The following is a 576716-nucleotide window of genomic DNA, read 5'->3' as shown; positions in this document are numbered from 1 at the left end:
CATTTTCTCAGGGAGGCTGTTTCTATTGAGAAGCCTTAGGCTGTAAGCAACAGACCAACTCACTGACATGTCTTAAAGATCCAGGTTTTCTCCAGGGTTTTGCTCTGCCATCCTCAGGTTTCCCCTCACAGCTGCGAGAAGCCTCCGGCAGCTTCAAGCATCACTTCTCAAACTACATTGAAAGCAGAGACTTTCTTTTCCTTATGTCCTTGTGTAAAATGGAGGGAAATGGGTCCAACAGTCTCCAGCCAACTTTCCCCTGAATCTCAAAGGCCAAGATCGCTACACTCGTCCCATTTGGAAACCAATGACTGACCAGAGGGTTCCCATCACCACAACTGGCTCAAACTAATCAATATATACGTCCTGGGGTAGAGATGGGCCTGGCTTTCACTGAAGCACACAGCCACTTGACTTGGAAGCAAACCAGGCCAAGAAAGAAGACGGTGGCCTGGCCCCTGTGAGGGCAATTAACGGTGCTGCGTACATTTTCCATGGCCAACCCGAATTTTAGCCCACCTCCTCAATGTCTTCCTCATGATCCTGCTCTTTTTTGGTTTTTCTTTATGTCTTATATCTTTTAAAATGTATATTATTTGTTCATTTGTTTATTCCACCCCCCACCATTGTAATAATGTGAGATCTATGTAGGAAGAAAGTTCGAAGATGCTCAATAAACCTTTACTGAATGATGAATGAATCCACGGTGTTGTCACAAGACGGTCTCTGTAGAAACGAATTCCAGGAAGAGAAGGGTGGTGGCAGGAAGGAGAGGATGGAAGTAGGCAGAGTGTGAGACACAGCAAGACAGAATCATGCCTACTTTTCAGTTTATTGTCTTACCTTCAGACAATTCCACATCTAAATGGAGCTTCACAGCTTAACAGAGGCTGCAGCTATAACCAAACCATCCTGGGCATTTCATAAAGATTTTACCATCAGCTTTGTGCAAGGTAATCGGATAGAAACCTAACTTTTTTTTTTTTTTACAACTACCCAGAACAGGGGTGCCTGGGTGGCTCAGTCGGTTGAGCATCCGACTTGGGTCAGGTCATGATCTCACAGCTTGTGAGTCTGAGCCCTGCATCGGGCTCTGTGCTGACAACTCGGAGCCTGGAGCCTGCTTCGGATTCTGTGTCTCCCTTTCTCTCTGCCCCTAACCCACTCGCATTCTGTCTCTGTCTCTCTCAAAAATAAATAAACATTTAAAAAAATTAAAAAAAACAAAAACTACCCAGAAGAAAGCTTATATTTTCTTGCTAGTGAACCCTAAAATTACTTTGGTCCTTCTGCCTATATCTCTGGACAAAAATGGATGCTTATAATACATCGTATTTTTATTACCTGCATTTGCTACTACTGTAAAAAGAGTCTGTTTTGTCTCTCTTACTGGGAATTTCTGCAAACAACATACCAACGAATGTCAACCACAGATCGTGGGTACATAAACAGTAAGGAGAATGGAGAGGATTCCTCAATCATGCAGTTCACTTTACAATGAAGAGAGAGAGGTGTGATGGCTCATGCCCACCAAATGTAATGACTACAGTGCCTAGAAAATAAAAAGGAGAGAAAAAGGCAAACAGAAGGCCATTTTATGCCACTTTCTAAAGGGGGTTAAAAGGTATTCTCTATTTTCCACTTAAATTGCCGGACGCAACGATATAACATTGCTCACCTTTTATTCCCTCCTCAGGTCTCAAATGAAGATAAACTTGCACTAACTTGCACTAGTCGAGACCATCATTTATTTATTTCCAATTTATTTGTTATCTATCCTTTCCTGCAGTAGCCCCGGCACCTAGATCAGCACCTGGCATGGGGCCGATGCTCAATTATTATTTATGAAATGAAGTGTTCAACAGATGTCATTTTTCACATTTACGCTAACAACCCGATCACCCTCACCTTGTCTTTCCGCTGCCTTTCCTAAAACTATTACCATAAATGTCCTGTGGGATGACAATACTTCAAAGAGGTAAACACAGAGTTACCATATGACCCAGCGATTCCACTCCTAGGTGTATATCCGGGATAAATGAAAACGTGCGTCCACACAAAGAGTTGTACACGAATGTGCATAGCAGCATTGTTCACAACAGCCAAAAAGTGGAAGCAACCCAACCTCCATTAATTGGTGAATGAATAAATGAAATGTGGTCTACCCTTATAATGAAATATTATTCGGCAATAAAAAGAAATGAAATACCGATCCATGCTACAACACGGATGAACATGATTCCATTTTCATGAAACGTTCAGAATAGGCAAACGGAGTGAGGCAGAAAGTAAATGAGTTACTGTCTAGGGCTGGGGATAGGAGAAATACAGAGTGACTGTAAACGGACACAGGTGTTTCTTTCCAGGGTGACGAACATGTTCAAAAATTGCTCACAGCGATGGTTACTCAACTCTGTGAAAACCAAATCCACAGAATGGTACCCTTTGAGTGGATAAATCGTACCATATATGAGTTATATTTCCATAAAACTGTTATATTATTTGAAATCTCGAGGAAGGAAAGAAGAAAAGGTAAAATCTAGAGTAGTCACTTCATTTTTTTTATTATGTTTTTTCATCTTCTTCTTTTTTTTTAATATGAAATTTATTGTCAAATTGGTTTCCATACAACACCCAGTGCAGTCACTTTAAAAGTGTCCGTGAGGGAGACAAATTTAAACAAATGAAATAAGGCACAGAGACACTCTTCCCTTTAATACCTTTACCAAGTACTTATTGAGCACCTATGGTATGCTAAGCACCGTCAGAACTTCTGGGAATAAAGCCCTGTTTAAGTCATCAGGGGACCACTGTGTTACAAACAACTACCACAAAACGTTGCTTTTGCAGTTTTATTCTAACACCCATGCTTTTTAGTTGTTTTCCTTTATGTTGCTGGCCTGGAAAGTGCCTTTGCCAGGTGTGTTTTCTAGCTCACAGTAGATTAGATGTCAAAAGTGAGGCCAGAGAGAAAGTGATGATACTAATTATAGCCCCTACGGCTAATGTACTCTTCCTTAAAGATTTCTATTGAGGGGAAGGGGAAAAAAAAAGTTACAGAGAGGGAGGGAGGCAAACCATAGGAGACTCTTAAATACAGAGAACAAACTGAGGGTTGATGGGGGGGGGCGGGGAGAGGGGAGGGTGGGTGATGGGCATTGAGGAGGGCACTTATTGGGATGAGCACTGGGTGTTGTATGGAAACCAATTTGACAATAAATTATATTTAATAAAAAATATTTCTATTAAATATTGAGTAGATGCAAAATAATTTTATGAAGTGTGTGCACGGAATAAAGAATTACAAAAAGATGAGCACGTGGGAACACTTCATACTTTAAAAGTCCCTGTTCACCCCTTCTCATGCTCATTCTTCCTGCCCCTCAGAGATAACCACTGTCTATTGTAATCCTGTTACATTACCCACATTCTGTGATTGTCCTTCCTCAGGCTGCTGGCCTGGAAAGCAGCTTTTCCTGGTATTGTGTTTTTCTAGCCCACAGTAGATTAAATGTAAAAAGTGGGACCACGCAGATAGCTATGTGCGGTGTTGACTCATTGTCTGATATTCCGCAAGAAGATAGGAAACTGAAGGACAAAGCATTCCCAAAGCGGCGTGACCTGGGGCCACCATTATCCATCTTAATACTCCTAGCAGTTATCTGTTTTACCATATAGTACAAGTTTTATCATACAGCACAAAGACAGATGTTATCGCTAAAACTGGTCCCTCATGGAAGCTTAAGCTGTGATTGTTATAGTTTATATTATAAGAAGATAAGAAAAGGGGTGCCGGGGTGACTCAGTCAGTTAAGCGTCTGACTCTTGGTTTTGGCTCAGGTCATACTCTCATAGTCCATCACATCGAGCCCTTTGTTGGGCTCCTAGCTGACAGTGCAGAGCCTGCTTGGGATTCTCTCTCTCTCTCTCTCTCTCTCTCTCTCTCTCTCTCTCTCTCTCTTTATTTCTCTGCCTCTCCCCTGCTCAGGCTTTCTCTCTCTCAAGATAAATAAATTTAAAAAAAAAGAAGATAAGAAAATATATACCGTATTTTGTTGATTCCAAGATGCACACATTTCCTCTCATTTCATGTCTCTGAACCTAGATGCAGCTGCCAGTTTGTGGCATAGTTTTTTATGTCTAGGCATGCTCAGACTTGGTCATGACGGTTGATAGTAATATTGTTTTGACAGAGTCACATAAGTGCATTGTTGGTATCTATTTGTTGAGTATTGTTGAGTAGAGTTGCCATTTTTAAAAATGACTTCAGAAGTTTGCACCATGATTTGGGATCGAAATGAAAAGTTATCGGGTGCATAGAAAGGCATGGTGTAGGGACATGGCTTTGTCATCAGAGAAGCAATGCTCATGACCACTGGAGGAATATAACCACTGATTCCACACTTCACACAGAGCAACAGCCAACTGCTTTGTAGGACCAAAAAGGAAAACGCTAACAAGTAGGTGAAACCGTACTGCATTTTGTTGCCAAAGACATGAAACCTATTGCCTATCAACACCAAGCCCTGCAACAGAGACTGAAGAAATTGCCCAATTTCTTGGAAGATGAGAGAGGTTTCAAAGGAAGAAGAGGCCACCGTGACCAATTTATGCAGCACTATCATTAAGGAGCCAAATATCAACATGTAAGAAATTTCCTGCTGACTCGGAACAGAAGTCGATGCTAAACTTTTTCAGCCATCTAAAGTTTAACAGAGGAAAAATAAGAGAATTAGTCAAGTAAGCAGTGCTAACAAAACCCAGTGTTCTTCCGTGTGCCACAAAATTATATTGTCAATACTAAAGATCAAACACTGTCCCTTCTGTAAGCAAAACTTTAATTCCAAGAGAAAATGTTGTAGCAATTAATTGACAGTAGCTTTTTGAAAAAATTCTTGGTGGTACATAATAGTGCGCTTTGACCTCTTTGATCAAAATACAGTATTTCTAGAAAATGTTCCATAAAATCTTCTGTATTATAAAAATATTTTAGTAAAGTCTTGATAGACAAACAATAGTCTTGGAAAAAATATTTCTAACACAGAGAAAAGACAGTGGATTAGTATAAAGCACAAAGAACTCTTAAAAATTGTCAAAAAGAGGAAAACAACCTAAAAAAATAGATGAAGAATCTGAGGAGATATTTTATAGGACGGTAAATCTACTTGGCCAACGAAGAAAAATACTAGTCAGGAAAATAATTTTTAAAGTAATAAGATATTATGTTACACTTAGCAGACTGGCAAAAATTTTGCAGGATCCTAACATCTCTTGCTGGCGAGGATGTGGGAAAAAGAGTATTTTCAAATCTTGCTGGTGGAAATGTGAATTATGACATTTCTTTTGGAAAGCAATCGGTTAGCATCTATCAAAATTAATATAAATGTATGCTTTCACCCAGCAAAACCTTTATTAAAGGATTATCCCACAGTAATTAGACTACTAAAAATAAAGATGATATGTACATCATGGATTATAGCAGATAGTTAGCAGGGTCCAGCCCCTACACGCTCAACCTGACTTCATCAATGCCCTCCAATCTGTCTTTCAATAGACAGTACATACAGTTCTTTGCTTGAGATCGTTGCTGAAGCCTGCTTGGTCATGCTTACAAAGGACTGGGGAGTCAATGCTCACTAGGAGTAGCCCCCAACCAACCACTGGTGTGATTTGGTATAAATACCCCTGCTCCTTCACCCGTGGGTAGAAAAATCTTGAAGCACATTTTCTATACTGGCTCTGAGAGTCCCCCGATGAGATTAAGTTCCAACTGTCGACAGGGATAGCAGTCTGGATAGTGTACCCTTCATGGGCTGTCTTCCCTTCCCTGTCTCACTTTTCCACTCCCCTACCGTGTTGCTTCCACTTTCAAAAGAAACTATTACACTTAAATCCTCATCTCAGGGTTTCCTTCAGGGATTCCCAAACTAAGACAAGGATGGAGGGGGCAAAAAACAACCCAGAACCAGAGAACACAATGAAACCTAACAGTGAGTGAATGGTTAAACAGATTAGATTACGTCCACATAATGAAATATTAAGCAACCATCATGCAGAGTTAATTCATGCTATGTCAATTGATACTGAGTGATTTTAATAAGGTATTATTGAAACAAAATGCAGAAAATTGGGTTTAATATGATCTCAATTGTATCAACAATAAGTAAAGCTTACATACATGTATGTATCTTGAGGTTTCTTAATATCAGCACTATTGCCATTTGGGGCCAGATAATTCTTTGTGGTGGGGGCAGAGTTCATCTTAAGAATCACAAATCTGTGTATGCCTAGGGATGCATGTGTATATTTGCTATGGTTACATGAGCGTAAAGAAAAAATACAGAAGTTGAGAGGAGAAAGAAAGGAGCAATGGTAGTAAAAAAAAAGCATAAAAATAAGAGACTGGCAAATACATTTATTTATTTATGTAAAAAAACTGATAAAAAATAAAAACAAAAAGTTTCTTTTTTTTTGGCTTGGAAAGGAAGGCTTTACTGGAAGCTTTACTCATGGGCTAGCATGGCATATCATTATTCTTAAATGCCTGGCACGTCTCTTTCTATTGAGACAGGCCAGTCTCCCAGACTATATGATTCTGATGGGTCTGACAAGCCTAGATCTCCTGGACCACAAGGGGGACTATTTGACCCAAGCTTGGCTAATCAAGGTACCCTCAAGGCCAAATAGATATTTACATAAGACTGAATCACAAGCTATGAGGTTGGAAGGTTTGGGCTGCCTCTGGCTATTATTCCTATCCATTTGTAACAACAGGGAATGAAGTTAGCGTGCAAAGAATAGCACAGAAAGACAGTCAATGCATGGAGAGAAAGAGGGAAAGAGAGATAAAGGGGAAAGGAGGTGAGAGATCTGATGACATCATTTGAGAACCTGGGTATAGCTGAGCCCGAAATTATTTCACCCTATGATTTCTCAACTATTATGCAAACTACTAAAGCTCCCCTTTTGTTTTCTTTGCCTCCCCTCATTTGAATGATGTTTCTCCCACTGGTATCCAGAAAGATCCTGAATAATACAAAGTGATAGTGAATTCATCAACAGTGGACATAATGAGATGGCACTTTATAGAGATTATATAGTTTAAGTTTATTTATTTTGACGGGGGGGGCAAGGGGCAGAAAGAGAGGGAGAGAGAGAATCCTAGGCAGGCTCTACACTGACAGCAAGGAGACTGAGGCAGGACTCAGTCCCACGAACCACGAGGTCATGACCCGAGCCGAAACCAAGAGTCGGATGCTTAACAGACTGAGCCACCCAGACTCCCCATACTTTATACAGATGATATAGAACATTGTTTGGCATGGGAACAAATTGGGAGTGGTTTCTTTTTTTTTTTTTTTTTTTGAGAGAGAGAGAGAGAGAGAGAGAATCTTAAGCAGGCTCCACACTCAGCGCAGAGCCCGACATGGGGCTCGATCCCACGACCCTGAAATCATGAGCTGAGCTGAAATCAAGAGTCGGTCGCTCACCTGACTGAGCCACCTAGGCACCCCTGGATAGTTTTATATTACAGGTGAATTTCTGATAACTTTGGAAAATTTCCAAGGCAAATTTCTGATAGAGTCCTTATGAGCTAACAAAAACACTTTTGCAAAGGGGAGACAGATCTAGGTTTAGGAAGCAGCTTGCTTTTCATAACAAATGAAGAGTCCCAAGGAAGCATATTTTGGTCACATGTTCTATACTGTGGTGTCCAGCAGTTTTACACGGATGAAATCTGACAGTGGCTTGCCACATGTCATGTCTCTTACTTCTTGCTTCCTACCATAAGATTCCTACCATAAGATTTCTGGATACCACATCATAAGCCATTCAGAGGAACCTACCTGGCCCTGGCATCAGTGCAACCAGAAAGTGTGTGGGAATGTACACACATAGATCCACCCTCGGCCAGTGAGTTCGGAAAATGAAGAATAAAGGCTCCTTCCTTTGTGCCATGAGCAGACAGTTTTGAGATGCAACTCATAAATCTCCTGGGAGAGCCTTGGGTTATCAAGTGCGAGGAGTCTATACTAGGAGCCAACTCAATAACACATCTTTGCGTTGGCTTTTCCTTTCCTGATGTACCAATTTCCCTGTCAACCCCCTGTCTTTACAATACCCTTGTATCAGGTCTCAAATGAACTCTCTGCACACAAGCCTTTTTCTCAGGCTCTTTTGGAAAATCTCAGGCTAAGCTCTACAGATACCTGTAAGTTCCCGAATACTATTCCCTGATACCTCCATATCACTTTTCACACCTCCCACAAAGTAGTTTGACAGCGTTTCTTTACCATTGCGAAGAAAAATAATCCATAGTAACATTTTTTTTTTTTACTTTAAGTTTGAAGAGGAGAGGGACTAATTAGGAAGGGCAGAAGAGGTGCCCGTTGCAAAACTAGAGGAAGGGCCTTTACCTATGGCACCAAGGTTAACAGAGTGGGGCAACACTCTGCTTGCATGACCGGACCTCCAGTGAAATGGTGCATTCAAAAGGAAAATGCAAGCCCTGAGAGGAGGCCGGGGGAGAGGCCCACAGGAAGCTTGAAAGCTTGCTCATGAGGAAATAAGGTGTGCACACAGTAAGCTACTGATTTTCACTAAATCCAAGGAGACTTCAGACAGTTAGATTTACTTTGATTGATGCATTTGATGATGAGATGCTATGTTCCCTGGCATGCATTCTCATCCCCTATCTGGAAATCATACTGGAGCTTTGGGCCAGCTTTATGAAACCTTCTTTCTCACCTGGCCAGCATGATTTCAGTGAAGCACCAAGTGCCAAGGACAGGGCTGCGACTCGGCATGGAAGAAGTGTTACAGAAAGGGAGAGGGAAACTGTCAATCCCACTTGCCTTCTTTGGGGTTTCTGTTGTGTCTGTTCGTTCTCTGTACAAAAGGAACTGGTTGTGGAGCAAGGAGGGCAGGAGACTGGTAGGCAACAATGCCATTTTCCTTCCTTCCCTTAAAAAAAATTTTTTTAATGCTTATTTATTTTAAGAGAGAGAGAAAGAACGTGCATGAGCAGGGGAGCGGCAGAGAGAGAGAGAGGGAGGGAGAGAGAGAATCCCAAGCAGGCTCCATGCTGTCAGCTCAGAGCCCATCAAGGGGCTTAATCTCATGACCATGAGATCATGACCTGAACTGAAATCAATAGGCAGACGCTTAACCGACTGAGCCACCCAGCCTCCCCTCCTTCCTTCCCTTTGTTTTGGAGTTCCACCTATAGATACGCGTGTTGGGGATCAGGACACAAGGAAACGGGTTGGCCAACTCTGAATTTCCCAGATCCCATAGACACTGACAGATGATCTCAGGCCTCCTCCATCCTGCTGGGAGGACCCCAGTGAGGTCATATCATTATAACCCAGTCTCAAGATGGTACAAGTCCTACAAGTATCTTTCATGTCAATATATTTCCTTTTTCCTGGATATTATAGAGTAGTTTGGGGTGTATACACAATACACCAGTAAATTTCAACAATAGTTTTCATTGCAAAGAAATCAAAATAGTGATTTTGGTTTTCATTTTTAATCCCAAATCATCAGTTCATGCATGGTAGAGTAGATTTCACAAAAGCCAGAATCTGTTTTCCTACCTTATCATTTTAGATCAGGTAAAAATGTAAAATATTGAATGGATATAATGTAGAAGTTGGTGAGAATTAGAAGAATTCATACAGGGATATAAGAAATGCAGGGGCGCCTGGATGGCTCAGTCAGTTAAAAGTCCAACTTCAGCTCGGGTCACGATCTTGTGGTTCATGAGTTTGAGCTCGCTGTCCACGCTGGTACCTGCTTGGGATTCTCTATCTCTCTCCCTCTCTCTATGCCCCTCCCCCACTTGTGCGCTCGCTCTCTCTCTCCCCCTCCCTCCCTCCCTCTCTCTCAAAGTAATAAACAAATAGCTAAAGAAATAAAAGAAATTTAAATCTCAAAAATTCATTTTAAAGTGGCACTCCTAGAAAAGAGATTGATATAGCAATGATAATAGCAAATACATTTCTCTCTTTTTGATTAAGCATATACTTGTTCAGAAAAAACCTAATGGAAAATAGCAAATCTGTAGTATTCGATTCCTTTAAGTAAAGTTATTTTCTCTGGAAGGGAGATGGGATAACTTAGAGTAGATATTTTTGAAAATTTTTATTAAAACAGCACGGTGAATATGTCTTCCCATATAAAATCATCAGAAGAAAGCATTCAATTTAAATGAAATAAGATAATATTTCTACAATCTTTCCTAGAAATATATAAATGCAATTGACCAAGTTAAAACTAATACTTTTCTATGTTTTGCAGACTATCTGTGGTAGGAAACCAAATGTTCCTGTTCAGGGCTGAATGAAACCATAATTAACATGAGCGAAATGTGCAAGTATATTGTATGTTTGCCCAGTTAATTTGGCTCTGCAAAAATTTAATTGATAAGTTGAATACATATCCCAAAGTGGAATATTTGCACATAAATGTAAAACCCCAAAGAGATCGTTTGCGAAAGAAATGCTACACAATGTTACATGTGCAAAAGAAATCAGAATAATGAAAAACATTACCACAGAGTGACCCTTTTAATTCAGAATAGAGAACAGTTCTTTCCCAAGTAATTTCAAAACTGCTGAGGCCTCCGGGAATTCTGAGGGCTTCACCATAAAAGGCTTCTGGAAGAATCTAAATATTTCTGACAGAGGTATTGGGGAGACAGAGAGAAAGAATTAGTTACTGGTGTATTTTTCATAGATTTCTGTAGCTATAGAGAGAATGCACCTAATACTGGTGATTCAGTAAGACTTTGGAAGTCCTACTCATCTTTATTCCCTGCCCATATGCTATTTTTCTAATGATCCCAGGTCACGACGGTCAGCCACTCTCTTCCTTGCCCACAACCTCCAGGTGTCAACTTTCAAGACCACTTAATGAGTCTTGTAGGTTTACACAAACCACACCAGGTAGGTTTTATGGTGGAGGCAGAAGCTGGGGCCTGACCAGGTACAGGAGTGGTCAACTGGGCTGTCAGAAGAGGTTTGTCTACCAGGCGTGGATGGCATTCAGGAACATAATGACCTCTGCCTCCGTTCAGGAAAATGCTCACACCCACAAAACAAGTGCTCTTCCCGGAGGACAGAGTCCTTCATGAGTCACCCTGGCTCTCCATCTTTGGGAGACTCCTCACGCAAGTCTCTGAGAGCCTGTCCGTAAACAGTTGTGCTTTATCCAATGACAGGACACTTAGTGTAGTAAGTATTGTCAGGGAGGATAAGACCAGGCTTTTCTTAAGAAGAGCTGAGAACCAGACCGACTTCTGGAAGAGGGATTACAAATGGAGATCAAAGCAACACAGCACTACTCTGTGACCTGGGGAACACGGAGGCCAGGCAGAAAGAAGAATTCAGGGTGGGACTCAGTTGCCAGCAATTAGACGTCAATGGGAAGGAGAAGTGACCTGCCATAGAATGAGTGAGTCCTGTGGTTGCACTCATCCAATAACAGCAGGACAATAACGGAACCTACAGGGACCACATGCTAGATCAGCCTCGTGAGTTAGGTGCTTAAGTATTTCCTTTCTAGGCCTGAATTGTTCTGGGAAGTGGGACAGAGATGATTAACCCACGCAGCAGTGCATAAACCTGCCAGGGAGGTGGAAAAGACAGAGACAGGTCATCAATACACTTTACTGCTACTTCCTTTTAAAGCTTTTCACATGTCTCATACACGATGATTACTTCATAAAGACGAGGAGCACCCCGTCTAACTTATGTGGGCATCTCCCCATGGCACTTACTATGGTACATGCTCTGTGTAGGTGCTCAGAAGACAGTTACGGTCGCAGATTTAATTCTGAGTGGGATTACATAGACTCCTTGTCTATATCAGCTCACCAGTTGGGTAGATAGGCATTAAGATTGAGGGGCAGATAAAAAGGAGAGGAAGAGGTACACTCAGCTGCTTAGGAGGAGTGCTTCTTTCCATCCAGTGGGGTACTTGTGACACTGTCCACCCTACCACCCATCTGGGGCATCACTCAGGGCTCAAGAGTAAAATTCTTACGTCAACAACGTCCACGGTACAGGGCAACTAACACATATTCCTTCCGTCAACCCTTGTTGACATGGCTAAGCTCTGGGGCTATCACAGTGAACAAGACAAGGCCCTGTTCTCAGAGAGCTTGATTTAATGAAAGGAAGTAAGGGCAGCAAAAAATAATCACAAAAATAATTTATGGCATTTGTGAAAAAGAGTACAAAGGAAAAATGCAAGGTCATATGGAATCTACAACAGGCCCTTGGCTGAAGCTGTGAGAGGTTTCTCAGCCCAAATAGAAGAGTGCTAGAAAATTCAGTCTCCCAGAGGCAACCTTCCAAAGGAATACACCAGCCTCAACTTCTACCTTCCACCATCCGTGGAAAAGACTATTCCGAGCCTTATTCTACATGATCCATCAGAGGACCCACGGTGGGGTTGAGCCTCGGGTGCTTAACAGTGGTCTTTAATGATTCATTAACATGCCCTTTAGTAGATTTTCTTCTATGCCTTACTGCTCATATCCTCTACAATGCCTCCTGGGATAGGTTGCCAGATAACATATAGAACACTCAGAGTTTTTTCATTAAAAATACTAAAAAAGTATTTATTGTTTACATGAAATACAAATTTAACAGAGCATTTTATATTTTGATTTGCTAAATCTGGCAACCTTAACCTGGGAACACTTCCCAAATAAATGCCCTCTTTCTCAAGTTCTTGTTTCAAGCTCTACTTTGAGAGGAACACAAACTAAGACAAACACCAACATCCAAAGAAAAGTCAGTGGAAGAAATGGAGCGGCCAAGCATCCAGGAGAAAACACAGAAGACTGATGTTCTAGAAGCCAAATGGAGATTGTTTTAGGAAGCTATGCTTAACGTTTTCCAGGATCTGTCAATGATGGCAGGCAGTGTCAAAACGCTAAGCACTTTTCACGGATTATCTCATTTTCTCCTATACAAACCTATGGGGTAGGTGATATTCTTACCCCCTCTTCAGATGAGAAAGCCAAAGCATACAGAGGTTAATTAACATGGCCCAAGTCACATAGTTATGCAGGGGGGAGAAGCCACACCGGTCCCCCTGATCTAAGCCAGTACCCCTCCATTGTGCTCCTGGGTGTCCCCAAAGTCTTTATTAAGATCTCATCCCTTCAGTCTTCAGCACTTTAGTCATGGTACTAGGTACTTCACTCAGGGGAATATGGAAGCAACATGACTTTTAATTAAGAATATAATTAAGGGGGCACCTGGGTGGCTCAGTCGGTCAAGCATCTGACTCTTGATCTTGACTCAGTTCATGATCCCAGGGTTGTGGGACAGAGCCCCGTGTTGGGCTCTGTGCTGAGCATGGAGCCTGCTTAAGATTCTCTCCCTTCCCTCCTTCCCCTCTCTCTCTCTCTCTGTCTCTCTCTCTCTCTCTCTCTTGAAAAATACAATTAAGAATAGTCAGAAATAGGAAGATGGCAGAGTAAGACGATCCTAATCTTTCCTTGTCCCATGGATACACCTAGATAATACCCACATCAGTGTAACTAAACCAGAAAATGACCCAAATGTTGGCAGAACACACTCTCCACAGCTACCTGTAGAGAGGAGACCACATCAAAAATGGTAGGAAGAGCAGAGACACAGGCAGGAAACAAACTAACTTGTGAGATTAACCACAAAAGGGAGGGACACCACAGACAAGGGGGAGAAGCCACACTATGCACCCCAAACACAGAGGACCCAGACTGGGAAGACAAATCCCCATAACATTGGCTTTGAAAACCAGCAGGGCTTAACTTCACGAGTTTTTACAATCAGTGGGGCTTAGCATTGGGAAACTTTAAAAATCAGCAGAATCAGCTCAGGGAGAGCTGGTGGGCAATAGGAACTGAGCCCCTATCCTTAAAGAAATCATCACAGACAATCCCACTGAGCATAGAAGTAGCAGTTTGATAAATGACTGGGATATATGGGAAGGAGATTTATTGACCAGTTTCAGAACATACACCAAAGGGGTAGGAATCTCTAGGAGATTTCTGCAAGAACAAAAGAGCTGGCTGGTGCAGGAACCAATGCCAACACTCTCCACCTAGCTTGTGAAGAGCACACCTCCCTACCGCCTGTGGATCTGCCCTACCCAACCTGTCCCCCTCAGCAGGATTTCCTGCAAGGTGGCTGCAGGTCGCTCCCCACAAGCAGACCAGTGCATACCTTGCTAACACCATGTGCCCCATCATGGGCTCTCCTCCAGATCCGCCCCATCCAATCCAGCCCATCTAACCTGCCCCACTTGGTAAGAGTCCATCTAAAGCAATGCCAAGAGCATGGCACTGTGCAAGCACCCCCAGGAGTGGCCAGCACCCCTCCAAAGAGACTCTTGCCCTTAGGAAGAGGGGAAGATAACCGCACACACTAGTTCAACTGTAGCCCCAGCAATGGGCTGTGGGAAGACATCTGATCTGACTGCTGGCCCTGCCCATCAACAAAAACTTCACAAGGGGCAGCACAAAGAGAGACACCAGTACTTGCAGGTCATGAAAACCTTAACAGACTGGGGGCAGACATCTGGTCTAACTGCAAGATTTACCCACCAATGAAAGCCTCTCAGGGTACAATTCAGGGATAGCGCCCTGTAGTTCTGAGTAACCACGGTTCTTGTAAACATCTGGTCTGACCCAACTCAAGCCCTAGGTGGCTCCAGACTGGCCCTTTAATAGCAGGATGACCATACCTTGCACAACAGACAAAGAGAGCCATTGTAGATGACTGGGCTAAACTCAAAAGTGGCTCAACCACAACAGTAGAATGCACAGGACACACATAGGAGATACTCCTGAAGCACCAGGCTCTGGTGAATAGGTAACATTGCACTGCAGGATGCTATAGGACCTCTTCTTCATAAGACTATTACTTTCAATATTGGGAGACATAGCTGACTTTCCTAACACATCAAAACAGATACAGAGAATGGGACAAAATCAGGAGACAGAGGAATATGTCCCAAAAGAAAGAATGAGGCAAAATCACAGTAAGAGAGCTAAACAAAATGGAGATAAGCAATATGCCTGATAGAGAATTTAAAGTAATGGTCACAGGAACATCTGGGTGGCTCAGTCGGTTAAGCATCCGACTTCAGCTCAGGTCATGATCTTGTGGTTTGTGAGTTTGAGCCCTGCTAATGGCTCGGAGGCTGGAGCCTGGAGCCTGGAGCCTGGAGCAGCCTGGAGCCTGCTTCAGATTCTGTCTCCCTCTCTCTTTGCCCCTCCCATGCTCATGCTCTGTCTCTCCCTGTCTCTCAATAATAAATAAATATTAAAAAAATTTTAAAGTAATGGTCACAAAGATACTCACTGGACTTGAAAAAAGAGTAAAGGATCTCAGGGATATCTCCAAGAAAGAGATAAAAATTTTTTAAAAGATCCAATCAGAGATAAAGAAGTCAATAACTGAAATTAAAAATGCACTAGAGGGAATAAATAGAGGCTACAGGAAGCAGAAGAATAGATCAATGACCTGGAGGACAGAGTAATGGAAATCAATCAGGCTAAACAGGAAAAAGAAAAAAGAATAATAAAAAATGATAACAGTTTAAAGGAACTCAGTGACACCACCAAGCACAATTACATTTACATTATATGGATCCCTGATGGAGAAGAGAGAGAAAAGGGGGCTAATAGCTGAAAACTTCCCTAATCTTGGGGAGGAAACTAAAAACCAGATCCAAGAGGCACAGAGAGTCCCCAAAAAATTAATCCAAGGAGGTCCACACCAAGACACATAACAATTAAAATGGAAAAAAGTAGTGACAAAGAGAATTTTAAAAGTAGCAAGAGAAAAGAAGATAGATGCATACAAGAGAAACCCCAGTGGGCTATCAGCTGATTTTTCAGCAGATGCTTTGTAGATCAGAAAGAAGTGGCACGATATAGTCAAAGCGCTGAAAGAAAAAACCCTGCAACCCAGAATACTCTAACCAGCAAGGCTATCATTGAGAACAGAAGGAGAGATAAAGAGTTTCCCAGAAAAACAAAAGTTAAAAGAATTCATCGCCATTAAACCAGCGTTACAAGAAATGCTTAAGGGATCCTTCGAGTGGAAAGATGATAAGCAGGAGTAAGAAAAATAGGAAAGAAAAAAATTCTCAGGTACATATAGACATAATAAAAGTAGATTAATCACTTATAAAACCAGTATGAAGGTTAAAGCACAAAAGCAGTAAAATCAAGTGTATCTATAAAAGTCAGTCAAGGGATTCAGAAAATAAAAGGATGTAAAGTATGACACACCATATATCTCAAATGTGGAAGGAGGGAGTAAAAATTTACTGCTTTTAGAATGGCTTCAAAATTAAGCAACCATTGACTTAATATAGACTTCTCTCTGCATAAGATATTATATATAAACCTAATGGTAACCACAAATCAAAAACCTATCATAGAAATGCAAAAATTAAAGAGAAAAGAATCCAAGTATATCATTAAAGAAAGCCATCAAACCGCAAGAAAAGAAAGCCAGAGAAGGAACAGACAAGAATTTTTAAAAACCCATAAAACAAGTAACAAAATGGCAATAAGTACATACCTATCAATAATTACTTAGAATGTAAATGGACTAAATACTCCAATCAGAAGACATAGGGTGACTGAATGAATAAAAAAGTAGGACCTGGGGCATCTGGGTGAGTCAGTTGAGTGTCGACTCTTGATTTCAGCTAAGGTCATGATCCCAGGATCATGGGATCGAGCCCCAAATTGGACTCCATGCTGAGCATGGTGCCTGCTTAAGTTTCTCTCTCTCTCTCTCTCTCTCTCTCTCCCCCCCCCCAATTCCCTTCTCCCCTGCTTGCATAATCTCTCTCAAAAAATAAAATAAATCTTTAAAAAGAAAAAAGCAAGACCCATCTATATGCTGCCTATAAGAGACTTGTTTCAGGCCTAATGACACATGCAGAGAGTGAAAGTGAAGGGATGGAAACACATTTATCATGCAAATGTAAATGAAATAAAGCTAGGGTAGAAATACTTATATCAAACAAAATAGCCTTTAAGGACATTATATAATCATAAAGGGAACAATCCAACAAGAAGATATAACAATTGTAAATATTTATGTACCCAGCATGGAAGCATCTAATTACATAAAGCAGCTGTAAACAAACATAAAGGAAGAAATCGATAGTAATACAATAATAGTAGGGGACTTTAACACCCCATTTACATCAATGGATAGATCACCCAAACAGAAAATCAATGAGGAAATAGCAGCTTTGAATAATACACTGGACCAGATCTATCCAACAGATGTATTCAGAACATGCTATCCCCAAACAACAGAATACACATTCTTTTCAAGTGCACATGGAACATCCTGTAGAACAGATCATATGTTAGGGCACAAAACAAGTCTCAACAAATTCAAAAATATTAAACTCATATCATATATCTTTTCTGACCACAACACTATGAAACTAGAAATCAGCCACAAGTAAAAATCCAGAAAGAGCACAAATACATGGAAGTTAAATAACATGCTTCTAAGAAATGAGTGAGTCAACAAAGAGGAAATTAAAAAAAAATACATGGAGACAAATAAAAATGAAAACACAAAGGTCCAAAGTCTTTGGCATGCAGCAAAAGATGTTCTAAGAGGGAAGTTTACACCAGTACAGGTCTACATCAAGAAGCAAGAAAAATCTCAAATCAACAATCTAACCTTACACCTAATGGAGCTAGAGAAAGAAGAACAAGGCCCAAAGCCAGTAGAAAAAAAATAATAAATATTAGATCAGAAATAAATGAATTAGAGACTGAAAAACAGTAGAACAGATTGATGAAACCAGGAATTGGTTCTTTGAAAAGATTAACAAAATGATAAACCTCTAGCCAGACTCATAAAAAAAGAAAAGAAAAGAAAAGAAAAGAAAAGAAAAGAAAAGAAAAAGGGAGAAGACACAAATGAACAAAATCAGAAATGAGAGAGAAGAAATAACAACCGACACCACAGAAACACAAACAACTGTAAGAGAGTATTATGAAAAATTACAGGCCAACAAAGTGAACAACCTAGAAGAAATGGACAAATTCCTAGAAACATAAAACTTCCCAAAACTGAGTCAGGAAGAAACTGGCAATTTGCACAGACCCATTATCAGAAATAAAATTGAATAAATATCAAAAAACTCCCAATACACAAAAGTTTAGGACCAGAAAGCTTTACAGGTAAATTCTACCAAACATTTAAAGAAGAGTTAATACCTATTTTTCTCAAACTATTCCAAAAAATAGAAGAGGAAGAAAAGCTTCCAAATTCATTCTATGGGGCCAGCATTACCCTAATACCAAACCCAGATAAAGACATTACAATTAAAAAAACTACAGATCAATATCTCTGATGAACATAGACACAAAAATCCTCAATAAAATATTAGCAAAACAAATCCAATAATACATTAATAAATCATTCACTATAATCAAGTGGGATTTTCCTGCCAAGTTTTCATTTAAATTTCAGCCAGTTAACATACCGGGCAATACTAGTTTCAAGTGTAGAATTTAGTGATTCATAACTTACGTACAATACCCATTGCTCATCATGGCAAGTACCCTCCCTAATACGCATCACCTCTTTAACCATCCCCCCACCTCCCTTCCAGTAGCCATCAGTCTGTTCTCTATAGTTAAAAGTCTGTTTCTTGGTTTGCCTTTTTTCCTCCTATGTTCATTTGTCTTGTTTCTTAAATTCCACATATGAGTGAAAAGATATTTGTCTTTCTCTGACTTATTTGTCTTAGCATAACACTCTCTAGCTCCATCCACATCATTGCAAATTGCAAGATATCATTCTTTTTATGGCTGAGTAATATTCCATTGTATGTATGCGTACACACACACACACACACACACACACACATACATACATACCAACACTTCTTTATCCATTCATCAGTTGATGGACATTTGGGCTCTTTCCATAATTAGGCTCTTGTTAATAATGCTGCTATAAACATTGAGGTGCATGTATGCCTTCAAATCAGTACTTTTGTATCCTTTGGGTAAATACCTAGTAGTGCAATTGCTGGGTCATAGGGTAGTTCTATTTTTAACCTTTTGAGGAACTTCCATAGTGTTTTCCAGAGTGGCTACTCCAGTTTGCATTCCCACCAACAATGTAAGAGAGTTCCCTTTCTCTGCATCCTTGCCAATACCCATTGTTTCCTGTGTTAATTTTACCCATTCTGACTGGTGTGAGGTGATATCTCATTGTAGTTATGATTTGTATTTCCCTGATGATAAGTAATGCTGGGCATCTTTTCGTGTGTCTGTTAGCCATCTGGATGTCTTCTTTGGAAAATGTCTATTCATGTCTTCTGCCCATTTTTTAAACTGGATTATTTGGGGTTTTTTTTGATGTCGAGTTTTATAAATTCTTTATATATTTTGGATACTAACCCTTTATCAGATACATCATTTGCAAATATTTTACCCCATTCTGTAGGTTGCCTTTTAGTTTCATTGACTGCTTCCTTCACTGTGCAGAAGCTTTTTATTTTGATGAAGTCCCAATAGGTTATTTTTGTTCTTGTTTCCCTTGCCTCAGGAGACATACCTAGTAAGAAGTTGCTAAGGCTGATGGCAAAGAGCTTACTAATTGTGCTCTCCTCCAGGATTTTTGATGGCTTCCTGTTTCACATTTATGTCTTTAATCCATTTTAAGTTTATTTTCATGTATGGTATAAGAAACTGGTCCAGTTTCATTCTTTTGCATGTTGTTGTCCAGATTCCCCAACATCATTTGTTGAAGAGACTGTCTTTTTTTCCAATGGATATTCTTTCCTGCTTTGTCAAAGATTAATTACCCATATAGTTGTGGATCCCTTTCTGGGTTTTCTATTCTATTCTATTGATCTGTCTGTTTTTGTGCCAGTACCATACTGTCTTGATCACTACAGCTTTGTAATAGAACTTAAAGTCCAGACTTGTGATGCCAGCTTTGCTTTTCTTTTCCAAGATTGCTTTGGTTATGTGGGGTCTTTTGTGGTTCCCCACAAAATTTATGATCATTTGCTCTAGCTCTGTGAAAAATGCTGGTGGTATTTTCATAGGGATTGCATTAATGTGTAGATTGCTTTGGGTAATATAGACATTTTAACAACATTTATTCTTCCAATCCGTGAGCATGGAATGTTTTTCCATTTCTGTGTGTCGTCTTTAACTTCTTTCATCAGTGTTTCATAGTTTCCAGAGTACAGATCTTTTACCTCTTTGGTCAGGTTTATTCCTGGGTATCTTATGGTTTTTTGGTGCAAATGTAAATGGCATTGATTCTTTGATTTCTCGTCCTGCTGCTTCACTATTAGTGTATAGAAATGCAGCAGATTTCTGTATGTTGCTTTTGTATCCTGTGACTATTGACTTCGTGTATCTGTTCTAGCAGTTTGTGGTGGAGTCTTTTAGGTCTTCTATATGTAGTATCATGCCATCTGCAAATAGTGAAGTTTTGACTTTTTCCTTGCCAATTTGGATGCCTTTTATTTCTTTTTGTTGTCTAACTGCTGAGGATTTATTCCTGGGATGCAAGGGTGGTTCCATATTCACAAATCAATCAACGTGATACATCACATTAATAAAAGAAAGGATAAGAACCATATGGTCATTTCAATAGATGCAGAAAAAGCATTTGACAAATACAACATCCATTCATGATAAAAACTCTCAACAAAATAAGTTTAGTAGGAATATACCTCAGCATAATACAGGCTGTATGTGAAAAACTGAAAGCTAACATCATACTCAGTGGTGAAAAACTGAGAGATTTCTTCTATGATCAGGAAGAAGACTGGGATGTCCAGTCTCACCACTTTTACTCAATATTGTACTGGAAGTCCTAATCACAGCAATCAGACAAGAAAAAGAGAAAAAAGGCACCCAAGTTGGTAAGAAAGAAGTAAAACTTTCACTATCTATGCAGATAAAATGATATTCTACATAGAAAACACTGAAGACCTCACCAAAAAAAAAACTCCTAGAACTGATAAACGAATTCTGTAAGGTCACAGGATACAAAATTAATATACAGAAATCCATTGGATTTCTATATGCTAATAATGAAATAGTAGAAAGAGAAATAATGAAAACAATCCCATTGACAATTGTGCCAAAAATAATAAAAGACCTAGGAATAAACTTAAGCAAGGACATGGACGACCTGTACTGTGAAAAGTATACAACACTGATGAAAGAAATTGAAGACGACATGAACAAATGGAAAGATATTCCATTCTTACGGATTGGGAGAACAAATATTCTTAAAATGCTCATACTGCGCACAGCAATCTACAAATCTAATGCATCAAAATACCAATAGCATTTTTCACGGAACTAAAAAAAAAAATAATCCTAAAATATGTATGGAACCACAAAGGGTCCCCAAAGATCCAAAGCAATTTTGAAAAAGAAAAGCAAAGCAGGAGGTATCATAATTCCAGATTTCAAGACATACTACAAAGCTGTGGTAATCAAAACAGTATGGTGATGGCACAAAACTAGACACACAGATCCATGGAACAGAATAGAAAACCCAGGAAAAAAACCCCACTATTGTATGGTCAATTAATCTATGACAAAGGAGGCAAGAATATCCAATGGGAAAAAGACAGTCTCTTCAACAGTGTTGGGAAAACTGGATGGCTACATACAAAAAGATGGAACTGGGCCACTTCTTTATACCATACACAAAATAAACTCAAAATGTATTAAAGACCTAAATGTGAGACCTAAAACTGTAAGAATCACAGAAGGGAGCACACGCAGTAACTTCTCTGACATCAGCCATAGCAATATTTTTCTAAATATGTCTCCTAAGGCAAGGGAAACCCAAGCAAAAATAAACTGTTGGAACTACATCAAAATTAAAAGCTTTTACACCTCAAAGGAAACTACCAACAATACAAAAAGACAACCCACTGGATGGGAGAAAGTATTGGAAAATAAGGGGTTAGTAGCCAAAATATATAAAGGACTTATACAACTCAACACCAAAAAACCCGAAATAATCCAATTAAAAGTGGGCAGAAGACATGAACAGACATTTCTCCAAAGAAGACATATAGATAGCCAACAGACACATGAAAAGATGCTCCACATCACTCATCATCAGGGAAATGCAAATCAAAATCACAATGAGATATCGCCTCACACCTGTCAGAATGGCTAAAACCAAAAACACATGTTACAACAAGTACTGGCAAGGATATGGAAAAAAGGAACCCTCTTGCACTGTTAGTGGGAATGCAAACTGGTGCAGCCACTGTGGAAAGCTGTATGGAGGTTCTTCAAAAAATTAAAAATAGTATTACCAGAAGATTTAGTAATTCTGCTAAATTACCCAAAGAAAATGAAAACACTAATTCAAAAAGACATGTGCACTCCTATGTTTATTGCAGCATTGTTTACAATAGACAAACTATGGAAGCAACTGAAGCGTCCATCCATAGATGGACACATAGATGAATGGATAAAAAAGTGGTATATATTTATACAAAGGAATATTACTGAGCCATAAAAAAGAATGAAATCTGGCCATTTGTAGCAACATGGATGGAACTGGAGGGTATTATGCTAAGTGAAATAAGTCAATCAGAGAAAGACAAATATCATATGATTTCCCTCATAGGTAGAATTAAAAAAAAACAAATGAACAAAGAAAAAGTGAGACCAAAAAAACCCATACTCTTAAATACAGAGAACAAACTGATGGTTGCCAGAGGGGAGGTGGTTGGGGAAATGGGTGAAACAGGTGAAGGAAACTGAGAGTACATTCAACATGATGAGCACTGAGTAATGTGCATAGAATTGTCAAATCACTATATTGTACACCTGAAACTAATATAAAACTGTATGTTAATTATAGTGGAATTAAAAAAAGAATAGTCAAGCAGGAGGCATCACAATCCCGGACTTCAAGCTGTACTACAAGGCTGTAATCATCAAGACAGTATGGTACTGGCACAAGAACAGACACTCAGATCAATGGAACAGAATAGAGAACCCAGAAATGGACCCAAAAATGTTCGGCCAACTAATCTTTGACAAAGCAGGAAAGAATATCCAATGGAATAAAGACAGTCTCTTCAGCAAGTGGTGCTGGGAAAATTGGACAGCGACATGCAGAAGAATGAACTTGGACCACTTTCTTACCCCATACACAAAAATAAACTCAAAGTGGATGAAAGACCTAAAGGTAAGACAGGAAGCCATCAAAATCCTCGAGGAGAAAGAAAGCAGGCAAAAACCTCTTTGATCTTGGCTGTAGCAACTTCTTACTCAACACGTCTCCAGAGGCAAGGGAAACAAAAGCAAAAATGAACTACTGGGACCACATCAGAATAAAAAGCTTCTGCAGAGCGAAGGAAACAATCAGCAAAACTAAAAGGCAACTGACAGAATGGGAGAAGATATATGCAAGTGACATATCAGATAAAGGGTTAGTATTCAAAATCTACAAAGAACTTATCAAACTCAACACCCAAAAAACAAATAATGCAGTGAAGAAATGGGCAAAAGACATGAATAGACACTTCTCCAAAGAAGACATCCATATGGCCAACCAACATACGAAAAAATGCTCCACATCACTCATCATCAGGGAAATACAAATGAAAACCACAATGAGATACCACCTTACACCTGTCAGAATGGCTAACATTAACAACTAACAGATGTTGGCGAGGATGTAGAGAAAGAGGATCTCTTTTGCATTGTTGGTGGGAATGCAAGCTGGTGCAGCCACTCTGGAAAACAGTATGGAGGTTCCTCAAAAAACTAAAAATAGAACGACCCTACGACCCAGCAATGGCACTACTAGGCATTTATCCACGGGATACAGGTGTGCTGTTTCGAAGGGACACATGCACCCCCATGTGTCTAGCAGCACTATCAGAAATAGCCAAAGTATGGAAAGAGCCCAAATGTCCATCTATGGATGAATGGATAAAGAAGATGTGGTATATATATACAATGGAGTATGACTCGGCAATCAAAAAGAATGAAATCTTGCCATTTGCAACTATGTGGATGGAACTGGAGGGTATTATGCTAAGTGAAATGAGTCAGTCAGAGAAAGACAAAACTCATATGACTTCACTCATATGAGGACCTTAAGAGACAAAACAGATGAACCTAAGGGAAGGGAAACAAAAATGATATAAAAACAGGGAGGGGAACTAAACAGAAGAGACTCATAAATACGGAGAACAAACTGAGGGTTGCTGGAGGGGTGCTGAGAGGGGGGATGGGCTAAATGGGGAAGGGGCACTATGGAATCTACTCCTGAAATCATTGTTTCACTTTATGCTAACTAATTTGGATGTAAGTTTTAAAAAATAAAAAAAGAAAATTTAAAAAAAAGAATAGATGGCCTCAGAATAGTTAACAACATACCATTGGAAAAGAAGACTATTTATTAACTTACTTATTTAAAATTTTTTCATTGGCAAATTTCAAACATCTGCAAAACTAGAGAAAATAACATAAACCCCATGTCACTCACTCAGCTTCAAAAATTATCACCATTCTGCCATTCTTTCATCTCTCCCTTTGCTCAAATATTTTAAAGCAAATCTGTCAACATACTATTTTATATATAAATGCTTCATTATAAATTTGTAAGAGATAAGGAGCTTTGAAGATAACATAGCCATTATACTAGTATCGAACTTACTGGTATTTCTTAATAGATAATTTCTTAATATCCTCTGCTGTAGTCTGAATAATGCCCCCCCCCCCCAAATATCAGGTACTTAGCCTTATAGCTTGTTGAAGTTACCTTATATGGAAAAACAGGTTTGTGCCAATGTGATGAAGTCAAGGATTTTGAGACACGGTAATTATCCTGGATATGCTGGATGGGCCCTAAATGCCATCACAGGTGTTCTTATATAAAGGAAGCAGAGAGGGGCACTTGGGTGGCTCTGTCGATTGAGCATCTGACTCAAGGTCAGTTCAGGTCATGAGCCCAGGGTTGTGGGACTGAGCCCCACATAGGGCTGAGCGTAGAGCCTGCTTCACATTCTTTCTCTCCCTCTCTCTCTCCCCCTCTTTCCCTCTGCCCCTTTCCCCCCACTGGCACGTGCTTTCTCTCTCTCTAAAACAAAACAACAACAAAAAAGAAGAAGAAAAGGAGGCAGATGTGACACAGAAGGCAGAAGGCTAGGTGACAACGAAAGCAGAAATTAGAACATACTATGCTGCTGGCTTTGAAGATGGAGGAAGGAGGCCATGAGCTATGGTATATAGCTCTAGAATCAGGAAAACACAAGAAAACAGATTTTCTGCTAGAGCTTTCAGAGGAAGCATGGCCCTGCTGACATTTTGGTTTAAGCCCAGTGAAGCTGATTTGCGACTAGTTTTAGAAAAAAAGAAACTGCGTATCGATTATTTTAGGTTAAGTTTTTTTTATCGAGTCTACAAAGCAAGGCCTAGTTATAGAAGCCTAGCTTATATTTATGCCCGTTTCATCCTCTTCCCCTCTCTCTCTATGGGTAACATTCTTTTAACAAGTTTTCATTTGGCTTTTATTTTTCTTATTATAAACAAACGTGTAGTTACTATCTTACGTTAAGTTAGTAGAATGTTGTATCTGCTTTTTATACTTTGCCTTTTTTTTTTTCACTTGGTAACATATCTTGGCAACCATCCCAAAGTCATATTTAGAGATATACCACATTCCTTTCCACAACTGTACTGTCCTCTGTTGTGTGATGTATCCTAGTTTATTCAACCAGTCTCCTAATGATGGGCATTTGGATGTTTCTAGTCTTTTGCTATTATAAATAGAGCTTCAGTGAATAGCCTGGCGTAAATATCTTTTCATACATTTGCTAGTGCATACATGAGAGCGATTCTCAGAAGTGGGGTTGCTGAGGAAAACCAACCTCATGAAACAACACAAAACTAATAATCTCATCACAGCTAGTTTATTATAGTGTTTGAATACTAGTTTCAAATCATAGCAACATGTGGGATTACATTGTTATGTATTAAAACAGAGTCAGGGTCATTAGTGATAGTGCTGGCCATTCCAAAAATGGCCTATCGCTTAAGCGATGGGTATTGAATATTCCAAAGACATTGTGTCTTTGACTTGTTCTTTCTGGAAAAGAGAGAAGGTCCTGGGACGAGGAGTTAATCTTAGGTTCTCATAGCATTTCTATCATATCTGTAAATAGCACTTAAACAAAATAAGAGCTTTCTTCATCTCTGATCTATTTTTGTGAATGCTCAGCTTGTTAGCATGCCTCCTCACGCTATTTTTTTAAGTAGAGAACATCTCATTCCCTCAAAACTCTCAGATGTACAACTGTGCAGATAACAAAAGCACCCAAATCATGTATTATTCAGATGACATTCAAAGGGACACTACACCAAGATAATTCTACCAGCCCACGAATTAGTGGCGAAAATGAACCTTGGAGCAACATGCATATTTACTCGCTTCTCTGAGAACACTTTGTTTTTATTTCTCACCTTTATGAACAAGAGCTATAAGCTCTTTCACATCACATTGTTTATTCTCCTAATCTCCCTGTAGAAGTTTGGCAGGTGAAAATGACACTATTGAAGTTGCCCACATGGAGACAGACAAATGCCCACTATGGCTACCTCACAGGACAGATTAGATTTTAACTTCTCTGTAATAATTGAGACTCTGCCAACAGCTCAAGAAAAAAGATAAACAGTCCCTTTACCTTCATGCTCTGCTCACCTCTCCCCACAAAGCTGATATTTCAATGCCCAATAGCTTTCTGTGTTGTGCCCGGCAAAGTAGTTAGTGATCAGCCATCTTCTTTGATCAACCATCTATAGGTTGAGAGGATATAAGAAGCCATTTTTACTAGCATAATTCTTTAGTTTTCTTAAACCTATTTTATGCCAACACCTTAGCCTGAATTATTTCATTCGCAGCACGCTAACTAGAAGGCATGGAATCCTGTAGTTAAGAGAAAGGGCTTGGGGTCGGTCCAACAAATACTAGAATTTAACTCTATCAATGACTGGGATTCCCTGCCAAATTACCCAAATTCTCTGAGTATCATTTCCTCATGCAGAAATCAGGGCTAACAGTATCTACCTCATAAAATGGAACGATACAATCCAATATTGAGTAATATATGTATAAGTCTTAACTCTAAGTATCACACTTGGTAAGCAGTAACACGTGAGAGCATTTCATATGGCTACTCATATTTGCAATTTGCAGACCTGAGTTAAAGTACTTTAAAGAATTTGGTTATTCCCTGCTGTGTCGAATTAACCTTACCCTAAAAGAGGTCTGGCCTTTGCCTTTGGGCTACTGGGAGGCGATTGCTAGGCCTTTGAAATGCCATCTCTGATTGGGACATTTTTGTTTGGAACCTTGGCCAACAGACAGTCTAATAATGTAATTTATAATGGGAGCTATGGACCATGAGGTATGAGTTCTACCTTTGGAGGGGCTCAAGATATAAGGTCAGCCACATGGGCAGTATTGTGACCAAACCTCAATAAAAACTCTGGACACCAAAGCTCAAGTGAGCTGCCCTGGTTGGTGATACTCCATATATATCGTCACACACCAGTGCTGGGAAAGTAACCCTGTCCATGACTCCATAGGAAGAGGGCAATGGAAGTTTTGCATTTGTCACTTTTCCTGATCTCTGCCCTATATGATTCAAAACCACGTTGAAGTATCACCTCACACCTCCTAGGATGGCTGTTTTCAAAACAACAAGAGACAACAAGTGTTGGCAAGAATGTAGAGAAATTGGAACACTTACATACTGTTAATAGGAATGTGAAATGGTGCAACCACTACGGAAAACGGTATGGAGGTTCCTCAAAAATTTAAAAATAGAACTAGCATATGATCCAGAAATCCTACCTCTGGGTATTTATCCAAAAGAATTGAAATCAAGGTCTCAAAGAGATATTAACACTCTCAGGTTCACTGCAGCGCGATTCACAACAGCCAAGAGACAGAAACAAACGAAGATATTCATTGGTTCATGCATAGGTAAATAAATGTGGTATATACATACAATGGAATAGCATTCAACCTTTAAAAAAAATTCTGCAATACGTGACATGGATGAACCTTGAGGACATTATGCTGAGTGAAGCAAGCCAGTCACAGAAGGAGAAAAACTGCATGATTCCACTGATATGAAGTCTATAAAATAATCAAACTCATAGAAAATGGAACGGTGCTTGCCTGGGGCTGAGGAGAAACGAGAAGTTGCTAACCAACAGATAATAAAGTTTCAGTTATGTAAGATGAATAAGTTCTAGAGATCTGCTATACAACGTTATGCCTATAGTTAACAACACTGACCTGTACTCTTACAAATTTGCTATGAGAGCAGATCTCTTAAGTGTTCTTACCATAATAAAATACAATTTTTCTTTAATTGTAGGAAAATGTTGTCTTTCAGTGAGCAACTATGCATTGTCGTACCCCTTCCAGTTGTCAGATTCTACCTTGCCATTGTCTTTGAGCTATTTTACAATACTGTAAAAGGTAGGCAATGCCAATGTAAAATAATTTTTATAGATATGCAAATTCCGTCCTGATAGAGATCTGACTTTTTTGTCCCTCGTGGAAAAACAAGCTTTGTGTCCACTGGCACATTCAATTAAAAATTTCTTTGTTGCATATAAGTTTGTGTTTTGACTTTTACTTTGAGCGGTTTTGTTTTTGTTTTTAAGTAGGCTTCACACCCAGTAAAGAGCCCAACGTGGGGCCAGAACTCACGGCCCTGAGATCAAGATCTGAGCTGAGATCAAGAGCCGGATGCTTAACCAACTGTGCCACCCAGGCGCCTCTGGACTGGTTTTAATATCTGCAGTTTTTTCATGAATTAATTAAGTAAAATCCTTAACACATGTTCATTTTTATATACGTATAAGAGTCATGATTTTACCTTTTCTGAAAGTTATCCTTTAACACAGAGTATTTGGTGTGTGTGTGTGGGGGTACCCCTAAAGGTGAGCGACTAGCATTCTTACTGATGGTAACATATAGCAGCCTTAAGGTGTGTTGATTGGGGGGGTGGAAATGAGAACTATTACTTAAGAATATATTGTGACTTGCTAAAGTAGGAATTTACTGATTACAGCTGGCAGGCATCCAATTTTTAATTTTGGCAACAATTCCCAACATTTTCCGTGGTGAGTACCCTTCCGCTATGCCAAGTCCCTTGCAGTTTACATGAAGGGGCCTCCACCCCACTCCATGAAGGTGAACAGAGTATAGTGGTTTATATTCGGGGCTGAGCGAAACTACTCAAGTGTGACTTTCCATTCTACCACTTATCAGCTCAGGGACATAGTCTTTCTATGTCTCATTTTCTTCCTGAGTAAAATTGACAGAAGAGTAATGCCTATCACATGGGAAAAGTGCTTGGCACCATGTTAACTTTCATAATTCTTCCACGAACCTGCCCATACTGTTAACTTCCAGAGATGAGCCCACGACCAAGTTAAGCTAGTGGGAATGAAGGTTAAGGCTTCTGTTAAAGCTTTTTGAGATCCTTCTTGCGGATCTCAAATCAGGAGGATGTAGGTCCGAAGCCTATGTCTTGATACCCGATGGGAGCCTGAACATGAGCCAACACAAGGAAGAAGAGACTGGAGAGAGTTCCCGGGTTTGTCAGTTGGCTGAAAAACTGACCCTTGCACTTTTCACGTGCCTGAGTCAGTTTAGTCCCCTTTCGGTTCCAAGCGAGCGTGAGTTGGGTTTTCTGTCACACGCGACCAGAAAATCCTACCTGATTCAGGAGTCAAAGATAAAATGTCATTGGGGCCCAATAGTAAAATATTTTCTAGTATCCCTCAAACTGCATTACCAAGGGGATTGCCTGCATGTAGAGCCTAGTCCATTCGTCACTTGGGGGAGTGCTGGGGAGTGCAGAAGGGAAAGAGACCATATTAATGACCCCACGGGAAATCCAACTCTCAATGTAGGATAATTTGAGCAAATCTCTTTATAAAGAGATTATTTACGAAGCTGTGGAGTGTGTGTCAAAAGGACCAAAGGAACAAGCAGAGCACAGGTCTGGGTGTGGGTCAGCCACTGACACTCTTAGGTCTACAAGGATGAAGTGACATTAAGAATACAAGATGCTGAGTCATATAGAAACAGCCACCTATGAAAGAACATTGACTTTCAGTGGAGGTCTAGGAGGAAGCCAGGGAGAAAAAACACTGATTTCACACTCCTCCAGCCTCCAGCCTCTTGCAGGGTTCCTCGTCGACTAAACTGGAAGAAAGATGGCAGAAAGCAGAAGAGAAAAGGTGGAATGTGTATCTGGAAAGGCAATGGGAGGATTCCAGCCCAAGGATCCTGGTGAAGCTGTGCTGATTCAGACTCTCTCAGCAACTCAAAAAACATACAAAAAACAAAAAAACAAAAACAAAAAAACCCCAAAAACCAACTTCAAGTTCTACCATATTTGCTTCTATGATACGATTTCCTGATGAGTGCTTTGAAACTGCCAATTTTGGGGGACTCCAGGGATCCTGTTTTGGACTAACCATAGCCTAGAATACAATGATGACCTTGAAGCTTCCCCAAGAAAAACAGGGATCATAAAAATAACTTCAGCAAATGAAAATTTTATCACTGAAAACGCTTTATATGGTATATATGCAAATTGAATCCCATGCGCCCATGTGAAAGATTGGGATGGATTTATGTACTGATGAGACTATCTCTAATGTTATTGTGTATAAAAGCTAGATACATAACAATGTATACAGTATCACTCTTTTTGGGTAAAAAAAAGCAATAAAAAGAATTCTATATATTTTCACTAGAATGTCTTTGTTCTACTGAAATTTTTACTACAAAGTATTACTACTTCCACGAACTAAAAAAAAAAGATGAAAGAACTTTTTAAGTTTATTTATTTACTCTGAGAGAGAGAAGAGAGAGAGCATGAGCAGGGGAGAGACACAGAGGGAGAGAGAGAGAATCCCAAGCAGGCTCTGCACTGATGTGGGGCTCAATCTCACAAGCCATGAGATCATGACCTGAGCCGACATCAAGAGTCGGACACTGAACCAACTGAGCCACCCGGGCACCCCAAAGGTGCAAATTTTTTTTAAAAAAACTAAAGGTAGGGGCGCCTGGGTGGCTTGGTCGGTTAAGCGTCCGACTTCGGCTCAGGTCATGATCTCACGGTCCGTGAGTTCGAGCCCCGCGTCGGGCTCTGTGCTGACAGCTCAGAGCCTGAAGCCTGTTTCAGATTCTGTGTCTCCCTCTCTCTCTGCTCCTCCCCTGTTCATGCTCTGTCTCTCTCTGTCTCAAAAATAAATAAATGTTAAAAAAATTAAAAAAAACAAAACAAAAAAACTAAAGGTTGACAAGAACTCCATCATTAAAAGATCATGTGTAGATCGGTGCTTTCCAAAAATAAATGTTCACATAAGTGGCCGGGGTATCTTGCTGAAATGTAGGCCCTAATTCAGTAGGGGTGAGACGGGACCTGAGATGTTACATTTCTGCCAAGCTTCCAGGTGACACTGATGCCTCTGATCCATGAATCACACTTTAAGGAGCAAGGTTCTAGACCAAGTATCAGCAAACTTACTCTGTAAAGGGCCAGAGGGCAAATATCTAGGCTTTGCAGACTATATAGTCTTTGTCACGACTGTGCTCAGCCACAAATAATATGTAAACAAAGAGGTAGAAGCCTGATGTGGCCCACAGTCCATAGTTTGTTAAACCCTGTGCTAGACTATTAATAGTAGCAATAAAAAGTTTATTATGTGGCAATTTCTCTGCAAAATGCCTCTTATGGGTTAAATTATGTCTTCCCTAAAATATATGTTGAATTCCAAATCTGCACAACCTGAACCCACAGAATTCAGCATAAAGAGAAAAAATTCATTTTTATTTTCAATTTTTATTGAAAATATTTTTCTTTAATTTTTTTCTACTATAGTTTTTACTTTTGTGTACATTTTTTTCAAATTCTATTTTACTTCCGTCATTTCATTTTAGTCTACTTCAGTGTATTCATTTTTTCAAATTTTCAAATGATTCCCTTTTTTTTATTTTTCTTTTTTCCCCCTTTTTTCTCTACTCTATCAAGCCACTTTCAACACCCAGACCAAAACACACCTAGGATCTAGCATCATTTATTCAATTGTGTGTGTGTGTGTTTGTTTAATTTTTTAATTTTAATATTTTTTTAATTTTAATTTTTTTAACTTCAATTTTTCTACTTTATTAATTCCTTTTATCCCTTGAAAATGACAAAACAAAGGAATTCACCCCAAAAGAAAGAACACGAAGAAACGACAGCCAGGGATTTAACCAACACAGATACAAGCAAGATGTCTGAACCAGAATTTAGAATCATGATAATAAGAATACTAGTTGGAGTCGAAAATAGATTAGAATCCCTTTATGCAGAGATAAAAGAAGTAAAAAATAGCCAGAATGAAATTAAAAATGCTATAACTGAGCTGCAATCATGGATGGATGCAGCGGCAGCAAGGATGGATGAGGCAGAACAGAGAATCAGCGATATAGAGGACAAACTTATAGAGAATAACGAAGTAGAAAAAAAGAGGGAGATTAAGGTGAAGGAGCACGATTTAAGAATTAGAGAAATCAGTGACTCATTAAAAAGGAACAACATCAGAATCACAGGGGTCCCAGAAGAGGAAGAGAGAGAAATAGGGGTAGAATAGGGGTATGTGAGCAGATCATAATGGAAAACTTTCCTAACCTGGGGAATGACACAGACATCAAAATCCAGGAAGCACAGAGGACTCCCATTAGATTCAACAAAAACTGACCATCAACAAGACATATCATAGTCAAATTCACAAAATACTCAGGCAAGGAGAGAATCATGAAAGCAGCAAGGGAAAAAAAGTCCCTAACCTACAAGGGAAGACAGATCAGGTTTGCAGCAGACCTATCCACAGAAACTTGGCAGGCCAGAAAGGAGTGGCAGGATATATTCAATGTGCTGAACCAGAAAAATTTGCAGCCAAGAATTCTTTATCCAGCAAGGCTGTCATTCAAAATAGAAGGAGAGATAAAAAGTTTCCCAGACAAACAAAAATTAAAGGAGTTTGTGACCACTAAACCAGCCCTGCAAGAAATTTTAAGGGGGACTCTGAGGGGAGAAAAGATGAAAAATATATACATACATACGTACCAAAAGCAACAAAGATTACAAAGGACAAGAGAACACCACCAGAAACTCCAACTCTACAGCAACATAATAGCAATAAATTCCTATCTTTCAGTACTCACTCTAAATGTCAGTGGACTCTATGCTCCAATCAAAACACACAGGGTAACAGAATGGATAAGAAAACAAGATCCATCGATATGCTGTTTACAAGAGACCCACTTTAGACCTAAAGACAGCTTCAGATTGAAAACAAGGGGATGCAGAACCATCTATCATGTCAACAAAAGAAAGCCAGAGTACCCATACTTATATCAGACAATCTAGACTTTAAAATAAAGACTGTATCAAGAGATGCAGAAGGGCATTATATCATAATCAAGAGGTCTCTCCAGCAAGACCTAACAATTGTAAACATTTATGTACCAAATGTGGAAGCAACCAAATATGTAAATCAGTTAATCACAAACATAAAGAAACTCATCGATAGTAATACCATAATAGTAGGAGACTTCAACACCCCACTCACAGCAATGGACAGATCATCTAATCAAAAAATCAACAAGGAAACAATGGCCTTGAATGACACACTGGACCAGATGGACTTAAGAGATATATTCAGAACATTTCATCCTAAAGCAGCAGAATATACATTCTTCTCCAGTGCACATGGAACGTCCTCCAGAATAGACCACATATTAGGACATAAATCAGCCCTCAGCAAGTACAAAAAGATCGAGATCATACCGTGCATATTTTCAGACTACAACGCGATGAAACTCGAAATCAACCACAAGAAAAAAATTGGAAAGGTAACAAATACTTGGAGAGTAAAGAACATCCTACTAAAGAATGAATGGGCCAACCAAGAACTTAAAGAAGAAATTAAAAAGTATATGGAAGCCAATGAAAATGATAACACCACAACCCAAAACCTCTGGGACACAGCAAAGGCGTTCATAACAGGAAAGTATATAGCAATCCAGGCCTTCCTAAAGAAGGAAGAAAGATCTCAGATACACAACCTAACCTTATGCCTTAAGGAGCTGGAAAAAGAATAGCAAATAAAACCCAAAACCAGCAGAAGACAGGAAATAATAAAGATTAGAGCAGAAATTAATGCTATTGAAACCAAAAAAAAAAAAAACAGTAGAACAGATCAATGAAACCATAAGCTGGTTCTTTGAAAGAATTAACAAAGTTGATAAACCACTAGCCAGTTTGATCAAAAAGAAAAAGGAAAGGACTCAAATAAATAAAATCAAGAATGAAAGAGGGGAGATCACAACCAACACAGCAGAAATAAAAACAATAAGAGAATATTATGAGCAATTATATGCCAGTAAAATGGGCAATCTGGAAGAAATGGACAAATTCCTAGAAACATATACACTACCAAAACTGAAACAGGAAGAAATAGGAAAATTTGAACAGATGCATAACCAGTAAAGAAATCGAATTAGTAATCAAATATCTCCCAAAAAACAAGAGTCCAGGGCCAGATGGCTTTCCGGGGGAATTCTACCAAACATTTAAGGAAGAGTTAATATCTATTCTCTTGAAGTTCTTCCAAAAAATAGAAATGGACGGAAAGATTCCAAACTCTTTCTATGAGGCCAGCATTATCTTGATTCCAAAACCAGACAGAGACCCCACTAAAAAGGAGAACTATAGACCAATTTCCCTGATGAACATGGATGCAAAAATCCTCAACAAGATATTAGCCAACTGGATCCAACAATACATTAAAAAAATTATTCACCACGACCAAGCAGGATTTATACCTGGGATGCAGGGCTGGTTCAATATCCACAAAACAATTAACGTGATTCATCACATCAATAAAAGAAAGGACAAGAACCACATGATCCTCTCAATAGATGCAGAGAAAGCATTTGACAAAATACTGCATCCTTTCTTGATAAAAGCCCTCAAGAAAGTAGGGACAGAAGGAGCATACCTCGAGATCATAAAAGCCATATATGAGCAACCCAACGCTAATATCATCCTCAATGGGGAAAAACTGAAAGCTTTCCCCCTAAGGTCAGGAACAACACAGGGACGTCCAGTCTTGCCACTGTTATTCAGCATAGTATTGGAAGTCTTAGCCTCTGCAATCAGACAACACAAAGAAATAAAAGGCATCCAAATCGGCCAGGAGGAGGTCAAACTTTCACTCTTTGCAGATGACATGATACTCTATATGGAAAGCCCTAAAGATTCTACCAAAAAACTGCTAGAACTGATTCATAAATTCAGGAAAGTTGCAGGATATAAATCAATGCACAGAAATCGGTTGCATTCCTATTCACCAACAATGAAGCAACATAAAGAGAAATCGAGGAATCAATCCCATTTACAGTTGCACCAAAAATCATAAAATACCTAGGAATAAATATAACCAAAGAGGTGAAAAATCTATACATTGAAAACTATAGAAAGCTTATGAAAGAAATTGAAGAAGGCACAAAAAAATGGAAAAAGATTCCATGCTCCTAGATAGGAAGAACAAATATTGTGAAAATGTTGATACTACCCAAAGCAATCTACATATTCAATGTGATCCCTATCAAAGTAACACCAACATTGTTCACAGAGCTAGAAGAAATAATCCTAAAATTCGTATGGAACCAGAAAAGACCCCAAATAGCCAAAGCGATCTTGAAAAAGAAAGCCAAAGCAGGAGGCATCACAATCCCAGACTTCAAGCTATACTACAAAGCTGTAATCAAGACAGTATGGTACTGGCACAAGAACAGACACTCAGATCATTAGAACAGAATAGAGAACCCATAAATGGACCCAAAAATGTATGGCTAACTAATCTTTGACAAAGCATGAAAGAATATCCAATGGAATAAAGACAGTCTCTTCAGCAAGTGGTGCTGGAAAAACTGGACAGCGACATAGAGAAGAATGAAGCTGGACCACTTTCTTACCCCATACACAAAAATAAATTCAAAATGGATGAAAGACCTAAAGGTAAGACAGGAAGCCATCAAAATCCTCGAGGAGAAAGCAGGCAAGAACCTCTTTGATCTTGCCCATAGCAACTTCTTACTCAACACATCTCCAGAGGCAAGGGAAACAAAAGCAAAAATGAACTACTGGGACCTCCTCAAAATAAAAAGCTTCTGGGGGCACCTGGGTGGCTTGGTCGGTTAAGTGTCTGACTTCGGCTCAGGTCATGATCTCACGGTCTGTGAGTTCAAGCCCCGCGTCGGGCTCTGTGCTGACTGCTCGGAGCCTGGAGCCTGTTTCGGATTCTGTGTCTCCCTCTCTCTCTGCCCCTTCCCTGTTCATGCTCTGTCTCTCTCTGTCTCAAAAATAAATAAACGTTTAAAAAAAATAAAAATAAAAATAAAAAAATAAAAAGCTTCTGCACAGTGAGGGAAACCATCAGCAAAACTAAAAGGCAACCAACAGAATCTTGCCATTTGCAACTATGTGGATAGAACTGGAGGGTATTATGCTAAGCGAAATTAGAGAAAGACAAATATCAGATGACTTCACTCATATGAGAACTTTAAGAGACAAAACAGATGAACATAAGGGAAGGGAAGCAAAAATAATATAAAAACAGGGAGGGGGACAAAACCTAAGAGACTCTTAAATATGGAGAACAAACAGATGGTTACTGGAGGGGGTGTGGGAGGGGGGATGGGCTAAATGGGCAAGGGGCACTACAGAATCTACTCCTGAAATCATTGTTGCACTATATGCTAATCTGGATGTAAATTAAATAAAATTTACAAAAAAGAAAAGAAATAATTATGAATGTAAAAAAATAAAACATTATGATAGAAAAAATAAATAAATAAAATATATGGTGAGTTCCTACTCCTGGTACCTGTGAATGTGACCTTATTTAGAAAAAGGGCACTTGTTGGGATGAGCACTGGGTGTTGTATGTAAGCGATGAATCACAGGAATCTACCCCCAAAACCAAGAGCACACCGTATACACTCTATGTCAGCCAACTTGACAATAAATTATATTAAAAAAATAAAATAAAATAAAGTTGAAAAAAATAAAAATTAAAAATAAATTGAAAAAAAATAAAAATAATAAAACAATAGAAAATAAATGGAGATACAATTTCCATAACATAAAAAAAAGAAAAAAGGGTCTAAAAGGCCTAATCCAATATGACTGATTTCCTTGTAAGAGGAGGAAACTATGGACACAGGCAGAGACAGACAGAAGATGGTCATGTGGAGACAGACACAGAGATTGGAGTTACGTTGCCACAAGCCAAAGAATGCCTGAGGCGACCAGAAACTAGAAGGCAAAGGAGCCTCCTTTTCTAGCAGCTTCAGAGGGAGCATGTCTCTGCCAACACTTTAATTTCAGACTTCTGACCTCCAGAACTGTGAAAGAATGCATTTCTGTTGCGTTAAGCCACTCAGTTTGTACCCCGTTTCAGTGGCCCTAGGAAACTGATACAGTGCATGGCTTCTCGGCCTTTTGGCTAAGATCAAGTGTAGGAAACTGATACAGTGCTTACCACAAATTACTTAACTGCCTAGTAAGTCAGGTACAGTTATTATCCCTATGGTGCTGACCCCTGTTTTCTTCCTTAAACGTTCTTAAGGGATGCCCTAGTTTTATTAGACATAAATTTATTTATGTTTCGTGTGTCGTGTGTTGACATGTTTATGATTTATTATACATAAGTGAAAACGAGGATCAATTAATTTCCCTGTCCCACTGCGGAAGAATGACTGGTACATAAATCAAAACTAGGATTAAAAAAACCCAACTACGATCAACTGCTTCTCTTTAATGATTTTGCTCAGTTTAACCAACTTTCCAGATGACCTTTTTACCGTGTCGGATATAATATCCTACTTAAGCATTCTTCAGCACAGCACTGTCTAACAGAAATAAATGAGAACACAGGTAAGGTTTAGATGTGTACCAATTCATGTTAAGAAGGAATAAAAGGAAATGGGTAAGATTAATTTCTTTTTTTTTTTAATTTTTTTTAACGTTTATTTATTTTTGAGACAGAGAAAGAGCATGAATGGGGGAGGGTCAGAGAGAGGGAGACACAGAATCCGAAACAGGCTCCAGGCTCTGAGCTGTCAGCACAGAGCCCAACGCGGGGCTTGAACTCATGGACCGCGAGATCATGACCTGAGCTGAAGTCGGCCGCTTAACCGACTGAGCCACCCAGGCGCCCCGGGTAAGATTAATTTCAACGATCATATCCAAAATATCATTTCATATTCCATATAATCAATTATTAATGAGCTATTTTCCACTTTTTTTTTCTTACTGTCTTCAAAATCTGGCACATCTCATTTAGAATTAGCCACATATCCCGTGCTTGATGCCCACATGTAACTGGGCATCAAGAAAAGAAAGAAAAGAAAATCTAAGAAAATGTGTAAGAAAATCTCATAGTTGGTCTTTCTCATTGAACTTTTAGCCCAGTGTACTCTAATCTTACCATAATGAATTCTAGTCCTTAAAATCCAGAAGGATCTTTAGAAGAATGGAAATTACTGCAAGACCCTTCCCTGTTTTTCAACCAGCCTAGGGCTGAGAACTCTCACATATAATCTAAAACATAACATCCTCACCGTGGATTACAAATCCCTCCTTACCTGGCCCCTGACTACCCCTCTGACGTCATTTCCTACCAGCCTCTCCTTCACGGGCTCTGTTTCTCCACAAAGCCAAGGTTATACTTCAGGGTTCTTACACCTGCTCGTATTAAAGGACAATTTTCAAGAAAGGTAAAATCATGACTCTCGTATAGATGTAAAATGAACATGTGTTAAAAATTTTACTTAACTCGTTGTCAGTGAGGAAACCGGTAAGACGGTACAGCCAATTCAAATGAGGATCCATAAGACAGACACATCAATAGATCAAGGATATTGAAATGAATGTGCGCAGGGAGCAAAATTAGCTTCTTCCTCAGTACAGGAGGAGAGTCACTTGAACCTCCAAGAGAAATAATTTATTACATGTCTAGAGACTGGTGCCATTTTGCATCCCTATCAGTTACCTGTAACTTACTGAATTGTACAACAACTGAAAGGCAATAAAAGGCACAGGGTCCCTAGAGGATCAGAATCAAATGACCGGGAAGGCTGTGCTTTAAACTAGGATTTCTCATCGTCAGCACTAGTGACATTATGGGCTAGATAATTCTTGGTTGGGGTGGGCGGGACTGTCTTGCACGCCGTGAGATGTTGAACAGCATCTCTGGCCTCTACTCACAAGATGCTAATGGCACCCTCCCCCTAAAGTTGCGACAACCAAAAATGTCTCCAGGTGTTACCAGATGTCAAGGGGGGTGCAAATCACCCGTAGCTGAAAATCATTACTTTAAACGATGTACAGTTTTCCAATGAAACACACATTTTCCCCTACTCTTGTTTTTCTAAGTGGAATGTTTCTCTCTCATATCCTTTCTTGGCGCTCTGTCACTTTATTCAAATCTTTGCTGAAATGTCACCTCTTCCTGGAGGTCTCTCTTGCCACCCTGTCTGAAATAGAGCCTGTCTTCCTTTTGTCCTCTGCTTTATTCTTCTACTTCGGCCAGATCTTTCTCTTAAAGCGTTCTTGTTTTTTGCATGGCTTCCTCACTCTAGAACATAAGTTCTGTGAAGACACAAACTTTGTCCAGTTTGTTCGCTGATGTTTTCTAAGTTTTCAGTACAGCGCCTGGCACGGGGTAGACTCTCTGGAAATGTTTGTTGGATTAATGAATCGATCAATGCATGATAGAACCAAGACAAATTTACATACCCCCCAAATCTCCTACAAACAATACATTACAAATACAAAACATAAATAGAGATATGGAGTTTTATTTTGCTGAAATAAAATAGCCATCTGAAACTTGACTAGAGAGTGAACTCCCGGGGTGCCAACTTTTTTGAGTTGGGCCCCCCTCTCCTTCCACGTGACTTTGTGAAGACTGTTAAAGCCAACTTCCTTAAACAAATTAATAGTATGTCAAAGTTTATTACTCATTAACAGGGGAACTAGCAGATGGAGAATGCCAGTTTGGAAAAAAGTTCGAGGTGCATAGACATAGGTTCTACGTGGGGGACTGATTTCACACACAACTCGGTCGCTAAGTGATGACACTGGTTTCTTTCATAGAGTGCTCATTTTATCACGACCCCAAAGTGGTCATTTTTTTACCAAGTGGCATAGGTTAATAGTTAGGGCTTAGGGCCATCTTTCCATAATTGCTAGACATGAGTGATTAGTCAGACATAACAGGTTGTATGTTCAAGACATAAGCAATAAGCCACCTCTCTGTGGCTAGATGTCCCAAGTTAACGAGGTTTGTCCCCTGATGAAGGGGCACATTAACACAACGGCACCAAAAGGTACCAGGTAAAAGTCAACCAATGTGGACGAAGGTCCTGCTTTTTTCTTCCACACAGCTATTAGCAGATTTCTTCAGCAACCAAAGACATTGACCACTCAGTTCGCTTAATTCTCAATTTGAGGATAAACCTTTTTTTGTTAGGATTCACTACATTTTCTACCATGCATCACTGCACCCTGGGATGTAATCAGCCTTGATTCAAGTGTAATTGATTTATGTTAAGTCTCTGTTTTGGCTCATTAGTCTAGGACAATTGAAATCGGCATTAAAACATTGTCAAGATGAGGTTACTAACTGTGCCTCCTTTCACTAATTCAAAGCAGATTAGTTCACCTCTCTGTGCAAAGCTTACTTATTTTTGAAATGGAGATAACAATAAACTTGCCTCATTGGATTTCCACAGCTACCGAAAGAAAACGGTGACTCTAAACAGTTAAGAACTCAACACATTCCTTAAAGGTGATCATCCTGATAATCCACGTTGTGCCGAAATTAATGCTAAGATTATCACCAAAAACAAGGCCAAAGTTTAATACGCTATTACCAAGAACTTAACTCCCCTGAGAGACCTGTATCAGTCAGAACCCCAGACACCTAAAAACCCCAACTTGAGAAATCCTGTTCTTTACCAAAATGCAAGGCCGTGGACGTAGTGCCGACAGGTAAACGCTCAACGAAAAAGGCTGCAATGACAGTAAGTTTAATGCAAAGGTGGAACTAGAAATGTAATAGCACATTCTCCAGACTCCTTTAACGAGGGTAATCGCTGCCCCCGAACCACACTCCTCACACGTTTCTGTGTACGTTTCTCGCGTGCTGCAGTGGAGAAAGCCACGCGATGCAGTATGCGGGGTTCGTAACACCACTGCCTAGCAGCAACCTTTCTCTCAGGACAGCCCACGAATCTCTGCAGGCGTGTTCCCAAAAGACCTTTCTTGGAGAACGCACAAGACTCGTTCCCCTGGCAATGGGAGCCCGAGGGCCTGAGGCTGCCAGGAGCGACAGTTGCCTCAGCCTTGCGTCTGGGCCCCACCCGTCTCAGCCTCACCCTCCTTTAGGGCCCCTCTCATCCCTGCTCCCATAGCGCCTCACCACCTGCCTCCGAGCGGCCCTCCACCATCAGCTGGCCCTGAACAAAATTGCAGAGAGATGACGCTTGCCCTTTGTCCTGTCTCTGCTGCCTCCCAGCCTCTAGCCTCCATCACCGGTGACGCCAGCTCAGTCCCAGAAACGTTGGCGGCCAACAGGTCAAAGGCTTAGTCTAACTCTGGGCACGTGCATTTGCACTGGTCACGTTTCAAGGCAGAGCAGGGTGTGACAGGCCCGAGGCTCAGGAGCCAGGAGACCTCTCTTTAGAAATGATCCTTCCCGGGGCGCCTGGGTGGCTCAGTCAGTTAAGCATCTGACTTCGGCTCAGGTCATGATCTCGCGGTCTGTGAGTTCGAGCCCCACGTCAGGCTCTGTGCTGACAGCTCAGAGCCTGGAGCCGGTTTCAGATTCTGTGTCTCCCTCTCTTTCTGACCCTCCCCCATTCATGCTGTCTCTCCCTGTCTCAAAAATAAATAAATGTTAAAAAAAAATTTAAAAAAAAAAATAGAAATGATCCTTCCCGACCCTCCGTTCTGGTCATCCGTGAAAAAGAACGCTGACCTTTGGGGTGTCTGGGTGGCTCAGTCGGTTGAGTGTCTGACTTCGGCTCAGGTCATGATCTCGCGGTTTGTGGGTTCGAGGCCCGCGTCGGGCTCTGTGCTGACAGCTCAGAGCCTTGAGCCTGCTTCTGATTCTGTGGCTCCCTCTCCCTCCTTCTCTCTCCCTCTCCCCCACTCACACTCAGTCTCTCTCTCTCTCTGTCTCAAAAATAAATAAACATTTAAGATTTTTTTTAGGGGTGCCTGCATGGCTCTGTCAGTTAAGCGTTCGGCTCGGGTCATGATCTCACAGTTTGTGAGTTCGAGCCCTGCATCGGACTCTGTGCTGACAGCTCAGAGCCTAGAGCCTGCTTCGGATTCTGTGTCTCCCTCTCTCTCTGCCCCTCCCCTGCTTGTGCTCTGTCTCTCAAAAATAGATAAAAATGTAAAAAAAATTTTTTTGTAATAAAAAAGAAAAAAGAAAAAACTAATTTAAAGAATGCCAATCCCCCTCTATCACAGGCTCATTGAGAAAAGTAATGGGTTTAACAGTGATAAAATAAATAGAACAATAAGAATACACACTGACCATGGGACACTAGCTGAGGAGTGCGATGAATGCCAACAGTAGCACCTGAGAACCAGGGAGACTAGAAAAAAATTAAAGAACATGGAACTAGAAATCTCTAAACCAGCAGTTACCAAACTTGCACCTCAGCATCTGTTGGAGGAGGCCTCGTTAAAACACAGATTGTCAGGCCTCGCCCTGGAGTTTCTGAGCCAGCAGGTCTGGGGTGAGACCTGAGAATGGGCACTTGTCACTCATTCCAGGGGATGCTGAGGCCGCTGCTCCGGGAACCACTCTCTGAAAAGCCTAGCCGTAAACTAGTGATTCTCCACCATGGCCGTACATATCACTGGAATCATTTGCGAGAGGGAAAATCACTTTGGGTCAAGTTTCCTCCTCACAGTTTTTGATTTAAGTGGCGTGGGGTGCAGCCTGGGCATCGGGACTATGACAGGCCCGGGCAATCTGTGTCCAGGATGGAGAACCATTGCTCTCCACCGAGAAGCAGCATCAACAAATCCGTGGATCTTATTGTTATGCCCTGCCCCTGCTCGGCTCGCCTCTCTTGTGCACTTGCTACAACAGCTCCCTAAAATCTTAGGGGGGTAGAACTAATGATGGACCCACCTAGCTGAAGAGAACAGGCATATGGATCCAGGTTCAACACCCGCCTAGGTACAGTCAGAGCTTCAAATGGCACCGAGTAAATTTTAAGTCTTGGCTATCTAGGTTTTCAAGCCCAGTTATGTACTGAAACCGCCTGGGAGACTTTTAAGCAAGCCTGATGGATAGCCACATCCAAACCAAGATTCCTAACCTTTGACCACCCACGGGAATCACCCAGGAACTTTAAAAAATACTGGGGTACCAACTCCAGAGCTTCTGGTCTGGACGGAGTCTGGATATAAAACCCTCCCGGGAGATTCTAACCTACATCCAAGGTTGAGAAAGTCTGGTTCAAACCAAGCATCTTCCTGAAGCATCTACAATCCTCACCCACCAGATGGTGGCAGAACTTATCGTGGTGAGCATAGTGTGATGTATAGAATCGTTGAATCACTATGTTGTACGCTATGTTGAAACTAACATCACCTTCTATGTCAACTATATATTTCAATTAAGAACATAAAAGTTAAAAATAAAATTTTTAAAAGATTGAAAAAAAAAAACAAACCCAACAACTCCCCCAGGGATTCTCATGTACAGGGAGAGCTGAAACCCACTGCTTTAAGTGGGAAAACAGAAAACAGGTAACTCACTAACTGGCAGTTACAATATTACTGTCTTTTTAAAAGTATGCATTTGCACGGGCGGGAGGAGACTGAGGTGACATGCTCCAAAATGTTAACAGAATTCTTTCTGAGAGATGGGATTACGTGTCATTTTCCACTTATGCTTTTCACGATTTTCTACAAATTTCCACAATGATTATTCTAGAAATCAGTGAGGAAAACATCCCACCAACATTGCTTGGTATTCAACACTAGAATAACAAAGTGGAAAACCATGGTACCTCACTTTTGCACCTCATTTTGCCCAAAGTAATGAATCTCCAAGTGTACATCATCACCAGTGTATCAAATTAAACCCTATAAACTCTTCTTGTTTCATACATGAGGCTGGCTTCAGTTGCAATCTTTGACTTCTTTAGTAGACTATACGTACAACATTATGTTGATTGTGTCCTTCTGTAAGAGATTCTTTAGAGAATATCACTTGCAGGCGTCCTCAGTCACTTACTGTTAGGGGACTTTATGATGATGACATAAATGTGCATTTCCCTGCAAAGACAGACATTTACCTCTAAAATCCAAGCATGAATCACTTCCCAGAAGTGCCCAGCTAATGCAGGGATTTCACAAATGACATTTTCTTTATGTCAGTACAACCTCTGGCTTCCTTTTCTGAAAGATAATCTAAGCTCCGAGCTGAAAATGGGCAGTGCTCTGAGACAGACTTCGATAATGGTTTTTACAGTTTAATGCTAAAGGACTTTGACGGGATAGATTGAAATCATAGCATTTCTTCCCTCAAAGTTACAAAAACTACTCAATAGGGCTCAAAAAAAAATATGGCTACAGACCATACAACGTTTTGGGTACTTGGTTCTAGATAAGGGAGAAATTTACTTAATTAACACTGTAAGGTTTTGTTTCCTTTTTATTGAAATAGAAAGTATCTTCTTTTATTAAAAGGAATTGGTCATGGACAGTTGGATACCTTCCATTTTGTACTTAAACTGCATTTCAAAGGAATTAAAATTTGCTTTGTTCTTATTCCAGAGCTCAGAAACACTCCTAAATATTGGGATGCTTTCAGCCAGGTGATTTCGTTACTGTCTTAGTTCTTAATGCATAACACGGGGAACATCTACATCACACTAAGCTCTTTCAAAGGTATTTGTTACCATGTAATTCTATTACCTAACAGGTGCCAGGGGCCATGCCGGTCTGAGATAACACAAGGATCACTGGGATGCATCCCTGCTTTCAAGGCATTTGCAGATTGCAGGGGGGGCGATGCTGACATTTCCACATGGCTGAATGCAAATCATTAAATGAGAAACCCAAACAGGCCATAGTATACAAACAAAACGTTATGCAAACACAGAACACAATGGATAATAAAATAATGTGAGCTACCCAGCAATGCTGAGTTGTGTGGATAAGGCCAGGCAGCTCAAGGGCCATATGTGAAGGAAAGTGGATTTCAGCAATCAAAAAAGGGGGGGGGGAGATAAAGGGCAAGAAAACGCCCCACTTAGAACAGGGGGAGCAATGGTTTATGGGTCGAAAAGTTCACACGTGCAGAATCAAGAAGGCATCACCTGGAGCTGGTATCCTAAGGCATGGTCACCTTGTGGATGGTCTTCAGTAGTGAGGCAGGGAGGCTAAAAGTTCATTTGTGCCAAGTGGGGAGCTGCTGAGGGCTTCCGAGCAGGAAGAGGGTATGATCGGAATTCCGCTGCAAGAGTCCTGCTCCGGCAATGGTGTGAAGGCTGGGCTGGGATGAGGAGAGGCGGGAGGCAGGGAGACAGGTAGGAAGCTGAGGCAGGGGGTGGGTGTGAGGCGATGGGGCCTGGGGTCCGGGCAGAGCAGTGATGTCGTAGCTGCAACTGCAGCACGCCCGCCGCCCCACCCCCCCCCCCCCCCCCCGCCAGGTGACCCCTGACTCTCTTGGCCTTTTCTCATTTCCTGCTTCACTTACTTTTCCCTTCACTCTTGCTGCCCTGGACTTGGGCCTCAGACAGACTGCATACAGTTTACGGCCTACAGTTCATAGACTGTTTTCTGGAGAAGGTGAATGAAAATGAATAGCTTGGAATTGCTATTTCTGCATGCCATCTCTATCACCGACCCCGACTCTCTGCTCTTGATTGCAAAAAAAAAAAAAAAAAAAAAAAAAAAAGCCAAGCTGAAAAACTTGACCCAAAGATACACAGAAATGTGTCTTTCAGGATAAAGGGCAAATAACACAGGTTTGTGTGTGTGTGTGTGTGTGTGTGTGTGTTTTACATTGTTGAGATTTCGTGACTTTCATGACTTCCATCCCATAGAATATGAGCTCTCCCAGGCCCCAGCTCCCAGAGCGCAGCCCCTCAACTGACGTCCAAAGTGGTAGGAGGAGTCAGAGCCATTCCCAGTCCAGTCCCACTGGGCACTGAAGCGGTTCAACGCGTCCTCACCTCCCAGCGAGGCCGAGTCAGTGCTGGGAGATGAGGCCATTACGATGGCAGCGGGCCTCTCCATCACGTGTTTGGCCAAGGATCAGCAAGGCAGGAGGGATCAAGAGAAGGTGGGGAGGTGCGTACATCGGGCGAGACCGATCACCTTTCGCCGGAGAGTACATCTTAGTCCAGAACCTCACCCTGCCACACTTCGGGCTGCCTTCCAATAATGCAAAAATTCATCACCCAAATTCTGCTCGGGCGGAGAAAAAGGAATAGTAAGAGATTCCAAAGCTTGAACGACCCTGTGAGAAGTGAATACATCATGTACCACTCCGGACTTCCCGTCAATTTTTTTTTGCTTTGACTCACACCTAAATGTGCTTACATTTTAACATTAGCATATCCTAATTAATCGTCAAATACCAACAACTGTAACTCAAGGAAGGACAAACAATGCCGAGAAATCTACTTATTCGTGTGGAAAGGTCAGCCCAATTAGAGCAGACAAAGGCTTGTACTGTCTAATGTGTTGACTGTCTACCAGGTACCGGGCGTGCAAGAAACACTAAGAAAATTAATCTGAGCCTTTGACCTTGAGGAATTCATAGAGAGACATGTAAATACACAGTCCTAATGCAGAGAGATAAGGAGAAGGCATATGCTAATTTGGTGGCTTATTTTCCCAAATGGGATGGCAAAGCAGGGTTTAGTGTATTATACGGTACATGAAATCTATTCTGCAGGAACGTAGTAGGAATGCTTAGCGATTTTAGAAATGTTCTTTTCATCCAGCGCTTGAGGTGCCCGTGCTGCATGGGTAAAAGCCAGGACGGAGCTGCTAATGTACACTCGAGCCCATCATGTTCCCTAGATTCTGGCCCGCGTACACGCAGAACCACTGACTTCGTGGAACACGTACTTTGCAGGTTCGGAATCGATTCCTCACAGGCCGCCATGTGGTGAGTGCTGTTCTCATTCCTGCTTTACAGATGAGGACATGGAGGATTAAGGTGGTTACAAACATAGGCAACAGCAACATCCCATCGTAAGTGGCACAAGGGACATTTGAATGCCGCCCGTGTTCCTCCAAAGTCTGTGTGCACTGTCTGCAGACCGGCTGCCCATTAGTAGACTGTTATCGACCTCTGATGCCATAAGGAGCTTGTGCCAGAATATAAATCAACTGCACCAGTAAGGGACACTTTTTAATTCTTTTTTTTTTTTTTTTTTTTTTTTTGCATCAAAATTTTCTCGCTAGAGTAAGCAGGGCGTTGATTTACGTTCTGGTGCCACCTCTTATCTTGTCATGAATCAGCACTTCGTGTCATACTGCACTAAAACGACAGTGACTCCTAGAGAGACACTATCTTAGATCACTGGAGAGCTTTTATCTTTCACATCTATGGAGAAAGACTATTAAAGGGGACTTAGCTTGTTTTGAGACAGAAGTAACTGAGAGGCACGTGGCTACTACTCTAGGGAATCCGTTCCCAAATTTCCAAACCTCCTGGTCACTTTGTTCTTCGTTCTGCTTCCCAAAGAAACATACATTTTGGAGAGAAATGGCAATCTTAAAATTGGCCGGGGGAATTTTTTTTTTTTTTTACCTTTTATTTATTTTTGATAGACAGAGGGAGACAGAGCACAAGTGGGGGGAGGTGCAGAGAGAGACGGAGACACAGAATCCGAAGCAGGCTCCAGGCTCTGAGGTGTCAGCACAGAGCCCGTCGTGGGGGGGCTCGAACTCAGAAACCACGAGATCATGACCTGAGCCGAAGTCGGCCGCTTAACGGATTGAGACACCAAGGCGCCCCAGGGGGAATTTTTTGTAATGATATTATTGGCGAAGCTTTTTGGCACTTCATGAATACTCTGTCCCCGTGACACGTTTAGGTGTCCCAGTGTCCAGGACAACAGAGGTGATCGGAACCAGCTCTCCCTCTCTGCTGGCACCTGTCAGCACACACTCCTGTACTCAGGGCCTTAACCAATTATTTCCTTTACTCATGTGATTCCCTACCATCATTTCCGAAGACGTGTTTCTAAATATGTACCTACTCTATGATCCAGCAATTCCAAGAGAAACGAGTCTGTCCAGGAAAAGGTATGTATGAGAATGTTCATAGCAACCTTATTCGCGATAGCCCCCACCTGGAGAGTGGATATATAAATGGTATATAAATTCACCTCCTGGACATATACAGCAGCTATAAAGAATAAAGTACTTTTATATACACAGCATGGATGAATCTCACAAACATAACAACGAGTACAAGTAGCCATACGCAGAATAGTACACTATGAATCTATTTATGTGAAGTTTAAGAACAGGCAAACTAATCCATAGTGATCGAAGTCAGTATAAAAGTTACGTCTGGGATGTGCGGGGAGCAGGTAAAGATTGGTAGGAGGTGAAAAGGAGCCTTTGGAGGGCTGGAAATGTTCAATTTAGTATCTTGTTCTGGAGGGGCGCCTGGGTGGCTCGTCGGTTAAGCATCTGACTTCAGCTCAGGTCATGATCTCGCGGTCCGTGAGTTCAAGCCCCGCGTCAGGCTCTGTGCTGACAGCTTAGAGCCTGGAGCCTGCTTCAGATTCTGTGTCTCCCTCCCTCTCTGCCCCTGCCCCGTTCATGCTCTGCTCTCTTTCTCAAAAATAAATAAAACATTAAAAAAAATTAAATATCTTGTGCTGGAAACTTCACTTTTAAGAAACCTTTAAAAAAATACTCCAAAGAGAAGCAATATTTAAAGGATTTGGGGGTTCAGTTAAACTCAAAATGTACACATCTCTTGACCCTCAATTCCACTTCTAGAAATTTCTCTTAAAGAAATAACCACGATTATACAGAAACATTTAGCACCAACATACTTTCAGGGTCCCGTTTATAACTGGAAAAAATTGGAAACTACGTACAGTTTTCACAATAGGAACCTGGTTAAAGAAATAATGATTAAAAAAAAAAGAAATGATGATATAGTCACATAATGAACTATTAGAAGGAAATAAAAGATGAGCTTGTAGAGAATATTCAATGTCATGAAAAGTGTTAATATTAATACTGTATTAAGTGAAAAGTGGTAGGTTACAAAGCAGCATGTAAAATATAAATATATTTGTGTTTTTAAAATTTGTACATATTCATACATTGTACACATGTAAACTAAATATATGTGTCTTACGAAACATATATGATATTGTACATAAAACTCTGAAGGTAGATTCACCCATATGTTAAACCTAGGGCTTTTATTATGGGTAACAGTTTACTTTGATCTTCGGGCTTTTAAAATTTTTTCACATACTTTCAACAATGAACATTTATCACTCATGTCATCAGAAAAATATTCACAGTAAAGCCTTACGCTTTGTGCCTATTACATAAAATCTGTAGGTTTCCAGCACTGTGAAATGCAAATGAGGTAATTAGACAAAATTGCATCATTCTTTGTGAAAAAAATGTAAATCTGTCAGCCAAATATCAAATGGGTACATTAAAGCACTCTGAGACCAGCGATTACAACCCTGAGTGACCTCACCGTACAGGACCTTCACCGGTTTTGAATAATAATAAACATGCAGCCTGGTGTCGGTAATTCTCGGTTAAAGGAACCTTGAGCTGAACTCACTTATTGGAAAAACCTCCACCATCCTCTAGCTGCCATCATGTCCTGAACGTTTTGGTGGAGATGGAAAACGATCCGGGCTCAATTTGAAAACAATCGTGTTTCCCTCTGTCACTCTTACCTCGAAGAAGGTGTCAATTAAACCAAAGGGAAATTTCACTGCTCTGAAGTGTCAGCAAATAGGTGCGTTGGTATCAGGAGTTGGAATTCTGTGCTGTCATTTCCTTCCTTCGAGACTGAATGCTCACGGACCTGAAGACAGGTATTTGTGTTCTTTTGAGACAATGATGTGTTTGGGACACCACTGTAGCAGCCTCACTGCCTGCACATTTTAACAACCCTGAGCTAATTTTCACCGGTGCTTCGGCATTCGGAAGTTACCAGATAAAACCATGTCTATGTGCTTTGTTACAAAACCCCTACAAGGGGTGGCTGTAGGCAGTCGAATTTTTTCCAGTGGGAGAAAGGTAACTATGGTAACTATTTTAATCTACTAACATTATAATTTCATGTTGGCAAAAGCTGCCTATAGCTCTATTTGTAATAGTCAGCTATTAAGGGACTCTTTGAGAACACTCTTCTGGAAGCACTAGTCTTTCTCTTCTCCCTTTACCTGCTAGGTAGTCATTAAAAGAAAATTATACAGGCAAAAGAACCCAGTTAGCATTTTCAAGAGTTTCTGAACCATTGATTTAGCTATTGGTGGCTGATGTGTTTTAATGTAGCTTACCTTTTTTTTTTTTTTTTCCAAAACAGACTTTTCCTAGACTGTAAATACGCCCAAAAATCGCATACTATTGTGCTGTTTATACTATACCGTGTACTCTATTTTAAAACAATACATTGGGGGTCCCCTAGCTAGCTGCTGGGTGGTTTCCCACCTCAAAGCCCCTCGAAGGTTGGGTGCTGGGGTGGTGAGCAGGGGAATCAGAGTCGATAATATACTCTGTTTAGGCTGTTTGTGTTTTGTGTATCGGTGAGAGTAGGATAAAGGTCAGCCAGAAAGGGCTTTAAGATCAACTGGCAAATTGTGATTAATTTACTAGAAACTCTGGTCTGCCAAAAAATATCCAAACCAGGGGTCAGCAAACATTTTCTATAATGGGCCACGTATTAGTTTCCTAGGGCTGCCTTAACAAATTATCCCTAACTTGCTGGCTTGAGACAACCAGAAACTTACTCTCTTACAGTTCTGGAGATCACAAGTTCAGAATCAAGCCGTTGGCAGGGCCACATTCCCTCACAAGGCTCTAGAGGAGAACCTTCCCTTTTCCAGCTCCTGCTAGCTCCTGGAGTTGCTTGGCTTGTGGCCACACCATTCCCATCTCTATCCCCAACCTTCACATGGCCTTCACCTCTGTGTTTGTGCCGCCTTCTCTTCCGTCTCTTGTAAAGACTTGTGGGGAATAAGCCTAGGAATTCCCTGAGCTTGAGCCGATGGGTTAACAAGGCATAAAGAAATAGCCACAGGATGAAAAGCATCCAAGATTAGGTAAACAGTATTTATTACGTAAACAGCATTAGGTTCACAAGGCAAAGCGCCCCCAGTATAGAAATAGGAAACCTCAGGATGAAAGCATCCAAAATTAGGTACTCAGGGCAGAAATGCCCCCCCAACTTAGTACAATAGCAGAAAGCTGCTTTCACGGGAAATGAGGACCAAAATAGGCAAACAGGGATATAGACCACAGCAGGGCGAGGTTGCCCCGAGTGGAGCTAATTAACAAAAGAAAGGTGCCTTGTTGACCCTGAGGTAGCATGCTCTGTCTGTCTTAACAGATGTGGCACTTCATGCCTGCCATAAACAACCATCTGCCAGGTGCCAGGATTTTGTTTTGTGTTGACCCAAAGCCCTAACACCGCACCCCTTCAAAACCCCCTTTCCCTCACACCCATGAGTTAATGTTCACGGTTTCACTGTCTCTCTGTGCATGCCCATCACGCTCCTAAGCCTTCTGATCCTAATAAAAACGAAGTGAGGACCCTTACTCGGGGCTCTTGTCTCCTCCCAGACATTAGCCTCTCTCGCATTTCAACCCTGTGTCCACTCTCTTGCTGGACAAGAGAGAACTCCAGACCCAGAGTCGATGACAAAGACTCTTGCCATCAGATTTAGGGTCCACCTAGATACTCCAGCATGATCTCCTCTGGAGATGCTTAATTACATCGGCAAAGACTCTATTTCCAAATAAGTCATGTTAATAAGTTCTGGGTGTTAGGATGTAGACTACCCTTTTGGGGGCCAGCGTCCAACCCACTATAGGCTAGATAATAAATATTTGAGACTTTTTTAGGCTATATGGTCTCTGTTACAACTATTCAACACTCCCACGTCAGAGCAAAAGCAGCCATGTACACAAGTACACACACAAATGGATATGATTGTGTTCCAATAACACATTTCCAGAAACAGATAGTGGGCCAGATTTGGCCCATGGGTCATAGTTTACAGATTCCTTGTCTAAAACGCTTTCCTGGAACTCAAGGACCTTAACAGTCTGGTAACCACCAGAAATCTCTGACATTAGCTCATCCATTCCCGGGCATGGAACCTTAGTCAAACATGCCCAATGTCCTTTGAACAGGCTTTTCTGGTTTCCCATTTTCTTGCTTACTAAATGTTTAGTTTCTTGCAAGAGTCGCCTGGTACAGAGAGTGCTCAAAGTGAGTAGTTGTTATCAAGTACTTCAAAAGTTAGGCATGCAGACAACTAATAATCGTTTTTAGGGGATGGGACGGAGATGCGTTTCGCTTTCCTTTATATACTGAGCAAGGTTGTCAGATAAATATAGGATGCCCAGTAAAATTGAATCTTGTATAAACAATGAATAATGTTTCATTAAAAGTAGGTCCCCGGGGCGCCTGGGTGGCTCAGTCGGTTGGGCGGCCGACTTCGGCTCAGGTCATGATCTCGCGGTCCGTGAGTTCGAGCCCCGCATCGAGCTCTGCCTGTGCTGACAGCTCAGAGCCTGGAGCCTGTTTCAGATTCTGTGTCTCCCTCTCTCTGACCCTCCCCCGTTCATGCTCTGTCTCTCTGTCTCAAAAATAAATAAACGTTAAAAAAAAAAAGTAGGTCCCCAATATCTTATGGGGTGTATTTATACTAAAAAATATGTACTTGTCTGAAATTCAAATTTATTTGAGCATTTGGTATTTTTATTTGCTAAATCTGGCAACCTTAACCCTGAGCATTTGTTACTTTCATAAGCAGAGACAAAATGATCACTAGAAAAAAATAATATAAAGTGTTGCCATTATTACTCTCTTTTTCCTTTTTCCTTGTTTTAGTTGCACATGTGATGCATAGCTGGACTTCCCCCAACAAGGGGTGAGAGTGTCTGCTTTTCTACACTTTCATCACCCCTGGATATCATCATTTTATTTTATTTTTGTTTATTTTTCAGAGAGAGAGAGAGAGAGAGAGAGAGAGACAGAGTGTGAGTGGGGGAGGGGTTGTGAGAGAGGGAGGCACGGAATCCAAAGCAGGGTCCAAGCTCCGAGCTATCAGCACAGAGCCTGACGTGGGGCTCAAACCCATGAACCGGGAGATCATGACCTGAGCTGAAGTCGGACGCTTAACCGACTGAGCCACCCAGGCGCCCCTGGATATCATCATTTTAAAAAGTTTTGCTAATCAATGGCATAATAGTAGTATCTTTATTTTTTGCCCATTTGTTTTTAAACTAAAATGTTCTTTATTATGAAAGTAATATGTACCGGTAAAAGAAAGCCTGAGTGTTCTAGAATGATGTAAAAGTTATTAAAAGTCTCCCCCAACCTATCTTTTCCTCCCCAGTTTACTCAACTAAGAAGAAACTGTTTTTAAGATTTTCTTGTATATTTTATCTGGATTTTTGTATGCCTATACAAGCATATGTTTTATATCTATATTTTCTATACAGAGGACATCATACATTATTCTTTGCCCTGCCTTATTTTATTAGTAATATATCTTAGACACTTTCTATACATGTGAACACATAGCTTTACCTTAGTATTTAAAAAACTAACCTCTAATGGAATGGTAATAAAAGGCACAACGCAGGGAATACAGTCATTGACCTTGTAATAGCGATGTATGGCTCAGCCACACCAGTGGTGAGCACAGCATAATGTATAAATTGGTCAATCACTAGGTTGTGCACCTAAAACTAGTGTAACATTGTGTGCCAACTATACTCAAATTAAAAAAATCAAAAGAAAAGTTACTAGCAATGCCCCTCGTATTGACTTGAATCACATCTGGTTTTAAGTTTGAACATAATTAACATTATCATAGAAGTCAATGTTTATGCATATGGGATTTATATAATTATAAGACCAAAATAGACTTATTAAGACCAATATATAGAGGCACCTGGGCGGCTCAGTCAATTGGGCATCTGACTTCGGCTCAGATCATGATCTCACGGTTCGTGAGTTCCAGCCCCGCGTCGGACTCTGTGCTGACAGCTCAGAGCCTGGAACCTGCTTGGGATTCTGTGTCTCCCTCTCTCTCAACCCCTCCCCCGCTCATGCTTCGTCTCTCAAAAAATAAATAAAAATATTAAAAAAAGACCAATATGTATAATATTGGTCATATATATATGTGTGTGTGTGTGTGCGTGTGTATATATATATATATAATATTGGTCATATATATATATGATATTGGTCATATATATATATATATGTATATATATAATATTAAGACCTTATATAAGACCAAAATAGACAAATTAAATTGAAGCTGCTAGAAAAATTTAATTGAACAACATTAATAGTGATGTAATTTTGCTGACACCTACATTTTATGGCAGAGAGATGTATTCATATGTTTCATGGTATACTGGCGGTCAACATGATTTTATGTTATTTTATTTTGAAGATGGTGGGTCATGGCTTTAGTCCTTGTCATTGTCCTTAATGCTAATTTTCCTTTTTCACAAGCGTATTTATAATTATGAATTCTGTATCCTTTTAGGGAAATTAATTAAATAGTACAAGCCAAAATACAATTATTTTTAAAGGCTTATTAACAAATATTTGTTTATTGTATAGTCAATGTATACTTATAGTTACTGGAAATAAACCTGTTGGTCAGTAGAAAAAATGCAATATTCACATCCCATCTGGTCATAAGACAACAAAGGTGCTTATCATTAGGATAAGGTTGCTTTTCAGTATGTTCTGCCTGAGCTAGAGAGAGAGAGAGAGAGAGAGAGAGCCCTGCAATGACTCAGGTGTTCCCCAGGATTCTTTAATAGCCCTACTGCAAGATATTTTCACGGACACCCATTGTGACATTATTGGGCAAAAACATATCATTTTTGTCTTAAGTCTTCTTTTGTATATTTCTCTTTATCCTGTGACAATTAAAGTAGTATAATACTGATCTCTACTGTGTTGATTCGATTATATCAAACCACTTTCAATTTACTAAATAAGTTATACAACGAGTCATGTTCTACAGAAGTGTTATAAATGTAAATAACTGCGAGAGAGAAGCTTTGCACCTGTCACTATTGACAGAACTTAACAAGGGCACAATGGTGGTCAGAAGATGGTTGTTCCTATTTTGACCAAAGAACATTCCAAACTGGCAGTAATTAGTTCTGCTTATCAGACAGCATATTAAGAGTTAAATACAGTCACATCAGGCATGGATGTGATTAGACACATAAATGCAAATGTGGACTGGGTTCATGTATAATGTAATCAAAGAGGTGATGGGTCAACAAACAATTTCCGTGAGGGGGTCACACAAGACATATTTCCCCTCTGTGGGCCATTGAGTCTTTGTTGCAGATACAGAACTCTATCATTTTACAAAAATAGCTATACATGGTGCTCATATGAATGTGCGGCTGTGTTCTAATAAAACTTCATTTACAAAATGAATAGTATCTTGGATTCGGCCCCTGGATATAGATGATCAAGAATGTAATTATATTTTTACGGATCATCATAGAATTTAAAATACAAAATTAAAAGATTCTTAAGGAGCCCAGAGAATATATTTCTCCTAAAGAATATTGTTCATTCTGCTTACTTCATCCTGAATATTATTTCTTTTTTAATACTGCTGTGAATGAACTCCTTAAATTCTTTTCATGATTGTATTTTCTAACTGGTTGTAGCTGGCTTGAAGTGGAAAGCTACTGATTTGTATATGTTGATCTTACATCTGGCTTACTTATTAAACTCATATATTCTGCTAGGGTTTGATTGATTAAATAGGCTTTTCTAGGTGGTTAATGATAAAAACTCTAGATCATGACCGTTTCTAACATTCGTATATCTTATTTATTTTTCTTGTCTAAATGCACTGGCTAAGAATCCCAGAATAAGGTTGACTGAGCAAGTGGAAGCAGCCAAACTTCTCTTGTTCCTTTTTCAGCATTTATTTATTTTTTTCCATTTAGGTGACTTTGTTAAAGTCTTGAAAACTTCTTCTAGATCTTTGATATGAAGCAGATAACAGGGGGCCAAATCTGTCACAGTAGCTGCAGCTTATCAAAAATACTGGCACTTGCCCAGCTTGATTAATTTGCTGACGGGCATATAAAACTCTTAGGTTACATATAAGATATGAGAAACCCATTTCTATATCAATCATTAGCAAGGGGTATGGGTTTGGGCTCAGACCAATCATTAGGGACCGTCGGATGATATGGAATCAAGGAGCGTGGCCATGAGAGCGGTCTGCAGGAACCACTTAAATTTCGTAAGCACTTCATACTGCGGATGGGGTCACTTCGGCAAACTTAAGTGCCAGTGACTAAACTACTGTCACTCAGCTCCTAGCCTTCCCTTCTAAGTTCTGTGATGCGGGAGCTGGGCCTTTACAAAACACATCTTTAGGTTGCCAGCCGATCCCAGTTAGGCCCTCGCTAGGAGCGCCAGCAACAGACTGTAAGGCCAGAGAAGGGAGAGGGCCTTGATGTTTCCTGTTTCCTGCTGCGTTCTATGGGCTTCTGGTTGGATTCTTATTTCCCTCATCACCCCAGTGTCGCTTATTTACCCTGGTGGTGGCAGGGCCTTCCTGTAGCAGCAGCTGAATTCAGTTTTCACTTTCTTTCCACACACGCAAAGCCAGATTCATTGTACCCTGCCACCACCTTGAGACACCAGGGCCTGCCAAGCAATGTGCCTTTTTCAGAGTTTTAACCCCGTGGGCCCCTCCTCCTCCAATCTTTAAAATTTTTACAATCCCATGGGGCGCCTGGGTGGCTCAGTCAGTTCAGCATCGACTTTGGCTCAGGTCATCATCTCACGGTTTGTGAGTTCGAGCCCCGTGTCGGGCTCTGTGCTGTCAGCTCGGAGCCTGGAGCCTGCTTCGGATTCTGTGTCTCCCTCTCTCTGCCCCTTCCCCGCTCATGCTCTGTTCTGTCTCTCTCTGTCTCTCAAAAATGAATAAACGTTAAAAAAATTTTTTTAAATAAAAAAAGTTAAAAAAATTAAAACTTTTTACAATCCCAACCTCTTCCCTGCTTCCTGCAGCTGCTACCTCTACACCCTTTTTCATTACTTAGTTAACACTTTATACCTAGCTAAGCGTTCCTTATATTAAATTACTTCCATTAAAACTACTTCTGTGATTTCTGTCTCTTGACTGGGCCCTGAGTGACACCTACAGAAAATGACTTCCTTACGGGCTGTGGGGATTCATGTTAGCTCTCCTAACACCGGGTTTCCCCTGATATTGCCCCTTTCAGGATAACCTTACTTTTGGGGAGAAGATTCCAGCTGAGGATCATAAGTTACACATGATTAAGATAAATAAATAACCTTATTTTTAAATTGGTTTCACTTATACTAAGTCCTTCCCATCACTTTTAGGACTTTCCTGTCCTCTAAGGAGCAGAAATTCAAATGATATTTTGTGAAATGCCCCTTTTATCAGCAATTAAAAGGCAAAACCAGGTTAAGGGCAAATAACTATCAAAGCTTTCAGAGTATAAAAACTCGAAGACTGCTCTCACCAAAGTAATTAAGTTCTGTCCACCAGAGAATGTAATTTGAGGAGAAAGAAAAATGAAGCTTCAGGACAAAACACATTATGTTAGCAGTGAAGAAGGCAAAATGTGGGAAGCCAAATAATTTTTTTTACCCTGTGGAAGGAAAAGATCTTATAGTTACGTATATCATTGTCAACCTATCTAATAAATTAATATGTCGAGCAAAATCACTTTTGTGTGAAAAGGAAATTATTTTGCTCCCATGGGGTCAGGAGTGTGGAGAAGTCGCTGAAAAATAGCTCGAGTTGGAGGAGAGTGAAACATCAGCATCTTGGTGGGTGTTCCCCACTTGCCTCCGGCGTCAAGACAAAGGATGCAATTTGAAAGTAATAAACTTAACAGTTAGAAATACATGGAACTGAGATGAGTCAATACTTATAAAAAGTTTAGGTTCCTGTAGGGAAAGCCGGCACACATTTCACCTGACAGGGGAGGGGGAGTTTCTTTCCCCCGGTACACAGATATAATAATGTCTGAGCCTGTAGACCTCCTAATCCTCAATCTCATAAAGCATCTAAATTGGATGAGAGGACCTAGACAATTGAGCAATTTCTATCTTATCTCCATGCACTGAAGTAAATAACAATTTAGTTTGTGCTTGTTAGCTAGTGGTTCAATTCAATTCAGCAAGCTTTCCAGATAGATTAGATATAGATGTGTGTGTGTGTGTTTGTACAAAGCTTCTGTGGTCTCTATCTTTCCTTCCATCCATCCATCCATCCATCCATCATCTATCCCAGTTCACCCATACCACTGAGGTGGCGTTAAAGAGCCAAAGAAATTATGTCTTCCCTAATCCCCTTGTCATCTTCCTTATATTTTGCTTGTCGTGCCAGGAATAAGGGGGAACATCAATGTTTCACAAGAAGTGTTTTCAAGCATTCTATTTCCCACTTTACGAGCCACAGTTTAAAACTTGGGTGAAAAAAAAAAGGGACTTAGTTTTCAAACTCCGTGAAGTTCCCCTCATCAGAACCTTTGACTCATGCTTTTAATTGTGCCTAGGACAAACTTCTTTGCCTGGCTAATGATTACTTATGCCTCCAGATTCCATTCATGCTGTTTCCTCTTTTGCTCCAATAGGTCTCTTTTATAGCACATTTCACATTATCTTAGAAGAATTCATTTCAGTGATGCCTCCACCGATAGATGAGGGCAAGGACTTTGTCTGACTTGATTTACATCTCTTGTACTTATCTCAATGTCTGGCACATAATGGGTATATGATAAATATTTGCTGTTCGGACCAAGTTCACTGACGATCGGAATATCAAGACATATAAACATGAGAATGTCATCAGAGTTTTCTGCTTGTTCTTCTGTTTTCCATACCTGTGTCCTCTTTCCTCAACCAGATTTAAAAGTACTTGATGGCAGGGAGTCCATATCTAGTCACTTCTTCATTCAACTTTTTTCTTCCCTATTTCTTGCCAGGGCTAGCACAGTGTCTTTCTAGAAACTGAACAAATGTGTGGGTTGCAATTTTTCATTTAGACAATGTGGTTGTAAACTTTTTTTTCAGTCATCATACAAGATGAATACTTTGATTTCCCTAAAGCAAATATGTTGTATTATATAATGAAATATACTGTTCAAGGCTTTTTCTTACCCAATGGTCCAAGTCTCTATTCATACTCATTTTTGAATTTCAACAGGTTCCCAGAAACAACTGCCAACCTTCCCTTCTGGGATGTAACAAATTCTTCAAGGCAGTTTGAAACTGCCAGACTGTACGTGGAGCAGGCTCTTTAGTGTAGAGAAAGTTAGAAATAGAAATTCAATGAGCTGAGTTCAATCAACATTTCTAACTTTTATGTACTCAGAGGAGTTCTTAAGAACCCATACATTGGTTGCAGGTGGTTTTCCTTCCACATCTCCTTCTCTCAAAGTTAGCATCGCTAAGCCAGTATTTTAATAGGAGAGGAAAGGGTTGGAAACCCAGCAACCAGAATATAGAACAGTAAGGAGTGTCTCAGGGGGGAAAGTGGAAAGACGATAATTCTATGGCCTCCTTTGAAGCTTGTTAACAGGCTATACAGGAAGCGGTTGGCATAGTCTCACAGGAAACATTTATTGTCAGATGCTCATTCTCAAATTCAAAGCTAATCATTTCCATCCCTACTTACATCCCAGAGGGCAGGAAGCAGGTTTAAAATATCCTTGAATATCAATGTATGTAATATAAATTTTAAGCATGGTAAAACTGTCTAGAAATGGATTTGGCTATCCTATGTCTCTCCTACAGGTGTAAAGAAAATAATAGGAATGTAATCCCAAGGAACAATACTTTGGTGACTTATAAGAACATACTGGTATTATCTTGTCTAGAAGTATAAAACATTTTCAAACGTACACTGAAAGTATAATCATATAATGCACCTTTGTTCACACGCCACGATTAAATAGATTTACATTTTTCCCTTTTTTTTTTAATGAAGTGTTACCAACACAGTTATTGTCACTCCATCCCTTCCCCTCTGCTTGAACTTGATGTGTATTGTCCTGCATATTTAAATTTTTAATAGCATAAATATATGTCCATAAGCAAATTAAATTGCTTTCTTTTGTTTTGAATTTTTGCCTAATAATATAATGATGCATATTGTGTGCCTTGATCCTTTCACTCAACATTTTGCTGAAGTTTATCCATACTAATATACGCAGACCTACTCCATGCATGTTCGCTATCGTGTGAGATACATTTTCTGAATATTACATGTATCCATTTTTCTTTTTTTTTAAGTTTATTTTGAGAGAGAGAGAGCACAGGGGAGGGGCGGTGGTCAGGGAGTGGGGAGAGAATCCCAAGCAGGCCTCACACTTTCAGTGCAGAGCCCGACATGGGGCTCAAACCCATGAACCATGAGATCGTGACCTGAGCCAAAATCAAGAGCTGGACCCTCAACTGATGGAGTCACCCACGCACCACCCCCACCTTGTCTATTGGGGGATAGAGTTAGACTATCTCCAATGTTCCACTAAATTATCTTGTCCTTGTCTTCTTGTGCACAGGGGTAAAAGTTTCTAGAAATGGAATTGTCCAGTTAATGTGTATGCTTATTAAACATTGCAAAAATGCTTCCCAAACCAAGTAACTAATTTGTTGTCTCCTACCAATGCCTTTGATTTTCTGTTTCTCTGTGTTCAACTCTTACCAACATTTGTTGTTTTCAGACTTGAATAATATTTTGGTGGAATGATATTTCATTATTATTTGAATTTTCATTCCCCTGATTATAAATGAGGCTGAGGAGCTTTCCATATGGCTTATTAACTATTGAAAATTTCTCTTCTCTGAATTCACTGTTCATCCTTATCCATGTCTCTTTTGGGTTGTTTTCCTTGTAAAATTTGCCTGTAAAGCCATCTGGGCCTAGTGCTCATTTTATAAATTGATTTTAGATTATTGATTTAGTTTCTTTAGTGGATATTTTTTCTATTTAAGTCAATTTTATAACCTAAATGTTTTAGTAAGAAATGAATAATTTTCCAAGTCTTCATTTTGTCCTGAATTTTGAATGCTATTTTAGCTAGGTGTAAAATCGTAGATGAAAGTTAATTTCTCTCATTATTTTGAAAATACTATTCCAATGTAACTTGGTCTATATTACCGCTGTTGCGAAGTCCACTGTATGTCTTACTGTTAGTATTGTGATAATCTGGCCTTTTTTCTCTTTTTTTTTACTACTTTTTAAATGTTTTCTTTGTTTCTTTGCCTGCAGTTTCACTACATGTGTCTGGATGTGGGTTTATTTTTGCTTATCCTACTCAGGACACGTTGAATTTTTTAAATTTAGTAATCATTTCTTTAATTCATTATGAAAAGTTCTGTTATCCTGCAAATATTGTCTCTCTGCCAATCCCTCAATGTCTCTTAACCCCTCTTTCGTACTTTCCATCCCTTTATCTCTTCATGCTTCATTCTGATGAATATACTCAGATTTAGTTTCTTTGTCAGTGAGCCTCCCTTTGGCTATATATAACTTACTGCTTAATTTGTCCAATGGGTTTTTAATTTCAACAACCATTTGTTTCTTTCTAGAAATTCTATTTGGCTATTTTTCAAATGTCTGTTCTTCTTTCAAAGTATCTTGTTCTGTATCTGATTTTGATCACTTCCTTTGCCTTTAATTATGTCAAACGTATTTTTATAGTTCTCCATTAATTGTTCTATTATTTGAAGTCCTTTCAGTTTTAATAATCCTATTTGTTAGGTCTGTGGACTCTTGGCTCAAGGTGGATTTCATCCTCCATTGTTATCATTAGTTTTCAAAACTATTAATGATACATCAGTCAAATTCCTGGCAGGAAACATAGGACATATCAAATAGAGTAACTGTGGAGTTTCATAAAAGGACTATTTCCAAATGTGTGAGTTGGGCTAAGAGCAGCCAAACAATAGTGAAACATGAAGTTATTGCCATCCCACCATGTATGGCACAAGGAGGAAGTGATTACCAGACCTGTAGTTAGAGGACAGGGCTGCCTGACAGGAGTCATGGCCCTTGGTAGGGGCAGGCTGATGCCACCAACCAGTGACCTAGAATAGGTGTAGCTGGAGAAACAAATAACATGACCTTGCTAATCTACTGTCCTTCAACCTCTTGCCATTACCTCCCATTGGCTGAACGCAATGAAAAGCCAGAAAGCCCAGGCGATGCAATACATGGAGGTCAATCTGCTGGGGAACAAAGCAGGGTGGAGAAGGATGGAACGTAGATCTAGAGGGGTGACAGGAGGACATTCGGCACAGTTATAAACTCATGTTCAGTGTTGTCTTATCCATTAGAAGTCCCTGTTGCTTGGTGGAGGGTGGGCATATCCATCCAGAGAAGCTTTCTATTTGCTTCCTGCATAGGCCTTAAGGTATCACTGGTTGAGACTCGAGTTCTGTGTTAGTTTTCAGCTCCAGAATTCCTGATCCAAAAGACTAGTTTAAATTCTAACCCTAAATATAGGAGACACATCATTATACAGTCTAAAGGGAGACAATTTTTATTTTTACCCAAAGCACATTCATGAGCACAACTGTTTCTTTGTTGCCTTATTATGATAATGGATGGAATGTTTCAACCTTTTCCACCTTTTCCCTATATACGCAGCCCTTTAAGAATCTTGGCTTTATGCAGGGATTCTGATTCCTACTATCTGCCTTGCAAAAATTGAAGACTTTGTCTTCAGTCCCTGCATGGGTGGTAAAAGTCAAACCCCTAACTCACTCAGACTCAAAACCCCCTTACCCACCAACCAGTTAGATGCTTACCACTCTGGCTATAATTTTCATCATAACGATACAGGAGGAAACATAACAATTTATGTTCTTTTTCATCTATAGAAGAAATTAAACATCGCTAACATTCTGTATAAATATTGACCCTGGAATATTCATTCAGTTATATGTCAGATGGTTACAGTCCGTCCATAATATGTCCTGAAGGAAGACGGGCATATAAAAATGCTGAGGGACTGACGCTCCTATTCAGCATTTATACTTTGTGACATTTCAGTTTATGTACTACAGGATGTCTTCAAGTTTTCTTTTATAAAATCAAGACCTTTAAACAGTAGAATCTTTTGAAGCTTTGTAAACAAGATGATTCACATTCCATTGTGTTTGTTACAGAATTTTCTGGTTATCTCATGGCAAAGTACTTGAAATAGTTATCAATTCAAAGATGAGTTATTTATTTTTCTCTCATAAGAAGCCTCTTGCCCTCATTTTCTGGAAAAGACCAGAAGCTTTGCATGATGACAAGCGGCTGTCATTAGTTGGCTATTTAGCAGACTTAAAACTAATGCACTAATGTGTCTCCTCAAGGTACATATTCACATTTTAGCAAAGTGTGCAAAAATAGCTGATTTTCTCAGGGATAGTTTATGGAGAGAGCATTTTCAAAATAAATGCTTGGAAACATTTCCAGCTTTATGTAATTTTGTCACCAAAAATGATATATCACTTCTTAAAATGTTATCATAAATAAATACAGAAAAGCCTTGACATGGACTATTCTAAACTGAAAAATATCTTTAAAATGCAAAGGCATACTGGCTTTTAAGCCCATTAAGATATATTTAAAAGCAAAATTTTCATAAACCAGCAAGAACTGACTCGTATCATGGAAAATGGAAATTAATAACCAAATTACAACAAAAAGTTGGCCATAAATGGTGAATGGAATTTTAAAAGACAAGCACCATGGATCAGAAGTGTTTACTGAGTATGGAAGGGTACAGTATACATCCCATAAACAGTGCAGCCTGAGGGCATTAATCATGAGCCCACTGTGGGGATAAATGGAAGGCTGAATAGAAAGAAAATCCAACTTCACACATGCTTCCCTCAATTTTTCAAATGCTTTGCTCTTCCTTGTACCTCATCAAGTACCTGGTCTATGACCAAATATTATCTGGAAAATGAAAGGCCCATATGTTAAGGCCCAGGTTAAGTTTGTTTTGATAAACGCTCTTTTATACTACATTGGGCTATTTTCCAAATCCTTGACCGAACACGTTGCTGGAAATGATGAGGTCACGTCTCTGAGGTGTTTCTCCTGGGAAAATGTTCTGTTTGGTGTCACGTCCACAGTTGAGTTTTTATTAAATTTTATCCTACAGGCTACGGTCTAATTGGCTCCCACACAAATTTCCTAGGTCTAGCTTCATTTTGTTGGTTAGTGATTCTAACTTTTGATTTAGTTACCAAATTTGTTGATATGAGCCTGAAAAACACACACAGTAGAAAGTCTAAAAATCCTTGGCATCAACCAAATGCTAAGAATAGAGATTTCCAACCTTTATGAAATAAGATAGTCCCTCATACTCTAAGGATATTGGATTTCCTAATACGCAACCTCTACCCCACCCTCTTCACCATTTAAAAAAAGCACTTGTAACATCTCTTTACTTTGAAAAGGAAATTTAAAGTTGTACTTTTAACATGGATTAGTCCTTAAAATAATCAAAGATACGTGAAAGCATATAAAAAACAAAGGCCTAGATTAAATGACAGGTACACTTTCTTGTGTTAAGCATAGTAAAGTACTAGGCTGATCCGATACTATACCATTAACCTACTAGTATAAGTCTATACTACTATACCAGACTGTATGTATTAGTTAATGTAATACCAGCTACTGAAACAAATATTTAAAGTGTTAAAGGCACAGAAGTTAGACACTCAGTTGTTATTCGTGTACAGCCCAGTCAATGGCCGAAAGGAAACCTAAGATAATGGTATTATGATTAAGAAAGTGGTTTTTATAGGCAGACATTAGGGTTCAAAACGTCAACTCTACCACTTAATAACGGTGAAAGCTTTGGCACTTTGACTTAGCCATTCTGTATCACAGATAGACAGAGACGAAGGAGACACAACTAAATTCAATGCGAGATCCAGGTCCAGAGAAAAGATATTAGTGGGGAAACTGGGGAAAGTCACAAAAGAGCTGTACGTTAAGTTATAGTGCTATGTCAACATCAATTTCCAGGTTTTAATCATTGTACAATCACTATGCAAAATGTAATCATTAGGGGAAGCTGCGTAACAGCTGGGAACTCGCTGTACTATTCCAGAATCTCTTCTGTATGTCAAAAGTTCTTTAAAAGGAAAAAGTTTCATGATATTATACATGGAAAACCAGATAGACTCCACCAAAAGTCTGCTAGAACTGATATATGAATTCAGCAAAGTCGCAGGATACAAAATCAATGTACAGAAATCAGTTGCATTCTTATACACTAACAATGAAGCAACAGAAAGACAAATAAAGAAACTGATCCCATTCATAACTACACCAAGTACCATAAAATACCTAGGAATAAACCTAACCAAAGATGTAAAAGATCTGTATGCTGAAAACTATAGCAAGCTTATGAAGGAAATTGAAGAAGATACAAAGAAATGGAAAAACATTCCATGCTCATGGGTTGGAAGAATAAATATTGTTAAAATGTCAATACCACCCAAAGCTATCTACACACTCAATGCAATCCCGATCAAAATTGCACCAGCATTCTTCTCGAAGCTAGAACAAGCAATCCTAAAATTTGTATGGAACCACAAAAGACCCCAGAATAGCCAAAGTAATATTGAAGAAGAATACCAAAGCGGGAGGCATCACAATCCCAGACTTTAGCCTATATTACAAAGCTGTAATCATCAAGACAGCATGGTATTGGCACAAAAACAGACACATAGACCAGTGAAATAGAATAGAGACTCCAGAATTGGACCCACAAAAGTATGGCCAACTAATCTTTGACAAAGCAGGAAAGAATATCCAATGGAAAAAAGACAGTCTCTTTAACAAATGGTGCTGGGAGAACTGGACAGCAACATGCAGAAGGTTGAAACTAGACCACTTTCTTAAGCCATTCACAAAAATAAACTCAAAATGGATAAAGGACCTGAATGTGAGACAGGAAACCATCAAAACCCTAGAGGAGAAAGCAGGAAAAAACCTCTCTGACCTCAGCCACAGCAATTTCTTACTTGACACATCTCCAAAGGCAAGGGAATTAAAAGCAAAAATGAACTATTGGGACCTCATCAAGATAAAAAGCTTCTGCACTGCAAAGGAAATAATCAACAAAACTAAAAGGCAACTGACAGAATGGGAAAAGATATTTGCAAATGACATATCGGACAAAGGGCTAGTATCCAAAATCTATAAAGAGCTCACCAAACTCCACATCCAAAAAACCCGAAAAAAAAAAAAACCCGAAAACAAATAATCCGGTGAAGAAATGGGCAGAAAACATGAATAGACACTTCTCTAAAGAAGACATCCAGATGGCCAACAGGCACATGAAAAGATGCTCAACGTCGCTCCTCATCAGGGAAATACAAATCAAAACCACACTCAGATATCACCTCACTCCAGTCAGAGTGGCCAAAATGAACAAATCAGGAGACTACAGATGCTGGCGAGGATGTGGAGAAACGGGAACCCTCTTGCACTGTTGGTGGGAATGCAAATTGGTGCAGCCGCTCTGGAAAAGAGTGTGGAGGTTCCTCAAAAAATTAAAAACAGATCTACCCTATGACCCAGCAATACTACTGCTAGGAATTGACCCAAGGGATACAGGAGTGCTGATGCATAGGGGCACTTGTACCCCAATGTTTATAGCAGCACTCTCAACAATAGCCAAATTATGGAAAGAGCCGAAATGTGCATCAACTGATGAATGGATAAAGAAATTGTGGTTTATATACACAATGGAATATTACGTGGCAATGAGAAAGAATGAAATCTGGCCTTTTGTGGCAACGTGGATGGAAATGGAGAGTGTTATGCTAAGTGAGATAAGTCATACAGAGAAAGACAGATACCATATGTTTTCACTCTTATGTGGATCCTGAGAAACTTAACAGAAGACCCTGGGGGAGGGGAAGGAAAAAAAAAAAAGGTTAGAGAGGGAGGGAGGCAAACCATAAGAGACTCTTAAAAACTGAGAATAAACTGAGGGTTGATGGAGGGCAGGAGGGAGGGGAGGATGGGTGATGGGCATTGAGGAGGGTACCTTTTGGGATGAGCACTAGGTGTTGTATGGAAACCAATTTGACAATAAATTTCATATTAAAAAAAAAAAGGGACGCCTGGGTGCCTCAGTCAGTTGGGCATCCAACTTCAGCTCAGGTCATGATCTCACGGTTTGTGGTTCGAGCCCCACATCGGGCTGTGTGCTGACAGCTCAGAGCCTGGAGCCTGCTTTGGATTCTGTCTCCCTCTCTCTCTGCCCCTCCCCTGCTCACGCTCTGTCTCACCCTCTCTCTCAAAAATAAATAAACATTAAAAAAAATTAAAAAAAAAAGAAATTGTGAAGAACTGACATTCTAAAAATAAATGAATAAATAAATACATGTAAAAAGTTTCACAAAACAAACACTTAAAAGACCCTTTTGTGTAGGGACATGTTGTCTGACACCATAATTGGGTGGCCATGTTATGAGCATGGTACCTAACCTATAAACTGTCACTTCAGTTTAGTTATTGGTTAGTTCACAACAAGTGGCCTCAGTTAATCTGGCCTTTCTGAGCTCTGCAACTCTTGTCCTCGAGCAGGGAAAGGTCTTCCGAATATATGAAGAAAAGAAGGGGACGGCGGAAAATTTGCGAAGAAAGAAATCATGGGTAACTCCTATCCCCTCAAAGTCCCCTCACGGAAAGAGGATCCAGACGATATCTAGCTGCTTTCACAGCAGGGCTCAGATTTGAGTTTGATGTCATCGTTAGAAAAACAAGGAGAAGCCCATATCTGGCATGAAGACGTTTTGAAAACGTACCTCCATGTTCCAAGTTGAAGCGCCTTGACGCGGTTGGTCGCTTTGTATAGCTCTTTTCCCTTCTCCTTTTGTGCCATCTGCCTTACGTGTCCGGGATACCTGGACTCCGAAATGCTGCATGAGCTGCTCTGGTGTCACTATTGTGCGACTTTCAGCAAAGCAATGGGAAGTGAGAGGCACAAGGCAGTAATTGGCTTATCTCACGTTTTGACAGAGAGACAAATCTATTCACTGCTGTTGTTCACGGGAGGCGTCTCCAAAATGTGTGGCTTTGATGTGAGATTCGTCTGGCGACTAGTAAAGACTCCAGGGAGGTTGGAATTTATCAGCCCAAAATGAACTGACATGAAAGGGTGAGTAGAGAGAAGAGGAATATGCAGTTAGAATACAAAGCCAGGCTGGGACTTCACTGCTTCTGTAGACCTCGGGGGCTTCTCTTCCTCTTCTGACACTGGGAAACGAAGGAAGCGTTTCCTGCCTGGGCCATTTCCGCTTGGAGTGGAGTGATGCTTTCCAACGCTAGGAGTTGCTTTGAGATCAGTTATTCGGGTCACTATCTGTGCCTCAGTTTCTTGGTTCAGAAAATGGGGGTGGCAGGTGGACAGAGACCTGTCGCGGGGGTAAATGAGTTCATGCCTATAAAGAACTTAAAACAGCGCCAGGCACCTTGGAAGCTCGGTCACTGTTAGCTGTGGTTGTTCATGATGATCATACTATTATTGCCACCAGAGCACGATACAGGGAGGGGGCTTTTGAAGTAAACAGAGCACAAGGCTTTGCAGTCAGAACACGTGGGGCAGGGTACCAATTCCACCACTCGCCAGTTGAGCGATTTGAAGGAAACTCTCAGTGGCCTCAACAGTAAAGGGATTGGAGGTATGGATGAGGCTTACAAGAGAAAAACGACAGATTGTTCCATGTAAAGTAACCATTATTTTTGTCAGCATTAAATTAGTGACTGGCAGAACTTAGTGATGTTCTAAGCTCTGTCACGTCACAGGCTGCACTGGTGGCCGTTGGTCCTTTTCTGTAACGTAGGAGTGGATGGCCTTAGACATACCCTGAAAATCCAGGGGCGGAAGAATCTTGAGAATCACCTGGCTTCCTTGTTTGGGACATTTTAAGCATACTGCCGTTGGGCAGTAAACTACACCCAAACCTCCGTTGGGTCAGGTTTCTAGCCCAACCTTCTCCCAATTTCTGAGATCAGGCCGAATCCAAGTAAACAAAGCCTGGCAAGGTGGTTGAAGGCATTTGGGTTACAACGAATAGAATTTTCCCAGCTGTGTTTGTTTCGTTTGGTCAATCTACCCATTCTTATTTAGAGACTTATGTGACAGCTTTGAGGCACACACACACACACGAAGAGGGGAATTAGTACGCAGGAACTGTGAGGCCCAGGACTATAGCCTTGCTTGTACAATTTTATGCCAGGACTCCGCAAACGACAGCCCCGCACTCTAAATTCAGACCATCTTCTATATTTGTGAATAGAGATCTGTTGGAACACATGCAGACTCACTTGTTCACGTACTGCCCATGGCTGCTTTCCTGCTATAACAGAGTTGGGTAGTTACAACCAACACTGTTTGGCGCCATAAGGCCTAAAATATTTACTCTCTGGCCCCTTAGAGAAAAGGTTTGTTGACCCTTGACCTTTGCAGTCTCACTCCACAAACCAATGCAGTAAACAAGAGCATCAAACACCATTTACTTAAATGGGTATCTTTTTAAAAATGCGGGCACCAGGCTTAGAAAATTTAGCATAAAATCCCTAATTCTCAATACTTCTTAAGGAAGGAATGCCACTTGGTAAATTTGTTCTCTAAGACCAGTGCAATAAAAAGAAAATACGAAACTCGAATATGCTTGTGCGTTTGGAACATCACAGAAATGCAATAAAAATAAACAGCTATGAGGTATTTCACACTCCTTATGAAAGAGATACTATAAAAAAGCACAGAGAAATAGGTAAACGGGCCATGTGTCATATGCTTCAAAGCGTCTAATGCCCGTCAAGTTATTCTCTCATAATGCTCTTTAAAACTGGACATCAAAAGACTGTGGAAGCTTATAAGCATAATGGGACAGCGTAGACACTTGGAAACTAACATAATGGGGTGGCATAGACACAGAGAAACAGGGTAGATATTACTTTGATTATTAGCATCCCTCCCCTCAAATTCACAAAGAACTTTTAACAAACAAATGATTACAATCATCAGTTCATCTGCTGAAAAGAAAGTTAAATAAAACAATATAACCTCAGAAAGCTTTCTAAAACTCTACCCAAACCATCAGTCTTTCTCAGATAGACTCTCAGGTGCTTCACTTTGAATTTGAGAGAGCAGAAACATATTTTTAGCCCTGGGAAGATCATTGTCATTTTCTATCTTTGATCAGGTCAAATCCTTCTGATTTGTGTGACCCATCGAAAAACTTCTGGTTGCTATTTAGATTTAAAAGTTTTTATTTATTTATTTGGGAGAAGGAAAGAGAGTGAGAGAGGATGAGTGGTAGGGGACAGAGAGAGACGGGGACAGAAGATCTGCTGACAGCAGAGAGCCCAATGTGGGGCTTGAACCCACGAACTGCGAGATCATGACTTTTCTTTTTAATTTTTTAACGTTTATTTTTGAGAGAGAGAGACAGAGCACAAGTGGGGGAGGGACAGAAAGAGGAGAGGGAGACACAGAATCCAAAACAGGCTCCAGGCTCCGAGCTGTCAGCACAGAGCCCAACGCGGGGCTCAAACTCACCGACCGTGAGATCATGACCTGAGTCCAAGTCGGATGCTCAACCGACTGAGTCACCCCAGCGCCCCACCACTTAGATTTTAAAATACTGCATTTTCTCCTGAAAAACTTCTCATTCACATATGAATTGCATTTCCCAGTAAGCTGAGAGGCTTGTACAGAATGAGGAATTTGGACTGACCATCTGCTGTCATGACTGAGAACTTAGGCTCTGGAGTCAGAAAGCCCTGGTGCCACATATAAGATTTTATGCCAGGTACGTAGAAAAGTACCTGGACGGAGGAAGTGCTCAATACTTTTAACTGTGTGCTTAAACATTCTCTTTAGCATCATTTTAATAAAGTTAAAATGAAGAGCACTGCCATATTTGTAGTAGGAAAATCTAAGATGAAATGTTGAGGGGTGTGTATGTGCTTACGCGCGCACACGTGAGTAAGAGAAATCCTCTCTCCAAACGATTCTTCTAATCTTGTTAAATTTTACCAGATTTTTTACTACACATTGCAATCACCTGGGTACACTTAAATATCCTGAGGCCAAGGCCACATTGCAGACCAATTCGATCAAAGTCTCTGAGTGTAGGGTCTGCAGCATCTTTTAAAATTCCCAAGTGATTCCAATGTGCAGCCAAGATTCAAAACAGATCTAAAGTGACCTTTCTCCTGAGAAGTTAGGAAGATGTTGACATCACAGTATGGCTCCTAGCTGAGATACAAACGAGAACCCAACGTCGCTATCTTTCCACAAATCCCCTAAAAAATAGGTTTTATTTTACTTCTGGATTTCCTATCAGTGAATGACACCATCAGTGTAATTCTACATTTCTTCTTCTTCCTCACTCTCTATTTCTCACATACACCGAGGCTCCAAGTTCCATCAGCTGGCATCCATCTTGGTATCTTGTAACCACCACCTCTTCTCTATTACCTCAGCCTCATCTGAAGTTCAGATCATTATCTTCTCCGTCTCAGGTGGACACAAGTATCTCACAGATGGTCTCTATATCCCTGATATGTTCCTATTCAACTTCTCTTAGCTTAGGCTCTCCAGAAGCAGATCCAAAGACAAGGATTCAAGGACAGTAGTGCGTCTAGGAGGTGAACCCAGAAAACATCTGGGGGAGTAGTTTTAACCCATAGGGGGTAATAATTTATGCCCCCGGGGACATTTGGCAATACCTGGAGATATTTTTTGTTGTTACAATTGGGGGAGGGTGCTATTGGACTGTAGTGGGTAGAGATCAGGAATGTTGCTAAACTTCCTACAATGCACAGGACAGTTCCCCCTACAACCACCAAAAAAAGTATTAGCCAACTTCAAATGTCAAGAGTGCCCATGTTGAGACACCCTACAGTTGGGAAGTAAGGAAGCAAAATAAGGAAGAGAAAGAAACCAAATAAAGGTATATTATCCAACTAGTTAGTACTGTGGGCAACCATAGCTCAGTCCTGCTACTCTAGGAGAGAGTATAGACCACATGCCTCAAAGTTATCCCGCACCAGGGATGAGAGAGCAAGGGTATTTTTACACTAATCCCTGTAACTTATCAGTGAGTACTGCAGCAGTGGATGTAGGAGTCATAGAATTCTCTCATATTTCTAGTCTGCTGAGCACAGGAGCAGAGGAAAGATAGGGTTTCATCAGTCAGAGAAGCCCATCACACAGTTGGTCAGAAGTCTACAGCGGTAAATTCCAAGGTATATGAGTGGGACAGCACCTGCTGAACATCCTTCACACGAACGCCAGAAGAATCATTCTAGAGCCTACTCATAGCATTCTTCCACTGATTTTACATTGTCCTTAAGACAAAAGCCAAGTTCTATAAGGTGATATACCAGGTACTCCATGATTGAGCGCTACCCATTTCATTGGTCTCGAATCCTCTGTATGAAACAGAATTGGACATTAAAACTCTCAGACTCACATACACATTACCTCTAGAAGAGTGATTATCAACCTGGATGCACATGGGAATTACCTAGGGTGCTTTAAAGAACTACTCTTCCCGGAGACTTCCGGGGAAGATGGTAGAGTAGGAAGATCCTAAGTTCACCTTGTACCATGGATACAATATTTAGGATAAATGGATGCTTGGGATAAGTAACCCCCAGATGGCCCAAAGACTGGCAGAACAGACTCTCCAAGCTGAAGGTAGGGAAGAGGCTACATCGAAGAGGGTAGGAAGGATGGAGACACGATTGGGACTGGCTTACTGTCCAAGGGAGGAACACCGTGGGCACACAAAGGGGAGAGAAAACAGACCTTCGCACAAAGCACCACAAGGCGCAGGGAATCCCCCCGGGGACAATGAATCCCCATAACGTTTGGCTTTGAACACCAGAGTGGCTGAATTTCACAAATTCTTACAGCCAGTGGTGCTCAACACCTGGAGCTTTGAAAATCAGTGACTTTGACTATGGGAGAGCCAGGAGGGTGAGAGGAAACTGAGTCCCCGCCCTTTGAAAGTAGTTTGAAAAACACCTGGGGCATATGGGCAGGAGATTTATTTACTGATTTCAGAGCAGGTGCTGGAGGGGCAGAGATCTTTAAGGGACTTCTCCAGGAAAAAAGGAACTGGCAGGTGACACTGCCCTCTCCACTAGCCTAGATACTTGGACATCTGTCGGAACCAACACAGCACCACACTCTCCACCCAGCTTGCTCACAGTGTGGCCTTCCCCTGCGTGTTCTGTGGACACGTCTCCTCCAGCCAGGGCTGGGCCCCCGGTCTCCTACTACAGCAGACCATTGAAAACCCTGCTAATGCCACATGCCCCAACACCATGGTCCTTCCGCAAATCTACCTCCTGCAATGCCAGCCTCTTCCCAAGTTGCTGCAGATCCCCTCCTGCAGCAAACTCGTGCAGGCCTTTCTAGCGCCAGGCACTCTGCCCCCACGCTCTCCGGTGGGTTCACCCCCTCCAGCCTGGTGGCAGGAGTCTTCTAAAGCAGCTTCAGACAGCAGACCTGTGCAAACCTTGTTAACACCGTGTGTCCTGCCCCTACATTCCCCTGCAGTCCTGCCCCCTCCAATACGACCTTGGCCAGAGTCCACTGAAAGCAGTGCCACAAGCTTGGCAGGGTGCAAGTAGCCCTGATGTGGCAGCACCCCTCCAAAGTGACTTCTGCCCTGGAGAGAGGGGAAGACAACCACAGACACCGGTCTGACTATGCCTCCGGCAGTAGACTGGGAACAGACATCTGGTCTGATTGTAGGTCCCACCCAACAACTACAGCTTCTTAGGGGACAATACAAGGAAAGCACACTGCAGTTCTATTCTACTGCATCTCTAGCCAACACCTGGTTTGACTCAACTCAAGCCCAAGGGGGCCCCAGATTGGCCCACTAACAACACAGGGACCAAACCCTGTCCACACAGGCAAAGAGAACCATTGCAGATGACTGGACTGAAGGCAAAAGTGGCTCAGTCACAAAAGTGCAATCCCTATGTAAATACCAATAACATTTTTCACACAACTAGAACAAAGAATATTAGATTTGTATGGAACCACAAAAGAGCCCGAAGAGCTAGAGTAATCTTGAAAAAGAAGGACAAAAGCGGAAGTATCACAATCCCAGATTGCAAGATACACTACAAAGGTGTAGTTATCAAAACAATATGGTACTGGCACAAGAAGAGACACATAGATCAATAGAACAGAATAGAGAGCCCAGAAATAAAGCCACGATTATATGGTCAATTAACCTACGATGAAGCACAAAAAAATATCCACTGGGAAAAAAGACAGTCTCTTCAACAAATGGTACTGGGAAAACTGGACAGCTACAAGCAAAAAAAAATGAAACTGGACCACTTTCTTACACCATACATAAAAATAAACTCAAAATGGAGGAAGTACCTAAATGTGAAGTCTGAAACCATAAAAACCCTAGAAGAGAGCACAGGCAGTAATTTCTCTGACATTGCCCATAGCAACATTTTTCTAGACATGTCTCCTGAGACAAGGGAAAGAAAAGCAAAAGTAAACTATTGAGACTACATCAAAATAAAACTTTTGCACAGCAAAGGAAGCAATCAACAAAACTAGAAGACAACCTACTGATAAAAGAAGATATTTGCAAATGACATAGCCAATAAAGAGTTAATACCTGGGGCACCTGGGTGGCTCAGTCAGTTAAGATTCCAACTTTGATTCAGGTCATGATCAGTGAGTCAGGTCAGTCAGTGAGTTCGAGCCCCACATCGGGCTCTGTGCTGACAGCTCAGAGCCTGGAACCTGCTTTGGATTCTGTGTCTCCCTCCCTCTGCCCCTCCCCCACCCACACTCTGTCTCTCTCAAAAAGGAATAAACGTTAAAAAAAATTTTAAAAAAGAGTTAATACCTAAAATAGAGAACTTATACAACTCAACACCAAAAAACACAAATAATCCAATTAAAACTGGGCAGAAGACATGAACAGACATTTCTCCCAAGAAGACATCCAGATGGCCAACAGACACATGAAAAGATGCTCACCATCACTCATCATCAGAGAAATATAAATCAAAACCACAATGAAATATCTCCTCCAACCTGTCAGAATGTCTAAGATCAACAGTGCAAGAAACAACAAATGTTGGAGAGGATGTGGAGAAAAAGGAAGCCTTATGAACTGTTGGTGGGAATGCAAACTGGAATATCCACTGTGGAAAACAGGATGGAGGTTCTTCAAAAAACTAAAAATAGAATTACCATATAATCCATAATGCTGCTATTGGGTATTTAGCCAAAGAAAATGAAAACACTAATTTGAAAAGATATATGTACCTTTATGCTTACGGCAGCATCTTTTACAACACCCAAATTATGGAAACAACCCATATGTCCATCTATAGATGGATAAAGAAGATATAATATAGATAGGTATGTAGGTGGGTAGATAGATAGATATAAAATGTAATATTAATCAGCTATAAAAGAGAATGAATTCTTGCCATTTGCAACAACATGGATGGATCTAGAGTGCATTATGCTAAGTGAAATAAGTCAATCAGAGAAAGACAAATACCATATGATTTTATTCATATGTGGAATGTAAGAAACAAAACGAATGAATAAAATAAAGACTAACCAAAACCAGAGCCTTCAGTATAGAGAACAAACTGAGGGTTACCAGAGGGGAGGGGGTGGGAATGGGTAAAATAGGGGAAGGGGATTAAGAGGACACTTATCATGATGAGCACTGAGTAATGTATAGAATTGTTGAATCACTGTTATTGTACACCTGAAACTAATATAACACTCTGTTATCTACATTGGAATCAAAATTAAAAAATAAAATAAAGTGGGCAAGGAGGCTCACAACCTATATGACTAGCCTGTTAACAAAATAAAAGAAATACTTTTTCTGGGGTGACACCCCAGAGCTTTTGATTTAAGAGACATGGTCTGGACACTGGCATTCCTTATAGCTTCTCTGGTGATTCTAAGGTATAGCCAAGGTTGAGAAGTAACATGCTAGAATTTTGTTTCTTGGGGACAGGAAGGTCTTATTCATCTGGGTATTCTCCCTATGACATTCCCCAGAGTGATCCCATAATAGATACTCAACTGATGTCTGTTGAATCAATACAATAAAACGAGTGAGAGAAGCAAAGCTTGAATGAAGGCGGGTAAAGCTTAGAATCCCATCAGTTGAGCATTCTTAGTACTGGGATTCTTAGCACTTTACATGCTTTAGTATCTGGGGTCATTGCAACAGCCTTACGTAGGTAGATGTTTTTCTGCTTTGTTTTTTCCTGAGGCAGATGTTAATATTCAGAAAAGCTAGACTGACTCATTCAAGATCAAGGAGCAGAGCCAGGACTCAAACTTTAACTGCCCTGACTCCAAAGACCGGGTCCTGTCTCAAACAGATAATGGCAAGTAGGGATTCCAGAAGAGCGTGATTCCTTTCCTCTTACAAGGACCTGAAAGGAGTGCCATAGGGCACTCCTAATGATACTCTATATACTCAGTGGTGGAGATTACACACCGAACATTAGCGCCATGGCAGGCAATGGAAAATCAGAAACCATCATCTCCAACAGGAGCTAATTCAGCACTGCTGAGATGTGACCATAGGACCTTCTTCAATGAAATCCAAGTCTTTGTGTGCAAGCTTTTTTTTTATGATTTGAGCCCAGTAAGCAAGAGGGAGGACAAATAACTCTATGGCTTTAACCCTATGAATCAGAGATAATACAAATATAAGCATCACTAACCAGAAATAAGTTTGCAATGATTGACAGGTAGGCTGTAGAGAGCGAGGTTTCCTTGTCTGAACATCAACTGTTTATAAAACACAAAACATGACAGAGACTGTGAGGCCTCTAGTTCTTCTCATTCTAGAAAAGATGGTGAGGGAAAAGGGCTACTGGTCCATACACATGCGATTACACCACAGAAGGTTTCCATCTGTCTTGGCATTAACTTCTCCCCCACCCCATCCACAAAAGAATTTATCTTAACGGGTATGGCTTGAGTAGAATGGTGCACGTCATGGGGTTAGAAATTTCCAGCTGCGGTTCCACACACTTCGCGAGGGGGCAACCAACAGTAACAGCAAGCCGCCTTTGGTTTCATAGCCTTAAATCTTGTGATGTACAAACGGAGACACTTTGTACAACATGAACACAACCTGACTATTAACAGTAATACGAGGAAACACTGCTATTTTTTTTAAAATATAGAGATTTCTCCCCAACCTGCTGCGACGCTTTCTTCCTACAAAGCCTGGGAAAACAAAAAGTCGACAAGTCTGACAGGGACTCAGAAATGCTCTACTCCATCGCTCAATTTCTGTGTCTTCTGACTTGCTGACAACCTTTTGATGATGCGTGAAGTATCAAATCTGAAATGCATGGTAGATGTCACAAATGCAGTGATGCTCTCAATCTGGCCCCTTTTCAGTGGAATATATCTATGCCCGAGAGCTGCAGGAGCAAGTCGATTTGTATGTGTAATTCAATAATGTGGTGCTTCAGAATGAAGACAAATTTAAAGCTCTGTGTTACGACACTGTCATCATCTCAATGAAATGAGAAACGGCATGTTGAAAGAAAGTTAACACAGGGCCAAGAAAATGGTAACTTTTGGGTCAAAGCATAGCCATGTCTCCCGGTTCACCATTAACTTGTCCATCAGAAAATCCTCACATCTAAGGTGAATTGCCCTGTGCTTGCTGGCCTCTATGTATTCTCAAACCCGAAGCCTTTCAGGCACAGTAATCAATAAATGTTGGCCTCCCTAATCAGGTTTTCAGTGAAGACCAAACTCTACCCATGTCTCCAGTTAAGTCTATTTATGGTGCCAAAATCAGGAGACAAAAATGCTGTAAACAAGCTGTTGAGTCCCTCCCAGCACAAATGGAACACAGAGGACATTCATCAGAGCAGAGACGAGTAAATCACTCTCCCAACTGTCTCAGATAGGCAAGCCAAAAATTGTTTTACTTTCAAGCGCTAAAATATCTGTTGGTAAATTTTTTTTTTTATTTTCCCACTCTGTATTTTTAATCTATCCTTTCACGGAAAGAAAAGATATATTTGAGGTAACAATAGCAATCAGACACGAAGTTTAAAGGAATACTTATGCCAGAGAAGCCTCGGTGTTAGAAGCCTTAGTAGGATCTTGAGCCAAAGTTTTGAAAATTAAATTTCATAAGGAGAAAGTGAGTATGAATATTAAAGTCACTTTGCTCATTCGTGATACTATTTAAATAGGTAAACTTCTATTTCTGGCCCAATGGATTCTAGAGACAGGAAAACGGAAGACTCAAGATTGATCATTTGAGAACACTCGTGTCCTATAAGAAAGGGAAAATTTGGAATCAGCAAAGTGTTCAGAAAAAGAGGTTGGGAAGCAAGGCAAGATGCCCTTCGGACCCTACTACCCTACGTAGCAGTTCTGTGGAGAAAACAGGACCCCCTGCCTTCCCAAGGACCCACATCTTCTCATCCCCTCACTTTCTCTCCATCTTTTGTACTCTCCCTTATCTGTCAAGTCTTTATCTACTCTGCTTGGCAGGAAGCGTAGCCCTGTCTTATCACAACTTATTCTCTGTCTGTGCTCCAAGTCCCCTTAGGACCTAAGCTTACAACACGAAGTCCTGCTCCTGTCCTCCCGCTGCCCCCTTGTTGCAACATCCCTTTCCACCGGCTGGAGCTGCCCAAATGATCAAGAGGGCCAGAGAGGGTAAGGGATATACATCAACAACAAGGGGGGAGGATGAGCGCTCCGGGCACAGCTGCCTCTGCTTACTCCTAACCATGGACATTTGGCCACAGCCTCATCCAGGTCACATGCTAAATCTGGGAGAGTCACAAGATACCAATGGTCTCTCTCCGGATATGTGCTTGGTAGGACGAGAAAGGGCTTCCCTTGTAAGGTTTCACTCCTGGATTTATTTGTTTCGTGCTTTTTACTGAGATCTAACACACACACACACACACACACACACACACACACACACAGTAAGCCGTGTAAAGTACGCAAAAATGCACTTTTCCAAGGAGTTTTACCAACGTTTACACCAAGTGACCACCACCTAGATCAAAGACACTTCCAACGCCCCAAGAGGCTCCTTCAGGCCCTTCCCCTGTCAATAGCCCCCTCCCTCCCCATACTCTACAGCAGTAAACACCATCGTGACTTCCGTCACCACTGCTTACTTTGGCCTCTTCCTGAACATCACGTATAGCACACACCCTCCGTGTCTGGCTTCATCCACTAGAGCGTGTGCAAGGGTTCTCCATATGGCTGCACACATCAGCGGTTCTTTCTTTTTCATTGCTATGGAGTATTCCATTGTACAAATACACCACAACTTATGTTTCATTCTCCTCTTGATGGACACATACGTTGTTCCCCGGTTGGTGCTAATATGAACGAAGCTGCTATGAACTTCCTTGGCCCTATTTTTTTTTTTTTTTTAATGGGCAGAAGCACTCATTCCTCTCGGGTATATATCTGGGAGTATAAAATTGCTGGGTCATAAGGTAGACATTTGTTTAGGGTTAGTGGACACTAAAGGGCTCCCCGTTGAGAAGTTCAGATACCCTCTGCAGCAGCAAGTTGAATCTCTTTATAAACCTCTGAGTCATGTGACTTCACAATGCTACCGCCAACAGTAAAGACTTAGTGATGGAGAAAGCCATTGAACAGAAGCCAGGCAAGATGCTTGAACGTGCACGATTCTTCCAGAAAGCAAACCCCGTTTAGTTTCCACCAGTGGTATGCATCTATAGGTTTATCCCCCGGGAGAGAAATTAGAATCTTAAGCATTGGAGATTTTATCTTCCCCAAACTGCAATCTCATTACGCAGTATACCCAGTTTGTAAACGAGTTTCAGCTACTTGCCATTTTCGCCAAGACATTTAATTAGTTGTCTCTGTTCTCAGTGCCCTGTTCCCTCTGGAGATACATAGGTAATAAAATAAATGAATTAAACATTCTTTAATATTCACTCGGCAACATGTGTCATTTAGCCTGCAATTAAGAGAATACTTATACATGAGACTGGTTAGTTTATACATATTTAAAAATTTCCCCAAATCAATTGTGTTGTCGCACTATGGAGTATAGATTTCTCAGGAAACTTACACTGGTCTCATGTTTACTTTTTTAGGTCTCTGTAATTAATTCTATGTGGGATTGTGGAAAGAAGGGAGGGAGGGAGGGAGAAAAGATCGATTTTTCATGTAGCAATTTCATTTATTTATTTTTCACGTAGCAATCTCATACTCACGTTCCGTTTCAGGTCGCCCTTCACCCCACTGTCACTACATCAGTGTAATGACCTACTAAGGACCCGGCACCAAGTTTGTCCTTACAAATTCTGTCCTCAGAAATCTCAGCGGCTTTTGACAAATTGTGAGCCGAATTGCCTCCCCATGAGTTCTAAAAATATCTCTAGATGGATATTGGGTACCTCAAAATATAGAAGCAATAGATCAGTAGATGAGACAAACACCCAACTGACTTCAATTCTCTATGTTCACTCAGGGAGAAGTAAAGCACTTCTGGGGATGGAGGTATAGATTTTTGCCGGCCCACACTATTCAAGAGGTACAGAAATTTAGGAAGTTGACAGAGATCAGAGTCGCAAATCATAGAAAAGAGATGTCCTAGAAGCTGTGTCAATTTCACAAACCAAACAACAAGAGATATTATAAGCCAGGTTATTGGAGCTGGATTTCCATAAGGTAGGATACAGGAAAAAATCCCGTCAAATCACAGAGTTGAGAGAAACTTTAGACATCACCAAAAATGAGGAAGTTCTTGGTCAAAAGGTGAAGTAATTTGCCTAAGAGAACAAAGAGAAGAAGATTAATATAATTATTATAAAATTAACAAGAATAAGTTCCTGGCCATTATATCTTATGCATAATGTGTGTTAAATATTTCTGCAGGTAAGTGTCGTGTGTATGTATGTGCATATCTTACCATATAGGTATATGATTATTCCTAATTTACAAACTAGGAAGAAGTTAACAATAGTTGCTCCTGAGGATAGGGATAGGAGTGGGAAGTATGACATTATTTTAATTTTTTACTTTATAAATCTATTTAGTTTTTGAATTGACTATTTTAATTGGTTGCTTGAGGACAACAAATAATGTATTATTTCTAATTTAAAACTTACTGAGTCTGAAAGAAAGACACAAAATCCAGACTCCACAAAGGTCATTACATTTGACTACTAAAAAAAATTCTGCACGGGGAAAATTCCCAACAAAAGAATTTTAAAATATATGTGCATCATTTACATTATGGCATTAATTTCAAAGGGTTCATTCTAATGCAGAAGAAAAAGCAGGACAATAGAAAAATAGAAAAAGAATATAAACAGGCAGTTTCCAGGAAACAAATTACAAATAGCCAATAAACATGTGAAAACATGATGAAACTCCTCTGTAATTTTGAAAATGTAAGTCAAGAGATATTTTTTCATGCACTAAGTCAGCACAAATCTCATGGGTTTCTTGATGCCCAGTATTTTTATGCTACACGTGTTATAAACATTACTATCTCTTTTAAATTTTTTTTTTAAGTTTATTTTTGACAGAGACAGAGTGCGAGCTTGAGCTGGGGAGGGGCAGAGAGAGAGGGAGACACAGAATCGGAAGCAGGCTCCAGGCTTTGAGCTGTCAGCACAGAGCCCAACATGGGGGTCGAACCCACGAACCCTGAGATCATGACCTGGGCTGAAGTCGGACGCTTAACTGACTGAGCCACCCAGGCGCCCTGGACATTACTATCTCTTTTAAAAGTCATAGCAATCCTACACGTGAAGTAATTATGAAAGGAAACGTACATGTACAAATCTATACATTATCTTTTTTTCAGTTAGAGGGTGTTTTCCTAGGTTAAGACCAACAGTGATCTGCTAATTCAAAAAAAAATTAATTATAGGGGCGCCTGGGTGTCTCGATTGGGCGTCCAACTCTCGTTTTCCGCTCAGGTCGTGGTCTCACAGTTCGTGGATTCGGGCCCTGCATCGGGCTCTGTGCTGATTGTGCAGAGCCTGCTTGGGATTCTCTCTCTCCCTCTCCCTCTTCCGTGGCTATCTCTCTCTCCCTTCCTCTCTCTCTCAAAATAAATAAATACACTTAAAAAAAATAAAATATAGTATGCTCTCCAGGAAATTAAAATACACGCACATTGCACTAAACAAAAGATACCCAGCATTTCCGAGAGTGTAGGGGAAACATGCATTCTCACACATTGTTAGTGGGAGTATAAAGAGCTCTGGGGGAGGAACTAGGTAGTATCTATCTAATACAGAATTATGCAGGCTCTTTATCAATTTTTCTCTCAAAATTTGTCCTATGCGTCTACTTCACCATGCATAGGTAGAAGGATGTTTATGACACCATTTCTCTGAGTGACAAAGAACTTGAAGCACTTCAAAGTCCATCAGCAGGGAGCTGATTAAGGAAAGTATAAAACATCAATCCTGTGGAACTTTATGGAGCTTTAAAAGAATGAGGTAGATTTGTGTGCTTATGTGAAAGGTAGAGAAAATATATCATGCAGTAAAAAAGTAAGGTACAGAACAGCTTGTGTCATGAATTCCTCTGGTGTCACGGAAGAAAAGTGTGTGTCTATATCTCTCAATATCACTATAAAGATAGATGCACAGACATATAAACTATATATTCCAAATACAGATAGATGATAGGAAGATAGAAAAAACTTTTTTTGTGCAGGGCTGGGATCAGGGTGAGGGAAGTGAGGCACTTCAAAAGGACACCAAAAAACGTAGTCATCAAAATATGTAATATTTTCAAAATCAAAATGCAAAAACTTCATGATGAAAAAATATCAAAAGTTTAAATAAAGATAGACTGCTATTTGTTTGTTTTATGACCTATGGTATCAGGCAAGGCTGTTTTCACAGCCCTGGAAGACAGAGTTAGTGTCTGTCTCCAGGACAGGAGGCAGGTTTGTTTGCTGTGCGATATAATTAAGATAATGTTCCTATCTGGGACAAAATTTAGGCAGGTTTGCTTGCAGCCTATTATAGAATATTTTAGTTTCCTAAGATGGGGGCTCCTCAGCTATGACATGAACCCACTCTGTATGCAGCATTCTCTGGGCCACTCCATGTTGCCTTTGTGGGACCCGGTAGGCAAGGGAAACTGGCACAAACATGAAGTTCATGCTTCTTGTTGTACCACAAGTAATAAAGATGTTTGTCTCTGACTCAGGGGTTTCGTGTCTCCTCACTACATCTATGAAATCCATGCTAACTTGTATAATTGCTAGTAGGGCAAAAATCACAGAACCTTCACAATTCTTGACAAGAAGATTTCTTTTCTCCAATTTTGGGAAAAAGGAATAGTTTATATAAAGATTTGGGGTTCCAAGAGAAGTAAAGCTTGGATAAACTTAAAAGGTAGCGTGAACAAAGGGAAATAGCTGGAGATCAAGACAGAGAATGGGATTGAGGCTGGACCTTGAAGAGTCCTTTGGGCCACGCAAATAACCTGAACTTTGGTTCATAGGCTTCACGCAGCCAATCAACATTTTAAGCCAAAATAGAAGTTTCACATTTGTTTATTAGAAAGATCACTCAGTGGCAAAGTGGAATGTTGATAGGAATCAGGAAGAACCATTAGGAAGCTGGTGAAATAATAAGATAATATAATAAAAATAATAATCTGGGGCACTTGGGTGGCTCAGTCGGTTGGGCGTCCAACTTCGGCTCGGGTCATGATCTCACAGTTTGTGGGTTCGAGCCCCGCGTCGGGCTCTGTGCTGACAGCTCAGAGCCCTGGGCCTGCTTCGGATTCTGTGTCTCTTCCTCTCTCTGCCCCTCCCCTGCTCATGCTCTGTCTCTCTCTGTCTCTTAATAATAAATGTTAAAAAAAATTTAGATAATAATCAAAATTGCTAACATGTATTGGTTCCCAGGTGCCAGACACTGTGCTAGACTCCTCAGCTAGGATTATATTCTTTATTCCTGTGAGAAAAGAAATGATTATTTGTATTTTATACATGAGGGAAATGAAGTATAAAGTAAATGAACTCATTCAAGTCAATGGCAGAAATGAGATCGAGACTCAAGCTGACAGCAGATTCCAAGGTCTTAATCACTGAGTGGAATTTTGATTAAATGTATTCAATTTTGGGGGCACCTGGGTGGCTCAGTCGGTTAGGCATCCGACTTCGGCTCAGGTCATCTTCTTGCGGTTCGTGGGTTCGAGCCCCGCATCAGGCTCTCTGCTAACAGCTCAGAGCCTGGAGCCTGCTTTGGATTCTGTGTCTCCTCCTCTCTGTGCTCACCCCCCCCATGCTCATGCTCTGTCTCTCTCAGTCTCTCAATAATAAATAAACGTTAAAAATTTTTTTTAATGTATTCAATTTCTGCCATTTAAATTCCTATATTGTCATCTTGTCTCCAACATGGAGTACAGGCTCTTTATATTACACTGAATGTTTACTTGTGCTTATATTTAATCTGTAATTCTAGCTATTTTTGGCTATACTACCTTCCAAATATATTACTATCACAGTTGTTTTATTTCCTCCAAATACATTACTTTGTCATCGAACAGGTTAAATCCTCATAGCTTGATTCTTATCCACATCAACTCAAACTCTCTAGATCTATTTTTATAACTTTATCGGCCTCCCCAGTGTGAGAAAGCTTTCTAATTGGGTATCAGTGGAAAATTTAATGAGCCTCCTATTTATTCTCTCTTCCAGACCAGTAATGAAGACTTAAAATAAAATTTCCTTTCTTTTCGTGTCATCATGCGTTACAAATTAATGCAATCCTCAGAATGTTAGGAGATTCTGTATGTACTAAGAAATGTAAGTAGAAAACGCTAATTAGGCACGCCTGTAAAAGACTACCAAACCTAATACATATTGACCGTTAATATGGATTATTCTATTAATGAATGACAGCAAGCACCATTAGATAATCTGTAATTCCTCACATAATATAGATGGAAATTGCGAAACAATTCCCAAATCAGCCCAGTTTTTGTCAGTTTGTTGTGATTCATTACGATTTATTATAATTTATCACTCAAGGGGAAGTTGTCACGATACAAAACGACACACTTTAGTAAGAAAGAAAATGGGAGGGGGGAGGAAAATTAGATGGAGATACTCAAACCTTTCTGAAGGAAAACACCAAATCAACTATCTTATAAATACATAGCTCCATTTTCTACTTCACAGTTGGGATCATAAACTATTAGTTTGAGGAAACAGGACGATTTCATGTTGCTAGATATTTACCCTTCTTCTGTAACAGATTTATTTGGATACCACTCACATACCATAAAATTAAAATATATAATTCAATGAGTTTTAGGACATCCACAGAGTTGTGCGATCAGTGCCCAATTTGCAAACATTTTCATCACTCCCAAGAGAAACTCCATGCCTTTCAATTATCACCTCCCAATTCTCACATCCCCTGCAGCTCTTGGTAACCACCAGCTATATTCTGCCTCTATAGATTTGTCCATGCTCGGAATTTTATATCCTTGGGATCATATAATATGTGATCTTTGGTGACCGGCTTCTTTTGCTTAGCATGACGTTTTCAAGGTTCGTCCATCTTGGAGCCTGTATCACTGTTTCACTTCTTTTTGTGGTCAAATATCATTCCATTGTATGGACGTACCATATTTTGTTCATCCATTCATTAGCCGATAGACACCTGGATAGATTCCACTTCTTGGCTATTATGAATACACCGCCATCAACAGTTGCATACAAATTTTTGTGTGGACACATTTTTCTTTCCCTGGGGTGTATATGCAGGAGTGAGGAACTACCCCATTCTTTTCCATAGTGGCTGCACCACTTTACATTCCCACCAGCAGTGTGTAAAGGTTCCAACTTCCCCCACGCTTGCCAACCCTTATTGCCTTAATTTTTTTTTATTATTATACCCATGCTAGTGGGTGTAAAGTGATATCTAATTGTGGATTTGATTTCCATTTCTCTCATGACTACTGATGTTGAGCTTCTTTTCATGTGTTTATGGGCCATTTGTGTATCTTTCTTTTTTTTTAGAGAGAGAGAGAGCACGCGCACATATAAGCAGGGGAGGGGTGGGGGGGGAAGGCTTAATCAACTGAACCACTCAGGTGCCCCTTGTGTATCTTCTTTGGAGAAATGTCTATTCAGACCCATAGCCCATTTTTTAATGGGGTTATGTCTTTTTATCACTGAGTTGCAAGAGTTCTTTATATATTCTAGATGGAAGTCCTTTATCAGACACGTGATTTGAAAAATCTTTTCTCCCATTCTGTGGGTTGTCTTTTGACTTTCTTGATAATCTTCTTGGAAGTGCAGAAATTTTTTTAACTTTAATGAAGCTGAATTTATCTAGTTTTTCTTTTGTTGCTTGTGCTTTTGGTGTCATATCTAAGAATCTACTACCAAATTCAAGGCCACAAAGATTTAGTCCCATGTATTTCTCTAAGAGCATTAAAATTTTTGCTCTTACATTTAGGTCTTTGGTCCATTTCATGTTAATTTTTGTATATGCTATGAGGTAAGGGGTCTAACTTCATTCTTTTATATGTCGCATCCTTGTCAAAAATCAATTTACCAATATATTTACTTTTAAAAGTAATCTACCTAGGGGCGCCTGGGTGGCTCAGTCGGTTGAGTGGCCGACTTCGGCTCAGGTCACGATCTCGCAGTCTGTGAGTTCGAGCCCCGCGTCGGGCTCTGTGCTGACAGCTCGGAGCCTGGAGCCTGTTTTGGATTCTGTGTCTCCCTCTCTCTGACCGTCCCCCGTTCATGCTCTGTCTCTCTCTGTCTCAAAAATAAATAAACGTTAAAAAAAAATTAAAAAAAAAAGTAATCTACCTATACTTACTTCTCTTTTTTATACATAAAATTTTCTTTTATCTTATTTCTGGTAACATCACTCCCATCTTCTCTTTTCCTTCTTTGCTTATGACTCTTTAAGGGAGAAATTCACACTCATGATACATAACTCATCCCTGGCCAGTCAGGACATTTCAGTCCCTCAACCACAACTACTATTGGTTAAGGGATATACTTGTGACTCAAGTGAAGCCAATAGTTCCAGTAAGAGTCAAACCCTGGTCTTGGTGAGAACTACAGAAAAAACAATCTTTCCCTTTGGATTTGAATCTGGGATGATGAAGAGTCAAGGGATAGAGCTTCTTGGGCTAAATCCACTTTGAGTTGGGTTTCCATCTCTCGCAGCAAAGAGAGTCCTAACTGATACATAAGCCAAGTGACTGTTTAAACAAAGAGAGGAAAAGAGTTTCTTTCCAACCCTTCCTCTCTAAAAACATACCAGGAGGAAAGTTCAAGGGGGTTCATATTTCCCTTAATGGAGAGAATGCAGGCAGGGACCACATATATTCAGGATAACCATGACCCAAGCTTCTTATATGAAATCAGAGCACCGGCGCTTTGAATTCAAGAGCGGGATTTGGGTTTTCAATGTCATGTTGTATTTGTGCACCTAGCAGAATATCCAACACATGATAGGCTTTTAATAAAGATAATGGATGAGTGATTAGTTGAAAAATTATCCCATCTGCCTGTAACCTTTTGATACAAAGGTATTTATCCCATCCAATTCTTTCCAGGACCATGACTCCGTGTATGGCCCTGAAGCGTTTAGTTTTAAGGTCTACTTCTGGTTGTATTAGTCAGTTATTGCTACATAATAAATAACTATATTCATGTGTCTGTGAGTTGGCTGAGTCTGGATGTTCTAGGTTGGCCTCTAACAGGCTGTTCTGCTTCAAGCTGTGGGACCAGCCAGGACTTGGCTCTGTTCTGTTCAAATATATTTCATTCTTTAGCCCAGGCTGAAGATGTACCAACTCCCCAGAGGAAGTTCTTCTCACAGTGACAGCAGAGACACATGTGTGCACACCCAACCCCCAAGTAGGCTTAAAAACTTTGCATCATGCCTGCTAACACCTCACTGGCCCTAGTAAGTCACATAACTAAGCCCAACATCAATGGAGCTGCAAAATGTATTCCTTTATTGGAGGTGGAAAGAAGGAAGAGTACGTTATGAATGATAATTCTATCACAGTGTTGTAGAACTCTTTTCACATCAAGGGTTAAATCTTTTTTCTTGAAAAAAAAACCCATCTTTGGTTGCTCTAAGTCAAATGATTCCATTCACTTATTCACTCATTCACTTATTAAAAAGCAATTCATTGAACATCTACTAATGCCTTGTGTGTGTGTGTGTGTGTGTGTGTGTGTGTGTGTGTGTAGGAGGGAAACGGGAGGGTTGAAAGTACTTCTCAGAATAAATCTACAACTATTCATAGGTTGACCTTTTTTCCTCAAGGAAAGCGCTAATACATCCTGTACCATCGTCTCCGGGACAATGATTCAACAGCCTGATAACCCTCAAGGAAGAATACAAGGAAAGCAGGGGAAACCATGGATGGCATAACAACACGCTTTGTCTTCCTGTCATCAGGCATTTGAATTATCCTCGTGTTGACAAAGCAGTACCCAGATTCCCAAACTAAGCCCTCTTTGTGTCCAGTCGTGCTGCCAACATAATCCAGCATGGCTCCTTTGTGGTTCGCAATAAAGAGAGGCTTCCACGAATCCGCCCGCTTTCAAGGGGAAATTGCAAGAGCAGATGTGCAGTCTGGGATGCCTTCCAGAAGCTGACAGTGCTGAGTTGACAGCAGCTCCTGCGTCCACCAGGAGAGGTCCACCTGTAAAGACGCAGTCACCTGCACCCACATTTTAACCAATGTTCACGGCCACTGGAGCACAGAGGTTTGGCTCTTTCTACCTAGCAACTCCTCCCACAGACCTCTTGTTCAACACAGACTACAGCCTCCAAACGACATGCCATTCAGTAGAGCCAAGCTGAATTTGTCTTACACCTGCTTGTGAAGGCCAACTGTTAAGATGCCAGGACTGGAGACTCACCTGGTAAACACAGCCTATGTTAAAAATTAAAGGACACAAACTTACAATTAAATTCTTTTTTTCAAGTTTTGTTAACGTTTATGTATTTTTCAGAGACTGAGAGAGACAGGGCGTGAGCAGGGGAGGGGCAGAGAGAGAGGGAGACGCAGAACCCGAAGCAGGCTCCGGGCTCCGAGCTGTCAGCACAGAGCCCGGCCCGGGGCTCGAACCCAGGAGCTGTGAGATCATGACCTGAGCCAAAGTCAGACGCTTAACCGACTGAGCCCCCCAGGCGTCCCATAAACTTGCAATCAAGTTATTTTAAAAGCAAGGTTAATACTCAAACCTCATCACTTTCTAATTATTTTACTACCTTATAGGATCATGCTCTTGAGACCGAGTATATCTATTATTTCTGTATGTTGGAAATACCACATAACGGTGTTACTGTACTTCTCTCTTCCCAAGTTTTCAATGATGCTATGTCAGTAGCTTTGTACCTGCCACTGTGGGAGTATTTATACCGTGGAAATCAACAAACGCTACAAATCAGACATCTGAAGTAATTTTTTTTTGAGAACTGGCTGCTCAATGTTTACAAGCACATTACTAATGCCCTCCGGTATCTACTTTGTATAATAAAGGCATATTTACATTTTATAAATATTAACCGCTTTTAACCTTCATAACAACCCTATGGGTAGGCACTCTTGTTGGCCTCACTCTACTGTGGCATGGCGGAGTTAAGGGACTTTCCCAAGCTCACATAGCTAGTAAGTGGGGAGTCTGATTCCAGGCTCCATGTTTTTATTCACTGTCTACTCAGCCTCTCCTTTCCTGAAATCACAGCATATTCTAGGGAACATTCTACCTTCACTCCTAATTAGAGCCTGAGTTGTTCTCATCATCTCCAACCTCCTTACTATGCTCACCCTGGTGCTAGGTCCACTCTGGTAACTGGTCTCAATCTACAGAGTTCAAAGCCCAAATCCAGGGCTGGCCACCTGGGTCCCTACGTGCAGAATTCCCTCACCACCTTCCTCTTCCCCTTCTCACTCCATCATGCCTGTCTGGTTTGCCCACATTGCTATTTTCAGCAATGGATGGGTAACATATGCCAAGACTTTGCTCTGCGTCAAGCAAGTTTGAGTTGAATTCGAATGGGCTGCCACTCACCTCCACACATTGTCCCCTCTTTAGCTTAGTTTGCAGGGATCCATCCTGCTGGCTTCACCCTGTCTAGAATGCCTTCTCAAGTCATCAAGAAAGCGATGGGGGATCCTGCTTCTAGACAGGATTTCTTAGAGAGTAATAGTTTCTGCAAAGATGCAGGATTGCTGGATGGGTCTGCGGGGTCAATAGCCAGCCTTGTCCTCAACAGAAACGCAATCCATTTTGGCTGCCTCAGTGGGACTCCTGGGGCTTCGACCCTATGCAAATGCAATCCCTGATTTTCACTTAGCTCTGTGAGTTCGCTCCTGGCCCTCGCCATTATCCCCATCTCTCCAAGACTCTTCTGCAATTCAGCCTCTTTGTGACAAAAACTGCCTGTGGGTCTCCTCTCCAGGCTGCCTCTGACCCAGTGCTCCTTCTCCGTTGGCCAAATACACTACTCCCTTGTGCTCTGCTCAAACTTGTTAGAAAAAAAATTCTTCCAACAGCTGGGACCAGTGATTCAGAGCAAACTCTGTCAAACAGAGCAGGACTCAAGCCCCTCGTTCTGTTACAGCCCGAGTCGGCAAACTTTATAAAAGCAGACAGTAAATATTTTAGGCTTTGCTGGCCATACAGTCTCTGCTTCACCTACTCCATTCCACTGCTGCAACGGGAAAGCAGCCACAGAAAATAAGGAAGCAAATGGGTATGGCTGGGAGACAGGGAAACTGTATTAGCGGACCCTAAGATTTCAATGGCATATAATTTCACACCCCACAAATACTATAATTTTTTGATTTCGGGGGGGGGGCATTTAAAAACATCAACTATTTTTAGCTTACGGGCTATACAAAAATGGGCCGTGTGCCAGATTTGCTCCATTGGGTCATAGTTTGCCGGCCGATGCTCTACAGGAAATCTGCTGTGGAAAAACAGTCTAGGGGTTTCATGTTATCTTCCCAGGGTACCAGGCATCCAGACCTAACACCTGTGCCTGAGCCAAGCCGTCCATGTGTGCTTATTCACTGGATGCCGTCAGTTTGGGGCAAATACCTCTTAATGGCCCTTTGAAATGTTTGAAAGGCAGAGAAGGTATTTTTTTTCTAATTTTTACAAAAAAAATTTTTTTTAATGTTTATTTATTTTTGACAGAGAGAGAGAGAGACAGAGCATGAGCGGGGGGAGGGGCAGAGAGAGAGGGAGACACAGAATCCGAAGCAGGCTCCAGGCTCCGAGCTGTCAGCCCAGAGCCCGGCGCGGGGCTCGAACTCACCAGCCGTGAGATCACCACCTGAGCCGAAGTCGGATGCTTAACCCACTGAGCCACCCAGGAGCCCCAAGGTATTTTTTTTTTAACCAGATTTCTCTGAATCAGTGAATTATTCTTAAAAGAAATTTTAAGTAACTGTTTGGTCACCGCCCAGCCCCTGTCTTCGAATCAGTTCCCTAGAAGCCAGGCCTGGGACCGTTTTGAAAGGATGTGGTTTATTGAAAGGAGAGCCCTCTAGAGAAAGGGAGGGCCGGAAGTGGATAGGGTGGGGGCGGGGGAGGGGGCTTGGCTGGAGATCAACTTCGGTCTGACCCCATGGGAAGCTCCGGGGCATAAACAGCACCGCGGAGCTCTGCGTTCTTTCAGGCCCTCATGCCAATAGGTCATCGGCTGTGGACTCTGGGGGTGGCAACAGAGGCCTTCATTTCCAGGTGAGCCAGCTGCCATCCAACCGAGGACACGTCTTCAGAGAAAAGGGTGGCTCTGAGCTATCGGGGGCCAACATTCACAGCACGTGGGGGACGGGGGCCTTAGCCCAATAAAGGGGATCCGGCTGGGCCACCTACAGAGTTAGAGCCAGCCGACCGCAACAAGAACACATGGGCTGCCGTCCGTTCTGGCTCCTTCCTCGCCACAGACTCCCCTCCCCAAGACTTCCTCCTGAGCCTTCCAGGAATGAGAAAGGATGGAAGCACCCTACTTCCCGAAGGCCTGAGAGGTGCTGGCCGCCTCAGGTGTGGGAAAGCTTCTCTTATTCTGAAGCAGGTGGCTCATAAACCAAGGGGAGGGAAATTCTTTCTTTTCCATTCCGGCTGCCACTCTCCCACAGCCAACCCGTAGAAGATGCCACCTTCCCTAACCTCCTGTTCCAGTTGCTGTCCCTTCCAGCATTTCCATGGCAGATGCTTAAACTTTCATTCTAAGTAGAAAACCTAGTCGAGATGCCGCAGAGGGTTCCAAAACCTTGAGGACGTAGTAACCGATTCAGCATCACCGCCGAATCTAATGTTTCTACCTTTGGCTAAATGAAAAGCCACAACCCTAATAGGTTTATCTTAAGAAGAAAATCTTGTCACGCACGTAAAAAGCAAATGAAAAGTACAGAACACAATCCCTAATCCACCCCTGGGGGAAGGCCCAACGTGTGTCCTTTCCTCAAGGCTGAGGGCACAGTTTGGATATCCCCAGGACGTGAAGGCTGCAAATCCGTACCCTCGATTCTAGAGCAATGGTTACCAAAAACATGTTGACGGGATAGCTACAAATCTAGGTTTGCTGTAGAATTTCTTGAACCGCGCACGGAGGGATGTGTATAGCACTTAGAAGAAATGAGAATAAAAGCATTTTGACTGGTTTGCCCTTCTTCCCTCTCATCCCCCCACCTCTGCACTGGAGCCACAAAGAACCTCTCAACGTAGGAAACTGATCTTGTCACCTGTCTAGTTAGCATCATCGGGTGGCTTCTGATGCCTCTTCCAATGAAGCCCCGAATCTGTGCCATGAACCCTAAGGCTCTATTTAGCGCAGCCCAGCCCTCCTTTTGGCTTTTACCTCACAATTCTCTTCTCACTCTCCACACTCCAGCCACAATGACTGCAAATGAGCCACAGGTCTCTGCACACGCTTCGTACCTGCTTAGGACAGAGTTGCCATCATGCTTCTCCTAATGCTCACTAATCTTTCAGACATCAGCTCAAATGACACATCTGTTGGGAAACTTTCCGACACCAACTTCACTCCCTCAGACAAACTTAAATTTCTATTTTATATGCACTTAAGAGTCTTGTGTCTCTTTCTTTCAGAGAGTACTCATCACAGCATGTATTTATATTTTGCTTCTGTGATCATTTGATTCTCTGCCTCCCTCATTGGATGGTTGGGATTTTGTCTACTTTGATCACCATGATTCCCAGCACCTAGAATGAGGAAATAATTTGGGGAAACTCAGAGTTAAAGAGGAGGATGTGGGTCACATGGAACAGAAGCAAAGCATCTTAGCCAAGACCGCCCCAGATGAGCAAAGCCCCAGCCACTCAGCTAAATATTTTTTATGCCATTGAGATTCTGTGGATGTTTGTAACCCAGTATGATCATGGTCATGTATGACTAATATGCAGAAATTTTCAGAACTTTTATCGTTATACTCATAAGCAGAGTAAATCTCCAGGAGGGAATTTAAAATATACAGCATCCCAGGGGCACCTGCGTGGCTCAGTCGGTTAAGTGTCCAACTTCCGCTCAGGTCATGATCTCACGGTTCGTGGGTTTGAACCCCACATTGGGCTCTGTACTGACAACTCGGAGCCTGGAGCCCGCTTCCGATTCTGTGCCTCCCTCTCTCTCTGCCCCTCCCCAGCTCGCGCTCTGTCTCTCTCTTTCTCAAAACTAAACATTTTTAAAGAATAACAAAAAATTAAATATACAGCATCCTTCACTTATATGACCATAAACTCACTTTTTTTCCCTCATGGACTATGTTATGGGAGTACTTTTCTGATGACGTGGGAAATGCTGTTTTAAGGACGTTACCAGCTCTAACGTTAATTCTGTGATTCCAAACAGCACATAGCTTAGTTCTTAGGCTTAACCTGAAGTCCTTTTTTATTTAGATAATTATAGGTATCCCTATGAAATTAGAAGAAATAACATAGAGAGTTCCCATGTACACTTTACCCATTTCCCCCATGGCAATATTTTACAAGAGTATAATGTAATATGACAACCAGAATATCAATGGTGATATAATCTACTGATCTTATTCAGAGTTCCTCAGTTTTACTTATACTTGTGTGGGTAATAAGTCTACACAATTTATCACAAGTGTAGATTTCTTACAAAACTACCCCCGCAGTCAAGAGGCAAAATACTTCCAATACCACAAGTTCAAGGACGCTCATGTTTTATAACTACATCCAAAATTAACTGAAAGTGAGTCACAGACCTGTATATAAACCACAACACTACAAAACTCTTAGAAGATAACATGGGAGAAAACCTTTGGTTTGGCGTTGGGGCAGCTCATTGAGAGGACACGATTACCAGTTGAGCGGTGAGCTGGACCCCAGTAATCAGAGGCTCCTTACCTCTCCCCTTATCCTTGGAATGTGGGTTCCACCTGGGCCTTCCCTGCTCCCAGAGGCTGTTCCAAGAACACAGCTTTGATTTAGCGATGTGGTGTTAAGACCATCCAGACAGTCATACATGACTGAACCCAGTTAATTCCTCTATGTAAACTTTCTAGAGTTGATGGGCAGCTGTGGAGATCTACTTGTCTTGTTGTTGCTCAAGACAAACCTCACAGGTAAGTTCCCTCGCTTATTAAACCTATCCATTACCAACCTGGAGCAGCCAGCCTCTTTCTCTGGTCTCTCCTTGCCCTGTAAGTATGGGAGCCAGTTTCAGATTATACCTGGGATGCTCCTACAGAACTTGAGCACCCACAGTTGTCAATGACTTTTAAAAATTTTTTTAATGTTTATTTATTTTTGAGGGAGAGAGACAGAGAGCCAGTGGGGGAGGAACAGAGATAGAGGAAGACACAGAATCCGAAGCAGGCTCCAGGCTCTGAGCTGTCAGCCCAGAGCCCGATGCGGGGCTCGACCTCACAAACCATGAATTCACGACCTGAGCCGAAGTCCGACACTTAACCAACTGAGCCACCCAGGTGCCCCGGCAATGACTTTTTAAATAGAACACCAAAGACATGATCCCTAAAAGAAATAACTGACAAGCTGGACTGCACTAAAATTAAATTTTTCTGCTGTGCAAAATGACATTGTCAAGAGAATAAGAGAGGTGAAGGAATGCGAGGAAGTAGTTGCAAAGGACACATCTGATAAAGGACTATTATCCAAAATATACGTAGAACACTTAAAACTCTATAATAAGGAAACAAAACAACCCAATTAAAAAAATGGGCCAAAGCCCTCAACAGACACCTCACCAAAGAAGCTATACAAATGTCCGATATAGAGAATATGGAATCAGAATGCCCCAAATCTGGAGCACTGACAATACCAAATTCTGGCAAGGATGTGGTTCCAACAGGAACTCTCACTGCCAGGGGGACAGCAAAATGGTTTAGCCACTTTGGAAGACAGTTTGGCAGTTGCTTACAAAACTAAGCATACTCTTGTCATACAATCTATCACTCACACTTTTTGGTATTCACCCAAAGGAGTTGGAAACTTATGTCCCCACAAAAACCTGCACATGGATGTCTACAGCAGCTTTATTTATAATTGCCAAAACTCGGAACCCACCAAGATGTCTGTCAATAGGTGAATGGATAAATAAACTGTGGTACATCCAGACAACAGAGTATTATTCAGTACTAAAACGAAATGAGCTATCAAACCATGAACGGACACGGCGGAAGCTTGAATGCATATTAACTTGTGAAAGAAACCAATCTAAAAAGGCCATATACTGTTCGATTCCAACTATATGACATTCTGGAAAATGCAAAGCTACGAAGGCTATAAAAAGATCAATGGTTGCTAGAGATTGGGCAGAGGCAAGGATGAATAAGTAAAGCACAAGAGATTTTTAGGGCAGTGAAACTCTTCCCCATGATACTATAATGATGGACACATATCATTATATGTTTGGCCAAATCCATAGAAAGGCAATCTCTCCCTCTTTCCTACCATATTATATCACATGGTTTCTCAGCACTGCTCTTCTCTGCTCATGTATTTTATTCTTTTCTTTATTTCTTCAGTTATCTTGGTTTCTCTGTGCTCAGGGCCATCCCTCCACAGACCCTAAATTACCATGTCCTTAGTTCAAACCAGACACAGAGGATTCCTATCCTTCTCTGAATCCTGATTCTTTTTTTTTAATATGAAATTTATTGTCAAATTGGTTTCCATACAACACCCAGTGCTCCTTCCAACAGGTGCCCTCCTCAATGCCCATCACCCATCCTACCCTCCCTCCCACTCCCCATCAACCCTCAGTTTATTCTCAGTTTTTAAGAGTCTCTTATGGTTTGCCTCCCTCCCTCTCTAACCTTTTTTTTTCCTTCCCCTCCCCCATGGTCTTCTGTTAAGTTTCTCAGGATCCACATAAGAGTGAAAACATACGGTATCTGTCTTTCTCTGTATGACTTATTTCACTTAGCATAACACTCTCCATTTCCATCCACGTTGCTACATATGGCCAGATTTCATCCTTTCTCATTGCCACATAGTATTCCATTGTGTATATAAACCACAATTTCTTTATCCATTCATCAGTTGATGGACATTTCGGCTCTTTCCATAATTTGGCTATTGTTGAAAGTGCTACTATAAACATTGGGGTACAAGGGCCCCTATGCATCAGCACTCCTGTATCCCTTGAGGAAATCCCTAGCAGTGCTATTGCTGGGTCATAGGGTAGATCTATTTTTAATTTTTTGAGGAACCTCCACACTGTTTTCCAGAGTGGCTGCACCAGTTTGCATTCCCACCAACAGTGCAAGAGGGTTCCCATTTCTCCACATCCTCGCCAACATCTATAGTCTCCTGACGTGAGGTGGTATCTGAGTGTGGTTTTGATTTGTATTTCCCTGATGAGGAGTGATGTTGAGCATCTTTTCATGTGCCTATTGGCCATCCGGATGTCTTCTTTAGAGAAGTGTCTATTCATGTTTCTGCCCATTTCTTCACTGAATCCTGATTCTTAATCCTCAGGACAGAGAATCTAGTTGCCCTAGCTTGGAACACATATTGTTCTCTAATAGTTAGCAGTGGATAGTTGCTGGGAATGACAGTAAGGCACCTGTCACAGAGAATTGATATATGACTGTCACCCTTGTGGGGTGGATCTTCATGGGCAGGTCAAATCTATCATGAGCAGTCTACTCAAAGCCCTACTCTAATTTGGTGGTGATATGGCATTTTGTTAAAACATGATACTCTTTCCTCTAGTGGAATTGGGTGTTGCATTTCAAGTTGAAATAAAGACATGTTTGTGTTACATCTTAAAATTATGAAATCCATCTAGATAAAATCTACTTACATTACCCTTAAAATCTACCTGTACCCAATTTGGGCCTTTGGGAAGGTGGCAACAACAAAGCAAAAGAAGGTTAAGATAGTCCTATATTCTAGCCTCCCGCCCGCCCCCATACTGGATACCTTTGGCCCATACCTTATAGGACATCTGTGGATGAGTATAAGGTACTTTAGGGTTTTTTTTTATTGTTTATTTATTTTTTGAAAAAGCGCAAACAGGGGAGGGGCAGAGAAAGGGGAACAGAGAATCTGAAGTGGGCTCTTCCCTGACAGCAGTGAGCCTGGCGTGGGGCTTGAACTCGTGAACCACAAGATCATGACCCGAGCCGAAGTCTGACGCTCAACTGACTGAGCCACCCAGGTGCCCTGGTACTTTAGATCACCCATTTCTTACTATTGGTAAGGACAAGAAATAGAGCTGGAGAAGGGCATCTAGAAATGGTTGCTTCCTACTGACCAAGCTTTTATCCACGTATGAATTCCCCAAATGGATAGAACGCTAATAATTAATAACACATGGCTATAGCACTGTCCTGAAGACTAAATGAGAAGACACATGTAAAACACTTAGAATAATGTGTGGCACTGAGTAAGAGCTTGATAAATGTGAATTATCATGTAGCATCTTAGCACCGTCAACCATCAGTCACCAACCAAGTGGAATGGTTGAAATTCTCAAGGAACACACTAGACTCAACTCTTAAGTGGTCAGTAATGAGCCACACTGATGGGTATTGCTATGCAGGGTGGTTTGGTCATAGGCAGAAATGGCCTCATTGAAGAAGTGGTGGGTTTCCATTCATACGGGTGTGTTAAGCAGATATACTTAAGGACTGGTCATCGGCATCCTTCGTATCCTTCAAAATTAGACACAGACATTCAGAATTGACCATGAATTCAAATTCCAAAACAAAACCAGCATCAGTAAAAATTCCTTTTGTTTCTTGGCCCTTTTCATTCTCCTTCATAATATATGGATGAAAACCCTTTTCGAGAGAGCTGGCAATTTTCAGAACTTGGTCTACTGCCATGTGGGCAAGAGTGCTCTTTATCATTCGCTCTAATTTTCAGGATGTATTTTTGGCCCTAATTTATATGTTCTGACAAGGGAAATTTGTGTGTGCATTGGAGGAGTTGAGTGATTTTAATTTGGTGGGACCCGGGGAATAAGACACTGCTCATGTAGATGGTATTTTTTCAGGGTGTAGTTATCAGTGTTTATTAGGGAATAAATGAGAAAATCAATCTTTTCTCCACAAGTACATGGAAATACATTTTAGCTGTATTAATGAGGGTCAGGCAAAAGGTTTTCGTGTACAGATGTGTTATTAGTTAAAACTGAGTCTCTTTTCAGTGTTTGCTATTGGGGGAGCTCAGTAACAGTCCAGTTATATTTTAAAGGTAGAGTCACAGTAAATTCTATTCCAATTGGATAGTCTAAGTTCATTGCTGGCTTTTAAAAATAAAGGCTATTACTTCCTTAAATTCTTACTTGGTGCTGACATTGCACCCTATAGCTCCTATCCAAAAATACACAACAGGATGACACATAAATCCATCTACCATATGATCAAAAAATAAATAAAGGCTCTGGATTGCTTTCTTGTCTGTTTCAGTTCTTCAAAAGAATTATCTAATTTCCTCATCGTTGTGGTTATACTACAGTTCCTGGGATAATAAACACCAAAACAAACAAAATAGAAAAACAAAATCCAAAAGTGGTGAGAAAAGTCTATTAAAGTCATAAGCTCACAGGAGTTCTAAAGGAGGACTTCTCCAAGAAAAAGGAATTAATCCCTTCCCTTTTTCAAGGCATCTGGGAATCTGGAAAACTGTTGAGAGTCTAAAGTTAGGGTCATGCAGCTCTGGAATAACGTCCCAGAACAATGAATAAAGTATGGCAGGTGATGTCAATTGGTACACAATAGCCATCCCAACCCTCTTCTCCCTTGCTACTTTCTATTAAAGAGGTTAAAAAAAAAAAGCTTACATTCCTGGTCTCTCCTATAGATACAGATGTCCTTGTGACACCGATCTGGTCAGTTAGATAGAGAAGAAGCCTGCTGGGAACTTCTGGAAAAGATCTTTTTCCCTTATAAAAGAATAAATGTGCCAACAGTACTCTCTGGTACAGCTCCTTCACCCTTCTTCCTGCCCTGAATGTGGACACGGGATGCTCTGATGCATAGAACTGCAGTAGCCACCTTGACTTAGGTAACTACCTTAAAGAAAACTGCACCCTATGTCTTTATTCTTATATAATTTTTATTTACTACATAGTATTCAGTCGGTGCATATGGCAGTCACTTCATCCACCCTATTGGCTATCTAGGGTTACTGTGGTTCTAGATATAATTTTTAAAACCCTACATAGAAAACCTTGAGCATTGTATAGCTAAATTTTTGTGCATAGTGATTATCTTCTTAGGCTTTTCCTCTAAGATCAGGAACAAGACAAGGATGTCTATTCTCACCACTGGAAGTCATAACCACATAAATCAGACAAGAAAAAGAAATAAAAGGCATCCAAATTGGTAAGGAAGAAGTAAAACTTTCATTATTTGCAGATGACATAATACTATACATAGAAAGTCCTAGGAATGCCTGGGTGGCTAGGTCAGTTGAGCATCAGACTTCAGCTCAGGTCATGATCTCATGGTTTGTGAGTTCGAGCCCCGTGTCAGGGTCTGTGCTGACAGCTCAGAGCCTGGAGCCGGCTTTGAATTCTGTGTCTCCTTCTCTCTCTGCTCCTCCCCCTGCTTGTACTCTGTCTCTCTCTCTCTCTCAAAAATAAATATACATTAAAAAAAATTTAAAGAAAATCCTAAAGACTCCACAAAAAAAAAACTACTAGAACTGATAAATGAATTCTGTAAGGTCACAGGATGTAAAATCAATATACAGAAATCTGTTACATTTCTAAACACTAATAGTGAAGTAGCAGAAAGAGAAATTAAGAAAACAATCCTATTTACAATTGCATTAAAAAGAACAAAATACCTAGGAACAAACTTATCCAAAGAAATGCAAGACCTGTACTCTGAAAACCATAAAACACTGATGAAAGAAATTGAAGATGACACAAACACATGGAAAGATATTCCATGTTCATGGATTGAGAGCACAAATATTGTTAAAATGTCCATACTACCCAAAGCAATATGCAAATTTAATGCAATATCTATGTAAATACCAATAGAATTTTTCACATAAATAAGACAAAGAATCCTAAAATTTATATGAAACCACAAAAAAAAAAAAACCAAATAGCCAAAGCAATCTTGAAAAAGAAGAACAAAGCTCACAATCTCAGATTTCAAGATATACTACAAAGCTATAGTAATCAAAACAATATGGTACTGGCATAAAAATAGACACATAAACTAATGGAACAGAATAGAGAGCCCAGAAATAAATGCATAATTATATGGTCAATTAATCTCTGACAAAGGAGGCAAGAATATGTAATAGGAAAAAAGTCTCTTCAACAACTGGTGCTGGCAAAACTAGACAGCTGCATGCAAAGGAATGAAACTGGACCACTTTGTTACACCATACACAAAAATAAGCTCAGAATGGATTAAAGACCTAAATATGAGACTTGAAACCATAAAATTCCTACAAGAAAACATAGACAGTAATCTCTTTGAGAACAGACAGACATTTTTCTAGATAGGTCTGTGGCGACAAAGGAACAAAAGTAAAAATAAACGTTAGGACTACACCAAAATAAAAAGCTTTTGCACAGCAAAGGAAACTATCAACAAAACAAAAAGACAATCCACCAAATGGGAGAAGATATTTGCAAATGATATATCTGATAAGGAGTTAATATCCCAAATATATAAAGAACTTATACAACTCAACACCAAAAAACCCCCAAATAATCCAATTAAAAATGGGCAGAAGACATGAACAGGTATTTCTCCAAAGAAGACACATGGATGGCCAAGAGTCACATGAAAAGACACTCCACATCACTAATGATCAGGGAAATGCAAATCAAAACCACAATGAGGTATTACCTCACACCTGTTGGAATGGCTAAAATAAAAAGCAGAAGAAACAACTAGTTGTGGGGAGGATGTGGAAAAAAAGGAACTCTCACGCACTGTTGGGAATGCAAATTGGTCCAGCCACTGTGGAAAACAGTATGGAGATTCCTCAGGAAATTAAAAATAGAATTACCATAGGATCCAGTAATTCCACCACTGAGTTTTTACCCAAAGAAAATTAAAAGACTAATTCGAAAAGATATATGCACCCCTATGTTAATAGCAGCATTATTTATAATAGCTAAATTATGGGAGCAGCCCAAGTGTCCATCCATAAATGAATGGATAAAGAAGAAGTGGTATGTGTACACACACACACACACACACACACACACACACACACACACACAGGAATATTACTCAGCCATAAGAAAGCATGAAATCTTGCCATTTGCAACAGCCTGGATGGATCTAGAAGATGTAAGGCTAAGTGAAATAGTTCAGTCGAGAAAGACAAATACCATAAATTCACTCATATGTGGAATTTCAGAAACAAAGAATAAAAGGGACAAACAAAAAAAACCCCAGACTCTTAAATATAGAGAACACATCGGTGGTTGCCAAAGGGGAGGTGGGGAGGAAAGGATGGGCGAAATAGGTCAAGGGAATTAAGCGTATACTTATCGTTATGAGCACTGAGTAATGTATATGATTGTTGAATCACTATATTGCACACCTGAAACCAGCATAACACTGTATGTTAATTACAATGGATTTTTTTAATTTAATAAAATACAATAGTAAGAAATAACAATTTCCTTAGGAAAAAAGTCTTAGAAATTGAATTGCGAGGCCAACAGATATGAATGTGTTTAACAAATCCCCCATACACAAAAGTTCTGTCAATTTTCACTCCCACCAGCAGTTGTAGGTGTGTGTCTGTTTTTCCACACTGTCCTTATGGAAAATTACTTACGCTTTCAATCTTTTACAATCTCGTGGGTGAAAAATAGTATCTTCCTGTAGATGCAATTTGCATTTTTAAAAATTTGGCAAGGGTGAACTTTAGAAATATGTTTATAGGTACATCTCTTTGGTGAATTTCTTATTTGTATTTCTTGTTCTCACGTTCACTGAAATTGTTTTGTGAGTATTCTTTATATATTAATACTCTTAATTTCTCTATTATGTATCTTACAAATATGTTCCCTAATCAGATGCTTTAAAAATTATGCTTTTTGGCGTTTCTTGACAGAAGTTTTTTTGTTTTACTTTATAAAGTCATACTAATCCATTTCTAAAAAATTTATAGCATCTGTCTTTGCTGTCATAGATAGAAATGGAACAGAACCTGTAATTTTTTATGCCTTATGTAGACTAGCAGAACTTTTCATCTAATCAATGTAAACAAATTAAAAAGGGGGAAATAGGATGCATTATGTGTATCTTAATTATTGTGCACAACTCTAGAAACTTTTTTCTTTTTTAACATATTTAGCCCTTACACTGTAGAGGGTGCTATGATTGGGCCTACTTTTACAGATGAGAAAACTGAGGCTCAGGAAAAATATTATATTCATTTATAGGATTTGGAAATGAATTTGCTATTTTATATTATCCTGGAAATTTACATTTGTTTCTTAACTTTGATGGCTATGACTTTTCCAGTCATAGTTATTTGATACTGTGGATCTGATCACGGATCTGACCCAACCCAGTTCTCTCTCAGAACAAAACCGGACTCCTGGACTTCTAAGAGCTAAAGAACACAAATCACAGAACTTTCCCAGCCCTAGAGAGGTTACCTCGGTGCCCAACTCAAATGCATATTCTTAGGGATGGGTAGCAAAACTCCAGGTGTCAATTTCTACCACCGGGATGGAGACAACTGGGTTTAAATGCATCTCTTTTATGAAATCAGGACAAGACAACATTCTAAGGAAAGCCCAGAAGAAAACATCCGAAACTTCCAAGTTTTAAAGATTTCTCTTCTGTTGATTTCATCCATTAAGAACAACCTGGAAGCAAACTGCCTACATAAACAAATAAGCTGATGTTTATGACATGCGACAGAGCCCCTGTGCCCTCAGTATTCCTCGGATGCCAGGGTCTTAGTTAACAGCAAAACAATCAGCAGGTGTCTTCGAGACTGCTCAGTGCGAAAGGTTGTGCTAATGAGGAAAGCTGCGAAAGGTCAAAGCGGCGAGTGCACAGAAGGCGTGTGTTCTCAGAGAAGCAAATGCCTTTGGAATTCCCTGGAGGGAGCTCGCGTTTTTGTGCAGGGTAACTGTGCCCAAGACTCAGAATTCTAATTTCATAGAATCTTAGGGTTGACAGATCCCTTAAAAGTAATTCAAGCAGATTAATGGTCATTTGGCACTTGGGCTGGGTAACTAGGATTGACTGCGAATGGGCATGGCGGGGCTATCTTGAGGGTGATGAAAATGTTCTCCAACCGAATTGTGGTGATAGTTGATCATCTCTATAAATTGACTAAAAATCATTGAATTGTACGTGTTAAATGGTGGAATTTTATGGTATTTCAAGTACGCCTCAATAAAGCAATTTTTTAAAAGTAATTTGGTCCACCCCTTTCCCCAGTGCTTACAGCCTCTTTTATCCATTGCCTCACCATCTCTCCTCTGGCTTTCTCTGATCTACCCCCAAGAGAGAAAGTCAGATAATTCACTCTATGTATAGTCTCTGATAATGAGGGATGGGGGTTTGTGTACAACGGTGTTTCCAAATTCTTCAACATGTGAAACAATACATTGAAATACTTGGGAATTCTCGGGGGTTCCCCCAAATTATAAATTATTCTTTATTTTTTTTTTTTATTTTAAAAATTTTTTTTAACGTTTATTTATTTTTGAGACAGAGACAGAGCATGAACAGGGGAGGGTCAGAGAGAGAGGGAGACACAGAATCTGAAACGGGCTCCAGGTTCCGAGCTGTCAGCACAGAGCTCGACGCGGGGCTCGAACTCATGGACAGTGAGATCGTGACCTGAGCCGAAGTCGGATGCTTAACCAACTGAGCCGCCCAGGCGCCCCTATAAATTATTTAAATACATCCATGTTCTTCATACTCTGTACTATTACAGGTATCTAAAAAACTTTAATGAATGATACATGTTAAGTGGTATTTCCAACGAACAGTAGCCTACGGTGAATATTTGAAAACCAGAAATATGAAAATTATTGCATATTTCTTGAACATTATTTGAATATTCTGATTGTTCAACCAAGTTAAGAGCACTCCCCAGGATCATATATTTTACTCAAAATTTAAGTACTTATTTTGCTTCTAAAACATGTTGTTTAATGTACAAATCCACACGCTCCTGTTTTTGTTCCCGGAAATGTTGACCTTAAACTTTCACTCCACGAGTAAGCTTTGGCTCATGCTTTTGCTCTTGCTTTTGACTTAACATCAGTAGATTCCTTTGATATCATAAAGTCTCTGGATTGAAAGTTAACTTTTAATTCTTACAGGAGAATTATAATATCCCCATTTTCCCAATGGGTTTATCTTAGAATGTGGAATTCAGAAAAACACATAGGTGTCCTAGGGAAATTCTGGGGAAGAAACTCCACAGGGAAACAGTAATAACAATGGTTCTCAAAGTGTGGTCCCTGGACCAGCATCATCAGTATCACCTGGAAATTTGTTAGAAACGCAAATGATCAAGTTCTACCTCAGATGCACTGAACCAGAAAGCAAGGAGTAGGACCCGGCAGTCTGTTTTCGCAAGCCCTCTGGTGATTCTGATCTAAAGTCTGAGGAGTAGTGTTGTATAAATATCCTGGCTCTCTCACCTCTAAGGAGAAATGACCAGAGGAACGTGTTCTACACTTACTCCCAGAGCTTCCCTCACCAACTGAGACCTGGTTGCCTCTAGTGCTAACTGGCTTGATAACATACCCTTTATTGACTGCCTTCTCTTTCCTTTTACTTCTCTACAGATACTTCCTTGGGTCACCTCCCAAATAAACTACTTGTACCGGAGTCCTTGTCTCAGGGGAAACCCAAACAAAGATACTTTCCACAAGCCCCAACAGGCAGGCGAAGAAACAAGACCAAAAAGTTTTGGTGTTGGACAACCCTGGCTCAGATTTCAACGTGCCACCTAAGTGCAGACTTTCTCTGAGCCTGAGTTTCCTCATGTTACCTGAGGATCTTGGAGAGTTGTTAGGAAGACAGATGATAAGAAAGGCCTGGAGATGCTCGGCAAGTGGTAACGATTACAAACAGACATAGTCAAAAGCGAGCTAGGCATAGTTTGAATACTTCCAGCTCAAAGTTAGGAAATTTCTCTATGGCCTCTCTTGTTGCCTACAATTATAATCATAGTAGGTTAAGCTATATTCAACAGTAACAAAATGCCCCTAAAATCTCAGGGGTGTGTTGCAACAAAGGTTTATCTTTTGCTGCCATCACAGTCTAACAATGGTTGAGAGGGACCATTGGCTCTTGTCAGAGGAAATGAGACTGAGCGGAAGATTACACATCAAGTTTTGTAACCAAGTCGGTAAGTAATATGAACTCTTAAGCCTACATCCGATTGGCCAGATCCCAGTCAGATGGTCTCAGAGAGCTGTACCTAGAAAGTGAGACAGTATTTGGTCAAGAGAAGATTTTCTCTGTCACAGTTCATACACCTACTACGAGAAACTGATGGGTTTTATGTTTTGGCTCACCAAGGTTATTTTTCCTCCCTTGTTTGTATGTTCTGCCCAAATGTCACATCCACAGGTATGTCTCAATGTCCTTCAATATTGAGAATGTTCTTTGAATCGCTATGTGTCTGTCCCTGTAAGCTTAGTGTGTGGTCTCCATTCTTTCCATACTGGAAGGGATAATCTACTCCATTCGGTTCAGTTTTTGTTGACCGATTCTTCAGGTATTGGTGCAGGATGTACAACCAACCACATTTTCTGCCTAGCTGCAGATGTGCTGTTGAATGTCCCAGTTTCTCTCACCCTGGGTCATTTTACCGCTGTTCATCTTGATTGGTCATACTCAAAACTCAAATCTGATTCCACATCTATGTATATTTCCAACAGAAATGTGTATACAAAGTCACTAAAGAATATCTTTTAGCATGTTCATAGAAAAATATTTGTAATTAGCAAAACCCGAGAACTATGCAATTGCCCATCCGTAGAATGGATAAATTGTGGAACATATACATAATGGAATATCATATGGCAACGAGAATAAATGATCTACAAATATGTGCATCAATACGGATGAATCTTACCAACACAGTGTTGGACAAAAGAAGCCAGACAAAAAAGAGAGCCTATTGTGTGATTTCATTCCTACAAAGTTCAAAACATACAAAACTCTTATGGTACGAGAAATCAGATGAAGGATTGCGTTTGGGTTATCACTTGATCGAGGAACAAGGTGGGACCGTCAGATGCTGGAAATGTTATGTTGTCTTCATCTGGGTGCCACTTACATGGAAGTTTATTCAAATTTGTTTTCACCTGTGGGGCACCTGGGTGGCTCAGTCAGTTGAGGGTCTGACTCTTGATTTTGCCTCAGGTCATGATCTCGTGGTTCGTGAGTCTGAGCCCCGCATGGGGCTCCACAATGTCAGTGTAGAGCCTACTTGGGATTCTGTGTTTCTCTGCCCCTCCCCTGCTTGTGCTCACTCTCTCTCTCTCTCTCTCTCAAAATAAATAAATAAGCTTAAAATTTTTTTTCAGCTGTATGCTTAGGATTTGTGCAGTTTTATGCACGTATGCTATGTTTCTGTAAGTAATTAAAAGCTACCCTGCTTAACCTTTTTCTTCAATAAATCCTCACCATATGTTCCTTAAGTATAAAGATTTAGTTTTACTCATTTTCCTCTCCCAAGCACATAGTAGATGCCTAATTAATTTCCATAAAACTGAACATAAAATTATTCTATTCTGCTTGGGTCAGCCTGTTACAGCTTACTACTGAAAAAAAAATCAATTAGATTCCATTTCATTTAATTCAATATCTGATTGTTGAACAGTTAGATAACCTACAACCTAGCGAGAAATTAGATAATAAAAATAATGTCATCATAATATCACAATAATAACTTAGTCGAGTGCTGGCTTAATGCCAGGCACTGAATTTAATACTTACAAAAACTGTGTTATAAGTTGTATATTTATTCTCATTTTATAGATGAGGAAACTAAGACACACAAATTCTCAGCCCAAGGCCCTTGACTAAAACAAAGTGGGTCAAATCCCAGAACTCCTTCTTTTAATTATTAACTATATTAGTTTTTTATTGTTATGTAATAAATCACTACAAACTCAGTGGCTTAAAACAACATACACTTATTGTAGTTTCCACGGGTCAGGAGTCCAGGCACAGCCTAGCTAGGTCCTCTGTCCGGAGTCTTGAAACGATACAATCAAGGTGTTAACTGGGCTACATTCCTATCCGGAGGCTTGACTGGGGAAGCATCCACTTCCAAGCTCTTACACATTTTTATTTTATTTTTTATTTTTTCACAAGTCATTTTATTTTTTTGTTTGTTTGTTTGAGAGAGAGAGAGAGAAGGGGAGGGGGAGAGAGAGAATCTTAAGCAGGCTCCACGCTAGGCGTGGAGTCTGACGTGGAGGTCGATTTCATGCCTGTGAAATCATGACCTGGGATGAAATTAAGAGCCGGACATTTAACCAACTGAGACACCCAGGTGCCCCTAAAGTATTTGTATTTTTTAAATTTTTTTAAGTAGGTTTCACGCCCAGTGTGGAGCCCAATGTGGGGCTTGAACTCACGACCCCGAGATCAAGACTTGAGCTGAGATCAAGAGTCAAATGCTCAACCAACTGAGCTACCCAGGCACACCTAAATTCATTTTCTTGCCATTAAATGACTGAGACCCCCATTTTCTTGCTAGCTGTCGGGTGGGGCCCAGTCTCAGCCCTCGAGGCTGCCCTAACATCCTTGCCACATGGCCACCTCCAGAGGCCCTCTCACAACATGGCAGTTTACGTCTTCAAGGCAAGCAGCAGAACCTCTCTAATCTCGAGACCCTCTTTTAGAAGCCTCACCGATTAGGTTCAGGCCCATCCAAGATCATCCGAATTTTCATTTCAATTAATTCAAAGTTAACTGATTAGGGATCTTTATTTACCTCTGCAAAATCTCTTTACCTTTGCCATATAATGTAAGCTAATCGTGGGAGTGATAGTCCATCATATTCATAGGTCCTGCCCACACTCAAAAGGTGGGGGATTATATAGGATGTGACACCAGGAGGTGGGAATCTCAGGGACCATTTTAGAATTCTATGTACCATATCTTCCTATTTAAACACAAGCATGTTGGATGTTAGGAAAGATGCTGTGGGAATATCCAATACTAATTGATCCTGAAATCACCTTCCATGGGGAGACTTTGGGTGATGGGGCCAGACGGGGCCATTGCCCCCCTGGCCGTGCCATGTCCATTGTGAGGCAGGGGAGACATGGGTGAAAATGCAAAAGAAGTGGGGCATGGCACCTGCCTGTAAGTTCTCCCCATCTTCTTTAACATCTCCCCCATCTCAGGAATCGCACGCCATTCCAGAATCCTGGAAGTATCTTCAGAACCATCTGGGACAGACGCAGGCAGTGTCCTGCTCTATAGCCCTCAGTGCCGCCACTGAAGGAGACGGTTTCTGCTGGCTGCCAACTTCCTTCCTCGAGTACTCGCCTCGTGTCTGTCTGAGCACTTTCACAGGAGAGGAGCTCGCTCGGCCACTAGCGCCTAACACAGATGCGCAGGGGACTCAGAGCCTCAGGGAAAACCCTCCCGAAGGGGTGCAAGTGAGTAAATGCCCCTTCCTTCTCATCACCTAACTTTGAGGTATGTTCCACACACGTCCTCAGAAGGTACCAGTGGCACTGAGTCTCCCTTTCATCACTTATACTTTCTGGAGCCACCCCCCCCCCATAACTGGTAGCACCCAAGCCTTTGTTTGCTTTAGGGGATGGGGAGATCAACAGAAACTCCCTTTCCCTCCCTTATGCCTCATCTTTAATTAATACCCCAGTTCCCAAGTATTTCTTGCATCCCCAATAGCGTTTCCATAATTTATGTCTGCGCCATTTATTGCTGGGATGAACGCACTGATCTTCTGATCTCCTTCTCCCTCAGCCGCTTGCAACCAAGCTTCCCTTGGCTGTCAGCATGCTCTTTCTAAAATGCAAAACTTATCTTGTCAGCCTCCTTGCTCACAACCTTGAAAGGGCTCTTCTCTAATAATTAGAATCTAAAATTCCTTAGAGCAATATACAAAATGATTCAGTCATTTATTCAATGAGTAGTGATCAAGCGTCTCTTTTGTGCAGGCACTCCGCTAAATGCCAGAGATGAGAGAGGCACACACGATCCTCCCTTCATGGGGTTTAGAGTTGAAGGAGACACACATTTAAGCAACCACCCATGTAGGTGAACACGCAAATACCACAGCAAAGTGGTTTGAAGGAAAAGCACAAGACTGTAGGGTTCCATTGTCCAATATAGTAGCCACTAGCCACATGTGACTATTTAAATTTAAGTCAATTGACATCAGGGGGCACCTGGGTGGCTCAGTGGGTTAAGCATTCGACTTTGGCTCAGGTCAGGATCTCACGGTTCATGGGCTCAAGCCCCGCGTCGGGCTCTGTGCTGACAGCTCAGAGCCTGGAGCCTGCTTGGGATTCTGTGTCTCCCTCTCTCTCTGCCCCACCCCGACTCATGCACGCACTCTCTCTCTCTCTCTCTCTCTCTCTCTCAACAGCAAATAAACATTCAAAAAATGTAAATCAATTGACATCAAACATGGAATGCTTCAGTCTCACTGGCTACATTTCAAGTGCTCATTAGTCACATGTGATGTATTGGATGGTGCATAGATAGAATTTTCCACTGTCACAGGAAGTTTCATTGGATAGCGCTGCTAAAGGCCTGTCTAAAAGGCAGACTGCATCAAGACTTGGAGATGGGAAGATCTGCAGGTCGGAGGGGGCCTCTGCAAGGAAAAGCCATTAGAGGTCAGACTAAAAGGATTGTAGGAATTGGCCAGATTTTGGGGGGGGGGGGCTGGGCAGGGAAGGAGACAGTGAGAAGCCTGGAGAGTCCACAGAACAGATGGAACCTGATGGTTGAGAGAGGAGGTAGAAAGAGATACAAAAACTGGGAAACAAGGTAAAGCCAAGTAGGGAGGGGTCTGTGCAGCTCATGCCAAGGATTCTGAAATTTTTCCTTAGAGCAACATGAGGACATTTCCCCAATCTTAAAGCACAGCCATGTTCCTGGTTTTAAAGGGCCACTTATTCTCTGTGCATTTATGCAGGAATGAGAAAAGACTAGAAAGGTTCTCTTTTAACATATTTTCTTTATGTAATACTATGTTTTTCAAGTATATTTCAAAGAAATATTAAATGTATTCATTTTAACTACATTAAAGGACTTCATTGTGTAAATAAAACACAGTGTACATTTTAAAGCATTCAAAGCAATGCATTATGTTAAGGTTCTACACATGGAAGTAAAAGCATACAATCGTTTATAGGAGTCAAATACCCCATCTTCAGGGAAAAGGAGGAGGTTAAAAGGATAGGAGAGAGGGAAGGAGATTTAATTCTTTTTTTAAGCGTATTTAGAGAGAGAGTGAGAGAGCACAACCAGGGGCGGGGCAGGGAGAGAGGGAGAGAATTCCAAGCAGGCCAGCACAGAACCCGATGCGGGACTCAAACCCATGAACCATGAGATTGCGATTAATGATCTGAGTCGAAACCAAGAGTCAGATGCCCAACTGACTGAGCCGCCCAGGTGCCCCTAAAGAGATTTAATTCTATTTTTACTGTTTTCTTTCTTTTAAAAGAGATCCAAATCAACAAAAGGAAAAATACTTATCTCTGTAAAAAAAAATAACATTTTTCGCTGTAAAGGAGTGATCATATTTTTCTGATTTATCTACATAAATGTACATTTTCTCTATAGTGAATATTAAAATACCTTTTGTTGAGAGTTCTCATTATTAGTTTCTAAGTCCTAGAAGCAACCTGTAGAAAAAGGTTCTCAAATATTTAAATCAGCCATTTAAAACAGGTAAAGGACTTTGCGGGGGGGGGGGGGGGGGAGGGGGATTTGAATATTGGCTCTGCCAGGTTTGCTGCATGATTTATGATGAATTACTTCACTATTGTGATCATCAGTGTCTTTGTCTATAAAATGAACAGGACAAGAGTACCCTTCTCATATCGTTTTCATTATGAGAACTGCATCAGTAAAAAAATATCTACTGTTCCTATATACAAGAGATATTTCTAGATGGGCTGTCAACTTCAATAATAGAAGCATTACTTTCTTAAGCTTAAAAATGATCAGGTTTTGGCCATTTAATATTTAAATGTCAAAAGAAGTTGTGGTTTGTATATACAATGGAATACCACATGGCAATGAGAAAGAATGAAACATGGCCCTTTGTAGCAATGTGGATGGAACTGGAGAGTGTTAGGCTAAGTGAAATAAGTCCTACAGAGAAAGACGCTTATGTCTTTCACTGTTATGTGGATCCTGAGAAACTTAACAAAAGGGAGGTTAGAGAGGGAGGGAGCCAAACCATAAGAGACTCTTAAAAACTGAGGGTTGATGGGGGATGGGAGGGAGGGGAAAGTGGGTGATGGGCATTGAGGAGGGCACCTGTTGGGATGAGCTGGGTGTTGTATGGAAACCAATTTGACAATCAATCAATCAATCAATGTCAAACTATTGACATTTCCTAGCTAAAGTATTCTAACCCCCAAGGAAGCAATGAGCCTCATTCTGAAACGTTTGGAAAATAGGAAAAATCCCTCAAAACAACAGCAATTCTACGGCTAAGAGCAAAGCTGCCGACTGATTTTGCTGATAAGAAGTAGTTGAAAAAATGGTGGTTAAGGTTGCTTTTTCCGAGTGATGCTGGAAGGTTCCTCAGCCCGTGCTCTGTAGCATTAGCAGTCCTGTGTCATGGGTGTTAAAGGACTCACACAATAGGAATTGTACTTTTGAATGTAGTGCTTGGATTGCCTGAGATAAGAGCTGGCAATGGCTGTGAACCCTAAGCTATTATTAACAGGCCAACTTAGATATGAACCTCTCCATTTCGTTCCCTCACACAGTGATTTTCCCAAAAGCCAGAACATTACGGCTATTTTTCCCTATTTATTTCACTTAGCTTGGAATGATCTTTGGTTCTCCAATTGGCCTATGAAGAAAACAATACCTAGGCGTGGTGTTTTGATTTTTAAAGGCTCACAGAAAATCTTACGGGATACGTTACTATCATAAGATGAATGAGCACATTTTAAAATAAGTTATTTCCTTTTCAAGCACTCCAATTAATCTTCTATTATCATTCTATGGCTTCCTACTTGTTAACATTTTTACAGATACAAACTTGCTCCGTCTTCTCCTAAAAAACACTGGGAAGATTTTTTTTTTTTAATGAAACCCCTTCATCCCTACCAGAGAGGGCCCCAACTCTACCACGCTGTTCTCAGAGCTGTCATAGCAAGCTTCTTCCCAGCCACGCTTTCCTCCCCACCCCAGTGACTCTCCAGGCACGCGTGTGGGTGTCTTAGGCTGTGGACCCCAGTAAGCTGGCCCTGAGACACGCGCTACATTAGGGAAGCAATCCCTGGACAGATGAGACAGGAAAGGGGACGAAGCCGACGTGGTCACTGGGTACATGACTGCTATGGGCACAGCGGTGTCACTCCAGCTTGAGACTGCTGGAGAAGATCTAGAACATGTCTGAGAACTGTCCCGCCTGAGGGGCAAGGAAGCTAGTGTGTTCATTTTATGAGTCAACGGCTGAGGGTGTTCTTAGAGGCTCCACTGCTTGGCACACATGGCTGGCCCAGCGCACGAACAAATCTGCTTCCAGAGCCCGAAAAAGTCCTCAGCCTTCTAGAGAATTTAGTATCTGAGGAGAATGCCTTTGGGGGGTATATTAGTCTCCTCTTATCACAAACTTAGTAGCTTAAAATAACACAGATTTAGCATCTTATAATTTTGAAGATCAGAAGGCTAAAATCTGTTGGCAGGGCTTCAGTCTTCCGGGAAACTCCAGGGAAGAATCCATTTCTTTGCCTTTTCCCGCTTCTAGAAGCCACCTGGGTTCCTTGGCTTGTGGCCTCTTCTTCCGCCTTCAAAACCAACAGCATAACGTCTTCAGCCTCTGTTTCCGTCACCGTATCTCCTGCCCTGCTTCCCACCCTCCCTACTCTCTCCAGTTCTCTCCAGTTCTCTCTCCCAGGTTCCGGGAATCAGGACATGGACACTTGAGGACCCGTTGTTCTATACCTACCGCAGGTGACACAAGAATATTGAATGCCCAGGGGATATGTGGGGCACCGACAGTGTTTCTTCTCAGACAGAGTTAAGACTCCGCAAGATAAATGTCCTTCATCAGTCTTTGAATACTTCATGGAAGGAAAAAGTAGGTGCTGCACAAGAGCTGTTACTTTCATTTGACTGACATCCTTTGTGGCAGAACCCTAATATACATCATATCAAGGGGGACATCTAGTTGTTATTTTGGCATTAGAGTTAACATGTTTGGAGGCCCGGGATCACAGAGGAAAGCAGAACGCCTGAATTTCAATTTCTCGTCACATTCATGAGGGAACAGAAAGCCTCAAGACGATCGCATCTTAGTTTAGGGGCCCATCTAATTTTAAGAAGTTTCATCAAACGCTAAAAATGCATTTTCCTGGGGAACGCTGCTGCTCTGTTTATGAAAACAAAAACAGCAGGTGTCCACACAGGTGTTGGGAAATATAGGCAGATGAAAATCAAAGGAAGGACTCTGCCTGCCTTGATGAGCTTTTGCCAGAGGAACCAGGAGCTCCGAAACCAAGAAAGCTTAACAGTTGCCAAAAAGAATGAGGATGAACAGAGGAGAAAGGGGGAAAGCCCTGGGAGAGTCACCAACAAAAAGGGACAGGTGTTTCTTGCTATTCCTTCTTCTTCTCTAAGTGGAGCTTTGAGAGCACTCTTCGCATCCTTATTTATTTTTTTTGTTCCAAAAGAATTCATCGAGCCATTTATTTCCGGAAGAATTTCCTCAGTACTTCCGAGAAATGCAAGTCTTATACCAGAGACAGAAGTTAAGAGGCGAGCAAGAAGTGGGCTCTGTCTTCAAGTTCACCAGTCCACGTTAAATAGTTAGAGGCAGCCAAACAATGTCAGCACGCGGCGAAACTTCCCGTCTGTAGAACATTGAATTCTTTGTCCCCGGGTCTTCACTCAGCTAAGGGGACATTAGATACCCACTTCCTCACCAGATCTTCTTGACGGACAGTGACTTCTCTGCCCCCACCCCCCGGCCGAGTTTGGGTTTCACTGTGCAACTTGCTTTGCACAATAGGATGTGAGCGGACATGCTACAACCAGAGGCTTGACGTACATTTGCTCTATCAAGCTGTCTTTTTCAGTCTGGTGCCCTGTCATGAGAAGTACATGCCCCACATAGATACTGCTTCTTCATCTTGGGTCCCTGGATGAGACGGGTTGGGTTCGTCACATGCCCTGGGTAACCGCTAGTCCACAGAAGATGAGAGGCATGCCAGACAGAACTGGATTCAACCTGGAGCCTCGAACCTGAAGTCTGGAACCTAGATCTCAGAACTGGGAGCCCAGACACCAGCGAAGCCCAGTCCAGATGCACCCAAACCACAGACCTGTGAGCACTAGAATGATTACTACTTAAAGCCACTGAGTTTGGGGGTGGTTTGTTATTAAGCATTATCATGGCAATATCTGACTGATACACTGTAACAGAAGTTGGAGATAAAGGATCCCAGAAGGTGGAGGAAGGAAAACTAATGCTCAATAATGACAGAGTCAAAGAAGGAGCTGAGAAACAAAACAGAAGGCCTCCACAGAAAAACAGAACAGGAAAGAAGTAACCATCCCATGGTAATGCCCTCCCTTCTGTAATTAATAGAGGGCCAAATGAGGAAGTCTTCCAAGTGCCAGGTCATTCTGGGCTCGGCTAACGTGAAAGGCAAGACATGGTCATGACTTCTGCCCCTTGGGGCCTCTCAGTGTGACCTCCTCCCTCCCACCTGTGCTCCGGCCTTTTATAGAAATGAATTGGAAAGAATCACAGTCTACAAAGCTACACTTAAAGGAAGCCAAAAGACATAGCTTTTTGTTTAATCCTCTAGCATCTTATGTGGTAATCTCCTGAAATTTGAAAAAAAAAATCACCCTAAATGAGAAAAACAGTTTGCTCTAGCAATGTGAGTCCCACAGTTAGTCACAGATAGGGGATCATATATTTTTGCCGCAACGAAAGACTCTCAGTCTCTCTGGACCCACGAGCTTCATTTCAAAATGTGGAAACTAAGACGGCAACCACTAACATAAAGTGTTATAGTCCTAGGACCGGATATAATTTTAAAAAAAAAATTGGAAATCTTTTCCAACGGCTCCTCAAAACAGTACATGGGGACCTATCAGCCTTTTATAGGTTTTCTGTTGATCAGACTTGTAAGTTTCAGTGAGACAAATATATAAACATTCCTCTCAGGTAATACTTCTGAAATACTCGCCTTCATCAAACCCACATCGCAGATACATTAAAAACTAAGTCAAGATGTCCACGCTAAGGTCTGCCTACGGACTTGCAGATGGGAGATACACGCATATTAACGTACATCCACGTGCTAGGGTCCCTGAGACATTTTCCTGCCCTAAGAGCGGCGTCCTTTTAAGCTGAAATTATAGTTTGTGGGTCTGACTCCTCTGGATTGCCAGCTTTCATCACGTGGTAAGGTAGAGATTAAGAAAGTCGCCCCTATGCACGCCAAGCGCACACACACACACACCGCACACACTCGTGGAGCTGTCAGCCCTCAGGATTTGTTGTTGTCGCGATTTCCCCTGTCCTCCGTGCCTTCCAAGCCCTGCACCAGGGGTCTGCATGCTTCCCCAGGTAATCACTCTCCAAAAGAGCTGTCAAGGCTTGCCCTTTCTCAGCAAGCCTTCTGGCTCAGGTTCGGAAAGCCGCACAGCACAAGGGAGTGGGGAAAAGGTCACTTTGGAAAGGGTTTTCACCAACTATGCCACACCGTTCACCTAAGAGTCCCGTTGTCTCATGGGGGTGGATTACACAACCCCGTCTCAGTTCTTTCTATTCCTTCTTCCCACAACCTCTCTGTAGCCGTGAGATCTGCACGATGGTCTTGCATCTGACCACAAACTGTATCAACGGGCAGCCAAAACAGAAGCAGAACTGACTCCACCCGACGTTGGCTACCTTTTGACTGAAACTCTGGGAGGAAGGGTTTTGGTTGTGGTTTCTGCCTTTCAAGAAAAATACAACTTGGAAACGGAAAGCTGTTCTCAGCGGTGAAGGCAGCCCCAGGAAAGTTCAGGAGACTACCCAAACCTGTTTTTGGCAATTCAGCGTAAAGGGTGGCCCTCTTCTGCCCTTTCTCACTTGGGTTCTTTGCTTCTGAATAAAAGTGTTTTCTATTATGAGAGGTAAGACCAGAGCCCCTGGGCTCTGAAAATAGTTTGTGTGACTGCAGGCAGTTGTCTTTGCAAATATGACACCGTATTCTTGCCCCGGAGTCCACAGAGACCCTTGTCCATGTTGGGAAATAGGACCCAGTGGTGTAGGGAGCACGTTGGCACAGAGTCTCGGATGCTGTAGGACCAGTCCGAGATCAGCCGGTGAAGGGGGGAGGGGCTGGGCCTCCGGTAACAGTCTCCCCTCTGAGCACCATCTCCCTTCCCTCCAAGAGCCATTCCCGCTCTGGAAAGCCAGAACCCCACAGCAACCTTCCCCCGCCACCCCCCTCCTCTGCTCCCAGGGATTTCTCTTCCGTTGTTGAGTGCGTGTGTGTGTGTGTGTGTGTGTGTGTGTGTGTGTGTTTTACCCAGTTCTATAATAGTTGCCCTTAATTGAAATGCGCCAGGGTCTCCCTCTCTCCCTCCCCTCTTATTCCGCATTTTCTGCTCATCCCGTAGCACTGCAGTCCTCACTCCAAACAACCCTGGGAGTGGCAAGGCGTGTGGATCCGCAGATCCTGGGCCTCCGTCTGCATCCCATTGCGCCACCTAGTGGCCCCGTGGTCACTGGCAACCCACCCTGGGAACTGCACTTTTTCAGTTGAAATCTTGGGGATCGCCAAGCTGGCCTGAGAGGACTCTTTGAGGAGAAAGTGAATACGTGTGGTGTTGTTCTGTAAACTGTTGATTATTAACGTCAAGCTACGATAACTAGTAAATCTCCTTTCTCTGCCAGCTTGGGCTGGAATTTTCTCTTGCTTGAAAACGTAAGCACCTCAAACCCAGCTTCTAAGTGACGTGCTCTCCCTCAACTTCAACCATTTTCCCCCCGCCCTTCTCCTCTCCTGCCATCCAGGGCGAAGCTCAGACCAAGATGAGGGATCAGAGCAAAGTCTGTAAGGGGCAAAGACAAGCCAGCAAACTGACTAACACTGGGAACTGGGAAGAACCTCCTGGTGGCAGTGAATTTACCAGTAAATCCAAAGAAAAGGCAAATTTGAAAGATTTGAGACTTGAGGATCCAGAAGACGAGACTGCTGACCGAAACAATGGACATGGGAAAGATGGTCTCCAAAAGAGGCCTGGGGTAGGCCTCACATCAGCCTCAGAGACCTCGTTTTCTTAAGGACACCAGACTGGAAACTTATTCAGACTCAGCTATCGATGTTCTGTGAAAGCAAGGAAATAAATGAATTTTTATTGAGGAAGAAGCACAATTCTGTAATTTTGTTCTGAATATGTTTTCTACCCTGAGACTCCTTACCCATCAGGGAAATAGATTCTTGTACTTTGAACAGCTGGCTGAGAGTGTGATGGAAAATTTATATAAAGCTGGAGCTCTGAGGAGACCTTGGGGATAAAGCTACATCCCCAAGGCTGTAGTTTTATCAATTTTTATCTCTTGTCTGGTGGTTATGGATGCAACTAGCCATGAATACAAAAAGGCTTCTGTTTGGAGGCGCTTCCGGCAGTTTCTCACGGAACAACATTCTTTTTTAAAAAATGGCCGTTGCGCTGACCACTCACAAAGTTAGCACCTCTCCAGTCACGGCCCTGGCCACTCGACCTCAAGTTCAAAGGAGCATATGCTCCTGAAAATGTCTCCACACTTTGCGGGCGGTGGTGCTTGCTGGTTCGACACACGATCGTTTTGACCAAGCGAACAGGATTGTTCTTAAAGACACCAGCACCACTGTCCATTTCCATAGCCGTGGGCAGTGTGGTCGCCGTCTTGGTCCTTCCAGGGAAAAGCAGCTGTAAGTATTTTTAAATAACCTATGAACTTCCCCGGAGGTGGGGCTGGCCGTCAATAAACAATAGTTTGCTTTCTGGGAACATGTTAATTAAGAGGGGTGTTTGGATCAGGGGATCATATCAAGTCACTTGCAAGTGAACGGAATAGTCTTTCTTGAAGAGAAGCAGACGTGATTTTGGGTAAAATTACTAGTATTGTCTATCAGGACAGAAAGCCCATTTTCCTCTTCTCTAACCAAGATACCTTGTTTAGAGTTCTAGCCCCGTGTCGGGCTCTGTGCGGACAGCTCGGAGCCTGGAGCCTGCTTCGGATTCTGTCTCCCTCTCTCTCTGCCCCTCCCCTGCTTGCACTCTGTCTCTCTCTCTCTCTCTCTCAAAAATAAATAAACATTAAAAACAAAGAAACATGTCAGCTGATGGACTCTAAATGTCTCAGAAACATTGATTTATTGACCCTTAAACCTCCATATCGTATGCTCACCTTAATTGGGGGCAATTTTAAATTATTTATCTTCAATTTATACATACATAAATGGAGAGAAAGGATAGTTAATACAGAGATCAGCTGGAAGAGAACAAAACCACCGTGTATTTTGCAGATAATTTCTCTTAAGGATGATATGTTTGGGCTAAGTTATAGCAAAATCAAGTAGATATGAGAAGTGTCACTATCCCATTAACCTGCTCATCTCCTTTACATAGTAAAGTGTGCCCTTGGGCCAACCAAGCATTTATCCAATAGATGATATGTTCCTGGCACTGGAGAGGGAAAAAAAAAATACTTGATATCCTCAAGAAATGAACAGCCAAGCAGATAGCCTTAACTGTGCCTCATCCATAAAGTGGGGGTACTACAACCTGCTTTAAAGGTGCCACATGAAGATAAAATTAAAATTAAAATTAAAAATTAAGTTAAAATCAAAATTACATTAATATGACATACAAACTTCCAATATAGAATGAGTAAGTCACAGAGATGAAAAGCTTGTTAAGTATATAATTGTCTAATCACTATGCTGTATACCTGAAGCTAATGTATATATCAACTCTGCTTCAATGAGAAATTAAAAAGAAACATGAAATGTAACTAAACGAAATAGCATGAATAAATAAAATCACATGAAATATAAAACTAACGTGAAATCTTGTCAATTCTTGAGCTTAACAAGCTTAACACTTAACAGGGTCGGGTATCCTCATTCCTGCCTGTGGGCGAGGTTTGAAGAAACTTGGCTGGTGTTCCGGAATGGAGTACAGATGGCAAGGTTAGGAGTTTACTCTCTGCAAAGAGAATCTCCACTTGGCTTGTTCCTGTGAAGTCGTGATGACTGTATTAGGAGAGTCGGTGGGTTAACATTCACACTGAAAAAAGTTCCAGCTAGGTGTGAAGGATTAAATGGAAAATGAACTGACAAACAGACCCCGGAGGAACTGGAAGGGGAGTAGAAGGAAACACAGGTGTATATTTTCATATTCTTTGGGAGGGGAAAACGTTTCTACATATGACCAATTCCCAGAGGAAATATTTGAAGAAGAATAAACTGGCATTTATAAAAATGCTATACGTTCACATATCCAAAAATTATTAATGCTAAAGTGCAGATGAAAAATTAGGAAAAAATATCTGTGATACATAGAAGGGACAAAGCTTTTCAAGCCAAAAAGATTTTGTAGCCAACTCAAGAGAAAAAGCATTAAGGAGGTGCACAGACAATTCACAAATGAAGAAAACTCAAAGCCCAAACACATTTGAAAAGATGGCTAAGTCACTAACAATAAACTTGAAATAACAATAAAGAAGCAGAAAGCTATGTGTCAAAAGGTCTGGCAGAACTTTAAAAGGTGGATAATGCCCACCGGAGGAGGAGGGGTAAGGGGGCCCACACAGCCTCACATACTCTTGGAAGAAACGTAAATTCATACAACCTTTACTAGTTTAAGCCAGCGGCATAATCTAGGACTAAGAAATTACCCGTCTAGGTATTTGTCCAGAAGTACTACTTGGAATAATGCACAAAGGTAGAAACTATTGACTATTCGCTGCTACTGTAGTCGATACAATTGGGAACGCTCCCAACGGCCACCAGTAGAGAACGTGTTAAATGAATTGTGGTACATCTATTTCAGGACTTCTCAACCTCAGCGCTGTTGACATCTGAACCAGATTGTTCTTGGTTGTAGGAGCAGTTCTGTGCTCAGGATGCTGAGCAGCGCCCCGGCCTTCACCCCTTTGATGCCCCCAGCACCTTGTGCCCAATTGTGACAAGCAAAACTTTCTCCACTCACTGCCAGCTGTCACCTGGGGAGCAAAATCAACCCCCCATTGCAGGAATCATCGATGTAAGTGAATATGACGTAGTCTTTAAAAGCAATGGATCAGAGCCACGCACACTGACATGGGAGGACGAGCATGGTATGTTGTTAAATTAGATAAGCAATTACTGAATATGACGTGCTATGTAATCTGATTTTCGTAAATAAAGATAATGTTGCATAATTATCTCTGCATACCACTAATATGTTCCTAGGGAAAAAAGGTGGATGAGTCCTGGTAAACTGATGGTCGACAATGATGATCCTGCACCTCTAAACCTAGACATGGAAGAATGTCCGTGTTTAGTAATATGAACCAGTCACTTGACCTCTCTGAGTCTCAGGATCTCTCCTCTATACAGTGTCATTCAGAAGATAAAGGATTCACGAGGAAGACATTCAGAAACTGCCAGGGAGCACTTGTGGCAAGCACAGAGTTGTCACATCACTACGTCGCACAACTGAAACCAGGAACATTTGTCTGTCAACTGTACTTCGATTTCTTTAAATGACAGTCATCTTAGCGAAAATATTCTGTCACTGAAAGGGATCTAACTTTGGCTTGGAGGCCATTGTTTTTAAGCTTTTGCAAAACAGATTCATAATGATTTCTAGAAGAGTCTGTTTGAGGGTGAAATTCCTATTTCAGAACCGATCAGCAGACACTCAGCTCACCCCTCTCCGCTGCCTTTTCCATCAATCCCTGCCCTTCCCTGCTGCTGTATTTACTTGGTATTTCTCTTTGCTGCAATTCATTTTTGTGCTGACCTTTTTTTGTTAAACAAAGAAAACATGACCTTGGAACTTTGGACAGACAAGCCATTTAAAACATGAAGGTCTTTAGGTTTTGTTTTTGTTTTTGCGTGTTTTATCTGCATTGATATCTATCTTACGGACCGTAAAGAAAAATAATTTTCTTGGCTTTTGTCGTTTAAAAATAGGCAATGATGATTATACATCTCGGAATTCAACATGTTGAAAGCTCAGAGAATGAGGGAAGTTGGGCAGCAAATACAAACTGTCCTCGCTGATCTATCTCTAAATGAAAACGGAGAGGGTGACCAGGTTAGCCGTCTAATTCTCTGCACCTTCAGTGGCAAATAAAGGAATCTATTTGATTGAGAGGTTTCCTTAACAGGAGTCCCCATCTGTGATAGAAAGAACAAAATTAACTGTTATGCTTCATTTGTTTTCATTATCCACAAAACAGCATGTCTCAGAGCAAACAGATTTTGCTCTTTTCCTCTTAATGCAGCTATGGCAAGTGTCAGAGAGGAGAGAAAAATCTACTTTCTCTCGCAGGCCAGAGAGCCTATAGGAAATAAGGCAGGGAGTGCATCAGATTGAGGATTTTAACACAAATTAGATCATATGATAGTATTTAAAGGAGAAATTGTTCAGCAGACATCACCCAATGTCGCACATGGACAAAGCCTTCCTGGAAATGATGAGAGATGAGGTTATTGGATGAAGGGAGATTAGACAAAAACTCCACATTATGTTCAAACCAGGAGAGCTATATTCTGCTGAATTACATGCTCTTTGTATAAGTAATTGGGGATTAATTTCAGAGTGCCTTCCTTCAGTAAGTTCTGCTATTGAATCCCCGAAGCAATTCTGAATCATTCAAAAGTGAGTTATAAAACAACTAGCACAGAGAAGATTTTTACTAAGAGTGGCTGCCTTGAAAAAAAAACCAGCACAGAGGGTCTCATCTGGTACCATGGCTGAAAGGCTACCTGGATCGTGACAGACTCCAACCCTTTACTTCCTTTCCGGGTCCGCCCCCAGTCACGTGTTCTCTGCTCCCGCTCCCCGGGGCCTCTGCAGCGTGGAACTTTCCTGTGAAGTCTCCTCATCTGCCTGGTGGACTTCAGGGTTTACACCTCCACGCTATCAGTCCAACTGTATTTTTAAATTTTTCAGATATTCCTCAAGATGTCTGATCTGATGATGCCACCCGAGTCTCTTCCCGGAACTGCCATGAGTTTATCGTAATTCTAAAAATTCTTCGGGCACATCAACGGAATTTCTGAGTGCAGAACGCAATGGAGTTTGCTCTCCTGGTACAGAAGCAACACGTTAGTATTTGGCGTAGTGCTGTCTTACGTAGAACAGACCAAGTCCATTGTTCTTTCTGACTCCTACAGAATTACGGGAAACATGCCCCATATACATTTAAATATTTAGCATCTCCTCCTTGTTCATTTATTTCTTCTCCATTTTTGTTTTCTCCTATATGAAAATTTCAAAATCTGCGATCATACTTTAATTCTGAAGTTCTTTTTGCTAGGAAGAGATGTCACCTCTTTAGATGAACAAATAATGCACACACCTCTAATGGTATTTTTCTGTTAATATTTAGCAAAGCATTAAATGGAGTCTCTGTGTGATAAACTTATGGAATTGATGAGCTCTGACGCTGGGGCCACATAACAGGCTTAGCCTCTATAAGACATGACCCTGTGCGGAGGGTTTCATATTAATTTCTGAAGTGCTTGGATTAATTACATTTCATTAAGGAGCCTTAACAAACACAAAGTGTTCACTTTTATGGAGGGATTTAATGGGAACTTAATGGATTTATTCTATTATTTTGTTCACTTAAAAATATTCTTTAATTAGATATTACTATTAATGGACCTATTATGCACATTTCAAGGAGTCTCTCCAATTATTCAGAATTTAATCATTAAAATTTATCAAATCAGATGGAGAAAGCATAGATGAAAACAGTTACATATTTAGATAAGTACCCCTCGATTTGAGACATGTAACAAATGAACAGCTGAGATCTAATAAGGAGGGGAGTTCTTCAATATATTTGAAAAACTGATCATTCGTCCAAATTTTTCTTTTTTTACATACAAGAGTTTAATTATTCAGTCATTTATTAAACATATTATTTGTCTACTGCTAATAATGCATGAGCTACAGTGATTCAAAAAACAGAAGAATTTCAGAATCAAATGAAAGCAGAAATAGACAAACCCGTAACTACATTAGAACATGGCGTGTTGTAAAATAAAGGCAAAAACGGTGTGCCAAGGAGCAAAGAAGGGAAACTCACTTGACTTTAATGCAAAGGGAGAAGAAGACACTAGAGACAAGGTGACATTTGAGTCGAGTCTTAAAAGTTGACTGAACACTAACCAGCACACGAGAGGGGAGGGACACTGTAGGCAAAGAAAATACTGAAATGCGGAACAGTGTGGGTTTCAGGAGGTCACGGTGCACAAGGGGATACTGTGAAAGCTTGAGCTGATGCGGTAGCCATGAGGATAAAGAGAAGAGGATGAATTAGAGAACTATTTCAGAGCTCGACATGCCTTGGGTAACTGATATATGCAGAATGGGTTGACAGAGAGGCCTAAGGCATTCACCAGATTTCGGAGTCAGGTGGCCGTAGGTATGGCAGTGCCTTCCACACATGCAGGGGACACAGGAGTAAGAGTGCATTTGTGGAGGGGACGGTGTCAGGAACTGTGATGAGTGCCATCTTGGAAAGGCTTTGTAGAGAAGCCTATAAGAAATCCAGATGGGCCAAGCAGCCAGATATTTGACACGTATCTTCCGGAGTGAAGACACACAGTGGCGATTGTTATTATTTTCCCTCAGGAGATCTTCTGATTATAGCCTGAAACCAAGTTGTCGGGAGAGGTCCGAATTTATTTTTGTCAGAGAAAAAAAAACAATGGCTGTTTTTAAAATTAGTGTCTGCTATCATCACCTGCCACAAAACAATTAGGGATTCCGGCATTCTGAAAACTAGGCACTCCTGGGACGTGGGGTAAGGAACGCGAAAGAGGTCAACAGGGGACCAGAAAACTGGGGGGTTAAAAAGTAAATGATATACACAAATGTTCACAGAAGCAATATTCATAATAGCCAAAAAGTGGAAACAATCCAAATATCCATCAACTGCTGAATGCAGTATATTCATTCAACGTAATAGGAGTCAGCAATAAAAAGGAATAAAGTCCCGATACGTGCTACAGTATGGATGAACCTTGAAGACACGCTAAGTGAAGGAAGCCAGTTAAAAAAGAACACATATTATATGATTCCATGCATAGGACGTGTGTAGAACAGGCAAGTCTCTAGAGACAGAAAGTAGATTAGTGGTTGCCTAGGGCTGGTGGGGGTAGAGGGTGGTGGAGAGAAATGGAGGGCAGTTGCTAAAGGTATGATGTTGCTTTGGGGAGTGATAAAATGTTCTAAAATTGACTGTGGTGATGGTTGTACAACTCTGTGAATGTATGAGTGTATTAAAAGCCACTGAATTCTAAACACATTAAATGGGTGAATTGTATAGTATGTGAGTTATATTTCATTAAAGTTGCTACAACAAAAGAATTTCATGGTCTTATTTAACAAATGAATATTTTAGTAACTAGGTGTTGAGAGCCTACAAAAAAGCAAATACTGTCCACATGATGAATTATTAAGTGAGCAAAACAAGTTGCAGGGTAATACATATCTTAGGGACCCATTTTATAAAAATAAGCACCAAGGAAAGCCCTGTTATGTGCATTTAGGTCTGTGTAGCATGTATAAGTTACAGAAGGACAAACCTATTGCTTTCAACAAAAGAATAGGAAAGGCAGGGAGAAGGTGGATAATTAGCTTTTTAAAATACATGACTGGACACAAGAAACAACAGGTGTTGGTGAGGATGCGGAGAAAGGGGAACTTTCTTGCACCGTTGGTGGGAATGCAAACTGGTGCAGCCACTCTGGAGAACAGCATGGAGGTTCCTCAAAAAGTGAAAAATAGATCTACCCTAAAATCCAGCAAGTGCACTATTAGCCTTTTACCCAAAGGATACAAAGATACAGATCCGAAGGGGTACACGCACCCCAATGTTTACAGCAGCACTATCAACAATAGCCAAACTATGGAGAGAGTCCCAATGTCCATTGACTGATGAGTGGATAAAGAAGATGTGGTGTGTGTGTGTGTGTGTGTGTGTGTGTGTGTGTGTGTGTATGTGTGTGTGTGTGTGTGTGTGTGTGTGTGTGTGTGTGTGTCGGAATATTACTCACCCATCAAAAAGAATGAAATCTTGCCATTTGCAATGATGTGGATAGAGCTAGAATGTATTATTCTAAGCGAAACACGTCAATCAGAAAAGACAACTACAAGATGATTTCACTCACGTGTGGAATTTAAGAAACAAAACAGATGAACATATGGGAAGGGGGGGGAGAGAAAAGAGGGACACAAACCACAAGAGACTCTTGATGATAGAGAACAAACTATGGGTTGATGGAGGGAGGTGGGTAGGAGATGCGTGACGGGCATTAAGGAGGATGCTTGGGATGAGCACCGGGTGTTGTATGTAAGAGATGAATCACTGAATTCTACTCCTGAAACCGATATTGCACCGGATGTTAACTAAAATTTAAATTTTTTTTTTAATTTTTTTTTTAATGTTTATTTTTGAGACAGAGAGAGACAGAGCATGAACGGGGGAGGGGCAGAGAGAGAGGGAGACACAGAATCGGAAGCAGGCTCCAGGCTCCGAGCCATCAGCCCAGAGCCCGACGCGGGGCTCGGACTCACGGACCGCGAGATCGTGTCCTGAGCTGAATTCTGACGCTTAACCGACTGAGCCACCCAGGCGCCCCTAAAATTTAAATTTTTAAAATGAGGGGAAAAAAAAAAAGAAAACACATGACTGTATATTTTTCTATTCTTAAGATGAACAGGTTATACTTTTTTATTTCCAAAAATTAATACAAAAATTATAAACAACACAAGTAAATGTGGCACCAGGCCTCGAGCCTCCTTACAAGGGTAATAACTCTCTCCTGCTTGTGTGTTTCCCTGAGTGCCCGCTCTGACCCTCAGCCCAAGAGAAGTGAACTCAGCCTCACACAACGCACCCCCTACCTTGTATCCACGTGTCAAGACCCATTTGGGCCTAAAGATGGGGAGTGAGAAAGAACATGCGTAGGCAATCAATCAAAGCAATAATGGGGTATTTGGAGATATTTTTGTTAAGCACCTATTCTGCATCTGGAACGTTATATCCATCCTCTAGTTTATAACCCCGTAACAAATCTAGGAAGAAGGTGTTCTTATCTCCACTAAACATACAGACATAGTGAGACTCAGGAAGGTCAAGTGATTGACCCAAGGTCACATTTCTATGGAATCAGAGGGCCTATCTGCCTGGATCTCTCCAAAATCTCTACTAGCTGTGTGTGACAAGAAGCTTTGAGTCCATGATGATATTCAGAGTCAAGGGGGCAAAACTAAGTCTCAAGAAAAGAAACTGGATCAATTTATGTGGGGTAGTAGTGTCCTTTAACAGTAAAATGGGGTCCTGGCTAGAATCAAGGAAAAAGAACCTTGGTAGAAACTCAGTCCTTCAGGCGGGGCCAACACGAGGGAATACTGAGTGGAAAGATCAAAGACCCAGAGGAACAAGCCCCCCCCCCCCCACTGTGAAATAGCCTGGAGCCATGGGGATCTTGGGAAACAGGATCTTAAAGGGCTATAACTTTAGGGATCTCTTTGAGTACTTCAGACTTTTTCCTGAGGATACTGAGGTCTAGTCCCGGTTTGCTGCCGAAGCAACTTCCGTGAAAGAGATGCACAAGAGTTTCATGGTCACGGCTGTTATCAGTAAAGTGGTTTAATCCCATGCCTTACCAGATGGAGGTGAATATCAGTGTGGAGGAGGTATTGAGGCTGTAGCTAATCCAGGCTCAGATACATATCATGGCTATGTCTTCTGGGCCACCGGCCCTCCAAACAACAGTACGTTAGAGCCAGCTTACGTTGGCTTGCCGAGAGCTGATTGCGCACATATCCTCCCAACTCCAGGTTCGCTGATGTCACGTTGGTCATTCGTGATCATCCATGGTGGGAGCATTTATCCCATGGAAACTGGCAAATGCTCCAAATCAGGGCATTTTCCCCTAAAGAGCCAGTTAAACATTTAGAGCTGCCTTTAGGTATTAAGACAGATGGGAAACGGTGAGGGAACCTATGAGGAAGTTTTGAGCATCGGAAGTGGACAGGAGAGAGATCAAAAGGCAGTGAGGATGCTGTTCTATCCATTCCACACACTGACCTGAACGAGGGGGGTTGACCAAATCGAGGGGCTCTACACAGCAGGAACGCTGGAAACAAGCAGCACCATTCAGGTACCTAAGTTGTGACCAGGGCAGGTGGGGAGTATTTTGTCAAGTATTTGCCTTGGAGATGGCTTTGGGAGTGCAATGAGGACTGAAAGAAACTCCATCTCGGGGAATACTTCTGCGAGAGAGTACTGGTAATAATGTCAGTGCCTGGCCGCAGTTCTTAAAAGCTGTAATCAAAGACCAGGATGGGCTGATGCACGAGACTATATGAGCTACTTTTGTGGACTCTCGGAAATAAACAAAGTTGGGGCCCCAGGGTGGGTCAGTAGGTTAAGCGTCCAACTCTTGATTTTGGCTCAGGTCATGATCTCACGGTTCCTAAGATCGAGCCCCGGCTTGGGCTCTGCGCTGACAGCCTGGAGCCTGCTTGAGATTCTCTCTTTCCCTCTCTCTCTGCCTCTCCCCCATGCATTCATGCTCGTGCATGCTCGCTCACTCTCTCTCTCTCTCTCTCTTTCAAAACAAAGAAACTTAAAAAGAGTGTTTTTTTTTTAATAAACAAAGTTGACTTTGAGGGAAAGGCTGAACATCGTGGTAGCAGGTAGAGACTACAATCAGGCGATATTTGGGCACACTGATGATGCTACCTCATTTGTGCCTCTGTTTTGTGAAGCATAGGGGAGTTTGGGGTCGTGGTTATTTTATCTGCCCCATCAGATCTGGTTCGCGTTTGTCTGTGTGACAGGCAGGCTTCTGAGATGGCTCAGTCGAACGGCCCTTGAGGGACTGAATCCTGAAAATCACCACGTGAGTGATCTTTCCCCACTGCTGAGTCTATGAGACCTTAGCCTTGGTCCATACCTTGATCGCAGTGTTGTAAGACTCTCAGAGTCGGAAGAGGTAGCCGTCTAAGCTGTGCGTGAATTCGTGGCCCACATCACCTTTGAGATAATAAATGTGTGTTGTTTTTAAGCTGCCAAGTTTTGGGGGAGTGTGTTTTGCAGGGGTAGTTAGCTAATAATATGGGCTGGGAGCCCATAGACGTTCGTGCGTTCAGTTTCAGGTTGTCACTAACACTCAATCACAAATCCTGCGGCAGAAAACGCTGAAAAGGATAGTTAAGAGATGGCAGGCTATTAACCAAAATAATACCCCATGGTGTAAAGAGCCACGGTGACAAGCAGATAGACTTTGGAAAGTCAGACCAGGCCTGACAGATTCGACCGGTAAAGAAACATGAACGCTTTGTACACTCAATTTATTACATAGACACCGAAAGGAAGAATGGTCAAGATGTCAGCTCCCCAAGGTCCTTACTTAGGGAAACACTGAAATAAAAGAAGCTAGGTCACTGTAGCATTGACGACAGGACATTTTCATGCGTGTGGACAAGAGATGTCTGCGTTACTCTCGGTTATCCGCAAGTCAGAGCTGTAAAAATAGCTCCCGTAGAGTCAGAAGCAAATAAAGGCAGAAAGGCACGTCCATCAACGCCGAAACACAGAGGTTCCTCACATCACTGTTCCAAGCGCTGTGAGCGTATTAACTCATTTACGATTCACAATAACGATTTAAGGGTGGTAATATTATTAACAGCATTTTGTAAAGAAGAAATCTAAGGCACCCAGAGGTTAAACTGAATCATTCAAAGTCATCCAAAGTGAATGGCAGAGCCAGGTTTGAACTGGGCCCACCCTCATGCCCTTCGGACTCTCTGCAGTAAGCCGCTTAGTCAGCTTGGTTGGACAAAGGTCCTGAGGAAGGAACTACTGAAAAAGGGAAGTTTCTAACTTTTATGGTCAGGAGCTGTCAAGAAACGAGAAAGCATAAAGTTCGGATGATCAGGTTGTACTTTACGTTCAAGAAGCTGCTATGCCTGTTGCCCTCTATGAAGGAAAAAGGAAGCTAAGAGCAAAACAAAGCGAAGCTTCTGGGCAGGGCCGTGTTTTCTTCCTTCTTCGGGCAGGAAAACCAAGGCACCAAAGCATATGGTGTTCCTGAGATGCTGGCAACTCGGGGGCAGCCCAACCAACTACTGAGAAGAACCTTCTTTGTGTGGCAGCCACGTTTCTTCTTAGGACAATCAGGGGGGCACCCTTAGTGGCAGGTACCGACGAGTTTCTGCGGCTTGGCCTGGAGGCTCAGGGACCAGAAGCACTAGAAACCCCTGCTTGGCACGGAATGTACTTGCTCTCTCTAAAGCGGTGCTTCCCCATGGGGGCAATCCTGCCCTCCCCCACTCCCTCCGCCCCCCACTCTTCACCCCAGAGGATATTTGACGATGTCTGCTGCTTCACACCCGACCACGCACAGCACAGCCTCCACCCCCCCCCCCCACACACACACACGATGTGTGGGAAGTCTTGCCCTAGAAGAAGTAGGCTGAGTCACTGACTCAGACACTACTCTGAACATCTGCAGGAAGAGAAAAGCATGGGGCGGGGGAAACAGATCAATGAGCATAAAATCAAGCATTACCTACAGCTTTCTTTGGTGACATAGGTTCCTCAAAACAGCCAACAAGACGGGTCAATGGAGCCCTCAATTGTTTTCTGCCTTAAATTATTGGTGTTATGGATCTCCTAGAAAAATCAGATATCTGGCTCATAGCTGGAACCAATAACTGAGAATCATGCCATGAAATTTAGTCTAAGTCATCTTTCTTCCCACGCCTGCAACATCCTCAGTCAACAATTAGGATCATCTGGTACCTTATAAAATACCTGCATATCCATTTTCCTGGTTTCTAAGTAGACAAAGAAATACCGGAAAACCTGAGGTGCTTCATTATTCAGCAGCAAAATCGATTCACGGAGCACCCACAAGCACGGCCACTTTAACTCAGTAAGTGCATTAGAATAATTTGAACAGCGCACTAGCAAAGCCAAAAAGCCACTTGGTAATTGACAGATACAAACAAGCCCAAGCAACTTAAAAAGAACAGCCTTCCCCAAACAAAACCGAAACATATGTCAGGGAAATAAAATTAATCCTACCCCTTGTATCAATATAGAAAAGAGAAGGAGCACAGTTTATTACTACCAGGTTGATGTGCATGAAAGGAAGCTCAAAAGTATCCACCACGTTCAGAAAGAATTTTATACAAGTTTCTACAGTGAAATAGAAGACTCATTCAATCTTCTCCTGTCTCCTTGAGAGATAAAGGGATTCACTTTGTGATAGTCTCCTCTATACCCCGTGAGAAATTTAATCGTGGCGGTATGGGTGCACAGTGTCAAGGATCAGAAGGCTTCTGACTTTTCACTGTAAAATAAAGAGGTCAGGCCATCTTATCGGCCCTAGTAAGCTTTCAAGGAAACACCCTAAGGAAAGGAGGTTAAAGAAGAAGCTACCTCTCCCCCTCAAAGAAAATTCATCATTTTACTCGTATGCATGGGAGAGAAGTCAAAGGAACAAGTATATATTTAGCCCCAACTAAGTACCAGGCATTTAGAGTATGGACAATTCTTGCTTATACCTGGTGGTTACATTCTCTAAAATCACCATAAACACTGAATTTGCGAAAACGAGGCCTCGGCGCTTAGGGGAGACACAGGGTTAAGGTCCTGTGATTGTCTGGTCACAGCGTTTTCATCAACTAATATGTAACCTTTTTGTGTGTGTTTCTGTTTAAAGACACCTTATGCAATATACATTGCTGATTCATTAACGTGGAACTAACAGCCAGAACACATATTTTTTCCATAAGGCACGCCACAGCCTTCTTGCGCTTAGAAACGATAGTTTTAGCCCTATGCTTGAAGGCCGTTTTAAACAGTGAAATCACCCCCAAAAAGAACAAAGATGCAAAATATGTGCAGTAAATAGATTTTTTTTTTTAAAAAGGACACTAATTTAGTCTGAGAGCTGACACTAGAAGGCAGAGGATTGTCCTATTTGACCTCAGTCGGGAATGTGTGCTTTGAGGGACTCGAACTTTTTGCCACCCTGCATTCCTGTGAAATGATTACAAAAAAATGTATGTGTCGCTTATGGGTTACAAATAAAATTTACCCGCTAGGCAAATTCACAAATACAGAACTGCGAATAACGAGGGCTAACTGTATATTACCCTGTTGAAGCTTTACAATGACCTTGCAAAGTAGGCCTCGTCATCTCTATCATACATGAAAAGAGTAAGTTCAGAAAGGTTAAACAACTTATCTAATACCAAACTAGTAAGCGATCAATTCGGTAAATAATTCTTAGGTTTCCCTTATAGCACACTGGGACTTGAAGCCCACTGAAGCCATCCAACAGTGGCAGTCAGGCCAAATAGGAAGGACCAGTGGACTTACAGGTCAAGAGACACATTTGGGGGCTGTCGCTCAGCTCCTATTCCAACACTTGTTAAGTAATATAGTCAGACACACCTTCCGGTCGCCATATTTGTGTGCTCTTCTCTATGAAAAGGAGCAGCTAAGTGGGCACTGTCCTTCCGGAAAAGCAGTGAAACTACCTAAACAAGAAAGTTGAGGCCCAGCCAGAAAAGGACTACTTTAACTAAAATTGTAACTTGAGGGGCAGAAGTTTGTTTCTCCTTAGCCAAGCCTCAACGTTACCCAATATAGTAACTTTGAAGATTTCGCTGTTACTAGAAAGATCAGCTGACACAAAGGTGAGCAATGTTCTCCAACCCAATGCTTCCCTTACCTCATACAAATGCTTCAATTCTCAGCCTGAAAATGGCATATTGGCTGAGTCTCACCTTTTGGAAACTTCCATTGGGGGTTTCAGCTATTCCAGGGACCTCGAGTTTTCCGGCCCATTGGATCAAGCAGTCTGGTGTCATGGTTTAACAACTGTTTTACCAACGGTTGGTAAACAACTCCAACAATGGCCTCACCTTGTATGTGGAGTCATAGTCTCTCCTGTTCTGAAGGTCAATCCTTTGGTCCTCTCTCTTCTGTAAGCTTCCTCTCGTCTCTTCTTTCACTCAACTAATTCTCAGGCACGTAAAGCACCCAGCAAGTTCATCCGGACTCCTAAGTGAAAAAAATAAAGAGTCGCATCGCTGACGTTAGCTTGGTCCTGTGCCCAACCTGGAGGAGAATCAGGGCCCCTGCCGCCTCCTTCCTCTCCTTCTCTCAGTGAGGTGACCGCTGGTGCTCCCGGTCCCCAGCCTGAGAAGACACACAGTGACTTGAGGCCAGACCCTCGCAGGGCAACAGGGACCTTCAGGACAGCAGTCTGGAGCCTAGGCAGTTACCAGTTGAAATGGCAAAAGACAGGAGTGCTAGAAGAGGAATGTTTTCCAGCACACAGGGAAGCTCCAGGATTCCTCTGAGTTTTTCCCGGAGTAGCAGGAGGGACTTGAGGGAAGAATTGGCTTTGTCAATTCGGAGTAAGGGATGAAGGTATACTTCTTTACAATGGAGACCCTATCTTATGACCAGGCCTGGTGAAACATGGGACACGTGTATTGGGTCAATAATGCGCTCCCCAGAGTTCACACAAAGGTGTTGCTATACACAGTCTAAATACGGCACCATTTCTGGAGAGGGCCGTGGTTGTACACATCAGCGCAGGGTTCTAGGAGTGATACATTCCCATAGGCACCGAGTGGGGATATCTCAAGGTTATCATACCTGGCCTTAGTTTAGGGGAATGGAGAATATTTAGTTTTGCCCATATTTGATACCTACATTCCAAACGAGACTTCTTATACCTTATAAAAGCACGGGTAGCTTAAAGAAAACAGGCTAATGGAGAGGACAGATGAAAGGGAATAAACTCCAAGGAATTCTTAGTATTCTTCAGATACTCTTGTTTGCCACCTGCCAAGGAGAAGTTATACTTTACTTCTATAAACGTCATTTAGAGAGTAAGAAGTTTCCATAAATGCCAAATGCGGATCTTTAAGAATGTTTTGAAGCAACTTCTGTGAAAACTAACGTCCAGAAGGAGCTGAATGAACCTTATTTTTTCACGTGTTGATGTCTCCAACTAGTCCACTCTCTAGAAAGTCCAAGCTTAAAAAGTAGATTTAAGAAAAAAAGGCTTATTCCTCATTCTTTAAAGATGTCAACTTTTTTTGTTCCAGGAGTGGGAATAAAATGAGATGTTTAAATAGTGCGTAGGGTTAAGTGGCCCCTCTTTTCAATACCATCCTTTGAGGAAGTACTATACTTGAGGTCACAGTAAGTTTTTTTTCCTTGAGAATAAAGCAACGAAGCCAGCTTTAATGGCTCCCAAGGAGGTTTCATGCCTTTGTTTAACCTGCCTGTGAGTTACTTAGTTCCCTTGAAAAAAATCATAATCAATAGAAAGAGACATGTTCCCTTTTGTCAGAGCCCGGTTGTAAAAGTTCAAGTAACATAGGCTGGTCGGTCAGGAGACAAATTGCATGAAGCTCTAACTCTAGCTTATCGGGGTCACGTCTTAGTTCTGAATCAACCTCAACCACGGTGCCTAGAGCAAGCAACATGTCGATCCTAATTGGTGGCTTATATTTGGTGTCCCGCTGAATGAATTCATGAATGGCTGATGGCACTGGCGATGCGCTAGGGGTGGGGGACCAGAGGAGGCAGTGAATGGCAATCCCACCAATGAAAACCCAGGGGAACATGTTGCTCCATAAATTCACTACTTCCTCCTTTGAATCTGGCCTTCTCAGAAAAACTCAACAATTTCACCCCTTTGTTTTCCACTATGGCAGCTTTGCTGTCTCCTTTCTTAAGTAAATGTACCAATAAGCCAAATTCACTTGCACCTGGGCGAAGGATAAACCGTACACGAGGTGAGAACGGGGCTAGGAAAGATGTTAAGCTCCCTTCCGTAGCAGCCAAAGTCTCAGTGTTGCCAAGTTATCTTAACCAAGTCAATCGCGTGTAAGTAACTATGGTATGTCACCATACGCTAGGATATTCTGCCACGGTACCAATATTTACTATACCTGAGTATAACGACACCGTTACCTTATCTCCACAGGGGTGCAGATATTCAAGAGGAGTTTAAGACAACCCCTTTAATGATGCCCTTCAAGTGCCATAAATCGAATTGTAAGACTTAACGTTCATCTGGATGTTTTCCTGTTTCTAAAAGGCTTTTAAGCTATGGTGGATAAAGTTCCTCGTGCTTTTTCAATTTGATGGCTAACCTTTGACGGGGATTCTGAAAGCCAAGAGAATGTAACTGCTGCTACTACCCACTGATTCAGCAAACATTTGCTAGGCTCCTTGCAAGTGATTGGCTGTGAGCTGGGCACTAGATACAGATGAATAGGCGACAGGCCTCACCCATGAGCACTTCTAGTCTAGGAATCATAACCAAACATCTGCATAAACAACGCTATAAAGACAGACATGAGTTGTGATTAATACACGTACAGTGTGCAGTGAGACCCAACGGAAACCATCATTAATTCTGCCTAGAAGATTGAGGAATGGCTTCACAGAAGAGATGAAATTCAACCAAGCCCTGAGGAATGAGCTGGTCCCAAAGCAGCTTAACCCCTTACAGTGAAGCGGTATTTTTCAAACTTGAGTGATAAAATGATAGCCAAAAAAAAAAAAAAAAAAAGGTTTGGCCTCTTCGAGTTGACTTAGCGTATTTTTTATTCCAATGAGATCTTGAAACATTCATACGTCAAACTAGGTATAAGATCCTTATGTTTTCATTCCGTTACAAAATCAAAACAAATTAACAAAATAAGTAGGATCAAAGCTATCCTATCAATCGACTCCAAATTAGCCACATTTCATTTCTTGTAATGGATGATGATGTTCTCCTGAAACCAAATCGCTGATGTTGATGAGGTGCATTCTGTTTCTCTGGCTTATCGAACTAATATGTACAAATAATACATTTAAATATAAAATAGCACAAAAGAGCTGATAATGTATGTAACAACGCAGTTGCCTACCTTTGAAGAAACCACGATTTCTAATTTTGTCTCTCTGATAGGTAGGGTTTATTTCTCAATAATTTGCTTATCTTGATCATTTTATTTATGTATCAGCCTTATGCATTTTGCATCAACTTGTTGCTGTTTAGATGTAGACTTAACACTCGTATCTGCTACTCACTTCCGCTCTATATTCCACCCAACAGAGTGACAAGAGTGGTCATCTCTGAACATTAAACAGCATTTTAAATCTCCGTGTCTGGAGCTATCAAACACAAGCTCTTTTCTCCTTTCTCTCATTTTATCAGACAAGGGCTGTACTACCCCATCCGTCTTTCAGTTTCTTCTCCCTCTCTTTAATCTCCCAACTATTGACAATTATATCTTTCCTCACATAAGATTTATATCCTGACTTGTAACCAGAGTTAACTTTCCTGCGATTTGTCTATAGATTGATCCTAAAGGTTACAAATCTAAAAGCTTTGTTAACACTGGTTTGACCAAATATTGTTCATCTTAGAGCCGAATGGTGCTCTCCAGAGGCAGACAGACTATTGAAATCCCAGCTCTGTTTGCATTACCTATGTAACCTTGGCTGAGCAACCTCACTGTGCTTTTGTTACTTTATCTAAAAAATAGGGGAGAATAATGTTCCCTACTTCACAGGGTTGCTGTATTTCAGTAAATTAGCATATGTAAAATATATAGGGCCTATCCAAAGTAACCCCTCAATAAATATTAGCTTTTATTATATCTCCTTCCTATGGTTTTCAAAGGAGAATGTCCCCAGGATCAGGTTCAAGTTGATTATCTTCTTTTGTGTATTTGACTAATAACCTTTTCCTTATTCTAGATCAACTCCAAATGATTCATTTTGGTGCTTTTGCTCATTCCTTTCGTATCTGGACACTTTCCTCATGGACTCTTGCATTCTCTTGGGTCCTTCCTCCTTTGGCTGAGCTGGATGTTAAGTCACCTCACATCTTTGTTAGCCTCAGATTTCCCATCCCCATCACGGTGGAACTCTTTCTCAGATCCCGGATTTTTTAGACCCCCTATTTCTCTGTCGCTTGCCTTCCTATCTCTTGGCTTATTCTATCATTTTTTTTCCTCTAATACAGACTTCTCCACCCCTGGCCTGTGATCTGGCATCAAAGATCACACAAGCAATTTGGCTGATAGTCATAAGCAGTGGCTTTATTATTTGATTGACAAATGAAGTTTCTTAGTTCTAAGAATAACTTGGTTCTTCGTTTTTGTAATTTCATATAGTTGGTTCTATTTCATCATTTTTAAACTAAAATGTATTCTCAAGGTAACTTCCTAAGAAAAAAAGTCTACATCTAAAAATCAAGCATTGTGCCAAACTTTCTGAAAGTCTTTATTCTGTCCTCATACTATTTCGATAGCTTCTCTATGGAATTTAGGTTAAAATCATTTTCCTTCAGAACTTTGAAATTCTTCTTTAGTAGAGTGACCGTGTGTCCCAGTGTACCTATGATAAGTCATGGTTTATACCCGTTATCCCAGAGGCATGTGTCACGGGTGAGATGTACTGGGTCGGAAAATAAATTACATGGTCCTTGTAGCATTTAGCATCTGGTATTGCTGATGAATAAAAAGAGAGTGATTTAATTCTTGTTCCATTCTAGATAACGTATTTTCTTCTTGTAAGCGGACTTTTCTCTTTATCCTCAATGTTCGGAAAAAGCCATAGAGGGGGTGCCTGGGTGGTTCAGTCAGTTAAGCGTCCGCCTTCAGCTCAGGTCATGATCTCACGGTTTGTGAGTTCGAGCCCCGCGTCGGGCTCTGTGCTGACAGCTCAGAGCCTGGAGCCTGCTTTGGATTCTCTGTCTCCTTCTCTCTCTGCCCCTCCCCAACTTGTGCTCTGTCTCTCTCTCTGTCTCTCAAAAATAAATAAATGTAAAACTTTCTGAGGGTTTTAAAAAATTAAAAAATAAAAAATAAAAAACCATAGAATATGTAGGTATTTATTTTATTGTCATGGCTGCTTGGTTATTCCTTTTAATTTGAAGGTATTTTCTTGTTCAGCTATAGAAAATTCCATTTCCTAATTTCTTTGAACACTTCCTATTCTCCATTTTCTCTATCCTCACTTCCTTTAATTCTTAAGTTTCTAGTTTAGGTGACTGAGAGGGTATTGGGGCTACTTACCAAAACAGTGGATATATACAGAAGGAGGAGTAGACATAACGAAGAAGTCAATTTTGGAAAATGCTTTGCCCATGGGACATCTAGGTAGAGAGCAAGATTATTCTCTACTCAGAATGTTTTCCTCCCCTTTCCTCCCCATTCTCTAAGAATGAGGAGTATGTCTTATTTGTAGCATTGTTGGGAGAGAAACATTCACTTGGAAAATTTTTTTGGAAAAGTTTATTTACCAAAAGTCCCACGGGTCAAAATATGGTTTCTCCATTATACCAAAGGTCTCGGGGCAGGTTAACATTTTCCAGTCCCTGGAAGAGCCAAACAATAACATTCATTATAGGGAAGGATTAATACTGATTCCCAAGGCACAACACTGGCAGCCAGGGGAATAGAACTGAACAAGATGTTTAAAAGTCATGTCTCTTACATCCTTTTCCTTGCCTTATCTAGTTTCTTCCTTCTTAATCACACATTAGCAACCCATTTCAGCTCTCATATTCCAGGGTAACTTGTAAGGCTTGGAGTACGGTATACAAACACTCCAAGGTCATAAGACATTTCTAGTTGAGGATGCCACTTGAAAGAGAGAAGAGACTTGAGAAAATGAAATATTAAAATGCCTCTCTTGAAATTTTCCTGGAACCCTATGGCTGTCACTGCACAAAATGTTCCCTTTTACTACAGGAAATTGAAGCCTTGGGGACCCCAGCAGTTGTTCAGTTCATTTAAGCATTTAGCCCACAGGCATTTTAAGATGGTTCCTAAGGGATTCTCCTTAGTTCCTTCCCGCTGCTATTTCCTTGACACCGTGTTGGCAGACATATATGCTGGAGTGTTTAAGCAGGCTCCAATCCGGCCAAGGAATATTAGGGTATTAGGAAGCTCTAAAGAAGGAGCTGACTCACGAGACTGTCAAGCGTTAGAAGTAGGCTACTGAGAGCAGAACACCATCTATCTTGCACGAGACTCAACTGCTAAGCCGCAGGAAAGATTTAGACGTCAAAATGGTACCTGGAGAAGACACGGTTTCCTTTGTGCTAACGAAAAACACGTTACTGTAGATCCACATATGCCAAGAATATTGTGGTGAACACTACAATGGACTTCCCAGATGTGCCCTCAGGAAAGAATGACTTCTATTTCCAGATGCTGGGAGCCCTCCACCGGGACTGCCTCAGCTGCATCTAATAGACCGGCCCAAGTTCACACTCCCTTTCCAGGGCAACTTCATCCAGCGATGAAAAAGGCAGGGGGCATAAAGGCCTAGTCACTGGGACATCCCTGGATGAGTCTGAGGGGCCGTCCCAGCTCCAAATGTCCGCATGGGATGGGAGGAGCCCTTTGTTTAGAAAGCATCCTAGCTCAATTTCTCTCTCGTCCGATCCTTCTTCCTTTCCCTCCCTTCTATAGGTGCTGATCCCCAACGCTCCCCAATAAATGCCTCAGCCCTTAACCCTAAGTTCCATCCTATAACATCTCCAAGTCTACTTCCCAGGTAACCCAGCTTGTAACAAACAGAAAGAGCTTAAGTGTAAGAGGTATCAAGATGACTTTTAACACTCCAAACCTAGGGGAGCACCCTCGAGATGTGTGTGTGGCGTTGCGAAGTTTACGTAACGCTTTCTCATCTCTAATGAGAAATCCACTCTGTGACTTCGGGATAATTTGACCTCCATTTGACAAATCAGGAGTGTGAGTCTCAGAAAAGTTAAGCGACTGGTGTCAATTCACTAAACCATCGGTGAGAAGGTGTGTAAAAAGTGGCCTTACGGTGGGGAGGTACGTTTGACCGTCACCTCCTGGATTATTAGTTTTCCATTTCTGCCATAACAAATCATCACAAACCCCGTGGCTTGAGGCAGCACAAATTTATCATCTCACAGTTCTGTAGGTCAGAAGTCCTGGTAAGCTCAGCTGGCAACCTGGCTTCATATTTCACAAGGCCAAAATCAAAGTATTGAGGGCCTGGGCTCTTACTGGGAGACGCTGGGCAAAGTCAGTTTCCAAGCTCATTCAAGTTGTTGGCCCACCTCAGTTCCTTGAGGTTGTAGAACCGGGGTCCCAATTTCCCGGCCAGCTATCAACAAGGGGCAGGCCTTCGCTACTAGAGGCTGCCCATGTTATTTCTCGTGCTTTCTGTGTGCCCTCTGACCCCAGCATCAGCAGGTCAAGTCCTTCTCATGCCTCAAATCTCACCAACATTATTTCTGCTGCCACTCTCTGAATGCTTCTCCTCTACGGTCCAAACATCGCTGATCGTTCTTTATGGGCAGGGGTCCCCGAATGTTCCTCATGATGGTATTCACCTGTTTCCTAGGATTCTCTGCCCTTTCCTACCACCAGGCATTCGTCTGCTCTCCCTGCTCTTTGCAGGCTCAGCTCCCTCCCCGTCCCTCAGGCCTCAGTTGTCACGTTCCCTGAGCAACCTGTCGACTTGAGATTGGTTCTCCTCGCTAGTTACATTTCGTCCCCTGTTTTCATTTCCTGTACAGTGCTGATCATAATCTTCACACATTTTATTCAGGAATTTGCTTGTTTCTTATCTACCACCTAAACTAGCATGTAATATCGAGCAAGGCAAGGACCATTTTCCAAGTTATCTCTTATACTGAGCACACTGCTTGACACACAAAAAGTGTTCACTGGATAAATGAATGAATGAGCGAATGAATGAATGAATGAACTGCAGCAAACTCATAAGCACAGCGCTACAGTCCAATAAAAGCCAAAGTCCACTAGGGCAAATGCATTCCCTACATGCTCATCTGACGGTCTCCTTATTTTCCCAGTAAGAACGTGTGGGAAAAAATAAATATTTGTGTCTAATTTGAATAAACAAACTGGAGATGTGGATGCAATAGTCACCTGAGAAAAGATTTGTGTAACCTTAGTGTTGCAAGTACTCCTCAAGTTATCGTACTTCCCTGCTTAAATATGTAGCCAAACGCGGATAGACTTTCACGTAAGTGTTGGTGGATAATCTAAACTTCAGGCTAAAAACTAATTCAAGTGTGCCCCAACTGGTTACCGTAAGTACTGTGTCTAAGTCCTATCCTCTGGGGGAGCTAACGCACCCCTGAAACTGATGTTGCTCGTGTATATTTCAGACTTGATTCATGAGGGAGTAAACAAAATGGGGACTTCCCTCTTCCTTGACCAGCCCCCGGTTCTCTTCTCCCTCTTTCCCTTGTTCTTCTATGTGCCCCAGAAGGCTGACTTCTATGGACTGCAATCACTCAGACCTCTGTAACCTCTGGCTCCCGGTTGGCTTTAGCTAATGGGGGATCACATGAGGAGTAATTAGAGCACAGGAGATTAAAAAAAAAAAAAAAAAAGGTCAAAGTAATTATTCCCATAGCTCTCTCCTACCTCCATCCCATTCTTCTGTGATAACAATGCCTATGGGTGGAGGAGGGGGGCTCTTACATGGTTCCAGCTGTCACTGTGCCGGGCACTTCTGTTTCCTCGTTTGCCTCATCAGGCCTAACAGTGCTAATAGCTTCCCAATACTGCCATATTCTCCTGCCCCAGCAGCCCTTAATGGTTCCCTTAACTCTACCCGTACCTCTACGTAATTCCTTCCTTAAAAAGATATGTTCAGGGGCGCCTGGGTGGCTCAGTCGGTTGAGAGCCCGACTTCGGCTCAGGTCATGACCTCAGGGCTCGTGGGTTCGAGACCCGCATGGGGATCTGGGCTGACAGCTCGGAGCCTGGAGCCTGCTTCTGCTTCTGTGTCTCCCTCTCTCTCTGCCCCTCCCCTGCTCGTGCTCTGTTTCTCTCTCAAAAATAAATAAACATTAAACAAAATTTTTTAAAAAAGACATGTTCAAAACTCGCAACTAAGCGTACTGTTTTCTTCCTGAACTCTTACCTATATACTCATTTTCCCTGGCCCAATTTCCCATTTCATGTGTGTGATTACAACACTAGAGAAGCTGAGGGGGCATTCCTAGGGTATCTTCTGCTCCGGACCATTATATATGACCCTTCAGGATGCTAGGCAAATTTCTTCTGTCTTCACACTTCTAATGTTTTAAAAGGCTGAGAAAGGCAAAAACAGTTCACAATGAGGGGTTTTCTTCTCTGCTTAGCAGAAATCAGAGCTAAGACTTTAAAGCTAATTTGAATTTTTTAAATGAGGAAGCCGACCTTGAGTACTTATATTTGAACGCTTAATTGTTCAGCTTTAGAGCATTTTCATTGATTTGTGAATGATAATCAATCATTTGAGTGGACTATTTTGCTTATAAAGAGCTTCATTTGGCTGTATTTCAAGACATGCAGCACGGCAAACAATACTTGTGATATGAATGGTTCAGAAAACAAACAGAGAAAGAGCTAATGAAATTTCCATTCTTTGAATCCCTATAAATGGGTCCTAGTACTTGAACAAAGCTCATCTAATGAGTATTTACCATTTTGCCTAATTGCAAAGGGACCACTTGCTACAAATGAGTTGTGAAATACCCTATGCCACTGCATTTTTAGACAGATAAATGAGGTATTGCATGGAAAATGCTTTGAATCTTAGGCAGATAGGAGACACTGGTGTACAAACAGTGGACTGGAATCTATTCTATCCCATGTCCTAGAAATAAGACTTTGAGAAGTTACGTCATCTATCATTCTGTGGGTTTCTCATCTCTGAAGCCATAGTAAGAAAACCTTCCAGCTTCATAAATAATGAGTAAATATATTAGTTTTCATTCCCTCCTGTAAAGCAGGAGTAAGAGAACACGAAGAATGGGGAAAATGCAATAAAAAGACTTCGTGAATGGCCTGAACCCGCACCCACGGGGGACTCTCTGAGCGTCTGTGTAAAATGATTCTCGGAGTTGTTTCTCTGAAGGACGCAGAGGGCAGCGGCTAAAGCATTTCTCCAGAGACTTTGCACTTGTTGAAGGTTGCCACCAGATGGTAACTCCCTAGGGCCTGCAGGTGTGGCTCCTAGAGGTTAAAAGGACCTCTGAAGTCCTAGGGCAGAAAAGAAAAGCAATGCTTGAGGTCCGATGCTTTTGGGGTACATGGAACCGTCCCCCTCAGGGGTGCTGAAACCAGAGGGATGCGACTTGGGACAAAAAGGTGTCTGTTAAAAAAAATGCTTTTTGTTCACGGCCCGAACTAAGGCAGTTGTGGTGGGGATAGGAAGGAAGGTTTCAAGAGACATCTGAGGTAGAAATTACAAGGCTCATGACCGGCCAAATAGAAAAATCCAGAATGAACTAAGGTAGTAATTTGGTGCCAAATCAGTTTTGTTCAAGAAAAATAAAGAGATCTCTGTTAGGCAATACTTAGTTGAGGATAAGGAATCCGTTCACTTTCTAGTTTCCACAGTGTTAAGAAAGGCAAGTCTTTTATCGTCATGATGTTATTCTAGGATTCTAGAATTCCTTGTGGCAACAGCATTCTCAACCAGGACAGTCAGTGGGAAGTTAGTGGAGCTTCCTTTTCTGTAGGAAACGGGCAGTAAGATGGATCAATGAATAGATTTCACACTAAGTGACGTAGGGGTTGGGAGTATCTAGTCCTCTCCATGTCTGGCATTTCCTTCAACATGGAGAGATCTCCATTCGTGCTGTCCTTCTGGCCTCTCCATCTGAGAATGACTTCTCAGCCACACCCTTTTATCAGAGACTTGTGGTTTTCCAGGGTTACTGCTGCCTTGGTACAGTAAGTCTGATTGTCTCTGGAACTCAGTGTTAGGAAGCCCGGTTGTCCACAAATATAAACCACATTCTCCAAAGTCCTAAATATTGGTTTTCCCGGTGAGTTTAGAGCCCAGGTAGTAAAAAGGGATGCTATTAGGGCTCCTTGAATACCTACAAATGAAGGCTGCTCAACCAGAACCTCCCAAGTCCTGCTCACAAATTGCAGCTCATTTCAGAAAGGTCTTTGGAGTAAATAGAGACTTAATAATTACTTACGAATAGGCCAGGTTTTGGAAATGAAATAAGAGAGCACACGTTTCCAGGAATTTAACAAAGGGAGAAGCCAGAAATCTGGACAGAGCTTTGACCTTGAATGACTCCACCTGACCAAGCATACAATTATGTATGTAATCAGAGTGCACGGGTAGAATACACTGAAATATTGGAAATACGGAGGAATAGAAAGAAAATGAAATATTTCCCTTTGGAACAGAATGTCTTTATAGGACATACTGATCTAATTTACCAGAAGGGATAGCATTTTCTGGCTATTTCTCTTTTGGAGTCAGACAGCCAATTTTCCCTGTTACCAAGCATCTTGGCAGAATTAATATCTCTTTGTGCTTGAAAGGTCCTTAGAAAATTAATTCAGCTCCCTTATTTTCTGTTCCCACTAAACCAGGGTGGACAAACTTTCTCATAAAGGACAAGTAAATACTTTGGATGCCACAGGGTCTCTATCACAGTAATTCAAGCCTGCCATTGTGGCATCCAAAGCAGCCATAGAGACTATGTTAAGTGAACGCCTGTGGCTGTGTGCTAAGAAAACTTGGTTTCTAAAATGGGTGGTGGGCTTGTAGGCTATAGTTTGTCAATCCCTGCTCTAAGCAGGTGCTACTTAAAATATGGCCATGGGCCAACGCCCATCTAAAACAAGTGTTCGTCAAGGGTCCACGATGAGATAGGTACAGAAATTGACAGTAAGCATTTAGAAACTTACATTGCCATTAGACACTGTCAACACCCAAGCACATGAATTTTTGTTAGTAATTCATTCCTGCTGTGTTTCACAAAAGTATCAGGTCGTGATGAATTAGAGGAAAAAAAGAAAACAACACTGAGCCTTCAGTCATACGGTTGGAGAACTAAGATTCTAAATTCCAAGCTCATCCTCATTTTCCAGACAGGTACTGAGACTCCAAGAACGGAACTGTCAGTATCATCCAGCCCGTTAGGGGAAGAGTCAGAATACAAACCCAGGTTTCCTGATTCCTAGTCCAGTGATGCTCCCCCACATGGTACAAATTTCACAAAAATCCCCCATATGGGACAAAGTCTTATGTTAATGACTTTATGCCTTAACATCTTTTCACAAGGCCATACGCTATGGCTTTGCGCCCCTTTGGCCGCTCGGAAGGTTAGACGATCCCACGCTAAACAATTTTCTGTGAAGGTAGAGAATAAGACCCTTCGGCTTTTGAACTTCTCATTCTGTGTCTGATGCTACCCGGAGACAGGCTGCTGCTCCAAGCCAGTCTGCCTTTCTTGGTTATTAAGATTCTGGAATTTGCAGGCCAAACAGCTGTGAGAACATAAAAATTAATTCTAGTACCCTTTTTACCTCCACTCGTGCAAAGGTGCTGGGTTATGAGGACCCTACATATCTCAAGGAAGCAAAAAGCCACACTATCCGAATATTCTGTCCCCCTTCTAATCCCTACCACACACCTACATCCACCCTCACATGGGAAAAAAAATAGCTACTTAAGTATGCAAAGACAGCCCAGATAGCTATTAACAATACAGTGAGTAATGAGGGGTAAATGCAATGTCAGTGGAAGATGAAGGAGGGCTCTTAAAGGCCTACAAATCTAAATGATGCCAAAGATTCATTGACCGTGTTAGTGCTACCAGCTTAAAGAATGGTTACTTAAAAATGAATGAAAACTATTGATTCCGAAATGAAAAAAAAAAAAAAAATGACTCCTGCTCACCTAATTCAGCCTGTAGGATAAAATGGCCACACCGCGGTAGGTCAAGGATCGGTTTTAGAAATAACTGCCTAAATTTTATTCAGAGGACATTTAAATGCAAAAGTCTCAATTTCAGATTCCGCGGATTTAATTAACATCATTGGTGAAAAGATTGGAGACTTGGGCCAAAGTTGGCTTCTGCTGAATGAACTCCACAAAGACTGGAGACAATTAATATTAGACACTTATGATGGACTTGATTCAGACTTATAGACTTATTTCTAGTTTCACTCCATTTTTCTCTGTTCTTTAAACAGAGCCCCGAAGAGCCTTTGCTACAGGACATGGCAAGCTTATTTATTTCTACATATCTTCATGAAACAGAAGGCATCTATTTTAAAATATCCCCTAATTCATATATCCAAATGGTTCTGATAGGCCTTTTCGTTTCATTAATCCAGATTCGTGTTGCCCGGGACGTTTAGAATCACCGTATTGTTGATCTATCTAGGGCATTGAAAACATCCAGGCTTACATTCACTCAAAAGATCTCACCAAAAGGGAATGTAAAATAGCGTATCCACATGGAAAACAATATGGAGATACTGCATATAAGTGGAATAATACAGTATTTGTCTTTTTGTAACTGGCTTATTTCACCTAGTATAATGTCCTCAAGATTCATCCATGTTGTAGCATGTAACAAGATTTCTTTCTTTTTTAAAGGCTGAACAAGATTCCATGTCATGTACATCAAGTAGTCAAACTCACAGAAACAGAAAGTTGAATACTTGTTGCCAGGGGCTGGGAGGAGGGAGAAATGGGGAGTTTGCTGTTTGATGGGTACAGTTTCAATTGTAGGAGATTGGAAAGTTCTAGAGATCTGTTGCACAACACTGTGAATATAGTTTACCATACTGAACGATACACTCAGAAACTGTTGGGTTGGTCAACTGTGCGTTCTCCCACAATTTTAAAAATTAATTTTAGGGGCACCCATGTGGCTCAACTGGTTAAGCATCAGTTGAGCGACTGATTCTTGATGCTGGCTCACAACTGTGAGATCAAGCCCCAGGTCGGGCTCCACGCTGGGCGTGGAACCAGCTTAAGATGGTCTCTCCCTCTTCCTCTGCTCTGCTCACTCTCTCTCTTTCTCAAAAAAAAAAAAAATGAATTTTAAAAAGGCTCACTAATCTTTTTGTGCGTCACCATGGATGAAGAGGTCGTGTGCGGTAGTGAGAAGACTGCATAGACGCCGGCATTGGGAGACCACGATTCAAATTCACCCCTGACATTTACCAGCTCTGCTGTGTCAGTCAAGTTGCGGTTCCAAGCTTTAGCTCCCTCCTCTAGGAAATACTCAGCTTGTGAGACCATTGATCAGACTAAAAGTAATCATGAACGTAAAGCTTCTAGCATGCTCAAAAAACAACGGCTACAACGATGCCGATGATGTTGCCGCAGTATGCTAGAGGAGGGGAAAAGAATAAAAGAGGCTTCCCAGCCCCAAGAGCCTTCTATTGATGTTTCAGTTTTTCTCTGACTTGTTTCCTGATCTATAAAGAAATCCCTCCAGTTTTTCCTGCAACGCTGTAGCAAGCCAGCAGAAGTTGCAAACTTATTCCCTTATTTTGTAACAGGGTCATTTAAATGATGAGCCCACAGCCTCTTATTATTCCAAATTCTTCATTTCCCAGAAGCAAAATAACCTCCTCAAATAATAACCTGCACCTGGCTACCACTAAAGTTTATAGGCATTGGCTACGAAAGAGACAGTCTGTGTTCAAGAGCCAGGAGGGAAGTACTCTATACCGCATATCACCCGCTGCATCCTTGGATAAATTTATCTTCATGTTTATACATGTTAGCTGTCATGCGGCCTACACGTTTTATGACTGGTACTCACAGATTATATGCCATGTGCTGGAGTTCCTCTAGTATTTTTCTCCAGTGCAGATTATTTTTAGGGCCTTCTTTTTGAAATTTTCATTTTAGGAAAAACTTGTCAGGAAGCATCATGATTTGGGCTCTAAAGAATTTTTCATACAATGCCCTGGGTGCTCATGAAATGTGAATGAGCAGAAAGTAAAAAGGGCCAGATGGCTCAAGAGTGGTGGGGGTTTTTCTCCTCCCCATCTTAAGGGATCAATACAAACAAATTTCTTAAATAGGTTTCAGATTTTGATTATCTAGGCCAGAGGCTGGCAAAGCGTCTCTGTAAAGAGCCAGATAGTAAATATTTCAGGCTTTGCGGGCCACAATGCCTCTGTCACAACTATTCGACTCTACTGCTGGAGCATGAAAGCAGTCATAGGCAACACATAAATAACTTAGTGCGGTTGTATTTATGGGCACTGCACTTATGGACACTGAAATGTGAATTTCAAATAATTTTCACTGGTCATGAAATATTCTTCTTTTGACTTTTTCAACGAATTTAAAAATGTGAAAAGTCATTCTTAGCCTGCACGCTCTACAAAAAAAGGCCACGGGCCAGTTTTGACCTGGAAGCTACAGCTTGTTGACCACCCCCCCCCCCCCCGCCCCCCGCCCCCGCCGGTTTGGATAAATTGTCCTCTGGAACGCTGTCAATACCAAGAGGTATCCTAAATATCCACAAAATCAAACCCCAACATCTCAGTCTATCATACCGAGCCTTTTGCTATCTGACCCAAATCTCTTCTCCCACTACCGCACTCCAACCTCTTCCATCTCGATCTGTCTGGTTTTTCATCATTCCGGAATATACCATGGACCGATGCGCTCCTTCCTGATCACCCAATCCCACAAGCCCTTGTGAAACGAGAAGGTGGAGCTCAGAAAGAAGACGGAACCCACTACCTGCACCACCCCCGTTGCGAGTCAAGCCTGGGACACAACTGGGTCAGAGTGTGTTCAATGCCCCTTTGCTGAACGTACATTTTCTTTCCTCACGGGTAGATATCTAGGAGGAGAACTGCTGAGACAAAAGTAGGTGTGCGTTTAACTGGATGAGAAAACTCAACTGTTTTCCTAACCGTTTGTGCCATTTCACACCTCCACCGGTAACGTGTGAGGGAATTCAGTTCCTCCCCCCCCCTCCCCACACGTGGTATGGTCATTGTTTTTTAGTTAGCTGTCCCGGTGGGTGGTGGCATTTCCTGGCACCATGGCAGAGGTCCCAGGGAGCATCTGACACATTTTTCATTTGCAGTTCATTTGCATTTCCCTGTTGACTAATGGGGTTGAAAACGTTTTCATGGGCTTATCGACTGCTCGTAGGGTGTCCTTAGGAAAGTGTCATGTTTCAGTCTTTTGCCCCCTTATTGAGCTCTGTGTCTTTTTATTGGGCTGTAGGGGTTCTGGAGCCTGCCATATTTCAAAAAGAGCCTTGCAGATCGTTTTGAGAACATTTGACCAGAATAAATCTATGACGGCTCACGGTATTTTATTAATGTCTCACTCACATATACAATTTATGCCCCCCCATCCTATTCCCAAGCAGTGATACAACTGCCTATTTCTCTGCTCACTAAACTGACTCATACTTTCGACTTGCAGCCAAAACACTCAATTTCTGCCACAGATTCCCACAAAAAGCCACAATATTCCAATCCAATATATGAAAATAGATGTGAAATAAATTGAATTTCTCGTATCATCATCAAGCCCGTTGACCAAAAGCTATTTGATTTGCAAAGCCCTTCCTGCGTAGATGGGTCAGTGTTTATTTTCATGGATTTTGCTGTCCTAAATCAAATCAACCACCAGGCCTTTATTGAGTGCTCTAAGTCATCTCTGTGAGGCATTTCATGCATTACATATTAAATTCCAGTTCACAAATTCAATTCCTCTTTTTCGACCCAAGTTTTATTTGCATTCTTTTGACAGCCTGTGTTAAGCCTTCTCATCATTTTCAGCAGCCAGATTTCCAAATGGGAAGGCAAATTATTTCCCTGAAAGTTGACATCATCATAATTCCAGTACAAGTAACAATGATAACAACACTAATAAAACCTTAAAGTTTTGTTTTTTTTTTTTAATTTTTTTTTTTACCATTTTATTTATTTTTGAGACAGAGAGAGAGAGAGAGAGCATGAACAGGGGAGGGTCAGAGAAAGAGGGAGACACAGAATCCGAAACAGGCTCCAGGCTCTGAGCTGTCAGCACAGAGCCCGACGTGAGGCTCGAACCCATGGACCGCGAGATCATGACCTGAGCCAAAGTCGGACACTCAACCGACCGAGCCACCCAGGCGCCCCTTACATTTTGTAATAATTCATAGCATGTGCATACAATTCAGCTACACCTCACTACCACTCCATAGGGTGGAAATTACCTCTCTGTTTCACTGATAAGGAAATAGCTTCAAGAAGTAAAGAAACTTACCTGAGACCATGTAGCTACTGACTGAGAAGGAGAAAATCTGAACCCTTGTCTTACCAATGAGCCCACTCGTCTTTCCACATTGTAAGGAATATTTTCCAAAGTGGAGTCTATTCCAAAATTAGACACAAAACAGCAAATGTAATTCCTACTAAGTGCTGCTACCAATTAGGCAACCTGGGAATTTGGTTCCTTTTTCAGCCCATATACACATATCTTAGTGACCTATTCTCGTTATTTAAAAAGAGAAGTCAAAGAATCAGAAAAGCACAAAGATATTACAAGTCAGTTGAAGTCACACCACAGTTAATTATTTGGAATGTTTAGACATCCTTCCCAATTGCCCACTCTCAGTTTCCCCTCCACTTTGTCTCCCATGGTCTATACACACACACACACACACACACACACACACACACACACACACACACCCTATGTGGAACCACTGAGGTCACGCACCTATATATCTTTATTGCAAGTGTCCCCCACCACTCTTAACAGAGGCCCCAGGGAGCACCTCATGGGTGATGGGGCGCACCCTCCACTCCAGCACCCCTGCTACATGGCCCATGTGCCGCCTCCCCTATTACAGAGTATTGTGAGCAGGGTCCTGCCTCTCTAAGGCACTGCTATCCTGGCCAGGTGACCACTGCTGTTTCCCAGCTTTTCACAAAGGAATGCTATTATCCCATCACCGTCTTTATCACAAGTGAGGAATATACCCCATTCCATCGCGCTCATCAGCATTATCACAAACCAGGCTACGCCTTTTCATAAGACTTTCCTGTAAAGCTGGTGATAATCAAAAGAAAATTTTAAAAAGAATCATTTGATAGCAGTACCCAAATGAAGACCCCTCTTCAGGGCCCCTCCGGAGGGGAGTTCTCAGGTGTGCCTCCAGCCTCCACATGGCATCTTCCACCTTCCTCCCCTATAGGAGCATGTACAATCCTGACCCTCGGTTCCAGAAGGAGAATTCCTCCCTCCACTACAATCTGACCAGTCATCATTTAACACGCCAAATCAGCCTCTTCGCGGGCTGATGACGAGGAAAAATGCCATGCTATGTAGGTCCGTTATCCCACTACAAAGACGCGGTCCAACCTTATGGCCTCAACCAAAGTAAGAGGACACCTACACTAGAAAAGTTTATTATAAGGCACTGAGCACAAGACTATGAGCACATCCAGTGACTGATGCAGGGCCCTCGAGAGTCTTAAGAGCCCATCCCAAACTTGTACGAAATCAGCTTCCTGCCACCAATTGAAAGGCATCCTATCACACCGAGCCTGCCTCTCATGCTAGCCAGAGGACTATACTCACGACCTGTTTTAGTATACTTCCTCCTTTCTGCGCTGTATTTCACCCTTCTAATTTTTGTTCAGACAGATGTGAACTCACACCTGAGCAACACAGCTCTCCTCTCACGGGCAAACAACAAATTCAGTTATGGAACTACTTTGATTTTTTTTTTTAACCATTTATCACCTAAGTCCAATTCCTAAAGTTCCCATTACTCAGTCTTAAATAAAATCACATGGAAGAACGAAGAACTCAACAGCCCGCTTCTGACTTGCTCCGCCAAACTTCTCAGCTTTTTTGCCCCGAGTTCTTTTAACACTCTCTGGAAATTAACACTTACATACATACACACACATACATGTATATGTTATTTTACTTAAATGGAATCCTACTATAAGTACTGATTATTCTCAATAATGTCATGAACATCTTTCCATATCAATAAATATAGATTTATAACATTTTTTTCTAAAGGCTAAACAATTCTCTATTGCATTTACCTGCCATAATATTTGTTTTAATTTTTTTAATGTTTTATTTACTGAGAGAGAGTGTGAGTGGGGGAGGGGCAGAGAGAGAGGGAGACACAGAATTCGAAGCAGGCTCCAGGCTCTGAGCCGTCAGCACAGAGCCTGACTCGGGGCTTGAACTCATGAACCACGAGATCATGACCTGAGCTAGAGTTGGACACTTAACCGACTGAGCCACCCAGGTGCCCCCGTACCCTTTTTTTTTTTTAATGTTTAATGTTTATTTACTTTTGAGAGAGAGACAGAGACAGAGCACTAGTGGGGGAGGAACAGAGAGAGGGAGACACAGAATCCGAAGAAGGCTCCAGGCTCCAAGCTGTCAGCACAGAGCTCGATGTGGGGCTCAAACCCACGAACTGTGAGATCATGACCCGAGCCGAAGTCTGACGCTCAACCGATGAGCCACCCAGGTGCCCCTACCTGCCATAATATTTTTAATCAGTTCCAACCAATGTACATTGAGGCCATAGATCAGGATTCTTTGGCCACAAGTGACAAAACCCAATTCAAAATAATTTATGCAAAATGGAGAATTGGACGGATAACATAACTGAAAATTTAATGGGTAGATGGAGAATGACTGGATCCTCGAGCTGAAACACCATCAAGGACTGATTTATAATGATCTCTCACCTCTATTCATCTCTGCTTCTCTTTACTCTCTGGATTTATTATCTTTTCTCTCATGTTGCTAAGGAAGCAGTACCAATATGCTCAATCTTAGGAAGATTATGATTGGCTTCTGTTGGGTCATAGACTGGCCTATAAAGTAATCACTGTGGTCAGTAGAACACATTAAATTAATTGATTTCCCTGAGTCTCTATCTCACTGATATGGAAGAAAAAGGTGGAGAGCCATGATAGAGAGACTTTCTAGAATCTTATGGCATGGGGGAAGGCAATTCCTCAAGTTAAGTTCAGACTGCATTTATCAAATAAAGATAAAATAATGATACCAAAAGCTGATAAAGAAAGCAGTAGAAAACTATAGCTAAATCCCGGCAAACGCGATGTAAAACTATTAAGCAAAATATGCCAAAAAAATCTAGGACATCTTAACAAGTTTTCATTCTAGAAGTTCATGTTTTTTTTTTCAATATTTGGATATCAACAGTTATAAATTATAATTACTACATTGAAAGGCCAAAGAAGAAAATACATATTAGGTCAGAAAAACAGGATGAGAAAAGGGTACTGGCCTCCCATCTGAGTTAGGTTCCTTTAAAAAATTGGGAAATTGGAACCCATGCACACTGTAGGTGGGAATGCAAAATGGTGCAGCCACTTTGGAAAACCATTTTGTAACCAAAATGAAACCTAAGCCAGGGTCAATTCCTTTCTTTCTGTTACAATTTTTTTTAATATCTATTTATTTTTGAGAGAGACAGAGACAGAATGCGAGTGGGTTAGGGGCAGAGAGAGAGGGAGACACAGAATCCGAAGCAGGCTCCAGGCTCTGAACTGTCAGCACAGAGCCCCACGCGGGGCTCGAACTCACGAGCTGTGAGATCATGACCCCAGCTGAAGTCGGATGCCCAACCGACCGAGCCACCCAGGCGCCCCTGAGTCAATTCCTTTCAATGCCTCAAGGTTAAGAAATCAAAACTGAAGAACCACCAATTACAAACAGCCAACTAGGCTTTCCCAAATAGGGTAACCACTTAAGCTACAGCCAGTCAAATAATTTCCTTGCTTTGGGCACCTGGATGGCTCAGTCATTAGAGCATGTGACTCTTGATCTTGAAGTCATGAGTTTACATGTTACAGGTAGAATTTACTTAAATATATATATATATATGTTTTATTTATATTTTGTATATAAAATTATGTATTATTTCCTTGTTTTACTTATGCATCTGCTCTGTAAAAGCCTTTCTCTTAGCTCCTGTTGGTGGAGCTCCACAAACAATTTCACTCTGATGCTGCCTGTTTCAAATCGATGTTTGCTCAGCCTTAATAAAGAAGGAAATTCCGCGATATGCAACAACATGGACAGACCTTGAAAACTGTATATTAAGTGAAAATAACCAGATACGGAAAGAAGTACTGTATGATTCCATTTACGTGAAGTATCGAGGATAGTTAAAGTCATAAAATCAAAGACTGGAATGATGGTTACCAGGAATTGGGGGTGAAGGGAATGGGGAGTTAGTAATCAATACACATAAACTTTCAGTTAAGTATGATAAATAGGCTTGAGATCTGAACAACGTTGTATCTGTAGTCAACAATAATGTACACTTCAATGTTAAGAGGATAGAGGTCATGTTAAATGTTCTTACCACAATGTAATTACAATAGAACAACTTTCCAGGAAAGCTGACCCAATGATTTCTGCTTATCTTTTATTGAGCCCTCATCAGCTTCAAGGAATGGTGAAAAAGACAATTTATTTGAGAGTCTGGGCACATTGGTATTCCTGATAATCAGGGGGTTCTGTTCCTAAGAAAGACAGGAGGACCGGCCAAGGAGAAGCATCTGCTCTAAATGTCTTTTTACGCATGTGGGATTATACAGAGAGATTATACTCTTCCACTATTATCCCATTTCTCGAAAACATTTTTTGTTGTATTTCTTATTATGTTAATTGGAATGTAATGGCTTCTAACAGTCCTATCTTCGCAGTGGATTCTACCCTTCATTGTTTTAAAGTGAACCTTTTTGTCCTACTTAATGCTCTTTAATCTCTAATGGAACCCTTACTTGCTTTGTATTTGCCTAACGTATTTCCCACATTCTTTTATTTTTTAATCATTCTGATTCTTTTGTAGAAGTTTATCTCTTAAATTCAGCATATAACTGTATTCTAGTTTTTTCTTATACAGAGCATTTACTTTTGTTTTTTAAACATCCATCTTAGTGGGGCACCTGGGTGGTTCAGTGGGTTAAGTGTCCGACGTGGGCTCAGGTCATGATCTCGCAGGTTCCTGAGTTTGAGCCCTGCGTGGGGCTCTGTGCTGATGGTTCAGATCCTGGAACATGCTTCAGATTCTCTGTTTCCCTCTCTCTCTGCCCCCACCCCGCTTGCATTGTCTGTCTCTCTCTGGCTCTCTCTCAAAAATAAATAAACATTACCAAAAAAAAGTCTGGGGCACCTGGGTGGCTCAGTCGGTTAAGCATCCGACTTCCGCTCAGGTCATGATCTCGCGGTTTGTGGGTTCAAGCCCCACATTGGGCTCCGTGCTAACAGATCAGAGTCTGGAGCCTGCTTCAGATTCTCTGTCACTGCACCCCCTTTCCCCTCCCCCACTCATGCTCTCTGTCTCTCCCAAAAATAAACATTAAAAAAAACTTAAACACCCATATTAGAGCTTTATCTTTTAATATATAAACTTATTCTTTCCATTTAATAAAACAAATGTTTGATTATAATCTTTCCATGGTATTTATTTTTTAAAGGCTTTTTTGACATTTTATGTTTTCTTTTTTACATAATTGCTTGGTCAGCTCTTAGTCCCTTTTGTAGTAAGATTATAGTTATACATTTTATTTGAAGTTATAAAATGTCACTGCTTCTGTGATTTTTATTCCAATTACATACATTAAAATTGTTTACATCATTGCATCGGGAAATTTCAGATTCAGCTGCAAACTAGAGACTCCCAAATAAGGGCTTAAACAAATAATGCTCATCTGTCATTCTTGCTAGGAGCCGCTGACACCTCAGCTCTGCCCTGGTCTGGTCCTCAGAACCTTCTCTCACCTTCCATAATCTCACGCCAGCCTCACACCCAGGAAAAGTTGTTGTTCGCTCCAAAGTTTTCTCAGCTTGGACTAATTTTATTGTACCTGGTCACTGCTCTCCAGACACTTGGTGAAGAGTTACCGTCTTCCCTACTTTCCACATAAGGTTTTGAGTTAAAATTGTGTTGTGTACATCTTGGTAGGTATTGATTGGAAGGTCCAGGAGTAGGTGCCTATTCTAATGTATTTTCTAGAAAACATCCTCAGTTTACTTTTTATAAAGTAATATATCTTTATTGTTAAAAAGGTGGGAAATACTAAAGTCATAAAGAGAAAAATCAAATTATTTTTACACGTTAGTATATTTCCTTCCAGTATTTCATATATCTGTATGTAAGTATGAGGGAAGGAGGGGGGACAAAATGTTTTTTACTTTTTGTTTATAAAATTGTGATTGAAATTTATAATATCTTTTTTTACTTAATTCACTATAAATATTTCCTATGCCATCATATGTTCTTTCAAAATATTTGAAAGCTATGTAAGATTTTATTATATAGATGTACCATGATTTCTATAACCATTTTTTGTCTTTAAATATCTTATTTCTAATTCTCTGCCATAATAAATAATGTTACAATGAATACTGTTTTCCATAAAGTTATCCTTACATTCCAAACATGTCCTTAGAATAGATCACTGGGAAATGAGTATCTAGCTTTTTTTTTTTTTTAATTTTTTTTTTTAACGTTTATTTTTGAGACAGAGAGAGACAGAGCATGAACAGGGGAGGGGCAGAGAGAGAGAGAGACACAGAATCTGAAACAGGCTCCAGGCTCTGAACTGTCAGCACAGAGCCCGACGCGGGGCTCGAACTCACGGACCGTGAGATCATGACCTGAGCTGAAGTGGAACGCTTAACCGACTGAGCCACCCAGGCGCCCCGAGTATCTAGCTTTTTGATGCACATTTCCAATCTGTCCTCCAGAAAAGTTGACAAATTTGGACTCCCCTACATCTATTTTTAACGATTTAACCACACCCTTAACACTACAAGTATTATATGTTAAAGGGGGGGGGGAATCACATTTTTGGATAGGCAAAAAAAAAATCCTCACTATTGCATAAGTCACATGTATGGCATTTGACCACTAATGAGGTACAGGTTTTCCATCTGTATTTCTTATTTTCTCAGTTGTATTTCTAGGGCCCATATTTTTCAATAGGGATTTTAATGTTTCATTGATTTCGTTCTTTGGCCTTTTACACCCTCACTTTTCAAAGGTAGAGTACATCCAAATTGCATGTTTTCCTTGCATGTTGCAAGAAAAATTCTGTATTTTATTCTATAATCTAGAGAGGGAAAAGAAGGCAATCCATTTTTCAACAGCGACTTTTCTCATTCTCTTCCAGAGCCCGAGGTATATTACCATGAAAACTGTGTTGCCTTTATGAAAGCAATGTGTGTTCCAGCCATGGACACAAGGGAAAAGCTAATTAGCTTATACTGGGACACGGCTATATTTCATCTTATTAAATAAAATGATATGAACTAAACTCAGTCACTTGAGATTTGCTCAGCAGACTCCTTATGAAGTTTCTCATCACATTGTTATGCCCAGAATTCGTGATCCCCAAAGACCACTAGGGAGCCGAGTCCGATGCAAAAGCAAAAGAGCCTTTATCCGAGCTAGCTCGAGCTCAATCCCCTACCTGCACCGACGCAGCGGTGAGATACCAGGGAGAGAGAGCGAGTTTCAAAAGCACAAAGGTTTTGGGGCACCTGGGTGGCGCAGTCGGTTAAGCGTCCGACTTCAGCCAGGTCACGATCTCGCGGTCCGTGAGTTTGAGCCCCGCGACGATCTCGCGGTCCATGAGTTCGAGCCCCGCGTCAGGCTCTGGGCTGATGGCTCGGAGCCTGGAGCCTGTTTCCGATTCTGTGTCTCCCTCTCTCTCTGACCCTCCCCCGTTCATGCTCTGTCTCTCTCTGTCCCAAAAATAAATAAAAAACATTGGAAAAAAAAAAATTAAAAAAAAAAAAAAAGCACAAAGGTTTTATAGGGGTCGAGGGGCAGTTGGTGAGGTAATGGCTGTGGCCTCAGCCGATTGGCTGGGGAAGGGTCGTGGCCTCGGCCGATTGGCTGGGGAAGGGTCGTGGCCTCGGCCGATTGGCTGGGGAAGGGTCGGAGTCCTGTTACGCAGGTCGCTGGGCGTGTTTTGATCGGGAAGTTTGAACGGGTGAGCGGGAGGTTACTCAAGGGGAGGAGGCGTGGTCTGAGGTTTCTGCGATTTTCCCCGGAAAAGGGGTCATGTTGGGGACATAGTCACTCAAGGTAGAAGACACAGAACAAGATGGAGTCGGCTGGCGTAGGCCCGCCCTTTCAACATAAGAAGTTTGTTCTTCTTTATCTTTATTTGAAAAGGATCCCAACAAGGACAGGAATTGATTTGGGAAATGAAATCCTAAGGCCTCCAAGCAGGAATGGTATTAAAAATAGTTTATGACCAGGCAAGATGGAAACCAACCAATGGAGAGGATGCCAGCTATAAACAATGTTTCCTCCAGCTACATGGGTGTGTAGCTGCTGAAAAAAAGTCCTACCAATGCTAAGACTCCTCTCATAGAATGACACATATCCAGGGGACTTTAGCCACTTTCTCTTTCTTTAAATCCTATGATTCTTCTTTCAGTTGGTATTCTACCATCAGTTTAAAACCCCCTAAGCATAAAATGACATATCGGATAAACGGTTAGCATCCAAATTCTATAAAGAACTTACCAAACTCCACACCCGAAAAACAAATAATCCAGTGAAGAAAAGGGCAGAAGACATGAATAGACACTTTTCCAAAGAAGACATCCAGATGGCCGACAGACACATGAAAAGATGCTCCACATCACTCATCATCAGGGAAAAAGAAATCAAAACCACACTGAGATACCACCTCATACCAGTCAGAGTGGCTAAAATTAACAACTCAGGAAACAACAGAGGGTAGCGAGGATATGGAGAAAGGGGAACCCTCTTGCACCATTGGTGGGAATGCAAACTGGTGCAGCCACTCTGGAAAACAGTATGGAGGTTCCTCAAAATATTAAAACTAGAAGTACCCTATGACCCAGCAATAGCACTGCTAGGAATCTACCCAAGGGATACAGGAGTGCTGATGCATAGGGCACATAGACCCCAACGTTTATTTATAGCAGCACTTTCAACAATAGCCAATTATGGAAAAAGCCTAAATGTCTATCAACTTTAGAATGATTAAAGAAGATGTGGTTTCTGTATACAATGGAATACTACTTGGCAATGAGAAAGAATGCAATCATGCCATTTGTAGCAACGTGGATGGAACTGGAAGGTATTATGCTGAGTGACATAAGTCAGGCAGAGAAAGACAGATCTCATAAGTTTTCACTCCTATGTGGAACTTGAGAAACTTAACAGAAGACCATGGGGGAAGGGAAGGGGAAAAAATAGTTTCAAACAGAGAGGGAGGCAAACCCATAAGAGATTCTTAAATACAGAGAACAAACTGAGGACTGATGTGGGGGTAGGGGAGAGGGGAAAATGAGTGGTGGGCATTGAGGAGGGCACTTGCTGGGATGAGCACTGGGTGTTGTATGTAAGCGGTGAATTACGATATTCTATCCCCAAAACCAAGAGCACACTGTATACGCTGTATGTTAGCCAACATGACAATAAAATACATTTTTTAAAAAACCAAGTGTATGTTCTAGCCTGACAATCACAAACAAATCGCAACCAGTTAGTGAACTCCTCTAGGGAGTGACTAAAGATGACAAAAGAAGTATTAGGGGTCATAGTTTTATGGGTAAAATAAATATATCATTAAAGCAGAACCAGGGATAGAAAAACAGATTGTTGTGAAAATAAAGAATCAAAGCATAAAAAAATAAAAAATAAATCAACCCCCCCCAAGCATATTTAAGAAAAATAACTGGAAGTTGTGGGAAAGAAATTAAGAGAAGTGGAAATAGATGAAATAATGTCAGCCAAGTATCCAAATTCATTAAGTATCCATAATTGAATATTTCTAAGTGCATAATTACTATACAAGTTTACACAGAGGCCATTATCTAAAGACTGGAGAACCAGTTGAAAATTCAAGGATTAGTTCTCTGAAGAGGTCCTTCAGGGACATTGTGAGAGGTGGCTACTCATGTCCATAAAAACTACCGGTTTCTTCTGGAACTTAAAAAAAGTTAAGAGACAGTTCAGAGTGTCAAAAAAGAAAAATAATTCCTCCAACTGAAAACAACCGGAAACAAATGGACCCAATTATGTATCAAACTGGCATCATAACCATAGAAAATAATTATTTCAAGTGTCCCTGAAACACAGCATTTTCATTTTGCATCCTTTGGGTATACGTTATAAGAAAAACAGAAATGCAAAATAAAAATCTTAAATTTTATTCAGTTTTATGGTTAGTGGTAATACTGTATTGCTATTTTGAAACCATTTTTGTGTGTTAAAGGATAAAGTAAAGAAATGATAGAACCCAAGATTTTTCAGGGCAAGAGAAAAGGGCCCCAAGTATAAAAACAAATAAGAATGCCATAAAAATCAACATAAACTCATTGTGGGTGCCCATGTGTTTTAAGGCTGTCTGCTGATAGCACCTGGAAACAACGATACGCCAAAAACTCCGATTCCTAAATGCCATTAACTACTAAAAGGACGTGGTGCTCTTTCGAGAGTTGTTTCTAGATACACGATATGGAAAATGCTAGGTGAACATGGGATGGCCTGCTGAGCTAGCAAGCCAGAAAGTACTCAAAGACTAACCAAATTTGGGGCTAAGAATCTAAGAGTAGAATAAAGATGAATGCTTGAGTAATGCAAACCAATTTTCATAACATTCTAATCAAAATTAGCTGGCGTGTTTATAAACCTCTGCTGCAATAAATGAAAATCACATGCCTTCCAAAAATATGTGCCTATGATTGATTGAAATGCATTAACTGTATTAAAATGCACGGGTCTATAAGAGGAAAACAACAACAAAACACTCATTTCCCATCACTAAAGGGGATTATTACACCTACTCCTTACTTTGGAATTTGCATTGAAGAAAACACTTATCCTGGTTTGCGACAGGAATTATATTTCAGAGTAATCAAATTGACGCAGCTGATGAGAAAGCTCTTTCTCAAAGTAGAATGACAGCTGATAAATGTAGAATGAATGATTGAATTAGAAAACCACCAATCGGTAGCCTCTTCTGTAGTCCTTCATCAGAGCAGGGATTAACCACAGATGTTAAAACCATTAAGTGAATTGTTAATGGGGAATTGGATAATCACAGGGTATGGGAGAATCACCCCAGAGATTACAAACTGCTTGCCAGGGGGAAAATGTAACTTTAAGAGGGAGGGGCCAGGCTGTCACCATTTTAACCCAGTGATCAATCAGCATTTTCAAATAATAATGGGACAATCAGACCTTATGAGCCCCCTGAGGTGATGTGGTAGGAAATACACACCATCACTTATGAAGCATTCTGCCCAATAAATGTTTAATATTAACTGAACCAAGCCTGAAGCTCTGACTTCCATTTTATAGCAAACACAGGGCTCAGCTGGAGAAGTGAAATGGCCCGGAGGTAAAACTTGAACAGGACCAGGAAGTAGAACTATTAGAGAACTATTGTTTGAGGCAAAGATTCCTGTTGGACCCTACTAATCATCAAAGGCTGTGGACAAACACCTCTGATCTTCCCACGATGTAGGCTGGAACTCATAAGCCAACGGTTTCTACAGTAGGATGTGTGCACAGCAGACAGCGTCATGGGTGAAATTACAGAAAAAGGGACTCGATTTCATGAGTGACTCGCAGGCGGAACGAGTCTGGGAATCCTGGCCTCGGGAAAGTGGTCACTAAGTACTGAGGCAGCATCTGCCGAGCGGAGGGAGAGCCACCAGCCCCAGGTAGCAGGAAACCTGGAAAGAACCACCAAGTGCCCTTCAGTGGACAATTCTTCTGGTCTCCTTAGGGGATAATCCCCTCTGGGGACTTCTGCCCTGAACTCTTGAGGTCAACGGTGGGGCGTGGGGGGTTGGGGGGGGGGGGGGGAGAGAGAGGAATGGGACTTGTAGTTTCTGGGTCTGTGTATAAGGAGCTTGGAAGTCACCGATCCATCCTAACAACAAGTGAGACACTGAGCCAACTGAAAAATCAACAGCTCTTCTTAGATCTGTAAGAGAAGGTCACAGGGCAAACCCCCAAACTGGAGAGACAGGCCAATAAAGAAAAATGACCATTTACCTGAGTAGAAACTTAGGAGTGGCAGCGTGGGCAGGAACGGGTGTAAGAGCAGGAACACCAGAACTGTAATTGACCAGTAGCTAGAGGCTCAGAGTGCACAAACCTGAGGCTTAAAAACTCCAGGGGGGAGCCAGTCGGAGAAGGGCCCTGACACATTTGTGATTTTTAACTCCAGGAGCAAGACCAGGATCCCACAGTCAATTTCGGAGAAAAACCCCCCTCGTGCTTCTGATGGGGGGGGGGGGGGAGAGGAACCATTTTGAAACCTGCCAGAGCACCGTCTTTCTTAACAAGGTCTACCCTCAGGCGAAGTCAATTAACCGGAGCCCAAACGACCTGGGAGAAGGGAAAAACCCAACTCCAGCCAGCCCTCTCTAGCCGTCCTGTTCCACCAGGGGAGGAAGGGGAAACTGAGAAGCACTTGTGAAATTCACAGTCCAGAAGTACAGGCTCACTGCAGATTGAGACCTAATCCTAGGGCTATAAAACACTTCCCCACACCCACACTGTATCAGCAAATCACTCAAGGCGTGTTTATATCAGTTTCTTTTACCCCGTACATCACGTCTGGCTATCAAGTAAAAATAACAACGCATACTAAAAGACAAAAATCACAGTTTGGAAAGACAGAGCAAGCATCAGAACCAGACCTGGCAGAGATGTTGCAATTACCAGACGGGGAACCCTAAACAACGATGATTAATATGCTAAAGGCTCTAATGGATAGACATCATGCACGAACAGATGGGCAATGAAAGCAGAGACATGGAAATCCTAAGAACCAAAAAGAAATGCTGGAGATCAAAAACACTGTAGCAGAAATGAAGAATGCCTTTAATGAGCTTATTAGTAGACTGCTAATAGTCGACAGCTGAGAGATGCATACTGCGCTATTTAGGCAATTTAGCTATTGTCATAGTGTGTTTAAGTTACTTGAAAATAGGCAAATAGATGAAGCAAATATGGGAAAAAATCTAGTTGATGGATGTCCATTATATTTCTATTTTTCTCTGTCTTTGAAAAATTTATATATAGTCCAATAAGTATTTAATGAATGAAATCAAGCCTGCAGATTTATATATTTAATTAAGTATATATCCAATATATAATATGTTTACATTACATTTACATTTAATTATGTATAAACATAAAAGAATAGAGTTAACTATATTATCATTTTCTACCAAGTACTAAATGATTGCAAGTAAGCTGAAGACTTTAATTAAAACAACATCCGTAGAAGCCTGAGCAGGACCTGAAATTAATAAATGTGCTAATTGGATAGTCCTGCTGAGAACCTTAGCTCTTTTGGACTTAACTGTGGCATACGTTATTTCCAGTAGGAGACTTAATGTTTGTACAGCTCTTTGTTTTTATAGCTTTGTTTTAAAACACGATCGAAACATTGAAAGTAAATATCTTAGGCCCCCATTAGCCATCCTCAGAAGGAAAACAGCACCAGGTTTTTTTCCACAAGTTTTCGGTGCCCATTCGTTGTTAGATTACTACGCTTATCATTATCCACCTTGCTTTTTCATTTTTAGTTTTTAGCTTTTGACTTGAACATTTTTAGCTTCAGTTTCTAACTTTCAGTATTGACTTTTTATTAGGGAAAATTTCAAACATTCAAGTAGCAAATAAAACCCCATGTACCCATCGTCCGGATATAATCATCTTAAACTCAGGGCCAGTCCTGTCTCATCTGTTCTCTGCTTTCTGCCCACAGATTAATACATCATTAACCTTCATAACCTATAGATTCTTATGAAGCAAATCCCAAACACCAGATTACTTCGCCCAGAATGTTTCATTAGGCTACGTTGATATATAAAGGCTCTTCTTTACTTTTTTTTTTGTTGCAAATTTTTGTTTAAATTCTAGTTAGGGGCGCCTGGGTGGCTCAGTCGGGTTAAGTGTCCGACTTCAGCTCAGGCCATGATCTTGTAGTCTATGGGTTCGAGCCCCGCGTTGGGCTCTGTGCTGACAGCTCGGAGCCTGGAGCCTGCTTCAGATTCTGTGTCCCCCTCTCTCTCTGCCCCTCCCTCGCTCATGCTCTGTCTCTCTCTGTCAAAAATAAATAAACATTAAAAAAAAGAATCTCTTATGGTTTACTTCCCTGTTTTTCCCCTGTTCCCCTATGTTCATCTGTTTTGTTTCTTAAATTCCACATATGAAATCATATGGTATTTGTCTTTCTCTGACTTATTTCGCTTAGCATTATGCTCTCTAATTCCATCCACGTTGTTGCAAATGGCAAAATTTCATTCTTTTTGATGGCTGAGTAATATTCCATTGTGTATATAAACCACACACACACACCCATCTTTGTCCATTCATCACTTGATAGACATTTGACATTTGGGCTCTTTCTGATGTTTAGTTATTGTTGATAATGCTGCTATAAAAATTGGGGTGCATGTGCCCCTTGGAATAAGTATTTTTGTAGCCTTTGAGTAAATACCTAGTAGTGTGATTGTTGGGTCGAACGGTATTTCTATTTTTAACTTTCTGAGGAACCTCCACACTGTTTTCCAGAGTGGCTGTGCCAGTTTGCATCCCCACCAGCAGTTCAACAGGGTTCCCCGTTCTCTGCATCCTTGCCACTATCTGTTGTTTCCTAAGTTGTTAATTTTAGCCATTCTGACAGGTGTGAGGTGGTATCTCATGGTTTTGATTTGTATTTCCCTGATGATGAGTGATGTTGAGCCTTTTTTCATGTGTCTGTCAGCCATCTGGATGTCTTCTTTGGGAAAATGTCTATTCATGTCTTCTGCCCATTTCTTAAGTGGATAATTTAGCTTTGGGGTCTTGAGTTTGATAAGTTTCTTGTAGATTTTGGATACTAACCTTTTATCAGATATGTCATTTGCAAATATCTTCTCCCTTTCCATAGGCTGCCTTTTAGTTTTGTTGATTGTTTACTTCACTGTGCAGAAGCTTTTTATCTTGATGAAGTCCCAATAGTTCATTTTTGCTTTTGTTTCCCTTGGTAAAGGCTTTTCTTTAAATATAACTTCACCACCATTATCAAACTGAAAAAAAAACCAATATTTAGTATTATCAGAATACCCAGTTAGTGTTCAAATTTCCCCAACTGGCATATCAATGCACTTTTAAAGTTGACTCATTATAAACAAAGTCCACATACTGCATTTAGTTGAAATGTCTCAGTCCCATTAGTCCCTATATGCTGTTAATTAATGATGCTTCATAGAGACCATTCCAACAACCTATTTTTCTTGCCTGCATAGCTTGCCATTGTACAGGTGTCCCATAATATATTTTACTCAGCCCCCCATGATGGGTGATGAGGCTTTTTTCAGCCACTTACTGGTAAAAAGCATGCTGCAATAAATCATCTCAAAGATATAGCTTTGTATGTATATGTAAGACAGGTTCCTATGCAAGGAAGTGTTGGTTTAAATGGCAAGGGACTTTGCAATTTCGACAGAAATGAACAAATTGTCCTTCAAGGAGAATGCCTCAAGGGTATATCTGTTTCCTCATACCCACACCAGCCTCGGGGTGGTCTAAAATTGTGTGCCAATAGAAGAGGTGAAAAATGGTAATTGTTCTATTTTCATTCTCTTAACTACGAATAAACCATTATCCTTTTGTATATTTTTAAGACACTTGTCCTTCATTTTCTATGAACTAACTCTTTGTGACCTTTGACCATTTTTCTATCGGATTATTGGTCTTTCCATATTGATTCGCATTACCCATTTACAGAGCAGGGAAATTAGTTCTTCTGATAACGTGTTGCAAATATTTTTTCTTGTTTGCCTTTCAATTTACTTGTGTTACCTTTTGATGGACAGGATGTTTTCCCCAAAAAATCCACATGCTCTCTTTCGTCTACTCCATGACAACAACATTTCTATGTTTTCTTTATACACAGGGTATTAGAATTTCCAAAGGCTCTGCATGTGTTATCCCATTTGTAACAAAAAAGAGTGGCAAGAGTTGGCTGAGCAACTCAGCTCACATCTCTTGTCTTCATTGTGAGCACTTCTCTGGTGAACATCGATAAACGCACAAGCGTGTGTTTTCCCCGAATGCATCTCAGATGTGCTCTACAAGAAATGGACACTTTGGTCAAATCATTTTTAGAAATACTGGGTAACTTCCCAGATGGCCTCTATTCTCCCTTATTCTGCATAGTGATATCACTGAGAGTGACTGAAGGAACTGGTGAGTGGTGGTGTTTTTCCTGAATATGAATAGAATTCCCAACAATTATTCATTGAGGAAGGCATTTGGTGGGATTGGTTACCTAAAAAAGTCCTTCTAAAACCAAAGCAAAAACAATTTCTAATGGGAGAAGCTAGAAGTCATGTTTCTTTGCCCTTTAATGCATAAGACTGGATAATGGAGGAGATAACTTGGTCCCTTTCAAAATGAGAAGCTAGTCAGAAGTCAAATGAGTTACCCAAAGTCACCTACGGAGTAAGTGCTGGAGCCAGGATTCATACCCACATTTTTCAGTTTGGATTGCAGCCACTATTCCATTTTCTCCAAAGAATAATCCAGAAACCAGAGAGGATATTCATGTGAGGCAAAGTATACAGTGAAAGTAAATTCTGGATATCATTGATCCCCATTTATCTCGAAACCCAATAGTTTCCGCCTCTAATGCAAACTACTTCCCTTATACGACCCACGAAGCGTTTGTTTGTAGGAACTTGCTTTTCACTCACACGCTCCTCCTGCCCACTGTTGCCCAGGCATCACACCATGCCTTCCAAGCCCAAGAGGCTTGGTATTGGTTGAGTGGACGCTCACTGCTACTCAGAATCTCCAGGAAGATTCAGTGGTCAATTGTCAAATTGTGAATCTCGATTCTACATATACATGCACACGTATTTTAAGATGTCCACACCAGGGAAAGAGCCACTTCTCTATTGTGAACAGACCAAATCAGTTGATTAAAGAGAAGTTTCCATCATTAAAATGAAACCCGGAGCCTGAGCTAAGCCAAGGAACTAAAACACAGATTTTCTTTTTTAATAAGCAAAATTGGTATATGTATGTATATGCAATGTATAAATAAAATACAGAATTCTGCAGCCCCAAAAAGAATATATATCTTAGCCCATTAAAATCTTATGCGTAAACTATAATTCTAACAACTTTTACCAAGCACTCTCCATGTGCTAGGCACTGGATTAAGACCTTATTTGGGGGGCGCCTGGCTGGCTCAGTCGGTTAAGTGTCCAACTTCAGCTCAGGTCCTGACCTCACAGTTTGTGAGCTCGAGCCCTGCATCTGGCTCTGTGCAGACAGTGCAGAACCTGGAGCCTGTTTCAGATTATGTGTCTCCCTCTTGCTCTCCGCCCCACCCCGCTCACGCTCTCTCTTTCTCGAAAATAGTAAAATAAACATTTAAAAAAGACCTTATTTGGATCATTTCATTTCATCCACATGACAACCTTTTGAGTTATATATCAGCACTAAAAAGAAATGAGCAATCAAAGCTGTGAAAAGACATAGAGGAACCTTAAATGCATATTCCTAAGTGAAAGAATCTAATCTGAAAAGGCTACATACTCTTTGATTTCGACCATATGACTTTCTCAAAAAGGCAAAGCTATGGAGATAGTAAAAAGGCCAGTGGTTGCCGGGGTTTGGGGGGGGAAAGAGACGATCAGGCAGAGCACAGAGGATTTTCAGGGATTTCAGTTGACAATACTATGTATGATACTGTAATGAAGGACGAATTTCATTATACATTTGTCCAAACCCATAGAATGTACAACACCAAGGGTGAACCCTAATGTAAACTATGGACTTTGGGCAATGATGACGTGTCAATGTAGGTTCATCAGTTGTAACAAACGTACCGCTCTGATGAGGGATGTTGACAACAGGGGGGAGGCTGTGCGTGCATGTGTGGGGTGGGGGGGCAGTATGGGAAATCTCTGTACCCAATTTTTCTGTGAACCTAAAATTGCTCTAAAACTAGTTTAATGGGGGGGGGGGGGCGCCTGTGGTTCAGTCAGTTAAGCATTCAACTCTTGATTTCGGCTCATGGTTTGTGAGCTCAAGCCCCACGTTGGGCTCTGCGCTGACAGTATGGGGCCTGCTTGGGATTCTCTCTCTCCCTCTCTCTCTCTGCCCCTCCCCTGCTTGCACACACACTCTCTTTCAAAATAAATAAATGAAAATTTTAAAAAACCCAAAAAACTAAAGTTTAATGGGTGATGGAGATTAAAGAGTACACTTATGATGAGCACTGAATAATGTATTGAATTACTGAATCACTATATGATACACCTGAAACTAATATAACACTGTACGTTACCATTACTGGAATTAAAAAACTTCATTAAAAAATTTTGCAGCACAAAAAATACACCAAAAAATGAAAATTAAAATAAGTCTATTAAAAATCGCAATATAAAGTATAACAATTTATAATGATAAAATTAAGATAATCCAGAATAAAAATATGTGCACATTTCAACCTTCTCTAAATGCATCATGGTTTCTGTTCTCCCTGCCCTCTCCATGTAACTTTCTTGCAACATTCAACACACTGTATTTTAATTGCCCCTGTGGACTCTGCAAAATGGGTAGTTTCATCAGGCAAGGAAACGGGCAGAAGGCCTTGGCAAAATCAGACATTATTAATATTTAACATGCATTAAACATTATTGCTCTGAGTAGGGTGCTATAAACTGGCCTTGTAAGAGTTCGACTTTCTGCCAGTGGAATATGTTTAAATTCTAACGTTGGAGCCAACATTTCAGAAAAGCTCCTTCACCCTTTGTGAATTGAAAAACCAAAAAGCCCTTCCCGGAGATGTCCCCTCCCAACACGCGGGCCTCTCTGATTCTCAGAAAAGGTACAGTTGGGTGTATTTGCAGTCTGGGCCCCTGCCCTGCGGGTGTGTGAACAGTCTGGAACCCGTGCCTTTCCACGGCCTTTCTTCCCATGGCCTCTCTGGATGCATCTCACAATCATAAAATGTTAACTCAGGCCGAGGAAAGAAAGATCTATTTGGGAGGTTCTTCGGAGGAGATAAATGGACAAAAATTCAGAATTCTAACTGCAAGTGTCTCAGATCTTTAGAGAAGTTTAATAATATAAACCTAATGAGGCTCTGGGCTTTTTAAAAAGGGAAAATTGTGGAGATTATAGAGATGTCCTATAATTATATGAAAATCGCTGCTCAAATCATAATTATTTTCTCAGTTCATTTTCAGGTTCACAGTGAAATCTCAAAGAACCAATTTTCGTCCACTACACATAATAAGTGATTATGGTTTCTTTTTAATGTACAATGGAAGTAGATTAAAACGAGAAAGAGGTTTTCACTTGATTTGTATATATGACATGTTGAAACAATGTTCGCCACAAACAGAAGTCTCATTTCTAAGCATATGGTAACTAGCAAGATCGCCACTCATGTTCTCAAGTATAAAATGATCCACAGTATAAACATATTTGTTTTGATTTTTGTTATAACTTTTTGTGGCAGGCGATCTCATTTTGCTAAGATCTAAAGCCTTGGGGGTACTTGTCCAATTTATCTATATGACTCTAACTGCCACATAACAGGGGAGCTCTCTTTCCCACCTTTGCCTCCAGCTCTACCTTTGGCAGAACCCTCAGTATCATCCGACGAAAAGGAGACTGATTCAGAGTATGAAGCTCTAGATGAGTGGTTCTCAACTAGGGGTGAGTTTGCCCCCCAGGGGACATTTGCAACATCTAAAGACATTTTTGGTTGTCACAACCAGTGGTGGTTGGGGATGTTATTGGCTCTAGTGGTCAGAGGTCAGGGGTGCTGCTGAACACCCTACAATACACAGGACAGCAAGGAAACGAATTCTTCCCCAAAGCTTCTAGAAGCAGAACCCTGCCATTTAATCCACTGAGACCCATTTTAGACTTCTGACCTCCAGAACTATAAGATAATAAGCTTGTGTTGTTTCAAGCCACTACTCCCGTGCTGATTTGATACAGCAGCATTTAGAAAAGAATTCATACAGGAACAGGCAATTTATAGAAGAGGAAACATAAATGCCTAATAAATATATTTTAAAAAAACCCTCAAATGCAGAAATTCAGATGAGACACTATTTGAAACCCATAAATGCAAAGAAAAGACGTGGGGCGAAGTAACTTTCGCCACTGCTGGTGGGAGTGAAATGGACATAACCATTCTGGGGAACAATGTGACAGCATTTACTCTCATTAAAAATGTGCATGGCTAGAACTCCACAGTTCCACTTTGAGGGATAAACCCTAGAGAAAAGTCTGGCACAGAAGCATCAGGAGAGTTCTAGAACAATGCACATTGTAGGATCATTTCAATACAAAACAACTGGGAAACACGCTAACTATTGGTCAATTGAGGAATTTATAAATATATTACGCTACATGCATAGATTGAATACATTGTCTAGAATGAATACATGAACTATGTGTCTCAACACAGATAGATCTTGAAAACATACCACTGAGGACACAGAGCAATTTGCATTGTGATACACACAGTATAATAGCCTTTGTGTCATTGTCAACACACATAGGGCTATTATATGTTTTTCACGGATGTCTACATGTGTGGCAAAACACGGAAACACGGACTGGGAACATTCATGCCCTTCTGTGCTGGTGATAGACACTGGAGGGGATGGGAGATGGGACTAGAAAGGACCACAGAGGGGATTTCAACTCCACCTGCAATGTTCTACTTCTTAGACACGTAAAAACACAAAAATAAAAATGGCACAGAAGATACCAACTTTTGTGCACAGATTTTCTTCTTACACTTTTCTTTCTCTTTTTGCCTTAAATTCTTCTCGAAATACAAGCATAACACCCAAAACAATGGACGTTAAAAGGAGAGTGATCATATTGAAATTGGTTTCGAATAAACCCTGGCTTAAAACTTACATTCAAGCCACCTGGGCGGCTCAGTCGGTTAAGCATCCAACTCTTGATTTGGGCTCAGGTCATGATCTCATGGTTTGCGAGTTCAAGCCCCTCATCAGGCTCCACGCTGACGGTGCAGAGCCTGCTTGGGATTCTCTCTCCCTCTCTCTGCCTCTCTTTCGAAAAATAGATAAAATTTTAAAAACTTACATTCAAAACTTAATAACTCACTTTGTCTTTCCGATCTCAGGAAGTATCTTGACACATTAGTTCAGACCTAATATCTTTAAGAATTAAATTGATATTGGATTAATGGGATAATGGAATAGGTGCTAGATTAATGAATGGAATAATACCTGAGTGTTACTAAAATCGGTATCACATTTTCAATCAAGAAAAGTGTCTGACATGCATTGCCTAACTGATTTTCCAAAGAACCCCATCAGTGAGGTAAGGCAGATCTTCTGAAGAGTCCTGTTTTCGGGGTGAAAAAATGGAGGCCTAAAGAGGACGATGACTGGTTCAAGGTTGAAAAGTGGTAAGAACCAGAGCTTGGACACATGTCTTCTGATTCTAAGCGCCATCCATGCTTTTTGTACTATATCAACTACCACCTGGGATGAGACATGGATTATTTAATAGCTGTTCCTATTTAAGAAAAAAGAAGGAAGAGAGGGAGGGATGGAGGGTGGAAGGAAGGAAGGGAAGAAGGAAAGCAAACCAGGATGTTTTAGATGTTCTAGATGTTCTAACCGGCTCAAATGCCATTAACGTCTGCTCTGTGAACTGGCTGTTTAAATGAGCAAGGAAGCATGCAAATGATTCTTATTCTGGGTTCATATCTAGTACAGTGTTCACATCAAAAGAGGGACTGGTCCTAACATTTAAATTTTATTGGGTAAAGTCCTGGGCAAGCAATATCAAGATGGCTAATGGTAAAAGAGAAACAAGCAAGAGTTACAAAGATAATGTAGAAATCATGTTGAATTTGGAATCATTAAGGGAACCGGTCATGTTTCACTGGGAAAAGAGAAACCTTAGGGAAAGTGATACTTCTAAAATATAGAGCTGTCAAAATATTAAAAAAAAAAAAAAAAGGAATGGGTTGCCTCAGAGGAGTTCAAGCAGAAACTGGATGAATGGTTTCCAGGAATGCTTAAAAGGAAATGTTTATTTTGGAAGAGGCGCCGAACTAGATGAGAGACATAGAGTCATTCTCTGCCAATCATTCTCTCTAACACCGGTCTAATGGAGGGAAGCAAGAATCCACTCGAATAGTTCCGGAGGCCCCTCCAGCAAGGGGCATTGAAATAACAGAGATTCCCTCCAGATCTCACAAACGTCACGCAGGTATGTGCGTGTCTCAAAGGGAGAGTGGAAAAGATACACCGAAGATCTTGGAGAGGGATGTGACTTCTGCCTTTGTCATCTTAACCTATTCTTGTGGGGTCTCTGAAGGCTGAGGTCAGGTATGCGACGAAGAATGTCACACGAGAAGACAGAGATGGGTAAGAACCAGAGGAGATGGGTCTCATCCGTCATGGGAACACCGGTGCCCGGCAGGTCCACACAGAAGCAAGTTGACAATTGCCATGAATTGAGGTCAGGTGCCCAAGTGGGAAATGGCACGAATGATCTGGCAGGTAGCTTGACTGGTGGTAGTATCGTGAATCACTGTATTACTCAGTATGAAACCTAGAACTGGGAAATGCGAGAGAGGAATAAGTCAAAGCAACTTGGGTAACTGAGGTCGTCTGTAATATCTGATGGAGCCTTGCGTGGGAAGAGGAGTTAGCTGGGTGAAGTCTTGTGGACAACAGAGAGCAGATCCAATCTTCCATTTCAGTCCTCCACCTTCTCTAGGAATACGATACACAATTGCAACTTCCCACCCTCGTCCTAGTGTGCTGTCATCTCACCACGCTCTCCTGGAGCTTTCCTTGCTCTTAGGGACATTAACATAATCCTTTCTGAGGACCTGCCCTACCAGAATCTGCGCTTTAACAAGATCACAGTCATGTGTATGCACATTAAAGGTGGAGAGGCCTCGCCTCAAGGATTTAGAACTGTGGCCCAATCAGGACTGTATTTGTGAATTAGCTTAACCGCACAGCAACCAACCAATAAGGAGTTATTATTTTGAACCCAAACTTTTCCAGAGTTATCAGAAAATCTAGGTCTATACCTGAACAGAGTGGACCGTGGGGGTGAAGGTAAAAGATGTTTTGAGAAGACACGACCCCTTCCTTTTTGCAAATGTCAAACCAAGAAAATGAGAACGAGATCAGAGAACAGACCTAGGGAAGCTTTCGTAAGGGGCTATTTCCCTGAGCGTGGCCTATTTTGCCACCGAAATCTTTGGGACTACAGAAACTGATAGAATGGTAGGTACTCCCACTTCTAATGTTGAGGGTTTGCAATGCATCAAAGGAGACTGGCTTTGTGAAAGTAAATCCGACTTCCTGGGATTACTGCAGTTTTTCAGAGAGGGCTTCCTTAGTGTCCTGAGAAGGTTTAATATTGAGCCAAAAAATATAATAGTATGGTGGATAGTGAATTCTCCAGAATCCATTCCACCCAGCCAACCGTGGAAATTCCGTCCCTCTTGCCAGTAATTAATTCAGGGCTGGGCAGGCCTAAGCCTGCCAGTTTGGACCAAAGAGAGGTGCTCGGAGAGACTTGCCGAGCACATCTGAGAAAGAAGCTGCCTCAGTTTTAGAAGAGACCTAAGAGAAGCCTCCCCTCGCTTGATAGACATGGACAAGGGTGGATGGAGGGGCAGACTGCAACCTGGGTAGCCATCGTGCAACCACAGGCACATGCCTTAGGATGAAGCCAACCCTATAGGCTTAAGAAGAAATTCTCTTTTTCTCCCTTTCTGCAAATTTCGAATCCTCGGATGGGGGAAATAGAACGCAAGTCCCTAATGGCACTATCGAATCCCCGAAACTCACTCTACTTCTGGACTTTCTGTTGCACGTGCTATTACATTAATTCCCTAAGTCCATTTGATGTGGGGTTTATTGCTGCCCACAGCCATAAACATCCTTACTGATACAAATCATCGGTGAGAATCCTCTCTTTATGGCAGGCAGACACAACGGCACAATTAGCACGGATTCGCGATCCTCATTTCTGAAGTGATGCTATTTGAAAGCACATGCTCTTATGCCAGGTGAAAGAATACGATTTTTACCAACTATAATGAGATTCAACAATGACAGCAGAGTAATTTTGCAAACAGATGTCATGATACTCCCATCTTGTGGAAAGCTTATTTTAGTATCTTTATTGGCAATTTTTCACCAGGTGCTCAGGGCTGCGGTCGCTGTAATTGATAAGACTGATTGCATCATGGAGAACATTAACATGCTAATTTCACTTCGACTTTCAGATCGTATTTATTGAGTCGATTCTATGCGAAGCCTTCCCCTGTTTTCACTTGAAAAGTTCAAAATGGGACTCTACCTTTAACCATTGAACTTTTGAACGTTTAACCATTGAGGGTGCCCCGTGTCTTAACATGTCTGGAATTTGCAACTCAGGGAAGAAGGTGATTTTAGAGGCTTCTTGGCCAGCTGGTAACTGATTAGATCTGTTAGGGTGGGAATTGAAAGTCTGGGGCCTTTATTCCTTTAAAAAAAAAAAAAAGAGCCAGTGAATTCCATTTTTGAAGTTAACACGTAAGCCACTTGTCAGGTATTAATGTTCATGATTCTCCATGTGGGAGTTCTCCTCCCTTGCATGCTCTTGCTTGTTTTCTCTGCTAATTCAAATTTTAGCTATCCCCTGGTTTTTAACACTTAGTTCAAGTACAACTCCTTCTTTAAATCTTTGTAACTGACTCATGACATAGCCTGGAGGATAAGCTGGTACCACACTGAGACCTAGAACTAGACCCATCTTGACTTCTGAGCCTTGGTACTCTCGCCTGTAAAATGGGGGAACTGAAAGTGCAGGCATACCTCGCTTTATTGGGCTTCACTTTAGAGTGTTTTTGCAGATACTGCAATTTTTTTTACCAGCTGAAGGTTTCTGCAGCAATCGGACAACGGGTAAACTGCCATTTATCCAACAGCATTGGCAGACTTCGTGTCTCTGGGCCACATCTTGGTAATTCTTGTGATATTTCAAACTTTTTCTTTATTATTCTACTTGTTATGGGGATCTGTGATCGGTGACTTTGATGTTACTACTGTCATCGTTTGAAAGCACCACGAATCGCACCCATATAACATGGCAAAATTAATCAGTAAATTCTGTGTGTGTTCTGACTGCAGAGGTGGTAGAAACAGAAAGAGAACAAGAATCAGAAATGGAGCCTGAAGACGTGACTGAATTACTGCAATCACATGATAAACTTTAATAAATGAGGAAGTGTCTCTTATGAATGAGCAAAGAAATTGGTCTCTGGAGGTGGAATCTACTCCCGGTGAAGATGTGGTGAAGGTCATTGAAATGACAACAGAGGATTTAGAATATGACATAAATGCGACTGATAAAGCAGCGGCAGGGTTTGAGAAGATTGACTCCAATTTGGAAGAAGTTCTACTGTGGGTAAAACGTTATCAAACGGCATCACACGCTACAGAGAAAACTTTCATGAAAGAAACAGTCCATCGGTGTGGCAAACTTCATTGTCATCTTATATAAGAAATTGTCACCGGGGAGCCTGGGTGGCTCGGTCGGTTAAACGTCTGACTTCGGCCTAGGTCATGATCTCACCATTTGTGAGGTGGAGCCCCGCGTTGGGCTCGGTGCTGACAGCTCGGAGCCTCGAGCCTGCTTCCAGATTCTGTGCCTCCCTCTCTCTCTGCCCCTCCCCTGCTCATTCTCTGTCTCTCTGTGTCTCTCAAAAATAAATAAATGTTAAAAATGAAATTGCCATAGCCACACCAACCTTCAGCAACCATACCCTGATCAGTCAGCAGCCCTCAATGTCAAGGCAAGACCCTCTGCCAGTAAATAGATTATGACTGGCCTAGAGCTCAGATGATGGTTAGCAGCTTTTAGCAATAAAACATTTTGTAATTAAGGTATGTACCTTGGGGTGTTTTTTTTTTCTCTTAGATATAATGCTATTTCACATTTAATACGCTACGCTGTAGTGTAAACACCACTTTTCTATGCCCTGGGAATCCAAAAAAATCACTTGACTCATTTTATTGTGATATTTGAGTTATTACAGGGCTCTAGAACCGAACCTGCAGTATCTCTAAGCTATGCCTGTATTCCATGCCTGGATGGACCACAGTTTATGTATCCATTTGCTTACTGGAGGACATCTTGATTGCTTCCAAGTTTTGGCAATTACAAGGAAAGCTGTTACAAATAACTGGGTGCAGGTTGTTGCGTAGATATGTTGTCAACTTGTTTTGGGTAAGTGCCAAGGGGTGCAATTACTGACTCGCGTGGTAAGAATATGTTTCGGTTTGTAGAAAACCAAGAAACTGTCTTCCAAAGACAGTTGCATTCCACCAGCAATGAATGGGAGCCCCTAATGCTCCCCATCTCCACCATCAGCTGGTGCTGTCGGTGTTCCCGATTTGGGCCATTCTAATAGGTGTGGAGTGATATCTCGATGCTGTTGAAATTTGCATTTCCCTTATGACGTAGGATGCAGAGCAGGTTGTGGCTGAAATCTCCATTGTCCCTCCTCGTGGAGGGAGCATAGGGGTAGGGGGTAGAGGCAGGTCTTGATAAAGGAGCATAGGCCAGAATTGGAGAACTGTAATTGCCCTGGAAGAGGCTGGCTTTCTCTGGAGGCGATGACAAGTCCCTAAAAGGGATGACATGATCAGATTTGTTTCTTAGAAAAATCACTGTGGCTGCATGCAGAGCATAGACCGACCAGTCAGAAGATAGAAATCAAGGGAACAGATGACACAAGACATGGAAGGAGGGTTGGAATTAAATGGATGGATTACAGAGCTCTTTGGGGGAGGGAAAGACAGGACTTAGACTGATGCCCTCTCTTCCAGCAAGCCCTCCCCGATAGCCCTTGCCCGCGGGACAGCAAGCCTCTGTGTGCTGTGCTTCCCGGAACCCCATTTGTGCTTCTACTGTCATTCCTCCAGCATCCAGCTTCATCCACCAGGGGGGGAGTCAAGTGCAAAGAGGGAGAAGAGAGAGGCACAGAACGGAGGTCAGAATGCCTGGGTTCGTATTCCAACTCTACGACTCGTGGCTTCCGACATCTTAGGTAAATTGCTTAACTCTTCTGTCGAATCTCCATTCCCGTATCTATGAAATGGGAACTGCTTAAAAGCTTGTATCATAAAGTTGGTTTGAGACACGAATAGGATAGTGCCATAAAAGTGGTATAAAATAAGAAGCAATTGTGTCTTGCTATTATTGCCTCCACAACCCACACACGCATGTGCACAAACACATTACGCGGAAGACAACAGCTTGACGTAAACAAAGATGATATGAACTGACAGCCCAAGGCCTGACTTTGTACCTGGCTAGATCTATGACTATGGGCAGGTCAAGGTCCCCTGGAACCTTGATTAATAATAGCCAACATTGCCTACGTAGAATTTAAGCTAACGTTTTCTAAAGAGAACAAGTTAGCTGTAACTGCTCTGCATGTTCGAACTGACTTAATCCACACACAACAACCTTACAAGGTAGGTACTGCCGTGATTCTTCCCATTTTACAAATGAGGACACTGAGGCACAGAGACAGTAAGTAACAGCTCAAGGCTACACGGCTAATAAGGGCTAGAGCTGGGATTCAACCCCAGGCAGTCTGTTTCAAGAGCTCAACATCCTTTTTTTAAAAAAAACTTTTTTTTTTAACATTTTATTTATTTTTGAGACAGGGAGAGACAGAGCATGAACAGGGGGAGGGTCAGAGAGAGGGAGACACAGAATCTGAAACAGGCTCCAGGCTCCTCTGAGCTGTCAGCACAGAGCCCGACGCGGGGCTGGAACTCACGAACCGTGAGATCACGACCTGAGCCGAAGTCGGCCGCTTAACCGACTGAGCCACCCAGGCGCCCCAAGAGCTCAACATCCTTAACCACGATGGGCCTCTTCCAGCTGTACGAGTACGATTCCATGGTGGCACCTTGCAGAGCTATTTGCACCTGGCTGTTTCACTCTTTTTGAAAGAATAGGTTATTTGCATTCTCCATTGTCATCTTTAGGTGTCTTCGAGAATTTGGTGACATGTACATTTATCTCATTAATTTCTCTGGACTAATCTTCCCATCGGTATTTCAGGGCTAGACAAACTCTCCTAAGACACGCTATGTGTCATCCCTCCCTATTTCAAATTACTTGATGCTTGGTGATTTCAGCTATTTCTCTAGGGAGCCTTGTTCCACATTTCATATTCCAGTAATTCCTTAAATGAAACTCATTTCTAAAACCATCTTCTCAATTTCCTTTATCACTTGTTGCAGTCACAGTTTTATTTGGCCCTTCCTACGTGTCCTTAAACACAGTCACATGACCTCAGTCAGCAGCCCTTGATCCTGGTAATCCACAGCATTCCTGTTCTAATATCTAAAGGTAAATAGAAAAAGCAAACTTGACTTTAATGAATATTTCATTCAATGAATATCTATTTTTTCATGCTCTGGCACATGCACAAAAAAACATCAAATCACGAGACCTTTGCAAGCTCTTTAAAAAGTAGATATTGAGGGTGTCTGTCTGTCTGTCTGTCTCTCTCTCTCTCATACACACACACATGCATGCGCATTTAAAAAATTTTGAGGGGGGTTCCTGGGTGGCTCAGTCAGTTGAGCGTCCAACTTCGTCTCAGGTCGTGATCTCACGGCTTGTGAGTTCGAGCCCTGCATCGGGCTCTGTGCTGACAGCTCAGAGCCTGGAGCCTCTTCAGATTCTGTGTCTTTCTCTCTCTCTCTGCCCCTCCCCCACTCACACTCTGTCTCTCTCTGTCTCTCAAAAATAAACATTAAAATTTTTTTTTAATTTTTTAAAATGTTTATTTATTTTTGAGAGAGAGAAGGAGACAGCATGAGTGGGGGAGGGCAGAGAGAGAGGAAGACACAGAACCCAAAGCAGGCTCCAGGCTCCGAGCTGTCAGCACAGAGCCCGACGCCGGGCTTGAACTCACAAACCGCGAGATCACGACCTGAGCCGAAGTCGGACACCTAACTCACGGAGCCTCCCAGGTGCCCCACACATGCACATTTTTAAAATTCTCTCCCTTTAAACAGAGACCAGCGAAAAATTTTCTAAAACTCAAATAAGCACCTCTGACATTTCACCCCTGTGCTCACTCACAGCTTCAGCCATGAGAAACCACAGGATGACACATGAAGAAGCCTTTTTGTTTTCAAAAACAGATAGTATCTAGCCCAGCAGTTTTCGACCTGGGGTGATTTGGCACCACAGGGATCATTTGCAATGCCTGGAGACATTTTATTTGTCACCACTGTGGGGGGGGGGGGGGGCGGAGAGGGTGGCTACTGGCATCTAACATCCAACAACGCACAGAACAAAGGATTATCTAGCCCAAAATGTCAACAGGGTTAAACTTGAGAAACTCTTAAAGCCTCTGTCAACATCTGATACAATTTATGCTTGCACAACTCAACGTCCTCAAAATGTGCCCTTGTAATAATTAAGTAACATTTCAGCCTGCGGACAACTTTGGAGCCACCAGAGGTCCCCTCATAAGTCCTTCATTCTGGAAATAAAAGCATGGACACATCAGGCTGTAAAGACAAACCAGGCCCCAAAACTTAAGGAATCAGAAAAATCAGCCATCCACAAGGCCATTTTGGGAATGTTTCTAAAAACTTTTTGTGTTTAAAAACAAATAAGGCAACTTCAAAAAGCAAGCCAAATTTCTTCTCTTGTGATTTAATTTCCTGTTCTCAGAATTTCAAGTTTCTAACGCTTAGTGTCATCTGATCTCACTTTTGTCTTGATTCCGTGTTCCTACGAAAGGCTACGTGATAACAGCCCTCTTGAGTTTCTAAATGGGAGAATCTAATGTTCTGACATATGACCTAGCCTCAAAGTGCACCTCCAGATGAGATCCAAATCTGAATCATGAGGGAGAGGCTACGCAGGAGAGGAGGGTTGTGTCTTTTTAGTTCTCATGCAGAAAAATTCTATTTCTTCTTATCGACCTCATTTCCATAATGAATCACCACTGGAAGGACATGGCAGCCTCTCAGTTACCCATGGCCACAACCTTCTAAACCCAGCTTAATGGCCTTCCTTTGCTTGGCCCAGTGCCACCGAAGACTGTTGGCTCACGCCAAAATGAATCCTCTTGGCTGCTCTCTAATTTTCATTTAGTAAATTTAGAATATTATGAAGAGCCCTTCTAACCCCTCTCTGGGATAATGTCCAGGAGCCACTTTGCCTAAACAAAGTCATTGATTTTAATGGAACAAATGAGAGAGCAATTTGTATTGCATGGCACCCTGACAAAGATGGGGAAATGCTAGGACTCATTTGTCCCCAGTTCTATCTCGAATGATAATAACGACTCTGCAACCAAAGCAATCTTTTACGAAAGTAAATTAGATCACGTCACTCCCAGGTTAAACCTTTTCCATAGTTTTCCATTACTGTTAGGAGAAACTCTGAAATCTGTCGTGCAGCCTATAGAAGAAGACCATTCCCTAGGCCCTGCCTTTCTTGCCAGTCTCAACGCACTCCCTCTCCATCAAATTCTGTGCTCCCTTATTCTGGATCTCTTCAAGTCCTCTTCCCTCTTCCTGGAAAGCTCATGCTTCCCATGCCTGCCCCCTTGCTTTGCTTAGCCGATCCCTTCGCATGTTTCAGATCATGGCTTCAATTCGTTCCCTCAAAGAAGTCCTTTCTGCTTGAATTACGTCTGCTGAAAATTCCATTGGCCAAAGCAAATCATATGCCAAGTTCGAAGCCAAAGGTGAGGATATAGACTATGATGAGGCCAAGGCAAAGAGTAAGGATGTAGGGCAGAGGGAGGCATTGGGGCCATTTCTGTAATCACCGCCAACCTCTTCCAGGTGCATACAAGTGATGATTAGGCACCGCCTCACGATGGTTCGTGTGTACCAATGCTCATCTGAACACAGTCAACTCATGTAGACAGCTGAAGAGTCGTCTGTTTCCAGTTCCTCGTCTGTACTTGTCCTCCACCTGAAGCCCTATTACACCTACAACACCTTAATCAGATCTGGTAGATTTCCCCTTTTCTCCACATACCTCCACAGTGCATTCTTTCTTTGAAATTCCACTGAAATCCAATCTATTGAGGGAATTAAATACAGGAGGCCAGGGGCAGGTCTGAAACACAGAGGCAGCCATGTACCTGAGAAAGACAGCCCTATTGGAGCCAATCCCGATATTCTCAACTGGTCGTAAGCAAAGCTGACAAAAGAAACAAAATGAACTAGGCTCAGACAAGGCCACCCCGTGAGCATGTCTGGCACGAGGCCAATCCACAACCACAAAAATGATTAAACATTCCTCTCTTATGATCAACATGAGTGACTGCCGCTTCTTTACCAATGACCACTCAAGCCTTGCTTTAATCCTCCTGTCTTGTCTCCTAGATAAACATTATTAAAGTACCCAATCCTCAAATTGTCACAGCTCCTTGAAAACAGGCAAGCTAGAAGAGGCTCTGATTTCTTAAATCCTCCTTAAGGATTTCACCTAAGCCCTCTAAGGAGGCCTTCCCAGACCCCTCTTACTGAGATGTCCATGGTTCTTCCAGGGAATGGTACTTCTTGTGGCAACAAGAACAATAAACCTGACATTGTTTGACTCTAGCTGTGTTCTTGGGGTGTTTGTTCAGTAAGCTTCAATACCTTTAGGTAACTCATTCCCATTCAAAGGGTTAAGTGCTCTGACATAGGCCTGGTTTGAAACACACTGAATTTCAAGCACTGCTCAAGAGCACAAAGAAGATTTAAATAATATCACCAAGTGAATTTAGGATTTACCCAGGCTGGGCAATGTGCTGAGACCAGACAGATGCAGGAAGCATTTGCTGATAACACACAATGTCCCTTTTCTGTAAGTTCTGAATAGAATAGTCATAATGTATTCAGAGTGACTGAATTTATTCTCCCATTAGTGCCTAGACTCCAACAAGATAAAGCGAGTTTCCATAGGCTAAAATGTGGATTTTTTTTCTCCCCACATTAGCTGCTTTTAAGACTCAAACCTGCATATAGTAAGCAAAATCAGTTCTTATAGGGGCCCAGAGACCCGTTCTTTAGAGTTAGTGTGGCCCGAATTCCTGGTTCATTTACCTTCATGTTTTTTCCAATAAGTATTTTGTACTTTCTTACACGACACTGCTTTCATTTTCGGTCATTGAGGAGTGGAAATGAGCAGTAAATTCTCACTTCTGCCAATTTTCCAGATGCCATCAAAATCGTACACTATCGTATTACCAGGAGACACATGCGCATTATTGTAGAAATGTCATTAATCATAGTATTATCAGTAATTGGTATATTTTCTCAAAATAAATTTTATTTGGGGAAAAAAACAGATGTGTATTCAGTATCGGCCTGAATACTTTACCAGATAAGAACTGTTACATCCTATTGAAATATTTCCCCAGGTAGTCAACCAAAAGAGCTCTAGAAATGAAGATGACCGTTTTGTACTTCATTGAGGAAATGGGTAGGTGAGTCACTTTCAAATACTGATGGAGCTTTTATGGAGGTTACCACAGAGGTCTGAGCTCCAGTTTTCTCACTTGGCTTTCCCTTCTTCATTTCTTAATTAAAAAGAAAATTGTGCAAATGTGGTAGACATTAGGGCTGTAGGCAAATTCACCTCTCTCTGGGCACAGGGTCTGTTTGTTATTTCCCTACCCGCTGGGACCCAGGGTGGCCATGAGACTCGCTTTGACCAATGAAATTCAAAACTGTGTTAATTTTTGAATGTGTGTTAATTCCTTCCAAGAGAAAGGCTTTAGATGGCCCCCGCGAGACCGCGTAAGATAGCCCCCGCGAGACCACGTATCATCTCTTTCCTCTTGCCATGGTGACGAGTGAAGCTGTTTGTCATCCCAGGCATAACCTAAACCATGCCAGCAGATAGGCGTTTTTATTGTTAAAAAAGTAAGGCTTTTTTTCAAACAATATAAAGATATATAGAGCTTCACTTGCCAACACATTAGCCACTAGTCACACATGGCTATATTGATGGGAAAAAAAAATAGTTAAATTAAAGATTCATTTCCTCAGTCACGCTACCCACATTTCAAGTGCTCAACAGTCACATGTCACTAGGGGCTACTGAATGGGACAGCACAGGTACAGAAAGTTCCGCTGGGCAGCGCTGAAGAGTTGGACAGCAAAGTACCCAAATCACTGCCCCCACACCCCTTCACCAACCCCTCCCTAAATGCCACCACTCCTTACGGATTGTCCTTCTTCTACCTTATATTACTTTTCCTATGGTTTCACATTATAAATATAAATACATCCACATACATACATATACATAATGCTTGGTGACCCGCCTTTTTAATTCAGCCAATAAAAGGTCCCGGAGATCGTTTTTTTCCTGCTGGATATTTAGGTGGTTTCTACAAGTAACCACTTCTTAGCACATTGATAGGGATCCTTCTAGCTCTTTGTCCCGGAATTTTTTTCTACCTTGACATAATATATAATATGTATTATACTGTGATTTCTTTTTCCAGTTAAGTAACAATAAGATTTGGAGTTTATTCCATTCGTTTATATTCTCCTAAACCTTTTCTAATAATTTTGTCATTTTGATTTTACGTTTAGCTCTCGAATCCAACTGACATTTAGTTCTTAGGAAATAAACAAATAATTGAAATAAAGATAGAAAAATGACAGTGGTGTGAATTAGGAATCTAAAATATTGGTTTTCCACATAGAGAGCAAATCATGTCAATTTCATTTTCTAACTACTCTATAATACTTAAAACTAACAGAAATGGATTTATAGAACAGAAAAGAGAATTCAGAAACTGATGCATGTTTATTTGAAGTCCTGTGGCTTCATAGGGCACTTATAGTTTGTTTCTCATATGGCCAGTTATCCTCAATATTCTTTTTTAAAAACTCTCTTGGTTCCTTTCATTACATTTTCACTTTTATATGAATTTTAGGGTTGAATTGCCCCCCTTCCTTTTACCATTTCTTGTTGGACTTTTGAGTTGGAAAGCACATTCAGAAACATGGCATGACTACATTTTTCAGGCATTATTTAATATCCTTCAGTAAATAGTTCTTTTTTAATTTCTTCAACTAAATCTTACAACTTGCATTAGATTTAGCCCTGGTTGTATTTATTTTTACTGTATTTGCTATTGTTGATATTGTGAAACTAACTTTTTAAAATTCCATTTTCAGAGAGGTGATTGGTAGTATAAGAAGGCTATTAATGTTCATATTTTTATTTTCAATTTCCTTAACTATATGAACATTATTCGTAGGTTTAATCATTTTTCAGAGAAACCTTTTAGATTTTTCAAAGCAGATAATCAGCACTGTCTTCAGGCAAAGACACTTTTCTCTCTTCTTTCCAATATTTATGCCTTTTATATCTTTTCCCTGTGTTCCTGCTTTTGGACATTTTTGAGGTACCTGAATGTTAAGATTATCTATTTACGTCCTCTTTATTTTTCTTGCTATCACACTCGTTAAAGGATAGACTGTTTGGGAGATCTTTTAAAAGAATCAGGTTTGTGGGGGCGCCTGGGGGGCTCAGTCAATTGAGCATCCAACTTCAGCTCAGGTCACGATCTCACAGTTTGTGGGTTCGAGGCCCGCATCGGGCTCTGTGCTGACAGCTCTGTGTCTCCCTGTGTCTCTATTCCTCCCCCCGCTCATGCTCTCTCTTAAAAATAAGTAAACATTAAAAAAAAATTTTTTTAATCAGGTTTGTGTTCTATTGATTAACTCTATAATTTTTGGAAAAGTACCATTAACATCTGCTTTGCCTTTATATTTATTTTTCCAGGTTTTTCTGTTGTTCTTTTACTGGGTTTTAGATTTCACTGCTAATTTCATTTTCTCTGCTTCTCTAGGGAATGTATTTATAACTGCCTATTTTTCTTCGAGCACTTTTTTGGCTGTACTCCACATGTTTTTTTTTTCAATCATTAAATAGATACATTTTATTCAAAACCAGTATACCAAAGCTTAATTTCCATGATTTCAAAATCAAGTTGATTGTAGTGCAGATCGCTGTGGGCTTTGTCCCCTCCTATTTTCTGCTTTGGACCCATTTTTATATTTTGTACTTGTGGTTACAATGCCCGGGAAAAAAAGTTTCTGCAGATAGTCTTGTCTGACCACTCTGGACTGGTGAACTGTTAGTCTGGTGTAGGCATCTTCTCTTTTTTTAAAATGTTTTTTATTTTGAGAGAGAGAGAAAGAGGGTATGCAAGAGAGTGGGGGAGGGGCAGAAAGAGAGGGAGAGAGAAAATCCCAAGCAGGCTTCGCGCTCGCTGTCAGTACAAAGCCTCCCTCAGGGCTCGATCTCACGAACCGTGAGGTCATGACCTGAGCCGAAATCAAGAGCCGGAGGCTTAACCGACTGAGCCACCCAGGCGCCACCTTCTTCTCTTTGACGTCCTCGTGACTCCAGAGTCTGTCACCCATGGCACTTGCCCACGGCCACAATCTTGGAATGAAGTAAGTTGCATCCACAAATTCTCCCCATAGACAAGCTTCTCTGCCAATGACAAGTTTTTTTCTGTTCTTGGGAACCATCAAAATCAAGAGGGTCCACATTATAGCGATGTCTACAATCTTGTCCATAACTAATCAAATCTAAGCACCAAGGAGGAGAAAAGATCACGGGGAAACCAGCTGCTGTGTTTTCACCCTGTTCCTCACGATACGTTTTATCTTTCCATACTTGAACGGTTGTGCCTGACCAAAGCTTCACACGATCATCAAAAACCTCTTGCCAGGCTATGGGTCCCTTGTTTATGGTTGACACAAAACCCAAAAGCTCTTGAATGCAGAAAGATTCGAGTCTTCTAAAGTCTTCGCCAAAGCCTTTCTGCTTCATGAAATAATTCGATTTTTGGATTGGATTCTCAACATTGAAATTCCACTTCGTCACCTCCCAAGTGAATGAAGTGATCTGGAAACACCGTACTAACTTCTTTGAAAAATTTTAGACAGGGAGCTCTAAACTGAATTCAGAATAGAGTTTATAGCTCTAAAGATCCCAGACTGCTTAGGTGTCCCCAAGAACGTGTATGTCCAGGGCTATAAAGCTCTGGTATGACTCGAATCCCTCACAACCAGGCATACTCGATCGCCATGGAGACATCATTTGGTGTATAAACACGAGACAAAGAATGTCTTCTTTGGTGCCTAACTCAGGGAAAGCAGCATCGGATAAGGGAAAGGCTGGTCATCAACCATGTGCCAGTGCAGAACATTAAACTCATTAAAGGCTATGGCAGCCTTGTAGTACTCCCCAACTCTGATGGCCTTGAGGAAAACCACTGGTCCTTTCACAAGCAAAACACAAGAGTCATCCGAAGAGCCATTGGGGAAAACATCACACTCCGAGTCAAGGACAAGTGAGACTAGAAGTTGCTGTAACTCGACCGCAGTATTAAGTTTAGCAGGGCCGCGACACCACTTGTACAAGCCAAAAATATCGTCATGGTATCATCGAAACACTTCAACTTTTTGTTTTCATTCCAGTTAACACAGTGTTATATTGGTTTCAGGTGTACGATATAGTGATTCAACACTTCCTTACGTCACCTGGTGCTCATCAGGACAAGGGCATTCCTCAATCCCTTCTTGCAGGAGGGAGCGGGGCCGGGCGGCAGTGGACGAGGGGCTGTGGCTGATGAAGTTCCAGGGGGAGAGGTGCAGCAGCTGTGGACACATCTGTGCCAAGGGTGGCATAGGCCACAGAGCCTTGCCCGTGGGCGGAGACGGGGTGGGGGCCAGTGCCACCAGCAGCGCTGGTTTTTTGTAGGACTCTCATGACCTTGATGAACCTTATAATTAAGAAGTAATTCAGGTTAGGGGCGCCTGGGTGGCTCAGTCGGTTAAGCGTCCGACTTCAGCTCAGATCATTGTCTCACGGTCCGTGGGTTCAAGCCCCATGTCGGGCTCTGTGCTGACAGCTCGGAGCCTGGAGCCCGCTTTGGACATGGATCTGTTGTCAATATGATCTCTCTTTCTCTTACTACTGTTGGCTTTCACTTTTACAAATATTAATATTTCTGCCCTTGTTTATCTCTTTCATTCTAGCATTTTATGATAGATCTTTTCTAACCTTTACTTTTTCATCTGTTATTTCGCCTGAAGCCTACTTATAAATTATTCCACCAATCTGTTTTTCTTTTTTAAAAAAATTTTTTTTAACATTTATTTATTTTTGAGACAGAGAGAGACAGAGCATGAACAGGGGAGGGGCAGAGAGAGAGGGAGACACAGAATCCGAAACAGGCTCCAGGCTCTGAGCGGCCGGCACAGAGCCCGACGTGGGGCTCGAACTCACGGACCGTGAGATCGTGACCTGAGCCGAAGTCGGCCGCTTAACCGACTGAGCCACCCAGGCGCCCCTGTTTTTCCTTTTTTAAAAAAAAGTGTATTTAACCCATCTACATTTAATGCAACTGTTAATATCCTTGGGTTTATTCATGCCATCTTATTTCATTTGTTCTACTTACCATGACTTGCCCTTATTTCTTCTTTTCCCTTCCTTGCCTACTGTTGTGCCAATACCTGTGCTTTGTTCCACTTAATTTTCTTCTAGTAATCGCGAAACGGCCATCATTTTTCTATTTTGCTACTTGCTGCTTTTAAATTTTTAGCAAATGCATACCTAACATTAGAGTATTTTAGTTGCAACCGAAGGCAATGGGTATCTAAATCTTCCTCCCCAACAAAACGGAAATCTCACTTCCTTCTCCAACCCTTTCACTTCCCTTCTGACATCTAGGATTTGGATCCTGGGTTGTATCATTAGTGTTATTATTATCATTTGGCTTTTGCATCTATAATCATGTGCAGTGATCAGTAGCTTTTTCTGGTACCATGCTGACCTCTGTGATTCTTCAGCTACATCTCTCTCTTGGCATCCGTTTTTATTCTGGTGGCACTGTTAAGTAACATTTTTTTTAATGTTGATTTTTGAGAGAGAGAGAGAGATACAGAGCATGTGCGGGAGAGGGGCAGAGAGAGAGAGAGAGGGAGACACAGAATCCGAAGCAGGCTCCAGGCTCTGAGCTGTGAGCACAGACCCTGACGCGGGGCTCGAGCTCACGAACCTGAGATCATGACCTGAGTCCGAAGTCAGATGCTTAACTGACGGAGCCACCCAGGTGCTCCTGTAAGTAACATCTTTAACTAGCACTTTCAAAGTGCCTCCGCGAGTCTCTGCATATCTAAAAAGTCTTAACTTCTCTTTTTTTAAGTTTACTTTTTTATTTATTTTTTATTTATTTATTTATTTATTTAGTTATTTTTTTTTTTTTTGGGACAGAGAGAGACAGAGCATGAACGGGGGAGGGGCAGAGAGAGAGGGAGACACAGAATCGGAAACAGGCTCCAGGCTCCGAGCCATCAGCCCAGAGCCTGACGCGGGGCTCGAACTCACGGACCGCGAGATCGTGACCTGGCTGAAGTCGGACGCTTAACCGACTGCGCCACCCAGGCGCCCCTTTAAGTTTACTTTTTAATTTATTTTGAGAGAAATAGAGAGAGAATCCCAGGCAGGCTCCGCACTGTCAGTGCAGAGCCCGAAGCGGGGCTCGATCTCACAAACCGTGACATCGTGACCTGAGCCGAAACCAAGAGTCTGACGCTTAACTGACTGAGCCACCCAGGCTCCCCAAAAGTCTTAATTTTGCTTGACACTTGAATGGTAGTTCGCCAGGTTATGGGATTCAAAATCTAAAATCATTTCCCTCAAGTTTGTCAAAATACGTGGCAAGAGGGAAGGTTAGAAGAAAAGTAATGTTTGTCTAGGGTGGGCCATCATAATACTTTACCATCATAATAACCCGAAAGTAGAGGCAGTCGTCTGCTCTTTTCACATCAGTGGAAACTCAAGCACAGAAAGGTTTTCTCGTGCACGAGCGGCACAGCAAGTGAGCAAAAGGGATACTTTCAGCCCGGTGTTCTTGGACCTCAAAGCCCTACTCCCAGTCTAGACCGCTGCCTTCCCATAGAAACAGGAGGCAAGCCACATGCATAATTTCAAATCTCCTAGTAGTCAGATTTTAAAAAGTAAACAGGTGGCATTCATCTTAATACTTTATTTAGCTCAATTTATCCAAAAAAAGCATGCTCATTTTGGTATGTCATCAGTGTTAAAAAATGATCGGGGAGATACTTGGCTTTCTTCCTACTGACTCTTTAGAGCCTCGTGTGTCTTTTACCCTTACGGCCCACCTCCGTTTGAAATGGCCACATTTCATGCCCTCCACGACGACACGGGACTAAGGAGCCACTGTACTGGACGGTCCAGCTCTGTGCCATGCTGCTTTTGAAAGCAAACGCTTTCCAACACTGATTGAAAGCGTCCTGTGTGGGTGATTTTTCCATCCCAGTTTGAGATGAGGAAATCTGGCTCTCCCTGGAAATAATTTTACGGCTATTTTTTGCCGATTGCAGATACACCACTAATTCCCCCTCGGTGCTCATCCTCATTATGTAGCGTGGCCTCTCCTCATGGTCTACACAGCCAAAAGTCAGAAGCGCCTTCTTAAAAGCCAACCGTTAATCCATTCAAAAGACAGATTAAACAGTTCCCCCCCCATCTAATGCCCGCTGGGTGTATATTTCTATACCCGCCTGACTTCCTTTTTTAGGCAAATACCTGGCCCAGTTCAAACAGGCTCTTTATCACTCTTGGGACAGCACTGGGGCTGGGGCAAACATCCCATAGGTTTCCTTTAGTCAGCCCCCAAGAGTGTTATGAGAAGGAAATAACACACACACAGCACTTTATTTTAAATCTCTGAAGCATCCACCATTTCACATTCTCTTCTGCCAGAATTCCTACCAAAATTAATCTCCCAGGCCCCTCACACTGTCTCCCCGGAGCCTCATATAACTCTAGCAGTATCGACTTAGAAACTGGAGTTTTAAATAATAAAGGCTACCCTCCCTCAATGGAGGCTATTAGAGATTGACGGGCCGGGACAGGAGAGGTTGGAGATCAGCATTTGGGGCTCCAAATGACAGCTTGATTTACACGACAGTCAGCAGAGAACAGCTGTTCCAGGCCCAACCAGAAACCCTTGGAATCAGCAGCTCTGTCTTACTTTAGAGTTGTATGGTCTTGGGCGGGTCACTGAATCTCTCTACCCCTTACTTCCTTCATCTCCATTTGAGGACCGTGATGTCTACTCCGTGGGTGGTTGGTAAGATGAACGGGTATGATGTATCGAAAGGTTCGTTATAACTCCCCCAATAAGTGTCAGCTGAAAAATAGCTAAGAGTTAACATTTTATGTTTCCAGCTTTACCGAGGCATAACTGACAAGAGAAATCATATATATCTAAAGAGTAAAATGAGATTATTTGAAATACATATACTGTGTGGAACGATTGTCACAATCGAGGTAATGAACGCATTCATCACCTCACATAGCTACCGTGTGTGCGTGCGTGTGCCCGCGTGCTGAGAACACTTAGGATCTACTCTCTTAGCAACTTTCAAATACACAACGTGGTACTAGTAACTAGAGTCACCGTGCTGTATATTAAATCTCCAGGCTTATCCATCTTACAGCTGAAGACTTGTACCCTTTGGCCAGCATGTGCCCATCCCCCCCACCCCCAGACCCCCATGGCTAACATTCTACTCTCTAATTCTATGAAATTGTTTGTTTTTTTTTTTAAGATTCCACATACAAGAGATGACACAGTATTTGCCTTTCTCTACCTGGCTAATTTCACTTCTTGCTTAGGCTCAAATGCTGGCTTTGCCGCTTTGAGACCGTGGACATGTTTCTTCCTTTGCCAAGACTCCGTTTCCTTGACTTTAACCTCATAGAGCCAAGGCCTTGGTCTCGCGAGGCTATTGTTGGACTTGAATAAGGCAACATATGGAAAGTTCTTTGCACAACATGAGCCACGCGTTAAGGGCTTCAAATATCGGAGCTCTCGTTATCATGGACTAATGTGATATTATAGTGACAATATTTCCACCATGATGTTTTAAGAAGTAAAGACTAATTCTAAATGACACTCCTAGGAATGTCACCGGCATACCGCGAACTCTTGAAGATACCACATGAATAACCAACTGGTGACCTGCGGACAGGAAGGCATCTCACTTATCTCGAAAGGGGCTGATGAGGACACTGGGCAGAGGCCACAAGACTTTGAAGACAGCTCGTTAGGAAAGGTGTGTGGAGCACCACGCCCGCCTGCCTGGAGCAGCCTGCTGGGGTTGACGGTCCACCTGGCATCGCCGGTCCATGTTCCGCATCCTCACATGCTGTCATTTGTCTCTGTCACTTCCAGTCTCCGAGTGGCATCTGCTCACCTCACTCAAGGTGCACGCCGCCCTGACCCCTCCGCCCCCGGTGTCGGCTTAACCCCTTTGCTCTCTGCCTGAGTCTGCTGGGCCATGAGCGCCATGAGCCTTGGGTGGATTCTCCTCCAGCCCCCCCAATGACAAAATGGTATTTATTTCAGCAAATCAAAGGTGGGCCCCTTATGACGTGCGCATCAGGAAAGCAGAGAGACCTTATCTCTTTGGCTTACCTGAAATTTGTGCCGCAAAGGAGCGAACACTAGAGACCCAACTGAGGGTTGCTGGAGGGGAGGTGGGGGAGGGGAGGGTCTAAATGGGTGATGGGCGTGGAGGATGAGCGCTGGGTGTCCCGTGTAAGAGATGAATCACTGGGCTCTACTCCTGAAGCCAAGACGACCCTGTATGTTAACTAACTTGAATTTACATTTAAGAAAATAAAAATGTTTACAAAATGAGCAAATGCGGGCATGTGCCGACTGATTTCAATCTATCTACACGGTGTTTCCTGTTTTCTGTTGCTCCCAGAGTCTCCCAGAAAGTCAGGGCCATTAGCCATGAAAATGCATCCAGCACAGGAGCAGCTTGTTAGAGGACAGCGACAGCAGGATGTACATAAAACGCCTGAAAAAAAGCAGGCCCCTCAAAGCAGAGGGCTTCCCCTGGGGAAAGTCGGGCTGGCAAGCTGAGGAACACACTCCATATGCCTCGTCTGCCATCATCAGCCGCAGCCACCTGTGACAAAATGTCCCCACCTTTCCAGGCGCCGCAGGGCGAGGCTCTCCCCAGCTGTGTGCTGCTCTTTTTTCACGTCTCCCCGCTTGTAATCTCATTTTCACTCTCTCTTCTCCTGTTCCTTGTCGGTTTAATTATTCATTCGACAAACATCCCCTTAGCACTGTGAGAGACCATGTTCTCCCCGGTTCCCGAAATGGTCTTCCTGGTCTACCGGCACCCAGATCACGGAAGCTAACAATTAAAATGCATATTCCTGGGCTTTTCCCCAGCTCTGCTGAATGAAATCCTCCCATGTGCAAAGCTCAAGGACTCGAATTTGGGACAGGCCCTCCGAATAGTATTGCGATACATGGGGGAGGGTGGATGCCAGTCACATGGATTTCCCTTCTGTTCTACCTTTCTCCTATAGCAGGATCTCTCCAGCATCAGTCAAGTCTGCACAATGCCCGGTTCCCCATGCCATCGACTAGACAAGGGAACACTAGCTGCTTTAACACATCCATCCCCCAGAGTTTGTGGCTCGACACAGTAACACGTTCCTCCTCCCCAGCAGCGCATTTCAATGCCGGGCAACCAGTCATGCAACTTCCCTCAAGGTGGTGATTCAGGGCTCAGACTCCTTCCATCTTGTGGCTGCATTATCTTCAAGGGGTAGCTCCCAAAATGCCCTCCACAAGGCGCCCCCCACATTCGAGCCATCCAGAAGAGGAGTATGGAGGACCGCGAGGGAGTTGGGTCCATTTCACGAGTTGGGGCTGGAGGTGGTATTTGCCACTTCCGTCTACATTCTGCTGGTCACCCGGGGTCACACAGCCACAACTAACCTCGAGGAACGTGGACAAGTGGTCTAACCATGTGCACAGAGAGCAGAAGATCTTGAAGAAAACGTATCAGTGTCTGTTTCATGCAGCTCATTAAAAAATGTTTTTCAGTATTGAGGTTCCTCCCCAAATTAAAAATGGAAAAAAAATTAAAAACAGAAATACTACGTGATGCAATAATTCCACTACTGGTTATCTACCCAAAGAAGACAAAGACACTAATTCAAAAAGATGTATTCACCCTGTGTTGATTGCAGCATTGTTTATAATAGTCAAGATACGGAAGCAACCTAGTATTCGTTGATAGACAAGGAAAACACGGTGTGTGTGTGTGTGTGTGTGTGTGTGTGTGTGTGTATACACACACAATGTAATATTATGCTGCTATAAAAAAGGATGGGATCTTGCCATTTGCAACAACATGGATGGACCTAGAGGGTATTATTACCCTAAGCGAAATAAGTCAGACTGAGGAAGACAATACCACATAATTTCACTCATGTGTAGAATTGAAAAAAACAAATGAATAAACAAACAAAAAGCAGAATCAGACCTATAAATACAGAGAACAGGCTGAAGGTTGCCAGAGGGGAGGAGGGAGGATACCGAGCGAAATGGGTGGAGGGGTGGGGGAGGTGCAGGCTTCCAGTTACGGAATGGGTAAGTCACAGGAGTGGAACGTACAGCGGCAGGGAACAGAGTGAATGACATCATCGTCACAGCGTTGCACGGTGACAGACGGTAGCGACACTTGTGGTGAGCACAGCATAATGTATAGAGAAGTCGAATCACTGTCGTCCGCCTGAAACCCATGCAGCATTGTGTGTCAGCTCTACTCAAAGAAAAACAATTTGTTGAGTGGTTTTTCGGCACCAGTGGAGAGTAGCTGCAAACTGGAATGAGCTATCCAGAGACTGGAGACCTTCCCTGGGACGGGCCGCGACTGCTGATGCTGGCACGATCCTTGCCAAAGAACAGAAACGAATCAATCTAGTCGATCCATTCTCTGCCTACTCCAACCCTCTGCAGGCTTCTGGGGCCATGCTGGGCCCTAAAGGTGAGCTGCAGCCTTACTGGGAAACTGAGGGCCAGACATCTCAGATGTCCTCCAGATGGCTTGAAAAATTTACCAATGGGAAATCTGACCAGAGTTGATCCATATACTAAAACTATTCTTGTCAGGCAGGAGCATTCTAGGGAGGCCTGGTCACCAAAAGTATACAATCGAGAGTCCATTACACTGATAGGATCCCAAAGCAAATGCAAAGCCCAGACCCTTGAAAGCTGTGATAAAATGAACAGATAGAGTAACGCAGAAAAGTCAGAAGTCATCATCCGAGCCCCTTCACTCTGAGGCTGTGAAAGGACCATCAGAAAAGCGAGACCTTGGTGCTCCGTGATTTTAAAAAAAAGAGAAACCTACGGCAGGTGACTCTCAATCACGAGATGGGCTGGTGGTAACAATGAGAAAGGCACCAGTGTGCTCCTGTTTGACATTACAAACTGGAGTGTTCTGGGAGGAATCTGTTTCTGTTGTCGTTGAACTCAAAAAGATGCTACAGCTCCATTTTGGCAAGAAACAGCGGGGAATGGTCTTTATTAAAACCCCAGCAGAGCCAAGAGTTCACTCAATGGCGGTGATGACAAGATCTGAGAAAAGGCACCAGGCGATAGTCATCAGGAATGAATGAGTGAGTGGAAAGAATGGGATGGGGAAGGAGGAAAAGCCAACATCCAGGCGCCTTACTGAAGTCACTGCTGTGTGGAATGGGGGCTCCATTCTGCTGGAGAGGCAGAAAAAAATGACCACCCTAAAGGTGGGGCGTCAGAGAATTTATACATTGGCTTCCTTCCCTCATGGTGAGGGTACTTTCCTCATATTTCTGGGCTATGCTTGTGCAAGGGCCTACCGAGCTTCCAAGATGTCAGAAGAGACCCTGAAGCAGAAGGCAGGAGAGGGAGGCGGGGCCTTGTAAGGGCAAGCCGAGTCTAGATTGGCAAGGAACTGTCCATCTCAGCTGCCTCTGAAATCAGAGGTCAGCCAAGTGGACGTGACACAGTTATTAGATGCGTCTTCCAAAAGAGGACCCTGAGCTTCACCCTGGTTTCTTCTTGAAAGAACGGCCATCTCTACTCCCTCACCTACCATTCGATTTCAACCTACCCCTGTTTCTTTTCAACCCACCATGATCAAATTTCAAACTCAGCGAAGCCGAGTTACTGTCTGATTATTGAACTGGTGACTGCCAAACCAGATAGTCACTTCTCAGGACTTGTTTGGGGGTGTTGGTATTAAGGGGGCATCTACAGCTGTGGGATTGCATAAGGGTACCTTGGACTTTAGGAATCATAAGGAGTGTGGTACAAGAGTAAGCCGTGTTGCTTAAGAGAACTGAGACAGCAGACACCCTAGGTGGCGACTCTCTTTCCTTGTGCCTCGAGGACTTGTCTGTTTCCCAGAATCTCCAAATATGTTGCTAGAAAATGTCTTGGGCTTTCATCAGCAAAGGTCAGAGCAGGAATTGTTAGCAGGCAATAAACACCATAACAGTTGAATACAGGGGTCATGGATTCTGTGGCAGGAAAGGGATCACGAGAGGTGATAAAGGACGGCCCGTCATTACCAGTTCGCCCTACTGCTCAGCCCGGTCTGAGTCACATCACCGTCTCCCACACCTGTGTGACAATGTGTTTCCTTCCCTCCTACCATTTCCATTGTCCCACCATGGCCCTTCTCTGCCATGGGGTTGGGCGGACCACCTCTACCTGTGACTGTAGGTCAGGGCTGGAATATTGGTTGGAAACCCATTTGTCACTCAGCTGCCCCACCATACGAGTTATGACTGCACACAAGTCCTTTATTTGGACAGGAGCTGAAAATAACATTCATTAGGAGAAGGACGACATCTATCAGCACGCACACTATATCGCGGTTGACATGTGATAGATCAACGTTCATGGATAGTGGATCAATATTTCAGTACAAGATGAACTGAACAAAGCTCCAAGCGTGGGTCCTTCTCCGGCTGGTGCCAGAGCCTTCCACAGAACCCTCCCTGATCTTGGCTGCCCCTTTCTAGCCAAGAGAAACACGAAAGCAGGACAGAAATGAATGACTTCTGTGAGGCAGTCTGAAGTCCGGAGCAGAGTTATAGTTGGAAGATATGTCAGAACAGACAGAATGGTACCCCTTTTTCTTCTCTTCTCGACCTGGCCGCTTTGCTCTTCCTTCAAGACCCTCCTCTCTGTAAGCCCGACACTACCCCGAAGCTGTGCACACCTTCGTCTACACTCACATTCTGGGCCAGGGTTCTTCACTGCGGGTGGGGAGGTCTGTCCTGAACATTGGAGGATGTCTAGCAGCATCCCTGGCCCCTACCCGCTAGATGCCTGGAGCGTCCAGTTCTGATAGCAAAAATATCGCCAGACACTCAAACGTCCCCTGGGAAGGGGCTAAGTACCCCCTCGCCAGGAAGTCAGTGAGCCCATGAGGACCCCAGGAGATTCCGCTGCATTGTGCAGGCTGGACAAAGTGCTTCTGGAGTCAACGGTGGACGTCAGCCCTGAACTTAGACGACTGTCAGACGTGGTTAGAGCCCAGACCGGTAGCTGAAAGCCAACCAAGGCGCGTCTTTCTCAGCAGCCGGGGCGTGGTTGAGCGGACCCCTTTTCTTTATTTAAGTAGAGCCTTCAGCCCAAAGCATTTCTGAATAGCCAAGCCCTGTAAACAGATTTCTGCTTACCTGACAGGGAAAAATCAGCAGAGGTGTGGGTTCCCCGCTGCGCTCACACATCTTAAGCTTTCATTTTACCGCAGCAATAACAAGCTGATGCCAGGTCACCCGTGACCCGCTAATGGGGTGCGTTTTCATATTTATCTGCTTGCACATTGTCTGTGGCCTCTTTGGGAACGCTCCGTGATTGCTCTCCAATCACTTCCCGCCCCTTTCGAGAACATTAGGTATTAATTCAAGCTTGTCAAATCTTATATGATATATTCCATTCAGGAGCTAATACCTCATCAACCTTACCTGGCACGGAAAATTCAATTTCTCAAGATACCAGCTGTTATCCTGGAGACCTCGCATATCTGTTTGGAACAGCTAATAGGAAATGTTCTTGCTGAGGGTTTTTGGTTTTTTGTTTTTTGCAGCTGGTAAAGTTCTATGCATTGCATCTGAAGCGTACACCTCCGTGAATCCCCCCCAAAATTAACAAAATGAATAAATTTATGGCCTAGAAACTTAAGTGCTTTTCTGTTATCGCCCTAAATAGCAACAAATGAAATAAAACACAATGCACATGTGCAAGTTACAGGATTCTTCAAAAGACATTTTTTTTAATGTGAAGGTTGTTGATGCTTAGTTTCAAAAACAAAACAAAACGAAACAAAAAAAAAAAACAAACCTAGACTGTGGAGTGCTATTGGATGCGATTGGAGGCACATCTCGTTGAATAGCCAACCGACGTCGTTTCTGTGCTTTAGCGGTTACCCGTGTGGAAAAGCCAACCCATAGAGATACATTATTGCAAACGAAATTCAACTTCCATAGCTCATTTTATAAGGTCAAGATAATCTTCTCTCAAAGACATCAGAATTCTCCAGAGCTTGTTTTAAATGGTAATTCTAAGTGGTCATTATCATTGCTATTGTTGTTATTATTATTTATTTTGTCAGTAGTACTGTTGGGTGTTTTTCATTGAGGTGTAATTGCCATGTAACATATTAGTTTCAGGTGGACAACAGAATGATGCGATATTTGTATCTATTGCAAACTACTCACTACAGTAAGTCTAGCTACCATTCTCACCACATAGTTTCGATTTTTCTTCTTATAACGAGAGCTCTTAAGATTTACTCTCTTAGCAACTGTCACACTGACCCTCCTAGAGCTTTCTGACTTTAACTCTAGTTGTGAAAATATTCAGCTTCGTCATTTGATCTGGCAGGTTAACAACTAGAGCAGTTTCAAAGACGGGAGGCACATAAAAGGCACTTCAGATTGTTTGTAACAACTTATAATGGGATATAAAAATATCCGTGAGGTCCACGCATGGCAGAGTTAACGAGGACTGCTAATACTACTCTGGGTACCTGAATGCCTAATTGAAAGAAATGTTCCATTTCAGTTACAGGGTATAAAATACAGATTTTTTTTTAAGAAAATGTAAATGTATAGGCCTCTTGAGCTCTATCCATCAACTCCCAGGTTAAGAATTCCGGTTGTAATGGACATTGCAACAGGAAGGTAAAGCAAGGCAGATTCCAGAAACATTTCAGACCACATGACTCAGATTTCCACGCAGCATCTCCACCTGACCTCTTCGAGATCGTCTACTGAGTTTCCCCATCGTTCATTCAGCCTTGACCTCAGAAACACCCCCTTGCTTTTCCACGAACACGATCCTGCCTCAGGGCCTTTGCACTTGCTGATCTCCCTTCCTGAATGGGGAGAGGAGCTGCCTTCGGATTTCTAACATAGCCGCTTCTGTCACCACCTTGAGATTTTGGCTTAAATGTGTCAACTTCTCAGTTAAACTCCCTGGCTTCGTATTTAGAATTGCAATCTGTGCTAGGAGAATTACTTGCAGCATGCCTCGAACTGGCCTAAGCTATTCTGTTGAAATAAGAAACGCATCCGTACGGCACTGACTCCTGGCCAAGGCACGAAACCTATTAGTTAATAGTGCTGCTGCGTGACCGCGGGTTCGAGAACTTTGGAGCAGTTCATACCAGCTTGTCAGCATTATTTATTGATAATAGTGAGATTGATAACCCCTACCGGGTCAGAGTGAGACCCTCAGAGGTCTCTGATGGCAAGGCTGGTTACAGAGCAGAAATATCCACACATAACCAGCAAAATATAAAAACCTCCAGGCAGGTCTCCAGTTGGGCTTCCCTGGTTTCCAGGGGTACCGTGTGCACATATCCATGGCCCCTGATCGGAAAGCAAGAATGCATCCTGCCACAGCGCTTCAGATGGAGGACGACAGAGCCCCAGCCCGGACTTCTCCACTCCAGATCCCTTTGCTACGAGATGGCCTTTGGCTGTGATGCACAGACTCCCTTTAAAGCTCTTTTTCTATCGTACCCTCTTCCTGTAATAAACTCCAGATTGGTCAGCATTGTCATTTAAGGTCCCGCGAGTCTCCGTTAGCAACCAAACTCTGTCTAAGCGCCACCATTAGGGCACGATCCCGACCCAACTCTCCCTCTGGCTTCCTCATTTCCGTGGCACTAAGCGCCATCTGACATACTATATATTTTACTTATTGATTTTGTTTATCACATTACCATATCTGTTATGACTTTGCGGATTATTTTTTTATTGTCCTCCCACTGGTCTAATTGTTTCTTTGTTGCTGTATCTCTGGACCATAGCAGACCTTCTGCATTTATTATTTGATGAATAAGTAAGTGCACAAAGAGGCGGAAGAGAAATATCACTTAGAGTTCAAGGCTGTTTTGACCCAGCTCGGAGGCTAGAAATCAATACACAGAAGCTTAGCAAGATGGACAATGATAAAGAGTGTGTTCACCTGCTGATTTATGCTCAAGTCAGTTACCATAAGGGACAGAGATGTTAACTGACAGTTGGCTGCAAAGAAATTGACGTATCTAATCTCCATTGACTCAAAGACCCAAAACTAATGTCCACGAAGGGCCGCAAGTGGCTAAGAACTTGTCTTTCTGACAGTTCCTCCAGCCTCTGAAGGCGATCAGAGTCACCCAGATGGGGCATCTCTTTTGGTTTCCCTAATCCCTTCAGAAGTTTCTGTGTTTCAGGGACTTTGCTCTAGGGGCAGGACGATGAACTCGGGTGGGAGTTGGCAAACACCGCCGGGCTCGTCAGTCAGAGGCCTCAGCCGCAAAGTTTGGGGACCTAACAGTTTGAGGAGGAGCCATTTCGATGGGCCACTGATACTGAGGTTTGGCTTCTTATTCCTGGCAACCTCAATTTGTAAATCCCTCGGTCTTTCTGGGCTCCCCTATGGACTGCTGATCTGGAAAACACAACTTAACTTTGAGTGCTGTTTAGCTGAACAATGACAAAGTCCCTTCTTGGTCTAGAGCATCGGAGGAGTTTTTTTTTTTTTTTTTTAATTTTTTTTAATGTCTTTAGTTTTGAGAGAGAGAGAGCACAAGTGGGGGAGAGGCAGAGACAGAGAAAGAGGGAGACACAGAATTGGAAGGAGGCTGCAGGCTCTGAGCTGTCAGCACAGAGCCCAACGCGGCTCGAACCCACAAACCACAATATCATGACCCGAGCCGAAGTCGGACGCTTAACCCACTGAGCCACCCGGGAGCGAGTTTTCTTAAACACAGGGTCTGCCCTTCGTCTCCGCTCCCCACCCCAAATGGAATTCTAAATCATCAGGTCTGACGTGGGAAACCAGCATGTTTAGAACTTCTGTGTGTAATTTCACAGTTAGGGACTACCTTCTCTAAATTGTAGTATAAAGAATTAATGAATTCAAAACGGATTTGTGATTTTAATGAGCAAATTGTATTCACTTCTTTTGAATTATAGAGGAAACCTTTTTTATGTTCATTTTTCTCTCAAGGCATCTGTTTTTAATTTTTAATTTCTCCCCAGTTTTATTGAGATATAATTGGCATATTCACACCGCATAGGTTTCAGGGGTACAACGTAAGGATTTGATATATGAACCGTGCATCGCATCACATAGTTAAGTTCCTTTTCCTGTGGTAAGAATTTTTACAATCTATTCTCTTAGCAACTTTCCAATACACAACACTGTATTATTAACTAGAGTTACCATGCTGTACGTTACATTTTTGGGCGTCAAGATGGTGGCATCTTTTCAAAGAAGACTGTGCGGTTTGCTCTGGGCTTGGTGGGTTTGCTGACATCTTATTTCTACCTTTCATTTATTGTCCTATTGTTTGAACTTCCAGAAGGAGAGTAAAGAGGAATGTCGGCTTGCTTTTGAGTTGGTCTGGAAGAAGCTGGTGCCTGGTTGTTATTCGTAAGTTGTTGGGGAGGCAAAGAAGCGGGTAGGTGACCTATGATTTGTTCAAGAGTGAAATGGTCAAGGGGCGCCTGGGTGGCTCAGCCAGTTAAGTGTCTGATTTCAGCTCAGGTCATGATCTCACAGTTCGGATCCTCTGTCTCCCTCTCTCTCTGTCCCTTCCCCACTTGCACTCTGTCTCTCTCTCTCAAAAATAAACATTTTTTTTTTTAAAAAGAGTCAATTATCGGAAAAGCTGGAGAGAAAAGAAAGATCTTCCGCCCGGTGGGTCCCCCCGTGCTCCCATACGAAGCTCTAACAACTCTGTACCGCCACAGTGAAAAACTGTAGCGGGAGGCCACGTACAATTTTAGAGTAGCCAAATGAATCTGCATCATTAGACAGCTTCTCCTCTGTTTGCATTTAAGCCACAAAGGTGAGGCACAGTTAAAAGGGACACTCTCAGAACATATCCCCTTAACTCTCCTCTCCAACAGATAGTCTCCTGAGGTAGTCAGCAGGAGCCGGCTTCGTCGTATACGGTCTAACCATTCCTACAGATGCTCGAAGCTGATTGTGCACGTCTGTTCCCAACTCTGCATTCAATGGCATCAGGCCAGTGGCCTGAAATTGGCCGCAGTGGGTGTCTATCTACCCCAGACATTGGTAAACACTGCAAATCCGATGTCTGATTTTTTTTTTTTCCTGGAGACCTGAATGTTAAAGATTTACCAGCATACCACTTATCAAAAGCCATTGTCCATGTCAAGGTAGACAAAGGCAAAATGTCATTATGTTGCCTCCAATAGTCGGGCGAGATGTTTGCTGAAGGGGGTCCTCTACCCCCTTCAAAATATCAAATTTTGTCCTAATCGTCCACATCGGGGGACAAGAAGCCCCTTCCCTAATTCCTGAGCCATTCTTTACATGACTAATGCTAATTCGGAGAAGCTCATTATTCCCTGACTTTCTACTCAAAGGGGGACCTCTGCCCCGCTAGGACAAACCTAAGAAGATGAAAGGTTTCCAGAAGAAAGTCATTTGTTTTGATGACTTAGTCCAGCATAGCGCAGCTGGAAGTCTCACATGAAACTCTTTCTCCCTTCAGAGTAGCTAGCTGTCTCTCGTCCTGACCCAGAGTGGAAATCACACGAGACACAAAAATTCACAGCCCAAGGAAAGCTATCTGCCAGTCTCGTTTAACCACCAATTTGGCATCACCAGCACAGCTGCCTTCGGTCCACAGTTGATTGAACCAAAGACAGACAATTGCTTATTCATTAATCAGACGGGAAGTGGTCGTCATTGACCAGGCACGGCAAAGAGTGAACACTTAGAGCCTTGGAACCCAAGACATCAGTATTCCCACTGGTGGAAATCCTTCCAAATCTCTGTAGCTGGTCCTAGTACACATATTTGCTTCTTCCTCCCTTCTGCTGCTAAATTTCCAAACAGCAGAGTGCGTTTTCACTAAACCCAATGAACAAACTAAGCGACTGGATCAGAAAAGCATTACTGAGCCAAAGGGCACAACAGGACCAGTTTCCATCCATAACCGTCAGTAGCTGGGGGCTGTGAAGGAATTTTTGTTTAAGTTTTTTTTTTTTTTCTCCATTACCCACAGTTTGACAGGTCCAGAGCGTAACTGATAAGACCACATATGAAATACATTTCTACGAACACCACGGTTAATGTGAGTTCTGGAAAATGCAGGGAGGAAAACAGCCAAGGTGACGCTCTAGTTAATAAAAAATCTTCCAAGGAAGCCATTTGCACTTCAAATGCTTCACTCTTGGCTTTGTCTGAGAGACTCCCTAGGCTATCTTTGGATGCCAAATAACCCCAGGGGCTCTTGCCATGAGTGTCAGTCCTTCCTTCAGTTGGGTTCCTGCTGTCAGTGGTCTCCCCAAGAGCCAAGACTGACTTGCATTTGCGCCACACCGTCTGTATCCTTTCTCCTTATGACAAAGGGCATAGAGCATTACTGGCCTGGGAAGCACATCTTACCTGAAGTCCTAGAGGAAACAAGACAACGGACCCACTTAGGACCGAGAACATGGCCCTTTGATTGTTTCGGTAACCATTTGGTTCCAAGGAATACAATCTACTCAAGATTTAGTTTACACGAAAGAATGAAAAGACCTCATGGAAGAGGAAGCTGTATAGAGTCCAGGTTCCAAGAAGAGCCGAAGTTTAAAAAAAATAGTTTCAAGAAGCTTAACAATAGGCATATGTGAATACTTACTCTGCTGTCCCACAGGTCGATTGTCTCAGTTGACCATTCTGAGTCTTTGTATTGCTTGATTCAAATTTTCCAGAGAAGGAATGTGAGTGCCTGAAACAAAATCAATGGAGTCAAAGTGGATGACCGGGTGACCCAGAGGAGACTGAAACTGAAAGGAACACAAGGATTTGACATTTGTGTGGCACAAGAAGTTACTGTGATATTAATGGTGCTTACCTCTCAATGTAAGGTTAATGCTTTTCATGGCTAATTCTAGTTCAGGGGTCAGCACACCTTTTCTGTGAAGGACCAGATACTAAATAATTTAGGCTGGGGCGCCTGGGTGGCTCCATCGGTTAAGCATAGGACTCTTGATGTCAGCTCAAGTCATGATCTCACGGTCCCTGAGTTTGAGCCCCATGTCGGGCTCTGAGCTGATGCAGAGAGAATCCCGGGCTTGCGATTCTCTCTCTCCCTCTCTCTGTCCCTTTCCTGCTCACGTGGGTGCTCTCTCTCTCTCTCTCTCTCTCTCACAAAATAAATAAACTTTAAAAAATAAATGAATAAATAAATAATTTAGGCCTTTGCATGCCTTAGGGTATCTGGCCCAACTACTCAACTCTGATTTAGTGCCAAAGCCAACATAAATAACATGTAAATGAATGGGTGTAGCTATGTTTCAATAAGCTTTTACTTATTAAAACAGGAAGCAAGATGGGTTGGGTCTGCTAATCATTGTTTGCCAACCTCTGCCTTAGATCATTTCTCTTCCTTCTCCCTCAAGCCTCTAGCTCCTTCTAAGACCTCTTCTGCTTATGGTCATCAACAAATGCCTGGGTTTTAGACCTGGCTCTGTCTTCCTCACGAGCTTTTATGCTTGTTCTTGGAAATATTCCACTCCTGCAGAAGAGAATTCACTCTACAGTCTCATTTCTCTGTCCCTTGCAGCCTCTACTTCCAATGTTCTTTTCCTTAACCCATTCACTGTCTCCTAGAGCCTGTCCTCTCCAATAACCAAACTACCTCCAAAATCTTGATTTGGGGACTTTCACTAACAACAATCCCTCCTGCTCTAACCCATTGACTCTAGATACAAATAATTCTCTGAGTCCCTGAGGTCACTGGGACTTCCAGTCCACTGGCCCTCCTAGTTTTTCACTGTCCACCAGCCATGCCCTCCGGTGTCCCCCCACCCTTCCCTGCCCAGTTTAGGCAGCAACCATCCCCTTGTTTACTCCCCTTCAGTCCCTTGATGATCTTGTCCTTCTTTCCCAGTTTTGCACCCATGCACTGGGTGTGGCTGGAGGAAAAACACAACCGTGACCACAGATCTCAAGTGAGTACTCCACTGCCTAATAATCCTACCACGTTTCTCTCGTATGGTTAACTTCTCCACTATTGGAGATGACTGCTTTCCATCTTTTCCATCCTCTAACAACCAAAGTCACCTCCTCCTGCTCACTCTTCCTGCTTCATTGGGAAAAGAGAAACCACCCAAGCCCATACTTCCCAGAGTCCATGGCCATTTATGATGTGGGCTTGAAGGCTGGGGTTCCCTAAAAGCAGGCACCTTCTGTGTCAAGTGTCTGAGTTCTTGGTTTGTGTTTCTGAAACACACACAGTTTTCTAGGAAAATCATGCTGGGAGGGCTGGAAGGGAGAGAGCACTTGGAGACCTAAGGTGGAGTTTGCTCACACAAGGAGATATGAATTCCCCAAGACTGGGGTGCCTGGGTGGCTCAGTCGGTGGGGCGTCCAACTCTTGATTTCAGCTCAGGTCATGATCTCATGGTTCATGGGATGGAGCCCTGTGCACTGTCAGGGTGGAGCCTGCTTCGGATTCTCTCTTTCTCTCTGTCCCTTCCCTGCTCTGACGTGCACGCTCTCCCTCTCTCAAGATAAATCAATAAACTTTTAAAATGAATGAATGAATAAATAAACAGATAAATACATTTACTTCCCAAGACTAAAAGGGGACTGTGGGTTTGGGGCAGGTGCCAGAAGCAGGTGCCCATGTCTTCTTCCCACACAACGGCATTGAGCGTTGCTACGGGCACTCTCTAGGGAGGCTAGGTCCCGGGCACTACGACTCTCAGCCTCAGCCTGGGCATTAAGTTACGTGGTTGCCTCCGAGCCTCCCGTCACCAACGAACCACAGGAGTCTGGACAACAAACATCATCAGAGACCACCCCGTCTAAGACCAGGAGGCCCTCTTTGCATGTACTGGGCAACATAAGACCCTTGAGATCTCTGTTTAACTCCTCAGCGGGGTTCATAGTATGGCTAAGTTGAATTTCCAGCCAGGCTGATATCCACCAATTAAATTCACTTTAGACAACGAAAACAAACGGGATGTTCCTTAGATCACAAATTGAAGAGTAAACCACACACCCACTCCATTTGATTCTGTACAGTGCAACTCATAGGAAGAAATTTCCACCGGTGGCCTTCCGAAGCGCATTCTGATTTAAGTAAAAGGCACAGAATGCGAATTAGATGAAAAGCAGGGTGATACCATCCCGTTTCCATGGTCGTAGCCCAACATTTACAATGTAAATACTTAGCCTTCCAACAGCAGTATCTTCTAAGCCAATGAAGCTTAAACACCTGAGACATCACATTAAAATTCCCACACAGGCCTGCGGAACCACCCGATTTCACTGTACTCCAAAAAACCGAGCTTTCAAAAGAGTATAGAAAGTTGAAAAATCTCTTATCACCAGAACTGAGCAAAGAGGCCTTGGGTGGGGAGGAAAGTGAGCGGAAATCAATTTTACTCGCTTCGGCCTCACGATGGATTTTGCGAAGCAAAGGGGAGAAAATCAATCTTGTCAAATCAGTGAGCATTTATACACTTGAAGGAGTCTAAAGGTCTTGGAGGGTGTATCAGGCAGGAGGACGTTCTCCATCACGTCATGGAGAATACGGCATGAAGGTTGGACCCTTTTCTGTACTGGAAGGATCGTGCCAAGGATCCAGTCCCAAACTAAGACACAGGAAGTCCTACGGGTGCCTATACTTGACTCACCAGAACATGCTTCCGGATTACATTAACAGAAGGCCCCCTTACCCTACCTCTGACTTGAAAGCCTCTATCATTTGGGGGTCACTGAGCCATCTGATAAGACAAACCTCCTATGGCTGCAGAGTAAGTCCATGCTTTGGTGAGTAGGGGCTGGTCACTCCCGGTGACGTCACCAGGGAATCAGACAGGAAACCAGAGGACGGAAGGTGGGCCTTGAGCGGAAGGCAGAGCAGAGGGCTCCCGCCTGTCTCGGCTTCACTCTCCTACACGTGGAGGAGACATCACAGACGAGTGCTAAGGGGAAGCCAGGAGAGGCAAGGGAGCCATGTCCTCTGCCCGAGGGGAGGCGGCCAGGGTCTAGGCCAGGAGGTGGACCTGTGGCAAACTTAGCTGCATCGTGTAAGCATGTTACTTGGTCTCCCTTTCGGTGTTTGTCAACTTTAGTGCAGACTCCCGGAAAACAGCCTGGATGAAACTGTCCTTCCTCGTCTTAAGTCCAGTTGGGCAGCTGTAACAAAAACACCACAGACTGGAAACAACACGTCCAGGCCTCCTGGTTTGGGGATGGGCCACCTACTCCCCGTATGTTCACGTGGCAGAAGGGGCGAGAGCTCTCCGAGGTCTCTTTTCTGAGAGCACTGACCCCACCATGAGGGCTCCACCACACTGTAATTCCAATGTAATACCATCCCCCTGGGTGGTAGGATTTCAACATCTGATCAACACACGGGTGGGGGGGGGGGGGTGGGGAGGACACAAACATTCCGTCCATAACACACCTAGATTTACGGAAGAGTCACGAAGGCCAGCCTAAGAGAGAACGGCACACCCCCACCTCACCCCTCTGGCAGGTTCCAAAGGGAGTGGGGTCAAGGCTGAGAAATCCCACTTCTTGGCCCCACCTGGACCTTCCTTTGTCATTACCAAACTCGTCGATCTAGGCTTGATGCAACCAAAGGACTATGTGGTCCCCGACAGAACTGTGTGACCTTCGGGAAGTGACTTGACTGCTCTGGGGCCCTTTCCTTAGCTGTAAAATGGACATAGTAACAAACCTGTATCAAAGACTTACTGTAGGTATTATGTGAGTTTGTGAAAATCTGAGAGCCATGCCTGGACATGGAGTAAGCAGTATATACACGTTTGATTAAATAACAAAAATGAGGGGCGCCCGGGTGGCTCAGTCGGTTGAGCGTCCGACTTCGGCTCAGGTCGTGATCTCGCGGTCCGTGAGTTCGAGCCCCGCGTCGGGCTCTGTGCTGACGGCTCAGAGCCTGGAGCCTGCTTCTGTTTCTGTGTCTCCCTCTCTCTCTGCCCCTTCCCCATTTGCGCTCTGTCTCCCTCTGCCTTTCAAAACTGAATAAATGTTAAAAAAATTTTTTTAAATAAAAAAATAACAAAAATGATCATTATTATGCTGTTATACATTGGACTTTAGACAAATCAACAGAAAACTGATGGCAATTAGCCATTAGCAGGTGTCATAGGCAGAATTCTCCTATGTGTCCCAAGATTCTGGGTCCCTGCTATACACACTCCTTCTGCCAGTTATTCAATTAAACACTAACCTGGGTGGTCATTTGAAGGAATTTTGCAGCAGTGACCAAGGTCCCCAATCAGGAGATTATCTAGGTAGGCCTGACTTAACCAGGAGAACCCTCCAGAAGCAGAGTCCCCTCCAGCTGGCTGCGGCATAGGAGCCGGGGACATGCATGCCATTTGGCCCGGAAGAAATCCAGGGTAGATGCCGTGACATTCCTAGGGAGGGGGCCATACGGCAAGGAACTGTGGGAGATCTCTAGATGCCGACAACAGTTCTCAGCTCACAGCTAGCAGGGAAACAAGGCCCTGAGTCCTACAACCGCAAGGAACTGAATTCTGTTAACGGCCAGTGATCTTGGAGAAAGAGCCCCACGTCCCAGATGAGACTGTACCCTGGGTCAATACCTTGATTCCAGCCCTGTGAGACCCTGAGCAGAGAATCCAGCCACACTGTCCCTGGACTTCTGACCTTCAGAAACTATGAGATCACAAACTTGTATTGCTTTAGGCCACTAAGTTTGTGATAATTTATTGTGCGCCAATAGAACACTAACGTAGCACAAAAAGAAAAAAAAAACAAATTACATACAACTAACAAATGAGCAGTTAGACGATTTTGTTCAAAGCCCAGGCACCCCCCTCCACCCTGCCACATTACAGATAGATTTCTGACAATGACAAAGGTAGTACAAAATGCCCTCAGTTCAGAAAAAAAGAAACGTCATTGGCCACGCCAAATGTTCTGTACTTACCAGCATCCCTGGCGGGGCAAGGCTGGGCTGCCTGACCCAAAAGTGGCAAGTCTGGGGCCTCCCGGGCTGGTTCATAGGGTCAGTGAAAGGGTTGGGTGACGTCCAGCCTAACCTGGCACAGCCACCTACCGGTGTGCCCAGACCTTTGACCTACACTCAGTTCCACTTCAGAGACCTGCCAGAAATTGGCAGGGAGTTTTAGGACCCAGGGATCAGAGCTGTGGGATTTATTGAAGCAGATAGAAGGCAAAGAGCAAATGGTTAAGAGCTCTGGTCTCGCTCTCGGCATTGAACTCTGGTATCACCACCTTCTGTGTGAGTTTTTGTAAATTCCTTAACCCCTCTGTGCCCCCATCTGTCAAGTGGGGATAAGAGTTGTGAGGGTTTGAGGTAAGGCTTAGAAATCGCGGATACAGAAGACAATGGGGGAGGGGAAGAAAAAAAAAAAAGAAAGGTTAGAGAGGGAGGGAGCTAAAACATAAGAGACTCTTAGAAACTGAGAACAAACTGAGGGTTGATGGGGGGTGGGAGGGAGGGGAGGGGGGTGAGGGGCATTGAGGAGGGCACCTGTTGGGATGAGCACTGGGTGTTGTATGGAAACCAATTTGACAATAAATTTCATATTAAAAAAAAAAAGAAATCACGGATACCTAAGGCCTAGCCATTAGCAAGCCCTCTAAAATGGGAGGTGGTATTTAATTGCTTTTAGGGTTGCCTGGGTCTTATACCCGAGCCCTAATCTGAAGCTTTCATATCATTAATGCCCAACACCCGTTCTCCACAGCAGACAGCTGAGCACATCTTGGTGCCTTGTTTCTGAGCCCCAAGTGTCTGCTTAATGACTAACCACTCCAACCTGGTACACGGAGTACCAGACTGTGTCAATCAACCCCAGCACAAACCCAGAGTAAATCAATTGTCCTTCCCTGCCTTCCTCTTCCTGCTTGCTTTTTTCATTAGAACATGAACTGTGCTAGAGATGGTACCAATTGGTCAGCGTTTTCTGAGCAATTTCTAGAATGAACCTGACAATAGGAGACGGGGCTACAATAAAGATGTGTTAAGTCTGCCCTCTACGACCAGACACAGTAATTACCGTTTTTATGTTTTTATGTCTTAAATGTGTATTTATTTAGTCTTGAGAGAGAGAGAGCGAGTGAGTGGGGGATGGGGGCAGGGAAAGAGGGAGACAGAGAATCCCAAGCAGACTGCGCACTGTCTGTGCAGAGCCTGACCCGGGGCTCGGACCCACGAACTGCGAAATCATGACCCGAGGGGAGATCGAGAGTCGGACACTTAACCGACTGAGCCACCCGGGTACCCCAATAATAACTATTTTTAAAAGATGGTTTCATGAGGCTAAAAATGTACATCCCTCATTCATGAAGGGGGGGAGGGTCTATTGAATGTCACCGAACCAGCTTTGATGATAGAATTTACGTGGTTGTCCCATATTGTGATAAAGTGTTCAAAGGTATATACCACTTATAAATATAACCACATCTAGACTCATAAAAATAGACTTTCTATTTAAATCGAATCTCCTTTCTGAGCATTGCTAAGTGAGGTAATTTGAAATCTTCCCAAATTGCAACGAGCGTGGTATTTTTCCCATTTGTGGAGATGACCATCTATTATATGGATTTGCAAATTGGTTAATTGTCTGGAAGATTTAAGAAGAAAAATGCTGTTCTAGTAATTCTGTACAGTCCTGTACCCAGAGGATTTGGCTGAGGGAAGATTAACACAAGCAAGAATCTGTCCAATACGTTTTAAATGAGAAAGCAGGCTATTTTTTAAGCCAACGTTTTCAAAAAGAAAACTATAGCAAAGCACCTACAGTTCCTTACCCCTAACAGGTGATTCCCCCGACTAGAGTGTTAAGATCCAGAAAATCAATGTAATATCTTGGCCGGTCTCCTTCACTGTGGCTACCCTGGGGTCTCGAATAGTGCCTGACAGACACAGGCCCTAAATATTCCCCGAATAAATGAATTAACGAAATTACGTGAATTAGCAAGGGGCAGGATGCTGGCCAAAGTCTGTCTGAATTCTGAGCAGTTATAAACGTCAACACGATCAGATCAAGAAGGCAAAACAAAAGAGCAGGGAAGTGAGGTTCTGTAAAGTCACATGTGCCTTTTTGGGTCCACTGGGAGGGAAGAAGGAAACGCAGTGTCAATGGAATCTATCACTACAAAGTTTTTGTTCCTGAATGGAAATTTCCAGAGCCTATGTTGTAAAGCTTCTTACAATGGGCCATTTATTAAGGAGCAAGCCTTCTGCTTAAGTGACTATGTGCCAGCGGCGCCACCTGCTGGGTAGCTAGCTGGGCATTTTAGAACAATATTCTAGAGGGGGTTTTTTTCTTTATTTTTTTCAGAAAGCAAATTGAATTTAGAACCACAGAAATTACATCGGACATATCTTTAGAGATAATCTAGGCCCTGTGTCATCTTACAGGTAAGGATTTGCCTTAAGTAGGTACAACATTTTCTTTCTTTCTGTTGCTACAACAGAGCCCCAAATCTCTCTCTCTGGGAGAAGACACGCTACAGCCATCCTTACTGAATTGTGTCACGGGTCTCATGTAAATCAGAAACCGAAAGGCAGTTACAATCCATTCGTGAAGCATCTGAGAGTGCTGTCCAATGGAAATTTCTGCAACCATGGGGTAGAACTTTCTGCAGTGATCTATATCCGTGTGTGCTGTCCAATACAGTAGCGTACGAAACACCTGATGCGTGCCCAATGACACCGAGGATCGGGTTTTTATCTGATTTTCATTAGTTTACCTTAAAAAAATAGCCACCTATGGCGAGTGTGGTTTTTCTCAACCCTGGCGCTGTTTACATTTTGCACTGGATCATTCTCTGCCCCACAGGGGTTGTCCTGTGCACCGTAGGCTACTTTCACAACGGCCCTGGCCTCTACCTACTGGATGCCAGCAGGATGGCCGCAGAGGCGGGACGACCAAAAAAGTTTCCAGACATGCCCGAGAAATGTCCCCTAGTGGGCAAGACCACGCCCTGTTGAGAACCACTGGGGCTAATGGCTACTGTATTGGACAGCATGGCTCTAGAATATGCCTAACATGTACATGCCACATTTTGATTGAGAAAAAGAAACGGCCCCTACCCTGTGGTACAGCAGTCGTGGTTTTGTCATAAGAGGGAAGCTTTAGAATGAAAAGTCAGGGGCACCTGGGTGGCTTGGTTAAGCGTCCAACTTTGGCTCAGGTCATGATCTCACAGTTAGTGAGTTCGAGGCCCACGTCGGGCTGTCTGCAGTCAGCACAGAACCCGCTTCAGACTCTCTGTCCCCCCACCCTGTCCCTCTCCTGCTGGTTCTCTCTCTCTAAAATCAAATAAACAAACTTGGGGGTGCATGGGTGGCTCAGTCGGTTAAGCATCCGACTCTTACTTTCGGCTCAGGTCGTGATCTCACGGTTCCTGAGTTCGAGCCGCACACAGGGCTCTGTGCTGATGGTGCGGGGCCTGCTTGGGAATCTGTCTCTCCCTCTCTCTCTCTCTGCCCTTTCCCTGCTTGCATGCTCTCTCTCTCTCTCTCTCTCTCAAAATAAATAGATAAAACTTAAGAAATGAATACATAAATAAACGTAAAAATATTTTTTGTTCATCTGAAAACAAATTTTTTTAAAGAGTCAGGTGTAGACAAAGAAATCTCTTTCTTCTTCTCCTTCCCACGCAACAGGGACGGAGCCAAGACAGCAGTGGCAACCGTGAGTCAGCGGACAAGCTGACCTCCCCGAGTCTCTGCGTCTCACCTGCAGAAGGGGAGGGGGGTACCCACCTGGCAGGGCTGCTGTGAGGGCTGAATTAGCGCATTAAGCGGTCCTAGCTCAGTGCTCGGCCGCAGTCGAGGTTCAAACGACAGCTGTTCTTTTGGCCACCCTCTTGGGGGGGGGGGGCGGGGGGGAGTCCTCACGCCTTCCAACCCACAACACAGAAGTGCCCAGCGTGTTGCCATCGAAGATAAAAATCGAATGGACACCAAGTTAGCCAAGCTTCGTAAACCTGGATTTATTTCACAATGCCGGTGGCCACAACATTCAACCACATTCGTGTGCGGCCTGTGATATCCCCCTGAGATTTTGAGATAGCTCATTTACATGTGTAGGAGAAAACGCTTCAGCTCCTCTGGGAGAAAGAGCTCGTTGATCTTATGATGCTGCTGGATTCCGAAGCACTTCCGGATTTGAAGGCGGCACAGCTGCAGCAGAGGAGGAGGCCCTGCAGAGAGACGGGGAGACAAGCCACACGTTGGTGCCAGCGACCCAAGACTACTTGCTCTTTCCTCCTTTTACAGCACCCGAGCCGCACCACGGTCACAAGGAGATAACGCCGCTCTCCCGAAGACCGTGTTCTGGTTTTGGGTCGGGGGGCGGGGGCAGCATTTTTAGGCCATGGTCTCTCTTACCCGGAATCTCATGCAAATGAGCTTGTTAGGTTTTGATTTAGAAGAGACTGGAGAGAAAAAAAAAAAGTCAAAGCCTACTCCCGCTAATGGAGGCCTAAGGCAGCTAAGTCTGGAATGACGAAGCCGCACAAAATTCCCCAGGATGGAGAGAAAATTCATGTTTAACAGCTTCCTTGTATTTTTACCTTAAGAAAAAAGAGAGGGTATTTCGAGACACAAACGTGTATTTTTATAATCTAGCAGTTTCGGGATATTCAACTAAAGTGAGCGGTCAGTGAGGCCCAAGTAAGTGTATGTTACCTGAGTAAGTCATATTTGTTTTTTTTATTCTGCGTTCAGGGCTAACCCGATGCCAGCACACACCTGGCACAGGGAACCAGCCAAGAGTTTACATTTCAGGACAGTGGTTCTCAACAGGGGGCTGGGGGGGAGGGGAAAAGGAGGGGACAGTTGGCAAAGCCTAGAGACACTTCCGTTTGTCACAACCTGGGGGAGAGGCGCTACCAGCATCTGGCTGGTAGAGACCAGAGAGGCCGCTAAACATCATATGGTGCACAGCACAGCCCCCACCTGGCCCGAAACGTAAACAGAGCTGAGGCTGAGAAACCCCGTTATGGAGTAAAAGGGTGGGGAACGATTTCCCACCCCTCCCCCACCCCCTGCACCAAACTGTAATGGGAATTGTGCTTTGGTTATCAAACACACACAAAAAAGCCAAGCTATGCACCGTCAAGAATCCCAGAAGGCAGTGGCCCTCAATCCAGGATGCATTTTAGAATCACCTATCGGGCGAGCTTGAAACCACACGGTGTTGGGTCCCACCCCTGAGATGGTGCGTCAGTGAACGTCAGGTGGGGCCTGTCCATCTGGCTTTTTTAAAGGCACGTGCCCCAGGTCATCTTATTGTGCAGCCAGGGTTGAGAACACACGCAGAAAGATCCAGAGGCCTCGGATTTCCTACGGCGTCCCTACAAGTCGGTTGCCTGTTTCTCAGGTGATGGAGAAGGGCAGGTGGAAAGGGCCGCACGCACCATCAACGAAAATGAATGCGGGATTTTCAAGCGGGACCTCACGGCACACTCCGAAGGCCCCCGTCGGGATTGAGGGAACCTTCCAGACTACGCTCAGTGCCACTGGAGCCATGTACTAACGAACTGCTTCCCAGCGCGCGCGAGGCACACATTAACAAGCGGCGGAAAGTACACTGCGGGGAAACTGAACTTCGGTTCACCTCGTAAAGGAATGGTGAGGGACGTGACTAATCACGTGTGCTAGACACGCTGTCAGGAACGGCTGGAGGAGGAACCGATGAAGAACTGTTGGACGATGCAGAAAAGCGGGACATCAGAGTTAGCTCAGTGCAGCTACCGACGCCAATCGAATATCTGCCGTTTACTGTAAGTAGGATGACGTACAACTGCAGCCTTCATTCCATAGAGCGCTGGCACCTGCGAGCGTTCGAGCAGTTTGCTTTGCTCAGTAATAAAACCGGCTAATTTCTCTCTGCGAACTATCTGTCGCTCTGGGTCTCGATTTCTTTTTTTCGCCCAGCAACACTCACGCTTCACACGATGCTGTGCAGCGAAAGTAATGTGGGGCGTGGCTCCTGTCGCACTGGGCTGACCGGCATTTTTTTTTTTTTTTTTAGTTTTCCTTGTGCGCCATGAGTCAACACTGCTCTAGACGCTTTTCAAGGCGGGTGGGGTGGTACTATTCCTGAACTCCTTTCCAGGGACATCCAGAGACAGAATCTGCTGTTAGATCTGCAGGTCTGGCCTTCTGTGCCTGCCTGGCCTCATTTCCTGTGGGCTTCCAGGCTGCTGAGAGGGGCAAATGACTCCGAAAATGACTCATGGAGGCAAAAGCAGCAGTAATTCTCTCCAGTGACAAATGACATTTTACAAACCGGCGGGATCATCGATCACACCGTCACCAAAATGTAATCAAAGGAATGAAAAGCAATGTAGGAGCCTACGAATGGGCTTGGGGACAGAAAGTAGAAGGAAGAGCCTGTGGACGTGATCGGAAAATCTGCTGGGATTATTTGCTGAGGCAGATGAGGGGATTATGTGTGTGTGTGTGTGTGTGTGTGTGTGTGTCTATGTACATGACCTAGGGACTTTAGGGGCCCAGGAGGCCCTTCTGCTTTTGTGGCCCTCTTTCCCAATGGGGAAAAAAAAAACGGTATTTTACAACTGTGTGGGTATAAAGACAAACATAATCCAGGTTGAGTTTTATCCACTTTTTTCCTTCAGATTTGAAAGGGAATTACAACATTTCTGTGGGTCCCTAAAAACATCATGGGCCCCAAGCATAGTGCAGTCTGGACCTGCTGGAGAAGCAGGCCTATAGATAGATAGAATTTTTTTGAAAAAACAAATCACCAAAACGCAGGTAGAATGGCCTGGCAATCACCCCGCTGCCTAATGTAAAGGGGTCTCAGTTGAACCGTTCCTTGCGCCCGGGGCCTGGCCTTCCCTAGCCCGCTGACGCTGCTCAGAGAGTACAGGCCTTGTCTGGGGGGCCCTGAGGCAGGTCTTTGGCTGCAAGTACCCGGGGCAATCGGAGCGGCGGGAAGGATTCGGCGGCCGCGGTACGATTCTGCACAGAGCTAGGCCCAATGCTCAGCCCGCGAAGAGAATATAACCGGATGACACGCTGTCAGAGCTCTTCTCCCAGGGCGGCCACATGCAGGGTCCCACAATCCCGAAAACTTAACAAAGTGCACACTCTGGTGAAAAAGTAGGTCCTGAGCGGGCCGCTCTCCATTTCCAGGGACAATTGTGAATGCCAGGGGAGGAGGGGTCTCTGCGCCCCACCCCAGCCCACAGCCCTACCCCCTTGCACGGCACTCAGTGACAATGTTTAGTTGTTTGGGTCCAGAGTGCTGGTTCTCATTTGTGAAGGAGTGTGGACTCAGTGGTTCCTGACTTATAACAGTAAGTATCTCATCACCAATGAGCTGCCTTCTTGCCCCCACAAACCCGGCGCCCCGTAGCCTGGCCCATCTGTAGAGCAGTGAGGCATCCAGGGGCACGGTCCAGCCCCAAAGAGGGTTCCACTGCATCATTCTAAAGTATGTTTTAGGTAACTTTAATATCAAACATTTTTTAATGATATGTTAATGCTGTCAAAGCTGGCCTACCCCATATCTGAATACTCGATCACCCAAGATAGCCTGTCTCCAACATCGCAAACGACAGATGGTTCCTTACTACATAGCCGGTACCGTACCTTGTCGAATACTAGATTCTCTCAGCACCCCACAATGGGGGATGGCAGAGAACGGTCTCTCACATGGTATCAGAAGTCAGAACTCGGTAAGTACCTGTCTCCCGCTAGAGCCCGCAGGAGTCTCTACGGATTAGGGCCTAGGCTCGGGCAAGGGGGAAGCACCTTCACGCTCCAAGAAGATCTGGGTCAGAGGGCTCTCTGGAGGCACCAACTCCAAGGGACATTTGCCATCAGCGTTCCTGGCCTGGGGGTTCGCTCCAAAATCCATGAGCAGGATGGCCAGCTCCCCATTGGATGCCCTGGCCACTGCGTGAAGAGGGGAGTCCAGACCTCGGCCTTCGTTCACATTTGCTCCTATGCGGTCACAAGAAGAACAGAGAGTCAGCCAAGAAGCCAAGTCCCAGCATCCCCCTCCTCAAACGACTGTGCCGCAAAAGTCCTTAACCAAAGGGCGTCTGCAGTGGGCAGGGCAGTTCCGCAAAAATGGGCATGACTGGAATCCGTTTAACAATACGGGGAAGATGCCATCTGACGATGTGACTGACGGCACAACAATGAGCTATACTGCACATGAGGCTTAAAACCTTGCCTTTGGGGCACCCGGGTGGCTCAGTCGGTTAAGCGTTCGACTCTTGGTTTGGGCTCAGGTCATGATTTCATGGTTGGCCAGATCGAGCCCCGTGTTGGGATTCTCTCTCCTCTCTGTGCCCCTCCCCCTACCTCAAAATAAACAAATAAACTTAAAAACAAAACAAAACACCTTGCCTTTGAGTGCTATACACAGGTGTGTTACATACAACAAGAATCCTGGTGGTGTGAAAGCTGCACGTTCACTATTAAAGGAGTGTAAATATTTGTACAAACTGGAAGTGAGGCCAGACGGTGAAATCTCATCTATACCGAGCACCATATTCACACACTGAGCAACTGTTATGGGGTGTAAAACCCGGGACCTGGGACTGTGTGATATGAACTGTAAACAGCAACTAGCTTGTGAGGGCATCTCATAGAACAAGGTGGCCAATTCCAAGGTCACAGGAAAGATGGCAAAGTCCTCCTCTTCAGGAATGAGGTGGATTTCTAGGCCCATCCCAAGCCAATCCTGTCTCTACAGTCTCTACAAATCCCCACCCCAGCTGGATGCCGGCTCCCATGGGGACACGTGGAGACGTGTGGTTTTGCCTGAGCTGCTGTCCCTCTAGTAAAATGGGAAACTACGTCCACTCAACAAATATTAACTGGATTGAACAGATATGAACTGGATTGTCCCCGTATTGTTCTTGGCTTTGCGAGGGATGTGAAACCTGGCCCTTTCCTGAGAGCTTAAAATCTACCTAGAGCATTATGGGAGAGGGAGGGAAAATGGGAGGGAAAGATAGAAAGAGAGAAAGAGAGAGAGAGAGATGGAGGCGGAAAGAGAGAGAAAATAAGAACGAATCTTCTAACTCATGGCAATGGCCGCCAAACGAGTAGAAGGCAACAACAACAAAAAACGTTAAGAACATTCGAGGGAAGGGAAAGGTTACTGGAGTTTTGAAGAGTAAGCGGGACTCAGATAACTACAGGGGTGATGAAATGGTCTTCCAAGGTTGAACAAGAGACTGGACAACAGCAGGGAGGTGAAAAAGAAGGGTACTACATAGGCCTTGTTGAGGATAACAGAAGATTTACAATGAGCTGCAACCGGGACAGGTGGAACTTCTGGATCCAAGCACACTGGTGAAGGAGGCCCCGGGGGGGAGACCCAGGCCTGGTCCAGCAGCTGTGGGAGTCAGCGGGGCTAAGAACGTGCCTGCGCGCCGCGGAGGGAGGTGGCCGAGGGGAGGGAGGAGAAGCAGGGACCACCCTGGGAGGAAATACTGCCATCATCATCATCCGCATGACAAGGGAGACAACGAACACTCAAACAGCTTCAAATATTTCCCCACGGGAACACAGTCACCGTGAACCCCGATCCCGTCTGAGTCCACTGCCCCCACCGTGTCCCCTGCTACAACACAGAGAGCTTTCAAACGCATTTCGTTTCTTTCTCGTCTTCTTTCCTCGTGTCGCGTGCTTTCTAAAATGTTTCACCTGACTCCAGAAGCTTCTTGACACAGGCCACCTGCTGTTTCCTGCACGCCAAATACAGAGGGGTGCCCAGGTGGCTGATGTTGAGGTTGAGGTTGCCTCCGTGAGCTGCCAGGATCTCGACGCAGTCCACGTGGCCTGCAGCCCAAAGCAGAAGAAAGACGCTATCGCACAAATTCCCTCAGCCGGGAGACCGCACCTTCCCTGTGTTTGGGGTGCGTACATTTCCCCGGGACCAGAAGCTAGCGCGGGGAATAGGGAATGAGTTTAATCCCGGCCATCAGGGAATGGGTTGACTGTTGAGATGGTAGCTGCAGCTCCGGGTAGAGCCCCACTTGGGTTTACCAGCCCCGGTAAGCGACCGGCAACCTTTTCCAAGCGTTGGTGGCCTTGTAATCGGCCCGGATATAGAAACCGAAGTGAGGGTCGGGAGGGGTGTGGAGGGACAGGACCGCGGGGGGACCTGAAGAGGAAAGGGCACGGTGTGGGCCATGGGATGGGGCAGGCAGCCCACAGGGTCCCCTAGGGCAGGCCCTGGGAGAAACAGGCCACCGTGGGCCCAGGTGGGGTTCAGCCGCCAAATCCAACGGGAGCGGGGCCCAGTCTGGCAGAGGGGGGGCTGGCAGAAGCCGCATCACCCTTGCTTGGTCTAGGAGGCTGTACTTTAAAACACTGCTCCTCTGCGTTTCGCTTTTTACATCATTTGAGTTCTATGCACCCAGCGAATATGATGAGCTGCCCCGTCTCTTAAGGAATAAATGTCAACGCTCTGGGAGATAATTAGCATATGGATGGATTCAGTCACATGGGGTTGCCGTAAGGTTCCCGGGGAGCCATCCTGGGAAAGCCACCAAGGAGCTAAAAACTCTCCCTTCCGCCGATGTGTGGTCATGATGGTGATGAGGGCGGGAATGAACTCTGGAGAGGAGCAAAACTGGCCATGTTGTGTTTTGTGCCCGAGTGAAGAATGTCGGAAAAATTACGACTTTGTGGAGAGTATTACCCCAGCTGAATAAGTCCTGCGTATCTAACGTACAGCATGGTGACTGTTCGGGATACCGTACTGTGTACCTGAAATTTGCTGAGACAGTAGATCTTAAGTGTTCCCCCCCCCACACACACACACACAAAATGGCGACTATATGAGGTGATGAATGTGTTCATTAATTTGACTGTGGTGACCGTTCCGTAATGTACATGTGTATCACGTCATTATGTACACCTTAAATGTGTACAATTTTATTTGTCAATTATACGTCAATAAGGCTAGGCGTGGTGGACAATCACCCCAAGCTGTATACAACATCCTATATTTCCAAAAACTGAAAGTTTGTTCCACTTAAAAATCCTAGGTGGCCCTGTGACAACATTCCTTAAGGCCCTAAAATAGAAGGATATAACTTGTTTTATAAAATCATTTGATTTTTGTGGGGTCATGTGTTCAACAAGGTATTCCACAAACATTGACGGATAGTCTACTATGTGCCAGACCCTGTTCCAGAAACCCGGCAGTGAGCCACATTCCAGAGGCTGCAAAAGGGGGCTTCTCGAACTGTGGGTGCATCCAAATCACCTGGGTGGTTGTGAAACAAACTGCAGGTGGCTGGGCCCCACCCCAGAGTTGCTGATTCAGGGGGTCAGGCGTGAGGGCCAAGAATCTACAACGGCATGCCAGACCAGGCTGATGTGTCTGGTCCCAGGATCCCACACTGAGAAAATATCCCTCAAAAAATATCCCTCCTCGGGGCGCCTGGGCAGCTCAGTCAGTTAAGCCTCTGACTTCAGCTCAGGTCACCATCTCACGGCTCGTGGGTACGAATCCTGCATTGGGCTCTGTGCTGACTGCTCTCTCAAAAATAAACATCGAGAAATAAGCTAAGAATCTCTCTCTCTCTCTCTCTCTCAAAAATAAGTAAATATTGAAAAAAAATTTTTTTAATCTCCCTCCTCTTCCTTCTTCCTTGCAAAAGGAAGATGTCTGTTGAAGCAGGGGTGGAAATTTTAAATTCAGATTTACCTCTCTTAGCAGCTTCATGGATGGGAGATGCCAGGTCGCTCACCGGGTGGGGGCTGGCACCGTGATGAAGAAGCAAAGTGATGCAGTCCAGGCTGCCGCTGATACAGGTATTGAACAAAGGAGTGTGCCAGTCGGCGGTGACACAATTCACCTGGAAAGAAAAGCTCCAGGCTGAAGGCAGGCAGAGGGGTGTCCTGGGTTCAAATCTGGGCTGCCCTACTTTCAAGCTGCTGTTTAACTCCTCTGAGCCTGAAATTCCACAGCTATAAAATGAGGACAAAAATACCAAATTCCACAAGGTTTTGAAAAACTGAATGAGGGACGGCACTGAGAATGTTATGGCATAGTCTATCATTTCCATGCCCCCAAGAACATGAACTCTGAAACTAGTTAGGCTAATTCCAATAGCTTACAAACGAATCTCGTTTTCAACATTCCATTCTAGACCCAACCCACACCATTCCAGTTTCCTTCACAGCAGTGAGAGTAACCTTTTAGAGTTGTTAACGTATCATCTTTAAAAAATTTTTAAGTGTGACTTTCACAGAAATGTAGGGTGAGTATGTGCCAAAGATTTTATTCAGCTCGTTCATCGATGAGGGAACCGGTAAGGGGGTAAGGCTGGCTCAAAGCAGAATTTATATAGTCAGCCAATTAAATGCTGAAATACATTTGCTAATAGATACAAGACCGGCTAATGTCCTACAGGGCCATAAAACTATCATCTTTGGGGGCGATCTTTCCAAACGCTGGAAAGCAGACAGAAACTTACAAGTTAACATCCGACTTCACGGCGTTTGGGCTATAATCGAATAGGAAAGAGCAAAGCCAAATGCAATCTTTCTACATTGTCAAATAATTCTGCGGTGAATCCGTTCAGCAGAGATATTATGAAGACAATGAAGTCATTCTCACAAGCCATTTCCAAGGAAGGCTAGGATTAGGGAGGCACAGAAGATGTGAGGGTGCAAAGTTTAAGGAGACACTCACTCCCAGGGGCACGTGATGCTGCACAGCCCTGAGAGTGAGGGGCTCTTTAAAGCTTGCACCCTAGGTGCCTCTCTGCCTTTCCTGAGTCCTGGCCCTGTTTCCATGTGTGGAAACCTAACCCCAATATACACCCGATGACGCACTCATTTATGGCTCTCTACAACTACTGTCAGGAGAAAGCCATCTCCTGGCACGGACAACCCAGCATTCAGCCGATTCCAACGGGTCCTTTACGTTTCAACTTAGACATCATTTCCCCTAGGGATCCTCTTCGGGCCTCGTCTCTCCCCCACCAGAAACGAACGGGCCAGGAACCCTTCCGTGTGCTCCCAGCAACCACCTTAGCGTTCATGCTTATCACATGGTGGTAGTTTGCAAAAATGGCCTCAGATTCTCTGCACAGGATGCATATCCCTTTACAATGTAGCCTTGCAATTCCTCCCCTCACAGGACGGACACCGCTCTTCCTCCTTGAATCGGGGCGTGCGCAGGGGACTTGCTTTGGCCGATGGGACAACAGCAAATGTGCCCCAAGCTGAGAGCCCACCTTCTTTTGATGCTCTTGGAATCCCCGCTACCACGTGAACAGGCCCAGGCTGCCTGCCAAAGGATGAGAGACCACGCGGGGATTTTCCGTCTCCTCAGCCATCCTGGCCAAGGTCATCACGAACCAGCCTGCCCCAGCCAACCGACCAGAAGAACCATCTGGCCAACACAAGGATTTGTGACATAAATAAATGGCTATTGTCTTCAGTCATTAAGTTGGGGCGCTTTGTTACACCGCAGGATATAGTGGGCAAAAAGAGCGCCGTGTAATGGCCTGCCGTGGCTGAGATGCTGTGCATTCAACAAACCAACTTCCGCTCCTTGCGGCTCACGGCCATACATTTCCCCGCCTCCCGGGCAGTTACACGTGGCCTGAGTTCTGGCCCACGGGGTGCGGACAAAAGTGATAGATGTCACCGCCAAGATAGGCCCTTGAACGTCTTCCATGCGCAGTCTTCTACATCTTTTCTCCTTCTGGCCACCCGGAGTGGCGGCCACCACTAGGAGCACACGTGAAAGCCACTTGTCGAAGATGGATGCAACAGGCTGAAAGGAGGCTGCGTGCCTGAATCACCCCCAGAGAGTGCCACCCAACAGAGCACACCCACACGGGAGTTTCAGTTGAGCAAGAAATCAACTTTGATTGCATTAGGCTACTGAGATTTCACGGTTTATCTATTAAAGTAACGAGGGTTATATTCACTTATTCACGTGTTTACCTATCTGGCTGTGCCCTCATGTAGTTTACGAAGGTCCTAAGAATCTTTATCCAGAGTTTAGGCACATAATACGTGCTCAGTGAATGCCGGTTGAGAGAATATGAGAAACTCACATATATATATATATATATATATATATATATATATATATACACACACACATATATATATACACACACACACACACATATATATATACATATATACATATATATACATATATATGTGTATATGTGTATATATATATGTGTATATGTATATATGTGTATATATGTATATATATATGTGTGTGTGTGTATATATATATATAATTTTCTGATCAGACTCGCCCATCACTTTCGAACATGGGGGACTTAGTTAATGGAAGACTTACTGGTCCCTACTTTCAAACGTAATGACTTTGTGTCTTCCTTCTCTAGGACCTCATTATGCCATCCTGATTCTCACCCTTCAAATAATAATCCTATACCTCACGTCTCTCAACCCTCACAAAACCACAAGAAGCTACATAACTTCCTTGTTATTTTCTCCCTTTTCTCAGACACAGACTCTTAAAGCTCAGAGCCTAAGTAACGTGTCCAAGTTTCCAATATTAGGAAACGGTAGACATGGTTTGAGACCATTATTCAGGTCTTATGGGGCCAAATGGTCTATGTTTTCCATAATATTTCATTACCTGCCGATGGACGTTCAACTTTTGAAAACACCCCTCTTCAAACCTCAACTCAGGCTAGTCAAAAATGCTGGAAATTATTCAAAAGGGATAGAAGTACTCGTTTGTCATTCATGGTTTCTAAGACATTATTTGAGCTGCACTTACCTGAGCTCCATGCTTTAATAAAATGTTTGCACAAGAGACATGACCTCCAAGGCAGGCTTCATGGAGTGGGGACACACCATCTGCTGTGATGAGGTTCACAGGCCACCCCTGGAGAGGAAATGAGCAGAGTAATGAGCGCAAAGCGACAGTTCCGTAGGGTTGGTTTTGAGCCACAGATCCAGAGCTGCGACAATTCTTTTAAAGTCAACCTGGCTCACAGTCTGACAGTATGCTAAGGTATTCCTGATGACATAAAACAAACAAACAAGGAATTTTCATGCTCGCCAACAGCCATGTAAGTGAGTTAGGACTCAGGTCCGCCTCTAGTTGCCTCTTAAGATGACTACGTCTCTGGCCCTCACCGTGATTGCAGACTCATAGGAGTCCCTCACCCAGGCAAATTGTGTCTAGATTCCTGACCCACAGACACTGTGAGCTAATATATGTCTATTACATTAAGCCGCTGGCTTTGGGGGTAATTCGTTACATAGCAAGAGATGACTAACACAGGGCCAAAGCATGAGGTGAACCCCCACAGGCAGAGGCAGAAAGTCCCAAAGGAGAGGGGCAAGTACATTCTTGCTCCAGGCGCTCGAGGACTAAAGAACCAAGAAAGTTGTCTGAAGGCCCTGGGGTTCGTCAGCCTCTGGGGAAATGTGCTCTCCAGGAGATGGATTACGAGCCAAACCCAAGCAAAACATCAAAAGAGCTCCAGGAGAGGCTCCGCAGACCCCCCGATGGTGGACTACATTATCCTTAACAGGAGGAAACTGAGTACAGTAAAAGTTCTTTTCCTCGGGACACATCGGTTAAGAACCCGGTTAGTTTAAGTGATGACTTAGTGACACATTTAGCTTTTCTTCCCAGAAGAGTTACAATTTGCCTAAAACCATTCCAATAAATTGCTTCCCACATCAGCATTCCTAACACACGTTCTTCCACTTATGTGGACATTTATGAGTCAGTCAACCTCCCGATCACCCTGTCCTGTTGGCTTTTAGCCTCTGATGGGTGACCTCGTAGATTTTTGAGAGGTCCAACAATTCTGGGCATACACCTGAGTCCACAGGACCCTGAATCCAGAGCCCTTCTTTGTGTGGGCCTGAGGCGGGGGGATGGTTCTGGGAGACTAGAAACAATCCACTCGTAAATGAGAGATTCCAACATCCCTTTCAGCATTTTGCACCCCCCCCCCGGAGCTCTGCTATTCCCAGGGAGGGAAGGGACAATATCTTCCTTCCCTTTGTAACCTCACATCCCATCTGTACCCAATGTGCACTTCAGAAATGCTTACTGACCGCAACTCAAGAAGAACGGAGTTCTTGCATGTCTCCCTTTACAAGTAGTGCTCATGGACTTCAGGGCGACATCTGCTATCTGATTTTATTATTATTTAACTGGAGGCATCCCCTCAAAGATTTGTTTTCAAATCCTTTTTTACCCTCCTCTCAGTGCTCCATATTTGTCCTATCTCTTCCACTCGCACTGCTAGAGCACACAAGAAATTCACAGCAAAATGTTACTTGCGTTTTTCCCTGTGCAACAGATCATGAGATGAAATGTACTCCTGCAGTCACCACTGCCATTTTTTTTTGAGACCACTGCCATTTCTCAGCAATCATTTAGGTACTCATACAAACACCCAGGTAAATGAAAATGCAAAAAAGAAATTAATCGCCACACAAAAACCTTTCACCACATATTACATATTCATATTACAAAGAGGTTCCTTTGCGTTAAGGTCCGCTTTGCAAACTCAGGACTCCGTGTACAGTTCGTCACTGAGCTACAGCTCCACTTTAAATGAACGGTGGCAATTTGTCTGAATTATCGACAAATCTGAATCGTATAATATTGTGAAGTAATTTTTAACCCATTACTTCCTACAGGATCCAGTCCGCAATAGGTTCTCGGGGGGGGGGGGGGGTAATGGATTAAATGGCTTACTTTAATTTTTCTATAATCAATTGTCCCTACTCTCAGTCTATAATCAGACGCTCTTTTTGATGGGTCCTTGAGGCTGGGCAGTATCGGGACACCCATGGGGAGGGACACAGTGCTCAGTACCTGGCGGCTTTCTGTCCCAGCCTCAAATCATACGCCCCCAACTTTCAGACTACAGGGTTACACTTTTCCCCTTGTCCTATACTCAACTGACACATCGTTCTCTACACTCAGCACAGAGGAAGGTCATGAATACCTGTCTCTCATGTTCATCAGAATACACCAGTCCCTTCTGTAGCAAGGAGATCAAAGCCACTTGATGGGAGGACTTCCTACATTCCACTCTCTGCATGTCTCCAGTCTTTTCTACCATTGCTCCTTTCTCTGAGGCAGGAACAGGTGAGCTCACCCCAACAGCCTCACGGGACCTCACCCGGTCCCTCTGCCACCTCACGACTTTCTTTCGGCCACATCTCACATGCGTCCCCCCACTCTCTCCTCTTCAGGCAGACTTTCCTTTTGCGTTTCAAAGTCTTCCCTTCCTCATTCCTCACCCTCTTCCAAACTTGCATCCAATGCTCTTCTTCCCTTTGCTTCCTCCTGCCGTTTTTTTTTTTTTCAGAAATAGCCTGCCCCCCTTTCTTTAACTTCTAGCCCTTCTCTCATCTACCAACACAATCCCACTGAAACTGCTTCTAGAGATCACCAGAGACTTCCTCCTTATTGAATCCAATATACGTCGCTCTAACCTCCGCCTCCTTCCACCTCTGAATTTGCTATGGGTTTATCCCAACCTTGTGAAACCTCTCCTCTGGCTTCTAAAACCAAGCTCTCCCTAAAAAACAAAACAAAACAAAACAAAACAACAAAAAAACAAAAACAAAAAAAACAGGCTCTATCTCTGGCCTCCTACTGTCCTTTTACTGCCTCTCTCACTAACTCTGTCCTTTTCCTCCAAATATCTCCTCATACAGACATTTCAGGGTTTTGCCCTCAAATCCTTTCTTTGTCTCTCAATACTCTCCCCACATATGGTATACAGCTTTCAAAACAAAATCTCTACCCCTTGTACGTGTTTCTAACTCCCTGCTAAGACACAACCACCTAGGGACCCAACTAACCACATCAACTCACCCTCTGCCAACAACCGAGCTCTCCCTGAAAAGGGCTCCTTGTCTTGCCAGCCCTCATTCTCTGAATGGCACCACTATTCTTGTTCCATACCTCGGATGGAGACCTCGGAGGGAGGGTAGCAGAGTGATTCCCAAGTTCAAACGCTGGCACCATCCCCTAACAAGCAGTGCGGCCTTGAGCCGGTTACTTATCTCCCTCAGCCTTAGCTTCCTCATTTGTAAAATGGGGCCAACTGTACCTACCCTATAAGGTTGTTATGAGCACTAAGAAATGGTGTATACAAAATGCTTAGCGCTCGGTAACTTGTAGGTCGTCATCATCTGAGATTTCTTCCTATTCTTTATCACTTAGCCTTCAATCAGCTGCCACATCCTAAAGATCTGATGTTTTAGAACACCAGGATCTTTGCTAATATCCTCTCACTAGTGACTTAGCCGTTTGAGGATTTCAGGGGGCAGCATAAGGAGTTTTATTCGAGGAGCTGAAAAGCCAGTCTTCACCACTCGCTCTCAGCGAGACCTTATTGCTAAGGTTCTCGGTCTTGGCCGTGCCTTGGAATCACTCGGGGAGCTTTTAAAGTCCTGATAACCAGGCTGCATCCCAGAGCACTTGCAATATAATCAAAGGACATAGAAGTCGGGCATCGGTATTTTTAAGAGCTCCACCTTATCCCAGACATCTCAAGGTGATTCCAAATGTGCAGTCCAGACTGAGAACCACCAAATTAAGGTCCCACTATGGTCAAGTGATTCCTTAATTGCTTTCTGCTGGCCTAACAAACTGCTACTGGTTTTTTTTTTTCAAATAAATTTTTATGGAAGTGCAATAAAGAAAAGTTCATAAATCCTAAGCATAAATCTCAGGGAATTATCATAAAGGAAATATACATCTCATCACTACACAGGCAAAGAAAAAGAACATTACCAGAAGCCCACATACACGCTATCCAAATTATGACCCACCTCTCATCCACAAAGGCATCCACGATGCTGATCTGTAACACCATACGTTAATTTTCCCTGATTTTGAATATTATGTTCATTAAACCATGAAGTATGTATTTGTGTGTGTGTGCATGGCTCCTTTCATTCAATATTATGCTTGTCACACTCATTTATTCGTCCATTTTCATTGCCGTATAGAGTCTCGTTGAGTAATATGCCATCATATACTTAACCATTTTACTTTTGATGGACACTGAGGTTGCTCTCAAGGTTTTTGTTCTGTTGCTCTTATGAATAATGCTGCTATGAATAGACCTGTTTGTGCCCTTTGCTGAACACACAGACACACATACAGTAAAACCTTGGTTTGTAAGCACAGTGAGTCCAGAAACATGCTTGTAAACCAAAGCACTCGTAGGTCAAAGCAAACCTCAAGAACCATTGGCTCAGTTGTGATCACGTGACATTCGGCATCACACTACTCGTATTGCAAGACATGGCTCGTTTATCACGTTAAAATTTATTAGAAATGTTTGCTCGTCTTGTAATCACTCGCGGAACAAGTTACTTGCAATCGAAGGTCTTACCGTATCTGTGTCTGTTGCATACAGACCTAGAAGTAGAATTGCTGGGTTATAGGGTAGGGATATTTTCAGCTTTAGTAAATATCGCTTAACACCTTCCCAAAGTGATTTGTATAATTTATACTCCCACCAGCAGCATAGAGAGTCCCAGTTGCCCCACATTCTTGCCGATACTTGGTATTATCTGTCTTTTGAAATTTAACCCTTCTGGTGGGAGAAGCTGGCAATACAATCTCTCACTTGTAATCTGAATTATCCCAATGACTAACCAGCATAGTTTGATTTATTTGTTGAATATTTGGATATCCCTTTTTTATGAAATGCCAGTCCAAGTCTCTTGCTCATTTTTCTGTTGGGTTGCCTATCTTTTTTGTATTGATTTTAGACAAGGAATATGAGCCCTTTGTAAGATATGTGTGTGCGTGTGTGTGTATATATGTATACACATATGTATATAAATATATATACATATGTGTATTTACTTATATATTTATGTATATGCATATACATGTATATTTATATATGTAAAATGTTTTCTCACCTGTGGCTTGTCTCCTTGCTTTTTAAACATTGCCTTTTGATGAAGTTCTTAATTTTAAAGAAATCCAACTTATCAGTCTTTTTGTTCCTTTCCTTATACTATTTCTTTCCTGTCAAATGCCTGTCTCTCTCTCTCCTACACTGTCAAAATGGACTTTTTAAAAAAAAATTCCTTGAACACAGTGGCTCTACAGGAGTTTTTAGAAAACTACCAGTGTGGGGCGCCTGGGTGGCTCCATCAGTGAAGCGTCTGGCTCTAGACTTCAGCTCAGGTCATGGTCTCATGGTTCTGTGCTGACAGTGCAGAGCCTGCTTGGGATTCTCTCTCCCTCCCTCTCTCTCTGCCCCTTCCCCACTCACGCTCTCTATCTCAAAATAAATAAATAAACGTTTTTTAAAAAACCACCAATGCATGAAGATGGCCCTGGGTTAAATCAGAATACCTGGAGTGAGGCCCAGGCATTGTTATTGCTAAAAAATGTCCTGGATTATTTTAATGTGAAGCCACCGTGAAGAATAATGAGTTACGGATTCAGTTTCTCCCTTCTTGGGCCACATGAGAATTTCTTTTTCTTTTCTCTTTGTTTTACAGTCATCTCAATGTTTGGTCTTATTCCCCTTCCTAAAATGTGTGTGTTTGGTGTAGCACCTGTGTTTGTCACTATTCTTTGATCGTTATTAGAAGTGTCATTAGATCGTAGTCAGAGAATAAATACCATGTGTGGTGACGGTAACTGGAGTAGGTAAGTTACAGGACGTCACCTCGGTTCATTCTCACAAACCCACATAAGGTAACATAATAGACTGAATTTTTGGTCTTAATTCTGTATTCCCCTCTAGCAGTATAATACATTCACACCCTTGCCATCACCTCATAGTTGACAAAATATAATTCCTTCATCCTTGACTTCAGACCCGAGCGTCTGACTTGCTTTGGCCAACGGGATGTTGGCAGATGTGACGTAAACAGACTGGAAGTCCTCGTGCATGGTGGGGTTTTGCCCGGCCTTTTGCCATGAGAACAAGAGGGATGGGAGACACATGTAGCAGAGCTGGACCCAACCCACAGCTTGGAGCCAAGCCCAGCCTCGGCTGGCTGACCCAAAGACTCGTGAGCTAGAAATAAACGTTCATTGCACGATGCCACCGAGTGTGGGGTGCTCTGTTGCACAGCAGGATCTGACTAATACGGGTAGTTACTGGAATGCTCATTTTATGAAGGCAGAAATTGAGGTTCCAAGAAGACAACTTGCTCACATAATGCGATAGAGCTCAGATAAAGAAATGGTTCCGTCTGATGCGCACTAAACATATAAATACTGAATATAAATGAATGTCAGTCCAATTTAATAAGTGATATATAGAAGCTACAGCGATCATTTTTCATCCTATCAAAACAAGGTAAATGTTTCATTTTATCTGGGAAGCAGCTTAACGGCTTTAAGCTAGAGTTATATGTTCCTCCCTATATTTCTATTGATAATAGGCCTCTGGTACCATAAACAGCTGAAGACAGTGGCTTAGGGTGGTCTCAAATTTTTCTTTAGAAATTGTTATCTCATAGAAGGATTTCTTACTCTAGATAGGCCCATGAAATTGGTTTTTTTTTAATTTAAAACATTTATTTTCACTAACAACTACCTAGGATGTACGATGTCCTTCCATTATGACTCCAGACAAAAAACCACAGTAGTAATAGCAGTATATAGGGCAATCACTGAGAGGAATAACAGATACTTATATTGCATTATTATTATTATTTTAATGTTTATTTTTGAGAGAGAGAAAGAGAGCACGAGTGAGCAGGGGAGGGGCAGAGAGAGAGGGAGGCAGAGGATCCAAAGCGGGCTCAGCGCCAACAGTAGAGAGAGAGAGCCTGAGGTAGGGTTCGAACTCACGAACTGTGAGACAATGACCCGATCTGAAGCTGGAAGCTTAACTGACTGAGTCACGCAGGTGCCCCACATCATAACTATTGTAGGTGTCTGAAATATCTCAAAATACACGCTCAGCCTACTTAGAAAATAGGGTAGTTATTAGCATCACCAACTAAATCTTATTTAATGCATTTTATATCACTATGTCACGTTTGATTTTTGTAACAATTTGATAGGTCTTCGGTATTGTGCTTTATGCATTTAAAACATTAGTCTGAGGGACATCTGAGTGGCTCTGTCAGTTGAGCATCTGACTTCAGCTTGGGTCATGATTTCACAGTTTGTGGGTTCGAACCCTGGGTCAGGCTCTGTGCTGACAGCTCAGAGCCTGAAACCTGCTGCGGATTGTGTGTCTCTCTCTCTCTCTCTCTCTCTCTGCTCCTCCCCTGCTCATCCTCTGTTTCTCTCTCCCTCAAAAATAAATAAGCATTTAAAAAAATAAAGTATGAGGCTGAGAAGGGGCCAGACTACCAAGTGAAAAGGTCTATAGTCTTTTCAGAAAACAGAACATTCTGAACAAAAACTTTATTAGAATTTTGAGTGGTGATTTAACCCACTTTTTTAAAAGTATCTTTGCGTAAGTTCCCAATAGTTTCAAACCAGCAAAACTTAAATCAGTGTGGACTGGAGATGACACCTGAGGAGCAGAGAAACGAATCTCAAACTGGGTGGAGCCACCATCACCTAGAGGTTCAATAACACTGAAAATGTCTTCAAAATTTCAAGATTACGTATTTAAAGAGACATTTCAAGCATTTATTTCACATCAGGGGTTTCCAACCTCAGCACTACTGACATTTGGGGGTGGAGAGTTTTGTTTTTTTTTTTTTTGTTTGTTTGTTTGTTTTCTTTTCTTTTTTTTTAAATTTTTTTTTTCAACGTTTTTTATTTATTTTTGGGACAGAGAGAGACAGAGCATGAACGGGGGAGGGGCAGAGAGAGAGGGAGACACAGAATCGGAAACAGGCTCCAGGCTCCGAGCCATCAGCCCAGAGCCTGACGCGGGGCTCGAACTCACGGACCGCGAGATCGTGACCTGGCTGAAGTCGGACGCTTAACCGACTGCGCCACCCAGGCGCCCCGAGAGTTTTTTGATGTAGAGGACCGTCCTGTGCTCTGTCCATGTTCAGAAACATCCTTGGTCTCTACCCACTAGATACCAGTATCACCCCCCCCCCGACCCCCACTCCCAGCTGTGACAGCCAAAAATGTCTCCAGCCGTTGTCAAATGTGCCCTCAGCGGTAAAACCGCCCCAGTTGAGACCAGAATGTGTCACGGGATAATTTTCAGGAATGCAGTCTACTGAATAAAGCGAAGGCAGCCTGAACGCACTCATCTGCCTGTTATTCACTCGATAGATATTATAGCACCTATTGTGTGCACAGGATTGTATTAAATTCTATTATCACGCCAGCCTCCAAAGAAACGGTTCAAGGGGACAGGAATCACCTCATTTTGCCGACGAGGAAATTTATATCTTAATATCCGACTAAATGATTTTTTTTCTCAGTGTGGTGAACAGTAGGATACGCTTCATATTTATCTCTCTTTTTGCTTCCCCCAAAGCCACGTACCTGGTTGATGAGGCTTCTCAGAGACAACAGACGCCCTTGGATAGCAGCTTCGTGCATAGGAGACCAATCAGACACAATATCTGCGTGGAAAGGGAAGAACAGGTTACCTCCTGTTCATGCACCACAGACCCGAGGCTCATCCTTGCTGGTCGGTAAGAGCCCGAGGGGGTCTTACTGGATGGAGACATCGGAGCCAACCAACCAAAACTCCCATGAGCCTTTCAGCATTTCTCCCCTCCATTGATGCGGCTAGTACGCATTTTATTTGAAAGGTCTAGATAGCTAAGGAAAGAACTACAGCCAGTATCCAAACAGAGGACAAAAGGGGTGGGTTGAGATGGGAGAATACTGGACTCCCATTTACCCAGTGGTTTCGAAGGCAAACGGTCTGTTTAGGTAAGTGAGAGCCTCACTAATTAGCAGCATTAGCGTGCTAAACTGCGGTTGCCAGCCTAGCTTCCTGTAAGACATACAAACTCTGGTGTCTCAGCAAACAGCGCCACAGACCGATGGTAGTAATCGTGTGATTACACGCACCATTAGGTTTGAAATCAGATCGACACAGAACTCTATCTGTTTATGGATTACCTCCTGTCCCAGTATCAGGCACAAATTAGAGTTTGCTCTGACCTTGTAACGGGGGACATTATTTACCCCAAAAGGCAGCACGCCAATGGGGTTAAAGAGAGGCCTGGATTCAGACCTGTGTGGCTGCTTCTGAGCTGTGGGTCCCTGGACAGGCTCTGAGCCTCAGTTTCCTTCCCTGTCATGTGAGGACAGCAATACACTTACCCGTAACTCAATACCTATTAGCTACTATCATTATCCTGCCCTACCATTAATCAGCGTCTGGATTATACCCCACCAGCACTGCTATTAAAAATGGCAAAATTATTCTACAACCATATGGGAAGAATACACACTCTTAGGAAGGAAGCCTATAAGCCCTATGCCAACACATGAAATTAAATGCTCTGCTCTCTTGAACTGAATGTGGAGGTAACCCTCATGAGGCACAGAGCGGAGCTTTCCTCATCTCGAGCCATGTTCTGATTTCCAGAACAAACACAGGAAGTCAGAAGGTGAGGAGGCCCGTCTGATACGAGGCACGCCTTGGAAAGGAACTGGTGTCTCCTAAAAGCGAAGGACGCCTAGGGAACCAGAGAAGTTGCTAGTGCCTTACCAAATGAAAAGCCAGAAAGGAGGAGGCTAGCACACTTTGTACTTAACACGTGTTGGCTGAGGTCGGCCTGCTGTCCAGACAGGGCTACCAATGCCCTGGAAAATCTGTCCCAGGGAGCAAATTACCATCCTTCCAGATGGATTCATGAAGCATTTACAGGTGAGAGGAGGCTGAATGAACCTGCCCACACACTGTCCGCCCAGTGCTTTCTTCTGGGGTCACTAAGAGTACCTAAGGTCAAACGGCTTTTCCGCGACCTCCCAAAACCATATGCTCAACACAAACTTCACGTACTCACGGCGCCCTCTGAGGATCCGGATCCTCTCAGGAAAAATATCGCTGTTTCTAGTGGCCGGGGGCCTACAATTCAGACTGCAGATGTGGAAAGATTTCTGTCCAAATTAGAAGTAAAAGGACAACGAATTCTGCACTGTTGGCACAAACGCAAAATGCCACCCGCACAAAATCTTGAGTGAGAAGAAAGAGCCAAAAATCGAGAAAGGTTTGGAAAATCAGTTTTAAATAAATGTGCAAATGGACCCTAATGGATCGTGGTCTCTTAAAGCAAGCTCAGATGATTAGAGTTGACAGCCTCAACAGTCCAGGCAGGTAATTTGGGTCCTAAATTCGAACTCTGTTCAGATGCCATAAAAATGAGACAACGGTATTATCCAGTGGAGACGAAAATGGGCTTTGTTTTGGATTCATTTATCATGAAACCATTACTCCTTCTATTTACAGTAAATAAGGAATTCTGTACTTCCCTAAGAGGGAAAAAAAGGATATCTGAAGTTGTGGACCCCTGCTTCGGAATGTAGTATTTACAAAGCAGACTAGTTTGTGTCACCGAGAAGCGCAGGCCGTTGCCCCGGTACATGTGCCGGGGTGGGGGGAGGGGGGGGGCTGACGGTCTGCACCCATCTATGTGACTAACGGCTCGATTTATAATCCACATACCATACAATTCACCCATTTAAAGTGTACAATTCGGTGACGCCTGGGTGGCTCAGTCGGTTAAGTGTCTGACCTCAGCTGAGGTCATGATCTCGAGGTCCGTGGGTTCGAGCCCCAGATCGGGCTCCGTGCTGACAGCTCAGAGCCTGGAGCCTGCTTCGGATTCCGTCTCCCTCTCTCTCTGCCCCTCCCCTGCCCATGCTCTCTCAAAAAAAAAAAAAAAAAATTAAAAATCTTTTTTAAGGGCATAATTCATCGGTTCTCAGAAGATTTGTGGAGTTGTGCAACCATCACTCTGGTCAATTTGAGAACGTTTCCATCGTCCCCAAAAGAACCCCCTTGCCCACCAGCAGTCACTCCCCATGTTTGCTCTCCCCCACCCCTACACCTGGCAACCCACGATCTACTTTCTGTCCTTATAGATTGGCCTGATCTGGACATTTCACGTAAATGGAATCACATAGTATGTGGTCCTTGGTGACTGGCTCCTTCCACCCAGCATAATGTTTCCAGGTTCATCCGTGTTACCATAGGCATCAGTAATTCATCCCTTTTGATGGCCAAATAATACCCACTGTATAGAGAAACCACATTCTATTTGTTCATTCATCAGTTGGCGGGCATCCGTGTCATTTTTACTTCTTAGCTGTTATGAATAATGCTGCTGTGAACATTCACGTGCCCATTTTTGGGTGGCCGTTTTCAGTTCTCTTGGTTTCGTACCTAGGAGTAGAAGTGCTCTAGGACACGGGAACCCGATGTTCAGCCTTTTGTGGAACTTCCAACCTATTTTCCAAAAACGGTTGTACCAACGTATCTTCCCACGAGAAGTGTATGAGACTTCCCTTCGTAATTTAAAGTCATTTCGGACTAGCGTTTGGTGAACCTATCATAGGGTGTCCGTCGCTCCTGCCCAGGAGAAAAACTGGGGTCCTTGGAAAGCCAAACCTCAGAGACCTCAACAGGTCTCTGAACAGTTGGGTGATTATGTAAAAGCTTAAAAATGTGACAGCGGATATAGGGTTTGTTTTTTTTTCTAGCATTGAGGGCATGGAGATATGTACACACACACACACACACACACACACACACACACACATGGTTCCGTAAACACCGTAATTTGCAACATGGACTAGTCCAAACACACACTCTCATTAGCTCTCGAAAACACTGAAAAGACAGCTGAGAAGTCCATCCTGTGTGATCCTGCCTGGGAAGCTCAGGGAGAGGTTTCTCCAGGGGTTTCCAGAGCCCACACCCGAGCAGGCAATGAGCTACAGGCAATACGCGCAATTAAACCCAGAAGCAGCTGTGCCCGCCTTCCTGCTAACAACCAGAGGGCGCAGAAAGGGCAGGAAAGGGGACCTATTCCTGCCAAAACACGGAAATGCTCCCAGTAGGAGGCTGGATGAAGAGGCCACTCAAGGTCACCACCCCCCCCCCCTTCCACTTGACCCCACCACCGGCTTTGAAATTCAAGGGCCGTGATCTGTATCCAACCCCTCGTCCAAGCCCTGAGTATATATTAAAGATTCCTCCCCAACACTTGCTCAGCCAGGGTCTAAGGGTTTTACTGCCAAACACTAGATGCCAAACGGGGTCACTGGCAATGCCACAGATGCAGTAGGGGCGGGCGGCTCTCCTAACGAACCCACTCCACACGCCCTCCAATTAGTGCCATTAAACCTACCTTTCTTTTCAGTCGAGTCTCCGTCAAACCCTACAGCACATTAGGAAGGAGGCCATTTCGTTTTTATTGCAATCTCTGGAATGACTTTGTAAATTTCCATCACTTCAGAGGAGACTGGTACACGCAACATTCTGCCAGGTCAAGGGGCAAAAAGGGAGGCTGGGTTGCCCTGAGGGGGCAGAGCACCTGCCTCGGGTCGATGGCACTGCAGAGAGCCGGGCGCCGGGTTTACAGCTACGGTGGGGACCCCGGTTGGATTCCAGGACAAATAAAAAAGAGGAGAGAGAGAAACAGAGTCTCACGGACAGAAACAGGAAACAGAAAGGCCCACTGAGGCAACGCTGGGCGAGTGAGGCCTGTCCACTGTAATTCTTGCTCCGGTCCCCCCCCCACCCCCACCCCAGTCTCTTCTTTCTCTGTCTCCGTCTCTCTCCCCCTCGGGCCACTTTCTGCGCAGGGACCTCACATCATCACCCATTCTGTCTCCTCGGGCAGGTTTGCTCCAGAAAAGCTGTCCCTGCTGAGGCACCCCGAGATCTCAAAATCCGCCACGAGAGCCCAGAATTCTTCCCTTTCCCTGCCTGTGCTTGCCTGTCTTCTGTTTAAAATGGGAGCCCACTCTCTCCAGGGTGGGCTGGATCTTGTGCGGAAAGAAATGTCTCCAAAAAAACCTGCTGGATCGACACTACAAACGGGAACCGTGGTTACCTGCTCAGTGGGTTATGGGTGGTGTTTAGTTTCTCCTTCAAGGTATTTTCCAAAGTTTTTTTTTTTTTATTTTTTAAGTGTTTTTCTTATTTATTTACTTGAGAGAGAGAGCGAGAGAATGCAAGAGGGGAGGAGTAGAGAGACAGCGAGACACAGAATCGGAAGCAGCTGTCAGGGTCTGAGCCGTCAGCACAGAGCCCAACGCGGGGCTCGAACTCACGCGCCTCGAGATCACGACCTGAGCCGAAGTCGGACGCTCAACCGACTGAGCCACCCGGGCGCCACTAAAAGTTTCTACGAGTGGATATGAATTGGTTTCACCCGAGCCGCCGTATCAAAGTACCACACAGTGGTTGGTTTCAAACGACAGAAAGGCGCGGTCGTGTAGATCTGAAGCCTAGAGGTGAGGAACGAAGGCCGTGCCGTGTGCAGAGGCTCTAAGGAAGAATCCTTCTTGGCCTCTTCTGGCTTCAGGTGGTGGCCACCATCGTCGTTGGGTCTTTTGGGCGCACGCATCACCCGAATCTCCGCCTGTGCCGTCACAATGCTTCTCCCCGTGTCTCCCGTCTTCTTCTTACAAGGACACCAGTCGTCGCATCAGGGCCCACCCTCCCCCAGTATGACCCCATGGTAACTAATTACATCTGCAATCCTATTTCCAAATAAGGTCACATTCTGAGGTGCTGGGGGTTAGGGCTGCCACGAGTCTTTTGGTGGGGGGGGAGGGGGGGACACAATTCAACCCGTAACAAGGTATGTTCGGCGGGGGAGGGGGAAGACATTCTTATTTTGCTCCTGGGGCAGAGGATTCAAGCTTTAATCTCGACGAGGAGCCGGTTGCCTCGTGCACAGCCTTTGCTCCCTTCCTCCAGAGTAGGAGGTGGAGACAGACCCACAGGGAGAGGCCGGAGCCGGGGCCGCAGAGCTCCCCCAGGCCCGCCACTGGTTCCCCTCCGATCGGCCCTGTGCCGGGAATAAGCCTCACCTGAGCCGAACTTCTCGGAGCTTCTCCACGTGGCCGTTTGGAAACAGCATTCCGGGTGCTTCACATTCCACACTTCGCCAAGGTCAAGATTTCAGAAGCATAAACAGAGGCGACTGGGCTAGAATGGAGGTGGCGGCCCGGCGGCAGGCCTGACGCCAAGCAGGGGAGAGAGAGGTTCCACCCGGGCAGGGAGCGGGAGAAAGCCCTGGAGGGCTGCGTGGTGGCGGCGGCGGGGCTGCGTGTGGAAGGCGAGTAGGACTTTGCCAGTCAGACGCAGAGGAGGAGGTGGGAGAGCAGAGGTGTCCTGCCACTACCTTGTGACTTCTGCTTCTTCGGAAACTTGTCTTCCTTTTAGTTCCTGTGGAATGACAACCCCCGACCCCCTCCCTGCTTCTCTCACTCACCGGTGCGGCAGGCTCCGCCGTGGCTCTCCATATGCATGGGAGTTGGAGAACCAGTGGATTAGCCCAACAATTTCCCATGACCCCACAATCCATCCTGGCTGCGGCCGCCAGATTCATTTACTTACGGTTTTCATCATTGCCAGATCTCCACTCCAGAACCATCGATGGCTCCCAATTGCCTGCCTCATGAAGGCTAAACGCCACCTAGCCTTTGTAGCTCCATTATCTAGTTCCATCTCTCCAGAGTCGTTCTCAGCAGCAGCCTCCCTGAGACTCTCTGCATTCTAGTTGTGACACTTTATCCACTTTTTAAGCACCATACCTTTGAGTATATGGACACCCGCCCTCCCGTACCCACCAATCGGGCCCCAGACGGAGTTGGATTAGGATCTTTAGAACCCTAATCAGTGAAAACGGATTGGCACCCCTCTCTCGAGTGGAAATAAAAATAAACCCAATACTTAGGTGTAAAAAAATCAGGTGGGGAAGTCTTCCAAATTATGGATTCTTTCCCATATTGACCTGGAAATACAATTTGCTGCCTTAAAAGTACAGTTATCAAATTCATTTTTGTGAAGTAATTTTGGGGGCCACTCTGCTTTCTACTGCTCCAAGTCTGTGCTCAATAAATCTGATTAATCCAGTTCTCCCTTTGCGGATCCCAATCCTACTCACTGTGGAGTGAGTCAGCTTCTTTGACGAGCAAAATCGGATAAATGAATGAATGAATGAATGCATGAATGAATGAGCAGTCCTCTCTGCTCAGTCAGTCAGAGGGAAGGCATGTTGTATTTTATTTTTTTCTGTTTTTTCCCTTTCAGCAGCCGCACTCTAGGAGAGGGGTAAGTCCTACCTGACCGCCGGGTCCCTATAGACAAGCGTTGTGGGCAGTTTTGCTGATAATCTGAACCTGAATGTAATGATCTCGCCTCTAATGCTTAGACCCATTTTTCGGCATCCCTCCGGTCAGCGGGCACCTGCTGAATGCTCACAAGAAATGACAGTTGCCCAGAGGCATGAATCTTGATAGTCGTCAAGGACACCACCTAACAGTTGAGAATCACACCCGAAAGACGCTTCCCCAAAGTTAAAACAAACAAGTCTCCTTTCAAGGCGAATCAATCAGTGCTCAATGTCTGAACATCATTTATAAAGCCAGCCCCACCTAAACGCCAAATACCTAAGACCTTTTCATAAGTGTTTTGGCAGTAAAAATGTCCTAGTTATGAGGAACTTTTGTGCCTCCAGTGTGATATATGTGATACATTTGACCCACACAGTGTAATTCCTCGGAGCTCAAGTTTTTACTGGTGAGTAAACGGTGACAGTTGACTTTGTGTGGTCTCTAGGACTCTGCAGATAGAGGTAAAGGCGTTAATGACAAGCGTGTGAAGGATATATACCAGCAAGCGGTGGCCATCTGTCCGGTAGCTGCCCCCTGGACACGCCTCGGACAGAGCCACTGAAATCACCCCGCCCTCTTCTCTCCTAATCGCGTCAGCCAGCCCCCCAGCACTCTGATTCCGGAGCCCCTGGACTCACCCCCCATCCATGGGTTTGAAAAGAAACTGGTGTCAGGAGAGTCTTCTGGTCTCAAGGACTTACTGCTCCTGCCCCCTGGCTTGCCGTCCATGGTGCTGTTTCCTAGGCCAGGAGCGGTCCGTGTTCCACTTCAGTTGTTCACAGAACTCCAAATTCCATGCTCCTGGGATTCCAGGGCTGAGGCTGGCTGAGCCGCACCGTCCTGGGCAGACGGTAGAGAACAGCAGAGTACAGTACAGGCAGGGTAATCTGAGCACTACCTGTGGTCAGACAGACGCACGCGCCCAGACGCGCACTCGCGCGTGTACACACACGCGCGCACACACACACACACACACACACACACACACACGCTCCACCTAGCTGGCTGGAGGCTGGCCAAAGCTCACAACAGCCCCCCAGCCCAAGTCTGCAAAGTTGCTGATGTCACGTCCTTTCCCAAACTGAGACCAATCAGTGAGGAAGCCTTGGGGTTTATCAGGAAGGAAAGCCAGTTTGTAACTTTTGGAGAGCACAGGGAACAGGGTGGGGGTGAAGGAAACCACTCCCGGCTGCACTGTTGTGTTCACTCTGCTGGGATTTGCTTGTTCTGGGGGGTGGGGGGGGGGGGCTTCTCATTGTTGACAAAGCCCCAGAACCCAAGAGCTGAGAAAGCTGGTTTCGCTGCAGCCCCGCTGAATTGCTTGCACAGCAACACGCCATCTGCACATGTGGTTTCAATTTTTCTGGGAGTTTCTTATGGGAAAATGTGTCTATATGTTACAAAAATGCTCCTTGGGAAAGAACTTCTATTTTCTTCCCTCTGACTACAGGGAGTTCACTACATGTCCCTTCGCCCTCCCTCCACACATTATATTTTGACTTCTAAATAAATAATTAACAGTTGCTGCTGGAAAATGGATTGCCAGGTGGCCCCGGGTATGTGGAAGAAACCTGCCACTTTGTTAATTATAAAAAGCTTTACTCTGGGAAGTTTTCGCCTGTTTGCCTTTCCAGAACAGTGGGTTGCGGTACACTTGTCTTCTCAGGGGAACCCAGTTTTCCTCCACCCCCGGGGGCTGGTTCAGGCTGAGGCCATCCCTAGACTCCCACTGCGCCTCTTTTCTGGGTGGAAGGGGACCTTTGCTTGCAGTTAGGGGAGTCCCTGAGTTAGTGTCGAGCATGGTCTGTCTCTGAAGTGACTGCGGATTTCTTTTTTTAACGCCAAAGATGCAGCCTATTTCAGATTTATGGGTCCTCGACTGGAACACATGGCAGCCATCGTTCACAGTTGGAGGCATGGCCTCCATATTTCAAAATGCATTTCCGTGCACACGTACGTATATGCATTTATCCCTTTACAATTTTTCACACGAATGCCATTGCATTACCATATCGCTCTCTGCCCGTGACACTTCTTCTGTCTCGGAGATCTTTCCATTTTAGCACGTATGGCTGTCCCTCTCTCCATTACGGTGCAGCATGCCATATGGCTCAAAACTACTTTACTGTTCCCCCATGATGGAGGCAGAAGGTTACCATCTCTTCTGTTACTATATTACCACCGCGGTCCATAATTTTGTTTAAGTGGCTCTGTGCACGGGTGCAAGGGTTTCTGGAGGAGAGATTCCTGAGTGGAAATGCTGGCTCGCAGGTGCACTCGTGCACATGCCATGATTGCTGCAGGAGCGAAGACACACAGAGAAGTGAGTACAAGCCAAAAGGGAGAATTCTGAAGATCAGTGACTTGTATCAGTGTCCGTGCACATCTCCATTGCACTGCAGGCTTGCAGAAAGCTGTCACTGGGAAAGTGGGCAGAGCTACAGGAGAGCTGCTTGTATGATGGCTTACGACTGCGTGAAATCTACAATTATCTCAATACAGATGGCGTTCTGAAAGAAAGAGGCTGTTCGTTCAAAACTGAGAGAGTGGCGCCTGAGTGGCTCGGTCGGTTGAGTGTCCAACTCTTGATCTCGGCTCAGGTCATGATCCCAGGGTCGTGGGATTAAACCCTGCCTCGGGCTCTGTGCTGAGTGTGGAGCCTGCTTGGGATTCTCCCTCCCTCCCTCTCATTCTCTCTCTCTCTCTGCCACTCTATCCCACTTGCATGCACTTTCTCCCTGTCTCTAAAAAAAAAATTGATAAAATTGACAGACATACTGCCAAATTGCCCTCCAGTCTCTGCAGAATTAACTGAACGGGCCACAAGCGGATAAATTGTACACTACTCCATCAGGAGAAGATTTGAAGAACTATCAAACTTGTCTTTGGGAGAGACTGAGAAATTTACTCCCAACGTAGACCGAATGATAAGGAGTTAAACAGAGAGGCACAATGGGGAACCTGGCTATTATCGCCATTCTTTGAGCAAAATCTTCATGGTACAGCTTCTTTATTTACTTTTAATTAAACTCCGAGAAGATAACATCTTCCCAGATTCAAATTTAAGTTTATTGTCCAACGTGACAATAAAGAGGATTTCCGAGTTGTTGCCTTAGTACCTGGGAGGGAATTAATCAGCTTTTAACCTTCTCACTAGATTTATAATGTTGGTCACCCCTCGTGAATATTGGAGAATGGGAACTGACTTTTTTTTTTAACTGTTTAACAACACTTCCAGTCAGGAATTCAAAAACGATTACAAGAGAAAGTCATGCATTTATAGGGATTTATTTGAGGACAAAGTTGAATGGCAAGCATATGAGCCGTGATTATAGAACAGGTTGGCTTACGACAAGCCACAAGAAGAGAACAAGCTTATGGACTTCTAGTCGTCCCTGTGTACGTGTGCGTGTGTGTGTGTGTGTGGGTGTGTGCGCGTGCACGCGTGTTCAGGAAACTTGGTCCAGGTTAGGTAAGAAAAAAGAATGATGCATGGCCTACAGCGGTAAGGCCACAGTCATTCCTTATCCAGTACAGTCTTAACACTAGCCAGGGCCTCTGCGGCCCCCTCACCTAGATGTCCACGGCTGACATCACTCATGGGTTCTGAGACTCTTTCCTCCCGAGGCCCTGGGGAGCCTGGAAAGTCCCCTCCAATCAAAGTCGGCCCGGGAGCAGAAACCTCTGGTCATTCCAGCCAGCAACCTCTCTAGCACAAGACCCTTAAAACCCAAAAGGTACACCTCCCCTCTGATAATTTGGAACGATCTGTGTTTCCCGCAAAAAGCCTTGCTGTTTCTCTTGCTCTTGCATAACTGTCTGCATGCTGAGCTAGCTGGTGTTTCTACTTGAGACGGCAATCACTCGTCCCCACTCCATCTAGCAGTACAATAAGATTCAAACAAGGATGTGTCCTTTAAAATCTGGCATAATGCAGTATTCTTGAGAAAACCAATCACACAAATCAAAACCGAGAGTCGACATCCACAATGGGGCTGGATTCTTCAAAAATGCCAACGGCACGAAAGACCAGAGTGGGGGTGGAAAGGCTTTCTAGCTTAAAGGAGAAAAAAGTGACTTGGTGACTAAATACATGCGTGATCTTTGATCAGATCGTGACTGGGGGTGTGGCAGGGGGGCAGGGACAAGACGTAAAAGGCATCAATGCCACCATCGCTGAAATTTAAATATGGACTGAGATCAGATCATCACAGTGCCTCGCCGTCAGGTCTCCTGCATGTGATTGCTGCCCCGAGGTTGCACAGAGGAGTCTCTGTGTTCCTAGGAGATGCACGCTGAAGTGCTGGGGGCAGAGCCACGTGCAGCTTGACACAAAGGGAAAGATGTGTGCCCCTTTGTACACGTTTTACACCCAACGGAAGAAGCCAACGCAAGCTCTACAGTCAAAACCCAGGAGTATACGTAAAGACCACATTGCCCAATCTGTTCACAAGCCAGTGGCATTCCTCACGTGCCCAACAGCCACAAGTCCCAGAACCTTCGGCTGAGTGGAAACACTCTTCTTGTTGCACAACTATGTAAGCCCGTAAAACAAACAATAACGTGTCTTTGTTAACATTTTTGACATTTTGGTCATTGTGGGCTTTTTTCCTTAACACTGAATCTTTTTTTTTTTTTTAATATTGCACTAAAATATTTACTTTGGGGCGCCTGGGTGGCTCGGTCGGTTGAGCATCTGACTTCGGCTCAGGTCATGATCTCGCAGTTCATGAGTTCAAGCCCCACATCGGGCTCACTGCCGTCAGCCTGTCAGCGTAGAGCCCGCTTGGGATCCTCTGTCCCCTTCTCTCCACCCCTCCCCCACTTGCGCTTTCCCAAAATTAAATAAATACTTTTTAAAAATATTTACTTTGATGATAGAGTTTCTTGGTGCCGCCCCCTTAGATTTTTTGCCCCACTCACCTCCTGTAATCTTGGCCCTGGTGAACAATCATGATGTCCACAGTTTATTCACAAATGGCTCATCTAAAATTATTTGTATACGTATTAGTTATACGCGGCTTACATGCATATATATTCTACAGGTGTGTGTACACACATGCATACGTATATGTACATATACACACGTGTATGCATATACACAGAGGTAAGCAAATGTGGCAAAATGCTAACAATTGGTGAACTGAGGTGAGGGGTACACAAATATTCGCTGTATTATTCTTGTAACTTTTCTGTAAGCTGGACAACTTTCAAAACAACAGTGGTGGGGGGGAAATTACTACATAAAAATTCAAAGCAGGTATACATTTTTTCACCGGTTCAACTCATGTTAAAATAGGACGCTGCGATTTTTAGCGTGACTCATGTATTCGTCCTAATATGGCTCTGCTGAAGGAAGGAGATTGCTCCACGTGCAAATGTCCACGCGGGAGCAGTCCCTGGTGACCACATGTGATGGGGGAGCTCGGGAGATCCCCCAGTGCTGGGAGCACCCTTCCCTAACAAGCTGTGGTTATTCCACGATTCATCCCTCACCACGTTAAGGGCGCCAAATCGGCTCGGCAGTGAGCATTGTTACTGAAAAAAGTTACCGCCTGTAAACCTCCGGTTTATGTGACACGGCGATATTAGAGATATTAGGGAGGAGAATTACTTTGGGAGAAATGGCTCCTTAATAAAAGGCAAACAAAAAACAGAGACGCTGAATGACATACCGAACCTTTTAAATAATTTAAGGGGTTTTGAGCGAGTTGAGGCTTAAACTTCAAATAAAACAGGCAAGCTGACTTTTTTTGAAATAAGGCAGATGACGGATACCGTCAGATAAGTGACGAATGGGTAGACAGATGATAGACACAGGGTATACAGATCAGCATATTAAGTGTCTATATAGAGAAACATGGTATATGGATCGCTGATATTGGGTGTTCATGCAGTTTTGAAAATAGTTTTCCCTTCAAGTGATTCATTGTGTCAAATTCAAATTATTTTAAACTCTTATTTTAAATAGTTTTCCTAATCAGTAAATCCCACCTCTGAACACCTTCCAAGAAACGCTGCAAACATTTAAAAAGATGTATTAAAAAAATAAACCAGTTCACACTAGTGTTGTTTGTAAGAGTCAGAAATCAGAAAAAATCTAAGTATTCCAACAATACGGACATAGCTAAAGAACAGGACACAGCCCTTTAATAGGATAGGTTCGAAAGGTCTGAAACTTAGACAATCATTACAGTATGGTTTTGGGGGAAAGTAGGCATCAAAAACACTTTTGAAACAGGATCACGACGTCAGACCAGGCAAAGGAAGTGAAACAAAACAAAACAAACCTGATATACCGCAAGAAGTCACTAAAACCTTAATAGTAAAAATTAACTAACCAATTTTAGACACCTACCTGAAAAATCCTTTTAAAATTCAGTCACCCTGACAGGGACCTCGCCTAATCACCTTATCTAAAACAGTAGCTCTCACCACCACTCTTTAATCTGCTTTTTTTTTTAATCACTTTCCTGACACGATCATATATGTGTGTGTGTTGCTTAGTCCCACGAAAGGACCCTGGGAGCAAGGACCCTGTCCATCTTTTCCACAGCCTTAGTGTCTGGGTAAAAATAAATGCTGGGTAAAAATGTGTTGAATGAATTAATTGAAAAGTCAGCCTAGAGCACTTCAGATGTGATGGAGATTGTAAAGAATTACACCATTTGGGGAGTAAAACATCACACATCCTGTGAAAAATGGAATAACCTATAATAGCGTTAAGAACCTCCAGGGGCGCGTGGGTGGCTCAGTCAGTGGAGCGTCCGACTTCAGCTCAGGTCGTGATCTCGCAACTTGTGAGCTCGAGCCCCGCGTCGGGCTCTGTGCTGACAGCTCGGAGCCTGGAGCCTGCTTCCAATTCTCTGTCAACTTCTCTCTTTGCCCCTTCCCCACTTGTGCTCTGTTTCTATCAAAAATAAATATTTTTTTTTAATTAAAAAAAAAAACCAGAACCTCCAAAAGCAAGCAATGTAAACCAGATGATTCCATCTGATGACCTAATTCTAACTTGATGGAATGTGGGACTCAACGGGAATTTAAAGACTATTTCATGTCCTATCTCTGTAGTCATAAGTCATAAAACATTACAATTCCAAGACAAGGTCCAGGGATCTGGACCAGTTCGGCATCCACATCTTTCTGGAATCAGAAGAATCGGTCTGGTAAAGGGTCTCTCGGGACTCAGTTCAGAATTAAAGTGCTCCCCGCGACACAAAACACACCTACCAGAGCTGAGAGGTCAGACGCTTAATTGACCGAGCCACCCAGGCGCCCTTGAAGTGATAATATTTTGAATATATTAGGTTAAATGAAATTCATTATTAAAATTAATTCCACTTCTTTTTTTTACTTTCTTTAATGTGACTGCCATACGATTTTAAATGATACGTGTGGCTGGCATGTTTCTGTTAGTGCTGTTCAAGACCTTTTTCTGATTTTCACAACTTTGGAATATCAAAGAAGTTAATTAGAGGGGCGCCTGCGTGGCTCAGGCAGTTAAGCGTTTGACTTCGGCTCAGGTCATGATCTCACAGTTCGGGGGTTCGAGCCCCGCGTCGGGCTCTGTGCTGGCAGCTCGGAGCCTGGAGCCTGCTTCGGATTCTGTGTCTCCCTGTCTCTGCCCCTCATCTGCTCACACTCTCTCCCTCTAAACAGTAAATTAAAAAAAAATATTATCGTTTCAATGTGTAATCAACATCAAATTATTAATAAAATATGTCACGTTATTTTGTACTGCATCTTCAAAACATTGGTGTATTTTTTATACTCCATCACATCTGCGTTCAGCCCAGCCACCATTTCAGCTGCTCAATAGTCGAATGTGTCTAGTGGCTTATGTACTGAATAGCCCAGATTTAGAGCAGTGTTTCACAATCTCAGCACTACTGACATTTGGGGCCTGGTAATTCTCTGCTGTGGGGAGCTGCCCAGTGTACCTAAGATGATTCGCCGCACCTCTGACCTCCACCCACTAGATGTCAGTAGCACCCCTCCCTCAGGTGTGGCAACTAAAGGTGTCTCTACCGACAAATGTCCCCGAGTGGGGGGGTGAAGGTAGGGCAAAATTATCCCCAGTGGAGAATCAAAGGGCTAGAAGATCTGGAGGAAAAAAAAAAAAAAACACTTTTGGAACCAACCTTAGGATCAGCTGAGAGAAAATTTTCTTCTTGGAAGCTAATTTGACTATAGTCAGCGAACCATGACAGTAGTACGTACAACAATTAAAAGTTTGTCCACGTCAGAACTTATCGAAGTTCTAAATTCACAAAAGGGAGGGGGAGGAGGAAAAGAAAGGTGAGAAGTGGGAAGAGCAGGAGGGGGGAGTGGAAAAGAAGAAAAGGGACGGGGAGGAGAAGGCTGTTTCGCCTATTAAAAATGCCGTGCTTACTTTGGACCCAGGCTCACAGAAATAATAGTGACCCGGCACGGAGCGTGTCTTGGCGACTGGCATTAACATGTAATTATTTCAAACAACCCTGAGGCTCTTGACTTTGAAAATAAGCTGATGGATGCTTGGGTTGCAACATGCATCAAACAGTGCCTGCGGGTTCAGGTAATAGGGGAGCAGCCAGTGTTGCCCTGTCCTAGAACCGTGTGCTTCAACGAACAGCCTTTAATGTCACAAGTGACGAGCAACATTTCTCTTATGAACCAAGACCTCAGTAACTGCAAGTCTCTGTTAACTTTGATGTTTCGAATGCGTTCAGCGCACGCACACGCACGCGCGCGTGTATATATATAAATGGCAAGGAAATCAAAATTCCAGCAGAAGTTTATTCATGGAAGCAGAGAAAGAAAGGGCAAAGGAGGGAGGGACTACATCAGGAACACATCATGAGATACACTCATCAGACTCTTATTCACCCAAGATTTACATGTGTCTGCAAGATATGCAGAATATTGACCCTTACATAATTAAAGACCACGAATCTTCAAACACAGATTATTTTCACTCCGCTGCACGGATTTCTAAAGTGTCTTAACAACAAAAGCTAAAAACCAAAAGGCTTCCGGTTGCCCCTCGGGGAACGAGAGCATTAACCAGGAGTTTCTACTCCGCGGGCGTTCTGGTTCTTCGGGGACCAACACTAGCTGACTCTGCTCATTGGAAGGTACTCAGAGCCTAGCCACCGGGTGTCTACACTAAGTACCCTGGGTACAGCAGGCAGTAGCCTGCTCATTTCCAAGTACCTTCCCAAGGCCAGCTGGGACTACCGGTATAGCAGGAATCTTTCCAGCAGCTCCGGCAGATGCAGCTCACGGATGGTTTGACGACACGCTCGGCCCAAGCACTTCCGGACACACAGGCGACAGAGCTGGGAGAGAGCAGGCGGGCCTGGGGAAGAAGTTACAATGTGTGAAGTTCATGGTGGTGGGGCTGGGGGAGAAGGGGAGACCAGGGGACCGGAAGAGGCCGAAATGCTCCACAAGCTGGCTCCGTGCACGGATCGTAGAGCGACGTAGCAGACGCTAAATACACACAGGGACCCCAGTGTGGCCCTCTGGGCGGCGACATGTTTGGGTGAGCCCTCTAAAGGTGAGCGTGTTAGCGACAGTGGAGAATGAGGCTAAACAGAGGCAAGTCAGGAATGAAGCGTGAGGCCTCAAGGGAACGCGCCTCATTCACGTATCGCACGCGCCAACAAACGGGATAGTACTGGCCGAGGAGAACCAAGCGAGGGACAGCTGCCAGGAGGGCATAAAGGCCTGTAAGGTCACAGAGGCCTCCCGGACCTCCTGGCTCTGGCTGCCCGTGAGGCGGTGCTGGCTGGGTCCCAAGTCATTTTCGGAAGGACCCTCCATTCACACAAGGCTCCCAGCTCCATGAAGGATCTAGAGAAAGGACCCAACTCACTTAACCCCCATGATATCCCAAACCTCAGTCTCAAAGGGGCTCACGGAGTCATCACGCCCATGGCTTTGCGTGGCTGAAGGAAAGTAACGAGAGCCCCAGACAGGGCTGAATAGGACGAATGAGGCTTTGGCTGGAACGCTAGTTATACAGAGGCATTTGTAATGTCCCAGTGCTCCCTAGCCTCACTGTATCAGGAAAGATCCCTTCAAGTAGACCTGTGTGATTACCGGACTGCATAAAGTTGTCCTTCTCAAGACAATCCTACTGTAACAGGATCTTGCCACCCATGAGAAATGGGGCCCTGCATATGCAAATAGCCAGATAACACCTGAATTGAGGTTTCTAAGGAGGATCTATGTGACAGAGCACATAAGTACCCTTCGTTAAAATCTTGGGAAGCGCGAGTGGAAAGCATCTCCACCTGTCACCCAACCGAAGCTCCTCTGGAAAACAGTAACGCAGACAAATCGTCCAGCGTGCCTAGAGAAGGTCAGATACCAGAGTGAACTGTGACACAGCTGGTGTCCATCCTTCCAGACCAAGCAGCTGTACTTGTGACAACAGAAGACAGAAGCACCTGCTTAGAACGAATCTAAATCCTGGACCTGGAAACATCTTTGACGGAAGAAAAGAGGAAATGTGGCAATTGCCATAAACCATATTCTCGGCTAACAGTTGGAAAGGACCTGGCATTTCCAAACTGGGAGCCGGTAAGGAAGATCAGAGTTCTTCAAGTGGAGATTCAAATAAAAGAGCAACCATTAATGACACAGACTATTGGGAATAATCTAGACCAGTGGTACTCAAAGTGTGGCCTCAGTTCAGCAGCACTACCTGGGAACCCAGTGGGTGTATAGAGTCTAGGCCCCATCCCAGACCTCCTGAACCCGAATCTGCATTCTAATTAGATCACCAGGTGATTCATACTCATGGTAGAACTTAAGAAGCACTGACCGAGGGACGTCTGGGTGGCTCAGTCGTTTAAGCGTCCGACTTTGGCTCAGGTCATGGTCATGCAGTCCGAGGGTTCAAGCCCCGCATTGGGCTCTGTGCTGATGGCTCGGAGCCTGGAGCCTGCTTTGGATTCTGTGTCTCCCTCTCTCTCTGCCCCTCCCCTGCTTGTGTTCTCGCTCTCTCTCAAAAGGAAACATTTAAAAAATTTTTTAAAAAGAAGCACTGACCTAGAAAGCATTCCTGAGATGACTGAACCGAGCGTTCTACTTGGAAGGTATAGAAGACACGAGGGTGGTTTCATGAAGTGGAACTGGTGAGTAAAATAAAACCCTTCTCGACCAGAAAGTGTTTCAGAAGGTTCAGCGCGGGGCCATCATAACACTGAGCGCATGTTCTGGAGTCAGACTGCTTGGCTGGGGTCCCACTTCTCCTTAGCAGTCATATGCCCCTCTGCGAGCCAGTATCTTTATGCTCTCTTGTCCTATCTTCAGCCGGGACAGCACCAGCTACTGCAAAGTGCTCGCGGCTTTAAAGTTTTCAGAATTCAGGGAGATTAATCCAGGTTTCAAATTTTTTAGCTCAGCGCCTAACACGTGTAAAACTGAATAATGACTATCACTGTTTTTAAGTTTATTCTGAGAGAGAGTGAGAGACAGAGAGAGAGAACAAGCAGGGGAGGGGAGGAGAGGGAGGGAAAGAGAGAATCCCAAGCAGGCTCTGCACTGTCGGCACAGAGCCCGACGCGGGGCTCGATCCCACAAACCGTGAGATCATGACCTGAGCCGGAACCAACAGTCAGATGCTTAACTGACCGAGCCACCCAGGTGCCCCTTATTACCATCACCTTTAATAGTCTCCCAAGCATACAAACGATCAGTACAGGCTTGGATAATGTTCTCTTTCTGTATAGACTTAGCATGACTGACTTCTGAATTTGGAATGCAGAGCCTCTTAGAGACCCGCCTGGTCTCCTCGGGCATCTGTAGCTCCACTGGCCCACGGTGGAAAGGGGGGTGAGGCAATGGGGGGCACAGATCCGCCTGCTCCCTGATCTCGAGGGCAGGCAATCGACTTGGCCACCCAGTCCAGTGTCTGAAATACACACTCCGTATCCAGCCTACAGCCTCTAACTCAAGTATTGCTAGCTTCCGCTGACAAATATTTCTCCAAATATGACAAAGCAGGGTCTTGGTCCACTCCGCTGGGCACTTATTCCAAGCCAGATGTGGCAGTTCACCTTTTCGTGGTGAAAACAGAGTTCCCGGAGTATTTTCTCATCACGGAAAATACACAGCAGCCTCCCGGTTGCATAAATGCCCTTCCGTTACAAGTGAACACATACGCCTACCGAATCCCATCTCGGGGACGCCAGCGACGCCTGCTGCCTCCCACGTGCCACTCCCAAGGAAAAAGAGAAAAGAGGTAAGGAAGTCTGGAGAGAAGACAGGGAGGGGAGACAGCGGATGCGCTTCCGGGACAGAACTGGACACCCAGCCCTTCGTTACCTTCCCGGAGCAGGAGGGCCTGCTCCACACCGCTTTTTGGAGCCGCCAGATCCAACGCACTTTTCCCCTCGGCATTTCTGCACTTCAGGGGAGCCCCATAGTCCGCTAGCAGGTGGACGACCTCCACGCTGGACTGCCTCGCAGCGGCGTGGAGTGGGGTGTCCAGACTCTGGCCGCGGTCCACACTGGCTCCTTGAGAAAGCAAATGACACGAGTCAACGCTGAACGTTGATGTGGGAATACGACGGGCCTAAAATACAGCAGCTGCGGAGGGAAGCATCTTGAATGTCATGACATGCTGGGCCAATCTTCGAAAATGTCTGACCCAAGCCTAGAGCCTCAGCAGTGGCTACTGAAACTGCTTCAAAGGATCTGGGTGAGAAGAGTGAAGAGAGACATTTTTAGGCACTTAAAATACGTTCCTTGCTTTTCCGTACGAACCGTGTGACAGACAAAATGAAATACCTGCAGCGCCTTTTACGCAGAATTGTTTTGTTTTTTGGCAAAGGATAAAGTTAAGATTATTTGGTACTTATGTTATTCCGGGCTCCAAGAAAAAGATTTCTGAACTACGACAGGGAGTAGTAACTGATAGGGGATGAAAAAGACAAAAAAAAAAAAAAAAAATCTTGGAGATAAGAATTCTTATTTAAAAGTTCTTAGTACAGCCTCTAATGTCAGCGGTGAAGTTTGGGGAATCTTTAATCAAGTAATAGTTTCAAGACATTTTACTTCCCCCCCCCCACCCCGGACTCCCAGTGTCTGTATATACCTTTTAGAATGAAGGAAGTTACTAAGTACCTCAGCAGGATTGATCTAAGGGAGTCTATGGCAAATGTCTGTTATTTTTGCTATCCGGCATCCTCCTGGTAACCACACCTAGGTCTCCCTCTGAGGAACCATCCCCTGGGATTCCCGGCTCACGTGTTTCCAGGGAAGCCCGACAACTACAAGGCAGACTGAAATCTAAGCCAGTCAGTGTACTGTATTTCCTTTGGCCACCATGATTGGTTCAGAGATGGGCAGGTGACTCAAAAAGAGCCAACGCAATAAAATTCTTTTTTCCCACTAGGACTCATGGGAAAGAGACCCTTGCTCTCTCTTGAAACCACCAAAGAGAACCATACCAGGTGAATGGAGCCAATACCAAAGGAAGTGGACACTCATTTCTCTGGAAAAGTTCTGTTTTAAACATTCAAACAGCAAATACTGTCAGAATTTTGTCCAGCCTGACAAGAACTTAGTCTTTAAAGCCATGGAAAACCAGCAAGGTTAACAGGTTCTTCTCATAAAAAGATTTCTGGAAGTTACCTAATTCTAGAAGTTTCTTCACACAGTCTACCCTCTGGTAGGTGCAGGCCACATACAGGGGAGTTCCAAGCTGGGGCACTTCTTGGTCAATGTTAACGTTATTTGCCAGAAGAATCTCCATGCACTCTCTATGACCTGGTGGCACAAAAGACAACCTTACTCAAGTAAGGGAAATATTGACTATTTACAGAACTACAGAAGTGCTTACCTGGAATGGGCTTTAGAAAAAAGCTAGCCCAGGGGCGCCTAGGTGGCTCAGTCTGTTGAGCGTCCGACTTCGGTTCAGGTCATGACCTCACGGTTTGTGGGTTCGAGCCCCGCGTCGGGCTCTGTGCTGACAGCTCAGAACCTAGAGCTTTCTTTGGATTCTGTGTCTCCTCTCTCTGCCCCTCCCCTACTTGCACGCGCTCGCTCGCTCTCTCTCTCTCTCAAAAATGAACATTAAAAAAGAAAGAAAGAAGGAAGGAAAGAAAGAAAGAAAGAAAGAAAGAAAGAAAGAAAGAAAGAACGAACCTAGCCGGGTGGGTACCTGGGTGGCTCAGTGGGTTAAGCGTCTCTTGATTTCAGCTCAGGTCATGATCTCACGATTCGTGAGATTGAGCCCCACGTCGGGCTCTGCGCTGTCAGCTCAGAGTCTATTTGACATCCTCTCTCTCGCTCCCTCTCTCTCTCTGCCCCTCCCTCGTGCTCCCTCTCTCTCTCAAAAATAAATAAGTGTAAAAAGAAAAAGAAAGAAACCAGGTATTTTTTTTTAGGCAGAAAAAAAATATCTTTTTGGAAATCTTAGAAAAGTCCAAAATAAAGACCATTAAAGAGAAAAGAATGCCCATACGTCCCCAGTGCAACTCCTCTTTGCAGCCCTTACGGTGCCTCCATCTAAACTACGGGCTCCAAGGAGCACAGCTGGAATCATTCTTCACGGTGAAGCCACCAGTTTCCAAACAGAGGCTGCAAGATGCACAGGGGTAAATGGCCCACAAAAGCCAGTGCTCAAATCCAAGGCCCGTGTACGGCTGCACCTCCTTATTCTGGTTACCCTGGAAGACACCTATGAGAATATGTAAAGCCCCAACTGTAGAATATACGTGTAACTGCACTTTCAAATTCAGGGCTTAACAACAACTACACAAACAAGCATTCTCCTCGGAGAGGCTGCCCAACGAATAGACTCGAGTGGACCAGATGGACTTGACAGATATATTTAGAACTCTGCATCCCAAAGCGACAGAATATACTTTCTTCTCGAGTGCACATGGAACATTCTCCAAGATAGATCACATACTGGGTCACAGAACAGCCCTTCATAAGTATAAAAGAATTGAGATCATACCATGCACGCTTTCAGACCACAGCGTTATGAAACCTGAAATCAACCACAGGAAAAAGTCTGCAAACCTCCAAGAGTGTGGAGGTTAAAGAACACCCTACTAAAGAATGAATGGGTCAAACCAGGCAAGTAGAGAAGAAATTTTAAAATATATGGAAACAAATGAAAATGGAAATACAACAATCCAAACGCTTTGGGATGCAGCGAAGGCAGTCCTGAGAGGAAAATACATTGCCATCCAGGCCTATCTCAAGAAACAAGAAAAATCCCAAATACAAAATCGAACAGCACACCTAAAGGAAATGGAAGCAGAACAGCAAAGACACCCCAAACCCAGCAGAAGAGAAATAATAAAGATTAGAGCAGAAATAAACAATATAGAATCTAAAAAACTGTAGAACAGATCAACGAAACCAAGAGTTGGTTTTTTGAAAAAATAAACAAAATTGATAAACCTCTAGCCAGGCTCCTTACAAAGAAAAGGGAGATGACCCAAATAGATAAAATCATGAATGAAATGGAATTATTACAATCAATCCCTCAGAAATACAAGCAATTACCGGGGAATATTATGAAAAATTATATGCCAACAAACTGGACAACCTGGAAGAAATGGACAAATTCCTAAGCACCCACACAGTTCCAAAACTCAAACAGGAAGAAATAGAAAGCTTGAACAGACCCATAACCAGCGAAGAAATTGAATCGGTTATCAAAAATCTCCCAACAAATAAGAGTCCTGGACCAGATGGCTTCCCAGGGGAGTTCTACCAGACATTTAAAGCAGAGATAATACCTATCCTTCTCAAGCTGTTCCAAAAAATAGAAAGGGAAGGAAAACTTCCAGACTCATTCTATGAAGCCAGCATTACTTTGATTCCTAAACCAGACAGAGACCCAGCAAAAAAAGAGAACTACAGGCCAATATCCCTGATGAATATGGATGTAAAAATTCTCTAATAAACATTTTAAAATAATTCCTGTCCAAGGGTGCCTTGGTTTCAGCTCAGGTAATGATCTCACAGTTCATGGGTTCAAACCCCACATCGGGCTCCATGCTGACAGCGTGAAGCCTGCCTGGGATTCTCTCTCACTCACTCACTCTCTCTCTCTCTCTGCCCCTCCCCCACTCACTTGCTCTCTCAAAATAAATAAACTTAAAATAAAAAATAATTCCTGTCCTTTTACTTTTGTTTTTCTTTTTCTTTGCGGAAGAAACTGAGCCTGGTCTGAGTTAAATTTAAGTACTCACAGAAGTTTCAAAAAATTAATATATAAATGATGGACACTAATATAACAGTATCTAAAATAATGAATTTGCTATTTTCTCTTCCATTCTGTGGATGTTGGTTCCTAACATGCTTTTAGATACAGGAAAAAAAAATATGTAGAGACTCATGAATTCATGTATTTATAAGTACGTATGTATTCTGTGGGTCCATAGATACCAAACACCCCAACATAAAACCATCCACGAATTAAATAATTCAAACCATTCCCAATATATATCCATTTTTAAATGTTTGGATGGAAATGCAAATATCAGATTAATTTTCACTTCAAATCAATAGTAAAACAATTTCTTAAACTTTTAGATCAATCATTTCCAAAGGAGACCATTTTCCTTCAACTTAAAGGATCTACTTAAAGTTTGGGAAATGACCAACCTCGGTTATTAATCAATAGGTGCTTATTAAATATGTATAAGACATCGAAACCATGGATACACTGAGATTTAGGTCTTTTGTTGCATTTCAAGTAATCCATAAACAAAGGGGGCAAAAAGACAAAAAGAAAACCAGACTCAAATACAGAGAACACACTGATGATTAAGGGGGGGGGGGGGCGGGTGAAAGAGGTGAAGGCAATCAGGAGTAACACTGAGTAATGCACAGAATTGTTAACTCATTATATTGTACACCTGAAACTAATATAACACTGTATGCTAATTAGACTTCAATTGTTAAAGAAATGGAACAAAAATAAAAGCAGAGAAAAAAAGTAGTCTGCTGCAAAAAAAAAAAAAAAAAATTACCAAGTGACATATTTAATAACCTGGGGCAAATCTTTCACTATTGCCTTTTGAAATGAAGACTTTCATCCCGAATTAGACCCGCAAAGATCACTGTTCTACAGCATTCTAACTTCCCCCACTGTATTTCTGATCTCAGTAGAAGAGAATAACTCCACCAGTGGGTGACAGAAATGCTGCTCTGTCAGTGTGACAAATGGCCTTGACCTTTCAAAGGTATCTTCTTGTTCTGTCTAGCCAATGCATCAAGTTTTTAAAGACCTCGATTTGGGGGCGCCTGGGCGGCTCAGTCAGTTAAGCGTCCGACTTCGGCTCAGGTCATGATCTCACAGTTTGTGAGTTTGAGCCCCCCGTCGGGCTCTGTGCTGACAGCTCAGAGCCTGGAGCCTGCTTTACATTCTGTGTCTCCCTCTCTCTCTGCCCCTTCCCTGCTCATGCTGTGTCTCTCTCTGTCTCAAAAATAAAATAAACATTAAAAAAAAAAATTTTAAAGACCTCGATTTTACTCTTTTCCCTCATTTCAAAAGTAACTGAGAACACGGGAAGCTAGAATCAACCTGAAGGTTTCTAATGCGATGCTTTTTAAAGTTGCAACCTTTTTTCAATACCTAATGACCTTGAAGTCAGCAGCTCGTCTAGAGTATACTGCTGGCTGTGGGCAGTTATGTTGAATCTTCCATTAGGGATACCATCAGCCTTGGCTTTCAGACACTTTCATAATTTATTTTAGTGGCTGATGTTTTATGGGCTTTGGGAAATGAGCCGCTCTTTCCTAGTAAAGACAAGACATACGCAACGTCCGACTCGTGGAAGTCACCCCTGCAGTCGGAGCCACCAAAACACCAGCAAAGAGTTTCCAGAGAGGCCTGCCGAGGGACCGACTCCCTAGGAAATGCGACATCACAGGCAGAAAGGGCGTGGTGAACACTATACCACTGATTCGCGCAGATCGGAGCGAGCCCACCAGTTGGTGTGCATTGTGGCGGCCGACTCACCTCTCTTCACTGCCTCGTGGATGGGTGAAGCCAAGTGCGCCTCCAGCTGGGCCTTGGCTCCAAACTCCAGCAGCACGTGGACGCACGCAGCACTGCCGCTCCGGCACGCGTTGAAGAGGGGCGTGGCTCCGTGGACCGTCACTCCGTTGACCTAACGATGAGCGAAGAGGCCCAGAGGATTTGCGATTTTTCTCTCACCGTTGCCAAGTGTTTATTCCTATGCATCTGCCTGGAGAAAGTTCCCATGCTGGTGGATGAGCGAGGGAACTCTACATCACTACGGTACCATGTTTTTTAGATGCCAGCAATCTGTCAACTCTCACCTACAAATAATATCCCAAGTGGGACAAAATGGGACAGAGCTTTTCAAATGTATGCATGGGCATTCCGGAGCTTCTTACGAGCCTCCTAACCATGGAGGAGGGGGGCCCGTTTGGTGGTTAGGAGCATGGCCGCTGGTACCATTAGCTCGGGTTCAAATCCCAGCGTTCTCTCTTCTATTTGTTCAGAAGCCTCGGTCGGGTTATTAACTTTCTGTGCCTCAGTTTCCTTACCTGTAAAATGAGGATCATTAAAGACTCTGCCTCATGAAGTTATTGGGTGCATCAAGTGAGTCACCACATGTTAAACACTAAGAACACTGCCTGGTGCCCGGTGAGCATTTAGTACACAATTGCAACGACAGTTGTTTTCATTGGCCGTTCCTACGGAGCTGACTCCCCATCCCAATCATGAACCAATGTGGTGGGCCCCGAAGGTACTGAGAAGCCAGGTCCCCAAATCTGCGCTTGCAAAAACTCTCCTCAGCAATTTCCCCGCAGTTCTGTCCGTCTTGCCACAAGTTCTCTTACTGGTCTGCTCTAGTCCGTACCGACTGCGTGTGCCAGCAGTGACTCCTAAAGAGATCACGATCAAGCCAAAGGCACAAAGAAAAGAGCCATCAACATGGGGTCTCCGACCACCCTGGGTGCCTTCTAGGGATGCGGGAGGCACCTGAGAAGCAACACAGCTGGAGGGCATCTTTGGGTATTGGCAATAGATTGGCCAGGACATCAGGGGACCAAGGCCTTCCGGTGGTGAGGCTCTTGCCTCAACAACTGAGGATGCGGGCGTGTGAGAATCAGGATCCCAAATTTTCTGGTCTCAGAAACCAACAAAAAAGCTCCCTCTCCACAGTCCCAGGGTAGCCCCCATTATATTGGAAAGTGAAGGAGGAGAGGCTAAGGTGGCGGCGACAGACAAGGACAGGGGAGGTAGTGTGCAAATTCATACAGCCTAGGGATTTTCTAACCTATTTACATTTGTACTGAAAAAATATTTGGTGCAACTGGTTCGATTTGTTGTTACTGAGAATCATCCTCATCCTCAGTCCCGAAGTCTTCTAATTTGATTTCCTCAGTTTCTCAGGTCAGGGCAGCAAACATTTATTGAGCACCTGTTAGGTGCCAGTGTTTCAGAAACAAAGGCGAGTAAGGCAACTTGCGTCTCCTGAACAGGGTGAATTCTATCAGGGAAGACAAACACAGAAAGAGATCATTTTGATACAATAATAAATGCTTGGGGCGCCTGGGTGGCTCAGTCAGTTAAGCGTCTGACTTCAGCCCAGGTCAAGATCTCTCCATCTGGGAGTTCGAGCCCCGCGCCGGGCTCTGTGCTGACAGCTCAGAGCCTGGAGCCTGCTTCGGATTCTGTGTCTCCCTCTCTCTGCCCCTCCCCTGCTTGTTCCCTCTGTCTCTCTCTCAAATAAACATTAAAAATGTTTTAAAAAATAATAAATGCTTTCGAGCACCACAGGAGCAAGACAAAAGAGAGTACAGACTTGAGAAATACTGAGGAAGCAAAATTAGCAGGATGTGGTGATTAATTAGTCAGGGAGATGGGAGAAGTAGGATGATCCCAGGTCTGGAACGGGGGAACGCAGGAATGTGTTTCACCTGGCCTCTGAGACCGGGCTGCAAGGGGAGCCGGTCCCCCGGGGAAGGACATCAGAAGCACAAGTTTCAGATGCACGGAGTTTGAGGCCCCCACGGGCCTGCCAAGTTTGAGGAATTTCCTACTGATTGACCAACTCTCTTTTATTCCTTGTCTCCTTCTGATTTAAATGTTAAATAACACAATCTTCATCGACTGTTTCCTCAAAAGATGGCCAAACACAAGGGACTGCATCTGACTTTTTTTTTTTTTTTTTTTTTTTGCCTCCCACAAAAACTCCCAGAGTCGTACCAGCACACACTCCTCCACAACCCGATGTGGTTTGCTATCTCCCGCCAAAGGAAGGAAACGGCCCTCACCCAGCCTCACCCCTTCACTACATGTGAGTTGACTACGCAGTAACTTCAGGAAGCACCACCGCATAAAAACACACGACCACTGTGGCATCGGGAAAATCACTTTGCCCAAGAAAGGCTTTTATATTCAGTTCGACATAGACCCAACTTCCATGTAAAATGCAAAGAACAGCTTCAGTTAAGCACCTAAAAACATTGCCGCTCGTGAAACAACACGAGGACTGAGTTAAAAAGTGGAAATTAGCAACAAAATGGTATCTGGCAACTAAATGAATGTCACTGAGATTTTCAAAAGTTGTAAGTTCACAGTTCTGTTGTGATATCTATTACACACAGCACCTCAGCCACTCATGCTTGAAATAAGGATCCTGGGGGGTGTATGGCATTGTTGAGTCACTATATTGTACACCTGAAACTAATAAAACACTGTATGTTAACTATACCAGAGTTAAAAACGATAATTTAAAACTAAAACATAAAAAAAGACACATAAGGATAGAATTTTAAAATAAGATAGTTAATTCTGTCGGGTTTTTTCAATGTATTACTTATTAAAAGCTTATTTAATTTGATGATTTTGCTCAATAAAAATAGTCGTTGGTTTACGGTGTTGAATTAAGAGCGTTTTTGTTGTCGCTCTTTTAAATTGTACTCTTTCTCATGTTTCACAGTCCATCTCCCGAGATCGGTTTCAGAGAACTCTAGTTTGAGTTGATCTTTTGAAACTCAGCAGGGCAATTTTCAAGGATTCCTGTGAATTACCTCATTAGAATGCTCGCCCACGGGCACAGAGGCTGAAGAGGGGAGTGACCAACCGTGTCTCAGGAATGTGCACGCGGACAGGGCCAGACCTGTCTACACCGCCAGTGGGTGCACAGTCTGGAGGGTAGCGTCTGTTTAGACCCTAGCAGGTGCACCTGGGCAGACAGGGCTGCGGGAGGGGACGGCGGGGGGAGGGGCGGTACTCACGTGCGCGCCCTTTTCCAATAAGGCTTTAGCGCAGGCCACGTGACCTCCGAGGCACGCCTCGTGGAGCGAAGAGACCCGGTTAATTGTCACGAGGTTCACGTTGACACCCTAGAATTTGGAGAGAAGGGGTCGAGGCTGCGTTAGCAATGCCGGCGACTCCCGGACTTCAGAGTCCGGAGTCCAGCACACAGCGCTCCGGCATTCGTATGCCGTAGTGGCAGCACGGCTCTTGACCGCAACTCCAGGGCATGGAGAGGCCTCTGCCGTACCAGGGTCCGGGGCCAGCGGCTTCTCCTTACCCAGTCCCAGCACGCCCCCCTCCTCTTATGCCTTGTCTTGGAGTCCATGTGACAGATGGGCATGATCAGCCCCGCTGCTGGCCGACTCTGACTTCGTGCCCTGATTTTCACAACTTGGCCCTGACCATCCCCCCGACCCATGACTACCACTTTCTGTGAAAGCAGGAGGTCCCTCTCAGCTTTTCTGAACTGAGTTCTGCTTCTGATTTCCTGCCTCCTAACCGACCCACTGAAAACTTCCGAAACCTAGTGCATGACCCTGAACCCCAAACGCCAACCTAAGTTCCCACGGCCTCCCGCCCCACGTCCCTGGGGCTGGTGGCATCCCTGCTGTGGCCAGCAGCTGGGACTTGCCACTATTGCCCTGTCCCTTCCTCTTAGGGCCTCTCTGTACCTCGTTGGTCCCATCCGTTCTCATGCCCTGAATACGATGTCATTACTCCAGAGCTGTGCTGTATATTTCAATTTGGGTATTTAATACAATTAGGAAAATTTCCCTGTGTATTATTTCCCTTTAAGAAAAGAAAAACAGGCTGGCCCACAAGGTGGCAGCAGTGTACTAGGAAAAACAAAAAACAAAACTTCCATCTGGTGCAAAGTCAATTCCTGGATTCGTACCCATGTGATGTTGGACGGGCCTGAAAGACCGTCTAGAGTGAGTCACCTTCATTGTGCACGAGAAAACGGAGAGGCAGAAAGTTCAAACTATTACTAAGACTTAAGGCTCCCCCAGCCGTCGATGACAGCCAGCACGATAGGAGCTTCTCATCCCTGGTTTCCTGCTCTACTCCACCACATTGTATGTGAAATAAAGTAAAAAATAAAATAAAAGAATACATTTTCTTACTAGTGTGTAAGGGTAAAGAAGTGTGCGTGCACTGAGAAAAAGCTCAACTTCCCTCTGAAGAGCACTCCTGACACATTTAAGCACACTGGTTTACAGAAATCAACATGCTTATGAAGTATACTTAAAAATAAAGTCGGGGGTGGGGGACACCTGGGTGGCTCAGTCGGTTGAGTGGCCGACTCTTGATTTCAGCCCAGGTCAGGATCTCACAGTTTGTGAGTTCGAGCCCTGCTTCGGGCTCTGCGCTGACGGCACAGAGCATGCTTGGGATTCTCTCCTCTCTGTCCCTGCACCGCGTGCGTTCTCTCTCTCTCTCTCAAAAATAAACAAACATAAAAAAAATAATAAGTACTAAATACAATGTGGGATCCTGGATTGGGGCCTGGAAGAGAAAAAGGACCCTGTGGGAAAACTGGTGTGATCTCAATAGTCTGCAGTTTAGTTACTGGTATTGTAACAATGTTAATTTCTTATGTTTTACTAAAGTACCATGATTAGGTAATATTAGCACTAGGGGAAGTTGGGTGAAGCATAGGCGTCTGGGAGCTGTCTGTACGCTCTTTGCAACTCTTCTTTATTTTTTTAAAAAAATGTTTATTTATTTTTGAGAGAGAGCACAAGCAGGGGATGGGGCAGAGAGAGAGCGGGAGACAGAATCCGAAGCAGGCTCCAGGCTCCGAGCTGGCAGCACAGAGCCCGATGCGGGGCTCGAACCCACGAACCGCGAGATCACGACCTGGGCCGAAGTCGGAAGCTTGACCGACTGAGCCACTGGGCACCCCACGACTCTTCTTTAAAATTATTCCAAAATTAAACGTTTATTAAGAAATACTACTAAAAGTGTTGAAGTGGGAGACTAAGAGGGAGGAGGCGGATGCCAGACTTTTCACTGTGTACCTTTTAGTATCACTTTAATCTTTGAACGATGTGAATATATTACGTGTAAAAAAATAATCAAATTCTAAAGTGCTTAGAAATAAATAAGCAAGTGATAAAAATCAAGCACAAAAGCCATTTGATTACTACTGGCAGTACTGTTTTCCTTTTGCCTCTACTTCCTTAAGAAGTGACACAACTCGTAAAAAAGAAAGCAAAAAAAAAAAAAGCGCACCCGTGTGCACGTGTGTGCGCATGTGAAAATGGTAAGGAAGCCAGGTTCGGTGGTAGCTAGGATGTAGAAAAAAGATACAATAAATCACCTCCTCTATACACACGTAGATTCTAAAACAACGTCAATGGAGCATGTACACTTTTGTTCATTCATTTTACAAATATTGACTACGCCGTTACTCGTTGTTCAAGGTGCTAGGGGTACAGTCATAAATAAAATAGTCTTAATAAGTAAGACTTTAATAAATCTTCCCAAAGAGTAACATCTACCCACGTCAACCCATTGTAAATTTGCTCTGGAAATACCGTATCAGGGGAGGCGTACTCTAAGGTGGCCCCCAGCGATCCCCGATTCCTTGTACTGGCTCACTCTGTAATCCCCTCCCCTGGCGTGCGGGCTGGATCTATCGACTCACATCTAATGAATAGAATATGGCAGAAGTGATGGGATGCCATTTTGGAGATTAGGTTATACTAAGACTTGCTTCTAAGGCACTGTCTCCCGCTCTCTCCGGGGGGAAGCCAGCTGCCATTTCGTGACTCGGCCCTGTGGAGAGGCCTTGGTGACGAGGGGTTGAAGCTGGCCAACAAGCAGATGCGTGAGCTTGGAAGCGGATCCTCCCCGCTCGAGCTGTGAGGTGACCGCGACCCCAGCCGACACTCCGCTGCCTGCAAGAGACTCAGAGCCAGAACCACCTGCCAGGCTGCCCCTCGGCCCATAGAAACCGTGACAATCCGCACTCGTTGTTTTCAGCCACTGTGTTTTGAGGTCATTTGTTATGCGGTAATAGCTGACTAATGCAACTTCGGGGCCGTTGTTACCAAGGAACACTGGGAGAGCACAGGGTGAGTTAGTGCAACAAAGATTTGAAGGCACGTACCGTCACCCTCACAGGGAAACTGCCTATGGGGTAAAGGCAGGCCCGGAGGGGGAAGGAGGGCGCTGGGCGGAAGACATGAGCCAGATTCCCAAGAAAGGAGAGGCAGGAGGAACAAACGGTTGAGCTGCAGAGAATACATACAGCGAGCCTGGCTGTGCGGGGAGCCAGATGGGGCAAGCAAGACTCCGCTTCAGTCAAAGCTCGTAAAGCATGACGCTGGTGATCGCAAAGGCACACAGGTTCAAGTCTGGTTCACTTACTTGTGCAATTAAAGTTTTAAGGGCCAGTAAGCGCCCCTGGGCCGCAGCTTCATGAAGTGGGGATCGATCAGCCCAGCAATCTGCAACACAAATCAAGCTCAGAGTCAAGGTCTGGAGTCTTCTTCCGGGCAGCTCAGTCGTGCTGCCCACCCACCGTAAGAGGAGGTTTGGAGAAGAGGAGGGAAGCTTGGACCACGCACCGGGCTCTTTCAGCAGCCACTTGCAGGGTGACAAGCCACTGAGTATATGGTCCATCCATTTAGTGGTGTGTGTGGAGAGGGAGCACGTAACATCTCTCTCACTCTTTCGGGGGGGGCCGGTTTTAATAAGCAATAGGCTGAGTTTGAATACATATTCTCGGAGCTGGAGTCTGATAGCTCCAAACAAGGCAAAGTGAGGGGCAAAGCTGGTGGACAGGCCTGCTTTCATCTTTACCCTGCCTCTTACCCTCACCTCTACCCTGAAAATGCAACAGCTTGTACCCCATGAAGGAGGCCTGAGAATCAGGGGAAATGGGTTTGCTCTCAATTCCCCAGGTAATTAAATGTCTCTCTTTCATTTAGGTGATGAGGCATATCTATTCCCATGACGCAGAATATGGCTTTTCAGATGACACAATCTTCCACACTTTTCGGTGGGCGGTTAAGCGTGATGGCTAAGCCCAGAGCCAGCGGGGCCACAGGGCCTGGGTTCAAAGTCCCACCTCGAGCACGTTCTGCCAAGAAGGGCAAGTTCCTAAAATTATTTCCACGTCAATTTCGTGATCTGTGAAATGGGAGTACAGTAATTTAGTACTTAGCAAGGGTTTAGGTCTCTAAGTAGGCCAATAAAGCACATCCATAATGTCAGGTACTCAAGCAATCTGTGAGTAAAAAGTACACACGCTGGGGCAGTGCCCTAAGGGGCAGCTTCAGAACAGCCTCACAAATATTTCTTTTCCTGTAATTGCTGGTCGGTAAACAAGACTGACCAGCTCCAGTGGGCATTTGCGAAGTAACCCTCTTAAAACACGCCAAAGAGCAAATCACTTGTTTCGGAAGGCCTGTCCCAGTTTGTAAAATTTCAAATATGATCGTGCTCTTCACACACCGAGAAGCATGTCGTACGGTTCGGATTTCACACAAAAGGCCCGTCTCATCGACCTGTTCTAGGTGATCCTGATGGTGCCAAGAATCCAGGTGTTCCTCTTCCTGCAACCCGGGTGGAAACAACCCCATCAACGCTAGGACTACGTGAATGCGAAATAGCTCGAGGCCGCAAGGACGGAGTGACTTTTCCAGCAGATGGGAACCAGGGCTGTCGACATTTCAGTGGGCCCTCTTCTTAGGCCGAAACTCACTTCTTACCGTCTCGTAACCCCTGCGTTATGAAAAGGGGGAAGCCTAGAATGGACTCTACGGGGTTGGACTCAAGTTGGAGCAGTCGGTATGAAAATGTGATTTTCAACGTGTGGATTTCTATTTGCACCATTGTAACAAGGTCTTGGAGAAACGGCTGATTCCAGGGCCGGGCCAGGAAAAACATAAGATAAAGGTGGCCTCGAACACCTTGTGCCAGGAAGACAGTGAATGATGGGACGTGTCAAAAAGATGCAGGAGCTGGCTCGAAGGGGCTTCCACTGGTCAAATATGGGATGCCTTCAGCATCCAAATACAAAGTGATGGTAGGAGATTATACCCTATCAAAGAAAACAGGAATCTATAAGTACTGACTGATAGAGATTAATATACAAATAGCAAGGAGGAAGCTCGTCCTCATAGTACGACACCAACTTGGAAATGTGGAAGGAACGGTAGAATCTGGCTCCAGTGATCTCCTCACAAAATAACTACTAGTTATAAAAGAAATACAGGCGATTTTACAGTAGCACCAAACTGTAGACACCACCTTACCCAGCGGATCAAAGTTAACGTCAGAAGCGACGGAACAAATCGGCCCGGTGTGCCATGCCATGGAATGCAACGGGCGACATCATGTACTATCGGAAGGAATGCGATGGGAGAAATACACGCAGCATCTGTGATCTTCCTGCTCAAGATGCATAACCCAAATCTAATCTTGAGGACACTGTGAGCCAACTCAAACTGGGGGCCGTTCTCTAAAATACCTGGCCTGTAACTTGTTCGAGGAGGGACACAGGAACCGTTCCAGACTGAAGAAGGCTGATGAGACACAACGTCTAAAGGCAATATTTGCTCTCAAGGACATTATTAGGAAAGTTGGGTAAATACGAATGGGGTCTCTGGGCAAAGAGAAGTGGGAATTCTTGGTACCACTCTTGGGCCTTTTCTGTCACTTCAAAGTGAGTTCCAAGATTTAAAAGTGTGTGTGTGTGTGTGTGTGTACACACACATATGTAAGTTGGAACTAATTTATATATAATTAAGTATACACACACACATACATATACTCACTGGTGTTTTCGTACTCCTGATATGAAAGTGCAATGCTTTGATAAGAAAAATGGATACAAATTTTAACATGAAAAAACACTGTTTGTGCCTCCACTTGTTCCTGAGTCAGTTAAAAGCTGACGAATTTGAAAATCTCTTTGGACATTTATAATTTGCATAAGCTGGGAATCATGACATAATGAATGCATATAATCCTCGATTAGTCAGCCTTGGTTTTCTTCTAATACATCTTCACCTCGTTCAATATGAACCGTGTATCAGACATGCTACAGTCTTGCCTAATCGCTCTTGGAAGTGGACCTGGGCCCTGGGGTTAGGAGGTCAGTCTTCATCCACGGACGTCCCTAGAACCTTGACCCGTGTAAGGAGCAAACCTACAGCCGTGGCTCTGTTATGCCCTTGTTCCAACAACAGCCAGTGAACCCGAGTCACCCGAAAGTACAGTAAGTATTTGATTCAAAAATCAGAACAAGATTTACAGTAACTAGCTATCGTGAAATTAGAATACTGACACAACGTGGCTTTATTATTTTTACAACTTACTTCCGAGTGGCCTGTGGGGGTCCCCTTTCCTTCTGAGAAGCAGGAACCCTAACTCCATCTTCGTCCTCTTTCTAGTAATTTCTGTTCCTCACCAGTCCCGTAAGACCCACTCCGCACATACAACCTGGATAGATCTCGAAACCTAATGTCGAGTGAAGGAAGCCAGACACAGGAGGGCACGTGCTGTGTGATCCCTTTCCGTAACATACAAAAGGGGGCCAAACTCACCTGGGGTCAAAAGGACCCCAAGGAGGGGTGGGGGCTGACGGGAAGAGGAACCAGTGGGGGCCATGCTGATAATATGCAGTGTCTTGCTCCGGGGAGCTGGTACCTGATCGCGCCCACTTTGTGAAAATTCATCCAGATGTTCGCTTAGAATTTGTGCCCTTGTCTGTATTTACAAAGTTCTTCAATCGAGAGATTTGAAAACGACCAGTGTACTGGTCAGTCCACTTTGGAAAGATAATCTCCTCTCCTCTACCTCCTCCAGGGGCAGGGGATGGCCCTCTCTGCCACGCCAGCAGCTGCGGACAGAAGAGCAGCGTGTCCCCATAGGTGTTCCCACCTCCTTCTTCTGGGTGCCAGCTCCCCTTGTGGTCTGGGGGTGGGGAGAAGAGAGAGGGAGGACGTCTCCCCAGGGAAGTGGAAGACGAGGCCGGTCTCGCTCGCTGGCTGCCTCAACTGCAGGTGTCACTCCCGGTCTGCGGGCTTGCCCTTCCTACCGGGGCTCACTTCCAGGCCCCCTTCCTGTTCACTGGCATTCGGCCCCCTCGCCTCCTGTCCCCTGTCAACGCAGCGCCCTCGGACACCCCGAGCTCCCACCCCATGTCATGGCAAGCCTACGGGGCCATATTCTTGTCCACCCAGAAAGCAGGAAGAGAGCAGGGCTGGGCTTCCTTCTCACCACGCCACTGCCCTCTTCCCGCTGGACAGGCCCAGCGGACAGGTCCGGAAGTTGCCCCGGCTGACTTCCAACTTGACAGGGAGGTACCAAGCTCCCCTGCTTTCAGAGGCCCCTTATCTAAACTCGTATTTCTCCCGGAGCCCCTGCCCTTGGCCCTCGAGAGAGGAGGGAAGGGAAGAGCCTCGCGTCGTGAACCGGAACACCCCAAAACGCACGGCAACCCATTTGCCCCACGTAACGAGACCTCACTTCCAGTATTGGCAGAAAGAGTACCGAATTCCAAGGTTTTGTGACCTAGAACGCACCCTGCTCTGGTGTTAAGAACCGCTGGGTTGAGATCCCACCTAACCTCAGGGTAGGTTTCTTGGCCGGGGATCCTTCGCTCTATCCGCCATCTCCCCATACATAGCATGAAATGAATCCATTCGTATCCCCTTCGATGTAGAAATCCTCTTTGTTTCCCCACTGGAAACAAACCCGCTCTCCAGGAAGCCACCTTCCCGGTCCCATTGTTTTCCAGCACTTGCGTCAAAGGGCCTAGAGTTTTCACACAAAACCCTTTCCAGCAACTCAGCCATGGTGGGTTCTCCTGCTTTCCTCTTATTCCCAACACGCAGTGTCTCGCTCTTACCGTTCTTGTTTCGCAAATTGGAGCTAATTGTGAGAAATTAAGGATTGAAGTTACTTGGCAGCTAGGGAGTTTTTCCATTCCTTTCAGGAAATATCAACTAAGCTCTCCAAATAAGTGAGCGCCTAAGTAGGACTCAAGCCTTCTCTCCTAAGGCAGTCTATTTTTAGTTCTTGGGCAGACTGCCTGTGTCACGGGGCTGCAGGCACATTAGGAAGATAGTTTACTGGACAAATATGTTTACTTGTTCCTGATGAAGTGTATGGAAAATGTTCAAGTGCGTTTTCATCCCCCTCCCCCCCCCTCCCCGGTGGACTTTTTCTCAGAATATGACAGCTCCTAAAACCACACATTTCAGTAACAAAATCGGTTCTGAGGGGATACAGTTGTCTGACTGCCAAGTATTCAAGATAAAAACCTGTATTATTACTATTATTATTAAATTTTTTTTTTTTTTTGCAATTTCCTCCTTCCTGATTCTGACAAGTATTTGAGCTTACCGGTTTATTACTTTTAAAGAACCCCCTAACTGGTTATAATCTCTAGTGCACGTGGAACAATCTTTAGTCTCTTTATGCAAGTTCCAAAATCATACGAAGCAATATCTTCTCCTGTAGCACTTATCAGAGAAAACACATTCAAGAGGAACCTCAATTTTGAACCAAAATATACACAGGAGCCTAGCAGAATTAATGATTTAAGTAAAACAAAGGTAAATTGGAAAAAGTCACATTATAATAAATTTCCTGAGATACCTAAAATATTAGAATACGATTGAGTTAAAGTGCACGCTTTCTAGAACACTCGATTCCAGTCAGGAGATGCACCATGGTCAATGAACACCTATTTGCAGGGTGTTAGAAGGTTCCTCTGAGCCCATCAGGAGCAGGAGAGCTGAGCTAAAGGTAACAGTTGGTGTGGGCACACCCCCTGCTGAGGGCTGGTTGTCCAAATTTGGGAAAGCCGGCCGGCACCTGTGATGTGTCGCCATGAAGACGACGGCTGGGCCAAGGCTTGAGAGGACAACCAGCAAGACTGAACAAGAGTAGAAGGCTAGGTAGATGGTTTGGCAAGAAGGGACAAAAAGCAGGAAAAACCTGCTGGTAGGGGAAGGGTAGGAAAAAGGAGTCAGGGGGATGAGTCAGACAGAGGCAGAGCCATCAAATCAAAGTGAGGCTTCTGAATTTAGAACAAGGACAACTCATTTTAAGCCTTAACATTTAGACTGACACGGATCTTTTAGATTTGGCTTAACATAAACATTAAAAAAAAAAAAAAAAGAATACAACAGTTCCCAATCTCGTATCTGCAAATGTAAAATCACCCAAATTTTGAAAACCAAGCTTTTTCCCAAGTTTGATGCAAACTCCTTTGGCAGCGAAGCATGGTAAGGACTCAGGTTAAGAGATTTTTTCTTTTTAATTTGTATTTCAAAATATCCAATATAATACAGAATGTTTGATTTGGGGAGGCGGCTCGAGGCCCTGCTGGGAGTGCCGTGTAATATACACTATAAACACTGTTCAATCTTCCTAGTAGCCCCCAAACTCCTGAATCCTGGACCACGTCTGGCCCGAGGGTTGTGAAAACAGATTATCAACCTGTATCTATACTCTATTTTTATCAAGTTTGATGACCAAGCCCTGTACTAAATACAGCTTCAATTCTGGCCAGATTGGCAAAGGCAGAAAAATCATATACCGCATCTGTCAGGAATAAGTACCTGCAGAGCGATCTGAGGGCTGAAGGTGGGCTCCAGCGATCCATCCGGTGCTCTAGACGTCGTGCCAAGGGCTAATGACAATGTTTTCAACTTAAATACGAGTGTGTGTGTGTGTGTGTGTGTGTGTGTGTGTGTGTAGATATATATATATGTATACACATATATACACACACACGTGTATATGTATATGTATATATACATACACACACACACACACACATATATATATATACACACACACATTATTGACAAATCACACAAAGAAGCCTGAAAAATAAAACAGCCAACCTGGTTTAACTCAGGTCTGGTAAGTTATCTACAAATTTAATAGTTTAAGCCACAAAGACATATTGACCAATGTGTTCCAGAATGTGAAATCCAGAAAAAAAAAATCCAGATTTTATAGCCCCCAAAATGATATTTAATGAGGGATATGATGCTAGGTTTAGCTTCCAAAAGAAAGCGTGCCAGGACCTATGACAGGCTAAATAAACCCTGCCCTGGGTGAGTTTTTTTACTGCTCTCCCCTTGTTTCTGACAGCTCTGTTCAAGAAATTTAACCTTGGGCTGAGACTTTTCTAAGTCAATTAGCTAACTTACTGATTAAATGTCACATATTTTCCCAACAGACATCTGTCTGACCAGTGAGCAGCAAAGATAATTTCTGGTTGCACAAGATTTTGTTCTTTCTTTTTAATACATCTAGCTTGAAGAATATAGCATCTGACTGCTAACAGTGTCAACAGAAAAAAAACCCAGTTTCTGGCATGTTACGGCCTGCATTATCATAGAAAGCCTTATTTACCACCTCTGGATATCCTATCATATACACGTATGGGGGGGGATGTGTATTTGTATACACATACAGCCATCCACACACGTAGATATGTATACATAGGAAGGAAATTAAACTGAAAAATTAACATGTACTATTCTCTCCCAGTCCCTGCCTTGTTAGTGATATTCAAAAGATACGTTTTTGACTTTATAACATGACATTACTTGCAAATTAAATGAGTATTATCCTAGGAGCTTGAACAAATAAAGGCATTTGAGCTAAGGAATGAGTGAGCTCTATTTAAGAGATTTGTATTACAGTTCCAGACCCAAATCCAAACCATGCTTACATGGGTTTTGACTATTATAAAACCTTTTTAAGAGCGTACTTAATTAAGGACGACAAAGACAGAAACAATGCACGTGAGCAACAGGAGAAAACATTCTCGACACGCTCTTGCAATAACGACTTTGTTGGATTTGACCTCATTTAAACCATGAGGATGATGTATCTCTGAGAATACCAAAATTGTGTTACTGAAACTCTCACAAAGCCCTGTTCATATTTACATATCAAATTAGAAAATACGATTTTCAGATCACACTTAACTTGAAACTAAACAGAAGCTTTTTTTTTTTTTTTTTTTTTTTTTTTTTTTGTTAACCAGTCTAAGCCACGTACCTCCCTGAAATGTGTGACAAATGTAATCCCCAAAAGAAACCTCTTTCCACATTCCGGGCCTTCTGACACTTCCTGAAACTTCACGACTCTCCTCATTTCCCCCAGTTAATTGAAGCATTCTGATGCTTTATCTTTGGAGGTCTTATTTCTTTGGATACTGCTGTTATCTAGCGTCTTCAAAGTTGTCTGGCATATTGGAATCACACAGCCTAAGTCTATTTTGAAAGAGAATCCTGGGTGCAAATTGAAATGGACGCTAGATAAAGAATGATGTCATCCTGGAAACCCCTATGAACGCTAAAAATAACAGAGGGAAAATCTGAACTCTGTTTACGAATAAATACTCCTCTCTCAAGTGACAAGCCCAGCAGCAACAAGTGTATCTGATTCATTTACTTTTGTGGCATCTCACGACAATTAAGGTGAATCATTTCTGGAGAGAAACGGAGACGAAATCCTACAAAGCAGGACAGTTTAAAACGTTTCACCCAAATGTTGGCATTTCACACGAGTAAAAGCCGCGTCGTGAAGGATTTTTCCTGCCAGTGACAAGTGGCTAATCGATTCGCACTGCAAACGACAACACAAAAATATACATAGCATGCCACAGCTGCTGCTTGAAATCAGATATATTGGTCGTTCTATTTCCGGAGGGGACCCGGTCTTGTTAGAATGCATTGTTAAACTTTGTTGAAAAATATTAAAGAAAATCCCCTATCGGTAATTTTTCAGGTGAGTGGAAACGAGATTTCTCCAGATACTCTTAAAAAGCCACTACCCTAGTTCCTTCTTAAATAATAACCACTAATAATAATAGTACTACGAACTTGCAAAAATAAAGCTGAAACTCCTTCACAAACCGGTGCTGTAGTTTCTAAAAGTACCCACACAAAGCCAAACCACAAATAAAATCCACCCTCCAGAAATATCATTCGTACGAATCATCTAGGTTTTTTTTTTTTTTTAAGTGTTGAGAACACACGCGTGTGATTTTACCTGAAATTCCACCATAGATCTCTTCTGCTATCCTAGCCGCTTCTTTTCTATTTCCTTTGACGATATAGAAATGAGTTAGGAGAGCCAAAAACACTTTGATTAAAAGTTTGAAGAAAAAAAAAGTGGCAAACATTGTAACAAAAATGTTTTTAAAGCCATAGGAAACAGGACCATCTTCCATTTTGGCTTGCACTCTCTACAGGTTCTTGGTGCTGCAAAATTACACTGAGTTATAATTGGTATCATATGACATCTATTTTCAACTTTCTAGCTCTTGGTGCTCTGTTACTGAGAACTCGTGTGTACCTTCTAAGCTAACTGTGATTCGGAGGCTGCATGTGCTGACTTCCATAGCCATGTGAAATGAACTAAAGAAACTTCCCTTTAGACCTACATTCCTCAGTGCTATTTAACCAACGGGATTCCTGTCCACATCTTTTTGATCCCTCAATCCCAATTTGTGCTGCAGTATGTTGGAAGGCAGTATCGGAAAGATAAAACAAACTTGTCAGATCCCATGGTGACGAAGCGAGTCATTTGAAGTGGAAAGTACCGGCCCCAGAGCATTTCATTTTCTCTTCATTCTCAGGTTTATGGGAGATAATGGCCCGATCTAAAATATGACCGGTTAAAAAAAGGCCATTTACTCTAAAGCGGTACTTAATAAAAGGCTCATCTCGGATGCCTGTCCAAGTGGATGTGTCGGATTGAAAGCATTAGACCACTTGCCAGAATAGGCGCATCTGTGACAAGGTCTGCCGGCAAAGCTCATCATTCATTTCCCGTTTCAAGTGTCGGTAAAGGTGGTACCTACCTCGTACCGGAATACACGGGCTCTCCTTGATCATGGGAGAGTTACAGGGAAATGGAGAAAGAAGACACCCTAGGTTCTGGGTGAACTACCCAAAGATTCTACGAATCGATACCCTCCGCCAACGGACAATATTCTCTTGTAACCCCTAACTCTTCCACACACATCGATGGGCCAATATGAAGGAAAGAGACTTATTTTTAATTTCCCTCCCCTACCAAAAAGGGATGGGGAAAATCCACGTCTCCTCTTTCATTCCTGGCTATCTTAGATTTTCAAAATCTCTACAAACTATTGAAAAAGGCAGGCCAAAAAAATTTAAGAGCAGACTCAATAAGTCTTATTTAATAAATGCTTTATGCAAAAGATACGGGGAGTTTCTCGCAGCGCTCGGGCAAATGAGAATGACTACCTAGGCGACAAACGTTTCCCTACACTCCGCTAAAAGGCTGACGTGCGAGCATACAGCCTTGACGCACAACACACACTGCGTCCATTTCGGTGTCTTACACAAAGATCCTGGGCAGTTCCCACCCTCAAGAACGGAGATCAACGTACGGGGTTTATTTACCGAGCTTGGTGTGGGCCTGCAACTTGCCACCTACAGAGTGCCAACGTATGAAAACGCACACACGAACACAGGCACGTGACCTCTCTTCGTGTCGTGTCTCGTTCAATCGCGCTCTAAGAAGTGCACTCTCATTCTGAGTCATTTACGCATGTCGGCCCAGTGTCGTGTATTTAACGCATGACACCATTCAGTCTTGTGTTGGCCTTTTCATTGAAAACATGGCTGTGCTTTCCGTGTTATATACCAGCAAATTAGGCCAGAAGGAGCTCGACTTTTCTCCAGGTTCAAATGGATGTCTATGCTACATGTGAGAGACCATCTTTACGTCTGAGCATCACATTTGAGATGGGCATGAAAGGCTACTGAAGTAAGGGGTTAATTCGCGACATCCCTCACAGGAGAGGAAATCCTCTGTGGCACCACGGTTTCTCAGCCTCGGCACTACTGGTATTTTGGGCCAGATAATTCTTTGCTGTGGGAGGGCTGTCCAAAAGCATTGTAGGATATTCGGCAGCATCTCGATGCCAGTGCCCCACTCCCATCCAGGGCTAAGTGCGGAAATGTCTCCAGACCCTGCCAGGTGTCCCCTAGGGGGCAAAATCACCACCCCCGCTCCCCCCTCCCCTAAACCCCCACATCCAGTTAAGAACCACGGAGCCATAGCCAAATATAAAGGAGAAAGGAAAACCAACTCCCCGAAGTACTAGTGAACACAAATTATATTTTGTACAGAACTTTAATTTTCAGAATTTCCTATTTTAAAAAAGCCCAGGGTGGCGCCTGGGTGGCTCAGTGGGTTAAGCGTCCGACTTCGGCTCAGGTCATGATCTCACAGTCTCTGAGTTCGAGCCCCACATCGGCTCTGTGCTGACAGCTCGGAGCCTAGAGCCTGCTTCAGATTCTGTCTCCCTCTCTCTCTGCCCCTCCCCTGCTAATGCTCTGTCTCTCTCAAAAATAAACATTAAAAGAAAAAAAATTAAAAAAAAAAAAAAGCCCAGCCACAGGATGATACAATTTAAAGTCTCGCCATATTCTTTTAGGAATGAAGAGCAGGATAAAGAGGCCTTTAAAAACGCTTCGCAAAAGTAAACACAGACCTAGGATACCGCCTTTGCCAAAAGTAAGATTTGGTGTAAGATAAATCAGAACATACCAGTGTAGATGACTGCTTTCCACTGCTTCCAACAAAAGGGGTGGGGGTGGGAGAAGCTGGCCTTCTGTAAATGAAATCAAAATTCAAATTTCTCTTAAAATAGCTTACAAGATATACAAAATTATACAAGGTATAATTACGTAGTTCACATACACAATAGTTTCCAGATGTATTCGTTTGCCTCACGTGGTAACTCTAGTGCAGGGAAAAACAGGGCTTGTTTGGATCAGGAAACAAAAGCACAATTCAACTTATTATTCCATGAGTAAAAGAGAGAATGTATTCTAGAATGGAAAGATGTCAGAGCAATTCATCAGCTGAAGGACAGTTCCTGTTTTACTAACAGACCCAGCAACACATCTAATTGCAGGGAAAAGAGCAAGCATGTGAGGGAGGGGGACGGGGCGGGGGGAGCACTGTTCAACGGGTAAATACTATTGTGTTCAGAAAACAAGACAAACTCAGAAAATTGTCAAAATGTCATTTTGGTCTTTATTTTTGGACACGTAGCATGTTTTCATAAATCAGTGTTATATGTGCTCATTTTTATAATATCAAAAGAAATACAATATATTTTTCATAAATTCCCCATCACTGCAAGTTCACTTTCAAATAAATGTAAGTAGCGGGGTAGAACAATATGTTCCCACATATTGACCAGTGCAACACTGACAGTTACGATTAAGGTATCCAGGAAGCCTGAAAATTAAGATTAACGAGAACAAGCAAATTTACTTCCGTTTGTTAAAAACAAAGGAAATAATTCTGATTTGCAAATTACATACTTTACATGCAAGAAGTTTAAATCCCATTTCCACCTGAAACACATGGCAATCTTGAAAATATGCTAAGAAACAAAAATAGAAGAACCAACAGTAGTATGCCCTTCAAAATTGCTCAACAGGATACATAAAAGCAAAGGTTACAGTTGCGTGCTTCGCCGTGAATACTGGCACTGTTTCATATTTATATAAATCCGTTTCTGTGCATAAAAATCCCAATGAAATTTAATGGTTTAGGTCAGTCCATTTTTCTTTCACCAAAGAACCGTTAACTTCCAGGTTTTAAAAACCGCACTCCCGCGTTTGTGTTTCGGCACAAAACACAAACATATTCCCTACATTATCGGTGGCAACCGGTTAACGGGCATGTTAAGATACTTTTTAAAAAGAAGTTTTGTGAATGTTATCATTAAAGAAAACAAGTCCCGTCAAGGATCACAATACTGCCAGAATCTATCTAGTGCACCGACGAGTGCCTCGTTCTTTTGATCTCGCAGTCCTTGATCACAAAAACTTAGTCTAAGAAGTTCAAGGAGTTCGTAAGACACACCATGTGGATAATTTGGGGTTTAAAAACCCATGGCTCTGGGCAACAACGATTACAGTGAACAACACACATCCACACAAGAGACTGTGTTCCTAACATTTTCAGACTCAATCTGCTATAAATAAAACATTCTGGGGCAAAGACTTTTGCATACTGACGATACTTCTCAGACATCAGCTAGGCCACAAGTGAAGGGACGTGGCTTGCATCGAAGGTACAGGGTAGCAGCTGACTTGGAGACTGCACACCTCGTACGTTCTGCTCGGAAGACATGAAGGCATGTACAGAGGACTAAACGATGCACGGAAGCACGTGGAGGGTTTCTCTGCACTAGCATCAACAGTGATATCGGTCCCTAGTATTTCAAAAGAAAAGGTATTTTCATAAACACAAACGAAGACGAAGGCTCTACCTAGGAGAACACATGTGACAAGATCGAAGAAGTAATCAGCGTATGCTGACAGTTTCTTCCCGGCATTAAAAGCAGGAGCATTTTTGGCATGTTTGATATTTTACCAGCTTGTCACCTGTGACTACAGAGAAGTGAGCCATCGGAGTGATCGACAAAGAGCACATGTGCCCCTGGTCCTTAACAGCAGGAAGTGTCTGGTTCAATGTTCTACACATAGTAGGTGCTTAAAACATGCTACTAACTGATGGACCATCTTACTCAAGAAACCTGCTGACGGTACGTAACACTGAGCGAAACAAATCAACGGCTACGAACAGGACTTCAATGGCTATGACGTGTGTGAACAGGACTCAAAGTAGTTCGTATCGTTGTTGTACTTCCCTAAAGAAAACTTGTAAACATCTGGTGAATGTCTAATTAATGGTAGAACATTTAAAATTGGCCAAAAAATGCCCAGAAAACATTTGGCCCTTCAGCACCCAAAGCTCCCAAAATATAATGTTAAAACATCTCCGTTAAAGGGATTTCAGTAGTCTGAAAAATGTCATACCTGAGTGGCTTAAATGTTCTCTCCTAAATTTTAAGTAAGTGCAAGGAGTTTCTACACTCAGGAGTTGCATAAGTTTTTATCTTTCTTCAAAATAAAACATCGAATGGTATAGAGGTAGCATAACTTACTAAATGAACTTTAAAAAGAAAAAGAAAAAAGCAAGGTTATTTTCGATAGTCTTAACAGAACTATCACAAATGTGTAAAATGTTACAATCCAGGCTTTCTTCTACCTGGTTTTAGACATCGCATTATTCTTGCCCTCTTTTTTACTGGGAGGGTATCGAGGAGTCCAGGCCCCGTCTGGCCCTGTGGCGTCTATTGCAACGTCGATGACAGAATCTGGAGTCACCCATCGCAGGAAAACGAGGAAGAGAAAGTTGACTACAGCCAACAAAGCAAAAATGTAGCCCGTCACCGGGCCGCAGTGAGAGATGAGTCTGTCCAGTCGTCTGTCCATCGGTAACACGGCTTCTCCTGCCACGCGGTCGTACACCTGGCAGAGAGAGGCCGACAGTGAGCACCGTAACCCACGACAAACAACGACCCGCGCCGACCAGGAATGCCGTACAGATGCAAAGTGAGGTCGCTTACATTTCGTTGCTGTTGCTGTTTTAGTAATGATGTGATGAATACAATCACGGTCATTATTGTCATTTGATTCAACACTTATGGAGTACTTATTCTGGCCAGAACACTGGGCTACACTCCTGGCCTCTAGGGCATCACCACCAAACTTAACCAACTACGAGAACTCCGAAGTCCTGAGAAGCCGGAGCCGCCTTTCGGGTCACGTCTGTCGAGGCCGTATTTAATGCGGCAGTGAATTCCTGAAGCAGGGCTGGCCTTCTAAGGTTCCGGGACGCGGCTGAGATGCTCTCACCACTAGCCCCCAGCAGAGAGCTCTAATCTAGTGCGCTTCTGGGTAAGAGAGGCCCTTCCGTCCACAGCCACGTGAGGCCGTGCTGCTGAGCACAGATGGTGAGCACATACACAAACACTTTGTAGACTCCACACGGAAGGAAGGGGGAAAAGACGGGGGACATTTTAGCAGATGGCACAGGTCGGACACCGGCACCTAACGCAAAGCTGACTGCCGAGAACTGGTGGTAGGTGGCGTGCTTTGTGAAACACCGCCAAGCACGGACCTCAGAAGTATTCCAAACAAAACCCCACGAAGACCCGTAAACATGTTTGTTTCGAACACAAACGAGGCCAGCATTTATGTTTCAACAGCCTCTCAGCATTCCTTGCGGTCCTTCCCACACAGCAGACCTGTGCGCCGCCTCCTTGCGAACCCAAGGAAGTTGTGACACGCGGTGCAGGTGCCACGGGGCAGCGACCTCTGGAAGGGCGCGGGCCGTTTTCGGCTAGCTCTTCCACCTTCCAAACATCTGGGACACATCTCAATCAGAATTATGCGGGCACTGCTGAATTAGGATAGTTGAGAAAGTACGCTTCCAGAGTGAACTCCAATTCAATTTCTTCATCAAGTTTCTAAATACCACGGTTTAAACTACAAAGCAGGAGTTGAACAGGATCAAAATGGCCTGTGTGGACCCGGCAGAATTAAAAAAGCAACTCCAAATTCTCTACTGCTGCTTTTTATTTGTGATCCTGTTTGCAACATCTGTCACGTGCATTTTGAGTCCTCACTCATTATGTTCTCAATCAGCCCAAAGATGCCAAACTCCTCTTCCCACGGAAAATCACATTACTTAGCAAAGGTGACGCAAGGGTTTCGGGAAGTAGCCCAAGCTAAATGTTGGCCACAATCGGACTCAGCAAAACCATGTATTCTCTAGTAGACCCACGTGCTGTAGAATTAGAAGCAGCCTTAAGAAAACGTCTAAGAGTAGAGTTTAATATCAGTTTTGCCTTTAACTGTTGTGACTTCCTAGAAAACTTCCTCAGGCCCAATTTAATGAAGGGTCTAGATGGCATTACCACTATTTTCAGATGTCAAAGGCAAGGACTTGACTAGAAACAGCCTAGCATATACCAAAAGCAGTACACGGTTCGTGTCTTCTCATCGGAAGAGACTTCGTAAACTTAAGCAACAGAGAGGATAAACCTAGAGAAGAAATAGCAAACGTGTACACAAAACGCCAAGAATTCAGACCCAATCGTTCAAATACTCTTTGCTTAGCCCATGACATACTTTTTCAGTTCTTTCCGCAACGTTCCTCCAGGTGTAGAAAGTCTTTACGATGTTGTGAATATCTTCGGGGGCCGGCAACGCTCCTGATTTGAGTTGGGAGATCGCTTTTTCCAAACCCTCGCACAAGGACTTTACAGAAGGCTCACATAAAATGATCAGATTTTCTGGAAGTACTTCAGGAATCCCGCCAACCCTGGTACTGACGACCTTAAGAAGAGACAAAGAACACGTGACACACCCTAATTCGTACCTCAGGAAAAGAAGCCAAACCAACTTGAAAAGTCGTTACAGAATGTGTCTGATTATTTTTCAGAATGCAAGTACAGAAACCCCGACAGTGCAAGGCCTCAAAGCTTTTTACCTGTAAACCGCAACTGGCTGCTTCCACAATTGCCATGCAGAACGCTTCGGTAAGGGAAGTATTAAGAAAAATATGTCCTTGAACTAAGACATTTCTAACATCCTTGTGTTCTAAGGCTCCCAAGAGACGTACTCTGATTTTTGAAATGAGAGAAGAAAGAGGGGAGTGAAAATCTTGCTAGAAAAGAAATATCATTTAGAAGCCAAGTGTGCTATCCGTACTGTACTTAGATTATTGCTGGTTCTGATGTTTTCCACCTCAAAAAAGGTTAGCATCTCCAAACTCTTGCCTAAGAGTCTTTTAAAGCTCTTTGGTTCAAACCCACACGGCTAACATATTGCGAACTTTTGTCACGCCTACAAATTTCATCTTTTCCGAAATTGGTTGGCATTTAATAAAGATATTAATATGCTTTGATGAGTAAATATTAAAGTCATTTCTAAAGAGGAAAATGCCCCTTCTAAACGGACGTCTCACAGCAAACACCGTTCTAAGTTACTGAGAAAGAGAAGTACTTGAACCTGTATGTGCGGGGCAATTTACACGACTTGGGCCACGCTATAGAAATCACCACTCAGCAAGCCTTGAAAACGCGCAAACATTTCCAAAGCGGTTGGCGTGTGCGTGCGTGGATGTGCGCCCGCGCACACACACCTTCCAGGATACCTCCAACCACTGCCCCCTAGAGTCCAACAATATTGGGCTAACAACAACAACAAAAACAATTAAACTGTGAATCTTAAACTAAAGTTTCCCATAGTACATACATTTTTAAAAAAAGAGACCTCGCGTCACATTTGTACATCGGGTACATGTAAGAGAAACAACCCACTTAACACACGTCACCCAAACTGAATTTAGGTAACTGGTATTTTCTCACCCAAGGCAGTATGGAATCCATCAATACCTGTCATGTAGCTGGTACCTTTCCCGTACTTCTTCCAAAATGATTCTCTTAGGTCCCTCTCCTCCAATTATGAAATTTAAATCTGGATATTTTTGACAGAGTTCAGGTATTATACCACTAAGCAAATCAGTCCCTAGAAATATAAAATAAAGGTGAATGTTGGAAAGAGTAATATTTAAACCTAAAAAAGTTCATCAGAACTGAGAATCCACTCACTTTGAAGAGTATTAGCCATGCCCTCCTTAAGTATAGAAACGAACTCTCAAACCTTTCCGGGGAAGGTGGATTCCCTGGGATCGTCCAAACTAGGACTCATCTCCTGCAAGCTGCAATTCTTAAAGACACATACATTGACACATCCTTTGTTACCCAACACACGGACTGTTTGGTTTCACTGTAACGGAACATTCTTCAAGGTACTCGCTTGTGTTTTACATATCACCTGTTATAAAACAGGTATTTGAGGTAGCTGACATCGGAGTTCGTTTTCGACAAGGCTGGACAGCTGACCGGAGATCTATCTAGGTCCTGTCCCAGCCGTTTTAGGGGCAAGCTCTTTGACCAAGGGAAAGTTTTCTGATATAGAAGAGACCAGGCGTACCCGAAGTCCAAGACCTCTTTCAGCTACCAACTTTCTCCCAGCCTGCGTTCCACTTCCCGCCCTAGGAAAGGGCCAAGTGACAAAGTAGAACTGCAGCCTCCACTTTGACAATGTGGTTTGTACAGAGGATTTTACAGCAAACACTATGGTGTTTGGGAAATTGAAAAGAGTAGTCCATCCAAACCTGCTAGAGCCGCTTCCCTTGAATGACAGTAAACGAAGGTGGCAGGACCGCTACTGCTAGGTCATTAGGGTCCGTCAGAACAAAAGGATGCATCTTGGTTCCTTTTTGTTCTTTAATCAAACACTCTACTTATAATGTGGAAACACCACCTCGGGTAATATAAAGCAACAAAATAAACCATGCTCTTCTAGTCTGAAAGCGGCTATCCAGAGTGACAGCATGTTGACACTATTTGGGAATTTAGTTAAGTAACACTTATAAATTGGACACATTCAAAAGTGAAAATAAATGTAAAATAACCCGGTTAAAGTTTATTAATTTAAGAAATGCATACACACACACATACACACACACACACACACACACAAGAATTGCACTTCTTCTCAGTCCTTCCCAGATACAGGCAGATCAATTATAAAAAAGGATGGTGGGAGAAATTATATATATGGCGTCATTTTTATTAAACAATTCAAAGTAGGACTTAAGTAAACTCCGCTATTTTCAAAATATGATTGCATTAGCAAACATAAATTCACTGCGACTTTTCTGAACTATGAAGGCTTCTCATTAAAATCTTAGCTATCCGTGTTTCCAAACAATTACCAAATCCATCCATTGGATTTCTACATAAACTAGAAGGTGGCTTAATGACTTTTACCATTTAGTGTCCTATAGTTCTTTCGTTTTCTTTCTTACCTTTCCTTCTCCCTTCTATTGCAAAGGTTAAGAACCCAGCCTTCTAATGAAAAGTGCAATACACATAGCGTGCTAATTATAACTGCTGATAACAACATTTACTGAGCGGTTACTACATTAGGCAATGCCCTTGAAGGGTGCGAGGTCATGGAATCCCGACGACTACCTTATAAGGAATGGAACTGATTAATACTATCAATGATCTATATTATTATTCTAGGAATGAAAGGGTTTTCCCAAACAATAAAATATTCTCCTGCCTCTGAGAAGAGTCTAACACAATGGAACATACAAAAGGACTTGCAATTGCCATCGTCACACAAAACGGACAAAGAAAAATCATGATACAAATGGCTTCTAAAGCTCAGTCTAACATATGTTAAAGAAACTTCTGAATCTACACCTAGACTCTGGGCCAGAGGTGAGGGAACAGGAGACCTTAGTTCAAGAGCTGGACTCTTGTTTGTCATCTCTGATACTGTGTAACCTGAGTGAGTTACTTACCCTCTCTGAGACTCAGTTACGTGCAGATAACATCTACCCTACAGTTGTTGGGAGGGTCAAGTGAGGTACTGTACCATGTACAGGCTTTATCAACTCCAGAATATAAATGGAAGTTGTCATCACCACCGCAGCAAGAAGGGGGGCGTGCCTGCACACGCGCAGGAGCACTGGGAGACCCTGACTGGGCACAACAGGCTCTGGAAAAAGGGAAGAAGGCAGCCAGGGAAGCTCAGGGGTAGGAAGTGGGATTTCTCCTCTCTCACTCAATACACTGCAGTGGGCCTTTGAGAACTGGTCCAAAGGAACACCTCCTAAGGAAATTAACTAGTTGATAATTAATAGACCATAAACACAACTACTCACTTTTGGGCTAGAGATGTGGCCGTTCCTTCCGAGAATGTTACTTTTTGTACAGTGCCTGGCGTATGGAGCGGGTTCGCTAAATACTTGTTCAATGACCGAATTGAGAACAGGACAGGCCGTGCCTTCCCTCTGTTGCTGGTAGTTAGCTCAGCGGGCTCGAATACCATCGTTAGTGACGTAAAGGTAACAGCTTTAGTTTGTACCAAGATTTCATTTTGCTCTGATCCTCGACCATGCATGCACCACACTCATTCTCGGCTAGCTAGCTCACAGCTCTTTTAGCTATGTGACTAAAAGATAGCCTAGGCGCGTTTTCTAAGTTGCAATACCTCACCAGTATCCCCAGAGGGGTTTCCAAGAGGGACTGCGGGTCCATTCACATCTTCTTCATTAAAAAAGGAAGCACACCAAGAGAGCATGCCTTCACCCCAGAAAACGCAGCTCGACAGTTTCCTCACCAACCTCCACTTAAGTGGACTGCTGGACCAACCAGGGCTCCGTTCCAAATGTAAAGCATACTGAGCAAGGCCCGCGTCTGCACCGTAGGCCACTCCTGGGCACACTGGTACACTTCCGACCCCACCGCTGAGCTGCGCGCTGAGAACCAGCTGCATTGGTCCACGTACGTCTGATGCCAGCTACGCTTGGTAATGCGGGTACTTTGGGAACGCTGGGTAATTGATGTAAATGGCACATCAACTGACACAGTTAAGTTCCTATGAGGCTAAGCTGAACGGTATGAAAAATTCAATAAAGGAAAAGTTACACCAGAAAGCTCTTGTCCGATTAGGGGATATCCTAAACCACTGTGTCAAATCAAGAACAAGTCAAAAATCTCGAAGTACACGACTTCGTACACCTTTAAGTTCTCACCCCACTTAAAGGAAGCCCAAATCGGTAACTACAAATAATGACGCTTTTGGAAGGTGGCCATGCGAGAAAGACGGCACAGCTCAAACCAGCGGACCAGTACTCTTACGCCTGGAGGCCCATGTCCAACTACTTACTGGCAACTCGGTGTGTGTTAATAACATTCTGAGTTAAATTCAAATACTTAAGGGAGGGTATGGATTATTTTTTTTTCAATAATTCCCTACTTTAAGTGATGATTTTGATTACTGGACAGGTTTTTCAAATACCATCCAGAAGACCACTTAGGTTCTGAATAACCAGACCGTTTCAGGCTTTTAGTAAACGAGGCTCTACAAATGCTATTGCGGTGTCCATTAAGTGCTGCAGAGGCACTAAAAAAAAAAATCCTCCTTGATAATGGCAGACACTTATCAAATACAAACTGGCCTAAGTACTTTACAGGAACCATCACTGAACCCTCACAAGATTCCTGGTGTTGCTCAAACCGTACAAATGAAAAAACTGAGACCCAGAGAGGTTAAGCAGCTTGTCCTCAATCACACAGTGGGATTCGGGGAGGATCAGGCTCCAGGCTGTCTAATCCCCCTGCCTTCACCACTTACCTGCCCACAGATTATTAACACCTTATCTACGATTAAATGAAATAAGCTATAAAACGGCAATGTTCAGAACAAGCTCACTGACTTTGAGGAAATGCATAATAGACAGGAAAGCTAGAAATTGAAATATTCCTAAAGGTCATCCCTGAATAGTACAATTACAGCTGATTTTACTTTTCACCTCTGTGCTTTTCTTAGTTTTCAAAATATCTGCAGTGAAAAGGCATTACTTTTGCAATCAGAAAGAAAGGGCTATGTGGTGGCTCAGCCTCTCACCTCTTACCACACACACAGGGCTGTTTAACCTTAAAAAGACCTGACCTGCTCAACAACATCAGATTACTGTTTTTAAGTAACTATTAAAACATCGAAGGTGGGGGGGTGGCATTCACCACCATTTCAAAAAATCTGGGGGGATGTATCAAACAGTATTACACCTTGCTTCGCTATATTTAATCCAGAAGTGGTTATGAGCCCATAAAACAAAACGACAAGCCAAACAATCATTACATACAAGTATTCAACAGCTTTCTACAAGAAACAAAAGTCTGTGCAGTGCAATTGTAGCTATCATTTCATTACCTTTTCTGTAAACAAGTCTGCTGACAACAACAACAGTTATTATACTATCATGCCTTCTAAATGGGTCTGGAGTGAAGTCAGTAGGATCTACAGCATTAGGAATGACGGACACTATTTCAGGATTCAGTGCTGCTCTTAGCACAGTGTTTTCCTTACTAGTATAAGAGACACAAATTATGTGGTTTGTGTCACAAAGAGACACAGTTAGAAGCTTGTTTGTAAGCACCGAGCTGACATCAGCAAATCCAAAAAGGGAGTGGTCCGTGAAGACTGTCTGGAGCCCCATGGTCTTGGCGTGGAAGAGGGCATCATGGGCCATGGCAGAAAAAGAACTATGTGAATGTATTATCGTGACTCTCTCCCGAACAAATATGTACCTGAGCAATGGCAGACTGTGAAAGAGGGTCGTGGCCGTAGATTGGTTGTACATGACTTTCAGAGGCAAGTAATAGACTTTGAGGCCATTAGTGAGGTAACGGATGCCTTTTCGATTTCCATAAGCATGGGTGACAATTATAACTTTGTGCCCTCTTTCAATCAGACACTGAGAGAGCTGGTAAATGTGGCTTTCCACGCCTCCCATATTGGGATAGAAAAAGTCCGACACCATGCATATATTATGGGTATGGGTCCTACATGTCGACAGACTTCCAGGGCTGACACGGGAGAGCACAGCTGAGGGAAACTGGCCAGGCCCACCTCCTCCTCTACAGGCCATGCTGAGATGGTTTAGGCATTAGTCCTTAGAGCAGCTCAGTTAAGATATGTGTCGTCTAGTACCTGAAAGAGAGAGTAAAACAAGATCTCAGCTCAGAGACAAAATATATTACATTTTCCAAATCCAGATATAAACACTGTTTTATGCTAATGTAAATTTGCCAGCTTTCCCCCTAGAAATAAAACAAAAGCATATAATGAAATTACTCATCTGACATTTACTTGCTTAGCATTTACTACATACCATACAACAAAACTAGATTCTGCAATGTCCTTATATTTTAATTTTGCTTTAAAAAAACTCCTACACGGGGGCACCTGGGTGGCTCAGTTAGTTAAGCGTCCAACTTCGGCTTAAGTCATGATGTCATGGTTCGTGGGTTCAAGTCCCGCGTCGGGCTCTGTGCTGACAGCTCAGAGCCTGGAGCCTGCTTCACATTCTGTGTCTCCCAATTTCTCTGCCCCTCCCCCACGCATGCTCTGTCCCCCCACCCCCAAAACAAATAAACATTTTAAAAAATTAAAAAAAAAAACTCCTACACATAATTTTAAAAAAGTAAGTTTCGGGGCACTCGGGTGGCACAGTCAGTGACGCATCCAACTCTAGATTTCGGCTCAGGTCATGATCTTACGGTTGGCGGGGTCGAGCCCCGTGTCGGGCTCTTGTGCTGACCATGTGGAGCCTGCTTCAGATTCTCTCCCTCCTCTCTCTCTGGCCCCCCCGCCCTCACTTGTGTTCTGCCTCTCAAAATAAACAGATAAATAAAAGTATGTTACATCACAGTATATAAGGATGTGCTATGCTAACAAACCAGTGCATTTCAATAATTAAACATATGGCTCTTTACAGAAAGTTTGCCGACCCTGCTCTAGACCTTAGCCACTGATTCCACAAACCTCATACAATTCTGCGATTCACTTTGTGGTTTATACTAAAATATACCTGGAACTAGAACTGTCTTTTTGACGGTAGCTTTTTCAATATCACCTACAGCACATGTTACAGACATCCACCTACGTTTTCCCCTTCCGTATTCAAGGCTGGTGTTAAAGGGCTCCTTTCGTTTTCTTAAACTTTCTTTCAGTTATGTAAGCCTTTCTTCCATGCGCGTCCCTCTCTCTGGTTTGGAGTCTCGAGATAAAGGCTCAGTTAGAGGTGGGTTGGATCTGGGGCCATTTTCTAAACCTTAAGTAGGAAATATTTACTTCAGGGGTCCCTTAGATCCTCATCAGCACAAAATGCTCAGTATTCGGTACTATTACATATTCTTACTTTTAAAGCTCAAGAGTGCTGTGGAAAGCTAGTGAAAATCTCCCTCAGATTTACAATGGAGATTTCCACACCTCCAGAAACTCAGTGGTACAAGGGAAAGCCATTCCAAAGGTCTGAGTCTCTGATTTCACCTGCAAACTCAGGAAATGCAAATCAACTGCCTGTGCAAAGTCTTAATTCTTCTCGCTAACAAATTTATCTATGTTTTACGTATATTCTCAGAAATACTCAGTGTTTCTTGACCTGAATTTACTAATTAAGATTCAAGACTACCAAATTTTGGGAGTCGTCAGTTTTGTACTTTTAAGTGGTTTCAGTAACATTTTCTTACTGTGGTTCGTCACCTACACCTGAATTTCCAGTTGTATTCAACTTAAAAAGATGAGTGATTAAAAAACAACAACAAAAAAAAGGAGTGAAGGACCAAATGAAATAATCTTAAAAGTTTTCTCGTGAACCTGCTAACGTCCTGTGAGGAGTCTGCCTACTTCCATCGGGTTATCACGCCTAACATCTTTCTGGCATAGAAGCTCAACAAATGGCACAATCACACATTCTTAGATTTTAAAGCCGAAGAGAGGCTAGGAGATCTAGGAATACCTCCCTTACTCTACAAACGAGAAGCCAAACAAGTTGAGCGATTTGCCCACGGTCTCCACCCAGCCACTTAAGTGACAAATGCGAGATGGCCATAAAATCTGCAACCATTCATGGCCAACGAGTGTCTGGGCAGACAGCCGCAGAGGCTCCCGAGGAGCCTTAGGGAGACCCCGAGGGGACTTGGGTCCGGAGGACGGGGCTTCCACACCCACCCCCCTGGCAATACCCCGACTTCACTCACTGAGAGGTCACCGGGGAGCGCCAGGGCCAAAGAAGGGACGACCCCGCTCAATCAGCAGCCCCGCTGGAGTCAAGGAGGGTTCCGCCAGGCCCAAAGGGAGGAAGATGGCCAGACGGCGGGCAGGAGTCTGAGGCTGGGGGTCCGGAGTCCTTCACCCCGCCCGCCTCAATCTCGGCGGAACCGGCTTCAGCGCGGCCACCCCGGCGCACCCTCAGCTCCACTCGACTCCGGTGGCTCTCGACCCCGACTTCCGAGCTTCAAAGCCGCGTCGGCTTCGCCCCTTCCATCGCCGGCCACACTCCCACCGGTGCAGCCCAGTCCCATCCGGAAGCGGCCGAGAGTGCTGGCGCAGGGTCAGACGCGCACTTACCGGCGAGTCCCATGGCCGCCAGTGTCCGGACCTCCCGCGGCTGCAGCCAGAGTCCCACCTCGCTGTCCCGAAACACCAATCCGAGGCGTCCGCGCCCGAGCGCCGCGCCCCCGAGGCAGCCAATCGCAAAGATGCGCTGGCGTCACGTGCGGGAGCGCCGCTCAGCGCCCACCCTTCAGCGCGCGGTGGAACGTCAGTGCGCGTAAGCACATGTTTTCGCGATGTTCAGAGTAACTTGTTTTCTCTGCACAGAAAGTAGTAATCTTTGGCTTAATCTTTCATATGAAGTCTTAGTGTCGCAGATCTCTAGAAACCGGCCCTGGTCTCTTCTTACACAAGCAACCTATCAAGAGCCTTCCTCGGGGTAAAGTCAGAAATCCCAGCGTGACTCGCAGCGAGCCTTTAGGGCTGCTGGGAGTTGTAGTCTGGTGGCCTTTGGAAGCGAAGCTGAACTTAGGAAACTCGCTCCCAGGATGCACTGGACTTCTAAGCCCAAATTGTGCAAAAGGTCTGGTGGGTTCGCGTCTTGGTTGCCTGGTTACAGCGTCTCTTTTCTGGAAGCCGGTTCTCAGCGACTTCGGAGGGGAGAGACTTTTGGGTGAGAAGGCTACCAAAGGCTGGGGTCACGCTGGCCTTGGGTTTCTGGTTATCTGTGCCGCAGCAGAACCGTGTTTGTTCTTAACCACCCTGCTAGGTTGCCTGATGTAGCAAATAAAAATACACAGATAAAGACTAAAAAATACCAAACTTTATGAAAATTGGAATTTCAGGTAAATTTTATTTTTTTTATTTTCTTTTTAACATTTATTTATTATTGAGAGACAGAGAGACACAGAGCATGAGTAGGGCAGGGGCAGAGAGAGAGGGAGACACAGAATCCGAAGCAGGCCCCAGGCTCCGAGCTGTCAGCACAGAGCCGGAAGCGGGGCTCAAACTCACAAACCAGGAGATCATGACCTGAGCCGATGTCCGACGCCCAACCGACTGAGTCACCCAGGCGCCCCTCAGGTAAATTTTAAATAAGTATGTCCCACATATTGGGGACTCGACTAAAAAATTATTCGTTGTTTATCAGAAATTCAAACTTAACTGGCTATCTTGTATTTTATCTGGCAACCTTACACTCTGGAGGAAAAAAAAAATTGAGGTCTGACCTACAATATCAACTCCCACTCAAACTGGTTTTACTGGCTATGGTGGTGCTTGGCCAGGAGGCTCATGAATCGGTGGAAATGGTCTGATGGCCATCCTCCCCTGCCATTTAGTGCCTGGAGTTCCCCCAGCTCCACCATGCATACACTTTCCAGAACAGTTGCCTTCCTGAGCACTACCTCTAGCGCCCCTTTTAAGCTTGTAGAAAACCTATTCATCCTCTGAAGATTTCAGCTCCTTTCTGATGCCCTCCCCAGGCCTACAGAGGGAACTCAATCCTCCCTCTTTTGTGTTTGATAGTATTTTGGCCTTATGCTGGTCTGGTAGTTATCAGGCGATATTCAAGTTGTCTGCCTGACTGACAGCCCCCTTCCTCCTTCACCTGATCCTGGAAGGCGGGTGGTGTTTGGATCTCATACGGACTCGTTCTGAAAATGATTGCGTTTGCTTGTTAAATGTCTGCCTTCTTGGCCAGATAGTAAGCTGAGGCAAGGTTTGTTCCTAGTAATAGTGACTAAGTCTTAATTGTATTAATGGATTTCTGTATCCAGTACCGGTGCAGTCCCAGTACGAACACTTATACCCAATAAAATGTATTGACAATATTTTATGGAGTGTACCATATAAATATTACAGTGCAATGGTATCATTCAAGGAGCATTTTGGTTGTAGGATTTGAAGTGTTACTAATGAGTTAACTTTAATGAGCTAATGCTGTTTAACTCAAGTGGGAATAGATACCCTGCACTGGGTTGATATTGAAGCGTCAGAGAATAAAGACGATGATGAAAGTTCAAGGATGTTACAGCATTGCTTTGGACTCCTGTTCATTTTTGCAATAGGTTTTAAGACAAAGGGAGTGGGTAGAGAAACTGGAAAGTATCAATGAGCGTTAAGCCCATGTGTTGAGCCCCTGGTTTGCCAATGCCATAGTTCTAATCACAATGCACATTCGAAATTCTAAGATCCTGATGTCACCTATTCCTTCAAATGACTTGTGATCCTTTTCAAAACACTGTTTCCTACCATTATCACCATTTACCGAGTTCCTACGTTCCTACCTGTAGAAGGCTTTGTGGAGAATACAAGGAACATTAAACATAGTCCCTATGTTTTAAAAATTATTTTTTATCCTTTGTAGCTTTCACACACTTTTTGCCAATAGTAACAAGCAATCCACCTTTCTTGAAAGGTTCTTTGTGTTTTAAATACTGTAGCATAGGCTGACCTTTATAAATAGCTAATAAAGGCACACTGTTGCTGAGTCTCTGTTGGAGGGGGAGAGGGTTGAGAAAACTTGCAGGCTGTTCCAATGAGCAGGTGTATGGGTTCTGGCAGTCTGAAAACATTGAAATTCATTCATCACATCCCAGTCTCTGACCTAGGCACTGAGCATTCAAGGCAAATAAATCATAATTCTGCACCTGGCTCACAATCTCATGTGGGTATGAGACTCCGTTTATAGCCAGTGTAAATTTAAGGCTATCTTCTAAAAGTCAAAAGAAAGTTGTAGCATCAGGGCTAAGCTATAAATCTGAGAATAATTCTAATTATGGTATTCTGCCTAAATGTATGGAATCAAGATATACCTTTAGAGAATTTTCTTAGAAATTACTAAAGTTAAAGTAGAATACTTACATGCAGTGTATTCTGATTACACCTAGTAAAATATGAGGGCAGTCAGTACCAGCTGTAGTATAAAATGATCTATAAATGGAGAAGGTATAAAATAAATGTGGGTATCGCCTTCCCTTGAAATCCAGCTCTTTGCAAGTTTCGGCTCAGGTCATGATCTCACGGTTTCATGAGTTCGAGCCCCGCATCGAGCTGTGCACTGACAGTGCGGAGCCTTCTTGGGATTCTCTCTCTCCCTCTCTCTCTGCCCCTCCCCCTACTCACACTGTCTGCCTCTCTCTAAATAAATAAATAAACTTAAAATGCTCTGAGGGAAGTCCTATTGGAAACTTTCCTCTTGATCGCCAATGGCTATGCTGCAAAGAAGCTCAGGCAAGATACTAAATGATGAAGGGCCACCTGAAGAGAGGCCCTGGAGAGTGAAATTTCGTCTTGGGCTTCCAGCGGCAGAGGAGTTCCCATTCACTGGTCACAAAATCAATGCAATACCGCTTCTTTATTTATTTATTTATTAGAGTACTGTTTGTTAGGTACCTACTAAATGCAAGCCATTGTTTCACACTGAGGATTATGGGTGGATTAGACAAAGTCCAGCTCTTCATTGACCAAATGACCAAATCCATGAAGGTCACAATTTTCACCAAATTCCTTTCCTTAAAAACCTTAAAATAGGGGTCCCTGGCTGGCTCAGTCAGTAGGGAGTGTGACTCTTGATCTCGGAGTCATGAATTTGAGCCCCACATTGGGGGTAGAGTTCACTTAAAAAAAGAAAAAAAAAAGCCTTACAATGGATGCTTTGCATCATCTCCTTTATCAAGCATCTCAGTATTTTAATCTCATCCAACTCTGACCATTATGCTGTCGAATCTGTTTCCAGTGCTAATGGGGCTCCCACCACTGCCTCCTTTAGTCACAGCTTTGTGATCTGTACTGCCATATTAATACATTCTCCAGCCTGGTGGCTTAGATAATCAGGGACAGCATGCATCACTGGCACTTGCCGTATTTGCTTTAATCTCTTGGGACTTCACACATATTTTTGTTTTGCAACAAGTTGAGAATTTTCAGCCCACATTCCAAAGCTATTACTATGATAAATGCTTCTGTGCAGTGAACAGTACATTCTAATAAGGCCTTAGGCCAGCTATCCCACCTCCACACTGAGGGCCAGCTCCAGCCCAGGTCAGACACAGCCTCAGGGATCCAGGTGCAAACCTCTTGGTCGTTACGGAGGGTTAGAAGTACAAAGGCAGATGGCAAATGCGTTGTCCTAGCCCAGAACTGTCTATGATATCTCCATCTCAATGGCAGTTAGGAAGCCAGAGCCACTAAGCAAAACATGGTTTGAGTTGGCTTTAGGGAAGATCCAGGAACCCAGTATAAGCTAAAAACTGTGCTCACCGTCTCGCTTCTTTTAGGATGATCCCTTTAATTTGTAAATTACTTTGTATTTTTCAAATTGTTTTCACTTATGGTAATTCAAGTGAAGTTAGCAACTCTGAGAGCAAGGAGAGGAGATGGTCACCCACATTTGGCAGGTGGGGAAACTGAGGCTCCATGAGGCTGCTCAGCCTCATAATGAGATGAGCAAAGTGACTCCTTTGTGTGGTGTCCCTTGGGCTGTCCGCTACCCCTGTTCTCAAGGGAATTTGACCAAGAACTACAGAGGAGGACAACATGGCAGGAACTGAATGAAGGAACAAAGCTCAGAGTTGAATGCTAATGCACTATGTGCAAGCCCTTTCAGAAGGCTGGGAATCAAACAGCGAAACCAGAAGAAAGAAGGCCCTATGGCATCAAGGTCATAAAGCGGGGGTAAGAGGAACAGTGACAGGAGAGGAATGACTGGGCCAACGCCAGTAAATGACAGCAATGATAACGGCAGCACGATGGGGACTGGTCCCAGGCCAGGTCCAGATCAGCAGTGTCCCCAGGGCAGGGACTGAGAGCTAAAGCCAGGAAAGGAGCAGGGGCCCAGAGCCACAGGCCACAGAGGACTTGGGTGAAGGAGAGGAGAATTCAAGAACTGCTTAGGAACCAAGAGAGGAAGGACAGGGGCTTGGGTCAGGATCCAGCAATTCTACACGTGGCATCAGGAGAAACAAAACCATTTTGCTGTGTTTACCGCTACCTTCCTCCTTGTTATTGTATAGCTCCATGTGGTCTGGCCTGAGAAACTCGGGTCACACAAATTTGACCAGGACAATTTCTAATGGTAAGGAGGTCACAGAAATGGAGAGGTACACACGAACACAACTATTTACAAAAGTTTTGAGTAAGTGTTGTAATAGATTGTGTATCTATCTTTCTATTTCTGCAAGATGCTGGGGAGGGCATCCATTTTTAAGTTATTTGCTAAATAACTTAATTCTGTTCATTAACTTTGCAATTTGCTAAAAATGTAATCCTCCTCATGCTGCCTTAATTCTATTAATGCTATATAATTCCCTCCATTTTATCAAACTTTCAGTAAAGTCTACACTATCAAAAGAGTATTTGTGGGAGTGTTTTAGAGAAAAAGCAAGGGAAAGGGCTTGTGCCCCCTTCCTGGGTGGCCGTGGGACCGAGAGAAGAACCCCTTGGCCAAGAGAAGTGGGATGTGCACGACCAGAGAAGGAGTGCACAGCTGGAGGTGGCCAGAAGACACAAGCTCTCAAAGATGTCAAGGGCTATCGGTGGGCTCTCCTCCATCATGAGACACAGGTCAAGTTACTTTTACATTGAATCTCAAAGGAAAGACGGATTTCAAGCTGATTCTTGGGTTACATTTGCTTAACCTCCTTTAGAATCTTAAACTTTCTGAGAGTTACTCCCTGGGCCGCCCCAAAGTGCCACCAAGTTTTGTTGTGTCCATGTCCCTCCCCACACCGCCTTCTAAATTCCTTTGTCTCTTTGAAACATATTTTTGGGGTGCCTGGGTGATTCAGTTGGTTAAGCATCCGACTCTTGGTTTTGGCTCAGGTCATGATCTCACGGTTCGTGAGCTCGAGTCCCATGGCAGGCTCCACACTGACAGCGTGGAGCCTGCTTGGGATTCTGTCTCCCTCTTTCTTCCTCTCTCCCACTCGTGCGCACGCTTTCTCTCACTCTCGCCCTCCCTCTCTCCCTTTCTCTCAAAATAAATAAGTAAACCTAAAAAAATACATTAAAAAACCCATATTTTTTCCTTCAGCATAAAATTTAGAGCGGGACCATATTAAATAACACAAAATTCTATAGCTTGAATAATGGTGTTTATTTTCTTTAAATACACTTAAATATGAAACAACAGACAGTAGTTCAGTAAACTCGAAACTACAAGCTGGACAGTAATCAGAAAATCAGTGCTGATCCTACAAATCAAAATCTGCATAATAAAGAGAATAATTCACAAGAGAGTTTGCATTAGTGGAGGACTTGGAGACTATTAAATTGCCTCATCAGCATGGAGTAATCAATATGGCACCTGTGACTGTATGATGATCAAACCTTTCTCATTCACAAAAAAAACAAAAACAAAAAAACCCCAAAACCAAAAAACAAAAACAAAACAAAGGTTACACAGGTTCCCTCCTTTCCATTCCTTGCTGTGCGGGGATATCTTCAGGTGGAAGATATCTGTCAGCGAACCAGGAAATCCCAGCTGGTGTGCAATGGAAGGGTGGTCTGGATACACTGCGGTATCAGATAAAATAGAGGGTTTTTTTTTTCCCTAGTACCTGGGGAAAAAAACCACAGTGACAGCAACTTGGCAAAGCAGCGTGCCATTTAAAATGTCAGGGATGGAGACCTTGGGGGAAAGCGGAGTCAAGGGTTTTCTTGACCGTGGAGCCCATGGGCAGCCCTTTTCTCCTTTGGAAAGCGGCAATGCTTTGCACATGCTGGTTTTCCATTTGCACATGTTCTGGTGTGAAAGGGACATCTGTCCTCACAGCTGTTGCAAAAGAAAATAAACATGAGAATTCAGAATCAAGGACTAAATCCAAAGGAATAACTCTGTTCTGATTTGATTAAGTTTTCAAAGTAAATTTTCCAGATATGTATGTAAAATGTCAATATAAAATCCTGAACGGGTATTCCGCACGGATACAAAATCTATGAAAGCCCAGACGGCAGCCTGTAAGTGTCCTTTATCGATGAATTTCTTGCTATATAAGTCCAGCGCCATCCCCTTCCTCCATGAGAAAACAAACCGACATATGTGGACATATATTGAGAGAATGAACCCAAGAGTCTGCGGATCTGAAATCGACCCCCCAAATAATTGTTCAAATCTTATCAATTAAGTCTTTGCTTAAGATCCATAAGCCAACAATAACAGGCAGGATTTTCTTGTTTTCACAAATCAATCATCACTCTATATACTCTCACTTATTCCTTAGTTGCCAAACCTCTGCTTTACTATCAAAAAAGGGGGAGGGGGCTGGGAATTGGCAAAACATGCTTTTGGAAGGAATCTCACCAAATGGAAATGGCATTTACAGTAAATGTCAACGAATGAAATTAAGGTGAAAGTGAAATGCCTTTCACCTGCAGGTGTCTGGGTGAAATATCTTGTGCTTCTGGCAGCAGCTCTCCAGGCTTTCTCTGCACTCAATGCAACTGCAGTTTTCCGGGTGCTGGATGAGATCTCTGGGACACGGGGTTTTACACACACACTCACAACGATCTTCGTCAAACTTCATGTGTGGCCCACAGACAGCGAGTTCCTGGAGATGAGAGTGCTCTAAGTGGAAACAGAAAAGTGTTGGTTGAATGGCTGTAGCACGGATAATGTGGCGTCAGCGTTGGTTGTATATTTCACATTATTCTAAAATAACTTGGATTCTCCTAGTCTCCATTCCTGTAGATTTTTGCCCCTAACCTTTTCACAGGGTGAAGGAGATTCACCTCTGATTTCATGACACCAATACTGAATTCATGTGTTCTCTTAAATTTGGGATAAAGATGTTATTTTTTTTAACTAAGATTTTTTTAAAGAGAACTTTAGGTTGGTGACTTCCTAGTTTTTAGATGGAGAGTAAAAGGAGAGAGGAACAGAAGTATCAGCAGTATAGAAATACAGAAATATACCTCAGGCCTTCCAGACTGGATAGAAACAGTGATGTATTTCCTCACCACAGATCACAACGCTGTTATAAAAGATACAACAGTGATGATAAACTTTGATTCCACAGAACGCGTTCAGCTGAGAGGAGGGTCTCAGAAGTTTTTGACACACTTAGTTGACAGCTATTTCTTCTAGAAAGCGTACACGACAATTGGATAACTACTACTCTGTGTGCAGTTCTGATCATCAAGTTGAAATTCAGTGGAGAAAATGGATGAGACAGAAACTTTGGAAGAACTTGACTATGACACTTTAGCATTCTTGAAGGTTTTGGAGGCAAGTACATGTCTAGTTTCTTCCCCAAACCTGCTTCTCTCCCAAGTTGCCTCCTTTAGGGAATGGGGCCATCACTCCGGACTCACCTGCCATTTTGGGTCTTATCACTTTGTCCACCCAGTTCTGTCGCCCTAAGTTTGTTCTATCATTCCCATCATCACTGCCACCACCTCAATTCAGTCAGTGCCTTATACTTTTGTGTGTAGATGGCCGTCACAGATCTTGCCGTCACACGTTTTATCCCTTCAATCCATTTTCCACAATATTATCAAATGCAAATCTAATCACATCATTCTATAGCTTTAAGTTCCTTAAGAGGTTCCCCTCTCTTACAATAAAACAGCATTTTCCCACCAAGACGTATGAGACCCTCCATGAACTAGACCTTCTGAACTAGAACCTTCCAGACTCTTCTCTCTCCCTCTCCCACTCCCCCCTCTCATAAATATCTTATGTTCCACCCATACCAAATTATACTACCTTTTATTCCCCTGATATGCCAGGGTCTCTAAGCCCCATGCTTTTGGCCTTGCCCTTCTCCCTGCCAGTTATCTTTCCTCCCAGATATCTTTCCCAACTTCTACAATTTTAGCTAAGTGCCCTTACCCCGTGCATATTTTCATCCTGTCCTTTCTTGCATTGCTTACATGTGTCTATTTCTTCCACAAATTAAAAAATGCTGAAGGTTATGGGAACCAGATCTCCTCATTCTGACATGAAATGAGCACTTGATAAACGCTGAGTGCATTTGGTATAATAAAAGGGTCCGAAACAGGCAGCTGTATGAAGACTCTGAAGAATCCCATCCATCGTTCCAAGACATTGGGTTAAACCGTATGTTTTTGTCAATATCTGACTACTGACAATATACCAAAATCTCATGTTGTCTAATCTTCTAGTTTTAACGGCTCTGTGATTGATATTTGATGATATTCCACCTGTGTGGAAAGGGTGTTGGAAGGCTAAATCTGAGGAGATTCTTGGAATTGCAAAAAGAGGAAAAAAGTGAGCTTTGTAAGCCATATGCCAATAAGGCATATGCCACTTTGGGGCAAGAGGAGAATATATTATTCCCATTGGATATTCTTTCCTGATTTGTCAAAGACTAATTCACCATATAACTGTGGATTCATTTGTGGGTTTTCTATTCTGTTCCATTGATCTATGTGTCTATTTTTATGCCTGTACCATACTGTTTTGATGACTACAGCTTTGTAATATAACTTGAAGCCCAGAATTGTCCATTGATTGATGAACAAAGAAGATGTGGTGTGTGTGTATGTGTGTGTGTGTGTGTGTGTGTGTGTATATATATATATGTATCAGCTGATATATATCAGATATATATGTATGTATATATATACACACACACACACACACACACACACATACACACATAAATGTATATATGTGTATATATATACATATATATATATATATACATACACACACATAGTGGAATATTATTCAGCCATAAAGAAGAATGAAACCTTGCCATTTGCCATGACAGGGATGGAGTTAGAGAGCATAATGCTAAGTGAAATAAGTCAGTCAGAGAAAGACAAATACCATATGATTTCACTCATATGTAGAATTTAAGAAACAAAACAAGCAAAGGGAAACAAAGAGGGAGAGAGACATACCAAGAAATAGACTCTTCCCTATAGAGAACAAACTGATCGTTACTGGAGGGGAAGGAGGGTGGTGGGTTAAATAGGTGATGGGGATGAAGGAGCGCCCGTGTTGTAATGAGCACCAGGTGATGTATGGAATTGTTGAATCACTATATGGTGCACCTGAAACTTCCTAGAACAGTGTATGTTAACCATATTGAAATTAAACTAAAAACTAAAAACAAAACAAAATGAATACATTGTTGAAGAATAGTCAAGTAGCTCTTAAAAGACTTGCATGAATCACTAGGTGGCGGTAGAGATTCAATGAGGCCACTTCAGGTAGAACCAATGCCCTTCTTAGGTGGTTTAAGGAAACACAGTCCACTGGGTGTTTGATGCTGAACTTCACCAAGGTAGTTGGCAGAGGCTGGCCTCAATCCTTACAGCCATTAATTAAAAGTAACAGAGACTGGGGCGCCTTGCTGGCTCAGGTAGGTAGAGCATACGACTCTTGATCTCAGGGTCATGAGTTCGAGCCCCACTTTGGTGTAGAGATTAGTTAAAAAAAAAGAAAAAAAAAAAAAGAAAAGTAACAGAGACCAGGTGTAGGAGACCTGAGCAAAGCAGCAACTAGCTAAGGGTGATACCCTGACCTATGCTATACCGATTTCAGTCTTAGGGAGGGTGACGGTGGGATACCATGAGCTCTGCTCTCAGCCTTGCTTCATTCATCCAGCAGTAAGCTCATGGGGTTTTTTCCCCCCAATTCTTGAAGTTGTGGCTGTCTTGAGGAATTTAAAATATAGAATCAGGATTCCTCAATTTTTCTTTTTTTCTTCTTTGGTATTGTTTGTTTGCACGGTTTAAAGCAATGATCTGAATCCAACAAGATGAAATTAGATTGGTCTTGGATTCACTACCCCAAATGTGCTCACTCAGGGAAGAGCTGTCATTGTAGAAAAGGCAGTTGGCTTAACAGCGGCATGTGTGAAAAGGGTGCGTAGGGAACAGTACGCTCAGTGTATGTCCTCAGTTTGATGGGGCCACTGGAGAAGTGACCGTGATCTAGCTACCCCATGCCTCTCACTTCCGTCACTGCTGCAACGTCCCCCAAGGTCCCCTGCCTCCTTTCCTGCCCTGGGCCAACACCTCCTCCTCTACCCTGTCACTGGTGGATTGTGTTAAAATTCTAATTGGTGCTGTCACTGTCCTGCTTGAGCCAGCTGAGTGGTTTCCCTTTGCCCTTAGCATCATGTCCAGTGTCTGGGACCAGCTGCCCAAGGTCCCCTGTGAACCTCTCCAGCTTCCTTTCTCACATGTACCCGGCCCCTTCCCATTATGTTCCCACCATGCCGAACTTTCTCCAGTACCCTGGCATGCTACCTTATCTCACTTTCAGTCCTCAGCACTCGGGTTTACCCTGCTCAGAGCACTTCTCTCCTTCCTCCCACTCTTCACACCCTCCGTGCACATGTGCACCAGCTGTGGTATCCCCAGGATATCCCATTAATAAATTGTATATGGATTGCATGTTAAAATGGTACTATTTTGGGGCGCCTGGGTGGCGCAGTCGGTTAAGCGTCCGACTTCAGCCAGGTCACGATCTCGCGGTCCGTGAGTTCGAGCCCCGCGTCAGGCTCTGGGCTGATGGCTCGGAGCCTGGAGCCTGTTTCCGATTCTGTGTCTCCCTCTCTCTCTGCCCCTCCCCCATTCATGCTCTGTCTCTCTCCGTCCCAAAAATAAAATTAAAAATGTAAAAAAAAAAAAAAAAAAAAAAAAAAAGGTACTATTTTGATATGTCAGATTAAATGAAATATATAAAAATTAATTGTACTTGTTTCTTTTGACTTTTTAAAAAAATTTTAAATGTTTATTACTTTTTGAGAGAGAGAGAGAGAGAGAGAGAGAGAGAGAGAGAGAGAGGAGGGGCAGAGACAGAGGGAGACACAGAATCCGAGGCAGGCTCCAGGCTCTGAGCTGTTAGCACAGAGCCCGATGCAGGGCTTGAACCCACAAACTGTGAGATCATGACCTGAGCTGAAGTCGGACACAACCGACTGAGCCACCCAGGTGCCCCTCTTTTGACCTTCTTAATGTGAGTACTACAAAATGTAAGTTACATATGACTCTCACCATAATCCCATTGAACAGTCCTGTTCTGGAGAGAGAGATCTAAGGTTCAGTATAATTTACTGACAACAAGAGTGTGCCCAGGTCTTGAACGCTATTTACATCCTAACCACCGGGTATTCAGACATCGTCTGCTAGAATATACATCGATCATGGGGAAAACCTGCCACCCACAGAGGCAGCCCTGTTTTCTGGGACAGTACTCCATAGAGCTTAGTCCTTACAAAGTCTTGCTTGTAGATCAGAGTTTAAAACAAGCAAGGTTCAAAGTGCATGACTCCTTGTGATCTTTTTCAGTGGAATAGTGTCATGTTCTCTGGGAAATAAATTTTAACAGTGCATTCATTTTCAGCCAAACGATCATCACCCAAAATCACAGCATTATGAGTTCTGAGCAGCGACGACAACATTCGGCTCCCCACTCCTCTTAGCCCAATAGCTAGCCATGGTCTGCTTTTACCTTGCCCTAGTTCCAGAAAAAGTTTTCTCCTATGTCCCATTTTTTTCTCAAATAATTGGCATGTCTTCACATGGCACAGTTGAAAGAAACCAACCAGTCCAAACTTACTTTCTGTTCCTGTGAGACTTTCATACAAATAAGTTAGTAAAATGTGGTCAACTAGTGTTTAGCTCTAAAGTGGTTTGCACGAAAGGCTACCACTGCCTTTCAAATCCAATGTCGTTGGATGCTCTAATCACTGGGCTTTTCTTTGAGATTAAAAAAGCAGAGCTATGCATTGGTAGACTTACTATATAAGGAGAGCTCACAGGGCTCTGCTTCTTTCGCTCTTAGCTGTGCGATCTGGAGAAAATAACTAGACTTCTTGGTGTGTTCCCATTGTGATTGTTAAAAAAAGGGATAATAATAGTACATTAGAGGCTTGCTTTGGGGATTGAATGAGTTGATAGGTACACATAAAAGGCTCACAACATTGCCTAGTCATAGTAAGCACTCAGTATCTATTGAGTTAGTTGCAGTTGTTATTTTTATGATTACTACTAGTATTTCCTTACTGTTATCATTACCTTCCATTCCAACGAGTGGATTCTCCTCCCGTAAAACACATTTACATTTGTTGCTGTCCCATAGCATGTCAATAGGACAGAGTTTCTTGGAATGGGAACAGCTAGGAGAAGAGAACGAGAAACCAGATTTAAAAGCTTTCAAGGGCAATCATACCTTTGGAACATCTTCTTTAATGCGGAATAAATTTCTGAGTGGAGGAGCGTTACGGCTTTTAAGGAGCTTAATTCATATTTATGAACTGCATGGTATTAGGTAGTAATTCTGTAATCACAAATGTTCTATTTGGAAATGAAACTGTAATTTTGGACAGTTAGCATCTTTTTAAGAAGATTGCTGTTAAAACTGTGCAAATTAGCTGTCAACAGAGCCTATTTAGCAAAAGTAAACATTGTCCTAACAGAGCCTTTAAAACGGAGAGAACACTGGCCGGGCCGGCAGGAACAAGCTGAAGACACACGTTCCTTTTATAGGAGCCTCTGTCCCCGTGAGAGAGGTACAGGCGTCTTCTTGGCTCAGTAATGACGAACATAAGCACCAGCTCACTCCACTTGCCAGTCACCCGATACATTTACTGCTTACTTTTGCAAGATCTAAGTCTCTCACTCAGTTAATGTTTTCATTCAGTGTTTGTAATTTGCCCTTGTGTTTCTCTATATGAAAATCTTTTTCCCAAATCAATGATTCGTACCTTTCATTTCAGGACACTTCAGGGTGTCGTGACTTGTCTCACAAAGAGCCACAGAATGCTCTGAAGAAATGTCAAAGTCAAATTAATTTTAAGCCATTTTAATTTAAAATAAGAATTTTCCATTTGGTAATCTTAAGAGGAAGTTCAGAAAAATCACCAAACTCAGATGCGGATAGTTTTGCCGCTCCCCGGGGGACTTGGGGAACCGTTTTCCCTCCCCAGTTTGGGGGCTTGGAAGTATAAAGAGCCAGAAATGAGTTTCATGTAACGCTTGTTCTGGGCGAAGGGAACGTGTGCCAAATTTGAGACTGGTGTGGAGTGTTGCGGCTGCACCGGACTATGCACGTTAAGAACAAAGGTGTCTACAAGTAGACGTGGTGAGTTCCTAGCCACCGAGTTATTGGTCCCTCTACAATATACATCTGACACCTAATAAAAAACATTATTTGCCAAACAGTTATTACCAGTAGATCTGGATTAGAAGCTTAAAGATGATGAACTTGAAAGCGATGACTGTATAATTAATGAAGTATTCTCCACACACAGCTTTAGCAAAGGCAAGAACAAGCGTAACTGAATACAAGAAATGCTTACTGATCTTCTTCAGGGACCTGGATGGATCTTCTGATAATGGAGTATGGATGGTGGGGAGCTGTTGGCAGACATTTACAACCTGTATGGTTGGCAACTTTAACAGGCACTAATTCAGGTACTGAAGTCAAAGGCACTGATATCTGAAAGAGCTAGAGGAGAGAAAGAGAACCGTAACACATACATATTTTTAGATGATAATAATCTCTACAGTCTGCATTTTTGCCTTTGTCCTTTATGGTACTCACTTTAGGAAAGCCGTCCATTAAGAAAAGAACTAATGAGGGGTGCCTAACTGGCCCAGTCGGTTGAGTGTCCGACTTCGGCTCAGGTTATGGTCTTGTGGTTCGTGGGTTCGAGCCCTGCGTCGGGCCCTTTGCTGACAGCTCAGAGCCTGGAGCCTGCTTTGGATTCTGTGTTTCCCTCTCTCTCTGCCCCTCCCCCATTCACACTCGGTCTCTCTCTCAAAAAGAAATAAACATTTAAAAAAAATTGTTTTAAAAGAATCGAACTAATGAGGATAAAGGCTGGCATGATGGAAAGGATACTGGCCTGGGAGTCAGGAGACTGGGGGCTTATGCAACTTTACCAAATATTTAAGACCAAACCTCTTAACACTTAGTGTCACTGGTATCCCTGAAAATGGCACTGTTGGTCCTTCCTCCCGTTTTCATTTTGAGTGTAAATTATAAGGACTAAGTGAAATTCTAGCTATGAAGTTTCTTTGAGACCGTGGCAAACAGATTATTGTTTGAGACTATTTACTTATCCCTTCTCATACCATCTCCATCGAAGGAATATAGTTTCCTGTTCCTTGACTTTGGACTTGGCTATGTGACTTGCTTTGGCAAACAGGATGTTAGCAGACATGACACAACGGCAAACTTGAACTGTGTGTGCTTTGTGGGCTTGTTTTCTCCTGTGTACACCGTAGCCATGAGAAGAGCATGATCTGGCAGGCGTGCTGGGCCAAGGGACGAGACACCCGGGGGACAGACCTGCACTCAATCTGTAGCTTGGAGTCAAGCCCGACTGAGCCCACTCTAAACCAACTGAATCTTACAGACATGGGTAAGAATTTAGGGTGTTTATTATGCAGCACTACACAGTAGTAACTGACTGATACAAGATCATCGCACCCAACCAAATAATTATAGGTAACATGAATATCATTCCGTTTCTAAATTAAAAAAAAATTTTTTTTTAATGTTTATTTATTTTTTAGAGAGACAGAGCATGAGCAGGGAAGGGGCAGAGAGAGGGAGACATAGAATCCGAAGCAGGCTCCAGGCCCTGAGCCATCAGCACAGAACCCGATATGGGGCTCGAACCCACGAACCGTGAGACCATGACCTGAGCCGAAGTCAGATGCCTAACCGACTGAGCCACCCAGGAGTCCTCATTCTGCTTCTATATGCCCTGTTTTATGTTAATTCATTTATCCCTTATAACGACATTACATGGTAGGTTTTTATTTATCCACCACCAACTCTACAGGTGAAGAAACAGATGTACAGAGAGGTTCTATAACTTGCCTAAGGCCACACAACTTGATTGGAAGAGTGAGGATTTGAACCCAGGCAATCTGCTCTAGAGCCAGAGGTGATACTCTTAAGAATATGCCTTATTAACTTTTTGGAACAAAATTTCTGTGAAGCAAAATTTCAGAAGAAGCAAGGTGGGATCTTGACAAGTAGAATTCAGAGACATGACAATTACTTTGTTTCTAGAGTGGCTCTATGGCGTATGGACAAAATTGAACTTGATTTTAGTGTTCTGTTTATTCAATCCCCATTCCAAGTAGTCTTTACTACACACAGCATTCATTTATTCACTTTGTTTCTAAGATGTAGGTCATCAAACAGTCCATAACTTTGGGGTGAGAGGTAGTTTTTTTTAAACCACTGTGTAAATGTTCAAGAATGCATATTTGGCAAGAAAAACTCCTGTGCACTTACCCTTAAGTACATTCTTTAAAACTAATCATTTGTTGAGTACAGCAGTCAAAATAAAGTACTCAACTCTCTATTAAGTGGAAACAATCCATTAAAGTTGTGTTTATTCTGACCTTTTGATATGTAATAGAAGTTCTATGAGTCTAACTAAGAGAAAGTTTTTAGAGTGCTTACTCTGCATAAACTTCAACTTCTTGCGAAATTTTACAGGAATTTTTTAGGGAATAATGTGGTCATTTCCCACTACCCCCCGCCGATTGTCAAATAGTAAGAGGTCAGAGTTTTTACAAGTTCCAAGATTCTCTAAAAGAATTTAGAGAAAGAAACTCTACAGCTTGTGGGCAATTTTAGGGGGTAGGGGAAACAAAATGAAGCATAAATTAACTTATTACCAAACAAATCGGCCTTCCATTCTTTCCATCCAATTAAGAACATTACCCACCGTGGATATTTTCGTGTACACATGTAATTTTATTGTACTACCTCTGTACACAATCATGAGCAAAATGTACACATTTTGCATAGGCAAATGTGACAAATATATCAACACGTGCGAGGAATCTGCAACGGAGAACCAAAAGGAATGTAGTCGGACTGACAGCCTTTGAACATGTTTTAAGTTTGCTATCACTGCTCTTTGATGCCACATCTATTACATTTCACAACAATATAGTAGCAGTGACAGAAAGAAAAACTTATCTACGGGGCGAAAGAGATTTTACAAGATGGAGAGGGAAGAATTATTTCTTTCATGGGGACGAGAGAATTCTTCTCAAAGATCTTTTGTGCCAGATACGCTCCATTTGCCCCTCCCGAGATGCCATCCTCTCTGCTTCCTTCCCCACTGGGCTCGGTGTCTCGAGACGCTGGCCTCCATGGCTGCATCTATAGGTCCTCGCATCCTCCACCCTCTGCCCCCGACTTTTTGCCCCCACCCCTCCAACCGGACCCGCAGCCCGCTTCTCCCCGTTCTCTCTGGGTTCCTGAAACGGCTTGAGCCCCTAGCCCCTTCAGTCCAAGGGTGAGAACAGCTCCCCATTTTTGCTAGCTCAGGGCATCTCGCCAGCTCTTCCTCCTTCCCACAGCCCCACCCGTCCAACTCTTCTCAGTCACTCCACTCGCACAGCACAGAACCCAACGAATCCACAAGACAGTGCAGATTCTCGACATCAGAGCATCAGAGAGGCTAGAACGACGGCACGCGTTACACGGTGAGGTTTGTATTTAGCCACCCCCCACTCTACAGGGGAGGAAGCAGATGTACAGGGAGGTTCTATATCTTGCCTAAGGCCACACAACTATTGAGTGGAAGAGTGGGGATTTGAACCCAGGCAATCTGCTCTAAAGCCAGAGGGACTTCAGGCTCTGGAGTCCCACAGACCTGGATCTGAATCCCAGCTCGGCCACGGCTCAGCTCTCTGAGCCTCAGTCTCCTCATCTATAATAATAAGATACCCTCTTGATTTGTTTCAGGGATGAAATGAGACGGTGCCCATTGGCATTGGGCTCAGCGGCACGCCTGTCCCCCGGGGCTTCGGAGGGGGCCGCGGGCGGATGTCCCCTTACCTGTTTGGAAATGTAGGAGGTGCTCGTGTTCATGCAGACGCGGCTCTCCTCGTTGCAGCAGCCCCCACACCGGAACACGTTCACACAGGGCGGCTTGAAGAACGTGTCGGTGCTCCTCCCCAGCTCGCTGGCCACCTCCACGCATGTCTCTCTGGGGCTGCACTGGGTTCTCTGCCATTCCTCATCGATAACTGCGGAGAGGAAGCCGTTGGGGCGGCCAGGCCAGCGGGGGCCAGGGTGCCACCGAGCACAGTCATTTTCACGTCTGCGATTGGGGGGGGGGGGCGGGGGGCGGCCCTCTAACCAAAGACTGTTTTCGGAAAAATTAAAACCACAATCTGTGTCCCTTCCCACTGATCGAATACCTTCTTTGGCGAAGAGCACCATGTCTGGTATTGGAACTCCCCGGGTACCCCTGGGAGAGCTGGCTGATAAGGAAGCAAATGGAAGCACGTGAAGAAATAACCTGTAAGTGTTATTTGTTAAGCAATTTCGGGACACAGCTGGACAGCATTTCTTCCACTTGAAGTCAGGTGCGGGTGGGTCCTAGCGCCATCAGGCGATGTGTGTCCGTTGGCTGCTAAAGTAGCTGTAGGAGGATTCAAACCCGGCAAACCACATGAATGGAAATTTAAGTGGGACTGATCTTTCCTCAAGCGAGGGTTTCCTTCATTTGCGAGTGCCCCATGCCGGTGTTTATGTAAAATAATGAAATGAGCCAGGTCATTTTGAAATTAGCCAGGTCATCTTCTGGCCATTCTAGCTAATTTGAAGGAAACCAGAAAAAGACACAAGCCTCTGGGAATAAAAAGATTCCATATTTCCCTGTAAAACAGTACTTGCTTTTTCTCTCCTAGTTTATTTTTAAAAATTAGACTCTTCTGCACAGCAAAGGAAATAACCAACAAAACTAAAAGGCAACCAACAGAATGGGAAAAGATATTTGCAAATGACATATTGGACAAAGGGCTAGTATTCAAAATCTATAAAGAGCTCACCAAACTCCACATCCGAAAAACAAATAATCCAGTGAAGAAATGGGCAGAAAACATGAATAGACACTTCTCTAAAGAAGACATCCAGATGGCCAAACAGGCACATGAAAAGATGCTCAACGTCGCTCCTCATCAGGGAAATACAAATCAAAACCACACTCAGATATCACCTCACGCCGGTCAGAGTGGCCAAAATGAACAAATCAGGAGACTACAGATGCTGGAGAGGATGTGGAGAAACAGGAACCCTCTTGCACTGTTGGTGGGAATGCAAATTGGTGCAGCCGCTCTGGAAAACAGTGTGGAGGTTCCTCAAAAAGTTAAAAATAGACCTACCCTATGACCCAGCAATAGCACTGCTAGGAATCTACCCAAGGGATACAGGAGTGCTCATGCAAGGGGCACTTGTACCCCAATGTTTATAGCAGCACTCTCAACAATAGCCAAATTATGGAAAGAGCCAAATGTCCATCAACTGATGAATGGATAAAGAAATTGTGGTTTATATACACAATGGAGTACTACCTGCCAATGAGAAAGAATGAAATATGGCCCTTTGTAGCAACGTGGATGGAACCGGAGAGTGTGATGCTAAGTGAAATAAGTCATACAGAGAAAGACAGATACCATATGGTTTCACTCTTATGTGGATCCTGAGAAACTTAACAGAAACCCATGGGGGAGGGGAAGGAAAAAAAAAAAAAAGAGGTTAGAGTGGAAGAGAGCCAAAGCATAAGAGACTTTTAAAAACTGAGAACAAACTGAGGGTTGATGGGGAGTGGGAGGGAGGGGAGGGTGGGCGATGGGTATTGAGGAGGGCACCTTTTGGGATGAGCACTGGGTGTTGTATGGAAACCAATTTGACAATAAACTTCATATATTGAAAGAAAATAAAAGGCAAAATTAAAAAAAAAATTAGACTCTGACACTTTGATACTTACACTTGTACAGCCTTTCCACGGGTGTTTTGGGGAAATGACTCAATTTTAGGATAAAGACAACTTTAAAGACTTTCCTTGAGCTTGCCATACAACTGTAGAGTTTAGTATGTGTTGGAGGTGGTGGTGAACACCCTCCTGTGGTAGGAAGCTTCTAAAACGACCCCCGGTGAGGCCCACCTCCTGATGTTCACGCCCTTTTACAATCCCCTCCTCTGTGGGGGCTGGGCCCAGGGACTTGATTCTTAGGAAGAGAATACAGCAAAAGTGATGGGAATCTCACTTCCACGATTAGGTTTAAAAAGACTGTGACTTCTGTCTCGCTAGCAGTCTCTGGCTCTTGCTGGCACCCTCTCTCTTTTGCCTTTTCAACTTGTAGGCTCTGATGAAGCAAACCGCCACGTTGGAAAGGTCCACATGGCAAGGAACTGAGGGCAGACTCTGGCCAACAGCCAGTGAGGAGCAGGGACCCTCAGTTCAGCAGCTTGTGAGGAACTGAGTCCTACCAACAATCTCTGAGTGAACTTGGAAGCACATCCTGCCCCAATTAAACCTTGAGATGCTGCCCACAGCCCAAGAGGACGCCTAGACTGCAGCCTCTGGAGAGATCCCGAAGGAGAGACACCCAGCTGGGCCGTGTCTAGATTTCTGATCCACAGAAACTGTGAGATAAAATATGTATAAGCAGCTAAGTTTGGGGGTAATGTGTTACACAGCAATAAACTCTCCTCCCTTTTTACCCCATCTTCCAAAGTTTACGTGGGTCTTTCTCCACGTCATTCTGGATTCCCATAGATGCGAACGTGTTTCTGCCAGAAGGGACAAACAACTGCTCGAAGTGTACAGATATAACATTATTGTTGGAGATCTGACCCTAGGCTCTGAATTATTCCTTCAAAACACCTTTTCCATATCTTTATTCCTCCCCGCTTCCCCTTAATCTTAATATTCCTCATACGTGGCTTCTTCAGTCAGTCACAAAAAGATATTTGGCCACCTGAGAAACCTTGCATATGCTATGCAATCTGCCTTAACTTTGTTTTTTCATAATAAAATCTTTCAACCCAAGACTCTTTTAATTTCTGATTATGAATGCTTATATAAAGAGCCTAAAGGCTATAACCATGAGAGAGAAATTACCAAATTTGGTCTTAATATGAGTATTGTTTAAGTCACTATTATTAATCATGAGTCCTGGGAAAAGCAAGTAGTTGACTTACAAGAATATGCTTTGTTTAAAATTCTACTTAAATGTTGCTTTCCATCTGCTTTTTGTAAGACTAAGTTTTGAAAGTTGGAGTGGTACGAGATTTTAATCAAAATTGTGTGGAACTATGAGTAATGCCACTGCTTAAAAGCTTCATAAGTTTACTGTTCTTTCCTAGCAAAGTCCTGCCAAGCAGGACTGCTGTGCCTCAGGGAATGACCCCCAAATCTGTGAGGAAGAGTTGACAACAAATGAGAAGTGGTGTAACACATTGATTTGATCATTTACTGCTTCTAACTGAGCAAATAACTTCTGATGATTCCCATGTAATAAGAGACATTTTAGAGCTGGCAAATTCCATATTTTTATGTTTTTTAAAATACAGTTGTTTTGTTTTTGTTTTTGTTTTGTTTTGTTTTGTTTTGTTTTATGGTTTCCGCCTCAGAAAACGTCAAGACGCCTGGGTGGCTCAGTCGGTTAAGGGTCCAACTTCGGCTCAGGTCATGATGATCTCACAGTTTGTGAGTTCAAGCCCCGCCCGCGTTGGGCTCTCTGCTATCAGCACAGAGCCCTCTTCAGATCCTCTGTTCCCTCCCCCCCATCTCTCTGTTCCTCCCTTGCTTGCACTCTCTCAAAAATAAATAAAAGCATTATTAAAAAAAAACTGTCAATGTCACTGACTTTTTTTTTTTTTTATCACCTAGTCTTGGTTGTATGGTAAATGCTTGTCTCCCTCCATTTTCATGGAGTATCTCCAGGTTCACCCCAGGCCTTCAGACAGGTAATCTGGCTAAGGCCTTGGATCTTCAGGTGAGGTCGGATCCCTCTGTTTCCATGAAGTCCATGCTAATTGGCCACATAGAAACAAGTAGAGCTTCAAACCTCTGGCTTAAGTGGGTTCTAGGCCAGGGTTCCAACTGTCTCAACTCAGACACACGGTCATACACAAGAGCACAAAGAACCCTCTTCGCACCCATGCCCGCAGCGCTGCCAAGAGATTTATCCCCCGACACACGGCCTTCCCCACAGCTGACAACAGCGGCCTGTGCAACCTCGTCATCTTTTTACATATGGAAACAAAGAAAGATAATTCTAGAAAAAGAGAAAAGAATAATTTTGGCCTGGTGGTTAATTTGAGTTATGTGATAGATGTAACCCATCACTAGGTAATCCTAGGTTCATCAAATCTAAAATGCTAGATCAACAATGCCCCAGTGGCTTGTGTTGTTTTGCTACGTTATCCAAAAAGTCCAATGCCTAACCAGAGGCCCCGTGACAGTGTTTGGCAAGCTTCATTCATTATGGCACAGTACATATACAGACAATGGTTTTCTTAAAAAGAACCTCCATATCTTACTAGGGAACAATCACCCCCTTTATTTCAAATTAGGTTAGTTCCTAGTCTGGAGTTTGGATTCTTTTGTTGAGAGGATTCTCTGCCTCTGTCATCTAGTAATACTGATATGCATTATGACAACTCAGCTTCCAACTTCTACTTTTCATGTTTGCTAAAAAAAAAAAAACAAAAAAACCCAGAATTTTGAAGACATAAAAGAAGTGAAACCTAATTTCCTCATCTTTAGTCGATGTAGATGTGGTTTTTTCTCTATGAAGAATGGTCTTTCTAGGTTTGTTTTGCCCTGGCATCTCTGAGTTAAAATATAGTTGTGAATTTTAAAGTGTTCTCTTGCATCGGTTTTCGATCTCAAAATCATGTTGAATATATTTCTCTGCAGAATCAACGTAGGAAACGTAGGGTTCTCTGCTAACGCCGAGGCTATGAAATCAGGCACCCCGTTTCTTCTCCCGGACCCGCGCCTGCCCTCCTCAGACCCTTGGAAGAAGCTGGTGCACGTGTTAGTATCTGACACACTGCAGAACTGGCTTCTGGCCACACGTGCGTACGCGCGCGCCTACCTTTTAGGGTTTCAAGGTCGTAGAAAGTGGCCGCAAACCTGGTGGCCCGATGGGAAGCCGAGCGGGAGTCTGTGCCGGTCAAACTCGGGAGCTTCAGTCGGCATCTCCACAGCTTCCAGTCCTCGAAGTGTGTGATTCGCAGCAGCTCCTCCAAACCGGAGGCCGCCCTGATCTGCTGTTCAGACCGTTCTAAGGTTGACCGAGACGCCCGCTGTCAACAGACAAAAATACTGGTTTCAAAGCCAGTTACTAAAGTTTTAGTGTGTCCTGACGGCCCTCATTGCCGACCCTTAAAGACGTAAATGGAGCTGAAAAGAAATTAGAGAGATCGTTCAAATGTACACCGGTACCTAGGAAAACTACTAGCGAGTATTTTTGATTCACATGCTGCTCATTGATGATTGAATCAAAAAAAATGATTCCCCTGGGTTCTCGGGACATTTAAAAACAGTACCATAGTGGCCGGAATGGTGGACTTCGAAATGCTATATCCCAGAACCTGGGAGCGTGACTTTACTGGGGCCAAGGATCTTTGCAGAGGTAATTACTGATCATGAGATGAGATCATCCTGGATTATCCAGGTGGACCCAAATACAAAGACAAGCATCCTCTTAAGAGCGAGGGAAAGACATGGACACAGATGAGGTTTTGTGAAGGCGGCGGCAAAAGTTAAAGTAATGCAGCCACAAACCAGGAATGGCCCGGGGCCGCCAAGAGCTGGACGAGGCAAGGAAGGATTCTCTCCAAGAGTCTTTGGAAGGAGCACAGCCCCGCTTACACCTTGATTTCACATTTCTGGATTCCAGAACGCTGAGAGAATAGAGTTCTATTGTTTGAAGCCACCAATTTTGCAGCAGTTTGGTACAACAGCCACCGGAAACTAGTAAGGATTTTAAAATCACACTGTTTTTGTGACCGGAGCCGATGACCATTGCTTTCATCTCTGTTATCTGAGAAGCTGGCCCACAAAGTCCTGGGGACCCTGCCTATAGTCCCACAGGAAAGAAAGGTTTTAAGACCTTGATAACCTGAATTTTCTAACTTCTAACCCTCTGAGCCTTTCACTATTCCCGTTCACTATTTCACAGGCATCTTTTTTTTTTTTCTGATAAAATACACTTCCAAAGTTTATGTTGAAAATTTGCTTTCTGCGCAACTACACGGACCGTATTGGCTGATACAACGCACGGATGTGTGAGACTCCGCCAATACGGTAAATTGTTCAAAATAAGGGGCTTGGTTATACAAATATGATACATACGTACAATGAAATACCATGTGGTCATCAAAACCAGTGATGTAGACGTACATTGGGACAGAATGAATTGAGCTCCTCCCTGGAATGTGCTGGAGAAACGATACAGCAGTCTGTCTATCGTCAGGGACCCAGATTTTCACCTGCTGAGCCTGTGCTTACTGGATCTTTGTTTTCCCGGGCAGCTGGGATATGCGGACCGAGGGGATTTTTAGAGCTGGGTGAGGGGGGAGCCAAGGGACCAGGACAGCTGCAGGGTGGTGCTGAAGAGGGTGAACGGAGAGATGGGTGTCCGCTGCCTGCTACAGGGGAAGGAACGGTGGGGAAGGACAGCTGAGCAAATGGAACCTTCAGGAAGCCTTGCGTCGAGTGGTGTGATGTACACCCTCCTCCACTGTGCCTGAAAAACTTTAGTTAAAATCTGCATCAATAAATCAAAGTTTTAGGAGCAGGACTTTTTGTTTTTAGATATGATGGTAGATACAGAGTGTTGTCCAAAAGCGGGGTGCTCAGAAGAGCAAGTGTGGTCAAGTCATGTATGATTCGGTTTTTATATATTTTAAAATTGTTTGTGTGTGAGGGCGCCTGGGTGGCTCAGTCGGTTAAGCAACCGACTCTTGATTTTGGTTCAGGTCATGATCTCGAGGTTTGTGGGATAGAGCCCTGTGTCGGGCTCTGCTTGGGATTCTCTCTCTCTTTCTCTCTTTGCCTGCCCATCCCCCACTTGTGTGTGTGCGCTCTCTCAAAATAAACATTAAAAAATAAAATAATTTGTGTATAATGTCCTTTGTGTATGTATGTATACATAAACAATCATTGTTAATTAATCATACATGTAAAATTATATATATGTAAAATTATATATATATATTATATATATACTACCTGGAGGGGTATATATGAAAATATAAACACTGATTCCTATTCTACATCAGGGACTGTCAAACTACAGCCCCCTGGCCTAATTCAGCCTGCTGTCTGCCTGTTTTATGAATAAAGGTTTATTGGCACACAACCATGCCCATTCATTTTACATATTGTCCATAATGGCAGGGTTGACAAGTTGCAAAAGAGACCTTCACAGCAGATTCAATCTTGAGGCCAACGTCCTTTCAAATTTCCATTCTTTATCTTTTCAGGCATTATGTTTTTCATTATTCCATGTGTTGTTTCAATTCTAGTTTTGAAATATCTACCAGATATATATTGGAGCGCTTTAATGATCGTACATGTCTCTTAAGTGTACTTTCATATTTATCTATTTTTTTCCTCCCTTCATCTCTCTTCAATGTGTGAAATTAATTGGTTCATCTTCCCAATCACCAATTCTCCAATTGTGAGTTTAGTAAGTTTTTAATTTCAATCACCATATTCCTAATTTCAAATATTTCCACTTCATTCTCCTTCCTTTTTATTTCTGTATGTTTCTTCGAATTTGTCATTTTATGAATATCATTCCTTTAATCTCTTTATCTCATTCCTAAATACACTTATTTCTTCAAATTGTCTTATTTTAACTTCATATATATGATTTATATCCTGATTATTAATTTTATTGGCTTTCTTAGCAATAATTACCTCTGTGATTTGGAATTTTGTTTAGTAGTTTCATCTTCATTGGGAGTTCATTTTTTTTTTCTCCCTATCCTTTCTTCATTTAGAAGTTCTGTGGTTGCAACCCCTGACTCCCAGGGCCCTGAATCCAGAATCTTATTGAGTATGACTCAGGGACCAGCCTGGTTCAAGTCCTGGTCTCAAGGAAGTATGTGCTTCTGCTGCCCCTAGTTAAGCAGTTTCATGGAAGACACGGCTCCAGGCAGCAAAGAGCAGTAACTTCCTTCCGCTTCCATGGAACTGATGGAGTGCACTCATGGAACCCACTACCCGCTGAGGTTGAATTCTTGGTGGCCTCCACCTTCCAGACCCAGAGTGCATCAGTTTGGCAGCTTCGGCTTCATGTTTTTTAAAAGTTTATTTGGACTGAGATGCAACTGACACACGGCATGGTGTAAGTTTAAGGTGTACGATGTGTTGATCTTTTCAGCTTCACGTTTTGGTACCATTTCTGCACATGTTTGCCATCTGCCGATGTTTATGATCATTTGATCAATTTTATATTTTACCTATAATTGCTATGGAGTATAAAAGACCTCAAACCATGAATTGGGAAGGTCATCTTGCTCAGAAGTTTAGATATGAACGTGTGTGTGTTTAACAAAAGGGGAGAATCTTGAACATGTTTATAAGCTTGAGGAAAAGAGGCAACAGAGAGGAAGACACCGAACACACATGCAGGAGAGAGAAAGCAGAGGTGCTGGTTTGACCTAAGTTGCAGAGATAAATGGATGAATGGATGAGAGGGTCCCCTTCTGAAATAGGCTCATAGAGAATGACATGGGTTTATGCACAGCGAGACTGCCTGGGATCTAGGATTTCTCACTTGTCCGTGAAATTTAAATCAGGGCAATTTTCTGGGAGTGAGGGGAAGAGGAAGCTTGAAGAACAAAGATAGGGTTTGTGGAACCGGCATCAAATTTAAGCAGCACGCCACAGCCTCTTCATCTAGGAAATCTGGGGATGAAACTGAATAATTGCTCATGTCTTGAAGCAACTCTGAAATTCATTGATTCTCCATCAGGGCCCATTTGTCAATGGCCTCCCATTTCCTGATTATTCATTGCCTCTTCACAGTTCAATCTCTGAAATACAATTTTGTTACATCATTGCTTCCGCATGAAAATAATGAAACCAATCCAATAGCTTTTTATAGGTTTTAAAAATTGTACTATATTGAAAGAATTTTTATTTATTGAGGTAAGTTTCATTCAATACCATCCATGAACATAGAAAGATGTACGTTTTCACAGTTCTTACAGATTTCAATTCAATCTCAGAAATCTTTTTAAACTATCCAACTGAGAACTCAGGAGAAAATATCAAATCTCTGGATTGAATTAAAGGCACTGAAACGGCTCATAGGACTTGCCTCATCATAAAACATGCAGTGTTTACTCAAGTACTCAGAGTTATTTAAGCATACTTCAAGCCTCATAATTTAAAATCTAGTTTGAAATAGCTGAGATATTGCAGACAGTCATTTTGCTATTGCAAGCGGAAATACTATACATAAATACAACTCAACATAAGCAGACACCTGACAATTCATCGGGGGATACGTCTACAAAGGGTCAAAAATGGCTGGCTGGCTGTTGGTTTCCAATAGACTTTCTGCACTAGTTGATTTTTGTGTAATTAACGTTGTTATCTGCTTGGGTAAGACAAAAATTAAAATCACAAGGTGTGAATATAATCCCAAATGTATATATAAGCCATTGGTTTCAGTGGTTTTAAGTACCAAACATTTGCCAAGTACGTTAATCATGATTTTTCCCTCTTTTCTAGTGGAACCCCTAATCAAAACTAAAATAATTAGAAAGTACTCAGCAAGAGGAAGGAAGTGAAACAAGGTTACCAGATCTCTGCTGTTTGTTACAGTAGCACCGTTTTGTGTGTGTGATAATTAATCCAATGCTATTAGCAATTTCACTCCTAGATAACAAATCATTCTCTGATGTCCTGGCCACCACAAGCCAGTTTTGAAGATGTGAGACTTAAAGTCTTTGTAACAAGATTTTACTCTTACTTGAATGTACACTGTTTTCTGCACTACAATAGGAAGGGTAGCCATTTCTCCTCTTGTTAACCCCCAAGTTCACATGGCACTCTGCCATGAGGAAGCATGAGCATCTCCACAGCTCGGGCTTGGTCAGTAACCTGGGCCAAGGGTAACTGAAACGGCAGGCAAGATGTTCGGAAAAGTATGGCGGCTGGGTTTGTAGGAGGAACTTGGAAGAGTCCACGTTGTGGGGAAATCAAAGGCCTCGTGGACGCCTACTAAGTTAAATTCTAAATCTCTGTCCCCTCTCCTCCTCAAAAATATCTAGTCAAGGAACATACTCAAAGAGTAAACAAAGGCATGATTGGGGGATATCAAGGTGCCACAGTGCGAAGATCAGTGGGAGGGCCACCGTGGGCACAGAGCCAAGTTTAAGAGTGGGAAGACTGGCACATAAGATGAGGGAGAGGTTGGTACAATGAGGTACCACGTCACATCCATGAGGATGGCTACAGTCAAAAAGACTGACAATACACCAAGTGTTGTTGGGGAGGCGGAGCAGTGGGAACCCTCTTACACTGTTGATAGGATTCAGCAGTTCTTTAAAAAGTTAAACATAAATTTACCATATGACCAACCCATCGCACTCCTAGGTCGTTCCCAAGAGACAGAAAGTAGATGACTGGCCACCTGGGGCTGGGATGGAAACGAGGGTTAACTGTAAAAGGGGGCACAAGGGATCTTACGTGGATGATGGCTGCTCAACTCAGTAAGTTGCTAAAAATCATCAAATGACTTAAAACAGGTGCATGAGTAACTTTTATGGTATGTAGATTGTGTATCGCTATAATTATTTAAAACCAAAAAGAGGAAGGACTGGAAGCTCGAAGGCCAGGCTACTTGTACCAGTTCAGGAGGCAGTGGGAAACACCAGAGAGCCGAGTATTAGTAAGCATCCCTTCCTCGGGTTTGCTCTTTTGTTCTTGCTCTCGCCGTGGTCCATGCCGCCCCCCGCCTCTGCTTGGCGCCCTCCCTCCCTGTCCAGTGGAACCCTTCTTGGCCAGATGTTACCTACTCAGGGAAAAGAGGCTCCCCCACAGCTCCCACCCCTGCCTGGGTCCCGTCCCTAGGTCGCATGGATTCACAGCACCCCATTTTTCTCCTTCCCAGCACCTACCACCACTGACACTAATGAATCATTTGTGTCCTTACTTGCTTAGTGTTGGTCTTCCTCACTGGGTTGTAAGGGCAGCAGTGATGATGGGTCTTATTTATATAGCAATGGTAAGAGCTACATACAAAGGTATTAAATAAGTGGAAAAAAATGATTCATTGCACGCTATAGAAAATCTAACCCAGAGATTGTTCACTTGTTCAAACTACCTCACCTATAAGTGTCTTCCTCCGGGTGTCCTCTCTGCAAGTCCAAAGCCAGTGCCGCTTGTTCGATCAAGCTATGATGTGCCTAAGTTAAACGATATCATTTAGGAACACATTGCATTTCCCTTACGAGAATGTGATCTCTTTGAGGGTAGAACACGTCTGCTTCATCCTTTTTACATAATAAGCACTTAGCACATCTCTGATGAGGAAATTTACGAGTAATAAATACACACATGCTTTGACAAATAGCAATTCGGCCTAGGCTTGTGTGGTCTGTTTAATGTTTTGTATAGAGTAGTGCTTCTCAAAACAATGTGTGCATGAATCACCTGGCCCTCTGGTTAGAATGCAGATTCTGATGCAGGAGGTTTGGGGTGAAACCTAGGAGGCTTTTTTAATGTTTGTTTATTTTTGAGAGAGAGCACACACATGAGCGGGGGAGGGGCAGAGAGAGAGGGAGACAGGATCCAAAGCAGGAAGGAGGCTCTGCGCTGAATGCGGAGAGCCTCATGTGGGGCTCAAGTTCACAACCCGTGAGATCATGACCTGAGCCGAAGTCAGACGCTTAACTGACTGAGCCACCCAGGCACCCCTAGGATGCTGCATTTCTAACAAGCTCCGGGGTGATGGCGATACCGTTGGTTGGCTGATCACACTTGGAGAAGTAAGGGTTGGGAACAGAGGTTCTCAACCTCGGCTTCGCCTTGAACCTACCTGGGAAGAAGCTTCAAAGAAATACTGATGCTTTGGGATCCCATCCTCAGAGATTCTCATTTTATGGGTCTGGGCCGCAGCTTTGCCATCAGGAATTTTTTTAAGGAAAACTTCCTGAGGGTTTGGTAGTCTTAGGGGAAGCTGGGTGGGAGTACCTAGGAACTCTCTTTACTATCGTTGAAACTTTTCTGTAAATCTCCGAGTAGTTCAAAATAAAATTTATTTAAAAAATCTTCCCAAGTGATTTTAATGAGAACCACTCATTTGGAGGATGGTGCAGGCTGGTTTAAGTCCAAAGACTCTGGTTAGTGCCTGAGGTAAATAAGTACAAGTCCATGCAGTAGGGAATAAATGGTAGATGCACGCTGAGAAATAATCCTACTCTTTAAGCTCTTCTGGGTTACACCTTGGACTCAAATTATTTGCGCGTAAGTATCTTGATTAACTGGATTTCCAAAGCCTTTCTTAAGTCATCTGATGGTCTACCAGCCCCCAACCTGTATGACTTTTTCAAGATTGAAGACCAACGATAACCTTTTCCAGACAAAAGAGCGTGCAGTCAGCTGCCTTTCCTGCCTGAGACCATCCTAAATGACATAGTAAATTGCTTCTCAAATTCCCAAGGACTCAAAACAACCCATTTGTCAAAACAGAATAAAAAATAATAGGTAGTGCTTTAACTTACTGGAATTCAACAGAGAGGTGTAAATTGTAATCTTTTCACAAGGTGGTCCATAAAAGTATTTGAAAGAAAATATCAATGAGGAGTAGAAACATGGATGCCTAGGTGGGAGGAATATGGCTTGGGGTCCACAGCCAGGCTCAGATCCTGGCTCCGAGCTCTCAGACGTTCAGTGAGGAATTTCGGAGTGGAGCCCTTGACTGCTTGCCTCAAAGAGCCGTGAAAAGCTTTTCTTAGGCCATCCAGTCCCATGCTATTAAGAATCCTGTTCTAGATATGGAAACAGACCAGCTCTGCAAAATTCCTCTCTGGACCTCTTGACAGCGTTGAGTCTACGATTCCCAGCCTTTTAAAAACTGTTGATGCTATTTTGTCCACCATGTTGGCACTGTGTTCAGGAAGTGTGGTAATAAGGAGGTGGAGTGAATAGGATTTATATCTTGGGAAAATCCAGAAGCTTCTGGGTGAGCTATGCAGAGAACACATTTCACAAGACTTTGCTTAGGGATTTACAAGTGTTGCCTGGGGCCACAGTAATAGAACTGGAGTTCAGGGGCATCACAGCTGTCAGCACCTTCCTTCTGCAGTAGGTTTGGGGAAGTGGGTCAGGTTGCAATGCAAATAATTCTGTGCTCCCTCCACCTCTTAGGAACTTCTGTTTTGCTGCGAGAGCATTTTGCATTTCATCTCTAACGAAATGTTTAAGGCTTAGCCAAAACCCCCAGAATTTTCCTGGTTTGGGTTCTGTGTTGCACAGTCATATTCCCAGCTGTCCTCCACAAATATTGTTTCCCCTGCCCCCTCAATCCCTGTTCTCGCTCTCCCATGTGTCAAGGAATCTACCCAGGCCATGTTAGACTGCTGAGTCCAAATGAAGTTTTCCGACTCTGCTTCCCGTAGCTCCCAAGTGAAAATAACATCCCCTGACAGGAAGCTTTGCCTGACATCATAGACCACAGCTAACTGGAGAGGGGACCACGTGGATGTGAATTGTTCGAGACCGGTTTTGAATGGGAGAGCACTCTGGAAAACGTGTTGGCCATTTCTGACAAAGTTCAATATACACTCACCATATGATTGAGCAGTCACACTCCTGGGAATTTGCTCTTGATAAAGGAGGACTTAGGGTTCACATACATCTCTTTACACTAATGTTTATAATAGCTTTCTTCATAGCAGTCCCCAAGCTAGAGGGGCACCTGGGTGGCTCAGTCGGTTGAATGTCCGACTTCAGGTCAGGTTGTGATCTCATGGTTGGTGAGTTTGAGCCCTGTGTCGGCTCTGTGCTGACAGCTCAGAGCCTGGAGCCTGTTTCAGATTCTGTGTCTCCCTCTCTCTCTCTCTCTGTTCCTCCCCCACTGGTGCTCTGTCTCTGTCTCTCAAAAATAAATAAATATTTTTAAAAGTTAAAAAAAAAAAAAGAATCCCCAAACTGGAAAGAACCCATAAGTCTTTCAATGGGTGAGTGGTTAAACAAATGGTTCCATCCATCCTGTGAAATACCACTTAGCAAGAAAACACAATGATCTGGTCCATGCAGCACCTTGGATGGATCTGTAGGGCATCAGCAGTGGAAGAAGCCAATCTCAGAAGGTTAGTTACTGGAGGACTCCATTTATGATGTTCTCAAAAAACCAAAATGATAGTCATGGAGAAAAGATCAGAGGTTGGGGGGAGGGTATGACTATAAAAGGATAGCCTAAATGAATGTTTCCCTATCCTGAGTATGGTGGGGGTTACACAAATCTATACATGTGTTAAAATTCATAGAACAGCACACCAAAAGGGAAAAATACTTTAAAAAATAAAGTAGGCTGCCTTTGAATCAAGGCACTGCTCGTTTTTAGCTATTTGACTGAGGGTCAATTATTCCTTCTCTAAGGCTTGGCTTCCTCGTTTATAGATGGCAAGGCTAATCGTGCTCAACTCAGAGAGCTGATGTGGAGATCACACGAGGTCATATGTGGGAAAGGGTCAGGCATGGAGTCGGCACTCAGTAAAGTTAACTTCTTTTCTTTCTTTTCTCAGGGGTGGGGCATCAGGTCCTGTGCTGCAGTGCAGGGGTCTGTGTTTTATGGCTTTGATTTCCCTGAATAACCAGAGAGGGGAGTTTGAAAAGAACAAGATGGGGAAACTTCAATCATAGTAAATAAAAATTTAAAAGAGAAAAACCTTTCCAGTGTAAATCAAGGACAAACTTCTTCTTCTCCTTCTCCTTCTCCTTCTCCTCCTCCTCCTCCTCCTCCTCCTCCTCCTCCTCCTCCTCCTCCTCCCCCTTCCTCTCCTTCTTCTCCTTCTTCTCCTTCTCCTTCTTCTTCCTAACACTTCTTGAAGGTATTTTCAGATGAAAGGCCAATTTCAAAGTAATCTGTTCAGGCTTTACATATGTCTTTATAGACAGATGAGAAACAACCCACTTCTTTTTTTTTTTTTTTAATTTTTTTTTAACGTTTATTTATTTTTGAGACAGAGAGAGACAGAGCATGAATGGGGGAGGGGCAGAGAGAGAGGGAGACACAGAATCTGAAACAGACTCCAGGCTCTGAGCTGTCAGCACAGAGCCCGACGCGGGGCTCGAACTCACAGACCGCGAGATCATGACCTGAGCCGAAGTCGGAGGCTTAACCGACTGAGCCACCCAGGTGCCCCAAGAAACAACCCACTTCTTAACCCTTTGCAATCTGTTATGATGGTCTGGCCTTACCCGGAACAGATGGTACCTACTAGAATGGGGCGCATCAACTGAGGGCAGGGAGGAGAATGCATGCTTGCTAATAATTACTGCTGGGGTTTCTCAGAGGGAGCCGGCCAAGGGCCTGGTCCTGCTTCTCTGAAATCGAGGAACCTGGCCATCTGGGGGCCTCATGCTCCCAGTGGCTCTCTCGCTTACACAGTTCTGTATTGAAATGCATATATATGAGAAACCTAGGGTGTTTAATTAAACTTGACTAAGGAAAGGAATTGCAAATGCAAGGAAATCGTGTGTGCGTGTGCGCTCACGTGCACGCACATGCGTGCATGCATTTCTGTGTGTGTACATAGCCATTTGGGTATTTTAAGGGGATACTGGAGGGCTAAGATGCCTGGGACCTCCACATCCTCCAATTTGATGACTACTGTTGGTGGTTTTCTCCCCAGCCAAATGGTTTAGCATTTGGGGAGATGTTTATGCCCCCTTCATATGTTTTAAATCCACGCTCTAATCAAATGCCTCTGCTCCCATCTGATACATCTGTGATGAGGAAACGTGAGGCAGATGCGTGTGGGATGGGCTTAGATGGCAAAACTCAAAGGGTGCTCTGAATAATCCCAAGAGTATATATTCCTGTTATAGTTTCTTTATCACTGATCTCAAAGCTCAAGGGCCCAGTGCATGAGGAAACAACTCAAAGCCTTCATGGTAATTAGGTCATTGGCTAAAAACAATTCCACAGCTGCCCCCCAAAAGGGGGGAATACCTTTCTAAGTCCTACTGATATTGGGTCATGAGACTTACTTTGGCCAATGGGATATTACGAGACATGACACAGAGTACGGAAATGTACTCAGGAGGGCACTCTGCTACATTTCTGCCATTACAACTACCTGCTTCTGCTAACCCGCTGATCCAAGGAGGATGAGAGGCATGCGGGGCAGACCCATATTCAACCGATGGCTTGAGCCTTGATTGTGACTCCCAGCTGACCCACAGCAACATGAGTGAGAAGAGGTTACTGACGTTTGAAGCCAGTAATTTGGTCTGTTACACAGCATTATGGCAGTGACAGTTAACTGCTAGAGCCCTATTTCAGCCCAAGTGTGACACAATCCATCAGACGGGCACAAGATCTTTATGCAAAACCTCGTGTCCTTTTGGCCAGGCGGCCCCACCGTACTGCTGGCAGTCAGCCCAGTATGCCCCCTTTTCCTCTCTTCCAAAGATGCAGCGGTCCCATATCAACATTCCATGGCTCTCCTTCTCTTCCTCGCCAATATCCTCTGCACTAAGATGCCCAAGGATCCCCAGTCTTGCGGTGATGGTGTAATTGTGAACCAAGCACACCATGGCAAAGGCTGCTTTTACTTTTTCATCCCACTCTGTTCTTTTTGAGGAGATCTTAATTTAGAAAGAATTCAGGGCATTCATTCAGTCAAAATTACACCCTTCTTAACTCTCTCCAGAATGGAACCATAAGCAACAACAAAATATTCGCCCTGCCAATATTCCACAAATGTCATGTTCTCTCTCCAGAATCAACTTTGGCCAAACCTAGATTTCAGGAAAGCAGTACTTTTCTCCAACACGTGATTGTTATAGTTATTTAGGTAACAATGAATGACCAAAAAAAATGACTCATGAAAATTTACATTATTAAAGCTCCAGGTGTTAAAAATGGTCCTTCCCACAGGCCAAAATGAACCTCTTGGCTGTTGGTAAGGCATGAAAATAACTAAGACATCTTTATTTTATAAAAATGTCATTTCCACTCATGTGCCTGGCAGGTGGTAGGCATTCCACAAATATCTACTGAGCTGCGTGGATAGCCTTCCTTTTTCCAGGGAAAAGGAGCCTACTCCTGAACAGCAGAAATAAACTTAAGGGCCTTCCTTCCCCGATTCTACCCCAGTACCCAACCATGGTTGTCTCCCACCTCACAGATAAGTTCAGAAACATTGAGAAGCAATCACAGGTATGTTAGTCATTAATACCCTTCGCCAAATATTTCCAGCCTTCTATCTGCCGAGCACATGGAAGGATGGCATCTCCTGCTCCCCTGTGGTTGGATGGAACAGTGGGTCGGGGGGCTGTGACCAGAAGCGGTAACAGGTCACTTCCTGGCCAGAGCATTTAATTGCCAGGACAAGACTCTCCGGGGCTCCCTGGCCCTCTGTTTCAGTGATTAATGACATTCAAGATGTGGATGCTCAGCCAGCTTCATCCCGAAGTGGAGCTGACCCTGAACTAGCTGGGACGGCCGTGTGGTATGAGCCATAAGTAAGTCTCAGTTGTTTATGAGCCACCAAAATCTGGGGGTTGCTTGTTACTGCGGCACAGCATGGCCTAGGCTGACTGAAAAGTATCTGACCGGAGTACTTTGCCATAGTCTAGCACGTGTTCACAAACCACAAATCACCAGATGAAAACACAGACAGCACTTCTCCGGGATCTCAAAGATGAAGGAAATCATCACGGCGTCCATGTTTTACCCATGTGGCCCCACACTGCTTTGCCCATCTCCCTTTCTGTGACCAGCAGGTTAGAATATGGGCGGAGGTGACGTCTTCTATAACTGGCTCCTAGGAGTGAGCACCTTATAGAAGGGCTTGTGGCTAAAAGGACACTGCAGGATTCTTTCCTAGCAACACGTGAACCCTCTCTCACCCCGAGGAAAACAGCACAGGGTGAATATACGGTCTTATCAAAAATGCTTCAGGGGATGCCCGGCTGGCTCAATCAGTAGAGCTCGTGACTTTTTTTTTTGTTTACTTTTTATTTGAGAGAGTGCAAGCAAGCACAAGCAGGGGAGGGGCAGACCGAGAGCAAGAGCAGGGGAGGGGCACAGAGACAGGGAGAGAGACAGAATCCCAAGCAGGCTCTACACTGACACTGGGCTCAAACCCACGAACGGTGAGATCATGACCTGAAGTTGGACGCTTAACCAACCGAGCCACCCCGGCTCCCCAGCATGCAACCTTTTTTTAAAGTTTATTTATTTATTTTGAGAGGAAGAGAGACGGAGCAAGCGAGTGAGCAGGAGAGGGACAGAGAGAGGAAGACAGAGAATCCCAAGTAGGCTCTGAGCTATCAGTGCAGAGCCCGACATGGGGCTCAATCTCACAAACCGCAAGATCATGACCTGAACCAAGATCAAGAGTCGGACGCTCAACTAACTGAGCCACCCAGGCACTCCTGGCAACTCTTAATCTCAGGGTCGTGAGTTTAAGCCCCATGTGGGGCATGGAGACTACCAAAAACAAACAAACAAACAAACAAACATGCTTCAGATTGTAAAAAAGTGAAATCAGACAAGCCACAGTGAGAGCAGATGTTGGAGACTGCTTCATGCAACAATTTATAACCTGGGTATCTCCCACCTGGGTGAGATACTCCCACCTGGGTATCTCAAGATCCTACAGACCTTGTCCATCAGTCAGTCCATACTTTTTCTGGCATCTACTCTATTACAGGCTTTGTGCTAGGTGACTGGGACACTGAAGTAGACCACGCAAAGTTCCTGTTCGCAGGGCGCCCCACAGGCAGGACTGGAGAGGCCGGTGAGCTGCTGCCCCCTGCTGGCCGCCCTGTGCTCCGCGTCCAAGTGGCTGCCATAGTGGGAGAGGGACTCTAGCTGGGGCTGGAGCAGCAGTGCTGGGCCAACACCAGGGAGCGCAAGCAACTCCTTAAAACAAAACAAAACAAAACAAAACAAAAGGAAGAGAGAAAGAAAAAAAGAAAAGTTCTTGTTCTCAAAAAGCTTTCCTTCTAGTGGAAGATGACAAAGTAATAAACGTATATGCAAACAAACGAAAAATGTCAGGTACCGGGCCGCCTGGGGGGCTCAGTCGGTTAAGTGTCTGACGCTTGGTTTCGGCTCAGGTCGTGATCTCACGGTTCATGAGATCGAGCCAGACATCGGGCTCAGTGTTGACGGCACGGGGCCTGCTTGGGATTCTCTCTCTGCCCCTCCCTGCTTGTACTGTCTCTCTCTCTCTCTCAAAATAAACAGTCCGAAAAAAATGTCAGGTACCAACACAGACTATGCAGACAATAAAATCATGTAATGATACAGATCAGGGTTGACAGACTATGACCTGTGGGCCAAATCCAGCCTGTACCCTGTTTTACTATAGCCCGTGAACTAAGAATTCTTTTTTACAATTTTAAATGGTTGAAACGAATGAAAAGATGATTTCATGATGCATGGAAATGATATACAATTCAAATTTCAGTGTCCACAAAGTTTATTGGAACACAGCCACACCCTCTATGATCCGTCCCGGCTACTTCTCCAACCTCAACAACACCTGTGGCTGTGGCCCCCACTCCCCCTACTGCAGCCACACCGGTCCCCTGGCTGATACCCAAACACCCAAGCCACCTCCCTGTCCTCCCCCATGGTCAGCGCCCAATGGTTGCCTTTGCCTGCCTGACTTCCTTCAGGGGTCTGCACAAGTGACATCGAATCAGAGAAGTCTCCCCCGCCCATCACTCTGTCTCTCCTCCTGCTTGATTTTCTCCACAGCACTACCCCTGACATGTTAGAGATTTGCTATTGCCTGCCTCTCCCGCCTCGCTTGGAACAGAAGTTCACGAGAGTCAAAACACGGTCTTCTTTCCTGTTGCATTTCCAGCACTGAGATCAGTGCCCAGACGTAGTAGGCTCGCAACAACGAAGTAAATGAATTGTCAAACACAGTTACATTGTAACGGGAGGCAAGGGAGATCCTTTACCAACTGGGACATTACAAACTGCTCAAAGCTTTCCTGATGCGGGGGAGGCCTCAAGGTGTCTTGTTTATCATGTCCTAGTATCTTGGTAGAGATTATAAGAACTAGTGGCAAGAGAGAGAAAAAACTGGACTAACCATAGAAGCCACAAAAGAAATGTCTCGTTTCATCTCCTCTCAGTCACATCCAAGTGGTAGGAAGAGTTATGCTTAAAAATGTCCTCAGAAACAGGGGCACCTGGGTGGCTCAGTCAGTTGAGTGTCTGGCTTTGGCTCAGGTCATGATCTCACCATTCGTGGGTTCAAGCCCCACGTTGGGCTCTGTGCTGACAGCTCAGTGCCTGGAGCCTGCTTCAGATTCCGTGTCCCCCTCTCTCTCTGCCCTACCCCTGCTTGTGCTCTCTGTCTTTCAAAGATGAATAAACATTAAAAAAAAATTTTTTTTAATGTCCTCAGAAACAAGGTCACTGTCATTTGTGTCCCTACTTCTCTAGGACCTCCAGCCAATGTGCCTGGCAGCTCGGGATCTTATTATGTCAAGCTCTATGTGGAAGCATTCATGCGTCCAAATACTGTATTTTCGTCCCACAAAATGTCTTTATCAGCTGGTTCCTAAAAGGGGTTCCATAATGGAACTTGTTCAACATTCACCATTACTGTTATTTTTTTTCTTAGGGTCCTATAGTAAAGGTTTATCCACAAGTCCAAATCAGGATTTTTATTTATTTATTATATAATTAAAAAATTGTTTTTAATGTTTGTTTTTGAGAGAGACAGAGACAGAATGTGAGTGGGTTAGGGGCAGAGAGAAAGGGAGACACAGGATCCGAAGCAGGCCCCAGGCTCTGAGCTGTCAGCACAGAGCCCAACACAGGGCTCGAACTCGTGAAATGTGAGATCATGACCTGAGCCGAAGTCAGACACTTGACTTACTGAGCCACCCAGGCACCCCCCGTACTGAATTTTAATTTAAATAAGAAGAGCATTAACATTAAGAAATATATTCTTCTTAGATTTTCTCTGAAGAAAAAGGGGGTAAAGGAAAAGTCTAATAACCAACATGATACACCTCCTTATCCCTCACACTACCCAGTCACACCTATGCCAAAACTTGTTTACTCTAGGCGGGGCTTTCCTTCACATCAGAAACATTTAATTTAGCGAGGGGTTGGGTGGGTTTGAGCACAATATATGTAACTTCAGTTTTTTAAGAAAAATTTTTAATGTTTATTTTTGAGAGAGAAAGAGACAGAACATGAGTGGGAAAGGGGCAGAGAGAGAGGGAGACACAGAATCCAAAGCAGGCTCCAGGCTCCTAGATGTCAGCACAGAGCCCAACGCAGGGCTCGAACCCACAGACCGTGAGATCATGACCTGAGCTGAAGTCAGACGCTTAACCAAGTGGGCCATCCAGGTGCCCCCATACCTTCCCTTTTTACAAGAAACTCAGATCTATATGAAAAAATTGCTAATGGTGTTACATATAATGCTGCCTCTTCCATTTGCAAGGACATATCTTCTGTCACCTACAAATTCAAACAGTTTCCTCCGCTGCCCCACTAATTAGGTTCATGTGTTACCAGTAAATTTGAACGTTTTAAAACCCCACCGTCCCCGGGACACCTGAAGAATTCTTGGTGTGCAAAGCTCTTTAAAAGAGCTGAACAACCTAAAGAATATGACTTCTTTCCAACAATCCCAAATCTCCTCTTGTAACTATCAAATATAGTGACGGTTCAAAGTAAAATGAAAACATTTTTAAAATCCGTGGAGTAACACTGGCGTTGGGGGCAGGGGGAGAAGCTTCCAGAGGCCCAACACATCTAAAGGACTCCTGAGTTTTATGGACTTAAAAAAGGTGATCAGCCTTGAAAAGTCTTATTTGCTTGAAACAAGTCCAATTTTCGCCGTCACCTGGGCTCAGAAGCGGATTCGTTTCTACTTACCATCTGGCAGGGAAATACGGAGGGCGGGCTGCGGTCAGTGAGGTGGGGCTGAATGGCTGGGAACTCTCCTGAGTGCATTTGGAGTTCAGAAAGCTAGAAAGATTTTTTTTTTTTCTTGGAAAGCTAGAGAGACTTTCTTGCTTTAGAAAGACATTAGCAGACTGCTACACCAGGTGGCCGCCCCTGAGCCCAGCGTTCAGTCTTTGTTACAGACATACCATAGGTGTGTTCAGTCACTGTACGGACATCTGCGCTTGATGGGACTGGTACTAAGACTTTTTTACCCAAGGACCAATTTTCCCCGGTTGGGGGCGATATCACACCTGCTGAAGATGCATGTCCTAACAACAGCTACAGAAACTCAAGCTCATGTTCGACTGTTCACAGCCAGGAATTCCTAAATCCGTAATAATTTAGCACTATTTCAGTCCAAACAAATCCAAATCATTTTCAAAATAAAAAGCTGAAGAAAACAATGTAATCTACAAAATACATAAGACTGGGCGAAATACTGCTCAGTCAGTAACATTCCAGTTAATTCTTTTGTGTTACTCTCAATTCCCAGGCTCTGAGACTTGCCTGTAGAACTAAGGATTCAATTACTGTTGAGTCTTACCCATTTCAAAAAGCAAACAACCAAACGACTTCCAAGAAAATATTTTTCTAGACGGTGGCAATGGGTAATTCTAGAAAACCAGATAAAAGTCATCTGTAGAAAGCACTGTAGTTTTGCGATTTACAAATGAAATTAACTAAACTGACTAATGTTTGCTGCTCCCACCAACCTGAATAAATGACTCACACAGTTATCTGGGTCATAAAAACAAATCAGTGCTTCATTAGAAATTCACTCTGCCATCTGCATATATGAGGAGAAACTTACCCAACCAAAGAGTCCCGAAAACTCATTCATGTTCTATTACATCTCCAGAAAAAAAAAAAAAAACAGCATTTTCAAATATGCATGGCAAGAATCTCAGTAAGCCTAAGATCCAGAATACTCATTAGCAATGCAAGATCTATCCTGTCCACTACAAGGAGCGTTCTGCGCTTTTATATTTTCTAGAAAATGAGGGGCAAAGAAAGTCCTCTGTACAAGCCAATAAAAAAAAAAGCTGCATCACATTAAAATGATGCCACCTACCTTCACCGTTCCATGTTCGTAACTGGAGCCCTGTGCCAGGTGCAGATAAGACATCATGAAAATATTCACCACGGCCCACTGTCTGTACATTTTGAAGATTTTAATATCCACTGATTACCAAGCAGTTGACATCAGGCAGCTAGAGAAAACTGTTTCAAAAGGCATTCTCCGGAAGGAAAGGAAACCCTAAGAGTTCACATGGAAAAACAAATCATCAGTTGTGATCAAAATCCAATGAAATGACTTCAATTAGTCAAGGAACGTTTCTGCACAATCTTATGGGGGGAGAGAGATGAAAAAAATTTTAAATGCTCTCATGCTCCAAAAATAATCAGAAGGTGGACATGACTTCCACTGGACATGAAAAAGCACTCCAAATTCATGTCACGTCCAGCAAATTAAACAAACAAACAAACCTCTCCACCCTATGCCCCGGGTTCTAGTTGCTTTGTAAGGAGGTGGTGCGGCCACCGATGTTAGCAGCTACAAGAAGCCTGGAACCCAATTCTGGATTCAAACTTTTTTTTTTCACAACCCTCATGGAAGGTTGCAGAAGTATGTGTCCTAAATCTGACAGATTTTGGCAGAAAATGCAGGGAAGTCTTGGCTGTAATCCTGTCGCGTCCCTACCAATAGCAGGGCAGTTTTCAAAACTGACTCAAACCCTCAGGACTGCTGTTCCTTTAACGCAGATAACCTGTAACGTGAAACCTCGGCACACAGGCGTCAATGTTGTACCACAATGCATTGTTCAGGAAGGGACCTCAGATGCTCACACATCTACTGCCAGGGACACGCAGAAAGCAATCAAATATGCTTAAAAAACTTACCTGTGCACAAAAAAAGCACATGAAAAGCCAAACATGCACAAAATGACTTTTTTTTAACAGAAGCTTAATAAGTTAGGTCAAATTAAGAACACTGATTTTTAAAGAAGCAACAATTAGGTTTATTTGCATGTACCGGGAAATACCTCACGTGCATTGCTATCAAAACCGTGTTATCACTTTAGTGTGCAATTCTTTAGAAGCACTGGCTAAGTCAGCTTTGGAAACAGAATATGCTGAATGGATGGATGCCACAAGTGGCAAAATTCTAGAAAGTACTGAGATCTGCTTTTGTGCTCTTCACTAGTTTCCAATCTTTGATTTCCAGGTTTTGGCTCGTTCAAACCCATTTTTTGCATTTCTGAAATCAAGGATGGCCTGAGAAATCTCTTCATTGGTGTTCATCACAAATGGACCTAGGGGAAAAAGAGACATTCAGTAAGTTCTGGGTGACGATAATATTTTCTTCTATCACTATAAATGGTATATATTTCTAGAGTTCTTTTTTAAAAACATTTTTAATGTTTATTTTTGAGAGAGAGAGAGTGAGAGAGTGAGCACGAGCAAGGGAAGGGCAGGGAGAGGGAGACAGAGGGAACCCAATGTGGGGCTCGAACTCACGAACCTCGAGATCATGATCTGAGCCGAAGTCGGACACTTATCCAACTGAGCCACCCAGGCGCCCCTGTATTCCTAGAGTTCTTAATCTGAAACTGACCCAGGCATACCTAAAGAGTAAAAGGTTATTTTGCAGCATCCAATCCCTGAGAACTAGAATACAAGTTTCTTGACCAGGACTGTGTACGACTATAAAGACCAAACTCCAGATACACAAATGCAATTGCATCATCCACTCACCCCTGGGTTTGGTCCTATCAAAATCATTTTTATAGTTGTTAGTTTTTCTTCTTCTTCTTCTTTTTTTTTTTTAATTGAGGTGTAACTGACAAACAACATTAGTTTCAGGTGGACAACGTAATGATTCAATATTCGTGTATGTTGTGAAATGATCACCACAGTAAGTCTAGTTAACATCCATCACCACACACGGTTATAAAATTATTTTTTCTTGTGGTAGGAACTCTGAAGCTTTACTGGAGTTGTTAGTTTTATAGCATTAGCCGATGTCAAGAATTGAACCGATCTGATGCAAGGAACTGGCAAATTTCATCATGGTTTTGGGGGTCTATGCAGTATACAAGGCTGCATACTTACATGAGGAGTTTAAGTCATCTTTGACCATTTGCAGCAACTCACTGACAGTAAATAGGAGGTTATAAAAATTACAAGTCAGGGGGGCTGGCAAACTTTTTCTGTAAAGGGCCAAACAGTACGTATTTTAGATTTTGTGGGTCAAACAGTGCCTGTCTCAACTACTCAGCTCTTCCGTTGAAGTGCAAAAGTAGCCACAGACAATAGGAAAGTGAATAGAGATGGATGTGTTCCAATAAAACTTTACTTACAAAAACATGCAGTTTGTTGGCACCTTTGTCTAATTCCTAGGTTTGGAGGATGGGGGTACAGTGCTAGAAGGAGGGATCGAAGGGGGAAAAGAATGAGGCGCCTGACAGGCAGGAAGAGGGCAGACTCCAGTAGGCTTTGGATGCCTTCTACGGGAAGAACTGTGGGGGTAATTCTGCAGGTGATCAGGGGTCACCCGAGGGTTAAGCAGATAGTAATGTCATCTGATTTGCGGTTTTTGAAGATTTTGGCATCAGGATAGAGACGGTGTGTGGCCTAAGAGGCTGAGTTTTGGTGGTGGAACTGTTAAGGGCAGCTGGGATACAGGACACAGGAGGCTGTGGGTACAGCAAGGCGTTCGGCTCTGGATACTGTGACATGAAGGCACTGGAGACAACGGAATGGCTTCCTGGCAGAGGGACTTGATATATTGTCAGAAACAAGGATCTGGGGCTCAGGAGAGAAATTTCATCCGGAAACAGACACTTGGCCTATATCGGATAGGAAAGAGTGAGGGAGCCCTGATGTGCAAGATAAATAATCAGTCCAAGAGGGCACCCTGGAAAAGCCAACTTTTAAAGGACACACAGAAGAAAGGGAGATGGAACTCAGAAAATGAGAGCAGATCCCGGGCCAAGGACCAATTTCTCGCACAACATAACATCACGACAGTTTGGACTCGTGGAGCATCTCTCCTGTCTCCCAATTATTTTTCTGTAAAAATGGTGCACTTCTGGGCTTCCATTTTGACACTCCCCTGGGGTATTCTGCCGTGCTTCTCAATTCAGAATGTGCACGTGAATCACCCGGGAATCTTATTAAAATGCATATTCTGATTCAGGAGGTCTAGAGTGGGGTCTGAGACTGCATTTCTCACTAACTTTCTAGTGATGCGCATACTGTTGGTTCATGGACCACACTGGGAGAAACGCGGGAAGCAAGCTTGGAGCCCCCCAACACCGAGCTGAGGGAGCTTGTCTCCTCAAATCCTTAAGAAGGAGAAGAAAACTAGAACCAGAGAGCAGGTTTTTGTTTTTCTTTTCCTTCCGTTTTTTGCATACTGTATCACTAAGTTTCTTATTTTTTTAAGTCGAGGTATAATTGATATACCTTGTATTGCTCTCAAGACGGACGACGTAATGATTCGATATTTGCAGATGTTGCGAAACGATCACAATAAATCTAGTTAATATCCATCAGCACACACAGTTGCAGATTTCATTTCTTGTGATGAGAACTTTTAAGGCCTGTTCCCTTAGCAACTTTCTAACATGCACTATAGTATGATTAATTGTAGCTGCCAGGCTGTACATTCCATCCCCCAGAAAGCATGCTTTTCAATTGATCAACTCTACGGGTTATAGACGTGCAAATTATTTGATAGTTATCAATAATCTCATAAATACTCTTTCAAACTACAGTTTTCATCTTTTCTCTAGTTAAACCTTTACACTGCCTCCCGAGTAGTAAAAATGGCGTGAGTTCAATCTCTCGTTATGTAGAACCTAGGTGTGGCGGACAGCACAAAACATGGGGTCAGAAGACCAGGGTTCGAATCCCAGCTCCACTACTAACCATCGTTTCCCATCAGGGAAGCCACAGGGCAGAGCGACGGGCAACCCAACCTCCTAAGGTTGCCCTGAAGAGTAGGTGAATTTGCGGCAAGCACTTGGACCAATCCTAGTAAATGAGACATGCTACCCAAGTATCTGTTAGGTAAATAAATTAAGTATATTGATTTTGTTTCCCTCACTTATAAAAAAGGCCAGGACTACATTGATGCTGAGGACATTTCCTATTCCAACATTCGACGACATTCCATGCTTAAAGGTCCTTAGCTAGTTCATTACACTGGTACTGGTTCCCAAACAGCCGGAAGATGGTTGTGGCTGTCTTTCAATGTGCACAGGTAGAAGAAAAACTTTCTGGGGTTTAAAGAGTTATAAAAGAGAACTAGCCAGCCAAACAAGATGCTTTGCCTCTCATTAACAGAGATGTCAAGGGATGTATCTATCTGGTCTGGTTACTCGGAGTGTGAACGTATGGCACGTGCAGTGTTCCTGAGATCCAAGCCTCTGAGACAGGCGTCGCCTAACACAAATGGAGGACGGCTCCGAGCAGTCCCAGCGCTTCGGTCCGTCACCGAGTTTGGTCAGACTCTGGGTTTTCCTCATTGGTGCAGAGGAGATCATTAAACTCAAAAGCCTCAGATCCCACACATCCTTTGTGCACCTAAATTCTAGTTGCTGTTAATAAACATCGTGACTCCTCTCAATGTGTCTTCAGGCTTTCTCCAGAAGAACAAACTATTTCGGCCCTCTTCCAGCAAGATAAAAGGAAGCAAGAACCACGAGCCTTTGGGGTGGAAATTGAAGCATGCAAAATGGAGGTCAGATGCTACATGCTTAGTGGAGTACAATTTAATGTTTTTCCTGTAAGTCATTAATCGAACAAGAAAGAATATTAAAAATTTTTTTTTATATTTTTAAATAATCTCTACACCCAGTGTGGGGCTCGAATTCACAACCCTGAGATCAAGAGTCGCACATTTGGCTGCCTGAGCCAGCCAGGCACTCCACAGAAGAATAGTTTGTAAACTATCAGTGTTCTTTAAATGTATGACCAGCTGGGTTTTTTTTTTTCTGAAATCATGGTTTATGTGTGGGAATTCATGCAAGGCAATATAATGGGATTTTAATGCATGCTAAATTTAATAATATATGTTTTATAGGCATTTATCTAAATAAGTTGGCAAAATGTTTTTTAAATTTTTTAATGTTTATTTATGAGAGAGGGAGAGAGAGAGCCAGCATGAGTGCGGGAGGGGCACAGAGAGAGGGAGACACAGAATCGGAAGCAGGCTCCAGGCTCCAAGCTGTCAGCACAGAGCCTGACACAGGGCTTGAACCCATGACCTGAGACGAAGTCAGACGCTTAACTGACTGAGCCACCTAGGAGCCCCGGCAAAAACATTTTTTAATAAAAATGAACTAATAATATGTTGGAGTCTACATCCTTTCTCATTTAATAAAACAACAATATTATGAGGAAGTTAAGGCAAAGAAGTGAGGTGACTGGATACTTATTCCAGGATTTTCTGCCTCTGTTTTTTTTTTTTTTAATACTGATTCAAATAATTCACATACTTCCAAAGGAATATTTTTAAGTGGTCCCTATTTTTCACAAAAAATGCAATAGATTACAAATGGTATTGAAATCACTGTTGTTTTTAGTAAAAATAAAAATGATATTCAAGCAGCAGGCCACAAAACATTTCTTTAAGTTCAAGTTCCCTATGACGCAACGCAAAACACCGTTTTTGTTTTCCCCATAGTTCTAAGTTCAACGTCGTCCACATGATAGGTACTCAGCGAATGTCTCTTTACAAGAAACAGAGAATGAATGTAGAAATAAGTGCCATGTATGTATTTTCCTCCTACAAAATCTTTGCAGATAAAGAGACAAGAGGAAAATACAGCTACTCTTCCCAGTAATAATACTATATTGGTACACTACTTTCAAAGGAGAAAATCACCCAGGAAAATTGCCATCATTTGGGGCTTACCATGCTGGACGACTGGTTCTCCTAATGGCTCCCCAGCAATTAGGATGAAGTGGTTTCTCTCAGGATCCTCAAGTCAAGGAAGAAAACATCAAACAATAAACATGCATACTTTTGAATGTCAAATTAGAAACAATTTGAAGCCGACATGCTGGCCAAATGGACAACGTTCCTAATTCCTCTTTTTTAAGTTTTATTTACTTAAGTAAGCTCTGCAGCCCTCGTGGGGCTCGAACTCAGAACCCTGAGATCAAGAGTCACATGCTCCTCCGACAGAGCTGGCCGGATGCCCTGGAAACACTTATTCCTTAAGATGATTGGTAGCAATCAGCACTCAAGACTAAGCCCAACCACCAAAAGGTTAACCTTCTCAGATAAAGGAGAATGCAAATTAAGATTTTCTTCAACCGGGAACACCTATAAGACAAACTATGTAATTTACTTATCTTATTACAGGGTTTATAACCTCCCATTAACAATTTTTAAAAGGGAGGATTATGCAAATCCAAAAGTAAGATTTTATTACTTTTGACATTTCTTCATGTAAAACGTGCCCCAGAAATGTTGCACTAAACGGAACCTTATAAAAACATCCAAGTGGCATCTGCTCAGGTAAATTTCTCTCCCAAAGAGTCCTGTTATATTAAAGTCTCCAAAAGTTTTTCTTTAGAGGGGAGCCTGGGTGGCTCTGTCGGTTAAGCATCTGACTCTTGGTTTTGGTTCAGGTCATGATCTCACAGTTTCGTGGGCTCGAGCCCTGCATCGGGCTCAGAGCCTGCTTGGGATTCTCTCTCTCTCTGTCTCTGTCTCTGTCTCTCTCTCTCTCTCTCTCTCTCTCTCTCCACCCCTCCTCAACTCACGCTGTGTCTGTCTCCCCCAAAATATAAATAAATAAACTTAAAAAAAAGTTTTTCTTTAGAATTAAGATTAGGTGTTTTTCCCTGAAACTGAAAAAAGTAGTAATTATAATATCCAGTGCGAGTGTGGATGCAGGGGAAGATACACGTTTGTATCTTTGGCAGATTTTTAATTGACACATCAATCCTTCCAGAGAACACTCTGAAAATATGACTCCAAGCCCCCAGTATCACTGATGTCCTCTGACCCAGTAATGCCAGAGAAACCAGCAGAAGACCCCTCCCCCACCACACTTGTGAGAAATAGTAACTGTTGTAAGCCATCAGGGTTTAGGGTGATTTGTTAACCACTAATAGACAACTGAACAGTATGTAATTCTTTTCAGGCACCTCTTAGGTTAATCTCATTTAGAATAAAATCATAAATAAAGCAATAATGATCAGGTACTTTAAAATAAAGCCTTCAAAAATGGTTTAAAACTTCACCTTACCCTAATAATATAGCATATTTCTAAATGTATGATATAGCATACTACATATTACATTTATATGCTTCTAATACAAAGCCCTTTTTAGAAAATTAATATTTTTTTTAAGTTTTAATTTTTTTAATTTTTGAGAGCGTGTGTGTGCGCAAGTGGGAGAGGGACAGAGTGAAAGAGAGAGGGAGAGAGAGAGAATCTCAAGCAGACTCTGCACTGTCAGTGTGGAACCCAATGTGGGGCTTGAACCTTGAGATCATGACCTGAGCCAAAATCAAGAGTCGGACGCTTAACCGACTGAGCCACCCAGGTGCCCCTCTAATACAAAGCTCTTTAATTGGAAATCATTGTAATGTTACTAGTACCAGAAAACTTATCACTGGATTCAATAAAAATAATGAATTCTTTAAAACTTCCATGTAGTAAACCCACACACACAAACTCCTATTACACAGGACTCACATTGGTTTCTCCTTCTGCCTCCAACTTTAAAATATTAAAAGGCAATTTGGGTACAATGATTTCTGCAGAAGTCTTAACTTACTCCCTACAGTCCCAGGGCTGGTGTCATTTAGTACATCCACCCAGGGGATGCTTTGCGGTTATCAGGTCTCTAAGTCAGAGCTGGAAGACAGAAGAGTGCTACTATAGAGGAATACAAGAAAATAGCTTAACGTCCATGATGGAAATGGAAAAAAAAAAACCAACTATGGAAAACAGGCACAGAAGCTTAGAACTTAGTCTAGGACCACTTACTGTAGAAGCCAACAGGCTCTAAAGACATCATCATACTTTACAGCTCAGGACAATAATACACACGCTGATGATCCAAGGAAAGGGTAGGGTTTCTATCTGAAGTGATTTCTTTTTCTTCAATATCCTGTTTAAATGACTAAAAATTCAACTTAAAAAAATGCAGTTATCAACAAAGATTTATTTCCGAAGAGCTCTGGAGTGGTGAAACGTTAGTGTGAATCAACGGACATTTGAAGGAAAAGTTAGAAAAATAGTTCTGATCCTCTGGACTACACCATGTATAATTTAATCGGAAAGACGTCACTGCATAGTGTTTTGAAGTGCTTTTTCAGAGAAGACACGCTTGAGTTTTAGGGTCAGGAGGCAGAGGGGAAAGGGTTGGGGGTTAGGGAAAGGGGGAGAGGAAAGGCCGACCTAGTGTGCCATGCATGCACCGACTCCTCAGAATGTTTCTTTCTCTTCCTTCTCTCTCTCTTTCTTTCTTTCTTTCTTTCTTTCTTTCTTTCTTTCTTTCTTTCTTTCTTAAGAATGTAAGTCTCTTAATTCAGACAATGCTTCTGTTGTGGATGGCAGAATATCCCACAGTTTACACATTTAGGATGGTGATAAAAGTTTAAAAATAAAAGTGTTGCTTCTTTTGATATTATTCAGATAAAATGATGACTTTCCATTTATAATTTGGACAGTAAAATAAAAGGGCCCTGGCATTTGATCTGAAATGAAAAATGGTTTCACTGCAGGGTGTTGAGGAGTTCAGCACTTTGCTTTTCCATTTCAGAAACCTTAAGGATGGTCCAAGCTTTCTTTAATGCCTTTTCCACAAAATTAACCTCTCAGTAGCCCCTTCTCCTCTATGCTAAACCAGATGTTTGATGTCCTTTCCTTGTTTCCTAAACGTATCTTTTTTTCTGTCCTTACCTAGCCCTCTTTCGTGAAAGCTTATAGTCTTTCTGGATATCCAGTAGAGTGCCAATGTGGTTACAAGCCCCTATCTTGAAAAGTCCTCGTCTACAGTGACCTTGTGTGGAGTGTCAAATGATGAAGATCATGCACAAGGAAGGAGAATGAACAGCTGCTTCAGACATGAGTCCTTGTGAGGACCTAAGTAAATGCCTTTTGGGGTTTGATGAAAAGACTCCATAGAAAGATGACAGAGGCCCACTTATGGCTTCATGTCTAATTACCCCAGTGGAAGGTCATGATCTTTTAGGGCCCAGACCATGTCTTTTACTTTGGTGAATCTTCTCAGACTCCTTAGTTCAGAGTTAGACCCTTCTGGGTTTACTGAATAACTTACGTTTACAAATTGCTCGTTATCTCATAAATATTATCGCCAAGACATGCCTTGAGTTTCACTGATACTGACAATAAATGATCAACACCCAGCTGAAGGCCCTATGATTCATTTAAGGTGCTGATAACTTCTACTAGTCTTGAGGATGTCCTCATAGTTGGATTGATTCTGAAGCTGGAGATGGCAGGAGGACGCTGAGGATGAATCTGAGAGCATGCTTTAGGTTTAAGGACACTTATTCTAGTGATACATTACCTGAAAACAACTACCACAGAGAAACCGAGTTTTCGCATGACTTAACTGCATGCAGTCGTTCTTACTCGATTTCACTATCTACGCTTCTTAGGCCAATTGAAAGATAAACCAATGAACTATTGTCAGTTGTTACAAATTAATGGTCAGGAATTATTACACATAAGCAAAAAAGTTGTCTCTGGTTTTCATAGGGTGTTTTATTTCTGTCTTTCAATCTTTAGTTTAACCAAATGTCAATCTGTATTAATTTTAGCAAGGTCCCCATGAATGGTGCCAGTTAAAGAGTACCATGACTCTCAAGTACTGTTTTGAGGGCAGCTAATGAAGAATTAATTGTCTACCTTGACAAACTACAAGTGAATTTGCTAATCCATGAGGCTAAGGGTTTCCTCAGCAGGACATCAATATAAACATACATCTAAAGGTGACATCGAGCCTTTCCTATCAAACCTATGTGCTCCTGATCAGGGAGCGATGCTGGTCACAAGAGCACCAACTATGGGCCAGAGCAGCACAGGGACCCTTAGCCCCTGAAACAGAGTCTGTTCTAGGGTGACCAGAACCGTCCAGGATTAAATACCCAGAGAAGCATGGAGCTGATCCTAATCTCTAAGAACTCTGAAAAAGCTAAGACTATTTTGAGGCCATTGTTGGGAGTCTGGGCTTCCTCCAAGAAGTCAGAGGGTCTGGCCTAAAGACTCTTAAATCTAGCATAAACCAAGCCCCATGTAGTTGCCATCTGCCACGGAAGACTTCAGAGTAAGGGTCACAGAAGACAATCCACCCTTGGAAAGAAGACAGGGGTCCCTGAAGCCTAAAATGTGCTGACGTAAGACAAGTCAAATGCTAAGATGGAGCAGGAAACCTGGGGACAGAAATGACGTGAATGACATCAACCCTTGCGTGCCCTCCTCTCCCACCCCAGCGGGTTGGTTACTCTAGAGGAAACCACCCATATGTGGTTAACCGGGAAGACAGGCATGATTGCGGAAGACTCAGAAGTAAGGAGTAGCGAAAGTCCTAGGAGCCAGGGAGTATACCAAATCCTTCTTCTTATTCTTTATGTTTATTATTTTGGGGAGGGGGGGCAGAGAGAGGGGGTCAGAGGATCTGAAGTGGGCTCTGCACTGACAGCAGAGAGCCCGATGCGGGCCTCGAACTCACAAACTGTGAGATCGTGATCTGAGCCGAAGTCGGACGCTCAACCTACTGAGCTATCCAAGTGGCCCCCAAATCCTTATTCTTGACCACAACTCAGTGCAAATGGGATTAAGGGGAACATTAGGAAGTCACATCTTCCTCCTCTAATCCTCAGGCTTTAGTTCCACGTGAAGATAACCCTTGCCTGGGGCCTGGAGTGAATCAGAACACTTAAGAGGCTTTTTCTAGCTGTAGAAACTGCTATGTGCCCTGAACCTTATGGCCTAAAGTATAAATCCTCATTAGGTAACATGTATCTGACGTGACTATCTGTTAAATTAGGTGTTTAGATCAGTGAACCTTCTGGCTACCATTATTGGGCACCCATTACATACTAGACCAGGGGTTAGCACACTTTTCCTTGTAAAGAGCCAGAGAATAAGTATTCTAGGCTTTGTGGGTCATCTAGTCTCTGCTGCAAGCACTCAACTGTACCGTTGTGGTGTGAAAGCATCCACAAACAGAAAGGAATGGGCGTGGCTGTGATCCGACAAAACTTTATTTACAAAACCAGGTTTGAATTTGACCTACTGGACATAATTTACCAATCCCTGTGCTAGACCTGGAGTGGACTCTTGACATACGTAATCTCACATATTCTTTCTAGCAACTCTATGCAGGGGGCATCATTATTTTGATTTTGTAGACAATGAAACTGAATCTCAGAGAGGTTGAAAAACATCTCCAAAGTCACACAGCTAACAAATGGCAAGACCAAGATTCACACCTTCACGATCTCCTTCCCGTTGTAATCTAAGGGGGACTAACTATTTCTTCGTGGATAGAAGCATCACACACCCATTGAAATACTAAGTTTTAACAATAATTTTCTCATAGAAATCTTTCTAATGCCTGAATGGCTCTGGCTATGTTCATACCCAGCAATAATTACAGAAGTCTACACAACAGAGTGGTGTCCCTGGAGCCACTGAACTGACGCTTTAGCCAACTCTTTGCTATCCCAGGCTGCCCCCTCTTCCCCCCGCCCCCCCCCCCCCCCGCCCGGCCCGCCGCCTTTCTGGCTCCCCTCAGCAACTCTTTCTGGTGGTTCATTCCAGTTTCCAAATCCTTGTCATCTGCAATGTGCCCTCTGCTAGATTATAGGAAGAATCAAGGTGTCAAGTTAAACCCAATAATGTGACAAACAAATCCACAACCAGTTGGCTCTGGTCTGTGTGCAGCTTCTGGGCCTCCTTCCTGCACTGGCCCGAAACCATTTCTGTGGGTCCAAAGTGGCAGTTTCAAACAGTTCAACCTAATAATCGAGGTGCATGGACCCCGATATGCACATTTTCTCTGGTGCTCATGAGGTTTCCCTTCTATTTACTCCATAGGTGAGCTGCCACAAAAGCGGGCGAAGATGCCATAATTCTTCAAATCCACTGCATTCCACAACACCGGGATCAGAACGGCCCGAGGCAGGCAGATCGCCTGCCAGTCACCTGCACACCGAAGTCATTTCCACCCCTACTTTTCAAAATTCACCTTGTCAGGAGCTTTTGCACAACCGTCTCTTCAATCCTCTTGATTAGAATGACACAAAGCCATCAGACTGGCTTAGCAGGCTCACAAGAGAGTGAGATAATCACTTAAGGGAATGAAATAGAAATATCAGAAACTCTACCTAAGAAGCAGGGGTTCAACACCAAGGGACTATGAAACGCATCATAGGCTCCTCTCAGTTCGACTTGCAAAGGGCTCGTTGTGAGCATGGAGATCTGTATTTATACTCCTAGATGGTTGATCCATTTTCACTGATGGCACAAATAAATCAATTGTATAAAGAAAGAAAATTAAGAGACAAAGAAGCACATGTTGCCTCCAGATTCAAATTTCTAGGGATAAACAATAGAGACTTCAGGCGATTCCTGACGATGAGGGATTGGCATTGATAAAACCTTAAAATAAACCAATAGAAACAATAGATGTTAATGAAAGGTGTTGACAAATTTGTGGCATAGTTTCTTTGCCTAAGGAAGACAGAACATTTTCCAGCCACACAGAAGAGGTAGTAGGCATTTACCTGTAAACTGGTAGAAAGTGCAATTTAAGAAAACAAAAGATTTTTAATACTTACCCTGTTCTGCACCTGGACACTGTCACCCTCCCCCAGCACTGCCGTGTGATGAGGTTCTATTTTTTGTTGTGCATCATCAGGCCCTACAAAAGAGATGAGCCACGAAACTGAATGTTCTTTATAGGACGTTTATCATATGGTTACAAATTTGGTTAACTAGATAGCGCCATAATTTTAGTTTCAACCTCAGAAATAAGAGACTTAGGAATCTTGGGATGGTATGGTTTCAAATGTCATTAGGGAAACACACGTATAACTGCACCATAAACTTCTCCTTTTAACATTTTAATGACTTCACTGAATTAAAAAACAACAACACTGTTCAGAGGTGGGGACTTGGCATATGACAAAGGGTTCATGGCACAAAAAAGATGAAGGACCTCTGTCCCGGAAGCAGTGGCATGCCGGTCAACGTTTAAAAGTGGCTTTGGGAGAGAAGTGGGAGAATGAGGCCAATTTTCGGTGTGTGCTCATTTCCGTGGTGGAAATACTCCCACTGCGGCCAATTTCAAGCCACCGACTTGAGGCCAGGGAAGAGGTGCGCAATCGGCTCCCGCGAGCCGGCAACAGCCGGCCCCAGTGCACCCCTAAAGGTTCCTTCTGTACTGAAAATTCAGGTCAACAGAAGTAAACAATAGAACTCCACTGACTTTCTACTCATGCACGGGTCTGGCAATGAAACAGAGGTCTGGCAGTCTAAGAATAATCTCATTTAGATCTCGGTAATATCTTTAACTGTGATATGGAGAAGCATTTTATTAAGTGTGCTTTACGAGGATTCCCTGGGAGCAACAGATCGTGTCTTTTATCTTCGACTCGTTCATACACAACACCCATGTACATTATCCACACGGTCTACTCCTGGCCCCTCTTTTGTCATGCAGATGTTCCATCATACATAAGCCAAAACAACTTATAAAGCCCCTTCACTGCCTTTACGGAGGGAGCTGGCAAAAGGCAGTTCTCAAATAAGGCTGAATTGAGATCCTCTGTACCTCCAAGCAGGAGAGCTTGCTTGACTGTCGTGTTCACCAGTCTGGGAGCAATTCTGGATTTAGATATCAGGGGTTCATGTTTTTCTAACAGCGTCAATCCTAACTTTACGCGGAGCCCGATTTCTGCCCCCACTCTTTGCTGTTCTAGGAGAGGAACCACAAGGCTGATTCTGAAGAGGCCATATGATATGTCTCAGCCTAGGCAGACGGTTTTTATAGACACTAGGGTCAGGTTTCCAGGTCTGTCATTGTAAGTGTAACTTGCTTCTGTATTATTTTATGAAATGGTTTTTTTAATGTTTATTTTTGAGAGAGAGAGAGAGAGAGAGAGAGAGAAACACAAGCATGCGCACATGAGCACGGGAGGGGCAGAAAGAGAGAATCCCAGGCCAACTCAGAGCTTGATCTCAGGAACTGAATCACGAGATCATGACCTGAGCCAAAATCAAGAGCTGGATGTTTCACCGACTGAGCCACCCAGGTGCCCCCATTTTACGAAATGTTTAAAACAGGATCCCCGAGGGGCGCCTGGGTGGCTCAGTCGGTTAAGCGTCCGACTTCAGCTCAGGTCACGATCTTGCGGTCTGTGAGTTCGAGCCCCGCGTCGGGCTCTGGGCTGATGGCTCAGAGCCTGGAGCCTGCTTCCGATTCTGTGTCTCCCTCTCTCTCTCTCTGCCCCTCCCCCGTTCATGCTCTGTCTCTCTCTGTCTCAAAAATAAATAAAACCTTAAAAAAAAAATTAAAAAAAAAAAATAAAACAGGATCCCCGAAAACAAAGACTGCTTTTATATTCATATCATTTCTATGTCATTTCACCCACCTGGTTATCTCCTGAACCTAAAATAAGTCTCAAAGAAAAGACACTTTATTGTTTCTGCCTACTTTCAATTATAAATGGAGCCAAATCAGATAATAAATAGTTTCCATTGAGAAGCTTCGCCAAGAATGTTAAATCTAATAGCGCAGTTAAGGAAGATTTAACTGAAAACAATTGAATTGCAAATATTTTTGTTTGCCTAAACAGTCCTCAAAGGGCAAAATACTTTAAAACATATTTTCGAGTTAGTGCTGCAGCTTCAGTGTGTGATTAATCGCGGGGCAACTCTCCCCCATATGCCAGATTGCCTTTCTCTTCTCTTTATAAGAAGTGCTGCCACAGGGCTAGCTAGCCATTTCAGACATTCTGGCACTTCCAGTAGAGTCTGATATCATCGATTTTATAGGTACAAAGCTCTCTTATCTGATGCAATCAGGGTCATTAACTGAAAAAGACAATCAACTGCCTCCAACATTTTAAATTAAATTTTTTAAATGTTTATTTATTTTGAGAGAGAGAGAGAGAGAGAGAGAGAAAGTGTGTGCAGGGGAGGAGCAGGGAGAGAGGGAGAGAGAGAAGCCCAAGGAGGTTCTACACTGTCAGTGTCCAGCCTGACATGGGGCTTGATCCCATGATGCAGGGCTCGATCCCATGAACCATGAGACCACGACCTGAGCCGAAATCTAGAGTCAGACGTTAAACCGACTGAGCCACCCAGGTGCCCCTCCACATTTTAAATTAAAGTGTAAACGTGCATACATTTGCCAATAGTTAGAAATACAGTGAAAGTTAGTTCGCTGATTAGATTGAAGCACTGTCTTTCTAAAGCAGAACCATAATGACTATAACCACTGAAATCCTTCTAGATGATTTGTTTCCCCCAGTCTTTTTCGGTCATCTTCCCCATACGTTAGCAATTCACTTTTACAAAGCATTTGACTTAGTGGTCCTAGAAATACCAACTTTTTTAATGCTTACTTCATTAATTTACATGTGGTTTCAGTGAACCACATAATTGCAATTATTACTGCAACTGGCCTAACAGATCTGAGAACAAGCACAGCTGCCTTGAAGTGCACTTGAATCTGGCCTGAAGGAGTAGCGATGGGCTGGCAGACCAGGGTTGCTGATCACCCTGGGTGTCCAAGAACCTCACGCCACATGTTTCTGTGAAATGAGCACATTGCTTAGTCCGGTTCATTCTAGGCAAGCGTAGGTCAATTCGGAGGGCTTCTGGTGTTTCTGCACCTCTACTGAGATCCGGGGGCTGTGTCAAACTTAATACTCCCCAGAACCAGAAGCAAAGGGCTGAGCACATACTAAGCATGAATAATTACTTATTTAAATAAGTCTGAAACATCTCACTACCCTCATAAGCCAGTTAGGTGTCATTTCAATACCCACAAATATTTTTAGATTTCTAAATATATTAAGTTTATTTTTGAGCGAGAGTGAGAGAGAGAGAGAGAGACAGAGTGTGAGTGGGGGAGGGACAGAGAGAGAGGGAGACACAGAATCCGAAGCAGGCTCCATGCTCCAAGCTGTCAGCACAGAGCCCAATGTGGGGCTCGAACCCACAAACCATGAGATCCTGACCTGAGCTCAAGTCGGACACTTAACCAACTGAGCCACTCAGGCACTCCTCTAAATCGATTTTCTAGGCCCAAACAGTATACCTGATACTGGCCCCTCTAGGAGGCTGACATCCAAGCCGTAGGGATATAGGATATGAGTTGCTCTCCCCTTTGATATCTGTGTCAATGTGTAACGTCATTCTCATCTCGGCTGCAGGCAAGGGACTCGGTGTTAGTATCCTGGGGATTTATTGGCTTTCTGCCTATGCGGTTTTTAGTTTCTGAGTTTTAAAAATCATATACTGCACATATTTCAGCTGAGGGCTGGGCAAAGGACCTGTTAACTCTGTAAAAGATTGTCGTCGAAGATCTCCGGCCATCTCTAACGTTAAAGCCTCCACCTGTCCTTTTTCACAATCTACCAGTGTCCGTCTTTTAAGAACTTCCTGCATCAATTAATATTCTTTGAGTCCTCCTACATCTCCATTTTATGGAATCTCCCCAGATTACTTTCTCAACCCAAACTGCAGTCTATTTATTCCAGCCCCATGCACATTTATAACATCGATTCCAACAGAACGGAGGTACAGGACATTTTGGAAAAGACAATTACTTGCTTATCAGTTCCTGCCATCTGTGGCCGGCTGGTGCCATCCTGGCTTTAAACGCAAGATTAAACTGAGGCAGTTAAATCAGAAAGTGTTTTCTAGATTCTCTCTTACAGGTTTTATACGTCAGTACATACTTAATAACCATCTCTGCTTTGTCTTTTTTCCTTTGATGATTTGTTCTTGCCCTTTTGTTTTTCTCATGAACATCTCTATTAGGGGGGTGGTTAGGAGGAAAAGAAGGAGATAAAATTCAATTGAGGTCATTTGGCCAGTCACTCATTGGCTACAGCCGAGTCCCAAGAGGCCAATTATGCGAGCTGGATTCTCTCCACGGTCCAGTTTACCCTGGACAGATGCAAGTTCGTTCCAACGCTACAGACCGTGACCCCATTTCCTGCCAGATGTTTTGCACTTGTGGCCCATGGTCATGAGAGGTGACCAGGCCAGTGAATAGAAACGACTCCGGAAACTCCTGCCTCACCTCAAGAAAAACAAGTGGATGTACCGGTCATTCTTATCCCTCCAATTGCTGAGCTTTTCACTTGTTTAATTCTTGGACTGAAGGTCTGTCAGGAAACAAGGCTGAAACTACTGACTAAAACAGGTTTTGAATGCCAGAGGGGAGGAGGTAGTGGGGGGGGGATGGGCAAAATGAGTGAAGGGGAGGGGGAGGTACAGGCTTCCAGTTATGGAATGAATCAGTCACAAGGATGGAAGGCACGGCACAGGGAATACAGTCAGTGGTGGCACAATGGTGACAGACGGCAGGTACAGGTGTGGCGAGCACAGTATCACCTGCAGACCAGGCGAATCACTGCTATCCACCTGAAACTAACGTAACATTGTGTGGCAACCATACCTCAATTTAATGAAAACAGGTTTCGAAGATGATTTGTTCATTTTTCTCCGTTTCATCCTCCACACCACCATTTAAACCAAAATAAAATATGACCTGTCGTAGAGTCCAGAAGCTAAGAAAGGTTTTTACATTCTTAAGTGGTTGAAAAATATCAAAACAAAGGCATTGCATGACCCGTGAAAAATCTGTGAACTTCACATTTCCGTGGCCATCAAGTTTTATTAGAATAGCCACCCCAACAGCTCACATATCACTGTGGCCACTTTTGTGCTACAAGGGCAAGAATGATTCGTCGCAACTAAAACTGTATGGTCCACGAAGACAATAATATTTATTATCTGGCCCTTTGTAACAAGTTCGCTGCCCCTGCCCTTTCTCCTTCTACACAGGCATTTCTGGTATCCTTATCACCTCAGAATTCACATGCTTTATTACTTTCCATTTGTGCAGATTATTTTGTTGCTCTTGAAACCACAAGTCAATGGCGCTACGTCCATAAAAATGGTTTTTACTCTCCATTTGTATAAAGTTCTTTGTGACACTCAAGATTTTCAAAAGATCATAAGACAAATGATGCTTCATCTCTTCCAGATGGTGAACATAGTTTACGTGTGATCCTTGTGATACCACTACATTTTTTCCATCCTTTTCAGATGCTAAAATAAATGAATTTTGCTTCTGGCCCATCACTGAAATGCTATTCAGTGAAAGAGGAACTAAGGCCATTTTTACTGTTTTAAAATCAAAATACATGGGTTCGTGTTACCACTATTTTCCAGAAAAATAATTTGAGGCAACTGAAGCCCCCTTTTGGAGATTACAAAGAATGGTTTAAGCGGTTCTGGATATCACCTTCAAGTCTAGAGCAGATGTCATCAATAAAGCAGCTGTCTGGGGCTGGCAGTGTATCACCCACGGAGGTGGCCACGTCAGGGTCACAGGAAGACCACTGACGGCTGAGGCCGCTAGCCTGCGGGAGACGGGGTGGAGGGCACCCAAGCCCAGAAGGTGTCCGAAATGACAGTGTTGGCCTGCCCCACCCCCACCCCACCACCCATCGCTGTCACGAGGGGCAGGGACGAGCCAAGAGGAGGCTCGTTCCCTTACTTTACATTGTCCCAGAAGCACAGCCCGAGATGTTGAAGTACGAGGAGTTTATCTGGCAGGTGGACACAGGAAACAACAGGCCAGGAACCGAGTCAGGTAAGGGAGACAGGACACACCAGAGTGTCATCAGGCATGTGCCCACCGTGGGCGGCTTGGACGGAATCCCACGGGGCACCGCTAGGAAAAGGCCTCACACGCAGGCGTCACTTAGCCCACCGGAGGGGTGACGTGGCCTCTGGGAATGTCCAGTCGCCAGCACTCTCGCCCTGCCCTGACCAGGGCGGAGCAGCGTTCCCCGGTTCAGAGAAAGCCTCGGGCTGCGACACGCAGACGCCACTGGCAGGGTGGAAGGCGGTCGGCGGGCCTGCAGAGCTAAGGCGTCCGAGGCGTGGGCAGGGCACACTCAGAATCCGCCCCAGCACTCGTCCGTCCGGCAGTGCCACAGAGAGACCGGCCCGACGCCCGTGCCGCTTCCAGGAGGACAGGCAGGGCGGCAGCGGACGCGGCCGGAGCCCGCCCACTCTGCGGGATCCACTCCGCCACCCGGCCGGCTCCTTGCTGCGGGCCTGGCTGTGGAGCGCAGGCCGGAAAAGACGGGGCGGACGGCGCGGTGGCTGTGTTGTCGTCGTACAGAGGTGACGCAGTACGTCACGGCTACGGGAGCGGGCAGTCCTCGGTTCTGGTCCCAGGCCTACCGAGGCACAATCCTGGCAAGTTAACTAACTTTCTTTAGACTTTACTTTCCTCATGCGTAAAATGACGGTTGGGTCTTCAACATCCCTCCCGGAGCCCACTCAACAAGAGACGCTTATACAAGCCTTAAAATAAGGGAAAACCAACTTTGAGATTTCTCAGAGGCGCCTGGGAGATGGCAAATGCCCCTCCTTCCAGCTCCCAGGAGACAGATCCCTGCTCCCCTGCACCCGTTAGAGCTACGTCCCTTTAGCAGCATGGAGGTCGCCAACCTCTCCCCAAGATGTCAACCCACAGGAACGTGCCCAGATCTTACATCTGCACAGAGGCCACAGTAAAATGGCTGCTGTCGTGACTGGTGTTCATATTCTCCTCCCTCACTGAGCATGGTGAGCAAGCTGAGAGGTGCCCTGTCCTGGGTGTACCAGGATGTACGAGGATGGAGAGAGGGCTGGTGCCAGACAGAAGGCGGCAGAGTATGTGACTGCATGAAAGGTTTCATCTTGCTTTTCCTCCCCCTCAGTCATTTAAATGATAGTGCAATTGAACCCAAAGCAAACAGTCATCACTCACCAATATACACATTTCCAGATATGGTATAAATGAAGCTTGTCCACCCTGAAAAAGGACCAGCAACGTTAAAAGGTTAGTGTCCACAACGCCAAAAGGAACAAAAATAATATGTTTAACAAATATCTCTGAAATATAAATGCTGTACATAAATTTATATAACAGACACAAAAGATGAGACAAAATCCCTTATTTTCTCTTAGATACATATTTAAACGTTTAACTTCCACGAGCCGTTTAAAACACACGCTGTCACTTCCACACGCACACACGTATGGACACATGTACACACATTCCCCTAACCCTAAATGACTTGGTCCCAAATGCCCTAGAGCCATTTGGCTCTAGTTGCCACTGAGCTCACTCCTTTTCATCTCTCCTAAAATAGAGCACCAATTCCAGGGACGTGGAGCATGCATCATCTTTGGGGGTATGAATGGGGTTCAGCTGGTCCATGCGCTCCCCGGAGTTGCGTACACAGTTTTCCAAGTGCGTACACTTCTCTGTGAAGATATGAGTACACAGCGTTCACCAGATTCCTACTGTGACGCACGGGCCCAAGAGCTCAGGACCACAGACAACCTGCCACTTGCTCTCCCGGTGACTTCCATGGGTGTCTGTACCCACAGCCCAGAAGGGACGCCGCGGGGCCACTGGGAGACCTGATTCCAGAAACGGCCAGCTCAAAACAGAACAGGGACATCACTTGTGTGCCTTAGGTGGAAAAGGAGAAGATGTGGGAAGGGAACACACGGTAGAGTTCGAGGTAGAAGGGCAGGGTCCACCCTGGGGCGTCTTTGAGAGTCAATGTGGTGACACAGTGAACCAAACAAGGGCAGGTGTGGAGGATCACGGGGGACAAAAATGCACTCTGGGGATGCAGCTGGGATTCCAGGTGGGCTGAAACACACACGAAAGGCACAAGAGAAAAGATGTAACTGACAACCATCAACATCAACGGGGTCTGGGGAAGAAAATCCGAAGGCTGGCGGAACAAACCAAGCCACTTGGGTGGATGCCAGAGGATATTTCGTCACCCTCCCATACCCCAACTGCTCCTCTCGGAGGTTTTACCAGACCAAGTTTAAGGCCTCTGGAAGTAATTCTGCTTGCTGACAGCTCGCTCATATTCGTCCTCCCTTGGTGCCCCACAGGCTCGCTTTGCCATCAGCTGGTGAACATCACTCCCTCCCCTGCATGCCCTGTGGGCAGAGACTGGGAGGAAGAAGGCCCAGCCGGGCTGCACAAGTTGTGCAATTTTGGGGAGGGAGGTTTGGGATGCTGGAAACAGGCCAGCAATCCACAGCCCAATTCCACGTGTCTTATCCGGGCAGACCGGCTCTGCTTGCTCACAGATGCTCAGCCTCCCTGGTCCTAGTTGGCCTGACTTGTAATGAGACTCTGTAACACAACCCCTTTCTTTGCTGCTTTAAGACAAAACATTGCCATTGAACGCTGTCTAAATTGATTTTTCAAAGTGCCAATGTCTTCACTGTGTTTTTCTGATTATAAAAAGCTAATACACATACGTTGAAGACATATTTTGAGACTGTGGAAGTGTGTAACCCCTAAACTAAAAATCTTTCTGCAGTCTTCATTCTTGGCCTGACATAAATATTGCCAGCAATTTGCTATTTATGCTTTCGGTTTCTTTTTTGTTTTGTGCACTATATATCATTGGCTAAAAAACCAGAACAGACTCAATGTTCTATTCCATGTCAAAACAGAGAAGTAACTCATCCTCGGGAAAGCCTGCAGAGTGGTCCATCGTGAGGACACGTCACGATTTATGTAACCAATCCCTTCTTCATGCTTGAAAGGCACTAAAAAATTAACGGCTTGTGAGTTTGACAAAACCTCAAAGCTCTCGATTGCTCAACTGGGTTTTTATTCAGGACAATTTCGCTTGTTCTAATCTCATCTCTCCTCCACCCTCTTTGGTTCATTCCTGCTCACCCTGCAAACAGAAAACTAGTCCATACATACTTGCCATGCCTTGTTTTCTTTTCTGTTTTATCTTTGTACAGGATCCAGAACGACCAAACCTGTGCTCAAAGATGGCCAAGCCAACGTATTAAGTGCCCCTTGTAAAAATCTTCTATTAGCAGCTTCTATTAGTGAGCCCATCCTCACCAGTAATAATAAAATTCATGTTTCTGGTTGGAAAGCACAAAGCATTACAGGGAATGGACTAAAAATGGGAAAATTGCCTTTTCCCCCCTTCTTTTTAACACATCGTCCAACTGCACTTGCTCTGTTAAAACTGAGACTTCCAGCTACCTCCATTTTGACCTCAGACTTTGTAATTGATTAAGTTCTTCTTTTCAGCTAGTCTCTTGGCTCAGGTGGAAGATGCTGAGGGCGGAGCGCCCCCCGATGGGCCCTAAAACCAGCGCCTCCAGCAGTAAGGTCCGCTCTGAGCCAGCAAGACCCTACCCGTGATTGATCCCGAGACCCTGACTGATTTGGCCTTCACAGGCCACCTGCACGGATCCACCCGCCTTTGCCCCACATTTTCCTTCTGTAAACCCGGATGCATTTTCAGTACTTTGGAGACAAGTCTTTGCGATGCTGGTCTGCTGCACTCCCAGCGGTGGTCTCACTGAAACAAACTGCATTTTCGTTTCATTTTCGTTTCACCACTACTTGTTTTTCTACCTTTGGATTTTGTCAGCGACGAGTGGCCAAACCCGGTGCTCCTTGCGCACCAGCTACACACCTTGTTTAATTTCCACCATTAACAAGAAAACCACAGACCCAAGATGGAGTCACCAATGCTAGGCCAAGTCCCCAAACAGGGGCTTGATACCCAACTGAATTATAGTTTCAACCTCCTCCAGAAACACAGTCTTAACTGGGTCAGTCAGAACTTTTCCAGTCAGCACCACTGAGGTCATCCCCACAGGGGTCCCCTCCATCCCCCAAAGGAAGAGGAGATGATCTGCATGATAAGACCCCTTGCTCTTCCCACCCCCCCCCCCTTCCCTGGGAAGGTGACCTTGTCTGGAACCATCTTTTTCTTTTGCCAGTAACTTTCTTGCCCCCTCCTCCTTCCTACAAGAAGCTTCCATTTTGTAGCATTCATGAATCATTTAATAAAGCCGATTCAAACTTCAAATTAGCCAGTTGAATTGTTTTTAACAGCATTAAGCATTGCTTCTTAAAACTACAGTAAAACAAGAGCCGAGTGGTGTGAACGTTTTCTATATGTTTAAGAACTGCTACATTTTATTAGGATTCCTTCTCTGCGAAGAGCAGGATTGCATCAGCAAAGAAGAGCAGGATTGCATCAGCAAAGAGCTCTTCACGGAGATTTGCAGATCCTTCCTCCTCCTGCCCTCCTCTCCCACCCCTCCTCCCGCTCTTGTGTCCTGCACCAGTAATGGATACCATCCCCCCATTTTTACTGCTCCAAGGTCACAGGCCCTATGGTTGCCCTTTTTCCACAACCGAGGTCTCCAAGCTACTGGCTCTTTGCAGCTGGGAAGCTCTTCCCGTCCCTCAGGCAATGACAAAATAAGTTGGGATGGAGGTCACGTTTTACCTCTGGCCCTGCGGGATGGTTTAATCAGCAACACATTTAAGTCAGACCTCCTTCAGTCAAACATCAAAAATGTAAGACTTTTAAATATGTAAATCACTTTCTGTGGCTTCTGCTCTCATTTTCAGGGAGGCTCCCAATTCTTATAAATGTCCCTAGTGAGAGCTTTTCTTGGCCTCCATTCCTTGCCTTAACCCAGCTCATTTTCCTCCTGCTTTGTCTGTAGAGTTCACCCTAACGATGAACTTCACAACTACTCCTTATCTATGTATGTGTAGAGAAAGTTGAAAAAGAGAAACTGCTGACAGAGCAAGTCTTTGACAAAAGTCCACTCCGGGGAGGGAAGGAGAGAGGGAATAGGGCTAAGGAAAGAATGAGCCTCTCCCCAAACTCTGGGTCACACCGGTTGCCAGATCCCAAAGCAACACTGGCTCTAAAAGGCTCCTGTAGAGAGCAAGACAGGGTCACTCCTGTCCGGCAGGGGCCTGCATCGAGCAATGATAGGAGCGGCTGAGGGTACTAACAACGATGAGCTCTCCCCGAGACCGGCACCGGCTGACGACGACCCAGAACCGATGAGCAGCAGAAGCAGGGGAGGGGTGCAGGCGCCCAGGACTGACCAAATCCCTTTAAAAGGGGGAGGGCTTTTGCAGTGGTTGGGCCCCGCAGACGTGACCCTCTGCGTCTGAGCGCCTGAAAAGGCAGCTGCCGCCGAAGGCTCCGGCCAAAGAGAACGGAGAGCCTCCACCGCTTGAACAGAAGGAGCGGGAGGGCCGAGCGCAGACCCGGCCCGGGGCCTCCTCTCAGCTGCGCGCCCACACATGGACTTCGCGGCGGCCTTGTTCACTTCCTACCGCCTGTGTTATCTCGATCATCGTGTGCCTCGTCCTAGGTCCTGCGCCGTGTGCGAGGAAGAGGCCAAGTTAATCACGGGCTCCAATGTCACTGGGTCTGGAATCCCGAACCCACTTTCTCATTACGTTCACCTTGCTTTAGGACTGAGCACAGCCGGCGCTGCGCAAAGACCCAACTCGTGCGTGCGCCTTCACGGTGAGCTCGTGACACCTCCCCGACCCCTCTATGCCCCTATGCTCATCTTGGGCAGGTAGCTCCCTCACCGGGGACTTCATGCCTGGCGATCGGGGACGGGAGGCAGACCTGCCTGGTCCTCTCCTCCCTCTCCTCATTCAAAAATTATGTTTTTGATTTTTGTTTTGAAATAATTTCAGACAAGCAGAAAAGTTACAAAAATAATAATTACCATATACCACTCACCCAGGTTCTCCAAGAGCTAATGTGTTATCACAATATGCTTTATCATTATCTCTAGAAATAGGTCTCTATTTTCTTCTGAAATATTTGAGATTTATAGATATGATGTCCCTTAACGTCAAAATAATTCAGTATCGTTAAAAAAGAAGTCCAAAATGGAATCATTTTTCCCCCATGAGAAGCCAAGACGTAATCACAAGCTTTAACTTCTCCCAGGAATGTGACCTTTTAAGAGTCAACCTGAAATGGCCTGAGCACCACTGGTGAGGTCATCTGCCTGAAGAAAACCCTACCGGCTCCCTTCCTCGCAAAAAGAAGACGTCACGGGCTGAAACAATCCTTTCTTTTCCTTTGCTAATATCTTACCCCATCCTTCTTCTGCCTATAAAATCTTCCATTTGGTACAACTCCTAGGAGCCCCTGTCTACTTACTCCATGGGATGCTGCCTGAATCATGAATTGTGGAATAGAGCCAAATAGATCTTCAGACTTAACTCGCTTCAACTTTTGTTCTTTGACAGTATATATTTCCTAAAAACAATGATAGTTTCCTACATGAATATAGGGTATTGATAAAAATTCTGAAATTGATATAATACCAATGAGAAAATACAACACCATTACCTATATATGGATATCCAAAGTGTGCCAATTGCCTCAGTAATGCTTCTTATGGCAGAAAGAAAGAAAGAAAGAAAGAAAGAAAGAAAGAAAGAAAGAGGAAAGGAAAAGAAAAAGAAAAAGAAAAAGAACCCAAACAAACCCCAAAACAAAAGCGGAGGCTGGGCTCTAACCCTGTTCACAGGCTGCATTTAGTTCTCACATGGAATGTCCTTCCATGGGAAACACTTCTCAGTCTTTTCCATTAAAAGCACAAACCAGTTATTTTGTAGAATGTTCCTAAGTTGGGATTTGTCTGATGTTTCCTCATCATCAGACCAAATTTGTTTAATCCCTCAGCTTTAGAGAAGAATTTACTTATTTTCCATGCTTTAATTTTTTTTTAATTCAGAAGGGTGCAAAGGAGGAAATAATGAATGTCCATGTTGCTGTATTTCCTATCTTTCTTCTTACACATGGAATCTTTAAAAAAAATTTTTAATGTTTATTTATTATTTTGAGAGAGCAAGAGATAGCAAGAGAGAGAGAGAGAGAGAGAGAGAGAGAGAGAGAGCATGAGTGGGGGAGGGGCAGAGAGAGAGAGAGAGACACAGAATCCAAAGCAGGCTCCAGGCTCCGAGCTGTCAGCATGGAGCCCGATGCGGGGTCCAAACCCATGGACTGTGGGCCATGAGATCATGACCTGAGCCAAAGTCAGACGTTCAACAGACTGAGCCACCCAGGCACCCCTACAGATGAAATCTTATAGGTGATAGAAATGTCCCCTGATTGCCTTCAGTCCTTTTCCTACACACAATGAATGGGGCCTTCCACTTAAAACCCTTCAATGGCTCCCTGTTCTCCCAGGACAAGCTCAGACTCCTGACCCTGACATGCATACCCTTCTCCAGCATTGTGGCCCCTCTGCTTGTCCCACCTCTCTAGTTAGTTCTAACCCAGCAAACCCCTCCGGGGGAGGAGGAAGCAGAGGGCAGTGGCAAACCTTACAGGGGCCTTGTGGTGCCATGGAAAACAAAGCACCTGTAACTATAAAAGAGCAACAAAAATCGAAGGTACATAATCACAGGCAGAAAATACAGGTTTAAAAATCAGCAAGAGACACTCGGGGGACTAGGACCAGATTGCTAGCCTCTTTGAGGCAGTTTCCTGGTTTGTAAAATAAGGAAATAATATGTACCACACAGGGCTGTTGTGCTGATCAAGTGACACTGTGTAGCTGGTACGTACACATTTACATATCTACGTATATATGCACGCGCTCGATGTTTTTCGCCTTATCTACACAATGCCCTCAGTAGGCATTTCACAGATGCCCGTTCCCTTTCCTGCTCCTTCCTTCTTTTTCCACTTTCCTCTGACTTTATACAGGTCAGGGGGTTGCAGTGACTGCTATCTATGCTTCCGATAAGCTGTGGCCCAGCCCACAGAAGGGTCACTGTCACAGAGATGGCCCCACGCTCTTGGAAGCACCACCCTCAACTCCAAAACGGAGACAATGGATCCTTGCTGTCCTCATCAAGAACGCTGTGGCACTTAGGATGCTGTCTGTGTCCCGCTGAACACCGCAGTCTAGAACTAGCAGCATAAGGTGGGCTTTCTGATCAGCCAGCAGCTGACAGCTCGCCAGGCCTACGAGCACAGGCATTTAACCCCCATCTCACAACTAAACACAAACAGCAAATGGGGTGTCAGTGTCGCAGCCCTGCAAAAGGGGTAGGAAAAGAGGTAGGATACCACATGACCTTGTAGGAATTCCAGTAAAAGAAAAGAGAATGCCCATTTTACCAAATTTGGTGAGTGACATCAGTAATAAAATGCCCAACGATATTGCATAGAATGTTACCAACACAAAGACACTTGAGACGACTGGCTTTCCAGAGCAAGATATACTCAGAACATGTTTCCTATATTCCAGAATGATCATACTACAGTCTATGTTTATAAGCCATAGGCATGTAACATTAAGGGCCATTCTAAAGATACTATATCTTTTTTAAAAGTTTTTAAGTTTATTTTGAGAGACAGAGCAGAGGAGGGGCAGAGAGAAAGGGAGAGAGAAAATGCCAGGCAGGTTCCATGCTGTCAGCATGGAGCCCGACGCGGGGCTTGAACCCATGAACCATGAGATCATGACCTGAGCTAAAACCAAGAGTTGAATGTTTAACCGACTGAGCCACCCAGGCACCCTTAAAGATACTACATCTTAACAAGAAGAATTGCAACCTATAAGAAAACCTTCCCCTATGGTTTGGTCCACCATCGATAATACTGAACATCCGTTCACTGCACCAGTGACTAACAGAAAAACTAAGAAATGAACAAAATTTAACATTTTGAATGAGAAATGTATTAGCAACACAAAGTCTCTGGAATGGAAACTCTCAGAAGACAGGCTTGTGTGTGCCCAGAATGGAGCCTAGCCCTCTGGAGGACAAGTTCTGCTGATTACTTTCTTGCTAATAAAACAGCAAGAAGAAAAATGCATTAGAATCCCCTGGAAGCTTCCTGATCATTACAGGCTAAATCTACACTGAAGTTTTCCCACCACTGAGACATTTAATGTGGTAATTTTTCACTAAAATAATACATGTTACTATTATTACTTAGCTTTATTTGAACAGACTTTTTTCTCATCTTCAATTATGCAGTGCTCACAATTGGGTTTTAATTGTTCAGAAAAAATCAGGAAATAATTCAAATATGTAGTTATAATCATAAAATTATACTGAAGGCTATAAAGTAGAAATGGCTTTAGGCATCAGAACTTAGACTAAGGCCAAGACAATTAAGAACCAAAATACACACCACTTTAAGGATTAAACAAAGGTTCGGAAAACCACAGAACCTGAAATAAGCAGAGAATGTCATAATGCGCATATTTTGGCACCTGACTTTTTTTTAAGTTTTATTTTATTTATTTTTAGAGACAGAGAGAGAGGGTGAGCAGGGGAAGGGCAGAGAGAGAGGGAGAGAGAGAATCCCAAACAGGCTCTGTACCATCAGCACAGAGCCCAATGAGGGGCTCGAACTCACGAACCACGAGATCATGACCTGAGCCAAAATCAAGAATCAGACCTAACTGATGAGCCACCCAGGTGCCCCTTGGCACCTGACTGTTTTTAAGAGAACAAGATTTTATTCTAATGTTTATTTATTTTTGAGAGATAGAGTGCAAGTGGGGGAGGGGCAGAGAGAGAGGGAGACACAGAATCCGAAGCAGGCTCCAGGCTCGGAGCTGCCAGCACAGAGCCCGATGCGGGGCTCCATCTCATGAACCACGCGATCATGACCTGAGCCGAAGTCAGACGCTCAACTGACTGAGCCACCCAGGCGCGTCAAGAGAACGAGATTCTTCAGTAGGACCTGAAACTATGGGAAAAAATAAACCCTTGTTGAAACTGAAATGTGTCTGAATTCTTAGAATGGTTTCTTACTTTGCATTGATTATTAATTTAATCTGTTCTCTCTTAAAAATGATTACAAAAACAATATAATTTTCAAACTGGGGAGATTCACTCAAAAAGTTTCACAAACTGGGGGCACCTTGGTGTTTCAGTTTATAACACGTCTGACTTCAGCTCAGGTCATGATCTCATGGTTTGTGAGTGCGAACCCCACATCGGGCTCTCTGCTTTCAGCACAGAGCCCACTTCAGATCCTCTGTCCCCCTCTCTCTCTGCCCCTCCCATCCCCTCAAAAATAAACAAACATTAAAAAATTTTTTCAAAATTGTTATTTTTTTAAACCTATCTGCAATGCCTTGGGTTTATTTGCCAATATTCCCAAAGCACTATCAATAGGGTATTGGCCCATTAACATGTCTGGACCTTAGTGGTTAGGAGTCATAGTGAAAGTCCAACTGTGTAAGGTAGAATCGCATCCCCAACACTCCCTGGCTAGTCGACCTTGAGTAAGTTTAAGTAAGTCACTTTGCACCTCAGTTTCCTCACCTGAAAAATGGAGTAATCACAGATCTTACTTCATAGACTCATGAGGAGTGCAGGAGTTGATACAGAGGGAGTTCTCAGAGCAGTGTCTAAATACATAATAGGGCATTTACTAAATGTTAGCTATAGTAACTATTATTACTACAGGATGATTCAGTGAACTGTGAGCTCCCAAAAATGTTCATAAGATTCCCTATTAAGGGTTTTTGCTACAAAAGGCAAACAACAAAGCATCTATAATTGAACATTTTCATGATCTGGAGCTGGGAGAGATTATTAAAGAAGCCACAGAAAGCACACACTAACCATTAAGGAACAGAGCAATGCATTTAAGAAATTTGTATTTATTAACGTATAGAAAAATATGAGTGAAAAACAAGGCAAAAGGGGGAAGATATTTGCATCACAAGTAACTGACAATGAGGAGCATTCAGAATGTGTAATGAGCCCCTACAAATCAGTATTAAAAAAGACAGACAACCCACCCAAAGGAAAATGATATGAAGCTTTCCACTGGATAATTTGTTCAGGCTCTGGTTCATGTTCATCAGTGCTCTGAGGACTTATTGATTGACATCCATAACCATTACGAGCACATTCTAAGTATGGGGGGCATGGTGACTGACTACTTTAAGGTACTGCTGGTAAGTAGAGAGCATGAATTAAATCATGGAGTCTGTATAGTGGACAAAATCAGCCAGCCTTTGTTCTATGAAACCACCTGAGAATCTAAAATTCCACATGAATCATTCATGTTTGGGGCATTCTCCCTTAAAACGTAGATAATGACAGTGAAAAGACATTTAGGCAGGAACTCTTGAGAATTCACCGTGCCTTCCATTTTCAAAAAAATAACAACAAGAGAAATAGTACTTTTCGAGTCACTGACCATAGGGGGAAACGTATGGCACTGTGAACCAAGATCATAGGCTTGGCAAGTTGACTCCGAGACGCCCTCTGCCTCCTGGTATTCACGCCCTCTGTAAGCTCTTCTCTGAGTGTGGGCTGCACCTAGTGGCGTGGCTCTAACTGGCAGAATCCGCACAAGTACTGGGATGTCACTTCTGAGACCGGGTTACATGAAGACTCTGGCTTCCACTTGCTCATTCCTTCTTACTCTCTGCCTCGTAGGCTCTGATGAAGCTAGAGGCCATGCTGTGCACGAGCTGCCCTACGGAGAGGCCCACGTGGCAAGGAGGTGACGGCGGACTGCAGCCAACAACCTTCAAGAAACCGAACGCCTGTCACCAGCCACAAGGGTGTGGGCTTCGAAGCGCATCCTTCCGCGTTGAGCCCTGGGATTGCCACAGCCCTGCTGATGTGTCCACCGCAGCCTTATAAGAGTCCCTGAGCCAAAGACCACAGTGACACTGTGAGATAACAAATGTTATCTTCAGCCACTACATTTGGGAGTAATTTGTTATGCCACAATATAGATAAGTAATACAGTGACATTGATACCTACCAGGATTTACTGAGTAGCTACTGTACGTACAGCATTAGAATCTACTTTTTAAAAAAGTGTTTGGAAGCAGTGATTTCTATTCCCCCCCCCCCAATTTTATTGAGATGTAATTGACAGGGCTCCTTTCTGTTTTTTCCTCCCATGAAAGCAAAAATACATTGACAATAAGAGAATGTATTTTTCCTATGGCTGCTATAAGAAATTACCACACTTTGTGGCTTTAAACACCACAGACTTGTTACCTATCAGTTCTGGAGGTCTGGTGTCCCAAAATGGGTCTCAACAGTTTAAAATCAAGGTATCAGGGTGGCCTTCTTTCTGGAGGCTCTAGAGGAAAATTCATTTCCTTGCCTTTTCTACCTTTTAGAGGGTGCCCCTATTCTTTGGCTCGAGGCCCCCTTTCATTTTCTTTTAATTTTTTTAAATGTTTATTTTTCAGAGAGAAAGAGAGACAGAGTGTGAGCAGGGGAGGGGCAGAGAGAGCGGGAGACACAGAATCTGAAGCAGGTTCTAGGCTCCGAGCTGTCAGCACAGCGCCTGACATGGGGCTTGAACTCATGGACCACGAGATCATGACCTGAGCCAAAGTCAGATGCTTAACCGACTGAGCCACCCAGGCACTCCCCCGCCCTTTTTAATTTTAGAGAGAAAGAGACCACACAAGCAGGGTAGAGAGGCAGAGGCAGAAAGAGAGAGAGAATCACCAGCAGCCTCCATGCTTAGTGCGGAGCCCGAAGCGGGGCTCAATCCCACAGCCCTGGGATCATGACCTGAACCGGAATCAAGAGTGGGACGCTCAACAGACTGAGCCACTCGCCACATAGGCACCCCCCACCTCCATTTTCAAAGCCAGCAGGTGCATCACCTGGACCTGTGTTTCCACTGTCACTTCGTTCACTCCGACTCTTGCCCCCTTCACGTACCCAGACCCTTGCAATTATATTGGGCCCACCTGGACTATTTGGGCTACTCTCCCCATCTCGAGATCCTTAACTTAATCATACCTGCAACATCCCCTTCACCATGGAAAGTAACATATTCACAGGTTCCAAGGATTACAGTGTGGACATGTTTGGTTTTTTATATAACTTTTTTGATGTTTTTTTTTTTTTTTTTGAGAGAGAGAGACTGAGAACACGCCAAGGAGGGGCAGAGAGAGGGAGAGAGACAGAATCCCAAGCAGGCTCCACGCTGTCAGCACAGAGCCCAACGCGGGGCTCTATCCCACGAACTGTTGAGATCATGACCTGAGCTGAAATCAGGAGTCGGATGCTCAACAGACTGAGCCACTCAGGCACCCTGAGTGTGGACATTCCGTGGGCCTACTCTTCAGCTTACCACAGTGGGGTAGGCCCTATGTTCTCCAAAGAAATTGTTTGGATTGACGTATATATACTGTAAAGAAAACCAAAAAGTTGGGGGAAGTGAAAAGAAAAAACTTACAAAATTAAGTTTTTCCAGGGGCACCTGGGTGGCTCAGTTGGTTAAGTGTCTGACTTCAGCTCATGTCATGATCTCGTGGTCTGTGAGTTTGAGTTCCACGACAGGCTCTGTGCTGACAGCTCAGAGCCTGGATCCTGCTTCAGATTCTCTGTCTCCTTTTCTCTCTGCCCCTTCCCGTCTCTCTCTCTCTCTCTCTCTCTCTCTCTCTCTCTCTCAAAAATAAACATTTAAAAAAAAATTTTTAGGTGAAGTTTTTCCATACCAGAACCATCCTCCGTTTTTAACATTCCAGATGATACTTTAAAATACCTACTAGCAGAGACACTGTGAAGGAAGATGGGGAGCAACAGAGTGGCTGTTGAGGGCCAAACTGTGATGCAGTCAGAAGACAAAGGGGACGTGAGGACCAGAGGCCCAAGTTTCTTGGGCAAGACTGATATTTTCCTAGAAATACAGGTTTATGTCCTTCTGAATGAATGATACCAGTGTTATCTGTATGTCAGTTTGCAGCAAGGAAAATCAGATTGCTTTGTAAGAGATGGTAAAAGTCACTGCAAAAAAAAAAAACCCAAAAAAACAAAAAACCACAAACCCAAACCCAACACAACTACTTATTCCTGGTTTAGCCAAGAGCTAACATGAAAAATGTGCGGCCAATGGGAAAGGAATGTGGTGCTGTCAGAGACCTGACAGATTGGATTCTTTGTAAGTGACGCACTGTCCAGCTCAATTCCTGGTATCAGCTGCCTTCCCAATCGCCACGGCATGAAACATCTGTCTTCTGCAAGGTTAGCCCAACTCCACAGAAATGGGCCTTAACCAAAGGAAAGAGAGAGATGGTAAAAATCAATTCTAGTAACTATTTAGGGGAAAGAACTCAGATGAAACCGAGTCTGATTCACGAGAAAGCTTTCCAATCTCCCTTAACTGGATGTCCCTTGAGAAACATGTATTTTCCTGCTATCAGGGATGAGAGTATCCCTCTACTCCGGTAATGATACAATCATGTCGACATTAAATTAGTGAGATCGCAAAGCTTATGCCAAAAGCCAAACATAACCCAGACGTCCATGTCAAATCCCCTTACCGTGAGTAACAAAACCATCAAAATATTGTAAACGAAACATGTCTAGGACCCTGCCAGTGACAAAAGCATTTCAAAAAATATCTGATGCAGCAAAGCACCCAAATAAAATGAATTTAAACAGTCCTTCGGGTTTATAATGGAATTTGACCTGGAAAGGTGGTTTTAAAAAAAAAGACAAAGGGTCACCTTGACTTAAATGACTTGATAATAAAATTTATGCAGCATAATTTCACCAGCCAATATGGCTGATTACAGACAGCCAAAACTATCAAGTCTGTAGGCAGTAAGTACTTTATAATACCTGAATTAAACTGTTTGTCTGGTACTGGACAGAGATGCCCCGAACTTTGGATTTGTCACTTAATGTAACGTGAACACGGGTGTGTGTGTGCGCGTGTGTGTGCGCGTGCGCACGTGTGACAGAGAGACAGTGACACTGAGAAGAAGAGAGAGGACGCTTCGCTGCTGGGTTTATAAGAGACTTTTTCCAAATGGGTTTATATTGACTCGATGATGCACATGCATTTCTAAGCTACTGGCTTTTCTATCCCTCCAAAAACGTTTTTGAAAACAAATCTCAAGTTTAGAATTTATAAGGACAAAGTAGAACAGAAGTATAGCCTTTTTAAAATTGTTTTAAATCTTTGTTTATTTTCGAGACAGAGACAAAGTTTGAGCAGGGAAGGAACAGAGGGAGAGGGAGACACAGAATCCGGAGCAGGCTCCGGGCTCCGAGCTGTCAGCGCAGAGCCCGACGCGGGGCTCAAACTCATGAACTGCAAGTTCACGGCCTGAGCCGAAGTCAGACGCTCAACCAACTGAGTCACGCCAGAAGTACAGCCTTTCAAAGTGACATATACGCATTCTGTCATTAGGTAACATAGAGTGGTGCTAAGGGTAGAAGAGAATCTAACATGAACCATACACTTAGTGTCAGTGGGGTCATGGAGAAACTGGCACTCTCAGATACTGCTGATGGAAAAAGTATAATTGTGTTTTGGGATCGCAGCCTGACAATGTGTTTTACTTATTTTTTTAATGTTTATTTATTTTTGAGAGAGAGAGAGACAGAGACAGAGTGTGAGCTGGGGAGAGAGAGGAGACACAGAATCTGAAGCAGGCTCCGGGCTGTCGGCACAGAGCCCAACACGGAGCTCGAACGCACAAAGCGCAAGATCACGACCTGAGCTCAAGTCACTCAACTGACCGAGCCAACCAATCACCCTGACGTGTTTGTTTTAAAATCAAACATGCATATACCTTGTGACCATCACTGGAAATCTACTGCATCAAAATAAGTGCCATAGGGAAGGACACGTGTATAAGGATGTTCACTGGAGACCAGTGTGCAGTGGCCGAGCTCTAGGAACAAAGGGAGTGCCTGCTGACAGGCAGTAGGTAAATGCATCACAGTCCACCCACGGCACGGCATACCGCCATTACTACCACCACCACCGAGAGAAACAGACTCAAACCAGTGGTTGCCAAAGGGAAGGAGGACGGGGAGGTAGGCGAAGGGGATTAAGACGTACCATCTTGCAGTTATAAAATAAGGCACGGGGATGAAAAGTACAGCATAGGGAATGCAGTCACTAACACTACAACGACGCCGTGTGGTCACAGACGGTAGGCAGACGTACCACAGTGAGTGTACCGCAACGTACACCGTCGTCGAACCACTATGCGGTACAGCTGAAACTGAGATGTCAACTATACTTCAATTAAAAATTTTTAAAAGTCAGGGTGCCTGGGTGGCTCAGTTGGTTGAGCGTCCGACTCTTGATCGCAGCTCAGGTCACGATCTCATAGTTTGTGAGACTGAGCCACACGTTGGGCTCTGCGCTGACAGCACAGAGCCTGCTTGGGATATTCCCTCCTCTCTCTCTCTCTCTCTCTCTCTCTCTCTCTCTCTCTCTCTCTCGTCCCTCTCCCACTTGCGTGTATACACGCATGCTCTCTCTCTCTCAAAAAAATAAACTTCAAAAATTTTTTTAATTACTTAAATAAACAAAGAGAGCCCCTATAAGTAGATTGGGAAGGATTCCCAGGAGGAGCTGTTTGATCAAAAAAGATGCAAAAACGCATTTATAATATGGTTCCATTTTAGTAAAACAATGACAAAACAATCCTGTATATGGGTGCATTTCCATGCATATATATGTCAGTGTAGAAAAGTGAGTGTGGAGAAAAACAAGCAAGATCTAATTTGAGGATCTGTGTCGGCTACGTCCTAGAGCTGCGATGTATAGGGAAGGTACTGGAAGGAACTGGAGGGAAGCAAACTCAAAAGCAGAAGAAAAAAGCACTGCACTCAAGGTTAAAACATATGGGCTTTAACACTTTCACACTTATTGTTATAAAAATTATGTATAAGGGTAGGCATATGTTTCAGAGAATTAATCTGAAGAGTTTTTCTATACTCAAAAATAGCCAGAACAAAAACCCAAAGAAGAAAATAATGGCTCCAAGGTTTCTGCCTAATGATCTCATGCAACCATTTTTAAAAATGAAATTGGCCTTATACACGTGGGAGTTTTCTAAGTATGCTTTTGAACTTAGAAGTCCACTTAAGGGTAAGCCCTCCATAACAGTACCTTTATCAACAGAAACCAGTATCTCATTCAGGAATACACCTGTTCATAAGTCACAAGGTTGGAATGCGCCTGCAGGAACACTCTGAGTCATCAGTGGCTAGGAAATCAGAAGATGCGGGTGAAAGTCCTGGCTTGTCCAGCAAGTCTTTACGAGGACGTGAGCAAGTAGCTCATCTGTTGGATCTTAGTGTTTCCACCCATAAAACGGGGGTGGAAAAAAACAGGGCCCGCACAGTCCGGCCCTAACACTCTATGAATTCTTCCTGATCTTCTTTGCTTGAAAAGCCCCAGGAATATTCGTTAATTTAAGTGTAATTACAGATTCAAAAATGAGCACATTTGAGAGAAAGCGGTCCCTTTTTTCTGATCACTAAACCCCAGAAGCCACCATACCTTTAGGAATAGGCTGGGAATGCTTTGCTCCGTGGTCCAGTTTGAAGTCCAAATATAAGGTCGGTGTGCGAGTATAAATCTTAGACTGAAAAGGAAAAGGAAACCATCAGAATCTTTCCAAAAATAAAGTTCTTCTTCACTTCAGCTGGGCGCTTCTCTGATGGGCCTGGGGCCTGGATGACTGTATTAACAACTCCTCCTTGGCAAGTGCTGTTAAAGCAAGGGGATGGGCTACCATACAGGCCCCTCTGAAGGGTCTTCATCTAAAAGTTAGCCCTCCTAGCTTTACAATATGGTTGACAAACTAATTTCAGGACGACAGCGATCTCCCTCTAACCATTTCTCAAATAGGGTCCCAGGTTAATAGTTTATTGGCCAAGGCTTGCCTCCAGCCTTCCACTTGATAATAGCAGGGTAGCTCATGTCCCAGTGTGTGTTTTTTCCCCAGGTCTCGATGAAGCCATGTCCATTAAAAAAAATTTTTTTAAGTGGCCAGTAAATATTTGTATTTGTTCTAACTCTGCCCTCAGGCGAAAAAAGGTCATCCGCCACCACTGGCTTGAAAAAGCCATTACTTCAAATGCAAGAAAGGCCAACTTCTGCAAGATTTTCCACTGTAAACAGTGGCTTCGGTTCCATCAACAGTTAAGCAGAGGTTGTGAGCCGATAGGATACCATGTTTTGAATCACTGGCACAGACCAAAATCCAAGGGATTATTGCTGTTGCTATGAACTTTATGATGTGTCTCACTGTTTATCACAAAGCCCCGGTGGTTCTGTTTGACTTTTTAGAAACTGAAAACACACACAAAAATGAAAAAGCACGTAACACCAAATGTGGCAAGGATGTGGAAAAAATGCAGCTTTTCATACACTCCCGGTGGGACTAGAACTTTGTATAAACACGGTAGAAAGCTGCTTGGCAGTACACGGTACACGTGAATGTATATGCATGACCTATGACCCAGCATTCCATTCATATGTGGACCCTCAAAAGAAATGTTCACCTAAAGACAAGTATATGAATCTTCATAGTGATACTGTCAGTAACAGCCCAAACCTGGAAATATTCCAGATGTCTTTAACGATAGAAGGGATAAATGAATTGTAATCTACTTACACAATGAAATACTATACCGCAAGGACAGTGAACCCAACTATATGCAACGACTTGGATGAATTTCACGATCATAATACTGAGCAAATGAAGGCAGACGATCATATACCATATGATTCCATTTCTATAAAGTTCCAAACGAGGCAAAACTAATCTATGATGTCAGAAGTCAGAAAAGTGGTTACCTTGGGAAGCTTAGTAACTGGAAGGTGTTAAAAAGGGGACTCCTGGGGACGAACAATTTCTGCCTCTTGACTTAGCTTCTGCTTCCATGGGCGTGTTCACTTGGTGAAAATTTTCTGAGTTATACACTTGATTTGTATACTTTTCTGTGTCTATATTATATTTTAATAAAGAGCTGTAAATAGACTGTGTAAATAGACCAAAAGAGAGAATCCAGAGCCCACAATTATTCACTACCCTTGATAAATGCATCATTTTGCAGAGAATAATTATGTAAATGCTATGAGGACAGGAACATGGCTGCCTTTTTCACCCAGGGCCAACCCATGCTGCCTATCACATAGTAGGTCTTCAATAAATAGTTATTGGCTGACTTTCATAATGGAAAATCCCATGAATAATAAATTTATTTACAGTATACATAAGGTATTCATCAGTATCTTTACCTACCTGTAGCAAAATGCCTCTCTTCAGGACAGGTGATTTGGTATGGTTAAATTGTATGTCTGTACATTAAATTTTGGAATTACAGAACTGTAGATAATGATATCAGAAGACTGTTTCCTTTCCTATGAATGTCTCATGTATTAAAGCTTCGGGCTTTAAAAGTTCTGGCAGGTGGATTTATGTGGCTTAGAAGGCCACGCTGCATCAATACAGCTTCAAAGACTATAAAAGCAAATGCCCCTGTGCACACATAAATGAAACCAGAGAGACCTATGGCATCAAGTACAACCTCAGGCCAAAGACTCACAATCAATCTGAAGACCTTGAAACACATAAAACAAGGGCAGCGCCCATGGGACACAGGATCAAATTCTCTACGACCCTTAGATGTATATGGCACCATCTGGAAAGGATCTGGTTTTGTCTGATGAGGACTTCTAAAATTACCTCTAAAAAGATCAAGCGTAGGGGTGCCTGGCTGGCTCCATCAGTGGAGCATGCGACTCTTCATCTCAGGGTCATGAGTTTGAGCCCCACGTTAAGAGTAGAGATTACTTAAAAAAAATTTTTTTAATAAAAAGATCAAGGGTAAACTTCATCTAATATTGATAACTCCCCTGCCCAGGCAATATTTGGCTCTCTTCTAGAAAAAGAATCCCTGTTTGGTTTAAGTGTCTTTCCTAACCTCTGCTTCAGTGGCTGATGCAGTATCCCTGCCTCCAGCCAAGAGATTAATCACAGAGAGTCTCTTGGTTTAATTTTCACTAGAATTCTCCCAGAATGTAGTCATAATACTCTTGAGCTGGAAACCTGGAGGCTTTGATGCTAGCATGGCTTTTCCTGCTGACTAGCAAAGCACTTATCTTCTTCTGGGCTTAGTTCACTCATCAGAAAATCCCATGATAGGACTCACTGACATTTAAATTCATTGCTGGTTCTAAAATCCTGAGTCAGAAAATTACTGTTTTCCCCCACATTTTAATTTTGAACATTCCCTTTTGACTTCTCAGACTAGAGCTGTCGAGAAGGGAGAATGTGGCTGGGGGCAAGGAAGGACAACTAGAACTGTGTTAAGTAAGAAGGGGGCCACTGGTTAATGGGCTCTACTCTTGCCCTCAAACTCAGTCATCAGTCTTGCTCCCCTGGCTAGCTCTTTTGCCATCCTTCCTGCCTCTAGCTTCTCAACCTGATCCATACTGTCCAAATACCAGTCACCTCTCTAAGACTGCAACGACACAGACACACATGTGTGCATACACACACAGACTTCTGTATTTATGTACTCATTTACAAAAATTTAAACAGAAACCAACGAGAGACACTATAAAGCCACAGATAAAACCTACCATCTTACAAGTGTGAAAAGGGCTAAAGGGGATTTTTTTACTCATTTTTAAGTGTTTTCCACATCTATAGCCTAAAATAGAATTCCAATTCTAATATCCTTTTCTGTACTGAAAATGGGAACGTTAAAGGTTTCAGTATAACACATCTTGAATAATCAATACCCGAAACATAAATGTACACTGTTCTATTTCAATTAATCCACAATGAGATAAAATCAATTTGGAAGCTGTCCCCATGAGTGGGGGTATAGGTGTATACACGTATATATACATGTACATATATATAGACACACATATCATGCGTTATATATACGCATAGTTTTTGAAAAGCAGATAGGTTTTTAATTTTGACCCTCCGTGGTAACTGTTGAAATAGCAAATGTAAATTATGTTCATTTAACACAAGGATAATGCTAGCCTCGAATGCACTTTGAGCAAACCTAGGACATTCTTAACTGTGTTCTGTTTTGTTTATTGTTATGTATAGTGTTAAACTATTAATATGGTCCTCAAAAACAGAATGAGAATTTAATTAAACAAATCATTCTTTTTTTGGTTAAAACTTAGCTATAATGTGTATCTATTAAAATAAATCGGTCCATGACAACCTAAAATAAAACATTATTCCACAAATCTGTTTCAGCATGAACAGAACTAATGCACTTCAAGTCCATCAGTGAAATTGTTTTCTTTTTCCTTTTCTCTGTTTTGGTCCTGATCAATAGTGCCTGTACAGGGACTAAAATCCAAGGCTATTCCTCTTTAGTCTTTCTTCTCATTTCATAGATTAAAAGTATTTAGGAAACTTATCTTTGAAGGTTTTAGTCTGCATTTGAAAAATCAAATGTCTTAAAAATCTTAGATTTCAAATATGCAGGGAAGGGAACAGAAAACTCTTCAGAAAAGGTTAAGGGTAAATTCTGGCTAGCCTAGACCAACAGGGGTGGCTCCCCAATCCAGACAACCTGGTCTCTCTTCCTCTAGAAATATGTCAGGGTCAAACCTTTAACGAACCTAACATACCGCTCCAATAATGACCACAAAACACCCAAGACCAAACAAGATCTCCGAAATCACTTCCTTCCGAACCCCAGCTACCTTCATCTTCTATCCTTCAAAGACTTCCTGCTTGCCCTGGCTTTTAGCATGATACCCTTGTCAAGCTGGCTTCCTGCCTGTACGTTTATTCGTAAATGTGATCTTAATTAAGGAGATGAAATCACTTCCACATGGAAGCCATATGGCTCAAAAAGTCTTCCCAAGAAAGAGAAAAGAGCACACTGTTCTGGCTGTGCTGTGTGAGCGTGGCAAAGGGCATCTCTCTCATTTTGCCTCTGCTCCTTTCACAGGTAATTGGAACCCATCTATCCCTGAATGCTGCTCATTTTGCCACGGTGCTGGCCTTCCCTAAAAGCAAGTGACAGCAATGTGTCACATGGCAGAGCTGTCAGAAATGAATGCTCATTTCTTTTTGGGCATGATTTCAAAATCCTTTTATGATTTGGTGATTTCTCAGGAAATGCACTCAAATCCTCAATCTTACTATACGTTGCTTAAGCAGACTCCTCTAAGTAATTGTACCGAGTGTAAATCCTCAATATCTGAGAAGAGAAAGAAACAGTATTTTCTTTCTACCTATTCCTGGACCCTCACCCTCATGTTGGATAATCTCCCTACTGTCAGAGATCATGTTTTATGGTTTGTTTGGGCCTTCTTTTTTTGCATCATTGCTAACTTTTGATAAATATCTTTGCACACAAATCTCTGACCACATTTCTCTTTTTTTCCCTTCAAGGTGAAATTTGGGGCCTGAAGGTCTAGACATGTTAAGGGCTCTTGGTGTATCTGTAGGTTTATGGCTAAATGTGATGTGGCCAAAAGCAAACTGGTCAACACAATCAAGTGATTAAACAGCAATTTTGCTGAACATGCCTACTGTTAGTCATTGGTTGTTCTAGTCTTCGTAATTTTGCTATACCACAGGGCAGTTTTTCAACTCTACATGCTCTAAATATTGGTTCCCCCCCCCCTCCGTTTAACCCCCTATTGTTAGAAAGTTAACTCACTCCAACAAATCACCTATTGTTGCACATTTAGATTTTTTCCCCAATGCGTCCTTGTCACAAACACAGAAGGGAAGGATTAATTTCTGGAGGGGAGGGAAAGGAAAGGAAAAGAAAAAAAATCTGAAACTCTTGGGAAAAATAGACAAAAAGAAAAAGTAGGAAAAAAAGCCTAACCTACAAAAAAGTTTAAAGGCATGGCCTCCATAGTACAAACACTGACATTTGGACAGCCAGGGTCTGGCAGCATTTGTTTTTGAACAAAAAATCATTTTGACAAATTCTTATACTAACTGAATTGCTTTCATCCAAATTGTCAAATCGCTTCATAACTGCCTGTACAAAGTGCCCATTTCATCAAAATGTTGACCATATTATATATTTTTATTTACTTAATTTGGGGAGGGCAGAAAGAGAGGAAGAGAGAGAATCCCAAGCAGGCTCTGTGCTGTCAGTACAGAGCCCAACATGGGGCTCGAGAACCCATGAATGGTGAGACCATGACCTGAGCTGAAATTAAGAGTTGGACACTTAACCGACTGAGCCACCCAGGTGCCCACCATCATATTTTTTTAATCTTAGCTAATTTAAGAAGCAAAAATTGTTATCTCCTTGCTCTTTTAATTTTGCTATTAGTTTGGGTGATATTACTATTAACTTAATAAATACTATTAAGTATGATTACTATAAGAATAACAATAGCTAAGTATGTAAGGGCTTCATATGTACTAGGAACTATTCGAGGGGTTATGTATTAATTAGGACACTTGTACATCACTTTTTATGAAATACTGTTCATTACCCATTTAAGTTTTCACTCATTACTTAGTTCCCTCATTCAAGATATACTGATTGAGAGCATGTAGTGTGTTAGTCACTGGATATGCATATTGGTGAATGAATAACAGATCTGCTAAGCCTTTATGGAGTTTACTTTCTCGTGAGGAAGACAATGTAACAAAGTAAATACAAAATTACACATGCTATAAAAGAAGTAAACAGGGTGCAGAGAGAGAAAATGAGGAGAGTAATAGATGGCCCCAAATGAACAGAGTTGGGGGTAAGTGGTTTCCCGGCAGGACAGGAGTATGGCATTGCAAAGGCCTTAAGGCAGTAAGAAGAGAGTGATATGCAGACACAGAGGTGGCTGGAGAAAATGGCACAAGATGAGTTCAGAGAGTCAGAAAAGACCTGGTCAAGTGCAGGCCACTGTAAAGTATCTGAGATTTCCTTAAAAGTACAACAGGAATGGCGTGTCTGGGTGGCTCAGTTGGTAAAGCGTCCAACTTCAGCTCAGGTCATGATCTCGTGGTTTGTGGGTTTGAGCCCCGCATCCAGCTCTGTGCTGACAGCTCAGAGCCTGGAGCCCGCTTCAGGTTCTGTATCTCCCTCTCTCTCTGCCCCTCCCCTGCTCGCCCTCTGTCTCTTTCTCTCTCTCAAACATAAACATTTAAAAAATTAAGTAAAAAATAAAAAATAATAAAGTACAACAGGAACATGCTGATCCAATTTTTATCTTAGATGTCTTGAGCCACTATCTGGAGAACTGGAAGGGAGTAGAGAGCAGCCCCCTGAAGAGGCTGCTGCAGTGGGCTGGCTGGGATTGGGCAGGGGACAGGAGTGAGGTAGATACATTTCAGATAGATTTCAGAAATAGAAAGGTTTTGCTGACGGACTGGATGCGGGTGGGGGAGGAAAAGGAATAACGGTGACCACCGTGTTTCTTCTTTGAGCAGTGCATGCCATTCATTAAGATGGAAAAGACTGGAAGAGAAAGGAGTTCTCATTTGTTTGTTGTCAAGACACGTGGGAATAGGGGGAACAAGACTTCAACTTCTGCTGTTTAATTTATTTTAAAAAATTTTTTTTAAGTTTTTATTTATTTTTGACAGAGACAGAGTGCGAGCATGAGCTGGGGAGGTGCAGAGAGAGAGAGGGAGACACAGAATCCGAAGCAGGCTCCAGGCTCCAAGCTGTCAGCACAGAGCCTGACGCGGGGCTCGAACCCACAGACTGTGAGATCATGTCCTGGGCCGAAGTCGGAAGCTTTACCGACTGAGCCACCCAGGCGCCCCCAACGTTTTAAACGTGACAGGCCTGGGAACACGAGAAAGGCGGTGCCTGAATGAGTCCACAGAACTCAGAGGTGAGGCGTGTGCTGTGAATATCAGCGTGGGACTTGTAAGACTATAAATGGCCTCTATGTTCGTGGGATGGACAAGACCACCCTGGAAGATGATATTCTACGAGAGAAGACTCGGCTGAGATCCAGAGAACTCGTGTGTGTAGGGGTCTGGTAGAGGACAAAGGACTTACCTGAGAAAGGAAACTGAAGGAGCAAGGAGCACCCAGAGATGCAAGAACCCACCATCTCGGAGACCAAAGAAAAGAGAGAGGGTGACGAGAAGGAGGAAGTAGTCAAACCATGTAAGGAAGAGTTAATGTGAAAAGAAAAAAATGACTTCTGAGTTGGGCCACAGGGAAGCCAGTGGTGACTCTAGGCACTGATGGGGGTGGACGCCAGGCTGAGAGCATCAGGAAGGTGGGGGAGTGGACACAACATGTGCAGACAAATCTTCTGTGACTATGAAGAGGGAGCCGAGAATGGGGGTGGGTGTCAACAGAGTTTGGTGCTTCGCTTATCAATTTACACGAAAGGGTTTTTTTTTTTTTAATGTTTATTCATTTTTGAGAGAGAGAGATGACAGAGCACGAGCAGTGGAGGGAGAGAGAGAGAGGGAAACACAGAATCCGAAGCAGGCTCCAGGCTCTGAGCTGTCAACACAGAACCAATGCAGGGCTCGAACTCACAAGCCACGAGATCATGACGTGAGCCGAAGTCGGATGCTTAACCGACTGAGCCACCCAGGTGTCCCGAAAGGTGGGCTTTTTTTTTTTAATGTTTATTTTGAGAAAGAGATAAAGAGCGTGCACAAGCGGTGGAGGGGCATAGAGAAGGAGAGAGAGAATCCCAAATAGGCTCCATGCTGTCAGCACAGAGCCCAACTCGGGGCTCCAACCCACCAACCGTGAGATCATGACCTGCACTGAAATCAGGAGTCGGAAGGTTAACTGACTGAGCCACCCAGGTGCTCCTGAAAGGTGCTGGTTTTTTTTAATATATATTAAGGCTGCTAGTCTTTAATAACAGTTGCTGTAAAAATCTCCCACTTTGTTTCTGACTTTAATCTCATTTACAGCAGTTTTAACATGGGTCAGATCTATCAGTCTTTTCCTTCTGATGCTTTTAAACTTAGAAAGTCTTTCCCCACCCAAAGATCACATAAATGTCTTCCTACATTTTTCTAGTTCTACATTTTAACATTTAATTCTTTGATCTCTGTTGAATTTATTTTGCTATGAGGTATGAGATCATGAGCTAAACTGGTGTCCTTTTATATTGAATGGTGAATCACTTGTCCCAGCTGACATATTCTCGTCTTTTCCTCAACTGATGATAGTCTTCTGGAGTCTTTTGCAGGTAGGTTCCCTTTCTGCCCATCACAAGGAAGAGCCTTAATGCAGACAACTTCACAAGTAGCTCAAGAGTCCAAACTAATCAACCAAGATCTACTCCATAAGGAGTTCTTGTCATGATCTAGTACACTTCCCACTGGGCCTCCCAATCTCCTTGTCCTTCCGCTACTTCCCTGCTCTCATGGTCTGCTGGGCCCTGCATGGGGGAGAAAACCCATCAGCACAGACCCCTTTTCTCTACCACGAACACCTTCACACACACACACTCAAGAAACTCACTGCCAGAACCTTTGGCCCCTGTGTGGAGAACCATACCTTCCTCTGTCCCCTGGAGATCCTAAATCTTTGAGGAAGTGAAAAGTACATTTACCACACTATTTAAAGCAAACTTCTAATTCTCGTTGCTCAGAATAGGCTGAAATGGTAAGGCTTCTGTTTCTAATCCAAAGCACTCGGATTTCTGAGTTCTTGATTATTCTAAAATATTCTGATAAGGGGTGGGAAAGATGAGTTTCCATCCTCAGTGCCAAAGGTTATCATGGGGGGCTTAAAACCTTATAATCGTAGTTTGACATATACATGAAGTGCTACACAAAGAAACGACAAGGAACACTTGGGCAAACCGCCAACAGCTCTTATGGGGTGAGAGAGAGGACCAGACAACATTTTTAACTTCTATCAAACATAAAGAATTGTGGGAAATCTCAAGCATCAAGCTGTCCAGCTGACCAAGAATCCGGACATAGTCAAATTATTCTCTAGTCCTTTCCTCGACTTTCCTCGAGCAGCCCTGTTGTCCATAGTAACATTCTCAGCCCTCTCCTCACCTTCTATTTAGGAGAGGGGTAGTGAGGAGAGAAGAGCGAACGGGGAAGGGAATAAAGGTGCTGACAGGGCTCGCAGGCCTGACATTTAACCGGAGGCATGTTGACTGTGAAACTGGTCTCGGACTCCTTCACTCTTTGAGTCAGCATTCTCGCCTGAAGTTGGGTTACAGATGTTCTAACTTTTTGGAAAATTAAAACCAGACGAAGAACAAATACCCATCCTTTATATGAGTAACCCATCCATAATTTTACAAAGGCAACAGTACAAAACCACAATGACCTCCAAATATGCCAACAGGGAACCTTTCTATCCCTTGTCTCCTACCCATGGGTAATATGTTCCAAGGTTGAGTCAGCAAATCTATTAACAGATGCTAGAATATTCCTCACAGGGCTTTTTAATATTTTTTCATCGCTATTAGTTACATTTGGTATTTACTAAGATGCTTTTAAGGGTTCTTGCAAGAAAGTGCATGAATAGGGTGTCTGGGTGACTCAATCGGTTAAGCATCTGACTTTGGCTCAGGTCATGATCTCACGGCTCAGCTCATGAGTTCGAGCCCCACGTTGGGCTCTGTGCTGACAGCTCAGCCTGGAGCCTGCTTTGGAATCTGTGTCTCCCTCTCTCTCTGCACCTCCCCTATTCGTGTTCTTTCTCTCTCTCTCAAAAGTAAACAAACATTTAAAAAAATTAAAAAGAAAAGAAAATGCATCAAGATGGGAAGCTGTTTGGCAAAGATAAGACTTCACAGAGAGCTGGAACGGATACCTCTGTGCAGATATGATAAAGGGGGAATTTATTATGGCACAGGGCTTCTCCTACGTGATCATTTGAAGGACAATCTGATACAGTCAGGGGTATCTGCTTGTACAGACATATACCTGAAGGTACCTTTTTGGTGTCTAAAGAGAGAGAGGGAGGTTCACTCAGAAGCTTCCTTCCAGGAAAAAGAAACAAGGCATTCCCAGAGTGGGAAGAGACACACTTAGTAAGTTTCTGCACGAGGGCCGATGGCAGAGGTACTGCACAAATAAAAGGAGGCAAAATTCAGGAAACCTGAGTCTGGGCCTAGGTTCCTTCCACAATGAGCTGTGTGACCTTGGAGAAGGCCTTCACCTAGGTGGGCTGATCTCTCATGTCTGTTGCTGCCTGACATTCTGACCCCAACAGAAGAAAAAGGAAGAGTAGGTTTTGGTTGGCTCTGCAGAGCTTCTCATCGTATCAGGAACTCTAAACTCTTGCTGCCCTAAGAACTTCACTCATAGCCTAATACCCCATTACAACAATGGAAGAGGTAAATGAATGGGAAACTTCCTGTCCACCTGCTACATAAATAGGCCGCAGACGGACCCTATGTTGTTTAGTCCAAAGCCTGATGAAGCCAACTCGAATTCTCATACATCCGGTTGCGTTAAATACATTCCAGATAAACACATTCTGAGCCATTTAGAGCCTGCCTACCCCACACATGCCCTGCGAAATTGTACCCACCATCTGCTAGCAGTAAGCGACACCCTGCAGCTAGAAAAGTCCTCCACCTGCTGCTAGCGTTTGGAGCCCTCTGACCCAGAGACCCTCTACCTTGTTGCTGAGTGACATCACCTAGACAGGTAAGCGCCTTCCCTGATTTCCCCTACTCCCCCGGGAGGTCCCTTGCCCTATTCCCCTTATCGTGTCACTGTCTCCAGAAGGTCTCCAGCCGTGAGGGACTTACTTTCTCACGCAAGCTTGTCGACACACCACCCAAATAAAGCTTGGGTGTCACGGCCTCTCTCACACCTGTCTCTTCCTTAATCAACTTTCAAATTTCCAAACTTACTACACCAACCCTTCTAAATGAAGTAAGTATACAAGCAGGCTCCCAAAGTATTAAATATGGCCTCCCCTCTACCCACAAACAAAAAAGGAGGTTCCCTACTATTCAGCAACAGCTCCACAGAATTGAAGAGTTGACCAAATCAACTAAAGGGCTGAGACCTATGGAAGGGGTCAGTACTTACCTCCCACGCGGGCACGTAAGCAGTGGTCGGCTCCTCAGGAAAATTACTGATCGGTCAAGAACTTCCTCTGAACCCTTCAATAATCCATCTCTCCTCTTAGACCTCCCTGTCTTTAAAGTGTCCACAGATAGGGGCACCTGGGTGGCTCAGTCAGTTGAGCGTCTGACTCTTGATTTCGGCACAGGTCATGATCTCACGGTTCGTGAGATCGAGCCCCGCATCAGGCCCTGTGCCGACAGTGTGGAACCTGCTTGTGATTCTCTCTCTCTCTTTCTCTACCCCTCCTCACTCGTGCTCTCTCCTCTCTCTCTCTCTCTCTCTCTCTCTCTCTCTCTCAAAATAAATAAATTTAAAAAAGAGAAAAAAAAAAGTTTCCACAGATAAAAACCTGCTCTCGTCAGAAAGTCTGATTTATGTTGGCTTGTGCCAAACTGGTAAGGACCTATGAGCGTGTGGCTAAGAGCCCAAACTGGAGCCAGACACCTACCTAGTTGGAATGCCAGCTCTGTCACTCGCTAGATGCACAGCTAGTCTCACTAGCCTCCCTTCCTTCTCTCATTATGTTGCTGTGAGCATTTGTGAGAACCCAAGTTAAACCACATAATATGCCTCCTCAGAGTCTCAGCCTCGCTAGCTCCTGAGCCCTTGCCCCCCCCCCCCCCGCCCCCACCACACTGACTGCCAAGTTCTGAATGGCGGGAGCGGCAGCAGCTCCAGAGCTCCTGGGCTTGACCTGACAGACCCATGGAAGCTCTGGATCCAAGCCCAGACTGGAATGAGGATCCAAGCCACTGGATGTGGTATGTGCCCTCCTCAGAGAGGCTGCCCGAAGTGGCTGGGTGACACAATCCAGAAAGGAAGGGCATTAGCCTCAGTGGGGCCAACTTTGGCCGAAGAGGGATGGAAGGAAGATGTGGAATGACAGGAAAATTCGTCTCTCTTTCTCCGTTACAAAGTCCCGAGGTACAGTTTTCCATCAGGCATCCTGTGCCTCCAAGCATCCGCCTCATTTCCCTTCTCCCTCACACTCGCTGCCCCGGGATTGTACAGAAGTCCTGCCTTAGGCTCTGTCTTCCAGAGAACTCAAGTTCAATTGGGAGGAAGAAAACGCATAAAGCACTCGAACTTCACTGCCCAGTACGGTTACCACCAACCATATGAGGCGAACGGAGACGTGCCGTGAGTGTAAGAGACACACAACATTTCCCAGACTTGGTCCAAATGATGTAAAATAGCTCATTATGAACTTACATTGATTATATGTTGAAATGACAATATTTTAGATAATTGGACTCAGATATGTGATTAAAATTAACTTCATCTGTTTCTTTTTACTTTTTTAAAAATGTGACTACTGAATATTTTGAATTAGATGTTGCTTCCATTATGTTTTTACTGGACAGCCCCTAGAATTTAGTACCTCACAAGTCCACGAAAGATGTTACCATTTTCATTTCCATTCCCAAGAAGTTCTAGACATTTGCTATCAATAAAGCCTGATGATAAAAAGGAATGTGGGAATAGAAAGGGAGACAGATAGGGAAAAGGGGACGAATATGTATTAAGTACGCTTAATGTCACTAGACACATTATGTATCACACAAATAACTCGAAAACTATTCGTTATTATCCCCGCTTGGCGGATAAGGAAATAAGGGCTCGAAAATAGTTTTCCCAAGGCAACAGAGGTATTAGACAACATAGCTGAAAACTGGACCCAGGTCAGCTTAACTCCACAGTTCGTGCTTTTTTTTTTTTTTTTTTTTTTTTTTTTTAATCTATCATACTGTCTAAGCATTGGCTCTAATGGTACGGTATGGTTTTGATAATGGAGGCTTTTTGACATATGTTAGGGCTTCCCAAAATTCCCTTAAATCACTTAATAGGAGGTCAACTACACTAACCAAGTTAAAAGCTACTGCTGAACACAAATCAATCAATATTTACCCCACCCCCTCTCTCTGGCCTTGGGTGCAAGAACTGGGTGCACGGAATGGAATTCAATTGATCATACATCACAGTCCACATCACATGGTCATCGTACATCCATGAGAGGCCCCGCCTTGTTTTGTATTTTTCCCCATTATCCCTAATTTCAATCCCATTCTCCCACTGGTTCTTGGTTGGGCATCCGTAATGAAATTCCTCTCAATATACCCTTCATATGTTTATTCAAATATATAGGTGTCCTTGAAAAATAAGTGATATTGTGGCATAAATGCTTTCCTGTTCTGACTTATGCCACATTGTTTCCTGAAATCTAATAATATGGATAGAATTAAATACAGTCTATTGCTTCTGGCAGCTACATCACACTCCATTATACGTAACCACCATATCTGACTTATCCATTCCCGAAGTGGCGAACACCGACATCATCTCTGACTCCTTTCTACCACCCAGGACACTGAGATGATCACTGCTATGTCTACTTGGTGAAGTTTCGCTGGAGTAAATATCCAGGAGAATTACCGGGGCACACTCCATATTCAGTGTTCCCTTCAGTAAGCAATGCCAGTTCACTCTCCACAAAGAATAGCTATACTCGCGTGCCACACGTGAAGCCTCTATTTCTTTCCATCCTTGCCGGCATTTGCCAACATCCAACTTTCTAACTTTGGCCAACCTGACGGGTGTTCGGTGGCAGCGTATTATTTGAATTTACATTTCTCCGCGTGTTGGCTAGAAGAACATCTCTTCATATTCTTATCAGCCTTCAACAGTTGGGTGGAGGATTTTCTTAAGACCTAGTGCCTGGAGTTGCCACCGACACAAGCATCTTTTCACAAGAAGACAGGAATGTTTCACTCCAAAGGGTAGAGGCACTACAGAGACATGGCTTTGTTCTCCCAGCTATGTTAATGCCCTGGACTGACCACATCTATCAGTTTTCTGCAGCTATAACTGCTCTAGGGCTTGGAGATTTGGTTGTGTAATGAAATCTCATGGAACTAGTGCTGGTATTCCAATAAATGTGTCTCTTACTACCTTCCGGATCTACTTTCAAAGTGAGATGAAGGAGAACTGGTGTACAATGAATTCGAGTTGGGAAGTCCTGATGGAGCCACATCCAGCCCGGGGAAAAGCCAGGCTGCGGTGCTTATGAAGAAGAGAGTCTGTACCGCACCCAAGCAAAGCAGAGTTAAAGTTGGGTAAGGATGCTTTGGGACTTCATTTAGAATGTACTTAGAAATTATAATTTCTGTTGATTTGGTTTATAAAAGCAAGGGGGTTTAGATCAGGAGCTTGGATTTCTTCTTAGAAATTTGATGATGAAGGAGATGTGTGTTCAAGACTACGACATTTTAATTTTTTTTTAGTGTTTCTTTTTTTTAATTTTATTTTTTATCTTTTAAAATCTACGTCCAAATTAGTTAGCATCTAGTGCAACAGTGACTTCAGGAGTAGATTCCTTAGTGCCCCTGACCCATTTAGCCCATCCCCCCTCCCGCACCCCCTCCAGTAACCCTCAGTTTGTTCTCCATATTTATGTGTCTCTTCTGTTTTGTCCCCCTCCCTGTTTTTATATTATTTTTGTTTCCCTTCCCTTATGTTCATCTGTTTTGTCTCTTAAAGTCCTCATATGAGTGAAGACTAGGACATTTTAATATTTAGGTAATTTTGATGCTACTACTTGGGCTTCTCACACACCTCTCGACATGGCTGGGAATAATTCAACAGGGAACTAGGATAGGGAGTAAATGTGCAGCATAGAATAGGATGTGCCTTGGTAATTATTTAATGAAAATAACTCTCTATATTCATTTCAGACCCTTCTGCGGGTAAAATTTATCCCAGAGAGTTGACGTTAGTTTCGGTGAAAGGAGGTCCACAATGACAAACTTCTCTCCTTCCCTGAGGTTGGTGCGGGGGGTGGGGGGGAGGCAGTCACTGCTAAGTAGCTAAGTGTCCAATCCAATAGATTAACAAAACAAAATGCTGGGGAATATTGGGGGAGCCTCCAGACCCCTCTTTAATGTTCCCATAAGGCAACATCCAGCTGCTCTCAGCCTTCCTCATCCATTCCTGGGGGCGGAGGAGAGAGGGAAGGATGGGATCCAGTTGGTGAGGGCCGTTCAAGGAACTGAGCCTGCTCAGCTGGGCTAGTCCTTCTCCCATGAGGTAAGAGGCCAGCCTCTGAGAAGGATGCCTATAACTGTAAGCTCTGCCTGGACATGCTTAATGAAGTAGAGAAAGTATTAAAAAGCTCACAGGATCTCAAGAGACCGGTCATGTGTCCTTATCCAGATTTTACTGTAATAAAGATGATATTTGGATCCCCATCTGGCTAACTCCTCGAAGTCTACATGCTAGTTCATCCTGAACTTGGGAGGGGAAGAAATGATAATTACCTCTTGGTCTTCTCTCTACCTCAACTCCCTACATGCGACTTGTACCCAATTCGAAGTCCTCTTCTGCTTTTGTCTGGTGGACAGACTCTCACTTAAAACCTACGACAATATCTCGTCACAGTCACCAGGAACTCTTACTCGAAACTTGCACCGATCAGTAACAGATGGCTTTGAATCAGGATCTGATGTCAGGGAAAATCGACCGGCCAAGCTTCAAGAGCTCCTCAGAGACACTCAAAGTCCCCAAGGCACACAAAGACGTAAGTGGGTACGGACCCCTGACAAGCAGAGCTGCCACAGCCCAGCATGGACACTACCGAAAAAGGAATCTGGCCGGGAGGACTCAACTGGCAGAACCTCTAATAGGTGGTGTTGATGGGGTGGTGCGAGGCAGGCGGGTTTATGAGAAAGCACTCTAGTGGAGAGGACGGAAAGGCACAAAAATCAATGCTAAAGGAACTGGGATGGAATGGAAAAGACGTCAGGGTCTTTATCTTCCTCCTTTTCATAGCCCAGCTCTCCTTCTCTTGTGGATTCCTTCTTGTCATCAAAGAAGAGCAGGTGGGGAAGGGAAGGGAAGCCAGCATTGTTCTCAGAGACTAGGGATGAGAGGGAAACTGACCATAGGTGGTTGTCTGAAGGTGGTGGGAAAGAAGAGTCTTGTGGTCTGGACTTCCAAATGATTTCCTCCAGAATGACGCATTTAAACTTCTCCAATTGCTACCTACAGTTGGACCGATAAAGAAAAATTTTGGTCATCGTGCTTTCCTTCCATAATGTTAAAAATGAGGGGCGCCTGGGTGGCTCAGTTGGTTAGGCGGCCGACTTCAGCTCAGGTTATGATCTCGCAGTCTCTGGGCTCGAGCCCCGTGTCGGGCTCTGTGCTGGCAGCTCGGAGCCTGGAACCTGCTTCTGATTCTGTGTCTCCCTCTCTCTCTGCCCCTCCCCTGCTTGCTCTTTCTCAAATAATAAACATTAAAGAAAAAAAATTTTTTAAAAATGACCCACCTCTATGGAAGCAAAGAGAACCAGGGGGCTTTAAAATTTCATAAGACAGAGGCAAATTACCATTATTTTATTCTTCCATGAACCTGGACGAGCTGGATCTGAACCAGTTCATGTCATGTTCCAAATGGAACAGCTCTATTCTCAACATGGAGGACTCCCATAATGATACAAAAGCATTGCACCTTTGGAATTTTGTACTATTTTAATTTTGCTCACTCAGAGGGAGAAAAAAGGCAGAGAAGACAGAAGAGCAGTTATTCCAGGTGAAACACTATTGGCGTATTCAAGACAGTTCTAAAGACAAAAGAAAATGAAATTGAGCGGCGCCCGGGTGTCTCAGTCAGTTGAGCGTCCGGCTCTTGGTTTCAGTTCAGATCCTGATCTCACAGTTCATGAGATTAAGCCCCACGTCAGGCTCTGTGCTGACAGCATGGAGCCTGCTTAGGATTCTCTCTCCCCCTCTCTCTCTGCCCCTCCCCACTAGCGCTCACTCTCTCTCAATGTAAACATTTTTAAAAAAAGAAAAGGAAATTGAAAAGTTAAAAAGATCTTTGTCCTATCAGCTGGCTCCTTGAGACACGGGCCTGCTTCTCCTGAACCTTCTGATTGTGTTGAGCCTCCTCTCTATTCTGCCTTCCGCTAAAGCCACCATGTTCACAAGCCTGGTGACTCACCACACAGTATACCAGTGTTAGCAGTTGACGTGCCTGTCCCTTCCTTTGACCGTGCCCTTCCAGCTCCCTGATTCCTTTCCTCTTTTCCCCTCATACCTTCACAGTGTCTTGCACGCGGTTGGCCTCAATACCTATTTGCTGAGCTCAACCAAACTATAAAAGCATAGATACCTTTCTGGGAAATCCTTCCAATTCTCCATGGCCAGTATGGAAGTCCCTCCAGGAAAGGGAGGATCAGAATGCTTCCTCATCTCATTTTACTGAGCCAAAGGAAAACCAAACAGCCCAAGGGCACGCAAGGGAGGATAAAAAGGATCCCCCTGTGGTTTTAAGACCACAACATGCTCTTCCTTTAATAGAGTAAACCCTATCAATGATTTAGAGCCCACGTGAGTTGAAATTTAAAAATTCTTGTCTGAGAGGACTTACACCTAGCCACAGGAGCAGAATTCTTAAAGCTTCAAGTAATCAAAATTACATCTGACACCATATTTTCTCATCACGTTTTAGCCTGAGTTTGGTCAAGCTGTTTATAAGCTAAGTGATCCTAAGCGTCTGTGCTTCGGTCGAAATAAACAACTGTGTTTGCAGCTCGCAGCAGCATGGCTTTATAGACACCAATAGCAGTCTTTAAAATACTGCCGTTTACCTCATTTATATCCACAAGAGCTTATCTTCCAATGCAACGTCCAAGAGCCTCCGAAGCTACCTGAAGCAGTCCTGTAGCTTTCACTCTGGTTAGAGAAACATATGTCATGTGTTCCTGGGGAAAGACTTCTTACATCCTAAAAGTGCAAGCCTTGACAGTCGACCGAGTGATTACAATGAGCTATAAAGTGTCCACTCACTTTTATTGAAGGCGACGCCTTGGTTTTTTATGGCTTTCATTATACTCTTATTCTAAATTTCCTTGCTAATCTGTACTCCTGATTACCAAGGCCAACAATGTAAGAATGGCACGGGATGTAACATCTGGTTTAAAAACACACCTATCCATTCTTCACGTATTGCCAGAAAAGGGCTTGTTACCACCACTGGAATGTGCTTCCTAGGTCCGCAAGGACATCGTGAAGGAATAATAACATCTGGCACCCTTTGTGCACACCAAGAATGCTATTTCTGGGGTGAGTGGACCGCCCTGGGCAAGAGCAACCTTTCGTACAGCTGATTTGAGCAAATCCTGACCACTGTTTATTTGAACATTCCTCACTACAAATGAAGTGCCTGTCTTTGAAGTTGCTGGATGCATTTCTTTGGTGTCCTCCTCGTTACTAAACAAGACCAACAGACCGAATTGTGCCTATTCTCAACACTGAATCAGAACCAAGTTTTGTTCTTGTGTGTGGAATGATGCAGATCATCTGCTCAGGCTACATGGTCCTTGTGGGGCAGCCGCTCCTACAGAACGAACTGCCTTGTGAAATTCGACAGGACAGCAGACTGCACGCAGCGCTCCACCCTACCTTATCCTCAAACCACGCTACCGACAACCCTGGGAGAGAGGGATACCAGAACACATACAGCCAACATCAGCCATAGGCAAAATCCAGGAGTAGACAGACTTGGTCTTGGGTTTCCCTCCAGCCCAGTACCCTGCACCATTTCCTTCTGCCCCGTCACAACCCCACCAGGATCTGGTCGTCCATGCATCCTGACATCAGGATCCCCAAAGAGTTATTGCACTCCTACCATCCATGCCTTTAATACCGGCCATTCTAGGACATGACCTCTGTCGCCCTCTCTTTTCTTTCTTTCCCTCGCTTTATGCACACAAGCAAAATCAATTGTCCCTCCTCCAACTGCCATGGAAGTTTTGCACACTGCTGGTTTAGCCTCTCACGTACCACATTATACTGTCGACGTGTGTCAGTTTCCCTCCCCAGTTAGACCGTGACCTTATTTGAGAACGGCGGACATTCCTCATTCACATGGTATCTCCAGGGCCCTGCACGATGGGCACACAGCTGGTGCCTAACGACTAAATGAACAGAGCTCACAGACAAATGGGACACATGGATTAAATAACTGTCAGTCTCCAAATCCCCTGGGATTGAAGGTAGATGGTTGTGTAGATCTAGGGCAGCTGAGAAGGCTTCACTGAAGAGAGGGGACATAGGCTGGACCTTGGCGAACAGCAGCAAGGAGGCAGAGGTGGTGAAATCCTCAAGTTCACGTTTCTACAGGACTGTACTTCACCATATCCTTTCCCCGCAAATGGTGTTTCCCTCATGCTATGTCAAAGGAGACCAGAAGGCTGCCTTATGCTGGTATTTCGTTTCCTCTCTCCCTATACCCATCCACTATTTATTTAAGGTCTCAAAAGGGAAATTCAGCCATGATTCATTTGGGTGATTGTGGTTTTCTTAGGTGGAACTTTAATTTAGCCTCCCTTATAGCATCTAATTAAACGTGGACAATAATAGAAAAAATAAAATAATCAGTGGAAAAACTAGAGACCTTTATCAGAAAGGAACATAAAATTACATGATGAAAAGCTTCAGATTCCTAAAATGGTCAAATCATATTAGATTTCCAGAAACTGCTTCATAGACATAATGGCCATCCATTTTTTTTTTTACATGTCCACTTAGTGTTCAATGTAATGTTGAACATTACAGTACTTTTCTTAGCTCTTTCTCTTATATCTATCCCTATTTTTTTCTTACAGTGAGAACCTTGACTCCTCAAAATATTATCAAGTTAACTCATTTGTTTTATTTCAATATACGCGAAAAATTTTAAATTATAATGGCAACACTAACAATAAACTATGGAGTCAAGTTTAAAAACTTTGTGCCTTTTTTTTGTCTTTAGAAAGTACATTCCACTAAAAATGTATCAGAGACCTATGGTTAAAAGCCCTTAAAGTAAATACTTTCTCTGTGTGGTTATGTTGCTGGTATCTTTACACAAATTTTAAGGTCTTCATCTGTTTCTGTTCGGTTTTGATTTTAAGATGTGGGTTTTGTTTTCCTTTTCTGGTTTGACTGGTTATTTTAAATGTGTAATCATATACAGCTTTCAAAACTGAAAAGAAAAAGACGTATGGAGAGAAGGGTCAGGTCCATCCTTACCCCCCAGCCCCATCCCAAAAGGAACGGTTTTTAAGTATCCAGTTTTCAAGCCGATCACAGAGCGCTCTGACTTATAGATCAAATGAGTGAACAGAGAAGGCTTCGGAAGGGACGATTCCTTTCTGGGCAAGTGTCTTTTCCGTCTGCTCACTCTCTGGGGCAGCTAAAGCCTGTTCTCTCGCGTTCCCTTTGTCAGAAACACACCATGCCACGCACCACCTCTGCGATCAGGAGAATATTCGTCATTCTTTTTCCATCTGCGCCCATGAACCTGGTGGAATACTTCAAAGGCAAAAAAAGAAAAAGAAAAGAAAAGAAAAGAAAAGAAAAGAAAAGAAAAGAAAAGAAAAGAAAAGAAAAAAGTGGGCTCGTGCCACCTGTTTCCATGATTTAATAGTGTTTTAAATGCTACTTTGAGAAGCCGTTCTGAGCTGAGGAAGGAAGGAGAGGCCAGCTCTCCCCACATCACAAAGTGAACCGAAGCAAACTCAGAAGAGAAGAGGGGCAGGGGGAGTGGAGACCTGGGGGAGGGGGGTCAACCATAAAGTCAGCAGGATCCATTGAAATGTGCCAGATGTAATCAGAGAGTTCAAATTATCCCTGAAATAGAGAAATAGGTACAACGAAAAAATGTTCTAAGTTTACTATCCAGTATTATGATTGCCCAAAACCCACACCTGTTTGGATGTGCTATCACAGTACTTCCCTGAAAGCCATGTAAACTACACACACACACACACACACACACACACTTTTTTAATCAAACTAAGGTAGAAGGGATACTAACAAAATTGTATACTGGTGATGAAGTATTTCAAATGACATTAGGCCCTTAAAGTCTCCCAGATGAAAACCAAAGCTGGCAAATGTGGTGGGCGGCTCTTTCTAGCTCTGGTGTCGGAAGAAGTGTGTGTGTGTGCATCAGTGGCTGGGTACACAGCCTAAAAACCCCCATCGGCTCTCTGCATTGGAGGTAAGAATCAGACTTGGTTATAAGTCATATGCCAAGCCACAACCAACACAGGCTGATTAGTGGGCAGGTTGCTCTTTTGTGGAGAGACTTGCCCAAGGGACACGGGATCTTCCAATGCCTGCCGGGGCAAAACTAAAGCCAAAAAGGGGGGCAGATATCACAACAGGGTTACAGTGAAATCTGGGAAGTATGTCTCCCTACTAGAGATTAAGCCGCACCTTGAAAACCCACAGGAAAGATGCTAAAGCAAGAAGACACGTGCCTGTGGACCCCTAAGCCTCCACACCTCTGCTCATCATTGTTGTCACTGCTCGAATTTAAGAGACCTGCAGGGAACAATGTGGGTCTTGCAAAACAGCCTAGTATTCACGTTTAAAGAAAAAACATATACTTTTTTCTTTCCCTACTTCCTAATCCCTTAGTTTAAAAATACAATTTAGCTATTTTTACTGTTGTCTCAACTTTTTAGTTAGCTCATATTAAGTTTATTGCAATCATTCTTAATCCCTAATTTTCCACCTTCTTACTACTTCACCCATTTCTCATATTCCAGCATTCATTTACATTCTAATGATTTCACTTACACACCCAGAAAATGTTTATTGTCTCGTATGTATCAGGCAGCGTGTCAGGTGTTGGGGCACAGTGGTAAGATCTCAGCAAATTACAGGACATGCTCAGTCAACTCTTTTTGGAAAGTGAATTTTGAAAATTTTGCTCATCGTCCAACATATGCATATACAATCTGTCCGTCAAAAGGAAGATCCTTGGGGCACCTGGGTGGTTCAGTCGATTAAGCATCTGACACTGGTTCAGATCATGATCTCACAGTTCCTGGGTTCGAGCCCAGAGTAGGTAGGGCTCTGTGCTGACAGCTCAGAACGTAGAGCCTGCTTCTGATTCTATGTCTCCCTCTCTCTCTGCCCCTCCCCTGCTTGTGCAATGTCTCTAAAATAAATAAACTTAAAAATATTTTTTAAATAAAAAAGAAGATCCTTTCTGTCATGTCTGTAGGCCACATGAACACAGTACAAAGCTTTGGCAAGTAAGAGCCGTAACCACTCAGAGCTTATTCTGCACCGGGTATTGTTCTAAGTTCTTGACATATATTAACCGATTTAATCCTCTCGAGCCATTTTACAGTTGAGAACACTTGGGCCCAGCAAGCCTAAGTGACGTTTCTAAAGTTACGCAGTAGTGGAGCTGGCCTTGACCACAGGCAGTCTGGCTCCTGATTGCCATTTTTCTGACCCCAGTGGGGCTGAGGCCTCCTTAAGGTCTGCTTTCCACACAATGGAATTTACAACAGCAGGAGGCAAGTAGAGGCATTTGTGGCAGAAATTATATTCCAATAAACACGGCTCATGGCTCATCCTGATAAGGATGGAATGGGCTTTGGAGAATTTCATACGGTCATGAAAATAAACATGTGATTTTGACCTTCCAAAAGTGACAAACTATTCAAAGTATCCCATTTTTATCTTTTCCTCGTTTCTTCAGCCTTCACTTTAGATGGTGATGTCCTGGCAGAATTTGGCTCAAAACTGGCAGTGGCTTCCCAACCCTAAGTGCAGAGACACATACAACCTGGGAATAGGGACACGTCTACCTTTCAAACTAAAAAAAAAAAAAAAAAAAAAAAAAGAAAAGACAGTTGCGCTGCTTGCAAAAGCTTATAGCATCCTGCACAAAACTCCCTCACCTTTTTCATGCGTGTCGCAACCCAAGTCCAGAAAGGTTAAGTAAGGTTTGCCAAAAGCCACAGAGCTGAACCTTAGTATCTTCTCTAGGCACATAATCAACCTGTTCTTCCTGATGAGTCAACTCCTGCGTCTTGGGTCCCACAGTCATTACAGGTATTACAAACGGTGGTCCCTAGACCACAGCATTGGCATCATCTGGGAGCTGGTTCACAATGAAGACTCGGGCCTCACCCACACCTGCTGAATCAGGTGATCCATATGAATAAAGCTGGAAAGGGGCTGGGACGGTCACTAATTCCGTTTTCTAGACATCGTAGTTACAGGAGAGGAGCTGTTGTTGACTAGAAACACATCAATCTCTTGAAAGGTATTTTCCCAGCCTCACCTTGTAACTGAGCTTAAAATTATCTTCTCGATGCAAAACAATCTGCAGTTTGATTTAAGGTACGTGTAGGCTTTTTAAGGCTCAGTCTTTCCTTGGTGAGCCGATATTAAGCCTGCAGATGTACAAAACTATGTTTCTTAGGAGACCCAAAAAGAAATGGCCAATAGTCCCACCATCTTTACAATGACTCATGGTGGTATCTTTTCTTCAGAGCGGGCTGATGGTCTTTCCCGAATCCCAGCAAGCCTCTTTAGCACAGACAGCAAACATAAATCTCAGCCCAGCTCCTGCCCCAGTTAACATGAAGTAATCAAATAGTAACAGCTACCGCTTACATGGTGCTTACGATGGGTCTGGTGCTGTCATGATAGATTAAATAGATCAAAAGCTCACTGAATCTTCACAGCAACCCTATGTTACGGAGGAGTACAGCGACGCAGAGAGGTTAAGCGGCTTGCCCAAAGCCACACAGCTAATTCATGGCACGGATTCGAATTCAGGCTGTCTCCAGAGGCCATGCTGGTGACCAGAGCACCACGCTGCCTCTCAAGATTCAAATTAATGCTGCCCAAGGTTCCAAGACTCCCTTATTAAGACGCTCTCATGATAAAGACTGATCTTTTACTTAGGAGAATGTAGTTCACTTCCGAGACCTTACTCGACAAAACGGAAAAGAGGGAGGCCGGCAGCACTACGAAGACGCGATTTTACAAAGCTAAAACATTACCTCTGGTCTCTCATTCTTGGTGGTGATTGCAAGACCAGGCGGTCTGCTGCACGGAAGTACTTTAAAACGTCCTTCTGCCTGTGATTGGAACCGGCTCCAACATTAAAACTGCATCGTGTTTGCCATAAATGAGAAGCGGTTGTGAACTCTAAGGATTCGTGATATTGCCGGCTTTGCTTATCTATTAAATCTGTGGTCTAATTTCTCTTTTTTAGCTGCAGACAGCTCTTTTTCTAAATGAAATCTTAAGGACGATTCCAATATACGTGACCACACAAGACCTTGTGCTTTGGCGAGAGTGAAGAGGGAAAATGATCTCGACCTCCACCCTCCACCTCGGCGTCCCCTGAAGGCGTGTCCCTAGAACTCTAGAGTCCCGGACACGCAGAATGAAAACTGTCACAGGCATCAGAAGGAGCCACTTAGCATGTGCCCTATTCCAGCTCTCCTTAGGCCTCCCCGCCTGACCCCACACACAACGACGTCGTTCGCCTTCTACCGGGAAGACTGCACAGCATCTGAATTCTGCTGTGGAGCTGAAGGGAAGAAAAGTCTTGACGCACATTTGAACAGGGCACTGTCCAGCATTCGGCAAAACAGAAATGGGTCACAGAAACACAAGGAAGGGTCACATTTCCAACCACAAAGTAAGCCACAGGCGTGCTAGGGGTATAAACAGTCAGATATATATATGCTCAATGGAGAGCAAATTTTGATTTTTGTTCTTCGGTTACTTCTGTCTGCCCTGGAAACACAAATCAAAGTGACGCAACCGACAATCCTGACCAACCTGTTCACCACAACACGGATCCCCGAGTGGCTGGCTAGTCACCACTGCCGAGCCATTATCCTTGTGGGCGCATATAAACAAAACTGAAATGTAGGTAAGGTAGTATTTAAGGTAGTTTTAAGCGCTGACCGCCTACAGGGAGAATGGCAAAGTGGTTCCCAATATGGTGGCATTTGTGGAACCAGATGTCAGAACCTTCAGATCCCCCAGGAACCCTGTGAACCATTTCCAGCCGGTCCCGGGCCCAAACTCAATGGCCATTAAGTAATGCCTTTGAGTAAGAGAACATGAAAGCCCAGCTCCCTTGCCCAGGGTGGGTCAGGACAACTTGGAGGCAGACTGAACCTTCCAGAGTCCCTGTCCTCTTTGGGACTTTGCCTGACTCTTGCTTGGCTCCCTTCCCCGTCCTGGTTCCTTCTTCTGTTCTCCTAGGGACACTTCGTTTATAATCACTTGCACATGAATTCCCATCTCAGGGTCTGCCTCTGGGAAACGCCACCTAAGAGACCACACCACCCAGCTCCCTATCCAGCTGGCCGTCACCGTGAATCACATGGCCTCCCCAGTGGTGGCTCTGGCGTGCAGTTAATTAACACAGTATCTGCCACACCCTTTTCCTACCACAAGTGTGTCCAGAATCTTTAGCCTAAATTGATCTTATTTGATTGAAGGGGTGGGGCCCTAAACCTAAATATTATACAGTCTCAGTTGAGAAGAAGGTATAGGGCATGGCACGTTTGGGTTAAATAAATGTTACATTAAAAAAAAACAAAACCTTCCCATGATGCAGTAGTGTGTTTCCCTCACGAAGCTGGGCATAAGTGCTTTAAATAAATCTGTGGAGAGTGGAGTTTGTCAAAGGTCACAGACTTGCAGTACCGAGGAGCTATAAAACCCTACTAGAGGTGAAAGGCGAAAACTCGCACATGTGTTAAGATAGACCTTGAAAGCTTTTTATAAAGAAAAAAATGTAATTTTTTGAGAGAGCACAAGAAGGGGTGGGGCTGGGGGGGGGGTGGGGGACAGAGGATCTGAAGCGGGCTCTGTACTGACAGCCGCAAGCCTGATGCGGGGCTCAAACTCACCAACCTCGAGATCATGACCTGAACCGAAGTCGGATGCTCAACCGGGCACCCCCAAAGTTGCTTTCTGACCAGATTTTTTCCATGAGCTTACTTTCTTGTAATTTTCCTCACTCTGTGGGTTTGCACGTGGCAAAAAACGTGTGGGTTCCCTTGGGTTGCACTTATTCTGACACCTGTGAAGCAAGCCCACCCTGTGGGATGTGAACCGTGATCAACCCAGGGGGATGCGGTGACCCGGTGGGGCCGGCCTCCCGTCACCGCACACCCGAGCTTCCACAGACACGTGACAGCGCGGCTCACCTTTATTCCCAGGGCTTCTCCAGAAATGACAGCAACTGTCACGCCATCCTTACTGGGTTTAGGGATTTCTTTGCTTTTCAGTTCCTGGTACTGAGGCTCCACCATCTTCTCCGAGCTTCTCAAATTAACCCACAGCTGTAGGCCGTGGGCTGGCTCCTCCGAGCAAGGCATCTCCGCGTGCAGAATGCCCCGGCCCGCGGTCATCCACTGCAAAGGGGAGACCCACGAGAAGGAAATGTCACCCGGCCTCTAAGGAGCCTGCAGGGGGGGCAGTTAGGTCATGGGGACGACGCAAGGCACCTTACAGGTGCTGCTTTCGGAGTCCCTGGGCGTCGTGAGGAGTAACCAGGCGACAGTGACCATTGCTGAAGCCTTTTCCGGGATTCCAAAAGCTTCCCAACCTTCCTCACTTAAATTCAAAGCGTCAGCTCTGAAATTCACACAAATGGAAGAATCTTCTCTTTGGGATCCCCGAGTCTTCGACTGAGCTCTGGGATGGGGAGGAGCTGCAGGCACAGGGCCCGCCGGGGTGCACTCTGGGTAGACACACCTTAAGTGAAAAACAAGACCCCATCGGGCTGCGGTTACGGCGGAGGCCCCGGCCGGTCCGACACGGAGCGCCGGCACTGGGGGAGCCTGCACAATCGTCCCAAACCCAGAAGAGGCAAGCGGGCTTTGCTGTCCCCACGCCGGCAGACCGTGAGGGGGCCACCCTCCCTCCGAGGGAGAAGCGCCCGGGGAGAGGCGCTTCCTGCGGCAGAGGGCAGTGCCTGGCACGGGCTGCAGCTGGGAGCCGTCACGCCAGTACTCGCGGCAGCGGGAGGCCACTCGCGTGGGCCCGCCGCCGCGTGCGTGGGGGCCGACGGCTGCGTGGGGGGGCGAGGGGGCCTGCCGCGACGCGCGGAGGCTCCCGGCATGCGCTGCGCCGCGCAGGTGGCTCGCGGCTGCCCGCTCGGTTCCGGTCAGGGAGCCCTCGCGGCGTGGAGAGACGCCCGTCGCCTCCGCTGTCGTGCAGAGTCTTCGAGCGTTTGTCCGTTTCTTTACTGAGGGCACGTCAGGGGCCAACCCGAGACGCCAACCTGGGCATCTGGGGATGAAGGGATGGAACGTGGCCGACAGGTTTCCTGTCTTAGCTTGCGTCCGGCCACAGAAATCCTGACAAAAGGCCTTAAGGCCAAGTATTTATTGGGGGGGGGGGGGGGTTGCTGCAGGAAGCACAGGTGACGTGGGAAACAGCGAGCTAGGCAGGAGAGAAGGGTGTGAATGAGCAGGGGACATCTGTGGGCACCTGGGGCTCGGCCCCACCGCGAGCGGGGCAGACGGGTGCACACAGGGGTAGGGGAGGCGAGCCGTCTACCCCCCAACTCCCGACCCTCTTGGACAGCAGTTCCTCGGGGGGTGTTTAATCCCCAGCACGCCCGGCTGCCGAGAAAGCCCTCAGGCAGAGCAGCGGCACGGGAGACGGGCGGCCACGCACACTCATGGGGACTGTTGCCACCTGGCCTCAGGCGGGCCAGACGGCGAGGACGCAGGCCGCCGACAGCGTCTTCCAGACGCCCACGGTGGGGGACAGAACTCCATACACAATCAAATAATCGCCGGCATATGTTTGCACTTGGGGCGCTGGGGGGCACGGCAGGTGTGTGTGAGAGCACGTGGAATGACCTGCCTGTTCCAGGCAGCTCGCCCGAGGGTGCAAGCTTCAGGCCGAGACCCGGACAGGGAGTGAGAAGTGACCAGGGTTAGGGGGAGAGGGAGGTATTCCACACAAGGGGAACCGCACGCGGAAAGGCTCTGAGGCAAGAAGGAGCAGGATCAGCCCCAACCTGCAAGCAGGCCGGGACACATCTAGATTGATTTCCATCTTCCATTTGAGAAGACCGATTAAACTTAGCCCAGGGGTCTGCAGACTACAGCGCAGGGGCCAAACCCAGCGGGCCACTTGGTTCTGTACGTTCAGTTTTCCTGGCGCACAGACGTGCCTGCTCAAGGACGTGCTGCCTGTCTGCTTTTGTGCCGTGAAGGCAGAGTTGAGCTGCCACACGTCGGGCACTATGACCACAAAGCCTAAAACATCGCCACCTGGTCATCAGAGAAAGCAGCTGCTGCCCCCACCCCGCCGCTAAGGCAGTGAGGGAGATCTCCGTGCCCTTCCGTGCCGCACGGCTTCCATCTGACGGCAGCCGGTGCTGGTCCTCAGGGATGTGTCTTCCTGTTTGCTTTCCTGTTTCGTTTATAGCTCAGCTCTCCATATTTTCGATCTACTTTTCGTACCTTCTTCATCCTTTTTTAGGTACAACCTAGTTTGGCAGCAACTTTCTTAATATGGCCCACCTATCGGATTTGGAGGGGGGGAGAACAGATTTCCCTCTTTCTTTTTTATTTATTTTGAGAGAGCGCAAGAGAGCGAGCACAGGCACATGCAGAGGAGGGGCAGAGAGAGAATTCCGAGCAGGCTCCACGCTGTCAGCACAGAGCCCAGTGTGGGCTCGATCTCACGAACCATGAGATCATGACCTGAGCTGAAATCAAGAGTCAGACACTTAACTGACTGAGCCACCGAGGCACCCCCAGATTCCTCTTTTCAACCTCACCATTTACTAGCTCTGATGCCATGGGCATCTTTTTTTTTAACATCAGTAAATCCCCACTCTCTCATTTTAAAAATGAGGTAAAAAGAATACTTAACTTAGGGAGATTATGTGTATGAAACTGCTTTCAATTTCATGTTCATGAAACACCACGATGCAAATATCTGCAGTTATCACTCCACGAGATATGTAAATAACCCCAGAAAGTTCCTGACACAGAGTTCAGACTTACAAACCCAGCAAAGAACACCCAAGCATTCCCTGGAGATTGAAACGTGTCTCAAACAAGCCCAGGATGGCGGCAAGGTTTGGGTCATCGTCTTAAGTGACACCACCGACCCCTGTGAACAAGTTGGCAGATAAACAGTGCAATGTTGCAAATGCAGCAGGAAGGTCTAGAAAGATGACAACTGAAACTGGTATGCCGACTTTGGCAATGGGGACATCATGCATGACCACTGTCTGAACGGCTTCGGCAGGGGTCTGGGTGCAGGTTGTGAGGCCAGCACTGATTTCAGTGAGTGAAGGATAAAATGGATGAGGAGGTTAAGATAATCATTCTTGATTATGCTTTGGAGAAACTTAAGAGAAGGACTAGTTGGGAGCTAAAAAGTGATTGAGGGGGGTCAAGGAAAGCTTGAGAGAAGAATACAAGACACCTGTGCAGGTTTCTAGGCTAAGTGGAAGGATCCACAGAAAGGAAGAGGTCAAAAATGCACAAGAGACGGGGAGGAAAGCATAAATGTACTAGAAGTGGGTGAGACGAAGCATGTACACCCACAGATGATTAAACCACCAGCAGTTCCATGTCCTTGGCCATACCTGCAGGTCTCCTGGGTTCATCTGACCAACATGTCCACAGAAGTCTTCATGGGCCATGCTGCCCCCTTCCAGGAGGTAAGATACCTTTGAGAAAACAAGCAGAAGAAAAAGTAGGTGTTTGGCCAGCTGTGAAGAACTGTTCACTTTTTCCACAGAAAATGTGGTGAGGAAAGTGTGAGGAGCAACGAAGACAGTAGGGCAAGCTGAGGGAACGAATCTCAGTGAAAGAAAGGGCCGTGCTAGCCCATACGACGCCTTTGAGAGAGGGGGGAGGGAGGGAGGAAGGGAGAGAGAATCCCGAGCAGGCTCCACACTGTCGGTGCAGAGCCCGACACCAGGCTCGATCTCACGGTTTGTGAGATCACGGCCTGAGCCGAAATCAAGAATTGGACGCTTAACTGACCGAGCCACCCAGGTGCCCCAAATTCATATACGTTAAAGTCAACTTTGCTAGGGGCATGTCCATGCTAAGAACGGAAAGAAATTCTGTATTGTTCAACAGAGTAGCCATTAGCCACTAGCCACATGTGGCCATTGAAATTTAAATCAATTAAAGTGAACGAAAATTAAAAATTCATGGGCCGCCTGGGTGGCTCAGTCGGTTGAGTGTCAGACCTCGGCTCAGGTCACGATCTCACAGTTCGTGAGTTCGAGCCCCATGTCGGGCTCTGTGCTGACAGCTCGGGGCCTACAGCCTGCTTCTGATTCTGTGTCTCCCTCTCGCTCTGCTCCTTCCCTGCTCACACACTGTTTCTCTCTCAAAAATAAATACAGATGAAACAAAAATTAAAAAAAAAAAATTCAGCTCCTCAGTTGTACTAGCCACACTTCAAGGCCAAATCCCTGCCTCTCCCCTTCGTTTTTGGTAATCAGCCTGCCCACAGAAAGCAAGTGCCTCTGGGAGGGGCCAGCCCCCATGGCAGTGGCCTTCAGGGGTCCAGCACAGCCAGTGAGATCTGAATAAAGTCTGCCTAAGTTTTGCATACAGTATTTGGAAGCCCAGCTGCATGTAGAGAGAAGCCACACTCTCCAATATCAGCTATCTCGGAAACAAAGTGTTTTTCGTGCGTCTGCCACCTTTCTCTTTCATCTTCTCAAATGGCTCATGGGGCGCCTGGGTGGCTCAGTCGGTTGAGCGTCCGACTTCAGCTCAGGTCACGATCTCGCGATCTCGCGGTCAGTGAGTTCGAGCCCCGCGTCGGGCTCTGGGCTGATGGCTCAGAGCCTGGAGCCTGCTTCCGATTCTGTGTGTCTCTCTCTCTCTGCTCCTCCCCCATTCATGCTCTGTCTCTCTCTCTATCTCAAAAATAAATAAACGTTAAAAAAAAAAATTTTAAAAAAAATGGCTCAGAATTCATGCTGGGAAAACAGGCCATCGTTTATTAAGCCTCCTCATACCCCAAACTAAGGGCAATTAAAGATCTGATACTGTGAAGCTGTTGAAATCTTATAGTGTAGCCTTACAATAAACCCCCTTCTTCTGGAACCAGCTTCGTTGGACGCCACTTCCTGAAACTAAAGACTTATCGGGCACTCAACGACAATAGAAATCAGGGCTGGTTGACATGAGGACTCTCCACATGTCATCCTGCCGAGCGATGACAATGAGGTACACTGCGTACAGAATGGCCTCGGCAGGTGACAGGCAGATGGCTACAGAAATTGGAGGTTCTAGGTTGTGATGGTCAACGTGACTGGGCTAAGAGACGCCCAGATACATAGTAAAATATCACTTCTGGGTGCATCTGTGAAGGTGTTTCTGGAAGAGATTAGCATGGGAATCGGTAGCCCGAGTGAGGAACATTGCCGTCCCCAGTGTGGGTGGGCGTGATCCAATTTGCTGGGGGCCCAAAGAGAACAAAAGAAGGGTGAATTCTTCTTCTCTCTTCTTCAGCTGGAACATCCGTCTTCTGTCCTCAGACATCAGAGCTCCTGCTTCTTGGCCTTGGGACTCTGAGACTTCACGCCAGCAGCAACCCCTGTCCCATCTCCCATTCCCCTGTTCCCCGCCCCGGGCCCTGCCCCCAGTTCTCAGACTTGGGCCTCAGACTAAATTATACTACCAGCTTTCCTAGCTCTCCAGTTTGCAGAGGGCAGATTATGAGACTTCTCCACCTGCATAACCGCGTGAGCCAGCTCCTATAATAAACCCCCTCTTGTATATCTCTATACATCCTAGTGGTTTCTCTGGAGAACCCTGACTAGATTCCTACTCTCAAACCCCCACAGGGCAACTTGCTATACTACATGGCAACAGTGCAACATTGGCACGGGACGAGAAGAGGCCCATCTGCATGGAGAATTTATATGATGACAGCAATTCCAAATCAGGGGAGCAGGGGCGCATTTTTCAATAAACAGTATTGGAACAAAGGACTGACCATATGAGAAAAGAGAGTAAGCCCCGCCCCCACATATGGAAACATGTTCCAAATGGACAAAGATTTAAATGTTAAAAATAGGCTTCTGAGATTTAAATCTAAGGAGACAACAAGAATACAAAATGTCAGCACAAACCTATCTTTGGAACGTTTATTATAATAGCAAAAAGACAGGAGAACATTCTGCAACTGTTAAAAAGTGATGGAGATGTCTATTCGCCGACACAGAAAAATGAGATACTATTTAATCAAAACAAGCAGGTTACTGAACAGGAATTTTACTTAAAGGGGTCACATGCAATGATGAGTTTAAATGGGTTCATTTAAATAAAATCGTACCCCATCATGTTAGGACGCACCTGGAGATGCCCGGATGAACACACCAAAACATGGACAGAGGTCATGTCCAGATGGTGGAATTGCAAACACATTTTATTATCCCCTTCCCACTTTCCTGACAGTTTGGGTTTTCCACAATGAGTCGTTTACTTTTTTATAATGGAAAACACTTTTTTATTTTACGAAAATATAAAGATATTACCACTGATCAGTGAACAAAAAGAAGTGATGTGCTTTATTCTGCAGAGAAGCTGGTGACTATTTGTTCCCTCTTTGGGCGAACCGGGGCTGGCCAAGAAGGCAGTGAGACAGAAGGGAAAACAGAGAATCGGAAGAATAGCGCCATCCTATGGAAGAGAACAATGTAGCTAGTTCTGACTTTCATATGTTACCCCGCAGAAAAGACCTGGGACTCCTATAGAGGCCAAAACAGGAATGAAGGACTTAGGACCTCATACAAAGCTTAAACATTAACAAAGGGAGGGGTGCCTGGGTGGCTCACTCAGTTAAGCGTCAGACTTCAGCTCAGGCCACGATCTCAGGTCATGAGTTTGAGAGCCCCACATGGGGCTCTCTGCTGTCACCGCGGAGCCTGCTTCAGATCCTCTGTCCTGTCCCTCTCTCTGCCCCTCCCCTGCCTGTGCTCGCGCTCCCTCTGTCTCTCTGAAAAATAAACTTAAAAAAAGCATTGATGAAGAGAAATAAAAAGCTTCCAAATCTCAAACAACCAAACTAGAAGAAACAGTGTCTAGAATTGCTTTCCTTTTCCTGTTATGCATACATTTTTAATTAAAATAACTGCATAACAAAGGCAATTCTCATTCTGTTTGGCCTCAAGCTCTGGGTTCTCAAAGGAGTCTCTTTCAAATCGTATTGTTTCCATCCCCAAAGATTTTTCAATTATACAAGCCTAGGGACTTTCAAGTTGTTAATCATCTAAAAATACGTCACGCAACTTTAAAAAGTAAATTGTAGTGAGCATGACTCATTTAAAGATGAAAATTTATGTGGACACCAAGAGAGGGGTGTGTGTGTGTGTGTGTGTGTGTGTGTGTGTTGCAAGTTTTATTTTAGAAAGTGATGCCAACATTGTTTCTCAAAGACTGAGAAGGTGGTTATCCCCACCCCCCACTTTACCCCATTCTCTGGTAATACAAAAGTAAACATCATTTCTCCCATTCTAAGTACTATAAAATCTGAATTAGAGAAGTCTGGTTAATGAGGCTTTACTGAGCCCATAATGCCTACCTTTTACTTCTTAAAGCAAAAAATCATACTTTTTGCCATCGGAAGGAAAGAAAAATCGGAAACCAAGGACCCTTTATTTATGATTATCTTTGATTTATTTCTTTGTCCTAAGTGCTGTAAATGCCACACTGAGATCTCAAGTTTAAACGAATTCCTGTGCGGGATTTTTCTAAACGCAAGCGGTGCTCTGAGAGTCGACACAATCCAGATGATTTTTTAGGACGTCACATAATCGCAAACACCTGGAGAACGGCCGTGGGTGGCTGACGGAATTGGGGGCGTTATGTTTAAACTCAAGAGTTGCGTGTGTCTAATTAAGAAATCTGTAATCAGAGACAGGTGTTTTCTGCAAGAGGGTCCATGCTGCCTGATCCGGCTCCGTCCTTTCCTCCTTCTTCGTCCTCCACTTTCCATGGGTCTTCACCGAGCACCTCTGCTTCCTCGTCGGTTCTTACCTCTTCGTGTGTTTGTATATTTGGAAGGAGAGAAACACAAAGCCAAAGCAGGAACGAAAGAAAAGTGGCACTTGCGATGTGAAATTGAAGCAAGGTGTACCTCCAGGAGCTATAAATTAATCCTGCAGAATCACAGCACAAGATACCATAAAGTTTGTTGTTTCTTTCTGGTATTTAAGGAGGAGGAGTGTGCTGACCTCATCCAATGTTTCTAGATGGAAGACTTTTTCTTTAAAGCAAAAAGTTGACATTATAGGTAAAACTATGTTTTCTTTTAATTTCCATGTGCCCCAAATGGTGGCTGTTTTTCTATTGGTAGCTGAGTAGGAAAAAGAGAAAAACAAAACACAAACATGAATTGAGGTCATGGCTGTTGCCAGAGGCCAGAAAGGAACGTATTGCATAACAGAAGCGGCTAGTGGGTCTTCAAGGATTCTTCAAGGATAGAAACGGTAATGTTTGAATCCATGCAGTTAAAGACTCAAGTTATTTTACAAAAATGTTTTAATTAGTTGCGTAAATCACTGAGAAATCTCAAATATCACCGCACTAAATACGCTCATCCAATCCCGACCCCACACAAACACCTTGGTGCCAGAAGGCAGCTTGAACAAAAAAGGAAAAGATAACCAACATGGTTTTTGGGTATTTGGCCAAATATTTTAAAGGCTCTCCTGGGGCCTGCCTTGCCATTTCCTGCCACAACCCTGCCTGGGGGCCAATGCTGGAGGGTGGGGGGAAAGGGGGCGCTCTGGCCCTGAAGGCGTGGCCCAGCCTCTGGGAACCACTCAGGCTCCCCCGAGGGAGTCTCGGGTTTGTCACTTACTAGGTGTGAAATGTGGGGCAAGTCCTTTAACTTCAGGAGGCCCGGTTTCCTCAAGTACAATGTGGGCAGAGGAGATGAGCTCACCCAGCGTGGTGAGTTCTCAACGAGGTAATGAGTGCAAAAGTGCCTGGCACATATCAAGTGTTCGGTAAGTTCTAGAACTGGCACTCCTGCCACACTTCCACGGGCAGAGGTCCCACTCGGGGGTCTTCCCTCTTGCTTCCTGGAATGTATTTCTCCCGATAGTCTCGTGGCTCGTTTCCTCACTTTGTTCAGGCCTCTGTTCAAACATCACTGCCTAAGAGGGGACACCCCCCACCAGCCCATCACATTGGTCGGTCTATTCTTTACCCTCTGCTCATTTGTTCCTTCTCCCTAGCTTCTTCCCAGAGGGACCCTACAATATAGAATTACTTAGTTGTTCATTGCCTTCCCTAAGAAAGGGTAACCTCCCTGCCATCTTGGCGGCAACAGACATGTGAGGTCTGACGGGAGTTGCAAAAACAGCCAGGACTGCCAGCTGCGAGGACTTCAGGCGAACTGGCCACCAAAGAAGAGGGTCTTTGTGCCGCTGTACGCAAAGATGACAACGGGCCTCGTGGTTCCTGGGTGAGGTGGAGAAGAGGTGGGGGGTGGGGCGGGGGACAGGCAGCCACAGGTTCCTGACAGGACATGCTCCCAGGGTCCTTCCTTGGTGTGGACGTGGGAGAGTTCCACCCAACAATGGCTAACTACAGCGAAAAGAACTGATTTAAAGGCAATTTTCCTTTTATATTTTTCTGTTGCTCCCATTCTCAAAAGTCTCCAAAATCCACTCATTTTCCTTTCCCTAGGAGTAAAATTTCTGACGTGCACATCCAGGTTCTTTAACAATCATTTCCTGAATCTAACTACTCAGGTGAGCCGAATTGCAGACTTCCTCAGAACCTTCCAGGTGCTTCTAGGACCCCAGGGCCAGGAATGCCCTTTCTCTTCAAACCCCACTCAGGATTCAACCTTTCGTGGAGTCTCTTCAGTCAAACTACCGCTGGCTCCTCGTGTAATCATCAGGCTAACACCACCTACATCTCTTAAAACTGTGGTCAAGCAGGGTGCCTGGGTGGCTCAGTTGGTTAAGTGTCCCACTTCCGCTCAGGTTACCATCTCATGGTTCGTGGGTTCGAGCCCGCATCGGGCTCTGTGCAGACAGCTCAGAGCCTGGAGCCTGCTTCGGATTCTGTGTCTCCCTCTCTCTCTGCCCCTCCCCCACTCACACTCTGTCTCTCTCACTCTCAAAAATAAATAAGCATTTAAAAAATTAAGAAGAAAAACTGTGGTCAAGGTGTTCACGTCGTTCGTTTTACTTCCTGTGTCATATTGAAGGGGCCTCCAGGGAATGGTTTGCCGACTTCTATGATCACCCAAATTTCCCACATGCAAAAGCCTAGTGTCTGCAGCCGGGGCGAAAGTGGGTAGTTGGAAGTATTGCTGCTTAAGAGTGCCCTCTGCTGATCCTAACGATGTGTGCACGCTTTGTCCTACCAGACCTCACCAGAACAGGGAGGGGGCTCTCTAACAGAGCCACTGAGAACCACGCATGTCTTCTAGCACGTGCATGGGGTCTCTGCTTCAGGACCGTGTGTCCCTGTGGCAGGCTGCCATCTAGACGTCAAGGGACCAGCTGTGTTGTGGTGTAGAGGGAAGTTTTTCTGCTCACACGGTCTCTAGTCGAAAGCTGTCAAGACAGACAGCTAACAATGAAGGTTTGGCGCTCACAGAACTCTTGCCAAGTTAGGCTTAAGGGATGTACCTCTTGGTTTACTATTTTGTTAAGATTTCATTACGTTGAATTTAATTAAGCAGCTGACATCTTTTGTTGGGTGCATTACTCTTATTCTGATACAATTCATTGCAAGGATTTAACTTCTCAAATTTTTGGCTAACGTGTTCATTGTGCTTGAGGTTTTTGGGCCACAGGTTCTGGACTTCAAGAAGCAATAAAACATTTTATAATAAGGGGGTCTGATATAGGGATGTCATTTTTTATCTTTTGTCTTTTTAAAATTTTTTTTAATGTATATTTATTTTTGAGAGAGACACAGAGTGTGAGCAGGGGAGGGGCAGAGAGAGAGGGAGACACAGAATCCGAAGCAGGCTCCAGGCTCTGAGCTGTCAGCACAGAGCCCAACGTGGGGCTGGAACTCACAAACTGTGAGATCATGACCTGAGCCGAAGTCAGAAGCTTAACCGACTGAGCCACCCAGGCGCCCCTATGAGATCACGACCTGAGCTGAAGTCGGACGCTCAACCGACTGAGCCACCCAGGTGCCCCTATCTTTTGTCTTTTTAAATAAACTTTTCATTCGGGGGTAATTTTAAATCTCTCTCTCTCTCTCTTTTTTTTTTTTTTTTTTTTTTTGCTTTCATTGCAGCTTGCACAAGGGAAAATGTCATCAGAAACTCATAAACAGGAAGTTAGAAATCCTCCAGAAGGAACATACTTCCCTACCTTCAGGGAGCCACCACTCTAGCAGGGGAAACACTACTAAAACATGCAGGTAAGAGAAGTGAGTACTAAAAAGAAGTACAATTAGTCCCCAAGGAAACACAGAGGATTCATTCTGATGAGCAAGAATCCGAAGGAATGGGGGCATCACTCATGGAGGAGGCAGCCCCCCAATGGTTTTAAAATGTCTCATTACTGGGGGAAAGCTGGGGTGGGTGGGGCAAAAAGGTAGAGAAGGAGGAAAAGAATTTTGTGGGTTGTACTAAAAAGCCATGAGCAATGAAAGCAGGATTTTGTTAATTATCACATTATGACTAGATCATGAGTGGTCTTGTGGCTACAAGAAGTTAAATGATTGTCCTTAAACATGCAGGCAGTTAACCAACCTAATCCATTTCCTCATTGCACCGATGTTCAGAGAGAGAAGAGCATTACTTCGCCCTTACAGCTGGGAGATTCGGATCCCTGAACCACGAAAGCATTGGGCCCCACAGTAACAGAAAGACCGTGAGGTGTCCACAGCTGGAGACCTGTGTCACAGGGGGTGTCATGGTGGCATGGAAGACTGGACACATGTGGGCCCGGGATCAGATGGGCCTGCCCAATCCTGCCCTACATGGGCTGTGTGACCTTGATGGGTCACCGCTTCCCTGAGCCTCTGTTTCCTCGTCTGTAAAATGGGGGAGCTGACAATTCCCACTTTTCAGGATTGCTGTGAAGCTTACAAGTAATGTATAGAAGGCATGTGAAACTAGGGGCGCCTGGGTGGCTCAGTCGGTTAAGAAAGGCATGTGAAACTTCTCATAAAACCGGTAGCCGATGCGGCATGGCAAATTTCCTTTGGGTTTAGTCCTATAGGGTCAGGCATTTCAATTTAAGAGTGTCTACTGTCTACTGAGGCAGAACTCTGAAGCAGCTTTGCTAATAGTGAAGATTTTTGCGAGAAGCTTTTTATCACGTCATGGCCTATGTTCGTCTACTCTGGACTTAATTTTAGTCTCACTTAAAAAGCGTTATTTGGCGACATAAAAGGACATTTAATGACTGGTTTACACTCTTTATCACACCCCCTCCTCCAAGGAGGAGAATTCTAGGAATGTTCTCTGCCTATAATCGTCATAGGGTAGGAGTGGGACAGAGGGGGAAGTCTGCTGGGAATTTATTTGGAAAACTTTTGAAAAACAGTTAACTGCTACTTTCCTTCGTGTGACCTATGCTTCCTGACATGGACCCGGGTTGAATTCTCTGCTGCGGGGACCGTCCTCTGAGCTGCAGGACGCTCAGCTGCAACCCTGGCCTCTACTCACTAGATGGCACTAGCGCCCTCCAGATGGTATGATCAGAGAGGTCTCCAGAAATTGCCACACTGACCCCCTGTAGGCAAAGGCACCCCCAGATGAGAACCACTGGCATAGACACTCTAAAATCCAGACTTTTTTTTTTTTAATGTTTATGTATTTTTGAGACAGAGCGAGAGACAGAGTGCAAGAGGAGGAGGGGCAGACAGAGGGAGACAGAGAGTCCAAAGCAGGCTCCAGGCTCCAGGCTGTCAGCACAGAGCCCGACGCAGGGCTCGAACTCTCAAACTGAGAGATCATGACCTGAGCTGAAGTCGGCCACTCAACTGACTGAGCCAGCCAGGCGCCCCATTGAGATCATTTAGGCATACCCTAGAATCAAGGCATAAGTAAGAACACCCCAAATGCCCATCGACAGACAACTGGATAAACAAAATGTGGCGTATCCATATGATGGACAATTATTCAGCCATTAAAAGGAATGAAGTTCTGACATGTTACAACTTGGATGAGCCCTGAGAACTTTTGCTAAGTGAAAGGAACCAGACACAAAAGACCAACACAGGATTCCTTTTATATGAAATGTTCAGAATAGGCAAATCCCCAGAGACAGACAGTATGGTTGCCAGAGCCTGGGGGAAGAAGAAGATGGGGAGTGACTTTGAGTAAGTATGGGCTCTCTTTTGGGGTTGATGAAACTGTTCTGGAATCAGAGGTGACAGTTGCACAATATTGTGAAAATACTAGAAACCACCAGATATTTTTTAAAAACTTTGTGAATATGTATTTGTATCTGCCATTATGTGCTTGTTTTCTAAGCACCGTCTTTTGGACGGTGTGATGTGAATTCTGGAATTTTCTCTGCATCAATGTAGTATGTAGAAGTAATCACTCAGTAAAATAGCCCATCTTTCCCCACAGTACAACTGAAAATAAACTATTTTTTTTAAAGAATAAAGGTATAGCCTTTGCTTTGTATACAAATCCTACACTCTGCCATAATAATTCTGTCACTTTCCAACTGTCGTGGAGATTATTCTATATTAGAACATATCAAGCTGTGGCATTCTTCTTAACAGCTGCGTAGTATCATTGTAGGGATGCGTGTGTTTAAACCACTAGTTCTCTACTGAGGGTCATTTGGTAGCCCTTGTCCCCCAAAGCAGACGGTTGGCAATATCTGGAGACATTTTGTTGTCACCCCTGGCGGTAGGGGGGCGCTACTAGCATCTAGTGAGTACAGGACAGGAGAGCTGCTTCACATCCTACAGTGCACAGGACCACCCCACCGGAAAGAATTCTCCTCCCAAAATGTTAATAATGCCCAGGTTGAGAGATTGGCTCAACTTTTTAAAAATGGAATAAACAGGGGCACCTGGGTGGCTCAGTCGGTTGGGCGTCCGACTTCAGCTCAGGTCATATCTCACAGTTCGTGATTTCGAGCCCCGCGTCGGGCTCTGTGCTGACAGCTCAGAGCCTGGAACCTGCTTCGGATTCTATGCCTCCCTCTCTCTCGGCCCCGTCCCCACTTGCGCTCTTTTTCCCTATCTCTCAAAAATAGATATTTTAAAAATTCTTTAAAAAAAATTTAAAAATGGAATAAACATTTGTATAGTGAGCCTTTATTCTTACTTTGGTTTCTTTTTTTTTTCCCCAGAAAAGTATTGAGATTTCTAGAAGTAGGTTAAATGGGTTAAAAGGGAAACGCCTTTTTCCTCTGAGGTACATGGGGCTCCCGTTGCTACGATGAAGGGGATATTTCCTCCATTCTATCTGGTTATTGCTTTCCTGCAGGAAAGTGGGTGATTTTTGCATATTTATTTTAAATTCAGCAAGTTACTAAGAAGTTTTGGTTGATACTCTTAGCACGGTGGTGCCAAAGGGGTCTTGGGGGTGAGGATGGCTTTCTATAATCTGTTGCGCCTCAACTGCAAACCATGCCAAACATACAAGCTACAACCTCCAAGACTGCGCCATAAGCCCAGCTTTGGAAACGTCCTGTGCCCTCCCTCCTCCTCCAGTCTCACCACCACCCAGAGCTGGATGCAGCCACTGTGGGGCTTGCTTTTGTTAGCACAGTCCCACAAAGAAATAATTTTTCCTCCTCCTCTCCAACAGCTGTAACTCATATTAGTAGCTTCGAAGTTTCCGGGGTGATATTAAATCATAATGGCGCTGGTAGACATTCTTGTCTTTTTGTTCCCTCAAATTAACAGGATTATGTCTAATATCTCAGTGTTAGATGCGACATGGGAAGTTCACCGAACAATAGTCTTCATGATACTGAGAAAGTATCCCTCTTTCCCAGTTTTCCTAGAGTATTTTTTTCTTTCCAAAATGGGTTTTGATTTTTTTATTTGTTTTGAGAGAGAAAGAGAGAGAGAGCACATGTGCGGAAGCAAGCAGGGGAGGGGCAGAGAGAAAGGGGGAGAGAGAGAATCCCAAGCAGGCTCCACACTGTCAGCACGGACAAAGCCCGACTCGGGGCTCGAACTCATGAATTGTGAGATCATGGCCTGAGCCAAGATTAAGAGTCGGAGGCTTAACCGACTGAGCCACCCAGGTGCCCCATGCATTTGATTTCGATCAGGCTTCCTTTTTACCCCCAGCTTTGATTCAACAATGGGATAGTGTGGTTTTGAGAGTACACAGCAAGGTAGGAAAAAGAGGCTGTGTGGGAGACGGGGGTTTTTGATTCCAGCTGCGTTTTCGGTGTGAATCACCAGCACCCTTCCCTCCCTCTCCAGGATATGGTGCGGGCAGTGCATGCAAAGGCTGCTGGCCGCCGTCCAGGAAATAGGAGTGTGGCTTTTCTGATGGGCACACCCTTGGAAACAGGACGGGTTTGTTCTCCTGAACAAAGTCAGAGAACCTGCTGAGGCTTGTAGTGAAAAACCTGGGGGGGAAAAAACACTTCTAAGCCCAACTAAGAGCATAATAGACACCATCATCCTTAAATGTCCCTGACACATGATGATTTACTCCTAACTGTTCTTAAATGTAACCAAGCAGGAGTGACCGGGGACTTTCGGTGCTAAAACCAGGAAAGTCCCAAAGCTATAATTTAAACGATGATTTTGAAAGGCATACAACACGCTTCTTCTCAGAACAGGCGAAGAGAAGAGTTCATCAACAGCGTGCTGAACTTGAAGGGCTTCTTTTTCGAGCTCAACTCAACTTTGGCAGGGCACGGGTTCTTCAGTTGGTTCTGTTTCCCAGAAACCAGAGTTGCCCTAAGCAACTCAAGCTATTAGGCCTGACCAGAAATAGGTAAATACAAAAAGTTTCCACCCTTTACCACCCAGGCCTTTTGAAAACAATGCTCCCCAGAGGCCTAACTCCTGGCAGGAAACACTGAATGCATTTTCCCCTTCTTCTTGTGACCTCCAGCTGTACCTCCTTCTCCAGGGCATTCCTGCTCCCTCAATTCTCCGGCAAATTTTCCAAGGAAAATATACAGTTCTCTAAACCATTAAGTAGAAAACAACAACAAGCGCTATAAATGGGTCCTCGCTCTTTCCCATCTGGTAGAATTATAGTACTTCCGGTTTGGAAGATCATCTAGATCATCTTAATGTGCTCGCCAACCCCTCGGGGCTGTTGCTGAAATACACCGCTGCGTGGGTCCCACTTCAGGTGATCGGAATTTTCTAGGATAATATTCTCCACATTTCTTTGATCACGTATCGCTATTAGCTACAAAAAAAAAAATGTGAGCATGCACTCATAATGCATATATCTAATTAGGTTGTGTATTCCCGGGATAGTACAACGTAATTTCATTTTTATTTTAACAAATTAGTGGAAACCGGCACAGCACTGACTCATGTGGCACACAGCCTATTTTGAGGACCACTGATCCTGAAAACGCACCCATTATGTTAGCATTCAGCGAATGCTTGTATTTCTCCAGGCATAAGAAAATCACTCTGATTCAGGAAGCCTTTTCTATGTTTTATATGTATATTATAACACATATAATAAACATATATATGTATATATATATAACATGTTATTACAAAGGTCTTCCTTCTATTGGTTTGTATCTATGCTTCGCATCCAAAGGTTTACCTTTGAGGGCATGCAAAATAAGCCTAATCCTTCTTAACACTACTGCAACTCCTATTCCTGAAAACAGCCGGATTTCCTTGATAGACAAGAAGCTTCTCTAACACAGTAAGGATCCCAGCAACCCAACAGAAAAAAATAGGCCAAGGATATAAATATGTAAGGTAAACAAATACTTAAAAATGAAAACAAAACCATAACCTCGCTCAGCTAGGAAAAGGGAAACTTAAAACCACGCTGAAGTATTCTCTTTCATTTATCAAAACGGCAAAGAGCTGGAACAGCGGGATCAGCCTATGATGTTGGTGTTGCCGAGGGAAGCCTGGCACCCCCACACACTGCTGTGCTAATGTTGATTGGTACAACCTCCATGGCAGGTGCCTGATGAAGCCATTCAAGAGTTGTTGTTTGAATACTGGGAAAATGCTAACCTTATAATGGTAAATGAAAAAAAAAGAAAGAAAGAAAACAGCACAATACCAGAAGAAATATACTAGAAGGAAATTTATCCAAACAATAACGATATGTATTTCTGGATGGTAAGACAACATAACAAATGATTGGTTTTGTTGTTGTTGTTGTTGTTGTTTAGTTTTTTGAGAGACAGAGAGGGAGACAGAGATAGAGAAGGGCAGAGGGAGAGAGAGAGAATCCCAAGCAGGCTCCACACTCAGCTCGGAGCCCAATGTGGGGCCCGATCCCATGACCTACGCTGAAATCAAGAGTCAGACACTCAACCGACTGAGTCACCCAAGCACCCTTCTAGTTCTGTTCTTTATACTAATTAGCCTTTTCAAAATTTATACCAAGCCTGTAGAAAATGCACCAGGGAGGAGATGATGAGAGCCTATCAGGGGGCCTGGTTCTGAACTGCAGACTTTTAACGTCCACATTAAGAGACAGAGGAATGCTTGCCTTGCCTACATGCCTGGGAAAAACTGATACAGTTGATTCTGGGTATTCCAGGTACTTATGTTCTATAAAGTTGCCATGACCATCGGATTCACAAACACTGAACTGCTGCTCTTGGGGAAATACAGGGTCTAGTCCCTTTGAGCCTCTAACCACATTTTCATCAACCGATCAACATAGAACCTTGTTTTATGGGTGCTTCTGTTTAAAGACATCTCACGAGTAGGTGAATCCGTGAATACAGGATTCACAAATAATGAGTAATGGCTGCAATTATAACTCTGCTTTTAGGGAAAATTCTTACTCAAAAGTAAAGGGCCAAATCCCAATATTCAACAGCTGAACGCCTTTGCAGGTGAGAGTTGAGCACCTTAAAATTTATAAATTGCAATTTATAAAGGAAATTAAGTTTCCTTTCCATAACAGAAAGGAAAGCAATGCGTGTCATGATTCATTTTATTTAATACATTCACTGTGTTAGCAAAAACTCTATTATCCAATTAAATTCAGCCAGTAGTTACTGAGCATCCCCACCTGCAGAACATGGTGATGTGTGGGATTATGTCAGCTGAAGCAATTTACAGTCCTCTTGGCCACAGGCGGGGAGGTTGAGGCCAATTCCTAACTCCAATACACAACAGACAGAATGTGATCGAGGCCACCATAGAGGTCTAACGTGCATGAGACTAGTAAAAATAGAATACTATGGGGACCAAATGAAGGAGAGAGTGTACTCTCTTGGGACTGTCTTATAAAAGATGGTGGAGAGAGTGGCATCTAAAAAGACCTTGAGGGACTGGTACAATGGTAACTGGAGCTGTGCGATGGGAGTGATGAGAATATCCTGGTACCAGAAGCAGAGAAGAATAGTGGGGACATGTGTTCTGGAAACCGGGTCAGAATCCAGCATGGGTGTAGGATAAGTGAAAGGAATGGCTTCCATTACTGCTGTAAGGCAAGACACAATGCCCCCAAAGTGCTAACAGAGAACTGGACGGCCAATGACTAAGTGGGGAACAGAAACCGGTCCAACCACCTTGAGCCTTCATATTGTTTCCAGAATCTTCTTGGTTAACTCAACCTTTACATGGCAGTGGTTAACTCTTTAGCAGTCCATCTTTCACCTCCTTAACCAGAATGCAAACTGGAAGCAAGCAGGGGACCAAGGCTCCTGCTTCCTTAGCCTCTGTCCCTCTGCCCACCACCCACTCCCCAACACAACACACACACACATCTAACCTACAAAGGATTGCCCAACACCAATGTCGGCATGTCACCAGTCTTTAGCAAGTATTTACTCATTCGGTAATTGGCTTTGACAAACACAAGTGAGCCCTGGTCTTCTTCCTAATACAGGTTCTTCTCACGGAGCAGATGGCTACATTTTCTCGGTAACTGTCCCTGCATTTTCCCAGAACATACGTATACGTACGTGTAGAGAATGAGAATCTTTTAAAGTGCCACCACATCGCATCATACATTTTTGTCTCTTTATCTAACTAAAACTGAAAACAAGTGTTCAGCAGAATCTCTGTAAATCTTAGAGTTAAATTTTTAAATGTACAGGTATGACCTTAAAATTCTAATTTTTAGGCTATGCTGTATTTCAGCCCTTTGATTCTAGAATTCCTTAGAACTGAATTGAAATACTAATAGTGTTCTTGGATTGTCTTTGGAGTTTTAAATATTACATGAGATTAAACATTTCTGAATTTTCTTGAAGAAAAACAAGTTTTCTACATAAAATTATTTAAATCACACCTTAAATTGTTTCTTCTCTCACAAATTATTTTAATTACATAAATATTTGAAGAAGCCAATCCTTGCTCTTTATTAACTGCACAAATAAAAATGTCTCCAGTGGCACAAATTCAAAGAACATTAAAAACAGCAAATATTTAAATCAGAATATACTTCATGTAAAGTATATGGCTTCCCAGAGTAGCCAGTCCATAGCTAAGACCTTCAGAATTAATTTAACTATTATTCATTGTTTCTAACTCTGAATTTTCTATTAGAAGTGATCACTCAATTTAATTACAGAAGCAAATTTAAAAATACACACTTTTGCAGTCAAATTATTTTACTTACTGTCTCAAAACCTCGATGCGGGTGATCAGGAAATCCACCTGGTCTACCTCCTTTAAATTCGTCAAACAGTAAAAATGGGTCCAGATTTTTCAACTGAAATAAAAATTAAATCCAACAGATTAGACATGCCTTTTAAACCACACTACTGAGGGCTATCTTCATGGACAGATCTAGCAAAACTCACTGAAAACAACGTAGCTGATGAGAATCTTGAAATGAAAATCACTTTCAGGAAAGAATGCCTTATACACGTCCACATGCACACGCGTGCACGCACACACACATGGACTGGAAGTACGTTAAAGAGCCTATTTTATAAAAGGTACAAAGAGGAGATAAACATTTCATGATCATCGAAGATCTAAACGGTCAAGCACAAACAAGATACAGTCTGTATCCTAAGCAGATTCAAAAATCCATGATAGCATACATGCTCTGGAGGAAGGCAATTTAACACATACGAGGGAAGGGGAAGGATCAGGGAAGGTACTTTCAGGGAGGTGGCACCTGAGCTAGGTCCTGAAGTACATGTAGGAGTTAATGAAGTAGAAGGGGGGAGAAGGAAGAACATTCCAAGTAAAAGAGCAGAGAACACTGCTAAGCTATAGTAATTATAATAATCTATCTGTAGCTTCTTTTGGGTTTTCTTTGCAGACATTCAGATTGCCAGTGTATTTACCAATAAGCTTTTGCCCAGCAGTTCACAAATTTTTTGGTTGCATTAGATTAAAGCCGTGGCAGGCTGCAGTTTTTGTGGGGTCTGCTAGGCTTGGCTGGTCTCTCCACATGGCTTATTTTCCATCCCAAGCTGAAACAGTGGCCGCTATCTAGGACATGCTGTTCTCATCACCAAGGGCAGGAGCAAATGGGAGCCAAGTCAATAGTGCACAAGCACATTAACACGTCCCAGGTCACAGCACGTGACATGGCCAAGCCCAAGGCAGGAGGAGGGCACTTAAACCCTGCCTATGGGACTCCCGGGGAATGCACCTAAAAGTGGGTTTGGAGTATGTAATCCCATTATGGGGGGCAGTGAATATTTGGGAGTAGTATTCCAGCCAACACCCATCAGCAAATAACTGGGGTCCCCTCCCCTTCGTTTTCAATCCTTACACTTTCTATTTCTTTTCCCTTTTTGCAAGCTAGCGCATCTACAACAATGCTGAGTAGAAACGCTGGTAAGTAGACGTCCTTGCTTTTCCCTGATTTTACACAGATCGCTTTTTCAAGATTCGTCGGCATGCAGGTTGTTTAATACAGGTTTTCTGCAGACTCCCTCCACAAGGTGAAAGAATTCCCCTTCCGTTTCTAGTTTACTAATTTCTTAAACCTACACAGGTGTTGAATTTTATCGAACGCTTTTTCTGCACTGATCGAGATAATTTTTCTCTCCTTTAATGTCTTAATGTTGGTAAATTACATAAACAGAATTTCCAACATTAAACCAAATTTGCTGTGTTCAGACGATCCAAACCTTGTTGTGATATATTATCTTTTTTATACGTTGCTATATTTGCGTAGTTAATATTTTGCTTATGATTCTTGCAAAAATGTTTATAAATGCCGTGCAATTATCCTTTCACTTTGCTGTCCTTGTCTGGTCTTGACTGCAAGGCAACGTAGTTTCCTAAAGCGATGTGAGGTCTCCCTGGAGCTTCATCTGGAGGTGGAGAGTTTGTGTTACTGGAGTTATCTATAGTTTCAATATTGGGTGAAATTTGTCTGTAAGATCATCTGGACCTGTTGTCTTTGAGGTAGACTTTTAAAATAGGCTGGGTGGGCCTTTTAGGGAAATTGTTTATTTAAAAAAAAGGGATGGACAGCTGGCACTGATCCTTTTGCCCTTTCCCCTCTTCCTCCTCTCTGCGCCCAAGGGTGAATGATTACTGTTGCCTCAACAGCTGTCTCGGGCCATAAGGTGATGCACCAAGAGCACCAAAATGATGAACTAATATAGAATGAGCATGGGTCTCTAATAAGTGGGGAGCCTTCAGGCCCACCCTACACTGCCTACTCTTGGGTTTTCAAAAGAGAAACACAAATCCGTACGTACGCAAGCCATTGGTTTTAGAGGCTGCCTTCTGTTACACAGTTGAACCGAATCCTGATATAAGGGTAGTAATGCCTGTGGCAGCAGCCCAGAACCAGCCGAGACCCCACTTTCCCAACACTCAATGAAATGCCAGCCTACATCAAGGCAATATGGAGGCAGCAGAAGGGAGAGGTCCTGTCAAAGATAAACTCCAATAGCTCAGACTACCTCCCGGGCCTACTCAACCTCTAGACAGGGCTGGGGGGTAACGATGAAAAAGTAGAGGGAAATTGCCAGCATGCAGTTCAAACTGAGATCTCGATTTGGCCTCGAATGGACTTGAGCTACGACTCTATGCTCCCCACCTTGACTCTACACGTAGAGATCCTGATAATGGAGAATGCCATCTACAGAGGCTATACCGATCAGGACCAAGATTAGTCAAGGTTATTTAATGATATTAAGGAACTCTTAGCATTTTTAAGTGTGTAATGGGATTATAGTTTCATTTCTTAAAGCTATTATCTTTTACAGATACCAACTGAAATATTTATAAGTACAATAAAAATGATTCACTTTTAAAATACTTTGAGTGAAGAAATGGTTGGGGGACACAGAGGAAACAAGAATGCCCATGAGTTGATCACTGTGGACGTTGGGTACATGGAGATTCATTATACTATCTTCTCTTCTTTCCTCTTTTAGAAATTCTTCATAATAAAAAAATACGTGTAAGAGTGGTCCAAGGAAAATCACACTCCACCAAGGAGTGTCTGGTGGAAGGGGGTGTGGAGCATTGAGGCAAGTGCAAATGAGTGACGGGCTTCCCTGTTTCCCAACAGAAAACAAGCCACTAATGGCATGCTGTGCAATCATTCAAATTCCAGCTTGGCCCGCATTTAATCATGACGAAAGGCGTGAGCTGACCCCACTCCTTCTTTACTGTTCATCACCAAAAGGCTCAGTGAGAGCTTTGTAAATTCCTCTGCCTCCACGTTTACCGCCATAGGGAACATGTCACTTAGGGCCACTAATACGAAACACTTGTAAATTCTACACTAAAATAGCTTTGTGCTCCAAAGCGTGTGAGATGTTTCTTCAGAGACAAAGTCCGGGTGCAAAAAGTTTGAAAAGTAACTACCTTGAAGCTAGATTGGTGCTTTCCTTCTCTGCTGACTGGAGAATTAGGGGTTGCAGGGTACTGAAAACTATGGTGACAATCTAAATGGCCAGAAGTAGGTCCAGGAGGAAGACAACAGTGGTATGCCATACACTGGAGCAGGTCATAGCTATTTCAATGATGGTCATGAAGAACTGATAACAACGTGGCAAGTGCGTACATTACTGTGTTCAATGAAAAACCAAGGACACAAAATTGTTTATTTTGTATAATCCCCATGATGTAAAATATACAACTACATGGACACAAAAGGAAACACCCTCTGTCTTAACAGTAATTAAACCAGGGTGATGGCATTAGAAGTGATTCCTATCCACTTACTTTTTTCTTAGGGTAGAGGCATACACAGCAGACCCTCTGAATTAGTAGAATGTGGGTATCTTTAACATTGTTTTGGTGTTTAATTATTTTTGAGAGAGACGGAACACAAATAGGGGAGGAGCAGAGAGAGAGGGAGACACAGAATGTGAAGCAGGCTCCAGGCTCCGAGCTGTCAGCACAGAGCCCAACGCGGGGCTCGAACTCACAAACTGCGAGATCATGACCTGAGCTGAAGTCGGACGCCTAACCGTCTGAGCCATCCAGGTGCCCCAGAATGGGGGCATCTTTAAAGCATAAGTCTTCAGCGAGGGACTCTTAACCGGGTACCATGGATAGAATTCAGGGTGGCTATATACTTGGCTGGGGAAAAAAATTACATCTTTATTTTCACTAACCTCTAACTGAAAATTTCTCTTCTGAATTTTTTTCTAGTAAAATGTATATAACAAAATTTACCATCTTAACTCTTTTTAAGTATACGGTTCAGTGTCATTAAGTACATTCACATTGGTAGGCAAGAGTCACCGGCAGCCATCTCCAGGCTGAAATGCTTTAATCATGAAGACAAAGAATCACAGTAAATGACCAGGACCTGTGACTCCAGAAATCAAAGCTCTTTTCATAGCACATGACAGTGGTTGCAGGTGTACTGAACTATTATTGTTCACGTGCCTCACAGCTTTGCAATTAGGGAGTTCTATGAACTGCCACCAGGTCTTATTGATTATTTAATGCAAAATTACTAGATTGCAAATCTGCTTTGTAATAATGTGCTAACCATATTTCAATATGTTTTCCTTTGTAATCCTATGTATTTTGTTTCACGTGTATAAAAAATATTATTCTGAGAAAGAACTTGTAGGTTACACCAGCCCCCTCCCCCCCCCCAAGGGGTTGACAAGACAAAAAGAAATTAAGAAACGCTCAGCAGATGTGTTCTGACAGATGGGGTAATTAAAGTATTAGCTACCCCCAACACAATGGGTGTCCGAGTTCCATACAATTGTTCTGTCCGTGATGAGGTCTGGTAGAATTGGATACCACACCCAGCTGGCATCTCCCCAACACCCACCACGCATTCAGCCCTTACAATAATCCTGTTTGCATGTATCCCGTTGGAAAACAATGTCTGATGGACCCCAAAACACATTCACAGGTGAAGAGGAAGCTAATGGCAGAAAGAGTATGGGAATATCAGAACAGAATCTAAGAAGAGGAACCAACCAACCTCATTTTTTAAAAAGAATCCATTTCCCTAATATACTGCTTCCTTTATTCAAAAATATTTGGGGAGGGGGAAGATGTCCAGCATCACTAATCATCAGGGAAATGCAAACCAAAACCACAATAAGATATCACCTCACACCTGTCAGAATGACTATTATCAAAAAGACAAGAAATAACAAGTATGGGGGGGTGTGGAGAAAAGGGAGCCCTTGTGGACTGTTGGTGGGAATGTAAATTGGTGAAGCCACTCTGGAAAACAGTATGGAGGTTCCTCAAAACATTAAAACTAGGAATACCACATGATCCAGTGATCCCACTCCTGGGTGTTCACCCAAAGAAAACGAAAACACTAACGTGAAAAGAGATCTGCACCCCCGTGTTCACTGAAGCATTATTCACAATAGTCAAGACATGGAAACAACCGAAGCGTCCACTGAACGGATAAAGAAAATGTGTGTGTGTGTGTGTGTGTGTGTGTGTAAACACACATACACTATGAAATATTATTCAGCCATGAAAAAGGAGATCTTGTCATGTGCAACAACATGGGTAGATCTTGAGGGCATTATGCTAAGTGAAAGAAGTCAGACAGAGAAAGGCAAATACCATATGATCTCACTTATGTGTGAAATCAAACAATAAATACATAAACCGAGCTCACAGACACAGAAAACAGATTAGTGGCTGTTGCCAGAGGTGGGGGTGGGCGAAATACGTCAAGGTGTTCAAAAAGTACAAACTTCCAGTTAGAAGATAAGTAAGTCCTGGGGATGTGATGCGCAACATGGTGACTATAATTAGTATTACTGTGTTACATATTGGAAAGTTGCTAAGAGAGAAAATCTTAACGGTTCTCATCACAAGAAAAATAAGTTCTGTAACTATGTACGGTGATCGACATTAACTACACTTATTGTCGTGATCATTTTGCAAGACAAGCAAATACCAAATCATTATGTTGGCCACCTGAAACGAGTACGATGTCGTATGTCAATAATATCTCAATGAAAAACAATCTTTCTGGAACCCGGTATGCTGCGCAGTGCTGTGTTCCTTGGGCTATAACCACCATTTGCTACCTTTCTGTGCCAATAAGATTTTCTTTTCCGCAAGTCACCATGCCCCCGGTAATTTTCAAATAAAGCCGCTCTCTCGTGTTGAAAGAGGTCTACCTGACCTAAAATCACCTCATATGAGAGAAGCCTCCATGCACCCCCTCCACCACGAGAGGCCCACAGAGTTGGGTCCCGGTGGTTTTTTCCAAGAATCCAAATCCCTGGCACTGGCTGACTGGCCAACGGTGGACACATGACCCAGGCGAGCCAATCAGATTCTCTCCCCTGGGAATTTGGAAGTGAGCCCTACAGCTACTCCCTGGGGCTGTGAACTTGGGGCTATAAGGTGGGCCCATTTGGCGGCATGCACACTGAGGCAGGTAGATCAACCCAGGACAGCACAAGGGAACGCAGAGTAGGGGCACGGATGCCTCCGTTGCACCTTCTGCGCAGGACCTCTGTACCCATGTTAGAGGGACCCACTTTGGGGCGGGGCTGGTCCAGGGGGGACCCTAATCGCTAAGTTTAGAGCTGGACGCTCTGGCACCCCCACAAGGCAGGTCATGATTGTCCCGGGCCCTCTCTTCCCAAGTTAACCCTCACTGTCCCACCAGTGCCTTCTGCCAAAAACACAAATAGCCACCCAACCAGCATACCTCGGGTCTGCCAATGCTTCTTCGGACCCTCGCCCCGACCCCTTCCGACTGCTCCCGGCTGAGCATGGACAGGGTAACCTTCTTGGAGGAGGCCATGTCCAAGTCTAAAAGGAGTGTTCCGATGCTGAGCTGTAGAGGAGAGAGGGCCAGAGGGGGAACAAAATAAAAGACAAATCATAAAGGAGGGCACATCCAAGGACTACGAAATAAAGGGTACTAAATTCAGACCTGCCCCAAATATTAACAGCTACAGTATATGGACTGTTTCCTCCGTACAAGACCTGGGTTAGGTCATCTAAAATAATGTTGGGGACCATGTATGGTACTAACTAGGTTCCCAGCACCCCACTAATTATTTGCAATCGTTACCTCATGCAATCCTACAGCCATCACTTACCAGGTTTAGCAAGAACAGTTCGGCCGGGCACTTACTAACCTCTAATGAGCGCTGTATCCGCTTTATCTCATTGCAATCTCTCAAGTCCCGCCAGGGAGGTGCCACCATGAGGTAGAAAGATTTATGTGGTGACACACGGAACACGAAGGAAATCCGTGAGGTCTGTGACTCTCACCGGAACACGCCAAAGATCTTGGCACTGAAAGGATCTTCGAGGGTCACCAAATTCAAAGACCCATTTTTCCCCGCAGTTCACGGGCAACTTCAGTGGCAAGAAATCTTTGAGCTTTGTCAGGAAGTCTTCAGGAGCACGGGAAACCCCTGGGTGTCCCTGCCAATGCATCCTGTATTTCAGGACCAATCTACACCCCGCCTTTAGTATTCAAAAGCGTTTTCTCTCGGCGGGGCCTAAGTTCTGCCGACTGGAGTATCACAGAACCAGTAATGATCAATCCCTTTTTCACTTCAAATGCTTGCAGACAGCAGTGCCACCAAATCCCTAAAACTCTTGTTCAAGCGAAACACAATCCACTCCTTCAAAGATCCCAACTCAGACCTAGAGAGTCGCTTTAGCAAGAAGCAGAGACTCCAGAGCCGGAGAGCCTGGGTTTGCATCCGGGCTTCACCCGGTCCCAGCTGTGCGACCTGAGGCCACCTGCTAAGCCTCTGTGTTCCTCAGTTTTTCCATTTGTGAAATAGGGGTAAGAAGCCTGCCAACCTCAACGGGGTGTGGTCGGCGCTCTAAGAGTGTTAGCTGCTGTCACTCAGAGCCCTCCACTCGGCCACGCCCCCCTAGTCAGTCACCACGCGTCCTCCCGGGGGCAGGCAATCGGTAAATACTTCCTGGGTGCTGGACAGGGGGGTTCTGAAATGAGCTTAATCCTCAAAGCCGTCCAGAACTGTCATCACACACGTACAAGCAAGCAGGAAGGGTCTCGCCCCTACCTCTCTGCATTACTTCGAGGTCCTTCCGGACTCCCCGCCCGGAAATCCGAGGCACCCGAACCACGGGCGCGGCGCTTACCGGATCGCAGTGCTTTGCCGCCAGGAAAGCCGCCTCCCACCTTCGCCAAACGTCAGGGTCCTACTTAAGCGTCCGCCGGCAGCTCCCGGGAGCCTGGGCCGGGAGTCTACGGCGGGCCGGGGAGGGCGGGGCCCCGCGCGGCGCTCCCGGCACCGCCGCCCCCGGCACCGCCGCCCCCGCGGGCGCGCGGCCCCCACGCGGCGGCGGCTGGAGCCCGGGCGGCGGCGCGGGGCGCGAGGGCGCCTCACCGTGACTCAGCGTTTCGCCGCCCGCGGCCGCAGCGGGGCGGGAGGCGGGAGTCTGCGGGGCTCGGGGGGGCGGGGGCGGGCGAGGGTGCGCTCCCGTCTCTCCAGGCCGCCGGGCTCCTCCCGCGCCCCCTTCCGCCCCTCCCCTGCCTGCTCGGCGACCCAGCGACCTCTGCGCCCCTCCCGCCCCGGAGAGGCGCGCCCCCGCGGGCGTCCGGGCGCTCGCTGGGCCGGGCTGGTGCTCCCGGCCCGTCGAGGACCCGCCCCCACCTCGTTAGAAGGCCCGTCGTTCACTGGAGTCGCTGGTCGCGCGTCCCTCAGAGCGGGGCTGCACTTTCCAATCGTGCCTCCGGCACTTGTTAGCTGTGCGACCTGGGGCAGCTGGCTCAGCGTCTCTGTGCCTCCAGCTCCTCCACTGCAAAACGGGGGTGGGGATAATGGAACCAGCCTGGTAATGAGAATTAAGTGAACTTGGTGTGTCCTAAGCACGACACAATTGTTTGTTGCATAAATATGTCGCCTGCTGTTTGGCCCTTAGCATGGGGGGGGTGGGGGGAGCGGTGGAGGTGAGGGCAGGAATGGAGGCGCCGACACTCTTTTGCCTGAAGAAGAGACACGCTCGCTCCGGGCGACAGTTGGGTAAGAGCGCGCTTGTCGTGGGCGTGCTTGTGGACAGGCATTGGAGAGTTTTCCCAGGGCAGTGCACAGTCGCAGCGCCGGTGAGCGCGTCCAGCTCCCTGCTGGGGTTGTTAACCAGGAGGACGGGGCACGGCCGCCAGCTTCTGTCCTCCAAACACCAGAAAAGCTTGTTGTGTGGTTTAGAGAAAGGAAAGAAAGTGGCACTTCCAAAGCGGGGACCAGAAAACTTTGTAAAGGGCCGGATGGTAAATGTTTTCAACTCTGTAGGCCACATATGTTCTCTGTGAAGACCGTTCCAAGGTTGGCCTCTGTAGCAACAAACCAGCCATAGACAACATGGAAGTAAACGGGTGCGGCTGTTTCAATAAAACTTCAATTATGGCTCCTGTTGGGGAGGGAGGATTTCCTCTGCCCTTCAAGGTCCTTGTAGCTGGACTGAGAATCAAGTCGACGGGAGACAGATTAACAGGAGAAAATCGAATTTAATTCTGTGAGTATGGGGAATTCGCAGAGCTGTGAAATTCCAAAGACAGTGAGGCAACATGAGGCTTTCTAGCATCCGGAGCTCAGGACAGGGATGGGGGTGTGGGGACACAAAGGGAAGAAGACCGGGGCGCCTGGGTGGCGCAGTCGGTTAAGCGTCCGACTTCAGCCAGGTCACGATCCCACGGTCCGTGAGTTCGAGCCCCGCGTCAGGCTCTGGGCTGATGGCTCGGAGCCTGTTTCCGATTCTGTGTCTCCCTCTCTCGCTGCCCCTCCCCCGTTCATGCTCTGTCTCTCTCTGTCCCCAAAATAAATAAACGTTGAAAAAAAAAAATTAAAAAAAAAAACAAAAAAAAACAAAGGGAAGAAGACCATTTGCGGAAGGTGAGAGGAGATGTTTGGAAAACAAAGGTTGCCGTGCTATGCACGTCAGTCTCCAGGTAAAGAGGAATCTCTGTTAATCACGTCCACCCTCCACCCCCACTCACCCATCTCCTCTCATCAGAACCGAGGTTATCCGTTCCACCACCGAGGCCGAGATTTAATAGGCAAGCATCTCTAGGAGAGGGGATACATTTAATCTTCCATCCCAGTAGGTGCAAACCATTCACATCGTAGGTGTAAACCATTCACATCGGACCCCAACCTCCATGTAGATCATTTTAGCACCAGAGGAGTAAATGCAGGAGGTGGTGGGGCGATACCCCCACTGAAGAGATTCCAGGGCAAAAGCTCAGGCTGTAGAGAGACACTACTGGAGCCCTTGGAGGCTTACTCTTTAGCAAAGAGAGACAGACATTAAAGGTAATAAATCGTGCAGCAGGTGTCAAATGCTGTGGAAAGAGACGAAGCGGAGCAGAGAGAGGGAGATCCTCAGCGCTGGGTGGAGTGAGATTGTAGTACTCAACAAGGTGGTCCAGGTAGGGCTCATTAGGAAGATGCCACTTGAAGCAGAGCCCCGAGATGAGGACATGAACCAGGCAGATGTCTGTGGCAGTTTGCCAAGCAGAGGAAACCACCGAATGCTGAAATTTGGAATCAGAAGCAGGTAGATGGTGTTTAAAGCCATGGCACAAATGAATTTTTTAAAGTGGGGGGAAAAAAACAATAGAGGTCAGCCAGAAGCCAGAAGAAGCTCGCTCGTGCCTTAGAGAACGTTCCCGAGGGTGTCACTGGGTACGGGTGCCAGCGCAGAGGATAATTTGAACAGATTAAATCACGTAATCGCAACAGCAGGTTGCCACAACAAGTTGGAATTAAACTAAAGACGTGCCAAATACAAAGCCAAAGAAAGGTTCGGGAGACGTGGCAGAGGAAGCGAATGAATAGAAGAAGTCAATAAATCTACATTTGACTCAGAGGAAACCACTCCCCACGACTGCCCCGGAGTTTCAAGGCCCAAGAAGGGATGGGGATCCTAGGAGATTGTGCCCAGGTGTTTCCAGTACTGGACTTAAACCTTCACTTGGGGGTTCTGCCTCCTCAAGACATAAGGCCCCTGAAGCTGTGGGCTGCCTCTGTTCTGTTTACTCCTGTCTCTGCTTGGCCCACGGCAGGTTCTCACTAAGACCCGACCGGATGATGAGTGAACAGCCATGATGCGAATCCCGCGTCCACCCAAAGGAATACTCTTTGCAAGTCAGTAGCTTCACTCTCGTCTGCCACCCCAAGATTTCATCACACCGTGGAGGTTTCCAAATAAGTCTGAGTAGCCAAGCGTGTATAAGTTAATACAGTTGTCAACGCAACGCCAAAAGGCTGGCTGTGGTTTTCGGCCGTTGATAGTAGAGCCTAAAAGAACTCATTAGATGTATTTCACGTTACCGGCCAGCGTGCACCAGAGAAAAGGGTGGAATGAGGAAAGCCGAGAGCGGTGATGTTGTCAGGATGATGTCCAGCGACAATCACGCTTTTCATTGCAATCTTGGTGCATTGGCCAAACTGATCTCTTTTCTGCTTCTGGATTTCTTAGCACCTTAAGGTGGGGAAATGTGCCCCTTTTGGGTCATATTAACTGTCTTTATCTGTCGCACATTCTCCAGCCTCCCCTCGCCCAGGGTCCACTTGGAGTGTTCATTGCTTTCTCTCTGTGCACTTTGGCGTTACCTCACGGTTTCCTGATTCTTGAGAGAAGTCAGCGTCAGGAGCGGGGTTTTGCCGAGATATTTTCTTGTCCTTTCCAGCACAGAGCTCTATAAACAAAGGCAGGGTTATCACATGTACCTGGCAGCTGCCTGGGAAAAGCGGGAGCTGTAGTTATCAAAATTGGAACCTTTATGAAAAATGCTTTTGTCTCCGTTTTTGTTGCGTTCAATCAGATCAACAAGTGTTGGCTAAGTGCTGAGCGTGGTTTCCTGTGGGATTGTGCAAGGCCCTTGCAGGACAATAAACGTTTTGGGGGCACTGAGTAATGTAGCCATTTCTGACCCAGCAGCCGGGAAAATGTGAGACAATTTGCTGCCGCTGGAAGGAGGGCAGCGGGGGCCGTGTTCCTGCAAGAGCAGACCAACCTCACCGCGGCGGACCCCGGCGGCGGACCCAGCCAAAATGGTGCGTTTCGTGCAGGTGCCTACACGATGTCATATCCTACAGGCAAATAGGCTCAGGACGATGAATGTGAAATTGCCGGGGCTCCTCCAGGGACTTTGGATGAGACCGTGCAATTTGGAGGCCTGCTGTGGATTTGCTGTAAATTCCCCCCGCGTTCAGAATCTCGTTCGGGGAAGCCGTCGGGTTGTGTGTATTTCACCGTCGGCTCCAGCTAGCTCTGTGGCTTTCTCCGTAGAGTTCTGTACGCATTGCCCTTCCGTGCCTTTGCATACCGGCTTCCTAACTGCTTCCGAAGAGACAGAGCAATGTTAGTCATACCTTCTTTCACTTATCTGTGTTTTTATGATGTTATGTTAACTACAAATATTTGCTCGCAGGTTCCCGAAGTCTTCCAAAATCTGGGGCTTGGGGGTGTCTTAGATGGAGATGGAAGGATGGGGGAGGTGAACCTTTCAGTTGCACCACAGCCATACAATTTTGCAAGTTCTTGTGGACCATGAGAATTTCACTGGATTTAAAGAGTAGCGCAACTGTAACGTGGTCTAGCTCAGTGCTTTCCAAACTCTCACGAGCACAGGCTGACACTGATACTGCCGGCCCATGGACCACGCTTGGAATAACATCCACGTATTGGTTTGTGAGAAACCCAGTGGCAAAAATACACAGTCAGGAAGGGGCTGGTTCAACCTGATTCTAAGGTGACCAGTCCCAGGGCCAAAAGCTTGTAACAGACGCATAGGTCAGGTGCTTGCTGACCAGAGAATCCCTGAGGTATATTCCTGCCTCTCACGATCCCCTATTCCCAGGATCTGGTGAAGGGCGATGAGAACTGAAATTTTATCACTGAGGGTCATTTCACTGTCATCAGTGTCTAACCTTTCCTGTGGTCTTTTTTTTTTTTTTAATTTTACATATGGAGTGATGAGGGGAAGGGGTACGGAGTTTAGGAATATCTACTAGCCTGCTAGGCATCATACCGCCATTTTCTCTTGATCCTCATAAACCTTTGACGTGGTTATTGTTTTAGTCCCTTTACAGATGGGGAAGCTGGGGTTTAGCAGGGTTAAGTAACAGGCCAGGTTGCACAGAGACAGAGCAGGGATTTGAACCTGCCAGCATGGTGCTTTTGCCCACGCCAACCTGTATCACCTAAGCAGTGTTATGGGCTACTAATTCAGCATAAGGTATTAGGACAAGGATTTATCACTTTTTGCTTTTTTCCTAACCACCCCATGAATTAGGACATACCCCATAGGACAGGGGGAGTCTGGCCTATTCTACAGGGTAAACAAATGCAAATTTTTAAGCTGCTTTAAACAGTGCCTGGCGTAAGGCACACCCTCCTTAAATGTGAGCTAGGATTCGATCGCTCATATCCTTCAAGGTCTGGTTCTAATGCCTCCCTTCCATAATGTCTTTCTTGACTATCTTAAGAAATGACTTTCCTTCCTCAGGCCTTTCAGGGCAAAGAGATCCTGGACTCTGCTCTAGCACTTGAGTCATTTCTTTCCACCTTTCTGTTTTTCTTTTTTTTAACATTTATTTATTTCTGAGAGAGAGCGCGCGCCAGCAGGAGAGGGGCAGAGAGAGGGGCTGTGCTGACAGCAGAGACCCTGATGTGGGGCTCGAACTCAAGAAACGTGAGATCCTGACCCGAGCTGAAGTCGGACACTCAACCGACTGAGCCACCCAGGCGCCCCTCTACCCTTTGCTTTCTTAACCATGATTCAGTGCCCCTAATGCGCCCAGAACTTTCCCGTAGCTTTCTCATTCAAGCCACAGAAAACGACAGAGGCGTGACCCATCTCATCTTACAGGTCAGAAAGCTGAAGCTTAGGACAGGGTAGGGCCTTGGTCAGGGTGACACAGCGCACAAATGACAGCCCTATAGGCTCCTCCGTGCCTTCTCAGTCCACCACCCTCTGGCCGCCCGGCCCGCTAATCAGTTATGAAACCTATCTCTCAAGTCTGCTCCTGATCTCTCGGGCAGTGGAGGGCTGGTCCTCATTTGGGGAACCACTCGCTTGATGTCCAGCCCGCTGCAGGCTCGAAATCGAGTGTGCTGGAGAGACCTGCAGAGTGACCTCCTTACTCTCCTGTTAATGGTTCCTCACAAATGTTAAATAAGCATGGCGCTTCCAAGTCATGGTCACTCGGCAGGCACCTTCAGTGTGGAAGTGACATAATGGTTGCTGGCTTCCTAAGAGAAAATACTATGTCGATTTCTGCCAGTGTTTTGGGTGCCGGTTCTTGTTTTTGCGTCCCCTGCACTTTAATCTCTTTCTAGTTTCACGCGCTTATGGAAATAGGCAGCCCGGGCTGCCTATTTGGTAGGCAAATTGATGTGTCTATACCATGTAGGTGGTAATATGAGACACCCGCCGCATTCCACCGGCTCCCCTATGGAAATCGATTTCTGGCTAATACTAACTAGCTTTAGGATCTTGTTTCATTTTGAAAGTCTTCTGAGCCTTCCCAATTGAATTTCCCTTAAATATGGGTACACAGAGCCAGATTTGCCAGTTGTCGGACAGGCATTTGAGTCAACAGTGGTACCTGAGCCTGGTGACTTAATGTCCTAACACAGGGAGGAAACGTTGCATTGCTAAAAATGAGTCATCACCACTGGTTATCTCTTCCTATACCAAGGGAGACCATAAAAATGCCTTCCATTTGGAATCTAGGCTAATCTAGGAGAAGAGAGAAGTACGAGGAAGAGATAGAAGCAGATAGAAGTAGAAAGGCAGGTCCAAACCTGAGCAAGAGCCAGATATGGTCTTAGAAGAAACTGATCTGGATGAGACAAAAAGCATGACTAATCAAAATGGGGCTCTTCAAGGGTGTTGGGAAGCTCCGGGGCCCGCTGACGGAGTTGAACTCTGAAGGTCTCCAAAGACATGTGGCTCCAGACGTGTGTTACACGAGAACGACAGATTGCAGACCTATCTGCACAGAGTGCGAACTCATTTTTGTGAAAATAAATACGTGCACGTATGTATTCAAAAGTATCTAGACGTGTGTTCACCAAGATGTTAACAGGTTTTTTTTCCTTTGCTTATTTGTAGTTCTTCATTTTGTAGAATAAACGTACATCACATCTGATTTTAGAAATGAAAGCCAAAAAATTCACAAAAGGCAGGACTTTGGAATGAACAAATTTGTTGCCATTTGACAAATTATGTGGCATCAGGTGCAACAACATGCATAAAGCCTTGGAGATATATCAGAAAGTGTGTCCAAGGACTTGGAACGGTCCTTTTGAGCCCATTTTCTTCTTCCCCTCAAGATACAAAAGCAACTTTGTGAATTTCATTTCTCGGTGATTTCTGCGACTCACCATACTGATTTTTTAGATAAAATTTCCCTCCCCCAAATTTTAATGTAATGAATGTAAAAGTTCTATAAACAGAAAAGCATGTGTACTAGGAAAGGCTGCTTATACATTGACATTGCCGTTTGCATTTTTAAAACAGTGCTCTTAGTGTGACAAGTCCATTCAGTGTCTGAAAAAGTTTTGAAAAGTAAACTTTCTCTCTTATTTTGAAAAGTAAACTTTCTATTCAACTAATCAGATCTATTTAACTTGCATTCTGCTTTGAGGAGTCATGTTCTAGCTGTGGAGACAACAGACGTTTGACAAAAGTTTTCACAGTTTTTTTTTATGCGTTCTTAGTAAAACTTTTAATTGCAGGAATAGAAAAGGCAAAAGTGCCCTAAAACTATACCCAGTGTGTGGTATGGCTCCCCAAGAGGGGAATTAACTCAAAAACACTAGACCCTGCACAGTTTCAGTAACCCTTCAAGCAAATCTCTTCCGGCCATTGACTCTGGGTATAGGAAATAATCTTATCTGGGAACGCCTGGGTGGCTCAGTCAGTTGAGCATCCAACTCTTGATTTTGGCTCAGATCATGATCTCAGGGTCGTGGGTTTGAGCCCTGTGTTGGGCTCCACACTGGGTGTGGAACCTGGTTGGGATTCTGTCTCTCCTCTCTCTGCCTCTGCACTGCTTGTGCCTCTCCGCTCCCCCCCCCCCCCCAAGAAAAGAAAAGAAAAGAAAAGAAAAGAAAAGAAAAGAAAAGAAAAAAAATCTTATCTGACCAGGCATATGTGTAGAGTTTCTAACGAAGGCAAAGGTGAAAAGTAGGTGTACCTGTCTTCCCAGGTCCTGCTGGGTTTACTACCCCCGACCTCTGCCCCATCTTTGAGTCCAGGGGCCAAGAAACCAGTGACCATGACAAATAGCACCCACTGTGGTCAAAAGAAACCCATTCTACTTTCCCAAAGGAATTATGCTTTTCTTTCCAGATAAAACGATATTCAAAACAAAAAGTGACCGATGGATAAGATTTGTATTGGATAAGATTTCCATTACTTCTGCCTCTAAAGCAATCGATGCCCTTAGAGAACATTTGAGGGATTAATAGTCACTTCATCTGTATAAATAATGAACATACACTGACTTTTTGATTCCCATTTCTACAGTGGTGTGGTCTATGTCAGGAGGGAAGCTGGCTGGACCTGATGGTGGTTTATTCAATGTGTCTCCCTTCCTTCCCGCTTCCCTGCCTTAGTGGGCCCATCACGCTCTGGGCCAGTGAGAAGTGGCCTTTAACGATTGGACAGGTTCACTTGGCATCCTCTCCCATCCACACAGAGCAGTGCCTCTGTGGGTGCTTCCTGATAGAGAGTGATAAATAGGATGCAAATATGTTCTTTGTAATCCATGATCTTGGCATAGCCAGAGGGAATATGAGCACCTGTGCCTCAGGACAGTAACTTTTTGCTTAGACCTCGAGAGTTGACTCGACGTTAAGGACCCACAAGCACACCCGAGCTGATCAAATGTAAGGTGAGTAAAGTTAACGATACGCAGATTATCAGTAGACAAAGAACGAGAGAAATTATTGAACCTCTGACTGCTAATAATCCTGAGATTTCACAAAACAAAGAACTTACGAAGTTTACCTTTTGCGGCCCACTACTTAACATTACTTTAAAACAAAACAAAACAAAACATTACTTTTCGTTACCAGATCTGATATCAGACTTGAGGGTGAAGCAACAGTCTTAGTAGCACCAGAAAGTTAATGTATTTATTTTTTAGAAATACCTTAAACTTTCACGGCAACATGGTTTGGGAAGGAAAAGCAAGACTGTTTTTAGTTTGTAAGGTACCAATTTTTTTTTTCAGTTTCTTAAAAATTGATTTGGGTAGCGTTTTTTAAATGTTCTGTTCTCAGAAATCCTGAAAATCATATCCGTGCCCTTTATGTTAAAGCTCTGATTATGATCAGGAACTGTGGGTAGCACTTACAATGCTATCAGGGTCTCACAGTGGTTTGGATGATTTGGTCAAAGAGGAGTCACATTGACAGAGAGAAATTTGTTGGCCAATCACTTCAGACATGGTGAGCTGTCTGGAGTCCAAATATTTCAAAGTTTGAGCAAATCCAACAAATCAACATATTTATACCAGTCAGAGCCAAAGCAGTAGGAATGAAGGGCAGGCGCATGTGTATTTAAGAGACTGCTTAGTTAAATTTTTTTCTCTAGTCCTAAATATAAGTTGTAGAAATTATATTATTTATATTATCCCTGGCTGACAAAGAGTTGGCTAAAAATTCTGAAGGCTAAAAGAGAACGTAGCTGGGTGCTACACACACTCATTTTCATTATTTTATTTTATTTAGGACGACGATATGGACACAAAATCCATTCTAGAAGAACTTCTTCTCAAAAGGTCACAGCAAAAAAAGAAAATGTCGCCAAGTAATTACAAAGAGAGGCTTTTTGTTTTAACCAAAACAAATCTCTCCTACTATGAATATGACAAAATGGTGAGACCCTACTTATTCCATTGTTTTTGTACTGTTTATTTTTCTTAAGTCTCCACAAAGTGCTTAATTATAATGGAACAATGTCACGCTTCTTAGCTTACACAGTAAAGATCAACTTGCCCTCACTTATCACATGGTCTTTTCTTAACCAAGGTATGAGTAATTCAAGATAAAGGGCTTTAAAATACTGGCTAACTTTACTGAGGCAAATTGTACCCTTTAGAACAGTGGTCCTCAACTGAGGGGGATTTGGCCCCCCCAGGGGACATTTTTGGTTATCGTGATGCGGGGGGGGGAGGTATGCTACTGGCATCTAGTGGGTAGAGGCCAGAGTTACTGCCAAACATCCTATAACGTGCAGAACAGCCCCCACAACAGAGAACGATCTGGCCCCAAAGAGTGCTGAAGATAAGAAACCCTGCCTTAACACTCTGCTGGAAATAAGACTATTTCTATAAAGCTGAGAATTCTATCAAAGCAGAAATACTGAAAGACTGTCTTAAAATTGGAACAAAATTAAGATGCTTCCTGGAGTTAAATTTTGATTTTCCCAAGTGGATTAAGCAAGCACGTGACAGGTGATTGGAAATGTGTTTCAAGATTATCAAACAAAATTAAGTACTGCTTGAAGACTTGCTTTTGGAGGCGTATATATGAGCTTGTGTCCACACTCGAAAACATATTCTGTTGCCATTGGATTTTGACCACGATGGAATAATTGGAAGAATTCTCACATAGCCGTCCCACCTCTCAATCTCCCTCCTAGGATAACCTTCACTTTATGCTTTTCCTTGTGTGCCATTGTGCATTGCATGAGGCATCTAATATTTTGGTTTTTAATTCAGAAAAGAGGCAGCAGAAAAGGATCAATTGAGATTAAGAAAATCAGATGCGTGGAGAAAGTAAACCTTGAGGAGCAGACCCCTGTGGAAAGACAGTATCCGTTTCAGGTAAGGGGCGGGACAGGGACAACGTTCTATCGGGCGGATTGCTTTTGTTTTAATATTTTCGATTGTGAACTCAACATATGGCCGATAACCAAAGGTGTTGCGAAACGATGAAGACAGTGACAAGGCTTGACACGTCCCCAGATGGGAGCTGGGCATTTTGCTGAAATTCTACCTACCGATCTGCTTCGCTTGGAGGGAGAAAAGAAAGGATGAGCAAGTAGCCACAGTGGCCTGACTTGCCCTGGGGCCTCACATTCTATCATCAAACACTGCTAAGCATTTCCAAGGGGCTACAAGGTACTAGACACACTATAAGGAATCAAATGCCATCCTTGTCCCCAAGGCATTTCCAGATCATTATAAGGCAGTGAGGGTGAGCGTTAAGATGAAGGTCTGCAGAGGAGCCATGGTGACCCAGGAAGCGGAAGCTCAGTCCTCACTCCCAAAGGTCAGGGAGATGATCTATCTATTGGAAGTGACCCTCGGGTTAAGAAAGACCAGTGGTTAGCCCGGCAAAAACAGGAAGGGCAGTGAAACAAAAGAAACAGCAGATGTCAAGGCCCTGTAGGTGAAGTAGGAATAACGCCAGCCTTGTGAGCAAGTGAAGGACATGATGAGCCTGGAAAGGTGGGCACGGCCATATCATGAAAGACTTCGCACAGCATACTAAGGAGTTTGCATTTTACCCTGAAGTATTTTATGCAATGGTATGGTGCAGAAAGTGTGCCTACAGTACCCTTTGGAAGTGGCTTGATCTGCATCGTGCCCTAGTTTTCTTACATCATTAATACTTATCTTTCCGATCTAAAGGCAGACGTACCGACTGTCCTTCTGATGGTCAGACTACCCAGGGGTAGTGACTCGAGGGAACTGTGGCCAAAAATGAAATAAAATCATCTGGTTGGTGAACAGGCCATACTTCCTATTTAAAAAAAATTTTTTTAATGTTTTATTTATTTTTGACAGAGAGAGATAGAGCATAGCGGGGGAGGGGCAGAGAGAGAGGGAGACACAGAATCTGAAGCAGGCTCCAGGCTCTGAGCTGTCGGCACAGAGCCCGACGCGGGGCTCGAACTCACAGACCGTGAGATCATGACCTGAGCTGAAGTCGGATGCTCAACCGACTGAGCCACCCAGGCGCCCCCATACTTCCTATTTTAAAAGCAAACATTGCTCAATTGGAAGAAACCAGGGGAATGTGTGCTCACGGAAGATGCTTCATATTCTTATCACAGAAGCATGGAACACTCAAAAGAACACAGGCTTTGGAGGCGCACAGAGCTCCTAACTCCACTGCTTATATTTGTCTATTTACCATAGACAACACATTCAACCCCCTGAGTTGGTTTCTTCATTTACAAAGTGGGTATAATCGTATATATTTCATACCGTTGAAATTGGATTAAAATCTTAAAGTATCTAGGAAAGATTCCAGACAGTAGTAGATATTTAATAAGTGGTCTGTAACATTTACCCATGAAAATGCAATAAACTAGAGAACGATCTGGGGAAGACATTATAATGTTCCAACATTTAAACAAGCATCTTAAAGAAGAGAAAATGATTTATGCTGGGGATTCCCAGGGTGGGACATGACCCAAGGAAACAAAGTAACAGGGAGACAGATTTTTACTCAATATAAGCAGGAACTATATAATGATCAGAATATATGGAAATTGCCAAGGGTGGTATAGCAAAGGTAAAGGACATTTCATCCCTGAAGATATTTTTAAGGATAGAACAGGTAAACATTTCCCAATGGGGTATAAAGAAAGTCATGCACTGGGTTGATGGATGGACCAGAACATTCCTAAGACATCTGTCATAGCTAACATTTTGTACTTTCATAATTCTCCATGGTCCAGGGCATGTATGCTGGGACCTCTGGGACCTCAGTGTTCACGAATGTCAGATGCCTCATTGCCATGATTTTCCCAAATGTAGAAGTGTCTGGGAGAAAACAAACTGGGGGGGGGGGGGTGGAGGATAAAAAGAACTAGATTTTTTTATCTAATTCCAAAGGTATTGCATATTTCATAAGCAAACTCAACTTTTCTTTTGGATCCCAGAAAACGTGTAGTTGCCCCGGAATGAACCATGGATGCAATTATATCTCAATGAACCCAATCTCTTCCTTTCCAGATTGTCTATAAAGACGGGCTTCTCTATGTCTACGCATCAAACGAAGAGAGCCGAAGTCAGTGGTTGAAAGCATTACAAAAAGGTAATTTGGAAAATTCATTAAAGATAGCCACCAATTGAGTTCTGTTGAGGCTCCGTGGAGGAAAGATATGGCAGTAAAAGGGCCCTCTGCCAAGGGAGAATCCACTGCTTTTCCTAGGAACCTCAGAGAATGGGTCATGCTCATTCTCATTTTGCATTCTCATTGTTACACGGGGCGAGCCTGTGGATCCGATTCCCTTCCTCCCCGCTCCCCACCCGCACAGAGCAGCTATTGTGTCCTCCCAGCAGCGCGGGGTGGGGGGGGGGGCAGCCAGACCACCTGCTCTCCACCCGCTGTGCCTTTACCAGGGCAAAGTCTAGGTTCTCGTGGGGCCTGTGGCTACTGGACTTTGGATGTTTACAGAAAGTTCTATCTAATACTTACCAAGTACTCACTATCTGCCAACTACTGTGGCAAGTACGCTGTAAAGTATTTTCTTAAGTAATCCTCTCGACAGCTCTATGGAAGGGGGTAATATTATTCTCCTTTTCTCAGATGAATGGAAATAAATAGACGTGGCCAGTGTCGCGTACCTAATAATGGAGAACTCGTAACTCGGTGGCCCAAACCCAGCTTTTGAACCAGGGCAGTAGAAATGCTAGGCAAAACTGGGGATTTCATGAAGCTTCTACTCAGGGATTCTTAGGCTGCTCTGGTGACAACCTTTGGCAGAAGAGACAAAATGGTTAGTAATTTCGTGCTATGATATTTTTCCCTGGGATGTTTTTATTTTAAAGGTAGGTCAGAGTGTGAGGACAGTATATGACTCAAATGAATGACTCTATTGGTGTGATTTCAGGTACTAAGCCCCCAGGCAGGGTACGGTTTTGTTTTAATTCATTTAAGTTTTAGATGCGGGTTCTTTCTCCGTATACTTCAAATTATACCACTGTAGACGATGACCGACTTTGGTGCAAATACATCCTTTTTTTCTTGTTCCACACGCAGGACTTCATCTTCCCTTTGCACGAAAGGGTTTAGCCGCCTATTCTGTAGGTTGAGTGGTCTGGTGAGGGGAGTAGCCTCCCTCTACCCGCTACCAGCGGGGTGAAATGAGAAGGGCATCCCTCTTAGAGACAGACAAATCCGCGTCCAAGTCCTGCTTTGCTGTGTCACCTAATAAAACCATCTCATGTCTCTGGATCTCAGTTTCCCAACCTGTGAAATGGGAGATCACATTTCTTTTTCCCTCGAGTGATCATGAGCCACACACAAATGACGCACATATACACTAAAGTATCCTCCACACCCACGTGAGCCCCTGTGGTTATAGTGGGGCCTCCAGGAGGGGTTTGAGATGCTCCCCACTCAGTCTCCCTTTGGCGGGGTGGGGGGGCTTCGTAGGAGTAGTTGCTATGTAGACACCTCCTGTGTGCAGCTATCAGTCATTCCCTAGAGTCCTTCGTGGGTCCTTCTGGAACTATACATGGCAGGAAGCTTTGGGTTTGGCCCTGGGAAGCTCGGGTAAAGGCAGATGGAAAACAAAGCAAGGCAGGGACAGAGAAGCAAAGGTGAATCTCCTAGCCCCTCATAAAACTTCAGAGAGGCCCTATCACCACATGCACAGTAAGCCGCCACATGCACAGTAAGCCATCTGTATCAGTTAGTAATGCTTGGGGGTGCAGGTAAAAAGACACTAAACAGGGGCACCTGGGTGGCTCAGCCGGTCAAGCCTCCAACTCTTGACTTTGGCTCAGGTGGTGATCTCACGGTTCGTGGGTTCAAGCCCCGCATCTGGCTCTGTGCAGCATGGAGCCTTTGAGATTTTCTGTGTGTGTGTGTGTGTGTGTGTGTGTGTGTGTGTGTCTCCCCCTCCCTCCCTCTTTCCCTCTGTCTTTCTTTCAAAATAAACAAACTTAAAAAACAAAACAAAACGACACCGGACGCTGGCTGAAACAAATGTACATTTGTTCCCCTCACACGGTTAGCAAGTCCAGAGGGAGATGGCCCAGGGCCAATGCAGCAGCCCAGTGAAGTCGGGTAAAGACCCAGGCTCCTCCTAACCTTCTGCTCTGCCATCTGGGAAAGGCTCTGGGAGGCTCTGGGAAAGGCTCTGAGCTTCTTCACAAGCGTAACCTGCAAACTTGTGCACGTGTCATACTGGCCAGAACTGTATCCCACGGCCATTTCTACGTGCAGGGGAGGCTGGAAGACAGTATGTGGGGTTTCCAGCCTTCATGCTGGAAAACAGGAAGAGAGAAGGTGGGTGAGATCGGCTGTCAGGTTGAAGGAAACAAAAGAGGAGCATGGTATCAGCTGTCAGGCTGGCCAACCTGCCACAGGAAAACAAAGAAGTTTCCTCACTTAAATCCTCTCCCCTATGAAGACTTTCTGTCCGTTGTTTAGCTCAGGTATTATAAACCGAGGTGGCGCCGGAGACATAAAACTTTCCAGATAGTAACCTATAGTCGGGAGGTTTGGGCTGACTGAGTGGGGACTCAGGGAGCGTCAGCCACCATGGTTCTGAATTCAGCTGACCAGATGTGGATAAAGCGTGCCCTTTCCAAAAGTGAAAACGGAAGGGGGGTTGACAGGGAAGCTGGCGTCTGTGCATTGGACTCGAGTAGAAACAGCTTGGGGCTGAGTCTCAGAAGTGCTACTTCTGTTGAGTAGATTCAACGAGACGATACACGTGAGGGGAAATATGGAAACTCCTATGTACACGTTAACAGACATGAGTTCCTCTTCTTGTCATCATTAAATGGTGGGAGTGTCACAACGTGGACTTTTGGACTCGGTTGGAAAAGAGTTACTCACCCAGGAATCGAAATTCATTCGTGCAGTAGGAAATAACAGGAATCCTGGCCTGGTGGGGTAGGGGTGGGGCGCGGTAGGAGCCCGGAGAGTAGGAAGGCAAGTAATATGCCCAAGGAATTGCAATGGCCATTTGGGGACCAAGGTCAGAAACTAGTGTGTTGCAATCTTATTTTTTAATGTTTATTTATTTTGAGAAAGAGAGAGAGAGCATGTGCGCACACAAGCAAGTGGGGGAGGGGCAGGGAGAGAGGGAGACACGGAATCCCAAGCAGGCTCCATCCTCAGTGCAGAGCCCGACCCAGGGCTCGATCTCATGACCGTGAGATCATGAACTGAGCCGAAATCAAGAGCCTGATGTTTAACTGACTGAGCCACCCAGATGCCCCTAGTGTATGGTATTCTTAACCCCATTTGCTTTTTGTTACTTCTGGAATAATTTCCCTTTAGTTCCCATTAATATTTAGTAAAGTTTTTTTTTTAATGCCAGCACTTTCAGCTAAGCTGAGCTGAGCTAAACTAAGGGAACGATGACACTAAAACCTACTGTTCACTGAACACCTGCTCTGAGCCAAACTCTACGCTGGATGCTTTACATACATAAAGACTGGATATGATCCACTGACCCAGCCAAGCAGTTCTTATCTCCAAACACTTCCTTGAATCAGAGCAGGACTCTCCTGGGACTAATATAAGGAGTCCTTAAGATGAATATAAAATCAAGAAGAAAAGAATTGAAGTCACATATAGAACCAGCCCTCCCCACCTAGAAAACCTTCTTGAACTGATCTCTACTAAGACCTCGTGGGTTTCTCTGCTGTATTTTGAGAGAGGCTAATTTGGTGTAGACACGGGATTCTACTCCAGTATTAGAATTTCATTTCTCTGGATTAAACATTGCCCTGCTCCCGTATACATATTTTTAAATATGCACATATTCCTAGAAAAGGAGCCCCACAAACCATTCGTTCTTTAGTGTAAACAAGTCAAAGCCATGAAAGACAAAGCAGGGATGAGGGATGGTTCCAGATCAAGGGAAACTAGAAAACTAAATGCCATATGTGATTCTGGATTGGATCCCCAATCAGAAACAGTGAATAATTATAAAGGGTATTATTGAAACAGTTGGAACAATACTGAATATAAAATATTCAGGAAGACTATTGTATCATGTTAAGTTTCCTGAATTTGATAATGGTACTGCGGTTGTGTAAGGGACTGTCGCTGCTAACAGAAGTTATGTGCTGAGGTATTTATGGGTGATATTTTCTAGGTCATGATATCTGCAACGTACTCTCAAATGGTTAACAAAACGTAACAACTTAAAAATTTTTAATAATAATCGTATGTATGCACAAAGAGAAAGATAAAGCAAATGTGGCAAACAGTTAAAAATTGATGAATCTGGGTGAAGGGTATATGGACGTCTGTTGTACCAGTCTTCAAACTCATCGGTATGTTTGAAATGTTCCAAAATGAAGAGTGGAGGGAAGTACATGTTGCTGAGAACCTTCTTTCCCTCTCTTGCTAAGATTTAGTCCTATCCTCCAGCCTCCTACAAGAGAACACCATGTACCATAACCCCCTTACTATCTTTACAGATGTATTTCTAACACCCTAGATCACCGAGTTGATCCGCATATACATTTTCTAGTTTTTTGGGTAAGGCTGATACAAGTTATTGTGTCGTTCTCACTATATGCCAGGTTCAACGTTTTTTTTTTTTGGTTTCTTGGGTTTTTTTGGCTTATTAACTTCTGAGTGAAAGACATATCCTTCGGGAACCATTAAATAAGGTTTTCATTGTTCTGTGATAACAGCACTTACTGAACGTGTTTCTTCTCTTGGGCCAACGTTTGCTCATGCTGTGTTTTCTTCCTGCCTGTTCCCCAGAGATAAGGGGCAACCCCCACCTGCTGATCAAGTACCACAGTGGGTTCTTCGTGGATGGAAAGTTCCTGTGCTGCCAGCAGAGCTGCAAAGCGGCCCCAGGATGTACCCTCTGGGAAGCATGTAATGTGACCCTTTTGTTGGGCTGGACCCGGGGTGGACGCTGCCCCGTTAGGCAAACCTGCCAAATTCCATAATAGCTCACCAAGTTCGGGAAAACAAGATGTGCCAGATTGGTTGACATCATGAAAATCCAGCCTCAAAAAATGCTAGCGGGCAGATGAAGCCCAGTTCTAGAGTCGATTGAGTCATGTTCACTAAAATAATAACAATATTAACATCCGGCATTCTTTCATGAGAAAGGTTTTTTTTTTAATTGGAATCATGAATCAATCAAGCTGTTTATTTCCTCCCATAATTCTTCCTGGTTTAACATAAACACCAAATGGGTAGAATGTGGTGAACATATCACCATGGTTCATAACATAAAATAATAAATCAGAAAAACCACCATTCTGTAAAAAAATATGTCACAGGATAAAATGTAACTAACACTTTTAATCACCATAGATACCAAAGTGATGGACGACCTAATTTTAAAAGGCATATTTAAAGGATTTGCCATTTCTGTACGTGTTTATTGGTTTCTTAATAACGTCACAGAAGGTAGTGAAGGGTTTGCCTTAAGTGCAATCAGATTCTGTCCAGAGTTATATTCCTAAGAAAATCTGCCTGAGACTTTATCTGGGGACAGAAAAGAAAGCCCACCCAGTGGCTTTAAAGGGTTAACAGAGGGAAGGAATTAGGTTGTTTTCTGCTTGTGCCCTATGGGGTCCCCTTCCATCTCCAGGATACTTACGTGAGGCAGTCCCACGTATTTTAGACGCGTATCACTGTTTCGCAATATTAAGTTGCAAATAAATTAAAAAGGAGAACTTATTCTGGGAGCGGTTTTACCAGCCTGGGCAAAATATGCGAGGATTCCACCTTTAACGAATTGAATGAGATCAGCGGTGTGATCCCACTTCATGAACTGTAAGACACACAGGGACATGAGCTATTATTCAACTTCACTCCATCACGGTATTCACCCCTGACAGTCACATTGATGGCGTTACTAGTAATTTGGCAACAAAATCAATGAGTAAATGTTCATTGTGTTTTCTATCTTAATTAGACTACACAATGAATACTTATTAATCTTAAGTATACCACATTGCCCTTTATACTCACCAATTATAGTGGTTTAATGAACTATATAGAAATTGTTGTCTATGGATCCTCCCTCCACTGTAAGGGACTAAGGAATAATGTTTCCTTACAGCATTAATTATCCCCCGCACTTATTCTGTTCAAGATCTGGCATCATTACCCAGCAGGCCAGATTCTAGCTCTGACCTTACCGCCCTAACTCCCTGGGAAGAAGCGGGGGAAAAAGGGCAGAGAGAGCACTGCCTCGGGATTATCTTCCTAGGCTCTGCCTGGATGGCATCTGCCATGCATTCTGGGTGCAACAGGCTCTTTGCCAGCCTCTGAAGAAAACTACAGAATTTGCGGGTGCTGTGGCCCATGAGCAGCTATGATATTGTCTATTTGCCCAAGTAGAACTTCCTGCCTTGGCCTTCTCTGCTGAGTTACAGGGTAGCCCCTGGGTACAGTTACTTGGAAGGAAACAGTTGAGAGTCTTTGCTTCCTTCTGTCTCCAAAATGCCCTAGACCACTCCTTTTCTGGGACACAGGCCTATAAGTAAGTTTACCATGCGCCCCAGTTTGTTTGCATCAGTCTCCTTCTGCAGCTGGGGACCTGGCGTAATTATTAAAAGCTACCGATCCCTGTAAGGAATGTTCCAGCGTGGTTAGTACACCACACGGCCACTGTACTTACAAGGCACCTGACGGCTTCACCCTCATGGCTGGGCATCTACCCACAGGCGCAAGTGGAAAGAGAAACCAACAACTACCATAAGAAATGAAAAAAAAAAAAGCATAGGATAGGTTTGTTCACTCATAAATCAGCTACTTACAAGCATCTTGTATGCGTTACTCCAAGAGGAATCAGACATGGATTCTGACCCCAAGCCTCATAGGTATTACCCAACGAGATTAGACATCTGTACTTCAAATACAGGGTGGAAATGAGATATAAATTAACAGTTTAAAGGATTGAGAGGAATCTGAATTTTTTATCTGTTTGGGGAGAATACTGATCACCAGAGGCGGAGGAGTGGTGTTCGAGTTGGGTGTTACACGGGAAAGTAACAACATCACTCCAAAGGGTGCGTCTGAATTCATTTCATCTGAAGCACTGATCACATAAGCTAGTTCATTCTTTTCATTCATGACACTGGGTGCTTGCTTTGTTTAAAGTTCCTTCTGATACGACTTGGCTTTGCTTTTCAGATGCTGATCTGCACGTCACAACCCATGAAGAGAAACACAGGGCTCCCACCTTCCCAGACAGAGTGGTAAGTCAATATTAAAAAAAAAAAAAATGTTTGCATAGTCAGGATATATTACATAAACCATGAGTTGCCGGATTCAAGAGTGGAAAATATGGGCCTCATTCAGACTGCTCAGCAAAGAGAGGGAAACCGTGAGTTATCACCAAGAGCAATGGCAGTATCGAATGATACTGTTGTAGTTAATGCCTTTTCTAACCTATAAGCACATAAGAGTCACCAAACAATGGGTGCAAGCAGGAGAAGTCCTTAAGATGGCATCACATGTAACAGGCAGCTGTTACTTACCGCCATGCCTCCCCCAGCACCAGCATGGCCAAGTCGGCCTCACGTGAATATTCTAGAGAAGGAATGGGCACAAGCAGAAACTAACCTAAGTCTTTCCCTCCATTATCCCTTCAAAGCCACTTGGTGTGCTTTTGTTCTCTGTCTCTGAACAGAATCTCCAGGAGATGCCCCAGTTTTCTGGTCACTCTCCTTTGAAATAAAATTTCCCAATGACTCATAGTCATGGGAAGAACCTCTAAATTGTCCCATCCGATGTTATCATCCTACCACTCCAAACATCACTCTGAGTGACAACTCCTCCCCTTCACATGGCTCAGATGGAAGCCTGCTTCGGGTGAGGGTCATGAAGAAGCTGAAATTTCTGACTCTTTCACAGTTGGGCCCCAGGAAGAGGGGGGCTAATGAAAAACAGTTATACGTGGCCGATCCCATCATGACTCAGTAGGGGTGGCTTCTGGGTGAGACAGTTTTCCAGTGCTGATTCTTTAGCCTCTGGGCAACTTGTGTGGGTTTGCCGCGAGAGCGCAGATCCAAATGTAGTTTTATGACAGAGGGAATGTCTTCACCTTTAGATCTTGGGTTTCTGGTCCTCGCATTTTGCTGAGCCAATTCACCCATCTCAGGAAGAGTTCCTTTCAAGATGGCTCCCAGCCAACCCTCTCCCCAGCGTGGACTTGGCCTCCAGGAAAACAAACAAAACCTGGACTTCTCTGGTTAGGACCACAGTCTGTGGCTCACTGTGCCTCACACGACAGGCTGCTGCTCTGCTTTTGCTCTGCCTTCCTGGGTTTGTAGCCTTCGCTCCTGCTTTTCGGCTTCCCAGGCAGGTGTCAGCCTCCTCGCATGCCAGAGGACACATAAAGTGGCCTCCCAATGATCCTCTGGAAGCCATCCTCAAAGTAAAGGAGGGTCTCTACCCATCCATCAGCTCTCTGGTGTCTTGGGTACTTATTTTCAGCGGTACACATTCACACACACTTCTCCCTTTCCGAGTAAAAACCATATAATTTTTGTGAACCAACATGCGGGACAAAAAGAAATCCACTACTGGAGTAGGTCAAATCGTGTCAATTGCTTCTAAAGGAAGCACAGCCATGCTGAAGCCTTGGTGGTGGACCCCCGGCGTCCAGAACTGTGAGAGAACAAATTTCCGTTGTTTTAATCCACTAGATGCGTACCGATCTGTTATGGCAGCCTAAGGAAACTAATACAGTTATGAAGGCTTGAGGGTTTTATTGTTATCGGCAACATTGCTATTTTGGTTTGCGTCCATGCTCTAGTCCTGAAGCTTGGAATTTATGGCCTTGTAAAACACCTAACAGCAATGTCCAGAATAAGCAAACCTACAGGGACAAGAGGTTGAGAGGAGTGGGGCCGGGATGGAAATGGGGAGAGGCCGCTAATGTGCACAGGGGCCCCACAGGAGTGCCAGCAAGGTGCTTGGACCGGATTGTGGTGGTGGTTGCCCGACTTGACAAATTTACTGAAAGTCACTGAATCCTACCCTTATAAAAGGTAAATTTTATGGTATGCAAAATCTAATCCAATACAATTTATTTGAAACAAATCTAAGAGCTGGGGATAATTTAGGAGCCAGAAACCACTGCATCTAATCTCTGGCCAGGAATTGTTTGGGAAATGTGCTGAAGATTATCAGGCCGGCACATCAGTGGTCAAGGGTTTCTAAGTCTGTTTTGATTGTAAGTTGCCCTAAGGGATCAGGGATCAGAGCGAGTATCGTGAAAAGCATGTTTTCCTTTGTTTCGTTTTTATCAGAACATTCAGGAGAGAACTTACTTTGCGGAGCTGAGGAAATTAAAAATCCACCTTCTAGCCGGTCTGTTCAGATTTCCGTTTAGGGAACTTTCCACTGCATTTATCTCTGGGCAGAACCACAGCATAGCTCATAAACAGCAGTGTCCTGCATAACTAAAATTTCCAGGATGTCGATCCCTGAAAAAAAAAAAAGTAAAAATACAAGTATGAAAAATTGAGAGCTTATACATTGTTCTGTGAAGTTTTAACTGAAATATAACATGCACTTAGAAAAGTATACAAGTCCTACGTGTTTAGCTTGATGCCTTTTCACAAACGGAACCCATCTGCGTAACTCTCACTCAAATTAAGGAACGGCACGTCACAGAACCCCAGGGGTGCCATCATGTTCCTTTTTGGTCACTCCATCCCCCCGAGAGTAATCACTAGCTTGACTTATAACTTCATAGATTACTTGCTTGGTTTTGACCTTTATATAAATGGAATCTGAAAGCATAGAGCCATTTATTATCTGTCTTATGACTTTAGGGTATGGTTGTAGTCGATTCTCGTTGCTGTACACAATTCTACTGTGTGAGGACACCACCGTGGTAGTTTCATTGCTGCTGTAACAAATTACCCCAAATTTTGTGACTTAGAGCAACACGAATGTATTCTCTTGAAGTGCCGAAGGTCAGAAGTCTAAAATAAAATGGGCCCACACGGCTGTATTCCTTCTAGAGGCTTTAGGAGGAAAAAATGTATCTCCTTGCCTTTTCCAGCTTCTTTTCCAGCTTCTAGAGGCGACCTACATTCTCGGTTTCTGGCCCTCTCCTCCATCTTCAGGGCCAGAAGGGTAGCATCTTCTGCTTAGTATAAAATATGTTTATTCTTTTACCCTTTTAATGGGCATTTCGGTTCTTTCCAGGTTTTATCTAATTGGGATAATTCTGCTGTGAACATTCTTTTACATGTCTTTTGATTTCAACGTTGGGTGTGCATATAGACTTTCTGAATCATAGGGTATGTGCACACCCAGCTTTCGATCTTGCAGACAGCTCTTCAGGGTGGTTATGCACCCCAACCAGCAAAGCGTGAGCATTCCGGTTGCTCTGTCCTTATCTTTGCCAATTCTCCGTATCAGCCTTTTCTTTCCTCTTTTTTTCTTTTCTTTTCCTTTTCTTTCCTTTTCTTTCTTATTCTTCCTTCCTTCTTCCTTCTTTCCTTCCTTCCTTTCATAGTTTCCTTTCTTTTCTTTCTTGCCCTCCTTCTACCCTTTTTAAGAGCTGATATACTTGGCCTGTTAGTTCCCAGTACACAAATCAGTGCCTCACTCTGTATATTAAAATCTCTTCTCCTCCAAAGCTGAAGATTCCTCGAGCGGTTCCTATTTTCAAAATGAATGAAGCATCTTCAAGTACCACTGTCGCCCAGTATGACAGTGACTCCAAGAAAAACTATGGCTCCCAGATAAACGTCAATTTGCAGCATATTCCAAGAGAAGACTGCCCTGACTGGTGGCAAGTAAGAAAACTGAAAAGGTAAACTTAAGCTTTTCTTGCAGCTGCCCGCATGTAGGATAGAGGTTACCTCGCTGCCTTGGACCCCAGCCTCAAAGCTGTCCATGTAGGCCTTGGCTGTGCTAGGGCTGTCCTCTCAGGAAACACTCAGTGCTTGAACTGGGAGCCTGGGCCAGCGGCAGCCCCCCTGGGACAGAACAGCATAGACTTTCCATTTAGATGATCTCAACTGTGAGCTAAGCAACACTTGTGCGTTTTGTTCCCACCTCTTTCTCTCCTCCTTTCCCCGATAACCTTATGTGCCAGAACTCGGAATCTTTAAAATATATCCTTTACGTGAGACCGTGTAGGGTGGGCTAACTTTTGTAATGTGCTTACAAATGACAAGTAACACTCCCGGCGAGGCTTCGGCTGCCCTCTCAGGATGTACACCACCACCTCTCCTGACAGGACTGGCCTTCTCATGTTTTTGGGTTTTGGTTTTGTTTTTTTAATTTTTCACATTTTGAGAGAGAGAACGTACATGCGTAGGAACGGGGGAGGTGCAGACAGAGAGAGAGAGAGAGAGAGAGAGAGAGAGAGAGAGAGAATCCTAAGCAGGCTCCGTGCTGTCACCACAGAGCCCCATGAGGGGCTCGATCTCATGACCCTGAGATCATGACCTGAGCCGAAATCAAGAGTCGGACGCTTAGCTGACTGAGCCATCCAGGTGCCCCAGGTCTTCTCACATTTTTAAGCCAAAAGATGCCACCTAAAGGCAGAATTAAAACTGCCTCGAAGGTAGCACCTAAACTGCATCCCGCCAGGGACCAAAGCAGCCCCATCCGTGCTGCTCAGTAAAGACCGAATTGAATCGCAAGACGACAACAGAGAACGGGTCAAGGAGCACAACATCTCTCTGACTCCCCGGGCCTCTCCTTTCTTTGTTTTCTCCCTCGGGCTCTGATTCTTTTATTCTTTCCATCCTCATCATTTTTATCTAAAGCAAATGCCTCACTGTACCCACGATACAGTCCTGGGCCACAGAGAACTTGGAAGAATGTGAGGGAATTCCTGTAGTTGCTTTCGGTTTAGCAAGTTGTGGTACCTCTCGTTTCAAAGTGGAGCTAGAATCCCGGTGTGTTAATCTACACCGGCTGCCTGAGGGGATGTGTTACATTTATTTGCCCGCAACCCAGTGTTCCTGTGGAAGGAGACCATCCATAGACGCAGATCCTAGCAGAGTGGGTGTCACGTCAACTTTGTGCCAGGTCCCCTCGCTGCCGGAAGCCCTGGGGATTTGGCGAGGAAGGCGTGCGGCGAAAGTGATCAGTATTCAAATGAGCAGTCAGCACCACTGAGTCACAGGAGCTTGGCAGGGCCCCCAACCCCTGGATGGCCAGATCCTACCTTTATTGAAAATATCGACATGTCATTCAGCATGGATTTTTTTGCATGAATTTTTATTTAAAAAATATTTCATGAAAACACAATTTATCTTGACTGCTGAGTTTTTCTGACACCCCCCAAGATTTAGTCCTGACCTTGGATTTTTCCCTAGAACTTGAGAAAGCTAGTTATCTGAACAAAGAATTGATTAATCACTTCTTTGTGTGAGTAGCATTACATCAGTGAGTGAATGATGATAATTGCTAAAAGGTCTTCATGGAGATTGAATTTTTAAAATGCAGCCATGATTCTCAGCTCATGTAAGTAGATAATACTTTTTATCAATTATCCTCGTTTGAAGTGCTTTTTAATTTTTTCTGAGTAGTAACATAATGCATGCTTTCATGAATTGCAGAATATCTAGCATACATTGCTCTAGAATGTTCCGTAGGAACATGTTAATGTGTATAGAGAATTACTTCAGATCTTGGACATTTTTTCCTACTTAAATACATGAGGATATACTTAAGTCTTAATTTGAAAAAAATATTGAATGGTGATAAAACATAACCTACATTTTACCATCTTGGTCATTTCTAAGTGTGCAGTTCAGAGGCGCTAGGTACATTCTCACTGTTGTGCAACCTACCCGATTATTTTGAATGTCTATGTAGTGTTCTATCATACAGATAAACCTAAGAGATACACTATCAATGGACATTCTCCGCGTGTTCTTAAAAACAACATCAAAGCTAAATAAATTGCTTAGCGCTTTAAAATAAGCTTTGTGGGGCACCTGCTTGGCTGAGTCAGTAGAGCACACGACTCTTGATCTCAGGGTTGTGAATTAAGTCCCACATTGGGCACGGAGCCTACTTAAAAAATAATAAAGTAAAATAAGAGTTGTCTTATGAAGAGATGGAAGTAAAAAAGCCACGCTAGTGAGCAAAGCTCTTTGGAAGGCAGAGAGGGAGGCATTCCAGTGTTGTGGTTTTGAAAAAGAGCCTGAGATCTGAAGGCAAGCAGGAAATAGGTCCCACATTTCAAACAAACCAGCCTCTGGACTTGGAGAGGTAGGCACTTCCTCATGTTCCGCTTAACGCCCAAGACGAAGAGGGAAAATGATGCACACGGCAGAGGGTGATGAAGATCCCGCGGGAGCACGTGTGTCCACGTGGAGTTAGAAGTTGAGTATTTTCAAGGCTTTTAATTGCAATCGCAACAGCCAAGAGGAAAATTACATCTTAAAATATATAAGGGACCGAATGCTTGCATATCTGTAAGAAAACCAGGGCAAACCCACCCAAGATGATTTATTAATCCAACTTTTCTACTAACAGTTCTCTTTCGTTTAGGAACACTGTCAAACTAGTGCTGGTTACTGGGGTCCCCGCAAGGACAAAAATGTGAAAATGACTCATTAGCTTAAATTCCCAAACCAAGTGAAATGGACAGGCCAAAATGTTAAGTGAAGCTAGAAGATATCTAACACAACTATTTGTGTCATTTAACATTTATAAATAAACATAAATTTACGAAACGTATCTTTTGTCGTAGCAGTGAAGATTTCGCATGTGGCAACCAGAGGGAAAGGACTGTCGTAAATCACAGCACCTCAAAGATGTCATGGTAAATCAAATTCAGATATTCCTTTACACCTAGGATTTGCTTCCATTTGCAGGAAAACTAAGCACATTTGCAATCATTTTGCAGCTAGACTTCATGTTTAAGGTAAATGCAAACCAAAAAAATTCACATACTTTGCCCCTCTGAAACCTTAAGTTGGCCTGAGCCGATGGCTCATGGGTTACACTTCTCCTCGCACTGATATGTCCTGTCCGTTGGTCGTGATATCCACTGGTGTTAGCATGAACAGTGGAATACGTGGCTTGGGCATCTCTAGGAGGAAAAACCACCTAGAGTTGAGTAACTCTTCTCTAAGAATTGCTCTCCACACAACCCAGATGCTTTTTTTAACGTTATACTACAGCTGTCACTGAAGGCATTCATCTATTTCATGAGCCTGCTCTTCAAAAGAGTCAAACAAACCCACATTCCTGGGGGCCTCCCGTATCAAAGAGCCATTTTCTCATTAAACTGGGCATGAGCTCAACTTTTGAGTGGTTCTCTCTTCGCTTTGCAGATACCTCCCCAGGTACAAAGAGGGAACCCTAAGGGTCTAAATTTTATTTACGGGGTGAAAGCAGGGAGGGATTTGATATTGCACTGCTAGGTGATTGCATTATTTCTTGGTGGGTTTTTTGCATTCATGTTGTTTCCTCTCTTCCTAAGGGGATTCCCCGAGTCAAGTTCATCTGAAGAAGAGGAAAACCTGGATGACTATGAGTGAGTTTTGAAAGTCTTCTGTATTCCTCTAAAACTAACATAGATGTTTCTATTCTATTCTTCCCCAAAGGCATTAAAGCAGATGGCTGGGACTTGCTCAGGAGGCTGTATTTACAAGGGTAAACTCATGTGAGGTTCTGGGCCATTTATCTGGATGACAGGTGATAATGAGCTAGATTGTTACTAAGGGAAATATTTTTCCTCAATCTGGATCATCTAACCTAGCTATACATATTCATTGGATTTATCGTATACCTGGAGTTCCCTTCATTTCACTTTGTCTTCGTAGATACAAGATATGACATTTAGACAGAGAAACAGTGCACTATTGAACATTGTACCTGGGGCGCCTGGATGGCTCAGTTGTATAAGCATCTGACTTCAGCTCATGTCATGATCTCCGGTTCGTGGGTTTGAGCCCTGTGTCAGGCTCTGTGCTGACAGCGCAGAGCCTGGAGCCTGTTTCAGATTCTGTGTCTCCCCCTCTTTCTGCCTCTCCCCGGCTCATGCTCTCTCTCTCTGAAAAATAAATAAACATTAAAAAAAGTATTGCACCGGGACATCAGGCACAAACCAGACTCTTCTGGGCAAATACAAATGTGTGATCACCCCAACTATACTGAGACAGGTTGGCCTGAGGGGCCGTTAGGATCCTTTCCAACATCTAAGACTGAATCCTTCTACAAATAGGGACAAATAAGTCCCCTGAACTTTATTTAAAAGTGGCATTAAGGAGAGGCAGGAGTGATAGGACAGACTGCGTCTCTTAGACACCTACTACCCAATGGCGGCTAAGTTGCTCGAACACCAGGATTATACTGTTTTTAGTTCTGTCTTTGTATGAGTGCTGTCACTGATGTATTGCCTCTAGGTACAGTGAGAGGTTTTATGAAGTACACGTCACTGTTTCGACTCTTTGTCTTACCTCCAACCCAGCCTGGCCCTAGCCATCCGTGCCACGTCAGGGAAGACAGGCTGTATGCCTTAAACCTCCACAGCGTGGCCTTTTTACCACCTTCTGGCTCCCCTTTATCTCCACCTTCTTCCCCGACATCCACCCTCAGGAAAGCCTCTGATGGAACAATTCAAACTAAGTGAGAAACACCAGCACAAAAATTATCCAAAGATGGGAATGCAAGCTGGTGCAGCCACTCTGGAAAACAGTAGGAGGTTCCTCAAAAAATTAAAAATAGAGCTACCCTACGACCCAGCAATGGCACTACTAGGCATGTATCCATGGGATACAGGGGTGCTGTTTCGAAGGGACACATGCACCCCCATGTTTCTAGCAGCACTATCAGCAATAGCCAAAGTAGGGAAAGAGCCCAAATGTCCAACGATGGATGAATGGATAAAGAAGATGTGGTATATATACACAATGGAATATTACTCGGTGATCAAAAAGAATGAAACCTTGCCATTTGCAACTATGTGGATGGAACTGGAGGGTATTATGCTAAGTGAAATTAGTCAGAGAAAGACAAAAATCCTAGGACTTCACTCATATGAGGACTTTAAGAGACAAAACAGATGAACATAAGGGAAGGGAAACAAAAATAATATAAAAACAGGAAGGGGGACAAAACAGAAGAGACTCATGGAGAACAAACTGAGGGTTACTGGAGGGGTTGTGGGGGGGGGATGGGCTAAACGGGTAAGGGGCATTAAGGAATCTACTCCTGAAATCATTGTTGCACTATATGCTAACTAATTTGGATGTAAATTTAAAAAAATTAAATAAAAAAAAAGAGACCCGGGGGCCCCTGGCTTTCTTAGTCAGTTGAAAAACAAACAAACAACAAGAAAAAATATCCAAAGATAATAGCACTTTGATAGATGACAACCAAAGGGAGTGACCTTCTAATTGTGGGTTTTAGTCGTTAGCATTTCGATGAATTGGAAGTCTTCCTTTGCTTTGGAAAGTCCTGATCTGACCATAAACAGAGTCTCTATCTGCATCATTTCTAAATTCAAATGGTGCATGAGAGGTGTGCATTGGGGAATCCATCAGGAAAGACCTGCCCTCTTCAAAGTCAAAGACACGCCGCAGGGAAATCAGATCCAGAGGGCTGTGTGATCTGGGGCTCAGCCCCTTGCACTGTGCTTGGTGCCCCCAGCTTCTCCCTCTATCAGTGGCCCTGAAGCATTTGTTTTGCAGCCAGAACTTCATGAGCAATTCTATTCTGTTCTACTGAAGGCTGAGTCACCGAGGTTTAAATGGAATATCACACCTCAGGGCAAGGCCTAAGCCTCTGCTGCTCTGACACTGACATACTGAAATCTTTTTTAAAAACAGAGTCAGACCCCAACAAAATGACGACACAGGCAGAGTGTACATGCGTGTATGGGGGGGAGGGGCTTATTCACAATGTTACCTTGCTTCTCCAGGCTTCTCTCCTTCTTCCTGACCATCTCTGTCTTCTATCTCCCATGGGGATGTATCCTCAATCATGTTCCCTGAGGAGTCTCTTGGTTAGCTGTGATTAGCTTAAACTATTAAGTAATAAAATGATCGGTTAATATCTCAAGTTTTAATTATATAGTATCTATAAAGGTAGAATTAGAAGAGCCTTGTTTTTTAGAAGAGACTTTTAAACTTCTCAAATTCAACCCTCATCCTAATCTTACAAATGGGTAATTCCAAGGTCAAGAAAGGCTAAGTGGCTTGTCCAAAGCCGTACAACTACTTATTAGGAAGTTACGTCTAGAACCCAGAACTCCAAGCTGGCTGATGGCTCTTGCCACTTCATTAGCCTGCCCGCCAGCTGACACTTCCGTCCCCCGCCCCCCACAGCACACCCTCACCCTCAGGTATTTCTTCCCTCCTCGGGTATTATCTTCTAGCCAGAGGGTCCTTGTGAGCCCCAAACCCATGCCCCCTCCCACCTCACACCCTGGTCGCTTCCTTAGTATGACATTGTTGCCAAGGCCAAAAGACTACAGACATCATTGATCCCACGTGAGAAACAACTCTGTGGACTGTTGAGCTCTCCACACAAAGTAAGACGTGATGCTCTTGGCTAACTCAGTGAAACAGGCAGTATTTAAAGATTACACCCGGCTATCCCACATCATCTTTTTCTCAGGTGGCTATAACTCTTACTGTCTTAATATAACCACAGGGGCTTATGTATTGCTATCCTGCAAATAAAAAAGATTTGTGAGAAAAGCATTTGCTTTGAAAGTGGATGCTATAAAGGGTGCCTCTATCAGATTATTACAAGAAAAATATAGGGTTGAGGGGCTGCCTGCGTGGCTCAGTTGGTTAAGCATCTGACTCTTCGTTTCAGCCCAGATCACAACCTCACGGTTCCCAGGATCGAGCCCCATGTTGGACTCTGCACTGACAGCGCAGAGCCTGCTTGGGATTCTCTGTCTCCTCTCTCTCTGCCCCTCCTCCGCTCAGTTGCGTGCTCTCTCTCTCTCTCTCGCTCTCTCTCTCAAAATAAATAAATATTTTTAAATTTTTTTTAACGTTTTATTTATTTTTGAGACAGAGAGAGACAGAGCATGAACGGGGGAGGGGCAGAGAGAGAGGGAGACACAGAATCTGAAACAGGCTCCAGGCTCTGAGCCGTCAGCACAGAGCCCGACGCGGGGCTCGAACTCACAGACCGTGAGATCGTGACCTGAGCTGAAGTCGGGCGCTTAACCGACTGAGCCACCCAGGCGCCCCAATAAATATTTTTAAAAATGTAAAAGAAAAACATACAGTTCAAAGACAGGAACTTTCATCTTTGGCAACCCCAGCTTTCCCAGTGGGATATTCTTCATTGGTCTAATCTCTGGCTCTCGCTCAAAACGGCGAAACACAGAACTTAGGGACCAGCTAGGAGGCCAACGGTTCGTCAGCGCCAGCCCGTGTGAAAATACAGACATGCGGGCCCCACCCCACAAGCATCATTAGGTGGTGGAGACTCCGGAATCTGTATTTTTGAAAAGCTCCTCAGGTGATTCTCTGGAGCAGTCACGTTGGGAAGTCCCCGAGGGAGGCCGACACCTCCTTTGACCCGCCAGAAGGTGGGGTCATCAGCGATGCAGTCAAAAACCACTGACTCTCAAATACGCAATTCTTTCTCGTTGCAGCTGGTTTGCAGGTAACATCTCCAGGTCACAGTCTGAGCAGTTACTGAGACAAAAGGTAAACAGTCGAGTTTTTACAGTAGCCTCTAAGACTCTCTCCCGCTGGGCCCGGGGGGGGCGGGGGGGGGAAGCGCTTCTCATAGAAAGCGGGGGGCTAACCATACAGTCACGTCATCACGGGGTCCGCCCCCTGGGGTACCGGGCCCTTGCCATTTAGCCGCTTCCTCTGCTTCCAGTATCGGTGGTTTGAAACCAGATTGGCCATTTCTCAGCCTTCCGTGAGGCCCGCAGTCCTGAGGCAGGTCTGGCTTGGGGCCGCTCAGCTACCCGCATGTAGCCGGTGGATGGACGGGGAGGGGGCGGTCAACGGGGTGCCACAGTCCTGCTCCGCGTGGCTAACGTGGGCTTCCTCACAGCGTGGTGACCCCAAGGAGGTGGCAGGAGAGGAGGGCCCCGTAGTTCACCACAAGCACTTGCTGAGTTTGTGCTTTGGGCACGCTTGCGAATGCCCTGCTAGCCAGAGCAGGTCACGTGGCCCGGCCCCAGCCTCCCTGCGGGAGGGGCTACACAGGGCCACAGTCGGGGGCATGATTTATTGGGGGGCCATCTCTGCAACCGGCTGGCCCAACGCCGACCCTGCTCATTAGCACCTAAACCAGAGTACAACAGATGTAATAGGGAATAAATCTCCCTGGTTTTGTTACTCAAGGCATGAAATCACCAGGAGCAAACTCTTGCCCTGCACAAATGACGCCTTGATACAGTTCAACCTAATAAAGCACACCAATGATGTCTCTGAGGGGGACTAGCGAGAATGTGGTGGCCTCACCGCCTAACTCGGGATCCTGTCACATTCACAGGCTATTATCTGCTCTTTCTGAATCCGGATCTGCTTAGAATTAGCACAAGTCATTAAGAAAGACCAGTGGAGCATGGGGCTTTAACAAACGATTTGTTCTGCATCTCTGGTTTTCTAATACCTTCTAAGGGCATGATACGGTGACATGTGGTTTTAAATTTTATTTCTGAAAGATTGAAACGTCAGGCTGTGATGGAGAAAACTGGGGCACCTGGGTGGCTCAGGCAGTTAACCGTCCGACTTCAGCTCAGGTCATGATCTCGCAGTCCACGAGTTCAAGCCCCGCGTCGGGCTCTGTGCTGCCAGCTCGGAGCCTGGAGCCTGCTTCAGATTCTGTCTCCTTCTCTCTCTGCCCCTCCCCTGCTCGCACTCTGTCTTTCTCTCCCTCTCTCTCTCTCAAAAATAAACATTAAAAAGAGAGAGAGAGAGAGAGAGAGAGAGAAAATTACCAGTGGGGGTTAGAAACTAAGAGGAGAGGGAGAGTCAGAGCACACAGGGTAGGTCTCAGAGCCAAGTGAGAGGACGAACGGTCAGCTGTGGGGCCCCTCTGCGCCAGCTGTTGGATGACCTATACCGTCAGTGACCTTTAACACGGACCTAAAAGATCGATCTTCCTACCACCTATAGTTTTCAAGAATAACAAAAATGTTCTCTGTTCCTTCCACACTTTGCTTCCTTTGCAGGGAAAAGAAGGCGCATTTATGGTTAGAAATTCCCGCCAGGTGGGAATGTACACAGTGTCCTTATTTAGCAAGGCTATGAAGTAAGTACGACAGGGATTTATTTCTTTTATCTTTTGTGTATGTCCTTTGAATACGCTGGCCATTTAGTCACGTTTTGGGATGAGACACCGCCTTTAAACCCTGGAGTTTTGGATCAAAGTATTTCTATTGAATGCGACCATTTGTCATTGCCTGTCCCACCCCCCCCCACCCCCACTTTGAGAGGTTGTTCTCTAGAACAACGCCAGTCAACGCTTGGTAAAGGAATCTTGGGTTACTCCCCTCGACTTGGCCCTAAGCCTAAGAGAGAAAAACAGCAATGGAGCCTGTGAACACTCTCGGCCCTAGCCACCTGCTGACCTGAGAAACCGACCCCAGCGTCTGGTCTTCAGTAAGTCTTCCCAGTGGGGGGCAAAGCTGGCAGAAAGTTGAATCGGTGTATCTGTGTTCCCGGGACAGTTTCCTTCTGGGGTGCTGTCCTCTTTGCATGGTTACGAGTTCTGCTTTGAAGCCGCACCTCGGGGGCCAGCTCCTGACTCTATCATGTCAAGGCTGTATGACACCGAGCAAGTTTCTTAACCTCCGTGCCTCAGCTTCCCTGTTTGAAAAGGAAAAAAATAACACTGACTATTAAGTTCTCTGGATGAAGGGAGTTAATTCACGTATTGGAGCACAGCAGTGCCTGGCACAGAGTAAGCACTTAATAAACGAGTGGCAGTTACCACCACAGTTGTTGTTCTCGTGAAGGAGCATATAAGGCACCCACAGTCACCACCACCCACATCGGGATCCCCTGCCAGAGATTCACAGGCCACTTTCCCATTGGCTGCTAGCTCTTTTGTTCCTTCTAATCATCCTGTGAAGCACCGGGGAAAGCTGGTTTTGTGCCATTTTACAGATGAGAGGTCTGAGGTTCCAAGAGCACTCATGAAGACGCACCACAAAATTAATACGTGACCCACTTGAAGTCAGGCCTTCGACAGCAGAGTTCGTGTTCTTTTGACTATACGCCTGTGTCTACATTGAGAACCCCAGTGTTCAGAGATAAGAATCTGGCCGAATCTAGATTAGGATCGCTTGAAAAACTATTCCTAATAAAAATATTTCTTTTGATGGTTGGATCGCATCACCCTTTCCCTTGGGGCTGTCTCCACATACCGTACCTACCCTTGGTACCTACATGGGGTTTTGTGGGTAATAGCTAAGTGATTAAGAGGTAATTTTATTTTGATACATTTTTTTATGGAGTATGCATCTCCAAATTGAGAGACCAGAATGTACCCTAAACAGTCACACAGCATTTTCCAATGCAGGAGGCCATCCCGGGTCCATCTCATGGAGGAAGCTGCACACCTAGAGGCTGGCCAAAGCCAGCCCAGTAGGAACTGGGAAAAGATTTGGTTCACTGAGTATTAAGAGCTCTTGACCCGCCGGCCCTGCAGTTTCAGCCGAACCTCACATCAGGAGTCCTCCTAGTCAAGATCCTTGACCCCAGATTTATTTCTGAAGGTGGCCAGGTAGAAAACACAGCAGACAGATGAGGACTCAAACGGAAATAATCCAAATTAGTGAATATGGAAGCCTTCGTTTACGAAACATCATAAATGGGCTTGAATGAATTTCACGCTGAGACCAAGAGCAAAGTGGCCATCTGCAACAACAAACCACCGTTTTTCCTTTTTACGGGTGCAATTTTGACTAGGCTGGCACTAGAGCAACAACAATTTATCAGCAGTTTCTTATGACCAAGCATAGTGCAAATTGCCTTATATAAAATCTTTATAACAACCAATCTTTATAACAACCAGATGAGGTATCTAGCGAACAGGAGAACTGGATGAAAAGCCCAACTCTTGACTGCTAGGCCATACTCTAAAACCCAAGACAGACATATTATTCCCGATTAGCCTAAATCAGCGTGCCTCAACTCACCACTATGTTCCAAAGGTAGAGTAAAAGGAAAAACATGTTTTATGTGGCAAAGGTACAAGTTCATATGAGGAAGTAAAGGCACCCCCAGCATTTCATCTTGCATGTTCCATTCCCAAAGAGCCTCCCGCCCAGGCCTGGATGAGAGCACCCTCAGCCTAATCACCCTTGTCTCTCACGTTTTAATCTTCATTATTATCCTCAAAGAGAATTGGTGTTCAGAATAATGATCCTGAAACCCTGCAGGGCTCTCAATCATCAAAGGAAGCTTCCAGTCTTAGACTTCCTAAGGGAGGAACAGTGCCGAAAGTTGGAATTTTATAGTACACGGATTCTCTATGGCACAAAAGATACACTGAGTTGAGAGAGGAACTCTCTTGCATAATTACCGATTGTCATGGATGGCTCTAGAAAACCAAGAGGTGTCAAGACTGAGACTTCCCCTCTGACTTCCCTCTCCAAAATTTGTGAATGCCATCTGAAGTAATTATTTAACCCTGATTTAATCAAGCTTCAATTGAGAATGAAAAACATTCTAACATTCTTTCTTCCTTACCAGTGATAAAAAAGGAACTGTCAAGCATTACCATGTGCACACAAATGCTGAGAACAAATTGTACCTGGCAGAAAACTACTGTTTTGATTCCATTCCAAAGCTTATTCACTATCATCAACACAATTCAGCAGGTAATTTATTTCAGTTGTTCTTTTACGGGTCCTTGTTGATAAATATCAATTTTCTTGGGTACTATGGATCCTCCTAACATTCTTAATCATATCGGGAGCCATGAAAAGTAGGAACAAAAATGCTCTCAAACCATATACCTGCTGTGATTTTTAGCCTATGTTTCCTGGAATATCACATCATACACTCTAAAATGCCAGAAAAATGAAGTTGTGTGAGTTGAGTGACTGAGAAGTAGAGATCCTTGGGGCGCCTGGGTAGCTCAGTTGGTTACGTATCTGATGCTTGATCTCTGCTCAGGTAAGAATCTCATGGTTCATGAGATTGGGCTCTGTGCTGACAGTGTAGAGGCTGCTTGGGATTCTGTGTCTCCCTTTTTCTTTGCCCCTCCTCTGCTTGCTCTCTCTCTCTCTCTTTCTCTCAGAAACGAATAACATTAAAAAAAAGTAGTTAGAGATTCTCTTTACAAAAATATTTGCAGTCTTGTTCTGCTTATAGGAATAAGTTGATTACAAACTTCAAACATTATAAAAATATTTACATTGGAGCGAGAACCTCCATGGACAAGTTGTTGTCTATTCTGACAGAATTTTTTTCTATGCTGATACTAACACTTATCATTTATTATAACATTTTTTTAACGTTTATTTTTGAGAGAGAGACAGAGTGCAAGCAGGGGAGAGGCAGAGAGACAGGGAGACACAGAATCTGAAGCAGGCTCCGGACTCTGAGTTGTCAGCACAGAGCCTGATGAGGGGCTCAAACTCACGAACTGTGAGACCATGACCTGAGCTGAAGTCGGATGTTTAACCAACTGAGCCACCCAGGTGCCCCTATTATTTATTACATATATAAATAAATTATATATGTATATGTATACACATTATATTTTACAAAGGTGAGATCATTCCACACAAACTACTTTTCAGCTTGCTTTTTTAAAAAAATGTTTAATGTTTCAATTTTATTTTTGAGAGAGAGTGTGCACGAGCATGAGTGGAGGAGGGGCAGAGAAAGAGGGAGACACAGAATCCAAAGCAGGCTCCAGGCTCTGAGCTGTCAGCACAGAGCCTGACACGGAGCTTGAACCCACGAACCATGAGATCATGACCTGAGCTGAAGGTGGACACCTAACCAACTGAACCACCCAGGCAAAAAAAAAATGTTTTTTGTTTTTTTTTTTTTTTGAGAGAGAGAGAGAGAGAGAATGAGCAGAGGAGGGGAGAAAGAGAGAGGGAGACACAGAATCTAAAGCAGGCTCCAGGCTCCGAGCTGTCAGCACAGAGCCCGACGTGGGGCTGGAACTCACAAACTGTGAGATCATGACCTGAGCCGAAGTCAGATGCTTAACAGACTGAGCCACCCAGGCGCCCCAATCAGTTTGCTTTCTTTACTCTACACGTCTTAGTGGTCTTTCCATCCACATGCATATAGCTCACTTTGTTCTATTTAACCACTCATAGGATTCTATTGTAGAATCACTCCATAATTTATTCACCTAAACCTATGTTGATACATACAGTATTTTCACGTTATAATTGGTGGTTTCAATGCACAGTCCTGTACACATAGCTCTGTGTATCTGTATTAGTGTTTCTGTAGCCAAATTCCCTAGAAGTGAGATGTCTAAGATAATGGTTAAGAACATTCAAAATTTAGACATTTTCCAATGCTTTTCAGAGATGTACACTTCCACCAACCGTAATATCCTTCATCCTCGCCAACACTGGGTGCTATTACTTTTTAGATTTTGGCTAAGCGACCAGCGAGTATATGTATAGAAATCCCTTCTAGTGGCAGTGTTAACTCACCCTGAGGGGTAATCGTTTCACAGTATATACACACGTCAGATCATCATGTTGCATACCTTAAAGTTACGTATGCCGACAACATCTCAATAAGCTTAGCAAAAAAGAAACTAAAAACAAAGGAAGTCTCCTCTAACTGTCTTTTCTCGACTAGTGCCACTTATGGGCAGTGACTGGATGTACTTCCATCAGTGAGTAAAAATAAGCTGTGGGCTCAGCGTCAAATGTGTGCAAGTCTGACTAGATTACATGCGTGTAGGTGACCTAGCCTTACTCCTGGCTTTGATTTTGGCTCTTGTATTTTTCCTTTGTCCCAGTTTCCTCGACTGTATATTTAACCTCTAACACCTAGAAAGTGCCCTTTGGAAAAGGTATTGTATGAACAGACATCTCCAAGTAGAACGATTTCACTACAGAAGATGCACAAGAAACTCCACAGGGTATAGAAAGAAAACATTAAAATGTTTCTTTAGATATTTCTAAGAATCTCATTCTCTTAAGTTTTCTATCGTGAGTGTATTTTGTGAATCACATCATGTGTCAACACAGCAGCCGTTGTATGTACATATTTTGCAGGAGTGCGCTCATCTTTTTGCCGATTAAAGGCTTGGGACTTAAAACATTCGGAGACCACACACACATATAAAAAGTAAATAAATATGTAGAAAAAGGAAGGAGAGGAAAAGGACATCCGTGACAGCTCCCAGGACTTGGAAAATATCACACGTTTAAGCAAGAAACATTTTTTTGAATGAGTTCTTTCAAAACACTATAAATACTGTGATTACTTTAACCCAGCTTTATCATTGCTTGATGTAAGCCATTAAAATGACTTGACCATTTAATGCAACTTAGTAATAGGTTCCATTTTTAAAAATCAAGTGGTTTGCCTTTTATTTTGTGCCCTTCTGCACTGTTTGGAGTTTGTAAACCAAATACATGTGCCACGTGTACAGGTATTTAAATATAGGACTATAAAAAGCAGAGTAAAAATGGGAAATTTTTTTAAATGGAAGATCCCATCAAGGAACCAACTCTATGGGATTTTTAAAAATTACCTAAAGTTGTTTTACTCTTTTAATTTTTGCTTTTACATTGAGCTACTTAGTCAAGTCAAGCAAATCAATCCAACGCAGGATGAATACGGTCAGAATGGATCCTCCCTCTCCATCATGACATCCTGAACTCTGTGCTTTTCCAGCTACTCTGGAGAGAGCACAAGCAGAGGTGTGAACTGGTGTGAACTGGTGTGATGTGATGTGATGATACGGTGCTGATTCCATTGCAGGCATGATCACACGACTCCGCCACCCTGTGTCGACCAAGGCCAACAAGGTTCCCGTCTCCGTGTCCTTGGGAAGTGGTATGGACACACACTTGAGCTCTTAAACTCCATTTCCTACCATTTCTGGTTAAAAAAAGTATATATGTATTTACTAAAAAGAAAAGAAGGAAGGCCAGAAGGAGGTCTGTGTTCAGGTTGTGCCAGGGAGGGCTTCAGTTCTAATATGTTTGACCATTTTCCAGAAAAAAACCAAAAACAAAAACCCCACAACTTTTCTGTACTCTGAAACTAACTGTGTAATCTCCTCAGCCTTACCAAAAAGACTGTCAAAGTTGTCCTGTTATTAGACCCAATCACCAGCCTCTAGAACCCCATCGCCTGTCCTTTCTTCTTCCGGGATTCTGGGCCCGTTCGGGGGAGCCAGTGTTCAACCTTGTGTATTTAAGGATAAGGACATCCACCCACATCACAGTTTAGTTTGCCGTATAAGAGAATGTAATGATATTTTTTACCAAGCTAAGAGCATCGAGCACGTTTTGACACTGGGTGTTTCCAAGATGCCTCCAGTTGGCAAAGTGTTCTAAGCCTTTTTGTCAATGACTGTAGCTGCTTCATGAACAGTATTGTCCTGGTGGCATTATCGTGTGGTCTCATAGGTCATAAGACCACACCTCTAAGGGTTTGTTTTTTTTTTAAGTGATCAACTTAAAAAGTCTTACTGTTCTATGTTGCCAATGTGAAACTCGTTGGAGAAGAAACCACTTGGGAAGCTGTCAGCCCCAAAGCCTTCTACTTTCATCCTAAAGAGTGTCTGTCTTGCCTTACTAGGAATATGGGAACTGAAAAGAGAAGAGATTGCCCTCCTGAAGGAACTAGGAAGTGGTCAGTTTGGAGTGGTCCACCTGGGCAAATGGAAGGGACAGTATGACGTTGCCATTAAGATGATCAAGGAGGGCTCCATGTCAGAAGATGAATTCTTCCAGGAGGCCCAGACCATGATGTAAGTTTCTTCTGAGGAATGGCAGTTTGGCCCTTACCATGGGAGGACATTCATGCTAACAGGTGTGTCCCTAACATTTGCAAGGCCTCGAGCAAGACTCCACGCATCATAGGTATATTTAGAAGTTATAAATCAAGCTGACGCACCTTTAAATGAAATCGGTTCTACGCTCCTCTGACAAGTATACCTTCATAACAATCTGAGAGGCCATATTCAAGTTTAGAATTCTCAAGACTCTTTAGAGAAACTAGCCTCTGGCCCATACCACTGCTCCCAACTCTACCCCTCTCCTTTCTCCTCCCACCCCCAGCTCTGTCCTGCACTGTACTCAGTACTTAGGTGTAGACATAGCATTCAGTACATCCGGGCTCCCTCTGTGTCTCCCACAAACAACTATCCATCAGCGAATGATCTTGGTTAGGGGTAAGGCACACCAATAGCGTGGTTCACTCTTAGCGTGACTGGCCCGGGAAGAGTCTACACAGGTCCTGGAAGAGGCCTCAGGACTACGTGGATGGGGGATTCCAGAGTCTTGGTACCCCAAGGGTGATCGAGAAAAAGGGAAGCATGGGTTCTGAGCTTCCTTGTCCTTTGGGGAGGTGCATGGTGGGATGAGGAACAGAATGGGGCCCTGTAAAGCACAAGCCCAAGGGTAGGAGCCTCTAGTGGCCAGGGCTAAAGCAATACTGAAAACTAATGCCCTACGGGCAATATCCTTTTCCTTTCTGGTACCTTCAGTACAGTTTGACAAAACTGCTTTCTCGCCCTACTTCTTTCCTCATCTGGTAAATGAAGATACCTTCCTAATGGGCCTTGGCTCCCAAAACAGCCCACAATGCAGATGTGGGTTTTTTTTTTCTTTCTAAGCTCGCTTTCTCTCTGTCTCTCTCTCCTTCCCTTCCTCCCTTCTCTCTCTCTCATCAATGTAAATACAAAGAATTATTTTAATGATTCTACCTCTTCTTGTAAACATGGCGAACCAGACTTTGAAAAGGAACCAACCATCCGGGTTTGCCCGAGACTTTCCTCCTTTAGCCCTGAAAGCCCTGTGATCCAGGAAACCCCTCAGTCCCAGGCAAAGTGGGACAGCTGGTCATCCTGCCTTTAGGGAACGAATCAACACAAACAATGTCACAGCAGGATTTTGGTCAAAGATAGTCAAAATCACAAATCCTGGCCTGCTGCAGAGTAATGACACTTTTAAATTTTTTTACTTCAACACTTGCATGGTATTTACAGGCATTTCCTTGAGCACTTTATAAATCTTAATGTATTCAATCCTCGTAAGAAGCCTAGGACGGATGTTGTTGTCTTTGTTTTCTAGGAAACTGACGCACAGAAATGTTAAATAATGGGCTCAAGGTCACCAAGCTGGTCAAAGTGGCAAAGCAGAGATGCAAACCCAGGCAGACATTCCAGAGTCCATTTCCTTAGTCATTCTTTCATGAAGACCAAAGGCACCAGGAGAGTCAGAACAACCACTTTGACCACAAATGCAGGATGGTTTGGAAGCAGAGATAGTATGTGCACACAAGCCTCTGCCCAGGGCTGGCTTCACGGGCATGCGGCCTGCACGGCCTGGGGTGGGGGGGCCCACTTAGAAGGGCTCTGCGCTTGGCTTCCTGCTGTGAGGTCACCATCTTGGAATTCTTAATCATTCTTAAGTAAGGGTCCCCGCATTTTCGTTTTGTACTGGTCCCTACAAATTATGTAGCCTATCCTGCTTTTGGCAGTTATACCCTCAAAACTGGGGAGGAGGCCCTCAGTGTCCTCCTTTTGTAGCAAAGAAAAATCTAGCAGAAACTCCCTTAGGCTCGTGGTGTAAACCCTGTGTCATGGTATCCATTTAAACACATTTTTTTTGCAATTAGACAGCTGGTCATCACACAGAATCATAAAAAGCCATCGACCAATCACCTGGTCATAAAGAAAGAAATCAAACCGTATCCTAAAGGGAAAATGTTATATCCCAGATGTGATGGTCAAATTGAGGCCTGTCGTGTGGGCAGTATCAGTTGACATGGTGTTCCCATCACGTGCCCCATGGTCAGTGACTGAATTTGCTCCAGGAACAGCTTTTATTGGGCGATGGACTTGTGTCCCACCACTAGCCTTCTGTTTGAAGGAAGCAATACCGGGTTCCATGCCATTGTCTAAAACAGCTGAAAGAGGCATATCCAAGCTCATGACCTTGAATAACCTCCAAAGGCATGTCCCTATAGTTATGCTAAGAAGGAAGAAAATAGGGGCGCCTGGGTGGCTCAGTCGGTTAGGCGTCTGACTTTGGCTCAGGTCATGACCTCACGGTTCGTGGGTTCGGGCCCCGCGTCGGGCTCTGTGCTGACAGCTCAGAGCCTGGAGCCTGCTTCGGATTCTGTGTCTCCCTGTCTCTCTGTCCCTCCCCCCGCTCACTCTCTGTCTCTCAAAAATAAATAAACATAAAAAAAGAAGGAAGAAAATAACTACTTAACAAATGCTTATTTACTTAAAAATTCTAAAATCGACATTAGATTTACTTTACGCATGTGAACATTAAGGAATCAGCCTGCAAACTGATCAATTACATGGACAAGGGGATGAACACCGTAACAGCAGGTTATCCATCTGTCATGACCTGCCAGAAGGGCTATGTCATGTAGTTACTATTTTCTAAATTGACTATTGAAAGATAATGTAATGAGAATATAAAATGGATTTTTTTGAAAAAGAAAGAAAAAATCATGCCTAATCGCACTTCCCTAACATGGCAACTATTTTCCTTTCTCCTACACCCTTCATGTTCTGCTATAATTTTTTTTTAGAATGAAAGGTTTGGACTTCAAAACTTAGTTAGATGCTTTGAACTGGAAGCGATGGCCGTTACAGTGTGGAGCTTTCTCCAAATCAGCCATGGAAGTCTCCAGATGCCAGGAGACCAAATGGGATATCTGGCACAGCAGGCCATTGCTTCCCTGATTCTCTGTAAGAAAGGCGAGCACAGCTCCCACAACCGCTAAATTGCTGTTGGGGTTGTCAAGATCCAACAGGAGGCGGCTTTTTTCCTTGCCTTCAAAGGCTAATGCTCCCAGAACAAAATCCAAAACGTTTCCCTCTCTTTCTCTGTTCAAGTAGAAGGGGAGACATTAAAACAAGCAAAAACCTGAGAGGGATTCTTTTTCAGGACATCTGCAACATGGAGTGTGGAAATTCAGTACTGAACTTTTGAAAATCTGTTGTTTCCAGGAAACTCAGCCACCCCAAGCTGGTGAAATTCTACGGAGTGTGTTCAAAGCGATACCCTATATACATAGTGACTGAATATATAACTAATGGCTGCCTGCTTAATTACCTGAAGAGTCACGGAAAAGGACTTGAAACCTCTCAGCTCTTAGAAATGTGCTATGATGTGTGCGAAGGCATGGCCTTCTTGGAGAGCCACCAGTTCATACACAGGGACTTGGTAAGCAGAGCCACTGGACGCTCAGAGAAAGAAAGCGATCCACGGTCCCCGCCTCCAGCGATGGGGCCGTTGGGAAGGGTGACAAGGGTGACACACGTTCACTTGGCTCACCTGTGACTTGCTCAAGCACATGACGCTTTTGTAATAAAAGCCACAATTTCTAAATAAAATATTTGCAGTACAGAAAGACTAAAAGAAGCCATCAGGATTTATGTAGCTGTGTGGTGGTGTGGAGGAAGATGGATACAAAGGAAAGAGTTTGGTCAATTTCGTGTTTCTCCGAACCAATTAAATCCAAGTTGACCTTTACTCCCGGGAGGGCTCAGGGCCAAAGCAGTCAATTAAGACCATAACTGAGAAATACAAAACCAGAAGGAAGTGAAATCTGTGTGTGTCTTCGGGTCAGGGTGGGTTGGGGGACGTTTTGCTTGGTAGGCACTGGTATTTATCTTTAGAGCTCCGCTTGCTCTGAACAGCAAACCCGCCACGCACACTAGGCCGGTACAGCATCTACGCCTTCAAAGCGCCTGTTGATGCATGGTACCCCTGTGGTGGAGAAGGAACCCCTAGAAATAATTTTTCCCTTCTCGCGGACGAGCTGCGGTTCTGTGTTTGACGTGCGATACCTTTCATGCCGTTTGAAAAGGATGGCTGCTTGCGTGAAAATACTTAGGGGCGCACATTTTCATTGTGAAAAATTGCCAAGGACACAAAGACAGCGTCTCAACATTTGGGGTTTTGATAGGCAATCTTAGATTGGGTGAGAACTCTGCCAAAGAGAAGGAAAGTGCTGGATCCTGATGTCGGGAGATTCTTGGCCACTTTAACTGTTTGGTAATTTTGTGTTTTCTCCAAAGGCGGCTCGGAACTGCTTGGTTGACAGTGATCTCTCCGTGAAAGTGTCTGACTTTGGGATGACGAGGTAAGCCAGTTCCAAAGGGGCAAGCAATGAAAGAGGGGTCTCCATTCACACCTAAATGCCATCAGAATTGAAGGCACTGTGGTGAAATGGAACGTGCTCTGAATTGGGGGGTTAGAAACCTGGATCTCTTCCCCATACTGCCTCTGACCACCTATGAAACATGTCTCACCTCATTTCTTCACTAGGAAGATATAGTTGTTCTTCAGAAATTACCCAAAGTCCCTTTTCATTCTTTCAAAACTCTGATAAATATTTTTTAACTTCTAAAAAAATTCCATGAAAGGTCCTAAATATTCTAATATAACATGGTATAGCCAGATTATTGGGATGTATATACATGTATACATGTATATATTATGTATATATTATATTTTTTAACTCAATCAAAGCTCCTTTAGGCCTTTCTGATTTTCTCTTAATATTCATTCAAATTGGCATAGCATAGGGGCGCCTGGGTGGCTCAGTCGGTTAAGCATCCACCTTCAGCTCAGGTCATGATCTCAAGGTTCATGAGTTCAAGGCCCACATCGGGCTCTGTGCCGACAGCTTGGAGCCTAGAGCCTGCTTCAGATTCTGTGTCTCCCTGTCTCTCTGCCCCTCCTCTGCTCACACTCTATCTCCCTCTCAAAAATAAATAAACATTTAGAAAATTTTAAAAAACACAAACAGGCATAGCATTAACACCAGGAAAATTTTTGTTGGCGTGTCATTAAATTTTCTGTATTACCAAGTAAGGCACGAAAGTAGACTCTGAGATTCTCTTGGTTGGCATTCTATCACCGCTTTATGATTCAGATAAATTACTTTTTTTTCTTCAAGTTTCTATTTAAATTCTAGTTAACATATGTGGTAAAATTGGTTTCAGGTGTAGAATTTGGTGATTCATCACTTACATACAAAACCCGTGCTCATCACAAGTGCCCTCCTTAATCCCCATCACCCATTTAGCCCATGCCCCCACCCACCTCCCCCCCAAAAACCCTGTTTGTTTTCTGTAGTTAGGAGTCTCTTATGGTTTGCTTCCCTCTTTTTTTTTCCTTCCCATATGTTCATCTATTTGTTTTTTAAATTCCACATATGAGTGAAATCATATGGTGCTTGTCTTTGTCTGACTGACTTACTTCGCTTAACATGATACCCTCTAGTTCCATCCCTGTCGTGGCAAGTGGCAAGATTTCATTCTTTTTCACGGCCGTGTAACATTCCATTGTGTATATATACCACATCCTCTGTATCCATTCATCAATTGATGGCCATTTGGGCTCTTTCCACAGTTTGGCTATTGTTGACAGTGTTGCTAGAAACATCAGGGTGCCTGAGCCCCTTCGAATCATCATTTTTGTATCCTTTGGGTAAATACCTAGCAGTGCAATCACTGACTGGGTCATAGGGTAGTTCTATTTTTTTTTTAACTTCTCGAGGAACATCCATACTGTTTTCCACCGTGGTTACACCAGTTTGCATTCCTACCAAAGGTGCAAGAGGGTTTCCCTTTCTCTGCATCTTTGCCAATACCCATTGTTTCCTGTGTTAATTTTACCCTTTCTGACTGGTGTGAGGTGATATCTCGTTGTAGTTTTGATTTGTATTTCCCTGACGATAAGTGATGTTGGGCATCTTTTCATGTGTCTGTTAGCCATCTGGATATCTTCTTTGGAAAATGTCTATTCGTGTCTTCTGCCCATTTTTTAAAACTGGATTATTATTAGTTTTTGATGTCAAGTTTGATAAGTTCTTTATAGATTTTGGATTCTAACCCTTTATCTGATATGTCATTTGCAAATATCTTCTCCCATTCCATAGGTTGCCTTTCCATTTTGTTGTTTCCTTCCCTGTGCAGAAGTTTTTTATGTTGAGGAAGTGCCATGAGTTCATTTTGGAATTAATTATCTTATGATAGCAGTTTAAAAGAGTCTTCCATTTTCTTTATTCTGAATCTTCAGACTATGTGAGCCTCAGAGCCAGTTTCATGGGTTTACATAGGAAACGAGTATGTACATGTTGGCCTTTCCATTCAGCAAGCGTTTATTGAGTGCCTGCTAAATGCCAAGGCCTTGTAGGAGATACTGACATAAATGGGATAGTACCTGCCCTCAAAATGGTCATCTTAGTCCCGAGAGCAAGTAGATTTCAAAACTGAGACAAAATACAGCTATAAAGTTGTGTCAATTCAACATAAACTCACATAATTCTGAGGAGGAATACAATTTCAAGGAGGTCTGCAGAGTTCACCAAGGCTAGCTTTATATTTAGCAAAACATAGCCCTAAAACACCATAGGACCATCTGAGTTTTGTTTTAAAGTTGTTTTTTTTTTTTTTAGTCATCTCTTCCCATAATGTGAGGCTCAAACTCACGAACCCAAGATCAAGAGTCACATGCTCTACCAACTGAGCCAGCCAGGCGCCCCAGGAGGATCTGCTTTTAAGTCTTCTCCACAATTCAATATTAGGAAGTGCTCCTTTTCTGGGACCCTCAACATTGTCAAGGTGTCCCTTGGGCTGTGTACTCCTTACCAACACTCCAACCACCCACACGCTGAGTCTCCTACACCGATACCCCAAATGTGTAGCTCTCTGAGCTCGCAGCCTCATAGGGCGGGGAGAAGCTCCCAGGACAGGGGGACTGATCCCCACCTTGTTCTCAAGGCGGGAGTATTGGCCGTTATGGCAGCATCCGGGGAATATACCGTCAAGTTCTTTCTAGCTCAGAAGCCTGTGCCTTACCTTGGTCCTGATGATCCAAAGGAAGGTCTAAGCCACAGGTGGAACCCAGTGCCAGCAGTTTCTGGATGTCTTGTGGTGTCTAGAGAAGCTGAGGGGGCCTGAGGAAAGAAGTATGGAAGGTGTTTTGTGTAATCCTATGAAAGTGTTATTTGTTACTACTATTAATATCTCTATTCTATTCTACTAATATACTCATATGTTAAATATATCACTAACGTGATATAAACATTAACATCATTAATATTTCCAAGAATGATTTTCAAAACCAGCTTTTCCTGACATTTTAAATTACAATACACAACTCTAACACACCTTGGATGTGTACAGTTTTCCCGTAAAGTATATCCAAAATTTCAGCTTCCATAATTTTTCTTTTCCTTTTTTGTTAAGAGTCATTATTCATTTGCTTTTTTCTAGGCAAACATAGAGGGCTCCCCTCTATTAGTTATACAAATAATATATGCTTATTGTAAGAAATAGGGCAACAGTGGCAAAAGGGAGAAGTAGAATCTGTCCCCCACCCCTTCACCTCATTTTCAGCACTAGGAGTAACTACGGCCAACACGTTTGATAGATGCCCTTCCATAACTAATCCTACGTATACCCAGTCACGTGCATAAATATGTGCATTTATTGTTTGTTCCCACAACAGTGCTGAAATAGATGAAGGGGATTAAGAGTATGCTTATCTGGAGGAGCCCTGAGTAATACATGGAATTGTTAAATCACTATATTGTACACCTCAAACTAATGTAACACTGCATGTTAACTACAGTGGAATTAAAAGTTTTTTAACGGAGTTACATTATATATACCTGCTTTTGCACGGCCCCATTTTCCATGGGCATTTTTCACTTTTTTTATTTTTTGGTAAATATAGAACTATCTCGTGTTTTTTGTTTTGTTTTTTTCATATAGTGTATTGTCAAATTGGCTTACATACAACACCCAGTGCTCATCCCGATATCTTGTTGTTTAAATGGCTGTATACTGTCTTACTGAATTAATGTATCATACCATATTTTTAAAGTTTATTTATTTATTTTGTGTGTGTGTGTGTGTGTGTGTGTGTGTGTGAGAGAGAGAGAGAGAGAGAGAGAGAGAGAGAGAGAATGAGTGGGGGAGGGGTACAGAGAGAGGGATAGAGAGGGAATCCCAAGTAGGCTTCATGCTTCAGTGCAGATACAGGGCTCAAACTCACGATCTGTGAGATCATGACCTGACCTGAAATCAAGAGTCAGATGCTTAACCGACTAAGCCCCCCAGGCGACCCTGGACCATATGATATTTAATTGCTTTTCGACATGTGGACGTTGAGGATGCTTCTATTTTTATCACTATTATATAGCGCATACCCTTGAATATATATTTTTATGGTCTCGATATCTCCATAGAATATTATCATCCGTCATTGTTTATCACAGGAGATTAGAAGCAACTTACAAGGCTAAACCATACAACCTTAATCCATAAGAGGCAATACTATTCAGTCATCAAACACGATGCCCCAGAAGAAAATGTGACCACGTGGGGAAAATATTCTTGATATGCCGTTGAAGAAAAAAGCAAACCTCAGTACGACAGAAAGCCAATTTTGTTCAAATTATATATAGAACAAAAGATTGGAAAGTATAAGCAAAAATGTATCTTGAATGGTAGATTTACAATATCTTCGGGGTGAGATTCTGAGTAATTTAACGTTTACGTTTTTGTGTTTTTCTATACTGACCAAATGTTTTGCATGCCGATGTTGGTATCTGCAAAGTTAGATATAATTTTTTAAAGCTTCCAAGTCATAAGCAGCCTTTAGCTACGCTACACATTGGAAGGAAGCAAAAGAACTAGAGAACCGAGGCATTCCGCTGAGACTGTGGGGGCTCTGTGACCTTAATCAGCCTGTACTGTCCCAGAGGCCATGGTGGCCAACAGGGGTCTGCTCATTTTGCACAGCCCAGCGACTTAAGGTCTGTGTTGATCCCCGCCCCCCACAGGTATGTTCTGGACGACCAGTACGTCAGTTCCGTAGGAACAAAATTTCCGGTCAAGTGGTCAGCCCCAGAGGTGTTCCACTACTTCAAGTACAGCAGCAAGTCAGACGTGTGGGCCTTCGGTAAGAATGTGGCCACACAGGCCCCAGCCCCATTTCGTAAACTGGCTTCCAAAACAGGAAACCGCAAGCGCAGCAACATCCATTTTTAGCAAAAAGCCCCAGCACTTGCGAAATTACCTGTACGGCCTGAGATAAGCAAGAGATCGAAGGTGATCGAGACCTTTCTCCTTGGGCCGGGGTCAGGATGTCTGCCCCGTATCGTAGAAAAATCTCCATCCCGCTAGCACCTTTGTATCAAATCATAGGAGATGAAAGCTCTTCCACTGAAGATTTCTAACAGTTCTTAAAGAGGAGCCATTGAAAACTAAAACCAGGTTTGCATGGAGTCCAAAACGTGGAAGGGCTTGAAATGTAGCCATTGACTTTCCGCGTGAAAGCGGCCATGCCGGCCGTTCCCTTCTGCATCCGCCTACTCTTTGGGCATGCGCGGGGGCAAACGCCAAACATGACTCGGTGCTTTCTTTGGCCTTTGCTAATTTCAACTAGGGTCCTCGTTAAAATTCATCCTTAGATCGAGGGTCAGCAAACCACGGCCCAGGACCAAATCTGGCGGCCTGTTTCCGTAGATGGACTTTCACCGGAGCAAGCCACGCCCATCCGTTCCCGCATTGTCTCTGGGTTCGTACTTGCTCTGTGACCCTTGACAGAAAAGATTTGCTGTCCCTTATTTTAGTAAAAGATCTATACTGAAATTTAGTAAAGGTAATTAGAAAACTGAAACAGTTCTTAAGTTGTGATTTGGTAGATTTTCTGGTATCTTTCCGCCTTGTTGGGAGTGTCAGGCCCGTTTACAATCATTGTCAGATGGATCCAGGATAAATAATCCAAACGATCATAAAGTTATTTATGGGTGTATTAAATGCAACTGAGCCCTGTTTCATGTCTGGCTCAGTCCATAGGCATAATCTGACTTTTTATATGACATCCAAAAGACTGCATGAATAACAGAAAATTTCGTTAGCCGTTTATTTTTCCATGTGCCACAAATTTTTAAAATAACTATTACTTTTGTAAAAGTAGTATCGTTCACTTAAAAAAAGTAATCCAATGTACACAGAAAAAAGAAAAACCACAAAGATAGTGTTTTGGTGAATACTTGATATCCTTTGGGGCTGACTACCTTGTAAAAATTAGTTTCAATCTCTTTGTGTCAATATGCCTTATGAAAGATGCTTTTAAAAATCAGTATCCCTACTCAGTAATTACAGCTGATGATTCACCCTGGGCAATACAAGTTGGCTCCAGATATTTTCTGGCTGTTTCCCAAAACTAAATCCCTTCTTAAGTAATTTGCCCCCAGTGAGGATATTCAAAATGAACCAGGGCCTCTGAAAGCAATTCCCAAAGAAGGGGTCCCACAGATATTTGAAGCAACGGTATAAGTGACTAGCCTCCCAAAGACAGAACTGTCAAGAGCAGTACACCTTTGGATGGTTGTGTTAGAAGGTTAGTTAAAAAAAATAACAGCCACGGCAACTTGTGACATCGCCTTATTGTAAACATTCTACATAAAATCCATAGCCCTAAAAGTGAAAGAAACTTTGAAGTTAGTACTGTGGTTACGGTTCTAGAATAATTTTCTTCCTTCTTCTGTATTTCGGGCTTGCCAAGGTTTTGAAGCTGGCTGGCTGCTGAAATTCTCTGGTTTGATCGGGGCGACAGCACCCTGGCCACCATTCAGGGAGCATTTAAAGCATCCTGGTGCACTCTATGTGCTCTGCATTTACTTATTTAAAAAAAATTTTTTTTTGAATGTTTTTGTTTATTTTTGAGACAGAGAGAGACAGAGCTTGAGCGGGGGAGGGTCAGAGAGAGAGGGAGACACAGAATATGAAGCAGGCTCCAGGCTCCGAGCTGTCAGCACAGAGCCCGAAGCGGGGCTTGAACTCAGATCATGACCTGAGCCGAAGTCGGACGCCCAACCAACTGAGCCACCCAGGCGCCCCTGTGCTCTGCATTTTTTATCCTATGTCATGCTTACAGCAACTCTGTGATGTACAAATACCCACATATTATAGACAGGGAACCTGATCTGAGAATGGTTAAGAAACTTGCCTGGCCTATAAACGGCAGAATTGAGCCCCACAGGCCACATCTAACGGACCCAAACGCCACCCTCAACCACCATGACCAGAACCCGGTGTTTTAATCTGGGGTCTGCAATGCCCTTGGATGGGCTTCAGTACAATGTGGACACCCAGAAACTGAACACAAGAATGCTGTGCGCTCACCTTCCCAAGAGAGAACCAATGGTTTTTATCAGATTCTTAAAAGGACACCTGACCCCCAAAATCTTAGGAACCATCAAGGCAAAAAGGAGGAATTTTATCCCTGAGTTTACCTGCGAATTTCCACGGGAAGGTAATTTGCGCAATGAAACCGTCGCACACAACTTGGCCAAGGCAGAGAGAGAGGGTGGGGACTTCGATCGCTCCTTCTGGTTGGAGCGGGCAGGGAGAGGGGTGTTGTCACGGCGAGGAGGGGACAAGGAGGCCCCAGCCGCCTCCCTGAAGCGGTCCCAGAATCCTGGCCCGAGTAACTCCCGCTGCAGCTGCCCTTGCCATTGACCCGTTTACCGGCAAGAACAGGCGCCTGGGTGTCAGGGAACCCGGAGAAGGCACCTTGGGCTCCAGAAGTGATGGCACAGTCCCACCCTCCATACCCTGTCCCGTTTCCCAGGGATCCCTCGCTCTGACCTGTGGCCCTCCTGACCCGGTGTGTGAGGCCCGTTCGGCAAACTGTACCTTCTGACATCGGCCCTCTTTCCTTTTTGTCCGCTGGTCGCCCTTCGTGCGATGCAGGGATCCTGATGTGGGAAGTGTTCAGCCTGGGGAAGCAGCCCTACGACTTGTATGACAACTCCCAGGTGGTTGTGAAGGTCTCCCAGGGCCACAGACTCTACCGTCCCCAACTGGCGTCGGACACCATCTACCAGATCATGTACAGCTGCTGGCACGAGGCAAGTGCACCACGTGGGGGAGGAGGAAGGCGTGTCAGGTGCACCCCGAGCGGCGGCCTGGGACACCAACCGGGCAAGGCATTTTTGAGGGAGAACACCTGCCGCAGAGCAGGTGCAATGGCCCCGGGGCCCTTTCCACAAGTGTTTGTAATTTAAAACGAGCAACGTAGCAATGCAGGTGCCAACGATTTAACAACTTCTATCCAGCACTGTTCGTAAATATTAACTCATTTATTAATCAGCCAACACGCTATGAAGTAAGCACTACCACGTCCAAAACTAAGGGAAGCGGAAACAGAGACCCAGAGAGGTTAAGTGACTTGCTCGAGGTCACCTAGCTAGTAAGAAGCAGGCCGGTTAGCGTCAGAGTCCCTGTTCTTAACCACAACACCATGAGGTCTCTCCTCACGGAGAGAGGCGGCCAGAAGGACATGGCATGCTTGGCTACACCGTGTTGGAAGGGCTGGGAGTTAGTTGGAAGAATAGGTGGGAGTCAGATCCTGCAGACTGAACGACAGGGAGAGGAGTGTGAGTTTTGCTTTTTATAGGCAATGGAGAGCCAGGGAAGACTTTTGAGAGTGCATAATAATAGGGGACTTCTAAGAATGGTAATCTAAAAATAGTTTGTAGCCATTATCTGGAACTGCCTATTGGCAGAGGGAGCAAATGCTGCATTCGTGTATTCATGCATTCATTTATTCATCTATTCACTGGTAAAAGGCAGATTGGTATCATGGTCAAGCATGTGGACTCTGGAGTCGGAATGTCTGGTTGAATACTAGCTGTGTGACCTTGTATAAGCCTCCTACCATCTCTGTGCTTCACTATAAAATAGCACTTAACACCTAGGATTATTGTGTGGATTGAACGAGTTAATATTGTGAAGTCCTTAGAACAGTGTCTGTTCTGTTGTGTATTCACAGAACCCCTGTGCACCAAGCACTATACTTGGTGCTAGGAATAAATTGCACAGATTTCCTCATTTCTTCTGTTGGAGCCTAGAGTCCCACATGGGAAGAGTTGCTGTCAGTATCACGTACTAATATTTTCTCACTTAGCCTAACATTCTCTCCTGGGATGTGGGCGCTTCCTGATTTTCCACCCTATGGCACTTGCGATGAAGCTGTCCCACCCCTCAGCCCCAAGGTGGTGTTTTTGGTGTTGAGAGCCTCGGGCAGCATGAGAGGATCGGGTGGGGTCAGAATAGAGTTAGCAGACAGGGTTTTTGAATTGAAGCCCCGAACCTGTCTGGCCCTTCCCACTCTAGCTCCTGGGAATTGGCCACACCATCGGATGGACAGGGAGCCCTGAGAAGGACTGAAATGCTTTCTTCTCCCAGTTGGTCCGTGAAAGTGTAAATTGTGGCAGAGTCCGTGGAGAGGGGTTTGCACCCAGACACTTTCCAGTTGCACGTTCTACATATGGTGACCGCTTTGTGCATTTTGGTCCCCAACTTTTTATATGCTTTATTTCACAATTTTTAGAAGAAGGTTCACAATTTTCATTAGATTCCAATTTATCTTCTCCATATTTCTTTGCACAAAAATGAGAATGTACGTGTGTGTGTGTGTGTGTGTGTGTATTTCCCTTTCTTTCTTACAAAAAAAGGAGCAAATTCCCTCCGCAGGTGTTACCCCTCTATCCATGTGTCTATTTCCCCACCATTTCACCAACACAGACCATTCTGGATCTGCCAATCTGATAGAGGAGAAATGGCATTTAGTGCAGCTTATAGATGTACATCTTTCATTACAAGGGAGGTACATTTTTAAGGGCATTGGTATATCTTTCTGAGAATTATGTCCTATCTTTTCCCTTTGTTCTGTTAAGCTTTTAGTTTCCCTCATCTTGATTTTAAAGACCCCTTTATAAATGAAAGAGATGAGTACTTCATCTGTGATAGTTGTAAATGTTTTCTCCCACTCTGTCACTTACCTTTTGATTTAATTTATGGTGGTTTTGTCATGCAAACTTTTTTTTCTTTAAATACAGTTAATTGTATCAGTATTTGCTTTTCTTGCTTCTGGAAACTGAGTTAAAGTTACATAGGTTTCCCCACACTCTGGTCATAATGGCATTCACTCAGATTTTCCTCTAGTATTTTGTGGTTTCATTTTTTTACATTTGGATCTCTGATCTAGTTGGTGTTTGTTACAGTGTATGGTATAAAGTATGGCTGCAAAGATCTTGTTTTCAAAATGACCACCTGCTTGCTGCACACCATTTATTACAGGACTGTGTCATCCCAGGGATAAGACCATCTAATCGTGTCCAAATATCCCCTAACATAGGCAATCTCTGTATGTATTTGGGGTTATTTGGGGACTTTCTCTTCTGTTCTCCGGTCTCTATTGATGTGCTACCACCGCATTGTTTTAATTATAGAGACTTTATAATACGTTTTACTCCTAGGTAGGCTAGCACGCTGTCGTTGCTGATCTTTTTAAATACCTTTCCTAGCTATTTTTGCATAGCTTTTAAATTTCGTTTAATTTTTTTAATTTTTTTAACTTTAATTCCAGTGTAGCTACCGCACACTAGCTACATTAGTTTCACGTGTTCTTTTTCCACACTTTAAAACTCTATGAACTAGAGAATGAATTTGTCCAGCTTGAAACACGCTTGTTCATATTTTGGAGGAGATGGTATTCAGTTTATATTTTTAACTAGGGAAATTTGACATCTCCGTGATACTGATTTGTCCTCCTCGAGAGCAAGCAACATTTTTCTATGTGCTCAGGTCTACATTTGTGTTTTTCAGCAGTGTTTAAAGTTTTCCTCATTTGGGGGGGTACACTTTTGTCTGTATTTTATTTTGGTGTTGTTGCTGTTATAAGTGGAGTGTTTCTTCCGTTGTGTCTTCTGACTGGTTCCTGTCTTTGTACGTGAAGGTGATTGATTTTCTATGTTAATTTTACATACTGCTCTCCTGAATTCCTTTCATTTGAGTTGGTTTGATGATTGATTCTCTTGGCTTTTCCAGGCATACAATTGTATCTTATGCAAATGAAGATATCTTAACTGTTTCTTTTTCAATTCTTAGGGCTCTAGTTATTTTGTCTTTAGGAGAAATGTCCATAGCGTTTCCACAATTAAAAAGTCACTAGCTTTACAGGGTGCCTGGGTGGCTTAGTCGATTAAGTGTCTGACTTCGGCTCAGGTCATGATCTCACATTTGTGAGTTCGAGCCCCGCATCGGGCTCTGAGCTGTCAGCACAGTCTGGAGCCTGTTTCAGATTCTGTGTCTCCCTCTCACTCTCTGCCCCTCCCCCGCTCACGTTCGGTCTCTTTCTCTCTCTCAAAAATAATAAAATAAACACTTAAAAAAGTCACTAGCTTTAGGACTGAGATATTCATATCTTATATATATTAATGTTTATTTACTTATTTTGAGAGAGACAGAGAGACAGACAGAATCCCAAGCAGGCCCCATGCTGTCCATGCAGGGCCAATGCCAGGCTCGATCTCACGAACTGTGAGATCATGACCTGAGCTGATATCAAGAGTCGGACACTTAACTGACTGAGCCACTTAGGCGCCCCTTATATATTTTATTTTTAATCATAACTTTTATAAACTAAGCCATTGGGGTTTTCTTTTATTTAGCTTCCAGAAAAGCGCCCCACATTTCAGCAACTCCTATCTTCCATTGAACCACTGCGGGAAAAAGACAAGCCTTGAAGAAGAAATCGGGAGATCTCATGAGAATGAATGTAAACGCTGGCCAACATCTTCATTCTTTTTAAGGAAAGTAGCAAGGCACAGACAATGGAATTTAGCTAGTTCTTCTTAATAGTCTTCTGCATGCTGTTTGTTATATTATGTAGAAATGAACAAGGTGAAAAAAAAAAAACAAAAGATTTCCTTGAGATTTAGGTCAAATTAGTAATTTTGTATATGCTGATCTTAATATTACACTTCCCAGACTATAGCCGAAGCACATTTTCTGATCGTGATATAGACAGTGCGGACCATGTGTAAAGATGGAACAGAATTGACAAATTCTTTGTTGGATATTTGTTCTTTTCCTTATATTGTCACTGTCATAATTAAATGTTACTAATGAGTACCAAAATGTGGACATTTGCCTTCATGTTTCAATGCTGTCAAACTTTAGCATGTCTGAGAATCAAATGAACGGTTTATTAAAACACAGATTCCTTAGGAACTACCGCAGGGATTCTGGTAGAGCAACTCTGAGGGCAGCCTAAGAATTTGTATTGTTAACAACCTTGCGGACGTTCCTGTGCAGTGGGGCATCATTAGGTGGTCCATAATTCAACCCAAGTGACCCAACCCTCCTCTGATTTCCAGATTAGATCACTGATTCCTTGTGTCATGTATATATGCCATGCAAATATAAAACTAAAATAATATATTCAAGAATACATTAAATGCATTTCCACGAAGAGCAAATTTTAAAAGGTGCTAAGGTAAATATGATGCCTTTTCCCTTAACCTTAATCCTTATCGATTTTGATTCCCTGTAACCATGGTCTTATTTCTAGAAGTAAATGTTGCCTTCTAATAATTTTAAATCCTTGGATTTGGGGCTCTGGGGCTTCTGGCTAGTTTGGTAACTGAAATGTCTATTTCAGTCTCCTATCTTGACACAAAGGAACAGAAATACTATTTCAGTTTCTCATGGCAATTGCCAAAAGGTACTTCTGCTTTAAAACTATTCTGGATGGGGGGAAGGGGGGGCACCTGGTTGGCTCAGTCAGTTAAGCGTCCGACTCTTGATTTCGGCTCAGGTCATGATCTCATGGTTCGTGAGTTCAAGCCCTGTATCGGGCTCTTCACTGACAGCATGGAGCCTGCTTGGGATTCTGTCTACCTCTTTCTCTGCCCCCTCGCCCACTTGCTCTCTCTCTGTCTCTCAAAATAAATAAACAGATAAATAAATAAAACTATTCCTGGGACTCCCCTCCTTCAAGGCTTCCTGCTGAACCCATAGGTTTTCATCTCTCTTGAACTATGTCACTGTCTTTTCTGTAACGTCAAGGAGGGTTATGTGGAGGCACAATTACGATGAAAAGACACCCTAATTAAACCCTGCTACTACTCTCCAGATGTAGATTAACCATCTCCCTTAAGAGACACTCATATTCTTTCTCATCCCACTGACTCCATCACCTCCCAGCTCCTTCCAATGATCCCTCTTGGTTGTCTCTTCGCATGTAAATACTGCTTCCTGTATTTTCAGAAGAATCGACTTTTGATAGCCGCTTTCTATTATTTCACAGAGGTGCACAAATCTCAATTTATAATGAGATGGAACTTTAAAAATAACCACTAGGGCATTTATACATTCAGCGAACATTTCTTTAGCAGGTACCGAGTGACAGATTCTTTCCTGCTCAAGGGAAAAGAAGGAACAAGTAACACCATCCATGTTCCTCAACGGGCCCTCTTGAGGGCTGTTTTCCTTTCTTCTCCTTATGTTTATGTGTTTGGGTTTTTAAAAACAATCTTTTTTATAACAAAAGTAATATATGCTTATTGCAAAAATTCAAACAATACAGAACCATCTACCATGAAAAGAGCCAAAGCCTTGCTCAGAAGCCTGGCTCCAAAAACCAAGGGAAGCAAGATATGGAGATACCAGTAGAGGTTTATAAGAAAATAACCCCAGTGATGCTAGAAGGCACCAAGTAGAGGAAGAATACTCATACCCCAGAAAACATACATCATCTTGAAAATGCTATTTAACCGTGTTTAGTGGTGATAGCTAGCATTTACTGTTGGTGTTTTAAACCAGGGGACTGCCTACATGCTCTTGGAAGTGAAGAAAAGGTCATCCCCCCTTGACTTGGCTCACTGACCCACCCTAACCGTTATCTCCATAGAATTTGTTAAATAAAAAGTTACTCTAACATTATGCTGGCCACCACAGGCAGTGAGGTGATGGGTAGAGTTTGGATATTTTAATCTCTTTTGAATCAGTCTTCAGGTATGTAGAGGATGGTGTGCTCAGAATGGGGCTGGGCTCTGAGATAAAGAAAAGGAGTGGTAGGCTTGGTTCCTAACCTGATGGTGTAAACCATCTTAACATGCCTCTTTCTAGACCGATCTGATAGCTGGTTTGTACAATAAAGCAATTTAAGAAACTGGGACACATCCCGAGACATTTGAGAGGTCAAGGCTTCCCAGGGAGTCAGACAGCAACTTTGTCCATGGAAATGAAAAGCAGAAGCCCCAGCACATATGGACACGTCAGACTACAGGAGTGTGGATCTAGTAAGTATTTATTGATTGTCTGCTTTGTGCTCAGTACCACTCAGACACTGGGTGAATGTAAGATTGAAGACGTTGGGTACCCACTTCAGAGGGTGACATTCACCTGAGATGTCTAGTCACTCCACAAGAACGACAGAAGTGAGTTTCTATCAGGTGTGCTCTGGGGGGGGGGGGGGGGGCTCCTGGAGGCCCCTGGGGCTAGTTTTCTGTTGTCAGGGAGATGAGCAAGCCTCTTGGAAGTGAGAAGGCAACATGTGTAAACAGCCGATTCTTCTCTTCTTTAGACATGGCAACCCGAAGAACACGTGGTCCAGTCCAATCATCACTGTGGGCAAATCACTACAGTACTTAGATTAAGTTAACGTGAAAAGAGCGTGTCAGCCTTTATACTTGAAATAAAGTGAGCAGTGTGTGCCGTTCTGGATCCCTGCCGCTCTGCCAGTTCGCGGACACTGTCCTGAAAAGCGATCCATCCAGATTCCATACAAGGCCCCAACACTTGCTTCCCCCCGTACAGCACCCCCCGTGCAGAAATTCCAGCCGTGCAACAGACATTCCCACATCCATTACCCCCAAACAGCCACCGAGGCCAAAGACCCCTTTTTTCTATTACTCTCAAATATAAACAGAAGTCAAATCCTGAGGCAGAAATAAATACTGAAAGCAAGTGAAGATGCCCTCTCTTCAGGCCTGTCTCCTTGGGACAACCTTTCCTGAACAGAGCCATGGTTTTGATATTTAATGACATCTTTATAATCTCATATTGTCAGTGCCATAAAATTAACATTTACATACAATGAAATCACCTCAAGAGGAAATAGATTTTCCTAAAATGAAGTCTGAACATCATCAGCATGTTGGAATCCTGGATTATTTTCTCCTTTACTCAAGTCCACGGAGGCGTAAGGATTTTCTTCACTTCTTGCTTGATTGTTCCTGTTAAATAAAGTGTAGTCAGTCACCTTAGTATAGTGATGTTGGAATGACACCGCCTCCCTTGGACCCCACTGCACCCAGGCATCTTTGACACTTCAACATCGAATGGCTCATTGGTGAATCAGTCCCCTCCTGACGGGCTGTGAACACCTAGAGAGCATTAGATTCATTCCCTTTGCCCCACGATCGGTTGGCACGATAGCTGGCAGAGCGTGGGAGACCGCCGAGGGTTCGTGCTCTGGAGTCACAGAGAATGAGCCTCCGTACCTCAGTTTGCCTACTTAGAAAATGATGGCAAGCAGGCAAAGTCAACAAAGTAGGTCTAGCACAGTGCCCACAGTACCTGGCATACAGTCCTCAACAAATAGAAACCATTATTATTATTTTTACAAAGTGGTTGTTTAGCCAATTGCCCCATTTTAAATGGCTTCCCTACTAAATTATCAACTTCCAAATCGGAGGGCAGCTCTGTGGCCCAACAAACAGCTTTGGAAACTGGGTGTATATCCTAATGTGTTACTGACTAACCGTGTAGATTAGAATTACTTGGTCTCTCTGAATCCCAGTTTGATATGTACATGAAGATAATTAGATAATTACATATTTACGTCCTACATTTGCGGAGAATATTAATGCATGAAGAGTACTGAGCAGGGTAACCAGTCCTATTTTTCAGGATACCTTCTAGTAACACAGCACATGGCATGAAGGAGGGTCCCCAAATAATTGATTTAATGAATTAACTTTGGAATAGCATCTCACATGCAAAGAATGCTTCTCAAACCATAACGTGCATACAAATCACCTGGGGGGAGGTCTTACTAAAAATGCAGATTCTTCCCACAGCAGGTCTCCTAGAAACCGATAATTGTCGTTGGCTTTGGGAAGGGAACTTGAAGGCAAAAGGTGACAGGAAGATTCTGTGTATCCTTCCGTATTTTTAAAATTCTAACCATATGAATGTATTCTATTTGATGCTTAATTTTTTTTAACTGAAGCTATTTTAGGGAACTAAATTCTCTACAGAGAAGAATTGAGCAAAACAGACCAATGCATGTAAAAATTCCGTCATGAGCATGTGTCAGCAGCCTGAAGTGTGCACGGAGTTTTGTTAGGTGCTATAAAGTATTATTAACCTTAATTACATAAGCCCAACGGAAGTGATTTCTCAACATCAGAAAAAAACATCTAGTGGCAGAACAAGACTATAAATTGGGTCTTTAACAGTTTGAATCCTCAATGAACTTGGATCTTCAACTCAGGAACAAATTAGAAGGTGCGTGGCCCATGGACTAAGGGATTAAAGGGTGGGAGTTTGAAGCACATCTCACAGCTCATTCTTGAATGATTTCACCATTCAAACCATCACTGAGTCAGTCTCTGAGGTCACTTCTAGACCAAGGAAGACTATGAGAGAAAATAATTCCCTGAGCCTGCCCAGCCCCGCTGAGTCTGCAGGGCCTCTTGGCAGTAAGGAGACGAGGCTGTGACCAGGATGGAGTTTACCAGGCCATGCTAGGAAACCCCAGGATGAACATCACCTGCATGTCAGTGCTTGCTAGGAAGGCCAAGTGGTGATGAAATCTGGTAAATTTCTAGGGGATGCATCAGAATATTTAGGCGCAAAATGGTCCAAATAAGCAATTGGCTTGTACAACCTACCACTTACTGCACATTTTCCCATTAGTTTTCCCTAAACCTTTCTGTTTTAAGATAGGTAAGTCTAGGAAAGGTCACTTACTTCCTTCGATTTCTGATCCCGGAGACGATGAGCAGGACAATACCAACCACTACCACACCCATCACGACCCCAAAAACAATCAGCCATATGGTGACAGGTGGCTGGTAAGGGGGTGACAGAGTTGGCTGAATACCCAGAAACTCCAGGCTGTTGTCATCCAGGCGGAAAGCATCATTGATACGGCTCCGGGACATCCTATTCCCAAAAGCAAAACACTTAGGCAAAACAAAATTGCAATTTTTTACTTCTTATATCATTTTTTCTGAAAGGATTTGATAGGCTTACCCTAAGAATGTACACCTAGAAGAGTGATGAAATCAAAGCAGATAACTGGGTCCAACGACAGATAAGAGATCTGACAATCATGCACCTTTCCTATCTTGCAGCCTAGATTAGGTCTGGCAACAGCTTCCTTGGGTTGTGAGTGTGGAAACGTGCAACTGGCTGGCATTTGTTGATTTGTTACTGCTGTGTTGTAAAAGCAAAGTCAACATATTTGGCGAGAATTTCCCTTCTGTCAGAGTATGTCTACGACGACTTTATATCAAATAATGGAAAAGGACAATTGGCCGCATCTCTTCTACAAATCAGTCGGGTCCTATACCCAAGTCTCGACTGTTGTGTTTTCCAAATTAAAGGTGTTGACCTTTGGAGGCAGGGGAGGAACACAGGAAAGGGGCCTTCGCCAATTTCTCCAGCACTGGGATGGGATATGGCTAAGTTTCATAGAGCAAAAAAGGATGAAGAATTATTTTAAAAACCAAAACTAGTGAACTTGAGAATTTTCTGGATTGAAAACCAAAGTGTCTGGCAGCCCATCCTCCTACCCTTGGGTGCAGTGCAGGTCAGGAGGTGAGAGGGAGAGCGGTCAAAGCAGAATGAGCCGTGTAACCCCTGGCAACCTCAGCCTGAAAGTGTCTCAAGTCATTCTGGAATTAGGAAATTTGAGGTCCCCTACAGCTCACAAGGAGGGCTGGGCTCTCAGGATGACCTCAGCTGGCACTTTTCCCCAAGACAGAAACAAGTCATTCGGAGGCAGGCCGTGAAGTCTCTGGGCGTGGTTGGGCCGTACACCCCAGCTAGGCCAGATTTTCCAGGCACACTCTGCCCAGCAGGTCTTGGAGTTGCTTCCAAAGATGAGCAGCAGCTCAAGGGGGCCACCTAGCGAGCTCCCCCACGGAAGTAGGTACCTTAGCCTTTTTTTAGTGACACAGATGAGGCACATGGGGCATATCGTTCCTTCTAGACGCTCAGTGCTCATAGCAAGTCCGTCTCCTAGTGTGGAGGCTAACCGATGCCTAGGGAATCTTATTCTTGCCTACCTTCTTTCAGACTCGGCTTACTTAAATGATTCCTTCATCCAAGTCCCTATAGCAAGTGATGGCAGTATGTGTCCGTGTCCCTTCTGCACTTCACCATGTTCCATGCATGCAGGCCGGACTTTCTTCAGCCAGTACCTGCGGCCTTTGCCCGAGAGCATTCTCAGGCCACAACGTGCTGCCCGGCCCGCAGGCCAGAAATGCTGGGGAGTCATGTCACCTGTAAGCAATTCTCTCAACCAACGACCGGGGGAAGGTGGTAAATAAATACCCCCAGCGCTGGTGGGACGATTCAGGTGTACACTCTGCTCGGTCTCCCAGAATTCCCCGGCAGAATGGAGCTCGAGCTGCCCACAGTGGCCACTTGCTCAATAACATGTCATTTATTCTTTTTCTTCCCTGCTCTGTTACCTGTGCACGCTTCTTTCTCAGAGCTTCCGGAGGTCACCTCCCAAATAAACTAGTTACACGCAAATGTTGCTGAAGGGCCCCCATCAAGAGAAGTCCCTAGCTGTGCGATCCTTCTGGAATTAACCCCCAAGATTTGAAGCTCGACATGAGTCAGAGCAGCGCCTGGCACACAGTAAGAGCACACTAACCCACTCGCTATTGTTGTGCTCACACTTGTTAGCCCCTCGCCCTCAGGTAGTTTGTCAGCAAGTAAAGTCACCTGATGGCCTCTTCGACTTCACGTCTAGGAATGACGTCAGACACATTTTTTGATGCAGTGACAAAGAAGTTGAAGGAGATCCTTGGTTTCAAATTGCTCACCCACACGTTATCCTCCCTGCGGAGAAACAAAAGAAACATCTTCCCTTGTGGCCCAGAGGACACAATACAGACAATGGGGGCTTCTCCTGCTGGTGAACACTGCCCAAAGCACATGAACTCCATGACATAAGTTGTGACGACACAGTCTAGGCACTATTCTGACACCGTCCCTGAGCTGAATTTTCTTTCAATGATAGAAAACGTTCAAGCTGAAAAACGGCAGGTGAGCCAGTCCGGACGGACGGGCAACCTGGGCCTGTGATAGACACCGTGGTGAACAGCGATGGCTCAGCACCGTGAACGGAGGCGGTGCGTCCGTGTCCTCTGGCCTGCTCCTCGCAGCAAAACTTCTCCCACTACAAACCGCTGGGGGGAAGGACTGGGCTTTATAGTACAGCATGACAAGACTGTGCACCCCACCCCCCCGGCTGCCATGGTGATCCCGGCAAAGCCTAAGGCAGATCTTGTGGCTCTGAGCCCTTCTCACTCAGAAAAAAGCCAAAGTCCTTGGAATGGCCTATGAGGCCCACGCGAACTTTCTTCTCCCTTTCCCTGTGCCCGCTCCTGCCCTGGCCACACCTTCGACTGGTCTTCTATTAGCTCACTGCCCCAGCCCCACTGGCCTCCTTGCTGTTCCTTCAACAGACGAGGATATTCGTTCCTCAGAATCTTTCCACCCGCTATTTTCACCATTGTCTGCATCGCAGGTGCTCTCTTTGCCGTAGGTGTTCGCTCAAATAGTAACCAGGCCTTTTCTGACCATTGCAGGTAAAGCTGAACTCTAGACACACACACACACCAGCACTCCCTAGCCCCCGGTGTGTTGTAGTTTTCTCTCTGGAGCTTGTCACCGTCTAAGTGTGCTATATTTCACTTACATGTTTTGCTGATTGTTTAACACACACAGAAAACATAAGCATTAGAATCCAAGTTCAATGAAAGTAGAGATGTCCACCTTTCTTTCAGTGCTGAGGGTGGAGGGACCATTTGGTGAACGGAAAGGGAAAGGAAAGGTGGAGAGAGCAAGGGAGGGGAGGAGGAAAGAGAACAGTGCACTTGCGATCTGTAAGTCAAGTAAGTCACAATCATCCCTGAATAGAGTGGCCCAAATTCCAGGATATCGGAGAAGTTGCAAAGTTGTTAGTTATTAATTTTACTTGAATGAAGGTTTAAGCATAATATCTTCTCAGACCCAAGAGAAAGACAAGTACTGTAATAACTTGAGAGCACAGCAAATCAACTCACACAAAAGGAATCGTCTGGTTTTTGACTTTGGAAAAATATTCTCTCATGGCGTATGCAACAGATGACCGGAACAAGTACATTTCATTGTCATTCCATTCATACTGCAAATTCAAAAGAAAAACACTGCTCAGTAGGGATCATAGGATACATTCAAAACTTGACATTCCAGAGGCATTATTTTTAAGATTTTTTTAAATGTTTATTTATTTTTGAGCAACAGAACGTGAGTGGGGGAGGAGAAGAGAGAGAGGGAGACACAGAATCCAAAGCAGGCTCCATCCAGGCTCTGAGCTGTCAGCACAGAGCCCGATGCGGGGCTAGACCTCACGAACCGCGAGATCATGAACCGAGCCAAGTCGGACGCTTAAACGACTAAGCCACCCAGGCACCCCCAAAAGCATTATTTTTAAATTTTCTACCACTCCAGAGAATCTTGCTATTCATTAAGCCAGTGACCTCGAACTTGTGTGTGCACCGGCACCACCTGGAAGGCTTGTGAAACCACTGAAAACTACTTAAACCACCGAATAGTGGGCCCTGCCCTCTGGGTTTCTACTTCAGAAAGTCTGGGAGGAGACCCACGAATTTGCATCTCTAACAAGCTCCCAGGTTCTGCTAATGTTGCTGGTCTGGTGCCCGCGTGCTTCAAGGACTACGTTCATGGATCCTTTTACTTCAGTTTGATAGAAGCTGAAATAAACATCCTGAGGGCAGGTTTATAGATGGGAGTCATGAGAGTTGTGGGCTTTGATAAAGATCCATGTATTGTACACCTGAAACTAATGTAACACTGTATGTTAATTATACCTGAAATAAAAAATAAATTTGGGGCGCCTGGATGGCACAGTCGGTTAAGCGTCTGACTCTTAACTTCAGCTCAGGTCATGATCGCGTGGTTCGTGGGCCCAGCCCCAACCCATGATCTACGCTAACAGCTGCCGAGCCTGCTTGGGATTCTCTCTCCCTCCCTCTCTCTCTGCCCCTCCCCTCCTCGTGCTCTCTCAAAATAAATAAACTTAAAAATTTTTTAGAGTTTTTTTAAAGAAATAAAAAAATAAATTTAAAAGAGAAAAAATGTTGGGCACCTGGGTGGCTCAGTCGGTTAAGCGTCCAAATCTTGATTTTGGCTCAGGTCATGATCCCAGGGTTCGTGGGATCAAACCCTGTGTTGGGCTCTGTGAAGCATGGAGTCTACCTGGGATTCTCTTTCTCTCTCTCTCTCTCTCTCTCTCTCTCTCTCTCTCTCTCTCTCTCTTCCTCCCTCCCTCTCTCAAAATAAATAAATAAACACTTTAAAAAAGGAAAAAGAAAAAATGCCCACGTATTGCTGGAAAATATGCAGAGCTTTTACTATTTTTATAGTAAGTTCTCGGATATGCACAAGTATAAAAGAAAAAGAAACTTGAAATTTAAAGGAAAAAAATTACTCTTGCACACAAGGTAATTTGTTCTTGTTTTTCACTGCCAAACAAAGAGCTGGTGTATTTACATAGTCCACGAAAATTTGCTGAGAAAAAGAAAAAAAAAAAAAGCATTCACTCTTTCCTCCAGTAGCTGGCAGTAGAGATCAATGAATGGCACAAATTTTGCCTCTTTTCCTTCCCTTTTAGAAAAAAACAATGACAACTTTCACAAAAGAACTGTTACATTAACTTCAGCTTCATACCACTCAGGTAGAAAAGCTGCTTTAATAGTAATGATAATGTGGGGTGCCTGGGTGGTTCGGTCGGTTAAGCGTCTGACTTCAGCTCAGGTCATGATCTCATGGTGTGTGAGTTCGAGCCCCGCATCAGGCTCTGTGCCCACGGCTCAGGGCCTGGAGCCTGCCTCAGATTGTGTGTCTCCCTCTCTCTCTGCCCCTCCCCTGCTCTCACTGTGTGTGTCTCTCCCTCAAACGTAAATAGACATTAAAAGAAAGTAATGATGATGTTATCAGCATTATTATAGCGGTACAGAATAATTAGTATTCTGGTTACTATTTCCATATTTAAAAAAAATTAAAGGCTGAGTTCTCAATGCCAAGGATCCAGTTGGACTTGTCCTTGCAGCCACTTGAACTGGGCTGATATTCCGGCCCTGATATGCAGGTGTGCTCAAGTGTGGGGCTGGGTTCATCAAAGCAGCCTGGTTCTCAGTGAACCGGCCTCAGAACATCACACCATCAACCCCTCTGAAGACCATTTACCAATCCCTCACTGCATGGAAAGAGAACATGGGGAAAAACGCCAAGAAGATACGGTAACTGAAAAGGATTCTGATTTCCTGGATCCTTTCAAGTTATTAGGGCGCCTGGGTGGCTCAGTCGGTTAAGCATCTGACTTCGGCTTAGGTCATGATCTCGTGGTTTGTGAGCTCAAGCCCCACTTTGGATGAGCTGGAGCCCTGCTTCAGGTGAGCCCCACTTCTCTCCCTCTGCCCCCCCCCCCGCCCCTTGCTCAATTACACCCTCTTTCTCTCAAAAAATTTTTTTAAAAAACCAAACATATTAAAAAGATAAGTAATTAAAATGTATTAGGCCAAGGAAGAGCTACTAAAAAGATGACAGAGAAATAATCCCATTGATAGTCAACAATGGCTAAGGAATAGGAACTTGAACATTTAAAGTTTGGGAAGTGGTGCACCTCTATTTTGATTCTTTCTTAAAGATTGATTTTTTACTCCTATGTTATTTGTATTTAGATGTCTTGTTTATCCATGAAAATTACCCTGCAACTACCGGGGAGCCTTGGGCAGTATTTAATTTGTCAGGCAAAGTAAGGGGGGTAGAAATGCAATCTCTATGAGATATGCCCAATGCAAGTCAGTTTTCTACAGCGCCCTGGACTGCTCCATCCAGCAGTCCCCGGCCATCCCCTCATCCTGCACGGCCTCCCGTGCTCCCCATCCGCCTGGGACTACCCTCTCCTCTCCTTTTTCCCAGTCAAAGCCACCGCTTCCTCAGACTGGCTCTGAGACAGGTGCTCAGCCGAGCAAGAGCCGCTGAAAGGAATTTGCGCGCAGGCATAAGTAATTTGGCTTTCCGTGAAACATCTCGCTTGTCCCCAAATGCAGCTCTGCATCACTTGTTCTCAACTTTGGCTGTAATTAGAATCACGTCGGGGGCTTTTAAAATGCTTGATGTCCACCCCTTGATGCTACGCCCCAGAACCATTAAGTCAGAGTCTCTGGGAGTGGGACTCGAGCTTTAATATTTTTTGAACATCCTGTATGACTCCAGTGTGCAGCCGGGTTTGAGAAACTGTGTTATAAATCAGTGCGTCCCAGTCTTATGTATACAAACCATGTGGGGGCTTGTGAAAATGCAGATTTGGATTAAGAAGGTCCAGGGTTTGAGCCTAAGATTCTGCATTTTTTAAAAATGTTTATTTACTTATTTTGAGAGAGAAAGAGAGAGAGTGCACGCATGAGCAGGGGAGTGGCAGAGGGAGAGGGAGAGAGAGGCAGAGTGCGGGAGCAGGGAGGGGCGGAGAGAGAGAACCCCAAGGAGTCTCCACACTGTCAGCACAGGGCCTGACCTGTGAGATCATGACCTGAACTGAAATCAAGAGTCGGACGCTTAACCAACTGAGCCACCCAGGTGCCCCAGATTCTGCATTATTAACAAGCTTCCAGAATATGGATGATTAACTAAAACAGAACAAAGCAAAACTATGTACACTACTTCTAAAAACAATCTCTTAAAATATAACCTTGTCCTCTTCCTCAAATACAAGTAATGGTGATAAGAGTGAATTAAGAGGGTGGACATTTGATATTTAAGATTGGATGTTTTCTCATTGATCTTCATAACACCTTGAAAATAACCAGGAAAAAGTAGACATGATCAATCCAATAAGGACTGTGTTACTAAAACAACAACAAAAACAAAAAACAACACCGAGAGCCGAAATCCAGAAACTGGAGCTTATAGTTTTTAAGAGAAACATGTGGCCTGTCTTCTTTTAGACCACAGGGAAGGGACTTATTGGCCCCATTTAAAGGAGTCCGTTAAGAAGTAATGGACACACTGTCCAGAATACTCACTGCTTTGTCTCCAAGAGCTGATTTTAGGCTTATCCTCACTTTAATGCTTTGGTCAGCATCTGATTAAAGCGAAATCATAGACAGTTGGTTACAGATGACAGACTGACCACGTGCATTTATTTCCTTCCCCTCCCAAGATTCCACTAAAGTGACAGTAAGGGAATTTTTTTAACAGGTGTAAATACACTTTTGGAAAATGAGAAGTCATGGAGGAGTGTTAAGTGCTTTCTCGAGGGTCAGGAAGCCAGGGCCTAATGTGTACGCAGAGGCAGTACAGAGCCACAAAGTCCCAGAGAATCCCGGAGAGGCTCAGGGGTGGGAACAAGAGATCAGACTGAAAACAAGGGCAATGGAAGCGGAGGCACGGTTAAAGCCACGTTGGGGCACAGCGGATCGTCCCAGCCCATGTGCTCTTGCTTAGAAAGTCACTTGGAAGCTCTTGCTGCAGCCCAACAAGAGGAGATCCAAGAAAGAAGACATGGAATCCAGGAAGCAGTGGATTCAACCCACGAAAGCAGCGAAAAGACGGATGACTCGGGGTGAAACCGTGGTCCCGACTGAGAGAGAAGAACGTAGGACTCTGAGAGGAGAGTCTTGAGGGAACCAATGGGACTGAACAGAACGGGCATGTTGGACTCCCTGGAAAAGAGAAATGCAACGTTGATAGCAAATTAGACATGAAGCAAATAAGGCGGTAGAACCTCCAGGACAAACAAAAAGTCACCTAAGACAGGATTTAAAATAGCATATTACTTGGTTCTTCGGGCGTTATGATGCAAATACTGAGAGTTTCTTGTAAAACCATTATTAAAACTTTTACTGGGAAAATGAGGAAGGGGGGTGAAGAGCAGGCAGAAGGGCACATCTAAAACTGACCAGTGAAGAAATAATATAAACAAAAGGTTCAGAAATATGAAAGTAACTGCCAGAAAGAAGAGATAATAACATTAAAATTGATTTTAAAAATATTTGCCTTTTAAGAGCAGGATTCAACTGCAGTGGGTTGGGGACAGTCATACTCTTTTATTTTAAATATGGGGCTAATGAAGCAGACTTGAAAGAGAAAGAGAGAGAAGTAACTTTCCAGTGGAAAAACTATTCCCAAGACCTAGCCCATCTTGCTGCTGCAGGATTTTTTACAATACCCAGGATCATTGTCTCGCCGCTTCGAAGAATGAACAGTGGACACAAAATGAGCAGGAGGCAAAATTTATTAGAGTATAAGATCAGAAAGGAAGAATAGTATAAAAAAAGAGAGAGAAAATGTGTGTGTGTGTGTGTGTGTGTGTGTGCACGGCATGTGTAGTTTTCATCATGCCACATACATAGTAGGTGCTGAACAAATGTGTTTCCTCCCCAATAAAATGGCAGCTGCCACCACAGCACGGTCAGAAGCAGGGTCTACACAGAGGGAAGACATACTCAGCTGTGTCGTAGCCCCATGAGATGGGCCAGAGGAGACTAGGGGAAGCAGAAAGGGAGTCATTTGCAATGCGTCAATTCGATGTACTCACATGGACGCCAGTCAGTGTTCCATCCCACAAAAGAATTCCTGTTCTGCTCTTTCAGCCAGGTAAACAAGGGCTCAAAGTACTTGAGCAGTGGTGTTACATTCATATTCTTTTCTCCTACAACATGTTCCAATGCTAAGGTCCAGGGCTTTGATTTTCCAAGGGTCAGCATTTGGCTACATGAAAAAAGAAGAGGGTGGGCTCAGGGATTTTAGAGGGATTTCAGATGTACACATATTTACACTATGATCTATCATTTCTCCTCTTTGGCTTGGCCAAGTTTGCTCCTGGCTGGTAAGAAAATAAGGTGGGTTAACGGATGTATTCATCCTTCGATGTCTTTCCTTCCAATTAATACAAAGGGGGCTCTGGAGGTGTGATGTGGAGAGAGGAGGTAGACTGTCCAACCATCACAAGGCCTAGGTTCCTGTGTGACCATAAAAGAAACATTTAATTTGTGGATGAGGACATTTTGAGGCCAAACATTTTCTTTTTAGAACAAGGAAATCAAATTCAAACATAGGCATGAAAGTGAGTAATATTGGGGAGCATTTTGCAGTATTTCTTACAGCAGCTTCTTCCCGGCTTCACTGGAATTTGAGATATCACATTTGTGCAGGGGACCTTCATGTTTAGCTATTCGACAAAGGGCTTCTTGAAACTGGAATTGATAAATGGTCCTTGTGTAGTATCTGTAAAGTAGACAAAGACACAAGAGAGCAGTCCTGTGTTTAGTCCCTTCGCTAGATTCATAGATCAGGGCATATATTTAAATTCTGAGGCTCTATTAACCAAAGAGATACTGGTCCAACCTCTTTCTCCAGAAAGACTCAAATATGAGCCCTACAGACTCATCATAACCTACCTGTATTTAGGTATCAGCTGATTTAAAAGGCAGTATTATTTTGTTAAATGTCAGCTCACATTTGTATCGTGTTTTACATATTGATGGCCCTTTCATATAAATAATGCCAAGCAATCCTTATGGCAAGTCAATAATATTATTTCCACCTTCCAAATGAAGAAACTGACGTTCAGCAAATTCAAGATCTGGGGCTTATAGGTGAAGAACATAGGTTTTTAGACTTCACATTAAAAATACTCTATTGCAATCACCCTGAACACTGCCAGCAACAAGAAGACAAACAAAGATAATTTTATTTTCCCCAAGGATACTATAAATTCCTTCATGGTGGAGAAAAGATCTCACACAAGTTTTATTGGACCCAATAAATCATATTGCATTAAATTGAATTGAAATTGATGATCTGTTTTGAGGTTCTAGGGGGAAGGTAGGTAGAAAGAGTCATACTTCAGAGGTCCCTGTTTCTTTGCCATTAGCACAGCTGTCCACAAACCCTGGAAGTTAAACAGTCAGAAGAAAACTGTCATTTACCTGATGAATGAGTAATCATTAGCAACATGGAACAGAGATGCAGGATCACAGTATGTTTCATCATGGGGCACAGGCTCCACCACCCCGACTATCTCTCGCCTTTGGGGTAAAAAACAGATAGATTAGCCGTGGGTGACTCATCACGAGAAGGTACAGTTGGATGTAGTCAGTGTGATTTCAGCAGCCAGTAGTATTTATACTGGAATTGGTTGTCAGGTGAAACGGAAACAATCCAAAAAATTACAGAATAAAGCCCTTATATGGTTATTTCTTCCTTTTTTTTTAATCCATCCATCCAGGGTATACCATTGGAAAAGATCTGCATCTTCAAAACACCAATTTAGTAAAGTGCATTGCATGGCCGAAAATGTACAGCGAAAGTCTTAATAATCCCTCTTTGGCACCACATTTTATGTGTCCTTGGGAAACAGAATTTTGTAAAATTGACATCTTAGTTATTCTTCAAGGCTAGCTCGAACGCCCCCTCTTCTTCTAGCTCGAACGCCCCCTCTTCTTCTAGCTCGAACGCCTGCTCCTGATCGCACCCACCTGCCAGCACAGTGAACCCCCTCCAGCTCCCTTAGCCTTCCCTAGCTGTGCTCCTTTGACATTTCGCTCTCTGTTTTATCATTATTCACATACAGCTCCTTCTTGCCCTAGAGACTTGAGCTCCTAGAGCGCGGGGCTGTCTCAGTTATCTATTCTGGCTCCAGTGTCAAACACGGTGCCTAATGCTAAGGAAAAAGTGCGTGTATATTTGTTGAATTAGTGGAGTAATTAATGCATAATGAAGGAGTTTAAGGTTCTGGTTCCATTTATCTTTCAAAATAAACCTTTAAGAGGGATCAAAAGCAATTCAATCAGGAAAAAGGTAGGGAAACCATGTGTTTGGCATTATTTAATCTTAATACATTTGTCCTTTCTGATTGTGGGATGATTACAGACACAATTTCGGTAACACCCAAATGCTAGAAACAGTTATTATCACTGCTGCCTCCTTTCCTCCCAAGTAGGATTTATGTTCACAGAGAATCTTGGCAGAAGAGTGCCACTGACTGAATCTTACGGGTATGGGACTGAGTGTTATATAGGTAGATCTTCACCGCAAGAAGGAAAAATAAGGGGGCATCTGGATGGCTCAGTTGGTAGAGCATCTGACTCTTGACTTTGGGGTCATGAGTTTGAGCCCCACATTGGGAGTAGAGATTGCTTTAAAATATTGTTTTAAAGACAAAGAAAACAAAGCAAAATAATGGACAGGAGTCTGACTAATAGAGACTGGGGAAAAGACTCTTTCCCTTCCTTCCTTCTTCCTTGCTTGCTTCCTTCCTTCCTTCCTTGGCATCTGTCCTCTTTTGTCATTCTTTCATCCCAAACCCATTAGCTCATACCTGTGTGTCCCAGGCACTGTGCAAGGGACTTGGGCTACAGTGATGAAGAATGTAGTGCTAAAACTATTGAAAAGGGACCACTATCTGTTGCCCAAAAGTGCCAGGCTCTTGCTGGCCTGGAATTCTCTCTGTTCCTTCCACACACACCTGGTTAACTCTCGCCTCCTTTTCAAAGCTCAACTTGGATGCCTCTCCCCATGTGACCCACCAGATTGGCCTCTGGATCTTGCCTTGGATGCTCATGGATCCCCCTACACCCATGTTGCCATGGTTTCATTTTCCACATCCCTCTATAGAGTAAAAAAAAGTTCTTTGAAGTCAAGGAGAACATGTGAAATGATCAGCATTGGATCTCCAGTGCTTTGCCTAAAATAGCACAGTTTAATGGGTGACCCAGCACTTAAGAAGATACAGGATGAGAAGTTGTGTCACCTGATCCTGCTTGGGGGAGGGCAGAGCCAAGGAAATGTTATCTGAGGAGAAAGCACCCAAATGGGGACTTAAAAAATAAAAAGGAGGGGCTCCTGGGTGGCTCAGTTGGTTGAACGTCCAACTTTGGCTCAGGTATTAATCTCACATTTTGTGAGTTTGAGCCCCTCATTGGGCTGGCTGCTGTCAGCGCAGAGCCCACTTCGGATCCTCTGTCCCCCTGCCCCTCTCTCTGCCCCTCCCCACTCACTCACGCTCTCTCTCTCAAAAATAATAAACATTTAAAAATAAAAAATAAAAAGGAGGCAGTATGTGTGTGTGTGTGTGTGTGTGTGTGTGTGTGTATACACAGACCAGTCAAATGCTTTTAGATAAGTGGCAAACTCATGAGAAACCATCTTACGATTCCATATTCATTGACTTACTTCATCTCCCACCACTTTTGCATCCACTGCTCCTTGGGAATTTCACCCTTAAAGACCATCCACCTCCACTTTTCTAACATATAAGTAAACGGTAGCGTTCCAACAATTGTAAGTGCTTGTTTGAGTAGGAAGTTTATTTCTGTTTCTGAAAGTAAAATGGAAAAGGATAAATATTAACATGAGGACGACAGTGGTGTTTTGTGTTAATTTCCCAGTCTCAAGATATTATTCCTCAAGATATACTTACAGTAAGGATGATGTGAGAAATATTGACAGTGGACATGATAATATGTGTATATTCACTTTCTTTTTTTAATGTTTAGTTTTGACAGAGAGAGAGAGAGTAAGTGGGGGAGAGGCAGAGAGAGAGAGGGAGACACAGAATCCGAAGCAGGCTCCAGGCTCTGAGCTGTCAGCACAGAGCCCAATACAAGGCTCGAACCCATAAACTGTGAGATCATGACCTGAGCCAAAGTCAGACGCTTAACTGACTGAGCCACCCAGGGGCCCCTACATTCATTTTCTCAGCTAAGGGACTTGGAAGAGGGTGAAGACTTGGACAGAACAGGTAAGAAGAATCCGCAAGCAACCTGTAATCCTCATTTTTTCATTAGTGTCAATTGCCTCCCTTAAATACCTCTTATCAGAGCTAAGTAGGGCTATTTCATCTACTGTCATCTAAGCTCCATGAAGGCAGTGACTGTTAATGTCTCATTCAAGACTGTATCCCTAGCCTAGTGTCTCCTACATGATACCCTCTCTGAGTCTTTGTTAAATAAACAAATATTAAACAGATGTGGCCAAAAGCCAGTAAACCAGGGGAGAAAAAAGCAAACAAAAAAGAACCTCCCTAGAAGAAACTATCCACTCGATAATCAGAAGTACAGTACACATTAAATGCACTGACATCTTCTTTACCTCAGTTCAAAATGCTTTCACAAATTATGTGATCTCATTTATCCTTTATTCAGTGATGTAAAAAAAGCAGTAGAGCTCGTCCCTAGTGTACAAATGAAGCTCAGTGAAATGCAAGCAGGGGGATAGTATCTACTTGGCACACCGCTGTATCTCTAGTGTTGAGAAAAATGCCTTGCACATGGTATACTCAGTAAATATTTTTGGAAGAAGAAAGGAGGTGAGAAAAAGAGAAGGACGGAGGGAGAAAAGTAACGAAGGAATTTATTTCACATCATTCACAGATCAGGGGCAGAGCCAAAGGAAGGAAGAGTTTTTCAAGCCAGTGGCTTAACTGTATCTAGTACAAATCTTAGTGATTCAGTCGTCTTCGCCTGCTGTCAGAGAATATTTTAAAAATGATAAAAACAAATAATTGCCTGTTAATTGACTTACTGATTCTATTTTAAAATTAGGCAACAGGTGTGGTTGCCGTGAACTTCCTCCCCTCATGGGAGGATGCTGCTACTTGTCTATTACCCACTGGGTCGGTGCTTAACAGTAATTTTTTCAGACACGATGATGGCTTTACACTGACCGCCCAAGCCCTCATGAGATCACCAAAGTCTGGAGCCAGAAACCAAGGCACAGTGAATTGCCCCCACAAGGATGGAGCTCAGGACCTTGACCTCACTGACCAAACGTTCCAGCCAGTGGAGCTGATGTTGTGAACCAAATAGCTAACATGAGGGCAGAGAAATCTACAGAAGAGAATGTATTTGGCTCTAAGTATCCTCCTTTTACGAGGAAGGATCGAAAGCCCTGGCATCTTTACTGGAGAATCTGGATCTCACGAACATTCGTCATGTGCCATCAAGTCCCACCCATCCGTAGAGAAACAGGCTGCCTTGGGCAAAGATGTCAAAGGATAGCGTGGATCTGAGAGGATGTTACAGGGACAGATTCATGCTCAGCTAGAGAAACAAAACTTTTCAGTCCCCCCAATCTCGATATGCCACCACCTGTTCTCTAAGAGCTCTCAAATTTCGGGCCACACTCTGTTTTGTAGAGTATTATGGGAAAAGCTTTAGATTAGGGCTCTGGTTCTGGTTCCACTATATTGCTTTTTGACCTTGGGCTAGTTACTTTCCCTCTCTTGTCTTCAGTCTGCTGCCTCTGCAAAATGGTTTTCAGAATGTTCCAGCTCTCACATTTTGAGAAGTATTTACCTAGAAGCAGAGGGATCTAGTCAGAACTCTGACACTAATAAGTTGTGTGACCTTGGCTAAGCCATTTCAGTTCTGTGGGCCTGTTTTAGCATCTTTTTTCCCCCTGTTAGATGCTTCTTAGAGTCCCAAGACCATTTATTCAGTTACCTCCCTTATGCCGTTCTCAAAGATCTAAAACCACAAGCTGGCTTATTGTGACATACACTTTAAAAAATGTTTTTACCAGTAGCAATTCCCAGTTACCCATATATATCATATACTTCATGTGGCAAAAACTAAATATATGTCACATACGATAATAAATACCTTTGCCTACATCAGACAAAGGAATCCCCGAAACAAGCCATGAAAAGACTGTCCATACCACTGTCTTCAGAAAAACCAGGTGGCAGAAGACCAATGGTTTTCAGATGGTTGGGTGTAGCCGCAGAAAGTGACATGATCTCCCCGACAGCTTCGTGGAACCCCTCATTAGCTCCATTTCTTAGCAGGAAGGGTTGCACGGCATACGCCATGTCATACTGGATGTGTCCCATCTCGTGATGGGCTGTCAGGAAGTCATCCATCGTCACCTTTGTGCACATCTTGATCCTGCACAAAAATGGGCAAGATTAAAATGAATCTCAATGAATTTAATTTAATCAGCACAGTAGAGCAGTAGAGGATTTGGGCAGCATGGTTCATCCTTCCAAGGTTTGTTCACCAATGAGTCTTGAGGACCTACCTCTGGTGTCCTAGAAACTGAACAAGGTGTTTAATATAAAGTCATGAGCAGGGCTGAATCCTGTTGCTCACAGACTAATAGAAAGATAAGCGGAGACTTCTGGTACAAAAACTCTCAGGCAAATACTCTAAGCAAGGCATAGCCTTGGGCATAGCAATAAGTGAATGCAGGCATGGTCTCCTAGAAGCACCAAGAAGGTCATAACTGAGGATGCAGTGAGCAACCTGGACCTTGATTAACATGCAGAAGTTTGCCAGGTAGACAAACGGCAGGGAGGGACAAGAGGCTGATACTCCTGGAAGTGCTCAGTGAGAAAGCCTTGAGGAAAGAGCGTAGCATTCAGGGCACCGCAAGCAGTTTGGTAGAGCCAAGATAGAGAAAGAGTAGGAGAAGGGGCTGGAAACTGATAACTGGGAGTTATTAGCACATAAGACAGGGCATAATGGAATGGCCCATGAAGCAGGTACAGAACGGCAAGGAAAGAGGGCCAAAAACCAAGCCCTAGGAGGTCCCTGTGCATACAGAGCAGAGAGAGGAAGCTGATTCAGAGAAGACAGAGCGGGGAGTCCCCTTCCGGATGACAGTGCAGAAGCCAACGTAGAACAGCATTTCAAACACAACCTGTAGACATTGCCTATGGCTGCCGCGGCCCAGTGAAATCAGGACTGCATCTGGCAATTAGGTAGTGGTGCTGCCCAACTCGGCAAGAGCAGTCTCATTCGGGGGGATGCAGGGGGCATGCTTCCGTAGGTTCCCAAATTAATTTTCTTACCACTCTGACCATGTCAGCCTCCTGATAAATACCCTTTAAGTCCCCCCCACTGGTCAAGAATAAACCCAAACTCCTTAATACAGCCCACTGTGACCTGCTTTTCTAACCCGGTTTTTCCTCTATTCTCTTGTGAAACAACCGTGAGAATAGCTGCTATATACCTAACGTCTTCAGTACCTAAGAGCGTGTGCTGGGAAACGCGAACATACTCAGGCATTTTTAAGCCTCACTCTAGTCCTGGAGTCAGTAAACCGGTTTGATAAATAAGGCTTTACTGGAACACAGCCACGGCCGTTTGTTTATGTGTTATCTATGGCTGCTTTGATGCCACAAGGGCAGAACCAAGTAGTCGCAACAGAGACCTGCAGAGCCTACACTATTTACCGCGTGACCCTTTATAGAAAAGCCTTGCCAAACCTGACTCTGGGGGATGCCGCTGGGGCCCTCCCGGACCAGCTCGACCAGGCAGACCCACCCATCTCCCGTTTTGCCTGAGTCATATCTGCGAAAAGCCAGCAGCTGCTTCCTCCTGCGCTGCCTTTGGCTGAATGAGAGGTGCCTCAGCCAGGAGACGAGGTCTTCCCACGCTCCGGGGGAGTCCTCAGCCAGTGACTGACTAATGTGGGGGTACAAAAGGCCAGTCCTCTTTTCTCAACGAGTGACCAACCGCGGTACAAATCAGGGTGCGGAGAGCCCCGTGGGATCAGGCTGAGGCCAAGTGTCCAGCAGAGACCACATCCTTACTTAACTCTTTCCCCCTCCCCCCTGCTTCCCTCACTCCCCTTTGCCTCATGGCTGTCCTTCGGTGAAGCACCCGGACAAGAACCTTCATCTCAAGCTGGGGAACCCAGCCTAAGACACTCGCCAACCTGCTACCTGGGCGTTACCATTCCACTTTATAGATAAGGAGACTGAAACCCAAGAAGGTTGAATGCCTTGCCCAAGGCCGCCTCGTCACTAAGTGACACAGCTCGGATTCGAGTGCCCGTGCTCCAATGGCACATTCTGCCACATCACCCAGAGCCTTTCTCTCTTTTATCCCGGCGTATTGATTCACCTGTCCTGTCTCGCTCACAAGAGGGAAACGTGGAGGGGAGGAATAATGCCTGATTCACACGTCCATCTTCCGTAAATCTTGGCACCGAATCTTTCTAACGGGGACACCACCATACTCACGGCCATGCAACTCTAACGGGTACATATTATTTCAAGTGAGGCAAACTGTCTAAAGCTCAAGTTAGGGCCTGCTGACAATCCCCTTTTCCTTGGAAAAGTCCAGATGTGTTCTCATGGACTTCTGAGCCCTCGTTTAAGGAGAGTTCACACATCTCTTCTGTGCTCAGACAAGCAGAGAAGAAATCCAGAATCGTCGTCATCCCTGCCTCCACCATCTCCCAGTTTAGTATCAGCTGTGTACAGATCGTCCTCACTACCTGAAGTCACCCTTCCCTAGGTCCCAAGCTGTGGGGTGGCAGACCACTTTCTGGCTGTCGCCTGGCTCGGTTAGCATGGAGTTTTCCCAGAATCCTTGAGTCATGTTGGGAAGGCCAACAGACACAAAGAATTTCTCAGCTTCTTTGAATATCCTCCTTGCATCCCAGCTCTGGAAAGGAAAAAAAAAAAAAAAAAAAAAAAAGAACAGCATTTAATTCTAGCATTAAAATAACAGCATTCTTTCTTTTGGCTATGTACAGAGGCATAACCTTTCTGGAAGGCAATTTGGCAACATGTATGGACACGTCAAGCTTTCAAAGTGTTTGTACCCTGTCTCAGTAATCCTGTCTCTAGGAAACTAACCTAGGAAATTATCAGAAATTAGGTCAAAGAATGACATTTAAAATGGGTTTTTTGTTTCTTGTTTTTAGAAGTTGAAATATGTATGACACATAACATTGTGTAAATTTAAGGTATACAACATGGAAAATGATTTTTAATAAAGAAAAAGGTGGAAACCACCACCAGAATGGTTGAATAAATAATGATGTCTTCGTGGGATGGAAAACCTAAATAAATTCAATTTATAAAGAATTTTTACTGATTGTTTTATAAGTTAATCTTAGGTGAAAAAGTAGAATATATAAACCACTGATCTAAAGTGATATTAATGTGAAAATACAAATATTAAATTTAAATACAAATATTATATATTATGCGTGATATTTTTTGTCTTTATTCTTTATATTCCAAGCATAAACAAACAACAATGACCTTCTCTTTGCTAAGAAATCTATTCAACTAAAGCCAACAATCATTGACTGAGCTCCTTCAAGGAGTGAGGGCCTGGTGTTGGGCTCAGTGGAGGACACAAACAGATGCACACGGAGTCATGGACTTTTGGAACCAAAAAGGCCTGCATGCGACCAAGTAGCCAATAAGTAGCCGGGCCTTGCTGCACAGCTTGTATGGGAATCTGAACTTTCAGAATGTTCTGGAAATAGAGAGGGGCAACAGTAAGCGTCTGCCATCCAGTAAACTCTTCTGGGAACTGACCAGGACTTCTTTGGAGATAAGGCCCATATCAGGCAAACAAAGTTTGTGTAACTGGCGGATAATTCCTGAATCGCTTTTGGTGACACAGAAAACTTCCTCTGATCTCAAAGACCAGTCAAGTCTGGTTTTTCTCTTCTATCAGCCTTGGGGATTTAAACAGGATGTGACACTACGGATGTTTTTCACTATTGACCTTTAAAGGCAATATTGGTATTAACAGGTACGGCATTCTTAAGCAGAATGGATGTACGTATACCAAAACAGTGTAGACTAGTAAGCACAGTTAGCGTCTGTTAAATGAACAATGAGAGAATGGAAAATGGAACTGGAAATATTAGGAGTTCTGAGTTCAAGCCTTAGTTGCCACTGATTGTCTTTGTGACTTTGAGCCAGTCATTTCCCCAGGCCTCAGTTTCCTCACCTGCAACATGGATCTATCAAAATACCTGTCCTGATAGTCTCATAGGTTTGTTGTAAAGATGACCTTAGGAGAGATGGTGGGTGTACAAACCCCGTAGATGGGCTAAAGAGCTACATAAAGATGAGCCTGTGCTGTTGTTCAACTGCAAAACGGACCTAGCACAGCTGCAGGAGATTGGAGGCCTTGCCGCTTCGCATTCTTACTTTGTCGTGGCTTTTTCCCAGGATCATGTTGTGTATGTGAAAATGTTTGCTGCACGGTTGCTTACAGATTTGAAACTGTTTACAAAGGAAAATCCGGCAATGTGTAAATAGTAAAGGAAATTATGGTGCAACTCTCTGAAGAAATTTTAGACAGCCAATGGGAGTATGATCATAAATTCTTTCCCCAAAAGGTAGACTATTGGCTGAATAAAGAAAAATATCATTATAATATGACTTCACCAATGGCAGGAAACACAGAGAACTTAAACAATTCTGCCAAGATGGTAACAAAAAAGTAATTTAAAAATTATTTTAAAGACTCTTGTAATATTTCTAACAATAATGATTTTTTAAATACGCAAAAATCTTCTCATGATACCATTTTTTCTATTCGTGGAGATTACGGACTGATTACTTAGCAGTGACTAACTCTAGAAAGAGTAATGCCAACCAGTTGATAATTCCACATCTTACTGCTTAATGGAAAACCCAGGTCGTCTCCATTTTTAATACCTCTCAGCAAGATCAATACCGTATTTATCATTCAAGGTATTTGACGTCATTGGCACTGTAAATTACTTTTCCATGAAGCTACATAAGGAATATATTTAAGTTAGCTTAAAATTTTTTTATTTACATGATTTCACATGCAAAAGACAAGAAGAGAAAAATGGCAGAAAAAGAAATGAAGTTGAGGATTTAGATTTGGTTTTTAAGGCCTCTTCTTCCTACCTGATTCACCATTGCATCAGTAACATCTATGTTTGGTTTCTGTCCAAAGGGGACTGTCAAAGGGTACAGATTTGTCCAAAATCGACCCCACATATCGCCTATTTTTTAAAAAAAAAAGTTTTATTAATACATAGCAAAGACAGCAGAAGTATAGACCTGATTTTACACAGTGCATAACTTAGGATTGGCAAACAGGCCATATAGTATTCTAGAGTTCATCTAGTTTCTCTTCATTTACCTCTTTTTCCGTACTCCTATTTAAAATTTTCAACACTCCCTTCTTTTTTCTATCTCCTCTAAAAGGATAAAATGACAGGAAATTATCCCTATTTCTCCCATTTCGAATTACAATTCAAGGGCACAATGTATTAAATGTATGGAACATCAAAGCTACTATAGATTAGAAAAAGATAATATCCACCATCTATGGGACAAAATATTGCAAATTAAACCACTAGTAGTTCCTAATATCGGACTCGAGAGATCATGTAGGATCATCATTCAGGAAACTCTACTAACTAGTAACAAAGTTCTACCTTTATCACTATACTACAGTAATACATTTAATTGGGTAATTTTTCAAACACCACAAACAAATGTTAAATTGGATCCCAAGGCCAGAGACCCTAAAAGGCAAGATGGATCTAGAAAAAAATCAATCTAAGGGCACCTGGGTGGCTCAGTCAGTTGAGCATCTGACTTTGGCTCAGGTCGTAATCTTGCAGTTCGTGGATAGTAGTGCAAAGCCTGCTTCAGATCCTCTGTCCCTCTCTCTCTTTGCCTCTCCCTCTCTCTCTCTCTCTCTATCCCTCAAAAGTAAATAAACATTAAAAAAAAAAAAAGAAAAAGTCAATCTAACAGTAAGACCAGAATGCTGGCAAGAAAGTAATGGGGCAATATAACAACATGAAGAATATTTCAATGAACTCATGTTTTAAGCAATAAAATTCAGTAGAAATAAATGTAAGGTTCAATGCTTAAATCTTAAAGGAAAATGTATCCACTATAAAAATATGTAATATGTGACTTCAGGCTGAGACATAATCAACATGTAAAAGACCAAAAGAGACCCAACAAACAGTATAACATGGCTTCCAAAACACAAATGTGATCTCAAGATAAATAAACAGAATTATAGTGTCTAGAACAAAGGAAGTCATGATACCATATTTACTCAAAACTGGCCAAACCTCATCTGGAGTAATTGTTCAGTTCTGAGCATGATATTTAAAGAGAGATATCAACAAAGGACAGCTTGTCCCAGGGAGAACAATTAGAAAATTGAGTTTTAAAGAATGGCTAAAAATCTCTATGGGATATTTAACTGGAAAGAAGCAGATGATGGTAACAATAATATCACTAAAATATATTGATTACATACTCTTGTGCCAGGTACTATGCTGTGCCTTTTATGATGGTTGTTTAAAATATCCAGAAGGCCATCTTATAGAAGAAGAATGAACACATTCTGGATAACCTCATATCATGGAATTAGATGTAATGAATGGAAGACATCAGAGGGGTGTTGATTCAGTCCCACATAAGGCAGAACTTGCTTATAATTGGTGCCACATAGCACTAGATTAGTCTACCTTGGAAAGAAGAGTCACATCACACTAGATAGGTTTAGGCAGAAACTGAATTACTGAAGGATGCCTGCCAAAGACATTGTAGAGAGCATTTATATATTGCCTTAGAATAAAAAGTCTCCACAGGTCCTTTGTCCATATTCTCTCCTGCTAAGAGAGAGCTTTAAAGGCTGTTGAGAAGAATTAGCTAGCAGAAACTTAGCTTGGTAGGAATGCTATGTATCCATGACATGAACTTTTCAAGCACAAATATTTTATTTGGCCTTGGCTTCTAGGGAGTGGTAGAGGGGAAGGAAGGATGGCTACTCTATGGAAGGGAATTAGGAGGTTCAATAAAAGGCCCCAGGTCTTTCATGGTCTATGAAACCTCTGTGGCAGGATAGAAAGTTCTTGGAAGATTGAGTCTCTTCCTAAGTTACGCATCTTTCTTCATGGCAAAGACTTCATTCATAACCCATATGATTCCAAACCACGTACTTTGCAGCAAAAGTAATTGGTGCAGTTTAGAATAAACTTACAAAGCTTTCACTCAAGCTATACCTTAATTTTCAAAAGCCTTTCTTTCACCCCTGGCCAACCACAGCCTACCAAGCTTCTTTCCTCTAACAACATAATACTAAAATCTCAAATTCTACCTCAAGAGCTTAGCCAATCAACTTAAATTGAAAAACTTATTTTCCCCATTTCCACTCTCATTTGAACTTGGAATTCTCTCTCTAGTTATGTTAAATAATCCCTTTATCCTTTGAGTCGTGGCCAACATAATATTCGTTCATGTGTAAAATAAAGTGATGCAATAAAGAACAATTTATGTTATATAATTACGTTGAATAAAGTGCTGTCAAAATGTGATTTCTACAATGCTACTAACTTCATTCGCAACATTTCCCAAAAGTTTTATGTTGGGCCTCATTCCAAAAAACAACTTTAGTGGTGGAAATAACAAAGAACAAAGTACACAGAGTTCCTGGAGTTTCTTACCAAGCAAATGGGCAGGGAGGCATCCAGTTGGGCTGATACGGGAAGGGTAGGAATCCATCAACTTTGCCCTCACGTAAGCATGAAGATGTTGGTACAGTGGCTTAATCTGAAAAGCCCAGGAAGAAAGTTTAAGACCAAGAGTAGCCTTTTCCAATTTCCAATCCCTACCACCAAAAATAGGAATCTCTTCAGACATGTCTTCCCAGATATGGATGATGACTAACTTCACTGCATAAACCAACAAACACATCTGGAGGAATACAGGTCCCAAAATGAAAGCAGATGCAAAGAAATATTCATTTTTAATATGTTACCTACTTCCTTTGTTTTTAAGTTGAAGTATCGTTTACATCCCACAAAGTTCACCTATTTTTAAATGTGCAGTTTCATGAGTTTTAGTACACTTAGGCTGTCGGACAACATCACTGTTACCCAGTTTTAGAATATTTCCATTGACCCAAAACGTTTTCTTGTGCCTATGTGCAGTCAATTCCACTCCCGTCCCCAGCCCCAGGTAATCACTGAACTGATTTCTGTCTCTATAGTTTTGTCTGTTCTGGAAATTTCACATAGATGAAGTCATGTGATATGTAATCTTTTGCATCTGGCTTCTTTCACTCAGCATGATTTTTAGGTTCATCCATGTTACAGCGTGTATCAGTAGTTCATTCTTTTTATTACTGAGTAGCATGTCACTGTATGATTACGTCAGAGTTTGCTTCGTTTAGTCTCTCTTGGATACAGTTTGGCAGCTGAAGGACAACTAGGTTGCCTCCAGTTTGGGGCTACTGTGAATGATGCTTCTATGAGCGTTCATGTATGAGTCTTCGTATGGATCTATATTTTCATTTCTCTCATATAGATACCTAAGAGTGGAACACCTTAGTCGGATGGTAAGTGTGTGTTCAACTTCTTAAGAACTGCCAAACCACTTTCTGCAGCCGCTGCACCATTCTGCATTTCTATCAGCAGCGTCTCCACACCCACACCAGCACCTGCTAAGCCTGTCTTTTTTAACCGTAGCCATTCCGGTGGGTGTGTGGTGGTTTTTAAACATGGTTTTAATTTGCATTTCCCTAATAACTTTTTATTGGCTTATCTGTCATTTATATAATCTCCTTGAGGATGTACTTGCTCAAATCTTTTGCCCATTTCCTTTCTGAGGAGTTGTTGCCCCAACTTCCATTTTTGATTGCTTTGCCTAACGATGGCTATGACACAGTAGGTTTGCATAAGAAGTTTGAAGGCACAGGGGTAAGGGGGAGGGGTGGGGGGCAAAAGGAAGGAAGAGGGAGACATTGAGAAGTGTCCATGAGATACTCTGCCTTCCATATAAAGGCTCCCTCAGTCAAAGGTAAGGAAACAATACTATGAATTGTCCTGAGGAAGGAAGCAAAGCCTACAGCTGCTAACAAAGTAAGACAGGGTGGGTCCCAGGTAGTTCACGAAGACCATTCCATCCGATAATCTCTCCTTCTTATAACCTTGCTATTGGTAATTGCTGGGCCACTCAGTGGCTGAAAAGGAGAGGAAAGCAGAGTAACTCTGCTCATCTATGAGGCCTGTCCTATTACTCTTTCAAATCTTTTCAAGCTCTAATATTCCATAACTCTGAGGCCTGGGAATGGCTAACTAGTGCATTAGGAACAAGCCAGAATGCCTTTGGTCATCGTCCCTTCTTCCTGCGCACTGCCCTACATCTGTCTCTGTGTATGCTTCCTTGGTTACCTGTGTGAAGGTATGTTCCACATCTTTAATCAACTGGCTGCGGCTATAGTTATAGCCATCTGTCCACTCCTCTTCATAATCTCCTCTCCAATAATCTCCATAGTCCTCATAATCTGTTTTTTAAAAGGAGAAGGAAGAGAACATAAGAGAAAGAAGGAGATAAAGCATGGTATACATAGATCAGCCTTGGTGGGAGGTTAAAAAATCCAAAGATCTGTCACATTTTTATTGTCCTTCTAAATGTCAACTCAAAGGGATGAAATGAATACTAACACTAGCTGGTGTCTGTCAAGCGCTTGCTCTCTGCTCTCTCTTTGCTCTCTCTTCAATGCATCATCTCCTCTAAGAAGCACAGAAACTCTGCAAGATTGACATTATTAAAATCCCCACCATGCAGATTAGCACCCTGTTCCTGGATGGTGGAATCGTTTGTCCAGCGTCACACGACTGGGAAGAGGCAAAAGCACCCACCGAGTCTTCTAACCCCTGGTCTCTACTGTCTCCATACTTCAGTTTCTATCTTTGGCTTTGAAACATGTGACTGGACAGAGTGGCCAAAATGAACAAATCAGGAGACTATAGATGCTGGAGAGGATGTGGAGAAACGGGAACCTCTTGCACTGTTGGTGGGAATGCAAATTGGTGCAGCCGCTCCGGAAAGCAGTGTGGAGGTTCCTCAGAAAATTAAAAATAGACCTACCCTATGACCCAGCAATAGCACTGCTAGGAATCTACCCAAGGGATACAGGAGTGCTGATGCATAGGGGCACTTGTACCCCAATGTTTATAGCAGCACTCTCAACAATAGCCAAATTATGGAAAGAGCCTCAATGTCCATCAACTGATGAATGGATAAAGAAATTGTGGTTTATATACACAATGGAGTACTACATGGCAATGAGAAAGAACGAAATATGGCCCTTTGTAGCAACGTGGATGGAACTGGAAAGTGTGATGCTAAGTGAAATAAGCCATACAGAGAAAGACAGATACCATATGGTTTCACTCTTATGTGGATCCTGAGAAACTTAACAGAAACCCATGGGGGAGGGGAAGGAAAAAAAAAAAAAAAGAGGTTAGAGTGGGAGAGAGCCAAAGCATAAGAGACTGTTAAAAACTGAGAACAAACTGAGGGTTGATGGGGGGTGGGAGGGAGGGGAGGGTGGGGGATGGGTATTGAGGAGGGCACCTTTTGGGATGAGCACTGGGTGTTGCATGGAAACCAATTTGACAATAAACTTCATATATTGAAAAAAATAAAAAAATAAAATAAAATAAAACATGTGACTGGATTTTAGTTTTTAAATTCTCTTCTTGTTCAGGGCCTTCTATTTTCAAATGTAAATCAACTCATCTTAGACATTGCCACAGCGGGCCTGTGTTTGTTTGCAGATTATCTGTATACACAGAACATCTCTGCGTGCATCATGTAGTATCTCGTCATCTGGAAACACAGGCTTGCATTAGGACATTAGCCAATACAGTTTGCAAATGTATTTCAAAAATTCTTATTTTCACATGCACATTGGCAATGGATGATCAGGAAGAGGAGAGAGAGAAATATTTGGATGGAAAGATATGGTGATGAGCTGCTGTCCCAGCTTGCCTGTGGCTTAAGAATACAAGTTTAAGTGGCAGTGAAAGGCACTGAGAAACAACAGATGAAAAAAATTCTTCCTTACTCAACCCCAGGAGGCAGTGAATCACCAAAGCATAAAGTTACTCGTAATGCCATAGCTTCAGCTCATTATTCAGGCAGGAGAATAAGTTAGGAGATATGGAAATTTAAGCCCCATGTTAAGAATTTTTATGACCACATGATTTGAGTTATAATTACAACTGCAGAACATAATGGGTTTCCAGCCTAAATTAATCTGATTTTTTTTTTTCTTTCTGGGACACCACCTTGAGTTAAACACACAAATGACCTTTAAGAATCAACTGTAGCCAGATAGGAGTTTAGGTGAGAGACAGCGTCTCTGTCTCCCATCCTGTCAGAGCAATAGAATCCCTACTCAATCCCCAGGCTACCTCAGGAAGGCTTGGGTTCCTGATACCTTCCCAGACGACTGATTTGTTTGACGTCCTGTCGTTCAGCCTCATTGCTGAGCTCCTTAAACTGTAGAATGTCAGCGCATCTTTCCTTATCCCCTCGTAGTTTCTTCTTTGAGACACATCACCTGAATTTGTTCAGGAGATGATCACTAATTTATGGATACCACTTCTGTCAAAGGGCAGGCTTGGTAATTCATGAGAAATAGCCCACGGCCCCCACAGAGAGCATCAGGATCTCTATAGACCAGCGAACTTACTGTTTGCTCTTGCCATCTCATTTTTCAGGGCCACATACTCTTCATATAATGGCCTCAGCTGCTTGCCGACCTCAGCCCTCCAGCCTTCCCAAGCCCAGAGCCTCTCATTGTAGTCTTTGCTGTTTTCCATTATGTCATCCAAGCCTGTCATTGCAAAGCACCCAATAGGGGAAAAAAAACCATGCATTTGTAAAATTTTTATTTGTAAACAATTGTATGAACTTTAAAAAATTAAAAGTAAGGCTGGCAGGCATCGAGGCCATAAAGTTATTAAGTGAAATCTCATGATTTCTCGATTTCTTCATCCTTGTTATAGTTCCAAAATATTTCTGCAGAAAAAATAAACCGTTGAAATCATTTAACTACTTAGTTAAATTACTTAGAATGTGACAGAGTTTACAATGAAGTTTTGTGATAAGTTAACAGTTCACCTATGTACTGAAACACCTATTTGGAATCTTATCATCTTTGGATTATCCACTTGAAAGGCACAGTTTCATCATCCAGTGTCAATCTCAGTTTTAAAACTTAGAGTAAAAACTTAAATTTCATAATGACTGCTCAAAATTAATAGCCTACCTGGTTCAAGTAATAAGCACTCCTGTGGATTATTTGGGTTACAAGCTTTTCCAGTACTGTAGATCGTGCTCATTGCATTTAAGATTGTGTTCAACTGCAAATTAAGCATAATAAACAATGTTCAATGTGGGAGATGTGCTATATAGAACGCTAAGGTAAGGATGTCCTTTTAACCATGTGATTTTTTGTGCCTCAAAATACAGCAATTCCCATCTTTGCCAAGCACCCTCCTTTATGTAGGGTAGGAATATCTCCGTTAAATTTCCCCCACTATCAACTGGCACAGAGCCTTAGCAATACATAATAAATATATGTGGAATGACTGAAATAAATGGATCCACCAAAATCCCAAGGATGTTTCCCAGGTACACAGAGAAGTGCATTTGCTGTTCATTCAGCATTCACCGAGAACACATTCACTGAACATCTACTTTGTCCGACACTCTGATAACTCTGACATGAACAAGCCATGGATCCTCAAGGAACCCCACGGCCATGGGACAAGGAGGCAGCCATGAAATCAATAATTACATAATCGAGGGACGAGTGGTAGAACTGTCATGAAAAAGTGATGTGGCAGTCTGGCAGGAGGTGGATAAATGAAGAACTTGGAGATTCAGGAATGGCTTCAAAGAGGAAGGGACATCAGTGCCGTGACTTGGAAGAGAAGTAGGAATTGGTCAAGTAGAAAAAGGGAATAGAAGGCAGAGCCTAAAAGATGGATGGAGGTTGGGGAAAAGCAGCAATTTTCCAGAAGTGATGACACGTTGAAGGAAACTGGAGTAGTGACACTGGAGAGGTAAGCAGGGGCTTTGTCACGAGGGGTCGGCCATCTATGCCACACCAAAGAGTTTTAACTTTATCTTGTAGGTAAAGGAGAGTAAAGGTAATAGAGTTAAGCAGTGCTACTCAAAGTATGGTCCATGGACCAGTACAAAACAGCAAATTCTTTGTTTCTATTCTGTGACAAGTACAGGAATCAAGAGAATTTTTTTTTTTTAAAAAAGAGAATGAATGTTTATAAACTTTAAAAAACCATTTGACATTTCCATGACATCTCAGCATGTCAATGGATTTAGCCAAGTACTGATCTGTAATAGATTGGTAATAAAAGAAGAAAGGGAAGAAGAGAGGGAGAAAAGGAGGGAGAGAGGGAGGAAGAAAAGCAGGAAGGAAAGGAAAGGAAAGGAAAGGAAAGGAAAGGAAAGGAAAGGAAAGGAAAGATAGGAGAGGAAAGAAGGAACTGGTTCTCCCCTACATTTGATTTAAGAAGCACCACATGAAAGGCTCTGTTTCTCTTCTCCTATTTCCCCCTTCCATTGTTCTTTCACTCTGCCACAAAAGTCATTATCCTAAAACATGAAATAGATCCCATGATTAAAACTTCAATAAGATCCCATAGTCCAAAGGCATCAATCCAAATTCCTTACCATGGTACAAAACTCCTCATGGTCTCTTTGTGTACCTGCTTTTTCAATCTCCCCTCCTCCCTCTCCATTGTGTTCATGCATTCTTGAGTCTCCTCTCTTCCCAAACAGTTCAATCTTTTACATGCATTTCTGTGTTTTCCAGTTTGGGCTGCACATTAGAACTACCCAGAATCTTATAAAAATATAGTGTCCACGTTCCACCCAGGATAGATCAGGCTGTCTAGACTCTCAAAGACCAATGGGCCAAGTTTCACACGGTGTCTTTGAGAAAAAGATGGGAAGCACAGAATGGATAAGATAAAGTGGATTAATAGCTAGTTGGATAATTGGATCCAAAGAATGTGGAATAATAAATATCAACTTGTAGGAAGATATGTGTCACATGGTTTTATCTTTGTCCTTATCGTGAATTTTTTCTTTTTATAGATGTAGATTACAACACAGAATTCCAGAGGACAAGCAACTGAGAAAGAAGACTTTGATGTTAAATAGCCAAATATTTTAGATAAAAATATTTCAGTAGGTTAGATCAGGGGTCTGTAAACTATGATCTGCAGGCCAAATGCTGTCTGCTGCCTGTTTTTGTAAAGTTTTAGCAGAACACAGCCACACTCATTTGCTTATGTATTAGCTATGGCTGATTTTCTGACACAACAGCAGAGTTGACTCATTGTGACAGAGACTAGATGGCCCACAAAACCTAAAATATTTACTATCTTTCCTTTTACAGAATAAAGTGTGCTGACTCCTAGGCTAGAGAGATGGGATGAGAGATGTTATTTTAATAGGGTGAATACAGGCTTTCTTGAATTTGAGCAAACTACCTACTTAAGAATAGAATTTTGAAAGCTATCATTTTAGAGCAACATTGGTGGAAGAGACTTGGAAACTTCCTGGACAGTGATGCTGATATGAGCCAACATGGGATTTGGTTGTCAAAAAACAAACAAACCAAACAAACAAAAACCTAATACAGTCCTAGACTGTCTTCATAGATGTAGGGCAAAGGGTGTAGAATGTCCTATTCCTGATCACCTTCATGCATCAGAACCAACGCAGAGTGCCATGTCTAGTTCAAGGTTACCGACAAAATGAAGACAGCAATTAGGACTGGTTAGGAAACTTGAAACTATCGTAGAGACGAAAACTGACGGAGCGAAAGATGATATCTTAGGTTCAAAAAACAAAAAGGACTTGGGGCGCCTGGGTAGCTCCGTCAGCTAAGTGTCCAACTCTTGGTTTCAGCTCAGGTCATCATCTCACAGTTAGTAAGTTCTGGCCCCGTGTCAGGCTCCCCCCTGACAACGTAGAGCCTGCTTGGGATTCTCTCCTCTCTCTTTTTGCCCTTCCTATGCTCGTGCTCTCTCTCGCTCTCTCTCAAAATAAATAAATAAACTTTAAAAATAGGGGTCAACTAGTTTAAAAAAATAGCTGCCTTCATTTATTTAAAAACCTTTGTAGGAAACAGCAATTTGGATCCAGAAGGCAGAACAAAATGGTGGTAAAGCACTTAATGCTCAATGGAGGGAGTATCTCTATCAATTAAAGGGGCCCACAGATGGAATGGATGTCTTGGAAAGAGATGGCTCACCCACCCCTAAAGCAGTTTGAGCTGAGGTTCTTAGCCACTCGTTAAAGACGTAGAGAAGAGTCAAGAATGAAAAGGGGGAAAGAATTGGACCACATACAGGACTTCTCAAGCTTGGCACTATTAATGTTGTGGACCAAATAATTCTTTGTCATTGGGGTCTGTCTCGTGCATTGTGGAATGTTTAGCGGCATCCCTGCCCCTTCCCCACTTACGACAACCAAAAATGTTTCCAGACATCATCAAATGTCACTGGGGGGCACCCCTAGTTGAGAATGAATGACATAGACTAAGTATATTCTTCAGGCCACCTGGTCCTCAGGGAGGTGACTTCGGTATAGGGTGCCCATATACAACACAGGGCCCAGACCACACCAGTTTGACTTTGTGTCCTAACATAATTATTACCAGTGTCTTCTTTCACTTGCAGAAGGATTCCAGTTTGGATGACAAATTATGTGGTCACCCTACCTAGGCACAGAGCTCTCTCTAATGTCAGCATTACTATCTCTGCAGATAAAGGAAGCAGCCATGGGGATATTAACATTTAATGTTTCCCCAATATTTCAACTCTTGAGGTCAGCGCTAGAATGTTCACATACTCGTTGGCTCTTGTCTGCTGAGAGCACTGATGACCCACTCTGCTGAAGGGCCTGCAATTGACGTTTGACGGTGGTATTGTGAATTTCTGCTAGCGGGTAAGTTTCGGCAAGCTTGGACTGTTCTTCATAAAAGGCAGACCATTTGGCCCCGGCCTCATTCTGAAATGACAAAAAAATAAAGTTGAAGTCAGAATGGCACCGCTTGAACAGATAAAACAGGAGATACTGTCCAAAAAAACATCTGGTGGAACATCTAATATTTCCTGAGTAGTTTTAGTTTTCTACTTTGCTGAAGGTCAAAGCTTAGGTTATGAGTTAGCAGGCCATTCTTGGTCACTCTCTCTTTCTGGCCCAGTGCCTAGTTTTCCCCAGGGTCCTGTCCCCAGAACTGGAAGTGCATTCTCACAGATAATTCACATCGTGGGGCCCTGGAATTTATGGCCTTAGCACTGTGACGTGGGTGAGCTGATCAAGGATTCGAGGATGAATGCTCTAAGGGGAGAGCCCAGTAAAGCTCAGAACAAACTTAATGGGAATACAGCCCCTCATGACACTGGGAACCGCAAGAAATGAGAATCAGTTTGCAGTAAGCCCCACAGTGCCATGACTTACCAGAGATTCTGATCTTAAATTATGTTCCCCCAAGAAGGTAGCCCAGAACATGGCCCTTTGGTGGCCATGGCGATTTTCTAACAGTCAAAGAAACCAACGAGCAGGTGATGATGCCAGGACTCACTTGGCCCCCATCTTGAACATCAGTATAGGCAAGTGGACTTCTCCAGACTCTTCTAGCACAGTCTTTTCTCAATGTACAAATTCATTTCCATCTATCACAGACTGAAATAAGCAATTACTTTGTACATTGTACTTCTCCAGACTGTATAAAAGAGGTAGCCTATGAGACAAGTAAGAACTCCATTCTTGGAGTCAGACACCTGTGGCTAGCCGTGCAACTTGAGGCAAATTACTTACCTTCTCTGAGCCAGTCACCTTATCTGTAAAACGTGAGTAATAATAGGACTTACCTCAAAGGGTTGTTGTAACGATGAGAAGAATTGACAAATAACAAAAAGTTTATCACAGTATCTGGTACATCCTAAACATTCAAAAAAGTTAGCTATTTTATAATTTATAGAAAAAAACTCTTTGCCCTTAAGTTGCTTACAGTGTTATCAGACAGATAAGGTATGCAGCGTGAATGTTTCATTAATGAAATATAAGAGCATATGATAAAGTATAAGCTTTGAGTGGGCCAAGCAGTTTCTGCTATAGGAAAAGAAAGACTCATGCAGGCAACTAGATTTGGCCAAGCTCTCATGGAGAAGACCTTAAAGTAGGTAGGAGTTGGATGGATGTAGAGTACTTTGCAGAATAATTCACCTCATTTGATCTTCTTAATCTCATGAGATAGAAAATCATTTTGTCTCCGTTATTCATATGTGCATAAAGGGGCTGAGAGATATAAATAGTGAATATAGCAATCAACTGACAGCATCTGGGTCCTGGATCCTGTGGTAGAGAAACGCTAAGATGGCTCCCATGATCCCTCTGTCTGGGTGGTACACACTTGAGTGATCGCCTCCACCTTGAGTGTGAGCAGAACCCATGATTCACATCTAACCAGCAGCATATACCAAAGGTGACAGGATGTACATATTTATGTTATATAAGATTATAATTTTTATCTTGCTAAAACTCTGTCTCCCTTGCTGACTCTGATGCAGCGAGATGCCATGTTGTGAGCCACCCTGTGGAAAGGGCCACACGTCGAGGAATGGAGGAGGGGCTCTGGGTGATATCATGCAAGAAACTAAGGTCCTCAGTCCAGCAGCACACAAGGATCTGAATGCTTACCACTAACCACATTAGCTTCGAAGTGGATTCATCCCCAGTCAGGCCTCAGATGAGACCATAGTGCTAGCCAGGACCTCGATTACAACTTCATAAGGCTCAGAAATGGAAGATGCAACTAGAAAATGCCTGGATTCCTGACCCACAGAAGCTGTGGGATAATAAATGCGTAGTGTTTTAAATTGCTAAGCTTATGGTAATTTTTAACACAATAGATAATTAGTAACAATCCCAACGCGGGACTTCAGGCATGATTGGGTTTTCCAGGCAAGGAATTTTACTTTTATTCTTTGAATACTAGGGAATCACTCAGGGGCTCCAAGCAGGCTTGTGACGTGATGGAAATGGTGTGTGGACATGAAAACAACGGCTCAGACAAGAAAGAGATGAGTAGAATAGTGGCAGTAAAAACGGGAAATGATTTCTCTCTTTATTGAGTACACACAACCCCTCAGGAACCACTTCCCAATTAATCTTCACAAACAATCTTTTGAGGTAGTTGTGATTATCTCTACTTCACAAATGAGGAAACCGAGGCACAGAGCTGGGAAGTAGCTTTCCCTAGGACACGCAGCTAGTAATTAAAAGAACCAGAGTGTTAACCCAGATGTTTACCTCCAAAGCTAACGCTCTTAACCAGTGACCATTGATTGTATTCAACACATTCTAGTCTTGTCTGTAACACGCATGAGTGGGAAGGAGTGGACTATGGAAAGAAGAGTTTGGTCTCTGGTACAGACTCATCTACGCAACCCACCAGTTACCTCGAAACCTCTACCCTTCTTCACCCAATCCAGGATGATTTACTGTCAAGCAAAATTTCTGGTAAAACTTTGATACCAAATTATAGGAATAATATTATTCTCAATTTCTTCTGGAAACAACTCACGATCCCCAAAAGGGCTCGGTCTCAGAACATTTTTTAAATTATACTGATATAGGAACTTTGAAGATATCTGTTCTATTTATCACTACCATACTGTAAGTGTCATACTTACATCTGGCCTTTTTCAGAAAAAGTGTTCTGACCTCTGCCCTAGATCTAGACATTTACAGGAAATATAGGGGACAAAAGAGCATGTTAAGCAACATTTACGGGGCATGATCGGCAAATCCAGAATAGTGGGAATTTCTATAGAACCAGAAATTTAATTCTTCAGCAAATAAATTGTTAAAAAAGTGAGGGAGGAATTCTGTAGACTAAAAGAGAACTAAAGAACATCCTTCAAAATGATTGGAAGGAGAGGACCCGGTTAGATCTTGATTCACACAAAAGAGCTGAAATTTTTTAAAAAATGAGATGGTAGGGTGCATTTGAATACTGATAGATATTTGACAAAACTGAGGAGTTCTCATCAAGTGGTTGGTAGTGTTATTGAGGTTCTTTTAAAAATTCTTACTTTGAGAGCTACAAGGTGAAATATTTATGCATCCAACCAGATCATGTTTTGGATTTCTTTCAAAATAATCCAATAAATGAGGGGTTGGGTAGAAAAATAAAACAAGATTGGCCAAAGTGTTAATAATTTGTAAAATCAGGTGATGGGTACGAGGAGATTCAATAGACCAGTCTCTCTTCTTTTATACATGTTTGAACATTTTTATGATGAAAGGTAAAGAAAAATCATACCATGGAATACTATTTGGCAACAGAAAGGAAGGAAGGAACGCTACGTGCCACAACATGCAAAGTGAAAGCAGCCAGACACGAGAGACCACATTTCCTACGAGTCCATTGATATGAAATGTTCAAAGGAGGCAAATCTTTAGAGACAGAAAGTAGATTAGTGGTTGCCTGGGGCTGGGGGCTGGGAGGAAGGGCGATGACTAACGGACATGTGATTTCTTGCTGGAGAGACGAAAATGATCTGCAGTTAGATGCTGGCGAAAGTTGTATAGTTCTGTAAATATACTAAAAAGCATCGAATCGTATACTTTCAATTGGTGGATTTTATGGTGCATAAATTGTATTTCAATAAAGCTGTCGTTAAAAGCTCTCTAGAGTAAAAGGAAAGGACAAAACCCGTACCTTATTCCCTAGGTCCTATCACTAAGTCTGAAACACCCACAAAACTGCTCTAAACCGAAGGAGTTAGCCAAAATATATTCACTGCTCTTTTAGCCAGTTACCCGGCACACGCGCAGAAGCCATTCCTCACCACCAGACTGCCCTCCCTGCATGTAGCTGGTGGCCACCTGCTTCCTCTCTGCATTTTAATATTTTCACTTTCCTTTAAAAGGTCCATGCTTTCTGCGGTTTGGCCACACTTGGTGATTTATGCCCTCTCCTCTCTGGCCTTTGCTCTAATCAACAGCTGCAATTCAAAAGTAATAACACTCAGTGATCCAGACATGATTTCGACAAACATCGCTACATCTCATTCTGGAACATGGCTTCTCAGCAAAGGGCACTCAGCAGGACTGTTACATGTCTCTTTGGCAAGTACAACTCCCGCACTCGTAGCAACGATATCGTGTCGTTCTCCCAAGCTCACGGGCATCGAGCCCTATTCTGGTGGTTTGGGGTATGAACTAAGGCTTCACAACGACCCTACAAGGCAGATATGAGTGGGACGTTCTTTTTCACAGGTGAGATAATGAAGGCGCAGAGAGGTTAATTCAGCAGCTTAAGCTCACCCAGCTGGAAAGTGGTGGAGCCAGGATCTGAACCTCACCAGTCCGGATCCGGAGCTCTTAGGCACGATGCTGGTAAGTAACACCTTCACCAGCACCTACGGGCCCATTCAGCGGAGCATGAAAACAAACGAACAGTACACTATAGTCACCTCCAACAGAGATCAAATAAAAAGTGAGGCCAGAGCAACAATAAAGAGATGAAGAGAGGTAAGACCAAAATATGAGCCAAGAAACAGATGATCTCCTATGACCACATCAGGCTGTCAAAATCTCCAGGATTTCTTTGAACTTTAGAAAAATGAAAAAGCTTCTCTTTGGGAATTTCAAATGAGGCAGTAGGTCTCGGGTTTCATCTGTCCCATGAATGGCAGTAATTTAAACATGCGACCTACTAACCATTTGAAAAAAAAATAAGCTTCTGAACTACATTTTTGAAGGAATGTATCGCTATACAAGTGTCAGAAAATCTTTTATTTTTTAAGTGTCACAAAATCTTTTCTCAAATAATGTCGCTCGACTTCTAGGAAAGACGTGTAAGGATACTGCTTTGGGACCTGTGAGAGAAGAAATTCCTGAGTCCTTGCACTTGTCAAAGCATCTTGCTTTCTCAGAGCATTCTGAGATTTGTCAGAATTGGTTTAGTTATGGTTTTTCTGGGAGGGCTCTGGATGGATTCTGTGACCTTTGGAAGTCCCTCAGAGCTCCACGACAATGAAGGAAGGAATTCCCAATTCCAGCCTCTGGACCCATGGTTAGTTTAATTACTAGCTAGCTTTTTCACTAAGCCTCCACTTGCATTTTGCAGTTAATCTATCATTTTAGAGAGTCTTTAGATATTCCTGTTGACACTGTAGGCTTGGGAAAATTATTAACTCAATAACTTATGGCATTTCCATGAAATGCTTTGAAACCCTGATTATGATGAGAATTATGGTAGCAGCTTCATAAAGCATGTTCACTGGTTTCCAAGAATCTGGACCGAGACCAGTGAATTATTTTGTAACCGTTTTCAAATGAGCCCCAAGGTCATTTAAGTTTAGGCATCTGGGACTCCAGAATCCAAAAGATCGAGGCAAACATCCAACTTCACAACTCAGAGCATTTCTTTGATTTCCCTTTTCAGTTGCATGGGCAGTAATCTAATCTTTAAGAAGCAGCAAACACCCCTATGTAGCCATGAGAACTCACCATTTTTTGGACATTCTCGTCTGTGATATTGGTGTTATAATTCCAGGAAGCAAGTGAACTTTGATAAGACAGCTCTTCGGCTTCATGGTTAAACTTCTCCAAAAATGTCTTGGCCAGTTCTTCAGTGGTGGATTGAGCAGCAGTTAAAGCAGCAAAGCTGAGAAGGAGCCAGAAAGAGCCTGACATCTTTCCCTATGCACCAAGATCCCATCCACTGAACAACTTTCCCTAGAGTAAAACCTCTTCATGAGTTTTTCTTGCTCATCAGCCTTTGAACTTGGGTTGGGCACTGAGCAGGGAAGATGAAAAAAAAAAAAAAAAAAAAGAAAAGAAGAAGAAGAAGAAGAAGAAGAAGAAACAGTAAACAGTCTGCTGAACCAATATAAAGTTCATCCTGGAGAGGACAGATATGTAAACAGATTTTAGAATGATTTTTTAAAGTAAATCAAATAAACAAATGTTATTCATTAATCCTAGAGAATCATAGCCCTCCTAGTATTTTATGGCCAGATCAGAACTTGAACATTTGGTTAATATGTTCCTAAAAAGCTGTTAAAGATACACTGAAGGTGTTATAATTTTACAGGGACCAAAGAAGGCTAGAATTAGGGATCACGGGGGGTAATGTTGGTACTTATATGTTTTCCAGACAATTCCATTAAAAGTCAGTTATCTCTCCTTTCTTTTCATGTCAAGCTCTATTCACAGAAAGTCTCTACTAGGGTAACATTTTCCCTTCCTAAATAAACTACTTTGCCCTTGTCTTTTTGGAATTCTTTTTTTTTTCTGATTTTAATTTTAATTTCCATGGCCATTTTTAAAAGTACGAGACTAGGGGCATCTGGGTGGCTCAGTTGGTTGAGCACCCAACTTTGGCTCAGGTCATGATCTCCCAACTCGTGAGTTTGAGCCCCACATCGGGCTCGCTGCTGTCAGCACAGAGCCGGCTTTGGATCTGCTGTCTCCCCCTCTCTCTGCCCCTTCCTCGCTCACACGCACTCTCTCTCAAAGATAAATAACCCTTTAAAAAATAAAAATAAAAGTATAAGACTACCCTCCACTCCGCAGGTTAACATTCCTGATCCGGCTCACTTTCTATCTCTCAGATGACCATGTTAACCACCTATTGTATGGCTGACTTCACTGTCTGCCTCCTCCCCTTTCACTTACCTGTTCTAAAGTCAGTCAAGGACCCAGGGAAATAAAAATGACTCTGCATGGTATGAAATTCAAAGAGTGTCCATGTCCGTGGTCATCCAAAACCATGGGATCATGGCAACAGAGAATCCAGAGGGACTCCAGTGGTTATCCTGTAGAATCTCCAGAGCTGGATCAATGTCCTCATTCCCAGAGAGCGGGTATGTCAGAGATAAAGAGAGGAGCCACTGTAAATGGCAGGGCTCCTGGGCCGGCTCGACTGTGATTATGAAACCTTCACGCAGGGAAAATATTTCTTCACCCAGAAAAACAAGTCTTCCAGGTCCAGGTGACCTGGCAGTAACCAAGCCTTTAAAAAAAGTTTTCACTACTTTCCCTTATTCCAAAGTTGTACGTATTATTATAGGACAGGGAAAAATAATTATAAGTAACTGCTCAAAGTGCTTTGCATTACAATAGTTCATTGAAGCGTTACAACAAATCTAGAGGTGAATAATTTTTATCGATGTTGCACAGATTATGAAACTGAGGCTCAGAGAACTTAAATAAATTACCACACCTCATTCAGCCAGGAATGCCATTTGATTCTAGAGTACAGACCCCTTTCCACTTTCCGTGAAGATGACAGATTTCATTTTGCCACACCAAAAAGAGGTGGATTCAAGGCGCCTGGGTGGCTCAGTCAGTTAAGTGTCTGAATCTTGATTTCGGCTCAGGTCACGATCTGAAGAATTTATGAGATCAAGCCCCATGCGGGCTTGCCCCCAAGCAGAGCCTGCTTGAGATTCTCTCCCTCTCTCTCTCTCTCTCTCTCTCTGTCCTTCCCCACTCTCTCTCTTTCGAAATTAATAAAGAAACATTAAAAAAAAGAGGTAGATTCTTCCTATCCTTAATGTAAATCAAAACACGTGATCCTTCTAAGAAATAAGTTAGTTGACAAATTTAAGCAATTATGATAAATGTTAAATGAAAGTAGGGGAGAAATCAGTGAAGTTTCATCACGGCACTTCCCACATTCGAGGAAGCTGAGATCCACTCACTTCACACAGGCATTAGGAGAAAAACCAGTTCCAAGAAAGGGGAGCAGCACGTGAGGCTTTGAACAAAGAGTTGGAATGTTACTTTAATAAAAGCTGAAACAAAACTCCACTCAGGTCACTTCCTGAATGAAGCTGTTAGCTTTAGAAAAAAAAAAGGAAGCCGTCCAACTTCAATTCACTGAGGCAGAAAATAAGATTAACGTGATCGAACTGAAATGGAGAAAGCAGGATATGGAATCTGAGAGCTAAAAATAGACGGACAAGGAGACTGAGATCACACCGAGGCAAGAACACCCTGGAAGCCAAGAAACTTTGAAAAGTCCGAAATAGAAGGCTTGCCACAATAATTCTGTAGAACTAGCTCGTCATGGCCAGCTGCAGGCAGAGACTGCATTCTGAGAATTTGTGCTCCCCTCCAATGAGATGCTGCTGCTGTTCTGCCGACTACCCAGCAGTGTTCTCCCCAAACCCACGCTGAGAATGGAAGGACTCCACTAAAGACCCAGGGGATGGGACCCAGAAAGGCAATGGGCCCAAAGGAATGGATTGCCTTTGAGACAGAACAGAGAACCAGAAAAAATTAAGAAAACTGGACATGTAGGAAACCTGTTCTACTTTTCAAAAGGGTTGGAGTGTGAATTTCCTAAGTGGTAGAGGGAAGAGTTTGATCTTGGCACCTGACAAAACTATAAAATGTGACTTTTAGGCTACGGTTTCCTCTTGGAAAACATATAGATCTCTGGTCCTAAATACATATCTAGGGATTCGTGAGGAACAAGTCACATGCTAACTGCCTCATTTCCTTTCTGCTAAAACAATATAATAGTAAAAGAAAATACAAACATACAATGTATCTTCTATTGCGATAAGGGATTTAACAAAATGTAAGGTTATACAACTAGATTTTAATGTCCCCCCAAACAACCACGTGACTCTGGTTGAGCAGTCCTTGATTAATGACGGTTCATGTCCAAAACGATAAGAATCTTGATTCAACAATTAGTTACTGGATATATACTAATGAATAAGACAGGAAAAGTTCCTGTGGATATCATCTTATATGATGTGCGATAGAGTGAAGAAACAAATAGCTGATGATAAATGCTATGACTTTACAACAAGCAGGAAAGGAGGGTGGTGAGCTCAATCCCTTGGGGTGGGGATGAGAGGGTGATCTCTGAGCAAAGACCTGAAGGAACGGATGAAAGCCATGTGGATATTTGGTAAAGACTGTCCCAAGGGGAGGGGCAGCAGGTGCAAAGGGTGTAGGCGGGTCTCAAGAACATCGGAGACCTTTGTGTCTGGAGCCCAATGCACACAGGAAAGTGGCAGGAGGTGAAGATGGAGAGGAAGCCCAGGACCCCACCAGGAGGGCTGGACACATGATTGTAGAACTTTGGCTTTTATTCTGAGTAACGTGGGAAGACATTGGAGGGCTTCAGGCAGAGAAGCGATTCACTCTCACTACTGAGTAGAGAAGAGACGCCAAAGGGGTAAGGTTGGAAGCAGGGAGACCAGCCAGGGGACTACCGCAGCAGCCCAGACAACCTGGTTGAATAAAAACCTAATAGGAGCTGTAAATCCAACTTGACTGCCCAAGAAAAGGAAAATTCATCTTAGACTATTTAAGACTTTGTGAATAGAAGTATTAGATGCAAAATAATTTAGAGAATCAAGCTCACTGCGGAGGAACACAAGTTTAGAGAGTCACAGGAGAGGATCCGGAGAAAAACAAACAAAAGAATAGATGGTCTAAAATAATATAATTTGAAGCACAGTTCAGACACAGAGGAGAAGACAGGTAGCATAATGGATTCACTTTGCCACTTGTTAGCTGTGTGACTTTAAACAGGCCATAGTCTCCCCACACCTCGTTTCCTTATTTCAAAGCCAATGATAATATTATATGCATCTCATAGGAAATCGTAAGTATTGTATGAGTTAATACATGAGAACACAGAAAAGAATTCTGGGAACCTAGTAATAAAAGCCACCCCAAATGAGAGGGGTTGTGTGATAATTCGGTCACTTTGAGAAGTAAGGGAAATGGGAGAATTGTCCATAGTCCAAGTTTTATCTATAGGAAACCCATCATATTCTAAGAATGAGTAGGCCCACATAAGCAAAATGAAAATGTACTGCGTTGATTATACCAGTTGTGCATTTTTAAACCGTTGAAGATAGAATTTGTTTCTAACATATATTCCATCCTCGTTAGGATGTTGCCTTAAGCATTATTTTATGTGTCTTTTTTTTTTCCCAGATGACTCAGTGTCATCACCTTGAATATTGTTTACTGACTAGGCTATAACGTGACAATGTCTTTAGGGCTTTACATTAATGGCTCCGAACAGCTTTATTGCTATTAACTGTGCTGTCTCTGCAGGTTCTGAATTAGCTGTCACTTCTTGAAGAATCTACTTCTAGTAGCCCTGCCCACTACAAATCTCCTCCCTGTTTCTGATCTGCTGTCTGCTAAAAGCTAAATGGAAACCAGATAACCGTGGAATTCAATCAGAAAGCCCCTTCTTCATAGGCTCAGACCTGAGGGCGTGTCTTCACCCTGCTGGAGCAAAGTGCATAGACTTTGAGATCCATATTTCCCTTACTGCTCTACCTTTTATACACTTCCAACTGAGTCACAAATGGTGAGGTTGCCAAATAGCTATGGCAGAAGCTTCTTCCGGTTCCCCAAGGTGAGAGGAAAATTTGGTTAATTTCGGAGGAGGAAAAAAAAGATATTTTGTGCAATTTCTTGTCTTAAAATTGATAGAGTAATGCTTCCAACAGAAATAAGGAAGGATATCAGGAACATAAAGCATAGGGACATTTAAAACTCCACATGGCCAAAAATGACTTGCATTTAGCCCAAATGGTTTCGACCACATACTTATCGAAGTGGACTTATAAGTACTGTACAGAAAATAAATAACAAGTTGACTTTTGAGCCCAAAGGAAAAGCTAAAGCTTTTTCCTGTTTACATTTCTAGTTGCATAGCAGTCCCTTTTCCTACAGATAGAGCAAAGATAATCTCCATGAACAAAATTGACAAATATTTTCAACAGACAGAGTTCAAATTTGTGAGGACAAGCTGTGGATTCCGGGAGGGTTGTACTAATTATTACGGGTCTGAATTTATAATTGTATGGTGCCTGTCCTGTCACCCAAATTTATTTCTACACCCAGACTGAACAGAACAGCAGGCAGTACTAGAGCTAGAGTTTACTGGTGTAAACTTACATCTAGGGCCTTAGGCTCCAAACGTGAGCCTTTATCCTCAGCGAGATGGGAATCCACGGGAGAGTTTGAACAGAGGTCACATGATCTCACCTTCATTTGAGAAGCAGCAGCCCTGGCTGCCGTGTGGAGAAGAGAATGCACAGGGGTGAAATACAGACAGAGAGAGACCACTGAGAAGGTTATTGCAATAATCCAGGTGAGATATGATGGTGGGTTGGTGGCAGTAACAGAGTTCATGAGAAGGCAGCTGGAATTTGAATACATTTTGAAAGTAAAGCGAACAGGATTTGCTGACGAATTGGGTGTAGGCTGTTAAAGAAAGATAGTCAAGGATCACTCCAGGGTTTGGGGATTGTACAACTGGGAGAAGAAGGGTGACATCAACTGACATGGGGAAGGTTGCGGGTAAAACAGTTTGGAAGGAAGCCTGGGAGTCCAGTCAAGTTTGTGATATCTAATAGAAATTCAAGTGAAGATGTTGAGAAGACTACTAGATATGCAAGTCTTCAGTTTGACAGAGAGGTCAGGGATGAAGATATAAACTTGAACGTTATCCTCTAGAGATGGTTAGTCAAATGTGTCTTTTCAGTTAAGACCAAAAGAAAAGATTTTACTTCAGAAACCCAGTGTGCTGGAAAGCATTACTTATTTCAGGTCTCAGGAGGGAAAAAGGATGGATAAATAAGGGGAAAAGTTACTTGAAACAACCCCTCCTCCAACCCCAAAGGAACCATCTGTGGACTGAACAAAGAAATGATAAAAGGGAATTTCAGGAACTTGGCCAGGGCATCACATTTCCTCACTGGTTCCTAGCAAAGGAGACACATCTCAGGAGCACAGGGTGGTTGAGTTGAAGTAAGGTGCAGGTTCAGAGAAGGCAGCTGACATGAGAGAGGGTCGAAGTTAAGTGGTTTAGACCCAGGCCAGGTCAAGGCTGAGCGATGCGCATTCAAACCATAGAAGACTCCTTCTGGAGTTAGCTCCTGCCTCTCAGCTAGAGTCTGAGAGTGACTGAGGACTTTTACACTCTGGCTAATACTTCCTAATTGGCTCTAAATATCTTAGAATAGACCTACATCCCTTTTGGGCTCTACCTCAGTCTCCTGATTGAGTATAAAAGTCACGTTTTCTAATCCAGCTAGAAACGTCCAATAGTTGTTGTCTTCTTGAGGCCTAGCAGACTCACCTTGGAGACAATGTTCCCTTCCCTCCTCATCTTCTAAGGGATTTGTCTGATCTGGGCCATTAGTAGGGCTCCTTACCAACTCCATCCCCAGGGGACTAGGATAATTGGCTTAGGCTAGTCAACATTTGCATCTGATTTGTGTTGGAGAATGGTAGACATCCAACTAAACTTGGCTCTGCCTTACGGAAGTAGGAGGGAATGTCTTTCACATAGGTAATATACATAGTGCTTCGTCCATCTACTGCAGAAGGGGCTATTTCTGGGGACATTTTCCATAGATATTTCATTCCAACCATGAATTTGGGTTCTTATGAATTTCAGGCACACAAGACAGAGCTTGCAAAATCTTCCTGAATGATGTCTTGGTCTGGAAGGAGTTTCCACCTCAGTATCAATATCACATTTCTCCCCTACCCACTGACTATACATGAGATAATTATATATGATATGATATGATATGATATGATATGATATGATATGATGATATATATGTGATATGACTATATATGATATAACCAGATAAGAGTGGATAAGAGGAGAAAGTCCTGATGGGAGAGCAAAGATATCTATCCAAACCACTACCCCAACTTTTCCAGGGGTATAGACCCCCCCTCACAACAGTGTTAACTATTTCTTCAATAAAAGAGATGAATGAGAGAATGAAAATCACGTAGAGCATATAATTTCTGTTTCATACACTCTGCATTGTTGAGAAATTTTACTCAGATGACACAGATAAAAGATGATGTGAATAAACTCTAATTTGTAAGATTATAAAAATTTTCATGATCTCAGAGAAAGAGGAGGTCAGAGTGGGCCCAAGGAGGCATCAGGTATGCTTTCCGAAGGAGATGATACTCTGAATCATAGGTAATCATTGATACTAATAATAGTAACAATACTAATATCTAAACTTTGCTGAGTGCTTATTATGTGCCACTCAGAGTTTAATTGCTTTACATGTGCTCCCTCATTTAATCCTCACAACAACCCTATGAGGTAAGTAATTGCAGCATTCTCATTTCCTAGATGAGGAAACTGAGGCATGGAATTAAGATCACAAAGCTCAAAAGCAATGGGAACTGGGATTCGAACCTCAGCAGTCTGGTTTCAAGATCAAACTCTGTGATCAGAAAGGGCTTTTGAAAGAGTTCTTATCACAGGCTTGGAAAAGAGGGACAGTCAAGGTATGAAGAAGCATAAAAGGTCCGGCTGGACTGCTCAAAAAAACGGCCCCAGGATGATATCAGACTTGCATTAGTTACAAACATTTCTCCCTGCACTCTTATACAGCATTGATCTTCATGACTTTCACTAAGAGGAGACCATGGGTGCTCAGGCTATCTTGGCAAAAAGCTGGGTTTTTCTCAGTAGGATGAGTATATTCGGGGATAGAGAATAATTAGAGACAATAGATTCACAGATGACAACTTCAGATGGCACGGCAGTAATTTTGTTCTTTTCAAAGTGAATCTTTATCGGTGATATAAAGCAGTGGGTCTCAAACAGAGTGATTTTTGCCTCCTAGGAGACAACTGGCAATGTCTGGAGATATTTTTGATTGTCACCACTTGGGGAGGGTGGGTAGAGGTCAGGGATGCTGCTAAACATTGCACAGTGCACAAGACATCTCCTCACAAACAAGAATTATTTGGCCCCAGATGTTAAGCACCAAGGTCAAGGGACCCTGATCTAGATAATGCCATGAACGTCATTCTCTCAAGAACTAACGTGTGTACATGGTTGCACCTCCCCACATCTCAATCAGGGCCAAGCAGAATAGTAAGTAGCGATGAAAGCACAAAGTATCTAATCCTGTTTAGATGTATATATACGTGCATATATGCACTGGTCTCCATAGCAAATAGGAGAAAGCAAGAATAATTAAGATAGAAAGTATCAGTCCAAATACTTAGCTCTGATTTGAACATCACAGGGGCGAGAACTAACACGTAAGGTATTTACTGTGTGTGCAGGGCACCAATGTCTATCACATTGCTGAGTGTTTGCCACCACCCTTGTGGAAGTTGTTACTTTTCAAATCCTCAGCAAGATTAGTAACTAGCTCCATGTCACCCCATAAGAGAACGGGGGGTTTAACCTGTCAGTGTGTTTTTTATTTTGATCCCTGACTCTTCCCATGGATGTGGTAAAAGCTCAAAAGAACTAGTAAGACTGTTGAAGAAAATAATTATGATTTTTAAAAACAGATCAAAATGATGTCATACTTCTGCCTTGAAGTTTGTCGATGTCAACATGTAGGACATATTATCCAGACAGTTCCCTCTCTACCTAAAAGAATGGGAAGAAATTGACTGAAAGAACATGTCAAAAGCTCATGTTTAGTCCTAAGGGAGAATCATTTGACAGTTGTAAACACTGACACAGACTACTGAAGAGTGTTGGGTAATCTACATCTCTGGAAGGTTTCATAGGCTGAGGAAGGTTTAAACGTGGCCTTGACTGAGGGAGAGGACATGGCTCACCAGAGCTCCAGTAAAATGCTGTTCTGGGGGGAAAAAAATGAGAAGGAATAAATAAAGCCTACAGGACTTATGGAATACCAGTGAGAGAAAAAATGATGCATCATTGGAGTCCCAGAAGGAGAAGAGGGAGAGAAAGAGGTAGAAAGCTTATTTAAAGAAATAATGGCTGAGAAACTCCCAAACCTGGAGACAGATTTAGACATCCAAGTTCCTGAAGCTAATAGGTCACCCCAACATTTCAGTCTAAAATGATATTCTCCAAGACACATTATAATAAAACTGTCCAAAATCAAAGACAAAGGGGAATTTTCAAAATAGCAAGAGAAAAAAACAATTCTCTCATACAAGGGAATCCCCATAAGGCTATAAGCGTATTTCTCACCAGAAACCTTGCAGGTCAGGAGAGAATGAGATGATGTATTCAAAGTGCTGAAACATAAGTGGTTTCCTCAACAAGCTTGTCCTTCAGTAATGAAGGTGAGATAAAGACCTTCCCTAAGAAACCAAAGCTGAGGGAGCTCATCTGCCCTAGACCTGCCTTACAGAAAGTGTTGAGAAGAGTTCTTGAAGCCAAAATGTAAGGAATCTGATTAGTCACATAAAAACATACAAAAATATACAGCATACAGGTAAAAGCAAGTATATAGCCAGATGTAGAATACTCAAATACTGTAATATGGTGGGATGTTAACCACTTAACCTTAGCTAGTATAAAGGTTAAAGGACAAAAATATTAAAAATGGCTACAGTTACAATAATTCACTAATGGACACATAATATAACAAGATGCAAATTTAGACATCAAAAACATAGAATGGGGAGAGCAAAAGGGTAGAGTTTCTGTATGCAGTTGAAGCTAATGGGGCACCTGGGTGGCTCAGTCAGTTAAGCATCTGACTTCGGCTCAGGTCATGATCTTGTGGTTCATGAGTTCAAGCCCCACATTGGGCTCTGTGCTGACAACTCAGAGCTTGGAGCCTGCTTCAGATTCTGTCTCCCTTTCTCTCTGACTCTTCCCTGCTCTCTCTCTCTCTCTCTCTCTCTCTCTCTCTCTCTCTCTCTCAAAAATAACATTTTTTATATTAAATACAATTTATTGTCAAACTGGTTTCCATACAACACCCAGTGCTCATCCCAACAGGTGCCCTCCTCAATGCTCATCACCCAGTTTCCCCTCTCCCCCACCCCCATCAACCCTCAGTTTGTTCTCAGTATTTAAGAGTCTCTTATGGTCTGCCTCCTTCCCTCTCTGTAACTTTTTCCCCCCTTCCCCGCCCCCATGGTCTTCTGTTAAGTTTCTCAGGATCCACATATGAGTGAAAACATATGGCATCTGTCTTTCTCTGCCTGACTTATTTCACTTAGCATAATACTCTCCAGTTCCATCCACGTTGCTACAAATGGCCAGATTTCATTCTTTCTCATTGCCAAGCAGTATTCCATTGTATGTGTAAACCACATCTTCTTTATCCATTCGTCAGTTGATGGACATTTAGGCTCTTTCCATAATATGGCTGTTGTTGAAAGTGCTGCCATAAACATTGGGGTACAAGTGCCTGTATGCATCAGCACTCCTGTATCCCTTGGGTAAATTCCTAGCAGTGCTATTGCTGGGTCATAGGGTAGATCTGTTTTTAATTTTTTGAGGAACCTCCACACTGGAGAAAAGACAGTCTCTTTAACAAATGGTGCTGGGAGAACTGGACAGCAACATGCAGAAGAATGAAACTAGACCACTTTCTTACACCATTCACAAAAATAAGCTCAAAATGGATGAAGGACCTGAATGTGAGACAGGAAACCATCAAAACCCTGGAGGACAAAGCAGGAAAAAACCTCTCTGACCTCAGCTGCAGCAATTTCTTACTCGACACATCCTCAAAGGCAAGGGAATTAAAAGCAAAAATGAACTATTGAGACCTCATCAAGATAAAAAGCTTCTGCACTGCAAAGGAAACAATCAACAAAACTAAAAGGCAACCGACTGAATGGGAAAAGATACTTGCAAATGACATATCAGATAAAGGACTAGTATCCAAAATCTATAAAGAACTCACCAAACTCCACACTCAAAAAACAAATAATCCAGTGAAGAAATGGGCAGAAGACATGAATGGACACTTTTCTAAAGAAGACATCCAGATGGCCAACAGACACTTGAAAAGATGCTCAACGTCACTCCTCATCAGGGAAATACAAATCAAAACCACACTGAGAAACCACCTCACGCTGGTCAGAGGGGATAAAATGAACGAATCAGGAGACTATAGATGGTGGTGAGGTTGTGGAGAAATGGGAACCCTCTTGCACTGTTGGTGGGAATGCAAACTGGTGCAGCCTCTCTGGAAAACAGTGTGGAGGTTCCTCATAAATAAACATTTTTTTTTTAAATCTGAAGTTAAGTTGTTATCAGCATGTAAGATGTTTTATGTAATCCTCATGGTAACCACAAAGCAAATACCTACAGTAGATTCACAAAAGGTAAAAAGAAGGGAATCAAAGCATACCACTATGGAAAATCATCAATTCATAAAGGAAGGCAGTAAAAGGGAAAGAAAGGAAAAAGGGAATACAAAACAGCCAGAAAACAATAAACAAGATGGCATTAGAAATTCCTTAACCTATCGATAATTACTCTAAGTGTCAATAGATTAAATTCTCTAATCAAAAGACAGAGTGGCTAAAAACCAAGATCCGACTATCTGCTACACACACTTCACTTCAGCTTTAAGGACACATATAGGTTCAAAATAAAGGGATGGACAAGATAATTCTTGCAAATGAAAACCAAGAGACCATGGGTAGCTATACTTATATGAGACAAAATAGACTTTAAGCCAAAAAAGTGGTAATGAGAGACTAAGAAGGTCATTATATAATGGTAAAGAGATCAATTCATCAATAAGACATGACAATTATAAATACATATGCATCCAACATTGGAGCACCTGAGTATTTTAAGCAAATACAGATCTGAAGGAAGAAATAGGTAACAATATAATAAAGTAGGGGGGTTTAATGCCCCCCCAATTTCAACAATAGATGGATCCTCTGACAGAAAATCAACCAAAAAACACATTGAATTGAACCATACTTTGGGTCAAATGGATAATAGACATATATAGAACATCCCATCCAACAGAAGCAGAATACACATTCTTCTCAAGCACACATGAAATATTCTCTGGAATAGATGATATGACAGGTCCCAAAATAAGCCTTTGCAAATTTTATAAGGTTGAAATTATACCAAATATCTTTTCCAACCACAATGGTATGAAACTAGAAATAAATAACAGAAGAAAAGCTGGAAAATTGACAAAGATGTGGAAATTAAGCAACACGCTACTGAAGAACCAGTAAGTCAAAGAAGAAATCAAATGGGGAAATCAAAAAATATCTTGAAACAAATGAAAATGGAAACAAAACATACCAATATCTTTTAAAAGACATTTTCTAAAGAAGAAGACATACAAATGGCCAATAGGTACAATACGTGCAAACTGCTCAACATCACTCATCATCAGATGCAAATCAAAACCACAATGAGATATCACCTCATACCTGTCAGAATGGCTATGATAAAAAAGACAAGAGATAACACATGTTGGTGAGGATGTAGAGAAAAGAGAACCCTTGTTCACTGTTTCTGGGAATGAAAACTGGTAAAGCCACCATGGAAATCAATATGGAGGTCCCTCAAAAAAGTTGAAAATAGAACTACCAGGGCACCTGGGTGGCACAGTTGGTTAGGTGTCTGACTCTTGATCTCGGCTCAGGTCATGATCTCATGGTTCGTGGATCCGAGGCCTGCATCGGGCTCTGTGCTGATGGTGCAGAGCCTGCTTGGGATTTTGTCTCTCCTCTCTGACCCTCCCCCACTTGTGTTTTCTCTCTCTCTCTCTCTCTCTCTCTCTCTCTCAAAATAAATTAAACTTAAAATTTAAAAATTAAAATAAAAAAATTAAACTTAATTAAAATTAAAAAAAAGAAAATAGAACTACCATATGATCCAGCAATCCCATTTCTGGGTATATATCCAAAGAAAATGAGAATAGGATCTCAAAGAGATACCATCACTCCCATGTTCATTGCAGCATCATTCACAATAGACAGGATATGGAGACAACCTAAGTGTCACTGGATGAATGGATAAAAAAGATGTGGTATTAGTTCTGAGAATGTAATGTACAGTATGGTGACCAGAGTTATCCATACTGTACTGTATATTTGAACATTGGCTAAGAGAGTAGGCTTTATAAATTCTCACCGCAAAAAGAAAAACTAACTCCGTGAAGTGACGGATGTGTTAACTAACCTTAGCATGGTAACCACTTTGCAAAGTATGCATAAACCAAATTATTACACTGTACACCTTACGCTTACACAAAGTTATGTGTCAATCATATCTCCATAAATGTGGAAAACAAACAAAACCAAATACTGTTCTGGGAACGAATCCCAACCACAGCCCAACTGTGGCCTCTTCCCAGCCCCCACCCCAACTCCCACTCACTGTATAAGGAAATGGGTTTAATAGGCAGCCTAGTCCTCCCTCCATTACATCTCTAACAACCTGATTTGATTGGTTCTCTCCTTTCATTTCCAACCCTCTCAGGACCCCATCTTTCCTGGCTCCTTATAATTTCCATTTTGAATGGTTAGATCCAGGTGGTAGATAGATGGGTTTTCATTGTACTATTCTTCCAACTTTCTTTATGTATGACACTGTTATAATAAAAAAGTAGTAGGGGGCTTGCAGAGGTTGAGGGCAGATTATGCAGGGCCCTATTACCACTTAGAGATTTGGGGTTCTACCCTGAAAGAGATGGGTAGGCACAGAGGGGTTTGAGTAAGGGAATGATGGGGTCTGAGATTCTGTTTTAATGGGCTATGTCATGGTTTCCTTCCTCCATTTAAATCCGACTCGGTACAGAATAAGGAAAGTTGCAATTCCGGTTGTAGTTTTACCAGAGCCTCTAAAATGTGCCCTGCATTACCCACAAACAAGGCATAAATAGCAAATGACCTAAATCAAGTATAACACAGGAATGGCCAACCATCGTCCAAAGTACTATGTAAATGCTGAAGCAGAAATATTAACCTCATCTTTAAAATTTTCTAGTTATGAAATGCATCCAATCTATTTAAGATTTTGATTTCTCTCTATGCCACTGCCCATGGTACAGTATTCGGTTTGGACCAAAAATAATCCTGGCAACCACCCTGCATGTTATTCAGTCATGGGGTTTCAGGCACCCCAATCCCAGTTCTTGCCCTCCATCGAGTACACACCTAGCATGGCGTAGATGACCCATTCAAGTTATTCCAGGAAGATGAGTTGATGACAGAGTGCCTTATAAATACACAAAAAGTAGAACAATAATAATAAAAATATGGAAACTCAAAGAATCAGTTGCTAGAAATCCTCTAATAACATATGAACATTTTAAATTGCTGTATGATTTGGGGCAATATATTTAAATTCACTTAGCCTCCATTTCTTCCTTTGTGAAGTAGGATTAGTAACACTTGTTATTGAGTGAGTAATGAAAAGTAGTAAAAATTAGTTAATAAAATGAATCCTGTGAAAAAAACTTTTACATTCCTTATAAGAAGTGATATTGAAAAAACTCAACTTGTATTCACAAAGAAAAGAAAAGAAAAGAAAAATTTACTTAGGGAAAATATTTTACAATATGGATAAGTATTCATATACACAATGACCAAATCTTAGAAGTAAGATAACCTATGTCTCTGGAGAGAAATACAGATCTGGCAGGGAGGTAGTGAGAGGGAATATAGAGATATGTAAGGCATCTACTTGGATTCTCCGCACAAAGAAAGAACTATGCAACTCTGAGAAAAACTTCCAAGTACACTGGTTTCTAGCCCCCAAAACACCCTCATTCCTTCAAAGGACTCCAGTATAATCCTTGGGGAGGTTTTGTAAATGGCATTTTATTTGCCGCTCTATTGGAATGTGCTGTGTCAAAGCACTACATTTGAAACTGTGACCTGAGGCCTCTGCAGTCATTGTACTACCGAAATGAACCTTCGTCTTACCCTTTATAGTTAAGCAGATGATAATCTAGCAAGCGAATACTATAATATGTGATGGGAATCTAATAACAGCCTCGGTCACTCTTGGAATGACGGCAGATACTAACATTGGCAAACCTGTGTCACTTCTGAGCAAGCAGATTTTAGTTCTTATGTTCATTGATTTAAATTTTCTTTAGCTCTTCAAAGAGCACATTAGACTACCTGGAATTATGCTAAATAAGACCCAAAAAGCTTATCATATGAGTGAATTGTTCCATGGCTGGCTTGTGGCCCAAGGACCTTTGCTTTGCTTATAACAGCCCCGAGCAATGAAAAAATTGGATGAGTGACTCATATCTACATACCCGGTAGACAAATCACAGGCACCAATCCTCCATGTAAAAGAGTCTAAGTATCATTAGAATTTGACCAGGTGCACAAAGTTCTACCAGGCTGACTAGTTATTTCAACAAAACAGCCTATCCATCCAGTGAGATGGAATTTTTTAACTGAATTGATTGGAAATCCAGTTGATTCAATAAGTGTCAACTGGGTCAATGATAGTCATAGAGTAAAAGAATAAAAATATAGAGTAATCATTTAAAAACAGGATCATTACCTAACTGAGTTGAACTTAATATTGGGATAATTAGCTGAGTTACACAAGTTTCTCTACATTTCTGTCTTTTTCTGTCTTCAGGGATTGTATGGAATTATATCCTCTGGGGGAAAATGAAGGTATAGGTTGGGGCTAGAAGTAATGTGTACTTGGAAGCATTTTCTTTGCAATTACAGTTGACCTTTGAACAATTTGGGGGTTAAAGGCACCAGCTTCCTGTGTAGTAGAAAATCCAGGTATAACTTTTGACTCTCCCAAAACCTTTACTAATAGTCTGCTGTTGATTGGAAGCCTTACCAATAAGATAAACAGTCAATTCACACATATTTTGCATGTTATATGTATTATATACTATATTCTTACAGTAAACTGAGCTAGAAAAAAGAAAAGGTTATTAAGAAAATCATAAGAGGGCATGTGGGTGGCTCAGTAGTTGAGCATCTGATTTCGGCTCAGGTCGTGATCTCACAGTTCGTGAGTTTAAGCCCCACATCGGGTGAACTCAAGCCCCACTTTGGGTTAAACATGAGCCCCGGGTGAGCCCCGCTTCTCTCTCTCTTCTCTCTCTCTCTCTCTTCCTCTCTCTCCCTCTACCCTTCGTTCATTTGCACCCTCTCTTGAAAGGGTGCAAATTTTCTTTCTTTCTTTCTTTCTTTCTTTCTTTCTTTCTTTCTTTCTTTCTTTCAAGAGAAAATACACTTACAATCTTGTACTGTAAAAAATCCATATATAAATGGACCCACGCAGTTCAAAGCTGTGTTGTTCCAGGGGCAACTGTACACTAGCAGAGTTTCTGCAGGTTTTTTTTTAAATTTTTTTTGTGTTGAAAATTCAAACACATCCTTGATCTATATTCCAACCAGCTGTCTCCCTATCAGATGTACGTGTGGTGTGTTTTTTTGGATGGGTGGGTTATCTATTTCTGATATTCAGCCATTGTAAATATAAATATATGTTCATAGGGCAAAATATTTCCCTTAAACCCTTTTATTCCTCTTTCTGGCCTCAAGCTGAGGAGTCTCAATATCAATTTTAATAAATAAAAACTTCATTCACAGAGCACATTTTCTTTATTCGTTTTGCCGGGTTTTATTATTTATCTCATTCTGTTCTCCCAATAACCTTTTGGACAGATAGGGCAGGTATTAGTTCCTTTTTAAAACTAGTCTATTTACACTAAATGGAGACAACTTATTTCACTGGATTGCCTTCTCTCCACTCTTACGAATCCCTGCACACCTAGGGCCACGCAGTTAGTTAATGGTGGTGTCAGGATTAGATCCCAGGCAGTACGGGTAATACTGTGCATACACCAATACTAAACTACTCTCATTGGGATCTGAGGCAGCATCTAATCGCCAAACACTTGAATATTTCCACATCCAACATTATTAAATACCATAAATAAAGGTCATAAAGAGCACTGTATCTGTTCAGGTCAGGTATTGCTGCCAAATGGTTTTTAGGGGGCTTGGGATTTGGGAGTTGCAGATAAGGGACTGTGGTTATGTATTCCTCTAGCCTTCGTGCTCTCCGCCACTATGTGAAGCAACTAATCATTAATATACAATGACTACTTGCACACCTTTCCCCCTTACTCCAAGGCTTTTCTAGATAGCAAACCAATCTATTGGTGGTCAGCAGAGAGAACCATTAAACCCAAGCATTTTCTCCATCAACTTCATTATGCACAAGATTGAATTCTCTTCTTTCTTTCACTACTAGGAGCTCAACTACACTATACAAAATCATTCCATTTTTTACCTGCTTATTTCCCTCTCTCTCAACTTCTCTGGCTACCTTCAGAACAGCCAGAGAGAGAGGAGGAGGAATAAAAGGATGAGACCATATCACAGGGAAGTCAAGAAGAAAGAGTGTGGCAGAGAGGGCAGGGTGCCCTACACTGTAAAATGCATCCAAGAGATTCAGGAGGGTGAGGACCAGGAAGCTGTGACCTTGATAACTGGAAATTCACCAGTGACCTTTGAGGGAACAGTTTCCTCCAGGTTATGGGAATGGATGCCAGAATGCAAAGAATTGGGAAACAAGTGGATGGTGGTAAAGCTAAGGCAGTGAATATAGACCTAATGTTTAGTGAGCCAGGATCAATGTCCTTTAAAGATCTTCAGAGTCTCTGTGAATTGTCTGTACTAGTTCCATGTACTTTCTTATTCTTCCATTAAAACTTGCTTTTCCTCAGGCCCAGAACTATATGGTCAAAGCAGGGAAGAATATCCAATGGAAAAAAGACAGTCTCTTCAACAAATGGTGCTGGGAAAACTGGACAGTGACATTCAGAAGAATGAAACTGGACCACTTTCTTACACCGTATCCAAAAACACATTCAAAATGGATGAAAGACCTAAATGTGAGACAGGAAACCATCAAAATCCTAGAGAAGAACACAGGCAGCAACCTCTCTGATCTCAGCCAGAGCAACTTCTTACTAGACGCGTTGCCAAAGGCAAGGGAAACAAAAGCAAACATGAGAAACTATTGGGACTTTATCAAAATAAAAAGTTTCTGCATGGCAAAGGAAGTAATCAACAAAACTAAAAGTCAGCCTACACAATAGGAGAAGATATTTGCAAATGACATATCTGATAAAGGGTTAATATCCAAAATCTATAAAGAGCTTATCAAACTCAACACCCAAAAAACAAATAACCCAGTTAAGAAATGGGCAGAAGACATGAATAGACACTTTTCCGAAGAAGACATCCAGATGGGTAACAGACACATGAAAAGATGCTCAACATCACTCATCATCAGGGAAATACAAATCAAAACCATGATGAGACACCACCTCACACCTGTCAGAATGGCTAACATTAATAACACAAGAAATAACAGGTGTTGGTGAGGATGCAGAGAAATGGAACCTTCTTATGCTATTGGTGGAATGCAGACTGGTGCAACCACTCTGGAAAACAGTGTGGAGGTTCCTCAAAAAACTGAAATAGAACTACCCTATGATCTAGCAATTTCACTATTAGGTATTTACCCAATGTATATAAAAATACAGATTTGAAGGGTTACATGCACACCAATGTTTACAGCATTATCAACAATGGCCAAACTATGGAGAGAGCCCAAATGTCCATTGGCTGATGAATAAAGAAGATGTGGTGTGTGTGTGTGTGTGTGTGTGTGTGTGTGTGTGTGTGTGTGTATACATCAAAAAGAATGAAATCTTGCCATTTGCAACAACATGGATGGAGCTATTATGCTACGTTAAATAAGTCAAAGAAAGACAAATACCATATGATTTCACTCATATGTGGAATTTAAGAAACAAAACAGATGAACATATGGGAAGGGGGGGGAGGAAGAGAAGAGAGGGAAACATACCACAGGAGACTCTTAATGACAGAGAACAAACTGAGGGTTGATGGAGGGAGGTGGGTGGGGGATGGGCTAGATGGGTGATGGGTATTAAGGAAGGCACTTGTGATGAGCATTGGGTGATGTCTGTAAGTGATGAATCACTGAATTCTACTCTGGAAACCAATATTGCACCATATGTTAACTAACTAAAATTTAAATTAAAATCTAAAAACTGGGAGAAACACCTGCTTTTCCTCAAACACTGACAATACAATACAATCACAGCTAGTTCTTATTAAATCACCTGTTTTCATTACATTGCTAGCATTTATAACAGTTTGTCTTCTAATATTTTATATAATAAATGTACAATATTTAAGCTATGTCATGGGTTAATATGCTCCTGTGAGCTGCCCTGAAGGCTGTCCTACCATGTATGACACATTTATATGGGGAACATCTTTCCTAAATTCCAAGGAACTGACTAGAAAACTAATAGCTTGGGCCATAGGAAATTGCCATTTTTGTAGATCAAAAATGATTGCATAGGGGCGCCTGGGTGGCTCAGTTGGTTGAGCGTCCGACTTCTGCTCGGGTCATGATCTCACGGTTTGTGAGTTCGAGCCCCACGTCGGGCTCTGTGCTCACAGCTCAGAGCCTGGAGCCTGCTTCCAATTCTGTGTCTCCCTCTCTCTCTGCCCCATCCCCACTCATGCTCTGTCTCTCTCTGCCTTAAAAATAAATAAAATATTAAAAAAAAATGATTGCATAGCAGGAAGTTTATCCGATTCAACCTTATAAGTTTTCAAATGCAACCTTGATACAAACTAAATGCTGCCACAATACTTCATTGTTTACTAATTATGGTGGGCTATGAATTAATGGTTTAGGATGACAAATGGAGTCCAGGGAGTGACTAAGACATTAGTCTCAATTGGACTTCTGCTAAATTTTCCAAATAAGGGCCACTTGTTCACTATACCAAGGCACCTGACAGTGGCACTTCTAGGCCTGCCTGCCCATGGTGGTTAGTGTTCACATTTGTTCTATGCCATGCCCAGGAGCTCATGTTCCACCCTTTCCAATGGTCTTGGATGTGATCTCGTCCTGTTTTTCTGGGAACCTACTTTAAGACTGGGTCAAAAGACATCAGACACTCGGAAAAAAACTAGGATCACTCTCTTTGGATCTGATTAAATATCTCCCTTCATCCAACACCCCACATCCATATTATTGTCATATAATAACTAATTTTCAAAAAATATAAATGACATCAAGGAGTAACTCTGGAAAAATTACATCTAGGGACACAGTTGTCATTTCACTATTGGCAAAGCTCTCCCCTACTGCCCAGTAGACTGGCACCAACAATTTGTACCCTGCTACTGCCACCACGGTGCTCTAAGAAAGAGATTAATGCTGTGCTTTATAAATTGGTTCTTAATCTGTACCCATAACTGATGTAAAATTCTTTTTCAAACAATGCTATAAAAATAAAAAGCAAAATAACCCAGTAAATAACAGCTAGAAATCATCTATTCATTCATTCATTCATTCATTCATTCAACCCCACATTCCCTAAAATAGAATGGTATTCTTGGTAACAAACTTAATCTTGTCATAAATAATGAATGGGTCCCTTCTAAAATATTCTTCCTCTGTTTACATTTCCTGAACCTAGCATGATATCTTACATAGAGTGGACATTCAATAAACTCTTGAGGCAGAAAGGAAGGAAGGAGCAAAGGAAAGCTAGTAGGAAAGAAGGGGGGAAATCTTCCGTGCATTTGTTTATGTAATCGAGTTAACTAGATATGCAGTATTTCTTTATGAAGGAAAACAGGATGTAAAATGGGAAATAAAATATTATATAAAGGGGCCCCATGAATTTGAAATAAGGATTGGAATTTGGGCTCTGAAGCATTTTTTACTCTTTTTGGTTTTCAAGCTGGGTTCTCTCTCATTCTTTATTCCTTATTCAGGAATGATAAATGTGCATATTTCAATTGGTGACATTCACATCTCGAATCTGATCATGGATCGTTCGAAGCGCAAGAACTCGCTGCATTCTTTAATATAGTCATCTTTGTATTGGTTAGTCCTTTTGGAAAACATGGAAGGTGAAACCACACCAAAAAAAAAAAAAAAAACCCACAAAAGTTACCTGCATTTACATTTCTTCTATGAAACAAATCCAGATATCACCACCCCACCTCATTTTTTCTTTAAGTGACCTGGATTTCAGACGCTTCTGTCTTTCCAGTTTCATCGCAGTTTTTGTTAAGGACTTGGAGAGTGGAATGACAGCTGTATTTCCACTTGCTTTACACCATTTTATTTCCAGTACATATCACCTCACAATGTGCTCCCTTGTGACACATTACAGGATCATTAAATTAAAAATGAAAGGTGTGGTTGATGACTGACTGCTCTCTAATTACCCAGAGTGTTTGTCAAAGGCAGTAGGCAGAAGACATAAACCCCATTTTGCTGTTATATTGACTGTCAAGTTTATAGCACATTTCTGCTAGCATAGAAAACTTCCCCAACAAGGATATTTAGTGGAGCAGACCTTTGCAAGTGGAATAAATCCCCTCAGCATCAGAATAAACCGACAGTGAAGAAAATGATCTAGTGATCAAACTGGTTCATCCCATGCCTTCAAAATAAGAAGCCTATCTGAGATCAGTGTTTCTCAATCCGTTTTTTCCCCATTACTGAGACTTTTTAGACATCTTTTCCTAATAGCTTATGCAGAAAATGTTAATACTATAGATATACTTTTTATCTGTTTATGTGCAGTGGTCCTTTGGAGGACTATAAACCATTGTAACATCTAAACTTTTTGTTCTTCCCACTAAGACCAATTTCCACCATCTTGAGAATACATGTCTTGGATTATGCTTGCTAGTGCACACTGAATTCTGATGACGTTTCACCAATTCTATGTGCAAAGCTACCCTATTCTGGAGAATGGAGCTCAAGAAAATGTAAGACAGAAAATGGTTCTTTAGTAAATCATATATTGTCAACTGAGAGAGCAAATCTTCCTCTACTAAAAATGAGGAAGCCCTAATAATATTAAAGAGCATATGGTTCCCAAGTCAAAATGGTGTCCAAATCAAAAATCTCACACCCACAAATTCAAACTCCTCCATGTACAGGCAGAGGGGCAGCCTTTGTTCTCAGAAAGGAGATGATGAGCTTGCAAGAGCCACCATCTCGTTTACTTATTTAGCGCTTTTTTTTTTTTTGATGTTTTTATTTATTTTTGAGATAGGGAGACAGAGTGCGAGTGGAGGAGGGGCAGAGAGAGGGAGACACAGAATATGAAGCAGGCTCCAGGCTCTGAGCTGTCAGCACAGAGTCCAATGCGGGGCTCGAGCTCACAAACCGTGAGATCACGTGAGCTCACACACTGTGAGCTCACAAACCTGAGCTGAAGTCGGACGCTTAACCAACTGAGCCACCCAGGCACCCCTCGGTTACTTATTTAGTAGCACATGTTGATTGAGCTCTGACTATGGAGACTTTCAGCTCCATGAGGACAGGGATTGTGTTCGATTTTGCTCACCACTGTAGAATAAAGGAAAGAGGAAGACAAGGAACTATGCTAGGTGATTTGAACACTGCCTCCAAGAACATTATATTTAGTGTGAAGATACAGGTATGTAAAAACAAATAAAGTAAAATATTATAACGATTTTAATTAAAAAGATACATAGCTATGGTAAGGTTACAGAGCAGTGGTTAATTCTATCTGGTTAGAAGTGGGAGGAAAGTGAAGAGGGTTATGAAAATGTTCATGGGGACAAGGCTATATTAGGACTTTTGTGGGCCCTAGGGTACTCTTGCCTTTATGGTCTCCTTTCTCCACAAAAACACATTTAAATATAACGTAACTGTAGAACAACAAGATAAGTATAATCATCTGGGCAATCTAGGAGCATATAGCTTGGGGGTCCAGCAAAGACCTCCAGGAGGAGTAAGATGTTTAAGTAACAGAAAGGCTAAGGACAAGCTAGAAGAGTGGCTGAGAGACAGGGAACAGTGTAGAGAGAACAGCTTGTTCAAAGGCCTGGAAGTGAGAGATTCGCTATGATTGGATGAGAGAGTTAGAGAGACAGAAAGAAGACCAGGGTAAGAGATGAGAGGAAGGTGGAGGTCAAACCACAGAAGGTCCTGTGTTTAAAGAATCTGGCTTTGGGGCGCCTGGGTGGCTCAGTCAAGTAAGCATATGACTTCGGCTCTGGTCATAGTCTCACATTTCATGGCTTTGAGTCCCTCATTGGGCTCTGTGCTGACAGGGTAAAGCCTCCTTAGGATTCTCTCCCTCTCTCTCTCTCTCTCTCAAAATAAATAAATACACTTAAAAATAAATAAAAATAAATAATAAAGAGTCTGGCTTTATCCTAAGGATAATAAAAAGCCATTTAAAAGCATCTATGTCAGGAACCAACAGAATCAGGTTTGCATTTTGGGTATTAATTCAAGCTACATTACAGCCAATGGACTGGAGAGGGTGTGGTGGATATTCTGGGGGTTCACCAGGCCCTTTCTTCAAGGCTCACCTTCCCATCCCCAGCTTCTGGAAACATTGGCTTTTGAAGGCTCATAGCTGATCCCTTCGATGGGAATTGCCCCCAGCCACAGGGAATTGCCTTTCCCAACAGCAGATCCTCTCCCAGAGAGCACCCATGGCCATGACTGGCTAATGTGGAGATACAAAGGCCCAGCCACCTTATCTGAATCAGGGACAACAACCTCAGCTCCTAAGCTCCTTGAAGGATTGGCTGAAGCCTCTATTGTAACCATGTTGCTCGTCACTTCTCCCTCTGCCTAATCCCACTCTATTAATTTCCTATTGCTGCATAACACATTACTGCAAACTTAGTGGCTTGAAAAAACACACATTTATCATCTCACAGTGTCATGGGTTGGGAGTCTGGGCACATCTTAACTGGGTCCTCTGCTCGGACTGCAATCCAAGTGTTGACCAGACTGCATTCTCATCTGGAGACTTGACTGGGGAAAAATCCACTTCCAAGCTCACTCCAGTTGTTGACAGAATTCACTTCCTTGAGGTTGAAGGACTGAGGACCTCAGCTTCTGGCTGGCTGTTGGTCAGAGGCCGTCTTCAGCGCTGAGAGGCCACCAACAATTCCTAGAGGCTGTTCACAGTTTCTTTCATGTAGGCTTTCCCAACATGGCCACTTAGTCAAGCCAACAAGGAGAGTCTCTAAACACGTCTGCTGGCAAGACAGACTCAGACATGATATAAAGTAATTGCAGGAGTAATGTCTCCTCATCTTTGCTGTGTTCCATACATTAGAAGCAACTCACCGGTCCCGTCCTCACTCAAGGAGAGAGATTACATGAAGGTGTGAACATTAGATGGCAGACATCTTTGAGTCTATTTGCCACACCTGCCTTCCTCACTTCTTACAGGTGTATCTCCTGAGAGCATTCCCCAGTAAGCCTTCTGCTTGCAACGACCCATCTTGGAGTTTGTATCCAGGAAACAACACTGGGTCAGGGGAGAGAGTTAGAAACTGTTGTGGTAACATCAACTATGGGTGACAGCAGTAGCAGACTGAGCAGCAAATTTTCATTCTATTCATAAATGTATAATAAATTATTATTAGAATTTAGAAGAATCATGGCCTATCTGGAAGTGTAATGAAGTGTACTAACTGTAAGTTGTCTTCAAAGTAAGGATACACACAACGAAAATAATTCATTTCTAGGGTTGTAGAATAGATTACGCATAACTAATAAAAAATAGGTTTCCTGACTTCCACAGCATGAAAATAACTCTCAGACCACAGTCAGTTGCATAATTAAAAAGAGATGATTAGCACTTTATTAAATTCACATAGATTGTACTTTTACAAATTGCAGAAATAGTCAACAAATAGGGCTACCCTATCAGAGACTGATAGAGAATAAGCAAGTATTGGTATGATAACAGGATCAAATTTCACCTCATGTATTGATACTCCCATATTCATCCATCTCAGTTATAATCATTATTTTCTATTCTTGATTTCTTAGTCATGTGCAGAGTAACATAAACAATATTCAAAAAGGATCCATTTTCAAAGATTTCCATACCATATTATAGGTATTTTCCACTGGAAAAAAATATTTCTCTTTAGGTCTTCAAAGTGTGAAAAAAAACACATGTAGTGGCCTGACCTTATTTCTAGAAATGCTTAACACGAATGCATTTTTAAACCAATAACTAAAGACACCACATGACTACAATTACACATTGTGTTGTTGGAGAAATATTTTGGAATATTCTGAGTAGTCAACAGCTTATGATTCCAAAGGTCTTCATGGATATAACTGATTGCCTTTTACTTTCATGCACATTGAAAATTTCTTACAAAAGAAGAATGGTGAAACAAAATATACAATCTGCCTTTGATCATTTATAATGCTTAGCAGTTGCGCAGAAACACGTGTTGAGTTCCTTGGGGAAGCAAAACAGCAGCCCTTCAGAGAGGGGTGAGCCGCTCATCCTCTGTCATGAAGGCATCGTTAACGTGCCCTCCCTTGGTGTCCAAGGGATCACAGGGGATGCCATTCTCAATTGTGATCGTGTTTTCACACTTATCTTCAGGGTCATCCACTTCAGTTGGTCCTTTGCTCATCCTAAATGCACACAGAAAGAATGATTGGGATCTAGGAGGAGAAATCCTGGTCTTCTGTACAAACATGGAGAGTAGGAAAGGGAAGATGAACCTTAGAATGATGAAATAGTTGATGACATTCTGTATTTTCAAATAAATTTCAAAGATCGTAACGAGCTAATGAGCTGAAAAGTTGCTACTGAGATAAGAAGTCTGCATGGATGATATATACATACTGATCAGAATAAGCCGTCTTATTTAGAATACTAAAATAAATATGCATGAATATGTATATGAGTGAATATATATTTATATGAATGAATGTGTTTGTATACACACACAAATTGCATGAAGGAACGCGAATAAAATGTGTGGTAAAATAGCAAGTTAAAAAATTTAGCTCTAGGACAACAATTTAACAAAAATTGAATTTTAAAAAAGTAACAAATTCCTCTCACAGGATTTGACAAATAGTCTGTAAATAGTGGGTGGAAGTCAAATTGAAATGAGGCATCAAGAACCAAACTCACATTCCTTTGTAGAAAAGAAGTAACCATTATAAATTGCAGATATCATTGCTTGGCTCTACTCATTACAAAATAGTTGCATTCGTTTGTAAATTGGGCTTTTGGAACTCAGAACACATTTTACTAATTACATTACAACTCGGAGCTAAAATTCCAGGTCATTCCCCGAAAAAACTCTGTATGACACTGTAGATCTTTGAGTTCCTCATTCTCAGACCCTTTGTAGACTCTGCTAGCCCTACCCTTAATATTTCCTTGGAGTGTGGAAAGCTGTAGTCTTGAATTCAAAGGGTTTTCCTGTCTTTTGTGAAAGACCAAGACACTGAGCCAACTATGCTTGTTATCGAGGAAGGTAAAAGAAAAAAAAAAAAAAGAGGTGGGTACCTCTATGCAACCACAGAGAAGAGTAGTTTCCCTGAGGTTAATCACAAGTTAGATGTTGGGGCATCACAGAAGCATGATTTTGGGCATGATGCTCCCAGACTTGCCAGAGATGCTTTTGTTCCAGGAATCTGTGGAAACTTCAAAGAGGTAGACCCAAATGGATCACACTGCTGGAAGGGTGGGCATTGCTGTGGTGACCAGGATGGACTCCCACCACTATGGAAGTCCCTTAGGACCTTGGTGAGTCTCTGGTGAATGAGGAAGTGGTGAAAATGCCCCAATGATGACTGAGGTAGAGCTTCCTATTTGTCCTGCATGAGAGTCCATTTTAATGTGTCTTAAAGAATATGGTGGAGGAAGGGAGAAAAAAGAAAGAGCTCTTATTTACAAAAGAATGACAACTAAGATAGAAAGAGTAACAGAAACAGAAAATCACCACTATAATAATAATTCATTCTGATGAGGCTCATCAATGGATATTCAACCATTGAGTAAGGGATGGTTGGGGAACAGGATATTCACATGGTCTCAGTGTATCACACTCACAAGCAGTGTACTAATCACAAAGAGATATTTGTATTTTGTCAAGGAAGAAATCTGGTGAACATCACCAACAATGAGACAAATTGACAGTGCCTCCAGATTTGACGCACTGAGATTTTATTTATTGTTTATTTATAAAATTCTGTGTTCTGTGTTCCTACCCCACCCCATCACCAAATTTTTTTTACCTGAATCTGCCAGGAGGAAGTAATCAGACAAATCCAAATTTTAAAATATTTTATAAAACAGCTGATCTGGACTCAGCACAGAGTAGGCACTTAAGTGATGTGCTTAGAGTTGGATGGACAGACACATGGATAGTTGGCTAGCTAGTTAGACAGATGGATCAATGACTGGCTGGCTGGATGATAAATTAACGGATGGGTGGATGGACTAATGCTGTAGGTCAAGTTAGACAGTAGGCAAAGGTAGATCTTGAATGGGATTCACCACAGAAAAAGAAAGAAAGAAGAAAAGAAGAAACAAGAAAGAAAAGAAGAGGGAAGGAAGGACACATACACACATAATATTTCTTGTATCTCTTGTATTGTTGCTTTTCCAAATGAATAGAGGAAAACATTTGTTTTCCTACCTTAGAAATTAGTAGTATAGATTTTGCAAGGGTTTGCTGATGGTTTATTAGATAATTCCAAATAGTTGAAGTTCATAAAGAAAGGTGAACTATCATTCCAATGCAGTAGATCCCATCGTCATCACTTGAAAATATTTCGCTATTGTATATGCCACTATCAAGTGTCACAGTTTATCACTACAGGCCCAATGCTGGGTTAGAAGCTGGAAGTCACAGTTCCAGAGACCTAGGAAAGGATAAGCTCCCGTGTTTTTCCATCCTCAGGGTGAAGACACTGTACTGGCCATGCTAAGCTTCAGCCATCAGCTATCAGGGCAGGCTGGGATGAGCACAGAGTTTCATGTTTCAGCCAAGTGAAATCACCTAACAGAGGACTAGAATACTCTTGCCCCTCCTCCGGTGGACAGGAGTATTGTTACTTTCCATGTCCTCCAGAAAGCAAAAGCAATGGACATTCTATAACCATCAATCATATCACTTCCATTCACAGTATCCAGCATTCGTTGAATAACTATGTTTTGAGTGACTACTGTGTGCTCAAACAGACGCAGTCCTCATCCTAGAGTGAAAAGAAAAGAGTTAATAAAAGGGAAAAACTCCAAATTTCACTCATCTTCCTTCCCATTTTTTATGGATTATAAAAAAGAGGAGTGATATTTCAATAGGGATGAAGCTCCAGTAAGAAATGCATATTTATTAGGAATGCAAGCTGGTGCAGCCACTCTGGAAAACAGTAGGGAGGTTCCTCAAAAAATTAAAAACAGAACTACCCTACGACCCAGCAATTGCACTACTATCCAAGGTATTTATCCAAGGGATACAGGTGTGCTGTTTCGAAGGGACATATGCACTCCAATGTTTATAGCAGCACTATCAACAATAGCCAAAGTGTGGAAAGAGCCCAATGTCCATCGATGGATGAACGGATAAAGAAGATGTGGTATACATATATGCAATGGAGTATTACTCAGCAATCAAAAAGAATGAAATCTTGCCATTTGCAACTACATGGATGGAACTGGAGGGTATTATGCTAAGTGAAATTAGCCAGGGAAAGACAAATATCATATGACTTCACTCATATGAAGACTTTAAGTGACAAAACAGATGAACATAAGGGAGGGGAAACAAAAATAATATAAAAACAGGAAGGGGGACAAAGCATAAGAGACTCATAAATATGGAGAACAAACAGATGGTTACTGGAGGCGGTGTGGGCTAAATAGGTAAGGGGTATTAAGGAATCTACTCCTGAAATCATTGTTGCACTATATGCTAACTAATTTGGATGTAATTTTTTTTTAATTAAAAAAAGAAATGTATATTTATAAATTATCATTAAAATTGTCTAGTTCATGCAATTTCCCCAAAACTCATTCCTCATTGGGCTTGAAGTGAATAATAATTCTCCACAACAGTAAATAGATTTTCAACAGTCAAATCTTACTTTAAAATTTGCATATATAAGTATGAAATTCATCTTACCAAAACTTTTTAAAAATTTTTTTTCAATGTTTATTTATTTTTGAGAGAGAGAAACAGAGCTTGAGCGGAGGGAGGGACAGAGAGAGAGGGAGACACAGAATCTGAAGCAGGCTCCCGGCTCTGAGCTGTCAGCACAGAGCCCAATGCAGGGCTCGAACTCGTGACTATGAGATCATGACCTGAGCTGAAGTCAGACGCTGAACTGACTGAGCCACCCAGGCGCCCCTCATCTTGCCAAAATCTTAATGGATGCAGCACTCTGAAGTAGGTGGTAGTCTTAGAAATAATGGTTGCCAGCATCTGTCAGTTTCCTTAGTTAAGAAAGTGTTTTTATCGATGATAAAACATTAGATGAAAAACTGCAGAGAGCTAGACACATGTAGATGGCTGCAAGGAGTCTTGCCTCCCCCTCTGAACCATAAAACTAATCCATGAGGCATCACAGAGGATGGGGAGGAACTAAAAAGAAAGACGCAAATAGATGAGGACAAGTTTGTCTCCTTTAGGGGAAGGACTTCTCAACCAAAAAGATTGAGTGAAATGGCTATGGAAGTATATCTAATGAAGCTGTGTCAGTGGCAAATTAGGTACATGTTGTACTCTTGTGACCTTAGATCCAATTGTTCTGAGTCTTGGCATTGCTGGGCTTCACAAACTGCAATGTCAGTAACTTGCTGGCTGGACACGATAAGCGGCTCAAAGGTTATGTAACAGTAATATAGTACTTTGTCACATTTCATAGTAGGTCCTGTAATAAACTGACTCACTGCCTGTGCATTGCTCTTACTAACAATAAGAAAACTGAACCATGTTTCTGGATCATTCTGAATTGATGTTCTGCTAAAAACATGAATTCTTTTTCCTGAAAAATAAAATTGGGTGTTAATGACTTCTGCTGTTCCTGCAGTGTCAGGTGGTTCAGGAGGATTTTTTAGAAAGTAACTAAAATACCTGAAACTAGCTCCTAAGAGCCTTGAAAGTAGACATTTCTCATAAATCCAGACAGAAAAGGGGCAAAAGAGGAGACAAAAAAACCATCAGCTGACCCTCGGAGCTATAGGGGGTGTTGAGAAGCAGGGTTTGTTCAAAATAAAGTAGTGGCGGCTAAAAGCACAGAGAATATTTCTGTCTCCTTTCAAACAAGATAGAGCTGAAGAGCCAAGGCCCAAGAATAGCCAGAAAACAACAAAGGACAGACAAATATGATTTTAAACAGAACAGAATTAATTATTGGAGAATTGGGAGTGTCCTCATGATCAGTACCAGTGATTCCTGGGGAAAATATCGGCGTTACTGGAATGATTTCAGTGGGCACCACAGTTCAGTGAGATCAATGGGCTTTGGGATCCAGCCCACCTGGTTTTAAATACGGTGACTATTACTTTCTAACCATGCGACCCTAGTCAGGTTGCTTTATGTCTGCCATGCAGTAGGGATACTAATAATAATTAGTATCTATTATGTGACAGAAACCAGACTAAGTGCTTTATATACATTACCTCATTTAGTTCCTATTATTAATATTATAAGGATTATTATGTGAAATATTATAAGGATTTTATTATTATCCCTGTTTTTCAAATGAAGGAGCTAAGACTCAAATATGTAGAGCAGCTTGTCTTTGAGAATGGAACAAGATTGGTCTCACCAGTAAACTAGAACTCTAATTTAATCTCCCCAGGATTCACTCAAAACACGTATTTCCTATTGGGTATGTACATTTAAGAACAGCAAAGGGAAACAATTATTAGCTATAACATTCCTGATTTTATGTACATATCTATTTTTAAGACTATTGACTTAATTAAGACTTTACATGAATGTGAAGTTTCATGTGAAGTTTCAGTATAATGAAAGTGTGTAGGCTGAGCCCCATCCCCTTGTGTGAAAAGCAATATCTGTAGAGGCTGAAAAGTATTCCTGTTTACTATTGACCTTATAGGAATAGAAACAAAACCAGAAATAAACCAAGTGAATTTACTCATGACTATGCTCAACTGTGAGCATTAGTTAGGGTTTTATGTCCTGAGTCCTTAACGTGGCTTTGTTACCAAGTACAAGACTATAATCTCCTTGCAGGCAAGGCCCATCCATGTTATCTATGTATGTATCTTCTATGATACATACTAGAGCTCCTATGACAGAGTGGATGGTTGATAAAGGAATAAGACATTTTTTACTTCTTTGGGCCTTGGCTTCTGGAGAGATGAATTTAGATCATTGTTAAGATCCTTTCCTAAGACCCTAACGTTATTACAGTCTATTTATATACAGGATTCATAAACCAATCCTACTATATACACGCAAGTCTGAAATCATGCTGCGTCTGTGACTCTCCTTTTATAGCACAGTCCCAGGTTATATAAAGTTAGGGCTTTTAACTGCTTTTTGATGGTGATGCTAGTAACTTGCATTACTATAGCACTTTCCAGGGTATAAAGCACTTGTGCGTATTCTCTGACTTTGTCTCCTTATAATCATAGCTATTTAAGAAAAATATTATTATCCTCGTTTTCCATATGTCACCTGCTCAAGACCACTCAGCTAGTAAACACCGGGGCCTGAGATCAGAACCCAAAACCAAGAGTACTGAGCGAGTGCTCTTTCTACTAAAGCACACATCACAACTTCATCACCATGATCATTATCACACCCCCATCACCATTACAACCATCACTGTCATCATCATTGCCATCATCATAAAGCTGGCCAGAGATCTAAAACATCTGCTTGTGGGCTGGGGCTAGACACAGATCTAGTACAGACGTCACCATGGAGTATGTGCAGTCCATTTTGGGCACCTGCCCACCTACCCAGCTGCCTAAGTATCTCCTGAAAGAAAATTAAAAAAAAAATCTTTTTCCAACTTTTTTTCCTCCAACAAATCTCTCATTTCCACAAACTGCTATTCTCAACTAGACGGTAATGGAGAAAGGAGCATCTTCCTCAAATTATTTCCCAAGGAGGTGGCATTGGTGTGTGGAAGCTGGCTGGCATGGGCTTGCCAGAGGTGGTTGTTAAACATTCAGAAATTTCATACTTGATAGGAAATCAACAAATGCTACAAATCAGAGTATTTTTTAGAAAGCTAGTTAACCAGTTCACCACTATTCTAGTAAACAGTAACCCTAATAAGGTCATTTGCCTTTTTTTTTTTTTTGTCAGTACTTTAGCTTTATTAACTAGCTGTTAGCCCGTAACAATAACAATTGTTGTGGTGTCATTTGCCTTTTAAAATATGTGTTCACTACTAAAGTCCCAAGCAATGAGCCACTGAACTAGAAATTTTTTTTTTTTACAGTATCATGGCAATTTCTGGACAGAAAAGAGATCCTTTTTCAGCATCTCTTAGTCACAGAAATGGGGTAAGCTCTGCTTGGATAATAATAATTACTGTTTATTTAGTGCTTACTATATCCTAGGTACTTCACATACATTTATCTCACCCAATCCTCATGGAAGCCCTGTGAGATATTATCTTCCTACTACAGATGGCAAAACAGTCCCATGGAAATTAGATGACTTGACCGAGGCCTTTTGGCTAAAGGGTATAGCTGGTGTTTGAGTTCACTTAGTTTGGCTTCCAATGACTGTATATGAATAATGAATGTAATGCTGTTATTGACCCAGGCAGAAGAACTGCCAAAGCTTTGCTTGAGAAATGTCCTCAACAGTAAGGTTAAGTATGCGTATGTCTTAGATGACAGTGGCACTCTTCTCCACAGAAGCAAAATGGTAACTTAGATGACTCTGCAGTCTGTCCTTCTAAGTTTAAGGTTTGTATCACGCAAACCATGTTCATTACTATCCAATGTATGGATTGGATTGTCAGACAAATCTTTGTGTTCCTCAGGACTAAAGGCATTGGGGGCATCTCCTGCTTCTTGCATGATTAGAAAGGGCTATCATGACAATCATCGGGGCTCTTCCCAGTTCAAACTGCACCCTCTCCACACCTTCAAAGCAATACTTTGCCCAAGAGAAGCCCACCACAGAGCATATCAGACTCAAAACACAACAAATCAATTTATCTTCAGAAGGCTGTCATAACTGTCCTGACTATATTTGCCAATTAGTGATGCTCTCCAGGTTTACGCAAGAGATTTGTCTATCTGTTTTCCTAGTCTGAACACGAAATGAATTTGCGAAGGCAGGGTTGTGACAACAGTCTCACTTCTCCCAGGCAACAGATTATGACGCTACACACCCAGTGATTATATTACTGCAGAATCCGCTCAGCAGGAAAGAGATAGCAAAGCTGGAAGACCAGCAAATGGCAGGATAATAAAATAATAGAACTAACACTTATTGAGCGCTCGCCGCGGGCCAGGCACCACTCTAAGCACACCACTGCATTAACTCTTTTGACCCCACCACGTTCATTATTTCCAGTACACTGCACTGTCACTCTAGAAGAGTTATCTATGCACAGGCAACAAAGATAGATTTAACCAATTCGACTCTAGCACCACAAACCATATTCCCCTGAGCCTGGTTTCCCTGACTCATTGCCTGTGCTCCCTGATACGCATAGAGTTAATGGATTACATACAAGAGCAGAATCTAGGAGATAAATACTTTGAATCTAAGCGGTCTCAGAGTCCATTCTTCTAACTCCTATACTATATTGTGCTAGTGAGAAAACTGGGAACCAAAGAGATGAAGCACATTCACAGAAGTTACGATCCTTAGAAACGACAGGATCACAGCATTCTAGGATTGGTACGAAACTTAAAAGTACTAAGCGTAAGTATTCAAACATTGCAAGGGAATATTTCTTAAAATTCGAAAAAAAACTCAAAACAAATTAACAACTCGTTCCAAGGCTCTCTGCATTACATGCCATGCCAACATGAAGAAAGTTGAGCAAGTACAACTTGATATTAATCTCTGAGTTTAGTTTGGGCACTAGACATAAATCTCCTTTATTCTAGAGCACTTATCATTTGTGAAAAGAAATTTACAAAGGCCAACATTTAAAATGATTCCTTTCTGCTAGCAACTAGAGTGAGACATATGGAAAGGAGTAAACCCCCAGAGAAACATTTAGTTGAACACATACTTGGCCAAACTCATCCCACATGTCTGTGTGGGCATCGACCCTTTTGAAAACCAACGCATGTCCCCGTGATTCCCACTTACCTGAATTCCTCTTCCTTGGTATCGGAAGAGAAGGTTTTAGAAGAATCAAATGGCCTAATGAAGAGTAAGGACACTCTCTGGATCAGAGGTTCTTGTAAACAAATTTATTTTCTCCTTTCATCATGCTGAGAAATCCTATCTCCTCTCCTCCTGTCCCACTGCCTTGGTAACTCTCCCATTGGTCGGCAATTCCGACCAGATTGAAGTAATTGCAATCATTTAGACAGCAAAGTTTGCAGTGCCCCAGAATCCAGATAAATGAACTCAGGGAGTAGGAATCTCTATAAAGTAGTTAAATTGGAAGCCCTCAAACTAAGTGAATTAGAATAACCCGGATATTCATTAAAATACATCCCCTTCACTGATTATAATTTAGAAAGTCTGCAGTAGTGCAAAGGAACCTACATTTTAACAAATGTTTCAGGTGATTCTGATGCAAGGTGTTGACTCAAAGGTCACTTCTAGGGCCATGGTTCCATGTAATACCATAGGCACTAGAGGGACAAGCAACTATTGAAGGGAGGGAAGTATAAAAGCGCAAAAGTATCTGGGACAAGATGGCAGCTGCAGGCACGAGGCCAAGAAAAGGCAAGCCAAGCTGGGGATGCATGGAAAGAACTGTGGAACTGCTAGCATTTGGAGCTGGAGGACTATTAAAGATTAACCCTGCGTACCCAAGAAATCTGCTTAGCTTTGTATATCCACCTTACAAAATCTTAACACAGATATTAAAATCAATTCTTGATATGAAATATTCGTACGGTGTAGAACAAAGAAAAAGACAGTAATGGAAGGAGTCATAGTCAGTAAGGGACACTGGACTGTAAAAAGTCTCTAAACACAAGAGCATAAGTGACATTTTGCCAATCACCAATATTTTCAAAGTTTCAGATTTAAGGCATTACCTTCAGCTTGGGGAAAATGCTCTCCTTACTTTCCCAAGTCATGAGGAAATAGGAAAATGCTCTTTAAATCTCTCCCTTTTAGTATCTTACCTTCTACGTTGCCGGATTCCTGATAAAATCAATAGCACGACTGCAACTATGACAATGCAAAATATCACACCAAATATAATAATCCAGATGGGCACAGATGGGTCGGTGGGTGGTGCAAGAGTGGAAGGAATTTTTAAAAATTCAAGAGTCTGGTCATTCAAAAAGAAGGCACTGTTGATCCGGTTCCTATTCATTCTAGGATACAACAATGATCAAAAACAAACAAAACAAGAGAGGAAAACAATTAGAAACAGAAGGTCCAGACCCATCTCTCCATGATTATAATTATCTCTAGAAACAGAGCATCCCTGTAGCATGAGACTTGAGGTTGACTAGACAGTTTGATGAGAGGGCAATCGTGCTGTGGTACTTTTCAGAGCAGTGCTGGCTGCTACAGAAAGGCTTGTCTACTGTCCTCCACAGTTGTGAATGTCCTAGAAGTAACGGGAAGTCCCGAGCTTAAGTTCTCCCCACCATGTTTAATTTCCTGAAATGTGTGGTGAGTACAGGAATGGAGACATGGCATAGATTTGTTCGGGAAATTCCAAGTTGTTCCATATGATTAAAGTAACTGGTGCTTGAGGAGTCCAAAAAGCTAGAAAATTAAATGAGTTACTCTTCCTGGGGAAAATCTGCATTTTTGGTGGTGGCAGCAGTTAGGGATGGGTTGGTAGCAAAGACTTATTTGAATGAAACCAAATAAGTGAATTTCTAACTGTAATTTGCAAACTAGCTGAGATTTCTTAGAGATAGTGTGTGGCATCTACTGAATTCACACTAGACAAACTGACTTCATCTACCTCTAGAGCAGCAATGGAAAATACAAATATATCTAAGCCTCATGTGTGACTTCAAATTCTCTAGGAGGTGCAATTTAAGAAAAAGTAAAAAGAAAGCAGTGAAATTATTTTAATTTTTCTTTTTAATTTTAAGTAGGCTCCACAACCAACATGGGGCTTGAACTCATGACCCTGAGATCAAGAGTCACATGCTCAATCGACCAAGCCAGCCAGGCACCTGAAATTATTTTAATCATTTTTTTTGGCCAATATATCTAGAAAAATATAATTTCAACCTGTAATCAAAATTGAGTTGGTTCACGTTTTATTTTGTACTCAATACTTTACACTTAGGGAATATCTAATCTTGGACTAGCTACGTTTCAAGTGCTCAATAGCCACATTTGGCGGGTGACTACCATTCTGTACAGCTTAAGTCTTGAACCTGACAGTAATGGCTTGAGAATCTCTGCAGACTGGCACCAAGCTATCAGGAAAGACCTCCTTTAGCAAATAAAAATCTATGCTGAGGCATTATTATTCATGAATGTGAAAAAGAATCCCAGCCAGAAAATCTACAGCAGGCGATAATTCCAGTGTAATTTTCTTTTATCAAACTATGGAAAGTTCCCTTTTTCCATAACATATTATTGGTAATCTGGGAACACAAACCTCTCCACATAATAATGGATCCCACAACTAAGGTATAACTCAGAGTAAAATGAGAAGTTACTCTGTATTTCTCATTCTATCTACCTGGTTAGTGAACACTCTGTTGTTCTTTTGCCTCTCAGGCTGATTAGAAGTTCTAGATCAGGGGCACCTGGGTTGGCTGAGTCAGTTGAGCATCCGACTTCGGCTCAAGTCGTGATCTCACTGTTAGTGAGTTCGAGTCCTGCATCAGGCTCTGTGCTGACAGCTCAGAGCCTGGAGCCTGCTTTGGATTCTGTGTCTCCCTCTCTCTCTGCCCCTCCCTCTCCCCAACTTGTGCTCTGTCTCTCTCTCTTAAAAATAAACATTAAAAGTGCTTTTTAAAAAATTAAAAAAAAAATGAAGAAGTTCAATACAGACTAAAACTCCAACCACCACTGAAATCCCCAATAGGTGTCAGTCACCATGGACATCTTCCAGCCAAGATTGGCCTGATAAGGCCAGGCCCTCACGACAGAGCTAAAACAGACATCGTAGAACTGGTGGCTCATTCCCTCACATAATTCCGTAAGTGTGGACACTCTGGTGGAGAGAAAAAACATCACTGGGTGTGATGGCAGCGCACCTGGGTTCAAATCCTCACTTTTTATATTTCTAGTGTGGTGGCCTCAGCAAATCAATTAAAATTAATCTCCCTGGGCCTCAATTCCCTCATTTATAAACCGAGGATAATAATTACTCAAAAACAATTGGTGTTGATATTAAATGCCACAGATGTGTAGGAACATGCTTTATGAAGCAGGAAGTGTTATGCAAATATTCAGTGGAACTAGCATTATTTTTTCAACTCCACAGATTCTTCGGCCCAAAAATTCCTATCACCTGCCTTCTAGCTACCATCTCCTTGCTCTTCCTGGTATCTTTCTTTCTTGGTATTGTTCCCTTTATTTTCATACAATCCTGGTGAGACCTACGCATTCCCTAACACAAATTCTCATTCTATTGGCCATCCTCACCCCCTAAATAGCTTCCCCTGCTAGGACCTTTGACAGACACTTTCATCCCAAACACTCACTCTTCTCCCTCAGGTTCACGGAAGCCTGCTTTAACTGCAGTAGCTTAATTTCCTTGTGGCCCCCGCAGATCACAGGGAGAGCTTGAATAAAATTCGTTTTCCTGTGAAATACACTGTTCCTAATTCTTATTCCCTAAGGGCTGGGTATTAACAGTAAGTCTTAGGGGCAGAAGTGCAGAAACAATACAGGTCAAACCTTCCTGCTAAAGCAGATGAAATCATTTCGCACTGGTACAGATCAGTAAGGGAACTGGATGACTGTTCACACGAAAACCTTTGGCATTTGATTATATACTCATTATCTTATATGTTAATATTTTACAGAGAGCAAATGAATTCTTTCACTAGATATTTCTCCTTGGCGAAGAGCAGAACTTCAGTAACTTGTAAATCCTTTGTTGAGGAGCGCTACTTTGTTTCACTCTTTCTTGTTCGAGAAAGAGTTGATCTCCTGAACTCATTCTTCTAATATACTTTTGCCCAACATTAATCATTTGAGGGATAGAAAGTTTTGACATGCATAAAATGCACAGTGGGTGAAGTAAAAACAAACTGTATCCTTCCTCTTCTTTGAAGTCAAGAACACATTTCAGTTTTGAAAGTTTGTTATGATCACAAGGAGAGGAGGAGACAAATTCTCAGGAAAAAAACGTGTAAAACTTGAAATTGGGTTAAAAAAAATACTACTGAGTGTCTGAAATTGGGTTAAAAAAATACTACTGAGTGTCTGGTGGATACACCTTTCTGGACAATTTACACCTTCTATTTGTCCTTGAGTTATTTTTTTAAGTTTTTATTTATTTATTTTGAGAGAGAGGCAGAGACAGAGAGGGAGACAGACAATCCCAAGCAGGCTCCACACCGTCATTGTGGACCCCAATACAGGGCTCGAACTTGCAGAACCGTGAGATTGTGACCTGAGCTGAAACTGAGTTGGATGTTTAACCAACTGAGCCACGCGGGTGCCCCTGTCTTTGAGTTATTTTGCAAATCTGTAAGTAGTAGACAACTGACATAATGTAAATTATTTTTGTCCACTTGATTTTCTATGGACTGATTACTATTTTGATTCCTATATATGCATGGTTCCTTGAAGTCTCCTTTGAACTGTTTTGAACATTTTACTACTAGTTCCCTCATTAATTAATGAGATAATAAAATCTTTAATGGCATTTATTTTTAATTTGTATGAGAGTCATGACTTTACCTTGTTTTTTCAAAAAGTATCTTTTAAAGGGAAAGGCTGTACATTAATTAAGGAAGGTAAGTCCTTAGAGACCCAAGAAATGAGAATGTTTGTCTTGGTTTTTAAATAAAAGTCAAAGGTATGACTGGTTCTTCAAAACACCTTACATTTAATAACTCATTTAATCTCAACAACTCTGAGAGGTACCATAAGTATTCCCATTTTACAGATTACAAGAGAATAACAAAGGGGAAGTAATTTGTCTGTATTTAAACAGTTAGCAAGAGGCAAAACCAAAAGGATTTGGGCTCCAGAATCCATGTGATGAACCATCATACAATAGTGCCATACAAGGTGTTCTTGACAAAAGAAGACAGTAGTAAACATTCGTGGCTAATATTTAAACCAGGGGTTCTCAGCCACAGCACAACTGACATCTGGGGTTGAATAAGTCTGTTTTGAGGTGCTATCCTATGTATAATAGAATGTTTATCAGCACCCCAACTTCTGTCTACTCAATGCTGGTAGAACCCCCCCATACATACCCCGCCTCAACCATGACAACAAAAATGTCTCCAGACATTTCCAAATGTTTCCTTGGAAGCAAAATTGTCCTTGGATGAAAACCACTCATCCAAACTGATCACTAAAACAAACTAACGAAATTAAATCTTTGACATATTAATACATAAGTCATTGTAAGAAGAGAGAGAATTCTTCAAAATCTATGAAAACAGCAAACTCATCAACAAGTTGATTTACCAGTAGAAGACATATTTAGCGGTGATTACCTTATGGCTGTCTGTACCTCAACAGCAGGAAGGGTGTGATTTTTCAAAGGATCTGTAACCACAAACCAGAATGACACTCGCTGGGTTACATTGCAAACTAGGACGTGGGAAATTCTGCAGATGATGGGGGAAAAAAATACATTGTAAGTAAATAATATCTAATTACATTAGAACATCCACTCTGGTGTTATAACTGTCTGAAAACGTGTCTTAGCTATGAATGAAGTCATTTCTACCATTATGAAGAAATGTCTTATTAAGAAAAAACTAGCATAGAAAATTTCCTTTGTTTGAAAAGCACATATTTAGGGACCATCCGTTAAATAAGGATCTACCAAAATGAAAAAACAAGAAAAATTACACAGTAGAGCATTAAGGATCTTATTCTCGCATCACCCACTAGCTGACAGCACGCGGGCTTCAACACTGGCCACTTTTCTGAGCCACAGGAGCCTTTTGTACTTCCTCGTCAAGGTCTTTTTAGTGTCTTCCTCATTCAGCCGTCTACAGCTTGGGTCCAGACAAATCAGGTGCCACTCTTCATCCAATACTTGCTTCCTCTGTTGACCACGTTTCCCTCCCTCTCCTACTCCAGTACTGGAGCCAACTCAATAAAAGACTTCCAAACTGAAGTGCTATAATCAATTTACCAGCAGCCTTTGAACACTGTCTCTGCAGTTACCTGCTTTCCAACCGTAAATTGGAAATGTGCCTCATTCTACTCTGTAAACACAGATTACCAATAGAAACGACACGAAAGAAATGGCCTAAGTGTTCAGAATGGAGACGACCTATATAGGAATGTATGAAGGGCATAAAGGTTGAAAATCATAGGAGAGTCCACATAAATAAACACTGTCAGTGCTAAAACGCTAAAACATAAATCCTGAATGGCTTTCACCATTTTCAGATTGCAGAGGTGACTGACATCAGGTACTATTCTAGAAGAATGAAAGACATATCCGCTTTACTAATAAGTTGACTTCATTTTCCTTAAAAGAGCGAATGTTCTTTAAGGTGTATTATGTTCATTTTCACAATAAAGACAGGGCCATTGTGTCGATTTTCTATAATTTTCGGGACCTGATAGAAACTGTTCCATTTTCTCCCTTGCAATGTCACATACAGAAGCCAAGCCCTCCTGGCCCCTCTGCTGGAGCCAAGCGCCTGGGACCAGTGCTGGGAAGTGGGAGGTTCTCCCCCCAACCCCGCCCTCAGCAGCAGGGAACGCCCCACACAGTTGCCACATCCATGGGGCGCTGGCCCCACACGGGCACGACCCCGTGCCCAGAGGGCCCCCACGAGTGACCCCACGAGCTGTCCTTGTGCCTGATGCCAATGATCCTCCTAGCTCTGCGTGCTTCACAACTACAGACTTCGGGAACCTACAGAAGCCGAATTTCCTCCTCAGAGGTCCCGACCCCGCTGCACTGAGATCATGGGCAGCTACCTGGGCACAGCCATGGCCACACTGCCATGCCTGGCCCAGAAGCGAGGTTCCCCCTGGCCCAGGCCCACCCGCTGCCGCCCGGGCCCGGATGGGAGCCGTAGCCTCTCCTGGGTCTGCAGCCAGCCCACCCCCACTGTGCCACCCTGCTGGGACCATGCCAGAATCTGGAGGATGATGGTCCCCAAGGCCTGGAGAAGCTTTCATCGCAAGCCACCCCTCCAGATATTCATGGGGTTGGATTTTTCTAGTGATCACAAGAGTCTGATGAAATGGCTGGGGAATGCCCAGAACCCCACACACAGTTGGAGCCTGGTGACCATTAAACTCACTCCTGTGGAGCACAGAGGGAGATTCTACAGATGTCCGCCTATCCAGGAGCCCCTGGGGCCCTATGTCAAGGAGGCCCCGCTGAGGGCTCCTAGCCAATGCAAGAAAGCAAAAAAAAGAATCGGAGCACCTCTCTGCTTTGAACCTTCCAGGCCAAGGTAGAGAGGCAGAGACCGGGGGCCAGGCCATCCTCCTTCAGGCCTGTATGGAGAGACAGAGTGGTCCCTTCCTTTGTGCCCGGGCCTGGGCCTCCGTTGTGAGGCCTCTGCTCCTGGTGCAGCAGGGCCCCAGAGGACACCGACCCGGGCCTACCTGCCTCAAGGACACAGCGCCATGGCCTGGGCTGCCGAACAGATCAGTACTCCCCAGGGCCTGGGCCTCCCGTGGCCTGATGTCTCCCCCGTATCCTGAGTCAGAGCCCTGCCACCTCCACCTCCTGAGACTCAAACCCACAGTTGTTTCACTCTGCCCTACCCCCACATGGGTCCCTGACACCCCCAGTCAGCCCTCTCCCCCGCAGCTGGCGGCTCCACCAAGCCCCCAGACCCACTCCCTTGACCCTGCAGAGCCCACACTGAAGAAGCTCTCCAGCTACCCAAACCTCTGCCTTCCTTGTGCCCACCCAGTCCTCCCACCTGTTCCCACACTCATCGGGAAGGCATGCTTCTCCCCTACTTCCCCACTTTGTGAAGTGAAAATGGCGTTCTTGTTTTAGATAAAAATAATAGACAACTTTATGATCACAGAGAATGTCACTGTCTTTCTTTCAGATGTACATATGTTAGGATTGCGTCTACACTGTGAATTCACCTTGGCCCTGTAACATCTGGGACCAGATAATTCTTTGTGGTTTGTTGGGTGCTGCTGTCCTCTCCATTATAGGGTTTGAGCAGAATCCCTGGCCTCTGTCCCCGAGGGGCCAGCAGCATACACACATTGTGAAAATAAAAAACTGTCTCCAATCATTGCCAAATATTCCGGGGCGGGGCAGGCGCTGGGGGGAATCACTCAAAAACAAAGACAAAACCACTGGCAGAGAATCTCTGAGGGACAGTGACCTCTACTGGCAGAAACAGCCAGGTTGGTCTCCCAATATGTGCTATGTTAAAACACAGCAAAGACAGAGACAACAGACTGAAGTGGTACATGCTAGGAAAAAACGTCCCCCAATTTCGTAGCATGCTGTGGTGTGAATGATTCAAAGACTGGGCCCGTGAATCATCAGAAAATGCAAATTAAAAAAAATAAGCTACTCATTTAAGTGCCTCAGGTTGGCAAAAATGAAAATGCTAAATAATACGAAATGCCGGTAAAGACGCAGAGAATCGGCATCCAAGGCAGTGCTGAGGGTGTGAACGCGTCCAGCCAGTCTGCGGTGGCACTTGAGAGTGTGTCCTGGAGCATAGTGTGCCTCCCAGAAACTCTTTTGCACACAACACACACACACACACACACACACACACACAAACACACACACACACACACACACACACACACACACACACAGATTGGCGAGGATGTTCTCCCCAGCACTCTTTGTCAGAGCAGACAACTGGATAACCTAAATGCCCACCAGTAGGGGATGATAAAGTAAATGCACTACATTCTGCCAAGGGAAGACTGTTCCACGAACTCAAGGAAAGAAACAACCCAAGGATTCTCCACTCCTGGACTACCAGGCCACATAATTCTGTGCAGGGCAGGGTGTTTAGCAGCACACCCAGCCCCGATCGCCCACAGATCAACAGGCCCGCCTCCGGTGGTGACAATCAAAATCGCCTCCAGGCATTGCCAAATATCCCCCCGAGGGACAAAAATCACCCCCAGTTGGAAATCACTGAACTAGAGCTACATGTCTTACAACACGTTGCATTGCAGAAATACACTGGTGAATGAAAAGATGGGGAGTGGGATATTCTGTGTAGCACATGCCATTGATATAATTTAAACAAATGCAAAGGAATATTGCTGGAAACATAGGGGAGGCCAAAAAGCGGATAAGAGGGCACCTGGACACTTTGCCTACATTTTTCTTTCCATCTAAAGCCTCTTTAATTACTGTTCAAACATGAATTTCATGGCATTCCCCCTTCAGAGAGTCAGAGAATGCGCTGTAAACAAGGCAAAGTCCCTTCTCCTGTGCTACCTAAATGGGGTCAGTACCCTACCCACATAGGAAGCACTTATAAAAATCCTCCAAAGTGTCACGGTCTTGAAAAGCAAGGCTGACCAAGGTCATGAAAACCAAAGGAAGGAAGATACAGAAACTGTCTTCATCACTACAGTGGTCACTACAGAGGCATAGATTCTGGAACATAAGAAGGACATTAGTCGAAAAGGGAAGAGGGTCTGAAAAGTTCCATACTTTAGTGACATTGAACCAATGATAGTTTCTTAATTTTGATATATCTATCACAGTTATTTAACATGATAGTATCAGGGAAATGGGGGAAGAGTCTAGAGCAGAGTTTCTCAAAGTCGGAACTATTAACATTTTAGGCTGGATGAGTCTTGCTTATGGGAGGCTGTGTGTTCTGGAGGATGTATAGCACATCCTCAGCCTCTACACGTTCAAGGCCAGTGTTGCTTGTGGGAGGCTGTCTATTCTTCTGGAGGACGTATGGCACATGCTTGGCCTCTACATGTTCGAGGCCAGTAGCATATCCAGTTGTGAAAAGCAAAATACCTCCAGGCACTTCTAAATATCCTTGGGCACAGTGGAGGGATGAAATCCCCCCAGGTTGAGGACCACTGATACATAGGATCTGTCTAGATTTTCTCTGCAAGTCTTTTGTAAATACATATATTTTTTCTATTTACATACACAAATACAGGAACAAAGCCGTTATTTTAAAGTTGCCAGGGCACAGTAAAATGATCTATAAGAATAAGACAAGGCAGTGGATCAATAATAGTTTTTACTATTTTCATTGATGAAGAGATAATAGATGCAAATGTACTTTGAAAATGAAAAGAGTCACATTCAAATGCAAGACACTGGCATCCATCGGCATAAGGGTGGTCTTAATTATGTAAAATGTCTGGGTGTGACTTCCGTTACGTGTTCACACGTATCAAGGATTTATCGGGGAGCCTCCAAGTGTGCTGGAGTCCTAAGAAGCACCGTTTCCATCACTTGTCCAATTTGGGTGTGAGCGCAAAGGGGAATCATTTTGGCTGCTGAGGGTCCTCAACTAAAGAACATTAAGTATCCCACCCACATGGTTGTTCCTCCAGTAAAAGAAGTCTAGGGTTTTTAGCAAGCAAAAGTGACCCTGTGCTCAACAGATACCAACCACAGAAATATAATTGCTGAGAAGTATTGATATTTTTGTTCAGATCCAGGCACTGAAGCGGGGAATGAGTAAGGGCACGCCCTAAGTTAGCAAGGTTGTGGGCAAAGGCCAGGGAAAAGCACGCCCTGCTTCTGGAGAAGGCTGTAGAAGAAGGCAGAGAAACACCCGTGGGCTGGGGTGGCCTCCTTATTTGGATGATGCTTGCAGAAATGAACTGTGATGTCTTGGTTCCCCCAAGAGTAAGAAAGTGAGGCCCAAGAAGAGAAAACCCAGGCAGTGCACAGCTACTGCCACTGTGGCCATTGACACCATGGCCATCAGGGGAGTCTCCACGAGGATGGAAGAAGAGCAGAAATGGGTGGCTGAGCACTGGCTTCCTGTGTCCACTGTACCCTAAGAGACAGGCCTGTGGCTTAGGCCTGGATGGTAAGCATGGTTCACTCACTCACAAATGTGTACCGAAAACAGGCGTACATTAGCCAATATGGTCAGGGATGGTGAGGAAAAGAGTTCCTGCTGCAAGGGCTCTTAGATTCCATGACCCTTCTCATAAGTGCCAGGTGTAGGAGTTTAGTGGCGAGACCCTTGAACACCAAGGTCACGGTGTCTTGAACCAGTGAGAAGATTAAAAACCAAAGTAGAGGCCAATACTTCCCGAGATGTCTGAGTTGACTCCGAAGATTCCATACCCCATCTAAGAATGGACCCAGGACGGCCGGGAGGGCAAAGGGCTTCTAGATTTCATGTGGTTTGTCCACAGTCTGTGTCAGGAGGTTCTCTAATCCCTGTCCTGATATGAACTTCATTGTGTCCAGGCAAAGAACACCCTCTTTAATTTTATCAGCTGTGGGGTCACCTGGGACACTATCCAAAATACTCAGTTTGTCTGCAGCACAAACCTTCTCTGGGCCCTGGGACAGGAGGGCAAGGCCCAAGTCTGTGCTGCGCTGCGAGCCCCTGTGTTCCTGCGGTGTGGCCCGAGTAGGCACTCAGTGAGTGAGTGAGAAATGGGTGGATGAATTAATGGAATGGAGAAATGAACTCCATTGTTTCTATGATATTCTGAGAGACAAACTGGGAAAGTAAATTGGGCCAAGACCAAATGGAAAGGGGGGAATGAAAGGAGGGAGGTTACTTCCCCAAAACTTTGTTTACACAACCACAGATACTCAGACAACACAATAGTAGCCGAGCTCTCTCGCATAAGAAGACTCCTGATACACGGTGTAGATAGGGGTAGCGGAGAGGAAGTGTAACTGTGAGGGAAGCTGGTAGTAAAATGGAAGTAACATGAAGACTGGTCCTACAGACTTTAGTAGTAATGTCCTTAGCGACCAAAGGATACAAATTCCTCCCATTCTGGCTTATGTACCACTGGTGTGGCTTCTCCCTGGCCTTTCTCCAAATGTGACCACATGGAACGTCCTCGAAGATTTACACAAAATGAAACCCTAATCAAACAACAAGCACCTAGTGAGCTAAGCACATCTTTGTAAAGTTTATTTTGATGTATTAAGTAAACTGAAATGCCTACGTCTTTTTTTTTTTTTAATTTTTTTTTCAACGTTTTTTATTTATTTTTGGGACAGAGAGAGACAGAGCATGAACGGGGGAGGGGCAGAGAGAGAGTGAGACACAGAATCGGAAACAGGCTCCAGGCTCCGAGCCATCAGCCCAGAGCCTGACGCGGGGCTCAAACTCACGGACCGCGAGATCGTGACCTGGCTGAAGTCGGACGCTTAACCGACTGCGCCACCCAGGCGCCCCTGAAATGCCTACGTCTTAAGAGTTCTCGTCACAAGAAACAAATTCTGAAACTATGTATAATGATGGATGTTAACTAGATTTCTTGTGGCGATCGTTTTGCGACATACACAAATATTGCATCGTTATGTTGTCTGCCAATAACTAATCCAATGTGGTAGGTCCATTATACTTCAATTTAAAAACTAATCACTAAACTCAAATGCCAGGAGCACAACTAAAGGGAAATGCTACATTTTTGAAATTGTAAATATAGATGGGTTTGCTGCAATTATTGGAATTTGCTTCAATAATCACTTTGCCCAACTCTCTTATGAAGTAATAACATTTACATATACCCTAATGGCTTCTCAAGCAAATCCTGAAAAGGTAAAAATGTGCACTCCCTTTCCTCAAGTGTGGAAAGCCTTGGTTTTATACTAATCCTCTACGGTTTGGCTCCACTGCCATTTCTCCTCAATGGCGCCAGACAGGGCCACCTGCATCCAAGGGGTGGTAAGAATCAGGCCTCTTGTTTCTGGAAACCAAAGGCCTAAATAGGAGCTGGGCTGCTGTTTTATAAGCACAAGACCATTAATCCCCTTACCGTGGACACAACAGCACGTTGTTCCTTTTGAGATCACAAGACTTGTCCTTGAATAACTAGGCAGAGGGAGAAATTCATTCCATGCTCTCCACCGTGAAAATCGGAAAGAAAACGGCATGCCTGAGGTAGACTTCTCCCTCTGTTGCTCAAAATGATACATTATCCTAAAAGCCAATAAATATTTAAGCAAACTGGGCAGGTAAATGTCCCAGCTGACTTGGGAATTAGACTAGAGTTTAACCTTAGATTATATTTCTCCAGAAAATGCCTTCAAACATTTAAGTTTTTCTGTGAAACTATTTTAGTAAATCTGGCCTAAGCCTTACTGAAATCACTTGAAAACATCTAGCTGCCATCTTCTTCAAATTCACAAGAAATCTTCACACGGTCTGATCTAATGAACCCAGAACTTTCTATCTTTGAAATTTCTCCATACATCTTCTATTCTGCCTTGAAGAAAATCCAGGAAGTAGCAAGAAAAGCAAGATGTCAAGATTTAAGTAATGACTTTGAAGGAACTGTCTTGTTTTGGTCACATTCAGTCCACCTGCCTACCACTTCTCCCACGCCTGCTTCCTCAATGTGGGCGCTATGCTGCGTGGGACCTGGTTTTATCCATCAACTTAATGTCAGGGCCGAGCACCCAGTAGACTTGAGTAGAGCTTCCTCAACTCTACGGATTCCAGCACAGCCATGCAGTCCACAGGCTGGCCTCAGTAGACCTCGGGGCAGAAACAGGTCTCTGTTTCTCACCCCTCTGCCTTTCCCTGCCCTGTCAGCTCTGCCTCCTTCTTCCTTGACGGCATCTGAAGCAAATGGTGTAGCTTTCCAGTCACTTCTCCTTATTAAAAAGATCAGGGGAGGTGAATCAAAACTTGGATCAAAACGGTCTTCCTGCCTGACACACAGCTTCTCTCCGTCCAGCAGTGCTGACCTGAGTGGAGTGCACCACTGATGTAGTCTCTGTGCACACTTACCTCCCCACCCCACCCCCCGCACGTGTCCCTTCTGCCCCCCACCTGCTTCATCCCGCTCATTTAGGGATGGAAAGGGAGACGGGAGAGGGCTGCGGGCACGAGGGACGGAAACAGCAGAGTTCTCTGTCCTTAGGGCTCTCTATGGGTCCCTCTGGCTGTTCACCGTTTGGGGTCCTCCGTTGAGGTGGCTTCCTCGCGTTCTCCATTCAGAGCGCCTTGTGGGGCCCCTGGGGAGCCGTCGGGGGACCTGTCTGGAGACCTTTGCACCGCATCTCGCCCTGACGCGGGCGTCGCACTCTGATCAACTTCCTCCATCCCCCCCTCTGCTCCGCCTCCAGTGGTGCACTGCCAGCCTTGACCCCCTGCCTCCTCCTGCCCTGAGGTTGGTTCTCAGCCCCAAAGCCAGGGACTCCATCCAGCTCCCTCCCGCAGCCTCTGCTTGCTCCCGGGAATCCATTCAAGGGCAGACCCCTTGCAGAGCCGTCCTCTCCCACCCAATGACAGGAGCTCCAGCCCGCCTTCCACCTTGAGACTTCTCCAGCTACAAGGCAGGCCTCAGTGACTGGCTTCACCATCATGCATGTGGGGGAGCATCTGACAGGAAATCATATGCCAGTCTCTCCTCTACAGACAGCTCCACTCTCGGTGAGCAATTCTCTACCTGACTCGAGGCAGACAGGGACACAAGCAAGGGTGACACTCAAAGCACATACTCGCTAGTGTGGCATGGGCACCACCTCATCTGAATGGGTCCAGTTGTCAGCACCCCACGTGGCTGCATGGTGTGTACGTGCTGGAACTCACTCCTGCCTGTGCCTGTCCTATGGGGGAGGGAGTGGAAATGTCACAGCCTCTCTGCAGGCCCGCACCCCCTGCCTCTCTCACCCTCTAGCCTTCTCTCCCACTGCCTGCTGGGGTTGGGTGAGGGTGACTGGACCCGTTCAGTGTCCTACCAGTCCTGTGTGAACGCCGCCAGGACCTCTCTCTAGGAAAAACCTCCTCTTGCATAGTCAGTCAAGGTCATACTGGATCAAGGATATATCAATCGTAGGTTTCCAAATATGCAAAAGCATCCTCAGGACATACTGAGCTCTGTGTCACAGGAGGCGGTCAAGCTTGATACAAGAGATATCGTAGCCAGGACCGGATAACAGGTGGAATGAAAATGAGGGTATCCATTATTCTGATTATTATTTGATTATCTTTAGTGAGCTACTTTGTACATTTTCAATTCTGTACATCTCAGTATCTTCAAGTTTTCTGCAATATTCATAAAATAAGCAACGAGGAAAAATAAGTAAAGAAATAGTGAATGTCGCAGATCCGGATGCCTGAAGCCATCCCGGAAATGGGTATTTGCCGCTGGAGGGGTTTGCTAGGGCGGCTGTAACAAATACTATAGACTGTGTGGCTTAAGCCACAGAAATGTATTTTCTTACAATTCTGGACACTAGAAGTCTCAGATCAGGGTGTGGTCAGGGTTGATTTCTTCTGGGGCTTCTTTCTTTGGCTTGTGGATGGCTGCCCTCTCCCGTCTTACCTGGGCTTTCTTCTGTGCACACCTGTGTCCTAATCTCTTCTTCTTATAAGGACACCATTCGTAGTGGATTAAAGCCCACCTACAGGACCTCATCTTACGTTAATTACCTCTTTAAGGACCCTATCTCCAAATACAATCACATTCTGAGCTATGAGGGGTTAGGACTTGAACGCATGAATTTTTTTTTTTGGGGGGGGGGGGACACAATTCATCCCATAGCAGCTCCCCTGCAGAATTTATTTTGTCCCTCGCTGGCACCAAAAGGCCTCTCTAAGGCAGAAGAGTTAAAACCTGACCCGGTAGCCAGGCTACTGGTGTCTTCCATCCAGCCACCACACTCGCGAGAGGCAGCCTCTCTGCAAAGTTGTTTTCAATCCCGTCTTGCATTTTGTGCTGCCCCTTCCCACAGCGGCAGCCCGTTCACGGAAGGATGCAGCCTTCTTTACGGCAGTGTATGTAGAATGGGGCTCAGCTACTGAATTGCATCTTAAACACGTCCTGGTTCATTAAGCAGCCCTCATCACTCAGCCTCCCGACAGCAGTACTGCTGGCTCTCACACTGCCTGTGCTTCTACAGGAAAAAATTTGTTGACCCCTGATAAAGTTTTGCACTTTTTCACTTGTTTAAAGGACACTGGCAACAAAGGCTTCCGTATATCTCGTGCACCCAATTCCAAGTGAAACATGTTTGCAAGTCAACAAGATCAGATATTCACAGACGTATACAATGCCCTAAGTTCATAAAGAAAAATTCAAAAGTGAATTCCTTAAATTCATCTAAAATGTTACATGTTTAAATTAACTTTTCCAAACGATTGGAAACATCTGGTTTAATGTAGTCATTTACAACGTTTAACATAGGCACCCAGAGGAAGTAACAATACCATGAACACAACAATGTGTAAAACTTGCTGAACAAGAAAAGGAAAGGATAAAGAGACTATTTGCAGGGGTTGGGGGTTGCATTGTAAGATGATCGGGGGAGGGGGGGTTTCTTATATTTTTCCTTTTCAAATTTCTGCAAAGCAATCACCTCATTTTTTTGAAAAAGGTTATGATAAACAACTGTGGAAAGAGTGCTGCAGCTTAAAAGGCAGATGATAAACACAAAAATATATGTTTTTCTGCAACTCTATAAAATAGGAGTAGAGTTCACTTTGGACACAATTTTCTTTTCCCCTACACCTCCTTTTTCTAATTTTTTGAATCATGTGAATATATTACCTATTTTTAAATATTTATGTGTACGTGTGTACACACAAATACATATATCATATGTTTACTTTGCTCCCTCAAATTCTATTCTTCTGTTTCCTTCTTCATAGTCACAGTCCATGCATCATATATTATGGGTTTCAGGTATGCCAATTAATAGTGATCCTGTTTGTCAGGTTCTGAATCATTACAGAATTTAGACAAAAGAATAAAGCAGCTAGGAGACCAAAATGAAAGGCCAGGTTGGAGGACACAGCTTTAATCAGCAGGAAAATTTTCTTCCTAATTAAAAAAAATCCTGAATGGAGATAAATTCATCTACAGTGTCCCATGTACACCCATCGCACATACAGGAGTAATATGCAAGATATTTAACACCCTATATGATATGGCACCTACCAACAGCAACAGTCCTCATCTGTAAACAGCACATACACCTGTAAGGCTGTACAGAACATACAGGTATATGTGCCTGCCCATGCAGGGCCTAATTCTGGACTCAGTGTAGGGAGTAGCACAGAAAACCACCTGCTGTCTAAGGGCAAGCCAGGTCCTAAAGAGAAGGGAGCCACAGACAGCTTCTCCTTCCAGCTCACCGATTGGGTCAGCCTTTTCTCCTCTTGAGGGGAAGAAGGAGAGAGGGAGTAGACAGAAACCAGGAGTGTTACCAGCATCACAAATAGACATGAAAGGAAACATCACAAATACAGAAGAATAGAAAAAATGTAAAACTGTTAACACTTGTACTAAAGCTTCTAAGAAAATAACCAAGGTGCTATGACAGATATCAACAGTGGAATGAACCTATACATATTTATTTCCAAAATGAGTGCTAAGGACTTATTTGTTCCCCTTCCCCAAAATTCCTATGTTGAAGCCTGAACCCACCCCCCCATGTGACTGTATTTGGAGATGGGGCCAGTGAGGAGATAATTACAGTTAAATATGGTCATAAGGGTGCAACCTTGATAGAAGTAGTGTCCTCATTAGAAGAGAAACCTGAGAACTCACTCTCCGCCCCCTTCCAATGCCCCCTCAACAGAGGTCACATGAGAACAAAGTTCTAGTGGCATCTGTAAGGCAAGAGAAGAGGACTTGGAATGAGATCTATCTTGCCAGCACCTTGATCTTGGCCTTGCAGCCTCCAGAACTGTCTGGCATTTAAGCCACCACTGGGTGTGGTATTTTGTTATGGCAGCCCTAGCAAACTAATACGATGAGAGTAGAGTTTTTTTTTCTTTCTTCCTTCCTTCCTTTCTATGTATCTATCTATCTATCTATCCATCTACAAGAGAAATTATATGTATACAATAGGAATGTATAAAAAGCTTATGACCTATGACTACCTCTAGAAGTTTTTATCATCATAGCACCTATTGAACAAAGAGCATCGTTGGAACATGATATAAACTGTAAGGTGAGCTAGATTACAAAAGTTTTTTTAATGTTAAAGTAGAGATCCTTTTCAAAAATGAAGTTAACTAATTACTTTCAAGATAGAATTTGGAATTAATGCATGCCTCAAATACTACTGCAAATAACTAATTAAGATTTTTTACTGTGTACTTACTCTGTCGTTTCTCTGTTGGGAACTTTCCTCATGGAGAAAGCCACCATTGCTTTGAAGAGATATTCCTCATTTGTATCCCAGGCATACTAAGAGAGAAGTAAAACAGAAAATGTAAAAAGGCATAGGATGAAAAATGGTCCGTTGCAATTTAATTGTGGCCACCGTGGTATTAATCAGTGCCTGCCTCTCTCTCTCTCCCCCACCCCCACCTTACTCATACACTAAAGACTGGAGACCCAGATAAATCTTATCACAATAATGTTCAGGATAGGCTTTCTTGGACATTCTATCATTCCAAGCGTGGTGTATTTTCCATCGTATCATCTTCTTCACAGTCTGCAGTATTAGTAACCCATCAACAAATAGTCCATTTGGACATCCCATCCTGGACATTTACAGGACATATACATCATTCCTCCCTTTCTCTCTTCCCTCATAAACTGACTACTTCTCTTAGCTTCCTTTCCTTTACTAACATTGGTACAATTTTTCTTTCCATTTTCTTAGCTGGAAACTTGAGTGTGTGCGCATATAACGGATTGAACTGTGTCCCCGCAAAATGTATATGTTGAAGTCCTAACCCCCAGTACCTCAGAATGTAACCATATTTGGAGACAGTGTCTTTAGAGATGACTAAGTTTAAATGAGGCCATTAGGGTAGACCCTAATCTAGTATGACTGGTGTCCTGGCAAGAACAGGAAATTTGGACACAGCCACATACAGAGGGAAGACAGCAATCTATAAGCCAAAGGCAGAGGCCTAGAACAGATCCTTCTCTCATAGCCCTCAGAAGGAACCAACCCTGCTGAGACCCTGATCTTGGACTTCTAGCCTCCAGTACGAAGAGAAAATAATTTTCTGTTGCTTAAGCCACCCAGTTCATGGCACTTTGTTAGAGCAGCCCTAGTGAACTGATGTGGCTAACCACATATTTGCGGTGAGTAATCAAGTACGAATGGAGAAAGTCACAAAACAGGGTTTGTTGGTTTAACTCTAAGTTCATGATGTCCTACTCCCAAATTGCCTGGGAATCCCTTAGGTTTCTCCATCAGTTTTCTCTCCAGCTTTGCGCAGTGGCAGTATCGTAGCCAGTGAGGTTTATCCGAGGCGCGATTATCGCTGATTGAAAACTTTTCCCAGTTTCTCTCTCTCTCGTGGTTCACAGTGACTATCTTGGACCTCTTTCGGCTCCCCTTGCACCAAACTCAGTGCTTTCCCTCACACCTCACACTCACACAGATGTTCTTATCTCCTAATTTACAGATATATACTCAAGTCATCAATTTAAACTCCCCCGTTTTTCTGACACCAAATAAAAAACTCCTGCTATAGACATACATGCTATCCACCTCCTTCCCCGAAAGGCCGGATGCGGTGTTTCTCCTCCCATCAGTGGCCATTGCATCCACTTCTACTAGGAACACTTCCCTCTGCCCTTCTCAGGATCTGAAAGATAACCGTTTCCCCTCTCCTCTGTCCACTGGACTCTGACTTTTAGCAATGCTCAAGCCTCCCCATTACAACACCAGAACCAAATTACTTTACTCAATCGTTCTTCCTCACCTACTGGTGTCTCTCTCCTGCCCTTCACAGCCAACACTCTCAAAGGAGTCGTCATACTCACGTCTTTACGTGCTCACCGTCCACTTATTCTCAACTCCCTCCATCAGCTGCTTTCCAGTTGCACCACTCCACAAAAAGGCTCTCTAAAGTTACCAGTGGCCTCCACATGACGCAGCATGATGAGCGGCCTTCAGCCTCAGCTTGCTCAGCCTGTCAACAGCATCTGACACTCCTGAACACTTCCTTCAACTTGAAGCACTCTCTTCCCTTTTGCAATGCTCATTCTGCTTTTCCTCCTGCCCCTCTGCCCCTTTGGCAGGTTCACCATTTTCTACAAAGGCTCCAAGTTTTAGAGAACCTCAAAGCTCTATGCTGGACCTTCTCCTCTTGTCATTCTGTACTTTCTCCCTCAGACTGTCATCTAGTCCAGGCTTCCACTCTCACCGAAATGCAAATGGCCCAGGAATGTAGATCTCAAGCCCACTCTGTCCTTGCCTATTCATCAATAACACCTCAAACTCAACAAGTTCAAAATTAAAGCTATGATTTTCTTGTCTGCACCTGGTTTCCTGACTCATAGGTGGGTCATCATCTGCTCAGTTGCATAATTAGAGACTAAAGCTTCATCCTTGACTCCTTCTCCATTCCTCTTTTCTACTCTCATCCCCTCCACTCTGCCTTCCACACTGTGGCCGCTGTCTTCCAAACACTAATTCTACCAAAACATCTCTTCCATAAAACCCTCACTTGCTTTAAAGATAATAGCGAAGTTTCCTAACGCAGTCCACACATTCTTCAGCCTGATCTCTCCTTCTTGCCCAAGCCCATCACACGCCATGCTCTACTCCACTGCTACAGCTGCCGATGCCCCAGCCTTCCTTCCATCCCCCACTCTCACCAAGTTCCTTCCTGTAATAAGCCTTTGCGTGTGCTGTTCCTTCTGCCCTTTTTCCTTTTATTCTCTGGCTCACCTGCACTCATGCTTTAGACCTCACAGCAAGTGCCGAGCACTAACGCCCCTGACAAGGCCAAAGCCCCCATGTGCTTCTCCTCCCTGCAATACTTGTCAAGCCTACACATTTCCATTTCATTTACTGAATGTTTGATGGACAACCAATCCTCCCAACAGCGTAAGTGCCACGAGGGCAGAGACAGGTCTGATTTATCTGCCATTGTGTCCCCAGCATTCAGCATGGCGCCTGCCTCAGAGGACCCTGGGATAAGCAACCGACAATCTACTCTCTGCAGTAGAGAGAGTCAATTTTACAGTCAGACTGCCTGGGTTCAAATCTCACCTCTGTCACTTGCTGACTTGAGATCTTGGGCACGTCGCTTCATTTTTTACACCTCGGCTTTCTCATTCACCCAGTGACAACGGGAATGCCCGCACTACCTTTCTCAGAGGGTTGTTGTGAGCACTACGTGAACTGATGTGAGTCAAGTGCTCAGAAGGGCCCCCGCTGGAAACTAAACTAAATCCTCAATAAATGCTGCCTGTTACAATGACCGTTTCTCACTGGGTGAGTAAAATAATATATTGGTGAACTGGCCTGCAAACAGAATACGTACCTCTAAGTACCTGTAGCATTCTTTGATTGCTTCTACCCTGACACATCTTAATATCGCCTTCTATTGGGGAAAATTTTCACAGACCACACGGGGATACTAAAACTAGAATTACACGAATCATCTTATTAATTCGACAGGCTTTATTGCACTTACAGCTACCTGAGCCCAATGAGTATTTTTTAACTTCAATTTCATAAGCACATATTTCATACTGTTACTTTGATATTTGAGAGGAACTGAAGAAACTGCACGTTAGAATTAGAAAATTTTTGGGCTATGAAACGTCTTATATGGGTGGAACCATGCCATCTTTCCAATGACTAGAAAACTGAGGCTCAGAAAATTCACATGACCATAATGGTGAGGAGCAGAGCCCAAACCAGACCTGAGGGCCTGACTGGGACCCCTTTGCTCCACAGCTTGATTAAAATGTTCAAAACATAAATAAATAAATAAATAAATAAATAAATAAATAAATAAAAATGTTCAAGTTTGCACAGTTGTTTTGTGTAATACAAAACCTCACAGATTTTCTAGCAGATTTCTAGCACTGCAGATTCAATACCTTAGGCAAAATCATTTTTTAATAATTTCTATTTTACTATTTTTTTTTCTTTAACACAGTATCAGATTTGAGGTCTTTCAAATTAATCTATATAACAAGTTTAACATAACTATACAGAGAGGCTCATTACAAGAGAAAGTAGTGTTATTAGCAAACAAAATGAAAAATGAACACACAGTTTGTCCACTTACTGCGTTATCTCCCAGAGCTGTTCTGATACTAAGTCTTACTTTAAAAGCATTTTCTCCATCTGCCAAAAAGAAAAAAAAAGAGCAGCATTTGATGATAAAAATCTGCCAAAACAGAAGACCAAACGTTTAACCAACTCAAATCAACACAATGCTGAACTTCAGCGAAATCGCCCCAAATACTCCTGAGAGTTTAACTACAATCACCTTACAGGGTTTAAAATTTTCTTTCAGACTCATAAAACCGTCATAGTCTCAACTTTCAGGCCACAACACGTCTGCAGATTTAGAAAAATAAAGAGGTCTTTATTGTCAATCATTTAGAAAACTGTTAATCTATTTTTAAGTTTCAAGGCTACATACCTGGTTGACAGAGTTCAGCATGAATAGCAGTCACCAGAAAAAAGAGCAGGCACAACATTCTTTCAGAGTGGAAAACACAAGGCAAAAGCAGGGATAAATATCCACCCTCCACTTAAAGCTGCCTTAGCCATTCTGTGACCCGGATTAGAATATTAGAGAAACAATCAAGCCACCACCTACAAGATTTAATGATTAAACCGCATTATTTAGGTTAATACTTAGATAGAAGCAGCCCATCTCCTGTCAGTTATTTACGAAAATCTGTTTGGAAAACAGATTAGCTGTCTTTTCTGAACTCTGGGTTTCCTCTGCTGACTCAAAGTCAGAATCCTCCCCTGCCCTTTCTGTCGTTGTCTGGCTAAGTGCACGGTGGACATTTTCCTTGGCCTCAACTTTCTATCTTGTCAGGGCTGAAGTAGCTGGCTCATAGATAGGCTATCCTAATTTAGAAAACAAACAGCACTCCTTTCTATCTCTGGTGAACAAAGGACGCCCTTCCAAGAATGGTCTCACCTGACTCTCACCTCCACAGATAAACATCCCGAGAGAACTTCCACTTCAAAGGGAATCATTTTGGTCAGCCCTGAGTTCTGCTGGTTGTGTAAATTCCAAGTTAATGATAGAGAGCGGCGCTGTCCAATGGAACATTCTGTGATGATGGGAATGTTCTGTATCTGTACTATCCAATATGGTAGCCACCAGACATAGCTGGCTGTTGACCACTTGAAATGGAACTACTGCTGCTGAGAAACCAAATTTTCTCTTAATTTATGTAGAACGTGTGACTAGCCACTACATTGGTCAGTGCGTCTGTAGAACTGTCATTAAGAGCCCCCTGCCATGAACTGGGTGTGCTGGATTCTTTCTGTCACCCTCAGAGTAGCACCTCACAGTTGCTGTTGTTCGAATCATCTCACACGTGAGGGAACTGAGGAGCTGGTGTTTAAGGCACTGGTGGCAATGGGGGAAGAGGAATGGGTGTCACTGGAACCCTATCTCCACCACACTGAACTGCACTGTGCCTGCATTGGTCATCATCGGTCAAAACTGAAATTGCAGCAAAGCCGCAGAGATGCTCTGAGGATTGTCACAATGAGTGGAAGAGAGTCTCCCCTAGTGGGCATTCTACAGATGCCAACAGAAGTGCCCTAGCAGGTTGATGTCTGGGCTTTCCTCTCTACCATGCTGCCTCTTCATGAATTCAGCCCCCAAGTTCCACCTCGTTGCTTGAAAATCATGAGTGGGAAAATTGGATCGGGTGACCCTGATGAAAATGTGGACTTTCAAAGCAACAATGAGAAAAAGATCAACAGCCACACTTCTGCAACACTTTGAGAGTCCTACCACTTCCCCCTCCTGGATAGGGTGATATTGTATCATAGATGACCCATTTCTGTTTGGTGACGCCACCTGGAGGAGTCTCTCCTTACCTTGGTTGCAAGGGCACAGGGCCAGGAAAAGTTGTATTAGAGGGAGAGACAGCCAAAATTAGAGCCATTCTAGCAATTTCACTATTAAGTGAAATGGAAATTTCCTAGAAGGAAGAGCTCACGTAACTTACCCCTGAAAACAAAGTCAGACTAGATGAAGTTATCTTGGGAAATGTTAGACTGGATAAAATCATCAGGAGAATAGAAAAGCCAGTATGTGGAGATTTTAACAAAGCTAATTATTTGCATCAGGGAACAAAGCCATTTTAGAGACAGATATGATTCAGCTTTGCTTTAGCCTTTAACTTCATGAAAGAATCAAACATGTCTCTTTTGATCTTACATAGTCACTTATGTGATTAGGATTGAAGATAGTAAAATACTGATCTGTAGTTAAGCCATTCTTTGAAAAGCAAAAAAAAAAATCCTCTTCCTTTTTGAATTATGATTTCTCTCTTTTTTGAAAATAAAGTTAGCCATTTATTAAACAATTTCTTTGTGCCAGTCTATTAGTGCTTAATAGACTTATAAAAAACTGCCCTTACTAAAATAGTTGACAAACAATATTATATCAATTTCAGGTGTATCAAAGAGTGATTCAACATTTATATCCATCACAAAATGCTCACCATAAGTATGGTTGTTATCTGTCCCCACATAGTTATTACAATTATATTGACTATGTTCCCTATGCTATACTTTACTTTCACTATTCTATACTTTATAGATGTTTGTTGTCTCATTTAAAAAATAACAGGGGAAAAAGGAGCAATAGAAATTCCATATAGAAAATACAGAGAAACCGAAAGAGAAAAATACAAAATTATCCATAATACCACTGGTGTGAATGACCAATGTTAATATATTTTAAGAGCTGAAACATACCTGCCTTAGCCTTGGATCTTCTTGTGTGTTCCTGTGTGATGCTGTTGTTTTGTCTCATTGTAGCAGCACATCACAACAGTAATGGTGGAATAACATGGACCCTTGTTTTCTTCCTTACTCTAATGGAGTGTTGCTTTTTCACAGGATCTGGTGGGTCACTTCAAATTCAATGTGTTGTGAGGTAAAAAGTCTCCTTTTATCTCTAGTTTACTAAAATTTATTTTGATCAATAACTGATGTTGAATTTTATCAACTGCTCTTTTAACATCTATTACTATGATCCTAGAGGTTTTACCATTTGATGCATTTTATTAATAAATTTTTTAGAGGTGCTTCGGTGGCTCAGTTGGTTAAGTGTCCAGCTCTTGATTTTGGCTCAGGAAGTGATCTCACAGTTCATGGGATCGAGCCCTGCGTCAGGATCTGTGCTGACAGCTTGGAGCCTGCTTGGGATCCTCTCTCTCCACCCCTCCCCCCCACCTCGAAATAAATAAACTTAAAAAAATTAATTTCTTTACATTGATCCAACCCTTAGATGAGCTTAGTTTGATGATTTTTTAACATGCTCCTGGACTTAATTGCTGTGTTTTTCCTTAGGTTTTTAAACCTATTTTCATAGAAGAATATCATTCAGGTTTCTTTTCAAGTGCTGATTCTTGAAGTTTATTTTTTTCTGGCCCTTACATTACCATCTTGAAAATGGTATAAAAAGATTTCTAACATCGTCTAGGTTTACAAATACTTTAAAACGCAGGGGAAAAAATGCAGAAG

The 576716-nt window shown here is 43.3% G+C and overlaps 8 protein-coding genes and 2 pseudogenes across 27 annotated transcripts; 2 read left to right on the top strand and 8 right to left on the bottom strand.

Moving 5' to 3' along the window:
• Positions 1-185504: 185504 nt before the first annotated feature.
• LOC109248358 (beta-hexosaminidase subunit beta-like) lies at positions 185505-187135 on the bottom strand (annotated as a pseudogene).
• A 25702-nt stretch (positions 187136-212837) lies between these two features.
• Positions 212838-241881, bottom strand: ASB9 (ankyrin repeat and SOCS box containing 9). Of its 4 annotated transcripts, none has more exons than XM_053891821.1 (7): positions 239843-241881; positions 232314-232393; positions 223656-223763; positions 220581-220731; positions 218567-218701; positions 216656-216847; positions 212838-213072 (listed from the first exon to the last, which is right to left on the bottom strand). In XM_053891821.1, exons 1-7 carry the CDS (start codon positions 239868-239870, stop codon positions 212948-212950), a joined length of 819 nt encoding a protein of 272 aa, XP_053747796.1. In that variant the 5' UTR covers positions 239871-241881; the 3' UTR covers positions 212838-212947. The 4 variants fall into 4 exon arrangements, with proteins under 4 accessions (XP_053747796.1, XP_053747795.1, XP_053747798.1 ...); XM_053891820.1 differs by having other exon boundaries at positions 239780-241880; XM_053891823.1 differs by lacking the exon at positions 239843-241881 and adding an exon at positions 237834-239773.
• A 6018-nt stretch (positions 241882-247899) lies between these two features.
• On the bottom strand, positions 247900-272790 carry ASB11 (ankyrin repeat and SOCS box containing 11). 4 transcript variants are annotated; one of them, XM_019417944.2, is made up of 8 exons: positions 272446-272790; positions 263779-263858; positions 260382-260489; positions 257125-257275; positions 252771-252905; positions 251460-251651; positions 248337-248481; positions 247900-248026 (listed from the first exon to the last, which is right to left on the bottom strand). In XM_019417944.2, the coding sequence occupies exons 1-7, from the start codon at positions 272624-272626 to the stop codon at positions 248357-248359; spliced, it is 972 nt and encodes a 323-aa protein (XP_019273489.1). In that variant the 5' UTR covers positions 272627-272790; the 3' UTR covers positions 247900-248026; positions 248337-248356. The 4 variants fall into 4 exon arrangements, with proteins under 4 accessions (XP_019273489.1, XP_019273488.1, XP_019273490.1 ...); XM_019417943.2 differs by having other exon boundaries at positions 247900-248481; positions 272446-272789; XM_019417945.2 differs by lacking the exon at positions 272446-272790 and adding an exon at positions 271450-271675 and having other exon boundaries at positions 247900-248481.
• Positions 272791-275449: 2659 nt separating this feature from the next.
• Positions 275450-288368, bottom strand: PIGA (phosphatidylinositol glycan anchor biosynthesis class A). Of its 4 annotated transcripts, none has more exons than XM_019417948.2 (6): positions 288303-288368; positions 285102-285881; positions 280700-280832; positions 279793-279925; positions 279432-279638; positions 275450-277766 (listed from the first exon to the last, which is right to left on the bottom strand). In XM_019417948.2, the coding sequence occupies exons 2-6, from the start codon at positions 285817-285819 to the stop codon at positions 277500-277502; spliced, it is 1458 nt and encodes a 485-aa protein (XP_019273493.1). In that variant the 5' UTR covers positions 285820-285881; positions 288303-288368; the 3' UTR covers positions 275450-277499. The 4 variants fall into 4 exon arrangements, with proteins under 4 accessions (XP_019273493.1, XP_019273492.1, XP_019273497.1 ...); XM_019417947.2 differs by having other exon boundaries at positions 287933-288332; XM_019417952.2 differs by having other exon boundaries at positions 285801-285881; positions 287933-288332.
• A 5941-nt stretch (positions 288369-294309) lies between these two features.
• Positions 294310-330073, bottom strand: VEGFD (vascular endothelial growth factor D). Of its 2 annotated transcripts, XM_019417954.2 has the most exons (8): positions 329670-330073; positions 329254-329439; positions 311085-311295; positions 306028-306218; positions 302510-302658; positions 301227-301327; positions 295599-295794; positions 294310-295002 (listed from the first exon to the last, which is right to left on the bottom strand). In XM_019417954.2, the coding sequence occupies exons 2-8, from the start codon at positions 329341-329343 to the stop codon at positions 294876-294878; spliced, it is 1065 nt and encodes a 354-aa protein (XP_019273499.1). In that variant the 5' UTR covers positions 329344-329439; positions 329670-330073; the 3' UTR covers positions 294310-294875. The 2 variants fall into 2 exon arrangements, with proteins under 2 accessions (XP_019273499.1, XP_053747793.1); XM_053891818.1 differs by having other exon boundaries at positions 329254-330072.
• A 105-nt stretch (positions 330074-330178) lies between these two features.
• On the bottom strand, positions 330179-419975 carry PIR (pirin). 5 transcript variants are annotated; one of them, XM_019417957.2, is made up of 10 exons: positions 419554-419975; positions 418133-418261; positions 411662-411754; positions 395559-395642; positions 392146-392352; positions 365614-365698; positions 349254-349298; positions 342025-342107; positions 335107-335173; positions 330179-330496 (listed from the first exon to the last, which is right to left on the bottom strand). In XM_019417957.2, the coding sequence occupies exons 2-10, from the start codon at positions 418226-418228 to the stop codon at positions 330384-330386; spliced, it is 873 nt and encodes a 290-aa protein (XP_019273502.1). In that variant the 5' UTR covers positions 418229-418261; positions 419554-419975; the 3' UTR covers positions 330179-330383. The 5 variants fall into 5 exon arrangements, with proteins under 5 accessions (XP_019273502.1, XP_019273500.1, XP_053747794.1 ...); XM_019417955.2 differs by lacking the exon at positions 419554-419975 and adding an exon at positions 418569-419185; XM_053891819.1 differs by lacking the exons at positions 392146-392352; positions 419554-419975 and adding an exon at positions 418569-419192.
• Positions 419976-423202: 3227 nt separating this feature from the next.
• On the top strand, positions 423203-475464 carry BMX (BMX non-receptor tyrosine kinase). 4 transcript variants are annotated; one of them, XM_053891817.1, is made up of 19 exons: positions 423203-423470; positions 429163-429309; positions 430155-430259; positions 432402-432483; positions 437131-437250; positions 439528-439592; positions 442995-443170; positions 446075-446146; positions 446810-446863; positions 450950-451004; positions 452489-452568; positions 455016-455143; positions 458238-458312; positions 459063-459234; positions 462457-462673; positions 463531-463595; positions 468312-468430; positions 471232-471501; positions 474996-475464. In XM_053891817.1, exons 1-19 carry the CDS (start codon positions 423468-423470, stop codon positions 475040-475042), a joined length of 2052 nt encoding a protein of 683 aa, XP_053747792.1. In that variant the 5' UTR covers positions 423203-423467; the 3' UTR covers positions 475043-475464. The 4 variants fall into 4 exon arrangements, with proteins under 4 accessions (XP_053747792.1, XP_019273505.2, XP_019273504.2 ...); XM_019417960.2 differs by having other exon boundaries at positions 423204-423470; positions 446078-446146; positions 471232-471389; XM_019417959.2 differs by having other exon boundaries at positions 423205-423470; positions 471232-471389.
• Positions 475465-477619: 2155 nt separating this feature from the next.
• Positions 477620-518157, bottom strand: ACE2 (angiotensin converting enzyme 2). 2 transcript variants are annotated; one of them, XM_019417964.2, is made up of 20 exons: positions 517937-518157; positions 516767-517055; positions 511091-511249; positions 507471-507564; positions 506892-507035; positions 504580-504692; positions 502852-502957; positions 500282-500379; positions 497869-498038; positions 495304-495530; positions 492817-492961; positions 490572-490670; positions 489745-489867; positions 489179-489351; positions 487665-487723; positions 483642-483742; positions 482296-482412; positions 480307-480501; positions 478436-478565; positions 477620-478086 (listed from the first exon to the last, which is right to left on the bottom strand). In XM_019417964.2, the coding sequence occupies exons 2-19, from the start codon at positions 516950-516952 to the stop codon at positions 478457-478459; spliced, it is 2418 nt and encodes an 805-aa protein (XP_019273509.1). In that variant the 5' UTR covers positions 516953-517055; positions 517937-518157; the 3' UTR covers positions 477620-478086; positions 478436-478456. The 2 variants fall into 2 exon arrangements, with proteins under 2 accessions (XP_019273509.1, XP_019273510.1); XM_019417965.2 differs by lacking the exon at positions 516767-517055 and having other exon boundaries at positions 477620-478565; positions 517937-518155.
• A 23543-nt stretch (positions 518158-541700) lies between these two features.
• CLTRN (collectrin, amino acid transport regulator) lies at positions 541701-576403 on the bottom strand. 2 transcript variants are annotated; one of them, XM_019417972.2, is made up of 6 exons: positions 575946-576403; positions 573271-573329; positions 569382-569467; positions 556657-556770; positions 552175-552369; positions 541701-542528 (listed from the first exon to the last, which is right to left on the bottom strand). In XM_019417972.2, exons 1-6 carry the CDS (start codon positions 576001-576003, stop codon positions 542372-542374), a joined length of 669 nt encoding a protein of 222 aa, XP_019273517.2. In that variant the 5' UTR covers positions 576004-576403; the 3' UTR covers positions 541701-542371. The 2 variants fall into 2 exon arrangements, with proteins under 2 accessions (XP_019273517.2, XP_019273515.2); XM_019417970.2 differs by lacking the exon at positions 575946-576403 and adding an exon at positions 573631-573774.
• Positions 570445-570528, top strand: LOC128774041 (U4 spliceosomal RNA; annotated as a pseudogene).
• Positions 576404-576716: the final 313 nt, after the last annotated feature.

Source organism: Panthera pardus, unplaced genomic scaffold, assembly GCF_024362965.1.
Source record: "Panthera pardus isolate Hobbes unplaced genomic scaffold, ASM2436296v1 HiC_scaffold_27, whole genome shotgun sequence".
Taxonomy (NCBI): domain Eukaryota; kingdom Metazoa; phylum Chordata; class Mammalia; order Carnivora; family Felidae; genus Panthera; species Panthera pardus.
The sequence above is the reverse complement of the archived record's forward strand: the minus strand, read 5'-3'. Positions and strand labels throughout refer to the sequence as shown.

Coding starts and splice junctions, on each gene's coding strand:
- PIGA (XM_019417948.2), bottom strand. CDS start 285,819: ATGGCCTGTAGAGGAGGAGGTGGGCCTGGCCAGTTTCCCTCAGCTGTG. Junction 279,639..279,792: donor CAGCCAGTTGCGGTTTACAG/GTAAAAAGCTTT, acceptor TCTCTTCTTAAG/GTCGTCAGTACCAGGGTTGG. Junction 277,767..279,431: donor TTGCGGAAAGAACTGAAAAA/GTATGTCATGGG, acceptor TCTCTCTGCCAG/GTGTACGACCGCGTGGCAGG.
- ACE2 (XM_019417964.2), bottom strand. CDS start 516,952: ATGTCAGGCTCTTTCTGGCTCCTTCTCAGCTTTGCTGCTTTAACTGCT. Junction 495,531..497,868: donor CTAGGGAAGGGTGACTTCAG/GTAGTGAGGACG, acceptor ATTTTTGTGCAG/GATCAAGATGTGCACAAAGG. Junction 480,502..482,295: donor GAAGTCGAAGAGGCCATCAG/GTGACTTTACTT, acceptor TTTTGGGAATAG/GATGTCCCGGAGCCGTATCA.
- BMX (XM_053891817.1), top strand. Junction 432,484..437,130: donor GTTGAAAGCATTACAAAAAG/GTAATTTGGAAA, acceptor CCTGTTCCCCAG/AGATAAGGGGCAACCCCCAC. Junction 463,596..468,311: donor TCTGACTTTGGGATGACGAG/GTAAGCCAGTTC, acceptor CGCCCCCCACAG/GTATGTTCTGGACGACCAGT.
- CLTRN (XM_019417972.2), bottom strand. CDS start 576,003: ATGAGACAAAACAACAGCATCACACAGGAACACACAAGAAGATCCAAG. Junction 552,370..556,656: donor GAGGTACAGACAGCCATAAG/GTAATCACCGCT, acceptor GTTGTATCCTAG/AATGAATAGGAACCGGATCA. Junction 542,529..552,174: donor GGAATCCGGCAACGTAGAAG/GTAAGATACTAA, acceptor GTGTGCATTTAG/GATGAGCAAAGGACCAACTG.
- ASB9 (XM_053891820.1), bottom strand. CDS start 239,870: ATGGACGGCAAGCCAGGGGGCAGGAGCAGTAAGTCCTTGAGACCAGAA. Junction 223,764..232,313: donor TGAGAAGCCTCATCAACCAG/GTACGTGGCTTT, acceptor TTTCCTCTCCAG/GGGTGGCCTGTGAACCTCAT. Junction 213,073..216,655: donor GATCTTCTTGGAGCGTGAAG/GTGCTTCCCCCT, acceptor GTCTCTCTGCAG/GGCCTCCTCCTCTGCTGCAG.
- ASB11 (XM_019417944.2), bottom strand. CDS start 272,626: ATGGAAGATGGTCCTGTTTCCTATGGCTTTAAAAACATTTTTGTTACA. Junction 263,859..272,445: donor GATCTATGGTGGAATTTCAG/GTAAAATCACAC, acceptor TTTGTGTTGCAG/ATTGCTGGGCTGATCGATCC. Junction 260,490..263,778: donor TTAAAACTTTAATTGCACAA/GTAAGTGAACCA, acceptor TCCAAATTCTAG/GGTGTCAACGTGAACCTCGT.
- PIR (XM_019417955.2), bottom strand. CDS start 418,637: ATGGTGGCACCTCCCTGGCGGGACTTGAGAGATTGCAATGAGATAAAG. Junction 395,643..411,661: donor CGCATCGAGGTTTTGAGACA/GTAAGTAAAATA, acceptor GTTTTCTCAAAG/GTATCTTACCTCCTGGAAGG. Junction 342,108..349,253: donor ATCTGGAAATGTGTATATTG/GTGAGTGATGAC, acceptor TCTCTTTTGTAG/GGCCTGATGATGCACAACAA.
- VEGFD (XM_019417954.2), bottom strand. CDS start 329,343: ATGTACAGACAGTGGGCCGTGGTGAATATTTTCATGATGTCTTATCTG. Junction 306,219..311,084: donor CGACCTTGAAACCCTAAAAG/GTAGGCGCGCGC, acceptor TCCTCTCCGCAG/TTATCGATGAGGAATGGCAG. Junction 295,795..301,226: donor TCCACTCGTTGGAATGGAAG/GTAATGATAACA, acceptor GTTTCCACTTAG/AGCACTCTCATCTCCAGGAA.